General features: G+C 48.6%; 1 protein-coding gene across 2 annotated transcripts; it reads right to left on the minus strand.

Moving 5' to 3' along the window:
- Positions 1 to 183438: 183438 nt before the first annotated feature.
- Positions 183439 to 429659, minus strand: MDGA1 (MAM domain containing glycosylphosphatidylinositol anchor 1). Of its 2 annotated transcripts, XM_006126531.4 has the most exons (18): positions 428885 to 429659; positions 427849 to 428155; positions 340580 to 340719; positions 332987 to 333161; positions 326848 to 327044; positions 321687 to 321819; positions 313307 to 313576; positions 312552 to 312881; positions 305045 to 305338; positions 266188 to 266457; positions 259816 to 259967; positions 235467 to 235644; positions 234321 to 234344; positions 223063 to 223215; positions 221281 to 221415; positions 200191 to 200321; positions 198011 to 198119; positions 183439 to 194636 (listed from the first exon to the last, which is right to left on the minus strand). In XM_006126531.4, exons 2-18 carry the CDS (start codon positions 427913 to 427915, stop codon positions 194545 to 194547), a joined length of 2850 nt encoding a protein of 949 aa, XP_006126593.3. In that variant the 5' UTR covers positions 427916 to 428155; positions 428885 to 429659; the 3' UTR covers positions 183439 to 194544. The 2 variants fall into 2 exon arrangements, with proteins under 2 accessions (XP_006126593.3, XP_089633533.1); XM_089777407.1 differs by having other exon boundaries at positions 427849 to 429659.
- Between the last annotated feature and the right edge of the window lie 102524 nt (positions 429660 to 532183).

The following is a 532183-nucleotide window of genomic DNA, read 5'->3' on the forward strand; positions in this document are numbered from 1 at the left end:
GGCCCCCTGCGGCTCCCTGCTTTAAATGGAGCAGGAGCCGCACCGCTCTCGCATATGAAGTGCAGCGCCGCAGCCATCTCAGACCGGCGTGAGCCGGGTCCAGCAGCCCCTATTCATGGCAGCCCGGGCTAGCAGCAGTCCCTGTGCCGGGGCGTGGGGGGCAGCTCCCCATTGGGACCCTATGCAAACAGGGGCTGCTGCCGCACATGGGCAGAGGCTGCTTCGCAACAGCCTCCCCTTTCCTCCGTGCTACCTCTGAGAGAGGCGAGGGAGGTGGCACCGCAGAGACAGTGCTGAGGGGAAACCAGCTTTTAAGCCAGGTCCCCCCCAACTCCCCCCTCATGTAGTTTAGGCTTATCGGGTAGTCAAGTACTTAACTACTCGCTTAAATCCTTACCTGGGTCACCTGGGTCCTATTCCTCCCTCACAATGTGCTGATGTTGCCCACCATGCACCTCCTCCCAGACTCAGCAGGGTGCCAGACACACCTGGGGCTGTGTCTAGATTGGCATGATTTTCCGGAAATGCTTTTCACTGAACTGACGGGGTCCTGGGGCCTGCAGCAGAGCCGTTGGGACTGGTGACCAGGACCCATGAGTTGAAAGGGGGCCCCTGGCAAGGGGAGAAAACTTTTTTCCCCACGTCTGGGCCAAAGAGTCTATACTCTTTGAAGTTAATGGGAATAGGATTGTATCCTCCATTCGACTAGGGACAGGGATCCTCTTTTCTGGAGCCACTGACCCACAGAAAAATCACTTGGGAGCCACACACAAGCGAAAACAAGCACAAAAAACCGTCACTCACTTGTAGTCAGGGTGGTATTAGCTTTGGAACGAGGCTAAAAATGAGGAGTTCAGAGTACGGGAAGAGCCTGCGGGTTGAGGCAGGGCTCTGATTATGGGTGTGGGGCTGGGGATGAGATGTTTGGGGTTCAGGAGGCGGTTTGCGCTGCCGCCAAAGGATTGGCGTACAGGAGGTTGTGGTATGGTGTCTAGGAGGGAGTTAGGGTGTGGGACGGGGCTCAGGATGCAGGGTCTAGGAGGGAGTTAGGGATGTAGGGTGCAGAAGGGGACTCAAGACGGGGTTGCAGTTGGGGAGGGAGGTGCTCAGGGTTGGGGTGGGATTTCAGGATATGGGAGGGAGTTAGGGTGTGGGAGGGAGCTCAGGCCCATATTGCTGTATGCTCACCTGCAGGCATCACCCCCGCAGCTTCCTGGCCAATGGGAGCTGCAGGGGTAGAGCCCACAGGCAAGGTCAGCATGGGAATGGGATGTCTTCCTCTGGCACTCAGGGTGACATGTCTCCAACTCAGCATGGGGGACGGCAGCTCATGGAGGTGCTCAAGCCAAGCGCAGGGGTGCCAAGGCTCAGGGCTTCTGGCCACTGGCACAGAGACTTACTATGGGCAGGATCAAATTAAGCAGAGGGCCAGATTCACCCCTGCATTGGACAATCACAAGAAATGACACCGACAATGAAGGCAGGTAATGACAAAGATGGCAGGAAACAAATATGTGAAGTTTGAGGAAGATATGGCAGAGGTCTATAAAATCATGGCTGGTGTAGAGAAGGTGAATAAGAAAATGTTATTTACTCTTTCACATAACAGAAGAACCAGGGGTTACCCAATAAAATGAATAGACAGCAGGTTTAAAACAAAAGCAGATACTTCACACACTGCTCAGTCAGCCTGTGGGGCTCATAACCAGGGAATGTTGTGAAAGCCAAAACTATAGCTGTTCAAAATAGGGATGTAAGTGACTATTCGACTATTCGATAAGTTTATGCTTATTGGATAGTTGAGTAGTAACTTGACTAGCTGCTCCCTCCATCGAAGAGAGGCAGCAAGGGGGGAACAGCAGTCAGTGCTGGGGAGAGCCAGCTTAAAAGCCAGTTCCCCCCAGCATTGTCTCCATGGAAGGGGCTAGGGAAAATAGAGGTGCAGAGGGGATATGGCACAAGCAGGGACTGGCCGCAGGTCCAACTGCTGTGCTTCTCCCTTTGAAATGACTGCTTGAGTCCCCACTCACCCCACATTCCCTGCACCGCCTCTCCCTTTGAAATGTAGCAAGTACCCCACTCTGCCCCACCCCTTATCGACTAATCGAGTAGTCGATTTGAAATTCCATCAATTACCCAGTTAGTTAATTAATCAAAAATTATCCTTCCTAGTTCAAAAAAGAATTAGATAAACTCATGGAGGAAAGGTCCATCAACTCTGTCCTCTGAGTGCATCTAATACCTCTGACTGTCAGAAGCTGGGATTGGATGACATGGAATGGGTCAAGTGATAATTGCCTTGTTCTGCTCATTCGCTCTAAAGCATCTGCCACTGCCGGAAGACAGGATATTGGGCTAGAATGTACCATTGGTCTGACCCAGTACAGCCATTTTTATGAAATGTCAAAACTGCAAACAGATAAAGGTTATATCCAGCTTAATGGGAAAGTGTCCTGGCTACTTCCCTGTCCTGCTGCCAGTACTAGGAAGTTCTCTGAATACAAGATAAAAAGACTGGACAGGAAAGGCAAATCTTTTTGCAGGAGGATATATATAGATTCTCAGTCTCTGTGCACACCAGCTACCTGGAACTCAGCCAGCTTCACACCTGGGTTTCAGTGCTGTTCAGGCGCCACAACCCAATCCTGTTGTGCTGGTAGGTGGTGGCTGTAATGTGGGATCCAGAGAGTGGGATTGTAAAGCAGAAAGGCATGCTCAGAGCTCCAGCTAGGAAGAAGAAAATCCCTTTGAAAAAGAAAAGGTAAAAATCATTGCCATTCTGCTGCACATTGTGGCCACTTGGCACTTAATAGTGCCAGTGTGGATAAAATCCAGAGCCATGGGATATCCAGAAGCATAGGATATTACCACTTAAGCTAAGGGATCTCTATGAAGAGCTGGAGGTATAGGGTTTGTAACATATAGCTGAGCTGTCCTGCTTTGATCTGTAGGGGACAGTGCACTAGCCAATTCATGACGGCGTCTTAAAAATGCTGTCATATTTTTCATCCCCAGAGCACTTTACTGTAAACCACATAATAGTGTATAAAAGTAACTACCAATGCGTACCACTGAAATGCAATCACTTTGGGGTGGGGGGAGGGGACATGACAACTATTTATGAGAAAATAGCAAAGCAGACTGCAGTTTCAGAATGGAAGGGCAAGCAACACCAGGTAAAACAAGAGTATTACTTGGGCAGAATGTAAATATCTGAGCTGCAGTATTGCCAGGGTGGCAGAGATTAGCATTGCTACTCTTTAAAAAAGTGCTGCTAAGAACACGGCACTTGTAGAGGGCACTTTTCAGTCATAACCCTAACAGATTTTACAAAGTGGGAAAAGTAGTATTGTCCCCCTTCTTTGCATCTCAATGGGGAAATGGAGGCACTGAGAGAGAAAGTGTCCTGCCTAAGGAAGTTCAGCATTTCAGACTCCCAGTCCAGTGTACAATCAAGTGATACATGTGGGACATGTGCTCCCCATGGTGAGTCACGTGCCCTCATAGATTTTAATTGCTGAAGCAGGGTGCCCTCACTCTGCCCCTCTTGTCCCTTTCCCCTGCAGGCACGGATCGCTTCAGCATGGCTGTTGTGTTATGGGACCTGTAGTGACCACGACTTTAATTTTTCAACCAAAAGGAATTAAACTCCCGTTTCCTCTGTGGGGAGCAGCATGATGTTTTCTGACCAGTAGAAAACTAAGTTAAAAAGAATAAACCCCCAGGAAATGAGGAGGTCCCGTTCCTGAATTGGGTACCGGTTCCCCAGAAGCCCCTCAGCAGCTCAGCAGCCCGAGTTTGAGAAGATGAAAAAAGAGAGGGAGACAGGTCCGTCCCAGACATAGTTCTTGTTTAGCAAGTGTAAATGCAGTTTTAAAATGTATAGAGGTTTGAACAAAACCTATCTGTCATGGTTTTCAGTGGGATGAAATAGCCATCTGTCCTGCAGAAAGAATTTTCTCTTACAAAAGTAGGTATTGATTCAAGGTCATGGTGGGGCTAGAACTCAGTTTCCTACTCCAAAAAGCATAGGACCTCACAGCTGTCGGTTCCTGCAAGGGGCCCCTCTGTTGCCACATCATTCTGAGAGGAAAGGATGGTCAGTCAGCCCCTCCTCTCCCAGCCTCTGCTCTGACTGCAATGCAAGAAACAGCACCAAACATGAACAGCAATTTTAATGTTTTCATCCCTGTCAGTTTCAGACCTACCAAGCTGATGACCTCATGATGCTGTTCACATGCCCTACGCCTCCTATATCAGCTCCGAGCCAAAACTGTCAACCCTGGCCCTTGCAGTGTATTGATACCATAACTCCTATGTAACATGCTTATTTCCTTTTTAATGTTGTTCAGGGCTCCATTTAGCCAGTGATGCAGCAGTAAATAGCATTCTTCAGGAATAGCTCTGAAGTTGTGTGGCACACAAGCGCCTCAAACTTTGTATTTAAAAATGCATTTATACATGACATGAAAAATTACTCAGAATGTTTTGTTGTCAGCAATAGGAAGCGTAGTGAGGCCATTTGGCCTCACTCTCACCTGGAAGGGGAAGACCTTCCAAAAACACCCTGTTGGACAAAGCCAAATCATTACTGCTTGAGCACAGGCCCATGCATCTGAACTCTTGCCGCCCACCCTGAGCTAGGGCCTGGGCATCCTGACTGTTAGTCAGCGCGAGCATAGGCCTGAGTACCTGAACTGTTGCTGCCTAGCCCTGAGCACAGGCCCAAGTACTTGGACTGGTGGTCTATGTCTACACTCGCGGCTTCTTGTGCAAGTATGGCCATTCTTGCGCAAGAATCTGCAGAGCGTCTACACTGCCCGCCCGCTCTTGCGCAAGGAAATTTACAGTACAGCATGGTAAGAGAGGGCTTCTTGTGCAAGAGCTACTCTCTTTTTTAACAGGTGTAAGCCCTCTTGTGCAGGAGCTCTTGCGCAAGAGGGCAGTGTGGATGCTCGGCAGGGATTTCTTGCGCAAGAAAGCCCTGTGGCTAAAATGGCCATCGGAGCTTTCTTGCGCAAGAGAGCGTCCACACTGCCATGGGAGCTCTTGCGCAAAAGCACAGCGCGCACATGGCAGTGTGGACATTTTCTTGCGCAAGACTTCTTGCACAAGAACCCTTGCACAAGATGTTCTTGCACAAGAAGCCGCGAGTGTAGACATAGCTGTGGTTGCCTCACCCTGACATAGGGCCTGAGCCAGACTACTAACCTGTTCTGCTTGCTTATAATGAGGCAGGGTAGCCTCACTTTGACCTTGAACGAGGCCAAGGCTTTGATCCGATCCAGCACCAGCTCCCTGTGGCTGGAGCCTTAACTCAAGTAATGCCATCTGCATAAACAGAGCTGAGTGGAGGGGGCCAGGTTTTCTATAACCCCTGAACCTGTTCTTTGGAACACTTTCCAATTACTGAGCTCAGACACCATGAGCCAGGGGGTCTCTGTGGGAAAATTATTGAGATGATCAAGCAGCAGCAGGTGGCAGAAAAACAGGCCCAGTAGGCAATATTAGCAAAAGGATGCAACACAAACCAAAGAAGGCAATGCTGGGATAAGATAAGGCCCTAAGGAGATGACCCCGCTTGGGGTACTGTGTGCAGGCATAGGGGCCCATCCAACTGTGAAGGGACTATGAACCTGCAAAAAAGTCAGGTGATGAGGAGACACCAAGTCCAGAGAATTTAAGTTTTCAGAAAGTTTGGGGAAAACTGGGCTGAGTTCCACTGGAATGGAGTAAACTTTGGAGTAATCTGATATAGCAGCTACTGACCTCTGCCTTGCACCCTTCTCTGCCCTCTCCCATTGGAGGAGCTCAGTGTGCTCCACAAGCATTAATAAATGAATCCTTTTACTATTCTGCGAGGAAAGCCTGGCTCAACACCCCACGTTATAGATGGGGAGACTGAGGCAGTGACCTGTCCCGGCTCACACTGCAAGCAAGTAGAAGAGCTGCGCACAGAACCCCAGAGGTCCGACTCCTTGTCCATAGCTTTGTTCACTAGGCAATACTCCCTGTTGCTTTTTTAATATTTCAAAGGGAATTAAGGGAAAGTTTTCCCCAGTGAGGAGGGGAATATAATTTGATGCCACTGGATGTGGGAGTAAAATGGGGGAAGCTGGAGAGAACTGCTTGCAATGAGGAACAAAGAGAAGTTACCAGGGTAGGGGATTGGGACAGAGATGGCCCCTTAACTTGCTTCTCTGGGCTGAGAGGGCTGTGACAAAACAGGACGAAGAACGTGAGTTGAAGGAAATGGGGAGCCGCAGTGGTGCAGGAAAAGGATGGGAGGGAGTAGTCAGGGGCTGGATGGGGCCTGTTGACTGGAAAGTCCTCTGTTCATGAGGACTTTCCTGAACATTTTGTTTCTCCTTCCCTCCTCACCCTTCATAATGTCATGGTGAACATCCCCTTCCCCTTTGTACTGTGACTCCAGGGATGAATATGGTCTGTGGTGATTATGGCCTGGAGGACACTAATTCTGATGTGGCCATGTCTACTCCTTGAGCTGGACCACCACAAATGTGGACATGACAGACATTGATATCAGGACCCTGCAGGCTGGAAGATGCTGCTGTTGAGTGTTTTTCTTGGTAAGCTAAATATAGAGAAGGCAGTGGACTAAATCTTTGGTTTGGTCGTGTCGCCTTCTGTGCTTCTACCTTGCTGGGCTCCGCACAGCTTTCAGGAACAGTTTGAGATTACAGAATTAATTAGAATAAAATTAATCAAATCACCCACCACCAGACTACTTGTGTCTGAGAGCTAAACAACTCAGCTGAGAAGGGATTTCACTGCCAGGGCTGATGCCTGTCCTCATTGCTATGCATGGCTCCCATTTGAATGGGTCTTTTGACTTGCAAGCCTACTACATGTGCTGGGGTGTGGATGACTCTTTGCAAATTGCTGATTGCCCTCAAGCCCCATGGACTTCACAGGGAGCTCTGGCTCTAGCACAGGGCTAAGTCAAATATGTAGTTAAATACTTAAGTCTGCCAGATTGGTCTGGAGAAGTCATGTGAACAGTATTACTTGCCTTTAAAAATGTTGTCTAGTCCCTGAGAGGTGGGGAAGCATCATTATCCTCACTTTGCAGATCTGGAAAATGAGGAACAGAGCTTTGCTCAAGGGAGGGGCTAGAAGTTTGAGGAACAACTCCTGTAAGTCCTAAGTCTTTTGCTTATGCTCATTTCTCTGGGTCCATTCTGCCTCACAGCAGGCTTTCTTAGAAGATGTCTACTTCCAGTCAGGGCAGTAAGACCACAAGAACAAACTTTTGAGCCCTAGAGCAGTAGTTTCTAGCCAAGAACTTGTGCAAGAACTTGTGGCCAGTGTAGACAGATGGCAAGTTTTTGTGCAAAAGCAGCTGCTTTTGTGCAAAATCTTGCCAATGTAGACAGCCATAGTGTATGGAATGCTTGATGGTTTTAAATGTGCAAAGGAAAGCCAGCAAGGGTGTTCCCAGTGCTGGGAACCTCAATGTCTGGGAAATCATATATAAACACCCTCTTTTGTCCTTTAAATCTTAGCAGTGGTTGGACTTACAAAGTCACATGACCTCCCTAACTGGGAGGAACTGGCCAGGTAACTTCCCCATGTAAAAGGGAACCCATAAAACAATGGGAAGCTTAGCAGGATCTTTGTCTTTGGCTGGTGTGGCACTTCCAAGGGAAGGAACCAAAGACCCCTGGGAGAGGGAACTTTCCTAGTTTGAAGGCACCATTTTATGGTGAGTTTGTTATAAGTTTGTACTGAGGTTCTAGTGTTTGAATTAGCTAAGCATTTTCTGTTACTTTAAATTTGTAATCTACTTTGCTTTGCCTGTTTTCACTTATTACCACTTAAATCCTAATCAGAGCCAGCGTTGGGCCCTGAAGCTGAAAGTGTGCTGCTTTTTTTTTTTTTTTTTTTGGCTCAATTAAAATTGTGGGCCCCCGTCGAAGTTGTTCGAATTGGGTCTTGCACTTCCTAAAGCCGGCCCTGATCCTACTGCTTGTACTTAGTAGATAAAAGTGATTTTATTATCAAGACCAGTGTAAATGATCGTTACCTGGGGGAGCAACCATTATATACATTCCCCCTTTCATTGCTAAAGGGGGCTTACCTAAACAATTCATTTGGGGTTCTGATCCCATTTGGGGAATGGTATCCCAGGAAACTGGGCCTCAAACTGCATTTTCCTTGGACCTGAAGAATTTCGGTGTCTGTATTACTCCTCGTGGAGGCAGTGATCTCAGCTCTGTTCCTGGGCTGGGGGAGACCAGGGAGCTGGCTCAGCAGGACAGGATGGTGAGAAGCCCCAGCGAGCAGGAAGGAGAGTGTGTCAGTGGCTTTGTCAGCACCCCGGGAAGCACCCCTAACAGGTCTTCTGTGATCTCACCCTGTCACAGGGAAGACTGGATAGATTTGAGTGTAGGGTATTTACCAAAAGCAATAGTGACCAGTTTAAAATGAAGTGGAAGTCTTAATTGGGTTTTGTGATGTGGACACTAGTCTGTTCAAAATTACCCATCCCAGCTGGTAAAGCGTGTTTTGAACATGTGTTCACCATGTTGTCATGATCTCCCTAACTTTGGCTCATGCAGATGTAAGCTTTTGGTAGATGAACCTTAGATGTGTCTTGAACCAGAGAGACTCAGGGTCTACGTCTACACTGCAGGCTTCTTGCGCAAGAACTGTTTTGTGCAAGAGTACTTGTGCAAAAGGTCGTGCGCAAGAGCATGCTTACGCTGCCATGTGCTTTTGTGTAAGTGTCCATTGTGCTGTGGACGCTCTTGCGCAAGAAACCCCTGTTGCCCAACCACACTGCCCTCTTGTGCAAGAGGGCTTATTCCTTCTGGGAAGAAGAATAACTCTTGCGCAAGAAGCCCTCTTTTCCGACGCTTTACTGTACATTTACTTGTGCAAGAATGCGTGTGCAGTGTAGACGCTCTGCAAGTTTTTGCGCAAGAACAAGCGTTCTTGTGCAAAAAGCCTGCAGTGTAGATGTAGCCAGGGAGTAAAGTGAAAGGCAGAACTCCAATTAACTTGTGCTGCCAGGGTAATAAACGGCTTTAGGTGTGGTGCTGCACAGTTCCTTAGAAGGCATGTCGAGCGGTGGATGGGTTGCCGAGTGCCCCTGCTGATACCAACAGTTCTGTCACTTGGTATGAAAAGAAAGCTCTGTAAATTCACTCCTATGCACAAATGCCTCTCTGAGAAGTCAGTCCAACTCCTACCTCCTCCGTGGGGCTTGTGACTGACTCGCCCTGTAAAGTGTCCTATGGTTTTCTGGGAGATGGGATGCTATGTAAAAAGAAAGTGCATTATTATTGTGCTAAGCATTGTCCTTCTCAATCACTTCCCGATTTCAGTCCCCCTGCACTTATTTAAATACACAATCTGGGCCCCTGTGTACAGGCTCACCAGCTCTACACAAAACTTTGCTGCAAAGATGTCTCTGGTTCCCTCTGCCTGAAAGAGTTGCAGAGACTGGAGGGTGGTGAGGCTGCTGAGAGCTCCTCCATCCAGCACTGTGGGAGGCAGTGAACAAAAAAGAGCTGGCTCCTGCACTGAGGTCTCTGAAAATGTGAGGTGACAGTTCTCCACATCCGAGCACAGTTTTGTATTCTGAGGGTATGTCTACACTGCACTCCAAAATCGAAATAAGATACGCAATTTGTGCTATACAAATTGTGTATCTTATTTCAATTTTATTTCGAAATAGGCTATACGGTGCCAAATTTCAAAATAAAGCGCTATTTCAAGCCATCCCTTATTCCTCCTGCAACAAGGTTTACAGGGATGTCAAAACAGCGCATCCATTATTTCAAAAAATATATTGAAATAACAGACGCGTTCCTTGGATGCTGGGTTGCTATTTCAGAATACCTGTGGTATCCCGAAATAGCCTTGCAGTGTAGACATACCCTGAGTAGCAGGAGAGTGATTATATCTGTCCAGGTCTCTGCTAAGCCCGAGGGAACACACAGCTTGGCACTTCCAGCTGTCCTCAGATCAAGGAGCTGGCAGGGAGCCTGAAAATAGCATATTTCTCCTGATATAATTTCTAGCTCCCGGAATGATTTCCAGGATGATCAGCAGAGGCAAACACTCTGGAAATGGGAACCTGGAAAAAAATGTTAATGCCCTCAAGACTGTGATGGCCAAAGAGGCTGAATCCTGCCCCAGTACACGCTGACATCATTATCTGTGAGCCTGCATGTGAAATGAATTGAGACTCCCCAGGCTAGGATCCTGCTGGAACCCTAATGAAAAGTCCCTTCTCGTTCTTCCATGCAGACAATAAGAAATAACCAAAGAAACCTTCAGCCTCCCCAGGCCTATTCATTATATAACTAGCTTGATTCATGATCAGTCTTTCTTTGATAATCTGTGTGCATCCCCCTGAATATATGGTGTGTGTACCTATGCATATGCATTTAGAAATGACATATGGGTATTGATATATATGTATAGACACACAAAATGTCAGTTTATCTACCCCACAGCCCATTGTTTAGGAGACAGACTGGTCTTCTGAATTTTTTATGGCTCTACTTAGCTTGGAGACAATCCAAAGGTCAAACTCTGTACTGTATCTCCAGTCACCTTGCCAGTCAGCACAGATCATAGGGCTCTGGTACTTTCTGAATTGCTGATCGCCTACAGGGCACTAAATTACTGCCATTACACTGCAATTCACTGCACAATATTACTCTTTGATACACTATCTGCCTTTGTCTGGCTGCATAGCTGCGAGAGCGGTATGCATTATTTACCAGGCTAAGTACACAGCCGCTGCTGCCGCACAAACAGAGGAGAATTGGAACTGCACTTTAAATGTAAAAAGGCGGCATGTGGTGTTGTCATCACTTCCCATGTAGGAGCTAGCTTGCGTTCTTCCAGTGTCTGCCTCAGCCCTTGTTCAGATGGTCACTGTCCTAGAGACAAACCCCAACAAACATTTAACCAGGACTTTGGAACCACCAAAGACATTTAATCTTCCTCCCCATCCTACAATCCAGCCCAATTCTTATTCTGAGCCAGCATCTTAGTCAGGGCTGTGGAGATGCCCATCCGCTGCAGAGATGCTTAGTAAGGGTTGTAGTCATGCAGCCTCGCCACCTTGATGTAACAAACTCCTAATAACCAGGGTCACAGCAGTCATGTTTTGCTTTATTGCAAGGCAGTGGCTGCAGTGTAGTACGACCTCCCTCCAAGGCTATGGCATCTCTGTGAAGTTGAAGGAGGAACTTCTTAAACATCGGTCAGGTGAAAAACAGAGTTTCCAGTTCTGACTCTAAGTGCAAGGGGATTAAAACCTTGGTCAAGTCCTCCCACCTTCCATATCCCTCCCACCCCTGCTTCATGTCAGTGCCTGGGTTAGAATGTGTCTTATCCTTCAAGTAGCATACACCTTTGATTGTAAAGGATGCTGCTCCTGGGGCTTAAGGTGGAAGGCAGCCCTGCACAGTGAGGCACAGGTGAGCAGGCTAATACACATTCACAAATTCAAGCCACCAGTCTCTGGCCTGCTGACATGGGATGGGACCCATCCAAATTGACTGAGAATCCAGTTGCCGCTCAGGTTAATATTTGCTCAATAGCTCAATGTCAGGAAGCAAGTGAAGTGGGGAGGGAGAGCTGGGAAGCTTGTTATTACTACAGAGGGACTTAGAGTGGAATTGGCCTGTATTTCAATAGTGACTGCTCTGATTGTCTTCCCTCTCCACAATGTGTTCGGGGGACTCATTTACTCTTTCTCCATCACGTATCCTTAGTTTGAGCTGGCCCCATTACCGCTCACCATTAGGAAACAGATTGCAGGCTGCTTTCTCAGCGCATCCCCAAAAGCAGTCCTTAAAGGAGATAGATTTCTGATTGAAATCCTCCGTCAATTGCTGCTGAGAGTCATCTGATGCAGCACAAGCACACTTCTGGTGAAATTGCCAGTAAAAGAGGCTGAGTTTCACCAGGCCTTAGATTCTCACTACCTTCTACTTAATGGCTGCACAGTAATGTCTCCTCTTCATACACATCCTCCCTCCCTGCTGTCCCACTTGTATTGATCCATGGAAGAGGAACAGAAGAATAAATCAGTCAGCAGATATATCAAGCCCTCTAGTCCTCACTCAAGGGCTGTATACATTGGCATGATTTTGCACGAAACGCCTGCTTTTGCGCAAAAACATGCCGCCTGTCTACACTAGCAACGAGTTCTTGAGCAAGAACACTGACGTTCTAATGTGTGAAATCCGTGCTTCCTGCGCAAGAACTATGATGCTCCCACTCAGGTATAAGCCCTCTTGCGCAACTGTTCGTGCGCAAGAGGCCAGTGTAGACAGGCAACATGAATTTCTTCAAGAAAGCCTGATGGTTAAAATGGCCATCGGAGCTTTCTTGCACAAGAGAGCATCTTCACTGGTATGGATTCTCTTGTGCAAAAGCACATATCAGTGTAGACACTCTCTTGTGCAAATACTTTAACGCAAAACTCTTGTTAAAAGTATTTGCGCAAAATCTTGCCAATGTAGACGTAGCCAAGTTGTACGTGGCCTCGCAAGCACCACATGCTTTCCCTTCCCAAGCCGGGTCACCATTAGTGCTAAGAAGTTTCTCTCAGCTTCCCGACTCTGCAAAGGTAGCCCAGATTCTCCTCTGTGGTGCCCTGCAGACTGTGTAGTTGGATATTGCACTGGGCCTATGTGGGGTAGAAAAGATGGAATTTTCCCTTCAAACTTAGCCAGGGTATGGGTCAACCAAGCAGTCACTTCACAGTTGGTAATGCAGCCTCCAGACTGTAGCAGCAGCAGGCTTTGCACTCCTATGATGAATGGGGTAAGTTTGGGCTAAGCTAAGTCAGCATCGTTTGTGATTCCATCAGTCCTGCTTCTTCCTTCCAGAGACTCTAGAACCACCCAGCTGTCCTCTGGGGGACATGGAGTAGGGGAGCCAGCCCACACATATAAAGCAGAAATGCTACCACTGTGCTACTTCTAGGGCCTCATCCCTGTACCTCTTTACGTGTTGATGGAGAGTTTGAGAGCATGGTGCGCTGGGATGTTTGTCCATCCTGGCAAAGTGGCGGAAGAGCTTGCGATGCCACTTTTGAGTATAAGGAGCGATTAAAGGCCAGATCTTTGTGAGACTGTGACATTTCACTCAAGTCAAAGCACTTTACGCTCAGAAATGGGTGCTAACAGTGCATGTGGAAAGCCTCTAACCATTCTAAGTCTGCCTTTAAAGAGGTTCCAGATCCCTGACATATATCAATGTAGGTAGTAGGCAGGTTTGATAGACCTTAAACACATCCCCATTAGAAATCATGCTGTAGTGAAATCTCACTCAGTAAATTTAGCCCATAGACTCATCTGATCTCTCAGAGCATCTTCTAACTTTTCCAGACATCCACCAACAATAATATCCAGTGACTTTCTGGTGATCCTGTTGAAGCTGTGAAGTACACACAGGTTGTCAGGGGTCATATATGTAATATCAGTGCCCTCTTAGACAACATGAAGATTGCCCGGAGTGGTATACCTAACAGTATGCCACAGTCGCAGCATACCACAGCTGGACAATTGGCTTCAGAAGATTGTTCAAGAAACCTTGGCTTTCTAAAAACCTCTTTGATATGAGTGAAAAAGGCAGATATCCACCCCCAAGTCAAGAGACTAGATCCTATAGGAGGAGGGATATGTCTGTGCATTTAGGATATGCACTGTCTAGTAATTTGATCATGAGACTGGGAGTCAACTGTTATGGGCTTCATTGCTGGTTCTGCCAATGATTCACTGCCTAGCCTTTCTCTTGTCACTTACCCTTTTCTGTCTTGCAATTTCTCCTTGAGTAAAATGGATGTAATACTAAACTGCCTTCCCCAAGAATGAATCACTCCTGTCTGCCAAGGGAGCAATGCTTCCTCTAACTTTTTCCATTCCTGAACAGAATACATTTTGTTGTGTGCACCAAGGCATGTGCACCACCTATAGAAACACATGCTGCAGATGTGGGTGCTCTGCTAATCAGCGGGGCAGCACCTGACTCTCTCCTGGGTGGCTGCCCAAATGCACAGCTTATAGGGAACACTGCTCAGGAGAAGGGGCTTGTAACCGTTTCGGTCCTTTGTGCGAGCACCCGTTGGTGGCTTAAAGGGGTCTTGCCATATTTACTTGCCTGTCTGCAGGCGAATCAGTGTCCAGTCTGTGGTCTGGGTTCAGGCCTCTTCTTTAGACCCCTTGCTCGGGTGAGGGTTGCAAGGGAGTTGGAGGGGACCCAGGCCCACCCAGTCCTCTGGGTCCCGGCCCAGGGACCCTATACATAGCAGTTACCTGCCAAGTTTCAAAGTCTGTAATTGCGGTCACATCCCTGGGCCACTTCCCCAGAATGTTGCTTCATCTAGTTTTTCTCTAGGGCCCTGTTGCTGAATTCCCCTCATCCGGGGTTCTGCAGGGTGTCGTTGGCTAGCCTTTAGCCCCAGGATCTAGCTATGAGGCCCAGCTCCCACTCAGAGCTGTCCAAGGTTCCACTGTTCCCCAGTGAGCCCAGAGGTCTGCCTAGGTTGAGCTCCAAGAAAGAACTGACAGGCCTTAGCTTCCAGCTCCTTATATAGCAGCCTGATTGGCTGTAGTGAAGGCTGCCCCTCTACTCTGCTCGGAGGACCTCTCCACTGCTACTGCTGCTGGCCAGGGTGCTGGAAGGCCTCCAGCGGAGAGGTCGGGGTTTGTCCACCCTATCACAGGGCTGCCGTGCTGAATAGGTCTAAGCTATTTTTACATTTTGGTATGGAAAATGCATCCTTGAAATTAACCAAAACTCTTCGTCAAAGGGTTAAATATAAGGGCCACTGCAAAACAACCTGACCTTCAACGGGCTAAAATGGCGTCTCTATTAGCTGGACAATCTCAGATGAAGGGGATGGGCAGCTTACTTGCTCAGCAGTCAGAACCAAGTGGCTGATGTTGAGGATGGCAGGATTTTTGAGTAAGAGGCCAGGCAGTGACACAGTTAGGAAACACAGAACTACCACCCTGCACCATTTTGTGAAGATGGAGAAGCAGCTGCTGGCTAATAGGGTAGAGATGCTTTTCTATTGATGAGCGTCTGAAAGTGCAATTTATTTGCTGTGGCTTCTGCTGTCATTGGTCACAAGCACAACTGTCTGTGAATGAAGCAGACTAGGAACACAATCCCCTGGCTTGGGTCAGCTCATTTCTTCCCCAACAAGGGATCAACCCACTTTGGAGTCCTGCACTACATGGTGGCTCAGGACCTAGGAGGAGGAGTACCTGTGCATGGCCACGGACAGAGGTGCTATTCCAGATTTTCTTGCAGGCAGCCCCTTGGCTGGGAATGCAAGACCAGCACTTCATAGCAGAAGGCTTGGAAGGCAAAAGGTAGTAACAATAGCTCTCCATGCATGAGACACATTTTCTTTTCTAATTTGTGATTTGAACTATGAATGGCACAGACAAGTGGAATTTGAATGTGTCATAATGACATACAAGTGGACTCCACAGTGCTGAAACATTACAACTTAGAGGAGAAAACATGCCAAACGACTTAGCTCCAGCCTCCAATAGCCAGTTTTAGAAATGACATGAAGAGAACTGCTTTGGAGCAGCTGTCAGAGATGTAGAGGGGGATGGAGCACAACACAGAATGGGGGAGGGATGTAAAGCAGCTAGAAAAACCAGACAAAGCTACTTTGCATTCTGCCCTGGACTGGTGCCGGCGGGTAAGGAGTTGCAGGAAGGGCCACCCAGAAGGGCAGGGAGGGAGCACAGCATTTAGCCATTAAAACTGGCATAGGCATAGGAGGGTGGTGCCCCTCGAATGTTACCATGAGTCACCTATGGTCCAAGGTGCAGCTAGCTGTTTGGCTTGCCAGTGTGTTGCTGTCAGGGAGGGGTGGAAATGTTTCTCCATTCAGTGGTGGCATGTTCTGCTGCCATCTCTATAGTTCTTCATCCTTGATGGACACATGACGCCTTGCTCCTGTACACATCCCCATAGGAGTGTCTCCATTTCAGGCTTGCACTTGGAATTTGCCAGTTGTGGCCTAGTTTCTGTTGAAGAAAACTCATGGTACTGTTCTATTCCTGATGTGCAGGGCTGCCCTGCATGTAGTCATTCAGCCTGAAGGGGCTGGTTTATCAACCAGCTGAGCCGAGACCCGCTTGTCTAGTTGCCAGTGCTCGGGAAAAGGTCTCCTTCCAGCTCTGAATGTGTTAAACTGTAGAGTTGACTTTTACATTATTGTGTACAGAGGTTTTTATGGCTACTTACAGGTTTTGAGTGGCAGTCAGTGCTCTGAGCGGCAGGGGCCTATCAATGCTGTTGGAAAGCCCCATGGGCTGGCTGAGGGACTGGTAACCGAGTTAGCTTGGGAGAACCTTCTGGAGAAACCTCCAGAGTTACTCAGTTCTGAGACTGTTCGGTTTAGTGAATTTCTCTTCCCTTCACAGTTTGTTATTCTAGGACAGCAACATGGCTACCCTCTGACCCCGAGGAGGAAGTGCCCTCCAAGACTCCCTGGTGGGTGGGTCCAGCCTCCCTAGCCCCGCCCACAGGAAGTCAGAGGGAGAGACTAGCGGTATAAGAGTGGAGAGCTCAGTCAGTCAGGCAGCCGACCAGTGCAGATACTTGGCTCTCACTCCTGCCTTGAAGGACCCAGCCACACTACCTCCAGCCAGAAGACTGGGTTGGACTGGCCTGACCCGTGCTGACTCCCGAGCCCTGGCCCAGGCTGCCAAGGTCCCAGCCGCTGCCACCTGAAGATGCGCCAAGCCTGCCAGGACCCTCACTGGGCCCCGATGCCTGGGCTGGCCCACCCAGATACTTGCTGGAGCCCAAATCCATGGACACCCTGCCAGCTCCTCCATCTCCTGCTGATCCACCCTGGGATGGCTGAGGAGGTGGAGGTTGGGTGGGCAGCGTGTCATGGCCTGGAACCTCATTGACCCCTCAGCCTGATTGACATGTAACAGCCTGGATCCCTGCTGACTAGTGGCCACCACTAGGGCCCTAGGCTGGGATGCAGTAGAGTAGGGAGGGCCCGCATCTCCCTCCCCTGCCACCCTTGCCCTTGAATGGCAGGTTCCCCCAGTGGGGGTAAAACCCCTGTGCTTCTCGGCTGCTTAGCAGTGAGGAGATTCAACCCCTGCCCGGCCGGGACTCGGCCGGACTGTATTCTGCTACACCGCTGGTCATAGTGACTTGTCGCCTTGACCCAGGGCTGCACCTTAGACTTTGGACTCTTGACTTGCTTGTGTGTTAACCCTCTTATCTGTTTGCCCCGCCCTGACCCAGGGCACGGCCCTACAAACTGTCTCTCAGTCAAAGACTTGGCTGAGGCGTGCCGCACGGACTAGTGGGCACCTAAGGGAGTCAGCATGGCCACTTGCTGATGGTGGACCCTGTACGCAGACCCTGAACACAGGCCTTTACTTGAAAACAGACATCTCATCCCTTAGAAACTTCCTTTACCCATGCAGCTTGCACTCCAGCTGGGATCTCAATCCCCCATGTATAACACCAAAATCAATGCCACAGCAGCTAATTGGGATGCCACAAATGAGGAATTCAGCCCTTGGATGGGGCAGAAGAGGCAGGAACCTGTAAAGGTCCTGGTTTTTTGCTAACCTCCCCAGCGATTAAAATAACAGAGGAACAAAAGTGCAGGCAGGACTGGCTAGATAAGCAGAAATGTTCATCAGAGTTCTCCAGATGGTGCCAGTTCCTCATGAATTCTCCCTTATGTGTAAAAAAAAAAAAAAAAAAAAAAAAAAAATCTGATAGTAGTATTTAGCCCTTCTCTAACACCTTCCTTCTGAGGATCTCACAGCATTTTACACCCTCTAGTTAAGGAAGAATTGCAACTCCCTGGAGAGGGAGATAAATATGATCTGCCCAGATGGGGCAAACTGAGGCACACAGGGTGAGCAAAATGTTCTCCATGCACAAGGCAGCACAAGGAGCACTGAATCAGAGGCCCTACACATCTTTCCCTGCACCCCCAAGGTGCAGTGAGAGAAAAGGAATCTTCAGTCGTTCAAAACAGCCCATGAGAAAAAGAGAATGTTGTATTGCTGGGCTCCACAACATTCTTGTGAGTTGTTGTCTTGCCCCTCACTTGCAATGTTTGCGATGCACACTGCAGCAATATGTGACAGTACACCATGACAACATAAGGAATGCAAAGGGTGATATGTGTGCAAGCAAGAGAGAGACTCACTGGTCTAATTGGGCCCCAGGACCTCAGGCTGTGGGAGGGAGGTTGGGTGGGGGAGTGCCTGGGGGATTGGCTCCTGTGACGGAGGGTCTCTGAGTGCTACTGCCTGCCTGCTCTTCCTGTGTGCTCCCCACTGCATCCCCTAGCCTTGGCCAATTGCTGGGCACAGCACATGAATACACACACACACACACACTGGGCTGCAGGGATGCGGGTGCTTGCAGCCACAGGAAGTGAGTGGGCAGAAGCTGCTGGAACCACACTGCACTCCTAGTGGTGGTGGGGGACGGGAGCGATGGTAGCATTTTAAATCACCTAGGGATAGCGGGGGGGCTGGGTGATGCACAGGGGTTGCTCATGCAGCAGCAAGGAGGCCGGAGGACACAACGGGACAAAAGGAGGCAGGCTACAAGTTTTGGTGGCACCCAGCCCTGGGCCAGGAGTGTTTCTGGTGCCGGGGCACCACAGGCCCATATAACTCACCACCAATGCTCTTTTAGTCATGAGAATCCAGACTGGGACAAATGGCAGCCACCATGGAGAACAGGAAAGCTCCATGAGTAACTCTGTGTTGCTTGTGTCTTTTTCTAGAATCACCATGTTCCCCTTCATTTGATTCAGGCTCAGACTTTCTCCTCCTCAGTCAAGATTTGTTGCTTAAAAAAATTAGAGTTTATAACACCAAACACAACATACAGCAGTAGGCAAGCTGCTGGTAAAACTCTGCCTTGTGCCACCAAGATGCCAAATTCAGACATACCACGACGGCAGCTAAGACTCAGCATTTCATCTCCAGAGTGCTCCACAAACACTAACGTAGTTAATCCTCAGAATGACGGTACACAAATGATTTCACACCACTTCACTGTGAAGTGGGTATTAGTCCTCTTGTGCAGGTGGAGAAACTGAGGCATAGAGAAGTGTCTTTCCATAGCTCACTCAGGCTACGTCTATATTGGCAAGATTTTGCGCAAATACTCTTTAACGCAAGAGTTTTTGCGTTAGAGTATTTGAGTAAGAGAGCGTCTACACTGGCATGTGCCTTTGCGCAAAAGATGTGCTTTTGCGCAAGAGCATCTGTGCCAGTGTAGATGCTCTCTTGCGCAAGAAAGCTCCGATGGCCGTTTTAAACATTGGGCTTTCTTGTGCAAGAAATTGATGTTGCCTGTTTACACTGGCCTCTTCCGCAAGAACAGTTGCGCAAGAGGGCTTATTCCTGAGCGGGAGCATCAGAGTATTTGCACAAGAAGCACTGATTTTATACATTAAAACGTCAGTGTTCTTGTGCAAGTACTCGCAGCCAGTGTAGACAGGTGGCAAGATTTTGCGCAAAAGTGGCTGCTTTTGCACAAAATCTTGCCAATGTAGACACAGCCTCAGTGATTTGGTCAGTGCTGGGGTCAGGAAACAGGAATTCCTGAGATCTGGTTGGGAGAATAGACTGTGCCTTTGTTTCAAAAAGGGTGAGCATAATAATTCATGGAGTTTAAGGCCCAAAGGGATCCTCTCTGATCACCTGTATTACACAGGCCATTAATTTTCACCCAGTTTTTCCTTTAGGGAGCTCAGTAATGTATGTCTGACAAAAGCCTATCTTCCAGAAAGGCATCCGGTCATTATCTGAAGACATCCAAAGATGGAGACTCCACCCCTTCCTCTGGTAGCTTGTTCCAATGGTTAACCACCCTCACGGTCAACAATGGTGATTGTTTGGTCAGTTTGTTGTAGTCCCTGTAGAAGACATAAAAAGTCAGACATTGAGAAGCAGGAAGCTAAAACAATGAAATAAACTGCTAAATTACACATGGTTCACCCTAGCAATGGCGTATCCCCAGGGCTATGTGCAGCTGTGGGCCAAACCTCCCATTCAGCTGTGTTTGACCAAAGCAATCAGGCAGTCGGCTGAAACTGGTATTTCTGTGTTCTAACAAATCTTTTAATTTAAGTGCTATTTAAAAAAAAAAATAGGTTGAAGCAAAAAATCAAGTAGAAAGATAATTTGAATAAAATAGGAAAATCATTAGAAGTCAGGCTCCACACTCCCAGAAGGGGCAGGGCTGAGGGCAGACATATCCTTAGCACTGCTTAGGCCACAGTGTTGCTTCCCCCCAGCCATGTGCTAGAGCTGGAGCAGGGCTGTGGTGCCACCCCAGAGCAAGTTGCTCTGCCCCTTCCAGCTCCAGCCCTGAGGAAGCAGGTAGTAGCTGCCCAGCTGCTCCTGAACTGGAGCCAGGCCATGGTGTGGCCTCAGAGGAAGCCACCTGCAACAATCCCAGGCTCTGGAGGCTGCTGCCTTATTCATTCTGCCACTGAGACCCACTTCACCTCCCTACTTTCAGCTGATGCCAGTTCATACCCCCAGAGCAAGCTGCCTGCCCCACCAGCCCTGGGGAAACTGGTGGTGGCTGCCTGGCTGCTCCCAGAGTGGGCAGCTTGCTCTGGGGCTGCACTACTTCCAGGCTCCCAGGTGTGGTACATAGCCAGAGTGGGCGACGTGGTACCTGCCTGTAGCGTGGCTGCAGTTCCAGCTCTGGGAAGCTGTTGGTGGCTGCCCAGCTGCACTGAGGGTGGGGGCGTGGCTGGGACCTGAAACCAGAATCCCTAGCTCTGGAGGCTGAGGCCTTATCCTAGGAGTCATCAACCTAGGGCTCACTAGGGGTGTGTCTACACTGAACTGTAACTTGAAATCAAATATGCAATGTGAGCTATGCAAATTACGTATCTTATTTTAATGCTATTTCAAAATACACGGTGCCAAATTTCGAAATAAAGTGCTGTTCTGAATCGTCCCTTACTCCTCGTGGAACGAGGTTTACAGCGACGTCAGAATAGCAAGCCCAAAATAACGGGCTTGCTGTTGAGACACGGGATAGGTATCATGAGATTAGTTTGTGGTCACCTAGCCTCCAAGTCATCCGTCTCAGTAGAGGAAACCAAGATCTGAATAGGTCTTGGGAACTGAACTTCCTGCTAGATTTCCCAAAGGATGGGGGCCAGATACCTTGTGAAAGTAGAGTGGTGTGGGATAACTTGCAATGCTGTTCCCCAAACTGCACCAGTTCTGTGGATAAACTGAAGACTCCCATCTCCAGGAACATGAGGCTGAGGCCTTTCACCAGTTCCCTCTTAGAAAGATGTAAAGAAAAAGAAGGAAAAGCCTCAGATTTTAGAAGGCTTATGCCCAGATCCTCAAAGGTTATTTGCCTGACTACCTGTGAGGATCTGGGTCTTTGCACAGTTCAGGTCTTTTTTTCCTTGAACATACATAGCTTGGGTAACTAAAGGGTGAATGGCTGATGAAATGCCTTTATTACATCCTGCAGGTGGCTCTTACCTGAATGCAGTAACTGGATAGCTTCTTGTATTCCCAGATCAGTTATATTCTTATCTGAAGTTCTTTATTCATCCTCTAAAACTGCTTTAATTTATATCTCCCCAGCAGGCTATCAACCCTGCTCTGAGTACACTCTATTTAGCTGTGTATATAATCGTGTATGGTAATCCACAAAAACATCATTGATACCTTGTTGCTGGGATAATAAGCATCCCTCTTTATCCTCTCTAAGAGGAATGTTTTTATCTCCTTATTCTCTTTTCACCAGGCAGGCTAATAATTTCTTGGCTTTATCACTACCTTCTTGGGTATTGGACTATTCCCCATGCATGGTATGTACTGTACTGTTCAGCCAGGCTGAGTTCAGCATTTCTTCCAATATTTTAAGAGCACTTTGTGGAAAACCCTTTCTTTTTATTTGCCTCACATTTCCCCAATCTTAGGACTGACATGTCTTTTCCCATCCCATTTTGTAACAATCTATTGCTTTGATTTTTTTTTTGGCCGCCCACATGTGACACGGTAAAGCCTCTTGTGCCGAGCAAAGGAGAAGTGGGAGTCAGGACTCCTGGGTTCTGTGCTACTGCATCGCAGCAAGTCACTTTCTCTCTCTCTGTTTTATTTTTCCCATCTGCGAAACAGAGACGATTCTTACCGACACACCTCCCCACAGAGAGACATTGTGAGTCTGAGGCCATGTCTAATTTGACTTAAGTTATATTGACAATCGTAAAGCACTGCAATTATATCGCTTGTGCACATCCACATGACACTCCTTGTGTTGGAGAGCGTATCCACAGTTAATGCCCTATTGGTGACAGAGAGAACAGTGCACCATGGGTAGATATCCCATGGTGCAAATTGCCACCTTCTGCCAATGAAGAATTCTGAGAATGGATCTTATGGGGGCAGTTTTCACTGGGAGGCAGTTTTCTCTGTCCCGTAATTTCAAGGGCTTCCAACTATGTTCCGAGCTGCACCCTCCATCTCTGTCTGAAGGCAGGGATTCTGCACTGCCTCCTGCTATAAACAACAATTTGGGCCTATGATGAGGTGTTCCCCACACTAGGCAACAAGGAGGTAAGTAAATTTTTAGCCTCAGCCAGTCCTACCCCATTGCACCAGCAAATGCTCCATCCAGTGGAGGCATTAAAAAGGCCTGGAAATAGCTCATTTGGGGGAAGATGTGGAAGAAAGCAGACCTGCAGCACACATCCAGCAGGCAGAGAGAGAGAAGGGGGAAGCCCCAGACACAGCTCCCCCAAAGGCAATCCCCCATGAGGGAAAAGAGGATTCAACCCAGAATCAATCAGAAAGGGAAGTACCCTCCTTCTCCCCCGCAAGTGGACCCTGGAGTTTGGTAATCCTCTTACTTTCCTGCCTTGGTCTCCTCCAGCAAGGGGAAGCCTTGGGCCATGCTGATGTGGGGGAGAGAGGGAAATAGGTAATGGGAGAGGCCCAGGGAAGACAGCCTTACGCAGCCTCAGTTGCCAGACCACTGATAGCCCAAAGGGCTGTGGGTAAGAGCCTGATGAAGTAAGTGGGAGGGTCCAGGTTCACCAATAACAACCTGCCTGGTGGGCATGGTTTACTGTTGGGATGTGAACGGTAACCTGGTTACCTGGTAAGTATCACCTTTAATGGGTGATGCTTACTGGGTAATGCTAAACTGTTACTGTGGAGCAACTTCCCATCCATGGCCCGCCACAGGCAGGGGGCCACTTCAGCCCACCTGGCTGGAATGCCCCCCCCACTCCTGTTTAATCAGCTAACTGGTTAAACTTAATGTTTAACTGATTAATTAAACAGGATTTTGCATCCCTAGTTTATAGCATGATTAATAGGCCACGCTTCCCAACCAACTCCCAAATGAGAACCTTTACGTGGCCCCGGTCTATCCTGAAGCAGCTACATCAACAGACATGGCTTCTTCTCTGTGGTATTGCAGGCGCTGGCAGATCATCAGAGTCATTTCACTGACTTTGTGGCCGGGGAAGTACCTGATGCACACATCGTCAGGAACACTGGCATGTACAGATAGCTGCATGCTGGGAATTTCTTTCCAGACTACGCAATTCCAATAGGAGATGTGGAAATGCCTATAGTGATCCTGGGAGACCCGGCCTACCCCTTCTTCCTGGAGCTCATGAAGCCTTACACCAGAAAAACTTGACAGCAGCAAGGAGTGCTTCAACAACAGGCACAGCGAGTGCAGAATAACTCTAAAATGTGCATTTGGCAGAGTAAAGGGTCACTGGTGGTACCTTTTTAGCAGGTTAGACCTTAATGAGGAAAATATTTCCCTGGTCATAGTGGCCTGCTGTGCTCTGCCTAAAATTTTGGAAGTCAAGAGGGAAAAGGTTCCCTAGAGTGGCTGTAACACTTGTGTGGATTGCCTGGCAGCTGATTTGGAGTAGCCAGATACCAAGGCTAGTAGAGTGGTTCAACAGAAGGCTTTGAAGCAGCATTTTGACAATAGGCCTCAGTAAGGTGTCTTTTTGTAGTGTTGCCTGGCTTACATCCTCCTCCTACTCAGTTTCCTTGTCCAGCACTTCATCCTCAGAACTGACTCTCTTGGATGTTGCCTCCAGTCTCCTGAAGTATCTATCTGCCTCTTGGCAGTGGAGGCGGGGTCATTGCTGAGCATGGTGTGCGATGATGTAGAAATGGGATGTTTTCGGTGCCGCATCAGATCAGCAGTTGGCTTTTCTTGTCTTCTGGAACACCTGCCTCATGTGATCTTAGCATGGCACTGCCATAGGTCCCTTGTGTGCCACTTCTAATCCATGCCATGAACAATCTACTCATAGATATCAACGTTTCTATGGCTGGATGAGAGATTCAGCTGCACAACCTCCTTTCCCCACAGACCCAGCAGATCCAGGAGCTCCTGGGTAGTCCAGGTGGGAGTGTATTTACTGCTGAAAGCTGGCATGGTCAGCTGGGAAGACGAAACCTGACTTTTGTCAACAAAACTATGTAATGTAGACAAGGCCTTTGTTAATATTTTGAAATTGCTCTGAGTTCTTCACACAGAAGATATTATACAAAGGAAAATGTTATGATTAGTATTGCCTTGCTATTAATCTTCAGGCGTGGAAGGACGCCCTTGTGGTGAAGGCACAGAAGAATCTAGGAGATCTGAGTTCTACTCCAGACTAGGTCATAGACCCCTGTGGGAAACTGACAAATTGCTTACTTGCATGCTGCCTCGGTTTCCCCATTTACGAAGACGGGCGTTAATGATTCTGATTAGCCTCAGAAAGAGGTTGTGAAGCTCACATAAATGAAATATTGTAAAAGAGGTTGAGCCCTTCAGCTGGAAGGTACAATATTAAATGTAAAATATCATGTAAACGAATTCAGTTTGGCAACCCCTATTTAAATCCATTAACAAGAAAAGTGTTTATTCTCCAGCTTCTGATAATGGGGACATTTTTAACATGGTATGAATTATTTAATGCATATGATAATAGCGAATGAGGTCAAAACATATTGTTATGGTGAGGAACTGAAGCTGGCCTTCATTGAGATAAATGTAAGGAACAATTGAGTTCTTTTACAGAATAGACTGCTGAAACTATAAGGGTGTGTCTAGACTACAGGGTTTTGTTGACAAAAGTGGACTTTTGTTGACAAAACTATACCTGCGTCTACACTGCCGCTGAGTTCTGTCGACATAATGTCAACAGAACTCAGCAGTTTTGTCGACGGCAGTAAACCTCATTCTTCGAGGAATAACTCCTTTTGTCGGCAGAGTTCTGTCGACAGAATGCATTATTGCATGTACACTATCTTTGCATGTACACTGTCATGTCGACAAAGTGGCTTGCTTTATCGTCAGAACTGGATGTTGTCTAGACGCGCTTCTGTTGACAAAAGCCTGTAGTCTAGATGTACCCTAAGCGCCACTGCCCCTAATACAGGTTGGTGAGAAACTGAACTATATGGGCAAAAGGGTTTTGCTGAATATTGATTTTTGGAGTGAGTGTGTGTGTGTGTGTGTGTGTGTGTGTGCGCAGCCTCTAGAGACTCGGAAGCACCAGTCACAGCTACAGAAGCACTAGTAGTATGACCCGGAGAGAGAGATAGAGAGAGAGCGAGAGAGCTTTTGGTTTGTGTTGGCTAGAAAGGGCTTGGAATGGTGAGCAAAGAGATTATCTCCTGCTGTTTGTCAAGGAAACAGGACTTTGTACATTCTTGATACATGAACAGATTTACCCCTAAGAAATACCTGATTCTATCATCAATTTCTCCTCCTAACGGGAAGAGCCAACCAAAAATTAGCTAACCACTTGGTTCAAAAAGAGTAACTCTAATATTGACCAGATTGTCATCAAAGCAAATGCTTATAGCAGAACAAGCAATAATGAAATCTGAGGGAAGAATACTCTGCTATTGTGGGCGCTATATTTCTGAGATCTCAATAATTGACAATTGATGGACCAATACAAGAAAGGAGATGAAAAGCAATTAAAATAATTTCCATTGGAATACAGGGTTTGCCAGATGATCCCAGAGATCCTTCCAGTCCAGTATCCTGTGTGTCACAGTGACCAGTGTCCATACAACATGTTTTGTCCCACACCGAACAGCAAGAGTGGGTTATGCTTTGAGGCAGGAGAGTCAATATCCCTTCTAAAAATGTTCTGTTCTGGTTAGAGCAGAAATGGATGTTCTCATTAGTCACATAAATGCCTTATTCTGTTCTGAATACTACTCAGCTCTTGGCCTCAGTAAAATCCCGTGGCAGTGAATGTCACAGGTTAATAATTTATTGTGTAAAAAAGCATCTCCTTTTATCAGTTTCAAATGTGTTGCTTTCAGTTTCATCACATGTCCCTTGTTCTTGAATAGTGGGAGGACCACTGGGAGTGTCTGATTTCTCTTAGTTAGACCATTCATTGTTGTGTCTAGCACACCCTCTCCAATTCATCTCTCGTTTATCGTAGACTCCCAATTTTCCCATCCCTCTTCATTTGAAAGTCTCTCTACATGTCTAATCATTTTGTCTCCCATGCCCGGCCCTTCTTTCTTTCTGCTATGGCCGGAGTGAGGTAGAGTGAGCAGAGCTGAGCACAGCGGGCCTGATTCATCTCTGCAGTACTCCAGTTTTCCGCTGACGTAACTTTGTTGGAATCAAGTAGAGTTGCCCTGCTGTAAAACTGGAGTCACACGTTGGTTAATCAGACCCAGTATTTCAGGCCATTATGACGCCAGCAACATTTTTTATCCCACTTATTAACCACCCTAACATTTTGTGTGTTTGGTGTCTCTCTGCTGCCCATTGAGCAGCTCTTCGTGGTGCGGTCCTCAGGGGGGCCCAGCGATATGCATATGTAGTTCAGTTTATTTCTTCCAACGTACATTCCTTTGCCTTTGCAGTAGCAAATTTCATCTGTCATTGCACTGCCCATTCATTTTCCTGGGTTAGGTTCCCAATACTGCCAGCCCCAAGTCTTCAAAAATTACATCAGTCCCCTCCTCCAGTCACAGGATTGGCTTAACGACCATGAGATTTTAAAAAACAAAATGTGGCCCTTTTTATATTTAAAACTTTGGGATGCTCTTGGGACACCATTTCAAACTTTCTGTGGCAATCCCTTGGGGTGCTCCATCCTTCTCCTTTTTTATGGAGATATATAATGTGGAGTCTTCCAAATCTCCTCTGTTCAGTAACTGAGAGTCATGAGTGCTTGCATGTTTTTGCTTCAGATCATGTACTGTTTGGTCTCAGGGACCTGTTGCTCTTTAATTCATCACTTCATTCCAGCACCTCTTCTTATGAAACCCCAGCTTTGGGCAATACCTCCTCTTTATTACCTGTAAAGTATGGGCCTGGGGTATTTGCCTCCCTGATCATAGGCGGTGGGAGAACATACTATTATGGGAGGCTAGTCCCTGGCTCCTCTCACTCTGCAAGAGGGCCCCCCTTCAGATCTCCATCCCGCATCAGAGCTTGGAGAGCATACACACACTGTGTCCCCCTGCATGCCCACAGCCCCTGTGAACCAGGCGGGTGGCACAACTGGAGCACTCAGCCTCGGAGCACTGGGCGGGTTGTGTGGCCCCCAGCACTTGCCCCTTGGCCTTGTGCACCCAGACCCCAGCTGTTTGGCCACAGAAAATCAGGAAATTGGAAGCAGGCTGGGTTGGAGTCTTGGGGGTGAAGCATACGGACAGGGCCATGCCACGGTGTTTGGGGAAATGACCTTATCTACTTTGGCCGCTGCCTTTACTCCCTTATGGTCCGGGAGACGCACAGATTCTCTGCAAGACTTCTTGCTTCTGATATACTTAGAGGATTTTTTGTTGTTGCTGTAGTTGGCTGTTTGCACTACTTCTGTGCATATGTGATCCTGCCATTGCATGGTCTGCATCCTTTATTAGGGTGTCTACATAAGGCTTTCTTCTCCCTGCTCCCACCCCCCAAAAAATCCCATTGTTGTGACTGAGTACAGCTCCCGCAGTGGTAGCAATGACAGGTGAAGTATTGTAGACATGGCTCCTGATAGCCACCTGCATTTTAACCACCAGACTGTCTGGCTCTGCACAAAGCAGGTCTGTGCAAGATGGTGCTTAATATACCTGATCTCCCCTTTTCTGCCATCAATGAAGCTGAGCCATTGGTGGAAACGATGAGAAATGTAAGGCTATGTCTACACTGGCAGCTTTTTGTGCAAGAACTCTTTTGCGGATATGTTCTTGTGCAAAAACTCTTCCACAAGAGTGCATCCACACTGCCATGTGCTTTTGCGCAAGAGCATCCATGCCAGTGTAGATGCTCTCTTGCGCAAGAAAGCTCTGATGGCCATTTTAACCATAGGGCTTTCTTGCGCAAGAAATTCATGTTGCCTGTCTACACTGGCCTCTTCTGGAAGAGCTCTTGCGCAAAAGGGCTTCTTCCAGAGTGGGAGCATCAGAGTTCTGGTGCAAGAAGCCCTGATTTTATACATTAGAACGTCAGTTTACTTGCACATGAACACGTGGCCAGTGTAGACAGGCAGCAAGTTTTTGCGCAAGATCATGCTAGTATAGACACAGCCTTAGAGTAAAATAGACAAGGCTTAAGAATTCCCTGCTGCTCCCCACTGATGGCTGTACTGAGTCATGATAGCACAGCAGAGGCAGAAGCTTCTTGTTTCCACACTTCTGGTGTTAGGATCTGTTATGAGAAACTGAACTGGAATGGGGCATCTTCTATGAACCTGGTGTGACTGTCTCTGTTCCTATGTTCACCTCTTTTACAAGACCAGGATAAATTTTGTACAAAGTGTACCTTGTTGAGGTATCATTTGAAAACTCATAATTCACTAACCATTTTTATCCTAGTGAAATATGTGTGGCAACATTATATGTGAAGTTATAAGACTCTGCTGTCTGATATTACTAAGACATGTTCCCTGCCTGGAAAGCAGTCCCAAACCAGTTCATCTGAGACAAAAGGCAAGCTGACACCTCAGTCAGGTGGCAACAAAATCAAATGGAACATTATCCGGTTAAGTGATCATTCTGGGTATGTCTACACTACCCCGCTAGTTCGAACTAGGAGGGTAATGTAGGCATACCGCACTTGCAAATGAAGCCCAGGATTTGAATTTCCCGGGCTTCATTTGCATAAGCGGGGCGCCGCCATTTTTAAATCCCCGCTTGTTCGAACCCCGTGCAGCGCGGCTACACGGGGCATGAACTAGGTAGTTCGAACTAGGCTTCCTAGTTCGAACTACCGTTACTCCTCGTGAAATGAGGAGTAACAGTAGTTCAAACTAGGAAGCCTAGTTCGAACTACCTAGTTCGTGCCCCGTGTAGCCGCGCTGCACGGGGTTCGAACAAGCGGGGATTTAAAAATGACGGCGCCCCGCTTATGCAAATGAAGCCCGGGAAATTCAAATCCCGGGCTTCATTTGCAAGTGCGGTATGCCTACATTACCCTCCTAGTTCGAACTAGGAGGGTAGTGTAGACCTACCCTCTCTGACAGGAAAGAGGGCACGAGTATAAAACCTACAAAGAAACAGCTGGGGGTTCCCACCTACTCTGTCTCTTGAACCTCAGCTGGAGATGATTCTTAAAGAAGAGAAAAAACAAATAGAAGAGAGATCAGACACCTCAAATTATATCTTCCTCTCTCTGTACCCACAGCGTGGACAACACTTGAAGAACAAAGGAAGCAGCACCAGATTTGGGTAGGGAGCATGACTGAAAGAAATCCAGCTATTAAGACTGTTGGAACATGCGGTGAGAGAAATTTTGCTTTGAATTCATGTTAGGTTGTTAAGTTGAGCATTAGCCGCATTTTGCTTTTATTTTCTTGTAACCAGTTCTGACTTTTATGTCTCATTACCTGTAGTCACTTACAATCTATCATTTGTATTAATCACTTGTTTTTTATTTTTATCCAAACTTACATGTTTGAATTGAAGTGCTTGGAGAACTCCATTTGGGATACCAGGATTTGTTTCGATCATTTTCTGTTAATAAAATTGCAGACTTTGTATGAGTTTATATTGCCTAGGAGGGTGCCTGGCAGTATAAGATGCACGTTTCTGGGGGAAATTCTGGGACTGAGAATTTACTGGTGTTGCTCTGCAACGTAATTCAGGAGTGTCTGGCCATAGTGCTCATACAACGCTTGCGTGCTGCAGACTGTGAGTGAGCAGCTCAGGATGGGGAGCTGTTACAGTGAAGCCAGGTATAAGGCACCACAGGTTGAAGAACTGAGGGGACAAAGCTGCTCATGTGGCCACATTGTACCACGGGTAATGTCACACCAGGTGTGCTTAAAAAATGTGAGGGGGGGCAGTAGTGGGGTTGGGATTTAGGGTTGCCAGGTGTCCGATTTTTGAACCGGAGAGTCCAGTATCTGTCCAGGAAACAAATTGAGAAAATATAAATGTCTTGTATTTTCTAAATAAGATGTAATGTGGATTGTGATGTCATGTCAAGTGTGAAACCATCTGGCAACTTTATGGGATTGTGTCTGTGCATTGCAGGAGATGCAGTGTGTGATTCTGTGCTGTGCCTCTAATGCCAGGCAGATGAGATCTGAGATGGCCTTCAGCCATTAAGCCTGGGCTAGGTTACTCAAGGGGCTGGAGAAGCGCTGGGGAGAATCTGGACTGACCTAGGAACCAGTGTAAGGACTTGGCTACACACACAGCTCTGCAGCAGTGCAGCGGCTCGCTTCGGGACAGTGGTTCTGGTGAAGAGAGCGCTCCAGTCAGCATAATAAATCCACCTGTGTAAGCAGCAGTGGCTGTGTTGGAGGAAAAAGCTTTCCTCCTGACATTGCGCTGTCCACATTGGCACTTATGTCAGTGTAATTGATATCACTTGGAGGGGTGGTTATTTCATATCCCTGAGTGTCATACATTATGCCAACGTAAGTGGCAGTGTAGACATAGCCAGTGTGTTGCAGCCCTCCATTGACACCAGCTTTCCACCCCAGCCTGGCGGCTGTAGGACCTTACCCAAGGGTTTGTGAGGGGGTACTCAGAAAGAGGCCTCATGACCACTGTGTGGCTATAAGGGTACCGCAGGTGGATCCCTTTGTAGGCTTGGGGCCTACATCAAGATCTATGTAGTAAAAGTGGGCCCATTACTCCCTTCCCTCAACTCTGCCCTTGCCACGCTGTTCCTTACAACTACTATTGATTTATCCAGGTAAGAGTGACATTTAAGGGCAATTTGTTCACATTTGGTGCATGACAATTTATAATCCTTATCCGCAGGTTGTTTAATCCTGCCGCTCTAATGTAAGGCTCTTTATCTTCAGTTGGATGGCTTAGTAAGTGAAATGATACATCTCTGCTCATTAAACGGCGACTCCCCTTGGTTGTGATGAGTATGAAGTGTAAAACATTTTAGCAACCCATTTACTTTTCATTTTCTCTTGCTTGCTATCTGTCAGATGAGGCTTTCGCTTCTGAAAATACTGTCGTTTTTTGGTCTTTCCCTTTTAACAACCGTTTTTATCCCCCTCCTTCTATGTTAGAAAACCAACTGTAGTTTCCAAATAGCAATTTAAATCATATTTTCCCATATTTTTCTTTGCAGTGCTGCATGGAATGTCATAATATGGCACTTGTCTACTGTGCCCCAGTTTGGCACCTCCACTGTAGCAAAGGGAAGACTAATGGCTAGTCACAACTACCAAATACTGATCATTCATACCAAGGGCCTGATTGCAAGCTGCTCCATTTCTGTGCTAAGCACAGACTCAAAGTGGGGGCAAAGATGACTTATGGGTGCTCCTTTATTTAGCACAAGCTGGAGGCCTGCCCTACTTCTATTTAGAACAGCCTACTGGCTGCTCCAGGGGCCTTGCAATGCAAAGAATAGCTGTAGCACAAGGAATTCTCGCTGTGGGCCCTCCCTGCCACCTGCACTGAGGGCTGGGTGCTGGGTCAGTGTACTACCCTTAAGTCAGATCTGTGGCTGCTAGAGAGGCACCCTGCATGGATAATCTTCTCAGATGGATGTTTCTGACCCATTTACACTAGAGCAGTGAGTGGTTAAACCATGTGGATAAAATTATCACCCTGAACTTGTACTCTGGTTTCAACCCAAACCTTTTTAGATTTTTGGAAATAGTAGTAGTATTAAAAATGATGATGATTTCTCAGAAATATTTAGTACTGTATAAACTCAGGGTAAAAGTTAAGAGTGTTTATTTTTTCCAAACATTTTCACTTCACCGTGATGCCAATTTGACTGGCTAGCAAGTGGAAAACACTGTAAAATATTTCCATTTGTATAGAGCCATCCCTCTTAATAATAATAATGGTAGTATCCCAAAAGCTCTGATTTAGACTGGGGTACGGGTGTGTTAGGACAAACACAGTGACTTGATCTGCGCCAATGAACTTAAAATACAAGAGAGATACATAGGGTGAGAGCTAGCACGTCTTGTCAGTTCACATGTGTGTAAGTGGGAAAAGGTTAGGTTCTGTATAAAATACCGTATTTTCCGGCATATAGGGCGACTGGGCATATAAGACGACCCCCTAATTTTTTAATTAAAAGATAGGGTTTCATCTTATACCCCAGCGCCCCTCCGCCTCCTTTGCTCCCGGTGTCCCTGGTCTGCTGGAGACGGTCCCCAGCAGACCAGAGGCACCGGGAGCAAAGCCACAGCAGCTTTGCAAAGCCTCGGGGGAAGCCAGCGGGGGGGCATCCCAGGCGCGCCTGGGCTGCCCCCCCGCCAGAGCCCCTCCGTGGCTTTGAAAGCCCCGCCGCCAGCTTCCCCCAAGGCTTTCAAAGCCGCGGAGGGGCTCGGGCGGGGGGGGGGGGGGGGCAGCCCAGGCGTGCCTGGGATGTATACCCGGCGTACAAGACGACCCCCAATTTTTGGGGGATGTTTTTTAACATCAGAGGTTGTCTTGTACGCCAGAATATACGGTAAGCTAAGAGTAACAGTTAAAATTAGATAGATGAGAAATAAATTCTAGTTGCTTGGTTGAGAGGCAAACGAGGACAGTATATGTAATTTTAACTGTCGTGCTTATAGGCTCTCCTTATTTGCCCGTTAGCCCAGTTTCAATAATTTTTTTCTGTTCCTTTTAAATATAACCAGTACTCATAATGTACTTGAGATTTAACATAACCTACCACCATAGCAGGTCTCCATCTGCCAGTTGATTCATTTTTCCTGGGCAAAAATGAAAGCCCCTGCAAACACTAGCCAAATCCCCACTATTGAAATTGCAACCCCCAGTTTCACTATAATGGGCAGGCTTAAGCAGTTGGACAGGCTCCTACCCCTTTTATGCTTACACCAGCACTTACTATTTAGTTTTTCACTCCTTATCTTTGCTCTTCCTGCTTAGGGCTGTACTCATTGATGCTGACTCAGTGGGCTCAAGCACCCCTGGAAAAAATAGGGGGTGCTTAGTATCCACTGACCATAGCTGTTTGGCAAGGCAGCCAATCAGCTGGTGGGAGGCACTTGGGAGGGCAGCGAGTGGTGGAAAGGGGACCCTGAGGGGGAAGGGCAAGGTGTGGATCAGGAAGAGGCAGAGTGAAGGCAGGATCTCGGGGGAAAGAATGGAGTGGGGACGGGACCTCGTGAAGGGGCGGAGTGGAGGCGGAGCCTCAGGGAGGAGCAGAGGGGGAGCACCCATTGGGAAAAATAGAAGTCTGTGCCTGTGGCTGCATTTATATATTAGGATGCTCTTGATGTATCGATGCCCAAGCTGGGGGCAGGAAGTACCCTGAGATCTTGCCAGAAGGCTGTTTTCATGCAATTTCAAGTCTAGCCTTGCCAACTACAGCAGTGTCCCCATTTTGTGTTATTTTTCCAAGACCTGTGCCCTCAGGCACTCACTGTTAGATGTCATTTATTTTATCTTCTTGTCACTACATTGTTATTTTTTAAAGCCCTCCTTGAAAGCTCATCTCTTCCCCTTGGGTTTCCAAGGTGTAATCAGGAGAAAGTGCTACCCTGGCAGAGTTATAATACAATTGTCCCTGCTTCTCTAAGTTACTGTAACTCCAGGTTCCGGGAAATTAAAAATGTCACTATAATTGGTCTGGGTTGCCTCCCTGGTCTTGCTGGCTCACAGCTGGGGATTTGCTTTGTACCACCAGTTGTCAGAGTGCGATCTGTTTCCATAATTTGCAGAATATCTTTAATCACCCTGTCCAGGAAAATGCCTCTATTCAGCAGGTTCACGTCTCCAGGCTGCACCCTCGGAAACCTGACACTCTAGCTGCGTGACCGATTCTTTACTGTCTCTCATTTTTCATCCTATCCCAGGGGCTGCCTTTATTCTCACTTAGAGCGTTTTCCAGCTCAGTTGTGGGGACATACACCCTGTTCAGGCCCCTCTTCTCTTGCCCACTTTTTGCTTTAACAGCCCCTTTTCCTTGGAAAGGGGCATTTTGCAACTTTCCGTTCTCTTGTATAGAATGGCAGAAATCTCAGTCAGTGCAGGACTGCCCCTTGCATGCCATTCCCCAGGATACAATGTATTTGCCCATTGTCTTCTCAGTGTCCCATGTGATGGGCTCCCTCCCATTCCCCTGGAAGAGCCTTCAGTAATCTGTTATGCTAGGAAACTTCTCCTGGTGCCCAGCCTACATTTTTCATGGTTACATCTATGGCCACCATCTGCCTTCTTTGTGACCACTCTCCCCAGCAAGGAGTGAGGCCTGGTCAGCACTCAGAAGTTAAGTTGATCCAACTACACTCTGGGGATACGAAAAATCCACACCCCAAGCAACATAGTTAACCCAACCGAATCTCTGATGTACACAATGCTAGGTCAATGAAAGAATTCTTCCATCAACCTAGCTACCACCTCTCAGGGACGTGGAGCACCTACGCCGACAAGAGGCCCCTTTCTGTCAGTGAAGGGTGTGTTTACACTGATGCTCTATAGGGGTGCAGCTTTAATGTGTCAAGTGTAGACGAGCCCTGAATCTTGAAGATTCAGAAGCAAACATCAGTGGAAGGGGGTGGGTGACAAGCCAGCTATCGACCAATCCTATCACAGATGCTGAATGCCTTGTTCCACTGAGGCCCGTTAAAGATCCAGTGGAATCAATGGGAACTTTCCATCAGTGCACTGGGGTTGGGCCATTGGTGCTTGTTGCTGGAGTTGTTCTAACAGGACCTTCAGGACAGGCTCTCTGGCCCCAACCTGTTCCATGACGTTTGCCATATTTCAATCAGGCTAGGGAGCTTAGCCAACATGAACAAGAAGCGGCAGCCCGTCCTCCTTCCCAGTACTCTGATGGTGGAGACAAACTCCTAGTGACAAACTCCTCTGGGCCAGTGCAGTGGGGAGGGAAGGGCATTCATGTGAGGCTTGTAAAAGTGGCACGAATGATGGTTTTGCCCCAGCAGCAGAGTCTCCTAAGCCTACCCATGACATGGCTGAGGACATTATAGATGTGAGCGCTCCAGAGGAGAAACCAATTCCATCCAGGCTAATACCATAGCCATGACCTACCAATAAGCAGGCCAGGGAGAAAGACAATTCAAGATGGCTACACAGCAGCAGCACAGTATATGGTGTAGCCACAGAAGCCCAGCACAGCACTAAGGTTATTGATTTAGCTTGGCCATTAGATAACACTTTTCATTCTGAGCTGCTTTATGGTCAAGGATGGAGCTGGCTAGGGTTTGTATTTAAGCAAGGACCCAGGGAATGTAACCGAGTGGCTTGCCCTTGGCTGGAGAGCCTGGGACTAAGCCAGCCTTGAATAGGACGAGCCACTGCGGGGCTGCTGAATCAAGTGTTCCCAAGGTAAAAGCAGCAAGGAAGGAGAATTTCCTACTGTGCTCCCCAGGGAAAGGGCAGAGCCTTAGGAAGGAGTTGGTGGTTCCCATCTGAAGCCTGGGGCGGATGTTGGTTTTGTGTGTGTTTGAGAAGTTTGTTAATTTGATTTAAAAAACCCCAGCCCTGCCCCAAAGAAAGACTGTGCCACAGAGACGCGAGGATTTGTTGAAGGAGCCCTGCTAAGAGGGAAACCGGCAGAGCATAGCCGAGGTGCCCTTGGCCACAAGGGGGCACTTGAGTGATAGCCAGCCCTGTTACGGGACCTATAGAACAGTCTCTCAACCTTTTTTTATAAAGTACCCCTTTAAAAAAGTTGTAAGTACCCCCAGTACCTACAGTTTTCAGACACACGATTTTTTTTTCTTCCATTGCAACACATTTGTTTGAACAACTTAATCATAGCTGGGCGGGTGATGAAGTTCTTGGGTGTAAAAAGTACAAAAACATTAAAGCGCAGTAAAACTTAAAACAAAAATTCAGTTTTCTTCAAATTTCAGTTGTGTTGATGTACCCCCAGACTTCTCTCGAGTACCCTATGGGTACTCATGCCACTGGCTGAGAAACACTGCTATTGAACACCAGGATGTATCTGCCAGCCAAGAACTGCGGTTTCTTTTTTGGTGTGCAGAGTCTTGTATTTTACTGATGGCTTGAACAGTGAAAGAACAATAGGGAGATGTTTGTACTAAGACACGCGAGTCCGTGATGGGTCTGGGATCTGTGCCATTATCTTTTCTATGTCCCACAGATAATAGCAATTCACATCACTTCTGCCCTGTCCAAACCAGTACTATAGCACGGGTCCAAAATGCTATAGCTCACAGTAACGGTACTACAGTGTGGAAGCCATTACTGTAGGATGCTCTAACGGTGTGAGAGGTACACATACGAGGGGGTTGGTTTTAGTCCACAGTACGGTGCATGAGAATAGCTTGGGTAAGACACTGCTCCCTCTCTGTAATGCTCTTACGTTTCAAATTCTCATCCTGCCTGCTCCAATCTGCATTGAACTTTGTGGACAAGATGCAGCCGGCACTTTCAGCTGCCCTGGTGATTTCAGAGCGGGTTGCAAACAAATGCAAGTGAGGGCAGAATGTAGCTCCTCTCTGTATAACACACAGCATGGGTGGCTTCCCAAATGCAGCCTTACATAGGGGGAGCAGTGGGCTTTAGACTGGAATTTCTGGTATCACTGGGAATGCTTTGTCTATTTTATAAAAGCTTCTTTCATATAGGCCAACCCACAGTTCTGGTGACCACTGATATGGGCCAGACTCAAGCCAGTGATGTAGAGGTGAAAAACTCTGGAGCTTACTCCATGAAGCTTTCCTCAGCCATACTCTGGGGCTTGCATCAAAGCTGGGGAAGCCATGGCCAGGAAGGATCTGGAATAGGAGCTCCCACTACACAAAATGCCATTGCCTGGCCACAGCAATCCATTGAGGAAGTCTGCCAAGTTTTAAGTAATTAGTGGGCTGTGAGCATCTGTAGGGTAGCATAGTCTAGTGGATAAAGCAGGGGGCTGTGAGATCTGAGACTGACTATGCCTCCTGAGGTCAGCTGGCTGGGATAACTTCTTTTTATAATTCTCAATCAGTAAAATGGGAACAATGATTCCTACATCAAAACTAATATCCAGCACTTATTTCCCCTCCATAACTTACTCCATTTGCTCAGATAATTATTCACTGTTGTTCAGAGTGCTTTATTTGAGGTACTTGGGCAGCTGAGGGATTGTGACAGGCAGGTCCCTCTTAAGATCCATTCAGTGATTTGTGAAAAAGGGGCTGTTTTTTTCAACATAAGACAACTTCAGTGACTCTGGGTGAACTTGACTCCTCAAAGAAGCCTGGTAGGGTGGTATAGCACCCATCATGGAAAAAACAGGGGTGCATCTTCCTGCTCCCAGGAACAGAACTAAGGAACTAAAACTGCCCGCTTGCTTGATAGATCCATCTGATGGGCACCAGCAGTGGGACCTCAAAAGGCGCAGAGGAGCACCCAGCCGTTCAGATGCCTGTTCAAAGCACCTTCAACTGTATCTGAAAGTCACTGGGCTGCAAGTCGGATGAGAACAGGTTTCTTTGAGTGCGTCCCAGAGCCTCCTGGCTGGGTGAGAAATCCTCTGAGATTCTCCTGGCCCCAGAACTTTAATATATCTGCTTCCAGAGCCAGATTAGCCTTTGGCGGGCCCCAGTGTCTGGATTGTGGCCCCAGCCCCATTCAGCCTCTTCCCCCTGAGATCTGACACCTGAAAGGGGGAGGGACGGAGAGGAGTATGTGGGGGAGATGCCTCTGGGGAAGAGGTGAAGTGAGGATGGGGCCTCAGAGCCTCATAAAGTGGGCGCAGGCCATGATCCAGCTGCCGTGAGCACTTTCCTTTCAAGCATGTGCTCTTCACCACTGTTGGAGACCAGCAGCGGCCCTAGACTAGCTGCCAGCAACTAGCACCCTAGGCAAGCTATGCAATTGGTGCCCCCACCTCCAAACCCCTCAACGATATTGTACCACCATTTGGCACCCCGTGGCACCCCATTTAACTTGGCGCCCTTGGCGCCTAGTTCACCTATATGGATGGGCCACCCCTGTTGGAGACCGGCTCCTGGGCTGGATGGATTATGAGTGAATCCCGCCTGGCACAGTCTGTGTTCCTATGGAAGCATGTTAAGAATTTTCTTCTAGGATCCAGAGACTGAAGAGTGTATTTCAAGTCTCATCGCACCAAAGTCTCTCCGGCTCGGCAGCTGTGATGTGCAGCACACAGAGACAGATCGGGTCTCGCCTTTTCTAATTACCGCTCTGTGCTCGTGGGCTCGTGACCTGTCTCTCACATCGCCGGCTGCTGCAGAAAGGTGCTGAGCTGAAATGCTGCTGCTGATGTATATTTAAAGAGTGCCACTTGGGCTGCTGGCTGCTGCTGTCTCTTCTGCTCCATGCTGAGGTTGTAGTACACATAGATTTGCAGCAGGTGCTGCTACATGCCTGCTGTCTTACACTGAGGATTAGCATCAGGGAAAGCCTACAGGCCAAAGCACTTGTGATCCAGAGAAGGGCAGCACCTCCACACCAGGCTCCCCTGCTCCTCTGGCTCTGGAAGGGGAGGACACAGACCATGTCGGCAGAAGATCTCTGCTCTCTGGCAGTGAAACCTGCATAGATCTGTCTACACTGCACACCTATTTCAGAATAAGCTAATCTGGAAGAAATACTCTGAAATAGCTTATTTCAAAATAGTGCATCTACACTACAGGGAAGCTTCAAAATTAGTCCGAGGCAGATCACTAATGTGGACATGCTATCTTGATTTAGAGCCCCAGGAGGGACCGGTGGTGGTGGGGGGGGAGGGGTTCTTTTGAAATAGCAGCAGTGGAGAGTCCACACTACTACTATTCCGATATAGCTGTTTTGGAATAGGCATTATTCCTCGTGGAATGAGGTTTACAGAAGTCTGAATAAGCCGTCCCTTATTTCGAAATAATGGAATTGCCATGTAGACGCTCACATGGCATGTTATTTTGGAATAACGGCCATGATTCTGAAATACCGCTGCTGTGTAGACACATCCTTACAGTCCTGGCATTTGGGGTGTTGGGAATCAGTAGGCTAAGACTCACAGGGTGTGCCTAGACTACAGGGCTCTGTCGACGGAGCCATGTAGATTAGGGTTGTAGGCAAAGGGCAATGAAGCGGTGATTTAAATAATTGCCGCTTCATTTAAATTAAAATGGCTATCGCGCTGTTTTGATCAGCTATTTGGTGGCACAGCGCTGTAGTCTGGACGCTCCACGGTTGACATCAAAGGCATTTGTTGACCTCCCCGTTGTGCCTCGTGGGATAACGGTTTACCAGGGAGGTCGACAAATGCCTTTGATGTCAACCGTGGAGCGTCCAGACTACAGCGCTGTGCCACCAAATAGCTGATCAAAACAGCGCGATAGCCATTTTAATTTAAATGAAGCGGCAATTATTTAAATCACCGCTTCATTTCCCTTTGCCTACAACCCTAATCTACATGGCTCCGTCGACAGAGCCCTGTAGTCTAGACACACCGCGGAGCATCCAGACTACAGTGCTGTGCCACCAAACAGCTGATCGGCACAGCGCGGCAGCCATTTTCATTTAAATGAAGCGGCGATTATTTAAATCGCTGCTTCATTTCCCTTTGCCGAGTAAACAAATCTACATGGCTCTGTCGACGGAGACATGTAGTGCAGACATACCCACAGTGGCATCTGTGTGATGACATGTGATGTGGATGTGTCTCTTTTGTAAGCACAGAGGGCTGGGTGCAGGTGTCCCTGCAGGATGATGATATATCAGTCCTAAAATATTCAGGCACTTTTTTTATGTCCGGCCTCACAGGACATGTGTTAGCTCTACCACAATTTGGATAATCTTGCATAGATTAAGGACTGACAGTCACTGTTACAGATCCTGCTCTAGCATGAGTCCAGGTGAGTAAGTAACATTCATTTGCCTAGGGCTGTGGGGTCCAACCAGTTCTGAAGCGGTAGCCACTATAGTAGCTATTACTATAGCAAACTAGCCACACTATTCTGTAAATGTAAATAATTTTGTGAGTCAGCTAGTCACACTCGTCCAGCCAAATAGCCACATGTGGCTAGTGGCTAGCGTATTGGATACCACGGGCCTAGGTCATCCTCAGGGCATGTATTTCCACATCAACCTCTACCAGCTGGGAAGAGTAACTCAGTAGGTGGTGGCAATAACAGACTGTCTAAATTCCTTGGGGGACTAGCCACCCAACCCACACGTCACAACTCCATGCGCCTCTTACTCCACAGCCTGCACTGGGGCTGCAGACCATGTGTCAAGCTGAACTGTTAGCTGAAGGATGACTTGCAGGAATTGTCAGTCTCCCAGCATCCCGATGGTACATCCCAGCAGATGGGAAATACACCCCTGCAATGCAAGTGTCAAACCAGCGAAGTGTCACTGCCGGGTAAAGAGAGTCAAGAGCCTGACAGTGCTGAAAGTAGAAGAATGCTCTCCCATCCCCACTCAGTATTCCCAGCGGGCATAGGCCAGGGAGAACTGAGCGCTGCACCCCTTTCCTCTTCTGCCCACTAGGGGCCTGACTGTCCTCTTCCTGGCACTGCTGAAAGTCAGTCGTGTGTCTCCTGAAGTCAGTGGGGCGGGGCCAGGAGATCACAATGGAGTAAAACTGCTTTTGTGTGAGAAGATGATCAGACCGTTCTGGCACCCCAGCCTAGGGGCCGCTCACACTTTGCCCAGCCAAGGGCCACGTTGGGAAGCCATGATCTTGAGAGCAGATTTTAATTTGACTAAAATGGGGTCAGCTTTTGGCATCACGGTCTTGACCAGGAAGGCTGAGGTCAGTGGAGAGGACAGAACCCAGGCACTGGTCCAGCTCAAGCCAAGTTGCCTGGTAACATTCCCCATTACAGGCTAGGAGCTTTTGCACTTGCAGGCCTCATTGCGGAGCTGGATGGGCTGCATTCGGCTTGCGGGCTGCACTTTGGCCAACTGTGCCCACATCAGGCATTGCCTTAGAGCCAAGCACCTGCTCAGAGTGCACCTGTGCTGGGCCTGGGAAACCTATTGGCCCACATCTCCTGGATGTCTTGAAGGATCAGTGCAACACGACTGAGTGCAGGGACAAGCACATTTGTAGTTAGTGGGCAGATTCTACCTTGGGAAGTTGGGTGGTGCACTGAGGGGTGGGGCTCAGGTTCTTCTCCCGGCACCTCGGGCTTAGTAATGTCTGTGTATTCCAGCAGATCTCTTGGCAGCACAAGCCCTTTGTTATTTGGCTCAGTGCACATCTCCCGGGCCCCAACCGCCCGCCCATCCCTCCCTGATGGGGTTACTCACGCTTTTCGAGCAATCAACACAAACAGCAAACAACAGCAATCAACGGGGCACATCCAACCATGAGGAGTAAGTGCACAGCTGTCTCAAATGTCCCTCAAAGATTTAAATAAAAAAATCAGTCCCTCAAAAGCAGAGTTTAAGAAAGGGAGATGCTGGGGGAAGACAGACGGCAGCATCAGATCGATAGATACCTGTCAACAGAATGAGAGAGCGAGGGAAGCAACGTGGTAAATAAAGGGAGACTATACAGAAGCTGCGCTCCTTGCAGGGTGTGTGTAAAACATACACATGCACCAATCTCTCTGCTGAGAGCTCTCTAGGAAAGCAACATTTCTCTTTCCCATGTGCCACCACATTCCTTGCTCTCTAGGGCGCTGCTTTGCTTGGCTCTTGTTTTATCCTGAGCTGCTCATCATTCTGCTGGAAGTAGCTAAATCCTAACCTCCAAGTACAGTCTAACGGAGAGGCATTTGACTGTGCCGGCTCTGTCTGTGTCTCTCCATACTTTGGAGGTTGCGTTAGGAAGGAGTGTGCTGAGGAAGCCCCCCTCCTCCCGCCAGCATCTGGGTCTTGTGAGGGGTCTCAGTCGTGCACCTGCCGGCAGATGTCACCGTTTGGCAGGGACTGTGTCAGGCGGAGCGATAGGAAAATCAGGCACCACGTGAAGAGAATGGGCATGCAGGGCTTGAATGCCAGTGTGCTTCTGACTGGCGTGTGTCTGTCGAAAACAAGTCTGCGATAAGCCCGTTCACCCCGGAACCTTGGTGCCTCGTGTTCCCAGGGAGAGATAACATGGCTGTTTGACAGCCCGGAGCCACCTTTTGAAAGGCTACAGATGGGTGAATAGCGCTTGCATCCTATTTACCAAGCTGTGGCTTCTTGACACTCTGGCTGCCTCTGGCTGATAGCGGATCTGTTTTGCTCGTCTCCCCCTAGAGCTGTCCTTTCAGTGCTCGCCCTCTGTACAAAGGGAGGCTGCCTCTGCACACACACAAGAGCCAGTCTGGCCTTTATACAGCACAATTGGCTCTTTCATTCACTTCAGCTGCCTTTCTCGCCAACAATGCCAACAGGAGTTGGTAGGGGAGGTTCCAGGTGGAATGTCTCCCTGGCCTCTCTGATTCTGAGCAGTGGAGGGTGGGCGGAGAGCTTGATTCTCTCTGGCTGTCTCGCTTAAGAAGATATCCAGGGCCTGATTTATCTGAAAGCAGATAGCACCCCGAGCTCTTTACTTAATTTGTTCCAAACAGTTTTTCTAAACAAGAGGCGAATTTCCCCTGCAGGGAAAGTGAATGCACTTGGACAAAGGCAGTGTGAATTTCACAACCGAGAAACAAACTTGGGCTTAATGAAAGAGGATGATCAGATTTTTTTTTTCAAGTAACACATCTGTGCTTTGCCTGGCTCTCCCAGAAACACCTGGATAATAAGCCATTTTGATAAGGGTGCCTACAGAAGCCAACTTTATACGCCCCCCCCCCTTTGAAAGTGCCAGCCCAGGGTCTGTGACCAGGGGATAGCGACCTGAGCCCTCAGAGCTGCAGTGGCCAGCTTTCCCTGAGGTCCTGTTCTCTGGGTGTTGAATGAGCAGCTGACCATGTGCTTGTGCAATGTCTAAGAGCTTGGTCCTTCTCCCCACATTCACATTCTTTGTCTCAACATCTCAGAGCGGTTGCTGTGCTAGTCTGTAACTTTAAAAACAATGTGTAGTCCAGTGGCACCTTAGAAAGTAACAAAAACATCTGAAGAAGTGGATTTTGCCAATGAGAGCTCATGAATACTATATATCTACTAGCCAATTAGCACGTCATAAGATGGGATTTTCAGGTCTCTCCTCCATGTCGATCTTTTCTCCTGAGCCTCCAGTCTCTCGCTCCGTGTCTCCTTCTCTCTCTCCTCCTCCTCCTCCTGCCTCCCCCCTCTCTCTCAGCTCTCCTCTGCCTTCTGCCTATCTCTTCGTCTCTCTCTTTCTCTTCTCCCCCTCCTGCCTCTTACTCTCTCTCCGCTCTCCTCTGTCTCCGTCGGGGATGCAGGCTCATCCAGGCCCCATCCCCTGGCCGTGTACGTCACCGCCCCGTCCCCCTTCGCCTCCCGCCATGGCGCTCGGCTGACTTCTGCGCCGCTCAGCCAGGCTTTTGCAGAGGAGCAAGCGGCCGTTTGGCCTCCCCTGCGGTGGCCCGGCTGGGCGGCGCAAAAGTCAGCCGAGAGCCATGGCAGGAGGCGAAGTGGGATGTGAAGGGGGGATGTGAAGGGGGGCTGGCCACTGCAGCTCCTTGCTATTATTGTGGAGTTGTTCTGTTTTTGGACATGCGGAGGAACCTCTCCTACTCACCCCTCAGTCCTTTCAGTTAGAAGGGTTTGCATGAGATTCTGCAGGGAGCTGTTGGCATTCTTCTTCTCTACGAGTATGAGACTATCTGCATTCATGGCTACTCCCACTGATACAAGCCTGGGGTTCCTACCAGTCCCCTAGTGATAGAGATGTAGCCGTATTAGTCTGGGGTAGCTGAAGCAACTTACAAACATCCCACTCTCCCTACCTCTAATATCATCAATTCACAGACACTTACCTTCCTTCCTCCCCCCCCCCCCCGCATCCCCCTCCTGTTCTGCAATGTGATTTGTCCTTTTCATATTTGTTCATTTTTTTTTAATTGTATCCTTTGGTATATATGGTTGTGACTACTTTCTTCCACTATTTGATCTGAGGAAGTGGGTCTGGCCCACGAAAGCTCATCATCTAATAAACCATCTTGTTAGTCTTTAAAGTGCTACATAGTCCTGCATTTTGCTTCAGCTACCAGTCCCCTGACCTTAAGCATCTGCATACTGGACAGCCTTGATCTTCAGGCTCAGGAAGTTTCGGCTTCTGATGGGGGAAGAGAGAGAAGGCTGTTTCTCAAAGAATCGTCCCTACCTTCCTGCTCCCTGGTGTTTGTTAAACCAACTGCATTGGCCCTGGACTAAAGGACCTACGAGTGCAATGTTTCTGTATCAACCAGGCCCTTCCATGTGGATTCCTTAAAGCAATGCTTCTTTTCCATTGAACGCTGCCTGCTGGGAAGGGCTCCTGTGGCAGACACATTTTTGCTACATCAAAGATGCAGGGCAGGCTCTGTTTCAAAGCCAGCCGGAGGGCAATACAATCTGGCTGCTTGTGAAATGACCAGTGTTTTCCTCAGAATAAAAGCCAGAATTGTATTTATTCTATTTGGGAGCCACCCTCCCAAATTTCATCTGGGTGAAATCCTTCTCTACTTGGCAACGTTTTTTCAGTAGTGCTCTTGTGAAGTCTGAGCTCCCTGCCCCGACACATTGCTTTGGAAAGAGATCCCTGCTTCCCAACCCCCCCAAAGCGATTCTTTTCAACCCCCATGCTTTAGAAGGCCCTCAGGTGTTAAACACTTAGCAGGTGGCTATGCTGAAGCCTAATGTAAGAAAAGGATTTAATAAACTGCAAACAAAATGATCAGAAATAATGTTTTTCCTAGGCAGTGGAGTTTTCAGTGATTAAGAAAACACAATTTCCTGTAATTAAATCTTAACAAGAAATGTTATTAAAAATACTCTGTCCCAGCTTCTGTAATAATTGCCCATTCCCCCGAACAGTAAACAGAATTAGAGTCTGCAACATACGCTCCAATCCATGTGTCATTTTGATCAAATTTGCTTTAATATCTTTATCCACACAGAAAAGTTGAATCCAAGAATCTGAAAGGGAAACCTCCACACGAGGGCTGTGACAGGCAACTCACTCTGTGGGAAAAGCTGGGTGTGTGGCCAGGGGTTGCATTGACCTCATGTTCATACAATGCCACTTAGAAACAATCAGGCTTTATTCCTTCCAAGCATGTTTTTCCCACCCCCCACTCTCCTAGACAAGGCTGCTGCACCTAGCACTGTGCATAATGTACTACTGCACATCTCCATTCCGTGAGGCAATAGCCGCAGACTCTTCTAAAGGAGAATGGGCAGGCAGGTTTTGCCTTATTAACTGCAATGGCTAACGGATATCCTCCAGCGGACACAGGAGGCTCCTTCAGATCCCTGCCTTAGAAAAGCTGTATTTCTTCTGCTTTAACTATCTGCCCACACAAAGACATTTGAGACTCCAGTGTTATTTGTATTACACCAGTGCTTAGCAGCTCCTATTCCAAGCAGACTCCGTCATGCTAGGCACAATACGCACACACAAAGTGAGAGACAGTTCCTGCTCCAAAGAGCTTGTGGTGTAAATAGACAAGACAGAGAAGAAAAGTAGCTTGCTCGCGGTCACATAGCAGTCAGTTGGTAGGCACAAAACGCAAAGCCTCCCAACTCCTAGATCCTCTGGACCAGGTCTCCCTCTCAGTCACCAGGTAACCACCTTGGCAGGTCTTCAGTCCCTGTCTATGCCTCTCCATCATTCAGTGGGGTGTGCTTTTCCTCCTCCCCACCCTCAGAGCATGCTGCTTCTATGCTGTTCCTAGCAAAAGGCACAAAGACTCAGCATCATAACCAGATTCCTAAGACAGAAGAGCAAGGCCTGAACGACTAGGTCATTGTTCCTGCCTAGCAAGAGTGTCATCTAGGCGTCCCACATTGGAGCTCAGAACTATAATCACTGAGTCCAGCTGGGCTGAGTGAGAGACAAAGCTGCTAACACAACATAGGCCAGGGCTGCACTACAGAGTTATGTTGATATAAGGCAGCTTACATCACCCTAACTCTGTGGGTGCATCTAGACTGGCATGATTTTCTGGAAATGCTTTTAACGGAAAAGTTTTCCATTAAAAGCATTTTCGGAAAAGCGCGTCTAGATTGGTAGGATGCTTTTCCACAAAAGCACTTTTTGCAGAAAAGCGTCCGTGGCCAATCTAGACGTGCTTTTCTGCAAAAAAGCCTCAATTACCATTTTCGCAATCGGGGCCTTTTTTGCGGAAAACACATCTCTGCTGTCTACACTGGCCCTTTTGCGCAAAAGTTTTTTGGAAAAAGACTTTTGCCCGAACGGGAGCAGCATAGTATTTCCGCAAAAGCACTGACAATCTTACATGAGATCGTCAGTGCTTTTGCGGAAATTCAAGCGGCCAGTCTAGACACAGCCTGTAAGCATCCATATTACAGCACTGCTCCTGACAGTGTAAGTCAGTGTAAATCCTCCACTACACCAACCTAATAATTCTGCCTCCATGAGAAGTGTAGCAAGTAGTGTAATGTAGTTAGGGTGATGCAGTTTCTATGTTAGCACCCCCAGCTGAAAGCTCTGGCAGTGGGGTTCCATCCTGGATCATCAGCCCCCCGACTTGTGCCCCATTTAAATCTGTGCAAGTGCTGTTGGGGATGATGCACACCACTGGTAGAAGGAGCACAGGGTGCACATGAAAACACGCAGTCATTACTAAGTTGAGCTAACAGATTGACTTAAGTGTGTAGCATAGACAAGACCCTAGCAAAAACCCTGGCGTTAGCTAAACAGGATCTGACTTCAGTCTACAATTAGTTGTAGCAAAAATGGGCCATTCCTATAAGCAAATGGAGACATATTTCTTTAAAATGATCTGTTCCAGATGCACAGTGCTGGCTGTATGTGACTTGCCCTTTCTGAGCCTTTTCCCCAGCTCCAGCCCCACTTCTTTTTCTCTCGTTCTGTAAGGGGTTGGGACTCACTGACACAGCACCTCCTCTGCTGGTCTTCTCCAGGACTTAGCTCAGTCCTCAGCCGGCGCCCTTTTCCGGCCCGTGTCTTGCCCATTGTTGCTTTCTCCATGCCCTAGCTCTGGACTCGCGTCACTTCCAGAACCTCAGCATCCTCTTTGGGACGCTGCCCTGCAGCAGCATCCCACATTCCAATCTCCTGCCCCTTTCCAGGGGAATCAGCAGTTCTCAGCCTTACCCTGCTCTGTCATGGCCGACTGCAGGCCCAGTCTTGCTCCTCACCTCAGGTGCAAGCCACAATATATAAAGGCCACTCTGCAGAGTGATTAGGTGCAGTGCAAGGGAAAGCGGGGGACCTAGGCCCACCCACCACCCTGGGTCCCAACCCAGGGGCCATGGGCAGTCAGTGCAGCTGTGGCTGTAGGAGCCAGACCCCCAGCCAAACCTACAGCCCTGCCCCCTCTGCTATGGTCCTGCCCCTACCACGGGGAGGGGAAGAGACAGGAGGAGGCGTGTACCCCAGCCTGCCTGGCCCCCAGAGCACTGGGGAGGGATGAGGCTGCAGGGGCAGGGCCGTGCATGGCGGTTTGGGAAGGCAAAGCTCTGCCTACACTACCGAACACCCATAGCAGGGACCCTCTGGCAGCCGACTTGTCCTGCCGCCTCCTCTCCCCTCGACTGCCTCTTCCCCATGACCTCTTGCACCTTCTCAACCATTGTATCAAAGCCACAGTCTGGGGGTAATCAGGCCAGAGCCTCCCTCTCTAGCACCTCTTAGCCTGCCCTGCACTGCTCTGTTCATGCTATCACCGCCTACGGCTAGTCAGAACCAACTGCTCAGCTGAGTAGCTCTTTATAAACAGGACGGCCCCAGCAAGCTGCCCTGTGGTTGGCTCCCTACAAACCTCTCCTGATTGGCTGGGGCTCTGTGCATTCTCCCTACAGCCTACTTTAACCCCTTCCAGCCAGTGGGGCAGCTGCCCCATTCCATGTTCCCTTAATTAGTTTTCCAAATTGACCTGAACTCTTGGTGTGGCATGGAAATCTCCACTGTACCCATTGTTCACTCTGTGCAGGCTGTGGCCGGGGAGTCAAGAGGAGGGTCCCATGGCCTAAGCAGGCTATAGAAGGCCTCATTCAGCCCTACAAAACAGTGCTGCAAGTCTTCCCTGATGACTTGGTCAGCTTCACTCTTGCTGCTGCAAACCCTCCTTCCCATCCCAGCCCGTCTGTTTCAGCCTGATTTCTCACGCTCAGCTAGTTCCCTTGTAGCTAATGTGTTGTTGCTCCCCTTAGCAAACTCCACAGCAGTGGAAAAGGAAAAGCAGGAAGCGCTGTACTGTAATCAGTAACTCAAATCAATATCGGTGGTGGGAGACACCAATGTGCAGTGAGTAGTTTGAATGCAGAGGGCATTCATAGAGTCAGCCTTTTCTAGAAGAGCTCTCTTGGGGTCTTTTGTGGCAATTGGCTGCACTCTCTTCTGGGACTATTTGTTATTGCCTTTTATTTCTGCCTGCTGGTGACCCCTCTCACCAAGTGTTTAATGACACAACAGTCGTCTAGTTTCAGACTGCCAGTGTTTTAGTTGGAATGCTGTGCTGCTGTGTAGTTGTCATTGTGCAGCAGTGCTCTGCTTTGCAGCTAGGGCTCGGTTGAGGTGCTCTTGTTTTAGAGTGTTGCAGAACTGCTGCCTTGTTGCTGCCTCCATACACTGGTGTGATGGCGCAGCATTGTTGCTTCAGGGTTGCATTGCTGCTGCTGTCTTGCAACGCTGTGTTAGTACTGCCTCGTGATGCTGCATCCGTGCTAGCTTTTGCAGTAATGCTGCGTTGCATGGCTGTTGCCTAATATCGACTGTGCTGCTGTTGTGTTACATTGTTGTGACTGAGGGTGCCACTGCAACACTGTTATACTCATGTGCCATTACACTTGCTGGCCTCAGATTTAAATCTCCCACTGTTGTGGCTCCATAGCCCTGTTCCTCCTGGCCTCTGGGTCTCCACACCTGCCCTTTGGGTGAAGCAACTCTGGCTACATAATATATACACTCAGCTAGCCAGTTCCTCTCCCCAGCATTAGCCTGTCACTCACTTTTCCTGCCCTTCTTCACAGTGTCTCTGGCAGTAGTTCAGACCTGCTTTGTCATGGGTGAGTTGCTCTGTGGCTGGGCTCAATACCCTTTGGGGTTCACTTCTCACATCTCTTTTCCAGCGTAGACAGAAAGGCACCAGTCATTTCCCCCACCATCTTTTAAATGTCCCCAGTCCTCGGGTTGGAAAGGTAAGCAGAGCTGAGAGTCTGATGCAGGGGAAACGCTGGCACGTCCATCCAGTGGAGAATTGACTAAACATGGGCTCTGTCAGCTGGCTGACAATTTTCCAGTCTAACCTGAATTCAGTCTGACAGCAGCCGGGCAGCCCGCTCACCTGGGGGCTAATTTTTAAAGCTAGTAATTGGCTGTCATCACTGTCGTGTCAGTTTACACAGCTCTCCTTCTGGAAAAGCCTGAGAAACGGATGGAGAAATGACACCCAGAGGACAGAAGGAATTCTCTTTCAGACCCTAGAGGGACTGGGCGCTGGCTGAGTAGGACTTCTTGGGAAGAGTGCCGCTGTGGATGGAGTTCAGGACATTGAGGCCGTATCCCCCAGGTGGCCTTGAGAATGCAAAGCCTTCCTAGAAATAGTTGATGCTTGCAGCAGGCACAAGAAAGCTGACTTTTGGAAGTTGTTTTTTGTCACGATAAAACCTGGGAAGATTTCTCTAGATTCATTGAATACATAGTTTGGTGCCAATGAGGAGGCATGAGCATGAGTGACTGGGAATTGCCCAAACTCTGAGGGGGTCAAGGGCAGTTTGCTCCCAGCTGGTCTTGCTGCAGATGTTCTCAGCCAACAAAAAGGTCTTTTGCCTTGATATGCTAGATTGATACTGACCCTGCTGTTCAGGGGTGGAGGAGTCAAGGGTTCAGTGATAGAGCTGAATGAGATCGGGAATATCCACCCCCAGAGAAACTGACACTTTAACATGTTTTTGTCCCAAAGTGGGACCAAGTTGATATTTTGAATTTTTTACCCAACAGAAATTCTGAAAAATTTCCGTTCAGAAATATTCAATTTCAGTTTGTTGAAACAGCACAGTTTGGTTTTGCTGAAATATACACATTGCTTTATCAAACTGCATTTTCTCATAGTGATGTGTTGCACCAAAGTTGTTTTAGTTTGGGAGCCTGACTCCCTTGCTCCTGCCAAGCTCTCTAACTGGACTACATGTCCCAGGAGGAACCTAGAGCTGTGTGGCTCCCATGATAACCCACACAGAACTTGATCAGAGGGAAATCTGCACTGCATTATGGGAGATTTAGCCCTCCATGAAACTCAGCTCATGGGGATGAATAGGAGGCATAAGCTAATGTGCTGGTTTGGAAATGCAATGTAATGTTTTATTGAGTGGATTCAAAACAAACTGAAATTCTTTGACTGGACTTGAAAAAAATATTTCATTTTGAGTTTCCTGATGGGAAATTTAATATTTTCAACAGATTGGCGTTTTCCTGAAGAAAATGTTGATTGTGCAGAAACTGCATTTTCTGTTGGAAAAAAAATCAGTAAAATGTCAGGGGAGAATTTCATCCCCGCAGAGGTGTTCCAGGAGAATACTGACTGTCAGACAGCTGTTTTGGCTAAACTCTTCTCCAATATAAATAATGTAGGGATTTTCCCCTCAGGGTATGCTACCTGTGTTATTATTCCACTGTATAAAAAGAGGAATTGGAAAGGGGAAAACTGCTCAATCAGCTTGTTCAATATTGTCTTAAAAATGTATGCTAGCTATCTTTTTGGGGGAGACTAGAAGTTTGAGCAAAAAATAGAAAATTATTTGCTAAAGAATAAGATAGTTTTCAAAATGGCTGTTCTATTACAAATAATTGTTCTATGTTTTCTTATTTGACCTATACCTTTGTCTCTCTTAAGGGGGTGGGAAACTTTATGCAGCCTTTGTTGATCTAAAATTGGCTCTTGATTCTGTTGACAGAGAGCGTCTGTGGGGCAAATTAGAGATAGCTGAAATAGATCACCAGTTACAAGAACAAGGGGTCACCCAAAAAAAGAATAGGTAGGAGGTTTAAAACAAGCATAAGTAAGTATTTCTTCACACAAGGCACAGTCAATCTGTGGAACTCACTTCCTGGGGATATTGGGAAGGCCAAAGTTACATAATTTAAAAAAAGAATTATGTAAGTTCATAGAGGATAGATCCATCACAGATTAGTAGCCAAGGAGATCACAGATGCAACCCCATACTCTGGGTGTCCCTAGGCTTCTGACTTCCAGACACTAGAACTGAATCATTCAATAATTGTCCTGTGCTGTTCATTCCAGGGATGTTAAATATTGGTTAATTGAATAGTTGAGTAACCTCACAAATTCTTATCAGTTAGTTGACTATTCTATAGTCCCTAGGGGCGGGGCCAGCAGCAACATGGGGTGCCACGTGGGAGCTAGTCCATGAGGGGATCCAGTTTAAAAACCAGCTCCTCTTGCAGACCAGCTGCTTGTTGTCCTATGCTGCTGCCTCTGATAAAGCAGAGGTGAGGGGTGGCAGCAGCCCCAGTCTGCGGAGGGACAGGGCCTGAGCTCCTGGAACCGCCACAAACTGAAATGAGCTGGGCTGCCTGCCTGCCTGGTTCCTAGTACACTTTAAATGCAGACAGCAGGGGGTAGGTCCCAGACCTGTTGCAAGCCAGAATTGACATGAGCTGCTGGCCAGCCTGCTAAAAAAATTACTGGATGGGGGGGGGGGGGGTGGAGAGGGTAATGCAAGTAGTCTATAGCATTAACCTATATGCTTTGGCTTATCAGTTAATCGACTATACTATTTCATCCCTAGTTTGTTCCCCCTGAAGCCACTTCTGGAAGACAGCAGATTGGACAAGATGGGCCATTGGTTTGACCCAGTATGGCTATTCTTTATGTACTGTTTCTCTTTTATGAGCACTGCTCAGTCAAGCAGAGGCCAAGATTAGGATAGGGCTGGATGGGTATCTCACAGATTCCATCAGAGTTAGAGGGAGTTTGTCAGGGCTGTCTTTTAGCCACTTTTCTTTGTAACTTTTATGAATGTTGTTGTTTTAGTATTAAAAGGGGATCAGTATTTTCCACCTAAATTGTGGATTACACAGGCTCTCCTCCTATATGCAAACAACATAGTTCATTTACCCCCACATAGCAGTGCAGAGATACACCTATTTCATAGAACTGGAAGGGACCTTGAGAAGTCAGCAAGTCCAGTCCCCTGCTTCCAAAGCAGGACCAAGTACCATCCCTAATAGATTTGCCCCAGATCCCTAAATGGTCCCCTCAAGGATTGAACTCACATCCCTGGATTTAGCAGGCCACTGCTCAAACCACTGAGCAATCCCTCCCCCCACATGTGGTGTGTTCTATGTCATTTTGGTGGTCTTGCTATGGGCCTCTGATGTTCGTTGCCCCTTTTCCCTTGGCACCATACCCTTCTCGCCTCTGCTCTCCTTTTTCCTTTTCTCCATACTGAGAGCAGGTCCTCATCTGACCCAATTGCTCATTGGGTGGGGCTTTCTGGTCCCTTGACACAGTCCTTGCCTCCTGGAACAGCCCTTTTCTTCCCTCCAAACAGGGACACTCTGTCTCTTCGGGTGTTTCCCATCCTACAGTCGTAGCATCTTCAGGGTTGGGCCTGTGGCCTTCTAGTTCCAGAGTGCCTTTGGCCATTCCTGTTCCCTATTTCTCGTCCTACTTTTCTCCTGGAGGAGCCTCTACAGCCTCCGCTGTTGCCCAGCTTCCCTTGCCGGACAGTCTTGTAAATACCCATGCATCTTCCCATAGTATCTTTTGGTCCTCCATTATCTGTCTTACCTGGAGACCTGCCCCTGTTGCTTCCTAGCTTCACTCTGTGGAGGCAGCAACTCCTACATCCACCCTAACAGAGGACAGCTTCCCTCAGCAAAAAGAGTCAGTACGGTTGTGGCTTTCATTTTCGCCTTCCCTTTGCATGTGTGGTTTGCCCACCATAACTCTGTCTCTGCTGTCCACTTGCCGCCCCGCTCACAGCCTCAGGAACTGCAGTGTCTTCTTTGTGGCTCAGCCGTCCAGCCACGTCACCTTCTGGGTCCTCCCTTCTGGGGGAGTAGAACTACTCAGTAGTCCTGCAATTCTTCTCCTCATTGCCACTTGCCTGCCCTCTTCTGCGGGTTCCAGCCCAGCTACCCTCAGTTCAGCAGTTTTGGCCTTCTCTCTCTGGCCTCATTGCTCTGTCCTGGGGCTGCTTCCTACCACTGGTTCCCATTTCTTCCTGGGCCTGCCAGTTCCCAAAGCCTCTTTCCAGGGAACGACTGCTGTGTGCAGTGGTCAGTCACTCTTCTCCCTTTTCCCAGCAGCCTCCTCCTCCTTTCAGCACCTGGGTAACCTGCCAGTAACCTTTAAAGATTATGCCTATTCCTTAACCCACTGCCTAATGGGCCTGTCTTGCTTCCATTGAGCCCTGCTGGGTGAGTGTGGGGTAGTCACAGCATCACAGAGAGTCTTTGTTAAATTACTCCAAAACCAAAGTAATTGTTTGTAGCAGAAGACAGAAGTTGCATACCTGGAGGATTGATGGGCAATATATTGAACAAGCTGGTGTTTTCTCCTATCTAGGATTCTAGTTCTTATAAAATGGGTTGTGAGATGAACACATTCAGGTCACACAAGAGGAAGCCTCAAATTCAATGAAAGTTATTTGACATTCATCTGGACTCATGAGTGCAATTTCCGTGCACTAGCTCAAGTGTTTGAGACTAAGGTAAGCACTCTGATTTTGGGGGGCATAGAAATATGGGGCTGGCATAATCCTCTGGGATAAGGCGTGACCAAAGCACATTTCTTAGGAAGATTCTAGATCTCTCTGATAAAGCAGAGGAACTTGACACCAACTGGAAAAGGGTTAAAGAGAGCAACTATACCTGCAGCCAGTGCTGGGTCTGGAGGGGGAAGCAAAGGAGAGAATCTGGCTTAGTTCCGGCTGAGAGTTGAAGAGGAAGGCGGTAGCTCTGCCTCTCTACATGAGGAGAGTTTCAGTACAAGTCTGACAGCCGGACAGCCGCCACGGGAAAAGCACTGCGTCCTTGACTGAGACAGACTGCTAAGGAAATAGGGAACACCCAGCAGGGACTGAACTATTCTAGCTGACTGTAAGGACATTGGGGGGGGGGGGGGACTAGGCGCCCTCCAACCGTATATCTGACATGCCCAGAGGGACCTGAGGCTGTGGCAGGGTTCCATAAAAAGTCCACAGGAGGGGTGCCACTCTATGTGAGCCACTACAGATTGTTTGGGCTATTGGGAACACACCCAAAATGAAGGGACATATATAGAAAGTAGCCCGGAGCAGTGGAATTAGACTCTGCTGGGAGGACCCTGCAGAGAGAGCCCTGGGCAGGGACCCAGTGGAAAGGCATGGCCTACACACACTTCCTTATGAGCTGAGATCCAGATGGAAAAGGAGGCCAGAAGTTCCTAGTTTCAGGACAGGAATCAGGCACCTCTGTCAGGGAAACAAGGGGCTAGATGTTAGGTGCACTAACCTTGAGGCTGCCTCGCCCCAGTGGCTCTGGAACTATTTTTAGGGTGGGAGTGCTAAGCCCTCCTTACTACTGTTCGCCTCATTGCTCCAGGCTGGGGTCACACCAAGGGTTGCCAAATCTCCCAGGCAATTTGTGGCAATGGCACCTAGTCCGGGACACTTGGCAACCCTAACCGTAGCTGCAGGCGGCTGTGGGAACCCAGGGCTGGCAGTGGGGTCCTGAGCAGCTGAGAATGAGAAGAAAGTACACAGCTTGCATGAATGGCTTCTCTGCCCCGTCCCCTCACCAGCCGGGAGTGAGAGGAATGCAGGCAAGCTGCGTACTTTCCCCTCACTCCCTGACAGTCAGGGGAACAGGAAGAAGAGCAAACAGCATCCCAGTAGGCACGGCTGCTGCCCCTCCTGCCCTTCCAAAGTAGTACCCTTGCTAGGGAGTACACTCAGACTTCTGTGCATTCTCTAGGCCTCTCGGAATTGGAAATGATCAGACTTAAGTTTAAAAATTTGAAAACCCTAATCAAGTTGAGATAAGAAGATGTTAATAAGCAATTAGACCTGGCAGTTGTTTCCATTGCAAATCTGTCTCCTTGGTTTCCCCTTGTGAAAAAGATTCATGGATGTGCCAGTTATTTAGACAGTTTGTCCAATAACAAGTTAAGGGGGGGCCTTCACAGCTCTCCACTTCCAATCTGTGCAGTCAGCTGACTTAGAAGCTCTCACTGGCATTGAGAAATGTAACGGCTCCGTCCATGTGGCTGGGGGGAGGTGGAAGAGCTACACCGCTTTTTACTACATTACCACGGGAGGTCAAAATGGCTTTGTCTCTTTTTTTATGACCTCTCAGAAAACAGAATATTTACTGGGAACTGACAATGTCTCTGTGGTTCAAGTGTTGGCCCTATTGGCATGGTCAGCCACTAAAATAAGGAGCAGGCGAGTGGCACGATGATAATAAATGGCTTACCTGGTTGTATGTTCTCGACTTATATTGGCATGTTGTAATATTCTAGAATTTTGGATTTTGTTTTGAGTTTTATTGTGATCGTTTGTGTTGGGCACATAGGTCTGTGGCTCAGTCACTATTAATTAGCATGACTATTTGAAAATCAGTCTTGCCCACCCGGCTCTTTTCAGTTGTAAGCCCCGCCCACCCACAGTCGAGGAGGGGAGTGCAGGGCCTGTGCTTCCCCTGTATCCAGCACCCTGGCTGCTGTGGCACCATAGGCCTTGCACCATTGAGGAACTGCTGGCAAGTAGGAACACCAGGCCCATGCCTTGTCCAGTACACATGCACTGCAGAGTAATCCTTCCACTAGGGGGTCCATGGGGAGGCCTTTCCCTTGTAGTTTGCACTGGGTTGGCCTTTAGCAACAGTAAATCAGTGATACTTGAGCCATGCCCCTGTTCCCAGCCTGATACTGACTAGGAAATAGGAGGGTACAGAGCAGGAGGTCAGTAACTGGAGTGTCTGAGTGCCATCTTTAATGCCACTGCCATGCACTTCCCAGGTTTCTACCTCTCCTGTTGATCTTGCAGCCAGCCGTTTTATGAATGCCTGGGTCTGGCAAGAGCACAGTTGCTGCGGTGATGGGGCTGGATGTGCTGGTGGATTGCCTCATTACACAGTTTGATGGTGGCATCTCTCTTTCTAGTGGCAACCTCTACAGTATCCAGGCATCATCTGCCTACATGAGAAAAGGCTTAGCAGTCTCTTTGCATCTGTGAAATGTTGTGATGAGCCAATTTCCTATCTGAAAAAATCAATCCAGCAACAAATGCTGTCTATTTAACCAATGGATCCTTGCAGAAACTAAGTTATTGGCTGTATCGGGTCCAACTGTAATTCCACCCAAGAAAAAGCCATTAATTCCCCCTGGAATTAGTCCTACATTATTTCAGGGAAGCAGCAGTGCAGACTCTGCAACACTCCGTCAATGCACTTTGCTGGCCAATTTTTTATCTGTCAGAGTCTAAAATGCCTGCTGCTGTTAGAGTGTTTGAACAAACTGCCAGATCCTCTCCGGGTGACACTACTGGCATGTGTTGCTTGTTCTGGTAATACACCAGTTTACACTGTCACGATCCAGCCCAACGGTCCTCGTGAGTCTCCATACATCATGGCTCACTTTCCTTTAAGGTGTCTATCTTAAGACAAAATGTGAGAGTGGGATTTCTGTGCTGAGAGGGCGGGAGCATGCGGGGGATTGTTTCTTTATATTGTGTTGCATATTCAGTACTCTGTTCTCACAGCAGCTGATGGACCGGAGTCTCCTCTTGCTTAGACTAGTCTAAGTGGGGTCTGAATGAGCTCTCCCCTGATGAGGTGGAGAGTGGGAAGAGGAGAGACGGATTTCGGGATCAGACTGTATTTACATGAACACACCGACTCTGCCTTGCCCTATTCAGCAGACGTAACTGTATTGCCAAAATGATCAATTTTGGCTGATGCGATGCAAGGTTATAAATTACGTTCGTGTTGACTACAACACTTAATGACATGTTGCTTTTATCCCTGCACCAGTAAAGGACAGCAGAATTGGGCTCCATAGTCTCTGGTTGAGGGGGTCCCCCACAAGTGAACTACACTTGTCAAGCAGCGGTAGGAATGCCAAAGCCTGGTGAAAGAAGAAAGAGATAAATGTTCCTACCTGCTGGCCTGTGCTCTGCTGAAGTAACCAAGGTTCTCTCTCCATCACAGGTTACGTTAGTATAATTTATATCACTTAGGTGTATGAATACTGCATACACCAGTGACATATGTTACACCGACCTAAGCACCGGTATGCACAGTGTGATGTGGGCAGGAGAGCTTCTCGTAGCTCCCACCCCTTGTGAAAACTGAAGGGAGAGCGCTTTCCCATTGGCTGAGAGTGCCGCAGCCACTGTAGCTGCTGTGCCCTAGATCAGGTGTGGCCAACCTGAGCCTGAGAAGGAGCCACCGTTTACCAATGTAAGTTGCCAAAGAGCTACAGTAATTTGTGAGCAGTCCCCATCAGGTGTCTCCTCTCCCATCTCCAGCATTTTTTTCCCACCAGCAGCTCCACGGATCAGCGCCTCCTCTTCCTTCCCAGTGCCTCCTGCCCACTGCAATCAGCTGTTTCATGGCACTCAAGAGGCTCTGTGGGGGAGAGAAAGAGCAAGGTGGTGGAGCCAGGAGTCGAGCACTGGAAAGTTGGCACCTGTAGCTGTAGCCCCAGAGTCAGTGCCTGAGCAAGAAGCCGCATATTAACGTCAGAAGAGCCACAGGTGGCTCCAGAGCCATAGGTTGGCCATCCCTGCCCTAGACACTATCTGACCCTCTCCTTCCCCACTGTTTAAAGACAGAGCTGATTGGACTCCATTGAGTCTTGTTCTGCTAAGCTGAGAGCACTGGTAACCAGGTGTCAGTGCTGACCCTTACACCTGCTGTGGGGGACAGAGTTGCCAATGAAGGAGACTGCGCAAGGTCCTCCCCGCACTGCTGAAATCAATGAGTCCTGTATGAAGTGGTGGGACCTCTGGTCAGCACAGAGGTTGCACTAGAGAAGCTGGTGGCAGCAGAGAGAGACACAGTGCAGTGACCGGGGAGAAGGGTGAATGAAGTGATGGCAGAAGGCAGTGACAAGGAGCAAATGGCACAGCCTCAGCAGCTGTGGCATTGCCTGACACCTCCCTTCTCCTGTCACTTTTCAATGCGGGGTCACTGCTGGCCATGGGCAGCGGCTGTGAGTGGCGTGCAGTGGAGGAGTGTTAAAGGAACATTTGTTTGTTGGATTTTCACAACTCCATGTGAGAAACTGAGGCAAAGGATCCCATCCAATGTACTCTGGGGTAAGTGTATTGTTCATGGCCATATACTTTCCAACCATGCTCGTCATATTTTCCCAGTGTAATACCTCATTCCTTTCCCCTTTTTGATTAAATTGTTCTTTGCTAGTCTCAGACTTGGGGCTTGCGAGAGGGGAATTGTTGCCTCTTAGAGATGCTCAGGGCTGCAGTTTAATTTTCCCAGTTACTGGGCAGGGATCTGAGCCGGTTCTATTTTGTATTGTTGAAAGGCATCCCTAGATATTGAACCTGCCTCCAACTCCACCTGGCAGAAGCATTACAAGGGATAACTCCACTGAAGTGACTTTGCTGTGAAGAAATTGGTGAGAGGAGAATCTGGCCATAGGTGAAGAAGAAACTGGCATGTCGGAAATTGCTGCTTCAGTGGATTCTTGAGAAATGGTCTCTCAATGCAGACAGCAGGGTCTTTGGCCCTGGCTTGCAAAAGAGAGAATGTTGAGATAAAAAACACAGATAACGGACCAGTGGAAGCAGAACTACAAGGCTCTGCACCCCACAGGAGTTCTCTGTGTCCCTCGTGAACGTTACGTTTAGTTCTACCATGGAGTCAACGTAGCATGACTCTTAGGGGGATCTACCTCTCATGAGCAGATCAGTGTGGGAACCAGGATTTCTGCTTCATGGGAAACCTGTGATTTTAGAATTTCTTTTAATTCCAATGTTGAACAAAACAAAGGAACTTTGAAATTTGCCATGCAACAAAATGTTTGGGAAAATGTCATTGCAAGTCAATGGAAATGTTGATCAAATTCAAACATTTCATTTTTGTGTTGACTTCTTCAAAGGTGATATTATACATTGTAATGTAAAGGTTGAATTCACTGTTGTTTGTAAAGAGCAGTGAGACGCTTGCATGGGAGATGCTGGAAAGGAGACCATATGCCCAGATACTATAGACATTAGTCCTTTATAAACACCTAGGCTATGTCTACACTACCCTGCTAGTTCGAACTAGGAGGGTAATGTAGGCATACCGCACTTGCAAATGAAGCCTGGGATTTGAATTTCCCGGGCTTCATTTGCATAAGTGGGGAGCCGCCATTTTTAAAACCCCGCTGGTTCGAACCCCGTGCAGCGCGGCTACACGGGGCTCGAACTAGGTAGTTCGGACTAGGATTCCTATTCCGAACTACCGGTACACCTCGTGAATCCGTCGATGGAGCCATGTAAACTAGTTTACGCGACATAGTCTATGAAGTGGGGATTTAAATAATCACCGCTTCACTAAAATAAAAATGGCCACCGTGCTGTGCTGACAATCAGCTGATCTGTTACAGCGTGGCAGTCTAGACACGGATCGGTCGACAAGGGAAGCCTTTGTCAACCGCTCCCTTATGCCTCATGAAACTATGTCGGGTAAACTAGTTTACATGGCTCCATCGACGGAGCCATGTAATCTAGACATACCCTAGGAGAACAAGATTCAGCCTGTCAGGTGTCCTGTATTCCAAGGGCAGGCTGTGGGAGGCCCTATTGGAAGTTTTACACAGGATAGTTTCCTAGGAGTTGTGCTCGTCAGGAAAAGAAGGCTCTTTCATATTCAGTAAGCCTAATGTTGTTGGAGGTATCTGTACTAAGCCGACAGAGTGAGGCCTTTCCTCTCCTGGTGGGTAAGCTTTGCTGCCAGCTGGCCTGTGTTAAGTGGTGGTTTAATAGCTCTGGAGATTGACATCTCCTCTCCACGCAGCGTGCACAGCGCAACATGGGCAGTGGCAGAACAAACTCCTCTTACGCACATCCCCTGACAACATACCTCTGCCTTGCCCTGCGGAAACGCTAGAGCCGTGGTCTCCAACCGTTTTAAGCACGAGATCGCTTTTTGAATTTAAATGCAATCCAAGATCTACCTCAAATATAAATACCCTTGCCCCACCTCCTTCCCGCTCCTTCTCCGAGGCCCTCCCCTGCTCGCTCCATCCTTCCTCCTTCCCCATCCTCGCTCCCTTTCACCAGGCTGGGGCTGGGGGTTGGGGTGCAGGCTCTGGTCTTGGATGAAGGGATCTGGAGTGTGAGAGGGGCTCTGAGCTGAGCTTGGGGCAGGCAGTTGGGATGTAGGAGCAGTTCTAGGTACAGCCTCTGGGAGGGCGTTTGAATACAGGGGTGCTCGGGGCTGGGGCAGAGGCTTGGGGTGCAGGAGGGAGTTCATGACTGGGGCAGGGTTTCAGGAAGTGGGCTCCAGCTGGGTCCTGCTTACCTCAGGTGGCTCCTGGGTGGTGGTGCAGTGGGGCTAAGGCAGCCTCACCCCTGTCCTGGCCCTGCACCACTCCTTAAAGCAGCCAGAAAACTCCCTCCAAGCCCTGTTGTGCCCCCCACTCTGCTCTGTGGAGAAAGGATACAGAATGGAGGGGGCACCTTGACATCAGCACCCTCCTCTCCCCTCCCTGCCCTGCCCCGAAAACAGGAGGCTCCTGAGGGGGACAGCTCCAAGGCAAAGGGCAGGAGATGCACAGTGGTGGGGGGAGGGGCAGCTGAAGTGCTGACACTTGATAATAGCCTCTTGGCCAAACCAGTCAGGATCACTTGTCAGAGGTTCCAAGATCGACCAGTAGATCCCGATTGACTGGTTGGTGACCACTGCCCTGGAGGGGGAGAACGGAGCTCAGTCACCACTGCCCTTACAGTCTCCAGCTGCCCCTCACAAGCCAAGGGGCAGCTACCAGTGCTTGCTGCATGGGGTTGGTGGATTGTGATGTGAGCCTCTGCCCACTAGGAACAGGACAGAGACCTGCAGCTTCTTTCACACAGAGGTCACGGAAGTATGTGTAGTGGAAGCATGTGGAGTGGGAGAGAAGGGATGCTAGGCTAGTGTAGGGGAAATTAGTTATCACCCTCAAGGAGAGGGAGCCTTAGAGGTGCCAGCGGGGACCCCGTGACAGGCTGTCAAAGTGTTTCCTGGAAAACCTTGGGGAAGGTAGCGTCTGCCATTTTAACTGGTCTCTGGTCTGGGGAAGGAGCTCTGAGACCAGGCCCTGTCCGTCTGCTGCCAAGACTCAACCCATAATCCTCATGGCTTGTAAGCAAGAGTTCTACCGCCGGGGCCAAAAGGGATCTTCTCCCTGGCTGATCCAGCAGTAACCATGCTGAGCAGGTCTCATCTGGGACTGGAGTCTCCTCTGCCTCCTGGGCTGAGTCATGAGGACATACATGGAGCTGGTTTTGGATGAGGGGGTGTCACTCTTAGAGGCCCGGAGAATGTTTTTCAGTGCCTCTCTCAGCTCTCCCGCCATCTATTCCTCCCTCCCACAGACACCCCAAACTCCACTTCTTAAAGGGACAGTCCTGAATATATTTTCTTCTCATCTTGGTTATCTGACATGGCTGGCCATGAGAGTGATCGAAGTCCATCTGCAGTGGAAGCTAAATTATTTGTATAGTCTGGAGTTGGTGATAAGACCTGTGAACCAGGGTAGTCATTCATTTTTAAGTTACGCCAAGTCTTCAAACCCACTTCTTCTTGATCTCTCTCTCAGGTCTCTCCCCTGTGCCTCCCTCCCTTTTTCTGCTGTTGTCACACACTCACCCGGATGATGGATCAAAGGCCTTCCAAGCAGCCGTTTCCACATTTTATCATTGTCACGCAACTCCTTTCCTGCTTTGCTCGCAACCATTCCACTGCCAAAAGTGCCCTTGGCATCCAAAAGTAAGATACCCTGCTTGTGGGGACTGCTGGCTCAGGCTAGGGGAGCCCAGGAGGCATCGGGTGTCTCTGTTGCTTTGAAGAGCCCCCAGACACATCAAGAGGAAGAATTCATCATGTCGCTGTGGTTCTGACAGCTTTGGATGACAGCATCGGTTTTCTGAAGGAAAGCAGGAAGGCTTGAATGCAGAGAGATGGTTGAACATCTCCGATGGGGAAGAATGAGCAGGACTTTGGGAGTCACTGATCCCTCTTCTGCCCAGGGCGTGTCCTGGCTCCTCACACAGCTTGTTCTGCTCACGGAGGGCTGAGGGCTGCTCTCACTGGCTGACCTCAGGACTACTGCTCCTGGGTTGGTGGGAAAGAGGAGTGATGAGGACAGCCAGGCCTCACGGTATGTGATCTCACTGCACTTTTTTGGCTGAGACCACAGACAGGATAAGGGGCCTGTTACTGCTTCCCCCTTCCACCCCCCAGCTCCCGCTTGGTCTCATCTTTCCCCGACCTAAGTATGGTTGGGATATTATCTGCTAACTCTCAACATCAATGTGGGTAGGGGATGGAGACTGACTCAGGGAAAGCAGTCTCTGGGCCACACCCTGCACTTGGGTGGTCTGAGAGGCTTGGTGCAATGATAGATACAGGGCCACTTTCTGGGACTCCCCCTCCCTCCCCTGGCTTTGTGGACATGTATTAACCCAGAGATGATGGGGAGGGGCTTCTGCCTCCTCTGGGCTGACAAATGGAGGAGTCTCCAGGACATGCATTGGCTATGCAGGGCACTTCATTTCTGAGTCCTACGTAAATGATTTGAGCTAGGGTTTGCCTGTGCTGAGCAGAAGGGGACAGGGAAGGAGGGCGTGAGAAGGAGATGGGAATGGAGAGATGGGGGAAGTGAGGGAAAAGGCGAGAGGAGGGGAGGGAAGGAGAGATGCAGGAAAGAGGACTGAGGAAAAAGTTGGAGAAAAGGCGTAAGGGGTGAGGTGTTGACAGACCCGACCTTAAGGCAAGGTGAGCAAGGTGGTTGCCTTGGGCCCAGTGCTGCAATTGACAAAACAATTTGGGCCCCACAAACTCTTTGACCGGGCTGGGGTATGGGATAGCTGTAGGGTTTGGACAGGTCTTTACTGCAGCGTTCATCTGGTGTGCTCCATCATCTAGTTCCCGCCCACACAAAAAAGTGTCTTGCCCAGCAATGGCAGCACTTGCAACATGGGCTGGCTGCTTGCCTTCAGGTTGGTGTTGTAACCCAGCCACTCTGCAGGCTAGTACTCCAATGCCTTCCCACAGTTCCCCGTGGGATGTATGCTCTTGCCATCTATCTAGCCTACTTCTGTCCTGGAAGTCACCTAGCAGTTTATATTCCGCCGGCACAACATTTAATCCACGCTGCCTGCAGCCTTCTCCATTGCCTTTCCCAGCACTCACTCAAACAGAAGAGATGGTGTCTGGGAAATCATGTCCCCAGTATGCTTCCAGTTGGCCAGAGGCTACGCTCACCTCTGGTGTGAGCTTGGTAAGAGCCATGCTTGGAGAGGCTGCTCCCAATCTGCAGTTTTACCAGACTGACTCCAGGGAGTTGGCAGAGGAGGGGGTCACTGGATCTCAGTGCAGAGAGAAAATCAAATCCCTCCAGAACATGTAGAGGCAAAGATCAATCCTCCACAGTCCAGCAACTCACCGACCAAGTACCTGTAATACCACGAGCTGGGCTGCACTCAGCACCACCCCAAGCACAGCCCCTGTCCTCATGCTGGAGGAGTTTTGGACTCTGAGCAGTGTCAATGCTTGTCGGGGAGCAGAGGAAGTGGAGCAAACCCCAGGAGCCCCTTCTTTATTCTGTAGCAGCCGGACTGTCTGTGCAGATGACTTTTAATAAGTTATTCTGCTCTTCGATCCCTGGGTGGGTGAGTGCTGGGGAAACAACAGAGCAAGACAGGAATGTCAAAGTAAAGGTTTTAATGAAGTCTCAAATTAACACCACAGAAAACTGTTTCTCACAGGTGGACTGATACAGCACATTAATATGGTGCTCACATGAGCTTCCCCTCCTAAGCAAGGATGTGGCGCACAAGGCTTCCTTTCCCTTGCTCTTCTGGAGCCTGCTGCAGCTGTCAGAGACCCGTACGCCAGCACAGCTAGGGACTCATTCCTGGCCAAAGGTCTCCCCTTAAGGATCCAAGGGAGCAGGTCCAGAACCTGGGGCGGTGGGAGCCAGGAGTTGTCACAACCAAGGGAGATGGGCAAAGCCCCATCTCGCAAAACCTGGAAGGTGAGGCCCCCACAGGATTCGACAGGTGCCTCCATGGGCTGTGGCCACTTGATTGGCTCATACCCACTACATGAATGTCAGCTGGGTGGGCCATCTGAGCACCTGGGCAGGCTTCCTGCTGCCACACTGGACTCTGCTCTTTCCTTCCTCCCGCAATCCCTTTCCAACTCTGTTCCATATTCCTGCTCCACTCCCGAGCTGCTCCTCCCTCCTGCCTCGTTCTTGCTCCAGGCCTGACCCTGGCCTCTCTCTGATTCCTGCCCTTTCCCTGTGCTCCTGACCATTGGCTACCAGTTCTGGCTCCGACTTCTGCCTCTGCCTCCACCCTTGGCTCTGGTGTTTGGTATTTTGCCTCAGTGCCAGTCCTAAGCTTTGATTCCTGGTCCGGACTCTGGTTCAGTCCCCTGGCTCTGGTGTTTGGCAATTGACTCTGGCTCTGTCCCCTGTTTTCAATCTCTGACCTGGACTCTTGTTCTTTCCCTTTAGCCAGGCCACCTCCATCCCAGTCCCTAACATTCCACTTCTAATCACAGCTGTGGTGCAGCGCCCAGCAGGCCCCGGAAACACGAGTGGCATTATACACATACCCACCCTGGTGCTTCTTTGCCCTCCATCCCTTTCCAATCACCTTCCAAAGGGGGAGAGATTGTTGCTTTTCAGGTTTCTTTTCATTCCAGCGTTACAGGGTGAAAAGGGCAGCGGCAATCCCCCCAGCCAACTGTGATTGAGAAGAGAAAGAGAGAAGAATGGACTGAATCAAAAAAATGAATATTAGCACCAAGCAATTGAGAGCCAGGTAATTCAAAGCTGGCAAACACAGGTGGAACAGAAACACCTTAGCCAGGTCTGATCTAGTAGCAATTACTTATTCAGATCCTGGGTTATTAGAGTGAAGAGAGGCACTTGCAATAGATATAGATCTTGCAGTCTGAGCAAATCTGAAAAGGCAGCTGGCTGTGTGCCTATCGCAACCATTACAGATGTTTTCATCCGGCGTCTGGCTACTCATTTGTCAGCAGAAAAAAAGGGTGGAGGGGAAGAAATCACCAGTTTAAGTTTTAAAATACAAGAGAAAAAACCCACAGCACTCAACTGTAAGTGTTTTCCACTGGCAGCACATGGAATAGCTGTCATTCATAGCTAAAATGTGCAGCAAGACAGCAAAGCATGCCAGGCCACTGAGATTATGTTTAACATTACTCATAAAGCAGTCACTAGGCATGCTAGGGTTTCCTAAATTATTCTGGGTAGCATTGCCAAACTCATCTGAGTGACGCTTTTGAAAATGGGATTCAGGCTCCTAAATCACCAAGGGGCTGACTGTGCTGCAGTTAGAGGTGTGAACTGTGTGACGGTAGCTGGGGTGGACACACTGTCGAAGGGCACAGTCTGTTCCTGTCTTCTGCACCACAGGAACCTGCTCGGACTCCATTGGCTGGATCTCTGCACCGTGCTGCTGAGTGAGATTCCCTCCCCCAGCACCTTTACCGTTTGGTGCAGCAAGATTTTTGCAATGTCTCTCGCAGCCTCAGCCCTTCTCATAAGGCTAAAGGGAGACACGATCTCTCTTCCTGCAGCGCTCTCCAGGTCTGGACACAGCCAGACCCACCCCTCTCTCTTAGCTTTGTTGTGCACCTTCTTATCAGTCTCGACTTGATGGGCTAATTGGTTCTTTTGTTCTTTAATTAATTGATAATTAGCTTCAGTTTTCCCTGTCAGCCCTTCAATGGGGAACTAATTGGTGGTGACCTGCTCAAAGTTCAGGCTCCTATTCCAAGGGACCTGGAGGCAAATCGCTTCATCTCTCTGGGTGTATCTAGACTACATGGCTCCGTCGACAGAGCCCTGTAGATGAGTGTACTCGGCAAAGGGAAATGAAGTGGCGATTTTAATAATCGCCGCTGCATTTACATCAAAATGGCCACCGCGCTGTGCTGATCAGCTGATTGTTGGCACAGCGCGGTAGTCTAGGCGGGGATCGGCTGACCCCAGAACACTTTGTTGTGAGATCCTGTAAGCCTTGTTTCACGGAGCCATGTAGTCTAGACACACCCTCTGTGTGTCAGCTTCCCATCTGGCTTCCTTGATCCCACGTTTTGCTGTGTCGGAATCCCTCAGAACAAGGACACCTGCACTCTGTGGGTATGTCTACACTACCCCGCTAGTTCGAACTAGCGGGATAATGTAGGCATACCGCACTTGCAAATGAAGCCCGGGATTTGAATTTCCCGGGCTTCATTTGCATAAGCGGGGAGCCGCCATTTTTAAAACCCCGCTGGTTCGAACCCCGTGCAGCACGGCTACACGGGGCTCGAACTAGGTAGTGGAACGAGGTGTACCGGTAGTTCGGAATAGGAAGCCTAGTCCGAACTACCTAGTTTGAGCCCCATGTAGCCGTGCTGCACGGGGTTCGAACCAGCGGGGTTTTAAAAATGGCGGCTCCCTGCTTATGCAAATGAAGCCCGGGAAATTCAAATCCCGGGCTTCATTTGCAAGTGCAGTATGCCTACATTACCCCGTTAGTTCGAACTAGCGGGGTAGTGTAGACATACCCTGTGTTAGTACATATCTAGCACAGAACTGAATTTGGTGAGGCCATATGAATGCTTTTGTCACAGGCAACAGTTAGCAGCTATAACAAACCAACAGTCTTGAACATATAGGAACAGAAGAACGGCCACACTGGGTCAGACCAAAGGTCCATACAGCCCAGCATCCTGTCTGCTGACAGTGGCCAACAGTGGGTGAAAAGAGGGCAGCCAGAGTATGGCACAGCAATATGTGAGCTGCTTTGTTGGTCTGATGGGGCCCTTGTCATGTGGTTGAACTTCTCAGGTCAGACTCGCTCCAGGCAGGCTCCAGGAACCCCACTTGCTTTCATAGGTCATTGCTTAACTCCTCTTACCTGGTGACAGCTCCAGCCGTTGCTGCCTAGATGAGGGAAGGGAATTGCTGAGGCGGTTTTGAACAAGGGACTAGTAATGCCTGGCCTCTGGATCTCAACTAGGCTATGTTTAGTGTTGCCGGTGGTGATCTGAAACAGACTGTCACCACTCCAAACTTTCTGCCTCTCGTAGCGAGGAGGGAGGGGGATGAGCAAGCAGTGAGAACAATGCAAGCAGTGAGGAGAAACTGAAGCAGTGCCGAGGAAAGATAAATCTGGAGCTGGGATAAGGTCTGGATCAGTTACCATAGTTACTCAATACCCATGCACTGAAGTGGGCTAAAAGGAACGGCCTAGTGCACACAGTGTGGCAAGAGGTCTCATCTAGGTGGAGTGTGGCCCCATGGGGCTCATCAGCCCTGGTAGCCTGGGCCTTACTCCGTAACTGTGCCAAGTTCACATTTGGCAAAGCTGAAAGAGGCAAAGGGACTTACGCCACCTTCTCCTGGGGCTAGCCAGGGGCTGACTCAGTCTCTGACACAGGTTAGAGAAGGCTAAGGGGCCATTAAGCTGCCTGCTCCCTATATACTTCACTTGCCAAAGCAGAGGTGTGGGTAGAATTAATTGGCTACACTGGCTTTTTGCTTCCTGGGGTCCCCCTCTGCCTGTCTGGAGCCAAAGATCTGACTGTGGCTATGGCCTGGATTAAGACCACTAAGTTATTTCCCAGAGATCACTAATTAGTCATTAGGTGTAAACAACCATAAGTCACAACTGGTGTGTACTGGATTGACGCTGTGACCTAGGGCTGAACGGCTCCATCACCAGACATGTCCCCCCCTGCAGCCAAATCTGATTTTTACTCTACACCAACAGGGCAGAGGATTTTGCACACGATGGGAAAAGCCCCCAGGATTTTGAGATTCAATTCTGTCACCATTTGCGTCCACAGAGTGGATACAGCCTGCCTCCAATCTACACAGGCTCCTGCCATTTGGATTTGGGCAGGGAGTCTTGTTGGAGCAGGATTTCTCCTGAGATTCCTGGGACCTCCTGGGACCTTCAGGCTGGATCAGCCATCCCATGAGAATTTGCTGCCTCTGGCCCAAACCTGGAAGCATCTTAAACTTGACAGAGTTAGCCCTGTTATCAAAGGTCAGTGCTTTGGGGAGTTGGGCCCAGCATTGAGCCAAGGTCAGAAGCTTCCTTGGTGCTCTGTTTGCCCAACCCTGGTGTGCACACAGGGCTGAACTCCAAGAAAACCTGCTGGGATCTGAAGGGGGCTTGTCCTGCTGACTGACAGTGGCGCAAGGGCTGAGACTGGCCCACATGCAGTGAGAGAGGGCAATATTAATAGCAGGCAGTGATGGTGAGTCTCTGGGCCAATGTGTCCCATTGACCAGTGGTAGCGTCACGTGACAGGGCTTTTATTTCTCAGGAGAGGCAATAACCAGATGAGCGACACCTGCAATGGAAAGACTCCAGAAAAGCAGCCTGAGAGGTGACTTGTCTAGCACTGGAGTCCTGATATGCATCTGCCAGAGTTTGGCTTTGTGTGTGGGTTCATCTCTCTCTTTAGTGACCAGTCCATGTGACTGTAACAGCCTACTGCCACAAGCAGAGCTACTCCTGAAGGACACGTAGCGGGGCTTGTGCTAAAGGTCCTCAGGTTGAGCCTTACTGACGGGGATGTGGGTGCGTGCTTGTGGCCGGGGTGCGTGACGCAGACATGGCTCGTTGTTCCAGTCATACCCTCATTCGACTCTACGCCGAAAAGCATGGGGAACAGAGAGCTCTTGGCCGGTGTGGCAAGGATGCTATGAGCCACAGTTGCCGTGCGGGGCGTAGAGGTAGGTGTGCCGTGCCATGCAGTGCTGTGGGGAGGACAGCGTGAGCGGGCTGCCTTGCAGGAGCTCATTGCTCTCCAGAGGCTGCAGCTGAGTGGCTGGTGTTGGCTAGCTGGGAACTGTAACTATGGCAGCAGCAGGCTCTGTGTAGCAAAATGGCTGGAGGGGCACTTTAAAAAAAATAAAAATTCTAATAATGCTATTGGAATTGGAGCCCCTGGGAGGCTTGGGTTTTCTGAGTGCCTTTCCCCGGTGCCGGGCATGCCCCAGGGTGCCAGTTAAATTCCTGGGTCCTGGAGGAAGCAAAGCATCCGTGCCGAGAGGTCAGCTCATTACTAAGGCCGAGGAAAGGGAGGAAGGGGCTTTGCTGGCCCCTTCACACCGTGAGCACTCTCATCCAGTGCAGAGTGAGCCAGGCTGAGACGGGGTTGCTTGGACCCTCGCTGTGGAGTTAATCAAAGAGCCTGCGACTTTTCTTACATAGCTACACGACATCGTGTTGGGGAAAGGGGAAAAACGACTAAATTGCTGCAAAGCGACATGTTGAGACCTGAAATCGAGTGGAATGTTACATTTTTAAAATGAGTTTTTCTGCAGTCCTGTCCCTGGCATTTCGCGCTAATCTTCAGCTCTTGGGGATTTTGCCACCTCCCCCCTCCCCGGTCCCCTGGGGTTCATTTGCCAATTTATCCTGCTGCCGCCATCAGATGGGGATAGGGTAGTGGGACAGGTTCCTCGGGCAGGGCAGAGCAGCATGGGCTGCATGTGGGATCCATCCTGCCCAAAGCTTGTGATGAAAGCAGAGGGTGCTCAGTGCCCCCCAGACCTGCTAAATGCTCCGAAGAGTGTGACCGACAAAGGTGCAGTAAGTGAGCCAAGTCCTATGGGTGTGTGGGGATATTGCTCAGCCAGTCGCCTGGCCTCTTTCCAACAGCCCCTTCCTCAGCCAGCCACACACAGGACCAGCATTTCCAAAGGGAATCTCTCCTCTGTGCCTGGCCAGTGTAGGAGAAACTACTCCACGAATCATGCATAGCAGGTGGGACACAACTCAGAGTCCAGAATAAGGCAGCATGTGTTGGAGAGTGTTTAGGACAATGTGCCCCCGTTGTGTGTGTCTCCTGCTAGTGGCTGGTGGCAGCATCTCCAACCGCCTGCTACTTCACCACAGCTCTGTGTCCTTTGGATCGAGTGACGGGCCGGAGGGGGCTAGTGCGAGAGCTGAGGGGCCGGTGTTTGATCCCTGCTGATGGCTTTGGTGTCAGCATGCTCCATGCCCAGGGAGTTATACTGAGTTGCGGGTAGGCACCCAGACATGCTGGTTGGACACAGCAAATTGTTCTGTTGACAAGGAATCTTACTTTCAGGGATCCCTGGCCAATTGCATTTCACACGACACCCTCCCTCGGTGCCATGTTCTCTCACGGTAAGCATCTCCCTCACCGCACAAGAGGGAAAGCTCTGGTATATGCCACAGTGGTAAGGGATCCTCTATGTGTACAGAGCTGTTGCCAAAGCTTCTGCCCTTCTGAGTGCGCAGTCTCAATCAGATGGAACAGAGATGGGCGTCAGCAGGGAGAAATCCTGGGAGCTTGTCCTGGGGGCTTTGTTTAGTTGGTCTAGTTTGGGTGAATGACATTTTCAGATTAAAAAGTCAGGCAGAGAGCAGGAGCAGATCCCACAGCTCCAGTGGCAGAGGGGGGCAAGCTGAAGGAAACGGGATTCTGGGGGGCTTTGAAGGGGCTAGTGAACTGTTTGGTGCACTGGGCAGAGAGGCGGTTCCACTGCTGGGGATACTGGGAGAAGAAGGTGCAGAGCTGGGTCAGGAATAAAAAGTGGAGTATCAGGAGCAGAGCATTTTGGAGGAAGAGCAGGGAGTCAGCAAGGAGATGTGACTAGGAGGGTGATACAGGCATTCAGAGGGTGTCTCGGGGGTGGGTGCAAGGGAGCGGACATGATATCCGCAGGGACTGGGGACGGGTGGACATTTCTGGTTGCTTGGTTTTCCTTGGAATAGCTGTGGAAGGATGGCGGGAGCAGATCTCTGGGGTGGAGAGAGTGGGGTCCAACTCCCAGTTGGCAGTGACTCCTGGAGGCAAAGGATTGTAGAGCCAAAGAGGAGGTGTGCAGCAAAGCGACTTGTTCTGACAGCAGCCCCTAAGTCCCTGTGAAGCTCTGGGCTTTATCCAAGTTCTGTTAACACACACTGGCCCTATAGTGCTGTGAGAAGTCAGCGCAGCCTGCAGGCTCCTAGGCTATAACATAACCAGGGGACAAGGCACAGGCAGTGCATCTAGTAGGTAGGAGAAGGCTATGCCTACCGAAACAGCCCTACATGGCCCCACCCCAGCTCCCTCTGGAGGCCCCCTTCTGCTGCTATTTGGCCCCACCCTAGGCTGGCTGCTCCTCTTCTGGGAAGGAAAACCTGCCAGGACTGGGACTAGGGTAGTTGGGATTTGGGGTAGCGGGGTGTGGGATGTGGGGGGGGGGGGGTCCCTGGCACTAGAGCCACACCACTCAGTGCTCCAAGGCTATGGGGAAGAGGGGGGGCGGGTGGCGGCAGATGGGGTTGGGGGAGATCTAGGCTTGGGGGAGGAAGAACAAATCATGTCAAACCAATCTGATAGCTTTCTTTGATAGGATAATGAGTCTTGTGGATAAGGGAGAAGCAGTGGATGTGGTATACCTAGACTTTAGTAAGGCATTTGATACGGTCTTGCATGAACTTCTTATCAATAAATTAGGCAAATACAACTTAGATGGGGCAACTATAAGGTGGGTGCATGACTGGCTGGATAACCATTCTCAGAGAGTGGTTATTAACAGTTCACAGTCCTGCTGGAAAGGCATAAGAAGTGGAGTTCTGCAGGGGTCTGTTTTGTTCATTTACTTCATCAGTGATTTCGATATTGGCATAGAGAGCATGTTTATTAAGTTTGCAGATGATACCAAGCTGGGAGGGGTTGCAAGTGCTTTGGAGGATGGGATCATAATCAGGGCTTGACAAACCGCGGTGAAATCCACTCACCAGCCCCGCACCGCGCATGCCAGTGAACGGGGCGATTGGCTGAAATCTACTCGCCATGGGTGAGTAGATACACAGATTTGTCGAGCCCTGGTCATAATTCAAAATGATCTGGACAAACTGGAGAAATGGTCTGAGGTAAATAGGATGAAGTCTAATAAGGACAAATGCAGAGTACTCCACTTAGGAAAGAACAACCCATTCAGAATGGGAAGCGACTATCTAGGAAGGAATACTACAGAAAGGGATCTAGGGATCATAGTGGACCACAAGCTAAATATGAGCCAACAAAAAAAGCAAACATGATTCTGGGATGCATTAACAGGAATGTTGTGAGCAAGACATGAGAAGTCCTTCTTCCGCTCTACTCTGCACTGGTTAGGCCTCAATTGGAGTATTGTGTCCAGTTCTGGGCACCTAATTTCAAGAAACATGTGGAGAAATTGGAGAAAACCCAGTGAAGAGCAACAAAAATGATTAAAGGTCTAGAGAACATGACCTATGAAGGAAGGCTGAAAGAATTGGGCTTGTTTAGTTTGGAAAGGAGAAGACGGAGAGGGCAAATGATAGTGGTTTTCAGGTATCTAAAAAGGTATCACAAGGAGGAGGGAGAAAAATTGTTTTCCTTGGCCTCTGAAGATAGGACAAGAAGCAATGGGCTTCAGATGCAGCAAGGGAGGTTTAGGTTGGACATTAGGAAAAACTTCCTAACTGTCAGGGTGATTAAACACTGGAATAAATTCCACGGAGTTTGTGGAATCTGCCTTTCTGGAGATATTTAAGAGCAGGTTGTATAGACACCTGTCAGGGATGGTCTAGAGCAGTGGTCTCCAACCTTTTTACACCCAAGATCACTTTTTAAGTCTCAGAACAGGCGAAGATCTACTGCCCCACCCCTTCCTTGAAGCCCTGCCTACATTACATGAGGAAATCTAATGTAAATGCACTGCGCAGGTGCGCAGTTCAGAGAGGGCTCAAGAGCTACTCTTGGCGGGTCTAGAGACTCTAGACGGTGCTTGGTCCTGCCGTGAGGGCAGGGGACTGAACTCAATGACCTCTTGAAATCCCTTCCAGTTCTAATGTTCTATGATTCTATAAAGAAGGCAGGAGGGTTGGCGCCTCAGACAGAAAGGGTGAGACAGGCCAGGGGCTAGTGAACCCGGGCCAGAGGTTCACACACTATCCATGGGGCAAAAGCTTCTATGACTCAAGTAAGGAGCCCCTTTTTGTGAACCAGGTTTGGGTTTGATCCCTGCTCATCTGGCCCCATGCGGTAACCACACATACATATTTGTTGTACTATGTATGCAAGGAAACCATTTTCAACCGCCGCCCCCTCTCCCCCGAGGTTTGTACGACTACACAGTAGTCCTGGTTGCACTCAAATGAATTGCAGTGAGCAGCAGGGTGGAAGAGATGGGTGATGGTTTTTTACATGAACCCTCTTATACATGCAATGTATCTGCAGTGTAATCACAGAGGTGTGATCGCAGCTTTATTCTAGCTTTTTTCTAGCAGGGCTAAAAATAGCAGCAAAGACGTGGTAGCACGGACTCCGGCACAGGCTAGCAATGTGAGTACTGCCTCAGGTCGGCCTGTGCCTGCGTCAGGGCTGTTGTGTGCTCACTTTTAGCTGCCCTAGTGAAATTAAAGTCAGCAGAAGTCTGCCTACCCAAGCTACAATCCCCCCCCCCCATGTCCAGTGTAGCCATGCCCTCAGTGTGATCGCAGAAGCCAGCCTGTGTGAGCATATACCGCTGTGAGCATGTGTGTGCACATTTGTATGTGTGCCCACCAAGCAAAGCATGGCACAGGTGCACCTCCACAAGAGGTGTTGCCCTGTTGCCAGACGCTCCCTGGCTAATCAGCAGTTTCTTTCCATTGGAACTGAAATTCCTGAAAGAATCTTCCTGTTCTCTGTCAGAGTTTCTCTGAGGCATCGCAGTTGCGTTTCTAACTGCAAGGCACTCAGATCGAGAGTGACATAAACCTTAGAATCCCATTTGGAGTGTGTCCCTTGAAAGCTTGTCGAGTTGGAGAGTTGAACTTCTCACCAGGCATGGAGGGAGGGTCTGGGCTGTCATCTCAGATGAGGCGAGCTCCCTGACTAACACCGCTAGTGTGTCTCCGATCCGTCACTTTCGTGACAGGCTATTAAAAATTAACCAAGCTGTGTTCATCATTAACATGCCACAGCCTGGATCTTGAAGCACCCACTGACCCTTTGCAGGGTTTTTGTTATGTATTTTTCAGCACTTTGTCTCTTTAATTGCTCACCTTTCTCTGATACGCCAGGCTGTGGCTGGCAAGTCAGCTGCAGAGAACAGAGCGGCTCATTTCTTGCTGCCAAACAGAAGTTAGAGATGGAAAAGGACCTAGAACGCTGCCCTGAGAGGCCTAGGATAACTCCTTATAGTCTACTAGCCAGCCTAGTTTTCAGTAACCTCACTGCTTCCCTGGGGGCCGGGAGGGGACCCCAGAGTGTAATTGATCTCAGGGAAAGGAAGTAATTTCCTGGTATTTGGCCTGTATTTTCATTTGCTCCAGTTCATCCCATTCCCTTAAGTTTGGACTCTGCTGGATAAACCCTCATCCTCTTTCATCCTCCCTCCTTAAGGTCGGGACAGACAACGTCTCTCTTGTGCCCAGCTTTCTTTATTCATAATCTGAGCCTGCAGCCTTTGGCCCACTGACTTCAACAGGGCTCTCATGTGTCTAAGGGTGTCAGGACCAAACTCAATACTTGCTTAATTCTTTCTTCCTGAACTGAACTTGGCACTGTTGAAATGTAATAATCAGGGGGCTGTTTTCACACGTGTATTTTTTAAATGGTCTAACAGTGTGCAATAAGCCATTCCATAATTAATTGACACAGTTGTACTCCTGATTCCAGCACCAGGGCTGAGGGTGTGGGTTCAGCCTTTGCTGACAAACGATGTGAGAAGTAATTGCTTGAGGAGGCAAAGAAAGATATTAATACTAGATTTGTCAGGTTCCTCGTAGGAATACATTGCAGGGGGTCTGTGGCTTTGGATGGGATTTATGCTGCTAATTCATCACTAATTAACATTATAAATTGGACCAGACACGGGAGGGAAAAAATTGCAGGCGTTTTCAGTGGAAGAGGAAGAGAAATAAAATAATGTCTTTGTAGGGGAGGGCTAGTGGACAAACAGAGGAGATAGAAAGGGGCTTAGAATGCTGCTCAATAATTTGACATCTGAGTGTGTGCATTTGTCACGATGGAAAGTGCCCCTTCACAGGGACCACACCTATAGGTCATGTCTGTCAGCAGAGCTTGAAAATGGTAGAGTGGCCTACTACCTAGGGCAGTAGACCAAGATTTGGGAGACCTGAGTTTTGTTCTCAGCTCTTCCACTAGCCTGTTGTGCTGTGGATGAATCTATTTGCTTGTCTGTTTAAAAAGTAACCTCACTGGGGACTCTACAGTGAGGTCCAATCTTCAAGTGCCACCAAAGCACCAACAATAACAAGTCATTGGTTTTGCTGCGGTTTCCTGCATCTAAAAATGGCACTGCTACAGAATATTTGGTGTGGGGGGAAGTTGTAGCATGAACTCCTGCCTATGTACATCTCAGTCATACCACAGTGATGGAAGTCACTTAATTTCCTAGACAGCCACACCAGGACCAGGGCTTCAACTGCTGTAGCAACCAATAATATTAATTATTCACCATATACCAGAGTTATAACTTCAACAGTACAACAGCTGATTCCCCAGGATCACAGACTGTTATCACACCGGTAACAAATTCAGAGTTTTAAGGCCAGAAGAGGCCTATAGATCAAATCAATCATCAATTTCTATACAATATAATAGCTATTAGCTCCAAACTCGGAATACAACACTGTCACTGAATGCTTGTCTGTCTTTATGTCTGCCTGTGCTATTTTTATGGCACTTACAATATAATTGTACTACCCAGTCCGGGTAACTACACTGACAGCATGGTTCTTGTGTATCTGCCATTCTGGCTCCCTCTGGAGATTCTAGGATTTTGGCCCTGATGCACTTTCATCCCAGACAGCGTATGTCAGGCAGAAAGTGTGCCAGCCAGGTGCTGGCAAAGAGATGTGTGCATGGCATCTCCATGGCAACACAAGGATGTGCGTGCCAGGCATTGTTGACTTTGGGAAAAGCTACTCCCAGGTTTCAGCTGGAAACTGGACTGTGAAGGCATGTAGATTCTTTGTCTGTCCGGGGCGACCAAAGGAGAGGCTGGGATAACATGGGGCATTCCAGATGTCCCAGTTTAACCCAGCCTGTCCTTCCAGGGCCTCCCAGAGACAAAGAAGAGAGCTTGGTATAGTTTGGATTCTGTCTCTTCATTCTGACAGAATGCGGAACACTGAGAATTCCTCAAAGGGTTTGAACAAGAACATCTGAATCTCTCTGAATGACACTTCTGAAAATAGTCCTGGTTCTCGGTTATTAAATGTTGTTTCTTGGCTATTTTTCTTACAGAACACCCCCCTCCCCCCCCCACACACACCCTCCCATTTCTCTGGCTTTTCCTGCCATTCTCAGTCCCTCAAGTGCTCTTGCCAGGTCCTGCACACCCCCATTGTTGCCCTCCCAGCTGTGGGTCAGACACAGTTGTTATGAGAACAGTATGAAGATCTCAGGACTGCATACAGACAGCTTTGCCACAGGAGGAGAAAGAGGAGCTAAGATGGATGGAGGGAAATACATTCATACAAAGAACAAACTTGTCTTCTTGGAAAGCTAGCTTAGCAGAGCACCCAGCCCTGTGTTATCTTTCTCTCCTCTGCCTCTGTGAGACCAGATATGGGGGTGGATGGATGATGGGAATGAAGACTTTGATTAATAAGTCTTTCCTTGGCAAAGTCTATTCCAGACGCTTTGCTGCAGCGGTCAGCAAGGAATTGCCCTTGAGGAAGCAGCCAAGGAATATGACAAGATTTTAAACTCTTAAGGAAGTAGTGCTCTGTCTGAGAAAAAAGGGATTTGGGCTCCAAGTATTTTGAGCATGTCAGTAGGGCTTGGGCTCTGAATTTCAGTTATCCAATGGCTAGAGCCATGCATCCCCACGGACATCTACTTTATATCCATGGGTATCTGTATCCGTGGATGTGGATGCAGATATCTCCGTCTCATTTTTGTGGATACGGATGTGGATACAAATTTTGTATCTATGCAGAACTCTACCAATGGGATCTTACAGGTAGGGGCCCGGGCAGAGAGAGGTGCATCCTGGAGGTGAATGCCTGGCTGCGACGATGGTGTCACCAGGAGGGATTCGGCTTCCTTGATCACGGGGTGCTCTTCCAGGAAGGACTGCTTGGCGGAGATGGAGTTCACCTTTCCAGGAGTGGGAAGGCCTTGTTTGGACACAGACTGGCTAACCTTGTGAGGAGGGCTTTAAACTAGGTTTGACGGGGGCAGGTGAGCAAAGCCCACAGGTAAGTGCTGAATGTGCGGGACTGGGAGATGGGTTGGAAAGGGGGGGACTACGGCCTATAATGGCAAGGAGAAAGGAGGGTCAGGGCACAACAGGGAGGTAAGATCAAATCAGTATCTTAGATGCCTATATACAAATGCGAGAAGTATGGGTAATAAGCAGGAAGAACTGGAATTGCTAACCAATAAATACAACTATGATATCATTGGTATTACAGAAACCTGGTGGGATGGGACGCATGATTGGAATGTTGGTATGGAAGGGTACGGCTTGCTCAGGAAGGACAGACAGGGAAAAAAGGGAGGAGGGGTTGCCTTGTATATTAAAAATGTACACACTTGGACTGAAGTGGAGATGAATGTAGGAGATAGCTGTGTAGAGAGTCTCTGGGTTAAGCTAAAAGGGGTAAAAAACGAGGGTGATATCATGCTAGGAGTCTACTACAGGCCACCTAGCCAGGTGGAAGAGGTGGATGAGGCCTTTTTTAAACAATTAACAAAACTATCCAAAGCCCAAGATTTGGTGGTGATGGGGGACTTCAACTATCCAGACATATGTTGGGAAACTAACACAGCGAGGCACAGGCTATCCAATACGTTTCTGGACTGCATTGGAGACAACTTTCTGTTTCAGAAGGTTGAAAAAGCTACCAGAGGAGAAGCTGTTCTGGATTTGGTTTTAACAAATAGGGAGGAACTAATTGAGAACTTGAAAGTGGAAGACAGTATAGGGGACAGTGATCACGAAATAATAGAGTTCATGATCTTAAGGAAAGGTAGAAGGGAGACCAGCACAATTGAGGTAATGGATTTCAGGAAGGCAGATTTTGATAAGCTCAGAGAACTTGTAGGTAAGGTCCCATGGGAAGCAAGACTGAAGGGAAAAACAACTGAGGAGAGTTGGAAGTATTTCAAAGGGACGTTGTTAAGGGCCCAAAAGCAAACAATTCCACTGTGTAGGAAAGATAGAAAATATGGCAAAAGACCAGCTTGGCTTAACAAGGAGATCTTGCACAATCTCAAAATAAAAAAGAAGTCCTATAAAAAATGGAAACTAGGACAAATAACAAAGGATGAATATAGGCAAGCAACACGGGAATGCAGGGGCAAGATTAGAAAGGCAAAGGCACAAAATGAGATCAAACTAGCTACAGGCATAAAGGGAAACAAGAAGACCTTTTATAAATACATTAAAAGCAAGAGGAAGACCAAGGACAGGGTAGGCCCACTGCTTAGTGAGGAGGGAGAAGCAGTAACAGGGAACTTGGAAATGGCGGAGATGCTCAATGACTTCTTTGTTTCGGTCTTCACCGAGAAGTCTGGAGGTGTGCCTAACGTAGTGAATACAAGCAGAGAGAGGGTAAGTTTAGAAGATAGGATACACAAAGAACAAGTTAAAAATCACTTAGGAAAGTTAGATGTCAGCAAGTCACCAGGTCCGGATGAAATGCATCCCAGGATACTCAAGGAGCTGATAGAGGAGGTATCTGAGCCTTTAGCTATGATCTTTGAAAAATCATGGCAGACAGGGGAGATTCCAGAAGACTGGAAAAGGGCAAATATTGTGCCCATCTATAAAAAGGGGAATAAGAACAACCCAGGAAACTACAGACCAGTCAGTTTAACGTCTGTCCCAGGGAAGATAATGGAGCAGGTAATTAAGGAAATCATATGCAAACACTTGGAAGGTAATAAAGTGATAGGGAATAGCTAGCATGGGTTTGTGAAGAACAAGTCATGCCAAACTAATCTGATAGCTTTCTTTGATAAGATAACGAGCCTTGTGGATAAGGGAGAAGCGGTGGATGTCATATACCTAGACTTTAGTAAGGCATTTGATACGGTCTCGCATGATATTCTTATTGATAAACTAGGCAAATATAACTTAGATAGGGCCACGATAAGGTGGGTGCATAATTGGCTGGATAACCATAGTCAGAGAGTTGTTGTTAACGGTTCTAAATCCTGCTGGAAAGGGATAACAAGTGGAGTTCCTCAAGGGTCTGTTTTGGGACCCGTACTGTTCAATATCTTCATCAATGATGTGGATATTGGGATAGAGAGTACGCTTATTAAGTTTGCAGATGATACCAAACTGGGTGGGGTTGCAACTTCTTTGGAGGATAGGGAAATAATTCAAAATGACCTTAGCAAGTTAGAGAAATGGTCAGAGGTAAACAGGATGAGGTTTAATAAAGAGAAATGCAAAGTGCTCCACTTAGGAAGGAACAATCAGTTCCATACATACAAGATGGGAAGCGACTGTCTAGGAAGGAGCATGGCGGAAAGGGATCTAGGGGTCATAGTGGACCACAAGTTGAATATGAGTCAACAGTGTGATGCTGTTGCAAAAAAAGCAAATATGATTCTAGGTTGTATCAACAGGTGTGTTGTAAGCAAAACTCGTGAAGTCATTCTGCCGCTCTACTCTGCACTAGTTAGGCCTCAGCTGGAGTACTGTATCCAGTTCTGGGCGCCACATTTCAAGAAAGATGTGGAGAAATTGGAAAGGGTGCAGAGAAGAGCGACAAGAATGATTAAAGGTTTAGAGAACATAACCTATGAAGCCAGGCTTCATGAACTGGGCTTGTTTAGTTTGGAAAAAAGAAGATTAAGGGGGGACATGATAGCGGTTTTCAAATATCTAAAAGGGTGTCACAAGGAGGAAGGAGAAAACTTGTTCCTCTTAGTTTCTGAGGACAGGACAAAGAGTAATGGGCTTAAAGTGCAGCAGGGGAGGTTTAGATTGGACATTAGGAAAAAATTCCTAACTGTCAGGGTGGTCAAATATTGGAATAAATTGCCAAGGGAGGTGGTGGAATCTCCCTCTCTGGAGATATTTAAGAACAGGTTAGATAGACATCTGTCAGGGATGGTGTAGACGGAGCTTGGTCCTGCCTTGAGGGTGGGGGGCTGGACTCGATGACCTCTCGAGGTCCCTTCCAGTCCTATTATTCTATGATTCTATGATTCTATGTCTCACAGGAGTCCAAAGGCAGAGAGCCAGCCTGGGCTTTCTTTTGCATTTTCTTTAATTGCAGCTGAGATTTTAGGAATTCAAGTTCCTTCAAGAGTTAAATCAGGTCACAGAAATGTAGACAAAGTTGGCTGGAGAGAGACATAAATAAGGCCACTCCCTGTCCCCCTGGCAGAAGAACCTAGGGTCTTTTAACTAGATCTATATTCCTGACAGCTGACAACTTCTGTATCCCTAATTTAAATTCATTAGCACTGGGGCCCCCAGTTCTGTCATTAAGTTGCCTAAGCTTCAGAGGGGTAGCCGAATTAGTCTGTAACAGGAAAAACATTTAAAAAACAACAAATAGCCTAGTAGTACCTTAAGGACTAACAAAACATGTAGGCTGTGTCTACACTGGGCCACTTATTCCGGAAAATCAGCCGCTTTTCCGGAATAAGCTGCGAGCTGTCTACACTGGCCCTTGAAATTCCGGAAAAGCAACGACGCTCTACTGTACAAAATCAGCCACTATTTCCGGAAAAGCTACACTGCTCCCGCTCGGGCATAAGTCCTTATTCCGGAACACTGTTCCGGAAAAGGGCCAGTGTAGACAGCCCAGTAGTTTTCAGACACACATTTTTTTTTCTACCATTGCAACACATTTTTTAAACAACTTAATCGTAGCTGGGTGGATGGTGAAAGGGGGAAGGGAAGCTTGCAAAGTCTCCTCCCACCACCAGGGACAGGGGAGCCACCTGTTCAGAACAGCTGGTGGTTCTTTCTCAGGAGGAGGAGGCAAAGACTTCACATGCTTCCCCAAACCCCAGACCAATCAGGGACTATGGGTGGGGAAGAATGGAAGTATTCTGGCCCCACCTCTTCTGCCTGAGGTCCTGCCCATTCTGGGGCAGCCTCAGGCCTCTTCAAAAATTTCTGATACATCCCAGAATGATCACTTTTTTGCAAAAATATTACATTGTTGCCTCATATTTAGTTTGTGATCTAGTATAATCCCCACATCCTCTCTAGGCAGCCATTTCTCAGTTAGTATTTGTGCAATTGACTGGTCCTTCCTAGGTGTAGTACTGTATTTTGCATTTGCCCTTATTAAATTTCATCCTATTTATTTCAGACCATTCCTCCAGTTTTTCAAGATAATTTTGAATTCTAGCCCTGTCCTTTAAAGCACTTGCAAACTACCCAGTTTGACATCATCCATAAACTTCATAAATATACTTTCTATGCCATTATCCAAATCATTTATGAAGATATTGAATAGAATCAGATCTAGGACAGATCTCTGCAGGACCCCGCTCAATAAGGTCTTCCAGTTTGTCTGCAAACCATCTGAGAATGGTTTTCCCACCAGTTGGATACACAATTTACAACAGATTTGTCTAGGCTATATCTCTCTAGTTTGCTTATGAGAAGGTCACTTGAGACAGTATAAAAAGCCTTACTATATATCATGTTATATCATATCTGCTATTTTCCACCATCCACAAGGTTTGTTACCCTGTGAAAGAAGGCTATTGGTTTGGCTTGAGGTGGATGAGGTAATACCCTTTATCGGACCAACTTCTGATGGTGAAAAGTTTCAGAGGGGTAGCCATGTTAGTCTGTAACTTAAAAATCTTAAAAAATAACTAATAGTCTTGCAGCACTTTAGAGATTAACAAAATTTGTAGATGGTATCATGAGCTTTCATGGGCACAGCCCACTTAGCTCCATTCATCTGAACAAGTATGTTTGCCCTCAAAAGCTCATGATACCATCTACAAATTTTGTTAGACTCTAAGATGCTGAAAGACTATTTGTTATTTTTTAAGTTTTTTCTGATGGGGAGAGAGCTACACAGAACTCTTCTTCAGGTATGGGAAAGATAAATCAGAGAAGATAATTTGCTATAAGTAGTTAACACATTTTAAAACATCATTCAAGGCTTGATAACAACTCTGAAGTCATAGGGGAAAAAAGGGAGGGGTTAGCGAGTTAGGGTATGTCTACACAGCAGTCTTACCAGATTTGCCCAATACTCTGGGGTATGCTTATTATCAGGGTTACTCTTATGGGGCTGGGGGGAGATTAACAATTCTATCAGTGTGCGGCTTGTGCTTACTTGTGATCTCATATGGAGCTGAATTCTCCCTGCTGCCAATTCTCCCTCCCACTGGAGCTCTCCTGCAGGATCTAGGTTCCTCAGGATGGGGTTCTTCCCACCTTAGCAACACACACAGACATTCACACCCACTAACAGAGCATTCCTGAGAAGACTGGGTAATCAGCATTCACAAGCTGACCCCTGATATGTCTCTGGATTCAGCAGGCTGGCTTTAACAGCAATGCCACACTGCACCCGCATGTGCCTTTGGACTCAGTGGGCTGGATTAAACAGCACTTTAAGATGCCATCCTCATACGCCCTCAGGTTCAGCACCCCCTAATCCCCACTTTCACACCACAATCATTCACTAGTAAACCACACGATGAGCAAACCCCACAGGATTTTGGGCACTACAGGGGTACGCCTACACTAGCTTGTTAGTTCGAGCTAGGTAGGGTAATGAGGGCAAGCGGAGTTGCAAATGAAGCCCGGGATTTAAATATCCCAGGCTTCATTTGCATGTTCCCAGGCACCGCCATTTTTAAATCCCCCTTAGTCCAACCTCTTTGCCCGCGGCTACACGCAGCACGGAGTAGGTAGTTTGAATTAAAAATCCTAAGGGGAGTAATGGTAGTTCGAATTAGGATCTTTAATTCGAACTACCTAGTCCGTGCCGCGTGTAGCTGCGAGCACGGAGTTTGGACTAAGGGGGATTTAAAAATGGCGGTGCCTGGGAACATGCAAATGAAGCCCGGGATATTTAAATCCCGGGCTTCATTTGCAACTCTGCTTGCCCTCATTACCCTACCTAGCTCGAACTAACAAGCTAGTGTAGGCGTACCCCAGGGATCTTTAGCTTGGATACAAGAAGAGTTGTTGCAGAGCGAATGGGGAAGCCAGAACAACACCCCTTGAGGAAGAGTGAACGAAAAGAAAGAAAGAGAGAGAAGCAACAGCTTAACAATGAAAGTTATTTATTATATATATATAGGGAGCCAAACACACAAAACAGTTACAATATTAAATCTAACAATTACAATATTAAATCTAAATTGGAACTGATTACAAATGTTAGGGCTAGCTAACCATATAACAGTTTACATAGGGCAGAATCAGGAGGCTAGGCTTAGAGATATGTAGTTGGTGGGTGGTGGGGAGAGAGAGAGAGACCTTACCACTCCATGGAACTTTCACTGATCTGGTGATGGTAGCTGGGGGTCCAGAGGGCAGGAGACAAGCAGAGCAGAGCCCACAGCACGATAAGACAGGAGATGAAGAAGTCTCAATGCAGGGGTGTCCAAACTTTTTTCAAAGAGGGCCAGATTTGATGAAGTGAACATGCGTGAGGGCCGACCATTTTGCCTGACATTCTTTGAACCATTACAATTAAATGCAAATTAACTATTTTATGCAAAGTTTATTGCAAACAGCATACTTTTCATTTCGTCACATGGATGACAAATCTAAACAGGTGTTAAATCACTCTGCCTTTCATATCTGAAGGCCAGATGAAAAAAAAATCCAGGAAGCTGAAATATACGTCAGGAACATTGTAAAGTACATTACATATTATTGGTAATAAAGGTTGTCTGTCAACTTTTAAGTTCAAAAAATATGAACAGGAACATAACACCAAGTATACATGTTGTGTCCAAATATATTTATAACTGATTTAGACCAACTGACATTAACTGAGATTTTACAATGTATTCATCTCAATACATATGGATTCGTTGGGGGCCATAAAAGATAGATATTGCCAAATTACCTGGGGGGCCGTATTAAACCGGAACACGGGCCGCAATTGGCCCCCAGGCCAGACTTTGGACATGCCTGTCTCAATGGAACTGATGCAGTTTAAATTCAGGTATTAGAACAGTTTTTCTTGGGGCAAGGATCGGAGTTTTTATAGGTATAGGACAATAGATCAAAGAGAAAGTGGCGAGACAATACAGACTGTTATGGGTGTGTACCGGTAGTTCGGAATAGGAAGCCTAGTTCGAGCCCCTTGTAGCCGCGCTGCACGGGGTTCGAACCAGAGGGGTTTTAAAAATGGCGGCTCCCCGCTTATGCAAATGAAGCCCGGGAAATTCAAATCCCGGGCTTCATTTGCAAGTGCGGTATGCCTACATTACCCCGCTAGTTCGAACTAGCGGGGTAGTGTAGACATACCCTTAGTTCGAATTAGCGCTGTAGTGTAGACATACCCCCTCTTTTTCTGCTTGGGATTATCTGGAGTATGGTGTCCAGTTCTGGGCCCCCCACTACAGAAAGGATGTGGACGCACTGGAGAGGGTCCAGCAGTGGTCAACCAAAATGATTAGGGGGCTGGAGCACATGACCTATGAGGAAAGGCTGAGAGATTTGGGCTTATCTAGTCTGCAGAAGCGAAGAGTGAGGGGGGATTTGATAGCAGCCTTCAACTTCCTGAAGGGAGGTTCCAAAGAGGATGGAGGAGGCTGTTCTCAGTAGTGACAGATGGCAGAACAAGGAGCAATGGTCTCAAGTTGCAGTGGGGAGGTCTAGGTTGGATATTAGGAAAAACTATTTCCCTAGGAAGGTGGTGAAGCACTGGGATGGGTTACTTGGGGAGGTTGTGGAATCTCCATCCCTAGAGGTGTTTAAGTCTCAGCTTGACAAAGCCCTGGCTGGGATGATTTAGTTGGGATTGGTCCTGCTTTGGGCAGGGGGCTGGACTTGATGACTCCTGAGGTCTCTTCCAGCCCTAGGATTCCATGATTCTATGATCCTCAGACAGCTCAGTGTTTCCTTGGGCACAGTCCAGCATTCAGTCTCTCTGGAGGGATAGATACACTTTTGAACTCATCACCAGTCTTTATCTGCAAGAAGCAGATTTGTGATGCTGGGTCAAAAAGCCCATCCAGTCTGATTGTTCCTGTTCCAAATGGGAGTGAGCCAGTGAGCACCTCCATTAATGACACGCCTGTGGTGGGTCCCTGGGGATGCTTGGGCAGGCAGATTTGAAATTTGCTTTTGGTGAATAGTCACGTCAGGAATGCTTCATCCACCTCTAGGTATTTACACTGCCTCCATCACCCCAGTGTCCTGGTGTCCGGCTGTGACTGGTTCCAAACATCAGACACAACAAGAGCCAGAACCTGGCTGGAGCCAAAATGCGTAGGGCCCAGGCTCTGGGCAGAACCCTCAGAGTGAGGGGCACGGTGCTCCCATGGGGCTGCGTGCCTTTAAGCAGAGGAGGAGTCTGTAACAACTTCAGGAGCAGGAAACCTCAAGTCCCTTGTAATCATTTCCACAGCAACCAGTTGTGCTGCTGCCAACGTGAGCTCATGGTCAGAGCGGCAGAACAAGTTGCCGGAGCGGCTCAGCCTCTCAAGGAGCGACGATTCCGTTCCCATGCAAATGTGGCTCTGTAATGGAGAGTCTGGGATGAGTGCAGTGGAGAATGTGAGGGGACTGGGCCAAGGCTGTTCTCAGAGCCGGGGCTCATCAAAGTTTCCTGGCAGGTGTCGGCAGGTCTCTGATTCTCCTCCTTGGAAACACGCTCGCGCAGGTCCGTTCAGGTTGCTTTGAGAGGAAATCCAATGAGCATTTACAAGCTCCCAGCCCATTAACAAATGGGTTCATAAAGTAGTGAACAAAGGCTAATCGATATCCCAGTGCAGGGAGAGCGAGCTGAGAGCATTTGCTAATTACAGACGTGCTGCCGGTCTTAAACATAACACAGGGTCCTTGGTGGGTGGGGATGGAGTAGTTGGAATAGGGAGCAATTCAGCACCTTTTATCTCTGTTCACTGTAAGCCTGGCTCTCTTGTAATGAGCCTGCTCTGCCCCCCCTTCCTTCCCTGGTGAGGAGAAGGAGGAGGAGGAAGGAGGGGTTGCAACTAATGGTGACTGGCCACAGGATCAATAGAAGGGAAGCAAATTAACTAGGCTCTCTTGGGAGGGAATCTGTCAATATAAGGGGCGGTGGTGAGTGATGCCTGATGGGCTGGCTGTGCCGCTTCATAAATACCAGCATATAATGACCACCCGAGGGACTGCATGGAAGGGACAGCCCTGCCTGTCTGGGACACTGCCTTCAGCCACCTAATTCACCCATTAGCATAGACACAGCTTTGATTTCTCCCTTATCGAGGAATTCTCCAGCTCCTTCTTAGTTTGTGAGGCCACATGGACATGTCTCTGGAAGGAAGGGCCCTTAGATCCCAAATGCCCCCAGAACTGATGATGAGGCTTTGTTGGGGTGCAACTTCTTCCGCCTGCAGCAGTTCTGGATACCTTGCCTGGAGGAGCTATCGCTGCCATGGGATTGCCGGGATTCCCCAAAGCTGATGCTTCCCCTTAACTTGATCCTTCAAGGATGACATCCTTGTATAGTTGGGGTGACTGCAGTATAGCCATAGGCCAAGGACGGCCCTTAGGGGTCTACAGTGCAGGCTGCAGCCTTCCTGATCTTTGCTACAGAGAGGCCACCTAGGTATTACAGCCCAGTATGCAGTGTACCGAGGCTGAGGATGGAGCACTGTACACTGGGATAGGGAGCCTCCACTGCCTGCACCTCCAGTTGGAAAGATGTGGCTGCTGTCAGTCTGTGGTAGGCATGTTTGGCACAGCTTTTGTCCACAGGACAAGCTGCCAGTGTTGTATGCAGCGTAGCTATAGCTCTGTGTGACCCTTCCTCACCCACCCTGTCTCTGCTGCAGTGCCAAGTGGCCATCAGCGAGTGACTGTGGGTCCACTTCCGATACACAGAGGTTGCCACTAGGGGACTGCTTAAATTGGGCAAGAGGATGCAATAGACCAGGGGTAGGCAACCCCCAGCACGCGTGCCACAAGCGGCACATGAGCTGATTTCTTGTGGCTTAGCCCTGCCCCTCTCCTCCCCACACAGCTGGAAGCTCATGCTACAGCTCCAGCCTCAGCAGTGCAGCTGGAGCACTAGCTCTGGCTTCCTGCTGGGAGGGGAGCGGGTGAGGCGCACGCAGGACCCTGGGGCTGTCCCTGCCTAGCCTGGGTGTGCAGCTTCCAGAAGCTAAGGGGTAAACTCCCCTCTTCCTGACTACAGGCTTCTTGCTTCGGGGGCAGGAGCGTGGGGGAGCGGGAGAGTCGCTTGCTGTGCAGAGCCGGGGCTGGGCAGCTTGCACACACGGTGTGCTAGGATCTGGGCTGCTCCCCATGGGCTGTGTGCGGGGTCAGGGAGCCCCTTCTCCAATGCCCTGCTGCACTCAGCTGGTCTGGAGCTAGCCCTAGGCTCTGCTTGCCCCAGCCCTGGAGGCGCAGCCTGCAGGCAAAGGGCTGGTCCAGGCAGGGAAAAGACTCTGCCCACCACCCCTCACCCTACCTCTCCTCACCCCAGCGCTGCTGCCCTGCCAGTGAGTGCACTGGGGGCACAGAGATGTGGTGGCAGGACGGGGGTGAAGGAGGCTGCAGGGATGGATGTGAGGGGGCAGGGGTTGCACTGAGGGGGATGGGGCGATGTAGGGGACCAGGCTGGGGGGAATCATGGGGCTGAGGGGAGTGAGGCTGGAGCAGAGGGAAGATGTGAGGGGGGGATACAGTTTTACTTTGCCTAAGCTGCACTTTTCTTTACTCCCCACTTCTTTGCCTCCATCCCCAACTAGCTGTTTGGCTGCTTCCTCTCACCTTTTCTGTGTTACTGCCCCAACCCACCCTCCCCCCAAAATCCCTCTTGTGCCCCCACCCCACACCCTGTCCTGTTGCCAATCTCCCTTTCAGACCCTGCTCTCCTCACCCTGTCCTGCATCCCTACCCCACTTGCTGGCAGCTCTGTCCCGCACATTTAACCCCTCATTTCTCCCACCCCAGAGTCTAAGGGGGTCCACAAAATCCACTAACACTGGAACCCCAGAAAAATAAATCTGACCTATGAGAAGTACTGAACCTCAGTCTTCCCTGTCCCTTCCCCTCACCCCATGGGGGCTGTAGTGCCCGAAGAGTGAGATGTCTCAGTTGGGGGCCACATCAGTGAGAGTTGGAGGTTTTGGAGGAGTTTTTTTTTTGCTTCTCACTGATGTGGTCCCCAACTGATATTTCTGTGGGTCAGTGATCACCAACCCCAAAAAGGTTCCCCACCCCTGCCATAAATAAAGAAAACATTGAAACCTTTTGTGTGGGACATATTTTACTTTATTTAAAATGAGGTTTGATAAACTAATATGAGAAAGTTAAAACTCTTAATATGTTTAATAATTAGCAAAATGGCTCAGTCATAATTATGTAATTAACAGCGAGTTTCCATTAGCAACTGGTAGTCCACGGAAAGGTTTGCATTGACCCAGGTGGCCCACAGGGCGCACCTCCCAGGACAGCGACACAGCCAAGGGCAGGAGGGTTAAATCTTGGCATGCCATTTTTGAAAGGTTGCTGACCCTTGCAATACACAGATTGCTTGGGTGACAGCAGCACCCCCTTGCTGCCTGGATATAGTGGAGGGAGTGGTGTGCCCATCCTTGATGCTAGTTCTGCACTCCTATGGAGGGGATCACCTGCTGCCTCCGGATGGGGAAGCTTTGCACTCACAGCCTCTCCACTCCCCCAGGGATGGAAAGGAGCAAAACAGAGAGAGGGAAACTGCTCTCCCAAGACCCCATCCTGGCTGGGAAAAGACCATACCAGTGCTGGAAAGCCTGATCACATGCAAAAAATGGAGCATGCAGGCTTCATTGCCTTGGGTTTTGTAAGCCAGTCTTGTACATAACACAAGTCATGCGTGGATGCTTGTGTGCTATCTGTGTGTGTGGAAGGAGTAGGAGGGCAGTGCGTGTTGCATACCCATGTGAGTGTAGGCGTATGTATGGGAGCAGTATGTATGTGTGAATGACAGACAGCGCCCATCACCGCAGTCAAAGCTCCCTCACCATGCTGCGGAGGAGGTAGGACTCTTACCAAATGCAGAATCAAGGACTGGAAATGGGACTTCTTGCTCTCCCAGGTAAGTCTGTGTTAACCCTCTTTTCCATTGGCACCAGTTCCCTCAGCTGCCTCCTCCCTGGTGTGGCAACCATACAAGGAGGTGTTCTCATTCCTCCCCTCCCCACCTGCTGCCCCCTGCTGGGAATGAAGGTGCCTTCCTCTCCTTGCCTCATGACTGAGGGCTAGTCTGCACTTCATGGTTAGGCAGATGTAAGCTGCTTTGAAGTGACCAAGCAGTGGATGTATCTTCACTACCACTTGGCTCCCCGTGAAGTGCATCTCTGCGCTGATTGACTAGTTCTTCTTCCACAAGCAGTGTTGTGTCACAGTCAACTTAGCTAGGCCAGCCCAGTGTCAGTGTAGTTGCGCCTGTGGCTTCCAGGAGCTGTTCCACGTTGCCCCACCCTGACAATCCAATTGTTAAAGTGCTGTTGGTGCCAACACAAAGAGCCAAGCACGCGCACACACTGACGATTTAACAGCTGGAGTAGCTGTACGTGGATGTGAATTAGGTCGACATAGGTTTGTAGTGTAGACCTAGCTGCCAACAGGGAACGTTTGATGATTTGGGCCAAGCTGCATTAGGATCACAGACTGATCCACTTGATTCCAGTTAGTGGGCTGAAAAGGATTCCTGCACCCCCTCCTTCATGTTGTCTCCCCTTTCCATCAGCCCTTCCCCTTCTTGCTCTTGATCTCTCTGATGGCCTGTTCCTCTAGCCTCTTCCTTTCTTCTTGTCTGTCTCCCCCACCTTCTATTCATCTCTGCTCCTTCCCTCCCTCCCTCCCCTTGTTTTTCAGCTTTGCATTTAGCCGTGTTTTTAAAACAGCCTGTGGAGGGGAACTTGCCAAAGGAACCACTGAGTTGGAAGCAAAGCAGGAGCCTATGAGGCTGAAAACAAAGGGAGCGCAATGGTGAGTGTGAGCAGATCTGTATTAAGTGGCTCTTTATCGCCACACGGTGTGTCACCAACCCTCCCCACCGCCCATCAATCAGCCACACAGAGACAGTCATTTGTGAAATGAGTTCAAGCAGCCCCATTTACATTGTAATGAAGACAGCAGCTCACGGAGCCCCAACTGTGCCCCTTCCCAGGCCAAGAGTCCCCGCACCCTCTATTAGAACAGCAGGGCTGAAAAAAACAGAGCACAAGCACCGCGGGGCTGGAGAAAGGTTCTAGTGGGGGGGGGGCATGAGGATGCAGCCCAGCTGGCAGATGAAGATGATGTCAGTGGCGGTGGAACTGGATGCCTCGGGCTATTGGGAAATGGACTAGAATCCTTTCACAAGAAGGTTTCCTAGTTGTCACAGCAGGGGCTGGGAACCAGGACTCCTGAGTTCTCTCCGTGAAGGACTGAAGGACTGTGTGGTCCTGGACAGAGAACAAGGCTGGGATACTGGACTCTATGGTTCAGATCCAAACTCTGTCAGGGTATGTCTACACTACCCTGCTAGTTCGAACTAGCGGGGTAATGTATGCATACCGAACGTGCAAATGAAGCCCGGGATTTGAATTTCCCGGGCTTCATTTGCATAAGCGGGGAGCCGCCATTTTTAAATCCCCGCTGGTTCGAACCCCGTGTAGCGCAGCTACACGGGGCTCAAACTAGGTAGTTCGGACTGGATTCCTATTCCGAACTACCGGTACACCTCATAGCCACACTACACGGGGTTCGAACCAGCGGGGATTTAAAAATGGTGGCTCCCTGCTAATGCAAATGAAGCCCGGGAAATTCAAATCCCGGGCTTCATTTGCACGTTCGGTATGCATACATTACCCCGCTAGTTCGAACTAGCGGGGTAGTGTAGACATACCCTCAGTGACTCGTTGTGTGGCTCTGAACACGTAGACACTCTGGGACTCAGCTTCCTTATCTGGAATATGCTCATAGCAACACTTACGGACCTCACAGCAGACAGAAAGGATGATCCACTGATTGAGTTGCTCACTTGGGTTGTTAGTGTGTTAACCTGGTATGTGGGAGACCTGGCACAGACTTCTGTCCCAATCCTCAGAGGTATTTAAGTGCCTAACTTTCATCAAGTTCAAGTACCTTTGAGGATCTGGGCCTTAGCTTTTCTGTGCTTCAGTTCCCCATCTCTTAGGTGGGGCTAATGGCACTTCCCTACTTCACAGGGCTGTTGTAAGGAGAAAACCATTAAAGACTGTGAAGTGCTCAGGTGCTAAGGTGACAGAGGGGGCATAGAAATAAGTGTTTAAGATAGACAGAAAAGCCATGCTGCAAGAAGCTTGATTTGTTAAAGTGCTTTGAGATCCTCGATGTCTCGTTTGCTATAAATGCAAAGTTGTTAATATTTCACAAAAGTTATTCAATATTCCTCCATGATTTTTCATATGCATCAGGGAGTGCATTTCTGTTGCCAGGCATTTGTGCATAATTTCCACAGAGGTGCTTCTTTGATGTGTTTATTCAATGTAAATAAGTAATTTTTTTTTCAAAATTAAAGTGGTTTACTAATCAAACTTATTCTTGTAAATTTAATACAACTCTAGTGAGGCATGTCATCCAGAATGGGCATTTTTGATCACATCTATGCAAATCATTGAAACTCACAGGACAAATCTCAAATTTTGGTGCAGGTCCAGGTAAAATAAGTTGCCAAACAACCTGTGGGAAATACCCTCTTGGTTCCAAACATTCATCTATGCAGAATATCATAGAGGAGGGTCACTCACTGGTATTGAAAGGTTGAAATATGCCTTCCAATAGGACTACAATTTTTCAGTTGCTCATCATTTTCTCATGTTGGGCTTATATTTTCCATGTTTGTTGTCTGCCCATTGATCTTTTTTGAGAGGAGGTGAGGGGGCCTTCAGTAAAATCTGTACAGCTGTGGGCTTCTCTTGAATTAAACTTATCCCATACTCTATATTGAAATTAGAAATTTTGCACAGATGCAACTCAACAATGACCAGGCAGCTTTGGTTCAAATATGGCTAGCTTTGTAGATCTTATTGCACTATATGAAACAAGAATAAGCTATGTCTGAAGGAACACAGTGAACTGGTTTTTGGAGTTCGAAGCGCAGAAATTTCCTTTCATGCGTGGAATTTTCTGTTAGGGTTTGCCTACACAGTAAAGTTATTTCAAAATAACAGCCATTATTTCAAAATAACTTTACTAGCGTCTACACAGCCAAACTGCTATTTCAAAATTAATTCAAAATAGCAGAGGGCTTATTTCCAATTTGGTAAACCTCATTCCATGAGGAATAATGCCAAATTTGAAATAGCTATTTCGAAATAAGTGCTGTGTAGACACTTATATCGAAATAGGGGGCCTCCAGCCTTCCAAGGGTGCCCTGGTGGCTACTCCAGCCTCAACCAAGAACACTCCTCTCCCTCTTCCCTCCCTGGATCCCTTAAAGGGGTAGACTCTGGCCACAGTGCCTGTGCCAGCTCCAAGCCTGCCAGCCCAGAGCCAGCAGTCACTGCCCCTGACCCAGTGGCCCCAAAACATGAGCCAGCAAGCCACTGGCGGTGAGCCCTCCACCGCTCCCCAGGAGCCATCTGCCAGCTCCCAGGAGCCTGCCAGGGGCTGGAGAAGGCAGGCGCCTTCCTGGTCCATGGTGGAGATCATGGACCTTATTCAGGTTTGGGGGGGGATGCCCCCAATGTCCATGATCTCCGCTCTAGATGGAGGAACGCGTCCGTCTATGGCAGGATAGCTGCCAGCCTGGCCGCCAAAGGCCACATGCGAACCCAGGAGCAGGTCTGCATGAAAATCAAGTTGGTCGGGCGAGATTCCCAACCCTGAGCCCTGATCTTCCCCTCCCCCTTCTTCCCCTTGCTTCCCCCTTCCAGCTCCCATCTCCCAGGTTTTCCCCTCCCCTCTCCCACCCTCTCTCCTGCCCTCTCTCACCTCCTTTCCCCAGTCTCCCCAGAGTTTCATCCCCCCCACACGTTTTGTTAAATAAAGAGAATTTGTGTTAATGAAAATACATGTATTTTATTTGACACCAGAAAGGGGGGTTAGGGAGGGGTAAGTGGAAGGACGTGAGGGAGGAATGAGGCACAAGAGCCCAGTGGGGCACACCAGGGAGGCTTTTAGTGCTCCTCAGGGTGGAAGCTCTCCTGCAGGGCCTCCTGGATACTGACAGCCCCCCAATGGACCTCCCAGATGGCAGCCTGCAGAAAGTGCAGCCAGGCTCACAACAATGCGTCCACGAGAAGCACCAGAGTGCCCAGGGGCAGCTCTGGCTCCATGTTGCAGAGTGCTGTGGTGTCCCAAGTGAAGGCAACCAGAGCATGCAGAGATAAAATGCTTTGCTGTCCCTCATCGAGGTAGGCAAGCAAGCAGGGAAAGCTAAGAACCGGCTGTCCAGGGGGGTCCCTTTAAGCACAGGCCTCAGATAGCCTCAGGCAGCAGCCACACAAAGTAACTCCTGACCTGATGCTCTGCCGGACCTGGTTCCGGCCAGCCTTAAATACGATTGAGCATCCACTCAGTGTGGATGCGCTATTTTGAAATAGCAAAACGCTATTTTGAAATGCATTTTGTGTGTCGACGCATTATTTTGAAATAACTTATTTTGAATTAACTATTTCAAAATAAGATATTTTGAAATAACGCTGTAGTGTAGACATACTCTTAGGTTCCTTTGCTCCGTCTATGTCTCAAGCCAAAGTGGGAATATATGTCTGCTAGGGTGGGTCTACACTAAAGATGTTAAGGACTAGTCCGATTGCTTATCGGATAGTCTGTCTACTAGTCGATTCCCCCCCTTGCTTCCTCTATCAGATAGAGGCAGCAAAGGGGGGGAACGGGTACTTCAAAGCAGCAGCGCCACACAGCTGAGCCAGGGATCAGCTGTGCGGCAGCTGCCCCTTTGAAACTCCACCTTGGCATTTCAAAGGGGCAGCACCGTGGAGCCCAGGGTCAGGTGGGGATTCCCCAAATGATCCCGGGCTCCCTGCGGCATGCAGCGCAGCATGGAACCCGGGGTCAGCAGGAGACTCAGAGTCCCTGTGGATGCTGACCACAGGCTCCATAGTTTTGAAATGCACAAGAGCCCCCACTGGGGACTCTTGTACATTTCAAAGCTGGCACCCACATGCAGCCCGGAGTCAGTGCGACTTCCCACTGGCCCCAGGCTGTACATGGAGTTCTGCATTCCTCCTCTGAAATGTACAAGAGCCCCAGAAGGGGCTCTTGTACATTTCAGAGGAGAAATGCAGAAGTGCCCATTGACTAGTTGAGCAGTCGATGGAAATTCCATTGACTATGCGACTAGTCAAATTAACCACAATTTAACATTCTTAGTCTACACGGCACCCTTAGCTGTGAAATAAGCTACGAAATTTGAGCTACTTATTTCAATCTTATTTCTAAATAAAGCGCTATTCTGACTAGTCCCATAATCCTCGTAGAATGAGGTTTACCAGGACATTGGAATAGTGCGCCCATTATTTGGAAAGATATTTCAAAATAACAGATACACTGTCAAGACACGAAACATGCTATTTTGGGATACTGGATGTATCTGGAAATAGCGTCGCAGTGTAGATGTACGCCAATAGACCAGGCTGTGGGTCAGTGAGGTGTTGTGAGGGGTTACCTTATATTGTCAATACTGCACTTATCCCATGGGCAGACAGGACTCCCTACCTGTGTCAGTTCAGGGCCTTTATAAGATCCCCAAGCTTTAAGGATATATATCAATATTAAGTGCTATACTTTCATGCTGTTAAATATGATTAGAGTCTTAGTATCACACTGGGTCTTACCTAAACCCAGATGAGTCAAGAGGGAGAAGTAACTGTAACCCATATGCCTCAAACCATCTTTCTGTTAAGTACTATACATTCAGCTGCTGAATGAGAATCACAGTAAGTACCACAACCAAGAAACCCCTCCCCATTAAGCAGGTGGGCCACAGTGTATGGTGCCCATTCCCTTAATAACCTGCTGGATGGGGATGAGTCCAAAACAGACTTAGATTCGTGTGGAAAAGCAGCTACAAAGAATGGAACAATAGGGGATGAAATTAAACAAATGGAAAAGATGGGCTTACCAGGCAGGAACTCCTGAGCTGTGCAGGGAGGTTTCATAAGAGAAGGGGAGGGTGCCCTATTGTTTGGGATGGCTATAATAGGTTTCTGGAGGACACACTGGAGTACCATTGCTTAGCAATGGGTGGATAACTAGGTCTTTTCTGGCTGTAGCTGCTGTGGGCACAGCCGGAGAAAATGGAGCTAGAGGGGAAGTAGCATCTCTGGGTTGGCTGTGGGGAATCTGATGAGCCTCCCCACTGTTCCTACAGTAGTGTGTGTCTTCCCCACTTAGTGACACCTTCATGACAGACTTGTTAGCACTTTAAAATGCCTGTTTCCAATGGCTTACCAGCCCTAGGAACTCAGTGGGCCAGGCCCTGCTTGTGTTTCACGCTGTCAGTCCAGAAGCTTGTCTCCCTTCACACAGGAATGCTACAATGGAGACGTACCCCTGAGGCAGCTGCTGAAGCAAAGCGGGCCTCTGCTGCCTGCCAGGAACCTGTCATTTGCTCCGTGTATGTGTGTTTGGATGTGGAGGGAGGCTTGAGATGGGCTGAGGTGGGAACCCAATCATGACTCAGACTTGCTTTCAGGAATAGTCTATTAAAGCAGGGGAGTCTCCTCCTTTCCAGACTACTGAACATCATTATAATTTAGCTTAAGGGGCCTCCTGAGGCATGAGACCCAAGTAGTTGTCCTGCTTGCTACCTCCTAACACTGACACTGCGCTTGGGACTGCCTAAACAGGGTGGGCAATAATTTTTGCAGGGGGCCACTTCAAAAATGTTTGAAGTAGCCCCAGGCTGCACTAGAAGGGGCAGGGCCAGGATGCTTTCAGGCTTCCCCACCCACAGACCATCACTGGTCTAGAGGTGGGGGAGCCTCTTTGCCTCCCCCCCAGGTTTCCCCTAGGCATCCATACCCCTGGTGGTGGGAGGACACTTCCTGTGTTCCCCCACCCTCAGCCCAATCAGGGTCTAGGGGTGGGGGAGCATGCAAAGCCTGCTCCCGCCCTGCCAGAAGCATGTGGCACTTCTAACCACCATATGCTTAGAGGAAAGGGCTGAGGAAACTTTGTGTACTTCCCCCCTAACCCCAGGCCCTTATTGGCCTGGGGACAGGGGAACAGCAGGGCCTCATCAATATATATATCTCTGGAGATATACCTATCTCATAGAGCTGGAAGGGGCATTGAAAGGTCATCAAGTCCGGTCACCTGCCCTCACAGCAGGACCAAGTACCATACCTGCCAGATTTGACCCAGCTCCCTAAATGGCCCCCCTCAAGGACTGAGCTCACAACCCTGGGTTTAGCAGGCCAATGCTCAAACCACTGAGCAATCCCTCCCTCCTAATCTGCTTGGTAGGGCCTGTGGAGGCCGTTTTGCCTACCCCTGCCCTAAACCCTTCCTGTGATCTCACCTCTAGACTGAGAAACACTGATCTAGATGAGTTGGGAAGACCTCTGCATACCCCCAGGGTTATGTGTAACTCTGACAAAGAACTATGGCCCTAAAGGGGCAGTCACAGGGTTCCATGTAGACCCGTATCCTGTCTCTGATGTCGGCCAGCACAAGATGCTTCAGAAGAAGGTTGAAGAAACTTTACAGTGGATAGGTATGGAATACGTTTCCCACCAAAAGTTCCACCCATGGCAGGAGGTGGTTACTTTATACCCTGAAACATAAGAGTTTATACTAGTCCCCTCCTGATCTTCCTTCTCTAGCCCATCCTAATTTTGTATCTCTCTATTATGTTCCCACTTCATCTCCTTTCTGTGGTAAAACAGTCCCACTCTTTTCAGTTCTTCTTCATAAGGACGTCTCTCTCAATCTTTGATCACTTTTCGATCCCATCTCTGAGCCCCCTCCATTTTTGCATAGCTCTTTTGTTTTTAGATAAAATGACTAGCACTATACAAGCTAGTCCAGGTGAGGGCACATCACTGATGTATGTAATGGCATTATCGTATTCTTTAGTATAACTGGAGATTGGTCTGAGCCACAAAATGTGGTTCCAGCTCTGGGGTCTGTTTCTTCTCTCTCATACCAGATTTACCCTGTTGTGACTCCATAATGCTAATGGAAATATTTTGGATTTAAACTGGTGTCGCTCAGAGCTGAATAAGGCTCCAGGTGCTCACCTCCCCCTCCCCAAATGGGGGTGCTTGGGTCTGAGGTTGAGATTTGGCCCCTGCATGCTAAGGCCCAATTGTGAAGTTCTAATCCAGGAAGCAAAAGTCCTCTCCCAGTGGGGTTTTGGATGAGGTCTTCCATGAATGCGCTCCATGGCGGAGACCGCCCAATACTGGTAGCTATCACTTATTATTTGGGAGAGAAAGCAAGAGACCAACATCTCCTGTGGCTCCCAGATTCTGCAAAGAGCAGGCAGGCTCCAGGCCCAAGAGGAGACTTGTGTCCCCTGCCCTTGATTTCTCTCACTTTTAGTGAGGTAGAGTTTTGTGGTTGGAGGGGGAGATTTGCCATCTGCATTCCTTCCGGGAGCCTTCAGAATTTGAAGCCTGCACTCCAGGAGTCTGTTTCCTTGGATACCCCCCTTAGGAATCCTTCTCTTGGATGGGAAATATCACCCCCAAGAGTGACATCCTCACGGAAACAAAAGAACAAACATGCTGTGAGGGTGAGCCTACACTGCACCGTAACTCGAAATAAGCTACGCCATGTGAGCTATGCAAATTGAGTATCTTATTTCGATGCTATTTCAAAATAGTTTATTTCGTCACTGGGCGCTGTCTACACAACGCCCAGTGACAAAATACATTTCCTCCTTGTGGAATGATATTTGCAGGGATGTCAGAACAGTGAGCCCAAAATAATGGGATAGCTGTGTTAGGATACTCTGGTATCTCGAAATAGCACTTCAGTGTAGAGGTATCCTGAGTGACTTGGCAGTGTTTGGCTATCTGCCTCAGGCCAAAGAGGGTGTAATGACTTTGATGGGCTCGACAAACTGGGCAATTCAGAGAATTTGCCAGTCAACAGACAGCTGAGAAGAGGAGACAGTGTGTGTGGGTGTATGAACAATGAATTTGATGGGTCTTAGCACACAGGTGTTGCATCACCCTACTCTTGGCCTTAATTGGTATGTCACAGAAGAGAGGCTGTGGAGATTGATTGGACTCACAGACGCCAAACCACCTTTCTACCCCTCCAGCAGGGCAGGGGTGAGTTCTATTGTTAGGTTAGGGTGGGCAAATCTAACACCAGTAGTGGAGAGAGTAAATGCTCCTTTCTGGCACCCTCCTTGCCTCCGTGTCTGTCATCTCTGTTGCCAAAAGGAGGGTGGCTATTTCTATCTGCACAGTGGCCTTTACCTAAAGCTGTGGAGAGTTCACACAATCTTGTATATTATAGCAAAGAACTATTAATGTAATCCCTGCTGCTGCTGCAGAATCCATAGATCTGCTCCGCTCAGTGATCAGAGATCAAATGCATTGCTCTGGTCAACAGGAATGTAGTGTTGTGAGCTGGGTGAAGCCTTCTGACGGCTGAGCTAAAACCTCCTTGAGATTTATAGGTGTGAACCGGCCTTTCAGTTAACATAATGGTAAAGCTAAATCCCTGCCTAGGAACAGAGACAGATGTGAACCCTGCCCCGGAGCTTGTTCTGAGCATTATTCTGAGTAGGGATATGTGCACGGAACTGGAAGGGGGGGGGGGGGGGAGAAGTGGGGAAGTGGGGGGGGGACAAAACAGACAAAAATCTGGGCAAAAGACAGGCCCAAGGAGAAGCTGAAAACACAATGGCTACGTCTAGACTGGCATGATTTTCTGCAAATGCTTTTAACGGAAAAATTTTCCGTTAAAAGCATTTGCGGAAAAGAGTGTCTAGATTGGCATGGACGCTTTTCTGCAAAAGCACTTTTTGCGGAAAAGCATCCGCGCCAATCTAGACGAGCATTTCCACAAAAAAGCCCCGATCGCCATTTTTGCGATCGGGACTTTTTTGCGCAAAACAAATCTGAGCTGTCTGCACTGGCCCTTTTGCGCAAAAGCTTTGCACAAAAGGGACTTTTGCCCGAATGGGAGCAGCATAGTATTTCTGCAAGAAGCACTGATTTCAGACAGTAGGAAGTCAGTGTTCTTGCAGAAATTCAAGCGGCCAGTGTAGACAGCTGGCAAGTTTTTCCGCAAAAGCGGCTGCTTTTGCGGAAAAACTTGCCAGTCTAGACACAGCCAATGGTTGTTCCTGGAAGAAACCTGGTGAGAGGTTTTTGGGTTAGAGATGCAGGTGAACAAACTAATCTTGGTGCTCTGAGCAAAAAAACCCACCTGTTTGATTCCCGCTGCGTTGGGACCCTATGCATTCTTTGTAAATAAAAGTGTGAGGCGGTGCGTATGTGGGTTTGTTAGGGGGTAGATAGTGATAGGGATGGAATGTGATGGGTGTGGTTGGAATGGTTGCAGTGGCTGTGGTAGTGATGGAAGTGTGGGCAGGAGGTGCGCATGTGCGTGTGTGATCTCCACTTAAATGTAGGGTGACAGAGCCATGATGACACTCCGGTGTGGAAAAATCCTCGCCCCCTCAATGGCGTAGCAGGGAGGGCCTATCCTCTGGTGCAGACACAGCTAGGCTGAGGGAAGAATGCCACCTTCAACCTAGCTGCCATTGCTTGGGGTGGTGCTGTTCCTAGGGTGACAGACAACCTACTTCTGCCCAAAATAGCTCTGCAGTGTAGATAAAGCCTAACTGAGCTGAACTGAAACAGAAGTGGGAAAAAATCACAGCAAGCAGCAGGTTAATGTCCTTGAAGAGACATTTTCTATGGGTCTTTGTCAGGCTTGGGGTTTGTAATACACCGACTATAGCTACACTGACAGTACATCTACACAGCAGCGTTATTTGGGAATAACTGACGTTATTCCAAAATAACATAGTGCGCGTCTACACTGCCAGCATTTATTTTGAAATAATGTCGAGCTGGAGGACTTCTTACTCTGACTCCTGTAACCCTCATTTCACAAGAAGTAAGGGAAGTCAAAGGAACAGGGTTCTTCTTTTGACTTTCTGCGGTGTAGACTGCACCAAAAGCTGAATTAAGCTATTTCAATGTAAGCTACGCAATTGATGTAGCTCAAGTTGCATAGCTTACTTCAGCTTTAGCCCTGCTCTGTAGATGTACTCTGATTGTTCTTATCCAGGGCTGGGAAGCTTAACCTAGCAATTAAAGAAACTTCCCCCTTCTCTCCTCCTTATGGCTCCCTTCAGTGGTCAGGACCCACATTCCTCCCCAAACACTCGGGAAAACAGCCCAGTAAGGACAGTGTGGGCTAGCAGATAGAGCCCTGGACTGGGACTCAGGAAACCTAAGCTCTGTTTCTGGATTGGCAAGTCACTTTGCCTCCCTGTGCCACCCCACCTGTAAAACGGGGGTAACGATACTACCTTTGTAAAGTGCCTTGAGATCTACTGATGTAAAACAGTATCTCGGAGCTAAGTATTTTGTTATGAAATTGAGTCTCTTCAGCAGCCCATCCAGACTATAACAGCCCCTGTGCCTGGGGCAGCCAGCAGCTGGGGTCCCGAAGATCAAGCTGGTCACCCCTTGTTAGCTAGTGATGATTTCAGGGGCGTTACATCGTCTCCCTGTTTTCTGCCGTGTTCTGAAGACACGTTCTGTCACTTATGCAGAATGTTCAATAGCTCCCTCCTGGAACACGGAGAGAGCGTGAAGAATATTGAAATGTCCATCAGCCCCTTGGGAATCGGTATTGACCAGCAGCAGAGAGAGCTTGTAATGAGGAGCACTTTACCCAGAGAGAACAGTTAATAGGTTTCCTTTCCATCCCCTCCCCCTACCTGCAGGTTGTGTTTGCTCAAGAAATGATTTTCTCAGGAAAGGAGCCACGAGCAAGTTTGAATGGGCTGCCCGGCTGGATGCTCCCCAGAACAGCTGTATTCTCCCTAGTACATATTGATGACCCTCTCTGGATCACTCTTGGCTGGAACCCCAGGAATGAGTAGAGCTCTGTGTGGGTATAAAATGAGTATCCGCAGCTGCACAAATGAGTTGAAAATATCTGCATCCACATCTGCGGATGCAGATACCCACAGCTATAAAGCGGATCCCTGCAAATTGCAGGGTTCTAGATAAAAAAAATTGTATCTGCATCTCCATCTGTACCTGCAAAACTGAGCTATGGTGGGAGGCAGATACCCACAGGTATAAAGCGGATATCCACAGATTTGCAGGGCTCCAGAGATGAGCAGTGAGCAGCAGAACCAGCCTCTTACTTCACAGTCATTAACTGAGAGCTATCTATGTACTCTGAAAACATGCCAACCCCTCTCCCTCCCTTACATATTGCCCCCCACCAATGTTCCCTCTCATTTTTTCCGTCCATGTACAAAATAAGTTTTCGGATGCGCACCAAGGCATGTGTGGATGTGCATCACTAGTAGAAACACATGCTGCCAGCTGCAGGCGCTCTGCTAATCAGCTGGGAGGCACCTGCATCTCTCCTACGTGCTGCTCAAGTGCTCACTGGACAGGAACACCTCTTTGAAGCCTAATATAACTGGATTCACCTCTGCACAATCCCCCCCCCCCACATTTATCAAATCATGGCTTTGAGGTGTGTCCCTTTTAGCTCGCAATTCCCCCCATCTTTTCCATGCTCCTGTCTCCTTCCTCTGCAAACGCTCCATCCCCACTGCACTCCAATTGTTTCCCTGCAGTGTAGGGCCCACAGGAGGCTGTGCACGGATTCTGTGTTCTTGCAAGGAAGATTAGCCCACCATCCTATGGCCTGTTTACCCAGGCCTGTCTGCTTTTGTGGCTTACGCTGTCCCAGGCCCCGGGAGATTCAACATGGATAAAAATCCCTTCCCAAGGCTGCAGAACATCAGGTTGATGTTGTTTTTCTAGGCAAAGTATTGTTGCTAACAGGTGTGTAATCTGGCTAAACAGCAACAGAACACTTATCCCGGACCTGCTGCGACTTCTCTTGTCAGGCGCTGACCTGTTCCAGCTCGACTGGCTTCAGTTTTGAGCACATGACCCAGAATTCCCAGGTGCCTCCTTGGCACCGCACTGTTTTATTCAGAATCTGCCGAGATACCCCCGCCTGGGGATTTCCAGCAAGGAGTAGATAATTGCCTGGTTTGCACTGTTCCAGCCATTCAATTCACTGTCCTGCCTACATTAACCTTTCCTTTGCATTGCTTCGCTCATGTGCCCTGTGTTCCTTCATTTCCATTCCCTTTCTCCCCTGTTATCTGGGGAGACATCGGGTCTGTGCAGCTTTCGCTTCACTGCCATTCACTCTCTTGTCATAACAGAGCTTTTCTGTCTGCTTTGCTCCTCACGCCGAGTCCCCGACGCCAGCCATGGAAACCACATCTGATTATTCCATGCAAACAGAGGGCGCCTTGGGACGAGCTGAGGAGGCGCTGGAACATTTCGGGGAGAGCTGGGGCTTTTGGCTCTGACCACTGCAGGTGAAGGCACTGGACACAGCCAGGTGTAGGTGCGATGTGGATCAGGCATTGCCTTTTATACCGCCTTGTAGCATTTAGAGCTGAGCCAGTTCCTTGGCCTCCTGCCTCTGAATGTCCCCGTGGGATGAAACAAGTTTGGTCTGATAGATGAAGGTTAACGGCTTTAGAGACATTTGCTTCAGCAGACTGTCATGCACTGGCGGACCCAGGAGCGCCCTGCCTACCCCGACCCCTAGTGCAGGTGGCAAGAGGGGGGAGGGGTAAGGGAAGGAAACAGGGCAAAGAGAGGCGTGAGCTCAGGAAGTCACCCCTTAGAACAGGGCTACAGCCCGTTTGTTTGTGGCCCGCAGGGTGGCTTGGGTTTACATGGGACTCAACACACAGCCCATGAGTGGGATCCTTTGAACATGGCCTCCACTGGGAACACGCTCCACTCCAGGCAGGATGAGCACTGAAAGACGCAAGTGTGCAGGCTGGCTAGAACAGACGGGTACAGGGTGTCGGTGTTTCTAGCCCCCAGGGAGAAGGTGCTGGGAGCGCTGGGGCATTGTGGGAAGTGCTGGCTGCTTAGCCTTGTGGGCAGAGCCTGAGAGGTGCTGACTGGCTCACACTGGCCATGTTTGAGTCCAGCACCAAGGCTCAAGGCTTAATCTTTATATTCATGTCCGCAAGTGTGAAAGAAGCTATTTGCATATATTTGCAGATATATTTGCATGTATTTGCAACCACACTTAAGTTGCGGCCCTCAGCATGTGCTGTGAGTATCCTTGTGGCCCCCAGAGCTTCCAAAGTTGAATAGCCCTGGTGTAGCGCATGAAGTAGAGGTGTCTAGGGTCGCTCCTTATGTGGCACATGCGCCTGCTGCTCGCCTCCTCACACACCTGCTCACCGCTCACCTCCCTGCTAGTCTCCTCACTGTCTGCCCAGTGCCCCCCCACCCGCTCTCCTCTTTGCTCCCTATCCACCTCCTCATCCCCCTCTTGCTTGCCTGCCACTTGCCTCCCTGTTCACCTCCTCACCCTGCTCACCTGCCCATCTCCCCTCCCTTCCCCCGTCCAAATGGTGCCTCAATCGTACATCAGCAGGGATATGGGACAAAGGCCTAAATCTTGGGACAGTCCCAATTTTATTGCTGCATGGGGCCCTCCCCAGCCCAAGGCCCAGGGCAGTCGCTCTGATTTGCCCTCCCAAGGGACAGCTCTGATGCCAAGGAAGTTATCTCGTCCCATTCAAAGCCACAGCAGGTGCAGGCCTGGCAGCTCACCAGAACTTCTGTGGAGAGGGGAGAGATGAGCTGCCAAAAACATCCGAGCAAGTCCCCTCTGAACACCAGGGTGATGAATTTTGCTCTAGGTGATTCCCTCTGCTCCCCCACAAGATCATCCCCATTGGCCCCCCTCCGGGGCATGCTGATGAATTTGGCTGGAGGGGGTGGTGGGATTAGATTTCACCCAGCAGTGCTGTGAAAACTGCCGTCTCTCACAAATTGGAACAGCTTCCCTGCTGTGTTCAATCTGTTGATTAAAGCAGCAGCCGATCTTATTGTCCTTTCCAACAGAACCTGCCCCGGTTCCCAGGGCTGGCACGCAGGTCTCTCTTCGCTTGGCTGGTTGACATGATCTGAGTGTAGCCTCCTGGGCTCTTTCTTAAGGCTCGGAGCCCATTTAGAAAAGCTGGTCTCTGGTTGCATGTTCAGTGGGGCTTCATGTGGAGGCAAATGCTACCTTGGCAATGAGTCTTTGGCCAAGAGTTACCAAATCCCTCTTGCAAAGGAGCTGAACCCACCTGGGCTGGACTGCACAGCTCTGACGCTCTTTGTGTCACCGCTCTTTGTGTTGACAGGACTCCTAGCTAGCTAGTCCCAGTGGGGCCTGGCCTTTTCCCCCTGGCCTGACTGGGGGGACATGGGAACTTAGTTTTGCTGATTCCATTGATTCCAGTTAGTTACTGACGGACTTTGATTCCATCACACGCCAGGCCTGACTCCTTGTCTGGCGCTTGCTGAGTTGGGAAGCCCCGCCAGGTCTCTGGGGAGCTCAGCACTGCAGCTCCAGGAGTGGGATGGAACAAGCTTTGGAGTAGGTTGTAAATACCCCTAACGGGAGACCCAAATGAGAGTGCTGAGTCACAGGAACCTGCACCTAATTACTGCTCAGCTTGCCTGCCAGCTACTTGGAGAGCAATGCTTCTAGGTGGCATATACAGACACCAGAACCTTGTCCAGTTCTTGATCAGCCACAAGCTCTTCTGTATTTGCAGGTGGCATGGGTAATAGAGGGCCCTGTGGCATGGCGGCCATGTTTCCCTCAGGTATCTGCCCAACAAGAAGAGGAACCCTCTACATGGGTTAGTCTACTGTAGGAAGAGTGGTCAAGGCCAACAGATTCTGGCTACATTTCCCCTAGTGTGGGCACAGATCAACACATTCTGCCTTTGTTTAGCTTGTTGAGGTCAACCTTGGGGGAAGCCCTAGACAGCCGTGACCAGTAAAATCAAAGCAGAAAACATTATTTTGTGTCTGCGTCGGGGCAAAGGGTAAAGACAATTATGACATGTTTGCTAATGTTGGCCACTTTTCCAAGACTGACTTACACTTAGGGGTGCCTACTGGAGGAACTTCCCTAGCTCATGCGTTTGGTGCTGTCTTTCTGTAGAAAGTCTTGGGTTCAATTCCCCATCAGTGGCAGAACTGTATGTTTCCTAGTGAGATTCCCATTGGCTGGGCAATTAGCTTGTTCAGAGCTGATCGTGGGGGTATAAAACAAAGCCTTTTGAGAGTGTCTCCACACCTCAGGTCTGTGCAAATGTGCAGGAGGGTTAACACCATGTTCCAGGCATTTGGCAGGAGTGAGGCAAGCCTGAAGTAGAGAGGAGCAGCGCTGGAGAGACACCCTGCTTCACAGGCGAAAGGGATGGAAGAGGAAGAAACGGCGCAACAAGTCAGGTGTCAGGGGAAGCTGAAGAGGAGCAAGGACCAGAGAAGATCATGCTCTGGGAGAGACTGAGGAAGGAAGATCAGCCAGGCATTGGGGAACCAATTTATAGACACAAGCTCTGAAGAGAAAACTGAAAGCTGTGTGACATTCTGGGGAGGTCCATGGGCCAAGATGTCAAATTGCTGTCCTCTTGGATAAGGTCTGTCAGCAGTGTACTGTCTTCAATGGAGACAGCTTCTTGGTGACCTCTCCTCTTCTCTAGGAGAGGGAATGCCTCATTTTAATGGGCCCTAGTCTTGAGGCTCCTGAATCACCACCAGAAGCATCAATTCATGACCACGGTATTTTACACACAAAGAGAAAGGCAAGGACAATCCTAAAGAGGAGCACTGAGCTCCCCACAGAACAGTCGTTACTACACCACCTTTCTCCATTCAAGTCTCTTCTCGTTTTCCCCATAAAAAGAAGCAACCAACCAACCCAGGAAAGGTAATTTTCTGCAATCTGAACAGTGAGTATCAAATCTTCATTTTTAGACCCGCCCCCCCCCTGCATTCCTCCCATGCCTCTCATTCAGCGTCTTGCTCCATCCTGCTAATTAGCATGCAGCCCGGACATTCTGTGTTGCTAGCTAATCACAAACAAGCCTTTTCTTTTTCCTTTTGTGTGAGTGTCGCTGACGGAGCTTTTTGTTCATATGACAGGTAGAGGATTAGCCTTGTGAGGTGCATCTTCAAGTCTGTTTCCTTCAGTCAGATGGCTGCAAGTGACACTGGGGTCCGAGCCAATAGCCAGTCACCACATTCCCTCTAATCTTTTCCATCCAGGAGTGGATTTTTTCCATCCATGTGCAGAATGCATTTTGTTATGTGCACCACCAATTGAAACACAAAACCTACCTGTGGGCACTCTGTTAATCAGGTGGGTGGCATTTGACTCTCTCATGCAGGGAATACTGGTCACCAGTCCATGTCAACACAAAGGGGCACAAAACGATAGCAAATGTGGAAATTCCAGCCAGGTAGCAGGGGGCGGAACATCCTGGGTTCTGCTCCTATCTGTGAAATGAAAGGTGTTCTGGCGGTCAGGCCACAGCACTGGGAATCAAGCCATCTCTGTTCTGTACCCAGCTCCGACTTTGCTGTAAGCCCTTGGACAAGTTACTTCCCCTTTCTGTGCCTTAGTTTCCCCATTTGTACTCAAGGGAACAAACCTGCATTTGCAGCAATTGACTGAGCTTATACATCGATTTCATCTCTGATTTCTGTGGTCTGTATAGATGGGAAAAGGTCATTTACCAACCTCACAAGGCTTCAGGTTTATTTAGTTTGTGTCTGTAAATGCTCTCAGAGAACCCCTGATGGAAGGGGCTTTAGGTCTGGAGAGCCATTATAATTCGCCCTCACTGGGCATGCTGGCACGATCCCCTGCGGAAGCCATGCTAGCTGGTTTGCCAATGACGCACCAGGTGAGTGTGAGAGGAGCACCTCATTGCGGTCCGGCGACAGTGCATCTTTTGGTGCCCAGCAGATCCCTTTTATACCTGTTACCTGGGACTATCTAGTGACCTGCAGCCTGCAGCACAAAGCTGAGGGGGTTCTCTGACAGCTAAACTGCAACTGACACCCTGCCCTCCCTGGGCTGTAACACACAATGCAGACCCCCGGGGCACGAGACACATCCATTTTCTGGCTGCGATAATAAAGAAGGGAGGTTACGGAAGAACTCCCTCCCACAGCCCTTTGGGAGGAGGTTTTAAAAGGATCTTTGAAATGGATCTGTCTGGGGCGTGACTTGGCAGGGTTTGAGCGTGGGGTGGGCAGGCACCTCAAAGTGACCCTGGTGATTCCCGGAGCCCTGAGAATGCTGCGTATGTTATTAGATGTGCCCGTGCTCCTCTCATCCTCTTCCAGCCCCCAAAGTAGGTAGCAAGCCTCACAGCACGTTTCAAGGCACCCCGAGGGGGATGTGTGCCCACTCCTGCCATGGCACTTGACATTGTAGTTCAGCAGCGAGCCAGCAGCCGCGTTTGGTGCCTGCAGCTGCAGGAGTCACTCTCTATCCTCTTATTGCAAGTGGCTTAGTGTGAGCTCACACGGGATCCCCTGGTGCAGTTGTTTGGCTCTGATCTTGTTCCAGACAAGCCCCTGGGGCTTGATCCTGCACCATAGAAACCAGTGGCAGTTTTCCCACTGACTTGGACAAGATTAGGATCGGGCTCCCTCTTGGCCACATTCCCATGTATTTCTCTTTTTGCCTCTGTAATATCCTCTTAGGAGATGGAAAATACTGTTGCTTCCCATCATATGTTTGTGCTTTTCCTGACTGCTTCTCACTTCTGCTCTCCTGGGTTTTTAATAGAGGTGCAGGGGGAGTGAAAATCCTCACACAGCCCTGCTCCATTTGTCTCCTGCTTGTGTCCCAGCATTGTCAATGATTTCAGCACCAGTTTGGGAAAGAGTGGGCTGTAGTTAAAAAACAAGAGGCAAACAACCAAAAAACTCCCCTCAAAACACACACAAACTCCAAACCAGATGCTACTGTGTTACAAAGTACAAAGGTTATGCTGGGATTCCGATCCCACCTGAGACTGTTAAAGAGGAAAGATCTTTACTGATTGAACACACCTGGCTTACTTTTTGTATTTGTTCACCTGGGATAATGAAGCTAGATTAGTCAGTTTCACCTTCTGGTTCCCTAACACCGATCTAGCACTGAACTGCTCTGAACATCAAACATCACAGGAGAAAGTCGAACCCTTCAGAAGGGTGGTGTGGAGGGGGAGGACCCTAGAGACTTGCAGCTGGAAGGTAATGCTCCAGGGGAGCCTTAAAAATACAGCTGATTAATGACATTCTGGGCAAGAGGCCCTGTGAAAGGAGTATAACTAGGAATAATGGGATGAAATTAGAAATGGAAGATCAGGAAAATCTTCCTGACAGCGAGATCTATCAGGCTTATGAGTCATCTTATGATGGAAGACAGCTAAAATTAGAGTGGTGCAAACACTAATAAATGTGCAATAGGGATGAATTCTGCCCTGGTCCTGGGACAGGGAGTGAATGAGTGAATAGTTCTTTTGCATCATAAATACTAGTCGTAGAGCAGCTTGCTCTAGTGCAGGCCTTCAGTAACTCCTGCTTTGATGTAACCTCCTCCCCGCTGGTCTCTCTGACATGCATGTGGCCTCACAATACAGCCACCAACATTATCTGCTGTCAGCCATCACTCTGACTCTCAGCCCTTTCTTTAAATCCATCTACTGCCTCCACCTTTCCTGCCAGATGTCTTGTCCTCAGTGGGAGACAATGCAGCGCTTTTTCTTCCATGCTTATCTGACCTTGTCTCTTATAGCATCTGTCCCCCTTAACCTCCCTTTCAGCTCCCACTGCCTCTCCCAAAGGGAGAGTGGCTACCCCGCTGAAGCTATTAATTAGCTTGGTTCATGGAGTCATAGCTGCCCCAGTGTCCAGCCACAGAGAGGATAAAAGCTTGCTACTTACAGTGAATGGAGCTATGCTTTTAGCCCACACAGTAGGGCTCGTGTTGGAGAGTCCAGGTTGGATCCCAGCTGAGATGTGTAGGGTGGACATGGTAAGTTACAAAGAGCCTTGGGTATTTAGGAATGTGCCTCAGTCCTATTCATGACCCAGGTTAAATGAAAGGAAAGTGGGTGCCCTTAGCATAAGCATTTGAACTCCAGCTCTGGATCCCGCTGGCTTTAACAACAGCTCATTCTGTCTCCAGGGCTTCCCTGGGCAATATAGTCCGGATACAATTCCTACTCCTGCAATGAGTTCAGCACGCGGCTCCTGCTAGCAGTAGTGATGAGCTGTGTGCCCAGTATCAGCATCCCCATCGGTATGGAAGTCCAGCCTGAGTCACTCTGGTCACAGCTACGTCGGAGCCTGCCTTTGCGCCTGTGGCTTGCTACCTGCACTCTGCCTTGTGCATGTCACTTCAGAGTGACTGTGTGTGTGTGTGTGTGTGTGTGTGTGTGTGTGTGTGTGTGTGTGTGTACAGCTGCTTGCGTTTGTGCACAGCCTTCACAATGACAATCTGTTCTGGGACACAGGCTCTCTAATTGCCCAGCCCAGCTGTTTGTGTCCGAGAGTGCTCTGAAACCTAAGTAGCTGGAGCCCCTGGTGAGCAGCTCACCGAGCAAGGATTACAGACCCAGGAGCAGTTACACCTCCTGGAGCAAATGGAAATCATCCTTTCCGAGACTGGGGCAGCTGCTCCCCTCTGCATGCCAATGGGGAACTTGCATGGAGTGACAGAGCCCAAAATCAATAGCAAATAGGAGTATCAAATTTCTCTCTTTCCGCTCGAGAGGTGATTGCTTCGTGCTCACATGGCAGCTGCTAATTTTTCTATTTTCCTTCTGATTTATGAAATCAGGGCCCTGTCGACGCCACTCGCAGACACAAAGAGCTCAGCTTTCCCAGGCAACTGCAGTGTGTAGGGGCTCTGCATCATACCGGCACAGTGGGGCTGGAGCAAAGCCCAGGGCTGGGCTGCAGGTGGGGCACCCAGCTGAGGTTCAGCTTGCTGCGGCGAATGGGCAGGACAATCAGGGTGTGATGGCACCTGACTTTGTGGGGTGTGTTATCCCACATGGGGCATGTCACCCAGGAAAGAGAGGGGGGAGTTGATGCAAAAGCAACAAGATCAGGTGTGAAGTGGAGGTGAAACCACGCAAAGGATTCTGGAATCATCCTGCCCTCTCCCTATCCCAGTGCCGAAGTTGGAGTCCCATATTTCCACTGGACAGAGCCCGAAGGAAGGGACGGGAAGGAACAGCGTTACCGTGGCTCCCAAGACAGACCAGCTGGGATCAGATGGCCCCTCTTCATCTCGGACATGCATAGTTCTGCCATTTTGGGACTAGAGGCCGGTTAGGGAGGCAGAAAGGGAGCACAGTAGGGAGGGTAGTGCTAGCAGGGAGAGCAGCGAGGGATATGAGCTGCATTCTGGGGGGCTGCTATTGAATGGAAAGGAGTGGGGCTCAGGCTGTCTGCCATGGATTGGTAGCGCCTCTGGGCATTCCTGAGCAGACTATTTTACACCCAGAATCCCCTCCCCCACCAGGTGAGTGGAGGACGCTGTTAAGGGGAAGTTCACGGTCTCCCTGCCAGGAGGGGGAGTGCAGCTGGGCGGTGGCGTGTTCCCTGTGACAGGCTCCATGGTGGCTCTGTCTTTTCTGTGGCTGCGCGTAGCCAAGGCTTCACACTCAGCTCATTATGACACCCTTGGCCACTCCTGCTCCCAGAGTCTCTGATTTTGTGAGGCTGATGTGTCTGCAATGTAGATACAGCTCCCCTTGTGAACACTCCCCCGATGGGAGGAGCTGTGTGCCCGCCATTGCTGCCACCCAGCCTGCCTCGTTCTAGCAGATAACCGTGGGGGGCAGGGCGACTGGCTGGCTCAGAAAATGGCAGTGGAACAGAGACACGGTCACTGGTAGATTCCCAGTCCCTAACTAATCCCAACTTGGTAGCGATGGGAAGTCACAGCTTCCCTGGTGACCTGAGAGCAATGACTCTTAGTTCATCGGATAGCATAGAGGTGTCTACATCACAAGATGCTCCAGCACTGATTGGTGGCTCTCTCAGTAGAGAGTGCGACGCTTGACTGGGCCAGGCAGGTCCAAGTCCAAGTCCCTTTGTTTGCCTGTAGCAGAAGGGAGGCAGCTGCCAGCCAGGCCTGGACCAGAGGTCTTCTGAGTGAAAACCAGGAATTGTTAGCACTCAAACTAGCTACACTCTGGAGCTGGCTGCTGGAGCAGACTCGCATCCTCTGCGGATTGGGGACACAGCATACACACTGACTAGGGGGACCATATTTTCTCAAAGGGAAAACAGAACCCTGATCCCAGGCTCGTAAAAGATCCTCCTCCACTCCTGGACCTGGGGCCCACCCAAGCCCCCTGCCACTCTACAGCACATAGGGCCAGCATGGGGCTGATCCTCCAAGCTTTCCTGCAACCCACCTGCCCCTGGGGCTGGCCTGAGTACCCCCTCTCTCCTCTGCATGCGGGGGCTAAACGAGGCCCTCCTCTTCTCCCTACAAGCAGGCTGGTCTACTGGCCTGAGTTGCTTTCCTTAGCCTTCCCTCCAGTGCAGGGCTGGGATTGCCACTCACTCCCCACGGCCACATTTCTCCATGTCCCAGTAGCGGTCCCACCCCACTCTTTTTTCTCAACACTGTGCATTTGTCCAGTTTCCTCTTGCCAAGTGAGGATCAATTTGCAAGAGCAAATGGGACAAATACCAAGTTTTGTCAAAAAGTTGGGACAGTGAGTCAGGACCTATAAAAGAGACTGTGCTGGCCAAAACAGGATGTGTGGTCACCCTAACACTGACCAGTAGCCCCCCTCTGAGTCAGTACCGAGGCCCCAGAGGCCTTGTGGCCTGCTGACCACTGTGGATGTGCTCTGTAGATAGGAGACAGGGCTGTCAGTGTGGTGCAGCCACTGTAGAAGAATCAGCCCCTCATGTGACAAGACAAATCTCTTCCGGCTCCTCGAAAGAGTCTGGGGCAGGATCCAGGGTCATAGGAAAGCTTTCAGAGAGGCTGAGCTGGGCAGAGCTGTCCCCTGCCTCGCATGCCACTTGCTGGGAAGACAGCACATGGGGAGAAAGCAGATTGGAAGAGGCAGGCGGGGGGAAGAGGGCTGAGAGCAGGAACACGCCCTTTCGCCTTGCTTTTTCCTTCCCAGTTCACAGCTAGGTCTATCCCTCCCTGATACACCGCACTGTATCCTGAGCACTCCATGAGGATGCCACATTCTCTCAAAAGTTGTGGGAGGGGTCAGGTGCTGGCAGGAAGGACCAAGCGATAGTAGCCTGTTTGGAGCCCTCGATAAATGCCCTGGTGCAGCCAGCGTGAAATGAAGAAATATTGCTGCCGGTAAATATTTATTTTATATCAGAAATTAGCATACCAAATGTAATTAAAAAACAAAGTCGTGTGTGTGCTCCCTTCCCTTTAGTCTGTCAAATGGCATCTTAGAATAACTAGTCAGAAGGAATGTGGCCTAATTAGCAAGCGTTGCAGCCTACTGTCGCTGTTTGATAATTACACTACAATGAGATTCTGAAATGAGGACGGGGTTTTTTCTGCCCTTCCCTGGCAGAAGCCAGTGCTGGCTGGTTTTCATTCTCCTCGTCTTTATTTTGTTTTCCTCTTTTGGAATGTATTAGAGCTGACGTGCCAGAGCCAAATGCCAGCCTAGGAAAACTGCTGATCTAGAGCCCTGTGAGTGAAACCTGGCAGCAGCAACATTGAGTCTAATAGGCTCCTCTGAGCCTAGCAGAGTGGCAGCCTCTCTGAGCTGAAGCGGAGAAGGGGCAGGCACCTTGCTGTGCTTCAAGCACATCTGAGCCACTATCTTTCTCGTGCCCTCTGCTCGGATGCCTGGGAACTCGGCCGGCATGCTGAAAAGAGGCAAAATGAAGAACAAATGGGGAAAGGGAGCTGCCCAGAGCTTCTTGGAGGAGCCGAGGATTTGTTTCTAGAGATTAGGGGGAAGGACAAAAGAAAGTCCTAGGCAGAAACAATTCAAAAGGCCTAAAGGAACGTCATAGATGCCAGTCTTTTGCCCAGCAGTTTAACTGCTTGTCATTTATCGATCCATCTAGCGATCGATTGAGCTATCCATTGTCCGTTAAACACAGTTTAAAGGACATACTGTGACTTAGAAATTTCCATCAGAAATGACCCCTTCAGTCCGTTCATCTGAAGAAGTGGGCTGTGCCCACAAAAGCTGAGAGAGACTAAGCGACAAGCCTAAAGTTATACAGAGAGTTGGTGGTAAAAATGGGAACAGAATGTAGGAGTCTGGATCCCAGGTCACCTGCTTTCAGCCCCCCAGATCACACTCCTTTACACAGCTGGGTAAGGAACACAGAAGTGCAGTTCCTCACCCTTTGCCCCAATCACTAGTGATTTCCACCCCATCCCCAAAGAGACTTACGGTAACTCTTTGCTTAACATTGTAGTTATTTTCCTGAAAAATGCTATTTTAAGTGAAACGACATGAAGTGAATCCAATTTCCCTGTAAGAATTAATGTTAATGGGGTGGGGAATTAGGTTCCAGGGATTTTTTTCCAGCAGACAAAAGGCAGTGCATACATTTACAGTGTACGTTTTAAACAGATGAATATTCTACACAGCCGTGCTGATTGTGAAGTTTGGTTGAGGTGGTAGAGTCAAAGGGTGGAATATTTCCCAGGGAATGACTTGTTACTAAATCAGCGATGGGCAACCTAGGCTAGTGAATGGGCTGCATGAGAGGCCCTCTTTCATCTCAGTGGGCCACTAGATTGTCTTAACCAAGACGGTCTTCTGGGAAAGGATAGTATCAGAGGGGTAGCCGTGTTAGTCTGAATCTGCAAAAGCGACGAGGAGTCCTGTGGCACCTTATAGACTAACTGAAGTGTAGGAGCATAAGCTTTCGTGGGCAAAGACCCACTTCGTCAGATGCATGTCTGGGAAAGGATAGTTTGGCTAACTGCGCTTGTGTGCCTAGCGTTTGCGGGATGCGCCGATTGACCCGTAGCGGGGCTTTGATTGGATGCGGAGGGAGCACACGGCTCTTACAGTCAGTGCTGTGTGCAAACAGCATGTACCGCACCTCACGAGCCTTTGCTTTGTGTACGTGTCACTTTAGTAATACCAGCCGGAAAAAAACCTATGCAGATGCAAACCAGCAGAACGTGGCAACCTGGCTCATGGGCACTAGTAAACAAAATGTCTCGTGGCCCACCCATAGAATCCCCATGTGCCTGCCACAGGCTGCCCACCACTGTAGTAAATGATGAACTAGCACTTGGCTGAGGTCTCCAGGGTTAACGTGTTGTTAATGTTGTTAATGTAGCCTCACACTAAACGAGGCAGCATGGGCTGAGACAGGAGAGAGGAAGCATAATAGACCAGCACTTCCCTGCAGAAATCAGATGTGAAGTAGGGGCTTTTGGTGGAGAGAGGGAAGAGGGACATTTGGACCTGAGCACCCCTCACCCTCTTCTCCTCCCCACACAGCAAGCAGAAGGCTCCTGGGAGCTGCTCCAAGGCAGAGGGGCAGGAGCAGAACAGCAGTGAGGGAAGGGCCTCAGAACTGCAGTTCCCCAGCCGCATGGCTTATGGGGAACATATGGGAGCTAATCAATGGCGGCCCATCAATACAGGCAAACTAGGCGGTCACCTAGGGCGCCAAGATAAACGGCCATTTAGGGCTTTGGAGGCGGGGGTGCCGATCGCGTGTTTCGCCTAGGGCCCCACTTGCCGGCAGCTCTTCTAGGGCCACTCCTGGAGCTGATAAGAGGCTGCCAGCTCACCCTGCTTCCAAACCTCTGCAAGTGGGCGACCCAACAGCCTCACTTGGCAAGGTAGGGGACCCAGCTCCGCCCTTCCAGAAGGGGCGGGGCTGGGACAGGCAGCCCTTGGCACTGCCCAGACTGGCCCCCCCAACTCCATCTGGAGTGCGCTGCCTGGCGCTCTGTAGTGATCTGTGTGTGGCTCCAATGGCGATTTAAAGGGCCCGGGGCTCTAGCCACTGCAGTAGCAGAACATGGGTCTCCTTGATCGCTGGGCCTCAAGGCAGTTGCCTCCCCCTCCTTTGTGAGCGGATCTATCCACCACAGAGTGCTCTGAAAAATTCTGTCACTCACAAACAAAGCTGGCAATCATATGACATTCTGAGGGAGCAACATGCAGCTTTCAATGAGCATGTGCTCTAATAGATAAGCAACATAACAATGAAAACAACGTGAACTGGGACAACGTTAAATGAGGAGTTACTGTATGTCAGAGATGGCCGGATTTTTTGTCTCACGTAGTTGACTGTGTGACATTTGCTTCTGGGTAGTCTTATCTGCTGCTGCCATGAAATGATGTGCCCTGTCTAGGGTTACCAGGTGTCCGGTATTGGCCTGGACAGTCCAGTATTTGCTGTCTCTGTCCAGTAAAAAAAACAGAAAATACCAGGCATGTAAAACATTCGGTATTTTTTGTTTTGTCCCATCTGGTGGGGGAGGGGAGTGGGGAGCAGTGAGTGTGGGGATTTAGAGGTGCAGTTGCTCAACAACTTTGGTCTCTCCCCCCCTTTTTTTTTTTTTGCTCAACTAATTATTTTCCCTGCCATGTTCGGTATTTTTTGTGAAAGTGTCTGGCAACACTAGTCCTATCTCTTTAACACTGTAGTAGGAAGCCATGCTAGAGGAGCTGGGAAAGGTTGTAAGCAGAAGGGCTACTGCAAAGTCGACAGACAGACAGACTTTAATGGTAACTTGGTGATCCATAGTCTCATAAAGTAACTGCAGTTCCTTGCTACCCTTGCACATCCTTGACTGTTGATTCTTGCAGAAAATACATGGTTCTCTGTTTGCAATAGCCTAGCCATCTCTGCTGCAACTGACCACAAAGGATCCTGTGCTCAGGTGGGGAATAATCTCTCGGTCGGGGTGACTCTGAAGAGGCCTGCTCTCTTACAAACACCCCTGAGAACATAGGCAAAGGGGGAAGGAGAGGCAGAAAAGATCAGAGAAACAAAACCGCTTCCAACAGGAACAGCTTCCCTGAAGACTCTTTAAAACGAGGCTGTTCATGAGAGCAGGGCTGGGCAAAGCAACTGAGGGCACTGAAGGGGTCAGTATTCTGCTGTGGGAAGCATGGTTGCTAGCGGGGTAAGAATTTGGAGACTAACAAGAGCGGGATCAGAGTGGGGCAGAGCTAGACACCTTAATTAGCAGGGAGGCTGTAATGATCCTCTGAAGCTGTGTGGTTTGGGGCAGCTCGGTGGGTACTGATCCAGGAGTTATTGGCAGTAATCCTGGGTTTGGCTGTGACTGGGGTAAGGGCAAGTCTGAGCATGTAGCTGTGACATGCAGGGGGAGACGCGTCCCCACAGATCAAAGGGAGAGGAACCCAAGGGGCTCAGCAAGGAGGAAATCTCTTTCTCCCTCCCCTCCCGCATTCCAGAGGAGGGAGGAGTTGGGCCATCTCTCTGTGACTCTGAGGAAATCCCACCTGGGATATGGTACTCAGTGCTGGGCACCTCAGTCACAGCGACTTCATACCCTAGAGCAGGGAGAGGAGAGACCCTCTCTGTACAGCTCTAGTGAGCCCCTGCCTGGGGTCTCATGCTCAGCCGCATATGCTCAGGATATAGAGGGGAGTGGTGGTGGTTTGGTGCAGATTTTGTGGCCCACACTGGAGTCCCAGCTGCTGTCAACCCAGGGGTCCCAACCGTTGGTCCTTTATCTGGACTTCTCAGTTACCCCCAGTTGTGGCCTAAGCCTGAGGTAGTGTGGGCATGGATGGGGGAGGGGCACAGCTCAGCACCCCTACCCTAAAAACTGACTGCTCAGCTCTGGGCACCACAGAGCTATTGATAAAATTGGATATTGATAACATTGGGGCAATCTCAGAAAAGAGACAAAAAAGCTGTCACGGGGCTGGAGGGACCAATGTATAAGAGGCGATTCCAAGAGCTAAATAACATGCAGCCGCCCACGCCTCAGACAGATTTGCTGGGTGAAGGTGGTGGGAGGGGGCGTATATGCAAATTCAAAAAGCAACAAAGTGGTTGATGTTTTAATCTATTATTGTAATATTTTAATGCTCGCTAAACAGGTTCCCTGGCATGAACCTGTTGTGCTGGGGTGTGGTCCTGCAGAGCTCGGAGGTTGTTGCCCTGTTTCACTCTGACACAATGAGAGGAGCTCAAAGCCATCCCCAGTGCTTGGATACATAGGTGGTTCTGCTGGCCTGGGGCCGAGGTTCAGGTCAGTCTTTTTCTCCCCTCCCACCAAATTGGTTCAGTCAGCCCTACTAACAAACCCTGGCTTGTCCCCTGGGCCACCGGTGGCAACGTGCATGCTGGGAAATCAATCTACTTCCCCCAACCCTGGTCCCTTGGGCTAGATTTCCAAAGGTGTTTAGACGGTAGGCGCATAAAGATGCAGAAGGATGTCTGGGATTTTCAAAAAGCACTGAGGTATTTAACTCCCACTGATGTCAAGGGGTACCAGGGGGAGCAGAGGCAGGCCAGGGAGTGTGATCAGTGAGGGAGTGAGCTGTCTGCTGGGACAGAGGCTGCTTGTGAACAGGTTTCTGGAGGAATTTCAATGAACCCTAATTCCCTGTACACATGGGGGAGCGCCATGCAGCCTAATTTGCATCCTCTTCTATCTCCTTCTTCTCTTCTCCTTTGTTCTTAATTACCCCTGCTTTGTTAATGTAATTGGCTGTCGTCCCAATTGCACTCAGAAATCATGGTGGAAGGCCTCATCACAAGTGCCTAGAAGCTCACAGCCTAACAGGGGCTGGGCCTCTCAAGGGTGAAGGAGTTGCTGGAGGCTGGGCCCTGTTTAGTCTGTGTCCCTGCTACCAGCTTGCTTTGCTTATAGTCTTAGAACAATCCCCTCTGTTCTGAGTTAGCTGCCTCCAGGTAGAGGAGAGGCAGCTGTTCCACAAGAAAGGCTCTTTCTTAACCCAAGGGCCTTGCTTGGAGGAGCTGGTGATGCTCCCGACTTTCTGGAAAGTCCTTCCCTCACTCAGAGAGGGCCAATAGGATCCCTGTAGCCATAGTGCAAATGCAGCCACTCCAGGCACTGGCTTTCTAATTGCTGTGCGTGGCTGGGTTCTCTAGGGCTCCAGCAGGGTGGATGATTGAATAGAAAGTGTGTTGGAGTTTCATTATAGTCATTAGAAATTTCCTTGGGGAGGAGAGACCAAAAGAGGGAAAGAGCAAGATGGGAGAGGAGAGCAAAGAAAAGCGGAGAGAGGGAAGAAGCCAGTGAAAGACTGGAATAGAGGGGGAATGTCTGAGGGAAAGACGAGAGGGAAGTACAAGAGAAGAGATGGAAGGTGTGAAGGGTTGAGGGGCTTTGCTGGATGCTTGGTTCCATTTCCCCACCCCAGGCACCAGTACGTGTTGCCTGTGCATTCTGCATCCATCCTGCCATCTTCGGGGAGATGTCATGGGCTCCTCTCTCAGGCTGCTGGCCCCTCCTGCAGGCTCCCCTCAACCTGCGCCCTCGCTAAGAATAGCAAGGCACGCTCTGATTTTCTTCTGAGTCGGTTACTGCAGCGAGACACATTACTGTGGCAACAAGAGGCCCAGGTGACAGAGCACTGGCCCCTCAAATCGAATGTCCCGCAGAGGGGCCCAGCCAGAGCCTAGGTTCACGAGCTGGGAGATGGATAACCACCCGAGCTGTACATGCAAGACGTGAAGAAATGGGGAAATGCTTCTAAAGTCAGCGGCTACCCTGAGCTTTCCCTTGCCTGGATGAGGTTCCACTTCCACACCCATTGCTGGGAGGGAGGTTCTGATTCAGACTTTCCTTCTGCACCCCCCAGTGCATAAAGCTGAGGTTTGGGTTTGGCCCTGGATCTGGTATCCTGTCTCTCGCCTAGGCCAGTGACCCATTCTCCAGTGGGGGGAATCCCTCCCATGGTGCAGCTGACCAGTGCTCAATGCTCTGACTCAGGGTGGAGAGACCGGACTCCTCCCTGCCCCTGCCTCTGGGGGAAATCAGCTTGTGCCCTGAGCCATGAAGTTTGATGTACCCACTTCAGTGCAGCCCTCTTTAGCCCCTTGCCATACCCAGCTCCACAGAGACTGACTCTCCAGCCTCCTGTGGCGGTGAGTTCCAGAGCTTGCCTCCACACTCCTACTGCCGCTTTCCACTAAAGATTTGGACCCCACCACGATGCTCCTGATTTGTGTCCAAAACCTAGAGACTGTTTCTGAAGGGTGTCCCCTGGAGCCAGACAATACAGGTCTATACCTGTATTGGAAATGCCAGCAGATTAGGGGATTAGCGAAAAGACCCTGCATGGATGAGATCACACATTGAACAGCTGAGAACACTGCTCCAACAGTTCAGTGGCCCTTTCTTCGGGGGAGACTCTAGGACATCTGACTCTAAAGGGTGTGTGTGTACATGTGTCGGTCTCCCATTCCAGTTCTCTCTCCGCCACTCCTTTCTGACTCTGTGGCAGCGGGCTTGGGCAGCATCAGACCATTGCTTCCCTTGCTCGGTAATATGAATGTCTTGTCCTATCACCCTTCCCTTAGGGGAGGTGCAGCAGTGGGAAGGATTCTGTGCCTACCTCACTCCTGCGGCAGTACTGCCCACCCCTGTCTTGGCTAACCCAGCTTAGCTGCACACGCGCTGTGTGACGTATGTTTTATTTCAATTTCCGAGCTTGTTGCCAGCAGCAGATCAGCCTCTCCTACCTGCCTTCCTGCCTTCTTCTTTTCCTCTGCCGGCAGGGCATCAGGTTAGGACTTAGTGTGTTGGGCTGCTGCCTGAGGATAACTGAGCTCCGTGCTTAAAGGGACCCTACCCCCACCCCGGACAGACAGTTCTCAGGGTTCCCCACTTTGCTTGTTTACCTCAGTGAGGGACAACAAAGCAATCCTGTCTTGGAGTGCCCTGAGTGCCCACACGCGGGACACCACAGCACTCAGCCACATGGAGCCAGAGCTGCCCCTGGGCACGCCGGTGCATCTCGTGGGGTCATTGCTATCAGGCTGGCTGCACTTGCTGCAGGCTACCATCGGGGGCTGTCAGGATCCAGGAGGCCCTGCAGGAGAGCGTCCACCCTGAGGAGCCCTCAGAGCCACCCTGGTCCTCCCCACTGGGGGTTTGTGCCCCATTCCTCCCGCATGTCCTTCCACTTACTCCTCCCTAGCCCCCCTTCCTGATGACAAACAAAAAATATGTATGTTCAAAAATAGAAACTGGGTTTATTGAACAAAACTGGGGGGGGTTGAACCTCTGGGGAGACTGGGAAAAGGAGGTGGGAGAGGGGAAGAGAGAGGGTGGAAGAGGGGAGGGGGAAACCTGGGAGGAGGGAGCTGGAAGGGAGAAGCAAGGGGAAGAAGGGGGAGGGGAATCTCAGGGCCCGGGGTTGGGGTCTCGCTGGACCAACTTGATTTTCATGCAAACCTGCTCCTGGGTTTGCATGTGGCCCTTGGTGGCCAGGCTGGCAGCTATCCTGCCATAGACGGACGCATTCCCTCATCTAGTGCAGAGATAATGGACATTGGAGGCATCCCCCCCAACCTGAATAAGGTCCATGATCTCCACCCTGGACCAGGAAGGCGCCCGCCTTCTCCAGCCCCTGTCAGGCTCCTGGGAGCTGGCAGACTGCTCCTTGGGAGCAGTGGAGGGCTGGCTGCCAATAGCTTGCTGGCTCATGTTTTGGAGCCACTGGGTCAGGGGCCCTTGTGGTCACTGCTGGCTCTGGGCTGGCAGGCTTGGAGCTGGCACAGGCACTGTGTCCAGGGTCTACCCCTTTAATGGCTCCGGGGCTGGGGGAGAGGAGAGTAAGTTTTCCTGGTTGTGCCCAGAGTGGCCACCAGGGCTCCCTGGGAAGGGCTGGAGGCCCCCTATTTTGAATTAAGTGTCTATACAGCACTTAATTTGAAATAGCTATTTCGAATTTGGCATTACTCCTCATAGAATGAGTTTTACCAAATTCAAATTAAGGGCTCTGCTATTTTGAATTAATTTCAAAATAGCGGTTTGCATGTATAGACACTATTAAAGTTAATTCAAAATAACGGCTGTTATTCTGAATTAACTTTGCAGTGTAGACATATCTGAAGAGACTGAGATGTAGAGAGATTAAATAATTTGCATCAGGTCACATAGCAATACGACAGCATAGCTGGGAACTGGCTTAATCATTTCATAGATTCCCAGGGCAGAAGGGACCACTGTGATCCTCTAGTCTGACCTCCTCTATAGCACTGGCCAGAGAACTGCCCCAGAATAACACAGAGAGCAGGTCTTTTAGAAAAACATTGATTGCCATTCAGCCCCTATCGGAGGGGGGCCCAGGAGGGCCATTTGGTCCAGCAAATAAAGGGGCCTCAAATTTTGACATTTTTCTACCAAGTCATGTCCATTTATTATACACCTTGCAACTGTAACAGAGACAACAAAAGCAGCTCTATATATCTGCAAAACATTGATTTCAATCATTGTGGGACCTCGGACCTTTGCCGATTTTTCAGTCGCATCCGAGTTTTCTTCTAAGGGTATGTCTACACTACCCTCCTAGTTCGAACTAGGAGGGTAATGTATGCATACCGCACTTGCTAATGAAGCCCGGGATTTGAATTTCCCGTGCTTCATTAGCATAAGTGGGGAGCCGCCATTTTTAAATCCCCGCTGCTTCGAACCCTGTGCAGCGCGGCTACACGGGGCTCGAACTAGGTAGTTCGGACTAGGGTGCCTATTCCGAACTACCGGTACACCTCGTTTCACGAGGAGTAACGGTAGTTCGGAATAGGAACCTAGTCCGAACTACCTAGTTCGAGCCCCGTGTAGCCGCGCTGCACAGGGTTCGAAGCAGCGGGGATTTAAAAATGGCGGCTCCCCACTTATGCTAATGAAGCACGGGAAATTCAAATCCCGGGCTTCATTAGCAAGTGCGGTATGCATACATTACCCCGCTAGTTCGAACTAGCGGGGTAGTGTAGACATACCCTAAGTGACTGGAGACTGGAGTAGTTTCTGTGATTAGTGCTTCTACCTTATAAAACTTATAAAAGTCTTTGCATAGTTTAGAGGTTTTGAAAGTTATAATTAATTCTGTTAATGTAAAGTGATTTTGCTTGGTCTGAGGGTGAGTTTAACCTTTAAATTAGATGTTTATCTCTACATAGGAGATTTTCATATTCCTGTTTTTTTTATGTGTCTTGACATACAATAACCTTATCAGGCTCAGTTGTAAGTTATCTCTTTGTCCAGTTTTAGATTCACATTTAAAGGCTTTTTTGTGATAATAAACTTTTAATTCTAGTTGTTTAATAAACTTTATATCTAATCTGGCAATTGCCACATGTTCATATTCATAATAACGCACCACTTATTAGAGGAATTTAATAACAGGAACATGTTAGCAGATGAAATTTCAAGATTTTGAAATAAGGCTATAAGGGCTATAGTAAATTACATCCCCAAACTGTTATTATATAATATTCATTGCGAAGTATATACAATTAAAATTCTGTATAATCAATAGCCTTTAGGGAATTAATTTATTGTGTGTTACTGTGTTTTAAAAGAACCCCTTTATAAAAATGAAGCAAAGATTTTAAAGTGGTGCAAGTAGGAGGTGGTGAAAGCAACAGTGAAGCAGCAGTTAAGAGTTTAAAGTCAATAACATCATTTCTTGTACAAAAGATGCCTCAGCTATTAGACGGTGACCATACTGATAGTGATACTTTCAGTTCTGCTGATGAAAACTTTGTGCCCACAAATGACATTTCAATGTCACTGCCTCAAAATGTGGAGGTAATTAATCAAGACACAGAAATGACAACAGTAGCGAGAGATGCAGAATCTACGCTCGATTTAGAGACTGTGAAGGCAGAAAATGAGGACCTTGGAGATGCTGCGCAGTAAGAGCAAGAACTTATGACAAGCACAGGACACAGTGTAACAATGGTGGCATCAGAACCAGATATTGGGCTTCTTGATAAGAACAATGTTGCTCATATACAGTCATTTCTCAAAGTTAGTTGTTTTCAGATTCCAAGTAATATACCAAAAGATGCTGAAAATTATACTTCTCCCACTCGTCTGCCGGCAAAAACTCTTCCAAATGGAGAGATCTACACAAGAGCCGGTATTGCTGGAGCATGGAAAAGCTGGCTCTGTTCTGTCTACCCTGTTTCATTTTTAACAGCAATACTTCAAATGCATCAGTACTGTCTGAGCCATCCGGTTGGAGCCTCAGCAGAGGTGGGAGGAAGTTGAAAGACTGAATACCTGCACATGAAACTTCAGTACAGGCAGTCCTCGACTTACGCGGATCCGACTTATGTCAGATCCGCACTTACGAATGGGGCTTTTCTCGGCCCCGGAGCTCACGGGCGGCGGGTCGCCATCTGTGTCCTCCGGGGCGAGAAAAGCTTCTCCCGGTATCCCTGGTCTGCTGGGGGGGTCCAGCAAAGCCGCTGGACCCCCCCAGCAGACCAGGGACACCCGAGCAAAGCCGCCGTCTGGGCGGCTTTGCTCGTTTGCCCGGGAGCAAACCCGCCCAGGCGGCGGGACCCCCGCCGCCTGGGCGGCTTTGCTCCTGTCCCCCTGGTCTGCTGGGGGGGGGTCCAGCAAAGCCGTTGGACACCCCCAGCAAACCAGAGGGACACTAGAGCAAAGCCGCCCAGGCGGCGGGGGTCCCGCCGCCTGGGCGGCTTTGCTCCCGGGCAAACGATCAAAGCCCAGGCGGCGGCTTTGCTCTGGTGTCCCTGGTCTCCTGGGGGGTCCAGCGGCTTTGCTGGACCCCACCCCCAGCAGACCAGGGGGACAGGAGAAAAGCCGTGGAGCACACCCGCAGCAGGACAGCCTGGGCGCGCTCCAAGGCTTTGCTCCCCGTTTTCCTTGCAGACCAGGGAGACGGAGAGCAAAGCCGCGGAGCACGCCCGCAGCGGGACAGCCCAAGCATGCCTGGGCTGTCCCACTGCGAGTGTGCTCCGCGGCTTTGCTCTCCATCTCCCTGATCTGCAGGGAGATGGGGAGCAAAGCCTTGGAGATGCCCGCAGCGGGACAGCCCAGGAGAGCTGCAGACCAGGGAGATGGGGAGCAAAGCCTTGGAGCACGCCAGCAGTGGGACATCCGCGGCGCACCTGGACTGTCCCACTGCCCGCGTGCTCTGCGGCTTTGCTCCGCGTCTCCCAGGTCAGCAGACCAGGGAGACGGAGCAACGCCACCCCCGTCTCCCTGGTCTGCTGGGGGGGGTACAGCTAGTGCCCCCCCAGCAGACCAGGCTTTTCTTGCCTACCCCTGGGGTACACCAGCTGGGGGCTGCTGGGTTGGTCCCGCAGTGCCGCTCCGGAGCAACCCATCAGCACCCCAGCTGCTCTGCCCCAAGCGTCCTGATTCTGCTGCTGTTGGTCAGTTTCAGCAGTGGCTGAATCAGGACACCTGGGGCAGAGCAGCTGGGGTGCTGATGGGTTGCTCCAGTAGCGCTGAGGAGCCGCGCTACTGGAGCAACCCAGCAGCACCCCAGCTGCTCTGCCCCAGGCATCCCCAAGTCAGCCGCTGCTGAAACTGACCAGCGGCTGACTACAGGAAGCCACAAGGCAGAGTTGCTCTGCCCCAGGCTTCCTGGAATCAGCCGCTGATCAGTTTCAGCAGCAGCTGACTTGGGGATGCCTGGGTTTCTTAAGTTGAATCTGTATGTAAGTCAGAACTGGCATCCAGATTCAGCCACGGTTGAAACTGATCAGTTTCAGCAGCGGCTGACGCCAGTTCCGACTTACATACAGATTCAACTTAAGAACAAACCTACAGTCTCTATCTTGTACGTAACCCGGGGACTGCCTGTATTGCAGAAAGATTACTATGTTATATGGAAATCAGCTAGCAGAGCAGCACTAACTGGCAGTTCAATTGAAAACTTACTCCCGGGTGAAAAACACAGAAACTGATAACTGGGAAAAAACTCTGTGAACACATATTGAATGTCATTCTTTTTCTTTCTGAATGGGGATTGGCTTTTTTTTGGTTCCAGTCAATTTATAGGTGACCCTACAAACAGAAACTTTCTTGGTATACTTGAGCTTCTTAGCAAGTATGACCCACGTTTATCAGGCCGTGTTAAGCATATTCGTGAATCACAAGAGAGTGGAAAACACATGCAAATCCATTATCTGTCTATCAGAATACAAAACGAATTTATTGAGCTGTGTGGGACATTTGTGCAAACAATAATTCTTGAAGCGATACGACATGCAAAGTACTTTTCAATTATTATTGATGCAACTCCAGGATGATGCAACTAATAAAGAACAGATGACCTTGGTTATTCAATATGTTAAAACTGCAGGGAGTTCAAAGATTTCAATTGAAGAATGATTCATTTTCTTCGATAATTTCACAAAAAAACTGGAAAAGAAATCGCCGCTCATGTTTTAGAAATTCTGGAAGGCTTCAAATTAAATTTTCAAGTCTGCATTGGCCAAGCCTATGACAATGGATCCAATATGGCTGGGAAGTATAATGGAGTTCAAACAAAATGCAGGACAATGTAGCACTTTAAAGACTAACAAGATGGTTTATTAGATGATGAGCTTTCGTGGGCCAGACTGGAGTTCAAACAGTCTTTCTTGAGCAAAATCCAATCTGTATTTTCTTCAGTTGTGGTAATCACACACTAAATCTTGTTGGCGTTGATTGCTCTGAATCATGCAAGGAAGCTATCACATACTTTGGAGCAATCCAGCTGTTGAACAACCTCTTCAGTAGCAGTCCTCGAAAGTGGGAACTTCTGAAGCAGCATCTGCCTGTTTCCCTTCACAGCATGTCGACAACAAGATGGCCAGCATGAATTGATTAAACCAATTGCTCAGCATTTGGACTCTGTGAGAAAGTCTTTAAGTGAGCTTGAATCTCTTACTCTCACAGCACTGGCTCACACTGAGCTTAAGTCAATTCAGAAGTATACATCCAAATTTGGATGCATTATAGTGTCATCCATGTGGATGGAGCTGTTAAAAATGATCCACGAAATTAATCTTGTAATTGAAGCATGCAAATGCTATATTAGATGTTGAGAGGGATAATGTTGAACAACTTATTAAAGATATTCAAAAGATTCATGACCAATGGTTAATTACTCTTACTGTCAAAAATTTGCACCTTATTTCCAGTCTGAATTTGACTAGGTTTGTCTTCCAGCCACTGGATTCTGTTATACTTTTCCCTGCTAGATTGTAGAGTCCATTATTAAATATTTGGTCCCATTGTAGATACTTACAGACTATGGTCAAATCACCTCTAATCCTTTTCTTTGTTAAACTAAACACACTGGCTGTGTCTAGACTGGCAAATTTTTCCACAAAAGCAGTTGCTTTTGCGGAAAAACTTGCCAGCTGTCTACACTGGCCGCTTGAATTTCCGCAAGAACACTGACTTCTTACTGTCTGAAATCAGTGCTTCTTGTGGAAATACTATGCTGCTCCCGTTCGGGCAAAAGTCCCTTTTGTGCAAAGCTTTTGCACAAAAGGGCCAGTGTAGACATCTCAGATTTGTTTTGCGCAAAAAAGCCCCGATCACGAAAATGGCGATCAGGGCTTTTTTGTGGAAAAGCGTGTCTAGATTGGCACGGACGCTTTTCTGCAAAAAGTGCTTTTGTGGAAAAGTGTTCGTGCCAATCTAGATGCTCTTTTCCGCAAATGCTTTTAACGGAAAACTTTTCCGTTAAAAGCATCTGCGGAAAATCATGCCAGTCTAGACATAGCCACTGAGCTTTGTGAGTCTATTTCTGCAAGACATGCTTTTTAACCTTTAATTATTCTCATGGTTCTTCTCTGATCCCTCTCCAAATTATCAACATCCTTCTGGCATTGTGGATATTAGCACTGGGCACAGTATTTTAGCAACTGTTGCACCAGTGCCAGATATAGTGGTAAAATGACCTCTCTATTCCTACTCAAGATTCCCATTTATACATCCTAGAATCACATTAGTTCTTTTGGCCACAGCACTGGGAGCTCATCTTCAGCTGATTATGCACCAAGACCCCCAAATCTTTTTCAGAGTCCCTGTTTCTCTGGATAGAGTCCCCCATCCTGTAAATATATTCTTTGTTCCTAAGGTATATGTTTACATTTAGCAGTATTAAAAACATATATTGTTTGCTCGCATCCACTTTGCCAATTGATCCAGATCACTCTGTATCAGTGGCCTATCCTCTTCATGATTTACCACTCCCTCCATTCACCAACCATCCTCAGATTTGATCAGTGTTTACTTAATGTTCTCTTCCAGGTCACTGATACATATATTACATAGCATATGGCCAAGAACTGATCCCATGGGACCCCCCCAGAAATGCCCTCCATTTGATGATGATTCCCTGTTTACAATTGCATTTTGAGATCTATCGGTAAGCCAGCATTTAATCAGTTTAATACCTGCCCCGTTAATTTTGACCATCCTGCTTGGATAGTGACAAGAGCTTCATGGCTTGTTTTCAGCTAAATGAAGTGCTGGTATGTGGGTGGAAAATCACCTATGTGTCTCTGAGATACATGGAATGCAGAATGGTAGAAAAGACCTCCAGAGATCATCACGCCCAGTCCCTGCACTGAGGCAGTTCTATCAAATCGACAACCACTATACTGGTGTTTTACCTCTCTGTCCTGTGACCCACACATGTCTTAGTAGTTCAGGGTTGTGTAGCCTTGTCATTCTTGCTGGTCGGCGGTAGGTGGGGCTCTTCTCTCTCTAAACCAAGTCAGCAGTAGGTGGGACTCTTTTCTCTTAGCATGTTGCTAGGGTGGGTTGTTCTTCGTTGAGACAAAAGCATTCGTGGTCCAAGATTCCCAGCAAGAGTTGGGGGTGTTAGCTTGAGTATTGGGACGTACCCCTCCAGCCTAAATTCCCCTTTGCTGTTTTTCAGCTAGACACAATATTCCTTTCTCATCCTAAATTGCTTTGCGGCTGTTAAATGGCTCTTATGTTCCACCCTGGACGTGGCAGCATGTCAGTGGTTTTGTACAGAGGCCCTGATTTGTGGTTTGTAATTAGGTAGTTGAACCTGTGGATCATTCTGGTGCTGTAGAAATACAAGATACTATTTCCATGATGGTGTCCTGTTCTCTCTTCAGACACCCTGCTTCTGCTCAAAGTTCCTTGGCTGGCATTTCACCCTTGTCCTAATCACTTCTTGCACTAGGGGGTGCTTGAGAGGCTGGATAAAAGCAAAGATGAAAGACAATGTTCGTAACTGGGTGAAAAAATTTGGTTTAATTGCTGGAAATCGGAAAGGTTTCCAGAGCTTGTAACATGAGCCTTATCAAATGAGGGACAGTTTTCAGCTTAATTGCTCTCCCAGGCAGGCTTGCTCCTTAATTAGAAAACATTTTAACCCTCTCCCACTCCACTCCCTGCTGATTAAAAGCACCCTGTGGTAGGAAATGCACAAACATTATTCCGTGCCTGGTTCTATATTCACAGAGATTCCCTCTCCCATTATAATGAGTCCATGTTCTTCTCTCTGGCTCTCGTAGGATGTTATCGTCTGGAACAATATACTTCTCCCTAGTCTGGAGGAGCAAGGGGGTCACAGCCCAATGTCACACTGGCAGACCCTGATCATCTGCAGGCAGAATGAAACTTGGGATGTCTAGAGCTTAGTGCCTGAGCCTGATGAGCTAAAAGGCAGCTGGCTGTTAGCTAAGGCTGTAGAGCAGACTCATTACTCTCTCTGTGAGTGTGGTCACAGTGCCACTAGCTGGGACAGTGCACCACACCCAGCAGCTGTGTGGGTTACACATACATTGCTGGGAAGGGTGTGTGCTCCTCTGTACCAGTGCAAAGTGGAAATCCAACCCAGCAGCTTCTGGGGGAAAGCAGGAGTCTAGGAGGCATCTAGCCAGGTGTCAAAGTCTGATTGCCCTGCAGGGAAAGGGGAAGCAGATGGGAGAGCCAGGGGGAAGAGCAAACAACCCACCCCCGGTGCTAGAAACAATCCTACTGCCCTCCTTGGCGCCTGTTCATCCATCTGTCTGACTGCTTCCCCCACGAGCCCCCAGAGCAGCCAGTTTTGAGAGCACCACGCTTGGAGAGGCAGCCACCTGCTTGCCCTCCCTGGAGCAGGCAACAGTGGCTTGTTTTGCAGATCATTCGTGAATGCAACCAGCTAAGAAAGGGCAGACTCTGGGCATGGGGGGCAAAGTGGACTAATGGCTTGAGGCTCTGTTGGGTTGAACATAAGCCGTAAAACATAAGACCTGTTAGAGGGCTGCGGGAAAGAGGTAAATCACATTCACTTCCCATGTTCCTGCCACATCCACATCTCGCCCCTTTGCTTTTCCTCTTGAGTCGGTGGAGGCATTTACACCATTGCTTCCTTTGCAAGCAATCCCAATGCAGCAGGTCCACTCAACTGTCAGGAAGCAAAGAGCCCCTGGACTCTTCCCCCTGCCCTAGAATCCATCCAGGCACCTGCCTTTCCCTAGCCCAGCCATGATGTTCCACTCCGCAAGCTCCGCAAACATTTTAATTTCATGCCCAGTTGTCGTTGCTGGTTTGTAAAACATCTGAATTATATTAGCACTGTTTAAGAGTGTGTCAAGCAAAGAAGCTGCAGCCTCCAGTGATTGCCTATTCCAGATGGCTAAGTGACAAATCTCACTTCTGATGTCTTAACTAGAGAAGTGAAGTAGGGGGAAAATAGCAAACAGCAAGCAGGAACCCACCAGATCTGAAGCTGTGGCAGGCGGTGCAGGGACGAGATGGTGGTTAATCCAGACTGAAAGGAGCACACAGCAGATGTTGCTTTCTTCAGGGATATCACTGGGCTTTTCCCCTCCCTGAGACCTGTCTGAAGGAAGCTTTCACCTCTTAACAGTGCAGGGAACAATAAACATGCAGTGCCTGATCCTGTGAGATCTTATTGACCAGATCTGGGCAGGATCAGGCCTCGCTGTTTGTCCTCAGCAAAAACTGAGTTTTCTGTTTGAATTTCCCTTTTGTATGGGTTTTATTTTCAGATACTATTTGTGTTACAGTAGTGTTCAAAGGTCCCTGTTGACAGCCTTGCCCAAGGGGCTGTACGTGTACATGCAGATGAAAGACAATTGCTGGCCCAAAGAATTTATAATGGAAATAGACAAGACTGAACAAGGATAGGGAAGGGAAACTGAGGCACGGTGACAAGCCCATTCTCACACAGCAGGCCCATAGCAGAGCCAGGAATAGAAACCAGTTGATTTTTAACTCATTGTCCCATTGACTGGACTACACTGCCTTACTAAGTACAGTTTGTTTAAATATGACACTCATGTCTGCTGTAGTGCTTTTGCTGCATTTACAACATGACAATCTACTACTACTGTTGCAGTTACTCCTTCAGCTCAGTTGATAGAGGTGCGTCATGTAGTGCTAAAAGTCCCAGGCTCAAACTCTGCCGACAACCTGCAGTAGGAGTCTTTAGATGAGTACCTCTCAAAATACTGCATGTTTATAAAAGGATCCTTTTTCTTAACTCTTGAAAGGAGCTGACGTTTGATTGCAATGCGGCAGCTGATTGAGTAGCACACCGTGATGTAGGACAGGAAGTGAAGAGAAACACCATGTGCCACTGATACATTAGAGGGGAGTTAGGGCCAGTGCTTAATGTAATGAAAGAAGTGTCAGGGCTAGGGATGTTAAATTTAGATTAACTAGCTAATCGAATAATTTAGCAACTCCAGGGCTGTTGCTACACTTTAAAGGTGAAAGTTCTGTGGGGAGCATGGGCCAGTGGGGGGCTCCTGCTGGCCCCGTGCTCCCTGCAGCGTTTCAAAGCAGCAGCACCACATGGAGTCCAGGATCTGAGGGGGAGTCCCCAGCTGACCCTGGGCTCCATGCAGCACTGCCATTTAGAAGCACCCCTTCCTCTTCCCCCCACTGCTGCCTCTTTCTGGTAGAGTCAGCAAGGAGGGGAAGCAGCTAGTTGACCAGTGTGTCGACTATCTGATAAACATTTGCTTATCGGATAGTCCACTAGTCAACTAGTCGTTCACATCCCTAGTCAGGGCTCAAGCAATTCATTAGGTGCCAGGGTCAAGCGATTTTTTTAAATTCATAACTGATGCACAAACCCATAAGAGCCAGAGCTATGAACTGCCAAGCCTCTGAGGGCCGAGGCTCAGGTCTGGCAAGCCTTGGTATAGATCAAGCACTGGGTAGGGAGGTAGGAAGGAATGGCCCAGGCTGGAATTTGGTTAGGACGCTGGGGGGTAACAAGCCAGCTCGTATGAAAGCAGTCTGGCTATGGAATGATCACAGGCAGTTGGAGTGTTGGGCTGTGTCTCGTCTGAAAGCAGCATACGCTTCCCTCCATGTCTCACTGGGCTGAGTGCTGACTTCCAGGCAAGAGTACCCACAATGAATAACCCGCACCGCTTCCTGCAGCATCCGAGTTTTACTACACGTCTCCCATCCAGGCACTGGTGTGACCCAGTCCCTCTCCCACTGTGAGCTCCCACAGAGAGGGTGGCCCTTCTCATGTCTTTAGAAGCTGCACAGCAGACCCCCCAAGAGAAATTTAGGCCCCCAGTATCATGTTTGCTAGTACAACTGGCAGCCTTTCTCCCCTCTCATTAGCCCACAGAAGTGTTCCCAGGTCACAGGTTACAGGCAAGAAAATACAGGAGGTAAATCCTGAGAACCCGTTTCCTGGTATCCTACCTACCATTCCTCTAATTTGTCTGCATAGGCACCTGTCCACATCACAAAATGACCATGTGATCTGGTGTCAATTTTGCCATGGCTAACAGCAGTCACTACTCTGAGGAGTGGGGGTTAGAATAGCCAGAGCTCAGGGTTCCCTGTAAGTCAGGGGTGGGCAATAATTTTTGGCCAGGGGCCTAATCTGGAAGGGGCCAGAATGCTTCTGGGCTTCCCCACCCCCAGACCATAATTGGTCCCCTTTGTCCCCCCTTCCCACTAGGCACCCATGCCTCTGGCAGGGTGGGAAGAGGCTTCACACACTTCCCTGAACCCAGGCCCTGATTGGTCGGGGGGAGCACGAGAAGCCTCCTCCAGCCCTGCCCCCACACGCTGCTCACAGGGTGGGAGGAGACATCACACGCTCCCCCGTCCCCAAATCCTGATTGGGTGGGGGGCAGGGGAGCTGTGCGAAGCTTCCCTTGCCCTCCTCCTGCCCTGCATGACGGTACATCACTTTGAAGTGCCGTGTGCTCCTCGCAGGGTGGGAAGGAGGGCGGAGGAAACTTTGCACTCTCCTCCTGCCCCCAGGCCAATCAGGGCTTGGGGGTGGGGGAGCATGTGACGTCTCTTCCTGCCCTGAGAGCAGCGCGCGGCACTTCAAAGTGCTGTGTGCTGCTTGCAGGGCAGGAGGAAACTTTGTGTGCTCCCCTGCCCCCAGACCCTAATTGGCCTGGGGGCAGGGGAGCAGGAGCATGGGTCTGGCCCGCGGAGGCCCTTTTGCCCACGCCTGCTGTAAGGTGTGCACCTGCGTGGGCATGCACCAAGAATTTCATTCCCACCCACACCCTCAGCAGAACCATGCATCTGCTGCCTCTGCTGCTCCCAGGGGTAGGGCCATGTGGCGGGGGACTGCCCACCTCAGCAGCTGGGCAGCCACCATGTGGCCTGCGTGGCAGCTGCTGGAGCCTGGGCTGCAGTACTAAAAATAGCACCATGGCCCAATGCCAGTCCCAGCACACAGGGCAGCCACCCACCGCGTGACCCAGCCCCTGGGAGCAGCTGGAACTGCGGTTGCTGGGGCAGGACCACAGTACTAAAAATAGCACCGTGGCCCTGGCTCGAGTCCTGACATGCAGAGTGTGCTGCCCAGTGTGCTGGGACTGGAGCTGGGACCACGGTGTTATTTTTAGTACTGCAGTCCCGGGTGCAGCAGTCCTGGGGCTGGGCCACGTAGTGGGTGGCTGCCTGGTGTGCTAGGACTGGAGCTGGGCCATAGTGCAGCTGCTCCTGGGCCGGGGCCGCAGTACTAAAAATAGCACCGTAGCCCTGGATCCAGCCCAGGCACACAGAGCAGCCGCCTGCCATGTTGCCCTGCCCCAGCAGGTGCAGGTGTCAGGAAGGGAAGGGAAGGGGGATAATTAAGGGGAAGATGGGGGTGAGGAGAGGAAGCGGCTTGTGCTTAGGGGAGAGGAGGGGCCGGGGAAGGTGCCAGGGGTGCAGGGTGGAGGAGAGACAAATGCCTGGGAGCCAAGAGGAGACAATGAAGGGAAAGGACAGAAGGAGTGGGGTGTGTGTGGGGGGGAAGGAATGGGAAGGTGTCAGTGGGGATGGGAGAAGGGAGGGGACAGGGTGATGCTGGGAAAGGAAAAGGGAGGGGCAATGGGGGCAAGAGGAAGGAAGAGGAGAGGGGAGGAATGGGTGCTGGGAGAAGAGGGGTTGAAAGGAGGGGTGGGCATGAGGAAGGTGGGGGTTGGAGCAAGTCATGTGTGAAGGGGCAGAGGAGAACTGGGGCAGAAGGTGGTAAGGGGGTGGGCACCAGGCAGGAAGAGGGCAAGGGGAACAGGTGTTGGGAGGGCAGGGACAGTGAGGGGAGGGGAAGCACCAGGAGGGTGCAGGGGGTAAGGAAGGTGCAGGTGCCAGGGGTATTGTGGGGGTGAAGCAGAAGGGCAGACATGGGGAGGGAAGGGGAGAGGGGATGGGCACCAGAGGGCAGAGGAGAGAGGCAGGTCAGGTGGGTAGAGGGAGGTGTTAGGGAGGGGAGAGGGGATGGGGAGGAGGGCTAGAGGAGGGGTGGGCACAGGGGGAAGGGAAGGGCAGGTGCAGGGGTTAGAGGATGGGGTGGTAGGGCAAGTCCCAGGAGGACTGAGGAAGTGAAAAGGGCAGGAGCCAGGACAGTAGAGGAGGGTGAGGGGTGGGGAGTGGGGGACAGCAGGCACCAGGGGAGCAGATGGGGTGAGGGGAGGGTGGGAGACATGGCAGCAGAGGGGAGAGGGAGAGGTTTATAACTTGAGTACCATGGTGGCACATCTGAACAAGCGCACGTGACCTCAATATTGGTGCCCAAGACAAAACTCACTCCGCTGATGGATGGAAAATCTGAGAGGGAACAACATTGCCAGAAGTCCTAAGATCTTGCCTAGAAACTGGGGAGACACCTGCCTCCCCTTCCACATAGACTCCCCCCATGTTGTACATGGTCACACTCACCTGCTTCTGTTGACAAAGAAGGGCAGGGCCAGGGTGCTCCCAGACCATTTGTGCTTTTGGTGCGGGTTGCAGCCCTCAGGTGGCAGTTCCCTCTACTTGCCCACGTTGCTGTAGTGGCCCGGGTGAGGGGGGAGAGGGGGGGAAGGGCTGACAGGGAGCCAAGTGGCAGTTCCCACCCTTCCATCTTCAACCTGGCTTTTGGTTCCTGCTGAGATAAGTCACAACCTTTCCTCTTATGACTCAGTGACGTTACACTGGGGATGCATTTAGCAGCTGGTTCTACCTTGCTCCAAAGCCTCTCTGTCTCTAGCTAGAGGGGACAGTTTAATACCCTGTCAGGTTTTAAACATAAAATTCCTAGAGCCCCAGGTTCAAGCCCTGCAGGGGCAGCATGGTCTGCCCTCCTGGAAGGGCGATAAATTGGGAACTGGATGGGAGGGTCTTTTCGATGAGACCTTACAATTGAAAGTCATGGTTGCTCTAAGTCCATGTCAAAGATCCCACAGCATTTGAAGAAAATCTAGTAGTGTTACTTTAACTTCAGTGTTCTCATCCCCTGCCTGTTGCAGGGTGTGCTTCATGTGCCATGTTAGAAGCGGCTGCATTTCTATGGTGCTGTGTGTATGTAGCTTCTGAAGTGTTTTGGGATCCTTCACGCTGCAGGCTGTCTTATCGATGTCGAATCTGAACAGTTGAGTTGCTAGCTGCTGCTTTGCGCACTGTTAACTGTTCATCCGAAGTGCAAAGTGTTTCACAGTCAACCCACATGAATTAGTTTGGAGGCCACGCAAGTCGCTGTTCTCCTTTTGGCTAGCCATACCTAGGCATAGTGACAGGCGAGGCGCTGCTGCAACCGGTACTCCGGGCTGCTTTATGAATGATATCTGGAGGCTGAGCTGTGAAAAAGGGCAGCTTGAGAGCTGCTGGAAGGAGTGCTGGCTGCAAGGAGCCGTGAGAACGCTGTTATCTGTCTCTCTCTCAACTGCACAGTATCTCGGCACATCCCTTGCTTTCTAACTGTTCCTTGGATGTCTCGTAGAAAGGAGTGTGTGTTGCTAAGAAAATCCAGGTGGTTGCTTTGTGATTCTGTAACTCACAACAGGTGAAAATTGGTGGCAAGGATTGGACTGGGTTAGGATCCAGTTGTGATGGGTCTGGATGGGTGAGACAATTTTCAGTGTGAACATAAGAAAGGCCACAGGGGGTCAGGTCAAAATTTCTATCTAGCCTAATATCTTGTCTCCCCTATGCCAGGTGCTCCAGAGGGCATGAATGGAAATAGGTAATCATCAAGTGATCCCTCTCCTATCATCCATTTCCAGCCTCTGACAAACAGAGACTAGGAATACCACTCCTGCCTATCTTGGCTAACAGCCATTGATGGACCTAAACTTCATGAATCTATCTAGCTCTTTTTTGAACCCTGTTACAGTCTTGGCCTTCACAACATCCTCTGGCAAGGAGTCCCACAGGTTGACTGTGTGTTCCCAGAAGGATCAGAACAGATTACCAAGAGAAAAATCAGGAAAAGTGTAACAAAAGTTCTGTGAACACCTGAGCCTGACTGTCCCCTCACTTACACTGGTGTAACTTCAGAGTATCTACACTGAACTTAGGGCAAGGCTCCAGTTAGAACACTGCACCGGTGCAGCCACACCACTGTAGCACTTCAGTGAAGATGCTGCTATGCCGACTGGCAAGCTGGTGTCATTACTCCACCTCCCCGAGTGTAACTTCGGTGCTCAGCAGTGAGGGGGTCTTCACTCCCCTGAGCCATGTGCAGGGCTGGCCCTATCATGAGGAGAACTGAGACGGCCGCGTCAGATGCCAGACTTTGGGGGGCAGAGTGTAGAAAATTGTGTCTGCTGCTAGTGTATATGTAGGTAGCAGAGCAGTCCCATGAGAGGAGTAGAACAGGAAGAAGGCAGAATTGAGACCTTTCAAAGTTTTGGCCCAAGGGAGGTCATTTGAGCTCCCCGCCTCAGGTGCCAAAATGCTGTGGGCCGGCGCTGGCCATGTGGCTGCACTGGTGTAAGTTTCTGGTACAGACCTGGCTCCAGGAGAGGTGGTGAGAGGCCAGTCACACCCTCTGCTTTTGACGTGGCTGAGCACTATGCCCTGAGGCGAAGGGCAGCTTGCTGCCTGCAGTGCATACAAAAGACTTTCTTTTTGGCTGTAGGGGTGGGTCAGAGTTTTTGAAGCCACAGACAGAACTTGGAAACATGCAAGCCCTTCGGCCACAGGATGGCAGAGCCCCTTGGCAGAGCAAGGGAGGAAAGTGGCTTTGGCCCAGATGCCTGTCGTGGGAGCCATGCAGGGATTTGGGCCCCGGTGAAAGACTAGGTTGTGGGAGCTGTGGCTGCCAGTACCTCTTGTGGAACTCCATCTTTCCCACAGCCACCGCGCTGGGCAGCTCGGAGGAAAACGATAAGCAAAGTCCTTCCCTGCAGAATCCTGGGGCCTAGCAAAAAGTGCAGCAAAGTTCCCAGCCATGAGGGACTGTGCTGAGTGGTGCAGAGATTAATCTCCTCCTTAATGATAATGGGCTGATAACTGATTGTGTCGTTAAAATGGAAATTGACACTGGGGCTGCAGTTTCTCTGACTCCTGAGAGTCTCTGTAGTAAAGAATCCGGGGAAGCAGATACAACGGCTTCTAAGCTACCTCCGTTAATGGCTGAGGGAGATGTGAGGAGGACGGAAGGAAGTAGGGTCAACAAAGGTCAACAAAGAGGGGTCTTGCCCCTTACCTGGTGTGACAATTGACCCTGAAAAGCGCCTATGAAGGGAATTGTGGCGGGTTGCCTAAGAGAGGTGCAGACAGAACTGTGTGGATGCGGGTACTGCCTGTGCAAACGTTTTGGGAGGTCTCTGGGCCATTCAAGGGGTGACTGGTAACCAGAGAGCAGGACTGGCTAGCCAAGGCAGCCTGTTTCCTTGGTCCTATTCACCGTTGCTGGTGCATGCTGGCCCTCGGAGGCTTTGTGCACTGTATACAATTTGGCCAGCAGGAGCAAAGTTTTTTAGGGCACATCACTGGTGCTGCGGGACAGTGGGGCAGGCAGGAGCGACTCTAGAAATGCAAGGCTCTGGAATGTTGGGTCTGGTCCCTTTGCAATAAGGGAGAGTATGTTTCCCCTCCCCTCTCTGTTTTATTCTGCTATTTTATTTCTTCTCCGTGGCATTTTTGCATCTTCTCCTTGACTCTGGAATGTGGAGTTCATCCCCCACTCCCCTCAGCAGCCTCGCTAACCCCCTTAACGGGATCACTTGGGGTATGTCTACACTACAAAGTTAATTCGAACTAACAGACGTTAGTTGGAATTAACTCTGAGAGGCGCTACACATGCAAACCGCTAGTTTGAACTTAATTCGAACTAGCGGTGCGCTTAATTCGAACTAGGTAAACCTCATTCTACAAGGACTAACGCCTAGTTCGAATTAAGTAATTCGAATTAAGGGCTGTGTAGCCACTTAATTCGAACTAGTGGGAGGCTAGCCCTCCCCAGCTTTCCCTGGTGGCCACTCTGGGCACCACCAGAGAAACTCTTCTGCCCCCATCCCGGCCCCGGACTCCTTAAAGGGGCACGGGCTGGCTACAGTGCCCGTGCCAGGTGCAAGCCTGCCAGCACCCAGCCAGCAGACCCTGCACCTGGCACGGCTTGAGCCGGCCACCCGATGCCCCCCAGCCCTCCGCCTCTTCCCGGGACCAGGCTGCCGGCTCCCGGGAGCCTGCCCAGGTCCATAAGAGGCAGGCGCCCGCCTGGTCTAGTGCAGACATCGTGGACCTCATCCACGACCACCGCACTAGGCACAGGAAAGTGGCCGTCTAGGGCAGGATAGCTGCCAGCCTGGCCACCCAGGAGCAGGTGTGCATGAAAATCAAGGTGGTCCAGTGAGACCCCCGACCCTGAGCCCTGAGCTTAGAATGGCCGTACTGGGTCAGACCAAAGGTCCATCTAGCCCAGTAGCCTGTCTGCCAACAGTGGCCAACCCTAGGGACCCTGGAGGGGATGGACCGAAGACAATGACCAAGCCATTTGTCTCGTGCCATCCATCTCTAGCCTTCCACAAACAGAGGCCAGGGACACCACTCCTACCCCCTGGCTAATAGCACTCCATGGACCCAACCTCCATGACTTTATCTCACTTCTCTTTAAACTCTGTTCTAGTTCTAGCCTTCACAGCCTCCTGCAGCAAGGAGTTTCACAGGCTAACTGTTTGCTTTGTGAAGAAGAACTTTCTGTTGTTAGTTTGAAGCCTGCTACCCATTCATTTCATTTGGTGTCCTCTAGTCCTTCTATTATGGGAACTAATGAAGAACTTTTCTTTATGCACCCTCTCCACACCACTCATGCCTTTTATAGACCTCTATCATATCCCCCCTCCGTCTCCTCTTTTCTAAGCTGAAAAGTCCCAGTCTCTTTAGCCTCTCTTCATATGGGACCTGTTCCCAACCCCTGATTATTTTAGTTGCCCTCCCCTCTCCCACCCTCTCTTCCCCTCTCCCACCCTCTTTTCCCAGTCTCCCCGAGTTTTGTTCAATAAAGAGAGTTTCTATTTTTGAACACGGGTCCTTTATTTTGTACATCAGGAAGGGGGGCTAGGGAGGGGTAAGTGGAAGGAAGTGAGGGAGGAATGGGGTACGAGCCCCCGATGGGGAGGACTGGGCTGGCTCTGCGGGCTCCTTGGGGTGGAAACTCTCCTGAAGCCCCTTGATTGACCCCCCCTCCAGATGGCAGCCTGCGGCAAGTGCAGCCGGGCTGATGGCCGAGTGCTGTGATGTGCCCAGTGTGGGCACTCAGGGCTCCAAGCCAGGACTGCTTTGCAAGCGGGGAACCCCTGAGAACTGTCTGTCCGGGGTGGGGGTCGGGTCCCTTTAAGCACAGCCCTTGGCTAGCCTGAGGCAGCAGCTCCACACTCTAAGTCCTAATCTGATGCCCTGCCGGCACTGTTTCCAGCCATCCTTAACCTCAGTTCAGGGTCCACTCAGTGTGGACATGCTAGTTCGAATTAGCAAAATGCTAATTCGAACTAGTTTTAAGTCTAGATGCACTAATTCGAATTAGCTTAGTTCGAATTAACTAATTCGAACTAAGTTAGTTCGAATTAGTGTTGTAGTGTAGACATACCCTTGGAGAGTTCCCCAGAGGTGAGGTGGGACCAGAAAGCCACCTGCACAGACATGAGAGAAGAGGGGCCAGTGGCTGGAGGGGAAGCAAAACAGTGCCCCTTTGTGGAGACTGGCTGGATTAGAGTACTGGCAATGGGGATTCCCCCCCCTTAGTCACTGGTTCCAATCCAGTCCCAGATCAGTATTGGCTAGTGATCAGAAGTTATAGCTCAGTGACGCAGCGGTGACAGACAGACAGAGTCACTACCCAGCCCTTATTTTGAGAGACATCTCTGGACCATATTAAACATCAAATTGAACTTTGGGGTAATTGCATTATAGATTTGCGGGCAGTAGAAAAGTACACTTGATATGCTAAGGAAATTGGTATTTTCCTATGTGTCCCATATTTTTCATATGGTTTTCCCTTATATCCATCCAACTCTAGTGGTTGCCCTACTGAAATATGAAATCCCCTTCTCCCCCCCCCCCACACTTCTTGGTGATGTTGGGGAAAACCGTTTAATCTCTTTGGGATTCCATCCGTTTAATCTCTGAGCCGGGCTCCCACCTGGAAGAAGGGACCCTGAAATAATCAGCCCAGCTTTGCCTGAGAGAGTAGCTCAGGGAATTTGTCCAGTCATTGGAATTCTGAGTCTTGTCTGAACTTTCACAGTACTCGGGAACTCAGCTGTGGTCTCTGATGTGGCAACTCTTTGGTTCTATATATATTCTTAGACTGGGCTTCTCACTGTAATTCTTGAGCAGCTTCCTGTCAGGTGTTTGTTTTCTCATCCCCTTCCTCCCCCATGTGGTGGCTCATGTGAAACAAGTTGTGTTGGTGTGTGGGGTCCTGGTCATGTTCTTAGCAGACAGGATCTGAGGGACTGGCCTGTGAACCTGTCCTCAAAAGGCTTCAGGAGAAAAGGAAGAGGCCCAGCTGGGGAGATTAACACTGGCAAGCCATGCTATTGTGAACCACTGTGGAGCTGGACCAGGACTTCTCGGATGACCCAGCAGTTTCTGGACAATTTCAGCTTCCATTATACAAAGGAAGTTTCTAGCCTTTATAGCCACAGAGGAAATCTTCCAACTGTGTTTGCAGACCAGCATCTCAGGCAGTAACCTTTCATGGTGCAGCTTCCCCACTTGATTTGAGTGGGTCACTGACTCTGATGACTAGCGATGACTGTTACCATCTCAGAATAGATGGATGATGAGCAGTGTAGGTGGCACCCGATCAGAGCTCTCCCAACATATGATTCCTCCCCAGTTGGACAGCTGCTACTGTAACCCCAGCATTGGCTGCTGCTTGTATGTTTCACTTCCTCATTTGGTGAAGAACGTTGGTGTGGATGAAAGGTATCTAGGCGGCCGTCCCGGAGCCTGAAAGTTCCATTTATTCACATCACAGATGCTTCATGGAAAGCAACAGGGGAAGCTTCTCTTGTCCTCCTCCCTCCCTCCTGCCCCTAACATGCCTCTGTCCCATCCTGGAGCAAAACCCTTCCCCCAACAGAAGGGAGTTGGGTCTCATTGACTTATGTGATTTTTGGCTTCTTTTCTGAGGCTGAGGCTGCTAACAACAGACTGTCAGTCAGCTGGATTGTTGAAACACTTTCTCCTGTCTGATTACCTACAAAGCCTGTCTCTCCTCCAAAGAGTGAAAAATCAGGCCCATCTTTGTCTTCACTGTCCCAGATGCCACGGAGCGCCAGATATAGGAACTGAAAGGCTCTGTCTCTTCCCCCAGTAGCTGAGCCAGACTCTCCCCTTGCCCTCTCATGTACATCCAGAAAAAGCCACGGGCATTTAAAAGTTTTTTTTAAATGATGGGTTAAACGCATTCACGGAGGGAAAAAATAGCCAAGGTCTCGGGCAGCAGCCATTTCCTCCATTAAGCTGGCAGACATGGGGAAATGAGGGAAGGCCTATTGATTGGTTTTTAACATGGCCCATTATATATCATGCGGATATTGAAATATTAATAGCACTTGGCCATTAAGTGGAGCGGGAACTTGAATCCCCAGGGGCTGCCATAATGGGGAGGTACGGACATGGTCTACAGGTGGCACTCAGCAGGGTAATGAGGAAAGACAATATAATTTCTACACAGTGTCAGGAAGGCACCTGTTGCATTGGGATGATTACACCATGAGCTTGCTGTACTCAAGAAAGGAGATTCACAAGTTAAATTTCTGAATCAAACCGCTTTTGAGCTGACGGTGCTGAAATGATTTTTATGTGCCCAGGACTTTTTTCCAGCCCAGTCTAGGGAGAAGGGTCTCTTGCATTGTATAGAGAAGGCATTGTATAGAGAAGTGTTTCCTAGTGGATAGCACTCTGATATGCAAGGAAAGCCACACACCCAGCAGTGAAAGTAACTTCCAGAGTCATACGGGTATTGTCATATTGCAACCCAGATACCTGCCAGATCTTTCAATAGCTCCCTGCTGGCTTTTGCCACAGCCCAGCCAGCTCTTGCAGGAGCTGCGCACCAGGGCGCACCCGCTAACTGTCACCTCTGTACATGCCACAGTCTCTCCGATTGCTGGGCTTGGATTTCTATGCCTTCTCGTTTGGAATAGGTGGTTTCCAGTGTATTATGGGCAAAGTATGGCCTATACTTCACCATGTGCTTGCAGGTGGTGTTCCCCAGAATTCCTAGGCATTCGCCATCCATGTGTCTAGTTTCTGCTAGCGCCTGTTATAATAATATTTATTCCTACGGTGAGCACAGGGGATTTTGCCTGTCATGGAGTCATGAATAAGTCAGCTGTACTTGATTAAAGGGCAATAGTCATGCCAGAATCCACAGGTATTTAAACCTCTAATGATGCTTTGCAGACGGGAATGGAAATATTGGCTAGCTGATGAGTTTAGCAGTGGCTATAGTATTTAGTCTGGAGGTATGCAGAGGGCAGTGAGAGAAGAAGAATTAGTGGGCATGTTACATCTTTGCTGTTTGTACCACGTGAATGTTAGAAAGGAGACAAGCCCGAGGGGACCCAGCCCTGATATACAGTATGATACGAAATAGGAATGTTCAGTAGCGATTAAATTGCTAGTCAAGTAGTCAATGGAATTTCCATTGACTACTCGACTAGTCGCTAGGGAAAGGCAGTTACAGGGCTCACTTCCAGGTTTCAGCACAACACCGCCCCTCCCGCTCTGCGCTCTTAAAGGGACAGCGCGGTGTCGACATGCAAAGATGCTGCTCAGTCTCTGGTGCCCCACTGGGTCTCAGGACAAGCCCCCCTCCCCTCCGCTGCCACCCTGCATTCTGAAAAGGAGAGAGCAGCAGCAGCCGGTCCCGCGGGTCTCTCTCAGCACAAGCCCCCCCCCCTCCCATTTCCACTCTGCATTTTTAAAGGAACAGAGCAGCAGCAAAGGTGGGGGGCGAGGGAGCTGGAGTTGTCCTGAGACCCAGCAGGGGACCAGAGATTGAGCCCGTGTCTTTATGCACCAGCTCCTCTCTGTCCCTTTAAGAGCACAGGGTCGTGGTGGTGGTGTGTGTGTGTGATCAAGTAGTCCCTGCTTATCAGGTAGTCAGCTACTCGACTACTCATTCACATCTCTAATATGAAAACTGGTCAGTAGCTCACATTCACTCTGTCCCTAGGTATTGGCCTGTGAGGGAAGACTGAAAGAATTGAGTTTGTTTAGTATGGAAAAAAGAAGACTGAGAGGGGATATAACAACTTTCAAGTACCTAAGAGGGTGTTACAAGGAGAAGAAAGAAAAAATATTCTCCTTAATGTCCAATAGTAGGACGAGAATCAATGGACTTAAATTGTAGCCAAGGAGGTTTAGGTTGGACATTAGGAAAAAGTTCCTAACTGTCAGGTGTTTTCAAACTCTGGGTCGCAAATTGTAAGGGTAAGCCATTAGGTGGCGGCGAGAGGCTTTTGCAAGTATTGGTGATCGCAGCCCCCTTTGGCCGCAAATTACTGTTCCCAGTCAACGGGAGCTGTGGGAAGCAGTGCAGACTGGGACACCGCTTCCCACAGTTTCCATTGGCCGGAAATGGTGATCTGCTGTCAATGGGAGCGGCGATTGCCTGTACCTGGGGAGGCGCAGGTAACAAAGCATCTTGCGGCCAGCTAGCAGCTTGTCCTTACAAGCCATGACCAAGAGTTTGAAAACCCCTAATCTAGACGGTGCTTGGTCCTGCTGGCAGTGTAAGGGACTGGACTTGATGATCTCTTAAAGTCCCTTCCAGTTCTAATATTCCATGGTTCTATGATTCTATCTTTCGAACAATGAAAATTCTGGATGAAATAAAAATAATTGATTTAGAACTGATTAAAGGCACTAATGTTTTACACAGGATGTGATTAACCTGTGGAACTCCCTGAAATAGGAAATTATTGTGCTAAATACCACAGGGATGGATAACTGAATCCTTAATTATTTTTGTAGCAAAGTAAGTGAGAGTAATACTAAGGATAATAAAATTTCATGCTGAGGTTTATGAGCCAATCTCTGTGGGACTTAGGAAGGCATTTCACTCCAGTTATGAGTATGACTTTAGATAGCAATTGTGCAGCACACAAACAAGTTGTATCCTCTTCAGAGTTGGCTGCATGTCAGTGGTACTAGCATGGCTATATAACTGTATAGCGCAGTGGGTGCCCTTCAGCATGAAAGATGATCTATGAATGGAAGATATTATTTAAGCCTTTCTCTTTCTCATTAGCTTATGACTAACTCTCAGTGTGCAGAGCTCTGTGATGCTGTGTGTTGAGGATGCTAGAGAAAATAAAATGGATTGAATTGCTTTGCAGGTAGCAAGACACATATAGAGCCTTTGTAGCCGTCTTTGTTTGTTTGTTTTTGCTTTTTCATTTTAAATTGACATGCTAAAAGGGAGCTAAAAAGTCTACCCAGAGATGGGAGCGCACAGTCAGCCTAAATCATTTTTCAAGGGCAATAGGAAACAGTGGAAAGTGGAAGCCGACTGAACACCACAGCAGGAAAGGAGATTTGAAAGCAGCTTTATTTCTGATGTTCCACAAAGGTTTTAAAAGAATGAGGATGAGGGAAGATGGAAAAGCAAGTGGAGACTAGAGCCTCTGAAAGTCAGGGGGCACTGGTGGACCGAGCATATTTCAAACTGTATAGCAAGATTTAAAAATCACCCTTTTGGTGTAGCACTTTGAAAGTGGCAATTTGATTGTGCCCACTCAGACTATTGGTTTAGCAAGTCCACTATCCAGAAGAACACCCGTAGTGCATTTGACGTGGTGTGTTATGTTTCACGGGCACCGAGGTGCAGTAGTATGTCCTATTAGAGGAAGATAACAGAGGGGGGAGCTAGGACTCCTGAGTTCCTTTCCCAGCTATGACATAGACTTGTGGGGCGACATCTGGCTTCATTTCTCTAGGTTTTAGTGTTACCACCTGTTAGAGGGATGAATGATCCTAAGCAACCTGTGACATGCAGAAGGAAAAGGAATGAGAAATCTTAGGGGTGGAGGAAATTCCTTCTCTCTGGGTGATCATCTGATGCTCTGAAGCATGAGAGCTGATTTATTCCTATTTTAATGCATAATGAAATACATTAGTGTGAGCCATCCAATTTCCTACCCCTTTAAAAACTCAGGTCCATAGTCTGCTGCACAAATAGTCACACCTGTTTTGTGAGGATTTGTGTGTGGGCTGAACATTTCATCCTCCATCCCCTTGTTTTTGGGTTACATAATAGTGTAACAAGTGGGGAGTCATTATTTTAAAAATGTTTAGTAGATCCTTTCAGTAATCTGGAATCTGTCAGCCCCAATCATTATCCTTGCAGCTGGGATTTCATCAGCTCTTACCTACTAAACAGAGTATTTCCTGCTCATTACTTGGATGCGAGGACCCAAAGGAGGGATGGACTTTTCTCTGAGTCAGCACTGAATGCAGTTCTGATTCAGAGGTGCAAGAGGCTCTGTGTTGCTGCCTGTACCACCTTTTAGATAAGGCCTACAACTAAGATCCAGACCGCTTGTGGGCAATAAAGAACCTTGTGTCAATCTACATATGTTTGGAAGTTTCACCCGAACACAGTACTCTTCACTACCTCACAAAAGGCTGTAGCATTGCTGTGTGCTGGTACGTGTGCTCTGGGCCCAAAGGTGGCTGCATTTCCATGGCAAGGGACCTGATTCCGTCTACATATCCCATACAGCGCTTTGCTTTTGTGAAGCACTCTGAGACCCACTGATGAAAAGTACCATGGAAGAGCTAGGAGGGGTTATTTGGTAACCCTTTGGGATGGCACGTGCGGTAGCAGGACCCAATGGAGACATCGAGAAGGGGGTTGATGGAAACTGGCTACCGTCTCTGTCTCCCCTGTGAGCTATTCAGTACCGGTCTGGCACTGTGCTCCTCAGCTTGAGTGCAGATGCATTTTATTAAATAAAAATGTATTTAATTGAATGAAGCTTTGATGCTGGCTGGATGCCAAAGGCAGGCCAGTGCCGGCCTACACTCTCCCTCTGTTTTCCTTTCAGCTCCTTAAACCCCAGTGCATCTCAAGTACTTGATCTTTTTTTTTTTTTTTTTTTTCAATTGAGAGGCTGCTCCTAGAGCCAGCCGGTTTGGGCTACCGAGAGCCAGCGCTTTGGCTACCGTGTAGTGATGCCTCATTGAATCTACTCCTACACCTACTGCACCCGCTTATTCATCCCACTGTGTCGCAAGGCCTCTTTTGGGTGTGTGGTCATGGGTGGGGGGGAAGGAGTGGGACCGCAAATGGGGATTGTGTCATAGAAGAGGGATCCCCAACTGAAATGGAACAGGTGATGCCCCTAGCTCCCTTTGCTGGCCACTGTTGTGAGAGCAGCACATTTTGGTGTGATGCTGTGGGGGAGCATGCATGCCCTACCCCAACTAACTGGGGGTCACATGTTCAGTCATCTGAAAATGCCACCCTTGTAATATGGGAACCTAGGGAACAAGGGTCTGGCTACAGCATCCCTTTGTGCTGTGCTGGACCACTGGGCTCAATACGGATTTGGAAGTCACTGGGTCATCCACCTCTGTTCTCTGCGGCACAGTGCCGCCCACACCAGGGCTGAGTCTGAAGGAAGAACACAGCCAATGCTGCTTCCTTCAGCCCCGGTGTTTTCCTTACAGTGTCCATCCCACCCCCACCAGCAAAGCACTTAACCCTATACTCCTGTGTCAGCAAGGCTCAGGGCCTCCCACAGAGACGTGTGGCAAGGGCATCCATTCTGTGGGGGTTCATATGGTTCAGTCCAACCTTGCTCATGCTCAGCTGATCCCTGCCCAGTGACCTGTCAGTTACACGCGAGGGGAACCAGTGAGTATCCTGAGGGACAGCTGAGTCCCTACCACAGGTCAGGTTTGGTTTTGAGCAACTGCTTTGCATGAGCCTACAAGGAAACTGCTCCTGGATAGACACTGGCTCCAGAACAGTTCCCCACTCCTTCCTTCGGTAGTTTGCTGTAGCCCCAGCTGAGGCCTGTGTACATTTCCACTCATGCTTCACTTGGGATGATCAATCCTGCATTCCCACCTACCCAAGTTATAACACCGGGCAGTGTTCCCTGTAAGCTGAGCGCGGGGGTGGCCATGCAGGAGAGATGTGGGTGCCACCCAGCGGATGAGCACAGCGCCGACAGCCAGCAGCATGCGCTTCCACTCGGGGTGCACATCCACACACACCTTGGTGTACATAACAATATTTATTCTGCATATGGAGAGAAAAAAATAGAGGGAACATTGACACTGGGGGTTTTATAATGGGGTGGAAATCTCCAAGGAAGAGAGCAATGCAGTCCCTGCCAAGCCAGGCTGATTGGCGGGCCTAACAGAGTGCTCCTTCTCCAGTGCAATGCATGGGTCTTGTGTGTGTGTGTTTTGCTCTTTGTGTAACAGAAGGGACCCACATAGGGAGAGTGGGATGTTGACTGACTAGGCAGAACATGCAACGCCTAGCTGTGTACACACACCACTGCTCTGGCAGGGTTCCGCTGCTTTCTGAAACACAAAAGACAACGAGGTCCATTTGAGGGCTCACATATTATTTAAATAGTATGACCCATTGCTGTGCGGTACCTACGCCTCCCCCCTTAATGTGTCAGGGCATCAATGCTTTCAATAGCCAACATGCTCCCCCAGGGCTGTTGCACAGGGGCAAGGGGCAGTTTCCTCAGGGCCTGGCAATTTAAAAGGGCCCCGCGCTCTGTGCCACCGCTACAATGGCAGTAGCAGCAGTCGGAGCCCCGAGCCCTTTTAAATTGCCCTGGAGTCCTGTGCAGTGTGGTCTGGGCAGCATGGTCCTTGCGGCGCTGAGAGTGGCTGGGAGGAGCATGTTTTGGGTGGCGCTGAAGGCTGCCGGTCCTTAGTCCCACCCCTTCCGCCTGAAACCCCGCCCCTTCCAGGGGCCCCTGAGCCGAGCCCCCTCACATTGCCCAGGACCAGGCAAAGTCTGTCGCCAGCCCAGCATGCCCCACTTTAAATCTGACAACTGGATTTTGACTTCTCTTTGGAAAATGTCTCATAGGCATTACACCCGGGTCTGGACCCATGTCTGCTGTGTAGTATTAGAGTTGCTTCTAGTAGAAACAGGGACCTGTGGCTTTCTAGTGCTATCACAAGGCACCAACTTCTTATTTTCACTAGGCCTCCCTGGGATAGAACATCAGCTGCTAAACACGCGTTCAACTGGGAGTGCATGTCTTCTGCATGATCTATTTGATGATACTTCTGCCTGCTAAGATGGGTCTCATCTGCGATGTAATTGCTCCTGGTTTCTATGAATTATCTCCACAGTATCTTAGTTTTCTCAAACATGAAAACAGCACTCTCCAATGAGACTATTTGTGGCAATTCAATCACATTGTTGCGGTGCATGTCCCCATGTAGATCAAGCTTTAACAACTTCAGGTGAGACCTTAAATTACAGCCCTAACCAACAGAACCGGTGTGTAAATTGAAGTAGCATGTGCCGCATTCCTATAGGTGAAATAAAAACCTATGCTCGTGCATTGTCCAGAGCATGCATCGCTGGCCTGAATGTGTGGATAAAACCTTTCAGCTAATCCATTTGGAGATGTGAAGGTGCTGAGGTGATGTTTGCTACCATTTCTTTTCATGAACAATTGAAATTCTTCAGCTGTGAACTGAGTTCCATGGTCACTTACAACCATTGTTCATTAGCATTACCTGCCACTTCCAATGGCAAGTGTAACAAGCAATCTGCATTCGCTTGTCGGGTGGTGCTTTAAAATGCAGTATTAACAAGTGAGTGCCCAGGAAAAGGGTCCGGTCCTTACTTGTGCTACAGCTGTCTGTCGGATTAGTACTGTTTTTGGGTTAAAAATTGCAACCAGAGGTTGATGATCTGTAGCCAAGAATAAACTGTTTCTGTGGCTGCGTGGCGCTTTTGCACTGCCACGCTCGTGAATATTTTCTGTGCGTGACCCGAATTCTTGCAGTTGCTACAGGGTTTGAACCAGCCAGTATTTGCATTGTGTGACTCTTTCTCCCAATGAAAACATTTAGTCTTTGAGGGCTGGTCCTGCAGCGCTTTCTGCTTGACCCCCCGTTAATTTGTCGCACCGATTACATGGTGTTGTCGTAGCTCCCTGGCATCATTAGTAGCTGTTTCTATTGATACAGCAATTTTTAGAGCATGTTTGGGTGTCAAATGAGCCACAGTCAATAACAGTTTGGGGTTGTTTCATTCTGAATACCACGCGCTAACTGGTTCCTTAATGCATCATTTAAGCGCTTTCCACATTGGCAATGCTCTGTTAATTTCTTTAATCCAGTCACACATTCAGAACTTGCATCATTTTTGTATTGATTCTATTTCTAAAAGCAGAAGGACTCTGCAATCGCAGTGGCTTTGGGGAGAGGTGATTTTTTGTAAAATTTCCAGCAAACAATCTCAGCAAATGTTTTGTCTGCAGGTTTAATAGGAGCTGTTAGGCAACGCGGCGGGTTATAAATCTTAGTCCCCATTACGCTCAGTAAAACCACCACCATTTTCTCATCAGTTATACTATTAGCTATGATACTCTTTTGCTAGAGCTGGGCCAGTCCTTTACTGAGCTATCAAACAAGGCCATTCCCGCCCCCCACAAGCAGACAATCATAGTCCTTTTTTATTAGTGTTTTTCTGTAAATGAGCAGGTTACTCAGAGTCCCAGTGGCTGTAGAAAAGAGTTTCCTTCCCATGTCTCCCAGGCTTCAGCAGTCACTGTCTAATTCACTGTTTACCTGGATCGGGAGCTTATCCTCCTCACCAGGGGTTGCGTCTTTAGCTTTTTACAGTCCAGATGTCACAGGCAGGAACTATAGGGCACAACACAGTCTAAAGCCCAACTCTAGTTGAAATCAGTGGGCGTTAGGTCCCTGAACACTGTAAGCATCTGGGTCCAAATGACTGTGTTTGCTGACTATACACAACCCACAAGTCTTAGCTGCCAATAGGTGCACTGCCTAGCACTGAAGGCCACTAGTGGGGTGGCCAGCTACTTAAAGGGTGCCACCTACCTGCTGTGCATGGGCGTTCTCAAGGAGATGGATGACTTTGCAAGGAGCTGCACCAGAAGGGGCTGCGACACTTCGCTCCCCATGGCTTTGGGAGAACCGACATGGTGCCCTGTGGCTTGTGTGGTGGCAAGTGTTGTGACACCGTGAACGTCCTCGGCATGGCACTAAGGCCTGGAGTAGCTCGAGCACCTGCAGATGTTAGTGGTATCGAGCAGCTGGGCCTGCTTTCTCTCCTAGCCCATCCCATGCCCCTCTCCCCTTGCATTAGCAGCAGGGCAGGAAGGGGAGAGATTCCCATGGCGACGGGGAGGGCAGCAGGAGCGTAACGTGGGTTGAAAGAAAGGAGATCCTGGGCTGGGCTCCCAAAATGGGCAGGAGGAGCTTGGTTGTGCAGCTCCTTAAGGGCTTTGTCTTGATGCGTGTCCACAGCCACCTGGCAACAAATCAAAGCAGCTGAAGTTCTCCCAGGGCTGCTGTGCCCGAGCGGCCCACAGAGCAGGAGCCCAGAGTGAGGCAGGCAGTGGGGTCACCACGAGACACCTGAGCCGAGCTGCTGTGGGCACAGAATGACGCAGGCCTGGCTCCCCTGTTCTGGGCCTGCAGATGATCAAGCCGCTACTGATCCTGATCCTGCTGCCCTGCCCGGGAGCACGGTGCGTGCAGGGCAATCTTTGTGTAGGCAGTGCCCGGGCACGGCAAGCTTAGGCACCTGGTTTCCCCGGAGAGGAACGCTGAGGACAGAGTCCTCTCAGAGACTTCCTGAAGCCTGTGGGAGCACATTACCCTGGGGCACGGACAGTCCCTCCCCAGCTCTGATGCTTTCAGGGAGGTACAGGACTGAGTTTGGGGGGCTGAGGGAAGAGAGGGTGCTGCATATGTTTAAGAAGCACCTCTGGATCTTAAAGCATGAGTGTCTTCTGCCTGAACTAAAAGACCCAGCTCAGCCAAGGCTGTAGCAGGCTCATCAATCTCTGTGGATATGTGTCTATGGCAAAGAGCACCCCACCTCCCCGTATCCCAGAGCCTAGGTCAATTGACTCGACTGGAGGGCCTCGGGCTGGGGGGCTAAAAAATAGCAGTGTTGAAATTTCTGGTCAGGATGGAGTCTGGAATCCTCCCGCCCTCAGCAGATTTCAGAGCCCCGGCTCCAGTCCGAGAGGGGCTGCCTACACGGCTATTTTTAGCCCAGTGAGCCTGAATCAATGGATGTGGGTGCTGAGACATGGTGCCGCGGGTTTTTCTTTGCAGAGTAGATGTACCCTAAGTGCTCTAACCACCAGCAGCACGGCTCACCCCCATAACACACCTCCTGGGCTCTGCCACAGACACCGCCTTTGCATCCCAGCCAGGAAATTAGGATGAAAAGAAACACAATCAATGACAAGAGCAAAGCTTGCACCAGCCCTATTCCTGGAGATGAGAGTGAATTAGTCTCTGTATTTCAGAGAGACACAAGTTTCCAGGAGAAGAGCTCAGTGCAGGGGCTGTGGCAGACAAGGTTGGGACTAGAGGCAATCTCATTCACCACAGCATTGCTCCACTTTGATGTCTGAGTAACACAGCATTAAAGCAGGTCCCGTTCCCTTTACGTTCACCTTCAATAATCTCTTGAAGTATCAAAAGAGTCTGTGTCACAGACTTACAGGCCCCACATTGGCTCAGCTTTCTGGAGACGCCAGGCAATAGGGACCAGAGACTGGCTTTATTGAAAGAAAAGCTTTGACTCGCTGCAATGGGCCTGGGAGCGCTTGCCAGACCTCTCAGAGACATTATTAGTGTAGCTAGTGATCATTTCTAAAAATTAGAGGAGGATGTGCCTGAGTCACAAAGATCAGACTGGAATCTGCTCTACTCTGCGCTGATCAGGCCTCAGTTGGAGTATTGTGTCCAGTTCTGGGCACCACATTTCAAGAAAGATGTGGAGAAATTGGAGAGGGTCCAGAGAAGAGCAACGAGAATGATTAAAGGTCTAGAGAACATGAGCTATGAGGGAAGACTGAAAGAACTGGGTTTGTTTAGTCTGGAAAGGAGAAGACTGAGAGGGGACAGGACAGCAGTTTTCAAGTATCTAAAAGGGTGCTACAAGGAGGAGGGAGAAAAATTGTTCTCCATGGTCTCTGAGGATAGGACAAGAAGCAATGGGCGTAAACTGCAGCAAGGGAGGTTTAGGTTGGACATTAGGAAAAAGTTCCTAACTGTCAGGGTGGTTAAACACTGAAATAAATTGCCTGGGGGGGGGGGGGCTGTAGAATATCCATCTCTGGAGATTTTTAAGAGCAGGTTAGACAGACACCTGTCAGGGATGATCTAGACAGTGCTTGGTCCTGCCTTGAGGGCAGGGGGGCTGGACTCGATGACTTCTCGTGGTCCCTTCCAGTTCTAGTTTTCTATGATTCTATGAATCCAAACGTTCCCAAACTTCAGTAGCCTTCTGCTCTGGGAGATTGGCTCAGCTCCATTTTTGCAAATACCTGCAAATAAAAGCTAGCACAAGTTCCCCTCCCAACCCACTTTTCAAACGCTCAAAATGGTTTTCCTCTTCATCCACAAATTTTCCAGACACCCACACAATCCATCTTCCTTTTGGACAGGAGAAGCCATGGGGAAAGGAGCTTTCAGCATAATACTGGGGAGCGCATGCAAATCTTGGGTTATAACTGAAACCACCTACAGGCTTAACTATAGAGTTGAAGCAAAAAACAGGTCTATGTAGCACTTTAAAGACTAACAAGATGGTTTATTAGGTGATGAGCTTTCGTAGGCCATTCTGTCGTGACTGTCATGCCTTCAAGACAGGCAGTGTTTTGGTTGGGGATGTTGAACCAACCCACTTTCTGACTGGTCTGCACCTTTCATATGCTAGAATCCTGCCCAAAGGGGCAGCCTCGTCTCTGGTGCCAAATGAAATGGTCCCATCTTGATTTACGGATGGTCAGTCCCAGGTTAGGGTTGTGGGCCTGGAGTGAAGCATATCAACTTGTCTTGCAACAAAAGCCACTCTTTGCTGTGTTCCTCTCTCTGCGGGATTTAGAAGGCAGGGCCCCTGTAAGGGTATGACTGGGGAGGTGGGTTCACCAAAGACTGAACCCTTCAGCTTTGCCGTGTGATCGCTCATGTGTCTGGAGCAGTACATAAAGTACCCTCCCTTCCCCCAGGCCCTGAGGCTGCGTATAAGCAAGGCCATGCTAACACAGACGCTGACCTGCTGCAGGTTCCCCTTGCTAGTGGCTCTAATATCAAGAAATGTCTATTAATTTACCAGGGAAATACAACTGGTACCAGTGGATGCTTGGGATTAGTGTCCAGAGCTTTATGTTTCTATCATGTAAATCTAGATGCTCATTAGATGCAGACCAGAGGGTCATAAGGCACAAAATGTATTCCCGTTGCTACTATTGTATAACACACTCATGTAATGCTTGCAGTCATGTGTCTCTCTCGCCAGACGCTGGCTGGCCTTGGTGATTATAACAGCCTGCTAGCTATTCACATTTAATGGAGTCACTCTTTCAAGTGGCAGGTGCCTGTGCCGAAGGTCTGAGGTTTGATACCCGCTGATGATGAATATGTGGCCCCAGTTTGATACAATTGCATAAAATAATGTAAACCTAGGGGCTTTTAATGGAATGCAGTTAGCAGACTCTGCTGTTCTGTGGGAAGTTGGATGCAGCTAAAGCTATTAGTGATGCAAGCTTCTGCTAGCATAATCCTGCCAAAGCTGCCAATTCTGGATGCTGCCGCTTCTGATACCAGCCTGATGAGATTGCAAACGCCACTCAATGGAGGATATGAAAGGGGCTGCTCTGATGGAATAGTTGGGGTTGGCTTAGTATTTGTGATCGTCTTCCTCCGGAGCTCGTCGACTCCTCGGCAGACACTCCTTCTGTTCATGGAGGCAGCTGCTGTTGTTGATTTTCCCCCACTGACGTGAGATAAAGAGACGCCAAATGAGAAAGGCAGAAACAAGGAAAGAAGAAATTACTTTTTTTATCATGGTTAAATGCTGGAGCAGATTTAGTTTGTGGCCAACATTAAAAAGAACATTTTCATTATGTAGAAAAATTAATCTAGTCAGATTCTCAGTTTAATCTCCTCTGAATATTCATGTCGTGGTCAATCTGTGCTTTCTGATATTGACATGCCCACAGCTCCAGCAGCCTACAGCTGAACTCAGTCACCCCTAGGATTAGGAGCAGAGGCACAGAGAACAAGCCGGCGTGCTCTGTGTAGGCAGGCCAGATGCCTCAAGAGATGGGCTCTCTGACCTAACCCTCAGCATTTCTAACGTGGCCTGTGGGCAGCATCTTTAACTTCTCTGATTCTAGGACTGTGGCCCATCTAGTCTGGTATCCTGTCTCCAGCCGGGGTCAAGGCTGGATACTTGTGAGGAAAGGGTCCCCCCCCCCCCAATGTTTCCTGTTTATGTCATCTCAAGGTTCTCTGCAGGGTCTGTCCAGGACAGAAGGATTTCAGCAGAGAGTTCAGGATGGTCCTCTGTGGTTTACTGCCCGCCGGTCAGTCCAGGGCTGCCACAAGGTCATTCTGGGATTGAAATGCCCTTGTGTGCCATTTGCTTTTGAGCAGGGCTGGGTGAATGACAGAAATATAAGCCTGTTGCCTGAGCCAGGAGACGCCAGGTTTGGCAGGCACAGCAACAGGACCGTGGAGACCACCATCCACCAAAGGTTCTGTGCTCAGGAGCTGCAGTGAATGACTGTTCTTCAGGTGTAATGCTTTAGGCAGGTGGATGGTTATGTTGTCTTGCAGGTTCTCTGTGGTACTCTGAGCTGGTTTCTCTGTCTCAGAAAAGGCATCTGCTGTATTGTTCACGAGGCTGAATTAAATTTGGTCTCCAGACTCAGAAATAGCAAGCCCCGAACACAGCAGTGACAGCTCCGGGTCAGCACCCTTATATTTCTATGCCAGCACCCAACCAACTAGAACTTGGGAGCTTGTGGCAGGCCGAGGAGTTGTGGATTGCATTTGTGCATCAGCCAGCGCCCCTAGGTTTAGCTAATGCATGAATAATCCTCACTTTATTCTGATGAGACCCTCAGAAGCTGTCATCACAGGCGTGGGGCAGAATAGGTCCTCCCCACGTCCCACTGCCCCCTCCTGGGTAGACAGGCCCAGCCTTAGGGCAAGGTGAACAAGGCAGTTGCCTTGGGCCCTGCGCTGCTTGGTGCCCGCCTACCCCGCTGCTCACTCGCTGCCCTGGCTGGGAACTGCCTGGTTGCAGGGTGCAGCCAACCACAACAACCTGCCTTGGGCCCCGCAAACTCTTTGGCCGGTCCTGTGGGTAGATCCCGCCAGTCACTCGAGTGTTCCTCCACCTGCGTGGCGGCAGAACTAGCTGACTTGCCTCTCCGCTCAATGGGTTTTTGTGAGGAGGGGCAGCTGCTCTGCCCCCCCCCCCCCCCAAAGCAACATGTCTGCAGTTCTAGGGAACGTGCTGTCCCATGCAACGTTTCCGTGCTGGCTGCTGGCGAGGGCTGGGGGGCTGGGAATCAAGAACTCTGGGCTGTAGATCTGGCTCTGCTGCTGCTCAGGAGCATGAGTTTAGACCAATCCCGTCTGCTTTGTTTCTCTTCATCCCCTTTCTCTGTCTTGTCTACTTGCCAAGTAAGCGCTTCCTAGTGGGGGCCATCCCGGGCTGTGTGTATGTACAGCACCAGTGGGACTTTGATCTCAGCTGGGGTGCTTAGTCACTACACCACACAAATTAATAATAATCTGCGTGCAACCCCAGGTACTGCGCTATAGCTAATTATGTATGGAACCCCTGAGAAGACTTTGATTCTGGTTTTGTTCTAACCAGGGCAGCTCAGATCTCTCCTTCAGAGGGTTGCAAACCAAGGAGGGTCTTACCTACCCCCTAGGGGGGGCAGCGGACATTAATCTTGTCCTGTCCCCTTTTGGCACCCGAGAAGGAAATGGGATTCTTAATGTTCCTTTCAGACAGCAGAGCCAAAGCGCTGTGTGAACCTGGCTGTGCTGTAAGCCTCGCTCTCTCCAGCTGGGAGCATGCTTTGGGCACAGAGTTTACTATCTTTTATGCCGGCCCTCTGGTCTGAAGTAGGCGCCTTTGATCTTTCAGCCAAATAGATCAAGCGTCTAAGAAAACAGCCCATCCATGCCCCACGTTGCTTTCCCTTGCACTTTCTTTCATGGATGGATTTCCCTGCCAGCTTGCTCTCCTCCCACTCCCCCCTCTTCCTGCAGCCTGTAACGATGAGTGTCTGTGTGCGTGAGAGAGAAGCGGAAATGGAGGAGCCCTGGCTGACAGATGTAGCCCAGACTGGTTCTGAGAATGAGTGGAACCTACGGGGAACTGAGATCCCAGGCCAGTCAGTTGGCATGGCCCTGGTGTGCACTTGCCATTACAAAGGGGCCTGTCGCTCTAGGGGCACGACCGACCCAATGGGTAGGGGGGAATTCCCTCAGCACAGGAGCAGTGTAGCCCCACATGAGCAAGAAGCAGGGACTCCCTGAGGTGAGTCTCTGGAGGTTCACCAGGGTTTTATCTCTGGTAATGTTCGGCCAGACAAATATGGGTAGGGGTCCCGCCGGGTCGCCAGGCTGAGATTCACGCTCAAAGCTGGACTAGAACAGCCCCAGCACTCTCTGCTGTGTTAGCCCCCTCCCTCTCCGGCCAAAGAACTGCACAGAGAAAGAGTGAGGCAGAGCACAAATGAGTTGCTGGAGGCCCTGTATCTGTAATGCAGCTGAGTAAGGAGCCAGCTGCAAAAGCTACTGACTGTTTTATGGTGCTTTTAAGACCTGTGAAAAGTTTGGTCACAGCTCTGTATATCTCTTTTACTAGACAATAGCTCGTACATGAGAGGTGCTAGACTACTGCAGCGGTTCCCAGCCTTTTCCAGGTGGGGACCCATTTTGACAATTCAGGAAAACTTGGTGACCCAAGGCAATTCAAAAACGGGGGGGAGGGGCGAGGAGGAAGGGCAGAGCCACCTGGGGAGACACTTGGTGACCCTTCTGAAATGTAATGGCGACCTCTATTTGGGTCCCGACCCATAGGTTGGGAAACCCTGTGCTAGAGTGAGGCACTGGTCAGTAGTGGGGCAGGGGAAGGCCTGTGGGGATTGAAGGGCAGAGATAGGGGAGGCTGAACCAGTTCTTGGAAGGATGTTGTGAGCAGGGATGGGGAAGAGGCACTCATGGCCCCGAGGGGACTCCATGGTTGCCAGGGTCAAGGGAGTTTGAGACTCTATGGCCAAACATCAGAACAAATGAGGATGTTGCATTGACATGGGAGAAACTGAGGCTTTCTCTTCACTGCCCCAAACCATGTGTGTTTCAACGAACAAGATGGGATGGTTCCCACTGGACACAAATGCCTTTTCTGTGCTGGAGAAAGCTGGAGTCAATATGCAGGAGGTAGTTAGGGGGTAAGGGTCTGTACAGGCAGTCCCCGAGTTACGTGGATCCGACTTACGTCGGATCCGCAGTTACGAACGGGGCCCGTCTCCCTGGTCTCCAGCAGACCAGGGAGAGGAAGCAAAGCGGCGGAGCATGCGGGCAGCAGACAGCCCAGACGCGTCTGGGCTGTCTGCTGCCCACGTGCTCCGCGGCTTTGCTCTGCTTTGCTCCCCGTCTCCCTGGTCTGCAGGCCAGGGAGACGGGGAGCAAAGCAGAGCAAAGCCGCGGAGCCCGAGGGCAGCAGGACAGTCACGGCACGTCTGGGCTGTCCCGCTGCCCCTGTGCTCTGCGGCTTTGCTCTGGATGCCTGTGGTACAGCAGCTGGGGTGCTGCCGGTTGGTCCTGTAGCGCCGCTCTGGGCGCTACTGGACCAACCCAGCAGCACCCCAGCTGCTCTGCCCAAGGCGTCCTGATTCAGCCACTGCTGGTCAGTTTCAGCAGCGGCTGAATCAGGACGCCTGGGGCAGAGCAGCTTGGGTGCTGCTGGGTTGGTCCAGTAGCGCCGAGGAGCGGTGCTACTGGAGCAACCCAGCAGCACCCAAGCTGCTCTGCCCCAGGCGTCCCCAAGTCAGCCGCTGCTGAAACTGACCAGCGCTGATCAGTTTCAGCAGCGGCTGAATCTGGATGCCAGTTCCGACTTACATACAGATTCAACTTAAGAACAAACCTACAGTCCCTATCTTGTACGTAACCCGGGGACTGCCTGTATTATCTTGTTGGAGAGCTGTGTTACCATGAGGGGGTGCTGCATTAGTGTATGTAGGGGCATACAGGATCACACTGTATATGTAGGGTGGATGTGTGACCAGACGGCAAGTGTGAAAAATCAGGATAGGGGTTGGGGGTGTATAAGACAAAGCCCCAAATATTGGGACTGTCCCTATAAATAAAGCAAAATGCAGGACAATGTAGCACTTTAAAGACTAACAAGATGGTTTATTAGATGATGAGCTTTCGTGGGCCAGACTCACTTCCTCAGATCAAATAGTGGAAGAAAGTAGTCACAACCATATATACCAAAGGATACAATTAAAAAAAATGAACAAATATGAAAAGGACAAATCACATTTCAGAACAGGAGGGGGATGCAGGAGGGGGGGGGGGAGGAAGGAAGGTAAGTGTCTGTGAATTGATGATATTAGAGGTGGGGAATATCAATTCACAGACACTTACCTTCCTTCCTTCCCCCTCCCCCCCCCCCGCATCCCCCTCCTGTTCTGAAATGTGATTTGTCCTTTTCATATGTGTTCATTTTTTTAAATTGTATCCTTTGGTATATATGGTTGTGACTACTTTCTTCCACTATTTGATCTGAGGAAGTGGGTCTGGCCCATGAAAGCTCATCATCTACCCCAGACTAACACGGCTACATTTCTATCACTATAAATAAAAAACTTCAGAGGGGTAGCCGAGTTAGACTAAATAGAAAAACTTAAAACCCACAAATAGTCTAGTAGCACCTTAAAGACTAACAATACATGTAGGTGGTATCAACCACTTTTGTGGGCACAACCCACTTCTTCAGATGACTGGAGTATTAAAAGTCTAGATCCAAGAACCAACACTTTAACCTGCCTGGGCACTCATTAATGGATCTCCAAGTCATTGTGTTGTTTCAGGCCAATTCCACAAGCCAAATACACAGGGAAAGGTTGGAACTTAACTTCATTTACAAGCTAGATGCTTATCAGAAGGGAATGAACAGAGATATCGGCTGGCTGGCACATTACCTTCCACATCCTAATGACTCAACCAACCAACCAAACAATGGAGCTGCTAATTGTTCTTATCAGCCTCTTGCAACTACTTGAATAATCTAGTCACTGTCTTTTTTTCTCCTTTTTTTCCTCCTCCCCACTCTTCCCTTATTTATTCTTGGATCTGGACTTTTAATACTCCGGTCATCTGAAGAAGTGGGCTGTGCCCACGAAAGCTCGTGATACCATCTACGTGTTTTGTTAGCCTTTAAGGTGCTACTAGACTATTTGTTGTTTTTTAAGTGTTCCAATAAAATCAGGACATCTGGTCACTCTATGGGAGATTGTTGGAGTTGCATGAGTTGCAGTGGAGGATTAAGTGCTTTGGTATTATAGCAGTGCCCACAGTGTGCTAGGCCTTATACAGCTGCATGCGGGAGACAGGGCCTGTCGTGAGACGCGGACAGTCTATCAAGACAAGCAGTAGAGGAAGGTAGGGGGAAGGGATGAAAGAGGGCAAGCGTGCATTGGAAATGTACCAGAAAAGGCTAATTTCCATCTAGTGCCTTCTCTCATCCCCAGCAGCAGGTTGGATTTGATGCTACAGAGAAAGGCATAAAACCAATCCATTTGTCCAGATCTGTGCAGTAACTTGCCCTGGAGCAAAACATCTCCCACACCCCCATCCACTGATGAGCTTGCACTTGGAGCTCTGTGGGCTGAGTGTGCTTGTTGTTTTTGTTCTGGCTGGCATGGCGGCTGAAACAGCTCTCATTACCATAACGCTCCACCGCGGCTAGGCCCTTTTCACGTCAAATCATTCCACACTAGGTAAGCCTGAGGTATGGACATGAGCCTCATCTGTGTGTCATAGGGGCTGCCCTGCTAACAGCTTCTCCTCTGTGGCAAGCAGTAGGGGCCTGCACTTTCATGCTGGGAGGATCTGAGCTCTAGTTCCACTGTCAACTGTGGAGTTATGAGAGGCCGTGATACCTGTGAACTGCATAATAAGATAGAAAAGAGAAAATGGTGGCATAAATATCTACCCAGATATAAATCCAGTCCTAGGTGGGCATGGGTCAGTTCCTGTGTGCTGTGCGTTTTGCATCAAATAAAGGCCGCTGTTACTTTTATGTCCTGCTCCAACAAGGGCCAGATTTCAGGGTACAAGGGTTCCAGAGAGCTCACCTGGGGCTAATCCCTGCATGCTGCAAATACATTGGCCTCTCCCAGAAAGAACTGGCTGCTGACTGGATTACAACAGATACCAAAATGTTAGCAAAACTCCACTGCAAACAGAGAGGCTCATGCAGACCTGATCAAAATGCAGAGAGCTGTGAAACCTTGTTGGACAGTGTCCAAAATGAACACACATAAGAGGGCTGGATGGCCAATGTTTACTGGGAATAACCCTACGTTGTGTGTGGACTAGGGATGTTAAATCTCGGTTAATTGAATAGTCGAGTAACCTCATGAATTCTTATTGGTTAGTTGACTGTTCTATAGTCCCCGGAGGCAGGGCCAGCAGCATCTGTATCAGAGGCAGCAGCACAGGGTGCCAGGTGGGAGCTGGTCCGTGAGGGGAGCCAGTTTAAAAACCAGCTCCCCTCGCAAACTGGCTGCCTGTTGCCCTGTGTTGCTGCTTCTGAGAAAGAGGCAGCAGTGCGGGCTGGCAGCAGCCCCTGTCTGGGGGAGTGGTTGAGCTCATGGACCTGATGAGAGCCAGAACTGAGGTGGGCTGCCTGCCCAGCCTGCTCTTAATACACTTGAAATGCAGAGCTGAAACTAGGGTAGGTCCCAGACCCAGCATGAGCCAGGACTGAGCCGGGCCACCTGCCCGCCCAGCTCCCAATGCATTTTAAATGCTGAGCTGCAGCAGGGGTAGGTCCTAGACCCATCACAAGCCAGAACTGAGCCAGGCTGCTGGCAGCCCGCTAAAAAAATTATTGGCAGGGCGAGGGGAAGGGGAAATGCATGTAGTTTGTCGCATTAACCTATACACTTTTGCTTATTGGTTAATCAACTACACTATTACATCCCCAGTGTGGCCAGAAAGGGAGAGGGCTGGATCAGAACATGCCCGGTGTATTACACGCTTAGATTCCCAAATGCATTTTCAGGCACAGAGTGAGAATGCTTCGCCTCACCTGTAATGTTCTCTTGGGTTCCTTTAGAGCAGGGCCATGCCAGGGCGACTGCACCGAGACCCAAGGGCATCAGTCCAATTTAGGATGAGGCTGACAGGGTGAGGAAGAAAAGCACAGCTAGCTAGTCTCCTGTGGGCCATCAGCGTGGGCAGCCACAGCCTAGCCGGTGTGGCAGTGAGCAAGGAATGATGATCCATGCGGCTCCATGCCAGCACCCAGGAGTCATGGGACAGCAAGGCATGGGCCCCCATTTGAAGAACAAGCTGCTACTAGGCTTGTCATAGCAACTGAGAGGTCAGAATTCTTTGGAGAAAACCACTGTCTCCATCTGGAACAACTGAATCCTGCTCAGATACGAGCTATCCTGACCCTTTGACCCAAACCAGAGCCTCGGGCGTCCCTGAGCTTTGGGAAATGCCGGCTGGCGGCTTTATAAAAGAAGGGAGGGAAGGTAAATATTTCCCTTTCCTATGTTTTTTGTCAATTTTGCTGGGTTGCCAACCTCAAGGAGTTTCCAGCATCACTAGAAACAGGAATCTGGGGAGATCTCCCAGCAGAGCGCCAGGTGCCCAAGGCTCTGACTGCTTGTGGGTGAGTCACTGCATGTTGAGCAGCTTATCAGACAGAGCCGGCAAAGCTTTTGTTCCTGGAACAAATGTCTCAGCCCTGCCTCACTGATATTGTTCTGTTTCAAGAGAGGAAACTGCAAAATGCCCTCTGTTAGGTCAGGGAGGGGGAAGCAAGAATTGGCCTCAGACTGTTTCTGCCAGTGGTTCTCTTTGTGGTGAAAATCCTCCTCCTCCCGTGCTGATGGCCCTTGCAGACCTGTGCACAATGTAAGCCTTGACTGAAGGGGGGAGTTTTACCCTATGACAACTCGTTGCTTTCCACCTCAGGGTGCCTGTGTGTCCTTTGCAACATTGTCTGAGGAAATCTAATGGTGACTCAATGGCCTCTACTGGGAGGAGGGGGGAACAGCTTGAGGGACGGAGGCTCAATCCAGTTCCCAGGGTGCAAGTGTTCCCCTCATAACTGCCCACCACCGTTGCTGGCCTTCTGGTTGGTGGCAGAAGGGACAAGACGAAGGACTGACCTGGAGAATTGACTGCCCTCTTGCTCTTAAAGGAGAAGGTCCCACCAATGAGCTGTGCAAAGCCCTGCAGAGAAAGGGGATCTCATTCTCCTGGGAAAAGAGACATACATTTTTAACAGGGAAGGCAATTAACCATTGGAACAATGCACGACAGGTCACGGTGGATTCTCTGTCGCCGACTGTTTTAAAATCAAGACTGGATGTTTTTCTAAAAGCTCTGCTCTAGGAATTGTTTAGCCTGGAGGTCAGACTAGAAGGGGGATCACAGTGGGCCCTTTTGGCCTTGAATTTGTGGCATCCGTGACTGCCATCCCAATGCTTTTCAATAGGGACACATTTATTTTTAAGAAATTAGTGCTGGGGGGAAAAAAATTAAAAACATATTTTTAAACTAGAACAAATTGTTTTAAAGCTCTGACGGGGATAAGTAACACTTAGAAAGTGCAGAGTATTTCAAACAGATAGAAATAATGCCCTAAATATACCCACCTAATTAGATGTACTTTCTCTACAAAGACACAATTCTAATGTTCCGCCTCTCTCTGTAATTAAAGAAGCATTTGCCACGCATTAGAACTTTTAATTAGGTCTAACATCTAATAAACTTGAAGTAAACTAAACAAATATTTTCTCCATCAGTGGATAGTTTTTAATCAGTGTTTGGGGGCGTTAAATTTCAAATAACAATCAACAGCCGATGTCCTGAAGGAGCTGATGAATGCTTTCAGTGTAGCCTATCAAGCACCTAGGAATTATTAGGATCAAACAGCTTTGAAAATAAAAAGCACCCCCTAGGGGCATTAGTGGGGTAATAAGGAAGAAATGCGACCCTCCCCCTCACTCCCATGCTAAAATATCTGCTTTTGTGCTCAAGTGTGAAGCTAAATTGCTGTCTTTATTGGAAAATTCCTATTGATTTCAGTGGGAAAAAGGATTTAGACAGCAGGTAAACTTCTCCTAGGATGTGAAAGTCCAGCTGAGTTCTGTGGGTGAAATGTGCCCCTGCACAGATAACCAGCACAAGGACTATTTCTGAGTTGTCAGTATAGAGGGTTCATCTCCTGGTGAAGGGGAAGTTGCAGTAATGAGGATGAAAGGTGTGGGCCCGGATAAGCATTCTTGCTGTTTGGACAGAGAGATGGTCACCTCTTACTGAGGAGGAAGTCAGGAGTAGCAGCAGGATTTGGACACAACCCGGATCAGAGTGTTGAGAGAGATGGAACAGTCAAAGGCAACTCCCAGGTTACAGGTCCGAATGAGTGACAGGAAGGATGATGTGTTCATGGGAGGAGAGGGGAGGGTTAGTAGCAAAGATTAGTTTAGTTTTAGCTGAACTGAGTTCAAGCTGAGACACCCAAGAAGAAATGTCAGAGAGGTCAAGTTGCATGGCGAGATGGAGAGAGTCCTGGCTTGACAAAGCCCTGGCTGGGTTGATTTAGTTGGGATTGGGCCTACCTAGAGCAGGGGGCTGGACTTGATGGCCTTCTAAGGTCTCTTCCAGCTCTATGATTCTATGATTCTATGAGTGGGAAGGCGTAAGCTACTATACTTGCGAGAGATGGCGTATGAGCAGATGAGATTGCCCAAAACAAGGGTGTAGAAGGAGGAAAAGAGAGGGCCAAGAACAGCCCATCACAGAGGCTGGAGGAAGGAGGGGGTCAGAGGAGGAACTACCAAAAGAGATACTGAAGGAAGGATCAGAAAAAGCAAGAGACTCAGGAAATGACATGTTGAGAAGGAGAATGTGTCTGAGCCTCAAATGCCCTGGAGAAGTCAAGGAGGAGCAGAGGCCTTTACATCTGGCCAGAAAGATGATTAGACGCTTTGATGAGTGCAGTTTTGGTGGAGTGGAGAGGACCGACGGGATCGAAGCAGGAGTTGGAGGAGAGAAATCTAAGGCAATGCCTATGAAGAAAGTAGTTCTTCCCTTAGCATGAACAGCAAGTGCTTGTGTTTTTAGAACCATAGATTACAAGTTGTCTGTGAAGTCTAATGTGTCCAAGAAACTGCTCTTATATGACTTTAAGTTACACTAGAAGCAGACGATACGCGGGAGTAGATTCTATTTATAATCATAATAATGAATCTTTGCATTTCTATAGCACTCTCTAGCCAAGGATCTCAAAGCACTTTAAAGACATGGACACAGGAATCTTCACCACCCCGTGCCTTGGGAGACAGGCAAGAATAATGGCCACCCATTTTACAGTAAAACTGTCTGAACCAGAGTGGTGGTGACCGCTCCAACCTGATGGCTGCACAGGAAGCTGTGTGAAATGCGGTGTTTGGGCTGCTGTCCAATTTCCCCATTGCTACCCTCACCCACCCCCCTGAGCTTTAGTGCCCAGATCCTCAGTAATATACTCCTGACTGTCTCTGACTTCCATGGACATTAGGAGCCTAAATACCTTTGAGGGTCAGGACCTAATTGGACACATTCTTGCCGGCAGTCTTCTTGCAGGCTGAGATTGCAGAGTGCTGGAGAGTGAGTACCAGAGTACCCGAACACCTCTCAGCACCGAGGCCTATTGTCCCAATTGTGCCAATGGCAAACTGTAGCAGAAGAGATTTACACGTTAGTGGAAACAACTCCTATTGATGGACATTCCTAGGCCATAAAAGACATCCAGGGCAGAGTGGGGAATTGAATCCAGATTGTCTGGGTCCTAGTCCTGTGCCTCAGTGAGCCCGTCTCTCATCTCCATCGGTCTTGCTCCCACAGTGACGGTGTCTGAGCACGGCTGTGGGCCCTGAGTGTGAGATCTGAGCACCCAGAGGTGCTGCCTTTGGAAGAGGATTTGAAGGCACAAATTGGCGGGGGGCGGGGGGCGAGGAGAGGATGAAGCTTGCCCTGCCCCTGCCCAGGCTGTTTCTGTTCAGCATCGCTCAGTCTCCGGAGCTCTCCATTCAGTATTTCCATCCAGGCTATAAAAATTAAGTCTGCGCCTGCTTCCTCTGGCCAGGGGAGGAGCTGGGAGTTATTGCTTTGGCATTCGTGGGGCATGTTGCTGCAAATCGATATCTCACCGTAATTATCTCATTTAGCCGTGGTTTGAATTAGATAACAAGGTTGAATCCTCAACTAGACCATCCTTCATCCTTATATTTTCCCCGACTCTGGCGGAGGAGGGGGAGCCCGTCTCATTAACAAGCAGGGCTGAAACAGGTAGGCTGGGTAATGAAATCCTCCGACACCTCTTAGTAAAGCCGGGCATCTTCATGCTACCGGGGGGTGATGTGGGGAGGGATGCCAGGCTGGGGCTGCCCCCATCAGCCCAGCTCAGCCAAGGGGAGGCAGCTGCTCGGCTGGGTGTGACAGCTGTGCTGGGATCAGAGGCAGAGGAGAGGAGATCACATGCTGTTCAGACAGTGACATTTCCACTGGGCAGGGCTCATTCATCATGAACGCCCGGCTGACGCTGTTACAGAGGCAAGCTGTTAACTGCTTACACTCTGCTGGCTCATTTTCCGGCTCACTCGCCTGGCTCCGCCTCACTCCAGGAGCGCCACCTGGGCTCTCCTGAAAAGGGAATGCCCAAATGGTGCCCATGAGCGAGGCCCAGCTGAGAGCTGGAACCTTGGGGAGTGGCCCAAGGCAGGGCTGAGCGTGAGCAGTTCCAGCGTCTTGCCGGCGGGGTGGGCAGGTGAGCTGCTGTAAGTCGGGGGGCTGCTCCCAGCCAGCCTCAGGCCCCACACTCGGGAGGCTGGCCCACTGCTGGTGCAGGTACGTCTCGGCTGGCGCTCGTGTTGCACGTGTGCACGTGGGCTGGGCGGTGTCCGTGGAACACTCTCTCTCGGGGGTAGGGCATCTAGCCATTGTTCCAACTGCTTCCCTCTCGGCCCCTGCACTCAGGCCTAGGGATGTTGGGAGAGGGCAGGCAGGGGCTTTGTCCCCACGCAGCGCTAGGCAGATGCCTGCTTCATCTCCCCTCTTGAATCCTTGTTTGGCAGCACGGAGAGGCAGCTCCCAGACTTCTGCGTCCTTCATCAAGATACCCTGGCTGGCACTGATGGGGGGGGGGGGCACTCCTCCTCCCCCTCAAGGACTGGACAGGCCGCAGCGGCGAAGGTGCTGTGGCTCCAGCAGTCTGCCAGAGGTCTGGGGGCGCTGCAGGTGCTCAGAATCGGGCCCACTTTCTGAGCAGATAGAACTTTGCTTCCATCTGCCCCCTGGGGAAGGGAACTGGCCCACACGTATGGTTGACCCCATCGGCGCCACCTTCCCGGGTACTGGGATCCCAAGGCCTCGCTTCCTTGTGGATGCTATTGAAGGGCATTAAAAGCAAATCAATGCCCTCGATCGAACAGCTCATGAGCTCCTGTTCCTCAGAGACCGGGCAGGGGCCTGTAGGACTTCCCCATCCCCACCCCCTGCTGTTTCCTTTCCTCCCCGCTCCCCTGCTGGACTCAGCAAAGGCCTGTGATGCTCCTCGGACTCCAGGCAGCAGGAGGGGAAACTCAGTGTGGCTGAGTTGGCAGGCCCAGAAAGCAGCAGCCGAGCTCTTCTCCTCGCTGTAGCGGCTAGGTGACTTGCTTTTCAGTGCCGATGGGCGCAGCGGGGCTCAGCCTGAGGAACAGGCACGGGGCGGGGGGGAGCCAGCTGGGACTTGAGGGTTCACTGGAGCAGCAGGGGGTGGGGAGGAGCAACAGGAGATGGGAGCTTGCTGACAAAACTCCCTTCTGAGTCCTGTTCACACATAACTGGAGAAACCCCCTGAGGAGCTTGGGCTATTGGCAGGATGGACTGTTAGGTAGATAGAAAGCTGGCTGGAAGGTCGGGCCCAGCAGATAGTGATCAACGGCTCGATGTCAGGATGACGGTCGGTTTCTAGCGAAGTGCCCCAGGGATCGGTTCTAGGGCCAGTTTTGTTCAACATCTTTATTTATGACCTGGATGAGGGGGTGGATTTCACTCTCAGCAAGTTTGCGGATGACACTAAGCTAGGGGGAGAGGTAGATACGCTGGAGGGCAGGGATAGGATCCAGAGTGACCTGGACAGATTGGAGGCTTGGGCCACAAGAAATCTGATGAGGTTCAACAAGGACAAGTGTAGAGTCCTGCACTTGGGATGGAAGAATCCCAAGCATAGTTATAGGCTGGGGACCAACTGGCTAAGTAGCAGTTCTGCAGAAAAAGACCTGGGGATTACAGTGGATGAGAACCTGGATATGAGTCAACAGTGTGCCCTGGTAACCAGGAAGGCTAATGGCATATTAAGGTGCATTAGGAGGAGCATTGCCAGCAGAGCTAGGGAAGTGATTATTTCCCTTTATTCGGCTCTGGTGAGGACATATCTAGGCTACGTCTACACTGGCAAGATTTTGCACAAATACTTTTAATGGAAGAGTTTTTCCGTTAAAAGTATTTGCGCAAGAGAGCGTCTACACTGGCATGTGCTTTTGTGCAAGAGATGTGCTTTTGCGCAAAAGCATCCATGCCAGTGTAGACGTTCTCTTGCGCAAGAAAGCTCTGATGGCCATTTTAACCATCGGGCTTTCTTGCGTAAGAAATTAATGTTGCCTGTCTACACTGGCCCTCTTGCGCAAGAATATTTGTGCAAGAGGGCTTATCCCTGAGCGGGAGCATCAGAGTATTTGCGCAAGAAGCACTGATTTTGTACATTACAACGTCAGTGTTCTTGTGCAAATACTTGCAGCCAGTGTAGACAGGTGGCAAAATTTTGCACAAAAGTACCCACTTTTGCACAAAATCTTGCCAATGTAGACACAGCCCTAGAGTATTGTGTCCAGTTCTGGGCCCCCCACTATAGAAAGGAGGTTATCTAGGGAGGTGGTGGAATCTCTATCCCTAGAGGTTTTTAAGTCTTGGCTTGACAAAGCCCTGGCTGGGTTGATTTAGTTGGAATTGGTCCTGCCTTGGGCAGGGGGCTGGATTCAATGACTCCAGAGGTCTCTTCCAGCCCTAGGATTCTGTTTCCTGTTGAGCATGTTGTGGGCAGCTGGGAATGTCTGGGAATTCAGACCCTGCCAGCCCTGTGTCAGCCTGGGCCGCTGTGGGACGTACTGTGATCTTCCTCAGTTCCCGACCCAGCAATACCTGGTGGTAGGTGACAAGAAGCCATGTGTAGAGTCAGCCAAGCCACTAAGTGGCTTCAAATAGGGAGGAGTGCTTCACCCATTCCAGTGCTTCATCACCCTCCTAGGGAAATAATTTTTCCTAATATCCAACCTTTCCCACTGTAACTTGAGCCCATTGCTCCTTGTTCTGCCATCCGTCACTACTGAGAACAGCCTCTCTCCATCCTCTTTGGAACCTCCCTTCAGGAAGTTGAAGGCTGCTATCAAATCTCCCCTCACTCTCCTCTTTTGCAGACTAAACAACTGGTAGGGATGAGAAAGGCTAACCGGTTAACTGACAAGCATCACCTTTAATGGGCAGGGGGCTGCTCCAGCCCTGTGGGGCCTACTGCCAACAGGGTCTGCTGCGGGCATCAGGCATAGCTCGTCCACAGTGAGCTGGAAGGGGGGCTCTGGCAGGGGCTGCTCCAGCTGGAATTTTAAATGGGATTTTACATCCCTAATACCAGTGAGCATGTGACATGCTTCCTGGTTAATCGGCCCTTGCCAGCTAACTGCCAGCAGCCCACTGTGCTGGGCCAGAGCAGCCTCAGCTTCAGTGGGGCTGGCAAGCTGGGCGGCAGGACGCAGACTGGGGCAGGACCACGGGGCCAGCAGCAGAACCCCATGGCTGTGGCGGGGCTGCCTGGCAGGCCGGGCTGGATGGCGGGACCTAGGTTAAAATGGTTCATCAGTTAAGTGCTATTGTTCAACCTGTTAACCGTTTTAACATCAAACTCAGCTAAAGGCTGCCATCTGGTCACAGATTTTTTTTAGGGTTGCCAGATGGTTTAACCAAAAATACTGAACACCCTCCCCTCCCCCCCCAAAAAAAACGTGAAAAAATTTTCTGTTGAGAAAAAAAAAGGGGGAGACCAAAGTTATAGAGAGAGGAAAAAAAGGACCCCCCCAACAGCAGTTATTAAGCCAAAAAAAAAAACCCCAAAATTCCCCCAGGAATGGCCCCTTTAAGAAGAGGCTTTTTTGCCAGTGGCCATCTTGTTTTTCTGCTCCAGCCTCAAGACAGCTCCCCTGCAGAACCACATAAGCGGGTGGGGAGGGGGGGGGGACTTGGCGGAAGGTCCAGGGGGAGCCTGGCGAGGGGATCGGAGGGGCAGGTCCGGGAGCTGGGCCCGGTTGCTTAGTGTGTCCATAGGGTTGCCAGGTGTCCAGTATTTTCACCTCCTGGCAGGGGAAAAAAAAATCAGAAAATATTGGACATTTTAGGTGTCCAGTGTTTTCTGAATTTTTTTTTACCGGACAGGAGGCGAAAATACCGGACTGTCCGGGTCAATACTGGACACCTGGCAACCTTAGTTTCTTTGGCTCAGGCTAACTGTGCGGCTTCCACTTCTAGCTTAGGGCCTTGCCCAGTCAGCCTCCCCCCACATCGCCTTTACTCCAACCAAGCCGCGAGCTAGTCTGCCTCTGCATTCCCTTCTTCCACACAGCCCCTGTGTGCCTGAAGCCTCCCAGCCTCTTTTGCCTGGCCTCCACCCTCTTCTCCTCCTAAAGGCCCTTCTGGCAACAAAAGGTCACCTAGTCAGATGGCCCAAAAGTCAAACTAACTCCCAAGACCAAGTTAGTCTTGGAGTTCCCTCAGCTGCTGCCCACTCCCCCCCTGCCTGTAAGGAGGCTCCGTGACTGACTTCTAAGAGACAGCAGGCCTTCTTCTGGACCTCTGAGATCTTGGGATTGGAGGGGGGAGATGGAGGAGAGGGTGTGGCTGCTGTCTCATGGACCCATCTATGGCCGTTTGATGTGTGCCTCCAGGAAAGATACAGCATCCCAGTCCCACCACGGAAGGATAAAGCAGATCCATTTGCCAAGCTCAGCCAGGGGGATGGTCTGAGCAGAGAGCTCCTGGGCAGAGAGAGGGGGAATGACAGGGCCATTCTGAAGCGATGGCCTATGCTGCACTGGAGCACGCTACGTGATCTGTTTGAGTGGCTGGTTCTGAGCCCCGGGGGTGTAGCTGGATTCAGGCTTGGTTATTAACACCATCAATCATGGCGACAGTCATGAAGAAGGCTGATGAGACGGGTGCAGGCATCTAGGAATGACAAAGGGAAAGGTGGTGGCCACTGTAGTGGCGTGACTCCTCTATGTGGCATGTTATTTTAAGAATCTTTCATTTTTACCGCTTTGCTGTCAGCGCCTTCAGACAAAGGGACCAAATTATTTCGGGCTCTTTGAATTCCTAATGGACCAGGCACAAATTCCTAGCTGAGTGATGTTGATGAAGACTGAAGGACATTAGCAAAACTGGTGGGGTTGGGGGTGGAACTGGTATAGTAGGGGATTGCAGGGCAGGGGGAGGGGCACTGTCAGAGCTGTGTGTGGGGAGCACAGGGCTGAGATAGCAGTGGGCTATAGGGCAGGGGGAGGGGCACTGGCAGAGCTGTGTGTGTCTGAGGGGTGAGCTTGTGAGTCGGTGTTAGGGCTCTGGCAGAGTCCATGAATGCAGAGATAGCAATTGTGGGGGTTGTTGTTTCCAAAAGCAAGGGGCAGTTTTCTCTGACACAACAAAGATCCACAAAGAAAAGCTGGATACTAAGAGCTCAGCCCAGAGGATCTGTGTATGTGGAGGCTAAAAATGGTGCAACCTGTGTCCAATTTTGACTGCTGGAGCCTCCTGAGCAGCCACAGGGGCTGTGCACCCTCTCTGATCAGCTGCCAGTGTTTCTCTGAAATGCCTGTAGCTGGAAGAGAGGCCTGGGGGATTCCAGGCTGACAAAGGCCAGCTGTTCTGGTTTGCTTGCTGTTGCTTCAAGCCTGCCTCTGACTGAGAGGCCCTGGCAGCTCCTCCTTGCTCCTGCTTCCTCTGGTGCCCTGGGTGTGGCCTCACAGGGTGTGACAGTTTCTTGTGTTCTGAGTAGGCATTTGCTTATCAGATAGTCTTTTGACTAGTCAACTCTTCCCCACCCCCCATGAGATAGAGGCAGCAAAGGAGCGGGGAGGAAGGGGTACTTCAAAGTGGCAGCACCACATAGTTGTGCAGTGCTGCCGCTTTGAAACCCCAGGGCCACATTTCAAAGGGGCAACAGTGGAGCCCGGGGTCATCTGAGGACACCCTAGCTGATCCCAGGCTCTGTGCAGCATTTCCCCAGAACCCGGGGTCAGTTGGGGAATCCCCAACTGACCCCAGGCTCCACGGCAGCCGCCCCTTTGAAATGCCAGAGGCGGTGTTTTAAAGGGGCAGCTGCCGCACAGCTCATCCGCGGGTTCTGGGGAAATGCTGTGCGGAGCCTGGGATCAGCTGGGGAGTCCCCAGCTAAGCCCAGGTCCATTGACCCTTTGAAATGCATGGAGGCAGTGTTTCAAAGGGGCAGTGGAACCCGGAGTCAGCTGGGAACTCCCTGAGAAACCGGGGCAGGTTCCGGGGAAGTGATGTGCGGAGCCCAGGGTCAACTGGGGAGTCCTCATGCAGTGTAGCATGGAGCCCGGGGTCAGCGGGGGGCTCTTGTACATTTCAAATGAGGAATGCAGAAGTGCCTATCAACTAGGCAACTAGTCAGTTAACCACATTTTAACATCCTTAGTTCTGAGCTAAGCTCCCATGGTGGGAACCCTCTCTCCCTCTGCAAAAGGTGGATTGCAGTGGGGGAGAGGCTAGCGCAAGGAGGAGCTCTCCAGCTAACCGGGCAGGGCAGTGATCTGCTACCGCAGAGAGGGAAATGGGATGCCGTGCCTGGGAGTGCAGGCCTCTAGGAAGACAGCTGACACAGCACTCTTCTTTCCTCACTTGTGCGGAGGTCATGGCTGGTGTAGTATTTCCTGGGGTCTCTGGAATGCCCCTGTGCCATGGTACATGATGCACACCCAGCACCACCCCACAATACCAACTGAGCCAGGGGACACCAGCAGTAAAGGCAACAGCTGCAATGGCTTCACATTCCACACCCAGGGTTTGAGGGCAGAGTGTCCATCTAGCAAGGGAAGAACGAGATCTGCTGAACCCTGGCAGCTCTGTCCATCCTGTTGCTCTCCTGCCTGCCCTCTAGCCAGGGCCGTGCTCATGGGGACTCCTTCCTGCGCCTCTCAGCATTGCAGGTAAACCCTTTTGGGCCCAGCTCCGAGGAAGAGCTTTTGTCCCTAAGAACCAGTGGCCCCAACAAGTTACAACAGTGCACACCCCTTGGAATGGAGCCAACCAAGGGGAGCTGTAGTTTTCCAACTGCTTTGCCTGGCAGCCGATACTGCATCTGTTCTAGTGCTTTGTAAACCTGCTTGACAATAGATCAGAGAGAATGGTTTCCTTCCTCCGCCTTATTCCCCTCACCAGCAGGCCAGACCCAACAGATAGAGCCCTGCACAGACTCGAAGTTGGTACCAGTATCCACAGGTGCAGCTACAGAAATGAGCTGTGGATATCTGCATCCCTATCCGTGCTGGGGCTGCCTGTGGATCTAAAGTGGATCTTTGCAGCTTTGCAGGGTTCTACTTCCAGAGGCAGGGCGAGGTGAGGCTGTAGAGAAGATATGAGTGTGTGCATGCTTGGGGGGGGGGGGGCAGGGGAGTTGGACAGCTAGCTGTGGCCACCTTAGAACCTAATGTCCCTTGTATCTTAAAATTCAGAGCAACGCACTGGCTGTGGGTGAAAGGACAAATGGAACAGAGCGGCATGTTTGGCTATGGCCTGCAGTTCTCCTTTCGGACACTAAGGGGAGTACTCCAGTGCCCCTCGCTTTGGTGGATGCTGCCCATCTGATCACACACAAATATTTGTGTAAGTGTAGGGTGGGGAATATGTGAGACGGAATGTGGTGTCTCCTGGCTGGTGGTGTTGGCCTTGGCTTCTGTCCTGCAACCAGCTGACCAGGTGCTTTATCCCCTGCTGCCCCATTCTTGCCCCTCCCTTCCATAGGCAGCAGGAGGAAGAGGCAAGGGGAGGTCTTAGAGCTCAATGTGTCCCCTCTTCCTATCCCTATTCTGACTATTCACAGCAGGCTCTTGCTGCTTGCAGACTGGTGACTCTTCTCCACACCCATCCCCACAGTGGATCTGTTAACTTGAAAGTGAAAAGCCTTCCAGCTTGCCAGATCTATTAGCATAACAGGGAACCTGTGAAAAGAGCCATTAAGTGGTAATGAAATTATTTAACAGCCATGTGCCAACCCTGAATTGACTGACAAATACAGTTGTGCATTACTATGTCTACCGGGCCTTTGTTTAAAATTTGCTTTAAATATTTCATTAGTTTGTTGCTGAAGATTATAAAATTGCAGCTCTAAAAATCCTGGCATAGATAGTTTGATGCACAATCTGAGTAGTCAGCTTGCACTGTAAATTCTTGGATCTTCAGACATACAGGTTTTTTAAATAAATTCTTCAAAAGACCCCCCTTCTCTAAATACACATTGAAGCTGCTCCGCTAGTGTTAAACGTGCTGTAGGCTAGGCACACTGCTACCCTCGCTCTCTGGTCCGGTTGCATAAACAAGACAGCAGGAGCCTGGAGGCGTTTCATACGCTTTGGGTGTGTCTAAACTACATGGCTCCATCGATGGAGTCATGTAGATTAGGCTGATCGGCAAAGGGAAATGAAGCCGCAATTTAAATAATCGCGGCTTCGTTTAAATTTAAATGGCTGCCGTGCTGAGCCGACAAATAGCTGATCAGCTGTTTGTCGGCTCAGCGCGCTAGTCTGGACGCTCCCGCGCCGACCTGAAAGCCCTTTATCGACCTCCTCGGCAAACCTCATCCTACAAGGCATAATGGGGAGGTCGATAAAGGGCTTTCAGGTCGGTGTGGGAGCGTCAAGACTAGCGCACTGAGCCGACAAACAGCTGATCAGCTGTTTGTCGGCTCAGCACGGCAGCCATTTAAATTTAAATGAAGCTGTGATTATTTAAATTGCGGCTTCATTTCCCTTTGCTGATCAGCCTAATCTACATGGCTCCATTGATGGAGCCATGAAGTTTAGACACACCCTTTGTGACAGCGACTGGTGGGCATGTTTGCCGTTTGATTTTTATCCATCATTGGGATGTTTTATTGAGAACTGGGCTGGAGAGGATTGAAATCCTCATTGGTCCCTGCCGAATGGAACTTTCTGGCCATGTAGCCTGCCTCTGAGAGAAAGTCCCAACACACTGAGCCCTGAAGATTGGACTTAAGGTTGGAGCAGATGTTGCCCAGGTGGGAGACTTGTGGTCAGCCATGATTGCTTTGGCTGTACCAGATCAGTAATAACTTGGTGGAGCCTTTAAATGCCTGGAATCAAGCCATACAATGTGGCCATGGACAGTCAGTGCTATGGACCCACTGCCAAGCCTAGTGGTGTTGTTATGAAAGAGCCCTCGGGTAACACTGACAGATGCGTAGGACTTTCAAGCAAGCCTGAGTTGTTCCATGAGAACCACATAAAATCCCCCATTTCCAGACAGTTTCAAACTTTCCTCTGCTTTTGTGGGTTTGTTCTGACATGAAACATAAAGTAAAATGTGTGTGTGTGTGTGTGTGTGTGTGTGTGTGTGTGTGTGTGTGTGTGTGTGTGTTTATACTCCTTTCCATACTGCACAAGTATTGACTGTAGTCGGGGATGAAAGTAATTTAAATTTCTTACAGGTATTGTCCTGTCACAACCCATCCCTTTTGCTCCTGGCTGCTTGGGGAGAGGCAGAGGAGGACGCAGCAGGCTCTGCACTTTCCCCTCACTCCCTAGTCAGAGGAAGCAGGAAAAGCAATGGGGACTGAGTAGGTGCAGCTGCAACCCTCAAAATGGTAGAGGGAGGAGGGGGCTCAGGGTTGGCACAGTCCCGGGGGGCACCCCCAGCTAACCCCTTTCCCCTGCCTGACTGCCTATTGCTGAGTGTGGCAGCCTCTAGGAAGACGGGAGCTGAGTGGGGTGCCCTGCCCCTCTCCCTACAGCCAAGTGCCCCAGCCCGCTGGCTGGCTTCTTGCTGGAGCACTGCATCAGCTTGCTTTCACCTCTGGTCTGTTCTGAAAATTCTTATACAATGGGATCATACATTACAGCAACTCCTAGTGTGCTCCTCTAGCTGTGCTTGTACAACGTTTCACCTTAAGTAGATGCTGTGATGTTGGCAGAATAGGTGCCAGCTCATGCCACGGTCTCTGTGTCTCAGCGGGACACTGACAGACACATCACTGGAATCTGTCTGGCTCATTGATGGGTTAATACAAGATTGATCCAACAGCAAGGGCGGTGGGTACTGTAGGCAGGGGGAGGCTGAGCATCCCCACACAGCCTATTGTGGCTCCTCCCCCAGACCATTGTAGTTCCCGCAGGGAGTCAAGGTTGGACATGTTGCCTGCCCAGTGCTCTGGGGTCCGGAGCCCTGGGGGTGTGGGTGTGAGTGCAGCGGTTGCACGGTGCAGGAGCTGTGAGCACTGACACTGTGGCACACAAAGCCTGGGATCTTGCTTCCCTGCCCCCAGCCGAGCTGTGCAGCCATGGGCAGCCGTGGCTATGCTTTGTGCTCCTGCGGGGGTGAAGGGAGTAGAAGAGGGGGCACAAGGGAAGTGGCCAGGGGCTATCCTCCCCGGGTGGCCTGATCACTGGCCATGCACCCTTCCCTGGGAAAAGAGTTTTTGGGCTTCCCACCAGATTGGCTTGAAGCCTCTTCCTAGAGGTTCAGCTCCCTTGGGGAGAAATCAGGGCTTTGCTGCTGCTCCACAGCTGTCATTGGCTCTGAAGGGGAGCGCTGTTGGAAAACAGCCTGGCCAACTGAGCCGAGGCAGGAACATCTGGAACCCTGGGGACAGATGGCAACAGACTGCTGCAGCTAGCAAGCGCCAGCCCCAGCAAGCAAGCAGCGAATATCCTCACGCTGGAGTGCTGCAAAGGAGGGCACTGTGTACCCGCACTCCAGAGCTGGGCATGCAGCCGGAGGGAGCTCTGGGCTGCAGCGATGCCCAGAGAGGCTCTCCGATGTGGTGCATCCAGGGCTGAAAGGCTGTGGGACGACTTCGTGTGAGTGCCGGAAGAGCATTAACCCCAAGAAGGGAGAGGCAGTGCCTGGGGTAGGCTGAGACGAATGGGATGAAACTGACCAAAAGGAAACCATGAGCTATCTTAGCCTCCACACCCAAGGGAAGTGTCGGAAGCCCCTGTCTTGCACCAAATAAACCTGGACTAGCCAAAGCTGTGGTGGTTCAACACTAAGGATTCCAGGGTGACTTTTGTCAGCATCAAGGAATTAGCGCTAGTTAAATCATAGTGCATGGCTAAACGCAGCCCACAACCCCAAATGACACCATAGTGTGGGTTACTTCCTGTCCCAAACTCTTATGTGGCCTCACTATGCCCCCTTCAAATAGTCTCCAGCTTGCGCCACCCCAGAAGTGGCTACCCGGCCGAGCTGGGCTGTGGGATTTGCATATCAGTCTAGGAAGCATGGTGGGGGCAGCTGAACTTACCAGTGCTGGACTGCCAGCTGCTTTTGCTAATGCGCCACCCCTCTGCTGCTGTTGCACCGCAGAGGTAACAGCACGACTGCCAGCGGCGGTGTGAGCATTAGCAGAGTGCCTCGTCGGGCCATGCCCGAGGTGTGTGGATCACTCGCTCAGATTGGAATTGGCACTGACCTGTGCAGGAAATTACTGCACCCTGGCTCATGGTGGTAGCCTAATAGATCTTTGTCATTGCGAGGAGCCAAGTTCTCTCTGGCAGGGAGCTCCCCTGGAGCAGGGACGGAGAGCCCCAGGCGGCACCTGCCCAGCCCTCCCAGAAGCACACAAGCATCTTCAATCCCTGTCAGAGAGAGCAGAGCCACTTTTGTACGGGTGAGGCGTCTTCCCACCCCCTGTCTAGGGTTGCCAGGTGGCCAGTATTCACCCGGACAGTCCAGTATTTTTGTCTCCTGTCCGGTAAAAAATTCAGAGAATACCAGACACCTAAAATGTCTGGTATTTTCTGATTTTTTTTCCCCGGCCAGGAGACAAAAATGCCAGGCACCTGGCAACCCTACAAACAGGGGTGACCCTAGACTAGCTGCCAGCAATTGGCGCCCCCACCTCCAAACCCCTCAATGATATTGTGCCACCATTTGGCGCCCTATTTAACTTGGCGCCCTAGGCGACCACCTAGTTCGCCTATCTGGACAGGCCACCCCTGCCTACACTCACTCAGTGCCTGGCCTCCCCGAGCCCCCAACACCCTCAGCCCCCCAACCCCAGGCTTACCTGGTTCCGCAAGGCTGCTGGCACAAAATGGCTGCTGGCAAAAAGACCAAGGGGAAGCAATGCCTCCCCTGGGTCTTAGTGCTCAACTTCTCCCCTGTTCCTATCCCTGCACTAACTCTTAAAGGGGACATGCTGTTTTAATGCTGTTTTATTGTATGTGTTTATTTATTTGCTTAATAAGTCTTGGAGTCCTTTTTTTCTTTTTGCTCAACGACTTTGGTCTCCCCTGCTTTTTTTTTTCTTCAACAGAATTTTTTCCCGGTGTTTTTTTTTGGGGGGGGGTGGGATTGGTATTTTTGTTTCAACCATCTGGCAACCCTACCCCCTGCTGCACACAGGCCTGGCCCCAGCACAGCCCAGCACAGAAAGCCCCCAGGTTCCCCTCATTGCGCTTGTGCCTTGGTGTTTCAGGGCCAGCCCAGGCTGCAAGTGAGGCGTGGCAGACATGTCGACCAGCTGAGAGGCTGTTGCCCTTGACAGGGATCAGTGCCCTGGAGTGGGACACAGGGACCACCCCATCATTTCCATGCCTGCTTTGTTTGGGCCCAGGGTGTAGCCGAAGCAGCGTTTCTGGAGTGCAGCCCTGAAGCATGAAGGAGGTGGGGGATGGGTCTTTCCTGAAGTTTTTGTTGTGCTGCCCAGTGTAAGTAGACTTGCTCCCCAGTTTTCGGCTTCTGTGTCCAGGTGCCCAGTATTCAACTGGCAAGTCCACTCAAAAAGAGGAAAAGTCGACTCTAAATGGCACCCACCCCAGAAGTCTGGTTAGTGTGGGGCAGGGGTAGGTGCTGGTAACCCACATCAGCCCCTCTGCAGCTGGGGCCACCTCTTACCTGCAGGCAGGGGCTGCATGACAAGCCTGTGAGTGATTCAAGAAAAGTGAGCCACAGCGCCGGGGGTGGGGGAGTGGCCCTGATGAAGTGTCGGCGGGGGGGGGGGGGGGGGGGGAGAGGGCCTTGTGAGAAGCATTGGAGTAGGGGCAGGCCAGGGGTGGGGACAGGACCTTGGAGGTCTAGTTACTAATGATCAGAAAGGCGGCAAAGGCAAGACTCTGTCTCCAGGCTTACACCGTTTGTCCCACACTGGGCGTCTGTCCTACACCGGGTGTGTAAGACCACCAGCCTCTGGCCCTCACACTGGGGACTGAACCAGGGACCCACAGACCAAAAAACTGAGAGTGGCTCAAGCTTGAGCTCAAGAGGCAGCCCCCTCTGGCTGCCAGCTCCCACCACCCATCTCCTCTAGAAGGGGCATTCAGCTGTGGGGCACACGCATGCCTCCCTGATCCTGTTGGTGTCTTTCTTCCTCCCTCACCCCTTTCCCTGTCCCTGAGCCTCTGGCCTGCAGCGTGCAGGTCCCATCGGCACAGGGCCACGCCTGCCTGCTGGGCGTGGGAGCTGCTGCCTTCTCTTGCCTGCCCAACAGACTTGGGTTGTCTCTTGAACTTGCCAGCTTCAGGGTTGCAGCTTTCTCCCTTCCTCCCTGTGCATGATTCCCAGGTTCCAGCTGAGGCACAGGGAGGGGCGGGACTTGCCCTAGTGGTCATGCAGTGAGCCAGTGGCATAGGCTGGACCAGGGAGCCCAAGGCTGCTGGTTTCTACTGCTCCCCTTCTCCTGCAACGCACCCCCAAGAGAGGCAGGCACCTGGCATGGTGAGAGGTGAGGCCCATGTCATACCTGCCCCCCAGCCCAGCCGTGATTTCCTGGCACAGGCTGCAGCTATTTCCTCTGCTGAATCCCCTCTTCCCTCCCACCCTCCACCTACAGCAGGGTGGGCTGAGGCCCATGGAGCTGAAGCCCAAGTGAGGTGGGCTGAGCAGGGTGATGTGCACATCCAGCAGGCACCTGCCTGCCCTTTGCTGCCTGTGCCGTGTGCGCATGACAACTGTTGCCAGAAGCTTTCCCCACTGCCTGCGGGTCCTCTCTGCTGGGGCGGAGACGCAGCTGGTGTGGGCAGGGCTGCTGCTGTAAGAGGCACAGGCTAAGCAACTCGCTGGGAAGAATGGCCATCACGCCGCTGCTGCTCTTGGCTGGGGGAGCCGGAGGTGCGGGGTAGGGATGGGCTTTGTGGAACGGGGCCAACCCTTGGGGAAAGGACTGGGCCACCATGCCTCGGGGGGCCGAGCTTGTTTTTCTAGTGTGAAGTGCTCTGCACAGCCGTGCCACTGGGGCGCTGCCTTGCAGCCAAAAGCAGCTACATGGAAGTGGTAAAATCAAGCACTCCAAAGTGAAGGCGGTCTGGCCAGCCTTAAAGCAGTCCCTGCGTGCTGCTGCACCATGATGCAAATCTTTAATTACACAATCACCTATTGTTTTTCCTACTGCCCCTCCTTCCCATTCTCATTCAGTGCACAACATGGATGGCACTCAATTAATGTCTAGTTAGTCAATATTTATTTTTATCCTCATCGGTCAATGTCTGGCCCCAGGCCTTATTTACACACGCCGTCCAATCCCTGCCCTGAATACACACTTACTAATATTGTCATGGACGTATCTCGGGTGCATTCACAGTGTTCACAAACTGTAATACAATTAACAGCACACAGCAGCCACTTGGGAGACTTGATGGGATTAGTTCGTTTCCCCTCCATTTTACCCAGGCGGGCTTGCAGCACTGAGGGTATGTCTACACTACCCTCCTAGTTCGAACTAGGAGGGTAATGTAGGCATACCGCACTTGCAAATGAAGCCCGGGATTTGAATTTCCCGGGCTTCATTTGCATAAGCGGGGAGCCGCCATTTTTAAAACCCCGCTGGTTCGAACCCTGTGCAGCGCGGCTACACGGGGCTCGAACTAGGTAGTTTGGACTAGGCTTCCTATTCCGAACTACCGGTTCCACGAGGTGTACCGGTAGTTCGGAATAGGAATCCTAGTTCGAACTACCTAGTTCAAGCCCCGTGTAGCCGCGCTGCACGGGGTTCGAACCAGCGGGGTTTTAAAAATGGCGGCTCCCCGCTTATGCAAATGAAGCCCGGGAAATTCAAATCCCAGGCTTCATTTGCAAGTGCGGTATGCATACATTACCCCGCTAGTTCAAACTAGCGGGGTAGTGTAGACATACCCAGAGAGATTAAGGCTAAAAGCATCAACAGTGTCCACTAATTTTGGCTTCCCAAGGCAGGATGCTTTGGCCATAACACTTCAGAGATCTTAGCATGATACTGTACAACGTGTTGTGTTGAAAGCACAGCTCTCACTGGCTTCGTTTGTAGGCAGAAGCGCTAAGCATTTCTGAACAACTAGTGCCCGGTGACTCACTGTTGAGGCCTAAAAAATGAGGAGCACACAATTAGTAGCCATCCATGAAAAGGCTGGTTGAAGTGACTTGCCCAGCAGCACAGAGGAATGCTGTGGCAGAGGTACAGAGAAAGAACCCAATTCTCCAGAGCAGCTGACAACAGCCTCCACCCCACAGCCATCCTGTCTCTCTCGTCTGCAGTCCCCTGCCTTGTTTGACTGGGCGCCTTCCAATTTCTGCACCCAAGGAGGAAGGGGTCCTACTTATAAAAGTTTCCTTCATGACACAACCCTGATTCGTCCCTAGGGCAGCAGGCCAGCCTGTGCAGTGAATAAGGCAGGAGAGGTCCTGAGGGGAACAAAATAGTATGCGAGCGTGGAATTAAAGACTGGCACATGGAAGTAAAGGGACTAAAGCTGCTCAACTAAGCAGTTGTAAGAATTTTTAACCTGGGCAAAACAATGTTTTTCCCCACCCACAGCCCCAGGCTCAAAACAGATGAACTGTTTGTGTTGAGACTTAACTATATATATATTCATTAGCTTGAAGCAGACACCCGGCCTAAGAAATTTCAGCCTACGCAATTAACTATGGTAATGTTATAATTGAAAGGATATAATTGAAAAACAGGGTCTAAAACAATGCAAAGTGTTCAAGAACCTTAAGTGTGTCTGTGTGTGCGTGCGCGCACGCATGCCCTCACGCCATCCTGTTGACCTCTGCTGGATGCAATTAGAACTGCTCGATTGCATCCCACGCATCCTGCACGGAGAACAGCTAATGAAGATTTCCTGTTGCACACATGCGCATTGGGCTGTACTTCTGCAGCAGGGCTGGGCAAGTTCCATCAGTGCCTGTACCATTGAATTCAAAGGCGGCTGTGGTGCGTGCTAGAGCAACGGCCTAGCTGGCACTGATTGATTGCTTTAATACTAGCAAAGGCAGTAGCACGGCTATTGCTTAAATAGCCTGCCGGCCCTCACTGGGAGCACAGATGCCCTTACTGTTTCCCATTTGTCTTGTGGATGGGCACCTGGCAATTAGCAGCCCTGGCTTTGCCCTCTACTAAGCCCCAAGCCAGCGCTTCCAGCTCCCGCTAGCCCAATGAGCACAAAAATCGAGCCCAGGTCTCTTGGCTGGCAGAGCGGCGCTCTGCCTACAGTGCTATAATGAAGCAATGTTCACAGACAGGCTGGAGTAGCCTCTACACGTCCATGGGCAGAGAACAGTCATCTGCCCCGAGATTCCTCCTTGGGTGCTTGGGGCGGGAGGTCTTCCATCCAGGTAGAGTAAGGTTCAGACTCTCCAAACTGGTTCCTCGGCAGCGCCGCTAGCAAGGCAGGCAGCCCATGCTTGTCTCAGACCAGTGTTGTTTTCAAGCTGCTGCCCGGTCCCTGGTGGGAGAGGTCTGTGTGAGCGAAAGAAAGAGACCTGCTACTGCTTAGCAACAGCAGCGACCTCTGCAGCCTCTGGCTGGGCAGCAGGTGGGGCTTTGGGAGAGAATGCGCATCAGCACCATATATGAGAAAAGCATCCATGAAGCAAAGAAAGGGCTTCTGCACTGGGGATAGCAGAGCTCCCCTACCAATGGGGTGACTTGGCCCCAAGCAATCCCTCAATAGCAGCACCCCCAAATCTTTCAGTGCAGGCCCCTAGAGCTAAGCACCCCTGTCAGCAACACCCCCACATGAGTGTGGCCCCCAACCTTTTGTCCCCAGAGCCAAGTGCTCCCACAAGGCCAAAGGCATTAACCTCCCCCCCCCGCACAGACTGACACGCTTGCTCGTGCATTTGAATACTGCAGCTTTATTTGAATGAAACAATCCACGCTGAGAATCTGCTACATGGAGGGCAAGAAGGGGGCGGGGGTGGGGGGGCTGTTTATAAAACATCTCACCCTGTTTCAAAGGGTCCTCTGGGGGTCCCTTTGGAGTTTGTGCTTTTAGAGTTGTGGCCTTTGATGTGGCGGTAGATGCTGGCGCGAAGCTCTGCATGAGGCCACGCCAGGAGGAGCAGCGCAGGAGCACGGTGTGATGTGGCTATGGTACAGATGGTGGAGAACAGGGCTGTTTTCCTGAGATCCACCCAGGACACCAATGGGAAAAACAACAGACATCAAAGAAATTCCTCCTCGGTGCCCACCAATCCCCCAAAATACACAGACTCTGTGTCATCATCCCAGGTTTCTAATGCTTCACTCAGGTCAACATGTTCTTTCTACTGGCCGCAGTGACCTGGAAGCAGAAAGGTGGGGGTGGCAGCATCTCCCTGCTCCTAATCCCACGGAAGCAGCTCATGGTTTGGCCTGAGCTGATTCTGTCCATCGTTCCTGCAGTCAAAGACAAGATTTTGGTGTGATCCCCTTTGTGGGACTCAGCAGGGACGTTCCCCTCTGATCTATCCAGACCGGAAATGAAATGACTGGTGGCGGCAAATTCGGGAGGAGGGAATGTGGAATGCTGCCTGGAACATACTCTGGCCATGGCCAGGATGGCTTGGCTGTGAGACAGCTCCCCCCATGCACCCTGCTCGGTACATTTGGTAACAGGGCTGGGTGATTCTGAGCAGAGAAACAAAACTCAGCCCTCGGGCCCAGCTCTCTGACCCGAGCAGAAGCGCTTCTCACAGTCAAAAACGGGGTGAATGCTGCCTAAGGATCATTGTCCATTTTGGCTGCTGCTGCCGTGCTAGGGGGTGGTCAGGCCTCACAATACAAAAAGGCCACCTTCCAGCAGCACTCCTGGCCCGCACTGCCAGTGGCATAAGAGGCTGTGAGCACATCTCGGGGAGAGCTTCAGCTTGGTTCCGTAAACCCCAGGGGTTCTGAGAGCAAGGGACTCTAATTGAAAGCATTTCTGCTAGGCAACCTTCCTATCAGGCGTGCTACAGTTCTACCTCTACGGGTTTGCCCAGGAGGTGTTAAATAAATAAATAAATAAATAAAATAAAATAAAAATGCAGGTTTCACGGGGGCAGAGGGGACAGGATTAACCCCAGCGACTGTCTGGAGATTCTTACCACTCCACTCAGTAACAAACAAGGTACCCCTAAGGACAGTCACAAAAATGCATGAGAAGGTTTTGGGACTCCCTGCTGTCTGAACATTTCCCCCAGCATGAAAGTCAGTCTAACTCTAGCAGCTGAATGTCCCAAGGGAAATCTCCGGCTTTCTGATCATTTATGCCAGTGTGGCGGATGCAGAAGATTTACAGTGTGACATCTGGCCGGTGTTCACGGTGTTTAAAAGACAGGGAAGTGGATATTGCTCTCCCACTAAAACGTGTGCACAGTCGGACGAGAACGCACTGCAGCACTGCCTGGCTTAGTGAGCGCTGCAGGAGCATTCAGTGTTCCTGCCACCACCCTGCACACCAGTGTTGGAAGGGCAGCTTTCTGTGACTGGTGCCCTACTCTGGTGCCCAGTTATGCCATGGATTAAGTGCCCTCAGGTGCAGTCTTGCCTGGTAAGTTGGCACGGGGGCTTGGAATAGCTGATGACAATGCCACCTTTGGCCATATCTTTCCAGTCCCCTGCCTGCAGTCCCTCCCCAGTGCTGTGTTAGCAGGAGCTGTTTCCAGGAGACACCTTCGCATGTTATTAACTCCTCTTCCTTCTGTTTACTCCTCCAGCACAGGCAATGGCAATACTGGCACCCAGCAGGCATGACACTGCCTGGGCTCCCAAGAGAAAACAAGCCAGGATCAAGATGAGCCGTGTTTGAGAGGCAGCACAGGAAAGTGGCAGCAGGTCCATTTGCGGCTGCTTTGAGACCTGGTCTGACTAATCGTTTATCTTTCCCTGGGAGAGCACGAAAGGCACCGCTCACCCCAAGTGCCCACACAGGGGCAGAAGGTGGGGTGGCTAATGTCTGGCCCACTGCAGCTCCTACCCCAGGGCTGCTCCTCTAGCTTTGCCAGCAACTGTCCCAAGCTCAATGCTCCTGACACCTCTGGAACACTCCCTTGTGCATCTCTCACCCGGCACTGTAATGCTCGGCAAGTAACAGCCACACTCACTGCACCGACTCTCAGCCAGAGTTGGGAGCCAGACTGGAACCCAGCTCCATCAACACTCCAGCTGAAGAACTCCTGGTGGCAGTGGAGGGTCCCTGATCTTTTTGGAGGGCCCAGGCAGGAGAAGGGCACCTCTCACACACAGCGCCAGCTCATGCCTTGCTCTCTCTGCTCATTGCTTAAGCCAAAGAGCTGGCAGTTGCCACAGCCAGCTAAAGCAAAGATGGGAAGGGCTGCAGGCCAGCTCTCTGCCCGGTGCAAGCCCCGTGCTGCCTTCTATGGGCCATGCTGTCTCTCAGCCATCCTAGGGAAGGATCTTGCTGTACACTGGCAGCCGGGGGCAATCCCGTAGCCTATGAGTAGAGCTTATGGCAAAATGAGGTTTCATCTTCTCCCATGGGAGCACAGGGGACCGTTGCCAGCCCAAGCCTAGCAGAACTGGCTATGCTCTAGGCCTTCCCAGGTCTGTCCTCCGAGCGGAACACCATCTTTTGCCGGGCTCTCCGCTCCAACCAGCCCCGGCCACGACCCAACTCTCCCTCTTCTGCCCCCCCCCGCACAGAAAATGCACGCTGTGAAAGGAAGCCTGGGCAGTGAGAGCATGCCAGGGCCTGGGCGCTGCATCATGCAGCCTTCCCCTAGCAGAGCCAGCCCACATTTTGGTACCTGAGGCGGGGAGCTCAAATGATGCCCCCTTGCTCCCTCGCTTGGGCCAAAATTTTGAAAGCTCTCAATTCTCTGGGTCCTAGTGGCGCCCCCCACCTCCCCAACCAACTGGCACCTGAGGTGGCTGCTTCAGTTCGCCTCATGGTAAAACCAGCCCTGTCCCCAAGGCCCAGGCTGCACAGACAGTTTGCTGGTGCCCCGCACTTGCTAAGGATACCCGGCCCGGCTTGCTACCTGGCACATGGGGCTCAAGAAGGCGGTGGAGTGGCCTAGCCAGCAGGTAGCCCCCAGTGCCTCCTGCGCACTGCTAGCCCACGGAGTGTGGCCAGTTGGGCGGCAGGGGGCTCCACTTGCTTCCTAGTGAAGTGACTGGCAGCCAGTTAAGCACCTAACATGTAGGCCTGAGCCACAGGCTTTGCTGGGAGCTCCTGCAAGGACGTGGCATTTGGGCTGACCCTTTATCCCAGGGGCGAGGGGCAGCTGGGAAGTTCAGATTGCCATGGTGCCCATCGTTTCCCTAATGTTAGAGCTTCACCCTTACAAAACCCCTTACCAACGTTCCCTACTCTGCCCTCCTGGCACACCTGTGGGACAGCCACAACCAGCAGGGAAACTGAGGCACCACACCAATAGGTGACTGGTCCCAGGCCATAGCAGGAGTCAAGATTTGAGTGGAGGTGGTCTTGGCCCCCAGCCCTCCATCCTTAGGAAGTTTAAATGACCCCTCGTCCCTCAGGCCAACACTGGGTAAGGCAGGCAGGAGGCCAGTGGGAGGGAGGGAGAGCCTTCCTGACATGGGGGCTCCACACTAAACGAACGCAGGGCACGGCATGCGCTGTATGAGGCCGCAGTCTGGAAAGTTACACTCCCCGGTATTGGCAAGCTCAGGCTGCCTTCAGCCTCAGGGGGCAGGGAAGGGGAGATCTGACTCCCTGCTCACACTCCAGCCCATTGGAGCTTGAGGTATGAAACATCTAAGCCGGGTAGAGAGGCGTGGGGGAGTCCTGTTGCTAAGTGCTGGGATTCTCAGGGGCCACACCTAACGGGACTAAGATGGGGCAGATCGCTGCTGCTCTCGCATGGTGCCTGCGTCCCGCAGAGACAACCATTCCCAGCATGCTACGCTACTTCCCAACCTGAGCACATGGCCTACAGGAGCATGACGTCTGCAGGCCGCACGGCTGTGTTACAGATGAAGGCCGCTCAGGCAGCCCTATAACTCACCAGTGGCCAGATCTGGCTTTGGGGCCATACGTGGCTGCCGCTGAGATAAAGCAGCAATGCCAGGCATTGAATTGCCATTCGATGCCCCAAGAATCTTGCTGCACAGAAACGAGGTGCTGGCACCCAGGTGTCAGAGATGTGCCACCGCCTGGTGTCTGACTCTGCACACGCTTCAAGAGGGGACTCAGCGACATGCGAAGGCCCTTGCCATCATCTTGGGCTGCTGAGCATATCGGTGCTATCAGCTTCCTGCTGCTAACCACCCTCTTCTGGCTATTACTGTCGAGTGTAAATTGGGTCCTGTTCAAATGCAATTTCCAAAGCACCATGGGACGTATTTTTCCGCAGATGTCTTGCTCATTTATGTAGCATCATCCAAGGTTGAACAGGGCAAATGAAAAAACAACTGGGCAAAGGTAAAACTACAAGGGTTAACAGCTCCCGCCAGAGAGATCCAGCCTGGGCAGGGTACCAGCTGCATCATGCTCCATGCTTCTGAGAGGCACTGGCATGCCCCGTCCCTTCTCTGGCGCTAGAGGCACGGGATGCTGCAGCATATCTGGGGGCAAGATGGGTGTGCCTCATTGGCAGGGCTGCAGCATACAAAGGGCATCAAAAGAACACCACTGTGAGCTCCCTGTTTAGCTCTGGGTGAGCAAATACTGTCCAACTGCTGTCTCCATATGGAAAACTCACAGATCTATGATCTTTTGGCCATGCAGAAATCTTGGTCCGTCTCTCACGCATCTCACCATGGGTGTCTAGCCCCCAACTGCAGCTCAACGTGTGTACCACACGCCGCTACATTCTCCCCACAACAACACCCCGTGCTCTGCTGGCTCTTTCTTTTCTGATGGCTGGGGACAGCACCATCACTCTGCCTGCTATTGGGGGTGAGGGGCATCTTTAACTCAGACCACTCTCCAGATTCTCACAGCCAAGCTAAGGCCCAGTCTCGCGGTTCTCTCTGCACAACAGCTGCAGCCTTTCCTATCCACCTGCTCTCAGCTCTCATCCTTTGGCACCTCAGTTACTGCAGTATCCTTCTCTTGGGTCTTGACAACTGCTGGCTTGCACGGCCCGTAGCTGCAAAGACAATTTCCTGAGCCCATCCCTTTGGCTATGTCACCCCTTTGCATCCCTCCCCTGGCTCCCCCTCCCCTAGTGTGTCAAACATAAGCTGCCTGTTTTCCCTTTCCAGGCCATTCCTGACCTGCGCCACCCTATCAGTCCTCTCTCACTTACTATTGAAATACTGATGTAATGGCGACAGAGCCCAGTTGTCTGTGGGCAGCACTGAATCTGGGACCTCTAAAGCTTAAGCACACCACACCAGCAAAAAGCCAGCTGCCTGTAGCCATCGTCCTGTGTCCAATACACCGATTGCAAACTCTCTAGGCAGGAACAATCTTTTTGTTATTTGTTTGCACAGCGCCTAGTGCCATGGGCTCCTGCTCCATGGCTGTGGCTCCTCAGGGTGACAGAAATGCAACTAATACATAATAGCTAAGGCAGAAGCCCCTCTCCTTGAGTAGGGCAAGGCAGAGATCCACTCATGCCCCTCTATCAAGGACCTGGGAGCTCCTACTTTGACACCTGTCAATGCCACTCTGCACAGGGGGTCACTCAGAGCAGCCCAAAGTGGCGCCTTTCCCCAGTGCAGGCCCAACTGTCTGCCTCAATTTTGCTGGAAGTGTGGGAGAAAAAGGCACTAGCAATTGGCCCCAGCCAATGACTGAAAACAGGGATGATTCACTGCAGGGAGACTGTGCTCAGTGGTGGATCTTCTAGTTATATGGCAACACCCAACTGGACATCTCAGAACAGAACTGTGTCCATAAACCCCAGAGACCATCCCCTCTGCTGGCTGAGAAGCACAGGACACAAGTCCAGAGGGATAGCAGCCTTCCCAACACAGGCCATACCTCCCTAAACCAGGCCTCTGGACCACAGATTCTCCTGGAGGACAGGGAGGACTGGTGGCAAGAGAGCGGTGGCAGTAGTGGCGGGGGGGGGGGGGGGCCAGAAACTTGGCCGGGAGTACCATAAGAGGGGAAGTGGATGGTGTGGTGGGGAGCTCCAGCCCCAGTGGCAGCAGCCAGGGAGCCCCGGCCCTGGCAAACAAGGGGGCTGGGACTGGAACTGGAGCTTGAGCCCAGAAACAGCAGGGTTGGGCATGAGCCAGAAGGAGCCAGCAGCAGGGAGTGGTGATGGGCTGGGAGGCTAGTGGCTGGGGACCTCCCCTGCTCTGGCATATTCCCTCATTCGGGACCAGAGAGGTCCCAAGCATGCCAGACCAAGGAAGTCCAATCTGCTGGCTTGCAGGGCCTAGAAATGGGCCAGCGTCGAAGGTGAACTACAGTGACTGCTCTCTCACAGATACTGAGCAGCATTTGCCCAAAGGGCCTAATATACTAAGAAGTTAAATTTCAGTTGCCTTGAATAGTAGCTGAGAATTAAATGCCATTTGTAGCCTGGTTATTAATACATATACACACCATCAATCATCCTTACAAAACTGCCATGAAATGCACCAGGCTAAACCTGTGAACAAACATTTTACAGTACTTCTTCCCCACTTCCCTCTCCCCGCCTCCTCAGAAAAAAACTGCTTCCCCAGTGGTAACAGTTTTGGAAGGCTGATACTCAGTGTGTTATGAGACAACAGAGAGGAAGATTTGCAAACAGGTCAAACATAATGTTTTAAACTTTAATTGTTAATTCAAAAACAACTGAAGTCTGAATAGCTTTTTAAATAATGCAAAAAATACGTATTTCTTTTCCTGCTGCTTTTCATTCCAAAGTGGTTAGAAACATTTTTTTCCTGACTTTCCAACACACTTGTTTGTGACCTAAAATCAAACATAACTTACTAGTTTTGTTGCTCTAGTGACTGAATTACATAAAAGGATAAAAGTCTACTACTGCACCAGCGGAAGGAGTTGCACCTGTACTTAAAGCCGTGATGGTGAACTCTTGCATAGCTAAAAATCCTAGGGTGATGATCTGTGACTGGGTCTGTTACTCAAATGTGGAAAATTATAATAAAAAAGAATTTTTTTTTCCAGGATGCAATGAGCAAACTCAGAGGTTTCAAATCAAAATTCTGTTGCAAGCTTAACTATCCAGTCTCACTCACGACATCTGGTACCTGAACTCTCTGCCTGTGCACGCATGCACATTCCTATTTCCTTTCGTGTACTGACAACAAAGGGCTGAATATACATTGGATTACACCCACATAGCAATTTCACTGCTGCCTCTCTACAGTTATCTACTAAAGATGTCCCTGTAAATAAACACAGTCACTTACACAGCTACAGCACTGTCTCTCCCACAGGACTTTCCAAATGATCACTAGTGATAAGCAGAAACGCAGCCATCGCAGGCAGGAACAAAGCAGCGACTTGATGGTCACACAAGAATAGTAAAGGTCAGGAAATGAAGGATAATGTATCCAACTGAAACCACCTCAGAAACTGAAGGAAGCACTCAGTAATTAAACATAAGGATTGTAGTTTGGCTTGGACACTGGAGCTAACACCACTGCAAAGTGCCAGGAGATCTTTAATGACCAGGGGTGCTGAGCAGAGTTTTAGACCCCCCCTCCCTGAAAGCACAGTGCGAGGCTGGGGTTGGCATAGACTCCTCGCCACAAATTTTAAGACCTGGAGTTCCCTTGGGGGGGGTCTCCCCTCTATTTAATATCACATAACCCAGCTTAGCTTGTGAGGACTCAGTCCCAGGTGGCCAGATCTCTTGGGAATAACAAGACTCTCCCACAAGTGCAGCCTCCGAGGCCCCTGAAGCTAGGCGCCCTTGCTGCTGAACTGTTTCCTTCCTCTGCTACACACACTCAGCCCTGCTGACAGCGCAATGAATTCCTTCCTTTCATCCTTAATACAGCCGACAAGCTGAGGCACTCGGGTTAATGAATCTCCCAAAAAACACACCACCAGCTGCTTTCAAGCCACAGATAAAGGGAAAGGGAATCTAGGAAGGGAGGGGTGAACAGGGGCTCCCTGAGATTGATACAAGGGCAAATGGGCCAAAAAGCAGGAAACATTTGAGCCCAATGGCTAGAGAAGGCAAATGCTCTGACTCAAGGGGAATCCCCTCTGCTCTCCAGGCTCCTGGACGGGATTGTGACCCTGGCACTGGGGATGGCTCCATGGCCCTGTATGTGAGGGGTATGGGCCACACGCAGCGGCAGAGTAGGCCTGTAGAGGTGACAGGTTTCCCTTTTTAGAACCAGTCCATCTTCTTCTGCATCTGCTCAAGGCTAATTCTTGTTCAAGACTTTGATCCCTCTCCTCCCCCTCCCTTGCCAGCTCTGCAGCACAGCTCCTGTTCCTCCTCAGGGGAAGGTATGCTCCTAAGAGCTCACCCCACATTCCCAAAACATCCAAAAGGTGCGAACTCATGACCCACCTCTTCTCCACCCCTACATCTAGAGGGAAATATGGGCTCTCGCAGATAGATCCTTCAGAAGAGAACATACCCCAAATCTCCACCAGGCCTACTCCAAAAAGCAACACACTAGGGAACTTCTGCAGCTGACGCAAATCACAAGACAGCACAAGACCCAGGGCCTTGAGCTGCCTGTGGAAAGCACCAGCTCTGCTCCAAGAGTAGATCAGACCCCCTGGAAAGCATACAATGACTCCTAGCCTACAGCAAACAAGGAGGAAAGGGAGCTGCTTCCTGGAAAGAGCATAGAATTGAAGGAGGGCATAGAATTGAAGGAGGCTTTGTAACAAGCTGGTGGATTGCATGCCAGATGTCTGCTGGAAACGAATAGGAGAAGGTCACCATGCCAGGGCCCCACTGCAGTCCCTGGCCAATGGTATATAATACCCTGTTCCCGACAGATGTTCAGTGAAACTAAGCCCGGGGCCCAGGAGGTGGAGGGGGGCACAGTCCTCATTCCTGGAGAGCAGGAAAATCATTCATTAGCCATAGAGAGACTGGAGCTTTGGAAACCCTTGGCTGGACCCTTCGATACCTTTTGGGGAGCCCTCCGTGAAGGATCTCCTCAGCCCAACATGCTAGAACCCTTTTTTTGGCTGAGGATGAGACCCCTTTTGGAGCCCCTCCACACAGCCCTTACACTGTCCGGGAGGGTCACTGCAGAATGACTCATGAGGCCAGCTCCCCGAGGCTGGGAGTGAGCAGTTGAATCCAGCACTGGAAGATGGCGCTCTTGGACAGCCACGCACATGCCTCAGGCATTTGGGAAAGCCAGACCCTCCAGAAGGCTTCGGGCAGGTGATGCACTGAGTTGATTTAGCTACATGCTAAATCCAGAGAAGTCTAGATTTGTCATAGAGTCATCAGCAATGCCAGGGTGGGAGCATGTGTGCTGGGGATTGTACAGCTGGGACAGGTCAGCGTGCCTCTGCTGTGCCCTGGTGTAGCATGCCGACTGTGCCTCAGAGGAAAGAGTGTTGCCTAACCATCTCCCTGAGAGCTCCAACACGGGTGCAGCGAACATTATTCTTCGGAGGGAGGCGTGAGAACAAAATAGGCCGAGAGCTGTTTCCAGCTGCGGCAGGGTCAGGATGGCTCCCACTTGGCTAGTCTGTGGGAGACCTTGCTCCTCCGGTTTGCGTGGGGCAGCAGATGCGTACACGCTACATTATTCCTAGGCCAAGCCAGGGCTGCAGTAGTGAGCAGGACGGATCTGGCTGGCACAGGGGCAGAGCCAAAAGGCAATTCTCCTGAGACATTGGCTTTATCCCTTCATGGTGGTCGCATCAACTCCATGAAGATGAAATCCCAACTTTTCCCCATCTGCAGCCTCTTCCGCAGCAGCCACCAGACGTAACAATCAGAACGGTCCTCTCTTTGAGATCCAGCCACCTGCTGTGCCCAGTCACCCAGGAGCTTCAGGCCCCATTCAGCTCCTGAGACTGTAACTCCGGCAAAGAGAACACAACTGCCACTCGGCACCTCCCCTGTGGCTAATACGTCATGGTTACCACCAATCCTCGGAGTTTGAGGCAGCCGCTGCAACGTCACATTCTTTCAGAGTGCAGCCTAGGAGAGGCGTGCGGTGGAGGGTGGGGAGGTGCGACAGGCGCAGATTCATGCCTCCCCACAGTCTGAAAGGAAATACGGGCCTGGGGCAGGGAAGGCTCATGATGGAATGAAGACAGAAATAAGGTAGCTAACCGAAAAATGCTGAGAGGAAATCCTGGCCCCAAGGCAGCTGCAGCTCCTGTTCCAATGTCCACTGGCAGACAAGTGCTGTCTGCACGCCACTGCCCTGCTAATTCCATCCCGCTGAGAAGCTTTGTCCGCAACCTCAGCTCCATCCTCCTGGTTTGTGCTCCCGGCGGGGGGAAGTGAGAGATGCAAAGAACCACCTGGGAGTGCTCGGTGGTCAGTGCCGCAGTTGGCTCAACCCGGGGTTTTTCCACCACTCAGGACAATCCAGATGATGGGTTCACTCTGCTGTGGTCTTCTTTGGGCTGGAGCCAGGGAGAAGGCACAGGGCATGGGAGAAGGAGTGTGGCATGGATGAAAGCAAATCACACGTAGACAATTAAATGCATGGAAGTCTGGAAGATGTGGATGGAGACACTGAAGCACATGCAGCATGGAGCGGGAGCCTTTGGCCACCAGCACACAGGAGGTTAGCTGTTCTGTGTGAAGGCCTGTGGGAGGTTACCGCAGGGGCACTGCAGGTGGTACACGGTAGCCAGAGACAGCAGGATACAGGTGGAATACAAGGAGCCAAAAGAGGAGTGCTGCGGTGCTGTCTCCTAAGCTGTGAGCTCTGCAGTAAAGAAGGTAACAGTTCTGGTAGAAATTTGTGCTTTTATATATATATATTTATATATATATATTTTTGTTTAAAACAAAGTTCCTGCTTCCCTGAGGAAGTCCTGTCCGATGTTCCCAAGGAAACACGCGGAGGGGGAGTTTCGTCCTTCATTCGTTCTCTACATTTTTGTCCTTCCATTTTCCGTCATTCCTTCTTTTGTGATTTTCTGCCTCTCTCTCCCTCTCTCTCTTGCATTTTCGGTTTGTATTTTAATTTTTTAGACATTATAACTTTCTTGAGAAATCCTCCAGGTTCTGAGCTGGATCCCTTTGCGTGGCCATGCTTGTCAGTCTTTGGTAACATATGGACACTTTGGTGTGCCAGTAAGGAGGGGGAGGAAGAGGAGCAGAGGTGGCTGAGTAAGAAAGGAGCAGGAATGTCTTGGTCAGAAGACAGGAGCTCTCACTTGCCATCATCTGAGCAGCACATAAAGGAAAAAAGTCAGTGGTCCACCAAAGGAGGAGCTGTGCAGGACTGGAGCGCCGTTCCCTGGAAGGGCGACCGCTGCCGGTCAGAGAGAGAAAGAGAGAGATTAGTTAGGGAAACAGCCAAGCCCTATAGAGCAAGTCAACCAATATCGGTTCCAGCTGGCACCACAGGGTGCTGCAAATTCCACATACACTGGTTACCTGCATTTCCACCCTCTTTCTTCCCCCCGTGGGGATCCAGTGGAGGCAGTGGCTGGGAATAAGCTCATGGGAACCCAGCATTTATTCTCAGGACAAAAGTCAAAGAAAAAAAACCAATGTCCCTCTCCCCCAGTGCTATGTGGTATCAAACAGCACTTTGGTTCATGGCTGCACGTTCCCACAACCAAGAGGGAAGGGTCCCTCTTTATATCCAGAAGATATTGGCAAACTGGGGAGGCTTAGAAAAGAGAACCACAAACGATCATGGGGACAGAGGAGTTTACTTCCGAATGAAGATGAAAGAACTAAATTTGTCTTTCCTGCCAAAACATTGACCGAAGTGTGTTGTGAAATCCACCTACATAAATATCTGAAGGCCGTATTTCCTTTATGATGAAATAAAAGCAAGGACAATGGTTGAATATCAGAACATATGTCATGGCTGTAAAATTCGTTAGGGGAATTGTCTCCCTAGGCAAAAGGGGCATTGCTAAAGGCATTTACAATGAGAGCGAACGTACAGCTGCAGCATACACTATCAAGACTGGTCCTGCCTGGGCTTCAGAGGTGGACTAAACAGGCCCCAGTATAACTACTTCTGTCTGATCTCGAAATTCTAGGATTCTTGGGTGAGCTGAGCCTTAAAGGCTCAAAGAAGATCTACCCTCTTCCCAAGGCTGCTCAAATGACTAGTGTTCGTGGGCTCTGCTGGTACAGGACTGGTGATGCCTAAGAAACCTCTCCAGAAATGGTGACCCTGCAACTGCCCAATACCCTGGCCAAGTCTTTGGCATATTAATAGAGTTCAGTGCCCAGCTGAGGGCTTCTGACCAGTGAGCAGGTCCAGCAATACAACCCATATGGACTCTGCTTCATGCTTTAAGGCAAGGATCAGCAACCTTTTCAAACGAAAGAGCCAAACTACATCAGAATTCAGAACAAGCAGTCAACAAAGAGCCATATAAGAATGTCCATTTGCATGACTGAAAATAGACAACTTAATATTATTGATAAATGACATAATGATTAATAATAGTACAAAGGAAACGTACTCACAGACTTCATTTAATGGGATTTCTGCTGCTGCATCTTTTTGCACATTTCTTGGAAGTTTACATCATAACTAGTCAAATCCAGCTTCATGCGCACGTTCAGGCTGTCAATTTTATGGCAGGGGGCTGATGATGTGCGGTTGCAGAAGTCTGGGTTGGGATGTATGAGGGGCTCAGGGCAGGAGATTGGGTGTACGATGGACTCGGGGCACAAGGTTGGTGTGTGTGGGGGTACAGGAGTGTTATTGGAGGGATCTGGGAATGTGGGGGTGCAGGAGTCTGGGGATATGAGGATATGAGGGGCTCAGGTTAGGGGGTTCAGGTGTATGATGGACTCAGGATTGGTGTGTGTGGTGGGATGCAGGAGTGTTATGAGGCTGTGGCCAGACGGGGGCTGGGCCCCTATTGGGGGCTTGTTGGCCAGGCTTCATTTTTAAATAAAGTAAAATATTATGTCCAACACAAAAGGTCTCAACGTTACCTTGGTTTATGGCAGCAGTGAGGATCAAGGCTTCAGGACAGATTTATTCTTCTGGGGTTCTGGGGTTAGTGGATTTTGTGGACCCACCTAGGCTCTGAGGTGGGGCCAAAAATGAGGGGTTACTTGTGCGGGACAGGGCTACCAGTGACTGGGTTAAGGATGAGAGTGCAGGATCTGGGCGGGAGGAGGTAGAGTGTAGGAGGGGAGGGGGTGATGGTGCAAGGTCTGGCCAAGGGGCAGGCTGCTGGCATGTGGCAGGAGTTGGCTGTGGGCAGGGTGCCTGGCAAGGGGGCAGGAAGCTGGCTGCCTGGCCAGAGGCCGGGGCGATTCTGGCCAAGGGGCTGGGGGGTAGGGGGGATTTTGGCCAGGGGGCAGGGGCTGTCTGGCTGGGTGGGGGGTTGAGCGAGGGGGTGGGGGGACACTGACTTGTTTGCACTCTGCATGGCAGGCATCGTGTAACACACCTGCCGCTCCCATTCCCCAGAAGCCTCCAGGCAGGATTCACAGGGGAAGCCTCCAGGGAAGTGTTTCCCAGAGGGATTAAAAAGGCAGGATGACCATATATGAACTTTCACAAAAGAGGACACCCCTGAGGGGGAGTGTATCTGTATCAGTATCTACCAACTCACCTGGTATGTGTTAACTGTAATGTGTTAACACATGAATACCAGGTGAGTTGGTAGATACTGATACAGATGCACTCCCCCTCAGGGGTGTCCTCTTTTGTGAAAGTTCAAATACGGTCACTCTAAGAAAGGGCGGTGCACATGGAGCCATTTTGGCTGCTTGTTTCCCGCATGCGGAGGGAAGGAAGAGAGCAGCGAAACCGAGACATGTTTTGCTCCACTTGTTTCCCACACGTCGTATCCAACATGGAGCCTCGGGACTTTCTTCCCCTGTCCCTCCCACAGGAAGCCAGCGCTGATGCTCCGGTCTTGTGGGGAGCTGTAAAGTTGTAGCACCAGCGCAAGCTCCCTGCTGCGGGGAGAGCAAGGGGGAGCTGAGCTGGGGCTCCAGAAGAGCCGTACCTGGCTCCCTAGAGAGCTATATGGCTCGTGAGCCATAGGTTGCCAGCCCCTGCTTTAAGGTCATGTTGACCCTGGGCTGTTAGTTGCCAGTTCGTGGGGTGAAGGTTCTGGAGCAACCTAACAGCAGTGTCTGGTTGACCCTGGGTGTTCTCTGTTCTAAGCAGGCAATGTCCCTGTTTTACCTGACCGTGCAGCTAAACACTCCTCTTTCCTGTGGAAAGGCTTTGCTTTAATAATGTGTCATTATACAGTAAGTCAAACCCTTCCCCCTAACACCCACTGCATCCCTCCATGCCCTCCAACTCGACCCTCCTCTACACATCCCACAGACATTCAACACTTCCCTACACACCACCCGCTCAATACGACCTCCACAGAGCCCAGCGGCATCCAACTCAAACACTCAGACAGACCCTGCAGACAACCAACAAGCAATCACCTCCCCAGTGCACATGCCAACCCACACACACAAAGCAACACAGAAGTACAAATACCACAGACACAAACATCCCATTAACACTCAGCTACACACCCCGGATACTTCTATCCACACACGTTCTCTCTCTTTTCGTGGATACATGCTCCTACCAAAGCCTCAGATCCCACAGACACCCATTTCACATTCTTCCTCTAGCAGCCCCGCCAGGTGCCCACCCACAGGCACTTCCAAGCCGGCTCACGCACTCACCTTTATTTGTGCCGAATGGTTTCCTTGGGCAGTCTCCCTTTTTCAAGGTGACATCATCAATGGCAATGTCCCCCTCATAGCTTGTGCCACGGACGCCTTCAAAGATGATCTGTGGACAGGGAGACTGGTCAGAGAAGGGACTGCCCCAAGGCAGGGGAATGGCCTCACTGACAGGCCACGTATACAGCATGCCACATCCACAGAGTCCATCTGCCCAGCACAGGCTCTCCCCCACGCCAGGATCCCAGCTCCTGCAGCTCACTGGTCACCTCCTCCCTCCCAAACCATCTCTGTTCCATACAGCCGCCTGGCTACCCCTCTGGATGAGCCCCCTAAGCAGACTATTGCTCTCCCAGCTCTCTGGTCACTGCCTCATAGCTTTTCCCCATGAGCCCTTCTCCCTCTCCAACCCCCAGCCCAACCCTGGTTGCCTCAGAATGTGATTCCTTGTGCTTGTTGTGACCTGACACCCTGCACTGTGAGAGGGGCACTCTCCTTGGTGCCTTTGAGCAGGCCAGTGAGGGACCTAGCATCACCAAAGCCCTGGGGCGGGAGTAAGTTGAACTGGGGCAGTCCCTGCTCCCCACAGACAGGAGAGAGCGATTCCCACTCCACTTCTGGGGCATCTCCAGCATCTCCCTTTGGCGGCTGTAGGGCTCCCCTCCCTGTGCCTCCCACCCTGCTCCGGAATCATGGAGAGACTGGCTTCTTCCCTCTCGCAGCTTGACATTCATCAGCCTGAGCTCCCTCTTCTGTTCCCATGGTTACCAAACTCTGCCTGCAGCCCAGGGGCAGAGACTCAATCACTACTTGCTGGCAGGAGGGGGACACACTCAGTGCCACTCTCACTCGCTGAGGAGAGGGGTAAATCCCAGCTTTGGGTCTGTCCCTTCTCCCCCCAGCCCCGCATGGCCACAATCATCCCTGGAGAGAGCACACACTCCCTGCTTGCACCAACACCATGCTGCACTCAGACTCAGGCAGACAGAGGCTGTTTGGGGCATGAAAAAAGGGTGTGGGCAACTCTCTAGGGAGAGCACCTTCACCCATGGTGCTAAACCCTCTGCTCATCTCCGTATGGGCTCACCCCAACCTGTTAGTCAGCTCACACCCACAAAAGCCAATTCCCAACCCTACCCACTTGGACAAATTTTCTCAGACAAATTTGTGTCTGATGCAACCCTCAAGGGTCATCCTATAAGAAAGTAACACGCCAGTGTAAGCAATCCTACAAACTTAGCAACTACCAGCATCTGTGCAATAACTGGCTGCTTCTAAAACACTCATCCACATAATATCTGTGTAGCCCAGGAGCCACAAGTAGGATTGCCTGGTGTCTGGTTTTCACCCGGACTGTCTATTATTCATGGTTAAAAAACCCAGAAAATTCCATTCATGTAAAAATGTCTGGTATTTTCTGTTTTTCTTGGATGGAAGGCATCTGGTGGGGGGAGTGAGGAGATGAGGAGATTTTTAAAGGCTCAGCGACTTTTTTTAATTTATTTTTTTGCTCCCCAACTTTGGTTGGTCCCCCGTTTTTTTTTTTTTTTTTTTTTTTTGCACAACCAATTTTTTTCATGCCATGTTCGGGATTTTTTGTAAAAGCATCTGGCAACCCTATCCACAAGAAACCCTAGAAACCCCCATGTGTGCCCAGGCTGTGATGCTATGGTACCAACTTAATGAGTACTGCATACTACGCCTAAGCATCTGCAGATATCACAAATGAATATGCACTATGCAGTTTTCATAATCACTGCAATAACTAAGCAGCCATTGCTGAATAGCATTCTCATGAGTATCTACATTCTTACGTTATTTAATAGCACCTCCGAGTATAGGCACTTCACGTCTACACAACAAATCAGTGCACACAGACCCAAGAAGCAACCCTACAACACCAGCCCAGTAGAGCACTGCTTTAGGCAAACCTACAACAACTCACAGGTGCATGTAGAAGTAGGCAGGAGGTTTGCAGCGGCATCACATCCTTCCTGAAACTGTCTGTGACTCTGAATACGCACCTTCCCCCTAGCTCTGAGAGCAGGTAGCTGCCCTGTGCCCTCCCCTCTACTTTACACACCCTCTTTGCTCTGGTAGGGGACGTGTAACTGCAAGGCTGTTCTGGTGATGGCTCTCCCCAGGCATAGCATGCACCCAAGGCTCTAGTGCCTGTTTACCTGAAAGGGTCCCGGAGGGTTGATGGGGACGTGTGCTTGTTGCCACTCGTTTCCTCTGTTCCCACTGAGCGACCAGACTTGAGTGTCAATGGCCCGTTTGTTCCGCACACGGACCAGAAGATTCAAGGAGCCTGCAAGAAAGAAACTGGACACTGGAGGCAGGGGTCAGGCTCCATCTGCTTGCAGGTGTCCCCAAAGTCCAGCTGAAACGGGACATTCAGGACCCTATATCAGTGGCTAAACACAGCAGCCCAATGATTTCAACATGGGCTAGTGGTCTATACCTTTTAGGATCTGGGCCACAGAGACCACCCTGGGCAAGACTGTGCTCCTAGAGGAAGAGGACAGAAGGGGATGAGCACCAGGGAGGTCTGTAGGACTTGAACAGAGTCATGGCAGCCCCAGCACTGACGCGGGAGGATGGTCAGGGATGTGTAATAAAGATGATGAAATGTTTGGACTCGGGTGGCTGGCTGAAAGCAAAGACTAAAGGCATGGAATATCTGTAACTCTGCAGTTGGACTATGGTGGGCACAGCATCACTGCAGGCTCCCAGCCCAGGTAGCCTGACGCATGAAAGCTTGACTTGAGCCAGTGCACTTAAAGTTGCCGCTCCAACAAAGACATGAGCTTTCCCCTGCACTCAGCCCCCCCGAAGTTGGGTGGGCTTGAGAGACTGAGCCGGTACCAGAGCTGCAGTGGCAACACTGCTGCTTTTAGCACAACAGTGCACATCTGTCTGTTTAGTCTGGGAGGCGAGTTCCCAGGTGCCATGTAGACATATACTAAAAGAAGGGGAGAGAGAGTTTGGTCAGAAATGTCCAAAGAGTGTCCACATTAATGGGGAAGAGGGATTGCTTGGGAAGGGCCAAGGGACTGGTTGTAGGAGTGACGCCCTTAAACCAACAAGGAGAACATCAAGAAAAAGTTCTCAAGGTGGTGAGACAGAAGACAGTGGATGAGTTTCCAAAAGAGAAAGAAAGGAAGCTCTGTGTCTGCAATTATTCAAAGGTCACCTTGAGTTTCATCCGGAACTGGTGAGGAGGCAAGATGGATCAGATAACCTAACTTTCCCTCTTGGATTCCAATGAGATGAATTAGAATATGCGAGAGAGAAAAATCGTTGGAAAGGGGAGAGTAGATCCTTTCCTTGCAGGTGCTATTTTGCACTTGGCTTGGCACCATGAGCCACAGTGGCATGTGAAACAGCACATGGATCTCTGGAGAAGTCAGCTGGCCTAGTGTGAAGACCCGGTCTCTCCTCCATGAGAAAATAGAGCCAGGAATGAGGGAGGCACTGGTGGAGCCTCTAGCAAACAGGAGCTTTGAGATACAGGTGTCTTTATGTCCTCCCTGCCCACTGGTCTCTGAAACTCCCAGTGAAGGAATTTCTGACGGAAGAAGAATGAATCCTGAATCTCTTCCTCTTGAGGCCGGAGGGTGAATTGATGGTCCAAGCAGGAACTAAATAACCCCATAGATCAATGTCAATGAGACTGTGTTGAGCGCAGCTAATTACAGCCACCAGAGCTGGGAAGGTGAGAGGTAGAGAGGGAAGAATTAGCATGAAGCTGCCAGTGAGCGAGGATTAAAGGCAGCCACCCTCTATTCTAACTTCACTCAGTGACAGACACTACGATCTGCCACACCAGAGCCTGGCTGAGCAGCCAGTGGTGGGACAAATCGTTCAGTAAATGGACTCTGGTGCTCACGGGAAACAAAGAGGGCAAAATGAGCAGCTGGCTTGCAAAACGGTGCCGTCTAGGTACAGGCTTTGAACTCCTGGCTGAGAGCCAAACCAATCCTGAGCATACTCTTACTGGCAACTCCAGGCCGCTGGTCTGCAGGAACAAGGGAAAAGGAGCAAGGCCCACCAAAGATCTCTGGTAATACTAATTATACACACTTCCCAAGTGAAGGTCTTGGAGCACTTCACAAACATTGGCAAAGCCTCACAACACCCCTGCAAATGTGGATCAGTAGGACTAGCTCCACTCTCCATAGAAAAGCTCAGTCACTTGCCCAAATCGGTGTTAGAGAACTAAGTGTGCCAATCAAAGCCCCCTGCTCTAACTGCTCACCCAGGCTGCCTCTCTGAGTTTGCCTGGAGAGAATCAGACCCTCCCCTCGCCTCGCTGGCCTTGGTGACTATGGCCTTCTGATGGATTCGTAGGGCCACTTTCAGATTTGGCAAAAAGAATGGAAGCCCCTGGAAATCAACAGGGTTTCAGCCTGCTCCTTAATTGGCTTGGAGTCATAGAAATGAAAGATTGAGGAGGGCTTCCAGTCAGTGCTGGTTTGTTTTCTATAATGCTCTCCAAGTGCAGCTAGCTTAAATGCCTCATGATAGGAGTACCTCCCCTTGGCTCTAATCTCCAGATGGGACCATCTGGTATTATTGGTCCTGGTCTATAAAAAGAAGCACAGCTTCCATTCCAGTGAACCACCCTGAATCCTGAGTTGGGAAGACAGGTGGGGGTGGTGAAGCTTTATTGGAATGACAGAGGTGGCTTCTGTCCACCCCATCCCTCATCTTCTGCTGGGGCAGTGGGGAGAGTGATACACATAGGGGCCCTCTACTGGGACTGCAGGGCACTGATGTTTCTTTCTTCCCAGACCAGGCCCCAGTGTTTTTAAAGATCAGGAACAAAGGGCTGAGAAGACAGATCCCAGCCAGCCTGATGACCAGCAGAGGCAGGCCTGCCCCACATCATGCCAGCAGAAGGGCTGTGAGCATGAGGCTGCCTGCCAATCACCTTTTTCCAAGTGTGCATGGGCTGGGGAAGCACCAGGAGAGGCCCTGTGTCGTGATCCAGGCTGGATGTGGCATGGGGCCTGGCCCTCATGCGCTTGAAGATATTCCTCTCAAAGCAAACGCCATGAGCTGAAGTCCTCACAGTCCTTGCCAATGACCACAGGCAGCTCTGGTGACGAGGTGCCTTCTCCAGGCCCATACACAGGAATTTCAGTGTGTGTGGGGGGGTGCCAGCTGTGGGAGGGGCTCATAGCTGTCCCCTGCCCTGCAGCCCAGACCCACCCCCAGCCTCGCTCCTGGGTGAGGGGGGGGGGGGGGAAATCAGCCCCAAACCTTCCCCAAGTGGCCAGAGCACAGGGCAGGGAGGCTGGGCAATGCATTGCCCCAGCCTTCCCTAAGGGACCAGAATCGGCCCCATGGTGGGCCATGAAGGACTGTGTGGGGGTGGTGTGTTCACACCCTTCTTGCATACAGGCCTGTTCTCCCATCTTTACTAGTTCTCCTTTCCCCCTCCAGCCCCCTGATAAATACTTCAGATGGGCTCAGGTCAAGACAAATGCCTTACGCCTGTCAGGGGACCAAACGTTCCTCTCCTAGAAGAGAGACTGCCTGTCCAGCCAGTCGTTTATAAAGACTGCCCCACAGGTCCAGATGGACAGTCCCCAGCAGCAGGCACTGTACGTCTCTGGGGTAAGGAAGGATACCGTGGTGGTGCCAGCACAGGACAGGGAATCAGGACTCTGGGTTCCCTTCCCAGCTCTATCCCTCTCTGACCTGCTGTGTGATCTTCAACAAACTAGCTCTGCGCTCTCTCTTTCTGTGCCTCTGTTTCCCCATCTGTGAAATGGAGATTATGCTTTTTGATCCTTGTTTCAGCAAGTGGGTATTCATCGTACTGACTTTCCAATGGCTCCAGGCAGGAGAAGAATCTAACTGGGACATGGCTCTAGTCCTCAGCTCACAGCCATCAGAGAGGGGCAAGGCCTGCTCTATTTCTTCCCTGGGACCCAGTGCAGGATGGCTTTTCCCCATCCCATGAGAATTTTTGACATGTTGAAACATTTTCCAGTCTCAGATTGGGAGGCAAAGATGAAATCTCAAAAATTTTCAGAAACAGAAAAACTGGAAAAAAATCAGTTTGAGTCAATCAAAATGTTTAGACCATATTGAAAGGTGGTTTCAATGTTGATATGTTCCATTTTCAAGGAGTAGATTTACTAATATTTCCAAACAAAAAGTTGTTTCTACTCAGCTCCCTGCCCCTCAAAAAAACCTCTCCTGGTTCAACAAGCTCAACATTATTTTGTTACCAAACATTTGTGGAGTCGAGTGCTTCACTGAACCTGATTCTGATTCACAAATTGCTGGTCTCGCTGAATCAGCAATTTTCAGCAAAAAACTCCCAAGCAACTGTACCTGTGGTCTATCCCCCCGCCTAGTTTTCCTCTATAGTCACATACAGTTTCCCATTTAGAAATCCATATCCTTCCTGGCAGTTTTTGTTGTCTCTTCATTCTCCCACCTTCACCCTGCTGACTGTTTGGCCTTTCCTCAAAACACCTGCTAGTGATGCACCGATAAGCGGAGGCCAGGTGTCTGTTGCTAGTGTGCTGCAGCAGGTCAGAGTCCATAGTGGCAGAGAATCAGAGAAGAAATCCCTGGGCACCACCAGTCTCATTGGTAACTCCCTCCAATGGGGTGATCTTGATATTTTATTTACCTGTATCATTTCATCTTTTCAAAGAAAATAAAGGCCAGTAATAAGTGAGGAGGAATCAATTACGGCATGAGTAAGCCATGCCGTCTGCTGGATCTTTAAACCCGGAGCTGGCATTTCAGAAGAGTGGCATGTACACAAAAGAGCACCAGCTGGGATGCCAGATACAGTAACCCAAGGGGATGCTGCTAAATGTTACCTGCTTGCAGGATGAAAAGGTCTCATTTCAGTTGCCATAGGATAGAAACTTCACTCTGGCGGAACTGCAACAAAAGTTAGGAACAGCTGGCATGGGTTGGCCAGTTAGCCAAGGAACAGGGATGGGAATGACAGCAGCATAAGCGGCAGTGTGGAGTTTTCCATAGCAGTTTTAGGCAACACACTATGGGCATGTCTACACAGCAGGGCTAAACTCGAAATAAGTGACTCAACTTGAGCAAGGCTAATTGCGTAGCCTAAGTCAAAAGAGCTTATTTCTGCTTTGGGCGCTGTCTGCACAGCAGTTATTTCGAGAGAGAGCACTCTTCCTCCAACTTCCCTGACTCCTCGTATAATGAGGATTACAGGAGTAGGAGTAAGCAGCCTTCCAACTCAACATTATTTCAGCATTATGTCGAAATAACTGCTTGTGTGTGGACACAGATGATGTTATTTCAGAATAACATCAGCTATTCTGAAATAACAGTGCTGTGTGGACATAGCCCATGTGTGTGTGAGTAAGGGTTGCCGTACAGCAAGCCTAACATACTGACCAAAGGGATGATGTATCTATAGTATGGATGGAAAGAAGCAAAGTAACAGAGTTGAAATCTAGTTCAGAAAAGGACAGCATAGTGAGTAGAGAGAGACACATTTCTTGTAGGCATAACACTGAATCCTCTAGCTCAATGAAGTGGAGCATGAAGCCAGGTGGTGTTTGGAATCACATCACAGACCCGGATTAGCTGTGGGATGAGGTGTGGTTTCAGATTGAATGACACTGTAGCTCAGGACAAACGTTCTTAAAATATTCCACCTCCCAAAAGGTGGAAATTTCAAGAGATCAGCTGTTCCCAGGGCATTTCATCTGCATCCAGATGAGGCCAGAAATTACAGTTGGGTCCAACTTCCAACCAATCAGGTCTGGGGATTGGAATCAAAATATCACCCCAGAAATTCAAAAGGGCTGCATCTAGACTGGCATGATTTTGCACAAATACTTTTAACGGAAAAGTTTTTCTGTTAAAAGTATTTGCACAAGAGAGCGTCTATACTGGCATGTGCCTTTGCGCAAAAGATTTGCTTTTGCGCAAAAGCATCCGTGCCAGTGTAGACGCTTTCTTGCGCAAGAAAGCTCCGATGGCCATTTTAGCCATTGAGCTTTCTTGCGCAAGAAATTAACATGGCTGTCTGCACTGGCCCTCTTGCGCAAGAGGGCTTATCCCTGAGCGGGAGCGTCGGAGTATTTGCACAAGAACCACTGATTTTCTATATTACAAAGTCAGTGTTCTTGCGCAAATACTCGCGGCCAGTGTAGACAGGCGGCAAGACTTTGCGCAAAAGTGGCTGCTTTTGTGCAAAGTCATGCCAGTCTAGATGCAGCCAAGGAGTTGAGATTCTAAGTTAGATAAACAGAGATGTAAATAAGAGAGCAACTTACAATAGATGCAATGGCTTGAGATAGAATATAGGAGGGCAGATATACCACAGCTTTGTAGAGCCAACTGTAAACCTAAGAGGGCCACAGACCCTGACCCCGGCAAGGAAACAAAATCCTTTCTCCTTTAACCATGCCTCTGACAGCATCCTGGGTACAGCTGTTTATTTTAACACAGCTGATCATAAAGCAAGCCCAAAGCTCAGAGCAGGCAAATCCCTGGAGCAAGCTAAAGCCCTCAAAAGGAACCTATTACTGTTCATAATCCCGGGAACAAACACAGGCCTCTCTTTTTCTCATTTAAATAAATGATAATGAAAAGCAATCAGCGGCAGGCTTGCGTTCTCAATTATGATGCTGTGGCAGAAAGTTACCACTCAGAGGTGAGAGACGGAGTGGGGAAAACTATCATATTGGCGATGGAGGGAGAGAAATACTATCAAGCTGCATTGAGTTGTAATTGATAGGAATGTAATTTGTCTCTGTGCCACAATAAGAGGTATTTACTCTTCCATTGTCTCTAATGATGTTTTGTATAGCAACATATGTGTAATAAACCCAATTACAGGCTCTCAATGGCCTCCGAATCCTGCTTGCTCAACGCTTCGTTTCACTTCTTCTTTAATAGATGGGATTCCTTCCAAGCTCTCTCGAGCCCTAGTCCTGTCTGTTGGATCACTCACACCAGACTTAAGAGTTCTTTGCAGACAAAGACCCTTCTGCATGGCAAGACCCAGCAATTTCATGGAGGGCAGACTCAGCCACCTAATGGCACAACTGACTGCTAGTTACATGTTGGAAAGCACTACCACAGACTATAGGCAGAGGATAACATATGGATCTCATAGCACTTTGCAAGCATGAATGAGTTAACCCCATGTGATAGGTATATACGGTCACAAACTGGCTAGTGTGTATGCTTTCCACAGAGGGCAGTGGTGCGCAATCAGAACTCCTTAACTGTGTGCCATAGGCTCTATCCTGCTAACCAGCAGGGAAGATTTTCCATTTGCTCAGGTGGTAGAGGTATGAGTTCTTGGAGTAAGAGGATCAGATTTCCCTTCTTGCTATTGCCATGACTTTTTAAATCAATATCTAGTGCAGTGTAAATGATAACATGTTTTTAAATTGGCAATGTTCCCTCCTTGGCAAACCTGAGAAAATCAGCTTCTGGTAGAGGCAACTTTGTTGGGTTTGGCCAGGGATTAAAAATACCCAATTAAGTAGCTGACAGAAGGAAGGAGCAAAGCCTGGCAGTGTCCAAATCTGTGCAGTCTCATTGTAGGCTGCGTCGTCATGGAGCAGAAACATGCAAAGGGAAAATAGAGTTGCACATGCCCAGGTGTATGGAGGTGTGTGTATGTCGCTCTCCACACCACAGGCCAATTCCATCCCAGCTGCAATTTGACATCCATGGACTTGCAATGGAGCTTCATCAAGAAGAATCTGGCTCACTGTCTGTAAGATGTGGTAGGGGGAGGTGATGTGTGCACTCCCGTACAAAGAAATGAATGACAGGAGGCATTTATCAAATAGGCTCAAATTAAGGGGCATAATACTGCAGTCTACCATATGCAAAATGCCCATGGACTTTGTCTGATGTCAGTAAGAGCCTTCCTTGGTGAGACCGACAGGATTCGACTCAAAGGATTTTTAAATGGGATAATTTTAAGCTACTAATATTTACTGCCATGTTTAACGAGAAAGTCCCCACTCAAAACCCAGCCAAAACAAACGAGAGGGAGGGTTCAGGGGCTAGTGGTTAAAGAACAGGGAGTCAGGACTCCAGGGTTCTAGTCCCAGCTCTGCTTCTTATCCATTGCAGGACCTTGAGTAAGTCCTTTTCTCCTCCCTCTGCATCAGCCTGTGTAAACAGATAATGATAAAGGGGGGGAGGATTTGGGGGAGGCAAGTTCCCAAAAGGTCAGGCTGTCTAATTGCAAATCCCCCCCCCCCGCAAGCTGACCCCGTGCTCTCAGCCTCCATTGTACCTTGGTCCCGAGCACACCTCTCTCACATGGCACAGGGGAGCCAGGACACCAACTTACAAAGATCAAACATCTCCCTCGGCAGCAGATTCCCTCTTCCTGTCACCAGCTTGGTCCCACCCTTGGATGCTCTCAGAACAGTCACTTGGGCTTATGAGTCTGTCAGTCTCCCCTGGCGCTCCGCTCCTTGACAGGGATGAGGAAGGCAAGAGAGGAGGGCAGAGCCTGCAACTCTCTCAGCTGGACACTTGATTATTTATAGCTCAGCAATGCGGAAAATAAAGGAGCAACCGGGACTGACTGAGTCTTCAAGCACTTGCATTCGTCCACGTGGCAGGAGGAAGGGCTCCGGGAACCTGCGCTACTGCTCTGTATCTCAGCAGGCGTCTGTGGAGATGGCACCTGCTCTCTACCTCTCTCAACAGGACCATCCTCTAGCCCTGGCCAGTGGAAGACGCTTCCTTCCCCCAAGATAAGGGTCCGAAGCTTGGAGCCCATAGGTCACTCAGGTCTTTGCCCCTACATTTGCCATAAGGGCTACGATACACCCCGTTATCTCATTGTCATGAGGAGCTGAGGCTCCCCTTCCTTCTCGCTGCTGTGCTGCTGAGGTGCTGACACAGGCAGGCTGTGTCTGGCTGGACTTGGTGTCCCTTATTGGCCCCGCTTCACACCAGCACCCCGGAGATGCTTCCAATCAGCTGAAGTCGGGCTCAGGCCTGGGTTTGCCATGCTGCTATTCTTTTAGTACGGAATGTACCAGGTCCAGGCCCACTGACAGGTGAGGTCAAAGGGGCAACTGCTCCAGGGCCTGATGATACAAAAAGGTCTGGCACTCCCAGCGGCTACCACTACTGCAGCAAGTGCTGTGGCCAGAGCCCCAGACTCTAAATTGTCATGTAGCGTGCTCCAGGCAGCTCGGAGGGCTGGCTGGTGGGGGAGCCATGGCATGGCATACTCCAGGCAGTGCTGAATGTCTCCAGCCCTGCCCTTCTGCCCGAGGTCCTGTCCCTTCTGGAGCACCCTGCCCTGGTCACCTTGCTCAGAGGCTCAGCATTTTGGTTGGTCCCCCTGACCAGGAGACAGTATCCCTAGTCAACCAGGGTCACAGTCGCCCTGCAACCTTGATGGAATGGTATTTTGGATATTGCTAATAGACCTGTTCCTTAAACATGGCTTTCCATGAATTGGCATATATATAATATAATATAATATTGTATGGCACCGATCTACCATGAGCCCTATCCATGATATCCATTATTCGTTTAGAGATGCCACAGTCAAGTAAGGGAAGGCACTTCCATTCTAAGTAACTGTTGTCCATACACCACAGCGAACAGCCTTGTATGCAGCCCAGGTCAATTTCAAGGGTTGAGTTGTCATCCTCTGCTGAGGCAAAGGCCTAGCTACTTCATGGACCACACTTCTCTACGGATGTTAAATATCGAGTAAATTACCAGTCAAGTAGTCGATGGAATGTCCATCAACAACTTGACTAGTCGATAGGCACTTCCACATTCCTCCTTTGAAATGTACAAGACCCCCTATTGGGCTCCTGTGCATTTCAAAGTAGAAGCGCCCACATAGAGCCTGGGATCGGTGGGGGACTCCACAGCTGACCCCCAGCTCTGCATGGTTCAAAATGCTGCGCTGGAACCCAGGATCAGCTGGGGAGTCCCCAGCTGACTCCGGGCTCCATGTGGCACTGCCACTTTGAAACACCGCAGTGGCACTTCAAAGGGGCAGCACCACACAGATGAGCTGGGTGCTCAACTTACCAAGGCGGCATTTCAAAGCAGCAGTGCTGCATGAAGCTCGGTACAGGCTCCATGTGGCGCTGCCACTTTGAAGTATCCCTTCCTTCCCCCCCTTTGCTGCCTCTATCTGATAGAGGCAGCGCAGGGGCGGGGGAGGGGAATCGACTAGTCGACAAGTCCTTAACATCCTTACACTCCTCATACATCCCTGATCAATGGTCTAGGCTCTAGAGGGACATTGTTTCTGGAAGAGGGAAGGCTAGGCAGCTGGACAGAAATCCCTAGACTAGAACTCTGACTCTAGAGACTGAGAGGAAAGGATATTACTTAGTTTAGGGCTTGGCATGGCTCCCATTGAAGTCTCACACACACACACACACACACACACACACACGTATGACAGGTCACAAGGACTTTCTCCAACCTAACACACCACCCTACAAGCTACCTGATGGGCAGGGGAGGGGTCCCAGGCAAATCCCTGGAGTGAGCCCCTTCCTACACAACAGGAGCTACTTCTCTTAATTACTGTATTTGGTGCCTAGACACCACAACAGTAGACGAATTAAACAGATGGATCAAACTCATCAATTTTTGTAAAGACAAATGCCCTAGCATGGACTCCTAGTGAAATAAAATATACACCCAGAGGTGCAAACTGTCATAGGCAGATTGATCATGGTACAGGAAGGAAAAATTTGATTTTACCATCAAAAATGACAGATAAGAGCCAATGTTTTCATCTGCAGTGCTACAGAACCAGCATGTAATTCAAAACGGCCCAGGGAGTCTGTTTAGTTCAAATGTGCCTTCCTGAACATTGCACACTGAAATAAACCCAGCTGCCTTCATTTCACCCCGAGTATCACCAGAGAGGAACTCTCTGCTGCAGAACCGGCCAGCGGGGGAGACCCCCAATGCACACGCATGGTATGCAATTCTCAACCGGGGCAGATACCTGCATCCAGACCCCGAGGCCAGATCCTTTCTAAACCGACAGCCACACAGCCCAGCCCAGCAAGAACTCGTCCCCTGCCTCTAGTGCCTAGGATGGTTTCCTCCAACCCTGCACTAAGTTCATTTGTCATGCCGCTGATCAGTAAGCACAAGCCAGTGTAGGTGAATCCCAGGGGACATCTTCAGTCTTATTTCAATGAACAACAATGGAAAGCGATCGGCACTGGGACTTGTGTGTTCAGTTACAGCACCATATGGGCATGGAGGAGGAAATAATTTCAAAACACCCTTTTCAGGGTACATACGGCGAATTCTGGGGGAGCGGGGCAGGCTCCCAGCTCTATCTGCTAGGCAGGGCTGGATCTCACCCAGTCCTAGGGGGTTCGGCAGGAATTTCTGTAGGATCCCTGAGAAGATCCCCAGCATGGAGCTTTGCATCCCAGACTCCAGTTCTGATCTGCATTTTGCTACCCAGCCAGCCACCTTTCTCCAGGGTCTAAAATGTCTCTCCAGTGTCACCACTAGAGAGCCAAAGTGGAGCTCAGCTTCCAAATCCTGTACAGAGCAGCTGGCCAGATAACCAGCCACTGGTGCGTAGCACGTACTACTTGAGTTGGCTCTTCCCCGGTGGGCTGCTTTTACCCGTGGAGCTGGGGATGCGATTCCCCGCTCATGCAGACCTATGCGTGCTAGCGCGCTCCTCAGCAGCATGGGCAGCAGCAAGCGGAATCTGGGCGGAGCAGGGCAGGGGGTGGCTAGTCCATGTCAGCGCTCCTCGTTGCCGCACTATTCACAAGTCACCTGGACTACGGCATATTAGGGTCTCGGCTAACTTGCTAACTTCTGCTTTTCCAGCTGGGCAGCCCCTTCTTTGCTCTAGCCCGGGCAGCAGACTCCAGGTTTGCAGCCAAACCATCTTGCCTTGCCCGTCTGTCCTGCAGCCAATCTACCCCTGCACGGGGCAGTGCAGGCAACTCCTACTCCAGTCTACGCCCACCTCAGACCTTTGTCTCTAGTTCACATTATGCAGCGTCCCCAGGCTCTCCTCCTGGCTACCAGCTGTGAACACCTTCCATTGCACCTCCAAGGCAATTTCATTCATCTGTTGGCAGCCCTGGGTAGTTCATTCATACCAACTCCAACTGCCTACATGACCATCTCTGACTCCCCTTGGCCCAGAGGAGAAATTAACTCTTCCACACCCAGTGGGGAACACCACACAGGGAACGGAAAAGCCAAGTCATCAATTTCTTCGTGAAACCAAAACAGGGTGATCACAGGAGGCCCCTCTCCCCACTACAAGCTCTGCCTCCCTCAGGAGGGTTCTGAAAGGTTTGTCTTCTCCTTCCCTTAAGTCCTTCATGTTTGTGGCATCTGTGCACCAAGAGGTCCCAGAAGTAGTGGGTGGCAGCAGAGAGAAGAGATGTTGGGGTTGTTTCCACCATGAGAGGAACTGGGGCAGGAATCATGCTGGTTTTGCAGACTGAAGAGGCTGCAATAGAGCCAAAGGGAATGCTGACCCTTCTGAGGTTTGCCAGCCACTTGCTCAGCTATTGCTTGTTCCACGGCACATTCAGTGGTCTCCAGGAGAATTCTCCTTGATGGTGCAGTGCAACACACAGCCCTCCATCTCTGTTGTGATAGCCTCCCCTTTCATCTCTGCCACAGGACAGTCATGCCCTGGCTCCCTTCATGTCCTCAGCTCCCTTGGCTAGAGCACTGAGCTGGGTTTGCTCTCAGTCTGGCTCAGGCAAGGGCAAAATACCCTCCACAGGCCAGATCCAGCCGGCCAAACCACCAGATCCAGCTTGCGGACACAGCGAGGAGCCTCAGGAAGACTCCCTGCTTGCCCCGCGCTCCCCCCAAAACCACTCAGAAAAGCAGATGCTGCGGCCATTTCTCTCTCTCAGCTGTGAGCACGGGGGAAGGAGAGGGGTGCTTCATGCACTGCTCCCACCCCCAGCACAATCCATTGGCAAATTTCTGACCAATGGGAGCTGCCTGTTTGAAGAACAGGCAGTGTGTAAAACACCACTCCTTCCTCCCCTCAGACTCTTATTCACCAATGCACATGGCCCCTGCAGCCAGTGCAGGGATGGGGCAGGCAGGGAAGCTGGCTGAGGAACATGCTGGGCTGCTGGCCAGGAGTCACCTAGGTAACTCTCTCAGCCAGAGTCTGCCTCTGGCACCCCAGCCCACCCTTCCTCCCAACCCTCTGTCCCCCTACTCCTGCCCCTCTACTCCACATAAGCCAGGGGTGTCCAAACTTTTTTCAAAGAGGGCCAGATTTGATGAAGTGAACATGCGTGAGGGCCGACCATTTTGCCTGACATTCTTTGAACCATTAAAATTAAATGCAAATTAACTATTTTATGCAAAGTTTATTGCAAACGGCATACTTTTCATTTCGTCACATGGATGACAAATCTAAACAGGTGTTAAATCACTCTGCCTTTCATATCTGAAGACCAGATGAAAAAAAAAATCCAGGAAGCTGAAATATATGTCAGGAACATTGTAAAGTACATTACATATTATTGGTAATAAAGGTTGTCTGTCAATTTTAAGTTCAAAAAATATGAACAGGAACATAACACCAAGTATACATGTTGTGTCCAAATATATTTATAACTGATTTAGACCAACTGACATTAACTGAGATTTTACAATGTATTCATCTCAATACATATGGATTCGTTGGGGGCCATAAAAGATAGATATTGCCAAATTACCTGGGGGGCCGTATTAAACCGGAACACGGGCCGCAATTGGCCCGTGGGCCGGACTTTGGACATGCCTGACATAAGCCAAACCCTCTATCCTGCTCCTGAACTTATACCCCCTCTCAGACCCTGCACCCCAATCCTCTGCCCAAGGTTATAACCCAGCCCCCTGCACCTCCTCCTGCACCCCAGTCCCCTACTCTAGGTCACAACCCAAACCCCTGCACCCCAATCCTCTGCCCCAGGTCACAATCTAAACCCCTGAACCCCAATCCAGTGTCCCAGGTTACAACTGCCTCCTTCACCCAAACTCCCTCCCAGACCCCACATTCCCTCCTGCCCTCCAACCCCTTACCCCAAGCTCCCTTCTGCACCCAACCTCCCTCCCAGGCCTCAAACCTCCTCTATAAATATCATGGAAGAGTGCAGTCCTTGACGTCTTTCCAAATTCTTGGAGTAGCCCCCTATCAAAAATGATTGCCTATCCCTGGTCTTGCTGCAACACTAGCACATGTGGCTGTTCTGCTCCAAGGTACTTAGTTGGTCCAACTATAGGATAGTAGCAATCTTCATTGACAGATGTATATCACTAGACAGTGATGAAGCTATTAAAATTCCACTTAGACAACAGAAAGGTGGCTTAGAAATACTTCAGGGGAATACAGGCAGAGCTCCTGTTTTCTTGTAATTTCTCTTCAATGCCCGGTAAGTGTTGATTTCAGGATTTGAATAATTGATGAAAACATCTTGTGCCCTGGAGAGGTAGGTTCTGTAATTCTAAATCAGGGCAACCCGTGGAGACAGAGTGGGCCTCCTCTGATCAACTGGGGGTGACTAGGTTAAGCTGTTTCCCAGAGGAACAACTCTTCAGATAACTAGAAGTGGGCTAATAGTGCCAAAGGTTATCTGCAGGTGTTCCCAAGTCTGTAGGTGAATCTCTGTTGCCTATTTGTACCCGCTGAAGATTCATTTCCCACGGATGTTACTGCAAACAAATTCCCTGGCAGGAATGCTGCCAAGCAGTGAGTTGTAAGCAAACATGGGAGCATGTCTGAAGAATACAAATGCTGGCTGTGTAATTTTAGTTGCACTTGAATCTTGACCCAGAGGGACGCACTTTCAGGGTGGGGGAAGCATAGTGCAGGGGGCAGGTCAGGGCAGATGGACTCATGGTAAAAGGAGGGAGTGGGGAAGGGGTTTTAGTCACAGAATGAAACATCAAGTGACTCTTTTCCTTGTCCTTGAGATGTTGGGTTTTTTTTAGTTTTTAGACCTAAGCTCTCAGATCATTAAGCAGTTTTGTCTTCCTTCTGTAATGTGTCCAGCACACTTTAGGTCAGTGTTTCTTAACCTTTTTAAGACCAAGGAACACCAAACAATATTTTTTTTATGAGGGACAAAAAGGGTTGGGGAAAATTGACACATAATAATTATCCGACTCATGTCAGAGTAACTGGATTTCTTGGCCTGTGATATACAGGAGGTCAGACAAGATGATCTATTGGTCTCTTCTAGCCTTAATAACCTATGGTCTTACTCCAAAGCCCATTGAAATCCATATTGGCTTCAGTGAACTTAGGATCACACCGTATGCGTTTGATCAAAAGAGTTTGAACAACATAGTACCAATGTCTGGTTAACTTGCCAGGTATTTATAAGCTTGTTCATCATCATGGCACTTGAGCAACTTCCAAAAATAAAACAAAAACAAATGTTCAAACAGCTGCCACCAGAGTACACTGAAGTACAGCAGGGCACTGAACGCCCCTAGCCCACAGCAAACAACCCATAAGCGGCTATATGTTTGCATAAAGCAGTCAAATACATTTTGAACAACAAACAAATCAGGAAGAGCGAGAGCCTGTTGGAGGATGCTTTGTGAACAACAACAACAAAAAAGGGTTATGCATATTGAATAAATTATTCATTACAAACTGTTCACTCGGCTCCTATTGCAACTTATTTCCCAAGAGCCTAGAAGGGACATGAATCACACCCATTTGGAGAAACACGCCTCCTCTATTTCAGCCCCGTGACAATCTTACAGAATACAGTGCTGTGCCCTCTGGAGGCAATTCAACATGTCTTATAAATGACACGTTATATAGTGGGTTCCCCTTCCCCCACTACTATAAAGCAGCTCCCTCCAGGGTGGAAAGCAGCTGCTGTTTTTAACAGCGTTCAGTAACACTGCGCAGCGCGGGAAGTGATGAGCACGGTATGTCTGCAGGAGGAAGACTGATCAGGAGCCTGAGAGACTAACATCCTCATTCTTGCGACAAGTGCCGTGGGATCATTAATGCCTGCAAATATTAGGGCCTAGGTTTCAGCTGAAAGCTGGCACCTCTTTCTGCCTAAGTACCTCTATGGCCCTCAGTCCTGCACTATTCTTTCCATAGTTACTCAAAAAGAATAGCTCCTGCTGAGTCACCAGTGTCACTCCACTCTTCTCTCGGAGGCATGCCACCCAGCTAGTGGCCAGGCCAGACCCCATCAGGATCACAGCCAGAGAGGGATTGGAATAGCAGTACCTTTCACACTTGTCAGATGAGCTGGAGAGAGGTCGGGCAGATCCAGGCTGACAAACTGGTTCCCCAATGCACAAGGAACTCCTAAACCAACTGGGAGGCTCACGAGTGACCAAGAGGAATCCAGAGGTGGGTTTTGAAATTTTAATTTTAATTCGGGCCCAGCTCTCCCGCCGAAGGGCTGGTAGTTTGGATATAGATTCTACATGAAGCTGCCATAGGTACACAGACTACTAAAATCGGAGTCCCCCCAGTGCCAGGAGAGGTAATTCCCAACTTTGATCTCTGGGGCTACCTCCCTCCAGAGCCTCGATGTAGACTGCATATGCCAGTGACTAGCCCTGGTAAAAATATAGCAACCCCCCCCCCCCGTCCCAAATATAGCATTTTGTGCCAGGCTAGCAGTGACATCATGAATCAGAAGTCAGAAAACAAATCCCGTTCACTGATTGGATGAAAATAGTCACATGACTGGCTATTCAGCCCAAGCCCCTTTGATGTGCGTACAATTACTGCTTTCCGAGAGACGCGGCATTCTGGGCTGGAGACCAGGCACCTGATCACACTAAGGAAGCCAACCAGCATGGTGGCCACACATATTAAGGTGCTGTGTCTGGGGGGGAGCCACATCCCCTGCTCTGGGAAATCCTCAACCATTCGTCATCCTGCAATCGACCACGTGAGTAGCGGACGGAGGCGTCCTGACCTCCACTGCAAGCGGTGTGTCTGGCAGGGGAAGAGATGTGGCACTGTCCTAGAACAGCGGCTCATGTGCACAGCGCTAATCAGACGCCCAGCTACGACTCTGGCAAGCGTCCCCATGGATGAATAGCTGTGAGTCTTGAGATAAGTGGTCATGGTAAGAGAGACTATTGCAGCTCCAGCAACTAATCTGCTACATTAGTAGCCTGTTGGGAGCGAGTTTAGGGTAATGGTTAAGGGAGGGGGGGCGAGTAAGAGTCACGACTCCTGGGTTCTAGTCCCAGCGGTAGCACTGATTTATTGTGGTACCTTGGACAAGACTCTTCTCTGGGTCTCAACTTCTTGTGTTGTTAAATGGGGACAACAGTGCTGACCACCCCTGCCCCCCACAGGGTGTGTGAATTCATTCATTCCTGGGGCTCAGGGGCGGAAGAAGCAACGGGCAAATAAATCAAGGTGAATGGGAAGGGTCTCCAGAGAGCGCCTGTCCATCCAGCTCCCGGCTCAGCTGGGAGACATTCAGCATCACCTTGCTCTGCTCGCCACTGAATATTTTATACCCCCGCGACACACGCTCCATTTGTATTCTGTTTCTCGCTTTCGTCATATCTATTATAAACGAGCAGTGGCTGGCAACTCTCCCAGGGAAGATTTGCCTGAATGGCGATGGATATTTTATAGTCAAATTGTGAGAGCAAGTCAGCTTCCAAGTTGTGGTGAGGGGGGGAATAAAAGGCAATAAACAGGTTATTACAGAGAAATAACTGTTGCTTTTTACACCGCTGTTTTTCATGGTGGCACAGGGCTGTGTGGCGTTGCGGTGGAGGGCCAGCTGCTGGGATAGGGTGGGGCTCAAATGCATGCTGCCCTTCTGACACTCTGCTGGTAGTGCAATAGGGACACAGAATGGCCCTGGCACGATGGGCCCGTGCGAGCGCTGGCTCTGGTCCAGCTACGCTGGCGTGCGTGTAGACACTGCACACGAGAGGAATGGACAGCACTGGAGGACTGCAGTGACCATCCGCGCGTCCAGTGTGATGCACTGCTGGGTAGGAGGCCTCAGTCCAGACTCTCCGTTGGCACAATAGGTCCCAGCGAAGAGGATGATGAACCAGAGAGTTATGGCTGTGATTGGGCTGGACCTGATCTGCAGCAAGAGGCCTTCAGCCTCCAGGGATTTCCCATCTGGCACCCTTCAGCAGTGCTAAGGCTGCAGGGCCTGGTCCCACATGATCCTCTGCTCGAGCAAGCAAAACTGGTCTTAGAGCAAGCACTGCACCTTGGAAATCAAGATTGAATCACAGAGACTTCTATAGGGAACAGAGTATGTCCTCAGTGGAGGAGAACAGCTACTGCCCAAAGAACCCCCAGGCTGGAGATCTGCCTAAGGCAGGCAGCATCCAGGCAAGGATCAAGCCCACGAAATGTGGTGGATACGAGTGACAATCCCGGATGTGAGAGGGATGAGAAGAGGAGCCAGTGACATGCCAGTACTGAAAAACTAGCCAGCTTCATGCTTGCAGTAGAGAAACCGACCCCAGAGCAAAGGTCATCTTGCAGCACAAGATTTGGTGAGCCAGGCAGGGTTAGGGTTGCTGGGTGGTCTGATTTCCTGGGAACATATTGATTTTTGCTGGGTATCCCAGCAAATTCTATAGAAGCCCGAATGACTCGAGATTGCAGCGATGGGCACGATACAGGAGACCCTGCAGCAAGTGTGGGAGCTCAAAGGTCTGGAAGGACCACTGCAAATGGACCACTGGGAAAATAATTCTCTTCCCTCACCTCTCCTCTCTGACTCTGTCCAGTCATCTGCATTTTAAATCATTCGCTCTCAGCTCCGGTGGCACCCACATGCCATTAACATTGAACAATCCAGCCACTTCGCACACATGTAACAGTCCCTTTGGGTGGCCAGAGGGGGGCAGGGACAAGGCAGGGAGGATCATATTAAAGTCTGAATGGAGAAATGAACAGAAGTGGAAAAGACCTGAGACAGGGGAATGGAAATGGGACAAAGTGGTTTTCCCAGGTCTCTGCAGTAATGGAGTCTTTTACCCGAGCCTCTGAGTAGCCAACGCAGAAAGGGTTAAAATGCCAATAGCGAAAGAGCTTCAGTGCACCTGTCCCCATTTGCATCCATTTCATCCTGTCTCCAAATCTGGAACACATTGTTAATTGAAGGTGCTGCAAGGTTTCCATGGGAAAGAGGGAAACTCTGAAGCGGGTCTTTATCTGTCCTGCAGGAGGGATTTCTTGTGATGTCCCTGTATGAGATGCAATGCCCAATTCCCAAACTGAGAAAGGCTGGAGGAGCTCTTCTTTCCCCTGCCACTGTTCCTTCCATCACTGGGGTCTCTCGCTCTGCACTGGCCTGATGAAGGAGGAAAGCCTTCGAAGACGTCTGGAGAAGGGCTGGCTAAAAACATACGCAGCCCAGTCAGCAGGAAAAGCTCCTGATTGACACAACAGGGAATCATGGCTGACCTTATCAGTGGCGGTCAGGAGAGTCCATACACAAAGCCACACAAGTAGCCAGTTGTGACCTGATCTTAGTTGAGTGACGGATGAGTCCGGCAGGCACAGAAGAACTCGGCATGAAGTGGAACAAACATGGGTGTAAGTTCAGCATCATCTGCCCTTGAGAGCATCAAAAAAGCACAGCCCACTCAGACAGCAAGTCTGAGAATACAGAGTTCCCGCCGTATCACCATCAAGAGTGCGGTCCAAAATCATAGACTCATAGGATGGAAAGCAAATTTAGTCCCATCCCCTGAACTCATGGCAGGACTAAGTATTATCTAGACCAGTGGCTCTCAGTCCTTCCAGACTCCTGGGCCCTTTTTAGGAGTGTGGTTTGTCTTCCATACCCTCAAGTTTCACTGGCTTACAAAACCAGACATAAAACTGCAAAAGCGTCCCAAGCACACTAGTACTGAAAAATTGCTAACTGTCTCCTTTTTACCACATCATTATTAAATAAATCCATTGGCATATAAATATTATACTTACATTTCAGTGTACAGTACATAGAGCAGTATAAACAAGTCACTGTATGAAATTGTAGTTTGTACTGATTTTTCATGATCTTTATGTAGCTTGTAAAACAAGGCAAGTTTCTAGATGAATTGATGGACACTTTGGAAGACCTCTGTGAACCCCCTAAGGTACATGTGCCCCACTTGAGAAGCACTCATCTAGACCATCCCTGACTCCTCACTTCACGTCTATGGGTGGGCCCTTTCTAAGTGACCGCTGGGACAACCTTCCTTTCCTCATGGCTAGAAGGCAGTTCATAGCCACATGATCCAGAATAGTCCAAGCCATGCAGGAAGTGTCCAGATGTTGGACCCTGGCCTCTTCTACCCTGCCACACCCAGTAGCCATGGGCCCTGAAGTTCGTTCCATGCCACTGACCTCAGTGGCGAAGAGGCAGAGCTGTTAATTAACCCCATTTACCAGAAGCCAGACACACTCCTATCTGGGCCATGATTTTTCAGTCAGGCTCCAGTCCAGCAGGTGATTAATAACCCGGTGCACTGTGGGAAGACTGCATCTATTATTCAAATTAATGAAATTATAATCAAGAGGTGACAAATTAGCAATTACTCTGTGACTGTATATGGAAACTCATTAGCATGCCTGGCTCTTCCATGCTGCTTGCTAAGTACATGGGCTCCAACTCAGCAATGAGAGGAGCAGGGTGGAGGGGGAGATGCCCCCTCAGAACAGCTTTGCCTCAGGATACAGCCCCCTCCCCCCCGTAGATCTCCATCACCCTGCCAAATCTTGCTTCCACCCCCAAACCACTCCAGCAACCATGAAGCCCTATTTTCCTCTTATGTCTCCCAAAGGGTCAATACCCCCCTTGGGACAATTCCCTCTGCACCCCAGACACCAACGACGCTCCTGTGAAATTACACCCTGCTGTTGCAAGGCTGGGCAAGGAGGGAGTGAGGGGATTGCAGGGGGGCTGAGGTGTGGTGAGAGGAGATCAGATGAGAGGGTGTGATGCAGGGCTACATTGCTGGGGACGGAAGAGGGGCTGCTGCCGGGGAGAAGGGGCTTTACAGGGAGAGAATGACCAAAGGAGCACAGCCCTGTTTCCTGGGGGGACGGGGCACTGTGCTGGGGGGTAGGGAGGCAGGGGCTCCGGGCTGAAGGGCTACTGCGAGGTACAGGGTAGACACATTTGGCTCTGCACTGGGGTGGTGGGAAAGGACAACTTCAGAGGCTCCCAGCAGACCTGGCTGGAAGACACCCCCCCACCCCCCGCCCAGTGGGGGATTCCCACTCCAGGCCAGTTACCCCTTCCCACGTGACTCACCGATGTGCTTCCCGTACATGTGGTAGAAGAAGGAGACGCAGTAGTACTTGGCAGTGATGTTGTACAGGGGGCTGATGAGCCGGGCCTTGTCTCCTGTCACCCGGGGCCGGGAGGCCTCTATGAACATGTAATAACCTACAGACCAAGAGGGAAAGGTGGGGAAAAGGCAATACACCGGGTCTCCCTCCCTGCAGAGCAAAAGAGATACTGACAGCTTAGAGCCACCATTTAGGGCAAGCTCTGAACGAATCGAACATGGAGAGAAATGGTGGGCGAAGGAGGGTCAGGCTTGCTCTTCTCAGCCTTTGCTTTGAACGCGCCCCACCAGCGTGTTGGCCCAGTTGTGCCCTGCTGATTCGGCTCAGGCTTTTCACTGGCCACTGGAGGATCAGGTGCTGAGTGGCAGCAGGATGGTGAATGAGATGGGTCAGCAGGTTTAGCTCATGCTTTTGAAAAGCTGGGATTTTGGGAGGGGGATTAAGGCCTTTTCGGGCAGCTCTGAGAACCCCAAATCGAGATGCTTTGTGCAGGAGGAGAACCAAGGAGTGAAATGGAGGAAGCAGAGGAAAGTGAAACTGATCAGTCTAATTTCACTGTCCCAAGTTGCGTGACAAGCTCCAGCAAATTTGCCCTGGATGGAGGTATCTTTAAATAATAGTATCGGAGAGGTTCTTAGGGCTGGGCTACACTACAGAGCTACACTGCTGTAATAATGGCACTCGGGGGTGTGACAAAACCTTACCCGTATGCAACCCAGTTCTACCAACCTACCCCCAGTGTAGGCAGCACTATGCGGGCAGGGGAGCTTTGCCTGTTGACATAGTTACCTTCCTGTCTCTTGTAGATCAGCGTTAACTGTGCCAACGAGAGAGCTCTCTCCCACTGGCATCAAATGTCTCCACTGGAGCTCCACAGTGCTCGAGTGTAGGCTTGCCTTTAGCCATGCGGAGAAGTACAGCCTCATAACGCAATACAATTTTACAATACAGCCGCTTATTTCACCGGTGCCCGTCTCATGTTGAAGCAGATTGGTAAGAAGAACAATGACAAGACAAGCAATTGACTCGGCTGACACATCGGTGCTCCCATTTGTTCTTGGTTCCCCTGCCTTTGGATGTAACACTGCTGGGCTAAAATAGCACAATTCCCTCCCTACTCAGCCAGTGGGCTCCTTCCACCTCTGCACTGCACCCCAGAGACTTGGCCATGAAAGGAGACCCCAAGCAGGGAGAAAGAGGCTGTTCCAAAGCACTGACTCTCCCCATTTGCACTGCTGATCTCAGCCCACAAGGGCTCACACAGTCCACTTCTACGTGGACGCAGCACAGAGGAGACACAGTGGCCTGGTGGCCTCGCTGGGTTTCCTCCTTAAGACAATATCTAGCTGCAACCAACCTGGACATTCCTAAGCACTAGAGCAGTTTCCTGCTTGTTTCTATCTCTGAGACTTCAAAACAAGCATCAGATGGGACAAGGGCATTTGGCAGCAGGCAATTAGCTGGTAACGAGCTTTCACTATTCCTTTAAACAAAGTTGTGGGCGTTTTAATTGTGTATTTAATGCCAATCAGTAGCATGCAAATTAATTGCTTGCTCCCTGTGCCCCATGCAGAGCAGACATGTGTGCCTAGAAAGCAGATCCTCCGGATCCTGGGGGTGGGAAGGCAGGGTGCTGAGCGCTACAGATCTCCTGACAGGGGCTTGGCAAGACACCAGGCGATGTCTCTCCTCCCTCACACTACGCACAGAATGGAGTGACAGGGGACCTGGAAGCCTGCAATACCTTCTTGCGTGCCACTGATGTCTGTGGGTGGACCTGTGTTGACAGTGCGCTTGGGGTTCTGGGTCAAGGCATTCTGACGGGTCCAGTCGAAGTTATCCATCTTGTCTTGCATGAAGCCACAGATCTTCTCGTCCTCGAAGCGGCAGGTGTTATCTGTAGATGGAAAAGGGGCTGATCAATTACTAAGCTTCACCGCTCCCAAAACCTGCCGGTTTGGCTTTTTCACTTGGGGTGAAGAGCGCTGGCCAGTGTTTGTGACTCTTCCTTGTAAGGCTGTGTCAGTGCAGAAGGAATCCATGTCATCACAGGCTTAGGTGGGCGTGGAACAAATCAGAGAGGAAGGCTTAACAAGCTTAGATACAGCTAGAGGGTGCGACTGTCTACAACAATGGAGTAAGAGTATAAAGATCAAGGAGAAAGAAGGATCAAGAGTGCTTCAAGGGGCAGAATTACAGAAGGGTAAAAGGAACATTTAAGCTCAATAGATCAGAAAAGCTTCCTAATAACAAAATCTGCTAGACTGCGGAATGATCCCCCCAGGGAAAAAGGTAGAAGCCTCATCACTGGGATATTTAAAACCAGCCTGGACCAGCATAACACTATAGGGAAGAATGTAAAGCCAGGCCTACTCTAGAAGAGGTCTGCAGGTATAGCTATACCAGCAAAGCTTCCTAGGGGAGACACAACTTGCACTGAAGAAGGAGTTCCTTTGCTTTTCTAGTTAAACCATTTCCCCGAATGAGATAAAAGCTCCATCAGCCAAAGGACTCTTGCTAGTAGAAGCTGCACTTACATGGGGGATTTTGCCAGCACAGCTGTGTTGGTTAGGGGTGTGATTCTCCTCCCTCCCTTACTCTTAACTGGTACTGTTATGACAGCAAAATTGTAGCGTAAGCTGGCCTGAAACAAGCAATACCTGTAAAAGCACTTTTAGGGTAGTGCAAGTGCATCAGTACTTTGCCTGGTACAGAAAAGTCAACCCTCCCCCACCAGCTAAAAGTGTTATTCCACAAAGCTTTCTAATGTAGACCCCACTTTACACTGGCTCCCATGGAGCAGGCCCAATGGGACCTGACACAGTTTCTCCATCTGTAATTTTTATGACAAAGGACTAATCCCAGACCCAGGAGATCCAGGCCCAGACACCGAGCCTGGCTGGCTGCACTGGGATTCTACTGAAATCAACAGGAGCTGGATGTAGGAAAGAAACAGAGCAGAAATAGGAAAGGATCCAGTAACGGCTGGTGAAAATGATTAGAGGCTGGAGAGAGAGAGCCTTACGACAGGAAATTGGGGAAGATGGGGATCGCTCAGTTTAGTGAGAAAATGAATGGGAGGGAGCACAAGTGAGGCATAAAAGCTAATGAATGGCCAGTGAAGGTAAATCAGGAGTGTGATGCTGGCAGACCAAGCCAATCCATGTCAAGGTCACAAGGTCTCCACTGAACAGTGACAAATACATTGCTGGAATCAGTCTGGCTCACCTCTGGCTTAGTATTGTTAAAACAGGCATTAAAAGAATGTCTTTAGACATTATTGAACACTTGGGAATCACGGCATGTATTAGTCTCACTTACAAGGTCTGTAACCCACATTGCAAAGTCATATTTGAGCATTTGCATTGCAAGTGGCTTTGTCACTGCGTACATACCACACAGGAGAGAGATGTTAATTAGTGTGAAATGCAAGCAAGCATCCAGAGGCCTGATCAGGAAGGCCCATCGACACCAGAAGGACTACAATGGAACATCAAAAGGGATAGAAGACTTTGTTGTTTACTCTCCCCCCAAAGCCATGAAGACGAGTCTTAACAAGTGAATTCCTCTCATAAGCTGAGTTTGCAACTCAAAGCAGAAGTGGGAAAAGGGAACTACACCTCTACCAAGGAGAAGCAGTGTCTCATTGCTGCTTAGTGATAGAGATGTAGCCATGTTAGTCTGGTGTAGCTGAAACAAAATACAGGACTATGTAGCACTTTAAAGACTAACAAGATGGTTTATTAGATGATGAGCTTTCGTGGGCCAGACCCACTTCCTCAGATCAAATAATGGAAGAAAATAGTCACAACCATATATACCAAAGGATACAATTTAAAAAAAAGAACACACATGAAAAGGACAAATCACATTACAGAACAGAAGGGGGATGTGGGGGGGGGAGGAAGGTGAATGCCAGTGAGTTAATGATATTAGAGGTGGGGAAGGGGAAATGTCTGTGAGTTAATAGTATTAGAGGTGATAATTGGGGAAGCTATCTTTGTAATGTGTAAGATATCTGGGGTCTTTGTTAAGTCCAGTGCGGAGAGTGTCGAATTTTAGCATGAATGCCAGTTCAGAGGATTCCCTTTCAAGTGCAGATTTGAATGTCTTCTGAAGTAGGATGCAGGTTAGCAGGTCATTGAGACTTGGCACACTAACTACTGGTCTATCCAGCTATGTAGACTCTCTCCTCAAACCCTACGCAACCAACACCCCCAGCTATCTCCGAGACACTACTGACTTCCTAAGGAAACTACAAAACATCGATAACCTCCCCAATAACACCATCCTTGCCACCATGGATGTAGAAGCACTATACACCAACATCCCACATGAAGACGGATTACAAGCTATTAGAAACACTATCCCAGAGGACACCACTGCCAACCTGATAGCAGACCTATGTAACTTCGTTCTCACCCACAATTATTTCCAGTTTGAGAACAACTTATACCTCCAGATCAGCGGCACAGCCATGGGTACATGCATGGCCCCACAGTATGCTAATATCTTTATGGCTGACCTAGAACAACGTTTCCTTAACTCCCGTCCCCTTTTACCCCTTCTCTACTTACGCTACATCGATGACATCTTTATGATCTGGATGCATGGCCAAGAAACACTGGAGACATTCCACAGAGATTTCAACAACCTACACCGCACCATTAACCTCAGCCTGGACCATTCCACACGGGAGATCCATTTCCTGGACACCACAGTACAAATCAACAATGGAAAATTAGACACCACCCTCTACAGAAAACCCACTGACTCATACAGTTACCTACATGCTTCCAGCTCCCATCCAGCACACACCATACGATCTGTCATCTATAGCCAAGCCCTTTGATACAACCGCATCTGCTCTAATCCCACAGACAGAGACCAGAAACTTCAGGATCTCTACCAAGCATTTATAAACCTCAACTACCCACCTGGAGAAATAAAAAAGCAAATTGAAAGAGCCAAACGAATACCTAGAAACCATCTACTTACAGGACAGACCCAAGAAAACCAACAATAGAACACCACTTGTCATCACCTACAGCTCCCAACTTATACCTGTCCAACACATTATCAATAGATTACAGCCTATACTGGAACAGGACACTAAACTCCAAGAAGCTCTGGGAGACAGACCCATAGTTTCCTATAGACAACCACCTAATCTCAAGATGATTCTTACCAACAGCCACAGGACATACCACACTAATACCAACCCTGGTACTTTCCCTTGCAACAAACCCCGCTGCCAGCTTTGTCCACATATTCACTCTGCTGACACCATTATTGGGCCTAACCAAGTGAGTTACAAGATCAAGAATACATATTCCTGCGCCTCCAGAAATATAATCTATGCTCTCATGTGCCGAAAGTGTCCGTCTGCTATGTACATTGGACAAACGTCACAGACCCTTCGCCAAAGAATCAATGCCCACAAAACAGACATTAGACAGGATCACAAAGAAAAAACAGTTGCTTGTCATTTCAACCAGAAAGGACACAGTCTCAATGACCTGCTAACCTGCATCCTACTTCAGAAGACATTCAAATCTGCACTTGAAAGGGAATCCTCTGAACTGGCATTCATGCTAAAATTCGACACTCTCCGCACTGGACTTAACAAAGATCCCAGCTATCTTACACATTACAAAGATAGCTTCCCCAATTATCACCTCTAATACTATTAACTCACAGACATTTCCCCTTCCCCACCTCTAATATCATTAACTCACTGGCATTCACCTTCCCCCCCCCCCCCACATCCCCCTTCTGTTCTGTAATGTGATTTGTCCTTTTCATGTGTGTTCTTTTTTTTAAATTGTATCCTTTGGTATATATGGTTGTGACTATTTTCTTCCATTATTTGATCTGAGGAAGTGGGTCTGGCCCACGAAAGCTCATCATCTAATAAACCATCTTGTTAGTCTTTAAAGTGCTACATAGTCCTGTATTTTGTTTCATTGCTGCTTGGCATCTCAGAGGGGGGGGCAAGGTTTCTAGGTACATGCAAGGGATCTCCTGCTGCTTAGCTTGGGTTAGTCTTAAAGGACATTGCTTATTAAAGAAGCTTCTATTACCTCTTGAATGTTCACGTTGCAACTCATTTGGGTTATGTATGTTCCCCTGCTTTAACCGTGTAAATAACTATTGTTTCCTTTCCCCATTCAATAAATCTTTAAATAATTGATTACTGAATTGGCTAGAAGTGTTGTCTCTGGTGTGAGATCTAAAGTGCAACTGATCTGGAGTCGGTGGTTCTTTGGGACTGGGAGTAACCAGAATATTGCTGTGATTCATAGGGCAAGGAACCATCTATCACAAAGGCAGGCTCACTGGGAGCACCCAAAGGAACCGTCTGTGACTCCATGTAAAGAAAGTGACAGGGCAGGAGGAAATTGGTGAAATCTAAGTACAGAACTCACATCTGGTTTGGGGTTTGTGCCCTGTTCTAACAGTCTGCCTTGACGCACTCATGTTCTGAGTCACTATAGCCCAGCTCCTCTCTGCTCTCTCTTCTTCAGTAAGAACAAGGGGCACCCAGTGAAATTGGGAAGCAACAAGTTCAAAAGTAATAAAAGGAGAAAGGGGCAGGGGATAGCAACCCTTTTGCTTTGGGACACAGGGTGAGCCCGAAGCACCCGGGACATTTCCCTGTTGGGCATATTAGAGCACAGCCCTCATTTAAAGCACTTACATTTTCCAATTCCTGTATTCCCAGCAAGTCTCATTCCAGATCTGGCTCTCTTTAGGCCTTGGCTGGGAGGGAACCAAGGGTCATGTGGATTTCAGTAGCTCAGTCAGTGCATGTGGAGACCTTACCTGCAGTATTGAACTTGGGGCTCTATACCGTTGTCCCCATGTACTCTATGCCTGCCTCTCCTTGATGGAGGCTGCAGAGCACCACCACTCCCTATGGAGACTGCGGTGCACCCACCACTCCCCATGGAGACTGTGGAGCACCCACCACTCTGCATGAAGACTGTAGAGCACCCACCACTCTGCATGAAGACTGTAGAGCACCCACCACTCCCCATGGAGACTGCAGAGCACCCACCACTCCCCATGGAGACTGTAGAGCACCCACCACTCCCCATGGAGACTGTAGAGCACTCACCACTCCCCATGGAGACTGTAGAGCACTCACCACTCCCCATGGAGACTGTAGAGCACTCACCACTCCCCATGGAGACTGTAGAGCACTCACCACTCCCCATGGAGACTGCAGAGCACCCACCACTCCCCATGGAGACTGTAGAGCACTCACCACTCCCCATGGAGACTGTAGAGCACTCACCACTCCCCATGGAGACTGCAGAGCACCCACCACTCCCCATGGAGACTGTAGAGCACTCACCACTCCTCATGGAGACTGTAGAGCACTCACCACTCCCCATGGAGACTGCGGCGCACCCAGTATGTTAGATGTGGGAGGGTAAAAAGGAAAAGAAGTTGACCCCTTCTGAGAGATCCATTGGTATCCAGGCACAGACCTCACTACAACCTGCTTCATATGCTCTGTCCACGAGAGACTCAACCACAGTGGCTCCCTGACCAGGGCAGCTGGGTTTTGATGCTGAATGTAGGCCCCTGGAGCACACCAGGAAATTGCCGAGCACAGACATAGGGAGCTGGCTGCCCACTTAACTGCTGATTAACCCTGGCTAAGTGCTCTCTGTTCAGTCCATTCGCTTCTAATTAGCATCCTAATCCAAATTAGCTATTGCTTTGTAGCACAGAGCGGGGGACTGCTCAGCAGCTGACGCTGGAAGAGGGGGCGGGGGAAGCGGGGACTGGCCTGGGCAAGAGAGCTTCAGCACGGGGAGCACATGCTCTCCATGTGGCTGGTTTGGGTCCAGTTCAAAAGGCAAGGGAAGCAAGGCAGCGGCTGCTCCATGTCCTTTCCGGGGGGCTATGTGAATGAGGTGGCTGAGACCCAGGCCCAGCTGTGCTGCTAGGTGCGCTGAGACCGTCAGCTCAGAACAGGAGGCCGATACCCACCAGCCTCCCATGGACTTAGTTTGTACCAACACCTCTGGCTTCACCTCGACCTGGCTCAGCTCTGGGGCCAGCACAATCAACCCTGCCCAAGTGAAAGACATGCCCACGGATTAGCCCCTAGGGCATCCCAACTCCAGGTCACAGGATGCTGGCTTCTATTAGCTCAATTCCTGGTGTGCTCCCTTGGATGTCATTACCCACAATGCACTTCCCACGCAGAATGACTGAGCAGCATTGGACTTATAGGGACTCACTGAAGGGCTTTGGGACTGTCTGCACATAGAGCTCCCTTGACAAGGGCATTGCCCTACGGGGGGCAGCCCCTGAAATTACATCTTTGTGAATAACTGTGGCAAGGAACAGCTCCACGGAGAGGCACAGTGGTAGGTGTGGGGCCTGCATGATCTGCAAGCTGGTTCTATGAAAGGGCAGAGCAATTCCTTCTCCAGGGTGACAGGTTGGACTTTCCATCAGTACAAAAATTCACTGAACTTGAACATAGGAAAAAAAACCAAACCCTCAAGATGGCAGAGGGGTAGGAAGAGAGAATAGAAAGGGAAACGCTGTGCTGTGACTTGTCAGAGCCCGAGATCTGGTGTGGCTAGCACTGATGTCTATGGAGTCATCTTTCTTGGTGTCTCTTACAGCTAGCTGGGCCTCTGACTATGAACAGGGAGTGCATAGGAGCCTGTGAGACTGGGGGGTGGGGGGTGCAAAGGGACGGAAATGCTATGAAGACAGCCATTTGGAGTCCCATGTGTCTGTGAAATAAAGTCCCTCACAGAATGGGGCAGAAAAATTGAGCAGTTAAGGTCAGAAACCACAACTGCTGCTGCACAGGTGACTGCCTGTCACATCCCAAGACATGGATTAGTGGGCATGAAACAGAACCGTGGCCTGGTAGCTCCTTTGACATTATAATGCCCCAAGCTAGAATCACTTCCCCTTCGCTGACACATACGCATGTCTCAGGTGCAGGGTAGCATCTTGCACAGCAGGGGGGGCAGGAAGTGAAGAACTCCTCGACAGTCAATAGATTCCAGAACCTGATAGTGCACATGTGGACTGTTGAAAATCTCTTGTGGGGACCTTATGATGAGGAATGCTTCCCAGCCTCTACCACTTCTCCCCGGAGGCTTTCAAGGCACTTTTTAAATAGTGACAAACTAGACTTCTCATTCCCTCTATGAGATAGGGAAAGTTCATCTCCATGTTACAAACGAAGAAACCATAGCACAAAGGAAGGGACACATCTAAGGATGGAGACAGTCAGAGACAGAGCCGGAAATAGTCCTGACTCCTAGTCCCATGCTTTAAAATAGAAGACCATGCTTCCACTCTGCAAAGCCAAACAGAAAGACTGAAGAACCTCTGAAGAGGTAAACCAGTTTCTCTGGGCCCTGAGACTCCCCAGAAAACAGTTCTCTGAAAATATCTGCACAATGGGCAGCAACAATCCCCAAAACTTACAGAATGTTATGAGTCATTAGGAAAGGAACAGATAAGAAGACATAAAAGATCGTAATGCCAGGGTCCCCACATGGTGGGGGGAAGGGAGAGGGAGTGAGGGATACACTTTACCAGGGCCTGGAGGCCCTGGGGGCTCAGTCCAGGCTATAAACTGTGGTATGTGTGTGAGAGGGGGCCCATTTTACAAGTTTGTACCGGACCTGAAAAATTTAAGCTTAGACTGTGCATAATACCACTACATAAATCTATGGTATGCCCATACCTTTGAATAATGTGTGCAGCTCTGGTTGCCCCATCAGAAAAATAATAGCAGAAGTGGAAAAGGTACAGAAAATGGAAATAAGCAGGGGTTTGGAGCAGCTTCCACAGGGGTGTTCAACTTAGAAAACAGACAATTTAGGGGGGATAGCAGAGAGGTCTATAAAATGGTATGGAGAAAGTGACTAAGGAAGTGTTATTTACTCCTTCTTATAACAACACAAGAACCAGTGCTCACATAAATGAAATGAATAGGCAGCAGGTTTAAAACAGACCAAAGGAAATATTTCTTCACATAATGCACAGTCAACCTGTGGAACTCCTTTCTAGGGAATGTTATGAAAGCTGAAACTGTAACATGATTAATCCCCCCCCCCCCCCCCCCCCCCAATAATTTCATGAATGACAGGCCAGGATGGTCAAGGATAAAAATCCCATGATCTGCTGTCCCTAAGCTTCTGACTGCCAGAAGTAAGGAGTGAACAACAGGGGAAGGATCACTCAAAACCATCTTGTTCTATTCATTCCCTCCGAAGCCCCTGGCAATGGCCAGTGCCAAGACAGGATACTGGACTAGATAAACCATTGGTCTGACCTAGTAAAGCCGTTTTCATATTCTTATAAAATAATATTTGTAATGATCCCCTTCATTGCTGAGACGCCAGCATTACCCTGCTGGCTGACCCAGAGAGCGTGAGACAAACCCTGCCTCAAAATCCATCCACCTGGCTAGGATCCTGGTTCAGCAAAATGAGGAGCAAAGGTTTCCAAATTAAACCACTGGGTTAAATATTGAACACAGTATGAGTTGTTAAGCTTTGCAGTGGTTGCAGCTGAAAATGCCCTGGTATTTATCCCTTGGCACAACCACTCACCTGGGAGTGGCCGTCGGCCATGACTATTAGCCCCGCCCCTTTAGAAAAATGGAACAGAGGGTTTCATGCCAGGCATGGAGGAGTTCAGATATTCAGGCTTGTGTAGGGCACGTAGAGCAGGAAGTTATTCAGAGTTAAAGACAACAGGAGCCAGAGAGTGATTGTTACATATTACACACATAGGCTATATATGTATTGGTTATTGGCAATCTGGTTTCTAACCTCCAAGTGCGTGAAACTTAAACACCCCATCCCCTCCCGCTGGATTGCTGTTGCTGTATAACCCCAGCACCTGCCTTTGTAACCATGCCCCATCATGCATGCATGGCTCAACATCATTACTGTCATATTAGGCAAGGCGAGAATATACATGAAGAAATAATTATATTAATTGACACTCCGCATCTGTAAATTAATCACCATTATGTGTGCCCTGGATCAGGCTGCCATGGGCGTTAATCACCTCATCTTTGCCTTTCACTCCAGAGAGCTGGGCATTCAGGAGGGAATTCAAAGAGGAAGGAAGGAGAGTTAAGGGCAGAGAGAAGCACTCTGCTAATCTGAGAAGACAGGTGCTCCAAAGGGTGGGGTGCCAATCTGGGGTATTAGCTTTGCACCATGGATACAGAGCCACCAGCTTTCATGATCATATCGGCTATTTTTATGCTGCTGTTATTTTTTTGGAAAAAGTTACGCAAATTGTGAACCGCAATTTGCGTATTTTTTCCCGAAAGAGGCCTTTCTCATATTTGGCCTGTCTACACGGGGCCAAATGTGGGAAAAACCTCCTCTTTCAGAAGAGCCCTTATTCCTCATAAAACGAGGAATACAGGGCTTTCAAAAGAGCATGCCCGCTTTTTTGGAAACTGATCTGAAAAAGCAGATGTGTTCCTGGACGTGGCAGAGGTATCCCGGACAAAACTCTATAGTGTAGACATAGCCATTGATAACCATCAGATATCCCTGGAGGAACTGCAGTACTTGCTTACATGGTAAGTACCATGAGGAAAATATTGAATTCTTTTAACTCATTTTCGCAGCTGGATACAAGGAGGAGGATCCCGCACTATGGGACAAGCCTGGTGACTGTGGACTGCCAGCCAATGCTCTGTTGACAGGGCGACCTCTGTCCTAGCACTTATACCTTGTCAGGTCTCCTGTGATTCAGTTAATAGGGCTTCCACTAAGGATGTTAAGAAGCGGATAATTTGCTAATCGTGTAGTTGATAGCATTTTTATCGACTACATGAATAGTCGATAAGGAAAGAAGAGCTCAGTTCCGGCTCACGATGGGTCCAGGAGCTACCCCCTGCTGCGGCTCTCTCTTTAAATGTAGTAAGAACCAGACGGGTAGGCAGCTACTACATTTAAACTGCAGAGCCGCAGTGGGGATAGCTCCCAGACTCGCGCCAGACTGCCTGCCCGGCTGGAGCAGCCCCTGGTAGAGGCAGCAGTGTGGGGGAGAGGGACACCTCAGCACCTGCTCCTGCTTCCGCAATCTCCCTCCCCTGCTGATACTGATACAGAGGCAGCAAGACAGGAGGGGTGGAATGCGAGTAGTCTAGGCTTAACGGTTAGTCGGCTACCTGCTTACATTCCTAGCTTCCACCCCTCTCTCCCAGGGGGGATGATCCCACCACTAGTTTTAACCCACTGCAACCTCTCTAAACAATCTTCTCTCAAGAGCTCTGGGCACCATCCTATTCCAGGGAAACACCTGGGGCCTGATTATTCTGAGATGCTGACACAGTGGGTGCTCAAGGGACATGATGGGTGCTCAGTAGCTAAGAAAAATCAGGCCCTGCAGCCAGTTCCTAAAAGCTTTGAGGTGGAAGCGTGTCCCTCAGAGGGAATAGCTGGAAGAGAAATGACTAGACAAAAGGACAATGCTGGGCCAATAAAATAAGGAATAAGGAGCGTGAGCATTTGCAGGGAAAGAAGACCAATACTGTAAAACGTTCTCCAACGCCCTGCAGGGATATCGGGCAGCTCCCTTCCCAATTCAGACCAGACAGGGGTAACTTTGAAAAACCCAGACCTTGTGGGGACAATGCTGATACCCCTCCTGGTGGCAGTATGTGGGTAAAGTTAGAAGAGCTGTGCTGGAGGTCATACGCACACCAGGTGTGTGGGGGACGCATTTCTTTGGTATATTTCTTCTGTCGACATGAAGAGCTACAACAAAGAGTATTTGTCGGTGGAGTGAACTTTCAGTGCTCCTACATTTCATTCTGTTTCAGGGGAATGGACCTGGCAAAGCCACCTCTGCCACCCAGCACCCCTGGCATGGCTGCATCTCTCCATTCTCTCTGGCAACTCTGGTAGCTGCTGGGGCAGTCCCAGGCAACTAGCGCTCAGTGAAGTAAAAAATAAAACCAGAGGCCTCAGTGCTTACCTGCCGGATTGGGATAGTTAATCGCTGAGGAAAGAAACAGAAAACAAGAGAGTTTAGAACAGCATTTGTTTTCCCCATGGAAAAAACAAAACCCACAATAAAAGCAATCCCAAACATTGAGAAATGTGGCTAGTGCCCAAATCACCCACAGCTTCCTCACAGACTCTGAGCTGGAAATGGGAAGACACCAAGGTATGTGGGTTCACAGTTCTATTTTCAAAATGGAGACAGAAGCCCAGAGGCAAACCTTTTGTTCAAAGGGTGTCCCTGGATTTGTGTCTAGGCTGATTCTTTGGTGGAATTCTTTGGGAATGGGAAAGCTGGTATCTGATAGGGAAACCAAGACAGCTTGCTACCTGGTAGAAAACTGAGGTAGCCCCTAGGACAGGATCTGCCACCCTGCAGGAAGTCAATAAGGCCTAAGTGGTAGTGTGCAGCTAAAGGGGACTGGAATTTCTAGGGAAACTGAGGCACCACAGTGTCCCATAGGAATGGAAGGTTGTGCAGAATCACATGGAAATGGGATAGGTGGGTTGTTCATGCTGAATTGATGGGACTCAAACTCCTGTATGAAACTGAGAGGGCAACTATCCGACGGCATATGAAAGCAGGTTGGTGTCCTGCGGGGGGGGGGAGCAGTAGCTGGGGGTCTGTCCAGTGGCCTGAGGAGAGAGGGCCCTGCATTCCAGAGGGGTTAGGGCACAGCTCCAACACACTGGCCTCTCAGCTATGAAAAGATCTGTGGAATGAACTGCTTCACCCCTCCTCCCCAATCCCACCCTTCTTTGCGGCCAGTCTAGCTGGAGCACCCTGCCTGCTGCTGGTGGCCTAGCACGCACAGGTGCTGAATATCGTCCTCAGCAAAAGGGGCTGTGTGGTCTGACTGGGAACACTGAGCTGCGTACGACCGGAAAGCAAAGAACATAACAACGTCAGATGAATCCCACCCTCTGCCCTCCGGTGTTTGCATGAGGTCCCGTGGTGAGGAAAACTGGGAAGTGATGGCACTGCCTCACCATAACACAGTTTCACCACGAGACTCCCCCTGTGATCACCACTCTAGAAACAACCCCACAACTAACCCCTCCCCCTAGAAAGGGACCCTGCCACTGCTGCCTTGGGTGGGAAGTCGGAGGAGATACCTACGTTCCAGGTACTGGATGATGCGGGCAGCCATATCACCAGCCCCAAAGTTTGTGAAGGGTGTCAGGCGGACCTCATAGCTCTGAGGAACTTTCAGGTTGTGCAGGGTGTGCTCCAGTAACAGGCCTTTCTCCATCTTCTTCACAGGAATTACCGTTTGGACAGTGCTCCTCTGGTTCAGCTGCAAGGGAGAAATAAGAGCTCATGAAATCAATGTTAACAGCATCCAGACAACGAGCAACTGAAAGACTCTGTGTGACATCTAGACCAGGCTTCTGTTCCCTCCCAGCCAGGCAGGGTTGCTCCTTATAGTGAGGGCCCTGGATCTACTGCCATGGCAGTAGAAGTCACTCCTGGCCACAGACCTGTGCTCCGGAATCTCAGCTTTCATTCAAAAGAAAAGAAACGTGTACCCTTCTGGGTGGGAAGATAACCTTGAAAATGCAACTGAGTGCAAACCGACGCCTACCTGACAGCAAAACCTGAATCACTGGTTCTAAGAACAGTCCCATTCTTCTCAGTCAGGACCCATGGATGCCATAACTCCATGCCCATGGAATATGGCTTTTCCACAACAGGGCAGAGAACTCAGCATTTTGTCGGCAGATTTCATTCATGGCTGCAGCAAGACGCACTGAGCATCAGGTCACCCAAACATCTCTATTGGATGAGCTTTACAGGTCAGTTGGGTAAGCCCAGTACTCTTGGTTTGGCACCATAGTTTCCCTTCTCCCTTCTTAAAGGAGGAAGAGGGACTAGAGACACTTAGGAAAATGAAAAAGGAGAAAGCACCTAGATCAGATGAAGTCACTGGAAAGGGACAGTATCAGGAATTTTACAAGTCCATGCCATGATCATCTGAAGAAAGGGAAAATGCGGAATGATATAAAAGCTTTGTAGCACCCATGCTGCAACCTAGAGGAGATGACGTTGTGTGCTAATTATCGCCCACGTAAGCACACATCACCTGCTGAAAAGGGATTGGAGAAGATTACTGAAAAGCATCTGAGAGGAACAGTTACAATGTGAAAGGGCTAGCATGGCTTTAGATGGAGAGGAACACAGGTGGTGTCATATTTGTTCTATGAATCCCGATGGAAACATTCAGGCTACGTCTACACTGGCACCCTTTTCCGGAAATGCTTAAAATGGAACAGTTTTCCATTATAAGTATTTCCGGAAAAAGCGCGTCTACATTGGCAGGATGCTTTTCCGGAAAAGCACTTTTTCCGGAAAAGCGTCTGTGCCAATGTAGACGCGCTTTTCCGCAAAAAAGCCCCGATCATCATTTTCGTGATCGGGGCTTTTTTTGCGGAAAAGAAATCTGTGCTGTCTACACTGGCCCTTTTCTGGAACAGTTTTCCGGAAAAGGACTTTTGCCCCAATGGGAGCAGCATAGTTTTTCCGGAAAAGCACTGATGATTTTACAGTAGATCGTCAGTGCTTTTCCGGAAATTCAAGGGGCCAGTGTAGGCAGCTGGCAAGTTATTCCGGAAAAGCGGCTGATTTTCCGGAATAAGTGGCCAGTGTAGACACAGCCTCAGAGAAAAGAGATAGCAATCCGTGCTGGTCTGAATGGACTTGAAGAAGGCATGTGATTGTATGCTAAAAGAATTGCTTTGCAACAGAGAGATGTACTGGAAGGATATGGCCACCTTATCCAGGCTACGTACGATGAAGTGAGCACTGCAGTCAAAAACCCAAATAGGGCAACAGGAGTGAATGTTCAGTAAATGCTGGCTTACCCCAGAGATTTGCACAGAGTCCTCTTTTTGTTTGCAGTTGTGTTGGGTGTGATCAGTGAGAACAGAGGAATGGAGCTGCCTTGAACAATGTTCACTGATAACTTCATGGTCTGTGCAGAAGACCACGTGATCCTACAAACCACCACTGAACTGGGGCAACACAGTTGACAGTAGCCAGGACTTAGAGTGAGCACTGGTAAGACTGAGGCTATGATAGCTGAGGGAGGAGGGCCTACCATAAAGGATAACACAGGCAGAAAGCTGAGGAGAATGAATGAATTGAAATAGCTAGGTGGGCAATGGTGTTCTCCTGACTGATGTGCAGCATTGTACCAAAGCTGCATGGTGCAAATACAAGAGCTGACCCCTATTTGCTGTGATGCAGATCAAAGGTAGAGTGTACAAAACTGAAATTTGAGCCATCCAAATGCACAGAAGAGAGACCTGGCCTATCACAAGACATGAAATCAGAACAGCTGGCGGTTCTCTCTGGGGGTAGTGGGACAAAGACTTCACACACTCCCCCACCCTCAGACCAGTCAGGGTCTGTGGGTGGGGAAGAATGGAAGCGTCCTGCCCCCGCCTCCTTCTGCCTAAGGCCCTGCCCCTACTGAGGCTGCCGGAGGCCACTTCAAAAATTTCTGAAATGGCTCCTGGTCAAAAACGATTGCCCACCCCTGCTCTAGCCCCTCACTGACAAGACACTGAACGCACTCAGAATTCAGGACAGTGGCTACCACCAGAGTTTCCTTAGGTCAGAGCCCTGGACACTCCTGAGGTAACTCAGACCCTGTCCTTCACCAGTTTGTTTGGCCACAGCTCCCACAAGAACATTGAAAAGACTGGTCATTGCACAACCCTGTCAAGCTTCTGGAATTGGTGCAGCCATTTTGATTCCCTAGCACGTAACCCTCCTCTTGTACCTGAGAGACCGATCCAAGCATGACCTGGATGCTGAGATGCTGTCAGGGTCCATCTGCCTGGGTGCTCACTGGGTGTTGACCCAGCTCCCATTCAGCTCGGCCCTCCTGGGGTGCATATGGCACCAAAGTGGATTGTTACAGTCCTGAGCTGGAGCTCACTGAAAGGGGGAGCCTGATGCAAAGGCTCGGGACAGCTCCTGCTTTAGGTCTGGAGTGCCTCAGTCCCTGGGGGGGGGGGGGGGGGGGGGGGGGGGGGGGGGGGAGTCGGCCAGCAAGGAGAAAGCAGCTAGGAAACAGGGACCATTTCCCTGTTCTAGCCCTTCCCCTTGGTAGAGAAACAGACAGAAAGGCAGGACTGGAGAGCAGCCTACAGCTGGAGCTATGCACACTTCTGGACACTCTGACTGGGGAGGCAGTGGGGTGATCTGAGCTGCCTGGCTTTCTACCAGATTGGGTAGAGAGCCAGGTTGATTTGCAGAACCCCCCCCCCCTCCGCCCCAACCCCCATTAAATCCCCAGCACCACTTCCTGCAGCATTCCTATCCACAAGCAGAGCCAATCCGGCCCCACTCAGCTTGCATGGCCTGGTGTGATCGAAGCCCAGCAGGCACCGGGGTGTTTGCAGATCTCAGCTTTTCCCTGGACACAACAGGGAAGGGAGAAAAACGGAGGCACAGGAGCAGGTTTGCTCTACTCAGTTTAAGTGTTCGAAATCCTGTGTCATTCCCCACGCTGTCCCACAGACACGCCCTGCCCTGGAGAGGCCCTTGCCAGGCAGGAGAGGGGGAGTTCATGAACTGTGGCCCATTCAGACTTTGGCTTCTCCGCTGAGAGTGCCCATGGTGGGGCCAACTAGTGCTAAAATGTGGTGGCAGTTTTTAGGCTGTGGCCCTTTGGGGACTTGAGCAGGTCCTAGAGACCTGTAGTAGAATACCCTGAGAGACAGCTACAGAACGCTTCACATTCCTACAGCCTGGAGGCCTCGGGCTGTTCTATTCATCCTCATGCAGTCTCAGACGAGTGGACCCCAGTCCTGTAAGGGACTGTCCGCTGCAGCCCCACCACTCACTAAGCACCCCCTCCATAGTTCCATGGCCTGGGACAGTTTTTGGAAGTAGGCCTGTCTATGCATGAGCAGCAGCACAAGTCCAAACTTGCTACAAAGTGGGGAAGGAGGAAGAGGGGCCATGGCAAAGGCCCAGTTTGAAGTAGGATTGTAATAGTCTAGCCGATTAACAGAGTAACCAATAAGCAAAAGCTTTAGGTTAATGTTATAGACCACATGCATCCCCCTGCCCCCCCCACATTGCCAGTAAATTTTTTGGCAGGCTGGCCAGAAGCCTGGCTCAGTTCTGGTCCAGAACCTACCCCTGCTGTGGGTCTGCATTTAAAGTGTGTTAGGAGCCAGGTGGGCAGGCTCTCACTGGGTCCAGGAGCTCAGACCCCCTTAGACAGGGGCTGCTGCCACCCCACGCTGCTGCCTCTCTCTCAGAGGGTATGTCTACACTGCATTCCTCTTTTGAGAGAGGAATGAAAATGCAGATGAACGAAATTGCAAATGAAGCGCGGATTTGAATTTCCCGCGCTTCATTTGCATAATCATGTCCGGGCGCTATTTCGAAATACCCTATTTCGAAAAAAGAAATGCTGTATAGATGCGGTTATTTCGAAAGAAAACCCTTCATTTGAAATAACCCTTACTCCTTATAAAATGAGTTTTAAGGGTTATTTTGAAAGGATTTTTTTGGGAATAACCGTGTCTAGATAGCGTTTCTTTTTTCGAAATAGGGTATTTCAAAAGAGCGGCCTGCTTCGATTATGCAAATGAAGCATGGGAAATGCAAATCTGCACTTCATTTGCAATTTCATTTGTCTGCATTTGCATTCCTCTCTCGAAAGAGGAATGCAGTGTAGTCATACCTAGAGATAGCAGCACTGGGCGACAGGCAGCTGGCCCACAAGGGGAGTGTTTCTTTAAACTGGCTCCCCTCATGGATCAGCTCCTGCCTGGCACCCTGCACTGCTGCCTCTGATACAGCGGCTGCCAGCCCTGCCCCTGGGGACTATAGAATAGTCGACTAACCAATAAACATTCATGAGGTTACTCAATTATCCAATTAACCCTAGATATTTAACATCCCTAGTTTAAAGTGTGAGACTACAGTGTGAGTAAGACCCAGCACTGGTTCCAGGCAGCCTCCGCCACCCCTCTTCTCTCTCAGCTTGGAGCAGGTGTTTGGTAGCAATGACTGGCTCAGCCCAGCAGACAACCACAGGAGGGCCAAGGTTGGATCGAGCTCTCAGGAGTGCTTCCACCCAGGACTGATGGCAGCAGCTCTGTGCAGAGCAGGTTACAGCTGCATACAGCCGTCTTGGAGCCGTTTCTTTATTCTTTCATTGCAATGCCATGCTGACCCCTCCATTCTCCCCATAACCTGTGCCCTCCCTCCCCCCATGCTGCTCCGGTTCTGTGTCTCCGTTCCTTGCTCCTGCTGTCCCAGCACTGTGGCCTAATCTCGCTCTGTGCAGTGAGCAGCACACACCGGCATTAAGGCTAGGGAAATGCTGCCCCCCTTATTAGAAATTCCCAGGCCTCGGTAGAGGGGCGCACGCAGGACTCAGCAATGAGCTCATTCATCACTGGGCGTGGGAAGCTGCCAGTGCAGCCAGAGCCAGAGCAAACAGCAACACGGTCTCATTTCTGCCTTCACCTCCTTTCATTTACAATAATGAGAATGAAGGGAAAATAGACCATTCCCAGCAGCCTCCACATACTGCTGCAGACACTGTGGGGGCTGATGAGGTGGGGGGAAATCTGTAGAGTATGGTTCACAGTGCATGGGAAGAGTGAAGCCACCCACACAATCAATAGGTTGTGTGCACACTTATACACCCTCCAGCATTCACAAGCACACGGACACATACGCAGCCACGAATATCTGCAAGCACATGAATGCACTGTGATGCTGGCAGATCAGATGCCAGCTTACGCCAAGGTCCTCCCCCTTCACCACTGAATACTGAAAAATACATTGCTGGATGCCGTCTGGCTCAACTGTCTCTTAATACTGTTAAAATAGATACTAGAATTAGAAATAAGTGTTTAGTGTTCATACTTTATTGAATGCTTGTGAGTTGCTACGTGCATTAATCTCACTTATAACATCTGTGTCCCATATTGTAAGGTAATATTTGAGCAGCTTTGTTGGAAGCTGCTGAGGTCATGGAAATCACCAGATAGGAGATACTACATAGCAGAAAGTGCTGAGCTGCAACAGTAAGTATTACATCCTGTCCAACAGGAAAGGTCCATCCTCCCCAGAGAGATGATGATGAGACGTGAAAGAGGACAAAAGATGTTGGTTGTTCTGCCCTCCCCGTTTTGAAGACAAATCATGAAAGCGCATTTTCCCCCATCAGCTGAATTTGCAGCTCAGGGCACAAGGAAGGAGGAAATAAAAAACTTAACAAAAAGAAACTGCATGTCTATGCTGCTTCAACTGGGGCGGGAGGTTACTATGCTTAAGCAAGAGCTCCCCACTGCTTAGCCTGGGTTAGCCCCAAAGGACATGTGAAGCTTGCTTATCACAGAAACTTCTGGTACTCTTTGATATTTAAGATTAGTGTGCGCACGCATATTTAGCTGCTTTAGCCTTGTAAATAGCTTTTGTTTCTTTTCCTATTTGGCACTCACACTCTTGAGCAGTGTTCCCTCGAAGGGTGTATCTAGACACTGGAGTTTTTTCACCTGCATCTAGACTGCCGTCGCGTTCTTTCGAAATTAAATCGAAAGAATGCGGCAGTTTTTTTTAAATCGGTAAACCTACTTTTACCAGGAAGAACACCTTTTTTCGAAAGAGCTCTTTTGAAAAAAGGCATTCTTGAATGCAAACAAGGCTTTTTCGAAAGAGAGCATCCAGATTGCCTGGGTGCTCTCTTTTGAAAAAGCAGTTCACTTTTTTGAAACTCTTGTGGCTGTCTAGACGATCTCTTTCGAAAGAGGCTTGTGGGCTAGATGTACCCTAAGATTTTCCATCCTTGGGCTGGCTGAATTTTCTTATGTGCAACACCAATATTGAGGCAGTGTGTGGATGTGAACCCACCAGCACAAACAAAAACCGTAGATATAAGTATATATTTTAAATAGTCCATAGGTGTGGAAGAAAATATATTAAAACAAGGGATAATTAACAAGGAGCAATGCCTATGATTATTTAATATGAAATCAAATAAAAAGAAAATTAACACTGCTTTTGGCTGAAGAAGTGGGTTGTGCCACAAAAGCTCATGATACTTTTTATATATTTTTGTTAGGCTAAGTTCCACTGTTTTTTTTAGTTACAGACTAACACGACTACCCCTCTGAGACCCTGGAGTACATGTATCATCATCCTTTCTAACAGACAGATGCATGTTTCCAAGATCTTGCAAATAAGGTTTCATCCTACAAAACAGTTAGCATCACACCTAGTATTTGTTACTTCCGACTCATAGGAGCCAGAACTCTATCAGATTGCAAAGATCTGACCTTAATGAAATACACTATACCATGTATTAATTAGTAACACAGGAGTTTAAAAAATCATTAAGATAGCAATTTTAGATATCTGCAACACTCCAAAAAATTCTGTTAAAAGGATCTTTTTCTCTCTTACCTTTTAAGCCATTACTACCTTTGTAAATTTTTCTTGAAATATAATCACGCAAATGTCCTGGCACACACCCGAACACCCATGCAGCCTGCTTCTCCTTAGGTCTTTTCCAAGAGAACTCTTACGGTACTGAAAGAAGTCCCCCCTCCCTTGTTCTAAGATAACATCTACAGAACAAATTTGCCAGAGGCTCCAGCTTGCCCTGTTCCCAAGGAAACACATAGCTTCACAATCATCTTATACTCTTTGTCTGGCATTTCACGTCTCACAATGTCTTCTCGCAACATGGGGTTCTTTCCCTTCCCCCCACAAATCCTTACCAAATGTCTTTATTCAACCAGAAAACCACCCCCGACCTATCTGCAGCCTCTGCACATGTAGACTGTGGCTCTCCTGTTTCCTGCAGCCAGGGAGGGAAGCTTTCCAAGCATGGCGCTCAGAGAGTTAAAAAGGAGGGGGTACTAAAGTGATCAGAGAGATGGCTTAAATTGGGAGGGATGTCCTATTTTCAGTGACAGCAGAGGCCAGGGAAAAGTTTGGTCTTGCTCTCACTGGAGGAGATTCTGACCTGATTGCAAAGGGGGTGAAAGTAGGAAAACACAGGGGAGAGGGAAGAGAGAGATGCTGTCTTGTTACTATGTAGCAGTAGGGTTGCCAGGTGTCTGGTTTTGAACCAGACAGTCCAGTATTTGAGCTTTCTGTTTGGGAAACAAATTGAGAAAGTATAAATGTCCGGTATTTTCTAAATAAGATGTAATGTAGATTGTGATGTAATGTCAAGTGTGTCTGGTATTTCTGTTGAAACCATCTGGCAACCCGATGTAGTGGGGGGAGAGAACGGGGCAAAGTAGCAAGTAGAGAAGTAAACAGAACTGAATGATCAGCAGGGGAGTGTAACAGGAGAAAACAGGGGATCCCTACCAGGCCAATTCCCCAATGGAAGGCTAGGGGAGAAGCAGGGAGGAGGGAAGCTGCCATCTTGTAAGCAGTTCACAGGGCAGGGGAGAGTTTGGGAGCAAAGCAGAGAAGTTGACCGGATCTGACAGCACCTGTAACTTACCCAGCTCTTCCCGTGTGGCTGGTGGCAGGCAATGAAACAGGATCCCTCGTTCTCTTCAGCTAGCAGCTTCAGCACGACCTGGGTCGCATGATCCCCCAAGTACTACCTGTCTCCCTGATTGGAGAACTCGCTCACCCCAGTGAGTACAAACCCTCCAAGGGGGTGGGGACGGAAGTGGGGGGGCTGGAGCCAGTATAGCAGGTGGCAGCAGCTGCTTCTGCTCCTCCACAGCCAGAGAGCGAATGCCCCACCCCCCTTCTCCAGCTGATCAGCTGTGCGGGGAGCTCTGAACCTCTGAGCGGGGCTCGCTTTCAGGGAACTTTGCTCTTGAGCCACTACAGGAAGCTTCGCACACCCAAACCCCACCCTACAACCACACACACAGACTGACAACTGCCTGCACACAGGCATCCAGGACTGGGCCTCCTGCTTCTAGCCTCCCCCATCACACACTGCTAGCGGGTCCTCCAAGCATGGCCTCTGCTACAGACCCATGCCTGCATCTCAACCTAGTAGCTCTGGCACTTACAAGGTGCTGCTTCCAGCATAGCCTTGGGGGGGGAAGGAGGTAAGGGTGCTGGCAGAGAAGACAGACCACTTGCACCCTTGTTCACAGGCCTCAAAGTGAGATGCAAGGAGTTGGGCTGGCTTCGCTTACCCTTCTTAGCTGATTTACAACAGTTTGCACAGGGACATATCAGGGCAAGAGAGCCAGAACATGACCCTGTCCTTGCTAGTCCTCCTGCTTGCAAAGCTCATGGCATTTGTAGCCTAGGGGCTTTTCTTTTCAAATCAAAGGATGTTTTAATCACAAATAAACACATAAATAAAATGCCGGACAGCAGCTGAGTGTGACAAGTGATCCTATAATAGGAAAACAGTGTTTTTGGCCAACAACAATCCCATTTGTGTGCAGCATGGCACTTCTGAAGACTTCTGCCAAAACACACAGGAGTGTATTCCTCCTGGCAGTCACAAGCCACCCTACCACAAGTCAGTGAGTCAAGTCATCCCGATATTGTTGCAGAACTCTGTAATAGATGTCAGGGCACACTGCACAACCCTTGCAAACAACCTATAACAAATAACCAGCATTTGTTTGAGTCCAGGAGTCACTAGCAAGCCTACACAAACAAAGCAGGGTGTGCACCAATACAGGAAGCCATACAACATGCAACGTTTGCACTATAACAACATAACTATCCTAGCACTTGTGAGTCTCTCTCTGTAGCCTCACAAGTAATCTTCTGTTAATAAACCAGAAGAGAGAGAGAGACTGAAAGAGAGAGAGAGAGTGTGTGTGTGTGTGTGTGTGTTGGAGATACAAGCAGTTAGGAAGCCTGTTTCAGTCCCAGTCTCAGGAGGATTATCACAATTGACAAGAAAAAAAATGTATATTAAAATTGTGCAGAATACATGACAAGCAGATTAGAGCAAAGGGACACAAACAACCATAAGCACCATGATTCCCAGAGTCATTACTCATTCCTGCCACTCTCTGTCCTTATTTGTCCCAGCTCTCTGCTATATCTCAGCATGGAGCGTGAGCACCAGCCCTGCTCTCCTATATCTCCTCTTGCAACTCTTTATCTCGCCTCTGTTCTTCCAATCATTCTAATTCTCCTGGACGCTGCTTCCTAGACAGCAAATGAGGAGTGGCTGGCTGTGTGCACACACACTCTGCAATCACCGGCTAAGCAGTACATGGCCACGGAACAGGGGAAGAACTCCCAAATCCCCTTCCATTCACGCAGGTATCTGTGCAGAGAATGAAGGGAGAGGAGAGAGATGCAGAAACACAAGCTAGTGCAAAGCCATTGGACATGCAGATGCCATTCACTCGTGTTCCTTTCCCCTCGTGGTCTCGAGCGCTCTCATAGCCCCGTGGACAAACCACTGCTCTCAGGTACGCTGAGGTGTATGTAGGCGCACACACACACACACACAGTCCCCCCCCCCCTGCTTTGGAGCATCCCTTCCAGCAGCAATCCTGTCAGAAGGCAGCTGGGCTTTCTTGAGCTGATCTTCATCTATCAGACAGGAAGGAGACCAGAGATGGGGCCAAAGAAGTACAAGGCCTGTAATTCCTCCTACCTGCTGGGGGAACAGACTGCTCAAAGGGGATTCAGAAAAGCCTCAGCAATGGAGCCGAGTAAATCATATCCAGCAGCAAGCGCTGCGACCTCCCCTTTGCCACAGCCACCAGTTAAACACAGCTTCAAATAAAACAATGCTGGCAGCGACAGGACGGGTTTCTGTCTCCAGCCTGCACACCCCCACTGCAGAGCTTCCGCCAGGCAGTCCATTTATGTCTAGGAGCAGCCGTGCTGGTGCTTGGACTGTGGCAGAGGCTGCGGGTAAAGCAAAGGCAGCAAAGTGAGACTTTTACTCTGAAAGGCTGCGCAAATCAGGATGTAAAACAGCCTCCTCTTCCAGTTCAGCATCTCTGAGAGGAGCGGGAGAAGGATCATGATATGGAGTGAGTCTCTTCCCCTCAGGCTGGGATCTTACAGGCACTTCCTCAAATCTTTCTTCTTTGGCTGCAGTTTAACAGAACAGGGGCCAGCTCAGACAAACCCAGTGATTGCCACGTGGCTCCCTGTACAGACAACCAACAATGGTGTAATGAACGGCATCACCGCCTCCTACCAGACCGACTTAGACCCACCAGCTGAGTGTCATCCGGCCACTGCTGCTAACAGCTGATGAAGAATCAACTTTGGCTTGCGGCAGAGGCCTCCATTTTGAGATGTGGATGGTGCGAGTTCCATTATTAATCACATTGATTACAGTAGTGCCTAGGAACCCATGAAGGACAGGGTTCTGTACACACATGCACATATAGGAGACAGCCCCTGCCCTCAAGTTCTATTCCACGAGGAGTAACAGTTAATCCAAAGTAAGGACTTAGTTCGGATTAACTTTAAACTGCCGTGTGTAGCCACCAGCAGTTCGTTCAAACTAAGGGGGATTTAAAAATGGCGGCCGGACGGGAACATGCAAATAAAGCCCGGGATATTTAAATCCCGGGCTTCATTTGCAACTCCGGTTGCCTGATTTGCCTACCTAGCTCGAATTAACGAGCTAGTGTAGACATGCCCTAAGTGACTGTTGCTGCTTATTAACGGCAGAGTCCATAGTGCCCAAGCTTCCCTGCAGACATCCAGGAGATGTTCCTGTCCCCAGGAGCTCACAGTCTGAGGACTAATGGAGAGGTAGATCAGAGATTAAGGGAAGAGAAATGACAAATATGGATTTTTCTATACAAGTCAAGTCGATTCATTGTAGGTAGCACAGCAGAAGTGGGATTTTATGGGACTTAAGCATGGATTGGTTAGGAGCTCTGCCAAGGAACTCAGAGAGGTTAAAGGGACCATGTGGAAAAAGGCACGGAGGCAACTGTGCCAGAAGCTGAGAAGGAGGCTGATGAAGATGGGAATCCTGGTAGAGTAGAGGAGGAACAAACTGAGCAAGAGAAGATACGCATTTGGGGCAGAGTTCTACAGAGCTTTGAAGGTGACAACAAGGTAAATACGTGATGGCAGATGGGAGCCAGCATAGGGATTCAGTGAAAGGAGGGACATGATCAAATGTGATTGGCAATGAAGAGGAGCTTGGGAAGCTGCATCCTGTATGGACCCACTTGTTAAAGAAGTCTCACAAGGAATCAGTAGCAAAGCTGGGATTCGCAGTTTTGTTCCAAACTGAACCTCAATTCACTGGAGAGGCTCATGAATCTCAAAAAATATTTTGACTGGAGATGGGAGCAACCCAAAACTAGACTGAGCTTCCCACAATCCTACTGCATTAGTAATACCGAAGGACTTATGCTGCAGACAGATGTGGTATCCAAGATCCCATTTATTCCACTCGGAAGAATCTGTGGAGAGCTTGCTAAGCAGTCACACAGGCAGGTCACTCCTGGCTGGAGATTCTGCTGAGAACCACATACTTGTGCAATTCCCCTCCTCACTATCCAATGCCAGGCCTCCATCTTAGAGCTTCACCAACACCAATGGGGATCAGGGCCATTTCCCCTGCTGCTAGAGGGTGGCTTTTAGACCACTGAACAATAACAAAACAGGGACATGAGCACTAGGAGTGGAAACAGAATCAGTGGGAAAGAGGTTGGTGGTGAATCAACAAAAGCTCCCAGCAAACTGTGGGGCCCAGTTCAGAGAATATTGGGGTTATTCCTTCTGAGCATGGCCTTCAATATTTTCCACAGTGATGCAAATTTTGCAACAGCTCCCCTCCCAGACATACGGAAGTGGATTTGGGTGTCCTTGTTTTTGCTTTTCAAGGACTCAAAATATGCCGTGAGGTGAGGCTTCATAAGAAGGTTGGTTCATTGTCTAGAGCTTTGACCCTATTTATTTTTAGGCAGACCAAAAAAATCCTCACCCATTGAAGCCCATTTCCTCTTCTCTGAGCACTCAGAGAAAGTCTAAAACACAACCACATTCTGCAACAAAGAGTTTCCCTAGGGATTCAAGAGGAAACCCAATTGTGTTGGCTGGTATCTGGCCAGATTGAAGCTCTGCAGATGGGTAGTTGTGTGATTCCGTGTACAAAACCAAAAGCTTGGGTTTTCTCTGAGCTTTGGAGAGATCTCTTGTGTCTTGCGTTATTTCCCACTCTCAGTGTTGGATGGATATGTGTCAAGAGAAGATGCTGTCCCAGGAGTGGGGAAAATTTCCCAACTGGTTTGGTTTCCAGTGGTGGCACTCGATAACCATGATTTGAATTAGAAGCTTCCAGGGGGCATAACCATGCTTACAGATATACAATCCACTTTGCACCGTCGCGCACATGGGTGAATTAAAAATGAATGGCTTTATGTTTTGTGAGCTCTTGCACTAGTCAAATACGAGGGTTCGAATGTCACTGGTAAGCTAGCACGACATTCAGGGCAAATTCATTATTAAAGCCAAATGAATGGTCCTGAAACATATTTCAGCTAGCAGTAAACTATTAGGAGAATTATTCCTCTCCTGGACTGAGCAGAAAAGAAATCCCAGCTCCAAATGGAAAAACCATTGCGATCTTCAGCACTACTGCAGGGAATGGTCTGCACCAGCCAAGGCAGGAGACAGTCTCTCTCTCGCTCTCACCCACACGATCAGCTGCCCATCCTCATTAGGTGCCAAGAGCAGCAGTTTACAGCTTCCCAGAGAAGCCAAATTGGTGCTGTCATGAATTACTGTAACTGCTTGTTCCACACTCTTCAATGATGTCTTTCATTAGGGGCTGATGAGAAAGCAATATGTATTTTATTAACATATGTCCCCCATGTAAGAAGAACAAACCTAATCTTCACTCCATCAGGAAGGGAATCAAGTGAAAGGCTCAGCCAAGCTAACGGATGCCCGGCAGCCGTCTGAGCCCTGGGCCTTACAGAGACTGAACTGTACTGCTGATCCTGAGATGAGGGGGAGACTGGGGCTGAGATTGAAGTATCTGGCCAGGCAGCAGGATGGGAATGGGGGGGAAGCTGTGGGCTTCTACTCCTTCCCCTCTTGAATTTACATGAATTTTGTGCTAGTGAAAGGCAAGTGTGAACCAAGCCTGATTGGGACATAGCTCCACCAAAATGTTGGTGCCCCTAAAATGCCCTCCCTCCCCATCAAAGATACAATTCCTTTCAGACCGAGCCTCCCAACCCTGCTCTAAAAGAGGCTCTTCCGCCTCATTTCCCCCATGCTTCATTCTGTCTCCCTTTTAGGCCCTCAGGTGCACAGGGCCCCACTGTTCGGGTTGGGGCCTCACAGACCACAGGGCCAAGACCCTGACAATCTCCCCATGCTGGGAGGTGCCTGAACTGACACAACACAGCCAGACGTTCTGTCTTTGTACCTAGCACAGGCAGAGCCTGGGCCAGGGACAATGCCACACCCACGGACCCCGCTCCTGCCGAGGAGACAGGACATCGAGGAGTAAGAGAGGAATGCTAGTGTCACAGCCAGCCTGCCTGGCCTCCCTGCTGATGACAAAGCCCACTCTGGGAGGCCTGGCAAGGAGCCTTTTTTTATAAAACAAAACCAAGTACAGAATTGTGTATTATTGGAGCAGAGAGTCCTTAAATGGAACCTACTGGCACACTGCCCCCTCCCCACAAAACCCTTACCCAAGTCAATCCTCCAGCAGGGCACACTGGCAAACGGCTGGGTGCCCAAAGGCCATCCCTAATTGCATTGCAACTGCAATTTTGTACAAAGGAAGTATACAGAATCCAGCACAAAATGCTTCTTGATCCAAGCCACCTGCCCATTTGGCTCAAGATGGAGCTTTGCATGCTGGAATTGTTAGCCCCATGGACCTAACCCTGTGCACTAAAGATGGCTGGCCAGAGGTCACATTATTGAGCGCTGAGAGCCACACTTTGGCAGCCTCTGGGTTACAGAAGCTTTTTAGCATTTTGTATGGTAGGAAAAGGTCATTGTATATAATTGTGGACAGTTACAGAAAGCAATTTCTAGCCGTGCCTATAGCCCTGCTTCTGGGCTTTGGAAATCCAGCAACCTGCCTGCAACGGTTTCATAGTCTAGCTCTAGAGGGGAGGATTTTTTCTCTTTTTGACAAGATAATGTCCTCTTCCAACAAATCATGGCCACAGAATCCCTTCGCCCTCTCTGTGAGGAAAGGAGCCCTGGCCCAGGGAGGCCTCTCCGCGCACCACAGGCGTTTTCACCTGGGGGTTTGCTACAACAGAGATGGCTTTGGCTCTCTCCTCCACATCCTCACACAGTCAGCATTCATTAATAAACAGGGGGAGAGAAAGAAAACCAAACAGAAAGGAAAGAAAGCAAGGGGAGCAGAGAGCAAATAGACATGAAAAAGGCCAAGGAAGGTAGGAGAGCGGTGGAGATAAGTTATTGAAAATGATAAATGAAGAAAAGTAGAGAAAGGAAGCATTCCAAGGCAGCATTTCTACCTTCCGACAGGGGTTCCGTAACTAGCATGTACTCCTTAAAGGCACCAAAGGGAGGGGATAAGATAGGCATGAAAGGCTCTCTTGCTTTCATCTTTGATGCCAGGCTAGTATTTCTCTTCCTGTGCTCAGCTCTGTACATTACAGGCTGACTATGTGAACAGACAGCTGGGCAGGAACAGGCAAGGTGGGGGTGAAATCAACATCTCACCTCTGTAGGGCTAGCATATGATAGAGACACAGTGGGGATACCATTCCCCCCCTTTCCTGAATTAGCACTGAGCCAAAGTCCAAACTGAGGAGGAACATAAGAATGGCCATACTGGGCCAGGCCAAAGCACTTCAGTTTTATTAGCACAAATATTCCTGAAAAGTGAATCTGAAGATCAAACTTTCACAGAAAAGTAAATTCTGAGTTGCTGATTAGATTGTAACACTCACAAAAGCTACTTTTTGGGCAGTGCAGATTAATCCTGGAAATGATCCAGTCAGAGAACAGAAACACCATGTAACTGATGCTACTAACTTGCACAGCTCAAATGACCAGCATTCCCAAATAAGCTGCAGCTTTTACTCCTTGTGTAGATTCCTGAATCACAGTCAATAACAAATAAATCTGACCATTTAATGATTGTTCATGAGCAATTGTGAATAAAACACGCCAAAATTAAATTATTTGTTGTGAATTATTTGCTGAACTGCTCCTAGGTGCACTAAACAGTTTCACTAGCAGATCTGCGGCACCTTAGTGACTAACAAAAATGTAGACGGTATCATGAGCTTTCATGGGCACAACCCACTTCTTCAGATTAATGGAATTAAGGGGTCCGGGGTACAAATAAAAAGCAGAAAAAGAGAGGGGATGGGGAGGGAAAGAGAAAGAAAAAAAGGGAGGAAATATTGTCAATTAGAATGTCCATGCTAAATGAGGCTAACAGAGTGGACTCTAAGTACCCGGTGCTTAGCTATTTACGTCATTAGGATATGGAACGTAGCAGTAGACCAAGTCAGGTCTTTGTTCAGACCTCGTTTCCAGGTGTCAAACTTGTAAACGAAACCAAGTTCTGCAGCGTCTCTCTATAGTTGGTTTTTCAAATTGTCACTTTTAATCCATTAGCGAGTGCCCAGGCACTTACCAGTCTAGTGTCTCTGTCTTAGCAGAAAGTAAACAAACTGCATAGAAGGTGGAAAGTAAACTAGATCTGAAAACCTTCTCCAGGTATTACTCATCTGAAGTATTACTCATTGCAGGGAAGGACATTTTTAGAGTCAATGAAATGTTTACTTTGATGACGTCTTATTATGGCACCCTGTCATATGCAGATACTAGTCCGCTGGCTGGAGAAAGCAAAAAAGAAGTCGATAAAAAAAAAATCCTTTCCAGAGTCATATGCCATGCTGAAATGAGAGGATCATCCCAAATAGGAGACATCTTTATAAAACTCAATATTGTGCCTGCACTTGGTGCTTTGTGACCAGGTGTTTGTAGTTGCCAATCCTCATAACTCTATGGGCAAACAAAGGAACTGGTTTGAGCAAGATGATGACACTGACTCTCTCAATCTCAGCTGTTGGGGCTACCCCACTTTGTATAAATGAATAGTCATACATGAGAGAGGTCTAACTCTATAACCTGGTGGCTGGGGTACTCTGTTGGGATGGGGAAGGAGATCCGGATTAACATCTCTGCTGTGTTTGATTTTGAGCAGGAGTTTGAATCTGGGTCCCACTGGCTATTTTGGAGCTGGTCTAGGTCTCTCTGTTTTTGACCAGACTGGACCTGAGCCATCTAGGTGAGAATTCTGTCAAAACTTAAATGTTTTACAGAAATGCAGCAGTTTGGATGGAAAATTGTTTCACTGCAATTTTTTGACCAGCTCTAGAAAGGTGTGTCTACAAACCATGTACCTTATTTTGAGCTTATTTCGAGATCGCCAAATGTCAAAATAGACTCTCTCTACAGTGCCAAATTGTGAAATAGACTGCTATTCCGACAAATCCCTTAATCCTCATGGACGTCAGAATAGCGCGCCCATTATTTCGATTACATTTTGAAATAACGGGTGCGCTGTCAAGATGTGGAAAATGCTATCTTGGGATACCGGAAGGATCCTGAACTAGTGCACCTGTGTAGATGTACCCAAAATGACCTTCCTGAGCCCAGAAAACAATGAATTTACACCCTGAGCAGTGATTACCTCATTTTAGCGCATAACTGCTATTACTGGTCACAAAGAGTCCACCTGCATTGCAGCAACAGGCGTGACTGCAGTGCATCTAGACACACCAGAGCTAGCTTTGTTCTAGGTACTCAAACAATTGCAGTGAAGCCAAAGCAGTAACACGCGCTGAATGAACCCACCTGAGACCCTGGCTACGTATTCAAGTGGCTAGCCCACGCCCCCGCAGCTTCACGGCTAATCGTTATTGGAGCTAGCTAGCTCAAAGGTGTTCACATGAACTGTCACCATGCCTCTGACTGTAATGTAGACATACCCAAAGCTATGCAACCTCTCAATGTGGGACTTGCCCACTTCCAGAAGTAATTCTACAAGCAGACAATCTACTGTGGAACACGCCTATTCCATGTGTCGAGAACTAATTAAGTCAGGAATGAATTACACTATGTGCACAACAGTATTTCCTTTCACTTGCGTCACTGTAAATTTACCAGCCATTGGTAAATCCTCTGATCTCCTGTCTCAGAATCTGCTAGATAAGAAGGACAAACCACTTTTCACTAGCTCCACTTCAATTTAAGAACTTCACTGAGGTTCCTCTGCATCTACTCTGTTCCAGGAGCTTCCACAGTGTCTCCTGAGATAAAAACCCTGCCAGACACCAGTAAAGGAGAGGGCAGATTCTGGCCTAGTATGTGCACGAGCAATGAACCTCAGGATAATTGTATTATGGACATAGGCCTATCATCACAGCGCCATGTGGTGTTGTTTCCTTGGTGATGATCATGGTGTTGCCTAGACAGCACGTAATCCCCAGGAACTGGCAAAACGTTAGCTTGTTTATTTGTAAAGCGTTCAGCCACCTGAGTCTGTCTTAGGAGGAGTTTCCATTTTTGTAGCCTCAAGATAACCCTTTTTTGTCGTCCCCCCCCCCCCCAAGACTTCTCAAGACATCTCTGGAACATTTCCATTTTGCCTGAAGTAGCTGCCATGCCTGGAAAACAGAAGGGGCTTGGATCACCTCCCACTGTGGGCGGGGAGAGGGTGGCCTGAACGCTAGGGGAGGCTCCCATCAGCATGCTTTCCTTCTTCACCGGTTCAGAACCCTTCCTAATCATGAGCGCTGAACTGAGCACTGATTTCTTATTGCTTCTGAGTGCTGGGCTGGCACACTGTGATGTTTGTACTAGCTGGTCCATGCAGGGATGGTAGCAGAGCAGCATGGGGACAGGCACCCAAGTTTGTTAGCATTGGGTTGCTCATGAGCCCAGTGCTGTGTACACAAGCTCTAAGGTTGCTGGTGAATGGAGACACATGTACACTGGCATGTTATTAGAGGCTGGCTCGTGTGCTGAGCTGAGAACACTGGCTTTTTTAAATTAAAAAGAGCAAGGAGGGCCGGACACACCTCTATTAGGAGCACCAACGCCACTGCGTCAGTCAGCCAGCAGGAGGAACTGGAGAGCAGAAGCAACCCCACTAGCCGGTCCTGTCTGGCTTTCAAGACAGAGCAACATGGAAAGAGATGCAGAATGGGGTTGGAGGAGGGCTAAAATCTGTTAGAGGCTGAAAGAAAAACAGGTTTACTGCAAATGGACCTCAGCATAAAAAACCTCCTGCTGCGCTGGCCATCAGCAGTTAACCTTCCACTCTAATCCCCATCGTTAAATCCCTGCTAACGCCCCTGTCCTGCATATGGCCCAGCAGCTCTGTTATCTGACACTTCCAATGTGGTGAGCCTGGCTCCCCACTGCCTTAGCCCTCATTAATATCCTCTGGCTGGCTGACGGAGTGAGCAGAAGCCAGCTCCCAAGTCCAGATCAGTTTTGTAGGCAGCTGAGGATGTTTATCAAACACAGAGGATGAAAGCACGGACAAAGAGAAGAGTGCCACTCTCTCTCCCCATCCAGTCACTCTGATGCGTGGGGCCAATCTCATCAAAGACATGCTGGGCTCCCTGGCAGGAATTAATCAGAGATGGCCACCTGGCTAGCTAATTTAGGGGGGTTCTCTGGAGTGGGTCCAGGAGGGGAGCTCACTCTGGAGTTAATGGGGAAGCAAGCAGTCTACACTGCAGATGGCTGGCTGGTGCAGGTTACTGAGGAACACTTTGCCAGGCAAATCTGAGTCTGTTCCAATCAGAGGGCTGGCAAGAATGTGTTAAACTGCCCCTGTTTTGGTCTGAGGCCACGCATCAGAATTTAAGGTGGAATCGCTAGCCTCAGGTCCCCTTGAGGGGCCAAGCGAAGATTAAACGTTCCTTCTGCACCGGTACCTTCTCCTGCCTCTTTCTCCTTGGCCTCAGGTCACAGATGGGTTCTGTCTCATTGAGCACACAGTAATTCTACCACTGTCCCCTGTAACCACCAGTGCAGATCCTTCCTCCAGGATGCAACCTGCACACAATATTGGAAAGCTTTTCATTTCCCTTTCATGTGCGAGCCAAGAGCTCGGGGAGGGCAGAAACTGCACACTGAGAAACGAGCAATTGAAAAAGTTTCTTTTTAAGCCAGGGTTTGGTTTGAGTGGGCTGCTCTGAATTCCCAAGCGATGCAGGAGGCTTTCAGAGTGCACTTGGTGCTTTTCCATGTAGAAAAACAGTGATGAGAAAAATAAGCCGAGGCGTCACAACCTGACCACAGTCAAGCCACCTGAGCCTGCAGCTCACCAGTCTTCATGAGCAGCATCGACCCTGGTCAGCACTGGGAGGGGATACCTCCAGGAGCAAGAAAAACACATCTCCAACAGAACAGAATCCTTCAGGGCTTTGCAGCGTCTTTGGAGCAGAACGAGCTTCCCTCCAAAGCACGAATGAAGCCAGTGCAGCAGCCTGGTGCAATTGGGTGGCATGCTGAGAGAGGTAGAGTTGTTCAGGCGAGATCTAAGACCAAGGCTTTTCAAGAGGCTTGAACTGCTACTGCTGGTGCTGTACCTGGGTGGTGGCTCCTAGCTATCACAGGCTAGTTGTCACATTTAGGTTATTTTGTATCCAAATGGAACTGATTTGTCTGTTTGCCGCAATGCCCTTAACGAGCAAATCCCATCTGAAAATGCACAGACCTGGAACACATGCCCCCATCTAACCCTACTGCCTGGCCTCAGCTGCCGAACAGGGAGAGAGAAGGCTAGGAGCCACTCTGCCAATCAGTCAATAAGCAATACTTCTGCTCCCGCCCAACACTGTTTTCATCAGCTGCAACTGGCAATTTCAATTCAAAGATTCCCTGGGGTCCTGCAGAGCATGCCACTGCTTAGGGGTCTTTGCATTATAGATACACACACCAAGAGCCCTTAGACTAAATTGAGGAAGCTGAAATGAGACCCAGCAAAGATCATTACATTTACCAACTGCACCTCTTGTAATTCCGGCTGGTTGCCCCACACTGGCCCCCCTCTTGGGTCAGATATGTTCAGGGTGGGTCATGGTGCTGAGGAACGAATTCCGACAGGACAGTGAACCTGAGCTGCCAGAATGCTGAGGAATTGGTGAATTCCAGCTGGCTCGTAAATCAGGATCTCTCTAATACTGGGAATGGCTAACGGATGGGTGTACTCCTAGACCTGAGGAAAAACTCCAGGAAGCTCAAAAGTGTGTTGCTTTCACTAACAGAAGTGGGTCCAATAAAAAGTTTTACCTCACCCAGCTTGTCTCTCATTGTCCCGGGACTGACACTGCACTACACCTGAGCCGAAGACCTATTTTCTCTGAGTAAAACATTCCATCATAAGTGGGTGGAGGGACATCCTTACGGACTTCACGTAACAGGCCTTTCATTCCACCCGAGGTAGCACCTTGAAGCTAGTGCAGTATCCAGTGAGAGGAGTTCACAAAGGAATACACTCTTAACATTTATCCAGACAAATTCTCTTCCCTTAAGGGCTCTTGAGATGAAAGCACTTTTTTTTTCAGCTAAGCTTTTCAACACTTTTGTGCTTTTCACAGTTGTATTCACTAGCATCCTCATGTTCTCCACCAGGAAGGTAACCCAGGAGATCAAATAACATGACAAAAACTTGTTAATGTACCCTGCCATCCTGCCATGGGGAAAACAGAATACAAAGAAAGGAGTTGAAGATGGCACTCCCTAGTTACAGGCCCAAGCGACAGGGAGAAGGCAGTGTTCTTGCAGTCAGAAAGACATAGAAGATGGCTAGGGCTTCGGACAACAAATCAGCAGTTCTATTAGGCCATGTTGAGCGTTAGTTGATGATGAAGCAAAATACAGGACTGTGTAGCACTTTAAAGACTAACAAGATGGTTTATTAGATGATGAGCTTTTGTGGGCCAGACCCACTTCCTCAGATCACATAGTGGAAGAAAATAGTCACAACCATATATACCAAAGGATATGTGTTCTTTTTTTTAATTGTATCCTTTGGTATATATGGTTGTGACTATTTTCTTCCACTATTTGATCTGAGGAAGTGGGTCTGGCCCACGAAAGCTCATCATCTAATAAACCATCTTGTTAGTCTTTAAAGTGCTACATAGTCCTGCATTTTGCTTCAGCTACACCAGACTAACACGGCTACATTTCTATCACTAGTCTAGTTGATGATGAAGCATCCAGGGAAGAATGTCAGCGACACAGACTGAGGTGCATGGACTGAATGGAGACAGGAGGAGTGCATAGAGAGATCTGAGCATGAAGATGAGAGTTAAGAGCACGAGAGTAGATGAGATCAGGCAGAAAGCAAGTGGAAAGCAAGAAGAGGAAGGGAAAGGGCCTACAGGGCAGCTGGAAGAGGACCACAGTCACTGAGGGTATGTCTACACTACTACCCTAGTTCAAACTAGGGTGGTTAATGTAGTCAATCGAAGATGCAAATGAAGCCCGGGATTTAAATATCCCGGGCTTCATTTGCATCTTGCCGGGCGCCGCCATTTTTAAATCCCCGGTAGTTCGGACTTGTGGAACGAGGTGTAACGGTAGTTCAAATTAGAAAGCCTAATTCAAACTACCTACTTTGTGCCACGTGTAGCCGCGAGCACGGAGTCCGAACTACCGGGGATTTAAAAATGGCAGCACCCGGCAAGATGCAAATGAAGCCCGGGATATTTAAAACCTGGGCTTCATTTGCAACTTCGATTGACTACATTAACCACCTTAGTTCGAACTAGGGTGGTAGTGTAGACATACCCTGGGAGAGAACACTGATCAGCAGTCGGAGGAGAACTAGATGAGGGCAGTACTGTAGATACGTATCACCTTCCACTCTGTCTGCACATGTCCAGGCATTGTCTGGAGCAGGGTATTAACTATATCTTTTCCTCCCCCCCCCCATACCTTACCCAGTGCTAAACCTCCACTGTGGAAGCTTTAGCATGTCATAGGAGCATGGCTGGGTGTGGGATTAATACACCTTACTATGGCCCTGTTTGACATCAAACTCTATTGGTGCAGCATTCAACCAGTAATAAATGTGTGCAAATGCGTTTAGATTGCAAATGCAGGAAAATACTCATTATAAGAATGTAATGATGACAAAAAAAAAAGAGAAATCGTTAATGCCAGCAGTGATATATTGTAAACTGAAGACAAAGACTGTTAGACCGTAATCTCCTTTTCACAAAAGACCGTTCTACCACTCCAGTAGTGCAAAGGTAATTTTTACCCTCTTTAAGGGCCTTTTATAAAGTTGTAATGGGGCCTCGGTGTAAATGAGAATGAGATTGGAGATCTCACGTACTCACCTTGGATGGGGAAAAACTTGGTTGAGAATGAAAAGGAATGAAAACCCTAAACTATTTTGGAGCATTGCAAAGGCAGAAATGGCAATTCTGGTTACGGTGAATCCCATTTTACAGAGGAGCTGTTCTGTGATGAAGTGACTTCATTATAAAGAAACTCCCCTGCGTCCTGCACTGCGGTAGTGATTTGTTAAGTGCTGACAATGTGCTCTGCGCTGTACGGGAAACAAATATGAAAAGTCCTTCCCCTGGAGAGCTCACAATCAAACAGAGACATAAAGATGACATGCACAATGTGACCCAAAGGAGGAAGGCACTTGGATTCTTTTTTAATTATTCGATTTTGTATATACAGTAAATAATCTTTTACTCCCAAATATCACGCACATTAACTACCTACCAGGCTGCCCTCAGCTCCTAAGCAACATTCATCTTAATCCTGGTTTTGCAAATCACTGGCGAGACCCAGACATTTTGCCCCATGTGAGGGGTGAAAGCCTGCATGGAAACATCCTGTGATACTTACTCAGCTTTCCACACTCTTAAACATGTCAAACTCCTTCCTGTGATCATCTCTAGCCAGTCCCCTTTCCAATCTTCTCCCATCCTCTCTGACCCTCCACAATTCGCCGTCAGCCTGTACAGAGCTGGAAATCTAAACTCCTGCTGCTGCAAGAGTTTATGTAATTCCAGTGACTTCATTATTGTGACTTCATTATTTGTAACACGAACAATGACTTTTCCCTGCAGTTCGAGCCTGGAGAGCTCTCCACTCTATTCCCTTTATTTTAATGAGTGAAGAGGCTGACTTTCCACTTGCCTGCATCTCCACCCTCTCCAATCTACAATACTTCACTAATGTTTGGGGAGGGAGGGTATTCATATAAAGCCTCGTTCAGAACACAGAGCATGGAAGGTCTGAGGAGCGGACCTGTTAGCTTTCAATCCTCCCCCACAGCAGACTAACATGAAGGCTGACCTGCAGAATTGGCTTTCCTCTTCTATTCCTTCAGGGAAAAAGGGGCCAGACTCTCTATTTCTGGCTACTCTGCTAAGGGCAGCTCCCAATCTGCAGGCATTATCTGAGGTAAGTGCCTGCCAGCTCTCACAGAAAGCTGGTCTGTCCAAGCATGAGCACGGCACTGGAGAAGAAGGACTGGGGATCTTACCTGCCGGACATCCAGCTGGTACTTGAGAATGGGATCCACTGCATCAGGTTCCTTCTGTGTCCACTGCAAGACATAAGAGTAGTTCTTGGATTGCTTCTGGCTCTGGGTGGGGTTGGGAGTATCGTAGTAAAACTCTGGGTTGTAAGCTTTTGCTGGGAAAGAAAAGAAAGAAGAGAGAGGGGAAGGGTAGGGGTGGGGTGGGAATTTAAGTTATAACGTGAGATGGCGAGGGTGGTGAGACTTCACTCCCCAACATATCAGCCCAACTGCAGCGGAGGAGGCACTCTGCACCCAGGGGCACAGGCTGGCACCATGCCACACACCTCATTCACATTTGAAGTGCCACTCAAACCATATGTTTCGATGCTCCCATTTCCACATGCACTATGGAGAGGGGGAGAGGGAAGGTCACAAAAACCAGTGACCCCAGCATGCCACGACACTGCACCAGAGAAGGCAGCAATGGGTTCAATTCTGTGGTAGAACTAGCTCGGATCTCCCTTCTGTTTGTAGTTTATCACTTTCCAGTGATATCTTTGTTACTCCTGTTTCATCAGCTGCTTTACAGAGCTGCCTGCTGACAATCCCGCGGAAAAGATCCTTCCGGGCAATGGACCATAGTTTTCTGTTCAGGGGGAAAGATCTGATTTCTCAGCCAATGTCTGCTCCTAGAAATGAAGAGCTGCACCAGAAAAGAGAGACAGGGGAAACATGCACTAGAAAGAGGCTAGAAGGTTGGCGGCAGATATAAAAGGCGGGGGGAGGCACTGCCCTCCCAAACTGCCAGGCCCACACTCCGTCCCCAGAATGCCTACTGCTTCAGCATGGCTTCCAACAGGCGTTCTGGGGGCGAAGTGTTGCTGCTCCAGGCGTCAGCCATGCTGGGGATGTTGGAGCAGTGTGCACTCCCCATGCTCCAGGGCGGGGAGACTCCTGTGGCGGGCTGAAGGCTTGCCCCTGTGGTGGTGGTGGCTTGGCCTTCACAGAGGGTGGGGCCTCAGGAAGAAGGGACAGGGCTGGGGCCTAGCTTCCCCCAGCCCTGTGTTCACTCACTACCCATGATGGTTGGCAACAGAAAGATTTTCCACAGGGCAGCAGCAGCCCTTTATCTTCCTCTGCCTCCACAAAAAAGCTGCAAAGCAAGCTGGCTTTGCTACAGGAACTGGTTGGGGTAAAATAAGACCCAACCCAAAACTGTTCCCAAGACTGGCCCTTCCCTCTGTGCACCTGTGTTTCTGGCCACAGGAGTCAACAAAACACCACACAGCAAGTGCTCTCCAACCTCGAGGAGTTTGAATAAGATTCCGGGAAGCATCCAGGGCTTAATTGAATGGAATCCTGTGCCTGAGGAGGATCATCCAGCCCCTGAGAGTTGCCCATCCTTAGATGCCGGAACAAAGCACCAGGGGCGAGAATCTGAGTTTGGACACCCAGGTGTCAATCCATAGTTTCATACATTCCAAAGCCAGAAAAGACCCCTGTGATGATCCCCTCTGACCTCCTGAACAGCACAGGCCAAAGACCTACCCCAGAATAATCCCTAGAGCAGAGCTTTTATTTAGAGAAACATCCATTCCTAGATTAAAATGGTTGCTGATGGAGACTGCACCACAACCCTTCGTAAATTATACCAATGGCTAATTATTCTCACAGTTAAAGATTTACACCTTATTTCCAGTCTGATTTTTGTGCAGCTTCAACTGTCAGCCATTAGATAATTTTACACTTTTTCTGCCAGAGCCTATTATTAAACATCTGCTCCACAGGTAAATATTTATAAACTGGAATCAAGTAATCACTTATCCTTCTTTTTGCTAAGATAAAGAGATGATGCTCCTTGAGTCATAAGAACATGAGAACATACATACTGGGTTCAAGCAAAGGTCCATCTAGCTCAGTATCCTGTCTTCTGACACTGGCAATGTAAGAGCCGCAGAGGAAATGAAGTGATCTCACTCCTGGCACCCATTCCCAGCTTCTGACCAAGGCTGGGAACACAAACCCTGCCCACCGGTGGGGCGATCTTCCATAAGGACTTTCCCGCTTATCCCATTACAGTCTCTCTTGAGGAGGAATGTTTTTAAATCTTTCAGTCATTCTCCTGGCTCTTTTCTGACCCCTCTCTAATTTTCAACATCATTCTTCAATTCTGGGTACCAGAATTGAACATAGTCTTCTGGCAGCAGTTGCACCTGTGCCAAGTCCTCCTACTCGACATAACCTCAGTCCTCCTATTCGACATCCTCCTGTTTGTGCATCCCAGGATTACATTAGTTCCTTTGGCCATCACAGTGCACCAGGAGCTCGTGTTCAGCTGATGATCTACCACAATTCCCAAATATTTTCCAGGGTCACTGATTCCCAGGATAGACTCCCCCATCCTCTAAGGACACCCCTTGTTCTTTGTTCCGATTTACATTTAGCCACATCAAAATACATAGTTACCATGCCATTCATATTGCTCTTCGGTGACTTACGCTCTAATATTACCTTTCCCTCCAATTTTTGGGTCATTTGCAAATTTTATCAGTGATGATTTTATGTTTTCTTCCAGGTCATTAATGTCAAAAATGTTATTTGTCAGCTGAAGAAGTGGGTTGTGCCCACGAAAGCTCATGATACCATCCATATATAGTTTTGGTTAGTCTCTAAGGGTATGTCTACACTACCACCCTAGGTTGAACTAGGGTGGTAATGTAGGCAACCGCAGTTGCAAATGAAGCCCGGGATTTGAATTTCCCGGGCTTCATTTGCATAAAGCCGGGCGCCGCCATTTTTAAATGTCCGCTAGTGCGGACTCCATGCCGCGCGGCTACACGCGGCACGGAGTCCGCACTAGCGGACATTTAAAAATGGCGGCGCCCGGCTTTATGCAAATGAAGCCCGGGAAATTCAAATCCCGGGCTTCATTTGCAACTGCGGTTGCCTACATTACCACCCTAGTTCGAACTAGGGTGGTAGTGTAGACATACCCTAAGGTGCTACTGGACCATTGTTGTTTTTGAAGTTTTTTTAGCTACAAACTAACATGGCTACCCCCGAGAATGTTAATAGAGTCGCTGTACCCAGCTTAATGGAGTTGATCTAGGTTTGCACGCTCATGACTGAGCTCAAAACCTGGGCAAGAGCAAAAAGGGGGCAAGGCAAGAGATGGGCCTGAATCAGAAGTCTCCTGGGACTTTATGCGAGTCCAGATGCAGGTGTGAATTTCCCAGACTGGGGCCATCTCTAGATAGCATGGGTTGGAGGAGTGCACAGCAACTATACATATCACTGCCCCCCGACCTCTGCCACTACCAGAGCATGCTCCCGCCATTTTCCATCAAATGCACAGGCCCTGTCATTCTAGCAGGGTGTGATCAGCCTGGGAAGGATTCAGTATTTGTTTTCTGTGAACTCTGATGGATGATACGAATGCTTATACACAAGTCTTTTTTTCTTGTTATTTTTATCGACTTAAATTTTTGCACAAGCAAGAAGTTCAGAACCACCTCAAAGACTAATTACTACTTATTCAACTTGTATTGACTGTGGAAGTCAAGTTTCATAATGGATTCCAAAATGATGATAATTACCATCTTGCATAACATTAATTCCTTATTAATTGATTCTGAGAAGTGGCAGCAAAAAGGAAAAAAAAAAGAAGCCCTTTAATAAGGGCTGCGGCATATCAGATACTTTTAAAACTTCCATTGTGGAAAGCGGAAATGTCGCTGGACTTTTTCCAACTGTTTTAGGATGAAAGGAGAACCAGACAATTACACATTCAGATCATGTTTTATGGATCTTGTATGTAAGGCTATGTCTACACTGCACTCTTATTTTGAAATATTTAATGTTATTCACAGCAAGCCCGTTATTTCAAAATAATTTTGAAATAACAGGCTTCTTACGCCGACGTCTGTAATCCTCATTTCACGAGGAGCAAGGGAAGTCGAAGGAAGCGTGTTCTTCCTTTGACTTCCTGCAGCGTGAACAGCGCCAAAAGCTGAGTTAAGGTACTTGGACTTCAGCTACGCAATTAACGTAGCTGAAGCTGCGTATCTTAACTCGACGTTAGCCCGCAATGTAGACATCCCCTAAGTGAAGCTGAAGAGCAGATGAGCACTGATCAGTCCATAGGAGGACAATGGCAACGCTGCTAATCTTTACAACATGTAAGTGCAGGGGGCTGACAAACTTCTGGGCCCCTGGGCAAGGTGGGGGGTGGGGATGGCTCTGCGCTCCTGGAAGTGAGGGGCCTCAAGTAGAAGGGGCGGGCCTGGGGGCAGCTAGCCCTCAGTGCTGCCCCAAGTGCACCACACCACTTCTCCTGCCAGCCTTTAGCATTGCCCAGAGTGCACCACCCAGGGTTCAAGCACTGATCTAAAGCAAGGGTGCGCATACTTTTTTCAACCGTGACCCCCACAGCTGGGCCTGGCTGTTCGCAGCTGTGCGGAGTGGCGACCCCCCAGGAAGACATCTGCCACTCCCTTGGGGGTTGCGCACCACTGATCTAAAGGGCCCACAGCTCTGGCCACCACTCCTGCTGCTAGAGCCCTGCTCCCTTTTGACTTTGTGGGCCCAATGCCCATTTCACCCTTCTCTTCCGCCCCCACTATCGGCAAGCCTATGGATGGGGGATGGATGCAGGACAGCGTAGAAGCATTGGCAACCTGTGTCTCTGGAGGAGGGGGAACAGGAGGGCACTTGGCTTCAGCAGTCATAACATAGGGGAGCATGTGAGTCATGATCCCACATGCTCCCCACACGTCACCTATGTCCAGGAGTCAGATAGTGCCTGTAAAACGTGACAAGCTAATTCCTTACCTGTAGAAGAAGCTAACACCTCCATACCCCCATCCATCTTAGAATCCTTACATGGGCCCCATGATCACAGTACCTGAGCACTCAGGATCTTTAATGAATCACAGCACCCCATAACACAGGATGGTCCTGTTTTCATTGTGCAGATGGGGAACTGAAGCACCGAGAGGTTAAGTGATTTGCCCAAGGTCACACAATAAGTTTGTGGCAGGTCAGGGTGGCTCAAGTCCCAGAAGTTTCAGGCAGCTTTATGAGCGCTGAACCGTATATGCTTGACCGTATATGCTGGGTGCATACAAATGGGCAGAGAAGTTAGGGATCTGCACGCTAGCACTGGAAATCGAGGCCCTGGTCTTGAGAAAGGCTGGAACTGAAGGAACACTTGTCATAGTCACCTCTTGGATGGTGCTGGCTGTTAAGGGAATCCTGTCTCATGGGACTGAGCACCGCAAACTGAATGGCATTAACCCATTAATTACCAGCTCCAGGAAGGAATCCATGTGCTGGAAGCATTTCCAAGTTCACCAGGAATGAGTAAGCTTGTTAGGGACAGAGTGTGGTTTGACAGAGCACAATGGCCTACATTTCACAGTGCTGGCTGCAAGTTAGGGAGGAAAGGGGGGTAAGTTACGGAAAGAAGCCTAACGCTGGAGGTCTGAAGGGATAAGGGAAGGTTCACTGGAGAAGGGGATGTAGCTAATCAAAATAGGCTTTTCCCTTGGCACACGCCTGGAACATCCTAAGGCCAGCATGGTACCAGTGCCTGAGAAATGACTTAGTGGAAGATGTGAAATAAAAGAGGTCCCACCAGCCCTCCTCTATACAAATACTTAATCTGCAGGACGATGGAGTGTAAATCTATCCCTTTAGAAACCAGAGCCCAAGTCAAGCTTCAGGTCAAGGGAAAACCAGTTTTAACGATCGGCAGAAGTGGCTAGGTCAGACGGGTGGTTTTAGCTCAAGTACTGCTGCCCCTTTTTGCTGCCCAAGGAGCCGGAAAGGATTTCACTTGTAGTATAGGCTGGATTTGCACAAACCCAGCAGCAAATCCACTGAGTAAGAGCCCCTGATCCTGCTTAGTTTTTACCTCAGCCGAGAGATCTGGAGAAACAAGAGAAACCTGCACCAAAGGAATGGCTTTGTTTTAGAAAAGGGGACTGGAGGTCTCCAGGAGCTGATGACGGGATGCTGAATCTTACACACCCACATGATCAACATTTACACCCAATTACGATGGTCTATAGCTGAGAGCAGAAAGCCTCAGACTTCTGTACAGCAGCCTATGTGAAATGAGTTTGGTGGGTGTCACTCCTGTTCCTTAGAGGACGTGTTAACACCACAGAAACACACCAATCCAACAAGCACCAATGAGCCCCCTTCTAAATGGTGGCAGCAGAGGCACTAAGGGGGTACATGAGAAACGGGGGCTGCGCTCCCCACTCAGTACCCCCGGAGCTCGACTAAAGCACACTGGTTGAGAGAAAGAGCCTCCATGTCCAGGGCTCGCCAGCCACAAAGCAAAGCACTGAAAACCAGCCCCAGGAGATGGCAGTGTGTGAGACTTACCAGACACCTGGAAGAGGCAGGTGGAGACCCCCACATCATTGGAGATGCTGCACTCGTAGCTACCACTGCTCTCCCGAGTCACGCTGTCCACCTTCAACTCCGAGTAGTCCTGCTGCTCACTGGGAGGCAGGGTCACGAGGTTCCCATTGAAGCGCCAGACGGCCGTGGCTACCTTCAGGGGGCTCCCTTTCAGCATGGTGCACCGCAGGGTGACACTGCGGCCTAGGCCCTGGCGGATATCCTGAGAAGCTGGCTCCACCACCGGAGGGACTAGTAATGGTAATGACAAGAACAGAAAGGAAATCCATCAGAGGAATGGCAGTCTGCTTCCACGGCTAGACCCTCACTGGTTGCGCATCATCTCTCAATACTCCCATCCCCACTGCTCTTAACTGTGTATTGCTCCCCCTTGCTAGGGCAGCAATGACCTGTACAATCAACAGCTGCTTTAGCCATTTGCCAGCCACTCATGACGGGCCTGGGGCAGCTTGCAACCTCCCGCATCTCCATTATGTAGGGGCAGCCCATGGAGAGAACAGGTCCCAGATCTAGATATAAGCTGCCAAGGTAGAACATTATATGCTGAGCCCTAGAATATCAGCCCCCTGAACCTTCATATTAAATGAAGCCCACATTGCCCCGTCCCACCACCTGCATTTGCCCCGCAAACCCTAAATCAGAACAAGAAGGGTAGTAATTCCTCCAAGACAGTGTGAGCTGCAAACACAAAGTAACTCTCATGCAGAAATCTGTTTTCTCCTGTGCAACTTAGTACAGAGAAGGGTTACAATAGATCAGATAGGCCTGTCCCTTGGTAGGATAACACCTGTCAGCCCTTAGAGAACACAGATCCCTTTGTAGGCCGTTGGGGTGTTAAAGGGATGTAATGGATGCAAGAAGCCAGAGATGTACAAGACAGCAGAGTCTAGTGGTTAGATCAGGGGACTGGATGTCAGGACTTCAAGTTCTGTTTTCATGTTTACCATTGACTGACTGACCTTGGCAGGCAAACCACTTCCTCCCTCAATGCTTCATTCTCCTGACCCTTCACAAGGGGCTAACACCACTGATTTTCCTTCCTGGAGGTAAGGCGGCTATGAAAAACGATGAAGGTTCAGAACACTCGTTGAGAACCTCTGGAATGCATGAGTGAGGCACAGGGGAGGGACACGGCATGGTGACAGCATGAGCCACTGCTGCTTGGGCTGTACCGGTTTGATGTACTAACAGAGGACTCTGGTCACCAGGGCTATTGATCCAGCACCTTCCGACAGCACTACACTACTGACTGAAAGTAAGAGTGGGGAAAAACACAAGCTCTCTTGCTCGAATGAGTGTGGCTGCCCCCGTGAGAGGGCAGAATCTTACTCTTGCACTGCCAAAAAGCTCCAAGAGAGAGAGCACCGAGATGTCTTTCCATGCATCTAGTACTGTGTGTCTTCCTCTGTGCACCTGGGAGCATCTACAGCCCTGTGAGCAACATCGACCCCAGTACGACAAAATCTCTTCCACCACAGGAGAAACAGCATGTCCAGGGCTGGTACAACAGCGTCTCCTCTCCCAGGTCACCCTTGCTTGACAGTAACCATCTTGTTTTCCAGGTACCTGGCCCAGCTCTCAGCCTTTTGATCCTCTTCTGTGGTTAAATGGATTAAAAACAGCCCTGAACAGAGCGTGTGATGCCCTGTTGAGTGGCATGGTCAGCTCATTACAGATGGCATGCTAGCGGCGTGTCTCAGCAGGCGCTCTAAGAGCTGACTTGCCTTTGGCTTGCATGTCTCCCACCTCACAGTGTTATAATGTGAGAAGTTGTTTGATTAGCCCTAGTGCCACGAACGTGTCATCTTCATCCCCAGCTGCTATCCCATTTCTTGGGTCACATCTGCTCCTGAGAGGAAGCTGTTCTAATCGAGACCGTCTGGTGAGGTGGAAAAAAAAAGAGACGGCTTCAAAAGTGACATGGCAGCGACAGACGCAGTCAGCCAAAGCAAACACGTTTGTGGGGTTGGAGGGGGCAGCCACCACTTCATAGCACTGAGGAGGCCATGGAGATCCGTGAGATCTGCCGAACCAGGGTAGGTCACTAGGCTGGAGAAGGGGGCCAGGAGCTAGACAAAAAGGTTCCCTTGCTGGCTACAGGGACACCCTGCTCCTTAATAGAGAGGCACTATATGAGGGCAGAAGGAAGACAAGAGAGGAGCAGGGGCAGGGCTGGGAGATCCCAGTTCTTGCCTCAGGGTCCAGGAGCTGTAGGGGTGACTGCAACTCTAAATGTGCTCGGGGGGGAGGGGGGGAAGAATAGGGAATGGAGATTCCCTACTTAATCTAGACTGCCAGCAGGGTTTGGGCCTATGTTACCATCACTCTCTTCTGCATGGGCAACGGTAAAATAAAATGCTGCATCTGGTTAGGTTATGCCCTGGATGGAGATGCCCACCTCCTCAAACACAAGACAGCACGTCACAAACTTTAAAGCATGGGGCACTGTCCTGCTCGAAGTACCATAAAACCTAGGTCTTGGGTGCATGAAGGTCCCTTGACATGCTTGAGGGAGTTATGGAGCTAGCCCTGGTCTCCTGGCTAAATTCCAACATTCAACCTCCCTAAATTCCTTTCCATTTCTCCCCTTACACGCTGTTGTGTAGTGCTGGTGTGTGCTGTAAAGCACCTGCTATGATCCCCCCCAGAGGTGGCTGCGTTCAGCATAGGAGCAATCTCTGAAAACACAGCATTCCAGGGTACTTCCGCCTGAAACGTGCTATGCAAATGTACAGACTCCTGTTTTCCTCCTGTGCCAAATAAACCGGAGAACAGAAGCATGGCAAGAAGTATTATGAAAGGGCTGAAGAGGGCAGAGCATTCCCCTGCCAGACAGTGTTAAAGCAGCATCATTTCTCCAACAGGTTCTTTCAGATCCTGCTGCTGTGAAAACACAGGGCAAAGCAAGCCCGCCTTAGCTGTAAAATTATTTTGCAACCGTAAAAATCATAGCCACTCACCTGCTTGTTAGGAACAAATAAAATCAACCAAATTAAGGTGGTTTCACTGGTCATCCCAGAGATCTGAAAGCCAAGAGAGACTCTATCCAGCACCCTCATAGCAGCCAGTCTGAGATATTTGCAGAGAATGGGGCTGCCAGGGTAGCAGGGCCATTTTTAGTGAAAGTCACAGGGAACATGTGACAAATAAGAACAGGAGTCAGGGAAGTAGTGTAAAGAAATATCAAGTGCTGGGGTGAAGTTTTGGGTCCTAGTCATGGTCTAATGTTCTTTGTTTCCTGGAACTTACTAGATCCACGCTTGTGCAGCCATACCAGAGGGTAGAGAAATAGTTGCAGGTCCACAGCCAACCTTTTAGAACCAGTTTTGTAAAGCCTTTTTTTATCCTAGCTTCAGAGAAGGGAGAAGCCACGTTTCCTCACAAAGGAATCAAAGTCGCCAGATGGGAACTCCAGTCCATTGTCTCCTTGGACTGTTACTGTGTGGCCTCCAATGCTGCCTACGATGGTAACCCAGAAAGTTTTCAGTGAACTGTCCTTGTATCGGGTCCACCTGCCCCACAGAAACATCCACAAATGTCAAGGAAACGTCCTCCCAGCCCCAGGAAAGTCACAGGAGCCACAAGTCATATGACCACAGCACAGCTAGGTCCTGCCCCAGGGCACAAAGCCTGAGAAAATTGGTTTTGATAATAGGATGGAGTCCTCGCCACTGGCAGCTGCTACGTGTCCTTGTCCATGGATTCACATCACTGTGGACTCTTGTCACGAAGAGTGCCCGGCCAAACAGTGCCCCCATGAGATGGAGGGGATGTGGTGCGAGCATGGCTAGGCAGCCCCTTCCCATTTTTTTCTAGTTGGGGCCACAGCCCCTTAGGCCTGGGATCATTATTTACACTTGGCTTTACAGCAGGTGCGAAACGCTATGCAGAAAGCCAAGAGACACACCCAGGTCCCTGCCTGGAGCTTGCAGGGCAAAGGCATGAATGCACATGTGCAAAGAGATTGGCCTGGGCCCCCAAGATAGGTGGAGCCTGAAAGAAGAAGGAGACTCAGCTGGCACTAGCTGAGAAGCTCCTCCTCCAGAGAAAGGAAGGAAGTGAGGAATGGCAGGAGAAAAGGGAGAGAAGCCTGGACAGGACCGAGCGAGGGGGAAGGAGTCTGGGCTGGAGATTCAGGTGATAGCACAGTGCTGTAGTGAGCTGGGGAGGGGAGAGGGGGGGTGCTTGAGCTGCATGGGGAAGGTGATGGACAAGCCAGTGCACAGATGCAAGGATCCAGTTAACTCGAGTCAGAAATGAACTAGCCCCAAAGGCAGCACCAATAGGGGCCTGAGCCCCAAATCCGAACTCTGTCTCCTCCCAAAACAGCCAGACTCTGGTCTTTGCAGGCTGAAAAAGATGAATTCCATCTCGCTTTTCCCAAGAACATCCAGGATCCTCAGCATGGCCTGATTCTGGTCAGGACTAAGCCCAGGAGCAACGAGTACTCTGCAGATCTCAAAGCCCTTTACTAACACTAATGAATTTTGAACCAGGCTGCCCCAGAGCTGGCCTCCTTGCTATTTCACAGCTAGAGAAACTGAGGCCCGGGGCAGGCAACTGGTGTGCGCAAGGAAGGCATGAAGTGAGGGATGGCAGCAGCAGAGCTGGGAATCCTGGAGTCCTGCTGCCTTAGATCTGTGCTTTCACCACCAGACCCAGGCTTCATCTCCTGTCACACAGCTCCATGTGGAGCCTCTGGGGTATGTCTACACTGCAGTAAGATACCCACGGCTGGCCTGCTTCCGCTGAGCCAAACCCATGGAGCTATGAAACCATGGTGTAGATGTCTGGGCTCAGGCTGCAACACAGGCTGAGATCCTCCCCTTCTCAGGGTCCAGAAACTGGGCTCCAGCCCAAGCCTGAACATCTATGTCATGGTTTTACAGCCCTGCGAGCCGGAATCAGTGGACACTGGCCAGCAGCAGGTGGTGGATTGCCTGATGGCCATACTTTCAGAAATTCCTTAGCTTTTATTCAAAACAGAGGAAAATAAATTCCAACTGCGAGTGATAGAAATAGCAAAGTCTCTAGACGAGAGAGCGATTTTATGTTCAGCAGCCTTAGACTCTCCGCTGCACAACGCTCCTGCCAAACTTAGACACAAACTTAAAATGCAAGCTGCACCCTCTACCCCAGAGGCTGGTCACCAAATGGAAGAGAGCAGCTCCTGCAGATTCCATTTTATCCCCCAGCATGAGCGGACATAACTGACCCCTAAATTCTCCGATTACCAGAGTAAAAGAACAAAGTGAAGACTCATTTGCTGGAGAGAAAGACTGCCTGGTACTCCTCACATGGACACACTGGCAGCCACCTCATTTGCCTGTCACTGAGGTTCAGCGTTACCACCACCACCTCGCTAAAGGTTGTTGGCACCCACCCGCTGATCTGCAGCACAGCATACCAAGCAGGGGGATCAAGCAGGAATCTCCTCTTCTATCCGCAGCACCAGATCGCAGGAAGGCAGAGAGGCCAAGGCACTGGGGAAGGGGGACGTCAGTCTACGATGACACTACGCCAGTTCCTGCGGCTACTACTCTGTGTGCCTATTGGGCCCTAGGGTATGTGGAGCTCTGTGTAACTGCTGATAGCTGTCCTATCCCACGCAATACTGCAACAAATCCTCTGCCACCAAGGGAGTCATGGCCATCACAACACTGTACACTGGGCTAGCAACAAGCTTTTCTGGACAAAGTGTGTGTGTGTGTGTGTGTGTGTGGGATTGGCTTTGGGCTCCCCTCCCCAAAAGGGGTGCGGCCTTGGGCATAAGGGGTGGGGCAAGCCTCCACCACACAACCTTTGGGTCCAGTGGCAAGTTGAAGGGCCCTGCCCAGGCGTTGGCTGATGCTGTTGCCACGGTAGCAGTGGTGGTGGGCTGGAGCCTCAGGCCCTTTAAAAGAATTGGGTTCCAGGGCAACTTCCCCCTTTACTCCCTCCTCCATCGGCAGCCCTGCCTGTACACCAAAGAGCAACTCATTCTCTTGTTCCAAAAGCACAGACCCTTCCCTCTCCTGCCCCCAGTTCAACAGGACCTATGCTGCTGAAACCCAGAGCTGAGCCATGTGGCTACCAGCCAAGGGCATGCACAAGCATACAAGCTAGTGGAAGGGTGCTAATGAGCCCCAACCAAAGCAGTTTTCCATCTGGAAACACCTATGTTAGGGACATTTACTAGAAAAGTACATGAGACTGAGCATGTCAAATAGGAAATGGTACAGCCTACTGGTTAGAGCAGGGGAGCATCAATAACAATCTCTCAGGGCTAATCTCGACTCCTATGCAGACACTCGCTGTGGTGTTGCACAAGCACTTTGCTGCTCTGTGACTCAGTTTCCCCATCTGTGAAATCGGAGTGATTGTAATACCAACCCAACTCGCATAGTGGAGTCCAAGAATCGTGTGTCATTTAAATGGTTTGAAGCAAAGCTCTGAGAATTCCCATTCTCACTAATACAATAAAATCTGATTTGGCACACTGTGTTCAGAGCTGAGAAGGGAGGGCAGGCTGGGGTTCAGAGGACAGAAGGATAGTCTTAATGCCAGTCACATACCTTTATGTTTTTAAAAGAGAAAGTTAAAACATATGCACACGCAGGCTGAATCTCAGCTTTCCAGCTCTCTTCTTCTACCAACTACCGAAGCCAATTAACTCAGCTAGTCAAATCTTATTGTAGTAAAGATTTTGTTTAGTGATTTATTCTGCGATTTTGATTTGTATCTTACACTACTGTTTCACCTCAGTAAGTGTTAGAATAGAGTCCATTCCGGGTGGGAATCTCCAGACCTTTTGCCCCCACCCACACTCCTCCTAAAAACATACTTAGTGCAAATATGCTGGAGCTCTGCTTAGACGGAGCATCCAATTAATTCATCGTAACGAGACACTACACAGACAAGTACTCCCCTGCAGTGTAAAGCCACATCATTCCGATGGCTGTGTTACCTTGAAGTGCTAGATTTCAGCACACTTGGTTTCCTTAATTGAAAAAAAATGATTCAAAAAAGATGGAGCATACATAGTAGAACTCTATCTCTCACCCACACAGTGTAACACACACACACACACACACACACACACACACACACATTACTCTCACTCATCACCAGATCAGACAGGGCATGTATGCAAGCGTGAAAAGTGAAAATAATGAACATCCCCATTTCAGAATAGGCTACAGCATGCTGTTGTCTTAGTTACTAACACAGCAACAGCATAGAGCAATTCCAGGATTTTAGCACAATTTTAGAAAGAAATACTATAACCAAGCCACAGTCAATTAGGACTTTACTATTTTGCTAACAGCAGCTACATGGACCTTCATGGCAACGGCTATGATAGAACTCAGATTTGCCTACCCTGGAAACTCCCTTGGCTGTTAGCATTATAGGACCTATGACACACAGTTGAGGTTCTGTTTCCATTTTCCAGGAGACATTGGTGTAAATGCACGCAAAGGCATGGAAATTCACAGTAATACCTTTCTAATGACACATCAGGATAGCAACAACCTTCAAGTCCTCCTGTGGCGTTTCTATCCAACCATTCATTAAACATCAGTCAATTATACCGTACCCAAAACATTTCCTGTGCTAATCTAGATGTAGATACTTTTGGAAAACATTTCCTCCTGCTTTTAAACAGCAAAACCAGTTAGGGTCAGGAAGTACAGCATCTCAGTCCCAGCTGAACCCACAGGGGGAATTCAGGGAGGGAAATGGGATCACCCAGACAAGTATAGACATGATAAATCAACCACTGAGTACTCTCCCGTCGACTCCAGCATTCCACCAGAACAAGCAAAGTAGAGTTGATGGGAAAGCGTCAGCTGTTGACTCTCCCCAGTAAAGACACTGCGGTAAGCAGACCTCAGCACAGTGCTAAAGTTGCGTTACTTAAGTTGATGGCCCGCAGTAGTGTAGACTAGGCCTTATATGCAGCAAGACATTTCAAGCCCTCTTCACAGCGTGGGTGGACACCTCTGCACCCCAGCAAACCCAGGCTGGCAGGGGGCGCAGTTCCTATGGAAGAACCGAAAGCCCCCACTGCATTCACAAGCAGGACACAGAGACGCTCTCGGCCACGTTTCACTCTTAACTCTCCAAGCCCTTGACAAGGTCACTCTGGCATTTATTCTAACTCTTTACATTTCCCCTTTCCCTCCTCCTCCCCTCCCCTCCTCTGATCATCACCAGCCAAGAGCACAGCTTTATTTTACACTCTGGCTTAATTCTCTCTGGGGACAAACAGGGCCTCGGAGTTTTAAATGCCAGCAGTCACATACAAGGGAAAAAGAGAAAAGAAAGAAAATTGAATGTGCTGCTCTGCCTGAGTCTTTTGAGCATCACAGAGGGCTGCAGGGAACCAGCACTCAGTGGCTGCCAGAGACAGATGCACAAAATCCAGCAATAAGGGCGAGGGTAGACAGCAGCTGGTACCATTTCCACCTTGTGAAAAGAATCACAGAGAGCAAAACTAAGCCCCCAGCACTAGTGAGAAGGGAAAGTGAAAGCAGACCTGTTGGCAGAGACAATATCTAGTGTGCAGATCCAGGGACAAGCCCCTCCAGATTCCCAGGCAAGACTTTGGAACAAATCAGAAAGGAGACTGGTAATCTTCCCTGGCTTTAGATTGAGACAGGACTTTAGGCAATTAGCAAATGCTATTGGCATATCCATGCAACACAGACCTGATCAATGACGTTCATCCTTCTGTGCCTCCCGGTGGAGGTTCAGCACCTCGAGTTAAGGAATTCCCCAGTAAGATGGGACATGAGTTAAGTGTGAAGCGCAGCCAATGCTTCCTGCCGCTGGGGAACAGCCCTTCTATATGCAAGAGTCTTCTCCCTCCCAAGACATCACTTTTGAAGTCATTATAACAAAAGGCCCAGATGGATAACGAGATGCATATCTTTATCCAAACCAAATGACAAATCTTTGGTTCCCACGTCTGCTCAACCAGCAGCCAATTAGCACCATTTGTGGATTTGATTTCTGTGAAATAGTACTGCCTGCTAGGAATTGGACTGAGACCCCCTCTGGTTTCCCACTACACATTTCACACAGACTTCAGAACAGCCATCAGCTAGGAAGGGCTCTTGGTCATTACTGGCTGGCTTCAATGTAGCAATCTGGAAGTGAAAGGTTCTGTATCCCACCGCCAGCTGCCCTGGCATTCCAGTGCCCTTTCTGTTTGGACCTTTTAATAAAACTCAATGAAAGTTAAAAGCAGTGAAACTTCAGATCAAGCAGTGCTGGAAACAGCAAACCTATCATACGGGAGAAGAACCACTGTTGTAAAATAGAAATGATCCTCAAAACCACAGGTGATCAGAGCCTTTTGCTTACAGCTGGCCTATTGCTTTACCTTGCCTTCTGTTTTGAGTCTGCATATTAAGCAGGGAGCACTAGACACTCCCAGCTGCTTCCAACACAGACGGAGGAAGAGAAGGGAGAGCTGCCAGAGGCAGAAATAGTTGTTCAAAAGTGGAGTTGGGTCACCACAAAAGGCAGGACTTGATGTGTGAAGTAGTGGTCCCATGCTAGGAAGAGTCTTGTGGGGAAAGGAAGACAGCCTAGGACAATTTTATAAGAGCAAAATATTGACTATTAGGGTGTGTACACAGCAAAGTTATTTCGGAATAATGGCCGTTATTTAGAAATAACTATGCGAGCATCTACACAGCAATTCCCTTATTCCGACTTCTGTAAACCTCATTCTGTGAAGAATAACGCCTATTCCAAAATAGCTATTTTGAAATAAGGTGCGTGTAGACGCTCCACTTCTGCTATTTCAAAATAGCCCCTCAGCAGGGCCATTCTAAGTTATTCCTCTGGGGCTCTATATCGAGATAGCACGTCTACATTAGGGGAGCCTGCCTTGGACTCCTTTTGAGGCTTTCCTGCAGCGTAGACGTGCTATTTTGAAATAAGCTATTTTTGAATAACTATTCCAGAATAGCTAATTCCAAAATAACTATTCAGTGTAGACATAGCCTTAGTGATTAAATATGTTTAATTTTAATTCTGAGCCATCACCTATTATAGGGTATGTCTACACTAGCTCGTTAATTCAAGATAGGTAGGCAAATCATGGAACCGGGGTTGCAAATGAAGCCCGGGATTTAAATATCCCGGGCTTTATTTGCATGTTCCCGGCCGGCCGCCATTTTAAAATCCCCCTTAGTCTGAACGAACTGCCCGCGGCTATACGCGGCAGTTTAAAGTTAATCCGAACTAAATCCTTAGTTCGGATTAATTTGTTACTCCTCGTGGAATCTATGCCAGTTGAAATGGTATATGTCCTGTGGATTATCTGTTCCCATGGACCTGCAGGGAGATGTTCAACGTGGGTCTCAACAGCCACTAAAAGTTAACAGCTTTTGGACATTACTAATGTGGGAAGAATTCAGAGCATCAGCTCAGAGGTGAAAAAACTCTCAGCGTCCCATTCCCTGTTCCGTTAGCCACCTTCTTTTTGTGGGTCATTTTCCTGGTCTAGGCCTTAGCTGGGATAGAAGCAATGCCAAGGTAAGACTGGTGGGCTGACCCCTCTCCCCTCACCACAACCTGCAATAAGAAAAACTAGACTAGATGCATTCATCCTCATTTCTCAATTATTATTTGAAGACATTTAGCTGGTGAAGTGCTATGCATTAAAATGCTGCACCAATGTTAAATCGACCCCCTCCCCTTCAAAGAAAAATCCTTTGCGAGCTGGAGTGTCGCCAGCACCACGTAGGCAGAGAGATTATAAGATTTGTTTAGGGTCACACAAGGAGGCAATGGCCAAATGTGGAATAGAGGCCAGAAGCCCTGCCTCCAGCCCTCCCGGTGTAACTGCCTGACCCCACTCTGTAGCTGGGCACTGCCGGCGTGTCACTGCTGGCATTAGAACTCAGCAGGTCCCTGGGTCTCAGGCTGTGCTCAGACAAATAGCAAATGCTGCCTGGCTCAGGGATTCTCTCCCAAAGCTGTGACACTTGACATAGTCTCTCTGTCACCTCCCTTGGACGTTGTTTCTGCAAAGGAAGAACTGCCTCCTCCCCCAAACTTCTGGAGCACCTTACAGCAACTGGCTTAGGCTGCATTAGTTAGTCCTCTGTGGCTTCTGATAGCTGCGGGTGCAGTCAGAAATCATTGGTCTGAATTCAGGGTGCTTTCTGCGGCAGAGGGCACTGGAAGGAGACCAGTGGCAGAACTGGCATCCACTCCAGGACACCAGCCTGCTGCCCACTCCCGGTTCCTGCCTCCCTTGCCCTCCCCATCTGGCCAGCAGCCCTGTCTCATCTCACCTGGAGTCAGACTGGAGAGAGATTTATTAGTTAGCCCACTCACACGTTTTGACATTTGATTTGCCAGACTCCTTCAGTGGCAGACTTCAAACCAGGCTGGCATCAAAGGAGCATCTCCCAGGAGCAGAAACCATTATTGCAGAGGCAGCAGCACCCCGCACATGCATCCTTTTAATATCAAGTGGAGAGGGTTTAATCTGCAGCAGAGGGGAGCTCGCAAGGCAAGGGCCAGCAAGTGCATTGCCCTGCCACAGGCTAGACCACTCTCTAGTTGTTTGCTTTCCCCACCCCACCATGACCGGATGGATTTTGTCCCAAGGAAGCAATGACTGAGTCCATTCTGCAAAGCGCCAGTCATTCCTGTATCTGGCTCTGCTGATCCCACCAAACAGCCTCCCCCATCCTGTCCCAGAGTGCCACAGCTCAGGGTTGGGTTCCACATCTGAACCCGTTCCTTCCTAAAATGGTGCAGCCATCATGCATTCTGGAAGGAGGCCTCCAGCTTTTGGTCACTTCTTTGTGATGCCCCTCCCAGATGGGGGGAGGCACCGCTAGCATGCAAAGCACTCAGCAGGGACAATGGCAAGTTTATGACTCTGGGTAACATATGCCGCTTGCTGAGCCATCTCATGGGAGCACAGGGAAGCGGTAACTCCTCTGTGTGTATCTGGGGAGAAGCCACAGGGGATAGTACACTCACATCTGGGAACCTTCCTCCCTGAGGAGCCATGTCCCAGAGCAGAGTGTGGAGCAACTTCTCTGTGCAGCTCTTGGCACACTCCAGCTCTCTGTTCTGAGCACTTCATTACTATAAAGATCATGACAAAGTGATGCAACTTCAGAAAAGAGCAGAAAAAAGATCAAAGAGGTGCAGGGACTTACTTACCGGAAAAAGATTAAGAGATTTAAATATATCTAGCCTGGCTAAACCACAGCTGGGGGAAGGGAAGGATAAGTTAACATCAGCTGCAAATATCTGAAGGATATAAACACTAAGGATAGACAGCAATTTAGCATGGACCAGGGGAGGGAAGCTAGGAGTAATAGGGTCAGCTTAGGAAAATAAACATTCAGGCTGAATATCAGGAAATCTTTTAGTTCTTTACTGATTTAGACAAAATCATGGAAAGATCAATATGAGAGGCAACTAGGAAAGAATGCAAAGAAGGCAGCCTAATTAATGCCAAACAACGTGGTTTTATGGACAAATCAGTCCTGTCAAACAGCTGTTCTATTGTCTTTTGAGAAGATCACAAGTTTGACTGTAAAAGTAAAGGTGTTGACCTGACATGCTTAGATTTCTGTGAGACAGTTGATGTAGTCCTGCCCAATAGATGGATTTTTAAAAAACATTAGCACTATAGTAACATCGATACAAACCATATTAAATGGATTAAAAAGTGGTTAACTAATAGAATGCAAAAAGATACAGTAAATGAGCAATGTTTCTAGTGAGGTCCCATAGAAATCTCTTCTTAGCTCAATGCTGTTCAATAGCAATGCTATCAATATCTTTGCAAATTTTCCCAGCCATGATTTTATATGATCTCCCAGTTAATTGATAGAACACACTAAGATTAGTAGAGTATAAATAACAATGATGTGGACACATTAGAGATGTTAAATATCAGTTAACTGAACAGTCGATTAACCTCATAAATTCTTATCAGTTACTCGACTATTCTACAGTCCCCAGGGTGGGGCCAGCAGCCAGTGTGTTCCGGCCCCACCTCTGAGGAGCCCCCTGCCACTCAGCACTGCTGCCTCTATATCAGTTTAAAAAAACAGCTCCCCTTGCGGCTCGGCTGCATGTCGCCTGGCATTGCTGCCTCTGATACAGAATGGGAGGATGTGAGCTACCAGGCTTGGCGTGAGCCAGAACTGAGCCGGGCTGTCTGCTCACCTGGCTCCTAATACACTTTAAATGCAGAGCCGCAGCAGGGGTAGGTCCAGGACCCAGTGCAAGCCAGAACTGAGTCAGGCTGCTGGCCAGCCGGCTAAAAAATTTACTGGCAAGTGGGAATGGGGAAATGCATGTAGTCTATAGCATTAACCAATACGCTTTTGCTAATTGGTTAATAAACTACACTATTACATCCGTAGGATGTGTCAGTAATACAGACCAACGTGGATTGCTTGCTAAGGTGAGTAACATATGTTTTAAACACAGCCCCATGGAAAGGTTATGAGGTTAGGAACAAAGAATGTAAGTTACTCACTTTCCTGGAAAACTCTCTCTGAGAAGGACTTCGGGATCATGGTAACTAGGTGAACATCAGTTCCCAGAGCAATGCTATAGCTAAGGCATAGGCAATCCGTGGATACATAAGCAAGGGAATTTCAGGAACAGGGGTGGGCAATAATTTGTAATGGGGAGGCCACTCCAAGAATTTGGTACATGGTCAAGGGCTGCACTTTTGTGGAGGAGGTATGGGGATCTGAGTCTGCCGGTGGGGTGAAGAAAGGAGGAGGTAGAGAGAGGGGGATACAGAGGATTTGGGTGGTGACCTTGGGCAGGTAGTTGCAGGGGGAGGAGGGAAAGAGGAGGTAGGGTGCCAGAAGCAGGCCGTGGATGGGAGACGCTTACCTAGGCGGCTCCCAGCCAGCAGCCCAACAGGAACCTGAGTTAGGCTTGATGCCCGTCTGCTGGGCGGGCTACTCCAAGTGGCTCTGCTCCAGTGCTGGGAGGGGGAGGGAGAGAGGAAGGAGCCTTCACTCTGCCCCTGCCTCCAGCAAAATTGTTCAGCTCCTATTGTGCCAGAAACTGTCCAGTGGGAACTGAGGGATTTTGCTGGGGATGGAGACAGTGCACAAATTCTCCCATCCCTCGACAGCCTGCAGAGCAATCAGCAGCTGACTGTTTAAAACAGTGTGAGCTGCTGCATAGTGAGGGTACTGGCAAGGTGGCTGTGAGCTGGATTCGGCCCACTAGCTGCCTCTTGCCCACCCCTGAGTAGCAAGGTGGTATTACCTCTGCATCTGTGAGACTATTAGGGGAATATAGTGCCCAGTAATCATATCCACACTTTCAAAAGGAGGTTGAAAAAACTGGGCAGGATTCCAAAGAAATACAAGAATGCTCAGAGGTCTAGAAAACCTGCCTTACAGTGAAAAACTAAATCAGCTCAATCTATTTACTGTGTTAAAGAGAATGTTAGATGATTTGATCACAGTCGGCACGACTTACACGGGAAAGAAATTTCTAATAGAAAATGGCTCTTTAATCTAGCAGAAAAAGCCATAATGAGGTCCAATGATTCGAAGCTGAAGATAGACAAATTTAGCCTGAAATAAATCACTAAATTTTAATGGTGAGGATCATAAATCACAGGAACAACTTACCTCAGGACATTGCTCCAGATCCTTAAAGGTATTTGGACCTGGCTGGATTCTCCTTCATGAGCAATCTTTAAGTCAAGACAGTGCCAATATACAGCAGCCCTGGCTGAACAGTGCCTTTTCAAAGGGGGTGTCCTTCCCCGGTAGGGAGAGGGGCCTTAAGATCAAGACTGCCCTACTAATCTCACAGGGGTCCCTGTTCTGGCTCCCTGCCCTGCTCTGGCTCATTAGCTCTTGCCATAGCTTGCAGGCAGGGCTCTCCCGCAGAATGCTCTGACCTGCCCCCAGCTGGGCTGCAGTGGGCCAAAAAGTGATTGGACACTGGCCAGCGTGGCCCCCTGTGGCTGCTGGCTACAGCTCAAATAGCAGTGATGGTTTTGATGCAACAATTACTGAGTGTGGATCTTTAGTCTGAGCCATGCAGGAGGTCAGATTAGATCATCACAATGATTCTTTCTTGCATTAAATAAATAAATAAATAAATAAATAAATCCATGAATTGGATCTGTTAGTGAGGGAAAAACCACCCTTGGCAAATAAATATTTTTTCCACCTGTGCTGACAGACAAAAAACTTCATGGTGAGACTAAACATCTTTTGCTTTCTCACAATGCTGCAGAAGGCGGGCTTCCAACCCAACACTTTGCTGGGAGAAGGGGGGAGGGGGATTTGGGAGGCCAAAAAACCCACAAATTTCTAATGAGCTTCCAACAAAATAACGAATAGTTTAATTTGTGTGTGCAAAAATCTTTCCTTTGTAAGGCCAGTGGTGGACGCCTGTGGAAATGAAAATGCACAACTGCTTGTTTCTACATACAAACACAGGTTTTGCATGCACAAACAAGTGCACAGCAAAAAATGGGGCCAATCTATTGGCGGCCCAACGAATACCAGCCCCACGTGTGCCTGTAGTTTCCAATTAGCTGCTGCTATTGTCTCATTTCTTCAAATTCTCCTTTCTCCTGCCCCCAGAAAAATATCTTATGCCGGGTGCCACTTTCTCTCCCTTCACTGCCAAAGCCCCCATCTCTCATTTCACAGCACAGCAAGTAATTGGCCAGGAGACCATGTACTAGGCATTTGCTATGAACTGTTAAGGAAATCCCAGCAGGGCCATGACTTTTAAGCCCATTTATATTGCATTAAACTGCTATTAGCTACAGTGTTCTGGCTCACAATTAGGATGGTAAAATATCTCTTCCCTATAAACACTAAAGAAATCCTTGATCAGTGCAAATGCTGTTTTCATTTACTGTCCCTGGAGCTAGCCCACAGCCATTTTCTGGCACCAGCATTAGTTTTGGCACAAGAGCCAATTCCTGCTTGCGGTTGTGCCCAGCAGACGTGGACCCGCGTCTCAGCATGTTTGCAATGGGTGAGATTTATGGCGCTCGTGTATGGAGAAGAAACATGTTGCAGCAATGTTCCCGGCGTTGCACCCATGCCCATCACGGTTCAGGCCACCAGCAGTTCTCATGGGAGACCGAAGCACTATGCCTGAGGCACTTCTGCGGAGGTTATTATTGGGAGAGGGTTTCTTTTGGGGACTCCCACGTTTTCCTCGTATCTCCTTTCCTCTGCTCCCGTCCCACCTCCTGAATTGTGGAGGCTCTTCCTCCAGATGGGACGTACTCAGCATGGCTCTCTTCAGGGCTCGGAGAATTCATCGGGTGCTTGCCGCATGCAGCAAGGGCAAGGCAGACCCCTCTCCCTGCTTTTTGCTCCCAGCGCTAGAGAATGAGAAGCCAAGGGCAGCCTCCAAACTTTCTTCTCTGGCATGCCAGTGATGTTAGTGCTACAGGTCAGACCACAACACACAAGATGGCCTGACCCCAGACATCAACCGCAAGCCCAGAGAACTGGCAAAATGGTGTTTCCTACGCAGGTGCGCCAGATGCACTACAGTTGGGCTAGGAAGCATTTCCATCCTGGGAACATTCACAGAGGGTACGTCTACACTACAACGTTAATTCGAACTAACTTAGTTTGAATTAGTTAATTCGAACTAAGCTAATTCGAACTAACGCATCTAGAACTAAAAACTACTTCGAATTAGCGTTTTGCTAATTTGAACTAGTGCGTCCACATTAAGTGGACCCTGAACCGGGGTTAAGGATGGCCGGAAGCAGTGCCGGCAGGGCATCAGAGGAGGACGTAGAGCGTGGAGATGCTGTCTCAGGCTAGCTGAGGGCTGTGCTTAAAGGGTCCCAACCCCCACCCCGGACAGACAGTTCTCAGGGGTGCCCCGCTTGCAAAGCAGTCCTGGCTTGGAGTGCCCTGAGTGCCCACACTGGGCACATCACAGAACTCGGCCATCAGCCCGGCTGCACTTGCCGCAGGCTGCCATGTGGGGAGAGGGGGCAACTGGGGGGCTGCAGGAGAGCTTCCACCCCCAGAAGCCCGCAGAGCCAGCCCAGTCCTCCCCATCGGGGGCTCGTGCCCCATTTCTCCCTCACCTCTTTCCACTTACCCCTCCCTAGCCCCTCTTCCTGATGTACAAAATAAAGAGAACGTGTCTTCCAAAATGGAATCTATCTTTATTGAACAAAACTGGGGGAGACTGGGAAAAGGAGGTGGGAGAGGGGAAGAGAGAGGCTGGGAGAGGGGAGGGCAACTAAAATGATCAGGGGTTGGGAACAGGTCCCATATGAAGAGAGGCTAAAGAGACTGGGACTTTTCAACTTAGAAAAGAGGAGATGGAGGGGGGACAGGATAGAGGTCTCTAAAAGCAGGAGTTGGGTGGAGATGGTGCATACAGAAAAGTTCTTCATTAGTTCCCATAAAGAAGGACTAGAGGACACCAAAGGAAAGGAATGGGTAGCAGGGTTCAAACTAGTAACAGAAAGTTCTTCTTCACAAAGTAAAGAGTCAACCTGTGGAACTCCTTGCGGCAGGAGGCTGTGAAGGCTAGAACTGGAACAGAGTTTAAAGGGAAGTGAGATCAAGTCATGGAGGTTGGGTCCATGGAGTGCTATTAGCCAGGGGGTAGGAGTGGTGTCCCTGCCCAAGGTTTGTGGAAGGCTGGAGAGGGATGGCACAAGACAAATGGCTTGGTCACTGTCTTCGGTCCATCTCCTCCAGAGTCCCTAGGGTTGGCCGCTGTCGGCAGACAGGCTCTTGGGCTAGATGGACCTTTGGTCTGACCCAGGATGGCCATTGTAAGCTCAGGGCTCAGGGTCGGGGGTCTCAGTGGACCACCTTGATTCTCTTGCACACCTGCTCCTGGGTGGCCAGGCTGGCAGCTCTCCTGCCCAAGCCGGCCACTTTCCTGTGCCTAGTGCGGAGATCGTGGACGAGGTCCACAATGTCCACACTAGACCAGGCGGGTGCCCGCCTCTTGCGGTCCGGGCAAGCTCCCGGGAGCCGCCAGCCTGGTCCCGGGAAGAGGGGGAGGGCTGGGGGGCATCGGGTGGGTGGCTCGATCCGTGCTAGGTGCAGGGTCTGCTAGCTGGGTGCTGGCAGGCTTGCACCTGGCACGGGCACCATAGCCAGCCCGTGCCCCTTTAAGGGGTCCGGGGCCGGGAGGGGGGCATACGAGTTTCCCTGGTGTTGGCCAGAGTGGCCACCAGGGAAACCTGGGGAGGGCTAGCCTCCCACTAGTTCCAATTAAGGGGCTACACACCCCTTAGTTCGAACTAGTAAATTCGAACTAGGCTTAATCCTCGTGGAATGAGGATTACCTAGTTCGAACTAAGCGCTCCGTTAGTTCGAATTAAATTCGAACTAACGGAGCTCTAGTGTAGCGCCTATGAAATTTAGTTCGAACTACAGGCAGTCCCCGAGTTACGCGGATCCGATTTATGTCGGATCCGCAGTTACAAATGGGGCACTCTCCCTGGTCTCCAGCAGACCAGGGAGAGGAAGCAAAGCGGCAGAACACGCGGGCAGCGTCTGGGCTGTCCGCTGCCCGCGTGTTCCGGGGCTTTGCTCTGCTTTGCTCCCCGTCCCCCTGGTGTGCAGACCAGGGAGACGGGGAGCAAAGCAGAGCAAAGCCGCGGATTCTGAGGGCAGCAGGACAGCCACGGCGCGTCTGGGCTGTCCCGCTGCCCCCGTGCTCTGCGGCTTTGCTCCAGACGCCTGTGGTACAGCAGCTGGGGCACTGCCGGTTGGTCCCGTAGCGCCGCTCTGGGCGCTACTGGACCAACCCGGCAGCACCCCAGCTGCTCTGCCCCAGGCCCCAAGTCAGCCGCTGCTGAAACTGACCAGTGGCTGACTACAGGAAGCCCCTTCCCCGGGCTTCCTGGAATCAGCTGCTGATCAGTTTCAGCAGCAGCTGACTTGGGGATGCCTGGGGTGCTTAAGTTGAATCTGTATGTAAGTCAGAACTGGCGTCCAGATTCAGCCACTGTTGAAACTGATCAGTTTCAGCAGCGGCTGAATCTGGACGCCAGTTCCGACTTACATACAGATTCAACTTAAGAACAAACCTACAGTCCCTATCTTGTACGTAACCCGGGGTCTGCCTGTAACGTCCGTTAGTTCGAACTAACTTTGTAGTGTAGACATACCTAGAGATAAGAGATGGACCCCAGTTGCGTAGCTCCGATTTAGACCAGAACTGAACTGCCACAAACCTCAAGGCAGTTGAATTCAAATTTCAAATTTGGGGCATGGCTTCCAGAAGATCCAGGGGCTTATTTTAACCCAGCTGGTTCAGCCACAGCCAAGGGAAGAGAGCTGCCAGAGCATGAATCCCAACAGGGCTACTGGAGCATATTGTGTACGATCAGCCTTATGACAGTACCGAGAGGACTCCACTATGTGAGAGCACTGTTGCTCTGGGTATGGTATGAACAGAGAATGTGACAGTCACCACCCCAGCCCAATATCTGCAGGATGCACACTCTCGCATATATAATTAGATACTTTTTTGCTGGAGAGAGTCTGGCCAAAAATTAGGTTTGTGGCAGTTTATTGAAAAGTGCATGTGTCTGTTCTCCACCCCACTCCAAACAGAAATAGAACAAATTTAAGCCAGTTCTCATCCAGAACCGAGCTAATACAATCTCCCAGAATTCATACACAACGTTTCACCTGAGTCCCTCATTACAACCACAAAGATATCTACAGACTGAACTACACTCTGCAGAAGGGCTCAAATGAAAGCACTGGCTAGCCAAGGAGCAGTCCCTTGTCCTATGCCAGGGATGCTACCCGCTGCTGGCAACCAGATATAGATACAGGGCTGCTGTATGCTGTCCTGTACCCACCCCAGTCAGGAAATGGGGCAGCACTCATCTGCCCAGAGCCCTGACTAGAGTATCAGGAGCAACTAAGAAGCTCGTCCCTCGCAGCCACCAATCACCCACTTAGCCGGGAGCAGTCGTGACAGTCTGTCCTGCTCACAGTATAATGTATCTGGCAGCTTTGCCAACCAGCTTTCAGAGCTTCCCTCTCTCTGCTGCTTGAGTCTGCTCCCTCCAGGCTGCTGGGAGACCCTTTTCCTCACCCTGCCCCATGGCCAGTGACCCATGGCCATAGCAGCGTCCAACAAGCAGCGATGGGTCAATTTCAATTACAAATAAAACGAAGAGAGAACTCCTGCCACAAAGGAAACTTTCCCCAGAAGATTCCCATGAACAGTCAGAAGGGTGCAGGAACCTTTCCATGAAACAGCAAGCAGAGAAGAAAGAGACTGAAATACCCTTAGGAAAGAGCTAACAACTACACACCAAAGACAGATGTATTTAAATAAGTCTAAATCCTCCCGGGTCTTACACTGCAAAACTCAACGCAAACTACCTCCTAGGCTAACCCCTGGCACAGCTGGATGCCTGAGACCAGGGACTGGCTATTCTGGGGATCCCCTGGTTTCAGCTGGCAAAGGCTATGACTTCAACACCATATGATGCCAGGTATGGAGTTTCTTTCACTGAAGAAAGGGCACAGTGCACTGGACTAATGGGAGGCAGGAAGGTGAAGCTGATGATGCTTTATAGCCAGCAGCAGTTACATCCACATCAGTCACCCAACCAACACCCAGATTTGACACAAGCCATGTCTAAAAGTCAACCCAAAACATCAGTGGAGCAGCTGTCAGGATCTTGGTCACCTTGATCACTGGGCTGCTGGACAGTACACTCTTCTCTGAATGGCACGACAAACCCACGATCACCTAGGGATTCATAGGTGCCACTAGGCTTTGCAGCATAGCTATCTGGAACTTCATAGCCATAGCGGGCATAGAACTGAGCCCTGCCCCAGCAGGGCAAGCCAGGACCTCTGGAGATAAAGGAGAATCTCTGTTAGCCACTAGCAATATACAGCCTGTGACACACGGCTGTGCAATCCTAACTCGATTCAGCAAAGGGCAGTAGTACGTACACAGACTCTGGGCAGCATATTCACAGGCACTGGGAGTTGATTGAAGCATATGTAGCCAGAAGCACAGAGCAATATATACCACTCCGGAACATCAGTCTGCTCACCAACCCCACGTAACTCACCGCTGCAGCATGAGAAGGGTATGAACGTAGGAGAGGGGAGTGCCCATCAAAGTGGGACTGGGTCACAGAATCTGACTGTACTCTGTTGTAAAAAACAGCTATTCTGTTTACGGAGAACTAGTCGGGGGGCACGCATGTGACTAGAGCGAATTTTCTCCTTTGCACTAGGAAAGCCCCCTGGGATTGCAAACACTTAGAAAGTGGATGATGCCTGATTTCCCTGGGGGCTTTAAGGAAAGGTCTCACTTCCTGGAAACTCAGCTGATCTTTACTCCACAAAACAGCGCTTGGGGCAGGGGTCGGACCCTCCGAGGTCTCTCTCAGGAACACTGAGCTCCACTGGAGATAGAGTCGGTGCAGAAGGGTGGGGAGGAAAGCTCTGACTTCCCATGGGGAAAGAAGCAAAATACAGGACTATGTAGCACTTTAAAGACTAACAAGATGGTTTATTAGGTGATGAGCTTTCGTGGGCCAGACCCACTTCCTCAGATCAAATAGTGGAAGAAAATAGTCACAACCATATATACCAAAGGATACAGTTAAAAAAATGAACCATGGGGAAAGAGGCCATCTTCTGACCCTCAGATAACTATGTACACAACTACAGCTTCCGCTGGTATAACTTATGTTGTGCAGGGGGTGAATAAGTAACCTAAGCGCTGTTGTGGACATCAGCGAGCGTTACACGAGCAGGCAAACTTCTGCCAGCCCCCTGAGCGGCAGTGGCTAAATTGACAGGAGACAAACTAGCACAAAGAGCTGTTGGAAGTTCAAAGGAGCCCAGAGCCCAGTTCTGGACAACCCCCAAGACAGACTCCATGCCAGCAAGACTTGAGAGGATTTTAATGGAGCAGCTAATAGCCAAGCTTGTGGTTTAGAGGAGGCTGGGCACCAGCAAAAAGCTCCAACATTGAGGGATGGCTTCCACCGCTGATCGAAGCAGAGTTTAATGCATTTCCATTTCCAGTTGTGGATATCCACTGATGCTTTTTTTACTTATTTACTTTATTGCTCCCTCCTCCCTCTTGTGCTCTTCTGTTAGCTACATAGATAACAGGTCAAATTGCTGAAGGCTTTTACTTGTCTAATGCACAGCACTGGAAACTGCTTAGCAGGATTCCAAAGAGGGATGAAGTAACTCTGTGTCACCAGGAATAACATTTGCAGGTGCACGAGCTAGAACAGGAAAATGTATCTGTACTTACCTGACAATTTCCTTTGAGTAATAAGATCCACAAACTGTTAAAATGGGCACGTCACCCTGCTTGAAGGTTGGGGGTAGAACCAGACCTATGTATCTGAGGCACTTATTTAGCCCCATTGGTAGTAGCTGAGTGCTTCAAAATCTTTAATATATGCATCCTCACAACACCAGTAGTGAGGTCAGGCAGTGTGATTTAGTAACTGAGGCTTAGAGAAGCTAAGTGACTGGCTAAAGGTCACATTAAGTGTATGACGGAGTAGGGTTTCCCCAAATCCTAAACCAATATCCTAACTCCTAGGTAATCCCTCCTCTTAGGTGCAGGCAACAGGTAAATACCTTTCTTCCTTTCTAGTTAAGATAACTTCTCCAGTCAGGCTAATTCAAATCTACTTTAAGCTACAGATTGGATTTAACATAGGTTGAGGGAAAACAATTTCTCCTGCTGCAGGGCATAGTCAATTCTGTCCAATAAACAAATCTAAACCCTTGGATGTTACTTTCTATCTCTATTCTCAATGATTCATCTGTCTTCCAGATAGGCCAGATCTGTGGATCTTATTATTCAAAGAAAAGAAATTCAAAGGTAAGCATGGATAATGTTTTTGTTCTCCTTCATACTAAGCTCTACAAATCCATTATAACGAGATTCTCATTATAGGATTCTCCTCAAGGGTGGGAAGCATGATTATCCTTTAAATATGGACATCCAAAACTAGGTAGATTACATATAAATAATTATTCCGTCTTCCCCTGGGCACTCAATTATGGAGAAAAATTCTGACAAAAGAAAGGCGAAGACTGTATGACCAATATGCAAAAACGTGGTGACCCAATAGCCAGGTCTTGATACAAGAGACATGACTGCCCTGCCCTGAGATTGTCCATGTTCCTAAGGTCTGCGCTGTGATGCACAACTGAAAAAGGATAGTAACAGAGATGTAGCTGTGTTAGTCTGTCTAGCTGAAACAACTGAAAAAGGAGTATTTCTTGAATTCCCTTCAGGAATGAATGCTGTGACAGCTGAGAGGACTACTTGCCTGAATTTGAACTACAGCTCTGAGGGTTTTTTTAGCAGAAGTTCCCAATAGTAGAAGAGCTACGAGAAACAGCCAGTTGTAGCCCAGCAGACCCAATAAGAAGAGCTGCGAGGCAGAGCAGGGTTAATTACCCCCTGGAGCTCAAGGAGAGAGAACTGGGTGTCTTGCAGGCAGAAGGAGGTTAACATGCTACAGAGAGCAGTGCTGAGAAGAGGGGACTGGGGGGCTAGAGAGAGATCCTGGTTAACTGCATTGCTGAAGATGGTGCTCAGACCACAAAGAAGTGGCCAGAAATTGGCTGCACTCACCTCAGAGGAAGTGGTGAGACAGTTGGACTGCAACACTTGTCCCTGGAAGGGGGAAGCAGAGATTGAGAGACTGCTAGATGGCAGCGTCATGAAGAAAATGACAGAGAGATGAGGGTCCAGGAGCAGAAGTGATGGTGGGTGAGGCACTTCCAGGTGTTGGCATACTGACCTACCAAGCTAATCCTTGCCAGCAGGAGGTGCCAGCATGATGACGAAGCCTCTTAGGGTATATCTACACTACCCTCCTAGTTCAAACTAGCGGGGTAATGTAGGCATACCGCACTTGCAAATGAAGCCCGGGATTTGAATTTCCCGGGCTTCATTTGCATAAACTGGGCGCCGCCATTTTTAAATCCCTGCTCATTCGAACCCCGTGCCGCGCGGCTACACGCGGCACGAACTAGGTAGTTCGGACTAGGCTTCCTCGTGGAATGAGGAGTAACGGTAGTTCGGACTAGGAAGCCTAGTCCGAACTACCTAGTTCGTGCCGCGTGTAGCCGCGCGGCATGGGGTTCGAACTAGCCGGGATTTAAAAATGGCGGCGCCCAGTTTATGCAAATGAAGCCCGGGAAATTCAAATCCCGGGCTTCATTTGCAAGTGCGGTATGCATACATTACCCCGCTAGTTCGAACTAGCAGGGTAGTGTAGACATACCCTTACATAGGGCACAATATCTTGCTCTAGAGTGCCAAGCGTAGGACACTACCAGAGTCAGTTGAATTAGATGGACAACTGATCTGATCCAGTATATTAGCAGGGCACATTCTAGAACCGATGCTCAGGTGTGGAAATTCCCGTGAGTGGAAATTATAATGGGGGATTCCAATTGTGACAGAGCTGTCCTATATCTTAGAAATCAGGAATGGCTTTCAGAACCAGAAAATCTTTTGAGCTGACATAATATCCCAACAGGATATTACACCCAGGATATAACATCATATGGTTTGCTTTGTTACGTCTTGAAGAAACATCACAATGCAAGTATCTAAAAAAATGTCACGTCATTGTGAGAAAACAATCATTCCAAAGGGGTTAGACCTTAAATCAACATCTTTCATTTTTGGTACCCATAAAGATTCTTTGTCCTGATTTTAGGATACTTAGAATCAAAGACTTTTCACCATTAGTTACTTGGTTATTGCTGGCTTTGGGATGCATGGTTGAGACCAGATGCTATTTACTACTACTCTTTGAGATGTCCCAAACTACACTTTGGATTTGCAGAGGTATTAATGCAGGCCTATAATCTGCAGTTCAACTCTATCTCTATCTGAAGCTGGTTGCCTATTCCTAGTTTTAATATGCATCCATGACATATGCTATGTTTAACTGTGCTTCTTCTGAAAGTGACTACCTAGCTTTGAAACAAGCCTGGTAAACAGTTTTAGATTTATTATAATACTTGGTCCTTTTATAGCTCCTTTTTATTTAAGAATCTTAAAGTGCTTTGCAGCATTAACTCTCACCTACTGAGATTGGTAATAGAGATGTAGTCGTGTTAGTCTGATCTTGCTGAAACAAAAGAAAGGACTATGCTGCACTTTAAAGACTAACCATCTTGTTAGTCTTTAAAGTGCTGTATAGTCCTCTAGTGAGATTGGACACTTTTATCTCCTTTTCAAAGAGCTAGGGAATGACTTAGTCACACCTGAACCCTGGGAGACCTGACTCTCCTAGCCCCTTGCTCTCACTACTATGCCATATTTCCTTTTCCCAGCATTAGAGATGAAAGCTGGAAAGCACTCTTGTAAGCCTATTATTCCTCTAGAGCTGCAGCATCCAGGGAACAGACTGGGTGGCCTGTCACAGATCTGCCCCTAGCCAATTCCAGCATGTAACATGAAAGGAGAGCCACTTTTCCCACTTTCAAAGTATATAAATAATAAAAGGAATCAAAACATTACTTTTCTGGCAGCTGATTGGTTTGTTCCCCTCTCTCTCTCTCTCTCTCTCTCTCTCTCTCTCCCATATTGCAACACTGTTAGCAAAGCTCATTTCTGGGCTGTTTATCACAATACAGAACTATATGGGTAAAAAAAAGAAGAAAGAAGGAACAGAGAAACAGGTTCTGACATCTAATCAGATCTGCTGTATTGATTTTGCAACTTTAGCTTTGGAACAAATCAGCAAAACAACCACATTATCACCCAGAATTCACTCTCCCCAGGGTAAGCCGGTTCAAAAGGAGCTCACACAAACACCCCCCCCCCCCCACCTGAGTGGATTCTCAGATAGAAGGAGCAGGCTGGGTGGAGGGAAAGGGGTGGGGGGCAGGGAGAAGCACGCTCATCACAGAGGCTTCAGAAGCCACACGATTCCCATTTCCGACAAGATTAGAATTCCAGAGCAAGCCACAAAACTAATGAGTTGCCCGCACTGGAGAACAGCATTTCAATTAACCAGAGCAAGCCCCTGCTGGGGCACCCAGCTCTTGCCACAAAAAGGGAGATGGATAAACAGATAGGTTGTTTGTTTAGCCAAGTGGGCAGGAGTGACTCTAGATCTTACTCCATTTTCCAGTTGCTGAGGTTTGTTTTCAGTGAATTTATGCAGGTAAAAGGAGTCAGATGGACAGCCCCAGAGACTGAAGCCCACTGCTTAGGCACAACATGGACAGGCAGGCAGCGGCCCTGCAAATTCTGCCATGCTGTACTGCCTTGGAGGAACCAACCTCAAGGTGGGAATGGGCAGTTCAGTCCCTGTGACCCACTCAGTGTTTGATCTCTCTACCAAGGCTGCAGCCCTGATAGGAAGGGGATGAGATGGGTGAAGAGGGTAATTTCTAGGACCATCCACGGATTCCAGTGGAATGTGGGTTAAATCAGACTCCAAACAAATGTCAGTATTGCCTGTCGTAAGATGGAGCTGAAGGGAGATGCAGACAGCAAGAAACCAAATATCTGTATGTGGTCAGCTTCGCCCAGGTTATCAGAGTAGGTTTAACTCCTTCTCTATGGCGATGGGGGAGGTAGGGCTGGTGTTTTCTGCATGACTGTGCAATGCACTGCGGCTCTTCAGTCACACCAGGGACAGTGCACATTAACATTCGCTCCACCGATCCCTCACTTGTTGCTATAGGCCCAAGAGGTGTTCAATATGGAATCGCTTGAGGAGACTCGCTTGACCCTTGAGTGTGAGTCTCTTGTTCCTCCTAGGTCTCCTGCACGAGGTCCGGAATCCCCTGGGGTTATCACCCCTAGAGTAGTTTGAAGGGTGAGAAACATGTGGAAGCCTGAGGGACTTCCCTCACCGCAAACATCAGGGCAGGCAGCATCTTAGTCCAGTGCCATCTTCCACATACTTATGTAGCAAGGACTTCAGCGTCTTGTTGAATCACTCCACCAACCCATCTGTTTGTGGGTGATAGACCGAAGTTCTGAGAGTGTGGATGTTCAATAAACAGCATAACTCTGTGTGACAGGGCGGCAGGGGCTGAAGGGTTAAGCCCCGTGCCCCGCACCCGAGTGGAGTGCAGCCCCAGTGCCACAGCACGGAAGCGGCTCTGCAAAGCCTGCCCGACGGCGGCCGCCTGCGCAGGCGCAGGAGTCCCCTAGGTCGGCGCGCCGGGGGGAGGGGAGGGGGCTGTAGAGTGCATGCGCCAGCGTCCTGGGAAACGGGCGCCAGCTTTGAAAGGGAAGGGCTCCTGCCCTGAGAGGGAGGAGGGCGGACAGAGGTCGGCTGGGCACTGGGGACTGGTGGCGCAGACCAGCTCAGGCCGAGCACTGGAGCAGCCACAGGACTTGGGGAAAACGGGACCCGGACGGAGGACAACTTGGGGGAAGGCAGGAGCCCAGGACGGGACCTAGGAGGACCCGAGGGCCGGTGAGTTGTGGCATTAGCCCCACTCGGCTGAACGAGGCGTCGGTTACGCCTGTTCTTAGGGTCCTGGGCTGGGACTTGGAGAGAGGGGAGATTCAGGTCCCCCTTCCCTCCCAGCGGTCACAAGAACTTCCCAAGCTACTTACTGGTGGACAAGGGACTTACAGACATGGAAAATGGCAAAAGGGGGAGGGTCAACCTCGAGTAGGGGGGTGACTGTGTAACACTCTACCATGAGTTTTGAGGTCACATCTGTCCCTTGGTCTGTAAGTATTTCTCTAGGCAGTCCCACCCTTGAGAATATTTTCAGGAGCGCCTCAGCAATGGTGGAGGCCATGGCCATTTGCAGGGGGATTGCCTCGGGATACCATGTGGCATAATTCACCACTACTAAGATATACTTATGTCCTGTACCACTCCTTTCTAGTGAGCCCACCAGGTCCAGCCCTATCTGCTCAAATAGGGTCCCCACTACTGTTTAGGGCACTAGCAGGGCGCAGGGAACACTCGTGGTGCTGGTCCTCCGGCACTCTGGGCATGATGCACAGTAGTTGTGAACTTCTTGGTGGATTCCAGCCAGGAGAATCATGGGGCTACCCTCTGTAGCATCTTCTCTCTTCCCAGGTATCTTGTCCAGGGTATTGCGTGGAACAAATGCAGCAATCCCCGTCGGAATCATCGCGGGACCAGCAGCTGGCAAATGTCGACTTGAGTATGGGAATCTGGGGCCATTCGGTAAAGAAGATCATGGCATACCTCGAACCAGGGTCCTTGTGGCTGACATCTGCTGCTCGCCTGCGGGGGAAGGGCACATTGCTTGATTCCATGCTTGGCTAAGCATTGGATTGCTCCTCTGCTCTTCAAGGAAATCCCCATCCAGTTCCAGTCCATCGGTCTGGTTCTGAATGGGCCCTAGTCGTGTTGGGTGGAGGTCTAGGGGACTCCGGGCCCTCGAGGGTCCTTCGCCGGGGTCATTGGCCTGTGGTCCGCCTATCGAAGCTTGTAGTGAGTCATACCCCGGGGTTGCTCACAGATCGTGTGCTTCCGTTTTGCGACAGGTCCATGAAACCTGACCAATTCTGCCCTAAGACCACTGGGTAGGGCAATTTTGGAGCCACCACAACTTGATACCATCCTTCCCACTGTCCAGCTTCCAGCCGGTCATTGGGTAGCACCTCACATCACCATGGAGGCAATGAAGCTGTACTGCGACACACTACTGGTCGGGAAGAGGCACCACGCCTGCTTGTACAATGGTATGGCTGCAACCAGAATCCACCAGGGCAGTGGTGGGCATTACATTCACTTGGACAGGCACCTTAGCTTGTACCTCTTCCAGGCCCTCCACTCCGCTACCATCACCTGCCCATAAGTGCAGTCTACAAGGGGACTCTCCCTCCTGAAGTGTCCCTCTTGGATGCATTGGTCACTGCTGCCTCTGCTGTGCCTCCTAGGAGGCATCTCCTCTGGGAAAGCTTCCCCATCTATTAATGGGTCTAGTCCTCCTTGAACAGGTGTATCTCTAATGGGTTCTTTTGACCAGGTTGTCTCCATTTACCCCTGAGGTTCCCTGACCTGCCACTTACTTGGTTGCGGATCCAACTTTTCTGACTCCTCTGCTGCCATGTAGTCCTCCAATAAGGAGACAGCTGTGGCAAGTGTCTTCAGGCGGTTTTGTTGCATCCATTATTTGCTGCCTTTTGGCAAGACCTGCAGAAACTGCTCCAGGGCCACAGTCTCTGCCACTTGAGCCTCGGTCAGCTGCTTAAGCCCCAACTATCACCAGCACAAATCTTGGATCTGCTATGTGACAGCCCGGAGCCTGTCCCCCGGTGAGAACCTTTCCTGGCGTAACCATTGGCGGTATGTCTCCAGGCACACCCTGACTTGCTCTAGTATGGCCACCTTCAGCTTGGGGGGTTCCAGTGCTTCTCTGGGGTCTAAATTCCAGAAGGCCATCTGGGCGGTTCCCATCAAATAGGGGGCAAGGATGGTGGCCTAATGCTTTGCTGAACTACAATGCTCATGTGTCATACAATGTAAACTGTGGTTATACACTTGTGCCCCTCTACCTGGGATAGTACGGCCTAGCAGCTGGAGTTTTGTAGTAAATGCCCCCTCACCTCTCCATAATGTGCAATGGGCACATTATGAAGGAAGGCTGTAGTGGCTGACATGGCTCTGATGGAGTATACCCTGATTTGAGTCAGTAACGGCACTTTGTTAAAGTGGCAGGATTCTTTAATGCAATTTATTATCAATTGTGAAAGTCCCTGTTTTGATATGGCTTGACCCTTGGAATGGTCTGCTATAGAAATAAAAAGTCTCTGAGTTTGTCTAAAAGGTCTGGTTCTGTCTAGGTAAAAGGCGAGTGCCCGCCCGACGTCGAGGGAGTGGAGTCGTGCTGCATTGGCGTCTCAGTGTGGCTTTTGATGGAAAACGGGTAAGTATAAAAGTTCGTTAAGGCAAAATTGAGATATTATTTTTGGGAGAAACTTGGGGTGTGGTTTTAAAACTACTTAATCCTTATAGAAGATGGTGAATAGCGAATGTGCCATGAGTATGGCTAGCTTGCCTGCTCTCCTTGCTGTTGTGATTGCTAGGAGGAAGGCCACTTTTATTGAGAGGGATCATGTTGCCATGGGCTCAAATGGTGCATGGGTCAAGGAGTTAAGAATGGGGTTAAAGTCCCAAGGGGACATTGATGTCTTTATAGGAGGAAATATGTTGTTCAGTCCTTGTAGGAACGTTTTGGTTATAGGGTGTGAGAATACAGTGTGCCCGTATCCTATCTCGTGCTTGCTCGATATCACTGCTAAATACACCTTTATGGATGAATTAGAAATGTTCTGCTTCTTTAAAGCGAGGCGGTATCTAATATTACCTTTAGATGTGCTGATTGTGGGTGTAGGGATCTTGGATCTGCCCACTTGGAGAAATGCTTCCACTTCTGGGAGTATATTTTCCTTGTTGTCTGCCTGCGACAGTTCGTAATTATATTGTGCACTCCCCTCCCACCCATGTGTCTTATGGAAGCTAGGTGCTGAGATGAAGCTTTTGAATGTGCAGATGAACAACTCGGCCCCGATTCTGGGATAGTATGTCCGGCCACTGTGGCAGAGGAAGGGACGGTGCTGCTGCCAACTGGGACAGGCAAGGAAACCATGGTTGTCCAGGCCTGGCCGGAGCTATGAATAGAGGCGTGCCAGGAACCGACACTACTGTCAGCTCCTATTGCATGGTCAGCAGGTTCGGCGCAGCAAAGGCCGGTACTGCACATTGTGGCTGCACTATGGAGTCTGCCTGTATCCTGGATGTAGATGGTACTGGGGAGATCTCTATGGCTTTCATCAGTACAGGTTTCAGTGGTGTGCGTACCAACGGTTCAGAGCACCTCTTATCCCTGGCACCATGCGTTTTCTTTGGAGCCAGCTTCAGCAGTACCGTCAGTGCTGGTACCAACGGTGCAGTGGCAGTTTTCTTCAGCTTGGATGCCGGTACCTTTGGACATGTGTATCTTTCACAGATATCGCCCCTCAGGGTTTGTCCATGCCGGACTTCCCCGGTGCCTGGGCATCCCCAGTAGCCTTTCCCTTAGGTGAAAGAGGCTTACTTTGGTGCCCTCTCTGCTGAGGGTGAAGAGGGCTTTGTTTTGGCGGTCTTTTTGGCCAGGATGTCTCTTGGAACTGAGGGGCCTTGGTCAGAAGCCGCTGTTGGTAAGGTGCTCACCGGGGAGACATCAGGTGCCGATTAGAAGGCTGGTCTCTCTGTTTTTTCCATAGTGAGTAGTTTTAACTGCAGCCCCCTTGCCTTCAGAAAGCTGGCCAAGAGCTTTTAGCAATGGCAACAGCTCTTGGGCAAATGCTCTTGGCCTAGGCATAGGATGCATTGGGCATGTCTGTCCAAAACAGGTATGGACATGCGGCACGTCAGGCACCATTTAAATGCCGGTGAACCTGGCATGTTTGAACAACCTACTGTATCTATTGAAGCAAAAAGAATTTTTTTTAACTACTAAAACTAAATACTCAGGCGGGGCAAAAGGTGATAACTATCTAACAATACTATCTAATAATAACTCTTAGTACATTTTGAATAGTGCCCAGAACACTGCTGTTTTCTGACCAAACTGGGGGCGGTTGAGAAGGAACCGATGGTTGGTTGAGGGTGTGCATGAGCTGGCACATTTACTATGGCATGGGTGGTGCCGCATGTGCGTGCCGCCACTGGATGGGGGATACTGCTGCTGAAAAGTTCTGGTTCCAAGTGCTCGGCTGTCAAGATACCTATAGTGGAGCACCCACAGGGACACTCCTCAAGGAAGAATTATATATTGTTTTATCCATGCTGATTACTGGCAACCTTTGTGAGGATTTAGAATCCCCTATGTTTTGGAACACAGACTTCAAATTTAGCAAAGGAGAGCTTTTATGTCAAAGATGTGCCTTCCGCTGTCCCATGAAAATCTGCCCAGATCTGTCCAAGACACAAGCCTTTGGGAAGGGGGCGGGAGGGGAATCGAGCACAGTTTGCACATGCTCAGAAAAGACTGCATTTTGGCAGGAAAATTCCCTGAAGATTCCATTTGCACTGTGCATGTTCACTGCAGGGCTGTGCAGGGTTTTCCTGTAGTTACAGCCCTGGGCCATACCAGGACCAGGCACTTGAATGAAGAGAGCAGGGAGCCTGTATTTTATCTGCTCTCAGTGATCTGCCTGCTAAGCCCAAGTATCAGAGGGGTAGCCGTGTTAGTCTGCATCTGCAGAAGCAACGAGAAGTCCTGTGGCGGTTTATGCTCCAATAAATCTGTTAGAGTATGTCTACACTAGCCCCCTAGTTCGATCTAGGGAGGCTAATGAAATTGCAAATGAAGCACGGGATTTAAATATCCTGGGCTTCATTAGCATGTTCCTGGCCGGTCGCCATTTTTAGAAATTGACTAGCCCGAAGTAACTGCCCGCGTCTACAGGCGGCAGTGAAACGGGATTCTGAATTAAAGCCCTAAATCGAATTAGCTGGTATTCTTCCTGCAATGAGGTTTACCAGCTGATTCGATTTAGGGCTTTAATTTGGAATCTCATTTCACTGCCGCGTGTAGATGCGGGCAGTTACCTCGGGCTAGTCAATTTCTAAAATGGCGACCGGTTGGGAACATGCTAATGAAGCGCGGGATATTTAAATCCCGTGCTTCATTTGCAATTTCAGTTGCCCTCATTAGCCTCCCTAGATCGAACTAGGGGGCTAGTGTAGACATACCTTTAGTCTAATAAGGTGCCACAGGACTTCTTGCTGCTAAGCCCAAGCAGCGTGGAGGAGAAAACGAGCTGGATCTGGGAGGACAGGGTAAGACATTAGGACAAGACAACAGTGTGGGGAAAGGAATTTGGGACTGGATGTTGGGAGGGAGGGGGAAGAAGGGAAACAGGGAGATAAGATGTGGGAGATAAGGACTAGTTGGGCAGGGGGAGTGGGAGCCAATAGGATGGGGGAAAGGGATACTGACTGAGGAACCAGGAAGGGGCTGGTAAGACAAGGAGAATGGGACTGAAAATCAGGAGGGCTGTGAGAAAGAAGAAACAAAGGGCGAGGCATACAGCTTTGAGAAGGTTCTAAGATCTGTGAGGAGACCAGGGACCGGCTGGGCAAAGAGACGAGGATGAGGGGCAGAGACTGGAACTGGCTCAGACAAGGCACTAGAGGTGGAAGAGACAGGCCTGATACAGAAATAAGTTGAATGGGATAGAGCAGAAGGAGACCATGTTTGGAGGGAACGGGGAAGAAGAGTCTGGATTTACTAGAGAACACTCCATTCCACAGCCTAGAAGAAGGAAGCCAAGATTCCAGAATCTCACCATTCCTCTTTTGCCTGCAAAGATCTGTGAAACCCTCTTGCAATGTGTCCCATCCCACTGTAATGCTGGTCCACAGACAACCTACTACTGCCACCAGTCACACCATTAGCTCACACGGCAAAGGTCTGTATGGTGGATGTAAAAGTTAAACCCTGCAGAAAACCCATGTAGATGTCAGCAGGATGCCACACAATGGAAATCCATTGCTTTTAGGGTTGATTTTTTAAAAGTCAGGGAATTACATCCTCCCCGCACCCCCAGAAAACCTCCCAACAAGCCCTATGTTCTAGGAACAGTATTAAAAATACAAAACCAAGAATTCAAAATCTGAAAATGCCAGAATTATGGCTGCGTGTACAATCTTAATTTGACCTTCTTGTTCTCATGGGCTCTGAAATAGTCTTTAATTACATGACCACGTACTATTTTTTTTCCACAGGACTCCCGACTCATTCCGTGCAGAATGGACAGCGCTCACTAGTCAATGTTTTGTTTTCTCCTCATGGTTCAATGTGTGGTCCCTGATCTCATTTACTGTCTGCACACTATTCAAACTCTGCTCTGAAGACAAATTTCCTCCTTGTTTTTTTTCCTATCTGGCTCATCCCTGTAGTTACCAAGTGCGTCATGGATATTAATGAATTTATTTTCCCAGCACCTCTGTGAGGCAAGGAGATGGCACTATCTCTATTTTAGAAACATGGAAAGGAGTCAGAGATTGAGGGCAAAAGTGTGCACTAATTCTGGGGTGCTCAATTTCAGACACATAGGACCTGATTTTTAAGAGTTCTTGCCATTATGTTCAAATCACAGTTCCCGTAGAGTTCATTTGCAGCTGTGCATACTCAGCACTTCTGCAAACCAGACCACAAGGGCAGGTCTATACTACAGCACTATTTTGAAACAACTCACGTTATTTTGAAATAAAATGAGGGTCCACACAGCAACCCCATTATTTCAAAATTATTTGGAAATAACAGGCTTCTTATTCCCGGAATAATAACCTCTCATTTCATGAAGAACACCACCTATTTCAAAATAGCTATTTCGAAAGAGGGTGGGTGTGGATAGCTCAGCTGTGCTTATTTCGAAATAATTGGCCTCCCGGGCTTCTCACAGCTGCCCGGGTGGCCTCTCTGTCCACACCCCTCAAAACACTATAGTTTCCCTTCCCCTGCAGCCTTTAAAAGCCACAACCACAGGGGAAACTTCTGGTGGCAAAACGAAGGCCCTGACAGCCCTGTGCCACACTGTAGAAGCAGTTTGTGCAGCAATGGCTGACCCCCAGTGTCCCCACTGAACTCCCCAGGGCTGTGAGCAAGCCAGCAGCCAGCTCCCAAGCCCCTACCCAGGGCAGGAGAAGACCTTTCTGATCTGTTGCGGAGATTCTGTATCTCCTTGTCACCTAGACTATGTCTACACTGCTTCCCTCTTGCGGAAGAGGAAATGCAAATGGAGTGCTCATTAGCACATGTCGTGCTTTCATTTGTATATCCTCTTCCGATCCTTTTTGCGGAAGAGGATTTTGTGCAAAAAAATGTAGTGTAGATGGGCCATTTTTTGCCCCAAAAAACCCCTTTTGCACAAGAACCCTGTAAACCTGCTGAGCAACGCCCCGAGAGCTGAGCAGCACACCGGGAATGGTAGGAAGCAGCCCAGGGCAGAGGCTTGTCCTCCAGGAGCTCGGTGTGTTTCGGCAGGCACCCCTGCTGAGCAGGCAGCGGAATACTTTGGACTAGGCCTCTGAGCCAAATATACCCTGCCAGGGGGAATTGTGTGTATGACTAAGCCTCCAGGCCGTATATATCCGGATAGAGGGAACTGTGCTTTGAACCAGGCCTCTGGGCCGTATATACTCTGATAAAGGGTCATTTGCTAGGAACTCAGCCTACGAGACGTTCCCTGCGAAAAGGGAGCACAGACACAAACTTTGGGAACTTCCGGACCGTCGAGGGGACCTGCCCCTCAACACACCCGTCTCAGCAAGAGGTGCCTAGACGTCCTCTCCCTGGGGACAATGCCACTGCCAGACCCAGCATGTGCACGGCCTGGAGGGAAGGCAAAATGCCCCATTGCCCCCCTCTTGCCTGAAGGCTCCTGGTCTGGCCTGCACATTTCCAAGCCTGCTTGTCCCTGGAGCGTGAGGGTAGCGACGCTCCCCAGGACATCTGTGCCCCTACAGGACTGTGCCCATTGTCTAGGCCACAGATGGCCGTGCTTGAAGCACATTGCCATCATCTGAACTGAGACCTCAGAGATGAGGGCTGGGCTTCACGCAGTGTCTCCTGGGATGACTTCCCTTGTCACTTTACTTCACAGCTGGCCCAACTACAAGTGAGGTGCATCCACCACCTCCCGCACCATCCTCCGGATCCCGCGAGAGCCGCTGCCACAGACCCCGCAAGGACCTGGAACAGGAACACATTGCCTGTCTGCGTGCCCTGCAGTGGTGTCTTGAGTGGCAGAAGCAGAGGTGTGTTGAGGTGGCGCCGCACCATCTGGCAGGAGCTGTCCCTGCAGCACTGCAGTATGTGTGTGGCAGACATTGGTGCTGTCAACCGCCAGCTTGCTGCTATTGAGAGGTCCAGCAGCTGCCCCTCCACATCCCACTCCTGCCCCTTTCCCTACCCCGCCAGCTTCTCCTCCTAGCCCTGGGCCCTGCACATGTGGCAGTGGGACCACCCGAGGCAGGTGCGAATCCCAGCCCCATTCCCGAGCCTCTCCTCCCCTGTTCTTTCCCTTCCTTTTCCTCCCAGGTTCTTTCCCCAGTCCCTCTCCAGTTATATTTACCCCCAAATTAAAAAAACAGACAGTTTCTTGTTTCAGACCCAAAAGTCTGGTGTATTGTATCTGCGGGCAGTGGGGGGAGGGGCAGAAGGTGGGAAGGGAGGAGTGGAGGAGGAAAGACACAGAGGGGCAATGTAGAGGCCCCTTGTGGGGAGGCCCAGGGGAGAGTGTCACAGCTGGCCTTGTCTGAAATGCTCCCTCAGAGCCTCCCAGATGAGCACAGCCCTCTCTCTGATGGACTTGCTGGATGGCAGTGGTGCGCTGCTGCTCAAAGGCCTGGGTGAGCTGCTCAGCCTCTGCCCCCCTCCCTGTCAGGAACGTCTCCCCCTTGTTCTTGCACAGGTTGTGCAGGACACAGCAGGCTGCCACCACCTGGGGTATGTCCCGCTCGCTGAGATCCAGGCAGGTGAGGAGACGTCAGAATCTCCCTTTCAGACGGCCGAAGGTGCCCACCACTGAGGGCACTTCTGAGCCTGGGTTGAACCTCTCCTTGGTGGGATCCAGGTATCCCGTCTAGGGCTTCATCAGCCAGGGGAGCAAGCGGTAGGCTGCATCGTCCTCATTCCCAATCCTGATGGTGTGGTTGGAGAAAAAGGTGCCGGTGTGCATCCTCTGGAACAGGCTGGAGTTCCTGAAGACACGGCATCATGCACATTCCCCAATCATTCTACGTTAATGTACGTGAAGCAGGCTCAGTGGTCCACAAGGGCCTACAGCACCATAGAAAAGTACCCTATCCAGCTGCTGTAATTGGAGGTCCGGTGGTCAGGGGCCTGGATGGGAATATGGATGTCATCAATGGCTGCAGTTGAATAAGCCCGTGGCAGCAAAGCCAGCGATGATGGGGTCGGTGTCGCCCAGGATGATAACCCTGCACAGTAGGGTGGCGTTGATGGCCCTTGTCACCTATGAGAGGATACAAACAGAGAATCACAGGGTTGCCAGAGCCCTTGGGAATTCCCTAAGCCCAAGCCCTTTCCCACAGAAGGAGCATTCCCACCTACCCCATCCCTGGCAGGGCTTTCTGAAGGTGGGAGTCCATCCCCCCCTTCTCAAGGGAACCCCATTCCAGTGCTTCACCAAACTCCTGGGACAACAGAAAGAGGATGATACCTGCATGAGCACAGCCCTGATGGTCAATCTCCCCACGCCAAACTGGTTCCCGACAGAGTGGTAGCTGTCTGGTGTGGCGAGCTTCCAAATAGCGATGGCATCACACTTCTGGAGGGGGATAGCAGGTCGCATGCTGGTGTCCCGTTGCCTGAGGGCAGAGGCGAGCCACTCGCACAGCTCCATGAAGGGGTCCTTCTGCATGTGGAAGTTCTGGAGCCACACCTGGTCGTCCCACTGCTCCATGACGATCTGATCCCACGAGTCGGTACTGGTGTCCCAGCACCAGAAGCGGCGCTGCACGGTGTGCAGGGGAGGGTGGGAGGGGCTGTGCTGCATGAGCAGCACATGGATTGGGGTGCAGAGATGCCCCAGAGTGAGCTGCTGCTCCTGGTCTTGCAGTGCCACATGGGCAGCCTGCAATAACTGTGCCAGGAGGTGCAGCATGAGGGCTAAGAGCTGGTGAGTGCTTTGCAGCAGGGCCGCTCCATGGCAGGAGTGCTGTGGTGTCGGCAAGGGCAATCAAAACACGCAGTATGAAGGGTTTGCCGTCCCTCAAGGAGGTAGGCAAAGGTGAAGAGTGAGAGACACGGCCGTAGAGGATAGCCCCTTAAGTAGGAGCCAGACAGCCTCAGGCAGTAGCTCCAGGAAGTGACTGCTGTCCTGAAAAGCTTCCGGGGGGCTTTCAATGCAATTCAGGCTCCAATCAGTGCGGATGCTTTACTTCTACATAATTCTGTGCTATTTCGATGGGCATATGTAGAGTGGACCCGCTATCTCAAAATAGTTATTTCGGGAGTTAATATTCCAAAATAGCTTATTTTGAAATATGCGCATAGTGTAGACATACCCCAAGATGTCAAGTCAAGCACTTGGAAAATGAGGCACAAGCAGTTGGTGACCACCTCTGAAAAGTCTGGCTTAAGTGACTTGACTATCAACACAAGGGAACTCTGTGGCACAGACAGTGAAAAAGTCCGGCTCTCTGGGGCAACATTCAACTGTGTTAACTATGAGACCATCCTTTCTCTTCCTGCAGTCCCCTGCCTCGTTCACTACACATCTTCCAACTTCAGCCCAAAAGGAGGTAGGGCTCTTATCTGCAACAGTTTCCTGATTCATCCCAGAGCAGGCCCATCCTCAGTGGAGAAGAAGGGTCCAATAGAAAAAATAATATGTGACCCTGTAATTAAAGACTGCAGCATAACACAGATGCACAAGACAACTTTGATTCTTGAACAGACATTAATTCTGACATTTCCTAGCTTCGGAGTGCTTGTCTTGCTACCCTTTTAATGTAATGCATGTGTGTAACATAGGTACACACACAAATACAGGCAACTGCTCTGCCAACAACTGAGGTGATCCCGACAACAGTGGATTAACAGGCCCCCACAGCTGGCTGGAATATGTTATCGATTGGCTGGCACGTCTTCTCTTAGGCAGGCATGAGTTAAACAAACTCTTTGAAGTCCACAAGATGAACCACGCCCAATCCCACTAAGAGATGTCAACTCACTTTGACAGCTGCACCTTAAGCAACCCCTACCCAGACTTTAGCAAGACACTAGTGCATGCTGGCCCAAAGGTAGGGGCTACAGGATCACGCTGTTATACTCACACTGTATGTTGAGCTGTACCAGGGCTTCCCGGGGTCTGATGTTAAAGCCATTGTACCTGGCAGTTTGACACTTATAGGTCCCGCTCATTTCTCGACTAACGCTCTCCAGGCGCAGCTTCCCGTCATATGTCTCCACTGTCATGGCGCCAGAGGGCATGGGGGCCTCCTTGTCTACCCGGGACCAGATGATGGGAGGCTTAGGCTTCCCTCGAACCTCGCACTGCAGCTCGGCCCTGGAGCCCTCCCGCACGGTGATGGTGGATTGGCCCTTGGGGACACTGATGGTTGGAGGCACTAGAGAGAAGATGACAAAAAGAGCCTGTTTGTCAAGGTAACATCCCTCTGGCGTAGCACAAGGAAGACCTTCGAAGGATGGCTGCATTTGTGGGGAAGGATGCCATGCTGACAGGCCTCCAACCGAGAATGGCCCCGAGAGTGCCAGAGCAAAGCTCCCCATGCTCCCCATGCTTCCCCGCCAATGTGAGTCACCTCTGGGCAGTTCCCCCTCTTCGTGGAGGAGAGTGTTCCATCTTCATAGCTTCTGAATGGCCAGCACCAACAAAAAGGGCCAGAACATCTCAACACCCTACACCAGGGGTGGGCAATAATTTTTGGTGGGAGGACACACAACGAGATTTTGGAAAGTGGTCAAGGGCCGCGCTTTTCTGTGGAGGAGATGCGGTGTCTAGTGTGGAGGTTGGGTACAAAAGGGTGCAAGGGGTAAGGGACTGGGGTGCAGGAGATGGTGTGAGGTTTGAGACAGAGTTTCGGTGAAGGAGGGGGTTGTGACCAGGGTCAGGGGATGAGGGTGTAGGGCCAGGGAGGGAGTATGGCTGCAAGAGAGGATTCTGGCCAGGGGGAGGGGCTCTATGAGGGGGTGCAAAGTCTGGGAGGGAATTGTGTCCTGGGAGAAGGGGAAAAGGGGGTGCAGACTGCAGAGGGTTTGGGTGGTGACCTGGGGCAAGAGAATGGGGTGCAGGATCTGGGAGGATGTTTGGGTGCAGGAGAGGATTCTGGCCTTGGGGGAAAGATGTAGGGGGGTACAGGGTCTGGGAGGGAGTTGTGACCTGGGGCAAGGGAGTGCAGAGAATTTGGAAGGTGATCTGGGGCAGGGGAATGCAGTGGAAGAGGGGCAGGTGTGTCAGAGGCAGGCTCTGGCTGAGAGGCACTTAACTTAAGTGTCTCCTAGCCAGCAGCCCTGCAGTACCCCAAGGCAGGCTGGGCTCCCTGCCTGCTGCAGCCCCAGACCGCTTGAAACTGCAGGCTGTTCCCTCCATGTGGCTCTCAGCTCCAGGAGGGGGAAGAGAGGCTTGCGTTGCCCTCATCCCTCAGGCCAATCTTTCAATTCCCATTGGCTGGTTGTCTCCAGCCAATAGGAACAGAGAGATTGGCTAGGATCGGTTTCTACTGGCTGGTTGTTTCTAGCCAGGAGTAGCTGAGGATTGGGCTGGGGGCAGGAGATCACACAAAGCCTGCCCCTGCCTGCAGAGCAGAGAAACATAGGGGCTGCGCTTTAAACCGTGGCAGCTGCGTGCTTGAGGGTCCTGGCAGGGTGGTCCGCGGGCTAGATCCAGTGGCTTGGCGGGCCGGATCTGGTCCCTGGGCCGTATTTTGCCCATTCCTGCCCTAAATATACATCCGTGAACTCCAATTAAACACTTTCAATCACTGTCAGCCTAAACCAGACTAGACCTGATCATGTAGGATGTGTAAGACTCTAGGTCCTCATCTCAATCTTGTTAGCCATTTAATTCCTTGAATGGAGTTGGAGCCTGTAGCCCACAAGTGAGAGACCAAGTCCAATCTCCTTACATGGGCTGGATTGGAGACATGGTCTACAGACACATGCTCCAAATACTCCACTCCCAGTCTCCAAGGGTATGTCTACACTACCACCCTAGTTCGAACTAGGGTAGTTAATGTAGTCATTCGAAGTTGCAAATGAAGCCCTGGATTTAAATATCCCAGGCTTCATTTGCATCTTGCCGGGCACCGCCATTTTTAAATCCCCGTTAGTGCGGACTCCGTGCCTGCGGCTACACGCGGCACGGAGTAGGTAGTTCGAATTAGGCTTTCTAATTCGAACTACCGTTACTCCTCGTGGAACGTGAATTAGAAAGCCTAATTCAAACTACCTACTCCGTGCCACGTGTAGCCGCGGGCACAGAGTCCACACTAACGGAGATTTAAAAATGGCGGCGTCCGGCAATATGCAAATGAAGCCCGGGATATTTAAATCCAGGGCTTCATTTGCAACTTCAAATGACTACATTAACCAACCTAGTTCGAATGAGGGTGGTAGTGTAGACATACCCCAAGAGACATCCAGGAGGAAGAACCTCTGTCAATTTCTAAATCACAGACACAAGTTAGATTTGTTAAATACTGTCACTTCTTCTACACTTGAATTCACTGTGCACCCTCACCGAAATGTACAAATACACCTGCCTCAGATAAATCCAACTCAGTGTGGCTATTGCTGAGTCACCCAGAGTAGGGGCAACTCCCAGCTGAGACTTGCTCCGTGCAACCCCTACAGGCCCAGGCAAGGGACAGCAAACCCAACAGAACTGCTGCCTTGTTCTGGTTAGAACCTGAGCAACAGTCATAGTCACATCTCGCACAGTGCAAATCCAGTTCCTGTATAGGGGAGCCTACTGACTGGAGAAACAAAGTCGTGCTTCTGCTCTAGATATAGCTATCAAGCTTTTTTTTTAATTGGTATAAAAATGCAGATTCAGGTTCACCGAAACATTTCGCAAATCTGTGTTAAATTTGCCACATTGTTTTCAAAAGAGAACATTTGCAAGTCTTTTTGACTTGTACTTTAAAGTTAATAAAAAGGTAAAAACACCTTTAAACATTTCCTGCGATTGAAAATTATGTGTCTGTTTTTACTTATTTGGTTCTCTGAAAAAGTCAGAAAGTGTTTGTTTTTAGTGGACCTAAAATAAAGAGTGGGTATTTGTGTGGCCCTAAAATAAAGAGTGTGTGTGGGGTGAGGGGTGCACGGCGCATGCGCGGGCCCACCCCCAGGGTGCGTGGGTGGACGCACGGCGCATGCACTGCCCAGTCGGCCCGGCCACAGCCGATGGCGTGCAGTCTGGGGCCACCCGAGGCGGGCTGCGCCTGGCTGTGCATCGCCCTGCGGCCGTGGGGGAAAGGGCACTGCTGGCCGGTGCTGCAGGGATTAACACGGCCCCCACCCCGGGCAGCTGCTGCAGCCCGCCGGGAGCCAGATGCTGGTTGGCGCCCTGGGCAGCTGCCCGGCTAGCCCACCCCTTAGTCCAGCCCTGACCAAACTAAAAATCTCAGGTTACTCTCACAGCGCTAGTGACACACACTTTATTGTCTAGCATCTATTGTCAGCCAACGTTCCTAAAGAGCCTAAGAGAGGTGTTTGCACTGCAATAAACTCAAGGCATGGAGTCTCAGAGCCTGGCTGGACTCACAGCTCAGGCTATAGGGCTCACAATTGCAGGGTAGATATCTGGGTTCAGGCTAATTCCTGAGACTGCAACAGAGATGGGTCTGAGAGCCCAGGCTCTAGCTTAAGCCTGTACATCTAACTCAGCAATATAATAGCCCTGCAGCTCAGGTCAGCTAACTATGGCCTGCCACAGCTGTGCGGTGAGTCTTTTATCACAGTGCAGACATGAACATGGAATTGACTTGAAGGGGACTCTTTGCTCATGCTCCAGGCTCCACCAACAACCCACTCAGATGTAGATCACTTTCACAGATACATCTATCATCATGCTGACATTGCAACGGGCACCGTTAGGTTTCAGAGTTAACACCCATTGAGACAAATGCAGCTGTTCTCACCTCTCTAAGAGTTCTTGTTTCAGTCTGGCTCTCTACAGGTGACATTGCATTGGGATGACATTGGGACTGATGCTTTCACAAGTGGAAGGGCTAAATATTTTTCTTTCTAAATGAAAGCTTAAAATGCCAGGGGCCATCTCCATCCAGATTGTCCAGTAATCACTCAATGTACCCTCTGCCCACTACAGAGAGCATGCTGTGGCACTTTCACACACACACACCACACATAACTGCATTAAGAGCATATTTAAGATGGCTCTGGTCACCGTCTCCTTCGCTAGCAAACTCTCTATGCAACAAAGGAGTCCAGCTTTCAATTTACAGCCCCCCTGTGGGCTGTGGAATCTCATCAGACTCTCTCCTGTTTGGTGTGAAGAGAGCACTGCCCCCCGCCAGTCAGCTCCACCAGCAGACGCTCACCCAGCGAGAGGCAATTTTCACCAGAGGGAAAACCTGTAAATTGTATTTGGAGATTTTTTAATTCAAGCCATCTCTTCTGTGCCTCCCACTGGAGACAGCCAACTCAGCGAGTGGGGGGCTGTTTTGCTGGGTGGCAGCAGATGGCCAAGGAATGCAGAGCGGTTTCCGCCTTGCTGCTTCAATACCATGGTTCTGGAGGGAAACTCAAGGAGTTCCAACCCAACACAAAGGAGGGACTTTCCTGCTCCTTCAGTGCACACAGACAGCTAGGTACCCCAGAAGGGACAAACACTGTCTGTTGCCCGGGGGGGGAGGGGAAGGGGAGTCAGCGTGAAGGGAGGCAGGCGATGGTGCTGCAGTCTGCCCTCCCCTGGGTCTGGGGCAGCTGTAATTTCTCCAGTTCCGGAGGGGCCCAGCTGCCAGTGACTGTGGATAGGACGTGTCAGACTGCCACATTCCTTGATGACCTTCCCCATGCCTTCTTCCCAGCCAACCCCACATGCTGTGCTGGCCCTTTCAGCTCCTGCTGGTGGAAGGCAGGTTGTGCCGTCTCTGTGCCACCACAACTGCATCCTGGTAGGGTTTCTTTTCTTTCCTGAGCCCTGGGCCTACATTTGGGGCTAGCAGATATTCTCCAGCTCTTGCAGTGGGGACAGACTATGATCTTACAGACCCTTTGCCACCTTACTCCTACGATCTTATGGACTATTGCATTCTATTAGCTATTGCGGGGAGGTGGTGGGGCTGGGGTGAGAAGTACGCTCTAGACTCCAGGCTACAGCCAGATCTGGCTTAAATTGCCAGCTCTGCCACTGACTCACTATGGGATTCATGGCACGTCATGTCATGTGGTGCCTCAGTTTCCCCAGCTGTGAAAAGAAGAGCAGGAGCATTTCCCTGCCTTTCATGGCTGTTAGGAGGATAAATTAGTTAATTTCCTTTCTGCTGAAAAGCTCTGTGCACAGTAAGTGTTCAGCATCCCATTATCACAAAGCATCGGGGGGCATTCTCGTTGGAGCAGATTGTCAGAAAAACAAGAGGCAATTCCGACAGTCTCTGCTAAGGGCACAGGCAGGGCAGGGAATCAAATGGGTCATGGACAGAACCAGGACCCGCCAAAGCTGGTTAACATCACTCTGAGCCATTTGGAAAAATCCAGACAGATTCTACAGCCAGAGAACTTCCCTCTGGCTCTTTCCCCACGTAGCTCCAGGTCGGCGCAGCCTGGCTCTGTCACACCTGAGCAATCCCAGGGAAAGCAGTGGGACTGCAGGGGTGTAGCTGAGAACAGAGCCTGACCTGATCTCTTTTGCTCACACCACAGACCAAATCCTGAGTCTGTATGTTGCAGCCACAAAAGTGGCTTGACAGATTTGGGGCTCCCACTGAAGCCAGTGACTTTCCTGCAAGAAGGATAGGGCCCTTTAGGGAGAGGGTAGGGGGAAAGTGAGATTTACAGAGTCCGGGCTCCTGCACATAGCACTCCAGAGGTGCCCTGAAGACTGGAGTCAGGACACTACTCGTTCAAGCTGTTCATGAGAGGAGAGTCTGTGACACACCACACGCTGCCATGGACACAAGCCAGGTCCTTCCACATCAGTCTCTGGAACAGTTATCAGAGGAAGTGACTCTTTTAAGCCCAGCTGAAGAGGTGAAAGGGCAGTGTCTCCTTCCCTACAGACACCAGCCAGAGGGGGAGGGTTTCAGGAGGGGCAGGGCAAGGGAGGGATTTCGGGAGAGTAGGGGGGCAGCAGCAGCCATGCACACTGGGACATGGTTCCCTTTTCTTCCCATTCCTTGGACTAGTAGGGTGCATCTACACAGCAATTCCGTTATTTTGAAATCCATTTGAAATAATGGATGGCTTATTCTGACTTCTGTAAACCTCATTCCACAAGGAATAACGCCTATTCCAAAATAGCTATTTCAAAATAGCTGTAGTTTAGGTGCTTCACTGCTGCTATTTCAAAGTAGCGCCTCCCCAGGGCTGTTCAAAGTAATTACACCCCAGTGCCTCCTGGCGCTCTAAACTGAGGTAGCACGTCCCTGTTAGAGGAGCCTGCCTCGGACTAATTTTGAGGCTTTCCTGAGGTATAGACGTGCTATTTTGAAAAAAGCTATTGAGGAGTATTTCCTCTGGAACAGCTTATTTTGAGATAAGCGTGCAGTGTAGACATACCCTTAAAGAGTGAGGGGAAAGGACTTGCATTCTGTGCATGCCTCTCACTCCTGGCTAGTGAAGGGAGGGGGCAGAGGAGTAAATCACAGACTACAGGTACTTTCTCCTCTCCCCCAGATAGTCCCAGGAACAGGAAGAAAAGCAAGTTCCATCCTGGTGTGCATGGCTGCTGTGCCCCCTGCTCTCCCGAAACTCTGCCCTGGGGGCAGGGCTGGAGGTAGACTCCCCCTGTCAGCCCTTTAGCGCAGCCTGCGACTCTGAAGTATGCCACACGGTGCTCTGGCCACTGCTACTGTTGTAGCAGCAGTGTCAGCCAGAAACGCTGGGCTCTTTTGAATCACCAGGCCTCGGAGCAGTTGTCCCCTTAGCTCTCCTACTGGCCGGCTTGCCAACAGCCTTTGAATGTTTAGTAAAATCTGATTCCCTCACTGTTCCTTCATGATAAGCCCTTGGCCAGGGCTTCTTCCAAACCATCTTCTTCCGAGGCTGGGCCGGACTGCAATCTGGGCCTTCCCAATGCCAACCCTATATCCTCAGGCATGTTGTGCCTCAGGTCACTTGAGCCCTGAAACTAACTCAGTAAGTAGGGATGTTGGCATATAATCGAGTAAACAATTAACCGATAAGGCTTATCAGTTATTCCTATCGAGTACGTGCACCCTCCCCCCCTTCGCTGCCCCTGTATCTCAAGGCATACAAGGGGGGAGCATGAGCTGGTGCCCATGAGGAACTGGCTTTAAGCAGGCTCCCCATGAGCACCGGATCCACCTGTCCCCCCACTTCCGCACTGCTGCCTCTGATAAAGCAGCAGCACAGAGGGAGGCAGGTGGGAGCGAATAAGCATGAGGAGCCGGCTTTCAAGCCAGTTCCCTGTGCTTATCTGCTTCCGTGGACCCGCCTGCTATCCCTCGCTGACTCCCATAGAGGCAGTGAGGGGGGGCAGGCAGGAGCCGCTGCTCAGCACCAACTCTGTGGTGCCGCCTGCCCCGCACTGCTGCCTCTATCAGGGGAATATGTTGGCACATTATGCCCCCTGCCCTGACTCCCTCTAAACCTCAGGCCTCCATAGAGGAGGCTCACCTGTTTCTGAAGAGATGTTCACCTCGACACTGAGGTCAGGGATGGGGGCTCCCTGGAAGGTTGCAATACACAGATATGTGCCGTAGTCGCTGAAGCGCAGGTCAATGATCTCCAGGCTGCTGGTCACTGGTGGGAGCTCAGGGTCGTTTCTGGAAATGAGCAGTCGGTCGGAGACCCTGGCTGGTTTCCCATTCTTGTACCAGAAGTAGACGACCTTCTCCTGGGGGACAGCATCCACATGGCACGAGAGCTTCAGGTCCTGCCCTAGCTGGATGCTTTCACTCTCTTTGATCACATCAGGGGTGATCTGGAAGGTAGCATTCTTCATGGCTGGGATGGACAGAGGTGCAAAGCTGGTTAGTGAAGCCAGAATGCCCTGTGCCCAAAGGGGGAAATGTCTGTACGTTATCTATCCCTTGCCCAATGGGAGACAGTGGTTCCATGTGCTCCCATCCCATGCTCAAATGAGATCCCCATGGGAGGCAATGGTGCCACCCCCCAAGCCTGCTGTGGCACTGCATGTCAGGATCAGGAAGCATCAGCAAAGCAGTGGGAAGGTAGGACTGGAGTAACCATGGATGCGGCAGGCCAGGAGTGAGGTGCATCAGCAGAACTGTAAGTGGGGAAGCTGGCACAGCACTGTCTCCAGTCAGCACTACCACTCCCTTGCTGAAGTAGCACATTCACCCCAATGTAAGGGAACAATAACAAGCTCTGGGTACTCAAAGTGTTTGCCTAGAAGTAGAAGGACGTACATCGCACCAGCAGGTTCACGGTCTTCTTGGCTGGGTTCCCCACATTATTGATGGCCGTGCAATTGTAGTAGCCAGAATCTTCCATGCGGATCCCCCAAATGGTGAGGTTGCCCTCTTGAATGAGGCTGTTGTGAGGCATGGGGCTAGGTGAGTGAGACCAGACCACCTCAGGCAGTGGGTCACCGCCTGTCAGGGAGCACTGCATAGTGACATTATCTCCTGGGTTCACCACCAGGGTCTCATTGACAGACAGCTTCAGAGCGGGTGGGGCTGGAAGAGAAAAAAGGCAACACTAGTGAGCTCTGAGGAGACTCCCACCAGCCTGGATGTCGCTCAATTCGACATGAACGGAGAAACTTTCCATGTGTTCTCAGAAAAGAGGGGGTAAGGGTGGGCTGTCCGTGAGTTCATTAAAAATGTGAATCTAGGAGGACCCCATCAAACACGGCATCTCTAACCAAGTCAGGGGACCTAGCTGTAGTAGGGTTCAAAGGCATAGCATAGACTGGCTCCCACAGAGACCCCAAACAGAGGCCACATCTCAACTGCAATCACAGGGCACCACTGCAGCTAACTTGAATCTAGCTAGCTCAGGGTCCCAGAACGGTGAAGCCACTGCGGCACATGCTTACTCATGGGGATAGTCCATGCTGAATTCCAGGTGGACTGGATTCCAGCTGGACTGATGCATACATGGTCACAACTTTCCTGCTCCAGGACTGAGCTAGTGAGATTAAAACCTGCGTGGGCATGTCTACGTGAGCTGCAGTGATACATTGCGATTGCAGAGTAGACGTACTCTTTGTTTAGACTCCAAACAGTCCAAGCTTTAGAAACAGAGTTAGATCCCATCTACACTGAACCCTGTAACAAAATTAATGCTCTGGCTGTGTTATAGAGGTAGGGCCTAATTTTCTACCCCATATCAGAACAGTAGTATTTTACACCCATTTTGCATCAATACAGTTGGCAACACAGACAGACAAGCAGTGAAGAATCAGGCTACATCTACACTATGAGCTTTCCCTGCAAAAAATATGCTAATGAGGGACTCATTTGCATGAGTCACAATCTCATTTGCATCTTTTCTGCTGATCCATTTTATGCTAAGGGTTTTTGTGCAAAAACAAGCAGTGTGCATGTTTTCTTTTTGCACAAAACCCCCTTTTTCCGCAAGATTGGTAAACCTCCTTTTTGGGGGCATAAGGATCTTGCGGAAAAAGGGGGTTTTGCGCAAAAAGAAAATGTCCATACTGGTTGTTTTTGCGCAAAAACCCCAGCGCAAAAATGGATCGGCAGAAAATATGCAAATGAGATCGTGATTCATGCAAATGAATCCCGCATTAGCATATTTTTTGCTGAGAAAATGTGTAGTGTAGATGTAGCCTCAGGGTCTAAAGCTTGTTGATTTTTGCTCCCAATTCAAGTAACTGTGGCTGCAGCGGGGCCTTACCAGACAAGATGGGTATGTCTACACTACAAAGTTAATTCAAACTAACAGCCGTTGGTTGGAATTAACTTTAACAGGGGCTACACATACAAACCGCTAGTTCGAATTTAAATTGAACTAATGGAGCGCTTAATTTGAACTAGGTAAACCTCATTCTACGAGGACTAATGCCTAGTTCGAATTAAGTAGTTCGAATTAAGGGCAGTGTAGCCACTTAATTCGAACTAGTTGGACTCTAGCCCCGCCCAGGTTGCCCTGGTGGCCACTCTGGGCCAAACCAGGGAAACTCTTCTGCCCCCCTCCCAGCCGCAGAGCCCTTAAAGGGGCACGGTCTGGCTACAGTACTTGTACCAGTTGCAAGCCTGCCAGCACCCAGCCAGCAGACCCTGCACTTCGCACGGCACGAGCCAGCCACCCACTGCCACCCAGCCTCTTCCCAGGACCAGGCTGGTGGCTCCCAGGAGCCTGCCTGGGGCCATAAAAGATGGGTGTCCACCTGGTCTAGTGCAGAGATCATGGACCTCATCGAGGTTTGGGGGGAGGCCTCTAACGTCCACGATCTCTGCACTAGCCACAGGAATGCAGCCGTCTAGGGCAGGATAGCTGCCAGCCTGGCCACCAAAGGCTACATGTGAACCCAGGAGCAGGTTTGCATGAAAATCAAGTTGGTCCAGTGAGACCCCCAACCCTGAGCTTAGAACATAAGAACATAAGAACAGCCGTACTGGGTCAGACCAAAGGTCCATCTAGCCCAGTAGCCTGTCTGCCAACAGCGGCCAACACCAAGTACCCCGGAGGGGATGGACTAAAGACAATGACCAAGCGATTTGTCTCCTGCCATCCATCTCCAGCCTTCCACAAACAGAGGCCAGGGACACCATTCCTACCCCCTGGCTAATACCACTCCATGGACCCAACCTCCATGAATTTATCTAACTTCTTTTTAAACTGTTATAGTTCTAGCCTTCACAGCCTCCTGTGGCAAGGAGTTCCACAGGTTGATTATGTCCTGTGTGAAGAAGAACTTTCGTTTATTAGTTTTAAACCTGCTGCCCATTAATTTCATTTGGTGTCCCCTAGTCCATATATTATGAAGAACTTTTCTTTATTCACCCTCTCCACACCACTCATGATTTTATAGACCTCTATCATATCCCCCCTCAGTCAAAGGCCAAAGGTGCTTTACCATGTTTGTGCTAGTGTTAAGACATATGGGCCCTCACAGCAGTCAGGCACAGGGTTTTGATTTGAGAAAGCAACCTAGCTGGAACAGCAGAAAAGGCCCTTCCTTGCAGACATACGACAGATTCACAGAGAACATCCTATTTCACAGCATTAATGGGAACAGTGTGCCTACTGTACTTAAAGGAGAGACGAGAAATAAATATCTGTCTGTATCCAACAATACAGTTCCAGATGCCAAACCTGCTTAAATAGCTTGGACACCAGGATGTATTTCTCTGCCCCCGTTCAGCAGTATACTCAAGCAGGGCTGAGAAGCAGCTTTGGAGCATGTCTCTATTAAGGATATAACACAAACAACTCACAACATGAGACTTCCCTCCTTTTCACAGCACATTCTCAGGGTATGGACAGCACTTTCCTTGAGACAAGCATTCTACCCTCCTTCAGACTGCTGCAACCCTGCTGGCTTAGCCCCAGGGGACGGAAGAACAGAACTTGTTGCTTGGATCATGAGTGCCCAAACTGCGGTGCACGTGCCACTGGTGGTACAAGAGCTTGCTGTAAAGGGGGGGGGGGCTGTCCACTTTAAAGGGAGTGGGGCCCAAGAACAGACAAGCCCTGTTCCATGAAATGGCCCCTTTAAGGAAACAGGTGTTCAAGGGAGCAGCAGAATGGGAGCCGGTGTTAAGGAAGCAGCTACCTGCTTAACATGGTAAAACTCATATGCCAGGTGACGCCCAGGAGGAGCAGAGCACAGCCAGGAGGGAAGAACTGCAGGGGGACACAAAGTCAAGAGAAAGGCTCACCAGAATGAGAGCCAGAAGGAAGACTTGTGGGCTGAGAAAACCTGACTAAATCAGGACCCAGCCCTAAGGAGAAGGGCTGTAGGGATGTCTGAAGCAAGGCAAGAGGTGTGTGAGTCCAAGGACCAAGGGAGGGTCTGTGGAGTGTGGCTAAAATGTGGATATTGGTGGGCAGGAGAAGCCTGCTTGAACCATGGCATAGCCCTATGAGGGAAGGCTGGGGAGTCCTTTACAAAGATGAGTGTTTCTGTGTGAAAGGCTCTCCAGAGAGGTCTGCAACAATGACTGGCAGAGTTCCCTGCATCAGTGGGAACTGAAGGGAGCTGGGAAGTTGAAGCACTGGAAGAAGAGTGAACTGGAGCTGTCTGGTGTCCAGGTGATGATCAGGGACCTGTGGTCAATAGAAGCCAGCCTTGTTGTGTTATGTTCAGCAATAATCCAAGTAAGAATTAGCAGAAACTTTGAACTTAAGTGAGACAAATTAAAGCCTCAAGCCACTGGCTTTCTTTAGCAGCAAGTCATTTGACAAATCTTTTGTGTTAATCAGATTACAAGGAAGACAGAATAATTGATTATTCTTTTTGATTTACTGTCTAAAAACCTGAGAGGTTAAAATTGTTATAATTTAGCACTTTAGACTTCTTTGTGGGCATCTATTTTACTAGAAGTCCAGAAATGCTTACACCTATTAAGGCCTATAGAAATGGGCACTAAAAGAAGAAATTTGCTCTTGATACTTCAAACATCAATAATGAAGGCTGTACAAAAAGCCAATGAAATTTGGAAACTGCTGATTTAGATAATTCGCGGTTCTTTATCCTAACCACCAGCTCACCACTGCAGCTCACTCCTGGTTCTCTGCATGCCTCAGATTCATGGTTCTACACACCTGGGGTACAACCCAGACGCCTCCTTTTTTACGGCACAGCTGAACAGGTTGGGCTGATTCAAAGCGCATGGGCAGCTCCTCATCTTCTGGATGCTCACATCCTTGTATTTGGTTTCCTCCATTCCTGCCCTCCCCAGGAACAGTCCTCAGAACCTTTTCTCTGCATTCTGCACTTCATCTCACGAAAGGCCCTTTCATGTTCCTTGTCAGCTCCATCGAGGGCTCCAGACAGAGCTTGAGAAACAATCAGCAGCAGCACAAAGGCTGAGAGTGTGTTTTAAGTAACAGCCATAATAATGCAAAATAAGATGTTGTTACATATTCATGAAGCCTGATTTAACAGCATCATTATTTCTGCCTCTCCTCTCCCTGGACTGCGTTAATGAGCTGTACTGGATCTCTGAATTACAGCTCGTGCAGACAAGGCTAGAAGGGCCACTCTCTCCTCCATGCAGGCGGCATAACTTAGCATAACTATGGCCAGAAAGCTCAGCGCAGTCCAGCCTGGTGTCCTGCTTCTAGCAGTGGCCAGCGTCCCTCTTGTCACATGCACAAGGAGCACCCAACCAGCCTTGAAAGCACTGTATAGCTGCATAGTGAGGGAATGCCATCTTATGCTGCCAGCCATAAAGATCAGTTTGAGGGACAAGGTTTGATTCCTTTGATTTCTCCTCAACCTGGAGCTTTGGAAAATAAATATTAAATCCAGAGAACAACAGAATAACAGGGAGCAAAAATGATTTGTGTGCTTGCCAGTGATGACTTTAGGCTCTGATAAGGTTTCACAAATCCAAGGAGACCCCTAATAAGGTGGCCTGACTCATCCTGGATGGATAAACCCCCATAAGCTGTGCAGACATGACAGAAAGCCAGACCATCCGTAAGACAGTTGCCCTGAGCCAAGAGACCTGAGCCTCTGAATAGCAGTCACCTCCCCTGACGATGAGCTGGTCTTGCCTGGGAACGGCCTTTCCTTGGCCACGCTGATAGACACTGCACTGAATTGGTCTTGGCAGAGACTCGTCCTCCCCCAGCAGACCTGGAAACAGGCAGAGATCCATTTCTTTGGGGGCTTTTGGGAGGGGTGGTGGAGGAAGGCAGCAGGGGAGCATGTGTCAGCTACTGTTCGGGTTCTGATAAAGCTATTTAGACTCCTGTTGAGTGAGGTGAGGACGTGTTCTGTGCAGGATAAGTGACCTCAAGTGGTGGCTGCTTCCTCAGGGCAGCTTATTTGTGGGCACAAGCAGGAGAGGAGGCCCCTGTGAAACAGCTACCCACACATCTTAAGGCAGTGCATCTCCAGCTAGAAGGTATGAACCCAGCCCCAGCTCTGGGAGCTGAGGATGGATCGCATCCTCCTCCAGTTGGTGGATGGAGGGTAACAATATGCAGCCATTGTTATGCAGGAGATGAATCTCATTTATTTGTAACCCGTGGCGATTCCTTTTGTTCTCGGCTCAGAAAACCTGCTGGCAGAGTCTGCTGTGGAGCGAGGGGACCATTAAAAACAAAGAGTCGCTTTCAATTCCCTTTGAAGTCCAATTTGCTGCAGTAAAACTGCAGGAGAATTAACCAGCTGGGCTGCTTAACTTTGCAGAAATCAAGGGAGAAAATGTCAGCCATTCCCCAACCACAGCGGGATCAGAATATGTGGGCTGCAACAAACTGGACTTGAGAGCGCCTCAGAGCTCTGGAACCACAAAGGATCATCAGGAAGATGATGATGAGGAGGAGGAGGCAGAAAACTTCTGCAGAATGAGGATCCAAATAGAGAATAGGAATCAGAACTGGTGCTGCAGAATTTGTGCTGCAACCACAACGCTCAGCTGCTGCCCAAGATAACTATCAAAGAGCCAAGCCAGGGAACAAAAGATTGATTCCTTACCAAGCTCTGGGCTCTCTGGCAGGGAGAAGTACAGATATACACCACAGACAGTCAGTAGCAAGAGGCCCCTGATGAATTGTGGGAGCCACTTTTATAGCCAAATGGCAAAGGATCAGCAACCAAACTGGGGAAAGAAGATTCTCTGGCCTAGCTTGACCTGACCCATCACTTCCCCTCAGAGGTCCATACCATCGGGGTCTATAAATACTTAAAAAGATTTCCATTCACTTCTGTGCTCCCAGAGTTCAGGTATAGAAGCAAAGACATCCCGAGTAAGGCTGTTCAGAATTCTGGACACAACCAATGCTACAAGAAAGTTACTAATGCATGAGCTGAGGAAGGGAGGAAGGGATTTATGCAAGATCAGAGAGAATTGTAAAAAAATATTCATACCTAGACAGAGAAAGACTTTAAATTTGTGTGCATAAACATGAGTATATAGCTAGCTACATATTGCAAGAAAGGAACACACATCTACTGTATGGGCCAAATGCTGAGCTGGTGCAAATTGCTAAGAAGTTGAGTAAATTTGGCACCAGATCGGATCAGGAAAACCCTTACTTCTGGTTCACTCAGTAAAGTGGCTGAAACAGAAAAGAAGGATGCTTTCTTTGCATTTACCTAGGAAGCATGGTTCTGAAGAGGAATTAGAGTCTATAAATCTACAAACATATCAACTGAGAAGCCAGAGCTAGAAAAGCTGCATGAGGCCCCATTCCCCTTGACTAGAGCAGGGTTGCTTTTTTTATAATGCATGGTCTAGTGTTCTGTGCAGTCTAGTTTGAAAGGACTCAAGAAATGGAGCTTCCAGCTTTTGAGACGATTACATAGCTGCAAAGATCTTATTGCTAGTATTGATGCCTAACATTTAACTTGGGTTTTCCTTTTCTTAAGGTATTTCATTATTTATACATAAAAACATGTTAATTGTCTCAGCCCCTGGGCTCGGTTAGATCAATAAATATAATTTTCTACAGTATTAACTATTTCTCATCAACAGTTGGCATCATCAATAGTTCTGCCTTCATTGTACAGAGATGACACAAGGGATGGAAACTATTTTGTATTATATTAGAGCTAGGTGAATAATTCAAACAAGCACATTACATCACATTACAGACACAGATTCAGCCTCTTTTGATCACAGAATATCCCAAAGCAAAAAAGCAATTTTCTTGTATTTATTCATTATTTAAGACATTTGACAATTTTTTGCTTTTTAGTTTTTGAGTTTAAATCTATTGGTTGTGACCAGCTTCCTGCAAGGGTTTGATATAGAGCACCCAGTTGCTAATTACTCAGGAACTCTCTGAATGATCACGTGATACTGTTTCTGTTCCTTGACTGGTTGACCACTCAAGCATCCCTGTCATGAACATTTGTGCATGTGGTTGTGAAATTCGTTTTGATATCTGCTTTCCACAGGCATTCGTGCTGGTAGAACTTACTGGCTTGAATGCTTTCAGAAAGCAGCTGCATGAGGGGTGTGAACCAGGGTGCAGCAAAGTCATCCAAATATTGTATGGAAAATTTGTGGAAAGTTTGTGCAGCATTTTCCCAAGTATCAACTGTACAAAAAGCAAATCAGGAATATTGATTTTATTTTTGTAAAAAATTGGCTACAGGTTGGACCTACCTGGTCCTGCACCCTTAGAGGTTGACCAGCCCTGAAGGAGGGAGTTTGCCAGACCAGGGAAGATCAGGCTCTTGGGCTATTAGCCTTGGGACTCTGCTGCCGCACCCCATGGCCACTGGGACTCCACTGCCAAATACTTCCTTCTGGGGCTCTCTAGTCCAGGATTCTCTGGTCCAGCAACATCCACTGTCCTACCAGATCACAGATGTTGCGGAACCAGAGAGAGTTCCAGACAAGAGAGGTTCAATCTGTTGAGGTTCCCTCAACACCCAAACGGAGATTGACTATCCTTGCGACATCCCACCAGCTATGCTTCAAGCTCCCAGGAATTCCAAGGAGTGCCGGACACATCTTACTCCAACTCATTGGTTATTGCCAAGTGTTTGTACTATGGACTTGATCCCCTGCCTACTGAGATCAGTGGGAATCCTTAACGGGTATTTGATTGGGTTCCACTTCACCCGAACTTGGGAGGATGACAGCTGTTCAGCAAGCAAGAGGTGCTCGGGGTACTCTGTTGCTGCTCTCTTACCTGTTGTGTTAGTGAGCTGGAAAGTGATTGATTTGTCAGGGATACCGCACACATTCCGGACTGACACCTGACATGTGTAACTGGCATAATCCTGCGGCCTCAGGTTTTTCAGCTTCAGAACTTTGGTTTCACCCTGGGAAAAGTGGAAAGAAATGGAACAGAGTCACTGAGTGACAGATGCACTACAAACCACCTTCGGCTACAAATCTGCGGTCTGATTCTGAGAAGTGCTGATCAATGGGAGTTGGAAAAGTTCAGGACCTCTCTGGATCAGCCCCTCATTCCTTTGTAAAAGGAGCGAATGTTTGTGGTAATAATTCCAAAACTAATCATTCTCTATGTAAATAAAATAAATAAATGAATGAAATCAGCAGCATTGCCATGTATCCTGAAAGCACTATTGAGCAGTTTTATAGATAATCTCTTGTCAAATGCTACAGGATCATCTTGCAGAACTGAAAGGATCTAAACCACTTACAGCAAGAGTCTGATCTCACATTGGGATATATCCAGCAGTAGCTCTAGTCAGTGGAGTCATAATGTCATAAAACCAGGGGAAACAAGATCAAATTCCAGCCCTTAAGCTTTAATACTTGGCTAAATACAGCATGCTCAACAGTTAAAACCATAAACATTTGCAGTAGAGGAAAAAGGGTAATTAAGAGAAATATTCAAATAAATCATCAAACCTTTTTTCCCCCCTTTGCTGAAGATTCTAATCTCATTTACACTGAAGTAATTCCAGAGTAACACACTGTCTGTAATGGAGTTACCTTGGATTTTTCATACGAATGTAACTAAACTCAGATTCTAGTACTGCCAGTTATGGGCACACAACAGAACCAGAAGAACTCTGTTAAATTCACATCGTATGGGCTCTGTAGATTTACATTTAAGAGACATGCATATGGGAAGTTCTGAGATACACCCCCTGGTTTGTAGCCTCTCATTCATATGCCTTTATACAACGGTATGCCTGTCCTTTTTCATTTGTTTGTGTAAATCTCTTTTTACAGATTTTTTTTTTAATACAAATCTGGAAACGAAAAAAAAGATACCAGCTTGACAAATCCTCCTGAGATGACTGCGCAGGGCAAGACATGGAGCTCACAAGCATTAATATACATTGAACATGTAGTATCTGACCTGGGTGAATTAGAAGATAAATTCCTAGGAGACCAATACACAAGTGAAAAACACCTCCCCAGAGATCTGTTGCTACGCTGAATGAATAAGGGTATTTACAATGGGTGAGTCAACTAGTGATTTACACATAGTTCATATGCATCCAGTTTATTGATCAGTAGACACATTAGACACAAGGCTGGGTAAACGTGTATAAACCTAGATTGTAAATCAGTTTACAAAAGTATACACTGGTAAGCCTTTGGCTCATTTGTTAAATGTCAGCCATCTAAACCTTATAGTGACATAGTGTATCTGTCCTGACTGAGAATACAACAGTATCAGTGTAATTGAACTGTGATTTGTTAAACATGAAGCTTCTAAGCTGCAAGACTGATTCTGTTATCACACCCATTTTATACCCAACGTGACTTTGCTAACTTCAATTTCTGGAGTAAGCCACGGGAAAACAGAGGAGAATTAGGGCACCTCTGCATGAACAGAGCATTCCTACACTGCTTTCCTTCTAGCTGGCAATTGTAGGAATGACCCATGTTGGCAGGGGACACCCCTTGACAAGAACCCACAGACATTCTGCAGATGCAACACAGAAAATAAGGGTATGTCTACACTACAAAGTTAATTCGAACTAACGGACGTTAGTTCGAATTAACTTTCATAGGCGCTACACTAGCGCTCCGCTAGTTGGAACTTAATTCGAACTAGCGGAGCGCTTAGTTCGAACTAGGTAAATCTCATTCTACGAGGACTAAGCCTAGTTCGAACTTACTAGTTCTAATTAAGGGGTGTGTAGCCCCTTAATTCGAACTAGTGGGAGGCTAGCCCTCCCCAGCTTTCCCTGGTGGCCACTCTGGCCAACACCAGGGAAACTCTATTGCCCCCCTCCCGGCCCCGGACCGCTTAAAGGGGCACGGGCTGGCTACGATGCCCGTGCCAGGTGCAAGCCTGCCAGCACCCAGCTAGCAGACCCTGCACCTGGCACGGCTCGAGCCAGCCACCCGATGCCCCCCAGCCCTCCCCCTCTTTCCGGGACCAGGCTGGCGGCTCCCGGGAGCTTGCCCGGGACCGCAAGAGGCGGGCACCCGCCTGGTCTAGTGCGGACATCGTGGACCTTGTCCACGACCTCCGCACTAGGCACAGAAAAGTGGCCGTCTAGGGCAGGAGAGCTTCCAGCCTGGCCACCCAGGAGCAGGTGTGCATGAAAAGCAAGGTGGTCCACTGAGACCCCCGACCCTGAGCTTACAATGGCCATACTGGGACAGACCAAAGGTCCATCTAGCCCAGTAGCCTGTCTGCCGACAGCGGCCAAACCTAGGGACCCTGGAGGGGATGGACTGAAGACAGTGACCAAGCCATTTGTCTTGTGCCATCCCTCTCCAGCCTTCCACAAACTTTGGGCAGGGACACCACTCCTACCCCCTGGCTAATACCACTCCATGGACCCAACCTCCATCACCTTATCTAACTTCTCTTTAAACTCTGTTCTAGTTCTAGCCTTCACAGCCTCCTGCAGCAAGGAGTTCCACAGATTGACTCTTTGCTTTGTGAAGAACAACTTTCTGTTACTAGTTTGAAGCCTGCTACCCATTCCTTTCCTTTGGTGTCCTCTAGTCCTTCTATTATGGGAACTAATGAAGAACTTTTCTTTATGCACCCTCTCCACTCCACTCGTGCTTTTATAGACCTCTATCCTATCCCCCCCAGTCTCGTCTTTTCTAAACTGAAAAGTCCCAGTCTCTTTAGCCTCTCTTCATATGGGACCTGTTCCAAATCTCTGATCATTTTAGCTGCCCTCCCCTCTCCCACCCTCTCTCTTCCCCTCTCCCACCTCCTCTTCCCAGTCTCCCCGAGTTTTGTTCAATAAAGAGAGCTTCTATTTTTGACCACACGTTTTCTTTATTTTGTACATCAGGAAGGGGGGCTAGGGAAGGGTAAGTGGAAGGAGGTGAGGGAGGAATGGGGTACGAGGCCCTGATGGGGAGGACTGGGCTGGCTCTGCGGGCTTCTGGGGGTGGAAGCTCTCCTGCAGCCCCCCAATTGCCCCCTCTCCCCAGATGGCAGCCTGCGGCAAGTGCAGCCGGTCTGATGGCCGAGTGCTGTGATGTGCCCAGTGTGGGCACTCAGGGCACTCGAAGCCAGGACTGCTTTGCAAGCGGGGCACCCCTGAGAACTGTCTGTCCGGGGTGGGGGTCGGGTCCCTTTAAGCACAGCCCCCGGCTAGCCTTGGACAGCAGCTCCACGCTCTAAGTCCTCATCTGATGCCCTGCCGGCACTGCTTCCGGCCATCCTTAACCCCGGTTCAGGGTCCACTTAATGTGGACATGCTAGTTCGAATTAACAAAACACTAATTCGAACTAGTTTTTTAGTCTGGATCCGTTAGTTCGAATTAGCTTAGTTCGAATTAACTAATTCGAACTAAGTTAGTTCGAATTAGCGCTGTAGTGTAGACATACCCTAATTTCTTTGAGTTGCACCATTTATGCTGAAGACACTATTCCACTGTGCTCCGGTTCCTCCTCATAGTCAGCCTCAGACTCCATGAAAGGGGGAAGCCAGAGGAAGATGCGATGTTCTGCGTCCTGGAATTTTTTTACTAGACATTAGACGAGACAGAAAATCCTCTCCAGATCAAAGTAGCAGCACTGACCTACAGCATTTTTTCAATCGATTACAGACCCATAGTGCTGAGCTTTATCCCCATCTTCCTTTTTGTTTTTCTTCCAACTGCCCATTTCCATGGCATACAGGGAAGGCTTGTTTCAATAAGCTATGAACAATACCTCAATAACTGAGAGGTTGCCCAGGGCACAGCTCAAAAACAAAAAAATCTGCTCAGGGCCCAGTTGCCAGGGCTTTGGTTGTCAGAGAGATGTGAGGGATGAAGCTGTCCCCTCAAGACCTACCCTTACGCCCCTCTTTTCATTGCCTCATGGCATTGTTCTGCCTCATTAACTGACTTCCGCAGTGTCAGCAAAGCAGTCACTGAGAGGCATTGAAATCCATAGCAAAATTTAGGACACCATTACCCAGAATACTTTGGAACACAGACTACCCAAACACAATTCCCTCCACCACCACTCCCATGGCTTCAAAGAAAATGACTGGGACTTGGAGCAATGTGTGGATGGGGTAGAGATAAGTATAAGGAAGTATGAGGATTTTGACCTGCATATTAAGGTAGGGAGGAGGAAGAAAGTGTGTGAAGTCGGAAAAAAAAAAGGGAGACAGAAAGAGTAAAACAGACAGGAAGAGAAGATGTGTATCTGGGCTTCACACCAGCCATTCAGAAAAGTTCTTCATTATTAGCACTGTCAGTTCCCAGCAATTACAAACACCCATGCATATTTCCAAACAAGAAACTCTCTTCATAAATACTAAGCATATGGGATCCAATCAGGAACAGAAAGAACCAATCGCATGGCTTGTTCAGTGAATCATTTCAGCTGTTCAAATTAATTTCCACAGACTATTCATTTAATGTTAGGAGTAACTGACACAAATGTGAAAATCATGGCCTGCTCACAGGCAGTTTGCCAACATGAAAAAGGGCTACAAATCTGTTGGCTATGAGCAGTGCACGCAGCTCTCGGAACGAACCTCATGAGCAGAGATGGGGTATTGGCATCACCATGTGGGTATCAGTAGGAGGCTAAGGGATGTGCAGCCAGAGAGATGGGAGGATGGGGACTGGACTCCATTTCTCTCTTTCAGGCACATAAAACCAAACAGAGTAACCAGCCTTCGATTCCTGAGGTTTCCTGCCTAACCATCCCTGGTTGCATCCTCAAAAACACAACAGTGCCCTTTGGGCATGGGCATCAATCTCATGGTGGGACAAGAATTTCCCAGCTATGATCCTCCCTTGTGCAGAGACCCAGTATTATTGGGAAACTATGGTGGATGCCAAGCGCCATTTTCTCCCTCCAGGAACAGTAGGGGTGGACCCATGGTGATCGTTAGGACCTGGCACCTCACGCCGGGGTGAGGTTTGGTGGTGGGTCACCTCACTCTCACCTGTGTGTACAGTGGTTCGTAGATGTCCACTCCATTATCCTGGCTGTGGGAGAGTGTCTCAGTGCCCCGTTTCCAGATGAAGCGAGCAGGTGGGTTTGAGTTGACTGTACACCGGAGGAAGACCGTCTTCTCCTGGTAGAAACTGCCCCGGACATCGCTGATGGTCTGGTGGACGGTGAGAATGGGCTCATCTAGATCTGGAAGGGAGGTGGGGAAGGTCCGCAGGGGCGATTAGCAAGCTCAGGCCAGGGCACATACAGTCTGCTGGGCAGACAAAGCTCCGGGAGGGAGGAGAACCTCTCATGGTCAGCTAATGAAAACCACTAAGCTAGAGGCTAACCTGACTCAAAACATGTGTCTGATGGGAGAAACCAGTCTTCTCCAGGTCACTCCACAGCACTCCAGGAGTAGGAAATAAGCTGATTTGCAGCCTTCCGCGGGCAGTAAGAGGAACTGATTGGCTCTGGCAGGACCCCAGTGATATCATTCTTGCTCCCAGACATCATTCACACTACCCCTGGCCCCATCTCATCCCTCTGTTCTAGCTGACAGGCAAAAGGACTGAAAAGCTAAGGAACTCTCTTCCCACACCCTTATTCCCCTCTGCTCCCACCCTTTACTTCAGTGGCCTCTGTCCCCAAAGGGGGAGGAATTTCTCCTGGGTTTGTAGGGACTAAGCCCTTCTCTTGGACATAGCCAGACAATGAACACCCCTCCCCCCCAAAAAAAACACCCACCATGAGAAACCCTAAAGCTGCAGAGAAAATGGAACAACAGATGGATGGAGATGGAGATTCACCTCACGGACAGGAAAGTCTGATGGAACATCAGTCATGGGATCATGGAGTGTAAGAGCACAGGAACGTCTGGATGCAGCTTCTCCTTTCCAAAGTGTAGCCCCACCCTTTCTTCTCATGCACAGATCCTCTCCCCTCCACCAGTTCTACTCCCCTATTTTAAAAGCACTGTCAACATTTTCCTCTCCTACCCCAAAACTATTCATTAGACCAAGGATGGGGGGAGGGGCAATGTCCAGGGGAGCTGACAGCTTCTGCAGTATGTGGGGAGGGGCGGACTCCGTGTTCCCAAAGGGACAGAGACAGGAGCAGCCCTCCATGCTGCACAGAGCATGGCACCCCCTAGCCCTTAGCAGAGCCACATGGAGCATGTGGTGGCTATTTAAAGGGCCTGGAGCTCTAGTGGCAGGCAGGAGCCTTTGAACCCTTTGAATCACTGGGCCTCATGGCAACTTTCCCCGTTGTCCCACCCAGTTGGCGGGCCTGGCTATGGCTCGAGGGCTGGGTCTGGCCCACAGCTTCTCCCCACCATAGTAGGGTGAACTGGTGTTACGTGGGCCTGGAGCCAGATCAGTGAGGGGTTTGGGTGGGGTTTTTCTTGTTGGGACCCAGGGCAGTGAGTTGTGTTTTGCTTTTCGCTTGTATGTGGTGTCCGACTGATTTTTCTGTGGGTCAGTGGCCCCCAACTGAAAAAAGGTTCCACACCCCTGCATTAGACTGTCTCCTTTCACCCCACCCTCCCAAGCATGTCCCCTCTAAGCTGCGAGCACACAGGTGATTCGTCAGCCCCGCCCAGTCAGAGGCTCAGGGTAGGAGCTGACTGGCTGGGTGGGAGGGTTAATCACCTGTGAAGCTGCGCTGCCCCACAGCTTAGAGGGAACACTGCCCCTGAGTGGTCTTTTGCTTCCTGTGCCCCAAAACCAGGTCAGTCCTCACCCTCTCAGTGATGGGATTAACCTTGCATTTGAGAGGGTCTGGAGAAGAGCTGTGCAGAGCCTGCCATTTGATGAGCTTGCCAGACGTGGCAGGCTGCACCCCTTGCAACCTTCCGCTACAAAGGAGCTTCTCAGACTGGGCCCCTCTATTGCAGAATGCAATGTTTTAAAAGAGCACAGAGTGAGGGGCAGGTGTGAGGGCAGGAAGGGAAGGCAGGTCTCTTTCAGAAAAAGAGTTCCCAGACTCCAGCAGCTGGAGAACCCCCGGACAGCATCACTGTTCAGATGAATTGACATTCAGGACTCTCATTTAAAATTCTACTTGTCTGGAGACATGGAGCCAAGCTGGATCTCTGAATCTGAAATTCCCCCGGCCCCTCTCTCTCGCATACACCCCGCCCCGCCTTTTGAGGGGAGGGTGGCCACTGAGCTCAGTGGAGTGATTCTGGATAACCACCCATCACCAAGATCAGAATCAGGGTCCAACTTGACTATGAATGCTACAGCTGAGGTAACTATCAGGTGAAACTCATGTACACTGCCTTCGTTTGTGCCTCCCTGAGACCCAGTCCCTTCCCCCCTCCCAAGCCCATGGAGGGAAAGGATGTGTTCCCATCACTCCTTGTTCTTACATGTCACTGGATTTGAAGATATTGGCTTAGATGCTTGCAAGTTTGGAAATCTGGCTACAGGGAGAAAGATTAATCACTGTTAATGCACTCTGTGACTAGCATGCCTTTCCCACAGAGATGTGCACATGGTCCAGTCTATTTACATATTTTAATGAGGCATGTGTTCTGAAGACAGCATTTATAATGGAAGCCAAGATTTGTTAGCTTGACAACACCATGGTTCAGAGACGTGAGCAGAACTGTTAGCTGAATGACAGCAAGAGAGAGAAGACAGACAGAGAGACGAGACCCTCCTCTACCTGCAGTGTTCACTGAATTTTATACTACCCTTCCCCCACTCCTCCCTTTCTTTCCTTTATCCATTAGGACACTCCAGGACTTGAGTTACAGCTACCACACCTCTAACCTGGCAAGAGGATCATTGTATTGCAATAAGGGATATTCCTCCAACCCTTAGGGACAGAGCACACCAGCTTTCCAGAACTCCACCCCTGTCCATTTGGGCTCTGCTCATGGTAGTACAGAGTGTAATTTCCTCCTCCTCTTCTTTAAATAGCTACCAGCCCTTAGTCCAGCCCTCCTGAGAGGAGCTACCATAAGAACCAAGGAGACATGCACATCCCTGTTGTGCAGTAACTCTGCTGAATCAGTGGAGTTGCACCAGGGATACGTTTAGCACTTGAATTGCCAACTTGCCCATGGACCCTACTGCATGGACCACTTCGATAACAACATCTCCCTTTTTCCATGGATCTTCCCTTTCCTCAGCCTGGAGCACTTCCAGGCAGCAGCATTCCAGCCTAGTGCAGCGAGACCTAGGAACTTTCTTCTGGCTGTTGCAGCTTCCTAGATCCTCCTCCCCAAATAGCTGGTTGGCAGCCACCGATACTCAGCTGCACACTGCCTTGCTCTCTCTCCAGAAGGAAGATTTATTTCAGTGTAAGCCAAAGGATAGGGAGCTCTGAAAAATCTGGATGTGTAACAGCAACCCACACTCTGAATCCATAAGACATGGCCTCTTTGGGGCTTCAGTCTCCAGGTCAGTTTAGAGCTTCCTTCTCATGGAAAAAAATTGCCTTCAGAACCAGGATGGGCACACGCTAAGCAAGGCAGGGTCAAATACCTGGTGCAACTCCCTGATTTCAAGAGAGTGACATTAAGGATGGATGTGGCCCATAACATGCTTGTGTTTGGCTCTTCCCAAGATGCACTTGATCTTTGAATGAAGAAAGACTGATACTGCACAGCCCTCACCAAACTCAGACAGAAAGTGGCTAGCTTTGTGACTCTGCCTCAAGGCAGATAATTTGTACCTTCCTTGGAACCATCTGCAAGCCCCTAATGGAGCTCTCCATGCAATCTGCAACACATTATACTGAATGTTCCAGAGCCCACCAGGGCTGGCCACTGAGGACACTACCACTAAAGGCAACATTGAGATGATGGGGATTATTTCCAGTTTGGTATTAGAGGGAGGGAAGGCAGGATATGGTTTGAAAATCAGGCTCAGATGGCTAATGGCTGACTCAGCTTGACTACCTGATCTTTCCTTACTGCTCCCTTTTAAATACAGCAAATCCAGAAAGCAGACTTCTCCCAGAAAACAAGCAAACGGAAACGAGATGCACTACCAAGTCCATGTGCAGAGTAGATGTTAGTATCAGAAAGCCCTTGGCCACCCCATTGGCCCCACAGTTCTAAAGGTTAGAGATGTGTGAGGAACAACAGGACTCTACATCACCCTACTTCCAATCTGCACCCCAGATGCCAAGGGGCCTCCTTTTACTTAAAATACTCATCTCAAGAGAGATTCTTCCCACAAGCCCGTTCCTAATGACACAGAGCCCCGACAAGCTGCTATGCCATGGGCAGAGAAAAGCAAGTTCCCTTTCTAAGGCTACATCTATACTGTAACGCTATTTTGGGATACCAGAGTATCCCAAAATATAACAGGCTCGCTATTCCAACATCCCTGTGAACGTCATTCCCTGAGGAGTGAAGGATGTTTTGGAATAGTGGGATATTTTGAAATGTGGTGCTGGTGTAGACAGCACCAAATGACAAAATAAGGTATTTCAAAATAAGTTTGAAATGAGATATGCAATGTGCATAGCTCAAATTGTGTATCTTATTTTGAGCTGTGGTGCAGTGTAGATGTACCCTTAGGGAGCAATTAAATGGCTGGACTATAGACGTGAAAGGGAAAGGTTTGACAAGCCAAGAGCTCTTAGATGGGAATTTCTCAAAGCAAAGACAACTGGAATCCATGGAGAAACAGTGACCCCATCCACAGCAGCATCAACTGCAGGAAGACTTACAGGTGTCCCTGCCTAAGTAATAGGCTCGTGCCCCCCCCCCCCCCAACACTGCTCCAGTGAGGTAAAGCAGTGGGGCAAGGTAAGGGAAGAAGAGAGAAACTCAAATCAAAGCAGAAGGCAACAGGCAAGGCTGATTTAAAATAGGAATCTACCCAAGTTGCAATCAGGATCCTGACTCCCCCAAAGTTTAGGGGTGCTTAGATCCCCCTCAGGCCCATCATTAATGTAAACCTTTAATTAACTATGTGTAACTGGATCCTCACTATTGAGGTCAGCAAGGACCTTGGTTTGAATGCCAGCAGGATTTGAAGGGAGCTGCATTAGTTGCTCACAACCACACCAGGCAGCAGCTTGACAGGAGTCTGTGCTGAAGGGAGCCTGTCTATTTTCCCTTAAGCAGAAAGTGTCTGCCTAGTAAAGTTCCCTCAAAATTATGCTGGGTTCCCAGTTTTGGTCTTTCCCACAACGGGGACCCATCTGACAGCAGCACAAATCCATTCTAACCTTCCTCACATCTGGCCTCAACAGCCCACATATAAATGTTGCCCGCACAAGGGGCAATAAGTAGAATCTAAAAGGTGAGAGGGATTCAGGTAGAGCAGAAAAAGGTGAAAGGAATTCTAGATGAGATCTCTTCCTTTATTGCTTAAAATGAGGGAATTTTTGGCTTCCCTTCTGTGCTCACCCATATTTAGCCATTCGCAATTCAGCCTCTTGGGGTGCATCCCAGAATCCTTTGCTCTGTTCTGACTGTGCTTCAGATGAAGCACAATGGCAATCAGTGCAATGGTTTCTGGGAGGGTCCCAGGCATCTGAGGTGAATCCAGTTTCGAATGGAGAACAAGTCAATGTCAAAAAGGAGAAAAACAAAAGGGAACAGAAGCCATTCACAAACACCCCCGCCACCCACTGGGGACCCTTGGATGGGGTCAGGGTCCATGGGCTGAGAGGGATTGGTTTAGACCAGGGGTGAGGAATCAGTCAGGGGCCACATACAAGTGAGAAGAAGGAGGGGAAAAAAAACCCTCACTGATGTGCCCCCCAACTGAGAAGGAGAAAGACACTCCTCATATTCCCCTCCCACACCAGAGCCTAGGAGAGCCCAGCCTAGTGGATTTTGTGTGCTCCAGCCCTGAGGTGAGGCAGCAGGGGAACAGGTATACCAGCGCAGGCTGCCCAATGTTGCAGGGGGCCCTGAGCCTCAATGGCCGGAACCAGGCAAGCCAGGGGCTCCATCTGGCCCCTGGGCCTAAGGTTGCCCACCCCTGGTTTAGACAAAGTCATCCTGCCCCAAAAGGGTCTATCATCCCCGGGGGAAGGGAATTCTGGAGGTACCACTTGGTCCCTAAGGAGGTGAGCATGGTTCTAAGTCAATGTAGAGTCCTGCTGGCCTGGCAGTTATTTACAGACACACAGTAGAGCTGTGGGATTCTCTGGGCTGCCACTAAACGACTTACACTGCACATCTACTCGAATGGACTTGATGGCAGGGACCCCAACCCCATTCTCTGCTTTACAGTAATAGCGGCCTCCCTGCAGCCTCTGGATCTTCTCAATCCGAAGGGTCTCGTTAAACACCGACGTCTCCTGGAACTTGTCCGAGGCACTGCCAGCAGTTTTGGTCCACCTCACCTGCAGGGGAATGGGAGAGAGAGGGAGGCAAACACAGCACAAGGCCACACAGATGGACTCAGAGCTGTGGGCACAGCTCTAAAATCTCATATTATCGCAGCACTCGGTTTTGCACCTCCTCTGAGAAGGAAGCATCCAGCACTCTACCCCCACACAGTCAGCAGCTCTTAGAGGCTGACCCCAAATGTCCCTGCCCAGGAAGCTGCAGCTGCCCATCAGTAACTGCCAACACACTAGTGCCCCGCAGCGACCCCCGAATGTAAAAGCTACTCCCCTCTTACTCTGAGTTCCCCTACTATTAAACTTCACCTACTAGTCTCAAATGGGCATTGCATTTCCTCACTCCTGGTCCGTTCTATTAGCCAGAAGAGAATCAGAGCTAGGCTGCAAAGACGGGACTTTCCATGCTGATCCTTCGGGGGGTGAGGGGCATAAGTTGGGTAGCCAGCCAAGCATACACGACCAGGAGAGTGAGGTCCTTGCAGGCAGCTAGCTCATGGCTACAAAGCTGTCGTCACCACTTCGCTTGGCATCTTTTCATCATTCTCCAAGCAATGGGGAACACACAACACACACACACTCACAAAACATATAGCAAATCTCCAGAGCCCAAAGACCTAATAGTAACGGGGGACTTCCACTAGCCAGACATCCCTTGGAAAAGTAATAGTGCACAATGCTTTTCCAGGAATTCTTTGGAATATATTGGAGACAACTTTTTGTTTCAGAAAATGAAGGAAGTAACCCAGGGGATAGCCAATTTTGACTTTGATGCACGCTACTGGTGACAAATCTGAAGGTGGAAGGCAATGAGAACAATAGGGATCATGGAATTACTGACTGCATGGTTCTAACAAAAGAAACGAGTGAACAAAACAATTAACTTTAAAAAGGCAAATTTTAACAAAACTGAAAGAACCGGTAGGTGAGGTCCCCTGGGCAGAAAATCTAAAGGCTAAAGGAGTTCAGGAGAGCTGGCAGTTTATCAAAGAGACAATATTAAAGGCACAAATGCAAACTATTTGGATGTAAAGGAAAGATAAGATGACTAGTAGAGGCCAATATAGCACCATCAGGAGCTCTTTAATTACCTGAAAAATCAAAAAGGAACCCTACTAAAAGTGGAAACATGGGTGAGTTGCTAAGGAGGAGCACAAAAACAAAAGTACAAACAGGAAGGGACAAAATCAGAAAAGCTAAGGCTTGTCTACACTTGAAAACCTGCAACTGTGCCACCGTAACAGCAATGCTTTAAAGCTTCAGTGCAGACACTACCTGGGCTCGTCTACACTGGCCCCTTTTCCGGAAGGGGCATGTAAATTTCATGAGTCGTAGTAGGGAAATGCGCGGGGGATTTAAATATCCCCCGCGGCATTTAAATAAAAATGTCCGCCGCTTTTTTCCGGCTTTTAAAAAAGCCGGAAAAGAGCGTCTACACTGGCCCCGATCCTCCGGAAAAAGTGCCCTTTTCCGGAGGATCTTATTCAAAGTAGGAATAAGATCCTCCGGAAAAGGGCACTTTTTCCGGAGGATCGGGGCCAGTGTAGACGCTCTTTTCCGGCTTTTTTAAAAGCCGGAAAAAAGCGGCGGACATTTTTATTTAAATGCCGCGGGGGATATTTAAATCCCCCGCGCATTTCCCTACTACGACTCATGAAATTTACATGCCCCTTCCGGAAAAGGGGCCAGTGTAGACGTAGCCCCTAAGTCTTCCATTGTACTAGTATTGTCTAGACTGGAGTTAATTCGGATTAACTGTGTCACTCAGCAGTGTGGATTTTTCACACCCTCTGAGAGATATAGCTGGGTTATCCTAACTTTTTAATGTAGACTAGACCTCAGGCATAAAATTAGTTACACCTGGCAATGGACATAAAAGGCAGTATGAAGGGGCTCTTTAAATACATTTAAGGGTATGTCTAAACTGCATCCCTCTGTTGGCAGAGAGATGCAGATTAGGCAGGTTGACATGGCAAATGAGGCAGGGATTTAACTATCCCGTGCCTAATTTGCATAAAAATGGCTGCCGCATTTTTCCGACTCAGCACTTTGTAGTCTTCTTACTTAGCCGTAATTACTTAGACGTAATAACTGATGACATCAAGAAGTCTAATGCCTATTTTGCTTCAGTCCTCACTAATGGTGGCAAGATACTCCATACAATTAATATTAACAACTAGGGGAAGGAACACAAGGCAAATCAGGAAAGAACTGGTTAAGGAATATGAAGATAAGTGAGAAGTATTGTATTCAAGTTAACAGGGCCTGATGAAATCTCCATCCCTAGAGGTTTTTAAGTCCTGGCTTGACAAAGCCTTGGCTGGTATGATTTAGTTGGGGTCGGTCCTGCTTTGGGCAGGGGGCTGGACTTGATGACGTCCTGAGGTCTCTTCCTGCCCTAGGATTCTATGATTCTATGAAATTCATCCAAAGGTATTAAGGAACTTGCAGAAGTAATCTCAGAACTGTTAACGATGATTTTCAAGAACTCATCAGGGATTGAATCCCAGAGAACTGGAGAAGAGCGAAGTACCTATCTTTAAAAAGTGGAAATAAAAGAACCAGGGGAATTATAGACGTCAGCCTAATTTCTATACCAAGAAAGTTACTGGAACAAATTGTTAAAACAATCAATCAATTTGCAAGCATCTAGAAGATAATAGGCTTACAAAGAATAGCAATGTCAAGAACAAATCTGTCTGATTTCCTTCTTTGACACGGTTAATAGCCTAGTGGTTGGGGGAAAGCAGTAGACATGATATATCGTGATTTTAGTAATACTTTTTGCACAGTCCCTCATGATATTCTGATAAGGGAAGTAAGGAAATATTGTCTAGGGCTATGTCTACACTGCAGGTTTTTGCCAGCAGAGAGTATGCTAATGAAGTGCTCATTAGCATTTGTTGTGCTGTCATTTGCATATTCTCTGCTGATGCTTTTTGTGCAAGAGGTTTTTGCGCAAAAACAAGCAGTGTAGACAGGTCCATTTTGCACAAAACAACCGTTTTATGCAAGATCCTTATGCCTCAAAAAAGGAGGTACAGTGAAACCATTGTTATCCGGCACTCTGTTAACCAGAAAACTTTGTTAACCGGCATTGCCCCCAGTCACAATACTGTCACATCTTCAGGCGCAAAGGCCTGGCTTGGTTTACCATGATTGGCTTAACAATTTTTTATTTAAGAAGTACTAATCATCTTTAATTCAAAATAGAAATGTTAGACCAACTGCCTCACGCTACGAAACTACCAATATTAAAAATTTGAGTTTTACTATTATTGTCCATTGGTTTTTCCTAGGTTGATGGGACCCTCAGATAACCAGAATTTTTAGATAACTGGAACGCCCTAATCCTCAAGCGTGCCGGATAACACAGGTTTTACTGTGTAAGGATCTGGTGCAAAAGGAGGTTTTTGCACAAAACGGACCCATCTACACTGCTTGTTTTTGTGGAAAAACCTCTTGCGCAAAAAGCATTGGCAGAGAATATGCAAATGACAGCATGGCAAATACTAATGAGCACTTCATTAGCATACTCTCTGCCAGCAAAAGCCTGCAGTGTAGACAAAGCCTAGATGAACTAATAGAAGGTAGGCGCATAGCTGGCTGGAAGACCATTCTCAAAAAAAGAGTAGTTATCAATGGTTTGCTGTTAAGCTGGGACAGTGTATCCACAGGGGTCATTTTTGGTCCAAATACTAATTTATATTTTCATTAAATGACCTGAATTATGGAGTGGAGAGTGTGCTTATAAAATTTGAGGATGATACAAAACTGGGAAGGATTACAAGCCCTTTGGAAGACAGGATTAGAATTTAAAATGAGCTTGACAAATTAGAGAATTGGTTGGAATTAAACAAGGTGAAACTAGGATAAGATAAGTATGACGTAGTACACCTAGGAAGGAAAAACAAAATAAAATGTACAACTACAAAATGGGGAGTAACTGGCCAGGCAGAAGTACGGTTGAAAAGGGGCTACTGTGGATCACAAACTGAATAAGATGAGTAAATAGCGTGATGCAGGTGAGAAAAAGTGTCAGATGGAAGACATGGGAAGTAATTAGCTCATTCTCCTTAGCACCGGTGGGGCTTCAACTGGAATACTGTCCTAATCTGTGTACCATACTCTAGGAGAGGGTGAGAAAAAACCGGAGAAAGTCCAGTGGAGAGCAACAGACATTATTAATAAATATTGAAAACTTGACCTATGATGAGGAAAGGTTTAAAAAACTGGGCATGCTTCATCTTAGGAAGAGGAGATGACTGACAGGAGACATGATAACAGTCTTCACACATGTTAAGGGCTGTTAACAGTGATCAATCATTCTCCATATTCACTGAAGATAGGACAAGATGTAATGGGTTTAATCTGCAGCTTGGGAGATTTAGGGTAGATACTAGGAACAGCTTTCTAACGATATGGGTAGTTAAGTGCTGTCATAGGCTTATAGGGAGGTGACTCCCTGTCACTGGAAGTTTTTTAAGAACAGGTTAGACACACATCTGTCAAGATGATCTAGGTTTGCTTGGTCCTGCATCAGCACAGCAGGTTGGACTTTACCTCTTCAGAGCCATTCTAGCCTTACATTGTATGAATGGAATGCTAAATCTGTTTCGCTTCCGAAGTAAGAGAGGCAGCTACTGCTGTCTCCCTCTCTGGGGTTATTTTTGTGAGTTTCTCTTTTGTTGTGAACTCACTTCAATACAAGGAAGCACCCTTCAGAATTCAAGTTATTTGACATTTTTTGCGGGGAGGTTGCATGTTTAGTCTTAGAACACTACCTGCAGATTTGTATGGCATTTCATAATGAACATGCCCTTAGAGAGCCATGCCCTATCTCAATAGCCAGTAGAGAGCTATAGCATAGGCAGCAGCAGTGCAGCCTTCCCACACCTCAACTCAGAGCGAGAAAGAAGGTCAATGCCCGGGGCCCATTTGTTCCTTGGCCTCTTGGTCTTCTTGCTGGCTGCCTCTGTACTCAGGATACTTCTACACTGCAGTCAGAGTTGTGATTGCAACACCTGAGTTAGCTTTAACCTAGCTAGCTTGAACAACAGTAAAGGCATAGCTGCATGTACAAACCTGCCCAGGACTCCAGGTATGTACCTGAGTGTCTAGCTTAAGCTGCCATCCGTGCTACTGTGGATTCACTGCTTTTTAAGCTTGCTGGGGTACATCTCCACACATCACAGTCACACCTTTGACCAAGGGAGCTGGAACAATTTCTAAAGTGGGGGTGCTGAGAGCCAATGAACCACAAATGCTGGAAACCATTTCAAGCCAGGGGATGTGGCAGACTCGCCAGCCCCTAGCTCTAACACCTATGCCTTTGACTGCAATGAAGACATCACCAAAACCCCAGGGCGCGTCTAGATTCACTTTCGAAAGAAGATATGCGAATTCGGTGTGAATTTGCATATCTCCTTCCGATTGCTTTTTCAAAAGAGGTTCTTTTAAAAAAGAAAGTAGTCTAGACGCAGTTCTTTCGAGAAAAAAAACCCTTTTTTGAAAGAACCGTGTAAACCTAATTTTTTTAGGAAGAACAGTTCTTTCAAAAAAGGGTTTTTTCCCTCGAAAGAACCGCGTCTAGACTACTTTCTTTTTCGAAAGAACCTCGTTCGAGAAAGCGATCAGAAGAAGATATGCAAATTCGAACCTAATTTGCATATCCTCTTTCCAAAGTCTAGACCTGCCCCCAGTTGCTAAGGTAGCTGCCAGCAGCGTGGATACCTAGACCCAAACTGCTGGGCTGAGAGCTGCCTGACCATTTTGCAGTAGACACAAAGCAGATGGTAAAATGACATTTATTCATTCACTGACAACCCCAGGCTAGACAGAGCTGCTGCCCTGGAGGGGTTGAGTACCTTGGCCCCTGCCCAAAGTCAGCTGACATGGGGCTGAACTGGAGCTATTGCCCTAGAGGTGGCAGGGCTCTACAGCCCATTCCCCTGCTGGGAAGATTTGCTCAGCTAATGGCCATCTGTGACGGATTTATTTAGGCTTGGCGGGCTTATGATGAGATTGTTTTAGGACCCCAAATCTCAGAGTCTCTTGTTTGCACAGCCGCTTCAGTCAGCTCTTTAATCCTTCCCCAGCCTTTTCATTTCAACCTCGTTTAAATATTTGGGCGACGCGGTAAAGCTTTAGTGAGTAACTGGACGAAGGGGGGGGTGGAGATTACACAAAGGCTGAGAAAAGAACTCTGATTTGGAGTAGTGGGGATGGGGGGAGCATGTGTGGGAGTGGGGGGAAGAGAGAGAAGGCACAAAGAGAGAGGAGGGATGTGGCAGATGAGCAAGGAAGAGAAGGAAGAGAGAAGTATGAAGGAGAGAGGGAAGCTTGGGAGAAATGGGATGGGATGTGGGCACAGCTCCATGTAAGCCAGTGTTCTATGTCTAGCAGCTCTCTTTGGGCATACGGGCTAGCTTCCTGCGGGCACACCTGTACTCTGCATGTGCTAGCGTTACACACAAACAGGTCCAGGGACACTGCAGCTTCTTGTGCAGCAGCATTATGTGTGCACATCTATGTGCCTTAGTCCTGCCAGGCTCAGAGCATTCATGAGCTGTTCTTCACCTAGCATTCGGCATGCTCCAGGGCAGCATGGGCATCCGTTCTCTCCATGCCTCTGCTCTACCTACCCAAGCTCTGACTGCTGCATGTGTGATCAGTGTGCCCAAGTGCCTCTGCTGGGGGCTCACCCACAGGTCCCCTGATGACACACAAGAGGCTCTCTGAGCCCCCATCTTGGCTCAGTCTCCCACTGTCCTTTTTTAAAAGCTATTTTGTTAGATAATTCTACCGTGAATGCTTTGGGTGAGCTGCTCTATGTCCTTTGCCATTTCCTAGCAGTCAAGGCCCTAGAGACAAGTAGCCCCTTGTCTGTTAGTGCAGGGAAGGGGTGGCTGTAGGGTTGCCAGGTGTCCGGTTTTCTACTGGACAGTCCGGTAGTTGCACTCTCTGCCCAGTAAAAAAATTCAGAAAATACCGGACATGTGCAATGTCCGGTATTTTCTGAATTTCCGTCTGGGCGCCGGATGGAAGCCTGGCAGGGGTGTGAGTGGGAGGCAGGGTCTACACTGCAGTCAGAGGTGTGATTGCAACACCTGTACACACACCTGAGTTAGCTTTAACCTAGCTAGCTTGAACAACAGTAAAGGCATAGCTGCATGTACAAGCCTGCCCAGGATTCCAGGTATGTACCTGAGTGTCTAGCTTAAGCTGCCATCTGTGCCACTGTGGATTCACTGCTTTTTAAGCTTGCTGGGGTACATCTCCACACATCACAGTCACACCTTTGACCAAGGGAGCTGGAACAATTTCTAAAGTGGGGGTGCTGAGAGCCAATGAACCACAAATGCTGGAAACCATTTCAAGCCAGGGGATGTGGCAGACTGGCATTACAGAAAGCTTACCTGTGGCCGGGGGTGGCCTGTAACCAGACACTGCAGGACCAGGGTGTCGCCCTCCCGGATAGTGTACACTCGTTCACTGATGTTATCTTCCTTCACAACACATGCCTGCCCAGCATGTATGATCTGGGCCTGAGCTGGAGCTGGGAAAGAGAACAAATTAGAAAAGGTAATGGCCGCAAAGCACAAGTGCAATCCAAGTCCTCACAAGGCTGTTAGAATCATGACACCTCTTCCTGGGAGCCCACAGCCTAAAGCAAAAGCAAGACTGACCTCAGTGCTGGAGAGGCTCTGAAAACTGGGGGATTTCCTCCCTCTGATCCATTGGCATCAGTCTGTATTTAAGTGACTTTAATCGAAGGGAAAGAAACTGGGATTAGCAGCTCTGAAGACTGATGACTAGAGTAGACTGCCCTCTCTGAAAGACAGCGTAAACTAGTGATCAATATGAGCCAGGAACTTCTGAACTCCTTTCCTAGCTCTGAGGAGGAGCGTTCTCTGAGACTGACTGTGTGACCCTAGTCAAATCCGGAGTGCTCTGTGCCTGGAGAAGAGGGATAATGACTGTGATGTACTTTGCTGTGGGGTTATATACAGTCAGAGCCATCCCGTCCATAGGACCTATTGGGGCGGCCGCCCCATGCCCTGCACTTTTGGGGGCCCTGGGGCAGCTGCCCCAACTGTCCTATGGCCAGGAGGGACCTGGGGACTATGGAAGCCTGGCATGGGGTGACAGCAGGGGGTTACCCCCCGCATTCACCACATGGGAGGCAGGAGCCGGAGTGGCCCGAGAGCCTGCCCTATCCTGCCACCCTCCCAGCCTGCTGTAGCTCAGAGCGTCCTGGCCCCAGGACATAGCTGCTATGGAGAAGCAGGGAGCAGTGGGTCAGGAAAGGGTAGCGGGGTGGAGCAGGCTGGTGGGCCACTCCAGCTCCTGCCATGCATGCAGTGAGTAGAGGGGAACTGTGTGCAGTGTTCCCTGTAAGCTGTGTGCTTGGAGGCCACCCAAGAGAGTTACAAATGCTGCCCAGCTAATTAGCTGAGTGCCCACAGCCAGAAGTATGTTTCTATTTGGTGGTGCACATCTGCATATATCTTGATGCACATAAAATTATTCCACACATGGATGGAAAACACTAGTGGGAACATCTGCGAGTTAATCAGCCAGTGACTCCAAAGGGCACTGGGTGGCTGTATAAGCACTGGATCTGTTAGTACTTATCCCCAGAACAGATACAACCCAAGCCCTGATAGGTGTGAGTCTCCATTCTGTTTCATCAACATGCCTCAGCCCTGTTCTAGAGGAATCCTGCTGTAGCAGGGCTGGGAAAAATACGGCCTGGGGGCCAGATGCAGCCCATGGCCCACCCTGCCGGGATCCTCAGGCATATGTAGCTGCAGCATATGAAGCCCAATCCTCGGCTCCTATTGGCCAGAAACAAATGGCCAATAAGAACTGACCTCTGCCTCTCTCTCAGTTCCTATTGGCTGGAAACAGCCAGCCAATCAGAGCTGAGAAATTGGCCTGAGTGACTGGGGTAGCGCAAGCCTGTTCCCCTACCCTGAGTTGAGAGCCACGTGGAGGGAGCAGACTGTATTTTCAAGTGGGCTGGGGCTGCAGCAGGCAGGGATCCCAGCCTACTTTGGGGTGCTGCAGCCTGCTGGCCAGCAAACACTTAGATAAACTCCTCCCAGCCAGTGCCTGCCTTTGGCACCCCTACCCCTCCTGCACCCCAACTCCCTCCCCCAGGTCAGCTCCAAACCCTCTGCACCCCCTGCCCCATGTCACAACTCCCTCCCAGTCCCTGTAAACTTTCCTACACCCCTCCCCCAGGTCAGAACCCTCCCCTGCACCCACACTCCCTCCCTGACCCTACACCTCAATCCCCTGACCCAGATCGCAACTGCCAATGTAATTCAATACAGGCACACTTTAAGAAAGAAATGAACAAAGGGCTTAAAGCAAATAGTTTTATAAAACTCGACAAACCGAGCACAGAGTTTGCAAGAAAACCCCATTACACAGGCAGAATTAAAAACTGGCTTTCACACAAAGTTTACCGAGTCCCTCAGGCACAGGGACATTTTGAGTAAGCCATGGATCCTGTAACCATGGAGCCTCCAGGGAGGAAAAATCAAAATATTGTTAGCCAGTGTGAAATTAAAGCCCTGTTTTGTGTCGTTCTTAACAGTCAACCCTGTATTCACTGTCAGGCTGGGCATGGATTGTGCAAAAGTGGATTTGAAGTGGTGTTCATTCAGACCAGTGCCCTGATCCTCAGTTGGTGTAAGCTGGGACAGCCTCACTGCCTTTAGCAGAACAACACTAAAGTGTAACAGCAGAGGCCCTCACCTCCAGCTAAGAAGGAGGGTCATATTTCCATAACTGGTTACCCTGTTCTGACAGGTGACAATTTTTAAAACACATTGAAGACGCAGGCTCCAATGCAGCACAAGGTCTGCATGCCAGGTGATCACGCCTCCTCGCCCCCATCGACTTCTCTCTCTTTCTAGTTCAATGGCAATTTATTGGCAGGATCATTGGATAAGTATTGTCCAAACAACTGTGCGCTAATAGAATCAATGCATTTATTGGAATAACATTACAGCAACGGTCTGGACCCTCATCTTTGCAGTTCTGTCCCTCTTCTGCCTAGAGCATCTGGTGAGATCTCCTGGGATGGCTCTCACAAGAGTCTTATTAAAACCGAACACACTGGAACCGGGGCATGAAGCTACAGTGATATGCTTGAACAGATGAGAGTGCCACTTGTAAAAGGATGGGGATTATTATTTGCTAACTGTGTCGGGACAGGGGGGAAAAGTGGAAGCACTTAAAGAAACAGAAAGGGTCGATATTAAGGCTGTCAAGCGATTAAAAAAATTAATCACAATTAATTGCGTGATTAATCATATGCACTGTGCCTTTGAAGCGCTGCTCCCTGCACTTCAAAAGGACAGCATATATGGAGCCGGGGATCAGCTGGGCACTCCAGCTGATCCCCAGCTCCATGTTGTGCTGCTTCTTCGAAGTGCAGGTCTGGAGCTTCAAAGGGGCAGTGCATTAGGAACCGGGGATCAGCTGGAGTCCCCAGCTGACCCTGGCCCGGTGCAGGGCTGCCCCTTGGAAAGGACACCCCAGTGTTTCCAAGGGGCAGTGCTGTGGAAGCCCAGGGTCAGCCGGAATCCCCAGCTGACCCTGGCTTCATACCTCACTACTCCTTGGAAATGCCGCCCTGGCATTTCCAACGGGCAGAACCACGGGAGCCCAGGGTCAGCTGGAACACTCCAGCTGACCCCCGGTTCCTAATGCACTGCCCCTTTGAAGCTCCAGACCTGCACTTCAAAGAAGCAGCACAACATGGAGCTAGGGATCAGCTGGAGTGCACAGCTGATCCCCGGCTCTGTATGCATTGTCCCTTTGAAGTATGGGGAGCAGCACTTCAAAGGGGCAGCACTGCACAGAGCCCGGGGTCAGCACTGCACAGAGCCCGGGGTCAGCTGGAAACTCCAGCTGATCCCAAGCTCCTAATGCACTGCCCCTTTGAAGTGCCTGAGTGGCACTTCAAAGAGGCAGTGCAGCCTTCACGCCTGCAATTAACACATTAAAAAATGAATGCATTAATCCTTCCCTGCGTTAATTGCAGGTGTTAACACACATCAGTTGACAGCCCTAGTTGATATCTGTGAAGGTAAGCTAGCACTATGGCTAGTGAGGGGGCTAGAAAAAGTGGTGAAATCTTCTCACACTCTGCCCTGACCCGAGTCCCTTGCTCTGCTATTCCAGTCCTGGACCCATCCCCTACTCCAGACCTGTCAGGGCACCTCAATGACCCTGCCTCTTGCAGCACTGATTAGCAGTCATGCTGATTGTGCCCAATTCTGGATTCGAGAGGAATTTCTACTGCTGATTAAAATAGAGACATCTGTTTCCCCCATCTCATCCTGAGTTCTCCCCTTCAAGCTGCGCTGCTGTCTGCATTCCAACAGATCCGTCCTGTCTCAGAGCTCTTCAGCTTGCGCAAACAGCTCAGCAGCTGTCTCCTTAGCTTAAATGTTTCCTTAAATTCCTCTGTGCGCTCTTAGTGTACCTATGGATGTTAAACGTCGATTAACTGACTAATCGAATAGTTGATGCAATTTGCATCGACTATTCAATTAGTTGATAAGGGTGCTTCTGCTTTTTGAAGTGTGGCAAGGCAAATGCACTGCAGGGAGCATGGGACCAGCGGGGGACTCAAGCAGTCCCCTGCTGCCCCCGTGCTCCCTGCGGTATATCAAAGCGGCAGCGCCGCATGTAACCCAGGGTCAGCTCCTCAGCTGACCCCAGCTCCATGCAGCACTGCCACTTTGAAACGTCACAGGGAGCCCGGCAACAGCCTCCATGCAGCATTTCAAAGCGGCAGTGCTGCATGGAGTCCCGTGGGGGTCAGCTGGGCCCCCACGGAGCATGAGCTCCACGCAGCACTGTCGCTTTGAAATGCTGCATGCAGCTTGGGTTTCCAGCTGGCCCCATGCATTTCAAAGGGGCAGTGCCCCATGGAGCCCCGAATCTGGCCCCAGGCTCTCCATGGTGCTCCTGCTTTGAAGTACCCCCTTCCTCTTCCCTCCCTCCCCACTTGCTGCCTCTTTCTGATAGAGGCAGCAAGTAGGGGGGAAGGACGAAGCGACTAGTTATCTAGCCTGTCTACTAGTCCTTCACATTCCTGGTGCACACTCAGTCTAGCTCACCTTAGATCTTCTAATTTCTGTGGCTGTCCCTCTGGTTAATGCCCCACCCCACTGTAGTCTCTGCTTTCTTTGCTCCTCTCCTCTAAGCATGTCCTGCCTCCCAGCCCTGTCTCCAAGACAGTCTCTATTGGCTCAGGGGTAATTTTATCTGCACAGATATACCGGTATAACTCCCCATGTAGACATACCTATTCCAGAATAAGAATGCCTTTTTCAGTTTAGTTTATGGTGCTCTGGAGGTGGTATAAACTAAATGAGAAAGAGGCTTTCATATGCTAGAACAGAGTGCCCACAGGGGAGTGAGTCGAATAATTATACAGGTACATTTCCACATGTAAACGGTCCCTAAGACATGTTCCCTCTCCTCTCTCACTCTACTGCTCCTCACATATCTCTCTAGTTCAGTGGATTTCCAAAGCACTCGGAAGCAAGAGGAAATTTCTAGCTTTATTGGTAATTATCAGTGACTTGGTTGAGGACAGGAGCGTTGGAGTGGGGAGGGGGGCATGTCTCTCCCACTTTTTACCAGAGGTAAGGATGAGTGACCAGGGAAGGAGCCTCAGGGGGAACAGGCAGTGTTGGGGGTGGTCCCCCCCCACACACACAGTTAGGAAGCTTCCGCCATCTTGGGTGGAGCCTCTTTTCAACAGGATCCCTCCCCCTGATCAGAGAGAGAGGCCCTTGTGAGAGAGTGAGCCACTGCTGCTGATCAAACCGTGGCCAAACAAAGAAGCAGACTCTCTTGCAGTAGCAGCACTGAGTCTCTGGCAACAACAGTCATTTTGTCTGTCCTCTAAACTCAGTTTGAGCTCAGGTCTCTGAAAGGAGAGTTCAGAAAACCTGCTGTACCATCTGCAGACTGCTTGTGAAAGCACTTGGCTACCACGTAACGGGAGTCTGATCAGAGGAAAAGCTTTGCCTTCAGTGGTGTCTTGCCATCAGGGAGATAGCCAAGGGCAAAATCTATTCCCAGTGTCTCACAGGAAAGATATCCTAGTGGTTAAACCACAAAAATAGACAGTGAGATGTGAGTTCTGATCTCCGCTCTGCTGTGATGTACTGTAGGATCTGGGGAAAGTCACTTTGTCCCTCTGTAAAATGGTATGGTGAGGATTAGCTACATTTGCAAGGTGCTCACGCAAAAGGAATATTATTGTTTCACATCATGCTGGGCCCGATGGGGTTTTTAAACACACAGGCTGTGTCTAGACTACATGCCTCTGTCGTCAGAGGCATGTAGATTAGACACATAGGCAAAGGCAAATGAAGCCGCGATTTAAATGATCACAGCTTCATTTAAATTTACATGGCTGCCGCGCTGAGCCGACAAACAGCTGATCAGCTGTTTGTCCGCTCAGTGCGCTAGTCTGGACACTCCCCTGCCGACATCAAAACCCTTTGTCGGCAGCCCCGTTATTCCTCGTGGGATGAGGTTTACCGGGGCTGCCGACAAAGGGCTTTGATGTCGGCAGGGGAGCGTCCAGACTAGCGCGCTGAGCGGACAAACAGCTGATCAGCTGTTTGTCAGCTCAGCGCGGCAGCCATGTAAATTTAAATGAAGCTGCGATCATTTAAATTGCGGCTTCATTTGCCTTTGCCAAAACAACAAATCTACATGGCTCCGTCGACGGAGCCATGTAGTTTAGATGTACCCACAGAGAGGTTATAGGTCTCCAGCACAATGGAAAGCATTACCTCGATCTCCAGATGTTGGGACTGTATCTGGCACAGTCAACAAGGTGTTGTGGGACCAGGAGGTGCTTTCCTAGGTGGGTCCTAGCCAGCAGCCCTGCAGGACCCCAAAGCAGGCTCCTTACCTGCCTCTTCCCCATGCTGCTCAAAATGGCTGGCTGCTCCCTGTGGCTCTCTGCTCCGGGCACCAGCAGGAGAGGGAGGATTCACACACTGCCCCCATCCCTACCAAAACTATCTTCACTCCCATTGGCCAGTTTCTGCGAAGCTTCTCTCTACCCACCCACCCCCCACCCACCTCCCCCAGCACCCGGAGCAGAGAGCCACAGGGAGCCGCCAGATGCTTAAAATGGTGTAGGACTGCTCTGACGCAGCTAGTTAGGGGAGATACAAGTGGGCTGCCTCTCTGAGTGGGCAAAACCCAAAGAGCCAGCTGAGGCAGAAAAGGAAGAGGTCCAATGCACACTGGAGGCTGGGGCACGATTGTGTCCCTTGTCTTTTCCCCAAGGCTTTCAGTCCACTGTTCAAAAATCTAAGGAAAGCGGCTTTGACACTTCCAGTCCACTCCCTGACAGAAACCCAGAGCCGAGACGCAGCCCAGCACAAGGGGCTTTGCCCCAGACAAGCCAGCATTCCCACTGGCAGCTGCTTTCAGGGAAAGATGCAGCCTTTGAATATTTACCTATCTCACTGCACCTCCCAGTATTTCTTACTCTGAAGAGACTTGGCCCGCAAGGCTCTAGGCCTTGGCATGGAGGTTTTTAAACTAGCCTTTCATTTGATATATTTACCCATTAAAGTGAAAGGAAATTGGAGAGGATAAAATAACTTTATACCCAGTGCAACATCCTGTACAGTGTTATCACCCTAATGTGGAAGGTTTATGAGACATCTGCTCTTTAGAGGTCAGTAGTGTTAATAATAAAGTAGCAGAGGGGAGAGAAATGATCTTGTGGAGGAGGGAATAGACTGGGATTCAGTAAACCTGGGTGCCATTCTTTGCTCTGCCACAAACTACCTGCGTAAATTAGGGCAAATCATTTAATCTGGTTCCCCTGCTGTAAAAAGGGGTTAACGTTGCTTCCTTATTTCATGGGAGACAAGGAGGGTTGTGGGGATCGATTAATGCTAATGAGCCTCAGATATTACAGTGATGGAGGCAAGAGAGGCGCCAAGGCCATGTATCTCTCTGACCATACCACTTCATGGGAAGAACACAGAACGAACTTCTTCACATTAGATCAACATGTAACCCCCAAGGAGATTGCTTGGATTCCCGGGGCTTTGTCTGCTGGCAGCTCAGGGAGAGGCACTCTGAGTTTGCCTTGGCTCCCCCTCCCTACCAGGGCCAGAGTCTGCCCGGCAACCCATGGGGAGTGAGATGCCCCTCCCAGGGGGAAGGAGAGACCAATGTTGAGGGGAGTCTGGAGCCAGCCAGGAAAAGGGGAGGACTGACTGTGTGGGAGCTAGTAAGCCCCAGGCCTGCATGCAGGGTTCCCCCTGAGAACTAGCCTCTAGGGACCTGAAGGCAGGATCCCTCAGCTGGGTTTATGTCTCCACTGTTGATTCCCAGTTGTGGAGTTTGCTGGGAGGCTTCCCCAGCCAGGCTGAGTAGGCTCTCCAGCTCCCTGGGTGAGGGGGTCACTGCATGGTCAGCTCCGCTCGAGCAGCAAGTTCAGGGCTGCTGCCTGCTGTGTGGGTCTGGAGGCTGGCCTGGGAGGCTGTAGTTTTGAATTTTGGTGCAGTTGTGTGGTCTGCATCTTGAGCCCTGCACCCCTTCGCGGTGAGGGGAAATTCTGGGACCGAAGCAGCCTGGTTCCTGCTTGAAGAGGACCCCTGTGAGAAGAGAGCAGCCCCTTTGCAGAGACTGAGTCATCTCTCAACCTGAGGTCATTCATGGAGTGTGTGAGTGCACCAATTTTTAGTTAGTCAGGCAGGGAATTTGTTTGGGGATTTTATTACCTGCAGCATATTAAACTGTGGAGGGATTTGCTGCCTTCTCCCATTTGTGAGTCCTTTGGGCTGTACTGGACCTAGTCAGCTCCACTGCTAAACCACTGCAGAGAAGGATTGTGTGGTCAACAGTCATCAAGTGCCCCAACAAAGTACGCGTACCAACGGGACACTAACCTCACAGTTGCTGGGTACCGGTGACCCTAAAAATAGTGTTTTACCCTATTCTGTTATTGTCTCTTGTTTAATATAATTGTGTTTATTATAGTGTATGTGTTTGTGTTATTTTCTGGGAGTCTCCAACTATCTGGCAAATACGTGGGGATTATCCTGGGCTAGAATTTTCCTCCCAAGCTGCCCTGGTGACCCTGCTAGGAAGGAGTGAGGGGGGTGGAGGCACCGCCAAGTACATCAATCAGAAAGAATAAAATTGAGTAGGTGGCGGGATCCAGAAGAACCCAGACCTATCCATCCGAACCTGAAAGGAGATTGGCTTTAAAAGAAGGTAACCAGGTGGAGAGGGGGCGCTACAAACATTTTCCCCGAAGGCACAATTTCATGATCAAGCCCTGAAACCAACCTGGGGCAGGCCATGCTGAGGACAGAGCCCGCTGGGTCAGCTGGCTGGGATCTAGACACCAAAGAGGCTGAAACTTTATCCAAAGTCCCTCATTGTATACCAGACAAGCCAGCGAGACTCCACAGTTACGCCCCAAACAGGAATCAGAGCCAGGCACAAGGACAGCAGTTCTGACAGCTGTTCCAAAAGGGAGCTGGTCCAGAAAGGAGCTGCAGTGAGCTGGGAGTCTTCTCCCCCTGGGCTGAGCTTACAAACAAAGCCAGCTCAGCTGAGAGTTATCTCCAGGCATTCACAGATCTGCTCAGAATGGTTCCCACTGTTTTGGTCCAAGGCCAGGCAACTCCCAGCTGAGACCAGTTCAGTGCAGTGTCAGCTTGGAGTCAGCTCCCCTGGGGCTGGGCTGATCAGGTCTGCTCTGAGCTAGGCTTATGTTATAGGCTATTCTTCACAGAGTTGTATACAAAATCCCCCCCTCCCCTCCCCCGGCTCTTAGTTACATCAGCCAGGTCAGCAAATGTGACCTGCCCTTTTGTTTTCTTATATCCATGTGTTATTGTTGGGTGCCCTTCTCTTAGCAGGCTACTCTTCAGACCCAGCTGTTCAATATTCTTGCTCTAGAAAGGATAGAAAAATCCATAAAAGCAGCCTCCGGAGCAAGCCTAACAATAAACCTGCATCCGTCCACCGTGGATAGCAGTTCAGGCATTAGAGCAGAAAAAACATATAGATCATACTCCTTTGTCTCCAAGTAGGAGACCACAAGTGTCGGCAGCTCAGAACCTTGGACACAAGCCATCCACTTCTAAATGCAGAGCTCAGTGAAGATCTGAGAGTCGTTCACAGGGGCACTGGAACTCAGCCCCACACCGTGCTGCTCTATCCCACATCTGCTGTACCTGTTCTGTGTTTGGTTCCCTGGATAAGGAACTTCTAACTGTCAAAGCTGTTGATCCAGTACCAAGAAGCACACAGAAAGAAACCGTGCATCTCCTGTAAGCGTCCCCACAGTGTCCCCTGTAAGCTGGGCGCTTGTCCAGCCGCTCAAGAGGGATTCAAATGCTGTCCAGCGGATTAGCAGAGCACCCACAGCTAGGTTTCTGTTTTTACTGGTGGTGCACATGCCTTGGTGCACATAATTTATTCCGCGCATGAATGGAAAATATTAGAGGGAACATTGACATCGGGTATGGGTTCCGGTCCTCCCCTCTGCCACCACTTGAGCATGAAGCAGATTGTTTTGCTCCTTTCTGCTGCTCCCTCTATGCTAGAGCCTCCTGTTCCTTGTTGACAGAGTTCTTTAGAACGGCTCCAGTTTTGCCAGTCACGTAACTCTCTATGTACCCTGTGCAATTACAGTAAAACTCCAATAGTCCGGCATCCAATAGTCTAGCACTCCTGATAGTCTGGCATCAAAATAGCAAGAGCCGAGTGAGTGAGCTTCGGCAAAAAATGAGTCACAAGGTAACAGTGGCAGCAGCTGAACTGAGCAAAAAGGGTAAAAAAGGCTTAAAAAAACTAAAACATTACAGTATACAGTATACAGTATGTACAATAAAAAGGGTTAAGAACACTTTATATACAGTATATAATGTATACAGTATATATATAAAACCATCTTATAGTACCTCCTGATAGTCTGGCATATCTGATAATCTGGCACCACCTAGGTCTCATAGGTTCCGGATTATCGGAAGTCTACTGTATAAAGCAGTCTCTTTTGCAAGGAGGTCAAACTACGAAGGCAGAGCCCTTTCCCTCCCTTGTCGATCCGTCTGGGTCAATCTCTTTGGATTTACAGAGAACACGGCAGTGGAGAGAGAGGGCAGTGTTGAATGCTCACTTCTAGTCCGACTGGCACCATCTGCTCAAGCTCTGACGAGCCAGGCAGCTGGCTGCCAATCATACTCTTTCACCTCGCTTGTCTCAACCAGAGGCAGCTAGTGGATGAGCTTAGCAGCTGGCTCACAGAAGGAAGCAGAAAATCCTAAAATATGTCACATCGAAAGGAGGATGTAGGTGTTTATTAGAATTCAATTATAAATCATTCAATTTTTCTTGCTGAGAGAGAACTGTAATCAACTAGCCAGAGTTTAAGTATTATTGTCCTCTCCTGGATGGAAACACAACTGTTTCACTGTGTGTCATATGCCCTACACTGCTAAAAATGAAGGAAGATTCTCAAGTGGTAGGAGCCAGTGTAAAGGTAGCAACAGGAACAGAGTCTTACCCCAATCTTCCTATAGAGTTCAGAGCAATCACAGAGACCTTTGCGCACATGGCACAATGACATACACAAAGACCTAGGTAAAATGGTATGTTATTGTGGCTCTAATGATACTTAATTTAAGGGTATGGGAGATGGCAGTGGGAGAAGTCTGTTGGCTTTAGGTTAGATTGACCTGTACAGAGCATCTTAAATCATTTCAGTCTAGGCTAACTATGTATCTAATAATGTTTGCTAAATTACTAGCAATGAATTATTATGATTTACACTAAGGGATTACTTGAACATAAACCAGTCCATCAGGGATGGGGAACCTACTTTGATCAGGCCAACTGCAAAGTTTGGAGCTTCCCCCTCCCAAGCAGGGCGAGCTAGTACTTGCCCTCCAGCCCTGTGGCAAGCGTCGGAGCCCTGGCATCCCAAATTGTGTGTGAGTGAGGTGCCTTTTTGTCTTTTTTATTTTTTGCACTTCTCAGTTGGAAGCCAGGTTAGTGAGGTTTGGGTTCTTGTAGTTTTTGCTTTTCTCTGTGCATGGCTCCAACTTAATTCTTCTGTGTGTCAGTGACCAAAAAATGATTCCCCACCCCCTGAAACACATAATAACAGGAATGAAGAAAATGATAGAAAACGAGACAAAGCTAAAAAAAAAAAACCGTGAGTACGAGTTACTCAGAAGTGAAAACCAAGTTTGGGTGAAATAAAATGGATCAATTAAGAGTTCTCACATTTCTCAAAATGTCAAGATATACTGCAGAAAAATTGGAAAAAGTTTAAACAAGCATTTGATTTATTTCTGAGGGCATCCAGATCTACTCATAAGGAAGAGGAACAAAAGATTGCCATCTTTTTGAATACTGCAGATACAGAAGCAATTTCATTATCTAATTCATTTGAGCTTAATGTTAGAGAACGAGCCAACTATGAGTTTGTCTTAAGAATATGTGAGGAATACTGTTTACCAAAAAGAAATGAAACATTTGAAAGATGTCAGTTTCACTCAAGGAATCAAATAGAGGAAGAGACTTTTGAATCATTTTTAATAGACCTACAGATAAGAAAAGTCACACATATCATTTCCAGAATCTGAATCAATGATAATGAATCACATGTTGATGGGTTAAAAATGGATTTGTGTAACAAAAGGGAATATTAGAAGAGCCAGATCTAAATCTAGAAAAAGCACCAAGACTTTGCCAAACAGCTGAACTTGATTAACAACAATTGCACATTTTGGAAAGAAAACAAATTGGTGTGAATATAGACTTAAAAAAAGAAATAAACAAGTCAATAGAGTGTTAAAGATAAAATATATGACCACACGAAAGAACGTTCCTGATGTGGAAGGAGGCACTAACCTAGACGATGTCCAGCATATGGTCAAATCTGTTTTATCTGCAAGAAACAGAATCATTTCACAGAAGTTTGTAAACAGAGCTGGCAGGGCAAACTTAGAAATATATATTTAGTTCAAAATTGCAAAGAACAGATAAGATATTAGAAAAGATATAATGTAAGGAATACAGAACTGACATTAGAGATGAAGAAAATGCATATTTTGAAGCTGAATCACTCTGCAAACTACAGGGAGAATTGGACAGTTGCACTATTAATGGAATATGTATTTTATATGCTATAGATACAAGTGAACAAGACACTGTAATTTCAGAAGAAATTATAAGAGGTCTAAATGTAAAATATGTAATAATAACAAATACATATCAATTTACAGTCTTTTAGCTGGGAAAAAAATCCTGTTATGGATATTAGCTAATTACTGTTTTTTGCTAAAGAAAATTGAGAAAAATATAAGATCTGCAGTACTAAAGGGACAAGGTATTAAGCTATTCCAAATTCTGAAACACTTGAAATAAAACATCAATTAACAGAATTATTCTCAGGCATCGGTAAATTGGATACAATTTATATAACAGCGTTAAATGAAACAAACAAAAAACCCACACCCAGTTATATATGTAACTAGAAAAACACCCTTAGTTTTAAGAAGTAGAGTACATAAGGAATTGGAAAGGTTAGTCAACTTAGATATACTGGTAAATTAAAATAATGGAGGAGCCAACTGAGTGGGTGAATTCATTAGTAATAGGAGAAGAGAAAGCTAGATACTTACATTTATATTTAGATCCAGAAGACTTAAATAAATAAGTTGAAATGGAGCATTTTAAAATATCTACCAGGGAAGAAATATTTGGACAAATGTCAGGAGCAAAAACATTTTTCTTCTTTAGGTGCACCAAATGAATTTTGGCAAATACTATTGGAGCAAAAAGGCCAACTGCTTTAACACACCTTTTTGGACATTATTGTTTTCAAATATTATCTTCTGGATTATGTTTAGCTCTACAGATATTTCATAGAGTTATAAAGAGATTTTTGAAATAGAGGTAGTATACAAGTGTGCAGAGATGTCATAAGAATATAGGGAATAACTTTAGAAAAGCATGATATAAAATTAACTGAAGCTTTATCTAGAGCAAAAGAAAAGGGCTGAAACTTATAACAAGAATATGTGTAAGTTTAGAGTGCAAGAATTAATGCTTCTAACAGACACACTGACCACTCAGGGGCTACGGATTGAGTCACAAAGAATACAAGCCAAGCCATTGATAATATCAAAAATATAGAAGTGCTAAGTCTAAACAATATATGACATCTGTTCAAGAAAACTTAAGATTTTGGTCTAAGAAAGGTTTAGATCTATTTGAATGTAAAGAACATGCATGTGTTATAGTTCTAGATTATTTTTCACATTTTCCTGAAATATCTATAGTGGAAAACACCTGTGCCAAACAAGTTGATAATACATTAAAATCAATTTTCGCATTGCATTGCATTCTCCATAGGGCAATAACTGATAATGGATCTCCATTTCACAGTCAAGAGTGTCAAGGTTTTGTGTAGAATATGTTTCAGAGGTCTTATATCAAGTCCACATACCCACCATCTAATGGAGAAGTTGAAATGGTGATCAAATTATAAAAATATTACTAACAAAAGCTGGAGAAATGAATGCTGATTTGTATTTGGCATTGCTAAATTACAGAACATTGTCATTATGACAAGGTTTATCACTTGAATGTTTGTTATGTAAGGGAAAACATAGCAACAGGTTACCTGTTGTTTTAAGAAGGATATAAGGAAAGGAATAAATATAAATATAATTTGAGTTTGTATCAAAAGTATTATCATGATAGTGGATTGCAAGAACTACCTTACTTGAAACTAAATGATCAAGTACCTGTCTATAATGGTAGAAATTGGGCTCAGAAAGCCATTTAACTAAAAGAGTGAATGTCTCAATCTTACAATGTCATGACTAATAATGTCCAAGTGCATAAACGAAACCAGAGACTTTTGCAATTATTAACTGCCAGACCAAACTCAGCTGAAAGAAAAAAGGATACAGCATAGCAACAAGAGCAGCAAGAAAATGAAAAGAACCTCATTCCTCTCAGTAATAAGAACTTTCATAATACTGCCGATATAGAAATTAGCTGGTCTTTGCCTCAGGAGAAGACCTGTAAACCAACCAATGGAAAGTTGTTAATGTAAGGAGGGTCTGAATCAATGCTTCCATTACAGCCAGTTGGAATGGGCAAGGAATGCTGGGTGTAGTTATGTTAACTCAGTTGCTCAGACCTGCCAGGTATTCAACTGTTGTTATGTAAATACAGTTCACCCTGGAAGGGGAAAGAAATCCTGGATGTGGTTATGTAAATACAGTTCACACAGTTGCTTAGGCCTGCTTGATATTCAAGTGTTAGACTATAGAATGGTATTTTGCCTATTGTAACCAATTTGACTGTTGTGGGGTCACAAACTGTGTTAACCCTAAATGCAGGAATTGTAAGATATGGCCACCAATGCTTGCTGTTACTGGAAACGCAGAAAAGCAGACTGTGTTTAACTCAGCTCGAAGGAGAGAAACTGTCAGCGTAAAGAATTTCAGATGGACAAGGCTTTCCCTTCCAAACTCTGTGACATCAACTGGGTGGGTGGGGGAATGGCAGAGCTCTGCACCAGCAGGCTACGTGCCCTCCAGGCATGAGCTGTAAGACTGGTTTCTACCTGTTTCCCTCCCTCCCACTTCTAATGATAGACCTAAAACAGACTCCATAAGGAGTCTCTTTATTATTGTAAAGTGTTATTCCAGTGGATACTGGGATCTTTTGGCTGGACTATGCTGTGGGCCAAGAACTGAAATCACTGAGAAGCTGCAATCCCTAGAGCCAAATCCATCACAAGGCCAGCAGCAGCAGCCGGGGTGGCCAGTGGGAGTAGCAGCAAGTGGCCAGACGGCTGGTGAGATGGCTGGCAGGAGCGGCCGACAGGAGTGGCTGGCAGGAACAGTGGCCGAGGGGAGCAGCCGGCAGGAGTGGGCGAGCAGGTGGCCAGTGGGAGCAGCAGTTGGCAGGGTGGCCAGGGAAAACAACAGTTGGCAGGGTGGCCAGTGGGAACAGTGGTGGGTGGGGTGGCTGGCAGGAGCAGTCAGTAGGAGGAGCAGCAGCAGATGGCCAGCAGGGTGGCCGGTAGGAGCAGCACATTGACACACGCTCAATGATGGGGAGACGTCATGATGATGTACCGATGGAATCTGGATCTGCACTGACTGGACAGAGCCATGAGTGGGGTGTTTGAAGTGAGGGGGGAACCACTATATGAGTTGAGAGTTGGACTAAAGATCTTTAAGCAAAAAACTCTTCCCTGCAGACTCCAGAGATGTTACCTTGCTTATAAGGTTTTCATTGTTTGTGTGTGTTCCTGTAGGGTGATGCCAGATTACTATTATTAAAAGTTTCTTCTCTACACTCTCAGACTGTGCTGTGAGTGGGGAAGAGGCACCCAGGGGTGTTGTGTGAATCCCCAGGTTACTGGGTGGGTGCTCGAGCCAGTTCCATGTGGGATGGATGTAGAGGAACCCCTAGATATTGAACCCAGCCCTGGCAGCTGCCAGTGCTAACTAGCAGAAGAGTTGCATTAAGAACATTATGACATACACATTCAAAGAAGGGAAGTGTGGGGTCACTATGGCTTTAAGAATGGGAATAGAAAAAACACACAGGGTTTGTGCTCCTGTTGTAGGAAGAGCAGTTATTTCAGGATAGTGAACAGATACAAACATGGACCAGGGTGTCCAGCGCAACAGGTCAGTGTTGCACAGTCATGTCTCTGCCAGAACAAGTAGTAGCTAAAACTTGGCTGTGGGAAAGGATGGCAAATGCTGTGTAGGAGGGCTAGTATGTTTGGGGGGCAGGAGTGGAGAGTCATTCTTTTATTATTCAGCTTGTGTCATTGATTAAGCTATTAATGATAGAAAGCAGTGGCTCCACTGAAACTTTAAACAAAACAAATAATCAGGCCAGCTCCTTCCCCTGAAGGCCAGAGCACTGGGCTCAATATCAATGGAGCATTTGCAAAGGAAAATGCATTCCGGCTTAAGGCTTATTATGGAAATAATAATACACGATCAGTGTCCATTAACGCTGTCATGAGGGCTGCAGATCAATAGCATATTAATGGCTGAAGAAAGACCGGGCAGTGTCTGTCAGAATTAACTCTGCAACACAGAGGGAAGGGAGGAGGCAGGAAGCGATACCTAATTGAATCCAGGTGGCTGATATCTTCATGTCACCTCTCAATGGGGGAATCGGATTGGTCAGCACTGCTACCACTGCCTTGTGACCAAGTCCTGGCTGCAGTGCTGCCCCGTGATCCTCTTTGCAGGAGATCCCAGTCAAACCAGACAGTGAGTTAAATCCTAGGCAGTTTTCAGAATCCCAGCCAGGAGCAACTGGCAGCAGAGGCAGTTAGGTGCTGCTGACTCTAGTTGAGTCTCAGACCCCTAAAGCAAGAGGGCCGGGTTACTCTCAAGAATAGAGGAGAGAGAGGTTCACTGACATCTAACTGCCAAAACAGGAGCCAAAAGGGGGAGTTGTGGAAAGGGAAAGGTTTCAGGGTTTTCATCCTCCCCACCACTCCTTCCATCCATTGCTCTGGACCTTCTCTCACAATCCCCTTTTCTTCTTGGAAACCCCTTGCCTCCTGGGGCGCTAGGGACCTTGCTCTCCTCGGCCAAACCCAGGATGCAAAGTGAGCCACACTTCAACAGCTGGCACTTCTTCACATAACATTTCTCTAGGGTCACTGGGGAGACCTTTGCAGACTTTCCTGGAGGAAAATTTGCTCCGATTGGCCACTTTCCCTCACCGAAAGTGTAAGCAGCCAATCAGAGCTGCTGCAAGGAGCAGGAAAAGCTATCACACCCTCCCGTGTGGCGCTGACACATTCTCAGGACTGTGGCAGGAGGGAACAGAAAGAGAGCAGCTGTTTAGAGCAGCTCCACTTCCTTCTTCCCCCACCCCAATGTGAGCAACAGGGATTGTTCCTCTGCTCTTCTCCCCTCCCTGCAACACCCAAGCTGGGAGGAGGTATGGCAGGTTTTGTCCTGGCTTGATGATTGCTGAAAAAATATTTTAAGTGCTAAGTTTTTCCCCACTTGGGACCACACTTCCCTGAAATTTGTAGGTACACACAGCAATCTTGTAACTACTGTGGTGCATAGGGTTCAGCTGGCTAGTACTTGGCCTACCAGGCCCTCAACCTACTGAAACCACATCCCGCCCCCCTTGCCACTGGGCACTGGGAATTGGGGTGGACATGAGGCTCACCAGTGGGGAGGCAGGGCCTCCTCGGAGGGGATGGGATAGAAAACAATTTTTTTTTGGGGGGGGAAGAGAAAATTAATTATAGTTGGCAGTGGGATCCTTTCTGTGGGTGGGTAGGTAGCCAGCCAATGGCTCTCTCCCCCCCCCCCCCCGCCCCCTCACATCTCACAGATAACAACCCTAGAAGAAAGGGTAAAGAGCCTCTGGAGCTGCCCCCTGCCTAGGAGAGGAAGAAAGCCCCTGCCGCAGTCCTCTCCCTGGCCTGGTAGAGGAGACGAGCAAGAGGAGAAGAAGTGAGGCTGAGGAGGGCAAAACCAATGTGGAAGAATAGCACTGATGCAGAGGAGAACAGATGGAGGCAGGCCTGGGGGGGGGGGGGGGGAGGGCTAGGAGAGGCAAATGTCATGTCCCTTGTCTCTAGAAAATTATAGACCCTCCGCTTTCTCCAACTTCTTTAAGCACTGACCCAGCCACCTCTCTACATTTAACTACCCTTCCAGCACTGCCCTGATTCTGGTGCTCTGTGCTGCTGGCCTCAAATCACAAAACAAAGCCACCATGAAGCTTATCTAACATGGTAGCACTCAGAAGCACAACCCAAAGGGTGCACAGAACAGAGCTAAGCTCTGCTGAGCATGTCTCTTCTCCCAGTGTGCTAGCCATCTTCCACCCCAAGCCCCATGTGTTACTGCCAGCTTTGCGCATTGGATTGCCTGCTTGTATTCAATTACAAGTGCAGTACCTTGGGGGCAAGGAGATTTCTCGATTTCATCTGTAAAGGGCCAGATGCCACTGTCGCATTTACATAAATCATAAATATACAGGAATCATTCCACAGAAACTTTGCCGCCGCAGAGGTACGCAAAGCAGCAGCTGCCTAACACTACGGAACAGTGCACAACAAGTTGAGAATGTGGCTTCTGATGGAAACGACATGGAGGAGTAGAAGGGAATTACCCAGGATGCAAGCTCGCCACTTATAAAAAGTGGCATGAGCTCTTTAAGAAATCAGATGGGGTCAGAACCTTAGCTTCACCTCCAGCAAAACATCCCCCTGAGCAGTAGGCTGGTATTTGCTCAAGAGAACCCTATGCTGAATCACCAGTGACTCTTCCTGCAACATTTAGATACGGCTCTCTTTAAAAAACAGAGAAAACAAACAGAAAAAACCCCAGCAGGAGTAGCAGAGTGTATCCTCCAGAGAAGGTGGCTGACATACCAGAGGATTTGGCTTGATTTTGAAGCAACGGCATTAGATTAGTTTTGCAAGGAAGGTTATTGTGAGCTTCAGTAAAACATCGAACTGCCAAAACAGGCCCATCCCTCCCCTTTGGCCTGCAGCAATTCAGTTTTTATTATGACCCTAGTGCAATTCTCTAGGTCAAAAAAATGACTTGATTTCTCTTGCATTAAGTACTGTTTGTAGGGGTTGGCTATACAGGCAGTCCCCGACTTACGCGGATCCGACTTATGTCGGATCCGCACTTACGAACGGGGCTTTCTCGCCCCGGAAGTCGGGGTGAGAAAGCCCCGTTGGTAAGCTGCTCCGGTGCCCCATGTCTGCTGGAGACCGTCTCCAGCAGACCAGGGGCACCGGACGGGTTCCCGCGCTTCTGAGGCTTTGCCAGAGCAAAGCCTCAGAGGCGCGGGGAACCGCCGCTGCTGCCGCTTCAATCTGGGTGCCTGTGGTCTGCTGGGGACCGTCCCCAGCAGACCACAGGCTCCCAGACTGAAGCCGCAGCCGCGGCGGGGTCCCTCGCCTCTGAGGCTTTGCCAGAGCAAAGTCTCAGAGGCTCTGCTCCCCGTGTCCCTGGTCTGCTGGGGAGGGGGGGGCAGCTAGTGTGCTTCCCCCCCCACCCCCCAGCAGACCAGGCTTTTGTTTTGGACTCTGGGTCAGAGCAGCTGGGGCGCTGCCGATTGGTCCTGCAGCGCCCGCTCTGGGCACTACTGGACCAACCCGGCAGCACCCCAGCTGTTCTGCCCCAGGTCCTGATTCAGCCGCTGCTGGTCAGTTTCAGCAGCGGCTGAATCAGGACGCCTGGGGCAGAGCAGATGGGGTGCTGCTAGGTTGGTCCAGTAGCACCCAGGAGCGGCGCTACTGGAGCAACCCAGCAGCACCCCAGCTGCTCTGCCCCAGGCGTCCCCAAGTCAGCTTCTGCTGAAACTGACCAGTGCTGACTACAGGAAGCCCAAGGCAGAGTTGCTCTGCCCTGGGCTTCCTGGAATCAGCTGCTGATCAGTTTCAGAAGCAGCTGACTTGGGGACGCCTGGGGTTCTTAAGTTGATTCTGTATGTAAGTCAGAACTGGCGGTCAGTTTCAGCAGTGTCTGAATCTGGACGCCAGTTCCGACTTACATACAGATTCAACTTAAGAACAAACCTACAGTCCCTATCTTGTACGTAACCCGGGGACTGCCTGTATTCTGATTCTTTTACCCAGACACATTATCCTCACAGACTTCAAATGACAAGAGGAAAGGAAGAGACCAAGAATTTCTCATTATTTGAGCCCACACCTGGAAAGAATTCCATCCTCCTTCACTACCTGGGCCTTGCCTCCCTATCTGCAGAAGCAAATTTCTCGCCGGACTCCTGTACCCCACAGGATCCTCTACAGAGTAAAAGGAATGCAGCAGATGACATGCTGCGGCCCAGGTGGGTTCTGTCCCAGCTGCAATTACAGACCAATTTCTGTTTTAACCCTCCCTCCCCCGCTTTAAAACACTGCAATGAATGCAGCGCCAGTGAAAGGTTGGAGCCTGGGGAGTTCCCTTTATCCACAGGGCAGGAAGAACATGGCCCATCCATCCTGCTTGTCTGTGGAGTCCCCTGCAGGAAACTCCTCTAGGGAGGAAAGGTGAATCCAGTCTCCATTTTCTATTCAATACATAACTTCTCTATGCAGACTGCCAACCAGGGGAGGGCAAGTAATCCTAGCAGTGATGGTGGTTTGTAACCCCTGCCCAGGAGGAGCTGGGCTGAGACCAAACTATTCATTTCACAAAGGCACCTCCACACAAGCAGTGAATCGTAACAGAACACCTCTCAGCGAGACTTCCCTTTCATGAGCCACCCTGCTCTCCGGCTGCTTTCTGCCTCTCACCACACTACCACTGAATCACACGGCAAGCAAGCAAGTCCATTCTGCCCCCACTGGCCACCATGCTACAAACGATCTCACAGCTACAGTGGTGTCTGATGAGCCTGAAGGGCCAAACCCAAGTGAACAGGACTCAGTTAAAAGCCTGCCACTCAGTGCAAATCTCAGGCCCTCTGCTTTCCTTTCTTCTCCTTCCCCTCCCAATGTTGGTGACAGATTCATGCTGCACATTTTGAGAATCAGCCAGGTGCACAGTAACGGGGCAATGCAGGTAGTGCAGTTTAATAGATGAATGTCTCAGGAAAGAGAGTTACTTGTTGCCAATAACCTTTGTAAGAAAGTGTGTTTTGCCCCAACCATCCCAAGGCTTTTGCCTCTCTCCTGTCATCCCTGCATTTGAGATCAGCTCATTCTCAAGGTCATTGCTAGTGCCGTTTATTTCCCCCTCCTCCTCGTTTTTTCCCTTTTCAAAAACCACTTTGGTACAACAGCAGCGACTTTTCAACAAAGCCATCTGCAGCTATGGATTCAGGAAACAGAGCACTTTGAAACTCTGGCTGCTGTTTTATTGCTGGACCATTTAACAGAGGAGATGAAAGCCAAGCACACACATGCAGCCTTCAGCCCTTCAAAAGGGAAAGGAAAATGTCAATTTGCTAATCATCTGTAGACTGGATTAACAGCAAAGGTGCACGTGCTCTGATCAATGAGAAACTATGGACTCCTTTTCATACAAAAAGTCATCAGACAACAGCTGTGACTTCCTAGTTGGAAAGAGAACAAAAGGCAGAGAGAAAGAACAGTATCACACATGGCTCCCTGGCAGGCTGCACTGAGAACATTTGGGAACAAGTGCAAACTTTCACCACCACAATCACACATGCACACCCAAAAACACAGACATACAGGTACAGACTCATCCATCAGGTTAATTTTTAAAAGAAAAAGATCAAAATAAAAGAGACCCAAACCACAAGTTTTGTTTACGAATGAGGAAAGGAGGCTACCAAAAAAGGCAAAGTTTGATGTGTTTCGAAAAAAGATATACTCTAGATCAAACAGAAATTAATTCCAGAAAGCCCTACGGCCTGTGTTACAAAAGGAGGTCAGACAAGATTATCACAGTCGTCCCATCTGGCACTTTAAATCTATGAATTCCCTACTGAACAGGAACATGAAAGTTTTTGTGCAAATCAACATAGGCCTTTCAGAGTGTAAGACATAAAGTACCAGCCTCTTCCAGTGAGATGGAGATTGGGGTCTAGAAGAAATGCAGGCTGTGGACAGCAGAGGGAAGGAAGGAGGGAAAAAGAAGGGCATTATTAGAAGGAAGTGAGGGACCTGCTGCAGAGAGCCAGAGGATGCTCAGGGAATCTTCTACATTTCTTAGTGCATTGAGTGTCATTTCTAAGGCAGCGTGACTGTGCTGAACCAGAAGGAGGGGTACAGAAACAAGGCATGGGAAGCAGAAGACTCCTAGATATTGAATGTGTGCCACACAGGTTCTCCTGCCATTTACAGCTAAAATGGGAAGAGTCAACAAGTGGCCCTATTTACCCACTGCTGGACCATACCTTCTCTGAGAGTCAGAAGCCATTTCAGAGAATCACAGAATCCCAGGGCTGGAAGAGACTTCACAATATCATCGAGTCCAGCCTCCTGCCCAAGGCAGGACCAATCTCAACTAAATCATCCCAGCCAGGGATTTGTCAAGCCGAGACTTAAAAACCTCCAGGGATGGAGATTCCACCACCTCCCTAGGTAACCCATTCCAGTGCGTCACCACCCTCCTAGGGAAATAGTTTTCCCTAATATCCAACCTAGACCTCCCCACTGCAACTTGAGACCATTGCTCCTCCTGTCACTACTGAAAACCCCTGCAATGGAGGGAAGGTGATATGGGGCAGGGGGAGAATGAGATTCCAACCAGAATTGGTTTAAACCCTCTGCTTTTTCCTCACTAGGGCCTGAAATGTTACCTTGAATTCAAGAAATTCCAATCGGGTTTTTTTGCTGCACAGTAGTATGCAGCGGGGACAAAGCATTTCACTCTGCCCAAGCTGGTGTTTACAGAGGATCTAAACACAGGTACCTAGATTTCAATTCAGTCCAAGTCAGTAGTGACTGGATTGTTGCTCTCTGATGAGTGTTTTGCAGCTTGTGAGAGGGAAGCTGGCTGATCTCAAGCCAGCTCCCTGGGGAGCAGTGTTCACATTACAAACCCAACACAAGAACTAGCATTAACCAATAGTGCCAGCAGAGAAGTCAAGAACAGAGTAGGTGAAAGACACTAACTTGCCCTCTGCCGTCTAGGCACCGTCCCTTTGAGGCACGTTTGAGGATGATAAATGGAAAGCCTGCTCTGCTGATGCTCATCTCTACCTGTTCTGGAAATAGATCTGCTCAGTCAGCCCTGTCCCCGTTCTAGCCAAGCACCTCACAAAATCTGACTGAGTTGGCCACTGCAAGTTTGGAAAGTGTCACCACCCCTTGTGGGCTGGGGAGTACAAAGTGACTAATGATTTGCACAAGGTACCCCTGAAAATCTGTGTCAGACCACAGACTTTAATACACCTTTCTCAAATCCAGTCCAATGTTTTAATGGCAAAACAATGCCCTTAGTCTCCAGGGCTGTGTAATCCAGTTCTACACTCATAGTCACAAAATAAAAAAGCACCATGCCATTTCAGGGGGTTATATTTGATTATGGTATCCCCGGCCTTGGTTTGTCAGAAGCTGGGAATGGGCAACAGGGGATGGATCACTGGATGATTCCCTATTCTGTTCACTCCCTCTGGGACAGCTGGCATTGGCCATTGACGGAGGACAGGATACTGGGCCAGATGGACCTTTGGTCTGAACCAGTATGGCCCTTCTTGTATTAAAGCACAAGCTAGTGTTTTCACTGGGTTTTCCTCACCCTCCTTCCCATCCTTTGGAACTCCAAGCCAAAAGCAACTACCTACAAGTGAAATGGAGACAAGCAAACAAGCAAACAAGCACCACAGCCCAGTGTCACCATCTAAGCAGAGTGGAAGTGCAGAAAGGAAAGGCTGACAGATTTTTCCAGAGAGGCTGAGAGGCCTGTGAATGCTTAGTACCCCCTGGAAAGCAAGCCAAATAGTTTTCATCTTGATAGGATCCCTTTAACTCCCTGCAAAGCCTTTGGTAGGAAGTCCTCTGCAGTTCCCAGTTCTTTCCCTCTCATGTGCCAATAATGAATAATCACAGCCTGACAGGCAGGGGAACAATTCCCTTCAGTTCCGATAAGAGGAGCTGATATCTCCCTAACCTCAGCCATCTCCATTGTTTTATTCTCTTTGTTTATTGATCCTTTTATGCACATAATGCAAATTGACATTTAATAATTCAGCCAAGTTAATGGTGCTTAAATATTAAAAGGCTTTTCTCTTTTAATTAGCTGTAGCAAAACACTCAGAGGAACCCAAGACAAATATCTGTTGAAAGGGCTCTCATCTGAGTTCTTTTGGGCCTTTTGGCGGGATGATGAAGTTCAAGGGGAAACTGTACATGTCTCCTGCTGTCTGTATGTAGGGGCACATCTAGACTATGTTTTTCTTTCAAAAGAAGATATGCAAATTTGTGCTGAATTTGCATATCTTCTTCCGATTGCATTTTTGAAAGAGGTTTTTTCGAAAAAGCAAGCAGTCTAGACGCGGTTCTTAAAAAACAACTATCCTTTTTTGAAAGAACGCTGTAAACCTCATTTTTTGAGGAAGAAGGGTTCTTTCGAAAAAGGGGAGGGTTTGAAAAAACCGCATCTAGACTGCTTGCTTTTTCAAAAAAAAACTTTTTCAAAAAAGTGATCGGAAGAAGATATGCAAATTCATGCCAAATTTGCATATCTTCTTTTGAAAGAAAAACGTAGTCTAGACGTGCCCTAGGTGACTAACTGGATAGAGGCATTTCCAGAGGTTTTGATTCACAATCTCAGGGAGTTTATTCATCTTTGCCCATTATTTGTTTTCTCCCCTTTCCCCTCTTCTTTAAATACAGATGGGAGGAGGGAGAGAAACCTTCCCCCATAAGAGTTGTCTTCTGTACTGGTGGGGATTTGGGATACAAATCTGCACAGCTTTTTGATATTGTACTCTTAGACAACCACCAATGTTTAAAAAGGATTAAACTTGAAAGTCCATAAGTAAATTAAGGGTTAAAAAATTACAGGACTGCTGTGATTGTCCCCAGAGAAAAGATTATGAGCCCAGGAAATTCAGTTACACTTAAAGAAAGCCAGATATGTCAAAGTGCAGAAATGCACACTTAAGTCTGTCTTACAGTGATGCCAGGAGTCAAGAATATACGGAAGAGACATAACAGCTTTAAAAATCAATTTTAATCTAATCTGAAACAACAAGCACTAAAATCCCTCAATCATAATGATATGAGCAGAAGAGAAGGCAGCAGTAAGGGTTTTTGTGTATTGTGGGTATGCATATACATACCCTTAACTAGTTTAGGTTTCTTTTAATTGTTATCTTAACTCTGAATTTCTTAGTTCTGTAATGTTTCATTCTGGTAATTACAACATTCCTGACCCAGTCAGTACCTATGTACTCAGAACAATTAGATAAACTAAGTTATTAACTGTTATTGTAATTATAACCTACTTTCTTCAAATATAATCCAGGGAGAAGATTTCAATGAATGTTAATTAAATGTAACATTTGAATTGTCTATGCTAGTCTATTATTAAGATAATTCAGGACAAAGACAAGACTGACAAATGTTAAATTTCTTAAAAGGATCATTTTAAAATTAATCTTAAATTAATTAATGGATTTACTTGTAAGTGCTCAGTAAATTCATTCTTTGCTCAAAAAGTAAGTGCTGTAATTCTGGAGAGAGTATGTTGCATTTCTCATACATAACAAAGACATTAAATCCCTGTTTTAAGTGCAAAGCCAAACTCAACCTTAATGCTGGAGCTAGAGCCAGTATCTCCATAATGCACATAAGTCAATGCATCTAATGTATCCCTGGCCCCCACTGTGCCGCACTGTACCAGGTGGCTTTTCACAGCCAACATACCCAGGGATGGCCAGTTCTGTTTCATTAGCCCCAGCCTGCCACACCTGTGCTGGCCTGGGTGTAGGGCTCACAAGCAATGAAACCCAGCAGCTTTGGGTGGACAGTGGAGGAGAGCAATTGAGCTGGGTTGTAGCTGAAAAGCTAAGCCACAGACCTGGAGAGTCAGATCCTAGGGGCTACCACAGAACAGGGGGCCAGGCTCCAGTGAGGCACCCCATGGACCAATACTAATGAAGGGCCCTGGATCCTGCTGCTCTGTGACAGGATGATGCGATTCTGTTGGCTTTGAAAAGACTTTGCTGCTGGCCTATGAAGAGCTGAGCAAAGAGAATCTGAAGAAGCCTGTCTGGTTACAAGCTGGAACTGGATGCCCTGGAAAAGGACTGAACTTTTAAGTCACGTGGCTGGAGGGCTCGGTCATGGAAAACCCAGACACACAACAACGACAGCAGCCCAGCAACATCAAACACACCAAGGAGGCACCAGCCAGCACGATGCTTCTGTAGCAACGTGGCTCGGTTGGGGGTAGGACCTACAAACACACGTGCAATGGTCACTCAGGGACATACGATCATTAGTGAGGACAGATCTCAGGCCCTTCTGCTGCAAAAGCACAGTCCTTTCCCAGTGCCACGAACTAAGGGAAAGTGTCCCCTTAAGCTGAGGAGCAAAGCGTTTCTGAGACACGCTTCTGCATTTCTAGCATTCCACACCCAAGGACCAGGGATGCAAACCCAAAAGCTAGCATGTTACAATTTTATGGTTAAAATTTTCTATTCCACAGGAGTCACAAAGTCAGAGCTGAGGTTCCTGCGTTAATTGCCCCTTTTTGAACGAGCATAGGAATTTGGAGTTTCATTACCAGCTCCCAAACTCTGGGCATGATTCCATACCACTCAGCATAGTATGAGAAAATACAGAAGGCGACAATTTTCCCCCCCGTGAAGCTATCTGTACACAATTAGCATTTTGCATCACTTCACATCTGCCATGTGAGCATGCAATGAAATAGCCTTGATACCATAAACTGTTTGAATTGTGTCCCAACTCCAATTAATAGATTTTCCATACGCTCCCATGCAGCTGTGTAGAACAGCTGGCCATGCTGCTTTCACTGTGCAGATGCCAGTCATGCCTGTATTTCTGCTTGTCATTGCTCAGCCTGGGGTGAGGGGAGGAGGCACTGCCCTGTGGGTGAGCAGTAGGGATGATAAATATCGGTTAATTGAATTGTTGATTAACCTAATGAATTCTTATCGGTTAGTCGACTAGTCCGGGAGGGGAAGGGTCTAGGGTTACCAGATGGCTTAAAAAAAATACTGGACACACTTGATCTCAGATGGGGGGGGACACACCAGCCGGGAGGGGAACGGAGCTGGCCGGGAGGATGTGTGTGTGAGGGGGAACCAGCTGGCGGGAAGCAGGGCTGGCGGTGGGGGAGGGGTTGGGGGCAGTGGGGCTGGCTGGGGGAAATCGGGGGGGGAGACCAGCTGGTGGGAAGCAGGTCTGGCCGGGAGGGATTTGGGGGGAGCGGAGCTGGCCGGGGGAGATCGGGAGGAGGAGGGAAGGAGAACCGGCTGGCGGGAAGCAGGGCTGGCTGGGGGAAGTGGGGCTGGCCGGGGGAGATTGGGTTGGGGGGGGAACCGGCCGGGAGGTGTTAGGGAGGAGCGGGGGGGACGGAGGGAAATCGGACGGCGGGGAGTGGGACTGACCCGGGCACACACAGATCCCGGGGTGCAGCCCATCCCGCACACAGTCCTGGTGAAGCACGAGCGAGTCCGGCCCCGGGGACTCCCTCCCACCCTGGACCCCCCCCCTCGCATAGTTACAAACTGTCTGGCTGGTAGACACACTCACACAGTGTGAGCATGTCTACCAGCTAGGCAGTTCGCAACTAGGTACTGATATTCCTAATAATAATAAAACTAACCTAATTAGAAAATACCAGACATTTTATATGTCCGGTATTTTCTTAATTTTTTCCCCCAGACAGAACCCTCAAATACTGGACTGTCCAGTTCAAAACAGGACACCTGGTAACCCTAGAGGGGTCTGAGCTCCCAGACCAGGCATGAGCCAGAACCGAGCTCGGCTGCCTGCCCACCTGGCTCCTAATACACTTTAAATGCAGAGACGCAGCAGAGGTAGGTCCAGGACCCAGTGCAAGTCTGGACTAAGCTGGGCTGCTGGCCAGCCTGCTAAAAAATGTGGCAGCCTGGCAATGTGTGTGTGTGTGGGGGGGGGAATGTGTGTCGTCTATAGCATTAACTTATAAGCTTTTGCTTATCGGTTAACCGGTTAATTGACTACATTACATCCCTAGTGAGCAGTTCTCCTAAGAGAGGTCAGAAGTGGTGCAGCCCTGCCAGTTTTTGGTTTCCTAAAAGCCCATTTATCTGCTTTGGACTTCTGCAGTTATCTTTGTACATTGGGCTATTATTCAGTGCAGCTAGAATGACAGTCTGTGTATATTCGGTTAATTATAAAAATATTGCAGTATTTGTTCTGCTCCTAGGGATGGCTTTGGGCCACTGTCTGTTGGGAAGCTCTCTCTCCAAACTGAATTTCCAGCTGGTGCTTTCTGTAGCTCACCAGTCTCCTGCAACACCAAGCAGAGGGCAGTTCTAAAATAGCCCATCAGCTCCATGCCACATCTAAGCCTCACCCATCACTGTTAACTGGTGCATCTAGCTGTCACGGTCTCTTGTGAAACATCTGATTCATAGTGAAAAAAAATGGGGAATTGTGGAAAAACATAACCGCTTAACAACGGAGACTGAAAAGGCATGACATGCTGAGTGACACTGACCTAGTCTCCTCCCGTCTCCTGGCAAGCAAGTGGGTTTTGTAGCAAGAGATACACAAAGCAAAGTTAGCAACGTTATGAATTTATGACTCGATACCTGTGCAGATCACACGTTCATTTGAAATGCGAAGGCCTGCAAGAGGCAACTGGGAAAGGTATACTGTGAGCATAGGGTGTTTCCAAAACAAGAGTATTTGTCAACTGGCTTATTGTACTGGGAAGAGGGACAAAAATTAATTTACTTCCCAAGATACAGTTTTCACAATTGTCAAGCGGCTCATACACCAGATATGAGACTCACCTAGCAGCATCCAGGAAGGCAGAGGATAGATGACAGGTCATCACAGTAAGCAAGATGATCTCTGACATTGAGAAAATGGAGCTCTGGGAGACTGAAATACTGACAGGCAGAGCCTTGAGAGGCAAGAAACAGAAATACGGGATTTCTAAAGACAAAGGCCTTTAGCCTTCTACTCTCTCTTCTGAAACAGAAAAGGCTTTGGCCCAGTTCAGCAATGCCAGGTGTAGGCTTAGGTTGGCAACTATGGAATATTTAAAAACAGACACTCCAGCAGGGAGTGTGAAAACCTGTCCCACCCTGCCACTTCCACCTGAGATACCACCACAGCCCCACATGTTTTGTCTGAAGCTCCACCCCTTCCCCGCCTATTACACCTAAGAACCCTTCCCACATTGCTTCCTACTTTTACCCTTTCCTCCCCTCACATACCCAGGTCAGGAGGGACTTGACTGAGGAACCCTAGCTGATTAGGGGCTGGCATGGCTCCCACCCATAGTAATCAGACTTTGAGCGTCCAGTCAGTAGATATGACCAGACACCGTCAGATCCCTAAGTCCTAGGGATATTCTAATATCATTTTTCTTAAATTTCATTTGATAGTCTCATACATTTGGGGATTTTTCTTCTGAGTCTGTGGCTGTTGACAGGATAATCTAGTGCAGTCCACCACAAGAAAAAAAACAAGCAAGAGGAAATCCAGTCCCAAACCTAGCTTTTGTTCCTAGATAAATACCTGCACAAGGAGCTTTGCCTCCAAATGGCTCTCCTTGTCCTGGCAGCAGCTGACCCAAAGAATGGGAAGAGCCTAAAGACTACAGGTGAAACATGAGTCTGAAGAAGGAAAAAGCTGGTAACATCTCAAAACCGTTGCTTAGTTGAATCTCGATGTGCAAAATTAGGCTACATGTGTACAGAGAACAAGCTCTCTCATGAAACAGATGATCGGTTGTTCCGTTATTTTTCAGCACTTCAACTTTCTAGCTAAGGTCAGAGAGTGCAGGAGATTTTAAAACATTTTAAAAAATGAATCCATCTATTTGAACCTCAAAGAGTTGGCTTTGGTTAGTTCTTATTTTATCATAACCAGTTCTCGTATTCACATTAGGGATGTTAAGTAGTGATTAATTTGCAAGTCGAGTAGTCCAAGGATTTTCCATCAACTACTTGACTAGTGGATAAGCACTTCTGCGTTCCGCCTTTGAAATGTACAAGAGCTCCAGCAGGGGCTCTTGTGCATTTCAAACCTAGAACGCTGTGCAGAGCCCAGGGCCAGGGGAAAGTCCTGCTGGCCCTGGGCTTCACACGGCGTTCTAACTTTGAAACGCACAAGAGCCCCCACTGGGGCTCTCATACATTTCAAAGGCAGAACGCGGAAGTGCCTATCAACTAGTCGAGCAGTCGATGGAAATTCCATCGACTACTTGACTAGCAAATTGAAATGCTGCATAGAGCCCGAGGTCAGCTGGGGGTCCAGAACTGATCCCAGGCTCCTCCCGGCATTTCTAAGCGGCAGCGCTGCGCAGAACCTGGGGTCAGCTGGGGAGTCCTGGGATCCACGCAGCGCTGCTGCTTTGAAATGCTGCGAGGAGGCTGCTGCCGGGCTCCCCGCAGCATTCAAAGCAGCAACGCCGCACGGAGCAGCTGACCCCGGACTCGGTGCAGTGCTGCTGCTTTTCAGTACCCTCTTGTTCCCCTCCTTTCTGCTTCTATCTGATAGAGGCAGCAAGGGGGTGGGGGGGAGCGACTAGTCAACTATCCTGTTGACTAGCTGATAAGCATTTGCTTAGTAGATTGTCAACTAGTCCTTTATATCCCCAATTCACACCAATGCGAGTATCATTTTATTCATCTCTGCTTTCTCCTGCTGCTTCAGTCTGGCCATCTCTGCACAGGGGTTGGCCAGCGCTGGAGACACCCTGCCTCCTTTTCTCACTGCTAACAGAATTCACTCTCCCATTCTTGCCCTATGAGCAATCAGATCCCCCACGGATTATTCGAGCACCAACCTGCTCCATAGATTCTGGAACAAAGGGTGCCGAGGGGGCTGCCGCACCCCCTGGCTTGAAGAGGTTTCCATTGCACACAGGGGTTACAGCTTGGTTCAATGGCTCTCAGCACACCAGTTATAAAAATTGTTCCAGCACTCCAGCCTACTCCATTTAAATGGAATAAATGTGGCTGTCCATCTTCTTTTCAGATTAGCACAGTTAGGGTGCACATGAGGAGTCATTCATTAGAATTACTATTGCAACAGCATCGACAGAGCCCAACCAAGATTAGAGAAAACCGGTGCCCCTGCTCTGAACCAATTCCATTCTGCAGAGACAGAAGCTGTGAAGAAAGGCAGATTGAGCCTGGTTGCAGCCACAGGTGAGAGCGAGATTGGACCATTAATGCAGTCATAATACACAGCATGCTGAATGGCTGGGAAAGGAATTCACTGACCCATGCATTGCAGTGACTAACCTTTCTTCTTCCACCCTGTGACGGGGTGTACCAACCCCACACTGGCCTGCGAGGGGTTAACCAGGCCAGCTTGTAAGAAGGCACCTCCCTGACAGCCCTTCTGGGCATGCTCCGACTGCAGGCCTAGTATAAAAGCCAGGGGAACAGTTCAGTCAGGGCTGACCATGGGAGGGGAAGGTGCTCCTGTCCAAGCATGGGAGCAGCAACCGCAAGCACCACCGCCGCAACCACAATGGCAGCAAGGGGACACCAGGGGGAGCGACTAGCCCGGACGCTGCAGGGGGGAAGATGCTGGCAGAGAGGGTAGGAAGTAGCCCAGGACGGGGAACTGCAAGGCACCTGGCAAGCTCAGCGTGTTTCAGGTGGATTCCCCGTTAAGCTAGTGGTGGGACACACCCTTCACTGACAGGGCCCTGGGCTGGGGCCCGGTGGAGAGGAAGGGCCCAGGTCACCCTAACCCACCCCCGTTGACTCCCCCAAAGGGAAGCGTGCCTCAACTGCAACGTAGATGTGGCCACTGGGCCTTACTGCCCTGTGGACTGGGGTCATTATAGACTAGGCCACTGAGCTGTATTGCCTGCTGGTAAAGGCTACAGACAGGGGCCAGATTACAGGGTGGGGCAACGCAGATGGGGCCTAAAAGACACCCTGCCTGGCCTCCCAGGGGGCCGGGCTTCCCACCCCATGACAGACCCCTTTATGGTCATGTCCACAATCCGCTTTTTTCAAAATATTATCAGGAAAACAATTGGGAGACCCAGGAAGCTACTGATTAAATGGATTTGTGTTTTCCTGGAATGGCAAAAATATTCCAGCTAAGTCACCCTTTGATATTATCTAGCACCAAGGGCAAGTGATCACTCAGATAAAGAGCCTTTTATTGACAAAGAAGCTGGCTATACTACACTACTCCACAAAAATTATTCTGCGGAAGCAGCATCCAGCATTATACACAATTATAGATTGTGTTCTGCTAGTGAATGTGTAATTGCTGTAACCTATGCTACCCTGAGACTTCATCATTCAGACCCAGTTCAAGGAAGAGAGTGCAGCCTTGTAATTCAAGCCAGGAATTTACAGTCACACCCCCAGGGCCCCATTTCTGACCATCACTGATTTGATGTGTTACCTTGGCCAAGACACTTCACCTCTTTGTGTCCCAGTTTCCTCACATGTGTAATAAGAATGACAATAATTACTGCCCTGCATTCAATGTTAAAGCTCATTGTGTTTTGCGCCCTGTGTAAGTGCTAAGTATTATTGCAGTTATTACCTTCCTCAGAGGGGGGTTATGCAGTTTCATAATTAATGTTTGTAAAACAGTCCTAGATCACCAGATGAAATGTGCTACAGATATGCAAACGATTAAATGCTTCATAATCTGATCTGGGCTTTATTGTTCTGTGCAACACTTGATTTAATAAAAATGAAAGTTGAAACGCAAGTCTCAGTTGTCGCTAATAAGAAGGATGAGTGGCTGGCCAACTCAGCATGCAGTGTTAATTAAGGCTGGGACCATCAATTTATAAGATTGCACAAAGTACTTTCTTGCTCCTGCAAGGAACATGCATTAACCCTAAACCCAATTTTGGGGAACATACAAGTGTCCCCAAAAGAATCACTTTGCCATTAAGAATGCAAAACAAGGCATCGGCAGCGCAGCTCTGAGCATCACACCCCATTAAACAGCAAACTGGCTAATGTATTAAATGGAAGGGAGACAAAGCTGTATGTCAGAGGAGCGTGATGCTCCCAGTTGTTACAGATTCAGAAGACACCCAATCTCTGCTCCTTTCACCATGCTCCAAGTCTCCAACCACCAGCCCACTGACGTGGCAAAGTAGAATAAGGGCAGCAAAGAAATCTCATTCATGTTTCAGTGCATGAACCAAGACTCCTGTGGTGAATGAAGCTTCGTGTCCCAGAGTTCAACAGCTGCTGGCTTTTTAACACTAAACCAGTCTTATAAAGACATATTTACTACGTAAGACAACAGCCTAGCCTATTGCCTGGTATGGTGTCACTGTTTCCTTGTGCTCCTCCTGCCTGTGTGCTGTAGCTAGCAGTTGCCTCTTGGCATATGCTTAGATTATAAACACTTTGGAAGCAGGACCTATCTTGCTCTAGTTTTGTACAGCCCCTCACTCAATGGGGGACTGGTCCATCATTGGAGTGCTTAGTTACTCTTTGTACGGGTATCATGTCTTATCTATTGCGAAGTGAAACACACTCAATGAATCCTCTGAGTGGCTGACAGGATTGAAAATGAGCAATTGAAGCATTTCATTTCTAGGATGCCATGCCTCCAATCCAGGCCTAAGGCAGCTCAATTGACTTGCTCAGAAGATTGGGATGCCACCTCATGGTTACAAGCCAGATCAACAGTCACCAAAAGTGGTCATGAGCCAATAGTTACTCAATGGAGCACCTGAATGCTTGATTGCAAAGCGAGTTGGCAGACTTGGTGCCTGTGTGTTGGGAACATCGTTACTATTGCTCCCCTTGTGGAGGGTCTGGGTAGAGAGGCCAATGGTTCTCTCTCTGGATCAAGAGGTGAGGAGCGTAAACAGAGAGAGAACTCCCCAGCCTGCTCCCCAAGATCACTGCTGAAAGACACAGGGATATGACTGAAATGCTGCTGAGGGGAAAGACTCCAAACTCCAGCATGAAACATGCCAGGCTGTATGCTTTCCAGTTTGCTGTGAACTCCCAGAGGGGTGGCTGCAGAACCTGCTGCACAGCCAAACCAATCACTTACACACTGCAATGGGGAAACAAGAGCCTTCGGAGATCTTCTTGGAGAATTATTCTCACTAGACAAGGGCGATCAGTGGCAATTTCATTAGCTGCTTGAGTACCAGCTGCCTCCTGAATACAGCAGATGCTGAAAAGCTGAGTGGCCCCAGAACACACACTAAACAAAATAGCCCGCCGGATGCTCAGTGCTGCCATTTATTTCCCATGTCTAATGCCGCCGCCCCCCACGCCCCTCATACTGCGTGGAAGGAGATCTGTGTGCTGCTCCATGCCTGCAGCTTGAGGTGGAGCAATGACAACTCCCGGGCACAGAGACAAAGCAACAGGACAGCCTAATTAAGCCATTTTTAAATGATTATTAATCACTGTTTCACTTGAGTTCCAGTGGGTCACATGGGTTTTTCTGGTGCCAGCTGGTTCTGGTTAACCATCAAGGAGGTCAAAATGAGACCACAGGTGGGGGGATGAGTGTGTTTCAGTGAGTTAGCCGGGGAAGCTCAGATGAGCTAAAGGGGCAATTTAAAGATGGGGCCACATAGCCCCTTTGCACCTACCCATCTCTACAGATGGTTTCCCCACAGCATGCTCTCTGGTATTTTGTCCAGTCTAGTTTTAAATGTTGCAGACAAGGGAAGTCCCAGCCTCCCGGGGAACTGCCATAATTGCATGGGTGTACAATACTAGGAAGGAAAACTAATTCAAAGAGCTTCCCTCTTGTGCAAATAAATCCATTGTCTCTGGATTGGGGACTGTTTTGTCTGCTGCCGTCACAGAGCACAGCAATAGGGTCCCACCTCTGGTTGAGGCCTTCAGGCACAAATATAGCAGACATGCCTAATGATAGTGGTGGTAGTGGGGATTTCAAGCTTCTGGATGGGCTAGGACTGACAACAAGGCGAGATTCTGCATTTAACAGCCAGTGACATAATAAAAAAACTACAATGAAAGCAACATAAATCCTTGAATTGTCCACAAGAGGCCTCGAAAAACTTAAAATGAGCATCCTTCTTAAAGTAACAGGCACCATCTGACACACACTTCTCAGTCAGAAGACACACTTGTCCTGACATTCAAGAAAAATACACAAGCCACATCCCAGCAGTTGACTATCTAGTTTCCAGCCCAGCCTACATGATCCAAACAAAACCATTCACTAAGGACACAAGAACCTCTACTGTCTGCACTTCCCAGGCCCCTCCTGTTGGAAGGAAATGCTTCCTTGGAGGACATGCTTATAATCGCTGTTATGTGAGCTTGATAAGGGCAAAGGATTAGCATCACCAGCTGCTGTGCCAAGTACAGCATGGAGAATCAGATGCATATATGCAGTGATGGAGCCATTAGGCAGAACCATGCTCACACACTCCCTCCCATATCACAGATCATAATTTCCAGCTGTCACACCTGCTGCACTTCCCTTCCCAACACAGCCCTTATCTCTTTCCCTCTTTGCAGCCTTTTACTCCTGGCTGCACTCACACGGCTGAAATACAAGAGACTCCCCTTCCCTATATGCATGTTTGCAGATCTTGTTACTGATATCAGAAGCATACAGGGTGGCTGGCGTATGTTCTGCAAAGTTCAGCCCCTTCTGCGCAGCTCCCTTCACAGAGTATAGAAACCAAATAGCCCTAACTAGAAAAATAATCCTGACTCCCGCCTCTATAGCATCTTTCATGCCAGAAGAGCTTTACCAGCTACATCCAAGGATCACGTCACATCACCACTGAAATGTAGCTGCCTCTGGGATGGTACATGGCATCTGTTTTGCAGTACACAACAACATTATCAAATCGTTTAGGACAGAAAGGAAAGGAGGAGCACAGGGAATTATGGAGGCAAAATGTAATTCCAAGTTGAGTAATTTGGCCAGAACTCTTGCAAGAAGAGCCACTGACTAGACTTCTAGTGCCCAAAAGCGAGCAAGATCTCGGTTATGCTTTTCATCCAAACAGCTCTGATCTCATCTACACCATTGTGTATCTTTAATTTGCATTCTTCAAGTCAGAGTCTCACTGTATTAACACGACTGTATCAGTAACGCATATGCAGACAGGGTTATGGTTGTATGGCCACTTGATTAGTGACATTTCCTAATTTTGGGGTGCTTGACTTTGTAACCTTACCACTTTCTTAAATGTAGGATTTGTATTGCAATATATATACACACGCACACACACACACTTTTTGTGGGTGGAAGGGTATTTTGGGGAGGCCTCTTGTAAAGCACTGGTGAGAGCATGCTAGCTTTGCTCCAGCCTCTCTCACTCTCCATGACCTCAGAACTAAATCTACTGAAGTATATGCAAGCTCCAGACCCAGTCCCACTGCTCTCTGTAGACTAGGGTGCCCATTGACTGTCACTGATGTGCCTCAACAGTCTACAACCACCCACTTGAGTGTCTACTCACCTTCTAGAGGTCTCTTCTTCTGTCCTTGGCTGTGTCTACATTGGCACCCTTTTCGGTAAAAGGGATGCTAATGAGACACTTCGGAATTGCAAATGCCGCGGGGGATTTAAATATCCCCCGCGGCATTTGCATGAACATGGCTGCCGCTTTTTTCCAGCTCGGGGTTTTGCCGGAGAAAAGCGCCAGTCTAGACGGGATCTTGCGGAAAATAAACCCTTATCCCTTTCAAGTAGGAATAAGGGATCTTCCGGAAAAGGGTTTATTTTCCGCAAGATCCCGTCTAGACTGGCGCTTTTCTCCGGCAAAACCCCGAGCCAGAAAAAAGCGGCAGCCATGTTCATGCAAATGCTGCGGGGGATATTTAAATCCCCCATGGCATTTGCAATTCCGAAGTGTCTCATTAGCATCCCTTTTACCGAAAAGGGTGCCAATGTAGACACAGCCCTTTAGTCCTGGTGAACTTGGGTGACTGGCTGGGATACACTGGCTCCTGGAACCAGTAGGTGACAACATAGAATGGGAAGGGATCTTGTCAGGTCATTTAGTCCAGTCTCCTGCCTCTTCGCCTACATCCCTGTGTATTAACTACTTCAGTGCTGGACCATGAGAGGACTGTGTCCAGCAAATATGCCTGCTCCATGTTGTTTTGTTCTTCTGAACATCTCTGTACAGGGAGTGAGAGTTGGTATGAGAAGGCAACACAGCAGTATCACTGCATGCAGGGAGCGGGGGAGCAGACAGGACACGTGTGCACCTAGGTGAATGACTGGGTAAGAATGAGGTGGAGGAGATGCAATTGGGCAAATGTGTAAATGGATACATCTAAGGACAACAGGGCATATCTCTGCAAGTGCATGTATAGAGTTGCATATATGGGGGTAGGAGTTGCAAGCGTATAAGGGGTAGATGGGCATGCACAGAGATTTGTATTGTACAAGCCCAGAGGGCGTATGGAGGAACATGTACAGTTGAGCAAGTGCCTGTTGTGTAGATGTACAGGCGTGTAATTGCATGGCCAGTCTGTGTGTTCATGACAAGAAGGAAAGTGTTCCAGAATGCAGTGATAAGTTCTTGGAAAGAGAAAAGAGGCATTGGGCCAACTCCCTTACGGTCAGTCTGCCTCTTTACTATTGACAATCAGGGCACAAGGTGCAGCTTCCTGGAAACACCACTCTGCTGAGCATCCTAGAGATCCAGGCAGCATGGGGAGAGGAGCCACTGCGACAGAGAGCACATCCGGAAAGGGGCCATCTGAGCTCTGCCAATTAATAGGCTAAGGGGCAGAAGGGCTGTTCTCACAGCACCTAAGTGAAAAGAGCTGAAGTTCCACTTTCTCAGTTGCACACCAGACATCTCCTATAAGGAGGTCTCCTGTAGTTACAGTCTGCTCCAATGGACCCACAGTAGAGTTCAACCCCATGGCACTGCCAGTATTTCCATCTGAGAGAGCCTGTGGATGGAATAGTCCATGTGGCACATCCTACTGCCCCAAAGAACCAGCAAAATGCACCAGAGAGTGTGAGTCAAAAGAGAACAACCTAAGAGCAAAGCTTCTCCTGCTCACCAGCTTCCCCAGTGGAGCTGGCACATACCGATTTGCAGGGCTCGCCAAATTGCGGCGAGCCCCGCTCGCCAGCTGCGCTGTCCAGCGATCTGCGCCTGCGCAGATCGCTCGAACCCGGCTCTTCCAGGTTGCAATCTACTCGCCGCAGGCGAGTAGATTGCATTATTTGTTGAGCCCTGCCGATTTGGGGACTCTGTTGTAGGCAATTCCCCAGACTGGCTGACTCTGGAGCACACTGCAGTGGCGTGTGGGGACAGGTAGAAAAGGACACCGCTCCATCCAGAGTCATGGACATTCATGCCCCCAGTCATAGATGCACATTGCCAGCAACAGGTTCATAGATTCTAAGGCCAGAAGGGACCGTTTTGATCATCTAGTCTGACCTCCTCGAGAGCACAGCACAGAGAACTGCCCCAGAATAATGCCTAGAAATACATTCACTCTTGGTGGACAATCCACTTCCCTCTCTCCTTGGCAAGTTGTTCCAATGGTCAACTTCTCTTACTGTTAAAAATGGTCTCATTTCCTGTCTGAATTTGTCTAGCTTCAACTTCCAGCCACAGGACATATGGTATCTTTTTCTGGCAGATAAAATAACTCACTAATAATGACTTGTTCCCCATATAGATACAGACTGGGATCAAGTCTCCCCTTAACGCTTTCTTGGTAAGCTAAACAGATTGAGTCCCATGAGTCTATCACTATGGGTACGTCTACACTACAACGTTAAGTCGAACTAACTTAGTTCGAATTAGTTAATTCGAACTAAGCTAATTCGAACTAACGGATCCAGACTAAAAAACTAGTTCGAATTAGAGTTTTGCTAATTCGAACTAGCATGTCCACATTAAGCATGTCCCTAGCCCCTCTTCTTGATGTACAAAATAAAGATAACGTGTCTTCCAAAATGGAATCTGTCTTTATTGAACAAAACTGGGGGAGACTGGGAAAAGGATGAACCGGGGTTAAGGATGGCCGGAAGCAGTGCCGGCAGGGCATCAGAGGAGGACTTAGAGCGTGGAGATGCTGTGTCAGGTTAGCTGAGGGCTGTGCTTAAAGGGACCCGACCCCCACCCCAGACAGACAGTTCTCAGGGGTGCCCCGCTTGCAAAGCAGTCCTGGCTTGGAGTGCCCTGAGTGCCCACACTGGGCACATCACAGCACTCGGCCATCAGCCTGGCTGCTCTTACCGCAGGCTGCCATCTGGGGAAAAGGGGTAATTGGGGGGCTGCAGGAGAGCTTCCACCCCCAGAAGCCCGCAGAGCCAGCCCAGTCCTCCCCATCGGGGGCTCGTGCCCCATTCCTCCCTCACCTCCTTCCACTTACCCTTCCCTAGCCCCTCTTCTTGATGTACAAAATAAAGATAACGTGTCTTCCAAAATGGAATCTGTCTTTATTAAACAAAACTGGGGGAGACTGGGAAAAGGAGGTGGGAGAGGGGAAGAGAGAGGGTGGGAGAGGGGAGGGCAACTAAAATGATCAGGGGTTGGGAACAGGTCCCATATGAAGAGAGGCTAAAGAGACTGGGACTTTTCAGCTTAGAAAAGAGGAGATGGAGGGGGGACAGGATAGAGGTCTCTAAAAGCAGGCATTGGGTGGAGAGGGTGCATTCAGAAAAGTTCTTCATTAGTTCCCATAAAGAAGGACTAGAGGACACCAAAGGAAAGGAATGGGTAGAGGCTTCAAACTAGTAACAGAAAGTTGTTCTTCACAAAGCAAAGAGTCAACCTGTGGAACTCCTTGCTGCAGGAGGCTGTGAAGGCTACAACTGGAACAGAGTTTAAAGGGAAGTGAGATCAAGTCATGGAGGTTGGGTCCATGGAGTGCTATTAGCCAGGGGGTACGAGTGGTGTCCCTGCCCAAGGTTTGTGGAAGGCTGGAGAGGGATGGCATGAGACAAATGGCTTGGTCACTGTCTTCGGTCCATCCCCTCAGGTCCCTAGGGTTGGCCGCTGTCGGCAGACAGGCTACTGGGCTAGATGGACCTTTGGTCTGACCCAGTACGGTCATTGTAAGCTCAGGGCTCAGGGTCGGGGGTCTCAGTGGACCCCCTTGATTCTCTTGCACACCTGCTCCTGGGTGGCCAGGCTGGCAGCTCTCCTGCCCAAGCCGGCCACTTTCCTGTGCCTAGTGCGGAGATCGTGGACAAGGTCCACGATGTCCGCACTAGCCCAGGCGGGTGCCCACCTCTTGCGGTCCCGGGCAAGCTCCCGGGAGCCACCAGCCTGGTCCTGGGAAGAGGGGGAGGGCTGGGGGATATCGGGTGGATGGCTCGATCCGTGCCAGGTGAAGGGTCTGCTGGCTGGGTGCTGGCAGGCTTGCACCTGGCACGGGCACCGTAGCCAGCCCATGCCCCTTTAAGGGGTCCGGGGCCGGGAGGGGGGCAGTAGAGTTTCCCTGGTGTTGGCCAGAGTGGCCACCAGGGAAACCTGGGGAGGGCTAGCCTCCCACTAGTTTGAATTAAGGGGCTACACACCCCTTAATTCGAACTAGCTAGTTCGAACTAGGCTTAATCCTCGTGGAATGAGGATTACCTAGTTCGAACTAAGCGCTCCATTAGTTCGAATTAAGTTCGAACAAACGGAGCGCTAGTGTAGCACCTATGAAAGTTAGTTCGAACTAACTTTGTAGTGTAGACATACCCTATGAGACTTGTTTTTGAATCCTTTAGATTGTCTCATGGCTTGTCCCCCAGCCTTCTCCAATTCACTAATATCCTTCTTGAATTGTGGGCACAGTTTCCAGCAGTGGTCACACCCAGGCCCAGTACAGAGATAAAATCACTCAGGATTGCCCTGTCTATGCATCCACATTAGCTGTTTTGGCCACAGAGTCACACTGGAAGCTCACATGCAGCTGATCATCCACCAGGACCCCCAAATCTTTTAGTGTCACTGCTTCCCTGGATAAAGTCTCCCATCCTATTGGTGCCCTACAGCATTCTTTGCACACCAGCACATTCAAACATGTTGCATACACAACTCAAACAGTTCTCACCCCTGTGCCAACAGAGCCATGCTCAGACCCCGCAGGGCCAGACAGACACAAGTAGCCAGACAGACACATCCAGACCTTTTACCTTTGGCTGGAGCGGGGACTAATGGTTTCCACCTCCCCTTGGAGCATAGGCCCAGGGACGTGGAATCAGACTCTTCTGCTCCTTCTTGTTTCATGCATGGAGATCAGGCTCCCTACCCAATCACAGCCCAGCCGAGTGACTGAGACATTGTTCTGCCTGGGGTGCTAGACAAGGGGAAGGGACCCCAGCGTGAGACCTTCTGGGAGACATGAGCCTGCCATTTTAAACAGACCCATTGGCAGTGCACCAATCTCATCTCAAGGAATCGAATACCCTAGCTGCCCAAGCTATCCCCTTATCCCTGCAGCCCTCTGGTGCTATGCAGTTTGAGAGTACAGACACTTCCTGTGGCCCCGGTCGTTCCTGGAGAGCTTAGCAGCAAAAATCTCTATTTCTTCCTTCCTAGCCCTTCTCTAGCGGTGGGCTAAGTGCTGCTCTGCTGGGGCTCCACACCATGCCACCTGAGCCAGGCTGTGCTGCAGAGCCTGTCCGCGTGCACCCCTCCCCCAAGGCCAAAAGCTCTCCCACAAACCATTCCAGGATGTGGGGAACCCTGCAGCTCATCCCACTGCTGCTGCTCCATTGGAATCTCCTGACACAGCCCAGTCCCATTAGGGAAGGTGATCTGCCCAGAATGAAGGCCCATTCCTGGGAACAGCCTAATGAGATGATAACCTCACGGAGAGGCTGAGGAGCAATACATTAAAAGATCCTGAGGTGTTTTGAGATACACGGCTGGAAAGTGCCATACAGGAAATAGTAACAGGATTATTACTAGTCACCATGCCCCCGTTCAGCAAGGTACATGGCGAACTTTAAGCACATACTTCCATGCTTTGCTGAAGTGGGGCCCAAAGGAGCCTATGGATAGCTTCTTCCTACCACAAAGAATTATACACTGAAGAAGACGCATTAAGAAAAAAAAATCACTCTGTCATTTGGTACACATCATTCACTGGACTCCAGTTAATAATATTGTTGTTCGGCTTTGGTAAACAGGGACGTGGGCGGAGAGAGGGAGCTGAAGGGCTTTAAGTGAGGCCGGGGGATCTCTTTTACTAGGAAATGCATTGAAATGTACTCAGTATCTGGCACTGCCAAATGAGAAAAAATACGAGCTGTTGCCAAGTATTTTTATGAGCCGTGGATCAGTCATTTAGGAGCATCCATAGAGAAGAAAACTAACAAGCAAGGAGCTCGCCCCAAACTTTGCGGCTCTTCGATTTCAGAAACTAGTAAGAGGCTCTTTAGAATACATCACAGAGTGAGAGGGGCAGAGCTCTAGTTCAGTCAGAAATGGATAAAGCCCTGACAACAGACACTAGGGAAGAATCTCACCATGGCCTTAGAGAGAGGGATCACAGGAGGCCTATAATGAGTTTTTCTGTTTCCAATACACACGATCCAATTCTGCTCTTGCACAACTTCAACTCTCCTGGAGGGGAATGTGAATTAGAGGCAGAATTGATTTTATGATTGTATGAGTCTGATCCGACAGGATTTCCAACACACACAACTTTAGATAAAGATCCAACCTACACTGAGCTAATGCGCTTGAGATTTCCCTACCACCAACTACTTAGCAAGCATCCAAGGTGGCCATAGCTCAGGGCAAGTGAGATATTTCAAACACTATTGTGTCGGGAAATGTAGTTCAGGAGATTTCCTGGCTCTCCTGGTTCCACCTAGGCCAGAAATGCACAAGACCAGCAGCCTGGGGGACATTTTGTTGTTTTTCCCTTTTTCTCCTGACCAAAATGTAGCACTGGTGGGGTAAATGGAAGACACACGCGATAGAAAGGTGTTGTAAACCAACCTTGCCTCACCTTCAAGAGACTCAAATTTCAGCAGGGATTCAAGTCGGTTCTTACTGTATTCAGAATGGGTCACTTGTCACAATGCAAACCCAGTGATATGTTTAAAGAGATACTGTTACTGGAGAGAATGAGTGAGAAACACAGTAGGAGACAGGACTCAGTCTAGTCAGTGCCATGCGGATGCACAGTTCCTGACATAAGCAATAAAGGTCATAGGGTATGTCTATACTACCCCGCTAGTTCGAACTAGCGGGGGTAATGTAGTCATCCGCAGTTGCAAATGAAGCCCGGGATTTGAATTTCCCGGGCTTCATTTGCATGAAGCCGGCCGGCGCCATTTTTAAATGCCGGCTAGTTCGGACTCCGTGCCGCGTGTAGCCGCACGGCACGGAGTCCAAACTAGCTGGCATTTAAAAATGGCGCCGGCCGGCTTCATACAAATGAAGCCCGGGAAATTCAAATCCCGGGCTTCATTTGCAACTGCGGATGACTACATTACCCCCGCTAGTTCGAACTAGCGGGGTAGTGTAGACATACCCATAGTTACTAATCAAGTCTCAGCACCATGATCTAATGCAGGGGTGGGTAATCATTTCTGGTGTGGGCCCACTCCAAGATTTTGGAAAGTGATCAAGGGCTGCACTTTTCTGTAGAGGAGATGCAGTGTCTAGGATGAAGGTTGGGTACAGAAAGGTGCATGGGGTAAGATATTGGGATGCAGGAGATGGTGTGAGGTCTGAGAGGGAGTCTGGGTGGAGGAGGCGGTTATGACCTGGGTCAGGGGATTGGGGTGTAGAGTCAGGGAGAGAGTTTGGGTACAAGAGAGAATTCTGGCCTGGGGGAGGGGCTCTACAAGGAAGTGCAAAGTCTGGGAGGGAACTGTGACCTGGGAGAAGGGAAAAAGGGGGCACAGACTGCAGAGGGCTTGGGTGGTGACCTGGGGTAGAGGCATGCGGTGCAGGAGGGGAAGGGGTGTCAGAGGCAGGCTGTGGCTGGGAGGTGCTTACCTAAATGTCTCCTGGCCAGCAGCCCTGCAGCACCCCAAGGCAGGCTGGACTCCCTGCCTGTTGCTGCCCCAGACCACTTGAAACTGCAGGCTGTTCCCTCCATGTGGCTCTCAGCTCCAGGAGCGGGAAGAGGCTTGTGCTGCCCTCATCCCCCAGGCCAATCTCTCCACTCCTATTTCCAGCCAATAGGAGCTGAGAGATTGCCTGGGATCATTTCCTATTGGCTGGTTGTTTCTAGCCAATAGTAGCTGAGGATTGGGCTGGCGGTGGGGAGATCACACAAAGCCTCCTCTGCCAGCAGAGCAGAGAGACGCAGGGACTGCGCTTTAAACCACAGCAGGTGTGTGCCTGAGTGTCCCAGCAGGGTGGTCCGCGGGCTGGATCTCATGGCTTGGCGGGATGGATCCAACCCCCAGGCCGTATTTTGCCCAGCCCTGATTTAAATGCATTTGTGGTAACTGAGGACACTACCAAATTGTGCCTTGCACTTTTTCTTTCCCTGAATTAAGCTGCAGAATGGATCATACAGGTCTAAGAGGGAAAGACTAGATGGGGCGGGGGGGTGGAGGAAGGAATGGGAGGGGAAGATCTGACACAAGTGGGACTCAGAAGCACTGAAGTTTTTGGAAGAAAATAATTGATCTTTTTCAGCAGCAGCCCCTGCATTACTGAGAACTGGGCCAGGCCTTATTGCCCCTGAGCAGCCGTGAGGAGAGGAAACAATTGAGAAATGGGGTGGGCACTGCAGAACAATCAGCTGTAACAAAGCCAAGTCACCGCGCTAAGCATTCTCTACAGCCTGGCAGGCCCTGAAGCACAAAGCTGCCCAAGAATTCTGGAGATGAATTAAGGGTGTTTGAGCGATATTCTACATGTAATTCATGTCCCTCCTTACAGGACACAGACTCTGCTCCCCCTCTCCCCGGAGAGTGCTGAGTGAATGTTATTACATTCAATTCAGCATCCCTCCTCTGCTGACTAACAGTAACTCAATATCACTGGGCCCTGCGGACCCACATGATGCATTGTTCTCACTGCGCAGAGATTACATTGTTTAGTGGACACGTTAGCCACAAACAGCATAATTTTATTAGCTGTCAGCAACAATGATGGCAGCCTGTCAGGAGCTGAGAGAGAAGATTTTCAGCGAGCAATGCCCATGTATTGATGCGCTGTGTCTCTATGCAAGGGCAGCTGGGGATACCCAGGTGGAAGGAGGCTCTCTAGGGGCTTAGATAATACAGGCTGCCTCTTCCCTGCCATTCTCATTATCCTCTTACTCTTTTTTCCATCCCACAAATTGCATCTTCTCTGGTCTGGTGTGGGGTCCCTTCTGGGAATCTGCTCCATGTCAAGTGTAAAGAAAGTTATCACATGTTTCCCCAGGAGAGGGACCTGGCCTGTTCGCTTTCTGCTACAGAAAAGCAAACACGTGACACCCATAATTACACACTAGAGACAGGCCTGAGCCACAAAGGCCAGCTCTGCATTTGAGCCAGTCTGCAGTTTAGGGAGAGATGGAAGGGATGGCGGTTGAATCCCTCTCAGCTCAGCACTGATGCAGGCCTTTGATCGGCAAAGGACTGCCTAAAGAGTGGATTCATCCTTGCCACTCCTGAGGGATAGGTCAGCATCCGTAGCCACATTTTTAAAGTGGGGGAACTGGGGCACAGAGAGATTAGGGAATTCCCAAGGCCCGGAGGGAGTCTGTGTCAGAGTCGGGAACTCTCCATGTCCAAGCCAGAGCTCTCTGTCCCTGTCTGCGCCTGAAGTTGGTTCTAGCTATTGGGGTGGAGAGCAGGGGGGCGCAGTCTCCAGGGATCTGACTCAGTGATTTATGGGCATGTCTATACTACAGCGACACAGCAAGCCCTCTATTTCAAAATTATTTTTAAATAACGGGCTTCTTATTTCCAAAGAATAATCCCTCGTTCCATGAGGAGTAACGCTTCTTTCAAAATTGCCATTTCAAATAGCTGTAGTGTGGACACTCCACTGCTCCCCAGGGCCATTTAGAGTAATTACTCCCCAGTGCTTCCTGGGGCTCCAAACTGAGGTGGCTCGTCCACATTAGGGGAGCCTGCCTCAGACTAATTTTTAGTTTTCCCTGCAGTGTGGACGTGCTATTTTGAAATAGTTATTTCAGAAGTTATTATTCCGAAATACCCTGGTAGTGTAGACATACCCTATGTTCCAGCAACTCAGCCACATATCTGCCAATCCGCCCTCAGATGCAAACAGCCTAGCAGAGAGAGCAAGTGCCTCCTGCTGCAGAATGGACAGATTGTATTAACATCAGCTGCCTAGCCTTTGGGAGGAGGGTTCCCTGCTGACAAGTAAAGGGTTAACAGGGTGCCTGGGGGCCCATTCGGTGGCACCAGGAGGGGAGTCAGCTAAAGAAGGATTAGACCCAGCTGAGGGGAACCAGAGTGGATGGTTCCTATAAAGGAGGGGCTGCGGGGGCAGCGAGGGAGAACTGAGAGGAGCCGCGTACCCTGAGAGTGCCCTCAAAAGGGAACAAACAGCACAAGTGATGGATTCCAGGCAGCTGCCAGAGAAGCCAGGAGCTACCCAAGGAAAGCTGCTTAGCAAAAGCCGGGGAAAAGCTGCAAGTGAGGAACAACACTGGAGGGAGAACAGCCTGAAAAGTCTGGCTCCATAAACACCTGCAAGTAGGGTTGCCAGGTGTCCGGTATTCAACCAGACAGTCCGGTTTTTGGGCCCTCTGTCCAGTAAAAAAATTCAGAAAATACTGGACATGTGCAATGTCTGGTATTTTTTGGTTTTCCGGCTGGGCGCCCGACAGAAGCCTGGCAGGGGCGGGGGGAGTGGCTGGGAGGCAGGGCGCGATCGCCACTGGGAGCCTCTGGTTGCGTCTGACGTAAGAGTGACACCTTGGGGCAGAGGAGAAGCCCTGTCCGTGCTCCTGAGTGCTGTTCAAGCCGGGACCGTGTGCGGGACAGGCAGCGCCCTGGGATCTGCATGTGCCTCGGTCAGTCCAGCTCCCCGCCGGCCGATTCTCTCCCCCTTCCCCTGCTCTTCCCACTGCCAGCCCCGCTCCCGCTGACCCCTCCCGGCCAGCCCCGCTCCCCCTGCCAGCCCTGCTTCCTGCTGGCCAGTTCTCCTCCTCCCAATCTCCCCCGGCCAGCCCCGCTCCCCCTGCCAGCCCTGCTTCCCATCCCCCCCTTCTCCCAGCCAGCCCTGCTCCCCTCCCGGCTGGTCCTCCCCGCCCCCCGATCAAGTGTGTCCAGTATTTTTTCGGAAGCTACCTAGTAACCTTACCTGCAAGCAGGCAGAGGCAAGGAGCAGCTCAGGGAACCAGCAAGGGATTATAAGAAACCACCCCGGCTGCCAATCAAAAAGGCCCTTGCTGGGATCCAGAGCAGAGGCTGCCTTGGGATGCCCCCTACCACTGACAGGAGGGGCAGTGTAAGCCGCAGGAAAGAGGCAAGGATTATAGAGCCAGGAGAGGGGCTGACGGCCCACTACGTCGTCACTAAGACTCTTTGATTTTTATTTTGACTTCTTGGTTACCTCCGAAAAGGACTGAGCTGAAAGGGGCCCTGGCTGAGCTGAAGGGGGAAGACTTAGACTACTTAGACTGTGGCAGAATTGGAATGGTGGGAAGAGGGGCGCCAGAGGCAAAGAACCCCTGCCACAGCCTGACTTGAGAGCAGGGGCCGCTGTGGCGACTGGTGCAACCGCTTACAGCCACAGTCCTTCCACTCTGATGGAAAGGGAGAGCCACACAAGCAACAACAACGATGGAGACAGAGCAGGCCTTCTTAGGGACAATGATCACAATGGCAGTCTAAGGTCGCAGCAGCACTCCCGCTGTAAAACAGCACCTACAGGCAGCAGCCTGCGCCGGAGCTAGCGACTCAGCATCAGTGCTGAGCTGGGCACACTAGCAGTACAGGGCTTGTCTCCACGGGAACCTCTGATCACGCACCTCTCCGGCTCTCTGCTGCAGATGGCTCCCTCCCCAGCTGTGGGCCTTTCGCTTCCAATCTGTCTCTCTGCAAGAGCCGCTCCACAAGAATCCCTGCCCTCCCCCAGGAAACCTAGCCATGCACCCAGCAGGCCCTGCCACTAGCAAGGCAGGCCACTGAATCGATCATAGGCAAAATTTCACTTTCCTTTCCAGCGAAAGGAGCATCCACATAGATGAGGGAGTCAGCTTGGGGGAAAAGGAGATACAAGAGGCAGACCCATTGCATTAGTAGTAAAATCCCAGCAGCTGCTAAATGGGCAGCTAGCTTGGCTCCTGGGAATCAGCTGGATACTGGGGGCACCGCCTCACAAACCGGGCGACATGTGTAGACCTCCCTGTTACGCCACCAAAACAAGTTGACCCAGGCTGCATTCAGCTCTGGGAAAGGGACAAGGCCTTTCCCTTTCTAACAGGAAGTGCCCACCTGTTAAGCACCTGACATCTGGCCTGGGATTCCTGATGTAGCCCAGGGGCACCGCAGCCTCACACACTGTCTCCTCCTCCCTTGTAAATGGAAATACAGAGTTTTGTTGGCCAACAACACAAATTAGTTCAGAAACTCCTCCCCTCCCCCCGTGGAAATGCATTCATGTCAGAGCAGAGCACAGCAACCGTCTAATGGGGCAGGAAAGGAAGTGAAAAAATACCTTGCCTGTTGTTTAACACAGTCTGTACAAAACATGAAGCACTTCCATTCCCCAGGAAGGTTAAAAATAAAGCAAAGGTTTCCTCTTGTCCCATCACATCTCCTTTGTGCAGCGGCCCAGATGACAGAACACCAGGACCATCGGCCAAGAGAGATGTGAGGTTTCTGTAGCACTTGTTGTCATCTAAGTGTTCTCAAGTGCCATACAAAGTCACGAGTCCCACACCAGCCGCAATTGTGCGAGGCAATGTAGCCCCAGTACTGCACTCAGAAGCTGCTCACATGCAGATTGAGGCAGCATAAAGGGGTTGCTATCAGCTCTATACATAAAGAGCCCTTCCACCATGACTGCCCATTAGAGAAAGGCAGAAACGGACTTGGCAGCTGAAAAATAGAAGCCAGAGCAATAACCCATCAGCGGAACTCTTAAGTACCCAGGTGAGCCAAACCATTAGTGAGATGGAGAGAGCCTGTAGCTTTACAGGTGCACCGCACTACCAGGGGGCACTCAGCACATCCCCTGGGCTGCACACTCCTTCAACCCCCGGAGATGTTCCCAGTTGCTGCTGAGGAGAAGAGTTCTCAAACTGCATATCCGAGCGCCTGCACGCCAGAGTTCAGTAAGCTTCCACAGAAGTACACAGCAGTGCGCCATCTGTGCCGGCTACAGGAGATAAGGACAATGACAGAGAGATGGAACAGTATGTGAGCATGGCACACTCAGCAGGTACCAGGCGGTGTGTTACTCCCACTCCCAGACAAGGGACATGCATGACAGGAAACCCATGAAAGGCAGCTGGCAAGCAACGCAAGAAACAGTGTCCGGCCCTCCATTTGTGTTATGGGTCGGGCTGTTTCATTGGTTTGGCATGCTCGCTGCGGTGGGTGGACTCTCCAGAAAACAGAGCTGCCTCCATTGTCCTGCCCTTCCATTAACCTTTTGGAAACGGTCCAGTCCTCCTACAAAGGGCTCATGGGCACTAGAATGCCTTGAGATGGGCTAGTCCTTAAGGGTATTGAATGGCCACCAAGGGCACCACAACAGGGAGGGTTTCTAGTCTCCCGCAGCCAAAGCCAGGCTGGAACTCTGAAGTCCTGCTGGGATCACCACCCACACACGCTCCCATTTCCTCTCCCCTCATCTTCCCATTGCTGCTGGTGGCCAACCTCAGCCTGAAGCCAGGAATTGCAAGGAAGCAGTGGGGGGTTCCTCTGACAATAAAAGATAAGGAAGTAGACTTACAGAGCCTGGAATGGCTGCTTCCAGGAAAGTGGGGTGGTTGTCAGAGAGGGAGCAGTGGACATTAGGCCTGCTTGGGGAAGGGGATTGCTTACACTTGGGAGGGGGAGACAAAGGGAACAGTAATGTGGTGAGAGCAGAGCTTCTGTTCTGGAGAGCTAGAGGGGCAGGTTTCATTCTAGAGTAGACCTGGGCAAAATACAGCCTGTGGGCTGGATCCAGCCCGCCAAGCCACCAGATCTGGCCGACGGACGCTGCGGGGAGCCGCAGGCAGGCTCCCCACTTGCCTCGCCTAAAACGCAGCAGTTTTTCTTTAAAAACTGTGAGTCTGGAGGGGAGGGAGAGAAATCACCAGAAACCGGCCAATGGGAGCAGCCTGTTTCAATAACAGGCAGCCACGAAGCACAAAGGGGCTCCAGAGCACATGGGTGCAGCCTGTGTGAGGGTGGGGCAGGCAGCAGTGTTCCCTCTAAGATGCAGGGCAGCACAGCTTCACAGGTGATTAATCCGCCTCACCCAGTCAGAGGCTCAGGGCTCCATGGGGAGCTGACTGACTGGGAGGGGCTGATTAATCACCTGTGAAGCTGTGCTGTCCCACAGCTTAAAGGGAACACTGGCTGGCAGGGCAGAATGGGTCTCTGGCTGGCAAGTGTCCTGGCCAGACCCTGCCTCTAGCACCCCGGCCCCTCCTTTCCCCAACCCTCTGCCCCCTACTCCATAAACCCAAATTCTCTGTCCCTCTCCTGCACCCATATCCCTTCCCAGATCCGGCACTCCAATCTTCTGCCCCAGATCACAATCCCCTCCTGCCCTAGCTCACAACCTAAATCACTGCATCATCTTCTCTACCCCAATTCCCTGCCCTAGGTCACACTCCAACCCCCTGCATACCAGTCCAGTGCCCCAAGTAACAACTTCCTCCTTCACCCAAACTCCCTCCCTTACCCCAAGCTCCCTTCTGCACACAACCTCCATCCCAGACCCTGCACCTCCTCCATTAATACCATGGAAGACTGTGGCCCTCGACCACTTTCCAAATTCTTGGAGTGCCTCCCCCAAAAAATTATTGCCCACCCCTGTTCTAGAGTAATTTTGATTTATGCTCTTCTCAGAACTTGATTATTTTTCTTAGATCACCTCCAGACTCTCCACATGACTGTGGCTGCAGACAGCATACAAGTCATGGATCAGGGAGCAGACAAGTTTGTAGCCACAAGAGATTTAACCTCTTGCAACACAGTGACCCTGGGGCAGAGCCTCAGAGGAATTGAAGATGCCTAGGCCTAAATGCTCCTGCTTGGATAAATTGCTTTTCTTTTGCCTCCCAGCTTCCTTGCCTTTTCTGCTTCACACACAAATTCAGGATATTGCCCAGAGAGTCAGAAAGGGTCTCAGTCAACCCTGAACACTCATTGCCTTATTCTGGATCGTGGGAAGTTAGCTGGTGGCTCTTTTAGTCTAGTGTCCAGATGTCTACAGCACAAATAATATAAGTGAAAGGTATCTTGAGAGGTCATCGAGTCCTGTCCCTTGCCCTCATGGCAGGGCCAAGCACCATCTAGACCATCCCTGATACGTGTCTATTAAACCTGCTCTTAAATAACTCCAAAGATGCAGATTCCACAACCTCCCTAGGCAATTTATTCCAGTGTTCCACTGTGACAGGTAGGAAGTTTTTCCCAATATCCAACCTAAACCTCCCTTACTTCAATTTAAGCCCATTGCTTCTTGTCCTATCCTCAGAGGCTAAGGAGAACAATTGTTCTCCTTCCTCCATGTAACACCCTTTTAGACCTGAAAATCACAATCATGTCCCCTCTCAGTCTTCTCCTTTCCAAACTAAAAAAGCCCAATTCTTTCAGTCTTCCTTCATAGGTCATGTTTTCTAGACCTTTAATCATTTTTGTTGCTTTTCTCTGGACAGTCCCCAATTTCTCCACATCTTTCTTCAAATGTGGTGCCCAGAATTGGACACAATACTCCAACTGAGGCCTAAGCAGCACAGAGTAGAGTGGAAAAATGACTTCTCATATCTTGATCACAACACTCCTATTAATGCATCCCAGAATCATGCCCCGTTTTGTGACCTACTTTCCTTCTTGGTAGGGTTCGCTGCACTATAGCAGGCAATCAGAAGTCTCTCTCATTCCTCTTAGGTCACCATGGGGAGACAATAGAAAAGGGCCATGTTGGAAGCTTGCCCAAATGTTGGTGGCATGGGGCTAGTTCTGGGAATAAAGGGAGGACATCATTCTCTGGTACCTGTCTATGCACACACTTATGAAACATTAGGATTTTGATTTGGAAGAAACTTGGGATCAACTAGCATAGGGTATGTCTACACTACCCTCCTAGTTCGAACTAGGAGGGTAATGTAGGCATACCGCACTTGCAAATGAAGCCCGGGATTTGAATTTCCCGGGCTTCAATTGCATAAACGGGGCTCTGCCGTTTTTAAATCCCCGCTCGTTCGAACCCTGTGCCGCGCGGCTACACGCGGCACGAACTAGGTAGTTCGAACTAGGAACCCTAGTTTGAACTACCTAGTTCGTGCCGCGTGTAGCTGCGCGGCACAGGGTTCGAACGAGCGGGGATTTAAAAATGGCGGAGCCCCGCTTATGCAAATGAAGCCCGGGAAATTCAAATCCCGGGCTTCATTTGCAAGTGCGGTATGCCTACATTACCCCGCTAGTTCGAACTAGCGGGGTAGTGTAGACATACCCATATTCCTTTCTGCTGAACTCCTCTATAATACGGTTGGGCAGGCACAAGAAAATAGCAGTCTGTGTGAAAGCCTGGAAAGAACAGACTCCCTTTGGCATTTCAAAGAATCCAATCCCTCTGCCAGCCTGTCACCTCCAACGATATAGTGTGCAATAAAAAAAACAAAAAAGCCCATTATATAATTGGAATAACTGGAATGGGTGGATCCACAGAAGCCAAGGAAAGAATGGGGGCAGCTGTCCTTGGTTCTGAACAAGATGAGACCTGGAACAGTCCTGAAGAAATGTGATGCTTTTTCCCTAACCCTGAGATCTTATAAAGCCAAATGGAGCCCCCACAGGCTAGTATTCTACAGAACCTTCCTAGGCTCTGACACACAGGTATTAGGTTTTCTACAGATAACGCATGCATTTTTCCAGAGAGCTTCTAGAAAAAAAAAAAGTTCTATAACACTACAGTTTGCTGTAGGTTTCAGAATCTTCAGCAGAGGAATCCATTGGACTTAGTCCACGTGACTGGCTAGCTTCCTACATGCTCCCTTTCCATTGTCTCTCCACTGTGACCCAAGAGCAGGGGTGGGCAATAATTTTTCATGGGGGGGCACTCCAAGAATTTGGAAAGTGGTTGAGGGCCACACTCTTCCATGATATTGATGGAGGTGCAGGGTCTGGGATGGAGGTTGGGTGCAGAAGGGAGCTTGGGGTAAGGGAGGGAGTTTGAGTGCAGAAGGCAGTTGTGACCTGGGGCACTGGACTGAGGTGCAGGGGGCTGGAGTGTGACATAGGGCAAGGAATTGGGATAGAGGAAGGGGTGCAGGGGTTTGGGTTGTGAGCTAGGGCAGAAGGGGACTGTGATCTGGGGCAGGGGATCGTGGTGCCAGATCTGGGAGGGGATATGGGTGCAAGAGGGGGACAGAGGATTTGGGTAGGTGGAGTAGGGAGGGCAGGAGTGGGGGGCAGAGGGCTGGAGAAGGGAGGGGCTGGGATGCCAGAGGCAGGGTCACAGGAGACTTGCCAGCCAGCAGCCTGTTTGTGAATCAGCCTCCCTGCCAGTCAGGACAACAACCTGCTTCTTGTATTGTGGAAATGGAACTGCAGCCAGGAGTCAGAGCATTAACAGCACAGTAAAAACTATTCAGTTCTTCTTGGGGCCAATCTCACAATCCAAGAGCACCAAGACAATGGAATTAAAGGGCAGCAGGTTCAGAATGATGAAGAGGATAAGGGAAGATGTAAAATAACAAGTTTACAGCGTTACATGAGTCATTCCTCCTTCCTCTGAAGCCCCAGGGACTGGCCATGTCCAAAGACAGATATTGGAATTACTTGACCAATTATCTCATGTGAAACTCTTAAGTGCCTGTTCCTGATGGGACCTAATCATTGGTGCACATCAACCAAGTATGGGATTCTAATTGCCTTCTTTTACTTTGACTATGTAGCAGCCACGCTGTGTAATGCCCTGGAGCCATGTGCTCAGCTGAATCAGGATCTCCCTCCAAATGTAGGGAACAGGCAGATAAGAAGTGGTTCTGATTTTTTGCGCTCAATGTCCCTCCTGGCTGGAAGAATTTAACATCTCTTGGTAATTCTCTCCCCACTCTCCACACCCAGCACATTAATGAGCATTCTACTAGTTATAAAAGAAGCAGGTCCCAGCCCCACCACTGTTAAATAATTCCCCTAAATATTACAAAACACTGGCTGCCCTTCTCCCCCAGATGTCAGCTCCTACAGGGACCTCTGCTTGACTGCTTTAAAAAAAAGCTCATAAACTTGCACTCTCTTTCTTGAAGCTGGAGTTACAGCTCTCCCTGGAATCCAGGCTGGTTCCTTCAAAGTTATGGCCAAGTCAAAAAATAAACTTGTGGTTTAAACAATGAATGGACTTTAAATCTTAAGCTCTTATTTTTCCCTCCCTGACCCACTCCTTCTCTCTGGGCATATGCCCAGGTGTCTCAATGATTGGCAGCACTAAACTAAAGCCAAACAGCAAAGGCCCAGCAAAGCCAAGGTCAGTTTCCAAAATCTGAAAAACTAATGGGAGTGTCAAGCCAACTGTCCATTCTCCCTTATTCCTCCTGCCTGTTCTTCCACCCGTTGCCTCTCCTTCTCCTAAGGACTTGTCATGCTGAAATCCCAGAACAAGTCTCCTATCTAGGGTTGCCAGGTGGTTTCAACAAAAATACCAGACACACTTGACATTACATCACAATCTACATTACATCTTATTTAGAAAATACCGGGCATTTATATTTTCTCAATTTGTTTCCCAAACAGAAAGCTCAAATACTGGGCTGTCCGGTTCAAAACCAGACACCTGGCAATCCTACTCAGACTTGGGCTGCAAACAGCTGAGATTTACTAGATGTTGTCATCAGTCCAGACTGAAACCTAATAGCCTATTAAGAATTAGGGATTTATTCTGTTTAGAACATTCAGGCAGCCTCACAAGGTACCCTCCAATTTCCAGTGCTCTCTAGCATTTGAGGGATTATCAGGCACTGGAGGGTCCAAGCTTTTGGGGATTCCCGGAGTCCCCCCCCCCCCCACCACACACATCCCCTTCTGCACAAAATAGAGAGCTTTTTGGGCCACCTTAGCCTTTCATAATATGATCCCACATATAACTAGTCCTCACCCAATATATCCCAGAGAACTTGGAACTAATTCCTAGAGAGGGTCAGTCACAGAAATCCACACAATAGGTTGCAGAGAGCTTCTGACAACAGACCGAAACAGTCACCTTCAGCAGAAGACCAGAGAGCAAACTGCAGCTGCTTGGGATCACTCCATACAGCTACACCTTGCCTCCCTCTACCCTCCCCCTTTCCACTGATCTTGTGCTTTTCCTCTGACAACCTCAAAGTGCTCTCGAAAATGCCCTGAGAAAACAGAAATAAAGGCAGCCAAGGAAAGGATCTCTCACCCGGTTGCCCCTGAAGGCATGCTTTCACTGGAAGCCAGTAGCTCAGGGGAATGAAAGGGTGAACTTTTCATCCTTAGGGTATGGTTTCAAATCCACCTCAGGAGGACAGTGACTGAAAGTTATCCAATGGCTGTTTCACATCCCACATGAAAGAGGTTGGTGGGTTTTGGTTGGGGTCCTATTCCAAAAGAACTCTCGTGCACACCGTCAACTAGAACAGGCCAGGAGCTAACCAGCAGAGAGCCTGAACCAAAGCATATTGATAGGATGCCCTGGGTGCTCCTGAGGGAAGTTTAAACTACCATTACTCGTGCTAGGCGGGAGGGAGTGCATAGACAGCTAGCAATGCCTGCATTTGTACAGTCCTGGCTACTTAAAAGGCAGGAGAGGAAACACTTCAATTGAATTCAGTCTTCAGGGCAGGTTGATTCAAGTGGCCAAGATTGCAATATAGATGACTTCAATCTTCAGAGCTGCTGTCAAACTGACACCTTAAACCAGCACTAAATTCAGCAAGAAGTGGCGGAGTGTATGGGCATGTGCCCTTAATGACACAACTATTCCTCTTTGATAAACAGTTCTCTTCAGAGGCACCTCCTCGCCCCTTCTGGGTAGCGTTGACAGGATGCAGCTCTATATCCTCCCACTCCAGCTGGGCACAAAGGGCCAATATGCTCCCTTGGGAGACAGGCACTTACTGGTTACACGGGCAGATACTGAAGCTGGAAAATGAGGAGACACACATACGGAGGGTATCTCTGGGTATTAACCAGAGTTTCTTCAGCTGGCTGGAGCCTGGCTCCCTTTTGACAAACAGCATCCGGCAAATTCCCCGGAAGGGACCCCTCTGTACATGGTGCAAATTGGAATACAAATCAGAAGGAAAAGCTTTCCCTCTGTTTGAACAAATTGCTATAGATTCACCCCCGTCTCAGGTCAGAGCCCCCAATGGGAAATATTTTCACTAGCTGACTGCTAATAGACTCCAGAGCAGCCACTAGATCAATAGCTGAATAAGAAAATTAGCCAAAGCGCACAATCTGATTTTGCCTTGCTTTGAATTACAGCAGGCTCGTGTGTTTATTTCGTCCCTCTTCCCTCCTCCCTCCTTGTTCCCTCTTTGCCCATCTATCAAATCTAGTCATGTTTGGGGGAATATAACAAAGTACATGCAGAAAGCTGTAATACCTTTTGAAAAATGTTTACATGCATTAATATTTTCTAGTGAAATGGCAGGGCTGCCATTTCCCCAAGAAGAGCGAGTTCTGGAGCGACAGTGGGCCGTTCATGCTCTCTCTCTCTCTCTCTCTCACACACACACACACACACACACACACACACACACACACACACACACACACACACACACACAGAGTCGGTGTTGCGGCTCCACAGCACACAACAGGAGCACAGACTGGAGTCACATTAGCTCTTGCCCTGTCAGAAAATGTATGGTTATGGTGATGAGAAGGTTTTGAGCATGACCAGTACAAACGGTCAGTTGGCTTGGGCACATGTAATGCTGCGTCCGTGTGCATGGGCTGGATTTCATATAGACACATGGGATCAGTCCACATGGCAATCAAACATCCATGGCTGGGCTGTGTCAGCTGATGCCCGCTCCAGCTGCAAGGCTGCCAAACTGCCCTGTAGACCTTCAGACTCAGGTCGGAAGCTGGGCTCCAAGAGCTGAGGCGGGGGAGGGAGAACAGAAGCCATCCCCATCCCTTAGCAGATTTGGTAACAGGTAAGAAAGTGGCAGAATGGAAGTGAAGAGGCAGATGTTACATACAGCTTCGCATAGCTTTGGATTGGGAGATCAAAAGGGTCTTGCCTCCAATCCCAGCCACCTCCTCACAATCCAGATATCTACGTGCAGATTCTGCCTCCCTTTAATCTGGAGGTGTCTGTGATCAAAAGCCCCAAAGCACCTTTTCAAATACTGTTAAAAAGTGCTCACATTGCCCATATAAATTCAAGGATGGGAGTAAAATAATTCCCTCAAATCCTTCCCCCCGCATCCCACTCCCCCCCTCCACATCCTCCACCCAACACCACTACTCCATACAACCAGACCAATAGAGAGTGAAAGAGCTGCTGAGTCTCAAACTTGAATGTTTGCACTATTGCTGCCAACTGGGCATACAAGGAGACCTTTAAACTTAAAGCAGCCTCAGCAAACAACAGGAGTCCGGGACCCTTGTGCTCATTAGCCACACTGAAAGCTGTCAATGGGGCTGAGCAGCCCCACAGAGTTTCAAATGCTCGTCACTGGCATTTTGCTTTTGCACATATTGGACGGTGCTATCTCATGAGCGAGGAAGTGGTAGCTCTTGGGCCGAGTCAGGGTTCCAGTTTTAAGTGTGGGAAAGGTTTGAATTCTCTCTGCCTTGAAGCAAGAGAGAGACCCATCTCCAGCCTTGCACCACTGATATAAAGACTTGGGAGTTGCAGGCAGGTCATTTTCAATAGAAGACTTGAGCCCACTTTGTACACACTTTTTAGTTTGGTAGAACCCAAATCTGCCAACACCTTTGTAGAAAATCCATCTATTTACACAGGCCTTTGCTTGGGAGAGTGTGCAAGGAGTAGGAATTTCACTCAGCCCTTCCTGAGTCAAATCTTTGGATTCCTGGTCAAATCTTTAAACGGAGTTCAGTTCAGTATGCATTTTAATCCCAATCCCTGAGATCCAGAAAGTGAGGCTCACTGATGGACCAAACATCACAGTTTTAGGCAAAATTCAGCTCCGAGGAAACAAAATATTTTTTCTCTTTAAAAAAGCATTGATTTTTCATTACCCCAAAGCAACACTGTTTCCCCGAGAGAGCTGCAGAGAAAAAGGCCAAAATACACACACCACAATCCAAAAGCAGCTAGCTTCCTTTCCCTACTTTCCTGTTGACTCCAATAAATTATTAGGGAAGAAAAGAGAAAAATCCTTCCCAAACTTCATCAGACTGCAGTTTTATTATTATGCACATTTCATTCTTTGGCATCTAGTTGCTGTGGTGTGGGAGCACTGATATTTCAAGGAGCCTTCCAACGGGGCAAGGGAGAAAAATCAGACACAGGAAAGGGTGGGAGAGACTATTTGCTCCTGTGAAGGGGACAAGAAAGGAGATGCCTCTCTCCTTCGAAGCTGGGAAGGGCAAAAGTTTACCACACCTCATGAAGGGTTTCATTGAATTATTTTTTTTAATTGGGAAGGGGAGCTCTTGTACCTGGGGCTAGTTAGGCTGAATGGGGTCATGACAAGTAATTAAACTCAAGTAGCCTCTGAAGTTATGAGGCTTGAAGTTACTGGGACTTTTCAGTTTAGAAAAGAGGAGACTAAGGTGGGATATGATCGAGGTCTATAAAATCATGAGTGGTGTGGAGAGGATGAATAAAGAAAAGTTATTTATTAGTTTCCATAATAGAAGAACTAGAGGACACCAAATGAAGTTAATGGGTAGCAGGTTTAAAACTAATAAAAGAAAGTTCTTCTTCACACAGCGAGTATTCAACCTGTGGAACTCCTTGCCAGAGGAGGCTGTGAAGGATAGGACTATAATAGAGTTTAAAAAGAAGCTAGATAATTTCATGGAGATTAGGTCCATAAAAGGCTATTAGCCAGTGGATAGAAATGGTGTCCCTGGCCTCTGTTTGTCAGAGGCTGGAGAAGGATGGCAGGAGACAAATCGCTTGATCATTGTCTTCGGTCCACCCCCTCTGGGGCACCTGGTGCTGGCCACTGTTGGCAGACAGGCTACTGGACTAGATGGACCTTTGGTCTGACCCAGTATGGCCATTCTTATGTTCTTATGATCTGGTGTGTAGAGAAATGACACTTCAAACAAGGACAAGTTATCCAAAATATCTCACCCCTTCGAACCAGAGCCTTCTTCATTAAGCAGTCAGACAGGAGCCTCTCCACTGGACAGCCGTAGAGTGAGCCCACAGCTTCTGGCCACAACATTTGCCAGCTGGCCTATCCTACCCATAAGCCTTCACTTATTCCAACCTAATTCTAGGGGATAACAGAGGGCCCAGAGTCTCAATAAGATATCTACAGTTTTACTGGAAGCAGACATGAATAACTTAATTCCTCTCTGACAATAGCTTAGTCTTTATATCCATACGCATCATTTTATCTCCTGTCATAACTTTTTAAAGCAGGTGCCCAGTGAAGACTGGATGCTCGATCCTTCAGAATTATTCCTAGACAAGGGTTTAAGCCAAACTTCAATCGAATCAAGATGGAGCATCACATATTGGGAAGGCGAGTGTCTGTGGGCCACATTAAAAGTTATGTACAGCATTGGGAAACTGCAGTTGGCCTACAGATCATGATCTGACCACTTCTGACCTAGTTTTCTTGCTGCATTAAATTGATCAGGATCTCTCAGAAGCTCAATGACATGACAAAGTAGGTGCATATTGCACCATACTACCAGGCAAGCTAGATTAGATTTTATACGAATACATTTCCCACTGAAAAGGGCTTTTCTATGCACAGAGCCTGATTTTTCTCTACTACAGTGGTGCAAGTCTGCAGCATAAAACCAATGTAAGAGAGCAGACTGTCGCCTGCATTTTCAAGACTGTGTGTCCTGCTAAGCCAGTCAGAGGGTGAAAGGCAAACAGCAGTAAGATATGTCAAAAGCAAGAACTAAGGAGGAGAGGGTAAAATTGGAGCTTGAAGAGGGAGGAGTGTAAGAGCCCAGTGAAAGATCCTGCACAACTGACAAACCTGCTTTTCAGGCCTCTAGGGAGACCTTGGGCAAAGAAGACGTTTGTCTGTGTGCAGAAAGGGTGAAGGAGGAGGAAACTGAGAGGATGCCCCAAAGGAATAAAAGCAAATCAGAATCAGCAAGGACTGGAGGCAAAAGAGGCTGTTTGAGAGGAGAAACAAAGCTGCTGAGAACCAAGGCAGAGCTGAGAGAACACTAGACTTGCCTCAAGTGCTCAGCGATGAAAGGACAGAAGCAAATGTAATCAGTGTGTCTGTGGGGGAAGCCAGGTTCTAATATACAAACAGATGGCTGTCACTTTGCCTCAGTTTACCTAAGGTCTCGCACAAAGTTCCTGTCAGACCTAAGAAGAGCCAGTTCCCAGTAGGGAGGTTAAATATCATGCAGTTACACAACTATTCAATTAAATAATATCTAAGTGGTTACACGACTATTCAATAGTCCACAGGGGTGGGGCCAGCACTCAGTGTGCTCTGGCCCCACTCCCGGGGAGCCCCCTGCCACCCTCTGTATCAGAGGCAGCAGCATGGGGTGGCAGGTGAGAGCTGGTCTGCTAGGGAAGCCAGTTTAAAAACCAGCTCCTCTTATGGACTGCCTGCCTGCCACCCTGCGCTGATGCCTCTGATACCCAGGCAGCAGTGCAGGGTGGCAGCAGCCCGTCTGCGGGAGCTCTGAGCTCTGAAAATGCAGGACAAAACAAAGAAGCAGCCTGCACCCCAGAAGCTGTGCTACATCTCCCACTACCACCATGAACACACACAAGGCAGAGCTGGTTCTGCCTCCCGAAGGAAATCACTGGGAAGAGAAGAACAGAAAGCCTCTTTGGACGGGAGACAGACTCAGGGACCATCTCTCCTGGGTCCCCTCTCAAACTATCACTCACTAGCAGTTTGTGACCAACCTTTTGAAAACAACTCACCAGTTTTTAAAAAATAAAATCAGATGGTTCAGCCTGGCAGGGAGTTGAGCACCATCAGCTGCCTTAGAGCCAGAGGGATGGGAAAATGCAGCTCTATACCTCCATTTATCATTATGCGTCTTACTGTACTTTCTAAACCCATACCAAGGGAGGCAGGGAGCAGTTCAAGGGGACCCAGAGATGTGGGGGGAGTGACTATAACTAAAAGTGATAATGTACTAAAATAATGTAGTAAAGAAAAGGAAAGTTTCCTCATACTACTGCACTGCACAGCAGTGGTATAAGCTGTCATGAAAGAAAGCAAAGCAGAATGAAAACTCCTGCACCGGTAGTACCCACACCCATGGTAGCTGTGTACCACAGCAATTACAGTTCTACGGTCTCCGGAAAGAAGTGGGTACCGCCACCAGCGGCAATACAGCACCAGCTTCCTCTGCCGGGGGGCAGAGGTTCCCAAACTGAGGGACATGGAATGTAGTCTGAGGGGGAGGGGGGCAATGGCCTTCAGCCGTTGCTCTCTGGCCATGCAGTTCTGAAGGCAGTACTGCCCCCAGCAACACCAGAGAAATAAGGGTGGCAGGGTATATTGCCAACCTAGGTTGTAATTGCTTTGCTCCAAAAATCAAGGCATGATGATGCTAGCAAGCAATATCTCACTTACAATGTGCATTACTAGATACTTAAATGGCTCTGTTTAAATCAATGCCTTGCTGTTTTTAATATTTAGTGAGCGTTGCATGTCAACTTTTTAAAATCAGTATATGTCTTTATGTACTGGGAAGGGCCATACTCTTCTAGGGTACGTCTACACAGCGGAGTTATTTTGGAATAACATCTGTTATTCTGAAATAACGTTCTGCGCTGTCTATACAAGAAGCCCATTATTGCAAAATAAATCTGAAACAACAGGCTCCTTACACTGAATTCCTGTAAACCTTGTTGTACAAGGATTAAGGAAGTCAGCGAAAGAGTGATTTATTTCGAAATAAGTGCTCTGTAGACAGAGCCAAATTTAGAAATAAACTTATTTTGTGTAGCTTTTCTCGAGGTACGTGCTACTGTGTCGATGTCCCCTTACAGACAAAGAATGAAGGTGGACTCAATAGCCACTGCTGTGGGGGGCATAGCAGGAAAATGTTCAGAGAGAGAGACCCCTACCCCATTATTCCAGGCTGGCCACAGATAACAGTGTGGGTAGGAGAGGGGGGAAAGAAACCACCATAGCCCATGACCAATTGAGTCCCGAAATCAGAATGGTCACTGGATCTTTAGTACCTGGGGAAATGAAGAAACCCCAGAAACTATCTTCCTCAGGCAACAGATCCTGAGAAGCAAAGCACAGAGCTTGGCATTTTTAGAGGCATTACCCAGCTCCTCAGAACTCCTCAATAGCTGTGCCCCAGACACAGAGTGCATCTACACAGCACCCTAAACTTGAAATAAGAGATGCAATTTGTGTTATGCACATTGTGTATCTTATTTCAAATCTACACATCTACACAGTGCCAAATTTCAAAATACAGGCAGTCCCCGCGTTATGTACAAGATAGGGACTGTAGGTTTGTTCTTAAGTTGAATTTGTACATAAGTCGGAACTGGCGTCCAGATTCAGCCACTGCTGAAACTGACCAGCGGCTGACTACAGGAAGCCCGGGGCAGAGCAACTCTGCCTCGGGTTGCCTGTAGTCAGCCGCTGGTCAGTTTCAGCAGCGGCTGACTTGTGGACGCCTGGGGCAGAGCAGCTGGGGTGCTGCTGGGTTGGTCCAGTAGCGCCGAGGAGTGGCGCTGCGGGACTAACCCGGCAGCGCCCCAGCTGCTCTACCACAGGCGTCGGCGAGAAAAGCCTGGTCTGCTGGGGGGGGCGCACTAACCAGGGAGATGCGGGCGGCGGGACCGCCAAGACGCGCCGCGGTCCCGCCGCCCGCATCCTTCGCGGCTTTGCTCTGTGTCTCCCTGGTCCGCTGGGGAGATGCGGAGCAGCTTTTCTCGCCCCAGAGGACGCAGGCGGCGGGACCGCGGTGCGTCTGGGCGGTCCCGCCGCCCGCGTCCTCCAGAGTGAGAAAAGCCCCGTTCATAAGTACGGATCCGACATAAGTCGGTACTGCGTAACCCAGGTACTACCTGTAAAGTGCTACTTCGAGACATCCCTAAACCCTTGTGGAATGAGGGTTACCAGGATGCTGAAATAGCATGTCCATTATTTAGAAAAATATTTCAAAATAATGAGTGGCTCGTGTAGACGCAGGATGTCTATTTCAGGATACGGCATCCTGAAATAGGCATGCAGTGGAGACGTACCCATAGGCATCACATTCAGTCCCAACAGACCATCTGCTGTATTGTGACCATGTGCAGGCACTGCTTTATGCAACTAGCATGCAGAAAAGAGCAGTGCACCGGTTGTACATGGACTGCAATGAAGCTGATATATGGGTTGGTTCAAAGTATGGAACCAGGATAAGAATCCATTATAAATGGCCTGATGACAAACAAAGATTTTTTCATCAAGTCTGATGTTTACATATGACACAGCAGATCTTAAAACTGAGAACTACATGTCCAGAACTTGTGGCTACATCATTTCTACACATATTCTGGGCTCACTTTTCCTCGAGCTTAAACACACACACACACTTCATTTCTGGATATCAGGAGGTGGTTACAGTCGCTTCTGGAAAATCTGAGAAGCTTCCAGAAGAGTCTCAATGAAACAGCACCTAAAAGCTTGTGAAGTCTGTCACCAAAGTCAAACCTTTTTCCATAAAACCAATAAGGCTGTGACTCAACTCCACCCAAAATTCAAGCTTGCCCATCCATGTAACTTATGTAGTAGCTGACCACCCCGCCCCCCAAACACATCAACAGATTTCTCTGCTATCCATCCTACTCTGATCTGGGACTCTGCCTGCAACTGCTTCAAAAGAATAGCTTTTCTAACTGTGCCTGATGATGTTACAGACCTTAAAGGGGGAAAAATATGCAGAAACCACACACAATCCTCATGATTTATATTCTGAAAAACTCCAGACTCCTTGGGTGTGTCTACACAGCAAAGTTATTTTGGAATAACGGCCGTTATTCCAAAATAACTGTGCAAGTGTCTACACAGCCATTCCATTATTTTGAAATAAAGGATGGCTTATTCCAACTTCTGGAAACTTCATTCTACAAAGAATAAAGCCTATTCTGAAATAGCTATTTTGAAATAAGGCATGTGTAGGTGCTCCACTGCTGCTATTTCAAAATAGCCCCTTACCAGGGCCATTCTAAGTTATTCCTCCTGGGGCTCTAAATCAAGATAGCACGTCTACATTCGTCCGAGGCAGGCTTCCCTAATTTTGAGGCTTCCCTACAGTATATACATGCGATTTCGAAAGAAGCTATTTCAGAATAACTGTTCCGGAATAACTTATTCCGTAATAACTGTGCAGTGTAGATGTAGCCGAGCTCCTGTGGAATTTTCATGTTACCAAGATCAGCTTTTGGAAGCTCTGAGATTCTGCCTTGGCAAGATCTGCACATCAGGGAGAGTTGTTGTCCCTTGCTCTTCCAGTTTCTTGTTTTCAACAGTAACACTGTTACTGGTATCCTCACCACAGAGAGAGAGGCACAAACGTTCTCACTCTTACAAAAGAAATTGATGTTGATGGCGACTATGTAATTACTGTTTTTTATCTAGTAACAGCAAGACAACATGTTTCTTCATCATTTCTCTATGTACCTGCCCAAGCGTGTCACTAGCCCTAATGCTTTTCTTACAGCACCTTGCTTCCATCTTCCCCAGTAATTTAAAACCGATGCTCTCTGGTATACACATAAAAGTCTGGGAGGCTTACATTGTGGGTTTAACCTCTGTGCTGTTTATTTCTCTTTTATTTGCTTCAACAAATGTAATTCTTAACTGATGTTTATTAGTAGTTATCTCTGCTGGAATTTCTTGGGCTGGGGTCTGTAGGGCTGAGCTAAACATCCAATAGAGTCTGCAATGCAGCGTTGCAGGACTTTACCCTTCTCTCTCTGTATTTCCCTTTTGCACAAAACATCCCACTGTCCCATGTGAAGCAAAGAGATAAACAGTGATCCAGTGCGATTTACCAAACATCTCACCTTTTTAGGCAAACCATATGCTGCCAACATAGCCTGCAATGGCTCAGTAGTCTGAGCAGCAAAAACATTTGCTATACAATCTGTATTACTGCAGGCCACCTGGAATAAGCACCAGCTACAAGAATATGCTTACTCTGATCTGGGGGGGAAATAAATCAGCGTGTTGTCTTTGCCAAGACTTAAAACCCCACTGCTGTAAAGCAATTTCTAGCCCATTTCAGAGTTTGCACTGGTTAATTTCTCCTGATGTCTTGGTTTAGGTTAAGGATGTTAAATTTAGATTAATCTACTAATCGAATAGTCGATGTAATTTACATCAACTATTTTATTCGTCGATAAGGGCGCCTCAGCCTTTGAAATGTAGCAAGTGTAGGCACATAAATCTCTTTGAAAAAATCAATAGGAACTAGGAGGCTAAGCTCCAGATCCACAAAAGGCAAGTAGGCATCTAATTTTCATTATTTAGGTCCCTAACTATGTTTCATAGACTCTCAGGCCTGAAAGAGACCTCAGGAGGCCATTGAGTCCAGCCCCCTGCCCAAAGCAGGATTAATCCCAACTAAATCATCCCAGCCAGAGCTTTGTCAAGCCAAGCCTTAAAAACCTCTAGGGATGGAGATTCCACCCTCTCCCTAGGTAACCCATCCCAGTGCTTCACCACCCTCCTAATATCCAATCTACACCTGCCCCATAGCAACTTGAGACCCTTGTGTCTTGTTCTGTTATTTGTCACTAATGAGAACAGTCTCTCTCCCTTCCCTTTGGAACCTCCCTTCAGATAGTTGAAGGCTGCTATCACACATCCCCTCACTCTTCTCTTCTGCAGACTAAATAAGCACAAATCCCTCATCCTCTCTTCATAAATTATTTGTTCTAAGCCTCCACTGAAATTTTCCCCAATGCATCCACATCTTTTCGGGGGGGGTGGGGAGGAAGGCAGAATTGGACACAATATTCCAGATGCGGCCTCACTTTCCTAGATCTGCTGGCAACGCTCCTACTAATGCATCCCAATATTTTGTTAGCCTTCTCAGCTACAAGGCCACACTGTTGACTGGCATCCATCTTATCATCTTATAATCCCCAGGTCCTTTTCTGCCAAACAGCTGCTTCTTCCATCCCAAGTGTAGAACTCTGCATTTGTCTTTGTGGAAAATTTAAGAATATGCCCCTCCACTCACTTCTCAAAGTAGGATTACAGTCTGGTCTACATGAATATTTAGCTTGCGACAAGCTGAGGTATGGATTTGCTTTCTGCTAGCCTGCTGATGTGCGCTAACAGTTAGTACACATTGCTTTAACCTGCTCTGAAATGGGAGTAGACCAAAGCACTAAGCTATTAGTACACATAAGCAGTGTGTACACAGAGACCATTAGTGCACAGCAAGCTAGTGTGAGGTAGCATCATACCCCTGCTTGCTGCAAACTAAGTATGTATGTAGACAAGCTCTCAGGCTCCTAAGCCATTTGGATGTTTGAGAAATTGTAACTTCTCTCTCTCAAGCAGTACTGGGAAGATTCTATATCCTGAGTCTACTTCCCATTGTGTCCGTACTTCTAGACTACTGGGAAAGCAAGCCAGGGTTAGTAAGTTTCACTCAGGCTTGTGCTGGGTAGAAAACTGATATAAGCTAAGATTTTAGCCCACCTCAGAATCCTGGCTTCTGCAAGAGGTGGAATACCTTCAGCACCAGCCTTTTAACACAAGCTTTTGATCAGTGATCAAGGTAGATTTCTTTTCAAATGTGAATTTTAATTGCTCCAAAAATACCTCAACTGAAAAGGCAGCAGCAGAGAATGTAATTCATTGCTGCCTTTGTTAAGCATTTATTTCACAAATGTTAAGGCTTTCTCTTTTCCATCTTCACACGTGTAAACAATTAGCTTCTGCACATAATGAAAAGTGTCATTTGTTCCTAGTTATAAACTCTAGACTAAAATGTATCAGAATGGTAGAATTTCTCAGATTTGCTGTTCCTGCTTCAAAACCTTTGCCTTTCTTTTCCATCCAACCCAATTTTATATTATCATTTTCAATCTTAATTACTGTCAACTCCTCACCCCTGACACTCAAGCTGTCACTCTCTGGTCTGTACAGAATATTGCTCCCAAGGTGGTACTCCTTGTTTATCTTCTGACCAAGTCACCCCCAATTCTGAATCCTTCCCATTCCCATTGGCTCCCACTTCTCTTCTCTGATGGCATTAAATTCAAGCTTCTTGTTTGCCTTCAGGACTTTGCAAAGCTCTCCCTTCCCCATTTATCCATCTCTTTCACACATTGCTCAGAATGGTATAATCATTCCTTACTTGTTTGCTTTGATCATGATTCTAAAGCCCTTGATGAACACCCCATTATGATGTATAGGACCAGTTACACATTTTGCAGAGCTTTATCTTCAGGCTGCCTGCAGACTCAGGCTGGCGCTACTGCATCTGTTGGCAAATGGTTCATATTTAGAGGAGTTACTTTTCCCTAAAGGCTCCTACAGACTTCAATGATTTGTTGTAAAGGAAAGCTCAAATTCTGGACCTCTGTCAGAAGACAGCTTCTAAAATAAATGCCAAGTTGCTGAGCCATCGAGAGCCAGCCCAATTCAACCCTGGGCTTTATTAAAGTAGACAAATTTGGAATGACTCTTCCATAGTAGTTTAACAGCTTTAAAATAGCTTATCTTAAAGCCAAAATCTTTTTGGTTTACCGTCACAGTCTCAATGTCCTTTTCTTCCTACAAAAGGATGGAACCACTCTGAATCCATGCTATGCCCTAAGCCAGGGGTGGGGAACCCAAGATCTGGGAGCCAGATGCGGCCCCTGGCTTGCCTGGATCCAGACCAAAGCTCAGGGCTCCCCACAGCATTGGAGAGCCTGCACTAGCACTCCAGCCCCCTCCGCTGTCCCTCTGCAGGGCTGGAGCACACAAAATCTACTTGTCTGGGCTCTCCAAGGCTCTGGTGTGAGGGGAATGTAGAGACTGTCTTTCTCCTTCTCATTCGGGAGTCACCTCAGTGAGGGTTGGTTTGGGGTTTTTTGCTTCTCACTTCCCCCCAACTGATTTTTCTGAAGGTCAGTGGCCCCCAACCCAAAAAAGGGTTCCCCACGCCTGCCCTAAGCAAATGACTAAGCTGTGAACTATCTCTAGCAGAAGTTTGAGGATGACTTCATAGGCTTCACAAAATCCTTTTTCTTGCCATCAGTTTTAAACAAATATCCACTCCCCCACGCAGCCCATTCACTGAACTCTCCAGCAAAAACCATTCTTTACTTCTATAATTCCTCAGACTGTTTTCCTGCAGGCTCTTGGGGGGAGGAGGGGAGGAGAAACAAGGCACAAAGTGAACATTAAAAATGCATCCCACATTCACTTAAGTCCAAGTCATTTTGCCATTATTCTTTCCCACTGAACCCTTGTCTGAATCAAACAGATTCTGGGTTTGTGAATTTTCATTACCAGACCATACAAGTGATGCACTGTATTCCAGTCCAGAGTTATCTTGTTAAGTCAATTTCTGCCAATTAGTGACGGCCCATTTCTTTAGTAACAAACAGTCACAGCAAACCACTATCCTTGTACTTTATAAAAATAATGAGGAGTCCTGTGACACCTTAGAGATTAACAGATTTATCAGCGCATAAGCTTTCATGGGTAAAACCCACTTCATCAGATGAATGAAGTGGGTTTTACCCACAAAAGCTTATGTCCTAATCAGGGGCCGCCCATGAGCTTAGGCAAACTAGGCAGTTGCCTAGGGCACCACTGGCCCGGGCGCCCGATGATGACGTCACGGGGCACCAGGGCACCCCGTGATTATGTCAAGGCCATTGTCGGCCGTGCAGGCAGGGGCGCCAATTGCACCTTCCATCTGGGGCGCTAGCTGCCGCAGCCGGCCTCAGGCCACTCTTGGTCCTAATAAATCAGTTAGGGTATGTCTACACTACAAAGTTAATTCGAACTAACAAACATTAGTTCAAATTAACTTTGATAGGCGCTACACATGCAAACCGCTAGTTCGAACTAAATTCTAACTAGTGGTGCACTTAATTCAAACTAGATCAACCTCATTCTACGAGGACTAACGCCTAGTTCGAATTAACTAGTTCGAATTAAGGGCTGTGTAGCCACTTAATTCGAACTAGTGGGAGGCTAGCCCTCCCCAGCTTTCCCTGGTGGCCACTCTGGGCACCACCAGGGAAACTCTTCTGCCCCCCTCCCGGCCCCGGATCTCTTAAAGGGGCACGGGCTGGCTACGGTGCCTGTGCCAGGTGCAAGCCTGCCCACACCCAGCCAGCAGACCCTGCAACTGGCACAGCTCGAGCCGGCCACCCGCTGCCACCCAGCCCTCCACCTCTTCCCGGGATCAGGCTGGCGGCTCCTGGGAGCCTGCCCAGATCCGCAAGAGGCCTAGTGCAGACATCGTGGACCTCGTCCACGACCTCCGCACTAGGCACAGGAAAGTGGCCGGCTAGGGCAGGATAGCTGCCAGCCTGGCCACCCAGGAGCAGGTTGGCATGAAAATCAAAGTGGTCCACTGAGACATGTGAGAGTGTGGAGCTGCTGCCTCAGGCTAGCCGAGGGCTATGATTAAAGGGACCCGACCTCCACCCCGGACAGACAGTTCTCAGGGCTTCCCCGCTTGCAAAGCAGTCCTGGCTTGGAGTGCCCGGAGTACCCACACTGGGCACATCACAGCACTCGGCCATCAGCCCAGCTGCACTTGCCGCAGGCTGCCATCCGGAGGGGGCGTCAATCAAGGGACTTCAGGAGAGTTTCCACCCCCAGAAGCCCGCAGAGCCAGCCCAGTCCTCCCCATCGGGGGCTCGTACCCCATTCCTCCCTCACCTCCTTCCACTTACCCTTCCCTAGCCCCCCTTCCTGATATACAAAATAAAGGATACGTATGGTCAAAAATAGAATCTCTCTTTATTGAACAAAACTCGGGGAGACTGGAAAAAGGAGATGGGAGAGGGGAAGAGAGAGGGTGGGAGAGGGGAGGGCAACTAAAATGATCAGAGGTTTGGAACAGGTCCCATATGAAGAGAGGCTAAAGAGACTGGGACTTTTCAGCTTAGAAAAGAGGAGACTGAGGGGGGATAGGATAGAGGTCTATAAAAGCATGAGTGAGGTGGAGAGGGTGCATCAAAAAAAGTTCTTCATTAGTTCCCATAACAGAAGGACTAGAGGACAGCAAAGGAAAGGAATGGGTAGCAGGCTTCAAACTAGTAAGAGAAAGTTGTTCTTCACAAAGCAAAGAGTCAACCTGTGGAACTCCTTGCTGCAGGAGGCTGTGAAGGCTAGAACTAGAACAGAGTTTAAAGAGAAATGAGATAAAGTCATGGAGGTTGGGTCCATGGAGTGGTATTACCCAGGGGGTAGAAGTGGTGTCCCTGCCCGAAGTTTGTGGAAGGCTGGAGGGGGATGGCACGAGACAACTGGCTTGGTCACTGTCTTCGGTCCATCCCCTCCAGGGTCCCTAGGGTTGGCCGCTGTCGGCAGACAGGCTACTGGGCTAGATGGACCTTTGGTCTGACCCAGGATGGCCATTGTAAGCTCAGGGCTCAGGGTCGGGGGTCTCAGTGGACCACCTTGATTTTCATGCACACCTGCTCCTGGGTGGCCATGCTGGCAGCTCCCTTGCCCTAGACGGCCACTTTCCTGTACCTAGTGCGGAAGTCGTGGACGAGGTCCACGATGTCCGCACTAGACCAGGCGGGTGGCCGCCTCTTGCGGTCCCGGGCAAGCTCCTGGGAGCCGCCAGCCTGGTCCCAGGAAGAGGGGGAGGGCTGGGGGGCATCGGGTGGCTGGCTTGAGCTGTGCCAGGTGCAGGGTCTGCTAGCTGGGTGCTGGCAGGCTTGCACCTGGCACGGGCACCATAGCCAGCCCGTGCCCCTTTAAGGGGTCCGGGGCCGGGAGGGGGGCATACGAGTTTCCCTGGTGTTGGCCAGAGTGGCCACCAGGGAAAGCAGGGGAGGGCTAGCCTTCCACTAGTTCGAATTAAGGGGCTACACATCCCTTAATTCGAACTAGTAAGTTCGAACTAGGCTTAGTCCTCGTAGAATGAGGTTTACCTAGTTCGAACTAAGCGCTCCGCTAGTTCGAATTAAGTTTGAACTAGTGGAGCGCTAGTGTAGCGCCTATTAAAGTTAATTCGAACTAACATTCGTTAGTTCGAATTAACTTTGTAGTGTAGACATACCCTAAGCTATCTTGGAATAACTCCCAAAATAATTTTGAAACAGCGGGTCCACACTACAGATGCCCACTGAAACAGCGCAGAATTATGTAGAAATAGCGTGTCCGCGCTGATTGGAGCCTGAATCCCATTAGAGCCCCCCCAGAAGCACTCTGGACAGCAGTCACTTCCTGGAGCTGCCTGAGGCTCATGCTTAAAGTACCTACAGGCACATCTCAGTCTCCTCTCCGTTGCCTATCTCCTTAAGGGACAGCAAACTCTTCTCCTGCCTGCTTTGGTTGCCTTGCGGATACAACACTCCTGCCATAGAGCCGGACCTGCCTCCAAGTAGTTGCCCACTCTTAGCCCTCATGCTGCACCTCCTGGTGCAGTTATTGCAGGCTGCCCATGTGGCACTGCAAGACCAGGACCAGCAGCTCACTCTGGGGCATCTCCGCACCCTAATCCATGTGCTGCTCATGCAGCACAGCCCCTCCCACTCATCCCTGCACACCGTGCAGCACCGCTTCTGCTGCTGGGACACCAGTACCGACTCGTGGGGTCGGATCGTCATGGAGCAGTGGGACGACCAGCAGTGGCTCCAGAACTTCCACATGCAGAAGGACCCCTTCCTGAAGCTGTGCGAGTGGCTTGTTCCAGCCCTCAAGCAATGGGACACCCACATGCAACCCACCATCCCCCTCCAGAAGTGTGATGCCATCGCCATTTGGAAGCTTGCCACTCCAGGCAGCTACCACTCTGTCAGGAACCAGTTCAGTGTGGGGAGATCGACCATCAGGGCCGTGCTCATACAGGTGTAATTCTCTTGTTATTGTCTCAGGAGGGTGGTAAAGCACTGGAATGGGGTTCCCTCTGGAATGGGCGGGGGGGAGGAAAGAGGAGGAAAAATGGACTCTCCCTTTCTGGAGGTTTTTCAGTCCCACCTTCACAAAGCCCTGCCAGGGTTCGAATAGTTGGGGTTGCTTCTGCTTTGGGAAGGGGGGTTGGGCTCGGAGACTTCTCAAGGGCTCTGGCAACCCTGTGATTCTCTCCTTGTATCCTCTCACAGTTGGTGAGGGCCATCAATGCCATCCTACTGTGCAGGGTCATCATCCTGGGTGATGTGGACCCCATCATCACCACTAGCGGCACTCACATTTCCACCAATGACATCAGCCAGAAGGGCTACTTCTCAATGGTGCTGCAGCCCTTCTGGACCACCAAGGCCACTTCACTAACATCAGTGTCAGGTGGTTGGGGAAGGCTCACGATGCTCACATCTTCAGGAATGCCAGCTTGTTCCAGAAGACGCACGCTGGCACTCTTTTCTCCCAACCACACCATCAGGGTTGGGGACATGGACATGCCCATGTGCATCGTGGACAATGCAGCCTACCCTGTGCCCCCCTGGCTGATGATGGGGACACCTGGACCCTGCCAAGGAGGTATTCAATGCCAGGCTCAGCAGTGCCTGCATTGTGGTGGTGGGCACCTTCGGCCATTTGAAGGGGAGATTCTGACATCTCATCTGCCTGGACCTCAGCGAGTGGGACATCCCCCAGGTGGTGGCAGCCTGCTGTGTCCCACACAACCTGTGCAAGAACAAGGGGAAGATGTTCCTGCCAGGATGGGGGGATAGAGGCTGAGCAGCTCGCTAGGGCCTTTGAGCAGCCATGCACCACTGCCATCTGGCAAGTCCATAAGGGGCTGTGTGCACCAGGAAATCCTGAAGGAGTATTTCAGACAAGGCCAGCTGTGACGCTCTCCCCTGGATCTCCCCACAAGGGGCCTCTGCATTGCCCCTCTGTGCCTTCCTTCCCACCTTCCCTCCCCCCCACAGATACAATAAACTGGACTTTTTGATTTGAAGCAAGAAACTGTTTTTTTTTATTTGGGAAAAATATAAAATGGGGGAAGGACTAGGAAAAGAACCTGGGAGGAAGGAAGAGGAGGAGGGAGAGGAGAGGCTGAGGAATGGAGCTGGGACTGGCACCTGATTCCACTGCCTCTTGTGTGGGGCCCTTGGCAGCCAAGAGGGGTTTAAGGGAGAAGATAGAGGGGCAGGGACAGAAGCAGATGTGTGGGGGAGGGGGAGGAGGGACTGCGGGGCTCTCAATCACGGTGAGCAGGAGGTTGACAGCAGCAGTGTATGCCACACTGCGCTGCGGTTTTGCTGGGACAGGTCCTGCCAGGTGGTGTGGTGTAGCTCCAGGCCAGCGTCCCACCTCTGCTCCTGCTGCTAGAGACACCGCTGCAGGGCAATATGTTCCCTCTAGATCCTCATGGGGCTGTTTGTGGCAGCGGCTCTCACAGGGTCAGGAGGATGGCATGGGATATGGTGGATGTGCCTCACTCGCAGCTGGTCCAGCTGTGAAGAAAAGCGAGAAGGGCAGTCATCCCAGGAGTCAGTGTACATGAAGCCCAGCCCTCATCTCTGAGCTGACACCAATAGGTCTCTGTTCAGACAATGGTGATGTGCTTCGAGAAAGGCCATCTGTGGCTTAGATAACGGGCACTGTCCTGCAGGGGTGCAGATGTCCCAGGGGACCCTTGCTACCCCCACGGCCCGGGGACAAGCAGGCATGGGAAGGTGCCAGCCAGGCCAGGAGCCTGTGGGTGGGAAGGGGGTGACAGGGCATCTTGCCTTCCCTCCGGAAGTGCCAATGGTGGCGTCCCACAGAGGGGAAGGTGTTGGGGAGGTGTGTGTGAGCAGCAGACACCACTTGCTGGTATGGGCGCTACTGGGGTCCCCTTCTCTTCTTCCCCCGCGGGGTCCCATGGCAGGGGCTCGGTGTCAGCTGCCTCACCGTCAGCTGCCTCGCCACACTTGACTGGGAGTGAATGTTGCCCTGACAGTGGGGGCATGACTGTGTGCACACTGCTGCGTGTATCCATGACCCCACCCTGCTTAGTGATGGCTTGTGGTGGAAAGGTGTCTCCAGAAAGCCTGTGAGTATGAGTGAAAGGTTCCTTTGTGGCAGCCTGGTGCAGCTGTGTGCCCTGGACTGGTGCGCCATGTGCAGAGGCTGTTGTGCAATCCCCAGGCTGAGAAGGCCAAGCAAGGAGTGTACTGTCCACCATCTCCCCCCACCTGTGTCCAGGCAAAGTAATAGAACTCACCTGATGGGCCTTCCCCGGCTTCGTCTGAACCCTGGGCTACATCCTGGGAGGAGGGCAGGTGACAGCTCCAGGGACAGGATGACCTCCTTGCTGGCAGGCATTGTGTCCTGGCTGGCTTCATCTTCCTCCACCCCCTCCTCCTCCTCGTCCACAGACCCGCCCTCCGGGAGGCTCACAAAGGACGTCTCCAGGCTGGAGTTCATGAGGGGAGGGAGGAACCAACCCCCCCTCCTGCCACCGCCCAATGCGGTGCAGCTGCTCATAAAAGTGGCAGGTCTGGGGTGTCGCTCCTGAGCAAGAACTGCATTCCTTGGCCTTGGTGTAGGCCTGCCTCACTTCTTTGATTTTCATGTGCACTTACTCCTGGGTGCACGTGGCCCTTCTGGCCCAGACTTGTGGCCATCCAGCTGTACATAGCAGTGTTCCTGTGTCTGGTGCAGAGATCCTAGGGGTTCGCCTCCTCTCCACATATGTCAATGAGATCCAGGATCTCTGCACCAAACCAGGAAGAGGTCCTTTTCTTCTGCCCCTGGGCAGAGACTTGGAAGTTGGCTGTCGGCTCACTAGCAGCCGTGGGGGGCTTGGTGAGAGCACTGGGGTCAGCCATTGCTACACAAATGGCTTCTGCAGCATGGCACAGGGCTGTCAGGGCCAGGAGTGGCCCTAGACGAGCTGCCGACAACAGGCGCCCTAGGCAAAATTCAGGATCGGCACCCTCACCTCCAAACCCCTCAACAGCCGTTTAATTTGGTGCCCTTCCTAGGCAACCACCTAGTTCGCACCTATGGATGGGCCACCACTGGTCAGGGCCTGTATTGTGCCATCAGAAATTTCCCCTGTGGCTGCAGCTTTAAAAGCTGCAGGGGAAGGGAAACTATAGAGTTTTGAGGAGTGTGGACAGAGTGGCCACCAGGGCAGCTGTGAGAAGCCCTGGAGGCCAATTATTTCGAAATAAGCACAATTGCGCCAACCAGACCCGCCCACTTTCAAAATAGCTATTTTGAAATAGGTGTTATTCCTCGTGAAGTGAGGGGTTATTATTCTGGAATAAGAAGCCTGTTATTTTGAAATAATTTTGAAATAACGGGTTCGTTGTGTGGACGCTCACCTTGTTATTTCAAAATTATGTGAGTTGTTTCAAAATAACGCTGTAGTGTAGATGTGCCCTCGGGTGTCATAACAAGACTCCTTGTTTTTGCAGATACAGAGTAACACAGCTACCCCACTGAGACTTGTATTTTATGTTCACCCACAGACATCCAAAACCTTTATCCCATACCTTGATTTTAATTTTCAGTACTGTCACTTCTCTCAGTACAACATTTGCAATTTTTCTCTAGAGAAACTGTAATACGTGACACTTTCCATCCTCATCCTGACATTCTTTCCATTTACAGAACCCCAACAGGAGCACTTGAATCCTGTTTACCCTAGACTATAAATAGTTCCAAATAGTAGTTTAAATCGCAAGCCATTTCATCATGGCTAGGCACAGATTTTCACACATGCAATGGTTACTAAGTGAGCTCTGTGGGACTTTTCCAATGTAAGATGATAGTTAGCCTGTGGGACTGGCTACAGAAGGGCAGCACAACACACAGCATCTGCAAGTATATTGCAAAAGGAGAGAGAGAGGCACAAGGAAACAAGACAGTGGCCAGATCCATACATGGACTCCCTGGGCTCTGGAATATTACTTCTCCATTGCCTGATGTTTTGCATTCCAATGCTACAGAGCAGTGACCTGATCATCTGGGCTATCAGCCACTCGGAGGGGAATTTATTCTTAGCAAAGGCAGGCATGGGATCATTATAAGACAGGCCTGTAATTCCCCAATGGGCCACCTCCCCAGGTATAAGGCACTAAAATGATATCACCAAATCTACAGCCTTTTATTAGTCATAAAATACTGATAATAAAACATCCTCATGCATGGTACTTCACAGACAAGTACAAAGGTCTCTGCTCAGAGGACCTTAAAAGCTCCTGAAATCCCTAGAGAGATTTACAGATTAATGATATAGCCCTTCACAAAATAATGCTGTTAAAATTGCCAGACCACCTCTCTCACTAAGGCAAAGGGGGAAAAGACGTGGAAATATGTAGTAAAAATTTCCAACTCCCATTTACACTCCATTCATCCATTCCCCTGCTCAGCCTCCACGACTTCCCTTTTCCAGACACAGCCCAAGTTTAAAAGCTAATGTGGTAAAGCCGGGATCTGGAACAAAGGTGATCCAACGCACTTTGGCATAAAGGCCACCCCACCGTGTTAAGATGTCAGCAGAGCTATGAAGAGCACACAGTGCCTTAGTACAGAGCCCCTCTGCCTCAGTGGATGGTGCTCCAAATAGCTACGGTAGCAACATCAAATGAGTCAAGTGTCTCTGTGCTGATGCACTGGCTCATGAAAGTCCCTCCATGGCCAGAGACACTGGGCAGAGACACTAGATTCTCTGCCCAACCAGGGCCACTACTGCAATCAACCTCTCCCCTATACATCAGTCTCTTCTCACACTAAACACGCATGCCCTTACTTAAAATCCCTCCTTCACTCAACTCCCCCACTCCGCCTCCAGATTATCTGCTGCTCAGCCTGCCTGACCAGGGAGCTGTGTATAGCAAAGGAAAGATGGTCTACTGATTAAGGCAATATTCTTGGCCTTCATAGACTGATATCCAAGTCCTTGCTCTGCCCACGTGGGCAGAGTCAGGGTATGTCTAAACTACAGTTAAAATCCCATGGCTGGTCTTACCCAGCTGACTCAGGCTCACAGGCTTTGGACTAAAGAACTGTTTAATTGTGGTGCCGAAACTTAGGCACAGGCTGGAGCCTGGATTCCAGGACCCTGCAAGGTGGGAGGGATCCAGAAAGACAGAACCAAAACCAGCCCTTTAGCCCAAGCCTTGCAATCCCAAATCAGTTGGCATGGGCCAGGCGTGCGCATCTAATTGCATCATAGACACACTCGGTCTGTCTGTGCCTTAGTTACCCATCCATAAGTGGGGGTAATAGCATCCTTGTGGGTAGGACAGTGCTAGGAGGATAAATATATTGGAGAAAGCGTTCAGATACTATGCTAACTGGAGCCATTTGAGTATCTAGAGAGACGGTCAAGAGGCAGCCATCACTGGGAAATGGAAATAGCTGTTGAATCTGAGAAACTCCTTTGACTATTCTCCGTGTAGCTCTATTAGTTTATCCTGTATAGGGAATAACTTGATGACCCGCTCAGGCACATTGGAGAAGGGAGGCTGTCAGGGCACTAACATGGGGAATTTTCCAGCAGCACTCTCTGGCTGCTTGAAGTTAACTTTGTGCCATGTACATAGCACAACAGGAAAAGGCTGGAAGTGGCCAGTGGGTTAGTGGTTATCAGAAAGGACTGTGTGAAATTTGGAGTTTGTAGGATGATGGGAGATTGGCCAGAGGATCCCAAAGAAATAAGAGCAGAACAAGCTCGTTAAAAAGAGCCATTTAAAAATTTTCCTTTTCATAAATTAGTAAGCATTATACTAAAGAGGTAACAAAGAAGACTTAGTTGTCCTCAAAGGACAATACTGGGTGAAACATGGAGGCTAAGTTCAATCATTAAAGTATGAAACAGTTTTTAATCTTGCTTCAAGTGCAAGTTTCAGAGCAACCTTAGCACCAAACACAGAGGATGACTTGTAAAGTGCCCTTCTCCACAAACACATACAGCAGATTCCTCCTAAATAGAGTATCTCTAGAAGCACCATTTGTACTCTGCAGTGAAATAAAACAAAGCATTTCATCCTTTCCACCATCTTCACGACAAACAATTTATGGGCCTATTTACACACACATTTGCAAGTGTATACATGTGTGAGAGAGGGGATGTGGCATAATGACAATGATTCAGATGGCCTCTATTAGAATGGAAAACAGCAAACACAAGTTGATCTGGTCTCTGGGGAACTCAGGCTTGGGGACAGATACACACACCTTTAGAATCTATAGAAAGAGGAATGCTGTAGGCAAGAGTTCCCCCTGCTGGTTCGATGTGACACAACAAGACTGACTCCCTCGCCAGCTATGAACCCACCAAGCCACCTGTGGCCAGTGAAAAGCCTGAATGGACAGAGGTGAGATAAGCTTTTCTGGAAGGAAACAAAATCTAAAGACGATGTTCCCACAGAACTATGTATTACCATGGAAATGATGCTGACAGACACTTCTCTTTATAGATTGAGCAGAACAGCAGTCGTTGATGCTCATTTGTAGCCTGTCACCTTTCACTCCCACAGGTGTAAATTCAACAGCAACCCAACTGATGACAATGGGACTATAGCAGTCTGAAACTGGAGTGCGTGAAAGGAGAATCGGAGCCCTTGTTTCTTGGAACACTGACTAGTGGGCAAGAAAGGTCACTGCCTCAGAACAAGTCTTGCCAGACTCTGTTTAGCAGGACTCCAAAGTAACCCATAGCCCTTTGGTAACTGCCCTCCTCTAGCTTAACTCTTTTATTGAGCCAGGACTAGCTAGTGCCCCAGGTTCCCCTTGCCTTGCTCCAACTATTGATCTCCTTCATCACTAATTTATGTGGTGGTTTTGATCTCCTCCATAGAGGAATAAGCATTTTTAGAAACATTTTTATTGCTAAGCTAATTCTCAGCTAAAAAGCAAGCCTCTGAGTCTCTTAAATGAAAGGGAGGATTAGAGCAGTTTTTAAAAATTAAACAAATACTTTAGATCCTGACAGGGTAGATCTCTCTAATTAAACATTGATGTGCACACATGCGCGGGTGCACAGACACACAAATATTCTCCCTCTTTCCCCACATTCATCACCATGGATCATTCTCTCCTGGCCAGATCTGCATTCAGCTATATGGTGTCAGTACCACATCTCCCATGCCTGGAGGACATTGGCACTGGGTACAAATGAAACAGCAGCCGGAGCAGCATCACTGACAGCTACCACCTGGAAGAGAAGGACGGCTGGGACAGGGGCTCTTGCTTGGACAGGCTTGGAACATTCTAGAACACAACGTTTGGAAGCCTCTTCTTAGTAATTCTAGTCTCAGCTATGGTGAACACTGACAGTACAGAGAGACGACACACACCCCAATGTATTTTAGGGGAATGCGCCTGCTGCATTTCTCATAACCACCAACATTGTACAAGGCCTTTCATCTGGAAAGAGAAAAGTACATTGCAGATAGCGTACTCATTCACCCAGAACTGAAGCAGTCATGTACATCTGGGGATGTCTTCTAGCAACCATTTTGCACCACTAACACTAAGGCCTTGTCTATGCTATAAAGTCTCTGCTGGAAGAGTTGGGTACATTTGAGATAAACAGTTCATTTGCCAAAAAAAAAAAAAAAGCCAGTTTCAGCCAAACCAAAACCATTAGGGAATTTGACACAAGTTTGCCAAATAAATGCAGCCAGAACATTTTTTGAAGGACTTAGGCACCAGTCATAAAACAGAGGCAAGAGTGGGAGGAACCAGCTCCTCTAGAACCTTTAGTAGCTAAGGCACTCACCTGGGATGTGGGAAACCAAGGTTCAAATCCCCCTCTGCCTAATGTGGAGCAGGGTTTCCAACTTGAACCGCCAACAAAGCCTCCCCCGCAACTATTAGCTAGCTTCATGCAGGTCTCTTGCAATCCTACCTCTTGACAGTAGGCAAGGGTATATAAATTATAAAATAGCCATTGGAGCAGAGATCTGAACTTGCCAATGTATCTCTGTGGTAGCAGAGACTCAGAGGGTACGTCTACATTTGCTCGTTAATTTGAGCTAGATAGGCAAATCAGGCAACCGGAGTTGCAAATGAAGCCTGGGATTTAAATATCCCGAGCTTTATTTCCATGTTCCCATCTGGCCACCATTTTTAAATCCCCTTAGTTTGAACAAACTGCCCACGGCTACACGCGGCAGTTTAAAATTAATCCGAACTAAGTCCTTAGTTCGGATTAACTGTTACTCCTCATGGAATTATTTAAACTGCCGCATATAGCCACGGGCGGTCCATTCGAACTAAGGGGATTTAAAAATGGTGGCCGGACGGGAACATGCAAATAAAGCCCAGGATATTTAAATCCCGGGCTTCATTTGCAACTCCGGTTGCCCTGATTTGCCTACCTAGCTCGAATTAACAAGCTAGTGTAGACATACCCAGAGGGAAGAGCACTACCTACAGAACCACCTGGGTCTTTGCTGGCAGCACCTCGGCTTTTCCTTTAGCGTGACTTTCTGTACCCACACACTCTTCCGTCTTGCTCTTTTCATGTCATCTAATATGTATTTCCACAAAATCCAACAAGAATCTGACATGGTGATAATTTTATAAGCTATGTTGTTCGTGTCAAATTATTCAACATCTGTCTTCCTGTTCCCACAAAAATTAGCATAGGATAGTGGTTTCTGATGACACCTACAGTGAAATATTTTGACTTCTACCAGTAAGATGCAAACAACCTGTCAGGAGGATAATGTCAGTTTCCAAGTAGTGCACATTAAAATAATCCCAGACTTTGCTGGGAGCACAATTCCATTGACCTAACACAGGACTCTGGCTACACAAAGGGAAGGCATCAACACATTCTATAAGAGGAGGCAAGCTGGATTTGTGGAATACTGCTGAGAATTCTTACTTTATGGATATGAAGAAATTGCTGGAGAGGCTCAGGAAGTGTTGGCCCAAACCTGCACACTGTGGGAGATTTATACAGCATCATAGGAATGTAAATGGCAAATTACAGATATAAGTCAAAGGTCTTGTTCGAAGGGCTTTTTTATGAGCTAAATCCAATGGCTAACAAGGAAGAATGCTTTGATCACAGGGGAAGGGACTCTGAGTGCATCTACACAGCACCGTTATTTTGAGATAACTATCGTTATTTCAAAACAACAATGTGAGTGTCTACACCCAGCCATTCCGTTATTTTGAAATAATAGATGGTTTATTCCAAAATCTGTAAACCTCATTCTACAAGGAATAATGCCTCTTCCAAAATAGTTATTTCAGAATAAGGCGTGTGCAGACTAAGGATGTTAAGTAACAGTTAATTTACTAATCATGTAGTCAATGGAATTACCATCAGCTAGTCGATAGGCACTTCCGCATTCCTCCTTTGAAATATACAAGGGCCCCTGCCAGGGCTCTTGTACATTTCAAAGGAGGAATGCAGAACTCTGCTTGCAGCCAGGGGCTAGTAGGAAAGCCAGCAGGGGCTCTTGTGCATTTCAAAGCAGCAGCACAGCATGGAGCCTAGGATCAGCAGGGGACTCTGAGTCCCCCACTGATCCCAGGCTCCATGCTGTGCTGCCGATTTGAAATGCCACGTGGAGTTGGGGTCAGCTGGGGACTCCCCCAGCTGATCCCAGGCTCCGAGTGGCATTTCAGCGGAACCTGGGATCAGCTGGGAACTCCCCAGCTGATCCCGGTTTCCACGCATCACAGCGCCGCACAGTTGATCGTGGGCTCAGCTGTGCAGCATTGCTGCTTTGAAGTGTCCCCCTTTGCTGCCTCTATCTGAGGCAGCAAGGGTAGGGAGGGGGAGAATCGACTAGTCAACTGACTATCCCATAAGCATTTGCTTATTGGATAGTAGACTAGCCCTTAACATCCCTAATGTAGACACTCCACTGCTGCTCTTTTGAAATAGTCCTGCACCAAGGCCATTCTAAGTTATTCCTCCTGGGACTCTAAATTGAGATCGCAGGTCTACATTAGGGAAGCCTGCCTCGGACTAATTTTGAAGCTCCCCTGCAGTGTAGGAATGCTATTTCAAAATAAGCTATTTTGGAATAACTATTCTAGAATAGCTTGTTTTGAAATAGCCGTGCAATGTAGACATACCCTATGGGAGGAGCCAAGAAAGCCACTGTGTTAGTCAGTGGTCAAACTCATCAACTTGAGTGTAAGCAGAATCAGGTTCTAAAGCAGCAGCCTTGAAGGGAGGGATTGGAATGGCAAAGAGACTGCAAAGCATGCCATCTGGCACCCTGGCTCAGCTGGTGAAACATCTGCAGAAGAGATGGGGAGGAAGAGGAGAGGAGCTGTTGGTTCAGATCATCGGGCTAAAGGTTAATATTACAGTGTATCCATGTGCACTCACAGCCCAACACCAAAACACACAGAACTTGCAAGAGATGAGTTCTGCTTGGGTAAAAGTGATGTAGAAGCTGTAGGAGCAGAAGCCTGGCCTCAGGAATCAGAAGGCAAACACAATGCTTGTGTGTTCAATGAAAGAGATTAAGAGTCTGTGCATGAGCCTACAACATGTGTCCCCAAAGTACTCATATGACAGAAGGGAGGACAGATTCCCTCAGTAGATTTTTATGCTGCTCACACAGCCTGCCCCATCAGACTGAGAAATCTCCTGCTGACTCACAGGAGCATGGAGCCTTGAGGGAGAAAGAGAGAGATTTACTGGTCATTTAGTCCCATTATCAGAGGCTGAGACAGGACTGCTCCATATTGAGCCAGATTTCTATGGCCCAGATGACAGAGTTTGTTCAGTCCCTCCACTGGAGAGCATCATATCTCACATTCAGGACACTTATACTGAGATCCATGTTAAAACTCCTACTTTCATCCCTTTAGCATGTTGTTATAGATTTCATCTCTATCCTCAGACATTCCTGCAAGGTGGTTCTCTAGTTTGCTGCAGATGGAAGGCTTTGGGGTGGAATGGACAGCAAACCACCTTCAACTGAACACAAAAGCACTGGGCGGCAGAGTCTATCAATAAAAACATTCCACCAGTGCTCGTGAACTGCTGTACATGGAATAAGCAGGGCAGCCACCCAGGGCATGCAGCCTAAGACAAAGCTGGAGAACATTTTGAAGTCCACATGGCTAACTTTAAATAAAACAATGGACTTCAAAACCCCAGTAAGTTATTTATAGAGGACTAGCCAGAGAGAATTCTCCCTGCTCCACATTCAATTCTTTTGTTCAATGTTCAGTTCTTCCCAGCCAAGGGATGCATTTTTTCCTGTTTTTCTGCATTTTGGAGATATTGTTTACTAAGCATATATTTCAACGTGCTGCTTGCCTGAGTGCATGGCTTCGATGGCTGATGCTCAGGAAACCAAGTCATTTGGGGATGGGTCTATCACAACAGTCAGCAGTGGGCTCTCAATAGTTGTCTATTGGCTGCCCACTGAACTGCCATATTACACTGTGTGAAGGGATTGCTAAAAGGATACAGTGAGGCTAGTCAAAGAGACTTGAATAGATGGAATCAGCTAATGAGTAGAGGAAAGATGATCGGGTTTCAGTCATGCTTCAGTCATTATAACAAACACCAATTTGGTTAACAAGCCTCTTCAGGTAACTTGCTAAAAGTATCTTGACTCCTAATTAAATTGAGCCTCCTTTGCAGGCACTTTTCCCCCTTACAATGCTTCACACACATTTTATTTATACCATCTATCTCAATAAATCTCTCCAACAACTCAGCTTTCCTACACAGAGGTCTTTTGTGCACATCCATGGGGGGGTATTATTTAAAGGGTACATCACGTGGTTATTTTATCTGCTTTAATCGGATTTAATCGCACTAGATTTACTCTAATAAAATATATTTATAGTCCTCATCATGCAAATGCCTCTCTTTCACTTGCATTTCCATCATTATAATATTTCTAAAGGGGAAGTGTTCTGAAACAAAATTCTTGAATTCCCAATATTCCCACATTAAGTGCCACAGGAGATAAGCATTCCAACTGCAAAACTACTCCTTCTATATTTATCTAGGGGCTACAGTTAGAAATTAACATTTAGGACAAAAGTAAGGGAAGGTTAGTAGCATGCATTTCTAATCCTGTTTTAGATATTCTTGCAAATATAATGGTTTCAATTGAGCACCATGTGAGCCAGCAATAAAAGCAATTTCACATCTAAACAAACAGCTCTGGCTGGAGATTGTACAGAGCAAGTGTTAGGAAAGAGACTGGAGGAAGGATTGGAAAAGAGGATATGAAAACTATTAGTCACCATAAAAGTTTGTGGTGTGCTGACTGCAGCATAGTATGCTCTGAGTTGCACTCACAGAGACAGCTCTATATTAAAAACCCTGATTCTCTCAACAGATAGAAAAAGGAGGAGGGGGAAAGGAGGCTGGATTTTTTCCTTTATTTGTGCAGTTGAAATAGCAAAGTAAATATGAGTAGAGTACAGTTGTGACTTTAAAGGATGCCTTCATCTTAGTATCTCTATTGCTGCTCTTTTATACACTGCCTTTCTCTCTCTCACTCTCAAAAAAAAAAGAGTCAGGAAGATATTCTGAAGATCTAGTTTTGCAGCATCTCTACTAAAATATGAATTGCCTAGAGTGAATGGTTGGGTGAACAGTGTAATAAGCTACATTTGAAGAAAGGTGTGTGACAACACAGGAGTGTGACAAGAGCCAGAGAGCTTAAAACTGATTGAAGAGCCTTTTAAAGCAAAGAAAAAATAGTTGGACAGCAGCAGACGTACTAATTTAAAAAAATCAAAGGTTGTCTACCAACACAATACCCATCCTCAGGGATTAAAAAACTTGTACATCCCACATTTCTGTTTCCCTCAATCCCTTGACTCCCCATTTCACTGTTCTTGGGTGCTTCCTCCAATTTTCTTCTGAACCGACTGCAATCCCTCCTCTACCCACACACTGGGGGGGGGGGGGGGGGAATAAAGCCTCTGCTTAAAGTAGTTATTGTACAAAACAGATTTAAACTCAAATTAATATCCCAGCCCTGAGGGGAAGAAGAATCCTTTCCCATCAAAGAAATACATCATTAAAAAGTGACCTACAAAGACTTAGCCACAGTCAGTGAGACTAAACTCAGCATTACTAGAGCTCACACAAGAGATTAGCTACGTGCTCTTCAAAAAACACAGAAAAATTGGAGCCCTCTCGCTGGAGGTCTATCCTCAGAGCTCTTCCCTTATTAGAGGTAAAGGCACATCTTCAAGAGGGACTTTATAGCAACGCTCAATGTAGTTGTAAGCCAAGATCAAGCAGGCTTGTTGTCAGCGGCAGGTCCTGGGGGGTTGGGTTTTTTAGTGTATTTGTTGGAAATGCAGCTCTGCTTGTAAAGCAAAAATTGAAGAGTCAATCGGGGGGCGGGGGGCTGCATTTTGGAGCTGCAGTGCTTGCCAAAGCAAACCCGGGGTGTGCTATCAACTTAGAGCCTGTCTTCAGGACAGAGGGCTCTTCTCATCAGCATGTGTTGCTGGTCAGCTTGGCTGCCCTCCTTGAAGCTGAAGGGATAAATAATCTATGTCTGTGGGAACCGCACCACGCTGGGTGTCATCTGCTCTTGCAGTTTGCTAGCCTCGCTGCCTGCATTCATTTGCAAATGGGCAACAACAACAACAAAAGCAGCTAAACCTGAGCTCTGCCAAGGAAATAATTTTAAAGCATGACAGCAAAGTAACTCAGCTCAGTAGGATTTAAAGGCAAAGTCACCCCTGCAGCCCTTTTCCCTCAGATCCGAGCACTGTGCACAACTAAGGGGCCGTCCCTGGAGATTTGGGGCGATGCTTTGTTAACTCAGCCAGGAGCATCCAACCTACACTTCGATCACGGAGCATCACTCTTATCTAGCTCCGATAGCCTCAATCCACGTGTGCTGAGACTTGCAGCAATTACCTGGGCAGCCGCTTGCTTTCCACCACATAACCCCCCCCCCCCACTGACATCCATATCCCCCCCAAGTGGGTCTGGCCCACGAAAGCTCATAATCTAATAAACCATCTTGTTAGTCTTTAAAGTGCTACATAGTCCTGTTTTTTATTGTATGGGTCTTTTACGACTCTCCCCGCAGCAGGTGACAGAGGGAGCTCCCAGTGCAATGGCCCTTTGTCAGACCAGCAGGCTAATCAAAGCCACTACGGTTCGGCGAGTATTCGGTGTGAACGCTCGACTCTAAGACGCACACTCCTTCCCTCCCCCCCCCCCCCCCCCCATATAGAGGGCTTCAGCCAGGAGCATTAATGGGAGGGGAGCGGAGGCCCCGAGCCAACAGGTGGGGTGGGCTCTCGCACCAGGGAAACAAGGCAGCCCAGGGGCAAACGAAACACACTCGGAGCCTTGCAACTTGGAGCTCTGGTTTGGCCAATGCCGAGACCAGCGCGCCGCCGAGTTTTGCCGCCCAGTCTCGGATCTGGTACGTCTCTTCCTCGGGCAAGTTTGGGGCGGGGAGCAGAGACCTCAGGCTGGCCCATGTGACACCAACTGCTGCTTTCTCCCTTGCACAGCCCCAGCTCAGAGAGACTCGCAAAGGGTTCACGGCGCCCGCTGCCCGCTCCGGCCAGTTTCAGGCGGGCTGGGGCTGGAGGAGCCAAAGGGCTCTCTTGCGGCACCCGTCTCCAGCTCGGGCTGCGCCGCGCGGCGTTTACTTTCTCCTGCCGGTGCTTTTTAACTTTGATCTGATCCTCGCGGGGCTCGCCCCCCGCCGCCCCCCAAACAGGGCACCAGAGTAACGTCTCTTACCATAAACCCCTTCTCCCTCGATGTACGCCGGCACCACCGCCAGGAACACCAAACAAATCATCTCCATCTTCACGGCAGATCCCTCATAGCCGGCGAGGAAAAGCAGCCCCCAAAGCCAGGCAGCATCCGGCGGAGAACCGCGAAACCGGCGGCGAAAGCCCACGGAAATGCTCCTTCATCCGCAGCCCTTCCACCGCCTCTGAGCAGGGCGGGAGCCCGCGGAGCCTTGCCCAGGCACGGAGAGCCTCAGCCCGGCTAGCGAAGTCAGCCAGCGCCGCCTGGGAGTCTCCGAGCTCCACACAGTCAACTTGGACGAAGGGAAAAAATACCCCGAATAGTTAAAAATAAACGGAGGAAGGAAGGGAGAAAAACAAACCAGGGTCCCTCTGCTCTCCCAGGCTCCTTCGGAGCGCCAGGGAAATAAACACAAGCTCACACTGACACACACACACAATCAAACCGGAGCCCAGCAGACGCGGATCCAGTGGGGAGCAGAATCCAGGCAAACTCCTGCTGTTTCTCCCTCTCTCATCCCCGATCCTTTCGCGGGGGGAGGGACATTTGGTCCCAAAGAAACGCCAAGCGCTGCCTGAACTCCCAGGCTTCCCAAACAGCCTGCCAACTGGGGCCCACTAGAGAGTCCCCTCCGATAAGGAGGCGCTGGCTGAAGCCCCAGGCAGGAACGTGGGGGGGGGGGAGGGGGGAAGGCTGAGACCCAGCTGGGTGGAATGGGGAAAAATAGGTGGCTCTTCTCCAGCTCTTTCGGGGAGGGGTGTCGTTGTAATTCAGTCAATCCAGGAAGGGCTTGTTAAACAGCAGCTCCCAATAGCTCCCCCAGCTGCTGAGATCGGGTCCCCAGCCTGAAATTGCCCAGGTGCACGGAATCACCTCAGCCCCACTAGCCTGCAGGGCGGGGGGGGGGGGGGGGGATGGGTGACAAGCGAGGAATAGCTACAACACACGCACCCAGCTTGGTGGTTTGCAGTTCAGCCTGGCTGGTCTCCCCTCCCCCTTTCTCTCCCTTCCCCCAGCCAACCTGGCAGATCTTTCTGGCTTCCGAAGTTTCCCTGAGCTCGTGCTGGCTGGTGGCTGGGATGGGGGCTTTTAAAGGGTTCCCCCCCTTTCCTTTTCCACCGGTTATGACCGGCAAAGCCAGTTGAGGTGCTAGGAAGGTGGAGAAAGTTGAATTCTTCTTGAAGGACGCTTTGTAGACATCGCTCGGCAGGTCCTGGCCCCGCCCCTTCGTCCCAAAGTGTGAAAGTCTGGGCAAAAGTCGATTCTTTTCTTCCGTCCCCTGCACCCCCACGATCCGCAGGTTTTCCAGCCCGTGGAGGAATGTGAGGATCACTCCGTGTGTCCTGCACGAGCCAGTGCCTGGATCATGCTTTATTTCGCCGTGGCGCTCTTTTGAATGGCATTCACCCCCGCAGAAACTTAATCCTCCCTCCGAGAGCCGCGTCTTTGGCTAATAGCTTCTCTAGCCTCTCCGCTCCCGCCTGGCTGACCCGAAGAGTGAGATGTCCCGATCCCCTATGCAGATCAGGAGTGACGGGGGCTCTGCCGATGGCTGCCTCTCCCCTGAACGGAATCTATGATCCTTAAAGACCAGGCTGCAAGTTCTGTCTCTTTTTTTCCCTCTCGAGCTTTTCATTTTTCCCCTATTCCTCTCCACTATTTGATCCTCTCTCCTGTTAAAGGGGGGGGGGGGGGCGGGAGCCAATTAAATCAGCTGTGCTTGGAGACAGCCCTGCCTCCTGTCTAATTCCCCGGCCTCCCCCAGGGCAAATGAGAGAAAAGAAAACAGGGCTGGGCAGAAAACGAATCTGCGCGGCTGTTTTCTCCTTTTCTTTCGCATCCCTTCTCCTTTCTTTTCTTTTCCCCTGCAGAGAAGTCTCAGATCCAGGCAAGAATCCCTTCATCCTAGGGACACACAGAGCAAGGGCGGCTTCGCGGATTCGGGGACCCATTCCTAGAGCCAAGGGGGAGAGGAGACGGGAGTTGGTCGATGCACACGCTTGGTGCAATGTTGTGCAGCGCGACAACAGACAACTTGGAACGTGTCCGTAGTGTAGCACTCGGGTACGTGTACGTGATGTGCAGGAAGCATGTGTGCACCCACGGCGCCTACGTGGGTAATACACTGGGTGAGTTGTATGTGTCGGTGCAGCGGGGTGCCGAGCGGGGGGGGGGGGGCACGGCCTTATTGTGACGAGTGATGCTTGGGTGTGTTTGTGTAGTGCACGTGGGTTTGCACATTTGTCCAGGCATGTGTGTTCTCCACGGGTGTGCATTTGCATGTGGCCCAAGCGTGCCCGGCTGCTTGTGCACAGGTGTGTGTGTTTGCACTGCACATGATGCACGTCGTCTGCTGGCCTTGCACGGTTGCATTGACCCATTGTCAGTGTTTGTGGCTGCTAGGGCGCCGGTCTGCCTTTCCCCGTCCTTCAGGCATACAGGCGTGTTGGTGCGCGGCAGCGATCGCGGCCGTGTGGCTGAGCAACAAGCGCCCTCCGCCAAGCTGCCTCTGAACACTTTCGCGGCGATCCTCCGGACGCAGCCTGCACCCACCCGGCGCGCGTGTTCTCCTCGCGGGACAATGGGAGAACCAGCCTCCCGCGGCCGGGTCTGGAGCACGGCTGAGCGCGATCCCGGGGTGAAACAAACACCGCGTCCTCCTGGCATAACAACACGCCAACTGCCGCAGGTCCCTGGAGCGCCTCGGCGGCGGAACTCCGCCTTGCTCGCACGCGCCGCTGCCAGGGGCGCGGGAAGGAAGCGCTTGTCCCCTCTGGCCCAATGCATGAGCTGCGCCGGCTGCCCGCTACGCGCCGGAGCCACCCTCTGTGCAGCCGGTCCGGGTGCTGCTTTTCCCGCCATCCGCTGCATAGGAAAGACACACACGCGCGCGCTGCCTTAGGCAGGGGGCGGGAAATAGTAAATCAAAGTTTCTCTGAGAATCAAATCTGGTCTTTTGTCCGCCAAGGTGGTTAAAAATGATTGGGAGGTAAGATGTGTGCATCACGGAGGAGAAGCTGTTGAAATATTCACCAGCAAGAGAGCGCCCAGGAGCTGCTGGGAGAAGGGTTCTGTGGAGTTTTGCTTGCAGTCCAAGGCGAGATGTGTTTAATGAAGCTATCCAGCCCTCTTGACTGAGTTCCTGCTCAGAGACGCCGCTCTGTGTTTTTCGCAACCAGATTATGCATTAAAGAGGCTAGAAAAAGCGATTCAGGGCAGGGAATATTTTAGCAGGAAACCTTAGGGGGAGACGGGGAGTATTTACTCTGCACTGACGTTTTGCAGGAAAGAAATCCATTAATATTTCTCCTGGTTGTGCACACAACTGGGGCGCTGTACTGGAGATACCAGTGAAATTGATTAGCTCTCTTTGCAGTGGCCGCTGTGGTTTTGTCAACATGTGAAGACGACTCAGGAATTTCAAGATACCTAGAGGAGGGACTGTGGCAGACAGGGAAGGGAGTTTAAAGTGATCTGTGCCCCTATGCCCCCTGTCTCATTACTCTTGCTTTAACTGGCATTGGTATTTATCTCTGCGTGTGTCCACGGATAGCCACCTCAGTAGGATCTTCCAGGACTGGGGGAAGGGGAGTTCATTAACAAGGAAAGAGATTTAAGCCAACCTCTCTGCGTGTCTCCAGCCTCCCTTGGCAGCCTGGCTACTTATCCTATGTACTGCTTCATAGATTTCCTCCATGGCACTAGGACGCTGCCACCACAATGTTCCCCCCAGCACAGGGCGGGCCAGCTCTTTGCAATCAGCAAACGCAAAGCGTAGGAGCCGCCAGCTAGGTTGTCCCTGGCAAGTCTAACTAGGGGAGTTTCCATTCCCCGAAGTCTCTCCCTTAGGAGTTTCCTGCAGGCGCTGAGGGCGTTGCAGAGCTAGTGACTATTCTACACGTGGCCAGAAGTGTAACGTGGAACACAGCTAGCTGGAAAGCCAGATCGCCAGGGAGAGCTCTGTCCATGGGATGCTTGTTTCTCTGAGCACTCTTAGCTCTTTCAGCTCCGGAGCAAAAGAAGTGACCCAGTGAAAAGCCTGACAAAAGCAGGTACTTAGACATATCCAGTCCCCTCCAGTGCAGCTGTGTGCTCGCATTCCTTAGTGCCTGGGCCCCCAATACGCGTCTCTACCACCAGCAGCGGTGCTGTCATCCACGATTACATGCGACCTTTGATGAGAGATCACTAAGGAAAGCAGCTGCCTCTGCTAGTCACACACGTGGATCCAGCAACCTCCCTCCCCAGGCTGGCGGAGGGTTACTCACCCCTCTCTCTCTCTCTTGGATCACTGGATCGAGCTGCCGTAGCTAGAGAGGTGTTACACTGAAGGGGGGAGGAGGGGCTGCACTTGTTAAAGGCACACTGGCAGGTATTGACAAGAATCGTTCCCAGGCTTAAATACACACACACGGCTTATCGCCCAGCGAACGGCTGCTTATTCATTCATGCTCTAACAAATAAGCAATTAACAGATAGAGCTGCTAATTAGTAAGCAGTTATTTATATTATAAACTGTATTCAACCGTGGAAAGGAGCAATAACGTTCAGCAGTGAGTGACTATCAGAGGTGGCCTGAGCCACCCGCCTAGCTGGACTATAAGGACCAGTTTCCTATGAATGGGGCGGAGAGGGCCGATAGAGTTTATAACAGGTCCATATTCCTCCCCAGCTCAGGATCTGAGAGGGCGGTGGCTTTATAAAGACGGGTTAAAGGAACACTCCAACAAGTAGTTGGAAGTTTGCGGCAGCTCGGGGCGGAGGTGCCTCCAAACTTTCCTATGAGTAGAAAATGTTTCCTGGCTTTTGAGAAGTTTCAATAGGCCCTGTTTTGTGCGGGATTTAACCCCCCCCCCCCCCTTTAGGTAGGCGCAAGTGAGAAGCGAAACCGCCTGGAGATAGAATGAGGGAATTGATCACAACAAGGAACCAAGCAGCGAGAAGCGTTAGGTTTTCAGATTTAATACACGTTGTTACCAGTTACACGAAGAAATACATTTTTAATTAGCAGTGGGGTACGCATCTGGCGTGGTTTGTAATTTATGAAATCCGTGTCAAGATTTTTAATAGAGCTGCTAACCCAAATTAAGGATTTGTGCCAGCAAAGAGTTACAGAGCTAGCTGAATAGTGCACACTAATCCAGCATTATTCGCTCCGAGTTTTAAATTAATTTGCTGTCGCCATATTCATACCCCTTTTCTGTTAGCTTTTCGTGAATATTCACATGATTCTCTTTGCCCGAGCAATTGATCGTGGAAAATGAGGTTCAAAGTAATCTGCCAACGTATTTGCAGCAGCCACATTTTAAGTCAGCTCACACAAGTATTTTGCGCCCGAAGTACCTGTGAACTCATCCAATTAGGGAAGAGAAAAAAGATATCCGAATTAACTGACTAATCAGAGCTCAAAACAATGCGGCTTGAATAGCAAACGGGGGATACTTGCAGCGAACAGTCTGAGCTCAGCCTACGGAGTTAAGCAGAGTAATTGAATAATGAGTAATTAGAAGAAACGGATCTGTTGGTAGGTATTCGGGGAGCAATCAGGGCCTACCCTTGTTGAATTATTTATGAATTAGTTGCTCAGGTCTAATAAGGTAACATTAAAAAATATTAATTTCCAGCGTTTCCACCGAGAGCCATAAACCAACAGCCTCACACACAGCCCAACCTTGTTTACCTGGCACAGAATGATAATAGGTACCGGAGCCTCCAGTGATCCCAACTTGTCAAAAAGATAGATCAGGGTGGGTGCCCCTTTCCTCAAATGGTTTATGGAGAACTCATTTGTCCCATCCTCCCGACGGATAATAAGTGCTTGGCGTCCCTTTGCCAGCCCCCACTTGTCAAGTGAGCCCTGCCTTTCTGAAATATTTACACCTCCTCCATCGCATATTTCACTGCTCCAGGGCGAGGGAGTCACGCTCTGGAACAGCTGTCGTGTGCACAGAGAGGCAGCCCTATCGGGCGCCCCGGCCCCGTGCTAGCTTGGAATGATGAACTGGGCGAGGCCAAGGCCCGGGTCCTGTATCATTAATTCTCTTTGTGGCAATGTTTTCCTGCGCCAGCCCAGCGCACTCCATCACTGCGTGCCTCTCCCGCTGACGTGCAGACGAAGCTGCTATCTCCCTGCGCCAATCATCGCCTGCTGCTGTCTGACATTTCCATCACCTCGCTCTGGCATCTCCCCCCACCCCTCCGGGAGTCTCGCAAGTACCCCGGAGGCTTGGGCTTTATGCAGGGGAGAGCGCGTTCGGTTTGCCCAGCGTGTCTGCTGTTAGGGTTGCACATGAGAAGTCAAAATAAACAGAGACATAAAAAGGGAGGGGGAGGGAAAGGAAAAGCCAAGGAACCCCTGGAAAGTCCTGGCGGAGCTAAGGAGGCGTCGCCGGTAAGAGCTGGGGAAAAGGGACAGCGCAGCTCCTAGAGCTAGGGAGGTAGATGAGAAAACAAGGGAATGGTAACAGTGCAGGGAGGGGGGCAGACAGATGGAGACCCAGGGAAACGCCTCACACCGGTGTGAGACGAGATACACAGAGAGGGAGGGGCAGGCCTGTAATTATACAGAAGACTGGGGTGGGCAGCAGAGGAATACCTATAAGGCGGCAGCACAGAAAACAATGCCCCTAATGCCACCCTGTGCTTCCATTCCTAGATGCTCCTGCACTCTCAGAGGGTCTGTCTACACAGCAGCATTATTGCGGAATAGCTGACATTATTTCAAAATGACAACCTGTGCATCTACACAGCAAGCAGCTATTTCACAATAACGTCAAACTGGAGGACTTCTTACACCGGCTCCTGTAACCCTCATCTCAGGAGGAGTAAGGGAAGTTGGAGGAAGAGTGCTCTTCTTTCTACTTCCTGCCTTGTAGACTGCACCAAAAGCCAAAGTAAGCTATTTCAACTTCATCTACGCAATTAATGTAGCTGAAGCTGCGTAGCTTGATTCGATTTTTGCCCTGTAACGTAGACGTGTCCTGAATGCATGGCTCCTGCTAAGGTGGCATCAGAGGCTTAAGCCCCTGCGGAGCTTTGCTTTGCTCTGCTCTCAGTGGTTAGCATGCCTTCTCTGGGGAATATACCCCTAGGCGGTGTTTGCTTCCTTCCTATTTTCATTTTACAGCATTAACAGCGCTGCTGAACCTCTTGAGTATTCTCTGCCCTACAGCCAACGTTTGGTACAGAACGAACTGACGAGGAGTAAATCCACTTCTGTTTCTCACCTTTCATATTCCTCCCCCTACTGCTGCTGCAGCTGTTCTGTGCCTCACTGGAAGTCGTAGCACTTTAAAGACTAACAAGATGGTTTATTAGGTGATGAGCTTTCATGGGCCAGACCCACTTCCTCAGATCAACACAGCTACATTTCTATCACTGGAAGTCGTTGCAGATGGTCACTATTCTGTGGGGATTTTTTTCTGTTCCTACTTTCACTTGATTTCTACTTGGAGGAGGTGGGAAAGAGAAGTACATTCCATTGGTAAGGTCTTGGGCACACCTTTCCTATTGCCAGTGTGCATTTAATTTCTCTCCCACACACTGTACCTGCACTCTACCCAACCCCTAATGCTATAAAGCTGGAGACTTTGGGCCCTACATTCCCCATCACTCTCCTCCCCCTCACTTCTCTGTCACTGCTTTTATCTTAGGGTTTGTCCTGCTGCTGGTCTGTTGCTTCTCTGCTTCAGCTCAGGGAAGGGGCTGAAGTCTCTATGAAGAAGGGTTGGTACCCTACTACTGCCAAGGGAGTGTCTTTCTCTTAGTTTGATTCTTCCCTAGTCCTTTCTTGCCACCTGCTTCTATATTCACGCTTTCTTCCTTTCTCCTCCCCATCCTCTATCTACAATTTGAAACCAACAGAACAAGAATAAAAAATACCCGCCCCTCCCAAACTGGTGCTAGTTAAAGAAATTCATGCTTCCTTTGTCTTACCCCATTACCCCTGCCACCAGTTTTAACACACACCTCTCTGAATGCAAAGTCAAGTGTTTAAAAAAAAAAGTCTCATACAAAGGGAACCAGAACTATCCAGGTCTCACTTCTCCCCTTCTCCACCATAATCAGAGGATGGCATATTGATTGCAGATGCAATGAATGGTCTGAAACCACTGAGCTCTGCTGAGGGAATGGTACAATGCCAATGGAAAAGGTAAGAGAGCGGCTCTAGAAAGAGATGGAAGTCAGCCTGAGGCATAAGCTCTAGCTGGTGTTGTCACTGCAAGGACACTGCACCACTTTAAATCCACCTCACCACAGGAAACAGGTTGGCATGCATCTGTGTCAACTCTGCAAAGAGTAATTCCCAGCAGAGACCAGTTTAGCACAGCCCCTACTTGCTCAGCCCTGGGAGGTGGCAACTCCCAATCCAGACTGACTTAGTATGGCTAGCACTAGGTTCTCCTGGGGAGTAACCCCTTGGGTTCACCTTGTAGACCCATTTTTATGGATCAGTTTGAGACTAGGATGTAGTCATGTGCCAGGTGGACACACCCCTAAGACCAGCTGCTGGAGAGGAGACCATCCTCATATATCCCTTTCTGGCTGTGGGCTCACTAAAATCTGCTTTGAGGATCCTTGTTAAATACACAGGAAGCTGATCTGTCAACATTATGCGGGTTTGAAACAGAGCATGTGAGGGCCTACTGTCCCACTATGCTCCCAGAAAAGAAGGCCCTCCTGTTACTAGGAAGAGCAGCTAGCATTACAACAGGGCAGAGGGGAATGTGCAAGACAGATACTCTAGAATCTCCCATCCTCCCCCATTGAGCACTACTGCAAATAGCCATGAGAAGCAGCTACACAGAGGAGCCACTCCAATAACAATGCAGAGTTATTGCAGAGATACCATGAAATTCTGTGACAAAACTGATCCAGGTCTGTATCTAATCTAAGAATCTATACCGGGCTCATCAGTGGGGTATCTGATTGCATTGCCAGCCAGGATTTCTGTAATCTCAAGAATGAAAAGACACCAGAGGAGTTTTAAATAGAGGAGTGATTAGGGCCTGCATGCACTGCCCCCCACAGATAGCAATAATTATGACTAGGCCCTTCCCTAGTCATGGTCCATTTTGGTCAATTTCACAGTCATAGGATTTTTAAGATGGCAAGTTTCATGATTTCAGATACTGAAAATTGAAATTTCACGGTATTGTAATTGTAGGGGGCCTGACCACTAAAGGAGTCGTGTGTGGGTTGCAAGGTCATTGAGGGGCGTTGCAGCACTGCTACCATTACTTCTGCACTGCTGTTGGTGGCAATGCTGCCTTCAGACAGGGCAGCTGCAGCCCTTAGCAAGTGCCACTCTCTGGGTGCCCAATGCTGAAAGCAGCAGTAAGGGTGACATAGGTCTGGTACTGCCATCCTTAATTCTGCACTGCTGCTGGTGGGGAGCTGCCTTCAAAGCTTGACACCTGGTCAACCACTTTCCAGTGGCCTGGTCTGACGTAGAAATAAGGGTGGTAATACCGTGACCCTCCTAAAATTACTTTGTGATCCCCCTGCAGCTCCCTTTTGGGTCAGGACCAGGGTTCCGTCTAAGCTGGGCGGCAGCACAGCTTCACTGCCCAGTCAGAGGCTCAGGGTTCCAGCAGGGAGCTGACTCTTTGGGCAGGGTGGATTAATCACCTGTGAAGCTGAGCTGCCACCCAGCTTAGAGGGAACACTGGTCAGGACCCCCAATTTGAGAACGTTGGACTCCCCTGTTAAGTCTGTACACTGACTCGTATGCCAGAGGCCTGAAGGGATAGTACAAGGTGCTGCAACTGATTTACCAGTTAAGGCAGTGGTCTCCAACCTTTTTAAGCACAAGATCACTTTTTGAATTTAAGTGCAATGTGTTACACCTTGGTTCGGTGATGTGGTGGAAGCCTCAAGGGTTAAAGCCAATTACCCAGTGAAAACTACTGGATGATGGTGTAAAACAAATTATTTTTATTAAGTGGAATGATTCTTTTATCAAAACTAACAATTAGAAAATGGTCTTTTTAACTAACAATTGCCTAATGCTTTTACAGGGTAGAAAACTTGAACGCAACTATACCTAACTGATTACAATTCTTAGATTACAATTTACTTATATTAAATCACTATCTCTAATTCGCTTAACAAAAATACAAAAACAAAGACAATATAATGATAATGATAACTCCGTCTAAAGCCAGCCTCTCTATGGGTATGTCTACACTATCCCCCTAGTTCGAACTAGGGGGGTAATGTATGCATACCGAACTTGCTAATGAAGCCCGGGATTTGAATTTCCCGGGCTTCATTAGCATAAAGTCGCGCCGCCATTTTTAAAAGCCGGCTAGTGCGAACCCCGTGCCGCGCGGCTACACGCGACACGGACTAGATAGTTCGGATTAGGAAGCCTAATCCGAACTATCTGTACACCTCGTTCCACGGATTAGGAAGCCTAATCCGAATTATCTAGTCCGTGCCGTGTGTAGCCGCGCGGCACGGGGTTCGCACTAGCCGGCTTTTAAAAATGGCGGCGCCGGCTTTATGCTAATGAAGCCCGGGAAATTCAAATCCCAGGCTTCATTAGCAAGTTCGGTATGCATACATTACCCCCCTAGTTCGAACTAGGGGGGTAGTGTAGACATACCCTATGGTTATTTTAGGGCAGCTGGTGGAATTAGTAACAACTCTTGGACTTCTATTTCTAACACTTACACTTAACCTAAATACAACACTACTACACAACACAAAATTATACGATTTACACAGTGTAGTTAACAGAACTTAGATACACTTTACAGAATTACACAGTGAAATTAACACAATTTAACTATTAATTAAACCAATAACTAATACATTTAAGCAATACTTACATATCCAGCATCGATAATAACACAAAGATACATTAGAACTCAGAGCATGCTCAGGACTCGTGCACCCCTATATTTGACTCAAAGGGTGGGGAGGCAGCCTCAGGGTAATCAATCCTTTAGCCGGGCAAAAAAAAAAGACACGTGCCCTCAATACACGGAACCTCCGTCGAACAAAGGGGTTGAGGGTCTTTTATAACATAACCTGATATCCGGTACCTTATTAGGGTTAGTTCCTTGGCCGGGCCTGATAGGCTGGTAATGAGGTAACGTGAAATACTGCCCTATAGGATTTTTCATGATGCCTGCCTGATGGCCCCGTGGACAGTGCTGGGTGTGGGCATGGTCTGTGTGCATGGCAGTTGCGTCTTATTTCCCTATGCCTACCTCCCTGCTTTCAAGGACTGGTCGAGAGAGTTTTATTTATCTCTTGCAGCTTGTGTTCTATTTTTTCATTCTCACCTCCCTGTTCTATGATGCCTACAAGGCCAAATTCCGTTTTACAGAAAGCTGCATTGTGCTTCCCATGCTTCTCTGAGTATGTCAGGGTATGTCTACACTACCCCGCTAGTTCGAACTAGCGGGATAGTGTAGACATACCCTCACAGTCTGGGTTTTCTGTGAGGGGCCTTGTGTGGCAGGATGGGCGATACACGAAGGCCATGGACAGAAAAAGCCTGCTTTCCAACACAATGTAAGATCTACCTCAAACCCAAATACCTTGCCCCACCTCCTTCATGTCCTTTCTCTGAGACCCTGCCCCTGCTCACTCCATCCTCCCCCCTTCCCCATCTTCCCTCCCTTTCACTGGGCAGGGGCAGGAGGTTGGGGCACAGGCTCCGGTCTTGGGCTAAGGGATCTGCAGTGTGAGGGGGCTCTGAGCTAAAGCTGGGACAGGGAGTTAGGGTCCCGGAGGGGGTTCAGAGTGTAGACTTTGGGAGGGAGTTTGGGTTCAGGGGGCTCAGGGCTGGGGCAGGAGGGGGTTCATGACTGGGGCAGGAGTTCAGAGCTGGCTCCAGCTGGACAGTGCTTACCTCAGGTGGCTCCTGGGTGGTAGTGCAGTGGGGCTAAGGCAAGCTCACCCTTGCTCTGGCCTTGCATCACTCCCAAAGGCAGCCAGCAAACTCCCTCCATCCCAAGGCCTGTTGTGCCCTCCACCTTCATTCTGTGGAGATAGAATACAGGATGGGAGAGGGGGTACCCTGATATCAGCACCCCCTCATCTCCCTTCCCTGCTCTGAACCGCAAGCAAGAGGCTCCTGGGGGGAAGGGACAGCTCCAAGGCAAAGGGCAGGAGATGCACAGCAGTGGGGGGAGGGACAGCTGAAGTGCTGAACTTTATAATAGCCTCTTGGCCAAACCAGTCAGGATCACCTGTCTGAGGCTCCAAGATCGACCAGTAGATCCGGATCGACTGGTTGGTGACCACTGAGTTAAGGGATATTCTCTTGGCGCTCATGTACCTGAGCTGCTTTTTGTGTCTCAAAGCCCAGATTTCCGTTTCCCAGTAGTTTCCACGAAGCTGCACCCAGTCTTTCTGGCTCCAGCTGGGCTCTGTTTTGAAGTCTCTCTGGTTTCCCTCCTTGACAGGAGGCCCCCTCACCTCTGTTCTCCTCCTTGGGGCTGGTATTGCAATTTAGGCCCGCTATAGAGCTTTAACCTGCTTCTCCTTCAGCTAGGCCCTCTCTTCCCCAAGTCTTCCCTCTGCAAACCAACCTTTTGCTGCTTATGTCCATTCTGCTCCATGGAAATCAGCATATATACTGGTCCCCTTCCTAAAGCTCATCCCAACTGGCTGGCGGAGAGGGGAGCCTTGTCCCTTCCAATCTGCAAGGGGACTAGTCCCAAGGCCTTAAAGAAACAGCAATAGGATTTCCTTCCAGGACTGCTTACTTTCTCCCAAGAGATCCTAGGTTCTTGTATAGCTCAGGCCTCTCTAAACCTTGAAGGGTCATACCATATTACAGGGTTGGTGAATCCCTACACAGCACTGCCCTTACATGGGGGGCAGATCACTTCATCACATAATACAACTGAAAAACACTACTCCTGGAATCCTAATGCAAGCCAACTGCTCAGTTTTTCACCCCAAAATTAGTGTGTAAAACTGTAGAAAACAAGCTGTCCTGATTTACATGACTATTTTTATAAAACTTTCTATAGAAATGCTGTTTAAAAAGAGCAAGTCATTGCTGTAAATCCAAGTAATGTTTGACTTTGCCTGAACCAAACCAAAGTGAGAAATCCTAGTGTGAGGAGATAAGAGGAATATCGCATTTGTTCATTTCTCGTTCCTCTGAGGGTCTCTAAACACGTTATGCCCTCCCCCCCCCCAATGATTCTTAGCCCCTCTTGTGAGGGAGGGGAAAATCAGAGTCATGTTCAGAAACAAATCAGAGACAAAGTCAGAGCTTCAATCCAGGACTGCAGATACCTAGTCCCCTGCCCTAACCATTAGGCAGCACTTAAACATTCCTGATTGCAGGTGCAGCCAAACCCCTTTACTACAGGCCAATTAACTACCACTGAATAGTTACTCACTGTACATCATGCCGATCTTAGTGTATGTGCAACGTGCCTCCGGATTCATCACCAAATTTGGTCCAATGTTTGGATCCCAGCTTGGGCTGGGTGGAGTCGGAGACTGAGCCATGAATGCTGATCCAGGCTCCATTGGGAAGTTGCTGGAAATGCAAAGGAGACACATCTCTTCTTTCACTGCACGTCCTCGCCTTCCCTGGAATAAACATATCTCCCCTCCCCACTGGAGCTTCAGCCTTCTCTACCTTTCACAGCCTCCAAAGGACTGAAGTTTGATCTTTCAATTCAAACAAAACCAGAATGATCATGCTAGCTGATAGTAGATTACGTCACTTGAACCACGCCACCGTGTGCTACAATGACCATGTTCAGCACAAAATGTAAGATTCGTGTTTCTGCATTAGTGTCCTTACAGTAAGTCCCCTAAAGACAACCAAACAAACCAACTGTATGACACACACATCCTCAGCATTTCACAAGGTCAGGGGGATGGTGGGAAGAATATAGACCGCTTTTGAGATGATAGCTGCCCATCCTAGCTCCATGCAATTGTCACCTGGCTTCCAAGATGGGTCTAAGTTTACTTGGTGTCTGGGAGGCTTTTTCCAGTTTGAATGTGTCATGTGATCTGCTCTAGTCTCTCTGGAAGGTCTGCTGTTTGCATATTACAGATTTGTTTTTCTAGCTGGTAATTGCCTTCTGTGCACAATGTAGCTGTCTTCCTGGATGGCAATCCTGTGAGACACTGAAATAAGCTATCTAACAATGATCATAATATCTTCATAGCAGGGACATGCATTCCCCTGAAACACTATCAGGTCTCCCCAAGGAACAACAACATTAGCCCTGATGCCCATTGCACTGAACAAAATTCCTCTGCTTGTTTCCAGCAGCTGAAGTATTTTTCATTCACTTCCCATCCTGTCCCAACCTCTTGCACGTTGTCACAATGTGGTTTTAAACAGTTGCTCCGTTCTATCACAACAGCGGCTGTGTTTCAGTGGAGGATGAAGTGATTCCTACTACAAAACCAAACAAATCTTCACTTTGCAATCCAATTATGGTTGCTGAGTGACAACAGTGACTTCCCTGGTGTATCATTTACCAATCTCAAGCACTTAAAGGCAAGGAAATGAACAGTTAAAAGATACTGTAAATTTTACACCACCCACATAATAAACCAATTATTCTTATCAACCATAAAGTAATGCATATTTTCCCACAACGCAATAACCTGATCTCTGAGAGAATGGCATTCAGCTGGGATCAGAGTTAAGGCTGTTGTGTTGTGATGAACTGTACAGATAAGCACGGAAATGTGCATTGCTGACAAGTTTGTGCATTTCCATGAGTGACATTTCTCACTGGTGGGGGGAAATCTCTGATTTCTCCCGCTGACTCTCCTCAATCAGGGGCAGTGGATGAGTGTTGGAGTGTGTGTGGGGGGAGGTACCTACTGCACACATATCCCAGAAGCAAGGAAGGTTTGAGCAGTGGTCTCCAACTTTTTAAAGCACAAGATCACTTTTTGAATTTAAGTGCAATCCAAGAGCTACCTCAAACCCAAATACCCTTCCCCCACCACCTTTGTGCCCCTTCTCCAATGCCCCACCCCTGTCCACTGTCCCTCCTCCATCCTCCCTCCCATGCACCAGGCTGAGGCAGAGGGTTGGGGTGCAGGCTCTAGTCTTGGATTAAGGGATTTGGAGTGTGAGTGGGGCTCTGAGCTGAGCTTGAGGCAAGCAGTTAAGGTGCTGGAGGGGGTTCTAGGTGCAGGGTGGGAGGGTGTTTGGATACAGGGGCTTGGGGTGCAGGAGGGGGTTCATGACTGAGGTAGGGTTTTGGGATGTGGGCTCCAGCTGGGCCCTGCTTACCTCAGGTGGCTCCTAGGTGGTGGTACAGTGGGGCTAAGGCAGGTTCACCCCTGCCCTGGCCGTGCATCACTCCCTAAAGCAGCCAGCAAACTCCATCCCAAGTCCTCTCTGCTCTGTGGAGCAAGGATACAGGCTGGGAGGGGGGCACCTTGACATCAGCACCCTCTTCTCCCTGCCCTGCCATGTCCAGCAAGCAGGAGGCTCCCAAGGGGACAGCTCTAAGGCAAAGGGCAGGAGATGCACAGTGGTGGGCGGAGAAGCAGCTGAAGTGCCCGCACTTGACAGCCACCAGGCCGAAACAGTCAGGATCACCTGTCAGAGGCTCCAAGATCTACCAATAGATCCCAATCTACTGGTTGGTGATCACTGGCTTCAAGGGAACCAAGAGCAATCAAAAGTGATGAGGACCAGGGGAAAGGATAGAGTCAAAGGTTACATGAAGATAAGGAGGTTGATGGGGGAAAAGATCTGGAAGAAAGATTGTGGGGGAGGAGAACGGGGCTGAATATTGCTGAGGTGGGGCAAGGTGGCTGGGAGGTCCATAGGAGTATGGGCCGGGGAGGACGTTGAGGATGTGGGTAACCCTTGGCCTCCTCTTGCCCCTCTTATTAGCATCCCCATTCTTCCCCTACTTCTCCTCCTCCCTCCCCTCTTTCCCCTTTGCTCCCTTCACCTACCTACCAGCTGCTCCAGCCATCACCTCCTCCATAGAGGTGCCACACACTTGGTGCCAGCTGGGGGAGCACAGAGAGGAGATGCAGAAAGACCAGCTGGTGGCCTGAACCCAGTGCTACAGCAGCCCCAAGCAGCCAAGAGAAGCAACTGCAGCTGTACTCCCTAATCCAGCTGAACCTACTGCTATAACTAGCAGATGGGACAGGGCACAGTGGGTCCGGGTTGTTGAATGTGCAAGTGTCATACCAAATGCATGGCACTTGGCAGCATGGGGTTGGCACAAGAAGCAGTGAGGTTTAGTGGATAAAATATAGTTCTACCAACTCAGAGAGCTCTACCATCTCTGCCCTAACACGTCTTATTAATCTTTCTCGTTAAGCTTCCTGTCCCTCATTTACCATCTCTTGAAAAAAATGGAACTCTGCACTCGGTCCTAGATCAAGAGGGCATGTCAGAGGGAAATACAAGAGAAAGAATCGTTGTACTAGAACCTAAGTTTCCTCTCTTTTCAAAAGGAGTCTGGGATGGGTCGGACACCACCAATAAAAATATTCTCCATTAATACTTGATTTGGCTCTACTGATGAAGAATCATGTCTAGTTTTCAAATAACGGCAATGTATTAAACATTTAATATTCCTCACCTTGTAAATTGCCTCTTGCAGAAGACATGGAAAAAAATCTATCCATATTTCACATTGTGCAATATAATGTGGTTTAAGTGGGCAGGGAGAAATCATAGACCCTTTGCACGCATTTTTAAAATGAGATCATTAGAGTGTTTTAATTTCAAAATGTATTTATTCCATTCATTTCTAATTTTTAGAAAATACTCTTTTCCCATGGAAACTTAATTCTAGAAATGTGGAACTATGTGAACTTTTATTTTCCTCCTTTTTTCTACAGAGAGGATCGAAATCTACCTCATAATGGTCCCTCTGCTGTAACCTTAACTTGCAGGGTATTCCTACCTTACTATGCATGACAGGCTGCTGGCTAGGATCCCTAAGCCAGATCTCTGTCACAACAGCTCCATCGGGAAAGGTTAATTGAAGCTGGCCGAGTAAGTCCAAGACTAAGGGACAAATGGGGAACAGTTAGCTGTGGTGCAGCATAAGACTGGCAGGAAGGAAGTGGAGTGGAAAGGGCCAAGTAGTGGTAGGCTGTGGTCCCCTGCTAGCTGCAGGGTCTTTGAGGTTGCAGGTCTAAAACTGCCTGTAAATAAAAAATGTTGAGAACTGATGCTGTCAATCATTGCTTTGGTGCAGTCACTCTGGCTGGTTTGTGAGCATACAAGTGGTCAAAGATCAAGGCCTGTGCCCTGTTACACTGTGACAAACCAAATGTTCGCTTGAGCAGCTGGGTCTAGACTTCCATCCTACAGCTGCAAGCAGACAGAACCTGCCCCTGAAAGCTAAAGGAGGAGTGTAATGTAACTGCTTCCTGAAGAACAGACCTCTCTTAGCAGCAATGTCAGTGGTTTGGAACAAAAGGTGAGTGCTCACTGCACCAGTCAAGAAGGAAGGGTGCCAGGCAGAAACACAGCACTTAGCCAAGCCACAGCGAGGAGGAGGCTCACCCCCCCTTTAGTTTAAACCCTTTAGTTAACCAGCTGAATAGAGGGCAATATGTTCACACACATATATAATGCCCACTCATGCTCCCTCTGAAATCAATGGCAAATTTCTATTGACAACAGTGGGAATAGGATCAGACAATTTCCACCGAAATCAATGAGAACAGTGTAGGGCACCAGCAAAATCATTAATAATGTTGCTTATTTACAATCCCTTTTCTTCATATATAACTAGCTTCCAACCAGATTAAACCCTACAGGAAGCGTGAAGGATAATAAACAAGATGGTTGTGAGCTAGAGGGATCTACACAAAAGGGAAAATGTCAGAAAGGTTACACTTTTTCAAAAAGATTTGTGAGTTACAGTTAATAAACTTTTCTTCAGATATTGCACGTATATCTTCTCCCTTGGCTTCAGAGTCAGTCTGATTTTCAGCCAAATTTCTCAAGACACAGTTCAAAGGTGGGACAATTGGGTGTCATACTTCTTAAAAAAAATATGTACGATTGTAAATTTCTCAGGGCAGAGACCTTGCACAACACTGAGCACACTGTATTATGCTGAGTATTGAGAAACACACACACACTAGTATTGATTTTAGATATTTTGATATTGTTCAATGAGCACACAAATATTGCCAGCAGAGTTGTAGGAAGTTAGTCAAATTGAATGGAACATTTATGGCCTCAGGCATATTAGTGCAGAATTTAATCTGCACTAATCTGCCCAAGCCTGGGGAAACACTATGTGCAGCATTTACTCATTTTATAGTCATTTATCAAGCACTTGAGGATGAGACGTGCTACAGCCCTTACATGTATAAGAGATTACTAAACAGTATAGATAATGTATGTTCAAAAGACACATTTGCAAAGTCAAGAGACAGACATGTCTTCTGAGGCTATGCTGAGGCTTGATTCCACATCTCCGGGACAGCGTGTGTTAGCTTTAGACTTGCCAAGAGTGGATCAAAATGCAGAATTCTAATCCCCCCACAAAACTCAGAGACCATCAATCACCAGTGAAGGGGAAATGCTGAACTTCCAGCATCTTGCCTTCTCCGGGAAAGCCCGACTGCTGTGTTTGCACACTAATCTCTTCTGAGACGCCACATTTTGTCTCCTGCCCCCAGCTCCCTCTCACACACACAGCCTGCACCATGCATATGGATGGCTATTTGTGGAAAAGAGCTGATGTGAAGATTAAGCCTGGACAGGGGGGAGAAGGGCGGGTGAGGTTTGATTCTCTTTGGAAACCGCAGTTGAGATTGGATCAGAGCTGCCTGACATCAAACAATCCACAAAGCCTATAACCCAGGGCTTGGTTTTAATTGGCTAGGAGGCAAAATAGCTGTGAACTGTGGCAGAGAGGAATGGCTGAAAGCACACAAAGAGGACGAGGTGCTGCTGTATCCTCTGCAATAACTGTCACAGCTCAACTCTTTCCATCTGAGAGAGGAGCCTCTTGGCAGCCGGAGATGAGCCAGTGTCATGAGCATTGCCTGGGAGTCTCTGGAGAACCCCAGTTGCTTCCTTTTTGTGTCTGTCACACTGCCTGTGGGTTTGAGGCAAGCAGCACAACTCCAGACACCACCAGTTCCAGCTGCAGCTCGCATGCCCCCCCCCCCCGACACCTGCCATAGCAGCTGAGTTGCAGATGGAAGCCAGAAGAAGTCAGTGCACCTTCACACACTTCACCTTAAAGAAGCAGCTGGCTGCCCAATTGTCCAGCTGCAGTTCACACTAGCTCCCTGCCAGAGGTGTAAGGGCAGCATCAAAGATGCATAACCTAGAGCAGGGGTCCTCAGGCCAAATTATTTGATGGCCTCAGAGAGTGGCCACCAACTTTTGCTGGTGGCTGCTTTCACACGTCTTCCTAAAATGCTTAATTAACTTTAGGAAAAACAAACATATGCCCAAATAAGTATGCATATATACAAATCCAGATCGCTGTAATGTACATATTGCTAGCTAGTAAGTCTGCTAGCTAAAACCTCTTGTACAACATGCACAACTTTTCATAGCAGACTTAGCCCTGGAAACTATGTGGACAAATTAAGCCCTGGACAAGAGGGGTGGGTGAGATAGCCTGGACCAGGCAGGTAGAGGAGGGCCAGAGCCTCCCTGTGGCCAGAGGCCAAAGCCACACAGCTAGAGCCTGGGGAAGAAGCATGAAGTCCCAGGCAGAGTCTGCTGCCATGCCATCCAAGGGCTGAACGCCAAAGCCTGGGTCCCATTACTCCTGGAAGGCAGGGAATTCACTGGCTGCTCCTCTAGCATTATGCCCCAGGTGTGTCCAGAGGAGGGCAGGGACCATCCTCTGCTGGCATCCCCAGCAACCAACAGCAAGGCAGTGTATGCAGGCGCACCAGAGAGGGGGAGGGGGATCATCTGCCCCAGTCAAAGCCCAGGTGGCTATGTCTGGAAGAAGAGACATTGCTGGAGAATTGCTGAAGTAGTGCCAGGAGAAGGGTAGCCTGTGGGGTCAAAAGGTCCCAGCTTACAATGCACACCGTCCTCTATCTTGAACTGAGACCTACATTCCAGAGCTACACTCCGTCAGCTACACCTGCTCCACATAAAATATTAGCGATGGCGTAAAACTCCACGAGCCACCTCTAGCTAGCCAACTATTGGGAACTCCAGTCAACTCCACAAGGATCCTTCAGCTGCTCTCTATTCGTTTGTATTGGAGTCCTAGGAATTGGGAATTCAATAAACTAATTGCTCAGGTTCCAAACCCTGCTTGCTAGTTGGAACTAGTGGGAATCAACTGGCCATTTTAAACTAGAATTCCCAAGGGGTTAGTATGGTGGGGTAGCCACCCTTGTTACACAAGAAGTCAATGAAAGACTGTACAACACAGAACAGGGTCAAGTGTTAAACGTAGCCACCGAAGGAAGAGTCTGCCTTAAAACTGTTGGTATGGCAGCAATGACCAGGAATTTAGCTTTGTAGAGAAGGACTTTGCTGCAGGTGAGTAGTCTCTGATCCTTGAAAGAGCTATTTTAAAGGTCCAAATGAAGATGGGCAAACAAGTTCTGTAAATACCAGAGCAACAGACAATCCAATCACCCCTCCCCCATCTCCTCACATAACTGCTTTTGCCTATGGTGAAGAAAGTTATCAGCAGTGAAGTCACTGATGTTTCCTATCAAGCCCATTCAAGATCTGAGATTCTCCATTGTGTGCAGCACCTAGAGAGGTGAGGAAGTGGCCCTGGTAGATGTCAGGTATGATAGTCTAGTGGGAATGCTGTGCCTGATTGTTCAGGAGACTACAAGCTGACATGCACACTGGAGGTGAGGAGAGAGTTTGGGAGAAATGTCTAGTTCGAGATGGCAGCAACCTTCTGGGAATCCATAGTTATTTCCAGGGAGAAATAACCTAGAAATTTCATCATATTCTGATCAAACTCACACTTTTCTAATTTTCTCACGGATGATTTAGGCAAAGCCTTTCACGGACTCTGTGTACACACTGAGCAGGAAGAATCTGGACTTCAGTAAAGTTAAGGATACTGTCAAAGTTTATCACAACAAATGGATCTAGCATGTCCCTAAAGATACTAGTTATAAAATATTATAAGCTCACTGGGGCATTTTATAATCCAAAGGGCATCACCAGATATTGAAATAGCCATATCGGGTGCAGAAAGCAGTCTTTCATTTGACTCATTTTTGTATCCTTCCCAGCTTATAGGCCCCCCCTTTGCCAGTACATTTTTTAGCAGGCTGGCCAGTAGCCTGACTCAGTCCTGGCTTGCACCCAGTCCAGGACCTACCCCCACTGCAGCTCTGTATTTAAGTGTATTAGGAGCCAGGCAGGCAGGCAGCCCGGCCCAGTTCTGGCTTATACCAGGTCCAGGAGTTCATTCCCCAGGGGCTGCTGCCACCCCTGTTCTGCTGCCTCTGTAGCAGAGGCAGTAGTGTGGGACAACAGGCTGCCAGTACATGAGGAGAGCTGGTTTTTAAACTGGCTCCCCTCATGGGCCAGCTCCCGCCCAGCATCCCACGCTGTTGCCTCTGAATAGTCGAGTAACCAATAAGAATTCATGAGGTTAATCAACGATTCAATTAACCGATATTTAACATCCCTACCCTGTGCCTGTTTGCACCTGCTCCTCTACGATCTCATCTTTCCCTCTCTGTAAAGCCAGCTCTGAGTTGAGGAGGCAAGGGTGAGGGATGCGTACGTACAGTTTGTTGTTTTCCTTTAAGGTGCTGGAGAAGGATCTGAAAACCCGACTGCAGTTGTTCCCAGACATCTCAACTTGCTGCTCTATTTCTCTGGTTAACCTTGCCGACTCAAAACAACAAAACCCACAGCCTGGAGGAAATACTGCTCAGTGTGTTTCCCCCCCACTTTCCAATGAGATTTTACAGGAGTGGGGTGGGAGTATGTAGTTTTGTTAATATCTTTGATGTCCATTGCTCACTCTGTCTGCATTCCCATAAAGATAGACTAGCTCTTATGAGCAAGTTTCCGCAGGCATAGGGTAAAAAACATGACTGCCTTTCCCAGGCCTATCATGCCAGGGAAGAGGAGGTGAGGGGGCTGTGGTAATGTCAACAGGAAACAAGCCTTTTGATTTTCCTCCTAGACCGGGGTGGGCAAAAGGGCCTCCGTGGGCTGGATCTGGCCCGCCAGGGGATGGATCCAGCCTGTGGAGGCCCTGCTGCTCCCCCCTACTCCAGGCCAATTAGCTTCCTTCGCCCTGCCCCGGCCCTGCTGGGAGAAGGCTTCTCGTGCTCCCCCACCTCCAGGCCCTGATTGGCCTGGGGGAGGGGAAGTGTGCCAAGCCTCTTCCAGGGCATGGGTGACTAGTGAGAGGGGGGCAAAGTGGCTCCCCCACCCGCAGGCCAATCCTGTTTAGAGTGGCCTGGGGTTACTTCAAAAATTTCTGAAGTGGCCCCCGGGCAAAAAGTATTGCCCACCCCTGTCCTAGACTGATGATGGGAGTGTTCCTTTCTTATCTCACGGAACCCTCTTCAGAGCCATTATCCACTCTCTCCATCCAACATGTACCCCGATACAACACCCAGGCACCCAAGATGGACTAGATGGACAAAGAACAGCCTATCTGCCCTCAGGCAGTGTTGAGACTTGATATTTGGGTTCCTGGTTCTACATGAAAAGGAGCCAAATTCAAGCGGCAGGCCCGGCCAACTCTGCAGAGAGGCAGAAAGAAGACCACAGCCAATTGCTCTGAGCCACCTGCAGGAGTGAGTTGAGCTTCTCCAGCAGACAGCAGCCCCTTGTGGAGTATTTCCCTCCAGGCCTGCTCTCTCTCAGGTCATTCCTCCCCCAAGCCTAGCTGAGAGCTGAAAGTGCAGGTAGGACAGTAGCACTGTCACAGGAATGCTCATCAGAGTGCTTTCAGCTTCAGAACAGGCTCTGTTTGCGAGCAGAGCAGTTCTGCCCACATCAGATGCAGTTCATTGCTGCTCAGTGCCACGCAACCCCGTCCCAGCAGCATAGCCATGCCAAACAAAAACCGAGATGAGCAGCTACCCAAACAGGCTCCATAGAAATAATTGCAGAACTGAGCCTAATTTGGCTTGTCTTTACAACAGACCAGAACTGGGCACCAGACTTACCCAACAGATAAAGATGAATAACTACATAATTAGGTTAAAAATTCATTAGGCTAATTGCATGTTAATTAAGTACAGGATGCTGTTAGTGATCTGTTGAGTTCCATCTGTGTGTGCAAACAGGAGCGAGACTAATCACAACAGAAAGGAAGAGAGAGAGAGAGAGTCAGTGACAGCTCTTGAGGTTAGAGCACTGGAAATGTAAGTGTAACTATTGTGAACCCGTATTCAAATCACAGTTCTGGGAGAGAGTATTGTCTAATGCAGAGAGCTAGGGGGAGGGGCTGGCAGTCAGCACTTTCAGCTTCTATTCCCTGCTCTGAGCTTCTGTATGAATGTGGGCCTCAGTTTCCCCTATATAAAATTGGAATAATACTTCTCAGGAACTGAATGAGGTTTAATTAAAGTGCTTTGATCTCTTCTAAGGGTGTGTCTAGACTACAGGTTTTTTTCTTAAAAAGTGGCCTTTTTTCGAAAAAACTTCACCTGCATCTAGACTGCTGCCGCGTTCTTTCGAAAGTAAATCGAAAGAATGCGGCCATTTTTTCGACCGCGGAAAACCTCATTTTAAGAGGAAGAACGCCGTTTTTTGAAAGTGGTCTTTCGAAAAAAGGCACTATGTAATGCAAACTGTGCTTTTTCGAAAGAGAGTATCCAGACTGCCTGGGTACTCTCTTTCGAAAAACCAGCTCGCTTTTTCGAAAGTACTGGTTGTAGGCTAGACGCTTTTTTCGAAAGAGGCTTTTTCGAAAGTATCTTTCAAAAAAGCCTCTTTGGAAAGAGGCTTGCAGTCTAGACGTAGCCTAAGTGAGCAGAGCTAACACAGGGCCAAGTTATTTTTGAAGAGAAGAGAACAGATGGTCAAAAAGTAGGGACTGAGCTTGCCGCCATTACTCTCTCAAGGGGACATGGTGACTTCAGCAGAACTAGTTGGAAGGGCAAAGATGAATCACACAAGTAAGGGGTTCTATGATCAAGGCCAACAGATCAGCATATACCAAAAGAGCTAAAAATAAGGGAACACAAATTACTTTTCTATTTAAATATCTAATGTCAGGGGCATAGAGGATGGTTTCTACTAAATACTTCTTCAAAAAAGGAGAAAATTCCTTTTGACATAATTATGGCCAATGCTACATAAGGCGGAACAGGGGAAGTGCCTAAATATTTTATGTTGAAATTCATCAATAATGAAAGACAAAGACTAAATTGCATAACTGCCACCTTGAAGTTAAATAATATTTTCAGCAGAGGGAAAGGAATATGGGACAAGTCCACAACCAATAAATTTATTTCAACACATGAATAATTTAGGCCAACAATACAACACCATTTAAAGGAGGAGAAATCTCAATAAGGAGCCAGAGGAGTTTAGATGAGAAAGAATTTACTCTGCAGTTGGAATCCTGCATGATTTTTAGAACTGGGAAAACAATTAATTATTGGTTATTTGATTAATTTCATCTTTCCTGACTATGTAGAGGCAAGTTGTGCTTTTCTCGATGTATTTGTTATTTGAATAAGTCTTGCAAATAAATCTTCGCTAGTGGCTAGTTTGTTGCAAATATTCACTGTGCAAATTGGAGCTGTTTTGATGGGGACTATAAGTCACCTCCTGTGTTCTCGATCTCTTTGAATATTCACCATGAGCCTGAAATTTGCTTTTTATGTTCTTTTTCCAACTATTGCCTAAAATTCACTGTTTCTGCAAATGGTCCTGCCAGCAAACCTATCCACTATAACATCTGGAGAGAAGGGAGGGCAGGGGCAGTGTGAACATAGGTGAAGAAAGTTCATTTTAAATTCAAACAATTATTCATGAAAAAAATGCGTTTGCAGTGTTAGCTTGTCTCTAGTGATGCTGGCACTGTTCCTAACCATCCTTCTGAGGAGTGGGAAGGAGAAGAGTCTGCTAATCCATAAATAATTCTATAAAGGCGCTGGCAGATGAAGCTTTATTCTGGAGTTGATTATTGTCACGGGTGGAGCTCATAATATCTGTAGGTTCAGTTAAGCACCCAAAAGCATGCATGCTTCCCTGCCCTATCAAGGTCACTAGAACACACTCCTGCTTCTGGCTGAGGCCCCAGATTCTCTCACAAGGTCCCAGATGGAACCACAAGGCATGAAAATTAAAAACAGAAGCAAAAGTTAACCAGATTTCAAGCCACTAGAGAAAAGGCTCAGGGCAGGTCTAGGAACTAAGAAAGGGATATTGAATTAATGCCTACCAGAAGCAGTCTTGAGAGTCACTCCAGAGTCATCAGGAATCCACAATCATGACCATCTCTCAAAGCTATTCAACAGCCTGTGAGTTTGTCTGGGTGTCAGAAGACAAATATCTACAACATGAAAATGGCAGCTTGCCATCAACCTGGAAATCTCAGGAGACAGACCAAGCGCTGAGTTTAATTACTTTGGCCCATTCCCCTTTCGCCCCAAGGGATAGTCCCTCTACATCACAAGGAAGGGGCACTGGAGAAGCATGAATCCACTCTGTCTCTGCTGAATTCATGTAGACAGGCAAGAGCGCCACGCTCCAAGGGTATTCGTTAACCCAAGGGTATTCGTTAACTCAGCTCTGCATTCAAAGAAAAAATATTTTAAAACCATCTGAAGAGATTTGCAATGAGTTTGAGGTGGAGGAAAGAGACAAATATGTGTCAGAGAGAGAGATTGACAGTGATCACGAGTGGGTTATTTTATCTGAACTGGTGTATGGGCAAGAAGGCCTAATAAATCATTTCCATCTCTAAGTTCTCCACTTTATCTATCCCTAGTTTATCATTAAGGAATCACTTATGAAAATTCAATTAAGTATTTCACATTTTCCTTCCTATAGCTCTCTGCCTTATCGACTCTCCATCGCTTATGAAATCTCAAATGACAACATCTCTGGCTCTTGTTTCTCTCTTCTGCTATTATCTGAAATTGTGTGATTTAATTCTCTACAACAGTTTGGGCTTTAGTTTGTGGAAGAGACAGACAAAATAAAGCTGTACTGCATTGTTTTGGCACATCCCTCCTCTCTGCTTCTTTGTGTTCTGTTACATGCTGCAGGGAGTTATCATTGGGGCCTTTCAACTTGGGAGCCTTGTGTTCAAATCCACAGCAGGTCAACAATGAAAGTGAGATTCTCAATTATTCTCCACGTTCACATAGAGGTAAACAAGCAAAAATGCTATTGTGTTTGGCATGACATGCTTATCAGAATCCTAGAACTGGAAGAGCAGGGAGGTTGCAGGGCAGGGGGAGGGGCACTGGCAGAGCTGTGTGTGGGGAGCCCAGGGCTGGGATAGCAGGGGGGGGAGGGCATTGGCAGATCTGTGTGTGGGGAGCACGGGGCTGGGTTAACAAGGAGGATGCAGGGCAAAAGTGAGGTATATGGCACGGCCGGGTGAAGCTTGTGTAGCCCCCAAGGAGATTACCTAGATTCATGGGGCTCTGGCTGCTGGCAGCTCAGGGAGAGGCACGCTGTCCCTGGTAGGGAGGGTGAGCCAAGGCAAACTCAGAGTCTGCCCAGCAACAAATAGGGAGTTCAATGCCCCTCCCAGGGAGTTCAGGAAAGGGGAGAGGCCATTGTTTTTTAGGAGTCAGTCTGGAGCCAGCCAGGGTAAGGGCAGGCCTGGCTGTGTGGGGAGCTGGTAAGCCCCAGGCCTGCATAGAGGGTCCCCCCCCCCCCCGAGAACTGGCCTCTAGGGACCTGAAAGCAAGATCCCTCAGCTGGGTTTTCTTTCTCCACTAATGATTCTCAGTTTGTAGAGTTTGCTGGGAAACTTCCTCAGCCAGGCTGAGTCAGCCCTCCTGCTTCCTTTGTGAGACCAGTCACCACATGGTCAGCTCTGCCCTGCCTGCTAGTTCAGGGCTGCTGCCTGCTGTGTATGTGTCTGGGCGCTGGGCTAGGAGACTACGGTTTGGATTCTAGTACAGTTGTGTAATCTGCACCTTGAGCCCTGCACCTCTTTTTGGAGAGGGGAAATCCTGGGATTACGTCACGGCCATTTAGGGCCATGCAGGTGGGGGCGCTGATCGCGCCGTCTGCCTGGGGCGCCAGCTGCAGCAGCCGGCTTCAGTCCGCTCCTGCGAGTGCACCATCTTTTAGTTAGTTAGTCAGGGAATTTGTTTTGGGGAACCCCTACTGCCTGAACTGTGTCCTCAAGCCAGGGAGTAAGGGTTTGGGGATTTTATAATCTGCTGCATATTAAACCTGTGGAGGGATTTACCACCTTCTCCCGCTTGTGAGTCCTTTGGGCTGTACCGAACCTAGTCAGCCACACTGCTAAACCACTGCAGAGAAGAATTTTGTGGTCATAGGTCATCAAGGGCCCCAACAAAGTATGCGTACCAATGGGACACTAATCTGACATTTGCTACATCGAGTCACATGACTGGGGAAAGTCACAGGTATTAGCAGCGTGGGCACCGGTGAACCTAAAAATAGTGTTTTACCCTGTTATAATTGTCTCCTGTTTAATGTAATTATTGTGTATTGAATATATTGTATGTGTTTGTGTTATTTTTTGAAGTCTCCAACTATCTGGCAAGTAAGTGGGGATTACCCTGTGGTTAGAATTTTCCTCCCAAACTGCCCTGGTGACCCTGCCAGGAAGGAGTGAGGGGGGTGGAGGCACTGCCAAATAAATGCATAGGAAAAAATAAAGAGGATACACCCTGCTGCCTGGGTGGCAGGATCCAGAAGAACCCAGACCTGTCTACCGAAACCTGTAGGCAGATTGGCACTAAAGAAGGTAATCAGGTGGAGAGGGGGCGCTACACTTGCATTGTGTCTGGCTATAGCTACTGATGCTCCTGATTTTTACAAGTAAATCCCAACCATTCAGTCCCCCAGATTTAAACTTATCTCTACAGCTGGCCATGGCATTTTATAGGTGTTTATTTCTCACACAAACACAGTTGTGTGTGAGTGTCTCAAAGTTGTACAGCAAAAGCAACATTCTGGAAAGGGCACAAGAGCGAGTCTCAGTTAAGTGCATAATTATACAGTACTTGGGTAATTTCCCTTTTCCTCTGAAAATGCACATTGGCTTTGATTTCTCTGTCTGCAGATTGTAAGCTCATAATTAGCACCAAATTAATCACACAAGTGACAAATTTTGTGCTTGCAAGTAAACAGACAAAATACCTACAGTTCAACAATTGCCTCTCGGTGCTGCAGACACTGGGCTCTTTCCAGGTCCCATCCAGGCTCTGTGGCTACGTCTAGACTGGCATGATTTTCCACAAATGCTTTTAACGGAAAAGTTTTTCCATTAAAAGCATTTGTGGAAAAGAGCGTCTAGATTGGCACGGACGCTTTTCCGCAAAAACACTTTTTGCGGAAAAGCGTCCGTGCCACTCTAGATGCGGTTTTGTGCAAGAAAGCCCCGATTGCCATTTGCGCAAGAGGGCTGTTTCCCGAACGGGAGCAGCACAGTATTTCCGCAAGAACACTGACAATCTTACATGAGATCGTCAGTATTCTTGCGGAAATTCAAGCGGCCAGTGTAGACAACTGGCAAGTTTTTCCGAAAAACTTGCCAGTCTAGATGCAGCGTGTGTGTGTGTGTGTGTGTGTGTGTGTGTGTGTGTGTGTGTGTGTGTGTGTGAAAGTCCTACACCTCCTACTTGATCAACAAACAGGAACACACTTATTCATCTGCAGCAAAGTGGTCACATCACAGAAAACAATTGTTATACTTTTCTGGGAGTAGTGAAACACTCTCTGGTCCACAAGTAACTGTCCTGCCCCAAAGTGGTATGTGAGAAAATATTTTCAAAACAACTAAACCTGGTGTTTATCTAAGAGATAATGAAAGGGGACACGTAGTAATAGTCTGAAAATACTTCATACACAAAGAGGAAGGCAAATAAGACACAAAAGAGAGATAATTATTCAATGTGATACAATTAGGAATCAAGGTAAGATAGAAAAGGACTATGTAAAGGGGGAAGTTCATCCTACCTGAGATCTGTTAGGGTGTGAACTTATCTGCCATGGAAGCCGAGTTTCACAGCAGCATGGCAATCCCAGTTCCCAGAGTTGTGACTATATTATGAAGGCTGCTGTGCAAACAAATGGAGGCAAAGTCATGGCATATGTTCAGCATCCCTGGAGACTCAGGACGGGGGAAGATATATGATCTCTTTGGCAAGTGTAAAAGGACAAAAGCAGTAGGAAAAGAAACATTTTAAAGCTGGAATTGCAAACGTTGAGACTGTATGAAAAACTGTTAACGAAAGATTGCAGTTGTCATGGCATCATAACCCTTTCATCACTATGCATTTATATGCAAGGGATATGAATTCTTAATATCAAGTGGGTTGTACCCACAGAAGCTTCATGATACCATCTACATGGTTTGTTAGTCTTTAAGGTGCTGCTAGACTACAGGCAGTCCCTGACTTACGCGGATCCGACTTATGTCGGATCCGCACTTACGAACAGGGCTTTTCTCACCCCGGAGCTCACGGGCAGTTGGTCGCCGCCTGTGTCCTCCGGGGCGAGAAAGGCTTCTCCTGGTCTCCCTGGTCTGCTGGGAGGGGTCCAGCAAAGCCGCTGGACCCCCCCAGCAGACCAGGGACACCCGAGCAAAGCCGCCGCCTGGGCGGCTTTGCTCGTTTGCCCGGGAGCAAAGCCGCCCAGGCAGTGGGACCCCCGCTGCCTGGGCGGCTTTGCTCGGGGGCAAAGGAGCAAAGCCACACGGGTGGTGGGGTTCCTCCGCATGTGCGGCTTTGATCGGGTCTCCCTGGTCTGCTGGGGGGGACTTCCCCCAGCACCCCAGGGAGACAGGAGCAAAGGCGCACGGGCAGCGGGGTCCCTCCGCCTGTGCGGCTTTGCTCGGGTCTCCCTGGTCTGCTGGGGGGGGGGCGCAACTAGCGCGCCCCCCCCCCCCAGCAGACCAGGCTTTTGTTGCGGGACGCCTCGGGTAGAGCAGCTGGGGTGCTGCCGGGTTGGTCCTGTGGGAACCTACCGGGCAGCGCCCCAGCTGTTCTGTCCCAGGCTCCAGATTCAGCAGCTGTTGAAACTGATCAGGCTGATTCCAGGAAGCTGAGGGCAGAGCAACTCTGCCTCCTGCTTCCTGTAGTCAGCCCCTGGTCAGTTTCAGTGGCAGCAGCTGAATCTGGAGCCAGTTCCGACTTACATACAAATTCAACTTAAGAACAAACCTATAATCCCTATCTTGTACGTAACACGGGGACTGCCTGTATTTGTTGTTTAAGTTTTTATATGTAAGGGATGTTTGCAAGGAAAAGACAGGATAAAACAATTTGTGCAGAACATCCATCCAAAGGCCAGCAATTTTTCCCAGGCGCAATCCCATGTGACTACATCAGAAACAGGACAGCTGACAGAAACAATGTACATAGAATTCAATTATATTTTTAAAAGTGAGCTGCAGTGCTTTATCTATAGCTATGAAACTATTGAAGCTCTTAAATAAGAATACTTGGCATTTCTGTAGCCACTCCCCCCAATAAGTCAAAGCACTTTACAAACATGAATAAATGCTCACAATCCAATGGGAGGAAAAGGAGTTTAATTAACCCCATTTTACAAATGAGGAAACTGGGACCCTGAGCAGTCAAGCCATTTGATTGAGGACATCCTAAATCAGTGAAAGAGCCAGGAATAAGAAGGATCTGAGTTGTGAATGAAGTAGCTGAGCTGCTACCAAAAGGATCCAGTCTCATATATATCAGCTACTCTGCCAAGGGACGGAAGAACAGCAAACCTCTCTTCAAAAAGAGTACTGACAGTGATCCTTGGGATAACAGGGTTAGTGAGCCTTGCTTCCACACTAGGAAAACTGATTGAAGTGATAATAAAATTATGAAGTATCTAGATGCAAGTGCTTTGGAGGATAGGGTCATAATTCAAAATGATCGGACAAACTGGAGAAATTATCTGAGGTAAATAGGATGAAGTTTAATAAGGACAAATTCAGAGTACTCCACTTATGAAGGAACAATCAGTTTCACACATACAGAATGGGAAGGAACTGTCCAGGAAAGAGTACTGCAGAAAGGGATCTAGGGATCATAGTAGACCACAAGCTAAATATGAGTCAACAGTGTGATGCTGTTGCAAAAAAAGCAAATATGATTCTGGGATGCATTAACAGGAGCGTTGTGAGCAAGGCAAGAGAAGTCATTCTTCTGCTCAACTCTGCGCTGATCAGGCCTCAGTTGGACTATTATGTCCAGTTCTGGGCACCACATTTCAAGAAAGATATGGAGAAATTGGAGAAGGTCCAGAGAAGAGCAACAAGAATGATTAAAGGTCTAGAGAACATGACCTATGAGGGAAGACTGAAAGAATTGGGCTTGTTTAGTCTGGAAAGGAGAAGACTGAGGGTATGTCTACACTACCCCCCTAGTTCGAACTAGGGGGGTAATGTATGCATACCGAACTTGCTAATGAAGCCTGGGATTTGAATTTCCCGGGCTTCATTAGCATAAAGCCGGCGCCGCCATTTTTAAAAGCCGGCTAGTGTGAACCCCGTGCCGCGCGGCTACACGCGGCACGGACTAGATAGTTCGGATTAGGCTTCTAATCCAAACTATCTGTACGCCTCGTGGAATGAGGTGTACAGATAGTTCGGATTAGGCTTCCTAATCCGAACTATCTAGTCCGTGCCGCGTGTAGCCGCACGGCACGGGGTTCACACTAGCCGGCTTTTAAAAATGGCGGCGCCGGCTTTATGCTAATGAAGCCCGGGAAATTCAAATCCCGGGCTTCATTAGCAAGTTCGGTATGCATACATTACCCCCCTAGTTCGAACTAGGGGGGTAGTGTAGACATACCCTAAGAGGGGACATGATAGCAGTTTTCAGGTATCTAAAAGGGTGCCACAAGAAGCAGGGAGAAAAATTGTTCTCCTTGGCCTCTGAGGATAGGACAAGAAGCAATGGGCTTAAACTGCAGCAAGGGAGGTTTAGGTTGGACATTAGGAAAAACTTCTTAACTGTCAAGGTGGTTAAACACTGGAATAAGTTGCCTAGGGAGGTTGTGGAATCTCCATCACTGGAGATATTTAATTGCAGGTTAGATAGACATCTATCAGGGATCGTCTAGATGATATGGGATCCTGCCGTGAAGGCAAGGGACTGGACTTGATGACCTCTTGAGATCGCTTCCAGTTCTAGTGTTCTGTGATTCTATGATAAGGATATGGTATCAACTAACCAGTACAGTGGCTGCAAAGGAAAACCAAACCTCTCCAATCTACTAGAATTTTTTAAGCCCGTCAGCAAATAATGTATAAAGAAAAACTGGTTGATATTGTTTATCTGAACTTGCAATATGTCTTTAACAAGGCCCCTCACAAGAGAGAATTAAGCAGATCTGGAGTGAAAGTTCTGTCATGGATTCAAAACTGGCTAAGAGACAGAAAAGAAAGAATATAAATAGAAGACGCATGCTCAATTTTCAACATAGCAAAAGATGATCAGTGGTGTAATTTTGTATAGTTATTAACTATTGAGGAAAGGGGAATGACCAGTCAGGTGGCAAAATATGCAGATGATACAATATTAAGTCAAGGCTAGAGAAGACAATGAAGTAGCCACCAAATTAGATAAATGGGCAACATAATGGCAGGTGACATTTATTGTTAACAAATGCACACTAGAAGGAATAATAATTTGAACTACTTACACTTTGCTAGTTCTAAATAAACCAACTATTCAGGAAAAAGAACTGGGCCTTCTTGAAGACAACTCTGGAAACATCAGCTCAGCATTCATCTGAGCTGTGGTCACTAAAGCAAACAAAACATTGGAATGTATAAGGATTAGGCTAGAAAATGGTAAAAGCATTGTGATACCATTATCTAAGGTCAGGGTGTACCCTTACCTGGAACACTGTTCAGCTCTGGTCACCTTATCTCAAGTGATCTAGCAGAAATAGCAAGGCTCCAGAGATGGGATAAAAAATTAGAGGCATGGAAAGACTCCAACATTTCAATCTCTGCTCATCTGGGACTATTTATTTTAGAATGATTATTGTACACCTTTTGTTCATAAAAGTGTGCAATAAATGCGAGAGAAAGTTAATTGAATGCTCCTATTTATCGTCTTTCGTGAAATGTCTCTTTGTTCTTAGATTATGAAAGTGAAAGGAAAGATTTAGAAATAATGCAAATGCCTTCTTACATGCAACACCATTAACCTGTGGAACTCACTGCCACAATATTTCAGATGAGGCCAAGAGCTTAGCAGGATTCAAGGAAGGATGAAACATGTGAATAATGAGAAGATATGCAAGAACTGATAATCACAACATTCACATTTATATTAGAAATAAGAAATGATTACACAAATAGGTATAAAATGTTGTAATGCAGGGGATAAGTAAATCAGGTTATCCACTAACCATGCACTGCAAGGTCTTTTGCACCTTTCCCTGTAACTTCTGGTACTGGCTACTCTCAGAGACAGGATACATGACTGGATGGGCACTAGCCTGATCTCAGATGTCACTTTCTATATCCGTGCATCGTCTGACTTGAAATCCTGTTTTACCTACAGATGATGCCTTCTCCGCCTTACCTTCAGCTGATCCTAGCTCCAGTCCCAAGGATGCTGGTGGTGGCTGCCTGGCTGCTTCCATCCCTGCCACCCTTTCCCTCATGTGAGTTTCATGAAGGCATCCCCCAAACAACAGAACATTTATATCAGCATTTGCTTTGCCTACTGAGCAATTAAACGTGTGTTGCCCAGCATAAGGCATGCTGCCAATTTTGATCTGCCCTGGTCACAATGCTGTGAGCATCATCTATGCCAGAGCTACAGCTGAAATGGAATTTTTAATGATGTTAATAAATACAAATCTAAGCTGTGCTTCCTGTACCTGGGCAGCTAAAAGTGCATACTTAATTACTTGCCAACATGTCTCTTGGCTTCATTCTATTTGCCCCAGGCAAGCAGTTAACTGAGGTTTTTCTCCTTTCATGAAGATTATTTTTGAGTGAATTTTGTGCTGGTGAAAGGTGTTGGATTGACAGCTCTGGAGACAGAAGTCCTCTATTATGTGATAGATTTGGAATAACCTTTAACAGTTTTTATTAGGTCACCTCGTTCACCCTTCTGTCTGTGCAAGATTGTTCTCTATAAAATATTCCTGAGTGATTTCTCTCCTCCCCTCTTGCTTTGAAATATAAATCCCTAGGTCTCTTCCATTTTTAAATTATATGGTTCTGATCCTCGTCTTCCCTTTCCATGCTGAAGTGACAGGGAAACTGTGTGTGGGTGTCTCCCCATCACAGAGGAGTTGATCAGAGAAGGAGAGGGTGATGCTGAATTGGGAGTCAACAGGGAAGCTATATATGAGGCTGAATTATGACAATATCAGTCACTGTGTGGGCCAAGCATTTCTCGGGCCACATTCTAACGTGGTCTGACGTCTTCCTCCAAAGTGTCCTTTTCTAGTTTGAATGCCAACATGTTCTGTGCATTGTTTGTGAGCTTTTCTCTGATCGCCCTCCCCTTAGTATCAGAGCTCTTCCTGAATGTAGCACTGCACCATTCTTCTGTGCAGTGAATATCATTTTCTCCATTTTAGAGATGGAGAATTCAGTGGAAGCAAGATAAGTGACTTGCCCAAGGGATAGAACCAGCACTTACAAAAGCTACATCTCCTGCTTCCCAGTCAGGTTACCTTCCCCACAAGATCACCCATTCTCTAGGCAGTGTTTCTTAAACTTTTTAAGACCAAGGAACACCGAAGATTTTTTTAATGAGGAACACTGAAGATTTTTTTGATGAGCAAAAAAAAAAAGGTCACCTTCCCCTTTAAGGATGGCCACTTTGAATTCTGTTGTTCTCCAGTGTGCCACGGAACACAGTTTAAGAAACACTGCTCTAGGACATGGCACATTCAAATCCAAAGCCTCTCTGGGGGAAGGAGGGTGTGCCCAAAGGATAGCTGCACGGTGAAGTTTTGGAGCACAAAGATCCCTGAGTTCCAAGATGTTTGTGGAGTTTGAGACGGCCAGATGCTACTCCATGAATGGACTTCTGGAGCTCTGAGATCCTCTTAGTTCTCTCCCCTTCCACCCATCCCCAGAGTAGGTGTTCTTCTGTGCTGGCCTCCTGGGAGGTTTTCTCTTGCATGGGATTCTCATTTATGTTGAAGTTTATCCAGATTTTTTAGTCCATGTGTCCCTAATTCTAGGAATAATCTGAAGGCCATTGCAAGTTAGTTTATGAAAAAGACTGCAAGAGGAGAAAGTACACTAAAAATGAACAGCTTCCATGGTGTATTTTTATCCCCGTTATTAAGACCAGTATCTTCTGCCTTATTCTGAAAGCCTGAATGAGTTGTCCTGCTTGCTGTTCCTCCTGTTCTCCAACACACATTTTCTGTGTTACTCACTCACCTACTATTATGAGAACAGAGATCCCTGCCTAGAGACATGACCAGAATGGCATGCAGCATCCCAACAGCTCCTATGGCTGGGAAATACAGCCACAACAACCCTATGCAAAGTATTCCAGTCATACATCTGATTCAGGTTGGCCTGACTCAGCCCATGTGTTGCATTTGTAAGGGGGTACTGGCTGGCAGTTAAAAATTGCGAGCCAAGCGTGCTCCCCAGGGGAACCCTAATTTATCTATGCCATACTCTGAGAGTGCCTGTGGGCAGATTTTGTGTAGAGTTTTCAAAACACAAAGCTATATGCTGCTCTCAGTTACACCCGTGTACATTCGGAGTTATTTGATGAAGTCAGTAGCGTTACTTCAGATTTACCGCATTGTAGTGGCGCAGGATAGTGGTGATATAGCCCATTCCAGCAGGGAGAGGGTTAAAGGCAGGCCAGAGGAAGCCTGTGCAAACCTGGCCAATTAGGGTGAGGAACGGTCAGCCAATAAGGATGAGGCTAGGCCCTATAAAAGGCTGCAAAGCTGAGAGGAGCTCATTCTTGACCTGACCAGCAAGGGAAAAGGTGCTGGGTCCCAGTAGGCAGAGCCGTACCATGCATAGGACAGTTTGGGTTAGCTACCCCAGACCCTGCACTTTGGGTGGGGGGCACAGCGCCCACCTCAATGGTCCAATGGATGGAACCTGCAGGGCTCAGAGATTATCGGGGGGGACATGGCATGGGGTGGCAGCAGGGGTTGGGCCCCCCCCTCACTCACCATGACAGTGGGAGCTGGAGTGACACAGCTGCCTGCTCCACTCTGCTATCCAGCTCCCAGACTGCAATGCTCTGCCTCCCCGTGGCAGCAAGCCAAAGCCTGGCCCTAGCCTGCTCTGTTTCCCACTGCCATGGTGAAGCAGGCTGGAAGATGGGCAGTGGGGTGGAGCAGAGGAGCAGGTTTCTGGGTCACTCTGGCTTCCACCACTGTGGTGAGTGCAGAGGGCCCAACCCCTGCTGCCACCCTACTCCAGGCCCCCCAGTAATCCCTGGCTTGCATCGCTTGGGGGAAGGGGGCTTCTGGCAAGGAGTACAATGGGAGAAGGGGTGGAGTGGGGGTGGGGCCTGCAGCGGGGATGGCCCCAGGGTCTGGGAGCCCTAAGGATTCCCTGCCAGGAGGAGAGGGAACCAGCGGCACCTTGAGAAGAGCAATCCTGGGCAGGCTAAGAGGAGCCAGAGAGAAGCTCCAGCCTGATACCTGCCAGGCTGTGGGCCTTGATCAAGGGCCAAGAAAGTGCAAGGGTTACGGGTAAGTGGTCCAGGGAAGGGGAGCAGTCAGGGAGAGAGGAGGAGGGCAGAAGATGGCTGCCATCAGAGGGTCCTTGGGGAGCGACCCTGAGTAGTCGTGAGCCTAGGTCTCTTCCTTCCCCCTTGCACTGCACCTACAGACACAGCTTGTCTCTGAGGCAAGGGGCTAGACCTTTGGGAGTGTGATTGGCCATTCAGGTGAGTGAATGGAGTAGGGACTGCTGATGCCCACAAAAGGGGAAGAGAACAGGACCCAGAGAAGCACACACCATGGAACAAGGGAACGATGTGGGTCCGGGGCCAGAGGATGGAGACAAGGGAAGTGGAGTGATGACAGGCAAGCCGCTGACCAGGAGGCAGTGCACTCGATGGACACACCTAGTTCCCATACTAACCAGTAGGAGCTGAGGCAGCGGTGAGCCCAGCCCCACTACAAGCAGAATTTGGCCATGGTTTGCAATAGAAACACAGCTGTGAGAGGGCTGGAAGACAGTCTTGACAGTTCCAGAGAGCGCATCTGAGAAAGAAATAGGTTCAAGAACAAGAGAGCCGGAGCAGAGGCTAAGAAAAGTTCTCAGCTGTGTCTTCATTATGCAAGAAGATAGTGACTGTGTGGGACAGATTCAGAAGCCAGGATAAAAATCCAGATTGTGTCGGGTGGCTGAACCAAGCCCAGCCAAATGGCCTTCTTCTGTCTGATATTGTTACTCTGTGACTAACAGGACACAGAGTGGCTCACTGCACAAATACCAGGAGACTGTCCAGGGCTGGGATTCTTCTCATCTGCACATTACACGGCAGTTTAGGAGAGGAGATGGGGAGCCCACATGGGCTCCAATTCACATCATATGCTCAGCACTAGATCACACACCCATAGCATTGCAACGTGGCACATTTCATACCGTTTCTAAGTGAACGATTTCCAGTGAAGTAACACAAGTGATTCATTCCATCTGACAGTCTTTTGCATGTAAATATTTTATATTCCTATTGAATATTTTTGGATGATTATGAATTCTTGATGTGATGAGGGCCTTGCTATGTATGAGATGCAGGCAGCAGCAAGGACTTAGCAAGGAGGAAAGGCATTCAAGAATAAGAAATATATCATTGCAAAGTATAGGCAAAAAGGAGCTGGGGTGAAAATGCAGCAATCCCTTGCTTGCCCTTCCTCCTTTCCTTAAAAGTTGAGTTTATGGACTCTGAAAGGAGCACATAGGAGGCAGCTTTGAACATGGCTGGACTTAAAGTACTGCCCTGTATTAGTGGCTTTAGTAGTACTATGAAAGGTATTGGATTAACAGCAGTGGGGACTGAAGATTCCTATACTATGGAGTGACAGTCATTGCTCCATAGTTATGTTTGTAGCTGAGAGTTTTCTTATAAACCTAATTTAGGGACCTTGTGTAGAAACCTTTGCAAAAGTCCAGTTGGCCTCACAAGCCAATGAGTTAGGTCTAGGCCTAACATAGAATTCTTCAGCAAAATTGGAACTGATCTGGACAAGATATTTCCCATGTATGACATACCCATAGAAAAAGCACAGCCGGGACAATGGCACATCAAGGTTCTTCATGCTATCTACTCATGTGTCTTGCACTTGACCTGAGGGGATCACCTCTAAAGTGTCTACACACAGACTTACATCAAAATGACTTTCAAGTATCAGAGGGGTCTGCAAAAGCGATGGGGAGTCCGGTGACACCTTATAAACTAACAGATTTATTGGAGCATAAGCTTTCGAGAGCAGCTGATGAAGTAGGTCTTTGCCCACAAAAGCTTATGCTCCAATAAATCTGTTAGTCTATAAGGTGCCACAGGACTCCCCATCGCTTAATCAAAATGACTGAAGCTGTGAATTAGAGGTGATTAAGATATTTCTAGTCCAGTTTCTGTGCAGACAACTTCTGAAATGACCTGCTGGGACTGTCAGAGTAATGGGGAGGAAGTGGACTGAAATGGCCAACCCATTTCAGAGAGTCCCCTGACCAAAAAGCTAAATGTTAATGACTGTGAGTGACCTCTGAATTGGGCTAGATTTGGACTTGTTGGCTTAGATCTGAAAGCCTGCATATATCCCACTCCCAATCCCCTGCACATCCAGTCCCAGGCCTGAGTTTCTGGTACCCCAGGCAAGACTGGGAAGGATATGCTTTATAGTGGAGTGTTTACAGATCCGATTGCCCTTGCATCTGCTCACCACAACCTGTAGCCTTAGAGATGAAGGGGCACGGGAGCTATGCTCCCACCCAGATGTCTCTCAAGACCAGGCACCTCTTAAGCCCTTTTCATTCTGTGGCAGAAACCAAGCTAGCACCACGCAAGGGTAAGACACTCATCTAATCTGAACAGTAATGAAATCAACACAAGTTACCTAGCACAAAAATGTCTGGACAGTTTCTTAGGTGAGTTCCAGCTGACTTCGTCTCAAATTTGCAGGCCCCTCACTTGCTTCCAGGATAAGACCTGAGCTTCCCCACTCTATGGTCTGAGTCCACTTCTTTTAAAGTGACAGTGTTCCTTGGAGAAACAGCTAAATTGTTGGTGCTTCTTCAAATCAAAGCTCTGGAGGAGAGATGCACCCACAACCAGGGTTCCCTCTGAGCTGCGTGCCTGTGCGCAACAAATTTTAGACCCGCCCACCTCATCTGCAGAGCTGCACAGCAGCACTCACCACCATTCATTCTCCTGCTGAAACAGAAGGAGAGGGGTTGTGGTGACGGCCTGGTGGGTTCTGACCAGGCCATGTGGCGGTGGGCGGAACACTGTGGCTGGCTGGCCAGGCTGCAAGGTGGCGGGTGGTTGTCCCCCTTTGCTCTGGCTGGAGCTGGGGTGCGATGTGGCTGTCTCTGCTGGGGCAGCCTCAGCGAGCAGAATGCTGTGGCTGGCTGGCCAGGCAACATGGTGGCTGCCTCCCTTGCTCCAGCTGGAGCCGGGCACAGTGAGGCTGTTCCCCGGTTCCAGCTCCAGCAGGCTGAACGTCACGGCTGGCTGGCTGGCTGTGCGGCGTGGGGCCAGGCTGCTACCCCGATTTGAGCGTGTGGTTGCAGGGCACAGCCAGGCTCCCTCATATATCAGAGACCTGTAGAGTGACTTTCCTTCAAGCCTAGCCCACACTGCATTGCCCACGACTCCTGTGCGGGAGGTATTGTCTGTATTGCGTGTAGAAATATCCTAACCAATGATTCGCTGCAAACAGTCAAGTGATGAACTTAAATTTCCTGCCCAGTGGTCAGATAGAAGGTCAGGAGCAGTGTCACTCAGGGAACATAGAAACGAGTTCAGTGTGTGTATGGCTTTCTGGTCGGGAGTTGCAGAAAGGTAAATTAATTTTGAGGCAGTTTCATCTCTTGGTTAGAGCTTGGGACTTGTAGGCAGGAAATAGTTTTATTCATTTTGTATCATGACATGATTTCTGAATGCTTGTCTAAAATGGATCTGAAATTTCTCCCTGATGATCTGTGTTAAATATAAATATTTTCCTTTAGCTTTCTGAAAGAGAAATACACTTAGAGGGCTAAAAATGCTGCTATTCACTACCTCACATGTTCACTCTATTTTATTTTTGATGAAAGTAAAGATTTGTTTCCGGTGCTCACATTTTTACTTGGTCTATGTATTTTTGACCAACATATTGATGCTCACTTTACCAGTCGTCAATTTTCCAAAGACTAGTTTAAGAGAATATTAAAATTGTAGATACATTTTGTCTAAGAAGATGAGATTTCATGGATTTTCAATTTTCACCCTGTTTTGAAATTCAAATTTTGAAAACGTTACCTGCTCCAGTTGCATTAAGCACTTAGAAGCCAGAAAATATGCATTAGGGGTTTGGGGGTACAGCTGGGAGGAAAGTGTTGGGGTTGGGGTGAAGGGAGCACTGTGCAGAAGTTAGAGGTGAAAGGGGGCAGGGTTAGTGGTAAAGGGTGCACAGGATGGGGGGGTAGGGATTGGGGAGCCTATGGGTGCAAGAACGGTGGAAGCAAGGTTGGGTGGGAGTGAGACTGGAGTTCCAAGCTGGGTGGTTTTCAGTGTGGGTGGGTCATGCACCTTGTTTTAGGGTTTTTCTTACATAACAATTTGCATATATATATATATATATATATAAAATTTTGTTAGTAACTGGTGGGTGCCACAGTGTCACACATCCAAACAAGTGCACGACATCAATATTGGTGCACAAACAAAACACACTCTGCTCATGGATGGAAAACCTTTGAGGGAACACTGCCCACAACCACAAAAGAACACTGAGAACCAGTGTCCATGGAGTACCCCAATAACTACCATCTTTAGCCAGCATCCTGTACTTCAAAGGCAAGTCATGTCACTACACACCCGACACCTATAGACGAGCAGCATTTGATTGGGGAGGGGGACATGCAATATCACAATCACAACTGAATGGGGCCAGATAAGGACAGCCCAGGGGACCCTTGCTAATTTGTGTCTGTAGTGTTGGCATCAGAGCCCTGCACAGAACAGCAAGCCTTCTGCCTGTCTCCATAGTGGCTTAAATGCCATTTAAGACTGATGAGTTCACAAGTTTTAAATCAACAGCCAGCAACCCAGCTGCCCCCTTGATGAGGGCTATTAATGTAATGAAACTGAAGGGCTGTGAAGTCAGATAACAGACATCTGAGTCTTTGTTTACTGAGAGATTTAAGGAGACCTTTCTTAATGGATCTCTCTATTTTTGTTCTGAGGTGTGTAAATAACACCCAGCAGCACCTCATAACAACAAACAAGCATGCCTGACAGCAATGTCCACCATGCATTTTTCACATGAACTCACAAGTGTTGCACAAGTGAGAACACTTCTTTTAAACATACAAATTATATTCAAACAGTTCTCATGGCAAACACACACTCGTGCCAGACCCTCCTCCCCCAAGCGCAGTCTCAGAGACTTCTGAAGATTTACTGCAAGTCACTGGCAGGATGGGAAACAACTTCCAACTGCCTTGGTTCTGTGCTTAGACAATGCTGTTTCTCATCAATACTGAAAAGGGATCAGGCAGAACAGGCCCCCTCAGCCCTATAATATGGAATTTCTTTGTTAACCCCTGCTCCCCATCTCAGGGTTAATTCATGTGGCATAGTACTCGTGTGCCTATTCCAGGGATAAATGTTGTCCATCTCAACTACTATCTGAAGTAGTTCCCCTGATAAAAATCAAGCCTTATGTTTCTTGTCTTTCCTCTGCTTAAATACAGTTAAAGTGACAGGCAACATCCTAATGCTCCAGTGGCTGGACAGAAGGCAGCAGGGGACAGGCCATCTGGCCTACTGCTTTAGTGCTTTTAAGAGCAATGAGAGAGTGTCAGAGTGAGAGACCAGCACACTGGAGCTACTGTTATCCCAGACCCTCTGTCCCACAGGAACAGTGTCACTGTCCCATTGCATGCGTACCACTCCAGAGCCACTGGCAATACCAGGTAGAAATGAAAGATGACAGAAATGGGTGGGAAGCATTGCAATCCACAGTTCCCCACAGCCAGAAGCGCTGGGACATAAAGATGCAGGAGCTGAGAGAGAGTGACCATCCTGCTTCCAGATGACTCTATGCCCAGGTCTCATGAGCCGAGCAGGTTTGGGGCCAGTGAGCAGTGGTTTAGAGAACGTGAAAAAGCAAGAACAGGTAGTGCAGGAGAGAACCAGGGACAATGATAGCCATCCAGACTATAATACAGTCTCTCAAGAGGCCTGGACACATAAGATACTTAAAACGCGCCGTAAGGAAAACTCTTACATGGGCTACCAAGGGGTGGATTTGATTGCCAAATTAGTCTTCCTTCTGACTTTGTGTGTACTTTTTGGTTATAGATGCTTTACCCAAACACCACTTCACGTTCAACAGAAAGCATAATACCACAAGCTTTCTGGAGCTCATATTCCCCTGGGAAGGTGTATCACTAAGCAAAGAACTCTAGCAAGTTATCTAAGTACCTTGGCTATATGTGCTCTAGGGCTTCTTCCAACATCAAATAGAAAGATTCTCAGACTAGGGATGTTCAGTAGAGATTAATTTGCTAGATGAGGGAATTTCCATCGACTACTTAACTAGTCACCAGGGAAAGGCAGTTACAGGGGTCACTTCTGGGTCTCAGCACAACACCCTCCCCACCCAGCTCTGTGTTCTTAAAGGGACAGAGTGGAGCCAGTGTGCAAAGATACTGGTTCAATCTCTGGTCCCCTGCCAGGTCTCAGGATACCCCTCCCCAGCCCACAGTTCCCACTCTGTATTCTGAAAGGGACAGAGCAGCAGCAGCCGGTTCAGTGGGTCTCAGTACAAGCCCCTCCCTTTCACCCCCCATTGCCACTCAGCATTTTTAAAGGGACAGAGCAGCAGTAGCTGCTTAAGCTGCCACTACTCTTTCCCTTTAAAAATGCCGAGTGGCAACCTGGGGGTGGGGGAGCTTGTGCTGAGAGACCCACTGGACTGGCTGTCGCTGCTCTGTCCCTTTCACAATGCAGATTGACAGTGGAAGGGAGGAGGGGTGCGTGCCCTGAGACCCTGCAGGGGACCAGAGACTGAGTCAGCATCTTTGTGTGCCAGTTCCGCTCTGTCCCTTTAAGAGTGCAGAGCCGTGGCAGGGGGGGGGGGGGGGGGGGGGCGGGGTGGAAGTGATTAAGTAGTCAATAGTGCTATCCGATAAGCTTCTGCTTATCGGGTAGCCGACTACTTGTTCACATCCCTATCTCAGACTCATGAGAACCGAGGATTTAAGTGTCAAAATAAAAGAAAAATATTAGGGAATTTACTTGGGCTGGGTGCCATGTGTTTCATTTTGCACAAGGCTTAGGAATATTCTATTTAAGCTCTTACACAGGTGATTTTACTCCACTTCATCTAGATACAGCCAGGTTTGTAAATGTCTCTCTCCGTGGGGTGAGAATGCCACTTTGGGCCATTTTCTTAAATTGACCCTTCATTTAGCTGTCCTGGCAAGAAAAAGTGGCTAAGATTTCTCTTTTTAAACATTTCTCAGGGTCTCCTGGTATTCTGCTCTTATCAGTATTTCATGTTGTGCCTTTTAAGCCTCTGGTGCACCATTTGTTGTTTTAAAGCAAGAGAACTAGGTCCACCATCTGTGAAAAGTTGGGACCAAGTGCTTTTGTTACTCACTGTGTGGCAACTAAACTTTCTGTGAAAGACTCATAGGCTCACGCACTTCAAAGCTAGAAAAGACAACTACGGTCCTCTAGTATGACTTCTTGCCCAACACAGCCCATCAAATTTCATCCAGTAATAAAAACGCTTCCCTACAATGCATAGCCTGAAGTCCAAACACAAAGAGGTGGACAGTTCTTTTAGCTCTTATTTCTATCTTGCTGCTGTCTATACCACTTCTGATGGGGATTTTGAGCTACCTAAACTGTCTATGCAACAATGGCTGGGACACCGGATTTGCTGTCAGGATTGTAGAGTTCTAGTCCTAACTAGTTGAATTAATGGTCTCAGGCAAACTACTAACTTCCATTGAAATGAGGGGAAGTAAAGAACCTGAATACCTTTGAGGATCTCTAGACTTTAGTTTCTGTGCTTCATTTCTGCCCCCCGCCGCCATCAGTAAAGGGAGAGTAACAATGCTTACATACCACTGTGCATATTGTTACATGTAATAATGTTTAGACATCAAACCACCGAGGGGGAAGAAGAGCACAAGATAAAAATGACCCAAATTCTCAGGTATGCTAGAGCTCTGCTCTGCATAGCAGAGAAAGGTCCATTGGAAAACTGGCTACAGCTGCCTGATTCTTCAACAGTTCTTTGTTTACCCTAAGTGTGATCCTGGCAAAGGTTGAAGTAAATTGGGGGACTACTCTGAACTATGCTAACTGGCAATGGCCCTCATAAGACAGTGTCATCTGGGGATGAGCCAAAGCTCTTCACATGTCCTCCATGCACCCCACATAACCAGTGTGCCAGGGATCCAAGGAATGGTAATGTAGGAGCGAGCTATGTGCCAACTAAATATTAAGGGAGGCCTCAGCACGAGAGATGTGGCCAGTTTCTACCCCTTTTGCACAGCCGGAGAATACAAAGAGGATAGAGGAGGACTGAGAAACTGGTCCAGTAGGAGAATTATGCCTTCATTTATCTGTGTGCCATTTTACTGTCACCCATAGCTAGAACTGCTTTGTAATTAACTGCTTCATCTTCACACTAGATATAGGGAGCCCAGCCATAATATTTGAGAAGAAAATGTGTCATACATGACTGCAGACCACACTGCAAAACTACACAGCAGAGAAAGAAAGGAACTTCTCTTATAAAAGGGCTATCTTTGAAAATACACTGGACCAGTACAGCAAGGCAATTAGTGGACTTTATGTAAAGAATAATGAAAGCATATTACATATATTTAAGTTCCTAGAAAAAATCTGGATATTATGGAGCAGCAAAGGTTCAAGTTATCTTCTTTTTTTAACCATTACCCCAATTTTCAATCCCACCCCCTTTCAATACCCCTAAAACAAACCCTGTCTCCCATAAATTCCACATGCCACATTTAATCCCGAGGAAGGTTTTTTTGTGTGTGCGGACTGAAACAAACAAGATTGAAAAGAATTTTTCAGTGACAGAGTTTTCAATGCCCCCCTTTCTGGTGCAGTTTTAAACATTCTTCTAACCCTTTTTAACTCACTACATCTCCGAAATGGCTTGGGCAATAGCCTCCAACTATGTGGATGTTTTGGGTTGGACCTGCTGAAAGGAACCATTTAATCCTTTTTTTAGTCCTTGGGAGAATGGGACCTGGCTAAGGTGGGAATTACAAAGGACTTACAGAACTAGGTTTACTTGTACAACAAGCAACACTGAACATATAAATAACAATGTAAAAAAAGATTTATAAATATTAAATGGCCTGCTACTGACTCAAAAGTCTTTGATTCGATAGATGCTCTGCTGATCCAGGACTAAGGGGGCATGGACGGGGTGCATGAGACCAGTGGAAATATACAGACACAGAGTTGCAGAAGAGGGCATGGAGACGACGTCTAAGAGATACTTGAATGGAGGACGAGAGAAGAGGCACATGGATGGAGGGAATAGAACAAGGTATCCTGATCTCAGTATGTGGGGCTCTGGGAGAGGAAAAAGTGATACAGGAAGGAGGGCAGCTGTAACATGGTCCGGACTCACCATCATGGTATCTTCTGCTGGTCCCCTTGGGAATTAGCTTAGTTCTCAGCAAGGCCCCCCCTTCTGGCCGATGTCACTCTCTGCTCAAAACAGAGTTCTGCTAACCAATCATCCTGACTGGATATTGAGAGCTTCACACACTCCTATAGGGTCACTGCAGCAGTCCTTTAATCCTCAGCAGTATTATTGCATGAGGAGCTGGCTTCACAACATTTTTTAATCTGAACTCCCACAGAGATACACGTGGTGGGCATGGCAGGGGTACATTTATGCCCCCCACACCAAGATCCACATTTTCTCCTACCTATGCCCAGCAAGTGCATCTGAATAATATCCAGGGACAAGTTCTTTCTATTAATACCCCATGAGTTCTTGCGATGCCCTCTGGTGGAATCCACTCCCACTACAACAGCAGTAGAAATATTGGTTAAGGCATCAGAAGTATATTTTGTATGTAGTGACCCCAAGTTCAGTTGGAACTGGATTTCTTCTGTTTTCTGCAGTGGCTGAATAATCTTCTCTAGTACAATTTTCTTTTCTGGGTGTTCGCCATGGATCAAATTTATTTCAGTTCCTGCATACAACAGCATTATAGTTTTTCAGCCATCGGCATTTCCGGACACATAGTAACAAATATCTCAGCAGCTCTTCACGAGGGCCATTCTAATAGTTGCTGATGGTGGCCCTACTGCATCAGCAACTTCTATGTGTCCCTGGTGTGACTTCCTTCTTTTGGGGCAATTCCATGTGCAGTGGCTTTTACCTGCATATAGAATCATAGAATACTAGGACTGGAAGGGACCACGGGAGGTCATATCACCTGCAAATTGTTCTGAGACCCACACAATCAGCAGACTCTCTCATCTGACCCATGGGATGCCTGAGAATAGCTTTCAACTGGGCATCCTCCAATTTTTTGGTGATTTCACTAGCAGTTGTTTCCTAAAGTGCAGCACCTGGAATAAAGGTGTCACCCTGGAGATGGGCATTAAACAGCTGATACCTTTACAAAAAAACAATTTCTGCTTCCACATTTATAACTCTGACTATAATCTGGTCCATCATTTTATCCGCCATGTTAATGTATTTCCCCAACAGGTTATGAAATTACCATTACAGTGTTGTGAACGGACTGCCATGGGGGAGGGGGCAGACTCACCACAAGAGCACCCCTTCAGTCCAGGGTGTGATGTTACAGGGATTTCCCCCTCTGGCGCCCCCTTCAGATACACCAACATCATCATATACTAGGGTAGGTGCTGTCAAAACTGCTTGTAATACACAGCAGGGTACCCCAGTTGTGATCCTGTAATCCATATCACACACCTCTAGTACAATAAGAGTGATTATGGAGGTGTATATTACATGCTTTGGGTATAATAATACATTGCATTGTGTGTGGTAACGGTATTGCATGTATATGCTGGTCAGAAGTGTGGCAGGCCTGGAAGTCCAAGGTGATCTGAGCAAGGCCTACATGAGTCCAGAACCATATGCAGTGTAGCACGCTATTGTGTTTCTAGAAATGTCCCTTTGAATGGTTTGGCTCACAAGCTGCGCCCTTGTGATTATGACCTGATACTGTCAGAGTTAAGCATTTACATTAGGTCCTCCTGATCCCACCTATCTTACACAGACACAGTATTTAACGTGCATTTAACAGAGATCGAAACAGATTTTATAACTTGTCACTTTTCTCTTATGCGTGCCACCATGCCATCCAGCCACACCTAAGTCTACCCAAGAATCACTGTCCGCTCAGGTATCTTCTCTCAGCACTGGGGCAAAGACCTCCTTTTTCAGGACTTGTACCATGTTACGCAGTGACAGAGGGAAGGGCTGTTTTTGCCATATTAGGCAAAGCATATCCACTGTCCAGAGATGCAACATCCCTAATGTTATAATATAAACTTTACTTCTATCCTGGTCCACAGACACAGTGGCTGGCCAGCTGGTCCCTTCTAATACAGCCCATAATTCCCCTCAGGCCAGTGGGTGTCAATCCAGTCTGCAAGAGCCTTCACCTTCTCTCCTCACTCTCTTTGGGTATGTCTACACTAGCCCCCTAGTTTGAACTAGGGAGGCTATTGAGGGCAACCAAAATTGCTAATGAAGCACGGGATTTAAATATCCTGTGTTTGTTTAGCATATCCCCGGCTAGTCGCCATTTTGGAAAATGACAATCCCAAAGTAACTGCCCATGTCTACATGCAGCAGAGAAGCGGGATTCCGAGATAAACCCCTTAGTTCAAATTAACTGTTAAGCCTCATTCCCTTTCTTGCTCCCACCAAACCTTCCTCTTCCAATTCCAACCCTGAGTGCTCCCCAAAAAACAAAAGACCCCCCTCAAAAAACTCTATGGACAAATGAAGCATAAGAACGATCTTTAAAAAAAAGGCTGGAGCTAAGCTGCCACGTGGCTGTGACCACCGGGTGATTTTAATTGAATGGTGGATCCCTTTCCACCACTCTCCGTATGTTTGTCTTGAGAGAATGTGAGTTCTCTAGGGAAGCGCTCATGTCTTGCTGTGTTTGTACAATACCCAACACAATCAGTCCACTCCTGATTGGAGGCCTATTTCCACAATATAAATAATAATAATGAAGAGTCATAGCTGCAGCCAGCACCACAGCTGCTCTTCGGGAATGAAATGAGAAAACCAGGGGAAGGATTTTAAAACAAACCAAATGAAGCATGTAAGGGAATGAATTTTTAATGCTCAGTTGCATGACTTGATCGTCTCTTATAATCCTGTATGTTTCTAGAACAGCATTCAGAAGGGAGAAGTGGACACCGCTGGGGTGCTGAAGGTATATATTATACCCTAGGATCACGTCACCAACCACCGAAAGCATGTAAAATATGGATGGACGGGAGGGCACTCCCTCTTCTGGAGGCCTGGCTGTGACCCTGCTGAGGCATGTCAAAAGCATTCACCTCTCCTCAGAGCCAGCTACTGGAATGGGGTCTGCTCTTATCTCCATTGAGCCTTTTGTTACGGACTTCAATGCCAGCAGGAGCAACATCTCGGAGACAAGGTTTGTCTCAGGAAGAAAATGAAATCAATTCAGCACTGATGTAGGCAGATGCCACTCAGTGGACTTCAGTACAGTGGCTCTTGATTAAACCAAACCTGAATTTGGCCCATATCTTTTGTGCTTATATTTAGTGGTATAATCAGCTGCGTGGAGGCTATTTTGTCTTCCTGGCTATGTCCAGACTCAGGGGTTTTTTTCGAAAAAAGTAGCCTTTTTTCGAAAAAACTTCGCCTGCATCTAGACTGCAGCCGTGTTCTTCCAAAATTAAATCGAAAGAACGTGGCTTTTCTTTCGACGGTGGTAAACCTCATTTCATGAGGAAGAACGTCTTTTTTCGAAAGTGCTCTTTCGAAAAAAGGCATTCTTGAATGCCAACAGGGCTTTTTAGAAAGAGAGCATCCAGACTCACTCGCTGCTTTCTTTCGAAAAAGCGGCTTTTTTGAAAGTTCCGCTTGCAGTCTAGACGCTCTTTTTCGAAAAAGCCTCTTTCGAAAGAGGCTTGCAGTCTAGACATAGCCCCTGTGTGTAAAGCACCAGCCCAGAGAGGCTCTGATTTTGACAGGGCAAGGGACCACCTGCAGTATAAATATGACCCTCCTATCTCTACTGGCTAGATAAGATTTTCCATTTGGTGCAACTGCAAGTAGTCAAAGGGAAGGGAAGGGAGAGGGTCGGTACAAGTACAGCTGCTTCTCCATCTTGCATCAAACAGGCAACAAACATTTGGATGCATGGAAGTTTAGCTGACTGGCAAGCAGCTGCTCTACAATATCTTGTATTGGGGCCTGTTGTTGCAGTTGGGGTCAGAGAGAATTAGAGTTCTCCGAAGGTTAGCTAGAAGGGCTGCTGTGCTGTGTTTCTATTTGAGAGCCTCTCTCACTCGGAGAAACCATTTGTTATTTAGTGAGAAAATCAGATGTGACGGAGGACTCTACCATTGGACTCAGAAAGCCCTCCCTCTATGATAACAGACTTGGGAAGGGTACCCTTTATGTTTCTCCAGCTGTTTCCGGTGGGCTGGAACTCCTCAGGGGGTGGACAGACAGCCCTTTCATTATGCTATAATCATAGAAATCATAGACACGCAGGGTTTGATGGGACCTGGAGAAGTCACCTGTTCCAGCCCACTGCACTAACACAGGATCTAGTAAACCTAGAACACCCTTAGCAGGTGTTTGACTAACCTTTTCTTAAAAACAACAGGGATTTCACAGCCCCCCGTGGAACCTGATTGCAGTGCTTAACTACACTTGGTGCTAGAAAGTTTTTTCTAATATCTCACCTAAAATCTTCCTTCCTGGAGATTAACCAGATTTCTTCCTATTCTACCTTCAGTAGACATGGAGAACAGTTGATCTCTGTCCTCTTTATAACAGCTTGTAACATATTTGAAGACTGCTCTTAGTCTATATAATCTAAGCAAGATGCTTAGTTTGCCTAATTGCAGGCAATGGACATTTCCCCTCAAAATGATCAGACGGTGCAATTCTGGTCCAATACTCCAAGCCCTCTGCAAAGTCTGTGGAAGAAAGGGAGAAGACCAAGCCAATCAGGGAATCTTGACAGTGGTACGTAGGCTAGCAAAGCTTTACCAGTGACCATTTTGAGAGGGGGAGAAGGCCTAACTCTTCTGAGAATGGGTCCTTACAGATTTAGGTAATGAAGTCCCCCCAGAGAAGAGGAAGTTGACCATTTTAGAAGAGTAACTTTAGTTGGCTGAAATATGCTAGAAATGGGGCAAAGCACTGGGCAGCTTAATAAAAGGAGACCTCTCTCCCATGGTGTGGCTGGATGAAAGCCATTGTGCCTGATTCAGGGAGTTTACTACTGTGTCACTGAGCTTGGGGTGCAGGTTAGAGGGGTGTCTGACAGGTCTTCATCATTCTTTGCTATTTGTTGGCTTGGAAAAATTAACCTTTCATCTGTGAATGTCAGACAAATTCTTGTTCTACTCAAAAACAAATGGGAGAAAATTTTCAAATAATTTATAATTGAAATTTCCAGAGAGGAAAAACTTAAATGTTTAACATTATATTGGAGAGCAAATTAGTGTGTGTGATGGGATGCGTGAGTGGATGAGTGTGTGGGCGTTCGTGAGCGAGAAGAGAATTTTTGATGATACTTAAAATAAAAACATTAAGAAGCTAACATTATGAAATATAATTATTATCCAGCATGAATTTATATCTAAACCGGGTTTGAAGCTCAAATTCTGCATTCATTACGCTTTGAATTAAAAGCAATTAATATTTACACTTTTTCTTAAAGTTCCGGTTAGCAGAAAAATGTAAGTCAATTTTAAAATAAAACAGACTCCAAAATGAATGTCAATATTATCTCTCAAAATTTGAAAAAATCCTTTTGTTAAATGTCTGGATTTTGCTTTTCCTCATCGCAGGACAATCTAACCAAACCTAACTCTTATGTACCAAAAGAGGGGAGGATCTGCTAAGAATGAAGGGCCCATTTTCAAAGAAAATCAACCCTGAAATTCTCACATAGACACCTTTCCTGTTCTGATCCCTCACCTTCCTGTATCAGCTGCAGTAACTGGTTAATGAATAGCTAGGAAGACAAGGTGAACCACCTAATAGATAACCCCCTTTTTCCTCCCTGGGTTGCTCAGGAGCAGGTCACACTCACATGTGTGCATAGGCGCCTGAAGTTTTTAACATAAGAGGAGATCCTGAGTACCCCAGTGGTGATGTTGTTTAGTTGGGGATGCTCTATCCTCCCCCTTGCTGCTGTCCCTTGCTCCTAAAGAATATACAATGGCAGTGCCTCCACCTGGCTGGCCCTGTACACACTTAATGGTGTGCCTTGGGAGCCTCCAGGAATCAAATTATTCCAGCAGTAATCTGGGTCTAACTCCAAGACAACAATATTAAATAATATATATCTAATTGGTTAAATTAGAATTAACACACCGTTACTTAACAACTTAAAGAAACAGGGTTTAACAGATGAAAAGTGAATAAAAGCAATTAACAAAGTAGTCAGAAAGAAAGGAAACTTATCTATCTGGCATTTACACTGCCACAATTTATCCCACCCCAGAGTGCACGCTCCTCTGGATTCAGAGTCCCAGATGCTTGTGTGGGCGCACCTGAAGGTCTGCAACTGGAGTGGAGACAGCACTGTGCTGGTCCTATGTGTGTCAGTCCAGGCAGGCAACCAGCAGCAAAATCCCTCTGCCACTGGAGCAGGCCCCACCCAATGCCAGCAGCTCTGGCTCACTGTGCTGGCCACTCTGCCTTCCTTTGTACCCAAAATCAGTCTATTTTCTGTGCTCCGTCCCAGGCAGCACTTTACCAAAGAGCCCAGTTACTCACAGTTACCTCCTGTGCAGGCACAGGCAGACTCTCTCTCCTGTAGGGACAATCAACAGCCCCTGAAGCAGCCTGCTAGATCCAAGCCCTGGCAGGCTCTCACTAACAGGGTCAAGCTGCAACACAACAGCTCCTGGCCTGGAAAAGGCTCCCCACCAGCAGCCTGGCTCCTCTCTCCAAAATGGAGGTCACCAACTCTCTCTCTTCATGCCTGGAAGAGCCACTGTTCCCTCCTTTTTCCCAAGGGCTCATGGGAGTTGTAGTCTCTAGGGCTAGATTGCAGCACAAAGGATCCTCGCATTAAAAGTCAGAGGCTCCTTTAGTAAGGGGACAACACATAGAAAGGCCCATAGGAGCTATGCAGAGTGCATTGCATGGGTTGGATTGTTCTTCAAATGGTCAAACCCTAAGATCATTGGAAAGCCCTAATTGATTCTGGGGTTGAGCTCCAACTAGCAGGAAACTCCACTGCTTGAAGACTAATTAAAGATTCCCCTTTGATAGAGAAGCAGCTCCACCGATTACCTTGAAAACCAGTACCAGTCTGAGACTTCTAGATCCAATTCCTCTCCCTGTCATGGAGGATCATGCCCTGTACAATCCTCTGCTGTGCCTTGACTCTTGTAAAATGTCCAGTGCAAGAGCGCCAGCTTTGGGATTTTATTCCACAACCTAATACATTCCATAGTCAAGAATTTCCCTTGGATAGTCAGTTCTGGGCTAAGTAATGTAAATTTCTGTTATTCTGTCCTTCGTGCAGCACTTTTACCTACTGTCCTTAATTTTTCACTGCTGTATTGTAACAAGTTGGGATTTTTGTAATGCTTTGATAGTTGCTGTAGAATCACCCGCAAACTTTAGAGAGGAAACCCCCCCCCATGTCACTGCCACCATCCAGCCTACTGAACCCCTACTTTCCATTACCCTCTGCTGTTCATCCCTATAAGCAGATTTCTTGGAAAGTTCATCCATGCAGCTAAACTCTCTGCCTCTGGAGTCATCTGCTCCATTGTTCTGGTGGCACAGCCTGTGCTAGTGTTCCCAAAGGGCCAGCGTGGCAGGAGGAGGCTGGCAGATGTGCCCCCAGAAACATGGAGCTAAGTGGCATTACTGAATCGATCATTTGTTGCCATTACCAGGGGTCACTTTCAATGGCTTCCCACTTAATGAAGCGCATGCTGTTCCTTCCCGTTATTTCATATAACTGGAAAGCTGGAGCTGCAGAGACGGACTGAGATCATATAGGCTGGAGGACACCAGTGCTTTTCCTCATGTGACTTAGGTTCCCACCAGTGGGACCCACTGGCCCTCAAAATATTAATTCAACTTTTTGGTTGTTGCGAGGGCTTTTTGTTGTTGTTGTTGCCTTCTCCCTGTGCCTTGCCCACTGTTCCAAAGAGCGGAGTGAATATGTGATTGCAGTAATTAGTTAATCAGTAACTAGCATAATTTTCCCCTGATTAATGCTTTGAATAATCATTGCAGTCCTGTTGGTAGGCAATTCTGTTATCAGAGTCACTTTGAAAACAGCTTTGAAAGGATAGATCTGTACCCTCACAGATAACAGTAGAGAGGTCAGACATTCCACCCTCTGGAAAACTGCTCCTTCATTTCTTTTGGCAGGGAAGAAAGGAGCTCTAAGAATTTTTTTCCTGTCTCCCATTTCCCTGATCTTCTGCTCCCTATCTGTCAGCACCAAGACAGAAGAATCTGGAAGAGAAGTCCCATCCATAGTCAGTTTTTCTGGCCCACAGGAGAATTGTTGACATGAGATGGGACCATCCTGGGAACCTGAGGATGCAGCAGTAAGGTGAAGGAAAGCACTGATAGCAAAGCCAAAAGCACTCATCTCCCTACGTACCCTCTGAGGATTTTATCATTGCCCCAGAGATGTACTAATGCCTGGAGATCACATGCTGCTCACATAGCTGACTCCTCCCTTCTCCATATACCGGATCTCTTCAGTAAGGACTGTAAGAGAGAGAGAAACACACACAGTAGCATTTTAGTAGGAAGGGACTGTCACACCATGCAGATTAAAGAAGAAACAGGCATGAGCCAATACTCCCAAGACAGTGCAAACTACACAATAAGAATCAGAACCAAAGAAAAAACAGAAGAACCAACAGCCATGCGAGGCCCCTGGGCAAAGTGTGATGGGGGCAGCTCCATGCTCCCAGAAGGGGCAGGGATTCAGGAATAAGGGGTGGGACTGAAGACAGCTGCCCCTCAGTGCCACCCAGACCAAAGCACCTACCACCAGCACTGCCTGGAGCATGCTGCATGATGCCCTGGCTCCTCAGGCAGCCCTAAAAGCTACCCAGAACTCACACTCAGCACTCCAGTGGCAATTTAAAGGGTCTGGGACTCAGGGCCGGCCCACAACATTTTGGCACCTGAGGCTGGGAGCTCAAATGACACCGCCATGCCCCCTCGCTTGGGCCAACACTTTGAAAGGTCTCAATTCTGCCTTCTTCCTGTTCTACTCCTCTCATGGCACTCCACCATCTCTGTGCATCTAGAGCAGAGAGAATACATATGCACCAGCAGCAGACACAATTTTCTACCCTCTGGGTCCTAGTGGCGCCCCCCCCTGCAGTCTGGCACCTGAGGCGGCCACTTCCGTTCGCCTTATAGTAAGGCCGGTCCTGCTGGGACTTTAGGCACCACCGGTTTCCCCTTTGCACCTCCTGTTGGTGGGCCTGGTCAAGAATTAGCATCTTTATAGAAGATATTCATCCTCTCTGGGGGTCTGACTCACACTGACAGAGGCCATCCACAATGATCTAGCCCAATGTGCATAATACCCGCAATGGATGCATCAGAATCTGTGTAGACTTTAGCTCTTCCAAAGTCTTAGCAACATGGAGCATATTTTCCCAGGGTGCATTTTGATTAGCATGACAGTATGACAAAGTCTTATCAGACAGTATAGACTATTGACCTTAGTGTAAGCAGGGGCTGAACTGCTGCTTGCTATCAGCCAGCTAGAAGGAGAGAGCTGTCCTGGGCGTGGGTGTGCCCACTACACTTGTTTAGCTCTGCAAGATAATTAACTGTTAACTGTTGATATGTAAATACAGCTCATGCCAGGAGAGGGAGGGAATATGAGGTGTGGCTATGTAAATCCAATTCGGCCAGGGCTGATGGAGGGTCAGTGTTGGAATGGAATGTGGTGTATTGTAACTAAGTTGGGGCTGTTGTGGGGGTCACAAATCATGCTACCCCTAAATGTGGGAACTGTAAAACATGATACCAGTTCTTGCAGGAGAGACATCATCATTGTAAGAGGTCTCTGAGGAACAAGCCTCCCCCCTTCCAGAGTTGAGTGGATGGAGCTGGGGGAAGGGTTAAAGGGCTTGAGTCAGCCTGCTGCATACTTGCCAGGTGTGAGCTGTAAGGTTGGCCCAACCTGCCCTTTCCCCCCTTTGTTTTAAGGACAGACCTAAAGCAGACTCCATGAGGAGTCTTTTTGCTAGTCCAGTGGAAGCTGGAATCCTTTGCTAGTCTAGGTGGTGGCTAAAGAGTTGAAATCACTAAGGCTACGTCTACACTGGCGCGTTCTCACATAAAAACTCTTTTGCGGAACAGTTCTTCTGCAAAAACTATTCCAGAAGAGAGCGTCTACACTGGCATGTGCTTTTGCGCAAGAGCTTCCATGCCAATGTAGACGCTCTCTTGTGCAAGAAAGCTCTGATGGCCATTTTAGCCATAGGGCTTTCTTGCGCAAGAAATTCATGTTGCCTGTCTATACTGGTCTCTTGCACAAGAACAGTTGCGCAAAAGGGCTTATTCCTGAGTGGGAGCATCAGAGTTCTGGCACAAGAAACCCTGATTTCATACATGAGAACGTCAGTTTACTTGCACAAGAACATGAGGCCAGTGTACACAGCAGCAAGTTTTTGCACAAGAGCGGCCGCTTTTGTGCGAGATCGCATCAGTGTAGACACAGCCTAAGAGCTGAAATCACTGGTTTGGCTGGGAGCCAGACCCATTGCAGCCAGCGAAGCGGCAGCACCCAGCAGAGTGGCTGGTGGGAACCACTGGCAGGCGGCCGGTAGCAGCAGTGGCAGGCGATCAGCGGCGTGATGCAGCAGCAGGCGAGGAGTGGCAGCAGGCGATATGGCTGGTAGGAGTGGTGGCAGGTGACCAGTGGAGCGTCCAGTGGAGTGGAACGAGACAGCTGGTGGAGTGTGGCAGAGTTGCTCGCGTTAAAGACTACAGCAGCACTCAACGGAGAGGTGGGGCTGTCAGCCTTGGACCATGTAAGGTTCCCCCTATCTATCTCCCTGCTCCCATTTCTACCCAGGTTGGGAAGTAAAACCCTGCGGGTGAGCTTTTGGATTCTGGGTGGCACTGACCAGGGACAGAGACTTTTGGGGTATCGGACTTTGGGACTTCGGGTGATTCTTGGTTGGGGGGGGGCTTAGCTCATGTTTGGGATATGAACTCTGTTTGTGGTATTTTCCTAAGTTAGTGCCATATGACTTATCTTTCTGTTTCAAACTCTATGGGACCGCAGAAAACTTGGCAAAGCCCATGATAAGTAGACGTTCGGCTAACTAAAATCAAGCTGGACCCTGAATGTTGCAAGACCAGATAATAAAGAAGTTCAACCTGTAGTATTATCCACTTCCTAATATATAGGATCCAAGAGTGATACTGAAATAACACAGGGAACTTCCTGGTTATTTGCTGGAGTATAGGAAAGGAGATTATACCTAGTAATAAAGGAATAACCAGACAGTGACTGGCTGTGACCCTCAAATGATCCTTCTCTTTTCCATGCATGGAAGAACTGGATCACTGTGGCAGTAAAGTTAGTAATAAGAGGAGCATTTATGACATAGCAGTGAATTACATTTTTGCTTACATGGCTTCAGACATTGCTCATGTCCTTCAAGGGATGTTTCTGCATTAGAGATTCCAAGTACATATTCCAGCCATGTACAAAAGCTGGATGTGTCTTCAGTGGGAAAGATACAATATCGCATTGGCCTACTGCTTCCATTCTGAGGGAGCAGTGATTCATGCACTAGAGGCAGACAATCATGTATTACTGTACCCAAATGTTCCAGTTGAAAAAGATCTGACTGTAATTTCCCTGTGAAATAAGATTCCACTGAAGGATAGAGTTAGTGGGTGGAGTATTCTGATCACTGTCCAATCCCTTCTGGGGGAAATTTTGCATCATTTTGGAGATCAAATTTCACTGCAATTGGAGGGAGAAGAGCTATGTTAAATTTGGGCATATTTATTTTTGGCATCGGGGGAGTGGATCTCAGGCACATCCTGCAGACCCCATCCCTCTCAATCTGCCCCTCTCAGATTGCAGGGCATTCCCAAAGTCTGAAGTAGGGTGCTATGGAGATTGAAGACTTCATATCCATGACGGAAAGTCCTTGCAATGATCCTGGGGAAAAACAAGCGCACCCCATTGTCATGTTTAAAAATAATTCCTTATATTAACACCTGATCTTATCACTTTCATCTGTGGGAAATAATAATAAATAAATAATTAAACAGCCTTGCATTTTACATAGGTTTGTTTTCACCAAACCGACGCTGTGGATCAAGTTGGACCATTCCATGTCCAAAGACGCACTTCACTGGCCTTGACTTCACCAGGAAAGAATGTTTCTGTGCATTACTGATGCTGGGTTGTTCTGTACTCTTTCGTCTGAAGTTCTTTCTCCCTGTAATTCAGCTATCTATTGATTGTGCCTGCCTAAGGCACATAAGAAGTGAAGTGAAGGCATCCTGGTATCTTTCAGATTGGAAGTACTACAGCCGGGGTGGCCAACCTAAACCTGAGAAGGAGCCAGAATTTACCAATGCACGTTGCCAAAGAGCCACAGTTCTATGTCACCAGCCCTGATCATATCCCCACTACCACTCTTCACACATCCCACCCACTGGCAACCCCACTGGTCAGTGCCGCCTCCTCCTTTCCCTCCTGCCCACTGGGATCAGCTCTTTCTGAGTGAGAGACACTGGAGGGGGAAGCATGGGGGTGACAGGCTCAGTGGAGAGAGTGGGAAGTGGCAGGATCCTAGGGGGAACGGGAAAGGGTGGGGGAGGACAGCGCCTAGGGCAGAGCTGGGGGTTGAACAGTGAGCACCCTCTGGCCCAGTGGAAAGTTGGCACCTGTAGCTCCAGCCCTGGATTTGGTACCTATGTAAGGAGCCACATATTAACTTCTGAAGAGCTTCATGTGGCTCTGGAGCCACAGGTTGGCCACTCCTGTACTACAGAATCCAAGCTAATCATGATTATTGATGATGTGAATGATAGTTCCATGTTCTGCCCAAATGCCAGTTCTAGGAATAGCATTCTGCTGTCGTAAATTTACCATGTAGTTTCAGCTGGCTGACCATTTTTCTTCACTTCACGTCCTTGACTATTGTGCAATGTTGCTGTGCACCGGACAGCTTGCTGCTGTGTTCCACATGAGTTTTATTTCTGTGGTGGGTGGAGTGATACCAGTAAGCATCATTTGTGATCAGTCTGTGATGAGCTTGTTGAAGCTCAGAAATCTTTGGATGGAAGTGGTTACAAAATGGCAGTCATCATTGTACAGACTTTGTACCATATTCCTTCAATGCTGGAACACAGAAGCTGTCCTAATTGCTCAGACCACTAGTTGAAGAAGTCTGATATTCTGTATCCAGTAGTGGCCAATACCTATTAATAGAATCATAGAACCATAGAGCTGAAAGAGACCTCAGGAGGTCATCAAGTCCAGCCCCCTGCCCAAGGCAGGACCAATCCTAATTAAATCAACGCAGCTACAGCTTTGTCAAGCCAAAATTTAAACACCTCTAGGGATGAAGACTCCACTACTTCCCTAGGTAACCCATTCCAGTGCTTCACCATGCTCCTAGTGAAATAGTTTTTCCTAATATCCAACCTGGACCTCTCCCACCGCAACTTGAGACCATTGTTCCTTGTTCAGCCATCTGTCACTACTGTGAACTGCCATTCTCCAGTCTGTTTGGAACCTCCCTTAAGGAAGTTGAAGGCTGCTATCAAATCGTCCCTCATTCTGCTCTTCTAGAGACTAAATAGACCCAAATCCCTCAGCCTCTCCTCATAGGTCATATGCTCCAGCCCCCTAATCATCTTGGGAGCCCTCTGCTGGACCCTCTCCAACGCATTCACATCCTTTTTGTAATGGGGGGCCCAGAACTGGACACAATACTCCAGGGCTGTGTCTACACTGGGCCACTTATTCCGGAAAATCAGCCGCTTTTCCGGAATAAGCTGCGAGCTGTCTACACTGACCCTTGAATTTCGGGAAAAGCAACGACGCTCTGCTGTACAAAATCAGCCGCTATTCTGGAAAAACTATTCTGCTCCCGCTCGGGCATAAGTCCTTATTCCGGAACACTATTCCGGAAAAGGGCTAGTGTAGACAGCCCAGTAGTCTTTTCCGGAAAAAAAGCCCCGATCGCGAAAATGGCGATCGGGGCTCTTTTCCGGAAAAGCGCGTCTACATTGGCCACAGATGCTTTTCCAGAAAAAGGGCTTTCCCAGAAAAGCAGCCTGCCAATGTAGACGCTCCTTTTCCGGAAAAACTGAAAACGAAATAGTATTCCGTTTTAAGCAGTTCCGGAAATTCATGCCAGTGTAGACACAGCCCAGATGTGGCCTCACCAGAGCTGAATAAAGAGGAATAATCACATCTCTGAATCTATTGGCAATACTCCTCTTAATGCAACCTAATATGCCATTAGCCTTCTTGGCTACAAGGGCACACTGTTGACTCATATCCAGCTTCTCATCCACTGTAATCCTCAGGTCCTTTTCTGCAGAACTGCTACTTAGCCAGTTGGTCCCCAGCCTGTAACAATGCTTGGGATTCTTCCGTCCCAAATGTAGGACTCTACACTTGTCCTTGTTGAACCTCATCAGATTTCTTGTGGCCCAATCCTCCAATTTGTCTAAGTCACTCTGGATCCTATCCCTGCCCTCCAGTGTATCTATCTCTCCCTCTAGCTTAGTGTCATCTGCAAACTTGCTGAGGGTGCAATCCACCCCCTCATCCAGGTCATTAATAAAGATGTTGAACAAAACCGGTCCCAGAACCGAGCCTTGGGGCACTGCGCTAGAAACCGACTGCCAACCTGACATCGAGCCATTGATCACTACCCACTGGGCCTGACCTTCCGGTCAGTTTTCTATCCATCTTACCATCCATTTATTCAATCCACATTCCCTTAACTTGCTGGCAAGAATATTGTGGGAGACCATATCAAAAGCCTTGCTAAAGTCAAGATATATCACATCCACTGACTTTCCCATATCCACAGAACCAGTTACCTCATCAGAGAAGCTAATCAGATTGGTCAGGCACGATTTGCCCTATGTTGACTATTCCTGATCCATGTTGAATCCATGTTGACTATTCCTGATCACTTTCCCCTCTTCCAAGTACTTAAAAATGGATTCCTTAATGATCCCCTCCATGATTTTTCCAGGGACTGAGGTAAGACTGACCGGCCTATAGTTCCCTGGATCGTCCTTCTTCCCTTTCTTAAAGATGGGCACTACATTTGCCTTTTTCCAAACATCCAGGATCTCTCCCGATCTCCACAACTTTTCAAAAATAATAGCCAAAGGCTCCTGAATGACATTTGCCAACTCCCTCCGTACCCTCGGATGTATTAAGTCCGGATGCATGGATTTATGTACTTTTAGCTTTTTAAAATAGTTCCTAACCTGTTCTTTCCCCACTAAGGGCTGTCCACCTTCGTCCCATATTGCGTCACTTAGCGCATTAGCCTGGGAGCTGACCTTGTCTGTGAAGACAGAGGCAAAGAAAATATTAAGTACTTCAGCTTTCCCCACATCATCTGTCACTGAGAGTATGTCTACACTACAAAGGTAATTCTAACTAACAAACATTAGTTCGAATTAACTCTGATAGGCGCTACACATGCAAACAGCTAGTTCGAACTTAATTCGAACTAGCAGTGCGCTTAATTCGAACTAGGTAAACCTCATTCTACAAGGACTAACGCCTAGTTCGAATTAACTAGTTCGAATTAAGGGCTGTGTAGCCACTTAATTCGAACTAGTGGGAGGCTAGCCCTCCCCAGCTTTCCCTGGTGGCCACTCTGGGCACCACCAGGGAAACTCTTCTGCCCCCCTCCCGGCCCCGGAGCCCTTAAAGGGGCACGGGCTGGCTACGGTGCCCGTGCCAGGTGCAAGCCTGCCAACACCCAGCCAGCAGACCCTGCACCTGGCACGGCACGAGCCAGCCACCCGCTGCCAGCCAGCCCTCCGCCTCTTCCCGGGACCAGGCTGGCAGCTCCCAGGAGCCTGCCCAGGTCCGCAAGAGGCGGGCGCCCGCCTGGTCTAGTGCAGACATCATGGACCTCATCCATGACCTCCGCACTAGGCACAGGAAAGTGGCCGTCTAGGGCAGGATAACTGCCAGCCTGGCCACCCAGGAGCAGGTTGGCATGAAAATCAAGGTGGTCCACTGAGACCCCCGACCCTGAGCCCTGAGCTTTGAATGGCCGTACTGGGTCAGACCAAAGGTCCATCTAGCCCAGTAGCCTGTCTGCCAACAGCGGCCAACACTAGGTACCCTGGAGGGGATGGACCGAAGACAATGACCAAGCCATTTGTCTCGTGCCATCCATCTCCAGCCTTCCACAAACAGAGGCCAGGGACACCATTCCTACCCCCTGGCAAATAACACTCCATGGACCCAACCTCCATGACTTTATCTCACTTCTCTTTAAACTCTGTTCTAGTTCTAGCCTTCACAGCCTCCTGCAGCAAGGAATTCCACAGGTTGACTGTTTGCTTTGTGAAGAAGAACTTTCTGTTGTTAGTTTGAAGCCTGCTACCCATTCATTTCATTTGGTGTCCTTTAGTCCTTCTATTATGGGAACTAATGGAGAACTTTTCTTTATGCACCCTCTCCACACCACTCATGCTTTTATAGACCTCTATCATATCCCCCCTCAGTCTTCTCTTTTCTAAGCTGAGAAGTCCCAGTCTCTTTAGCCTCCCTCCAGGGGGAGGAATAGCTCAGTGGTTTGAGCATTAGCCTCCCTAAACCCAGCATTGTGAGTTCAATCCTTGCAGAGGCCATTTGGGGCAAAAATTCATCAGGGTTGGTACTTGGTCCTGCTGAGAAGGCAGGGGACTGGACTCAATGACCTTTCAAGGTCCCTTCTAGTTCTAGGAGAGAGGCAATCTCCATTAAAAAAATACGGGACCTGTTCCAAACCCCTGGTCATTTTAGTTGCCCTCCCCTCTCCCACCCTCTCTCTTCCCAGTCTCTCCGAGTTTTGTTCAATAAAGAGAGTTTCTATTTTTGAACACACGTGTCCTTTATTTTGTACATCAGGAAGGGGGGCTAGGGAGGGGTAAGCGGAAGGAGGTGAGGGAGGAATGGGGTACAAGCCCCCGATGGGGAGGACTGGGCTGGCTCTGCGGGCTCCTCGGGGTGGAAACTCTCCTGAAGCCCCTTGATTGACCCCCGCTCCGGATGGCTACCTGCGGCAAGTGCAGCTGGTCTGATGGCCGAGTGCTGTGATGTGCCGAGTGTGGGCACTCAGGGCACTCCAAGCCAGGACTGCTTTGCAAGCGGGGAACCCCTGAGAACTGTCCGGGGTGGGGGTCGGGTCCCTTTAAGCACAGCCCTTGGCTAGCCTGAGGCAGCAGCTCCACACTCTAAGTCCTAACCTGATGCCCTGCTGGCACTGCTTCCGGCCATCCTTAACCTCAGTTCAGGGTCCACTCAGTGTGGACATGCTAGTTCGAATTAGCAAAATGCTAATTCGAATTAGTTTTTAAGTCTAGATGCGCTAATTCGAATTAGCTTAGTTCGAATTAACTAATTCGAATTAGTGCTGTAGTGTAGACATACCCTAACTTACCAACCTCATCCAGAAGGGGCCCCTACTGGATTCAGAGGAAGGTGAAATATCACCATAACGTACTTGTGCAATGTTACATATGCGTGTATGTGGATGGAGTCATTACTTCCTGACCCCTAAAGGAGATCAGTTGATGTCCTAAAATATGAGAATTGATCATTTTTATTCCTGGCACCTTATATTAAGCAGCATATTAGTCCTGACCGGGTGTACCTGATGTCTTTAGATATGGGGCAGAGCCATGGCATAACTGTATTTTGCCCATAAAGCCACCAGTAGATTTAATTCAGCGTCCTCAGCTAACCCATAGTCCTTCCATCCTTTCAGTCACTGTATAAGTATTCATCACACAGAGTACTCATTTAATTTTATTTATTGAGGGACTGATTTGCACAGCAGGGCTCTGCTTTGTTTATTCGCTGCTATTATCGTTGTTACCTTTAATGAAGACAATGAAGAATTTAAAATAATAATTTTTTTAAAAATCCCCTTGGTTACTGTGGCAACAAGCTGGAGCTTTTTAACACTGCCACAAATTCCATCTGTTTCTTTCTTTTAAATGACAAAACCACTTCCTCCCCTTTCAGCCCCAGGAGGAGGGGAGGAGGATCTCCAAGAGAGGCCAAGTCAAACTTCAGCTACCAAAGAACTCACATGAATGATCTTTTAGGGAAGCTCCTGTCCAGTCAATAATGGGACTAGGAGTCTTACCTCCACAGCTCTGGGGTGAGGTTATCTTTAGACAGAAATTCAGCACAGGCCTCAGTGTTCTCATCTTTACCAGCCATCTGTCTCCTAGGTAAAATGGGTCATGGTGCTGAACTGGCTGCCCACTTTGTTGCTGCTCATAGTAAACCAGACCCTTGCATCTGTACATTTGAACTGCATCCAAACTTAGTGGCTTGGCCAATTTTTGAAAGATGGATGCAGGGGGAGTGAATTCTTGTGGCAGGTGAGAGACAGAAGCTGTGTCACAACTAACTGCCTTTCACAGGTCTCTGCAGGGGCAGAGCATTGCTGCACTAATATTTTATAATGTCAAAACTTGGCTCACTTCTCTGTCCCTCAGGCCCACTGAATAGACTCTTCTTCCATTTTCTCTTCCCTGATTCTTCCTCACAGTCTATCAACCCTCCTTCCTCCATTTCCAGAAGACTCCTTCAACTTCTTTTCTACTGCCCATCTCTCCACGCAGACAGATTTTTCCATCTTCCACCCCAAAATGGACACATGTTCTCTTCCTTCTCGAGTTCTTAAGCTTCTTGGCAACCAAATCAGTCTAACTCACCCTTACAGATATCCTGGCTACTGCTGTGCCCACGAAAGCTCATGATACCGTCTACATTTTTTGTTAGTCTCTAAGGGTATGTCTACACTACAGCGCTAATTCGAACTAACTTAATTCGAATTAGTTAATTCGAACTAAGCTAATTTGAACTAGTGCATCTAGACTAAAAAATTAGTTCGAATTAGCGTTTTGCTAATTCGAACTAGCATGTCCACACTGAGTGGACCCTGAACTGAGGTTAAGGATGGCCGGAAGCAGTGCCGGCAGGGCATCAGATTAGGACTTAGAGCAGGGGTGTCCAAACTTTTTTCAAAGAGGGCCAGATTTGATGAAGTGAACATGCGTGAGGGCCGACCATTTTGCCTGACATTCTTTGAACCATTAAAATTAAATGCAAATTAACTATTTTATGCAAAGTTTATTGCAAACGGCAAACGACATAACACCAACTATACATGTTGTGTCCAAATATATTTATAACTGATTTAGACCAACTGACATTAACTGAGATTTTACAATGTATTCATCTCAATTGAAAAAAAAACTTGCCTACACTAATGTGAAGAGTGAAACTGAGATCTGGACTGCAGTACATAGGCTAGGTCTGGTTCAAAGGCAGTCCCTGATCTCAGCAGCTGCGGAGTCCGTCCCTGATCTCAGCAGCTGCGGAGTCCGTCCCTGCACTCTCAGCCCCAAGGTAGAGGGCTTGCAGGGTCAGAGGCGGGCGGAGAGCGCAGGGCACGCTGGCCTCACGGCGGCCCGGGGGCAGGGCGAACCCGTAGCCAAGCGGGGGAGCGGGGCTGCGGACGTGCCCTACATGGTGGACTTTAGGACCGCAGCGGCCGCCATGGACGGCGGCGGGACGGCCGGAAGCGGCGCCAGTCAGAGGAGCGCCGGGGAGCCAGGAGAGGGGGAGGAAGCGGGGGCTGTCCCTGCACTCTCAGCCCCAAAGCGGAGTGCAGGGGCAGGGTTTGGGACCGCGGCGGCGGCGGCGGCCCGAAGCGGCGCGCTGAGCGCGCCAGTTAAAAAAAGCACCGGGGAGCCGGGAGAAGCGGGGGGCCGTATTAAATCCGACCGCGGGCCGCATTTGGCCCGCGGGCCGGACTTTGGACATGCCTGACTTAGAGCATGGAGCTGCTGTCTCAGGCTAGCCGAGGGCTGTGCTTAAAGGGACCCGACCCCCACCCCGGACAGACAGTTCTCAGGGGTTCCCCACTTGCAAAGCAGTCCTGGCTTGGAGTGCCCTGAGTGCCCACACTCGGCACATCACAGCACTCGGCCATCAGCCTGGCTGCGCTTTCCGCAGGCTGCCATCCGGGGAGGGGGGGTCAATCAAGGGGCTTCAGGAGAGCTTCCACCCTGAGAAGCCTGCAGAGCCACCCCAGTCCTCCCCATTGGGGGTTTGTACCCCATTCCTCCCTCACCTCCTTCCACTTACCCCTCCCTAGGCCCCCTTCCTAATGTACAAAATAAAGGACACGTGTTCAAAAATAGAAACTCTCTTTATTGAACAAAACTCGGGGAGACTGGGAAAAGGAGGTGGGAGAGGGGAAGAGAGAGGGTGGGAGAGGGGAGGGCAACTAAAATGATCAGGGGTTTGGAACAGGTCCCATATGAAGAGAGGCTAAAGAGACTGGGACTTTTCAGCTTAGAAAAGAGGAGACTGAGGGGGCATATGATAGAGGTCTATAAAAGCATGAGTGGTGTGGAGAGGGTGCATAAAGAAAAGTTCTTCATTAGTTCCCATAATAGAAGGACTAGAGGACACCAAATGAAATGAATGGGTAGCAGGCTTCAAACTAATAACAGAAAGTTGTTCTTCACAAAGCAAATAGTCAACCTGTGGAACTCCTTGCTGCAGGAGGCTGTGAAGGCTAGAACTAGAACAGAGTTTAAAGAGAAGTGAGATAAAGTCATGGAGGTTGGGTCCATAAAGTGGTATTAGCCAGGGGGTAGAAATGGTGTCCCTGGCCTCTGTTTGTGGAAGGCTGGAGATGAATGGCACGAGACAAATGGCTTGGTCATTGTCTTCGGTCCATCCCCTCCAAGGTATCTAGTGTTGGCCGCTGTTGACAGATAGGCTACTGGGCTAGATGGACCTTTGGTCTGACCCAGTACGGCCATTCTAAGCTCAGGGCTCAGGGTCAGGGGTCTCAGTGGACCACCTTGATTTTCATACCAACCTGCTCCTGGGTGGCCAGGCTGGCAGCTATCCTGCCCTAGACGGCCACTTTCCTGTGCCTAGTGCGGAGGTCGTGGATGAGGTCCACGATCTCTGCACTAGACCAGGCGGGCGCCCGCCTCTTGCGGACCTGGGCAGGCTCCCGGGAGCCGCCAGCCTGGTCCCGGGAAGAGGCGGAGGGCTGGCTGGCAGCGGGTGGCTGGCTCGAGCCGTGCCAGGTGCAGGGTCTGATGGCTGGGTGCTGGCAGGCTTGCACCTGGCACGGGCACCGTAGCCAGCCCGTGCCCCTTTAAGGGCTCTGGGGCGGGAGGGGGGCAGAAGAGTTTCCCTGGTGGTGCCCAGAGTGGCCACTAGGGAAAGCTGGGGAGGGCTAGGCTCCCACTAGTTTGAATTAAGTGGCTACACAGCCCTTAATTCGAACTTGCTAATTTGAACTAGGCGTTAGTCCTCGTAAAATGAGGTTTACCTAGTTCGAATTAAGCGCTCCGCTAGTTCGAATTAAGTTCGAACTAGCGGTTTGCATGTGTAGCGTCTATCAAAGTTAATTCAAACTAACGTCTGTTAGTTCGAATTAACTTTGTAGTGTAGACATACCCTAAGGTGCTGCAGGACTATTCGTTGCTTTGCCTCTGATTTACAGCTCAATTTGGAATCTCTTGGACTATCCAATTCATATCCCAAGCATTTGTGGATTCTGCCTTAACCCATCCTGTGTTCATAAAAGCACAGCAAGTTAGCGCTGGTGATGGGTCATCCTGAAAAGATTTCTTTGGAAAGGCAGCAGATTTGGATGGCGTTTCCGTTTATTCAAACATATCCCCAGCCTCTTTGGATTAGAAATCCCCTGAGAAAAGGTTCTCTTGGGAGATCTGTCATGTCGCCTCCTTTCAACCAGGCTGAAAACACCAGCCATGGTGTAACTGTACTATGCACTTCTTTAGAGATAGACCAAGGATGAATAGAATTCCACATGAATGGCCTCTCTCAAAATACTTAATTCTTTCCAGGGCCAGCTGGAATCAGATCACTCAGAGGCAGACCAACACTATTTAATTAAAAAGTAAGTGAAGTGGTGTGATTCAGGAACCTATTTGTGCCAACTGGCAAGAGGCATAGAAGAGAGGCACAGTGGTTACCAGGATCTCCTGCATCTGGTGTGTACATTCTAGTGCACCTAAAGGTGTCATGTGAGGGCTCAAAAAAAAAGTCAGTGTAACCAATATCATTGTGAAATGCATGCACAGATGTTGTGTAAGGAGTGAGGCATCCACACAGTGGGCAGCCCGGCTCAGTTCCGTCTCGCGCTAGTCCAGGACCAAACCCCGCTGTGGCTCTGCAGTTTAAAACTGAAGTAGGAGCCAGGGGGCAGGCTGCCCGACTCCTACAGCCTTTTAAATTGCAGAGCCACAGCGAGGTTGGATCCCACACCTCACGCAAGCTGGGACTGAGCTGGCTGCTGTTGACTAATCAAGCAGTCCCTAAAAATTCCATCCACTACTCAATTAGTTAAATACTTGCCTCTTAACATCCCTAGTGCTTACCCACTCTGTGCTAAGCCTCATCCAGTGGCCTCACCCTCAGTTTACAAGCATCCTAACCCTAAGTGCAGGAGGCAGGTGGAGGTGGAGGGTGTCACCTAGCTATGGGGTGGAATGAACAGTCATTAAAGGAGAAGCAGAAAGTGACTCAAATCAACAAAGAGTCACCTCAGTGCATGCTTGAACCAATCAACACCAAACAGCAGGAAACCCACTAGATGAGGCTGGACAATAAGGTGTGTGGTGATTGGAATAAGGGCTGCCCTTTTGGAGGGACTCAGGAGCTCTGACCTGGGGAGAGAAAGGGGACAAGGAAAAAGGCAGAGATGGAGTCTGTTATAGTTTGCCTGGCTGGACTATGGCTTAACCTCTGCCTCTTTTTGCTAACCTAAGGACTTTCAGATACCATGCACCGAGTGACTAATACATTAGTCCTTGTATTAGTACCTTGTTTTTTGAAAAATACCTTGCTTTTTGAAAAAGCTGCCTGAGTCACTGTAAATACTCCCCGAGAGCATGGTGCCCTTAAGGGTAGGATTGCCAGGTGGTTTAACAAAAAAATACTGAACACCACCCCCCCAAAAAAGGGAAAAAATTATGTTGAGAAAAAAAAGGGGGAGACCAAAGTTATTGAGGGGGAAAAAAAGCATGGTCCCTTTAAGAAACGCTTTTGAGGCTTTTTGGCCCTAACAGGCTGCCGGCGGCCACCCATCATCTTGCCTACCTGTGCTGGGCCAGACAGCTCCCCTGGGGAACCTGGTAAGCACATGGGATTTTTGCCTCCTAGCTGGGAAAAAATCAGAAAGTACCAGACATTTTAGGTGTCTGGTATTTTCTGAATTTTTTTACTGAACAGGAGGCGAAAATACCGAACTGTCTGGTTTAATACCGGACACCTGGTAACCCTACTGAAGAGGAACAGTACAAACCTCTTTCTAGAGATCTGCAGAGAGCTGCAGAGAGAAAGGGATTGTGAGTGCTGAACTCTCAGTCTTAGAAGGCACAGGCCTGCCCTGGTGGTGCATTGTGGGACCTAACACACTATCGGAGTTATTCCGGAGAGAGTGGCTACAGGCTGGGGCATAGATCAGAAGCCTCTGCACACCATGACAGGTTCCCTTTCCTGAGTGATTATGTCACTTGTGCTGCCAACAGCATGAAGACTTGCTGCCAAAAAGCAGCTGGAAGACATTGCATGTTCCTCTCAGCAACAGCAGCTCTTGTTTCCGATTCCCCTTGTCCCCTCTCTCACACACACACAGGAGATGAGATGGGGAGTTTCTATTAACTTTTTGCCAGTTCCACACCACTTGATGAGCTGGATGGGCATGAAACATTATTAGAAATGTTAGGAATCTCACTGTTTATTACCCTGCCATTTTTAGTAATGACTCTGCAGAGGCGGTGGACGGAGACATATGGTTTACAGTAGAATATCCATCTCTGCAGATTTGTTTTACATTGTTATTTATCACATTTGTCCTTCTCTACCAGCATAGCCATTGCTTTTACGGAGTGTGAGGAGGAAAGCAATAAAGCTGAAATGCAGCTCAGCAGTGTTTTTGCCTCTTACACAGGAATTGCCAATGGCCCATCCGGCTGATTCCTTTGGCAGCCACCGACAGATCCTTCAAAGGAAGGATTGTCCTTCCTTTGTCCCTATAGTGGACAATTGTGCCATAGCATGCTCATGAGGGTCATGTACCAGAGAAAGGATATTTCCACCTCTTCAATTGTAGACTCAGAGAATTATGAGATCGGGACCAAATAGAAATTCAAAACAAACAGCTAAGTCACTGTTTTCCCACATGAAACAGAAGAGGAACCTGCTCATATCAAAATCTCATCATGTGTCATTACAGTCCAGAAAGAGTAAACAGCTTCCACTAAAGAAAGTTTCACAGCAGTTTTTACCTCTGCCATAATGAAACAGCTTATTCGTCAGAGCCAGGATATAGGTGGCCATGGGGATGGCTAGTGGTTAGCAACCTAGTTCAGAGGAGTTATATTCTGCTTATTAGAAATCAGGCAAGAGCCAGTTGAACCAATCCGAGCAGGGCCAGATACAAGACTGGTCACCACGAGTGAAGCCAAAGTTAGAATACCAGGACACAAGTAAGTCAGAGTCTGTAGCACCAGACAAAGGGTCCAAACAGTTGGTAGATAGTGCCTACTTGTGCTAGCAACTTCCTGTTTCTCTCTCTCGTTGTCTTTAAATAGGAAGTCCTGACCTATCAGAGGTCTAGATGTTTCTCTAATCAGGGACCAAGGGAAATCTCCCTGATGTAGCTCAGGTTTCATGGTCTCTCTCACAGGCAATTGGTGGTGACATCAAAGAAGTGCCAGTTAACTAGGACCCAGATTTGAGACCTGGGATCTTGATGGTTTGTGTGTGAGAAAGGTCATTGCTCTCTATACAATCATAACTGGTCAACAGTTTGTCATAGGCCATATGCTGCCAAAAGAGGTCCTCCTTCAACTCAAAGTTTAGCAAGTAAGGTTTTTGCAGCAGGAAGATTTGATTCCCTGTTGCCACTGTGGAATGTTAAGTGGCCATAGCAAGCTGGCTGGTCACAAATTCAATATATTTATTTTTCATGCATTTTGAATAGTTATTTCCAGAAATGCAAAAATCGCATGTGAAAAAGTCCCACTCTCCGATGATTTCCAACTCAGTTTTGCAGACCTAAGCGGTTACAGTAATTTGGGAGAAAGCATCTAGACTTTTGAGTTTTTCTGCGACACCCTCCTGTCTCCCCAATGTAACCCATGTACCAACTGGTTCATAGTGATGAGATGGGCTCTCTTCAATATATCTAGGGTTCTTCTTGGCAAATAACTAAAATGGCTCTAGCCCCCACACAGAAACTTGAGAATATTAAATCCATCTTCCTAGACCGAGAAGCTCTCTGAGTCTATGTAAAAACACAGAAATCTTTAGTAGGGAACAGAGAACACAGTCATAAAATTGGGGAAACCAAGCTACTCAATATACATGCCCTTGCCCTACTCGTCCAGTAACTCTGGCAGTAATCCATCTAAGTCTAGCAGTCATTGGTCAGTAGCTTGAGTATCCCACAGGTGATATTTTCCACACCATCACACCTGTCCACCAAAACCAACTCATAGTTAGGATCAGTGAATAGCTGCAATCCAAGTGTCTCTGAGTAGCTCTGTCTCCAGTTTCATGGAAACTGCTTGGTCAGTACTGACCGGAGTTTCCACTGCCAGTAAGTATGCAGCAATTCTCCAAAAAGGGCCATATTGTTGGAGTTTAATATACCCACCTTACATCCACCCACATCGTCTATTATTTGAAAGCTGGGTTGTTTTTTTATGTATGCATAGATGAGGCATAATGTAGAGCAGTACTAGGGGCCATGTAGCCAAGGGGGGCTCCAGGTCAGTGGGGGGCTACTCCGCCTCACTACACCTGCTCAGTCTCTCCAGGGGAATTGGATGCACCACCAGTCTGGGGTCCAGGCCTATGGTTGGGCCAAGCCAACAGTAAACACACCAAGTCCTCATGCAGGGCAGGTGACAGTAGTCCAGGGGATCAGGCGCATGATTGAGCTGAGCCAACTGTCACTAAGCCCAGGCTCTGGTCCAGGGCGGGGCAACAGAGTTCAGGAGTGCAGGCCTAGGCTCAGGCTGAGCAGCAGTCCCTAGGCCCAGCAATCCCTAGGTTCAGGATGTGTCGGGGGCTACAAGCAAACACTCAGGTCTCCTAGCTCTGGTGGAGAGCCAATAAACACAGGCCTAGAATTGCACAGTGGGGAGAGGCTGCCAAACGCTGTTTAGGTGGCAGGGGAGACACAGGCCCACCTGCTCTGCTGCTTCCCAGCCCAGGGCCCTAATAGTGGCAGATCCATCTGCCACTGGCTCAGCGGGGATCCTACCCGCAACATGCCAACTTAGTCACAGGATCTGAGTCACCCAGACTAAGGTTGGCTGTCCTTGGGCTACTTCCAGACTCCCCCCTCCCGGGCATACCTTGCTCCACTGCAGGTCCTCTGAGGTGTGGGGGACTAGCAGGTTGGCACTTCTTCCAGGTCGAAGTCGTCTGCATGCCCAGCAGTCCTGGCCAGTCCTCGGTCTCTTTTAGGTTCACACTCCCCTGCCCCCCAAGCTTGGGAGCATGGGATAGGCATCTGGCTTCTCTATCAGCTGAGGCCTGACCAGGCTTGTGAGCTTCCTTTTTATAGCTCTAGCTACGCCTCCTGACTTCCAGACTTCCGGTGAGGTGATGGGGTGGGTCCGGGCTCTGCCCACCAGTGCCTTATGGAGGTGTTTCTCCTTCTTCAGGTCAGTGGGTGGCCAGTCTGCCTCCCTACAGGTCATAAACCACTAGGCAAAATGAAACAATAGTATCCAAAGATGAGTGTCATTTTTTGCACAGTTCCAGAACACTGTAACACAACTATGATTATAGTTTTTACTGTGTATGTTAATTTCAACACCTTAAACATGGTGTTCATTTGTCAAAGCTCTGAAAGGACAATGTATTAAAGGATTTCTATTGGTTTTGCATGGGCCTATTTTCAAAAATGATGATGCTGCTTAGCATGTGGCAAAAATGGCAAATATCAGCATTTTTCAACATACCAACGTGGAATATGTTTACATCGTATATTCTTCATTTTCAAACTCTCTCTCAGGTGATTATAATAGTTTTCTATATTTTCAGTTGCAATTTGCTGACCAGAACAGCCTCCCACTAGCAGCAGTAGATACCCTGCTCACAGTTTGCACTCCACAGTGGATAGATATAAATGTACATGAATTCTTAATGTAAATGCTTCTCCATTTTTAACCTTGTGTGCATACAGAATAGCATAGAATAGTCTCTGCTGGGTAGAAGGTTTTAATTTGTAATTTCCTATGCATGCAGTAGCAACCTTTGAAATATTCTAGAAAATAGCTTTTTCACTTATTCACAGATCAGTTTTAGCGTTAACACGACTCCACACTGGGCTTCAATCAATATGCTCACTAAACAAAAATGGTAATTTGGATTCTAAAATATAGATGGAATTTATATCCAATTTAGCACCAGTCTGTATACTTGTGCAAAGGAAAAATGGTAGTAATGGTAAGGCTAACAATATCCTTAGGAATTTTTCCTCTGCAGGGAAGTTACTGTACATGAAGTCATGGAGGATACAAGCCCTTTAAAGCTTACATCAAAGACAAAAAGACTCTTGAAAAATGTGTTAATTTGTCAAGAAAATCAAAAGAATTAAATACTGTCAACAGCCACCGGTGCTGCACAGAATTCGGTCAAGCTGGCAGCAGACACCAGGAGAGATTAATTGTATTGGCGGTTACTGGATGAGTTTTCTAGTTGCAATGACGTGCCATCAATACTCTATCACTGGGGTTGCTTGCAGAAATAGACAAACAAGTCACATTTGGCACATGTCACAGTTGTATTGAACCCAGGAAAGAAATCAGACTCTGAATCTGATCAGCAAGCATCATGTTCACTTACTTCAATAGCTACCAGAGCAAGCCCGCCCACCAGTGACTCGTCCTGTTGCACTATTTGCTTGAGAAAAAAACCCACAAGACAAACCTCATAAAATAGAAACCTGGGAGAGAGTAACCAATCTAAGGAAGGCAGCACTTCAAAGAGGAGATGATGACATGTTGCACAGACGATCTGTGGCATACCTGATTGCTAGGGATTCAGTTTATCACTCAACGTGCCTTTCTTCCTGCTCGAGTAAAACAAACTGGAAAGCAAAATCATCTAGTTACACTGCAATAATACCATCATTACACGACACTACACTTTATCACCTGATTGACGAGACAATGATCTTACATTCAAGAAAGCTCTGCTCCTGTCCAAGCTACTACAAAGATATAACTCCCCTCAGATGCAGAAATGCCAAGCTATTCCAGTAGCAAATTACAGGCAAGATTAGAAAAACCCTACGGTTCTGCCACATCATTCCAGGCACAGCCTGGTTGAGGCAGGTGGCAGTCTACCATTGTTCCCTGTGACACAATAACATAAACGGATGCTATCCCAGCTGCTAGTTATCTGAAGCAGGAATTTAAGTTATCCAAATGTTTTATGGATGTTCTGCTGGTGAGTGACCCTGATGAACAGCTTTCAAATGAACAAGTGGCTTCATATAATGCTACTTCAATCCTTCTGTCTGAAATAGCCAAAATGAAAGCCTTGGGATATTATCCAAAGCTAGGTGATTGAAACCAAGTCAGCTACTTTTGTGGTCCCAGTTGGTGCAGGAGTTTGTCCTTGGGTTGATAGAGAAAAGAGGCGTATAATTCAGCCAGCAATGCGTGTCATTGTTCAGAAGACATTCAGAGAAAGTGCTTCTCAGCTGCAGTGTATTTCACAGTTTCCAAATTACCATACCTGTGCCCATAAGCCTTGCTGTACAGCTGCACCATCAGTTTGGGACTCACAATTTAATTAATATATGCCACCTTCATGGATCCTGCATCTCTTAGGAAGAACCTAGGCAGTTTATCACTAGAGCTGCAAGAACTGAAGTAGAAAGACTCCAGGGAGGTTTGTTCATTCCACATGGAATTGAACCACTTCATGCCAGTGTAAATCTCTTCCACAAGGGAGCTGATAATATAGACATCAACACAGAGACTGTTGATGGAAATAATACCTTCCATGCAATGGCTATGGTGGTATTGCAAGAACAATCTGCAGAGTGTCCTAGTATCACTAGAAATATCACTGAAGCATGGGGGAAAAAAAGTTACTTACTTTTAAAGCCCTTCACAGATGCAAAATTTGTGTCTGTATCTGCAAAAGTGAGCTGCAGGTATCTGCATCCACATCTGCAGATGCAAAGACCCACGGATATAAAGCAGATATCCACAAATTTGCAAGGGTTTAGATAAAAAATGTGTATCTGCCTCTGTATCCATATCTGCAAAAATGAGCCGTGGACCGCCACATGTACATCTGCGGATGCAGAGACCCGTGGATATAAAGCAGATATCCGCAGATTTTCAGGGCTCTACTTACTTCCCCAGGTAATCCAAGTCTCTTATGCAGTGTACAACATTTGAAATACCTAGAGCACATCCTGAATCAGCTTGCCATGAAAAAAGACGTGAAAATCCACTCTCTCAATTAAAAGAATATGCTCTTCACAGACCTGTGTACATGCCAAGGTAACAGGTAACCCATGTGCTCTCGATAGAGATCATGAGGAACAAGAGGATGATAATGGTGTTGACTAGAAATGTCATCAGCACTATTGCATTTCAATTTCACCTATGCCAACTTATTATTAGATGTTGTTTTTCCCTTTCAATGATTACTGTGATGCTGTGAACCAATTTTATGTCTTGAAATAAAACACAGAGTAATTAAACTAACAGAAAATAAGTGCAAATATTTCAAAGTGGTGATTGTACTATGTTGGTGGTGTCATAGTTTATCCCCATTTGTATAATACTAGCACTGTTTGACAGCTCCACACAACACTTCCTTTTAAAGTATCCATACTCAGCATTCAAATGATGCATGATGTACAGGTGTGTAAAGAGCAGGCCCTATCGGGGAGAAGGGAAAAAGGGGAGGAGCAGGAGGGCCCTCAAGAGAGAAAGGGGCCTCAAATTGTGACATTTTTCTACCAAATCAGTTCCATTTATTCTACACTTTGCAGTTATAACGGAGACAACAAAAGAAGCTCTATATACCTGCAAAAAATTGATTTAATTCATTGTGGGACCTCAGACCTTCTCCAGATTTTTGGTCACATCCGAGTTTTTATCTGTGTGACTGAAGACTGGAGTAGCTTCTGTGATTGGTGATTCTACATTCTGAAATGCTGTTTACAGTCTCTGTTTAGAGGTTTTGAAAGTTGTAATTAATTCTGTTACTGTAAACTGATTTTTCTGGGTCTGAGGGTGAGTTTAACCTTTAAATTAGATGTTTATCTCTGCATAGGATACTTTCGTATTCCTGTTTTTTCTTATGTGTCCTCGTATACAATAATCATATCAGGCTCAGCTGAAAGCTACCTCTTTGTCCACTTTTAGATTCACCTTTAAAAGCTTTTTTGGGATAATAAACTTTTAATTCTAGTTGTTGAATAAACTTTATATTTAATCTGGCAATCACCCCATGTTAATATTCATAATAACACACCAGTTACTAGAGGAATTTAATAAGGGGAACATGTTAGCAGATGAAATTTCAAGACTTTGAAATAAGGCTGCTATAAGGGTCATAGTGAATAACACTCCCAAACTGTTATTATATAATATTCATTGCGAAGTATATACAATTAAAATTTTGTATAATCAATAGCTTTTAGCGAATTAATTTATTGTGTGTTACCGTGTTTTAAAAGAACCCCTTTATAAAAATGAAGCAAAGATTTGAAAGTGGTGCAAATAAGAGACGGTGAAAGCAACAGAGTAAAGCATCAGTTAAGCGTTTAAAGTCAATAACATCATTTCTCGTAGAAAAGACACCTCAGCCATTAGACAGTGACCATACAGAGAGTGACACTTCGAGTTCTGCTGATAAAACTTTGTACCCACAAATGACATTTCAATGTCACTGCCTCAAAATGTGGAGGTCATTAATCAAGACAGAAATGCCAACAGTAGCAATAGATGCAGAATCTACGCTCGATTTAGAGACTGTGCAGGCAGAAAATGAGGACCTCAGAGATGCTGTGCAAGAGCAAGAACTTATGACTAGCACAGGACACAGTGTAACAACGGTGGCATCAGATCCTGATATTGGGCTTCTTGATAAGAACAATGTTGCTCAAATGCAGTCGTTTCTCAAAGTTAGTTGTTTTCAGATTCCAAGTAATATACTGAAAGATGCTGAAAATCATGCTCCTCCCATACGTCTGCTGACAAAAACTCTTCCAAATGGAGGGCTCTACACAAGAGACTGGCTCTCCTGGAATATGGAAAAGCAGGCTCTGTACTGTGTACCCTGTTTCATTTTTAACAGTAATACTTCAAATGAATCAGTGCTGTCTGATCCATCCCATTTGAGCCTCAGTAGAGGTTGGAGGAAGTTGAAAGACCGAATACCTGCACATGAAACTTCAGTATTGCATAAAGAACGAGGTGTACCAGTAGTTTGGAATAGGGAGCCTAATCCGAACTACCTAGTTCGTGCCGCGTGTAGCCGCGGGCACGGAGTCCGAACTAGTGGACATTTAAAAATGGCGGCGCCTGGCAATATGCAAATGAAACCCGGGAAATTCAAATCCCGGGCTTCATTTGCAACTCTGGTAGACAACATTAACCACCCTAGTTTGAACTAGGGTGGTAGTATAGACATACCCGATGTTACATGGAGATCAGCTAATAGAGCAGTACTAGCTGACAGTTCAGTTGAAAACTTACTCCTGAATGAAATAAACATAGAATCTGATAAATGGAAAAAAAAAATCCTTGAACATACATTGAATGTGTGACCCACTTTTATCAGGCCATGTTTAGCATGTTTGTGAATCATGAGAGAGCAGAAAACAAATGCAAGTCCATTATCTGATTACCAGAATACAAAACGGGTTTATTGACCTGTGTAGAACATTTGTGCAAACAATTCTTGAAGAGATACATGTGAAGTACTTTTCAATTATTATTGATGCAACTCCAGACTGTTCTCATAAAGAACAGATGACCTTGGTTGGTGAATGTTAAAATTGAAGGAAGTACAAAGGTTTCAATTGAACAATGATTCAGTTTGTTCGATAATTTCACAAAACAACCTGGAAAAGAAATCACCACTCATATACTAGAAATTATGGAAGGCTTTAAATTAAATTTTCTTGTCTCCATTGGCCAAACCTATGACAATGGATCCAATATGTCTGGGAAGTACAACGGAGTACAAGCAATCCTTCCTGAATGAAATCCAAACTGTATTTTCTCCACCAATCACAGCCTAACATCGCAATCTGATACAGAGAGGCACTATCGAACCAATGGGTTTTTGTTGTTTTTTGTTATTATTGACTCCATCAAATCTGGTCATAGACATTGATTTGAGTCACTGTAACATATCTGTACCCTTTTGGGATTCCTTCGGGAGTTCAGAGAACTAAGGCTACGTCTAGACTAGAAGCCTCTTTCGAAAGAGGCTTTTTCGAAAGAATCTTTTGAAAAAGCCTCTTTCAAAAGAGAGCGTCTAGACTACAAGCAGATTTTTCGAAAAAGCGAGGTGCTTTTTCAAAAGAATCTAAATGCTCTCTTTTGAAAAAGCACGGTTTGCATTCAATAGCTCCTTTTTTCGAAAGATTTTACTTTCGAAAAAAGGCGTTATTCCTTGTAAAATGAGGCTTATGATTGAAAAAACTGCTGCGTTCTTTCGATTTATTTTCGAAAGAAAGCGGCTGCAGTCTAGATGCAGGGGAAGTTTTTTTCGAAAAAAGGCAACTTTTTTCGAAAAAGCCCTGTAGTCTAGACACACCCTATGTGATGAAGATTTATATTTAGTGCCTGAACAGTTTCAACAAAGGTGCAACAATGAAATTTCAAGAGATCTCTGTGATGAGATTGTTTTCCTGAAATGTAAACATTCCACTAACTTTTAATCGGACTTCAAGCCAAAAGAACTGCTTCAAGAAATATTTGATCTTGGCCTATTGACTGTATTTCCTAATATCACAATTGCTTTATGTATTTTTGTCAGTCTCCCTGAATCAATGACTTCAGGTAAATGCACATTCAATATGTTAAAACAAGTAAAGAACTATCATCATTCTATAATAGGACAAGAGTATTTGAATGGGCTCACAATGCTAAACATTAACAGTGATGTTGCACATAAATTAGATTTTTCTTCAATTACAAAGTTTGCATGCAACAAAGCCAGAAAAGGCTAGCTAAACTGAAGAGTTTTGCTTGCAGTGGGAACTTACAATTAAAGTTACATTTTTAATATAAGACAATATAGCACTTTAAAGACTAACAAGATGGTTTATTAGATGATGAGCTTTCGTGGGCCAGACCCACTTCCTCAGATCAAATTTGATCTGAGGAAGTGGGTCTGGCCCACGAAAGCTATCATCTAATAAACCATCTTGTTAGTCTTTAAAGTGCTATATTGTCCTGCATTTTGCTTCAACTACCCCAGACTAACACGGCTACATTTCTATCACTATTTTTAATATACATGCTATTGGTATAATGACTTAATTGTTAATAAATAAATGTCTCAAGTGTTCATGTTCATATATTCTTTTGGTTTTAGTGTGACTCTGTGGATGAGAAGTTAGATACATCAGGGGCCTGAGGCTGGGCTGGGGCCTCTAAGCTCAAAGTGGCCCGGGCCTCTGTCATTCTCTGAGAGGCCTTGTTAAGTCACTCAAATCAGTGGAGTGTGCCACTCACCTATTAACCCCTTTTTAGCTTTATCAAGGCAGGAGGTGTCCAGGACCTGACCAGAGTCCACTCAGCTTTAGTGCTGTCCTCTGTGATGGCTCTCACAGTGAAGCCCTCATTCTGTACACCTTGATCTGCAGCGAAACCACTGAAGCCCACACCACAGCATCCTCACTGCTGTTTTAGAAAGATAGCTAAAGAACAGCTACTGCATGGATACTGAAGAGCTGCAAATAATAAATGCAGCTGCAGTGTAGAGATGCCCTGAAAGTCACAGTGGTAAATGAGAGTATAGTCCTTCCTGGGAGGTTCAGGGCCTAATTTTTGAAAGGTCAAGCCTGCCTGGAGCTGTGCATCAGCCGTACACAATTCTGTACCAAATTTGCACACAAAATCACTGCAACTGCATGCACTGGTCGGGTATGTGCAAACACCCATTTGCACACACAAATTCCCAATTTGCACAGGCAATTTGTATCAAAGAAGGTGCAAATTATGCATGCAGCTATGCAGACATTTGAACTCACCACCTAAAGGTCCTCTTGCAACAGAAGGCAAGTGTGATCCATTTGGAATAAATTACGAGCATGTAGATGAATATTTCAAGAAATCCATTTAACTGACACAGATCCCAACGCACTCATGAGGAGCTGGGTTCAGTAGGATTAAATTACAGTTTAAAACTCATTTTCCACGTACTCGTCCAGAATTTTTTTAAAAATCCACATATGATAGCACCTTGGACTGGTGTCGTTAGGAAAGCAGATGGGTTTTGCTGGCATGCAACTTGGCTTCTTTGGTGATTGGAGCTTGTTACATGCCGTTGACAGGGGAATGTAGTTTCCAGTGGCTGGATGGGCTTCTCACTATTCACAATTGCAATAGCTCCCTTCCCAATTCTCAGGCTTAGACATTGCCAGATGGGGCACTAGCCCACTCCCAATTCACTGGGTTGTACATGTGACAATAGTCTGATTTCTGCGTTGAGTTTCCAAAACAACTAAGGGTATGTCTACACTACCATCCTAGTTCGAACTAGGGTGGTTAATGTAGTCATACGAACTTGCAAATGAAGCCCAGGATTTGAATTTCCCGGGCTTCATTTGCATGTTGCCGGGCGCCGCATGTTGCCGAGGCGTACAGATAGTTCGGAATAGGAAGCCTAGTCCGAACTATCTAGTTCGTGCTGCGTGTAGCTGCGGGCACAGCGTCCGAACTAGCGGACATTTAAAAATGGCAGCGCCCGGCAACATGCAAATGAAGCCTGGGAAATTCAAATCCCGGGCTTCATTTGCAAGTTCGTATGACTACATTAACCACCCTAGTTCGAACTAGGGTCGTAGTAGACATACCCTATCTGAGCCCAGAGCACACATATGTATATGATTTTTTATTGATTCCAACCCTTGCTACTGCTGTCATAGAATCATAGAACACTAGAATTGGAAATCATCAAGTCCAGTCCCCTGCCCTCACGGCAGGACCAAACACTGTCTAGATCATCCCTGACAGATGTCTATCTAACCTGCTCTTAAATAACTCCAGTGATGGAGATTCCACAACCTTTCTAGGCAACTTATTCCAGTGTTTAACCACCCTGACAGTTAGGAAGTTTTTTTTAATGTCCAACCTAAACCTCCCTTGCTGCAGTTTAAGCCCATTGCTTCTTGTTCTATGCTCAGAGGTTAAGGAGAACGATTTTTCTCCCTTCTCCTTATAACACCCTTTCATATACTTGAAAACTACTATCAATCTACTCTAAAATCTTCTATTTTCTAGATTAAACAAGCACACTTCTTTCAGTCTTTCATCATAGGTCATGTTTTCTAGATCACTGGTTCCCAATCGTTTTTATACCGTGAACCGACAAACCCATTCAGAAATTTTTGGCAGACTGGTTACATTTTATTTTCTTATTTGCATATTCATTATATTTAAATAAAGAATATACAAATAGGCAAATAAAATGTTACCGGTCCATCAAAATATGTACCCAGCCCCTGCCCCCAGAGCTGCTGCGAACAGCCAGCTTCAGCTGTGGCCGCCACTCGCCATGTGGCAGCTGCCGGAGCTGAAAGCCAGCTGCTCTATGGCGACTCAGGGGGTTGGGGTGTATTCCAGCCTCAGCCCCCAGAGCTACCACAAACAGCCGGCTTCAGCTCCGGCAGTAGCCAGCCACACACCCCGGAGCAGCCAGCATGGGTGTGGCCTGGCAGTATGCTGTGGCTTGGCAGCCAGTGGTTCGCAGCCTAGCATCAGTCCAGGGACCAGCAGTTGGGAACCACTGTTCTAGACCATTAGTCATTTTTGTTGCTCTTCTCTGGATCTTCTCCATTTTTTCACATCCTTCTTGAAATGAGGTGCCCTGAACTGGACACAATACTCCAACTGAGGCCTAATCAATGCAAAGTAGAGCAGAAGAATGACTTCTCATGTCTTGTTCACAACACTCCTGTTAATGCATCCCAGAATCATGTTTGCTTTTTTTGCAACAGTGTCAAACTGTTGCCTCATATTTAGCTTGTGACCCCTAGATCGCTTTCTGCAGTACTCCTTCCTAGACAGTCGATTCTCATTTTGTATGTGTGAAACAGATTGTTCCTTCCTAAGTGGAGTACTTTGCATATATCCTTATTAAACTTCATCCTGTTTACCTCAGACTATTTCTCCAGTTTGTCCAGATCATTTTAAATTTTGACCCTATCCTCCAAAGCACTTGCAACCCACCCAGCTTGGTATCATCTGCAAACTTAATAAGCGTACTCTCTAACCTATCATCTAAATCGTTGATGAAGATATTGAACAGAACCTGTCCCAAAACAGACCCCTGCAGAACCCCACTTGTTATGCCCTTCCAGCATGACTGTGAACCATTAATAACTACTCTCTGAGAACAGTTATCCAGCCAGTTACTCACCCACCTTGTAGTAGCCCCATTTACATTGTAATTGCCTAGTTTATTGATAAGAAGGTCATGAGATACTGTATCAAATGCCTTACTGAAGTCTAGGTATACCACATCCACCGCTTCTCCCTTATCCACAAGACCTGTTATCCTATCAAAGAAAGCTATCAGATTGGTTTGACATGATTTGTTTTTTACATGTTATCACCTTGTTATCTTCCATATGTTTGCAGATGAATTCCCTAATTACTTGCTCCTTTATCTTCCCTGGCACAGAAGTTAAACTGACTGGTCTGTAGTTTCCTGGGTTGTTCTTATTTCCCTTTTTATAGATGGGCACTATATTTGCCCTTTTCCAGTCTTCTGGAATCTCTCCCGACTTCCATTACTTTTCAAATATGATAACTAAAGGCTCAGATACCTCTATCAGCTCCTTGAGTATTCTAGGATGCATTTCATCAGGTCCTGGTGAATTTAAGACATCTAACTTTTCTAAGTAATTTTTAACTTGTTCTTTTTTTAACTTCTAAAACTACCCCATTTCCACTAGCATTCACTATATTAGGCATCCCATCACCCTCAATCTTCTTTGTAAAAACTGAAACAAAGAAGTCATTAAGCACCTCTGCCATTTCCAAGTTTCCTGTTATTGTTTCTGCTTCTTCACTGAGCAAAGGGCCTACCCTGTCCTTGATCGTCCCCTTGCTTCTAATATATTTGTAGAATGTCTTCTTCTTATCTTTTATGTCTCTAGCTAGATTGAGCTTACTTTTTGCCTTTGCCTTTCTAATCTTGCCCCTGCATACTTATGTGGTGATTCCTTGTCTCCTGTATCCAGGACAGCATCACAGTTCCCTAGTACCACAGTGGGAGGGTTGGGAGCAGGGGTGGAGAGCTGCCAGTGTCCGCCCCCCCCCCCCCCGAGCCATCTCCTCCTTCACCAGTGGTGTGTCAGCAGTCTTTTGTGATGGGACAGCTTCCTCAGCCTCAGTGGTCTCCATATGAATACTCTCCAGGAATTCCTCATGGACTTGGATGCTCCTCAGCCTCCTCCTGTAGTTCTCCAACCTGATTCCTGAAAGATTCCATCAGTAGGCACCTTGTACATTGGATGGTTCCCCCAAGCTGGGTTTCTGTAATTGGGAATTGCAAGTCACAGTCCCTGCAAAATCACACTAGGGTCTGGGTAGAAGCATCCATGGTCAGGTGGTCTGACTGGCTACAGGCACAGGCAGAGACAGAAGCAGTGCTGGCAAAGGTGTTGTGGGTCTTCCTAAGCATAGTAGGACTCCCTCTTAAACACCCCTGTCTGCAGTGCCAAATAAAGGGGAATAATCACTTCCCTCAATCTGCTTGCAATGCTCCTCCCAATGCACCCCAATATGCTGCTAGCCTTTTTGGCTATAAGGGCACACCGTTGATTTATATTCAGCTTCTCATCTACTGTAATCCCCAGGTCCTTTTCTGAACAACATCTACTTAGCCAGTCAGTTCCCATCCTGTACAAGTGCATTGGATTCTTTCATCCCAAGTTCAGGACTCTGCCCTTGTCCTTGTTGAACCTTATCAGATTTCTTTTGGTTCAATCCTCCAATTTACCGAGGTCACCCTTCACCTTACTCTCCAGCATATCTACCTCTCCTCTACCCCCAGCTTAGTGTCATCCACAGACTTGCTGAAGGGGGAATCCATCCCCTCTTCCAGATCATTAATGTTCTGGATGTTGAACAAAACTGGCCCCAGGACCGACTCCTGAGGCACTCCGCTTGATACCATCTGCCAACTAGACACTGAGACGTTGATGACAACCCCTTGAGCCTGATGACCTAGCCAGCTTTTAATCCACCTTATACTCTATTTAGGTGGAATGAAGGAAGCTGTCCCTCTGTGTTCCCCATTACCAGCTAACAAAGGCTTCGTGTCACTGGAGGCCTGCCTGGATTTGTGTTCTGCCCCATGCCTCTTTGAAGCCCTTAGTGGCCATGGTCTTAATTACAAATGCCTAAAATCTCAACAGTTTGGTTATCTTAATATTCTACTCTTCCCCAGAGACTTTATTTTAAAAGGACAATGCAAAGGCAAAACCCCGAGACGGGCTGAGCAGGTACAATTCCAATTGAAATGAGTGGGAATGTTAAGTGTTCGGTGCTATGACTGGGAATTTGGCTTTTTGTAACAAATAAACAGCCCTCTCCCGCTCAGTGCAGAAATCAATCACTTCCAGAGAAAAACATGGAAGCTGTTTCATAGAGCACAGCAACAGGACTTCAGGGCAGGAAGTGAGGAGCAGTGCTGCATCCAGCTGAAAGTGCCAGGAGGATATAAGGAGGCAGATTGTAATTACCCAAACAAGATCCAGGATTTCTTTGGTCCAGAAATCCTGCCCACTGCCCCAATCTCTCTGGGGAACAGACTGTGTCCTCCTATATGTGAGAACAGTGCATAGTATCTTGTGGATACTACCAGAATATTAATAATGCTGCCATCCATGTGTGTCTGTGAGGCACCACAGGTGCAAACAGAAAGGCAATTGCAGGCCAGGCAGGACCCATCATCACCCTTGTTTCTTAAAAGCTCCAGGCACTTTGCATTTTGTCTACCACTTGGAATATATATGCTGTCCATAAACTGCTTCTGAAAGAGTTCCTGCACTTTGTACAAATGGCTATTTATGATGGGCTGTCAATATCACTCTACAGAGAGAAGTGTGCTGGGGATTGATGGCACACAGCACCTAATTCATCCGTCACTTTTGCAACCATCTCTAAACAGATTTTAATTGTGGGGCCAGATTTACTCTCGTCATCTGTGCAGCAAACACGTCTCCTCACTGAAACAGAAAGAGACTTGATTCAGGGTGCTCCTTTGCGATGTACGTATTGTATCAATGCCGATAAAATATTTGTTCCCGCAAAATGTAAGCTTGTCTCCAGGATAATATAAAGCTCCCGTGAAAGGCAATGCTACCAGATTTAACACTGTGTAAACTTCTCCATTTAAAATGAAATGAATGGGACCTGAAACAGCCAGGCAATTAAAGGCACAAGGCTACAAATCCTTGCCTCTCCTCTTCTTTATTGGAATGAGCTCAGTGCTGGGGAAAGGTGCTGGATTAACAGTCCTAATGACCCAAAGCCTTTATCCATAGAACAGGGTTAGCACAGACAGGGACACTGCAAGCTTCCTCCCTCCCCGCCCCGACACCCTCCTCTTTTCTGCCCTTGCCAATGTGCTTCAGTCATGAGGCAGATAGAGATGAGTTCACCCTGGATGACCTATTCAGTTCTTGGCCTCTCCGCTGAGACTGCCAACATGGGAGCCAATTAAAACTAGCAGTGATGGTAGCTTGCAGATATTGATGACTGTGCACAGAGATCCATCAGCCCATTTAAAACAGCCCCCCGAACAGCTTTTAGTCACTCCTGAGCTTAGCTAGACCTGTGTGCTGTGGTGTTTCTCTGCACTACCCCATCCTTTATCCTTACAGAACTGCTATTCTGATTAGACCTGCCATTGCCTACAAGAAATCATTTACTTATTCTGGTCCTCATTGCCCCACATCACAGAATTGCGAGTGAAGTGCTAGTGATGATTTTTATGTTAACACATCTTTGCTGTTTGCATTGAAAACAATGCAGTTTGGGTACCTAAATGCCTTTATAGAGCTGGACTATACAGTTACCTCAACTCTCCAGAACAGTCCTGCACTGTCACAAGACTTGAGACTCAATACCTGGTCCTGACACACCCCTCCCTCTCTCTCTCTCTCTCTCTCTCTCCTGTTTCTTTATGACAGTATCCTCAGGCCCTTTTTCCAACTACTCTTTGCAGCTCTGTGTCCCATTTTTAACCCAGTTAGAGCAGTTTTGTTTTACAGTGCCTAGGGCACTTCCTAACAATATATAGCTCAGGTTAAGAGTGCCCAATATGGCCTGACAGCTTGTTTACGCTGGGGAGGTGCAGCTCCAGGACTCCAGGTATCACCACTCAGGTGAAAAATTAATTCTTTGGAATCAATTGCCAGGCACTTACAGGCATCATAGTTATTGTCTGTGAAAGTGGAAAGCTCTAGCAGACCCATTTGGAGCCAAATTTACATATTTTTCCAGAGGCATTATGGGTAGCGTTGGCAAATCTGTTGGGGTTTTCAAAAGTTATCTGGACAGCTGATCTTGCAAAAATGTAAAGTAATAGTTACTGGTAACTAATAGACGCTGTCAGGTTAAAATTCTTATGTTCTCTATGTTACAAATAACACCTCATAATCTTGACAATGAGTGACTTTTCAGAATCGAATTTTATTTTCCTTCTTTCTGCTGTTCGCTTGTTTTTGGCCTTTCTCTCCAGTGGCCAATGAAAGCTGACTGGTCAGTTTCACTTTAGCATCTAGTCACTTTCACTTTTTGATTTTCATGAACTAACCCTGTGCAGCGCAGCAAGGGAGATTTAGGTTAGACATTACAACAAACTACTAACGGGTAGCTAAGCACTGGAACAAATCATCTAGCCTATGTCTACACTCGCGGCTTCTTGCGCGAGAAATATGCAAATAAGGCTAAGCGTGGAATATCGCTGAGCCTCATTTGCATACCTAATGAGCCACCTTTTTTTCAGAAGAGGCTCTTGCGCAAGAAGGAGCATCTACACTGCCCCTTCTTGTGCAAGAAAAACCCTCTTGTGCAATGCCGTTCTTCCTGAAAAGTAATAGGTGTAATGGCATTGCGCAAGAGGGTTTTTCTTGCGCAAGAAGGGGTAGTGTAGACAGCTCCTTCTTGCACAAGAGCCTCTTCTGAAAAAAAATGGTGGCTCATTAGGTATGCAAATGAGGCGTGGCAATATTCCATGCTTAGCCTCATTTGCATATTACTCGTGCAAGAAGCCGCGAGTGTAGATATAGCCCTAGAGAGGCCGGGGTATCTCCATTGTTGGATGTTTTAACAAATAGGTTAGATAAAAGATAATCAGGGCTGTCCCTTCGGGTGGGGGTAGGGCCTAGGACAACCCTCGCTCTGCTCAAGGCATGGGGCACAGGGTAACCTTCACATCCCAGGCTCCACCCCCATCCCGCCTCTTCCTGCCCTTGCTCTGCACCCCTTTCCAAAGCCCTCTACCCTGAGTTACATTTCCCAAGAGATTATCTGGGGGGCCTGTCATGGAGTGGCATCAGGGGTCCATCCCTCCCTCCCCCTGCACTCACCACAGAGACAGGAGCAAGACCCAGTATCCTGCACCGCTCTGCCGCCATCTCCCAGCCTACTGTGCTCCTCTTCATGGCGGTGGCAGAAAACAGGGCACCCTTGCTGTAGCCTGCTTCCACTGCTCCCTCAAGCCCTGCATTGCTCGGGGGAGGGGAGTGAGCCAGGGCCTGGGCCAGAGCTGGGTCGCTCCACTTGCTGCCGCCACCGTGAAATGGAGCACAGAGGGCTGGGATGGCAGCAAAGCGGTGCAGTCGCTGTGGCGCTCCTTTTCCTGCAGCTCCCACTGCCACCATGAGTGACAGGGTGACTGTGCTCACCAACCACCCCAAGTAATCCCCCAGGGTGCCCTGCCCCCCAGGTCCTGCCCAGAGCAGAGTTGGGATGGCTGCCACAGGGCTCCCCACAGCGCAGCTGCCCCAAACCATCCTATGGACAGGACAGCTCTATCGCTAATACTTAATTCTGTCTCAGACCTGGGGACTGCACTAGATGGCCTCTCGAGGTCCCTTCCAGTCCTCCATTTCTGTGAAATGTTTGGGGAATGATCATTTATTTTAGGAGAACTGGCTCTCTTGGAATTTTTACAAACAAATCAATAGGGGCATTTGTATTGGTCTTGGGCTTTTTGTTTCTTGGGTTGGGAAGCTTATTTTTTTTACAGAAACCTAACTTTGGGGTCAAATGTGAGCTGATCGTACCTTTTAAATGACAGCCCCAAGGTAGTGCCTGGGTAAATCTGAAACATTTCTCAAAGGCCTCCTGTGTCTATAAAAGGGAGAACAGATATTGACACTCGCTCATCTTTATTTCTGGACAATAGCAGAGCTGACTTGTTGAAACAGTTTGACGTGACTCTTGAGCCACTGGGCCAGGAAGGAGTTCTGCACAGTGTGAAGCAGAGAGATCTGTCAGAAAAAACAGAACAGATGATCTTTCAATGTCAGTGTGGCTAAGGTGGTTACAAAGGCAAGCGTGGGATTCCTGAGTGATAGCATACAGCCCAGGAATGACTTCTACCCCCTTGGTTTACCTCTTAGCAGCCTGGCAGTGCCTTACTCGCTCTTTCCATTAATGGAGAATATAGACAACAAGAGTGTGGACATAAAGAAGAGAAGGAAGGCCAGCAATACAGGCTGTCGTCTGGCAGTTAAATTCACCATCAAAACATCCTAATGTATTCTGGAGGCATTTTAAGTGCATTGCATTAAGCACAACTGGTCATATAAAAGCTGAACAGAAATACGGTTTTGATTCCCCCGTCTGTGTTTTATTGCTCTGTTCTGAGAACTATAAAGCACACGGACATTTGCATGCAAGATGGGGCATTCGGACACAGTGCCACTCAACCAGTAACATTCTAGCCTCCAGACAGGAATGAGTGTAGTGTAGTACGTAAGGGTATGTCTACACTACCCCCCTAGTTCGAATCTAGTCATACAGAGTTGCAAATGAAGCTCGGGATTTGAATTTCCTGGGCTTCATTTGCATAAAGCCGGCCAGCTTCCTAATCCGAACTAGCTAGTCCATGCCACGTGTAGCCGCGCGGCACGGGGTCCAACCTAGCCGGCATTTAAAAATGGCGCGGACCGGCTTTATGCAAATGAAGCCCAGTAAATTCAAATTCCGGGCTTCATTTGCAACGCCGTATGACTACATTACCCCCCCCCCCCCGTTCGAATTAGGGGGGTAGTGTAGACATACCCTAAGAGAGGTGCTGGGTTTTGAGATACTGAACTTTGGACCTGTCTCCCCATCTTGGTGTGGCCGGAGAGATGGATGCTGGGGACTGAGTTGCGTGCGCAGCGGAATGGTAAGACGTGGCAATACTGGGATGCATATTAAGCTTCAGAGAGTGCGCTAGAGCAGTGTTTCTTAACGTTTTTTCATAAAGTACCCCTTTTAAAATATTATCAATATCTCCAGTACTTACAGTTTTCAGACACACAAAAATTTTCTACCTTTGCAACACATTTGTTTAAACAACCGAATCATAGCTGAGCGGGCAATGACATTTTTGGGTGAAAAAAATACAAAAATAATAAAGCGCTGTAAAACTTAAAACAAAAATGCAGTTTTCTCCAAATTTCAGTTGTGTTGACGTACCTCCCAGATTTAGGGTACTCGTACCACTGGTTGAGAAACACTGCTCTAGTGGGACAGACTTTTCTGCCCCTGCCTTCCAAGCATGACTCTTTCTGCCTTCTCCCCGTCAATGCGTCTCTGTCCCTTCCCTGCTCCATAAATCCTTTTGCTATTCTATTCTTCTCAGCCAGATCATCCTGGCCTCCACTGCTCTGGCTTAGCCCCAGTCTCTTTGGTCACCAAGTCTTATCCTCTCCCATCCGCATTCCCCATCTCAGATTTCTTGCCCAGCCAGTCTCATCTCCTCTCACCCCAGCTCCCTGACTCCCATCTCTTTGCCCAGCTAGTCCCAGTTCACATCCCTAATTTTTCATCTGCTGCGTCTGTCTCCCCTATCTCGGTGCACAGGTGCCTCCCTGCCCATATTCTCTCTCTCAGTCCCAAACTCCCCACCGTAGGTTCTTTGTCTAATTTCAATGTCCTCATCTTTCCCCCATCCCATCCCAGCTAATTGTACCTAGCTCTTAGATCAGACAGTTCCAGTTCTCATCAGAGCCATCTTCATTCCTCCCTTCTCCCTAATGTGTCTCCATTCCAGTTCCCTTTAAATAAATCAGGCTGAGATAGACACTTGATATGAAAAATGTCAGCCAAAATATTTAAAATTTGGCCAAGTTATAAACTACTGAACACAGGGGCTTGTAAATGGGACATGTCAGGCAACCTTACTAATCAGTAGTTTTACCAATCCTGCCTATAATAAAAAATAATAAAGCTGAGGCACTGGCAGGGATTGATGCGTCAAAGGAAGAGATGCTGAAACAAAGTGATTAACTAAGTAGCAATATATCACCAGGGCCAAGAGCTCTGAAAGAGCTTAAGAATCAAGCAGCTGAGCTTCTAACAAAAACATACAATAAAATCAGCTTCTGAACTTGAGGACTGAAGGGTAGCAAATTCTGAACTTAATTTTCAAAAAGCATTAGGACTGATCCTGGGAATTACCAATCAGGCCTTAGTCAGGTACCTGGTAAACTTGTAATGCTAATTTACAACACAATTACATAGCTCATGATCAGGATACAATAGGGATTAACCAGCATAGCTTTTGCAACAGGAAATCATGTCTAGCCAAGCAATTAGAATCCTTTGAACTTCCAGTAAAATGGTAGTGGAAGTAGTTGATGTAATTTATTTGGGCTTCTGAAAAGACTTTCATAGAATCACAGAAATATAGGATTAGAAGGGACCTCGATAAGGCATTCTTAACCTTTTTTTATAAAGTACCCCTTTTAAAAATATTATAAATATCCCCAGTACTTACAATTTTCAGACACACACACAAATGTTCTACCTTTGCAACACATTTGTTTAAACAACCGAATCATAGCTGAGCGGGCAATGACATTTTTGGGTGTAAAAAATACAAAAATAATAAAGCGCTGTAAAACTTAAAACAAAAATGCAGTTTTCTCCAAATTTTAGTTGTGTTGACGTACCCCTCAGATTTCTCTTGAGTACCCCTTAGGGTACTCGTACCACTGGTTGAGAAACACTGCTCTAGTGGGACAGACTTTTCTGCCCCTGCCTTCCAAGCATGACTCTTTCTGCCTTCTCTCTGTCCAGTCCCTTGCACTGAGACAGGACTTTATATTATCTAGACCAGGACTACTCAACACCCAGCCCGTTTGTTTGTGGCCCACCAGGCAGTTTGGATTTATGCAGGGCTCAACACATGGTCCACAGGTGGGATCCTTTGGACATGGCCTCCACTGGGAACACGCTCCACAATGGCAAGGCCTCTTCCAAGTGGGGTGAGCAATGAAAGACACAAGCGGACAGGCTGGCTGGAACAGACGGGTACAGGGTGTCGGCATTTCTAGCCCCCAGGGAGGAGGTTCCAGGAGCACCGGGGCATTGTGGGAAGTGCTTTGTATTCATGTCCATCCATCAGTGTAAAAGAAGCAATTTGCATATATCTGCATATATATTTGCATGTACATGCAACCACACTTAAGTTGCAGCCCTTGGCATGTGCTGTGAGTATCATTGTGACTCCTGAGGCTTCCAAAGTTGAGTAGCCCTGATCTAGACCATCCCTGACAGATATTTGTCTAACCTGTTCTTAAAAACCTCCAATGACAGATTCCACAGCCTCCTTTGTCACTTTTTCTAAAACTTAATTACCCTGACAGTCAGGATATTCCTAATGCTAAACCTAAATTTGTCTAGCTGCAATTTAAGCCTATTTCTTCTTGTCCTGTCCTCAGTGGTCAAGGGGCATAATTTATCCCCTTCCACTTTATAACAACTTTTTACTTTATTTGAAGAAGGTTATCAGCCTCCCTCCTCCCCATTTTTCTCTTTTCCAGACTAAACACACCCGGTTTTTTCAATCTTTTCTTGTAGGTCCTGTTTTCAAAACCTTTCATCGCTTCTGTTGTTCTCCTCTAGACTTCCTCAAAATTATCTACGTCTTCTCCCTAGTGTGGTGCCCAGATTGGACACAATACTCCAGCTGAGGCTCCATCATTGTTGAGCAGAGTATAATTATTTCTCATATCTTCCTTGTGACACTCCTGACAATAAATCCCAGATTGATGTTCGCTTCTCTTGCAGCAATATTATATTGTTGGCTCATATTAATTTGGTAGGCACTATGACCCCCTGTACTGCACTGCTCCTTCCTAGACAGTCATTTCCCATTTTATATTTGCCTAATTGTTATTCCTTTCTATGTGCGGTCCTTTGCAGTTCTCCTTATTACATTTTATCCTATTATTTCAGACCATTTCTCCAGTTTGTCCAGATTATTTTGAATTCTAATCCTGTCCTCCAAAATTTTTGCCACCCCTTCCATCTTGGTATAATCTGAAAACTGTATAAGCTTACTCACTATGCCATTATCCAAATCATGTACGAAGACATTGAATAGGACCAGATCCGGGATAGATCTCTGTGGAGCCCACTCAATATGCCCTATGCTTGAATCATAGAATCATAGGGTATGTCTAGACTACATGGCTCCGTCGACGGAGCCATGTAGATGAGTTTACTAGACGTGGGAAAATGAAGCGGCGATTTAAATAATTGCTGCTTCATTTACATCAAAATGGCCACTGAGCTGTGCCAATCAGCTGTTTGGCGGCACAGCGGGGCAGTCTGGACATTCCGGGGTCAACAAGGGAAGCCTCTGTTGACCGCTCCGATAAACCTCATTTCACGAGGCATAACGGAGCAATCAACAAAGGCTTCCCTTGTCGACTGCAGAGCATCCAGTCTGCCCCGCTGTGCTGCCAAACAGCTGATCAGCACAGCGCGGTGGCCATTTTGATGTAAATGAAGCAGCGATTATTTAAATCGCCACTTCATTTTCCTACGTCTAGTAAACTCATCTACATGGTTCCCTTGATGGAGCCACGTAGCATAGACATACCCATAGAGCTGGAAGAGAACTCAGGAGATCATCGAGTCCAGCCCCCTGCCCAAAGCAGGACCAAGCCTGCTTCTTTTATGGTGTGAATCCAGAGACTATCATGCCTGCAGCATGGGAAAATTTCCTGGGGATGAGAGTTGGATGCAAAGGGAATGATGCAGAGGAAACTGATGTTGACCCCAGGAACTAGAAAAGTCTCCAGTGGTGCTACCAAGATCTCCTGGAAGTCACACTATCAAAAATCTTACAGAAGTTGAGAGATATCACAACCACTGCTACCCCATCTATCCGCCAGCGTTGTTGCTCTGTTAGAGAAGGATATTAGGTTGTCTTGATGCAATTGTTCTTGACAAATCCATGCTGCCTGCTATTTATTACCTTACTAGAAGACATACCGGACATTGCTCGGGTCCTTCAGGGCAGGGGGCAGGTAGTAGGGTGTGCAGAAGTCAGGACAGAGGGTTGGGAGTTGTGGAGGGCTCAGGACAGGGGGTGGAGGGCTCAGGACAGGGGGATGGAAGATGTGGGAGGCTCAGGACAGAGGGGTGTAGGATTCAGGGTAGGGGGCTCAGGGCAAAGGGTTGGGGCTGCCTGCGGTGGTGAGGACAGCACTGCAGATGCTGCTCCTCCCTGGTTTCTCCTGGAGGAGCTGCAGTGGCAGCTGGGTGTACATGGGGCCCAGCCCCAATGGGGCTCCTCTGGGGGCATGCAGCTCGGGGGGAGGGGCACGGCTGCGCAGCTCAGCTCTGGCCCCCAGCAGCGCTCCTCAAGGGCAGCAGGGCTGCTGGCTGGTGGAGCTCCACCCATCCACTCCCATCTGGTGCTGCATCCAAGGGCTGGGAGGAGGGGTTTGGGGGAGGGCAGTAACTTACCTGGGCCCTCCAGCAACATGCAGAGTCCTGGCCCCAGCTGGCCACTCTCTTCCCAATGCAGCCACCCCTGTAGTCACTTTGCAGTACAGCTGTCTCCTGCACTCACTGTCTACTGTGGTCACTTTGCAGTACAACTGTTCCTGTTAGCAGCCCACTCCCGCTTTCCAGGTTATGGAACACAATTCCTTTTCAGGCACATTCCATTTTCCTGGCACAACGAACGCTTGACCTTGCTTTAAATTAGAGGAGGAAGCTGTGTACCGCATTTGGTGGTCCTATCTCTTACGGTTTAGGACGAGATCTTGAACAGACAGACTCATAGATACATGGACAGATGGACTCATGGGCAGACAGACAGATGCACAAATTCTCTAAAATATCATAGAATCATAGAACACTAGAACTGGAAGGAACCTCGAGAGGTCATCGAGTCCAGTCCTCTGCCCTCATGGCAGGACCCAGTACCATCTAGATCATCCCTAACAGGTGTCTATCTAACTTGCTCTTATATAGAGAGATTTTCTTCTAGGTGCTTACAGATTGTTTGTTTGTTTGATTATTATTTGCTCTGTTATCTTTCCTGGTACCAATGTTAAGCTGTCTGGTGTATAAATCCCTACATTGTTCTTATTCATCTTTTTATAGATAGGCATTATATTTGTCATTTTCCAGTCCTCAGGTATCTCTCTCAGCCTCCATGAATTTTCAGAGATAATCCGTAATGGCTCAGACATCTCTTCAGCCAGTTCTAGGCTGAATTTCATCAGACCATCCCAACTTGAAAACATCTAACTTATCTGAGCAACTCTGAACTTGTCCTTTTCCTCTTAACGTGTCCTTTTCCTATTTTGGCTACAGAGCTTACTCTATTTACACTGATGTTCACTATGTTAGCTGTCCAGTCTCTAACTTATTTGGTGAAAACTAACAAAACCAGCACTTAACATTTTAGCTATTGCTGTATTTTCTGTTATTGTCTTTCTCTCCTCACTGAATTATGGGCCTACCTTGTTCTTGGACGTTCTCTTGTTTCTTGTGTATTTGTAAAATGTTTTAGGGTTTTTTTTTACCTGTTGTGTTCCTAACTTGTTTAATTCAATTTTTTCCCTGGGTCTTTCTAATTTTGTCCCTACATGCCTGTGTGTATGGTTTTTTTATATTCATCCTTTGTAATTTGACCTAGTTTCCTCTTTTTTCCACTTTGGCAAAGCATCTCACAAACAAGTATTTATACAACTAAGTAGCCATAGTGTGAGAGACCAAGTACTGTCACGAATCAAATACTGGCTAAGACAAAGAAAAAAAGAATAGAAAAAATGGTCTTGTTTTCATCCTGGAAAAAGACCATCAGGGAAGTACAACAAGGATTTGTACTAGAATTTATGGTTAATACATTTATTAGTGATCAAGGAAAAAGAGTGAACAATAAGGTGGCAAAAATTACAGATGACACAAATTTATTTAGGCTAATCAAGGCCAGATGAGATTCTGAACTCTGGCGTGTGCTCTGAGCAGCTCTAACTTACACAGGAGCCACAGTGTTCCCTGTACGTTGAGTGCTTGGTCGCAGGAGAGAGTCAAATGCCACACAGCTGATTAGTAAAGCACACAGAGCATCCCACAGTTAGTAGCATGTGCTTCTCTTGGTGGTGCACATCTTCACATGCTTTGGTGCACATAACAAAACTTATTCTACATGTGGATGGGGAGAAAAATAGAGGGAACCTTGGACCATGCTGGCTTCCAGAGCTAGGCAGACACCAGAGGGTGCAAACATACTGTAAAGCTATCTCGCCCCTGTCTCCTTCTGGTCTGTACCTGTTGTGCTGCATCTCTGAGGCTTTAGTGAGTAAAGATAACAGCTGGATTCCAATATATATTTTCTCTCCCATTAGAGATCCTGGTTCCTCCCAGGTGTAAGAGCACTCAAGTCAATGGAGTTACATAAGAGATTACTTTGGTCTAATATTTATAGCAAAGTCCCTCAAGTCTCAATGCAACCCTTATACAGCACCTTCCAGACTGATGTGTTAAAAGGAGAGTTGTCTATGCACTTCAGAATACACCCTTCCCAGCAAACTCTTCTCTTTGAAACATTCAAGCTCCAACTACTAGTCACCTCTATGCTTGCCCTGTTAGTGCACTAGCGCAGGCTGCAGGAGACTCAGGTTCTACTCCCAGCTCTGGCCTGTAGTGGACAAATCACTTCACCTCCTGGTGATTTAGTTTCCTCATCTGTAAACCGGGGATCATGATACCGACCTAACTGATAAAGAGCTTTGAAATCTACTGTTGAAAAGATCAAGGGATTATTACTAGGCTGGGTCTTTTGCATGAAAGCTCTCCGGCCTCTGATCTGCTCATTTCCATATAGTACAACACCAGGTATATCTACTGAGGAACATAAATTGATATTTTTAACTCAGTGGTCACCTCGATTCAGGTCCCTTGTTCCTATACATTTATGACAGTGGTTGTTTAACTTCTCTATGGGGAAAGGAAAATTCAGAGAGACTCCGACCAAGCTGCCCAGGAGGCTAATAACTCTTTTGGAACACCCACACTAGCACTGCCGGGGACGGGGCATCTCCTTCCCCAGCAGATGGTGTCGAGGGGGTGAAGCTGGGCATGTATGCATGCATCACAGCTTCCAGTCTGTCAAACTTATCCCCAGGTTGAACTGCGCCACAAACCGATAATTGATGGTGGGATTTGCATCCAGCAAGGCTCCGAGTGCAGGGGATGACAAATACTCCCTGCCCGCCCATGAATATTTCATTGCAGAGAGCAGCGAGCAGACAATTAGAGGCCGTTTCCCTAAACCCTCAAAGTATTTGGTTTCCTATGGTGGGATTATCCTCCTGTTAAAAGGGAGGAGAGCACCGCCCAGCTTCCCAGGGAAGTGTCCTGCTGCACACACCCCTAGAGCAGTGTGTGGAAGAAGAGAAAAAAGAGGCAACATCAAGAATGAACAGCACTGGTCCCAAGGGCAGCAGGACCTGAGGTAAAATGTGCCCCAAAACTAACTGCCAATGTGATTTTACAAATGGTCACAGTCAACTGAGAGGCTGGGTCATGATAAACATCTCCTGACCGCTGCCAGGTAAAGGCCCAGGGTTCAGTCCCTGTCCTGCCCAATTGCAGCATGAAAATATCTCAGCCAGTCCCCCCCATATGTCCTGGGTTCATAGAACAGAGGCTGCTGCCAAAACCACCCGGATGAGTTTCCACATTGAGGAGCTGCCACCTATCCTCTCCTCCATGTCCTACTCCTCCCCACCCATACACATTGTCCCCGGAAGGTTACTGTACAGCAGGTCTTGGGGGCTGTGTTTTCTCAAAATCCCTTATGGTGCATTGTGGAGCCAAATCCATCTCACTACCCCTCTCCTGATGACTTGGATGGCTCCTTTCTTGGCCATATAGGTGGCCATCTGTGTTCTCCCCAGACTGGGGCCACTCAGCCCTCAGTTGTATGCCACATTGCCATGGTTCACAGTCATGCTGCAAGGGCATAACAAGTAGGGGTTTGTTTTGGAACCGGTTCTGTTCAATATCTTCATCAACGAATTAGATGATGGCATAGAGAATACGCTTATTAAGTTTGCAGATGATACCAAGCTGGGAGGATTGCAAGTGCTTTGGAGGATAGGGTCCTAATTCAAAATGATCTGAACAAACTGGAGAAATGGTCAGAGATAATCAGGATGAAGTTTAATATGGATATATGCAGAGTACTACAATTGGGAAGGAACAATCCGTTTCACACATACAGAATGGGAAGCAACTGTCTAGGAAGGAGTACAGCAGAAAGGAATCTAGGGGTCATAGTGGACCACAAGTTAAGTATGAGTCAACAGTGTGACACTTGCAAAAAAAGCAAACATGAGTCTGGGATGCATTAACAGGAATGTTGTGAGCAAGACACAAGAATTCTTTCTTCCACTCTATTCTGCACTGATTAGGCCTCAGTTGGACTATTTTTTCCAGTTCTGGGCGCCACGTTTCAAGAAAAATGTGAAGAAATTGGAGAAGGTCCAGAGAAGAGCAACAGGAATGATTAAAGGTCTAGAGAACATGGCCTATGAGGAAAGATTGAAAGAAGTGTGCTTGTTTAGTTTGGAAAGGAGAAGACTGAGAGGGGACATGATAGCGGTTTTCAGGTATCTAAAAGGGTGTCACAGGGAGGAGAGAGAAAAATTGTTCCTCCTGGCCTCTAAGAGTAGGACAAGAAGCAATGGGCTTAAATTGCAGCAAGGGAGGTTTAGGTTGGACATTAGGAAAAACTTCCCGCCTCTCAGGGTGGTTAAACACTGGAATAAATTGTCTAGGGAGGTTGTAGAATCTCTATCTCTGGAGATATTTAAAGGCAGATTACATAGACACCTCTTAGGGATGGTCAAGATGGTGGTTGGTCCTGCTTTAAGGGAAGGGGCCTGGACTTGATGACCTCTCAAGGTCTCTTCCAGGTCTAGTGTTCTATGAGTCTATGAAAGTGCTGCCCTTCCATGTTCCACTTCCACCCTTTTAAAACTGAAGCTATGGACACAAGAATCCCTGCCTGCCCCACGCTTCCTTCTGTTCCCTCGAAGATTTTCCATCGCAGAGCAGAGCGAGTTTTGTCTTGTGCTCCAGTATTAACATACTGCATTTGTTTAGATGGTGACACCGTGGCACCCACCAGTTACTAACAAAATTATATATGTAAATTGTTATGTAAGAAAAAAATACTAAAACAAGGGATAATTAACAAGATGCATGACTCTGTACCCACCCACCCTGAAAACCACCCAGCTTGGAACCCCAGTCTCACTCCACCCAGCCTTGCTTCCACCAGCTCCCCAAACTCTATCCCCCCATCCTGTGTACCCTTTACCACTAAACCTGCATGGTGCCCCTTTCACCCTAACTTCTGCACAGTGCCCCCTTCATCCCAACCCCAACACTTTCCTTCCAGCTGTACCCCCAACCCCCTAATGCATATTTTCTGGCTTCTAAGTGCTTAATGCAACTGGAGCAGGTAACATTTTCAAAATCTGAATTTCAAAAAACAGGGTGAAAATTGAAAATCCATGAAATCTCATCTTCTTAGCCAAAATGTATCTACAATTTTAATATTCTCTTAAACTAGTCTTTGGAAAATTGACGACTGGTAAAGTGAGCATCAATATGTTGGTCAAAAGTACATAGACCAAGTAAAAATGTGAGCACCGGAAACAAATCTTTACTTTCATCAAAAATAAAATAGAGTGAACGTGTGAGGTAGTGAATAGCAGATTTTTTAGCCCTCTAAGTGTATTTCCCCTTTCAGAAAGCTAAAGGAAAATATTTATATTTAACACAGATCATCAGGGAGAGATTTCAGATCCATTTTAGACAAGCATTCAGAAAGCATGTCATGATACAAAATGAATAAAACTATTTCCTGCCTACAAGTCCCAAGCTCTAACCAAGAGATGAAACTGCCTCAAAATTAATTTACCTTTCTGCAACTCCCGACCAGAAATCCGTACACACACTGAACTCATTTCTATGTTCCCTATGTGACACTGCTCCTGACCTTTTATTTGACCACTGGGCAGGAAACTTAAGTTCATCACTTGACTGTTTGCAGCGAATCATTGGTTAGGATATTTCTACACACAATACAGACAATACTTCCCGCACAGGAGTCGTGGGCAATGCATTGTGGGCTAGGCTTGAAGGAAAGTCACTCTACAGGTCTCTGACATATGAAGATTTATTGGAGCATAAGCTTTTGTGGGCAAAGACCTACTTCATCAGCTGCTCTCGAAAGCTTATGCTCCAATAAATCTGTTAGTCTATAAGGTACCACGGGACTCCCCATCACTTTTGCAGTCCCCTCTGATACTTGAAAGTCATTTTCATGTAAGTCTGTGTGAAGGAAAGTCACTCTACAGGTCTCTGATATATGAGGGAGCCTGGCTGTGCCCCGCAAAAACACCCTCAAAGTGGGGTAGCAACATATCCCCACGCCGCACAGCCAGCCAGCCGTGACGTTCAGCCTGCCAGAGCTGGAACCGGGGGAACAGCCTCACTGTGCCAGGCTCCAGCTGGAGCAAGCGGGGCAGCCACCTGCCACCATGTCACCTGGCCAGCCAGCCACAGCATTCTGCCCGCTGAGGCTGCCCCAGCAGAGACAGCCACATCGCACCCCAGCTCCAGCCAGAGCAAAGGGGGACAACCACCTGCCACCTTGCAGCCTGGCCAGCCAGCCATGGTGTTCCGCCTACCGCCACATGGCCCGGACAGAACCCACCAGGCTGTCACCACAAGCTTCTGTTTCAGCAGGAGATTGAGTGGTGGTGAGTGCTGCTGCACAGCTCTGAAGATGAACTGGGCAGTCTTAAAATTTGTTTTGCGCAGCCACAGAGGTACACAGCTCAGAGGGAACCCTGTGTCTGTCCTCCTGTGTGTCGATAGCAGAGGGGAGGGAGATTATCCCCTCGCTGGCTGTTTATAAAAGTGAACTGACACTGGAGCAGGGAGAATAGCATCCATCCATAAGGAAAGCCGGCTTGGCTCAGAACCACCTACTGCCCTATGTCATGGGTCCCTGTTACACATGTGTGACTGAATCCCCATGTGCTCTAAGCCTAGGGAGTCTGAACAAAGTCTAGATCGTGACCCTGCTTTGAAGGCCCTAGACATGCTCTCAGGGTGCAGATTCTCAGAGTAGTACACTTTCCTGAGAGTCGAGAGCCATGGTCCCACTGTCCAGCCCATAGGACCAATGCTGACCCCGAAGATTCTCCTAAAGCTTAAACACATCCTTTGCCACAACTCCAACTTCATGGGCTCTCTTGGGTGACAGAGTAACTCTTCAAGGGTACTCGACAAGTGTAACACGCACTATAGACCGTCAGATCCCTTATGCCTCCTTCAAGGAGGTTTACAGAATCTGTCGAAAAAGGCTTTCTTTCTCAACAGGTCCCCCTCTAGACTGCCACTTTTTGCCGACAAAGTGCTGAGTCGGCAAAAATGGCGGCCATTTTTATGCAAATTAAGCACGGGATATTTAAATCCCCACTTCATTTGCAATGTCAACCTGCCTAATCTGCATCCCTCTGCTGACAGAGGGATGCAGTCTAGACTTACCTACAGAGATGAACATAATTAGTTGGCAGAAAGTCAACATGGTTTCTCTAAAGGGAAATCATGTCTTAGTAATCTACTAGGCTATGTCTATACTGGTAGCTTCTTGCGCAAGAACAGCCTGCTGTCTACACTGCTGTCTACAATGCACGAGCATTCTTGCACAAGTAAATTTACAGTATAGTATTGTAAAACAGAGCTTCTTCCGGAAGAATTATTCCTCTCCCCACGAGGAATAAGCTCTCTTGCACAAGAGCTCTTCCACAAGAGGGCAGTATAGACAGGCAACATGAATTTCTTGCACAAGAAGCCCCTATGGTTAAAATGGCATCAGAGCTCTCTTGTGCAAGAGAGCGTCCACACTGCCATAGACGCTCTTGCGCAAAAGCACATCTCTTGCGCAAAAGCGCATGGCAGTGTAGACATGCTCTTGTGGAAGATTTTTTGCACAAGAACTCTTCCGCAAAAGAGTTCTTGCGCCAGATGCCGCCGGTGTAGACATAGCCCTAGAGTTCTTTGAGGGGGTCAACAAACATATGGACAAGGGGGCTTCAGTGGATATAGTGTACTTAGATTTCCAGAAAGCCTTTGACAAGGTTCCTCCACAAAAGCTCTTAAATAAAGTAAGTTGTCATGGGATAAAAGGGAAGGTCCTCTCATGGGTTGATAATTGGTTAAAGGACAGGAAACAGGGTAGGAAAAAATGGTAAGTTTTCTGAGTGGAGAGAGGTAACTAGTGAGGTCTCCCAAAGATCTGTCCTGGGACCCATCCTATTCAACTTAATTATAAATGATCTAGAGAAAGGGATAAACAGTGAGGTGGCAAAATTTGCAGAATATACCAAACTGCTCAATATAGTAAAGACCTAAGAGGACTGAAGAGCTTCAAAAAGATCTCACCAAACTAAGTGATTGGGCAACAAAATGGCAAATGAAATTTAATGTTGGTAAATGTAAAGTAATGCAGATTGGAAAAGATAATCCCAACTATACATTCAATAGGGTGGGGACTAATTTGGCTACAACTACTTAAGAGAGAGATCTTGGAGTCATTGTGGATAGTTCTCTGAAAACATCCACTCAGTGTGCAGCAGCATTCAAAAAAGCAAACAGAATGTTAGGAATCATACCTCTATATAAAACCATGATATGCCCACATCTTGAATACTGCATACAGATGTGGTCACCTCATCTCAAAAAAGATATATATTGGCATTGGAAAAGGTTCAGAAAAGGCTACAAAAATGAGTGGGGGTGTGGAACAGGTCCCATATGAAGAGAGATTAAAAAAACTTAGACTTTTCAGCTTAGAAAAGAGAGACTAAGAGGGGATATGATAGAGGTCTATAAAATCATGACTGGTGTGGAAAAAGTGAATAAGGAAAAGTTATTTACTTATTCCCACAATATAAGAACTAGGGGTCACCAAAAGAAATTAATAGGCAGCAGCTTTAAAACAAACAAAAGGAAATTCTTCTTCACTCAGTGCACAGTGAACATGTGGAACTCCTTGCCAGAGGATGTGGGACTTTAACAGGGTTCAAAAAAGAGCTAGATAGATTCATGGAGGTAAGGTCCATCAATGGCTATTAGCCAGGATAGGTAGGAATGGTGTCCCTAGCCAATGTTTGTCTGGAAATGGGTGACAGGGGAGGGATCACATGAGGATTACTTGTTGTGATCCTTCCCCCTGGGGCATCTGGTATTGGTCACTGTTGGCAGACAGGATACTGGGCTAGATGCACCGTTGATCTGACCCAGTATGGCCGTTCTTATGTTCTTATGTAAGTACAATATTTATATTCAAGTCGGTTTATTTTATAATTATATGGTAAAATGAGCCAGTAAGCAATTTTCCAGTACTAGTGTACTGTGACACTTTTGTGTTTTTATGTCTGGTTCTGTAAGCAAGCAGTTTTTAAGTTAAATGAAACTTGAGGGTACGCAGGACAAATTAGATTCCTGAAAAAGATCCAACAGTCTGGAAAGCCTGAGAGCCATTGATCTAGAACACCATTACTCTTCAATTTTAATCATACAAGAAAGGCATAGATATATAGAACAATAGTAAACTTGACACGCTTTTTCCTCCCTCTCTTTCCTCACCATTCTGGAGTTTTCTTTGGGTTGGAGGCTGGGCAGGAACAATCACAGGCAATTTGCTGGCCAGGGCAGAATATTCCTCCAGCCCCAGGCCCCATCACAGCTAAGCAAAACCAACCAAACAAGGAAGGCCATCAATCAGTGGCGGCCCGTCCATAGGCGCAAACTAGGTGGTCACCTAGGGTGCCAAATTAAATGGCTGTTGAGGGGTTTGGAGCTGGGGGCGCCAATCGCACACGGATCGCGCGTTTTGCCTAAGGCGCTAGTTGCCAACAGCTCGTCTAGGGCCGCTCCTGCCACCAATCAGTGTACGGGAGAAAAGGCCAAACTGAACAGAAGGTCGTTGGCACCCAGGGCAACCCAGCCCTGGTCTGAGTTCTCTAGAGCTGCCCAGGATCCTTCTGTTGCAGTGTCTGGCTTGACTTCTCAACCCAAGGGCATATGCCTCTCCGTAAGTCAGCTTCTTTTCTCTGACTTTGCTTAATCCCATAGCTAAACAAGGCCCACCCTTCTGCAAAAGCCTGCTCATCTCTTCCCTTTCCTGCCCAAACAATCCCATGTAATTCTCTTCACACATTTACCCCCCACCCCTGGCCCATAGAAATACTTTGGATTTTAAACACCAGCAGGAGAAACACTCTGTTTTCTTTGGGCCACATTTGGGAATATTCCATTCTCCAGGTGCCTCACCAACCTCACTACAGGCAGCAAGGAGAAAACTGGTTCTACTGGATTTCCTTCAGCTAACTCATTCTCCACAAAAGTCTCCACCTGACTTGGCAGTTGCTGAATTCTTACGAACTGCCTCCCCCCCACTCCGCTGCCCTTGGCACTGCACCTGTTCTGGGAGGGACGTGGCACAGCCTTTGTCAAGATAGATGCCCCATATACATCAATATGTATGAGTAGGGTACAAAACATCCGGGCCAGGCTGGGTCCCTAGGGTTCTCTCCTACCCCTCACCTCACACACACACGCTGGTCAGGATCAGATCACTAAGAGTTTATTGGCCAAGCACAGGAGAGTCCTTGGCTTGCAACAATGGGGAAGTTTGGAGTCAGA

Source organism: Pelodiscus sinensis, chromosome 3 (assembly GCF_052426305.1).
Source record: "Pelodiscus sinensis isolate ZL-2025 chromosome 3, ASM5242630v1, whole genome shotgun sequence".
Taxonomy (NCBI): domain Eukaryota; kingdom Metazoa; phylum Chordata; order Testudines; family Trionychidae; genus Pelodiscus; species Pelodiscus sinensis.

Coding starts and splice junctions, on each gene's coding strand:
- MDGA1 (XM_006126531.4), bottom strand. CDS start 427,915: ATGGAGATGATTTGTTTGGTGTTCCTGGCGGTGGTGCCGGCGTACATC. Junction 223,216..234,320: donor TAACTATCCCAATCCGGCAG/GTAAGCACTGAG, acceptor TTCCATCTACAG/ATAACACCTGCCGCTTCGAG. Junction 200,322..221,280: donor CATGTACGGGAAGCACATCG/GTGAGTCACGTG, acceptor TCTTTCTTGCAG/GCTCCTTGAATCTTCTGGTC.